The sequence below is a fragment of the Euleptes europaea genome, chromosome 14, assembly GCF_029931775.1.
Source record: "Euleptes europaea isolate rEulEur1 chromosome 14, rEulEur1.hap1, whole genome shotgun sequence".
Classification (NCBI taxonomy): Eukaryota; Metazoa; Chordata; class Lepidosauria; order Squamata; family Sphaerodactylidae; genus Euleptes; species Euleptes europaea.
In genome coordinates, this window is record NC_079325.1 from 353,443 (window position 1) to 886,121 (window position 532,679).

The following is a 532,679-nucleotide window of genomic DNA, read 5'->3' on the forward strand; positions in this document are numbered from 1 at the left end:
CCAAATCACCATGAGAGATTAAAAACACAGAAATAGCCTTGCAATATTTTAAAAACAGAAATCATTTCTGGCATCTGGTCACAGTCCGTGGCTGTAACCTACATATCAAAAGCATTCATTTAGACCCCACTTCCAGGGCCGACACAGCAAGCTGGCGCTCCCTGACCTGGACGGCCCAGGCGAGACGGAGCTCGCCAGGTCTCAGAAGCTAAGCAGGCTCGGCCCCGGTTAGGACTTGGATGGGAGACCACCAAAGAAGTCCAGGGTCACTATGCAGAGGCAGGCAATGGCTAACCACCTCCCAAAGTCTCTTGCCTTGAAAACCCTACTGAGTCGCCATAAGTCGGCTGTGACTTGACGGCACGTTATACACACACACACACACACACACACACACACACAGCAAGGCGACATCATGCCGAGCAGCCTCAGTCATGGAAAGCAGCTGCAGAATGAAGGCACCCAGCAGATGAGGAGGCACGACCGTTCCCAGCACAGAAGAAAACACATTCTGCGCTTTCATAGAGCAACTGTCTTAAATGGTAGGAAACTGCAACCTAGAAGTATTGGGATACTAATGCCACCGCCTAGTCCAGACAAAGAGGTTCATTTGTCATCACCCCATTGCAATATTCATTCTGCTTTCTCACTGGACTTCTTCAAGCACAGGTTTGCTCGGAGGAGGGAAGCGGGACTCCCCAGCGAAGATGCTCCTTTTCACCAAGAGTGCGCTAGAGCAGCTGGAACATCTGATGAAGTGAGTTGTAACTCAGCAAAGCTTAAGCTGGAATAAACGTGGTTAATCTTTAAAGTGCCCGGAGACTTCTGCTTAATTTTGCAGCCACCAGAACAGTGCGCAGAGAGGCTCCTGACCCAATTAGCAGTCCCCATGTTTGCACATGCCTGCCTGCAACTGAGCTCCCACACTGGCTGAACATCTTGGCTTGACAAGATGGGCAGCCTCAGCTGCTGCTAAGACTGAAAGGGAAACAAGCCCATGGCAGCCATCGGGGGTACTTGTCTGGAACAACATTCTCTACCTTGCACTACGTGGGTGCTGCCTTCCAAAGATGGCAGGAATCTAAGAAGCAGTTGGGGGGCGGGGAATTTATCCAACCACGCCACTCACCGGCCACCTTCAGCTGGGCTCCGGCATATAATGAAGCCACCACCACCACCCCTCCTAATGTGTTTCAGCAGACAAATGTGCAGCCAAAATGGTCCTCGCCTAAGCCATGCGATTCTGCAGAGCACCACCCAGCCGGAATGGGTTTCACTGACAGTTGTCCTCAAAGCAACTGGGAGGAGAAGCAGAAGCCACCAGAAGGCACATCTACACTAGCAGAACTGCACCTGCTTCCACACTATGAGGGCACACCAGTGCACGTCGATGGGACACACCCACACCCACACACACATGGCCTCCCCTCAGACTCCAGCCAGGGCAGCTGACCTTTTTCTTTCCTCCCTCTGGCCTAACACAAATTGCTGGCTGCAAGAGATCTTTCTTGGGTGTTTGTGCAGTGTACTGGTCACCTGCCCCACAAGATTTAACCAAAAAATTAAAGACAAATCCTTGCACGCGGCACCTCAGAAGGCCAAGTTCATAAAGACCAAGGAGAGACCGGGCCTCCCAGCTTCAGACCCACCAGGCCCCCCTCCTGACACAAGACGGCCTTCCAGATATACCCCCAGGTCCTCTCCTGCCATACCTGAAATGAGGCTGAACCAGCCACTCAGAGGGCTTGGGGGCAACTGTGGGCATCCACCGGAGTTTTGGTTCTGAATTTATTTCCTGCTTTTTATCCACAAGGTTCTCAAAGTGGTTTTTCTTAGTTCTGCTCAATTTGGCTCAAGTCACAAAGGCTGCTCAATCTTGAATCTCAGACAAACCGAAATTTGCACTTACATATGCTTTTGGAGAAAAAATACGTTTGCTTTTGCCACAAGTTTAAGAATAGAATAGAATCATAGAGTTGGAAGGGACCACCAGGGTCATCTAGTCCAACCCCCTGCACAATGCAGGAAATTCATAACTATATCCCCACACACACAAACCCCCAGTGACCCCCTACTCCACACCCAGAAGATGGCAAAAAAAAAAAAAAACCCTCCAGGATCCCTGGCCCATCTGGCCTGGAGGAAAATTGCTTCCTGACCCCAAAGTGGTGATCTGCACTTCCCTGGGCATACAAGAAAGGGACACGAGAGCCAAACACTGATGCAAACCTTCTTGCCCTCCCTTTCATGATCTGCCTAAGAACAGGGGGAAAATTCACAGACCAGCAGCCCCTCTAGCCCCGTGTCCTGTTTCAGACAGCACCCAATTAGTTGCCCCAGCTGCCCAACAAACATGGCATAGAAGCCAACCCTGATGTTTCCTTCCAGCCCTGGGGTTCAGAGGTTTGCTGCCTGTGTATATGGGGGTTCCCTTTGCTCCCCATGACTAGTTTAAAAACAAAACCATAAAACACAAGGAGACAGATGGAAGAAAGCAGAAATCCAGCACATTTTCTGCTCTTCCTTTTAGATACAGTAAATTATCTTATCCCTTTCTGGTTTCCCAAACAACTAGGATTGGAGAGGCCTTTCAAAATGTCGTTCCTAATTTGGGAACCCAGCTCCTGGATTCCTAATGCGGAAGATTTGCTGCCGCCTCCTCTGCCAGAGAGCAGCAGATGCCTGGCTCATGCTGTTTGGGTAAGGGATGAATTCACACCTCTAAGCACATTGCAGAACGTGTGGGCCGCCATGTTGGGAGAACCGGAGCCACAGAAAACAAGAGATGCCGCCGTGGACTGCAATCCCTCACAGAGCTTCCCAGCTGCTGGGAATACAGGGAGGCAAATTCATGCTCACCCCGTACCAGGCAGGCAGGGGACAGAGAGCCACAACAGAAGGCTATGGAGAGTGTCTGAAATGCCTCCCATCATCACTTGGCCCAGTGAACACAGGAGGGGCAGACACAGCTACATGGCACAGGATTCCAGCCCCAGACCCAGGAACCCAGGTGGCCCCTGGTTCCCTCTCCTCGAGAAGGGCAGACGTTCCGAGCAGGGTGGATAGCGGGGGAGCTCATGCTGGATTTTAAGGGTCTCCAGGGGGGCCAGGAAAGACCCAGGCAAGGGGTCATTCATCCAGGGAAAGCAGTCAGGGTGGGTGAGCAATGAATCCTACTCATCTATGTTTGCGCCTAACAAAAAGGGGGACGTGCCAAGCCAGTCCTTTCCTCTACAGTTTAATAAGGATTCCATGTTTAATTTCCCAGACAAACAAAGCACATCACAATGAGGGGGAGGCAAGAGGGAGGGAGCAGAGAATTGCCAAACAAGGACCACTGATTTTAATACAAAAGGGAACATAAAAAGACGCCTGACAGAAGGAACCCGCATGCAGAGATGGGTGGGGGCAAAAAGGACCACAGGCCTCCCCCATTCCAGCCGGGCAGGAATCTCCTGTCTGTGACTCTGGACAGGTCTCCAAAGCGAAGGGGCGGATGGAGCTCGCCCACAGAGCTCTCCTCTCCCAAGTCCGAAAAGCAGTTCCAGGGCAGCTCCTGGAGCGCCCCCTCTTCACTCGCCAGCTGCCCGCGCTGGCGGAGGTGGTTTTTGAAATAATCTGGGAAATAGAAGTAGCTCCAATCCCACGGAGAAATTTTCTCTAACTTTCGAGTTTCCTTGGATCAAATGTTTATTTGCTTTGTTTGTTCCAGTAGCACCTTTTCTCTGCAGCTCAAACACATTAAAACATTGTGCTCTGATGTCCCTGTGCACTTTGTGTTTTTTATCCCAACATAATTTAACCCCCACCATATTATCACTGACGTTCTGGAATTGCTCAATTTTAACACTTTCTAACAAAGAAGCAGTTGGATCCATTAAAAAAATCATGGCTTCCAAAAAGGGGGGGGGAGGCTGTTTTCGGGTCTGCGGTGGAAGACTCAAATTGGTCTTTTCAGAGGCGGAGCAACGGCCACCAAAGACGCCGCTCTCCAAGCCACGGGGATTGAAATTGATTAAAGTTATTATTTTGAAAGCAAAAAGCGAAGGAACGCGAGCCTACGGCCGTGGCGGCTGCCCGCTCCCTTGCGCACTGTTGAAATGCAAATGCAGGCAAATCAGATGCTGGCAGGGATGGTGGCAACAGCAGCCCCTCCCTCCGCACAGAGCCATTGGGGGCACATTCTCGCCCTCCCCGCCACACACCCGGCGAAAAGGGCCACCCTGCCTTCAAGGGAAAGTTTCCTGATTCTTACTAACTGGTTGAGCATAACGGAACCAGCCACTCCATCGCAGGTGGAAGAAATGTGGGCCGCCTGTTCCGGTGAAGAGGCGTCTTCTGTCACGGCCGCCCGCCCGCCCGCCCGCTTGTTCCCCCAGCCTCCATCTCTCGCCTCTCCCTCCCGCAGCTTCGGGTGCCTCCGACCAGCCACGGGAGAGTTCTGCACAGTCCAAGAGGCACGCAGAAGATAACCCCACTGTAGAAGACCCCTGCAAGGGAAGGGAAGGGAAGGGGGAGCGACGCTTACCCCCCCCCCAAAAAAAAAACAACGCAGCGCCTGCACTATTGTTCTTGGGGCTGGTGCACCAAACAGGGACGGGCTCGGCCCTTCTTTTATGTAACTGGATCGATGACCCTAGACCGAGTTGTGATTTCATCGGATGCCGTCGGAGGGGCCCCGCGCCTCCATCCACACACGGCCCGACGGCGGGCGGCCGCCTCCCACTCGCAGCCCGCGCGGGCAGCGCCTGGCGGCCGCGCCGCCCCCCACCCCCGTCGGGCTGCTCTGGGGCGGCAGGGCTGGAGCTACTCCAGCGCTCCTCGAGAGGAGGCTGGCGACTGGGCCGGCGTCGGGGCCCCGCGGCTCGGAGGGAGGGCAGCCGGGCTGCCAAGCCACTGGGCAAACCGCGGCCAACAGAGCCGGGCAAGTCCGGCCGGCCGGTCGGGCGCTCGGCCCGGCCCCCCTCGCCCGCCCACCGCCGCGCGGCAGACCGGGGGGGGGGGCTGGGCTGCTCGCCTCCAAACGGACCCCTCCGGGCGAGCCGGCTGCGGGGGGGGGGGGGGCTCCGTTGAATTTCCCTGCTGAGCGTCGCTCCGCGGCTGCAAAGAGTTCATGGCCCTGACCGCCGGCGCAGGGACTCCGGCCCCCTCCCCGGAGGCCAAAGACCCACAGCCAGACCCCAGAAAGGGGGCTCCCACCCGGGGAACGAGGAGGAGCGGGATCCAGATGACTCGGACCCTCCTTTCCCCCCCCCCACAAACTCAGAAGCAATCCCGAGCAAAATATAGGTCACGCCCCCCCGCCCCCCATGACATGAGGAGCATCAGCCCCCCCCCCCGCCGCCCTGGCACCCGGCGGCTTCCGCAGGCCCCCTCCCCTCCCGCACGAGCCCCGGCTGCCCGGCAAGGGATCCCCCCCCCGCCGCCGTCGCACGGGCAGGTCCGGACGTGTCCCGGGCCGGGCCCCGCAGCAGCCTGGCCGGAGGCGACTCCCAAGGACACCCCGACAGAATGACCGCTCCGGGCAGCAGCAGGGGCTCCCGCCGCCTGGCCCCTCTCTCGCAAGGGGGAGACGGACGCGGGGAGGGGGGGGGAGAGAGAGAGAGAAGGGGGCCCTCCAGTCCCCTCCGTCCCCGAGGAAAGTTGGCGGCGCGCCCTGCCCGCCTGCCCGCCCGCCCGCCGGACGGGGCGTCCGCTTACCTGGCCGGGTCCAGGCGTGGAGCAGCAGGAGGCAGGTGAGCAGCAGCCACATGCCATCCAGGGGGGCCGGGGCCGCGGGCGGGAGGGCGCCCTGCCTCTGCCCGCGCCCCTGCCCGGCTCTCGCCAGCTTCCCCCGTCGTCCGGCGCGCGGTAACGGCGGCGGCGGCGGCGGCGGCGGCGGCGCAGCTCCCCGAGCGGGATCGCGGGCTGCCCGGCTGCCTCCCTCCCTCCCTCCTGCCCGCCCGCCCGCCCGCCCGCCGGCCGCCTGCCTGCCTGCCTGCCTGCCTGCCCGCCTCGCACAGCTACTGCCAGCCGGAGCGCCTGCCAGCGCGAACGGCACAGGCGAGCGGGGGGGGGGGAGGCGGGAGGGGACGGGCTCGCCAATCCCCGCCCCCCCGCGCTGCCGCCGGAGTCCGAAGCCGGCGCCCCCGTCCACGCCGAGCCCTCGCAGCGCCGCCGGGCCGGGGCGGGCTCGGGGGCCGAGCCCCTCTGCTCGCCGGGACGGACGCCGCCGCCGCCGCCGCCGCCCCCCACCCAAGGAGATGGCCAGCAGGAGCGGGCGGCGCCGGGGAGCCCCGAACGCCCGGGGCGGGGCTTTTCTGCCGGAGAACCCCCCCAGCCCCCCCCCGCGCGCCTGCAGCCCCCCGCCCGCCCCCGAGCGGGCGCCGGGCCGAAGAGGCCGGCCGGTGGCGGGGCTCCGCGCACTCCTGGGCAGCGAGCGCGGCCGGGCAGCCCCAGCAGCCCCGCAGCGCCCCAGGCACGGGCGGCCTCCGCGCGGGGGGGCCTGCCAACCTCCCGGGAAGGACGGGCCCGCCTCCCCTGCCGGACGGGGCGGCTCGGGAGGGCGGGCGGGCGCGCGACCCCCGTCGAGGCGTCCCCTCCGCAGAGCGGGACCCCGGCAGAGCCCCCTGTTCCGCAGCAGGAGGGGCGGGCCGGCCGGCCGCTGGCCCGGCGGGCTACCCCGGGGCCCCGAGGGCGGGGGCCCTTCTGCCCCCCCCCCGGGCAGCCCCGCAGCCGCCCTCCTCCCGCGCCTGGCCGGAGCGGCGGGCCGCCGCACGTGGCCTCCCAGACGGGCCAGCGCCGCCTCGCCTTCCCCCCCGCGCCCGGCCAGCGCTCCGGCTCGGCGCTGGCCGAGAGGCCCCTGGCCGGACGGCGGGCGGGCAGGCGGCTCCCCGGGCCGATCCTCCGGCCGCCCGCCGGCAGCGAGGGAGGGAGGGAGGGAGCCCCTCCGCACGGCCTCGGGCCTGGCCCGCCGCCGGCTGCCCGGCCTTTCTGGACGCCGGGGCGGGCGGGCCCTGGTGGCCAGCCGCTGCCCAGGAGGCGGCGCCCGGCCCCCGGGGGCCACTGTGCTTGTTGACACCTCAAGTGAGCGGGGTGCCCCCCCCTCCATTTTCACACTACTCCCTGGTGGTGGGAATACGCTGAAGCGTTCGCCTCCACCATCACCGAGAAGTCCGGCGGTCCCTGGGGGGCCTCTTCAGGGAGGGGAGGGGACCACCAAACTCCGGCGGTGGTGGTTCCAGGCCTGGCTGCCGCTTTGCTCGGCTGCTGCGGCAGACTGATGCCACAGGGCCGCCCCCCCCCCCGGGTTGTTTGGCTACCCTGCAAGGCCAGGGGGAAGCGGGGAGGCTGGCAGGGGCTGGGCAGAGCCCCCCCCCCAAGCTGATCCACCAGGGGTTAAAAATCCCCAGGCCAAGTCCAGGTGCCGGGAAGTGACCTTCTGGCAATGGCAGGGGCAGTGGCTTGGCTGCTGGTCCACCTGGGCCCTCTTGTCTTTCCTGGCTCTTTGGGGGTGGACTGATGAGGGTGGTGGATGCAGGGGGGGGGCGGGAGGTTTCAAGAGGATGCTGGGGGGGAAGAGGCATCTGGCAGGAACCACGGGAAGCGCTTTGCAGAGGACTGGTGGGCACCGAGGGGCACTGATCCCCTGGCCGGTCAAAGAAAGACCACCTATTTTGGGACTGGTTAGCTGGTAATAAAAATTGCTTTGAATGGGGTGGGGGGAAGGGGTGTTACTGGAACATTATTTGCTTAGGGTCCAAGGAAAATTTATTACCCTGCAACACAGTTTATTTGCAGACAATTTGTGATTAATAGATAAGCCATTCCGGGACCCAAACAAAGGGAGTGTCAGGATCAGGCGTCTGTCCCTAGCATCCCATAAGCAAACTCATCCAGACAGGTAGATCTGAAGCGGTAAGACTTTATTGAGAGCAAAACGCAGATTTAAGAGCTGACTGCACACAGGCAGGTGAGGCTGGTAATGGCGAATATAGGCAGGTTACATGTTTAAAAGCACTACAGGCTGCAAAGGTAAACATGGCTAAGCAACCCCGAGATAAGCAATTCCCAGGAAGGAAGACTAAACATTAGCGCAGCTGTGGAAAACAGGATGAGCGAAACTATACACCGACATTTACAGGCATGAGAACCAAGGACTTGACATGTAGCCAGAAACTGTCCTAACTCATGTCAAGAGCCTTTACTCCTGCTAACGGCAAAGGCCTGACAGGGAGCACAAAGCACGTGGCTGGCGTCCCGCCCGTCTGCCCTGCCGGCCTCTGCCTTTGCCAAGCGAGGCTCTTCAGGTACATTTATCACTCGGTGCTCTTCTGGGTGGGAAATAATCTCCACACATTCCAGGTTCCGGTCTTTGTCGCGCCACACGTAGCTCTGGAGGTGCTAAGCAAGAGTGGGTTGTTAGCAGAACAGCAGAGAGCAGCCCCGTCGCTGGAAGGGCATCTTGGAGGCCTCGGATCCGGCCTTTTGGGACTCAGGGATGGTGTGTGAGAGATCGTTTCACGTATTTGTTTAGAGAACATATTGCTGCCTCTGCAGAGACCCACCCATTCGAGCTGGTTCACAAAGTAAAATGCAATATGGTCATTAAAAACTATCATAACATTATCAATATTAATTAAAACCATTAAAAAGGATGCCACAGATACTAGAAAAGAGCAAGATTTGACTCCAGCAGCACCTTAAAAACCAAGATGATTTCCAGGATATAAGACGCTTCCAAGAGTCAAAGCTCCCTTCATCAGATACCAACCAAATGACGAACTATTAGAAGACCCCAGCTTAGCAGTTTCCCTACAGCTGGAAATGCAGACTTTGACTTACTTGACAGTCTTCCAAAAAGTTGCTTCCTGAACATACTTATTTCTTTTAAGTACTCACAAGTTACATTTAACAAAAGGCCTGAAGCAGAAGAGGCCTGAAGCACAAACAGAAGAGGCCAAAAAATGTGCAGCCACCACCATATAGGTGACAGCTGTTGTGCTTTTCTTTATTGTGCTTTTTTCTGTATTACATACAGAAAGAAGCAAGAAAAAAAAAAGCACAACAGCTGTCACCATATATGGTGGTGGCTGGAAAGTGTTGTCAGGTTGCAGCCACAGCTTATGGTGACCCCGTAGGGTTTTTGAGGCAAGAGATGCTCAGAGGTGGGGTTTGCCATTGCCTGCCTCTGCATAGCAACCCTAGACTTCCTTGGTGGTCTCCCATCCAAGTCCTAACCAAGGCCGACTCTGCCTGTGATCAGGCTAGCTCAGACCATCCAGGTCACAGTATAGTAATAATTAAAAAGTCATTTTATCCAGTATATCCATCCCTCCTTTCTCTTGTATCTGAGAGGTGACTTACAATTCCAAACATACAACATACAAAGTATGGTAAAAATCCCTTCCCCAAGAAAATGCTTCCTCTTCAGGCCCATGAAAAGCCCTCCCAAGTCAAGACTACCATACACAGTGACCTGGACAGCCCCGGGCTAGACTGATCTTGCTTCGCTTCAGATCTCCGAAGCTAAGCAGGGTCGGCCTTGGTTAGTATTTGGATGGGCTGCCTCCAAGGAATACCAGGGTCATGGTGTGGAGGCAGGCAATGGCACAAACCACCTCTGAACATCTCTTGCCTTGAAAACCCTACGGGGTCGCCATAAGTCAGCTGTGACTTTGATGGCACACAAAAAAGAAGGAAGCGTCTCTTTGGCAGGTTTCAGATTAGTGGCCAGCGAGAGCCGCAGGGCCTTTCTGCATGATGCCACAGGTGGCATGGTGCAGCGAGGAAAGGTGCTGACTTTTTAGTTGGGAAAGAAAATTGGCGGGGGGGGGGGACAAGTTAGAGATTTTAAGGTTGAAATACTGTTACTACATTTAGCAAATAGATGGCAAGTTTTCCAAAAAATATTGTTAATTTGATTTCAGCAGATAGAATCAGTTGGAAGGGACCACCAGGGTCATCTAGTCAAACCCCCTGCACAAGGCAGGAAATTCTGAACTACCCCCCCCCCACAACCAGTGACCCATACTTCATGCCCAGAAGATGGCCAAGGTGCCCTTCCTCTCGTGATCTGCCTAAGGTCATAGAATCAGCATTGCTGACAGATGGCCATCTAGCCTCTGCTTAAAAACCTCCAGGGAAGGAGCACTTACCACCTCCTGAGGAAGCCTGTTCCACTGAGGAACAGCTCTAACTTCTAGAAAATTCTTCCTAACTTCTCAAAAATTAGTTGAATGGGAAGGGAGAGTAAAGAGAATCAAACCTCTTCAGGGTGCTTCAAAGAAGTTTACAAGAGGAAAACAAGAAGTATAAGCTATGGTAAACCGCAAGCAAGCAAAATGAGAATGTGAGGAATAGAACAGCAGACATTCTGCTAAATACATCCCAAAAAGCTGCCAGGATGGGTGGGTGGGCTCTTGGCTGGGGGAGGTGGGAAAGGGCTGCTGAAGGAAGACATGGAGGTTGTGCAGAAGGGGGGCGTTTTGCATCCGTCTTCATTGTGGGCCAGTTGGCAACTCCAGAATCGCTGTTCTCAGGGATGCTGCCAAAGGACTGAGTCAAGTAGTTTCCATGGGCCAACGAAAAACTAACAAGTCACTGGATATGGATGACATACATCTAAGGATCTTTAAAGAATTGTTATCTCCCTACAAAAGTCAAAAATGACCTGACAGCACTCAACACACACTCACACGCAACAAAATTATGCAGCATCACCAAAATCTGTCTCTGAACTGGAAAGTGGCAACTGTGGTGTTGATTTTAAAAAAATTATCTATGGAGATCTATACAGTCACTGCGCAGATAACCTGATATCTGGTCCAAGTAAATTTGCAGGCACAGTTATTAAAGATGGAATGACTAAACATGATGCAGGAAGGTGCTTTCCATACGCAGAGGCAGCCAGGTGTGGTTCCCGCTTGCTTGTGTGGCTGCTGATACCACGCAGCGACAGTGGGGCTTCCCTACGGCAGGACGGTTTCCCGGCAGTTTCACTGCCCGGTCTTACAGCAGTGGCCATGCCCCCCCTCCCTGGGCCATTTCAATTTATAACAATAAGTGTAACTGTATAAAAGAGCAAAAGTCCAGTAGCACCTTACAGACTAACAAAAAATCTGGCAGGGTGTGTGCTTTTGTGAGCCACAGCTGAGAGCCAGCGTGGTGTAGTGGTTAAGAGTGGTGGTTTGGAGCAGTGGACTCTGATCTGGAAAATTGGGTTTGAATCTCCACTCCTCCACATGGGCAGCAGATGCTAATCTGGAGAACTGGGTTGATTTCTCTACTCCTCCACATGAAGCCAGCTGGGTAACCTTGGGCTAGTCACACTCTCTCAGCCCCACCTACCTCAAAGGGTATCTATTGTGGGGAGGGGAAGGGAAGGGAAGATGATTGTAAGCCACTTTGATTCTTCCTTAAATGTTAGAGATAGTCGGCATATAAAACCCAACTCTTCTTTTTCTTCTACTTCTTCATGTACAGCTTGAATGTGAGCCAACTATCTTTAAGTAGAGAAGAGTGAATTAGACACACAGTGGCAAAGTAAATGTCAAAAGCAAGTAAATGACATTAGCAGGCGTGATTGGATTAGGTGTGATATGCAGAAGGGATAGTAGGCATGGAGAAATTAGCATTGGTAATGAGGCAGGAATCCCAGATCTCTATCCAGTCCAGGAGAATGCATTGTCTTAAGCTTCATTATTAGTTGTAATTCGGCAGTCTCTCTAATCTCCCTTTGAAATCCCAGAGAAATGCTACTCTTAAATCAGCAGCTGAATGTTCTGGAAGGTTAAAATGTTCCCCCACTGGTTTCTGATGTCAGACTTATGTCCATATGTGTAACAAGTTCTCTGAATTCCCAGATTTCATTTTTAAAAGTAAGACTCTAGCAGCTGGAGTCTAGGCCCCTTTCACTGCAGACGTGCCTTTTCCCCTTATTTCTCTACAACAGAAACTTACTTAAAAAATTGAAGTTAGGAATTCTGAGAGGCTTACACATCTTCTTACATTATCAGCATATCACTATCTACACAGAACATCTGCATGTAGTCTGCCTCTGAATAACAGTTATTGGGGGTGTAGAAGAAGAGCTGGTTTTTCTATGCCGACTTTTGCTACCTTTTAAGGAGAATCAAACCGGTTTACGATCACCTTCCCTTCTTCTTCCCACAACAGACACCTTGTGAGGTAGGTGGGGCTGAGAGAGTTCGGAGAGAACTATGACTAGCCCAAGGTCACCCAGCAAGCTTCATGTGGAGGAGTGGGGAACCCAACCCAGTTCACCAGATTACAGTCTGCTGCTCTTAACCACTACACCACGCTGGCTTTCTAGTTACAGTTGTCAGGCAGGGCCTGGAGATCTGGAAGTACAACTGATCTCCAGACTACAGTGAACAGTGGTTCCCCTGGATAAAGTGGTGGCACCGGAAGGTGGGGCTCTACAGCATTATTCCCTGCTGAGGTCCCTCCCCCTGCAAACCCTGCCCTCCCCAGACTTCACCCCCAAATCTCCAGGATTTTCCCAACGTGGAGTCGGCAGCCCCATGTTCAGTGGGGGAGGGCTGCTGCATACCTGTCCTGCTTGCAGGCTTCCCATAGACCTTTGGCTGCCCCCACTCCCACACCACAGTCTGATCCAGCAGGGTGGGGGTAGGCCAAAGACTACATTTATAGGCCGCCTTGTTTGCTGTGCCGCTGTTCCATTTCCCCCTTCTGTTCAACGGCCTTCCCTACCCTTAATGAACTCATGTTTGATTTATTGTAATTGGACTCAAAGTGTTCTGTGGTTAATGGTAGGGGAACAGAGATAAGCTGGTCAATATTGAGCTAATGACTCTCCAGAGGCCGCCACCCTTTCACCTCATCCTTTGAGTGCTGGGGAAAGGCCTCTGGGTCCAGGGCAGGCCTCGCTGCAGTCCCCGTGGAATAAGGACGTGGCTAGTGTGGACTCCGTGACGGAGACCTGAGGCCTGTCAAGGGGGAAACTTCTAGTTGTTGAGGCGGGGAGCAACGGGGGGCCTCGGGTGCCCGCAGGGCATGGGGAACACACTGTCTGGCTCCACTGGCATCCCAGAGGCTTGGCAAGAGCTGCACTCTTGACTTGTGCTGCAGCATTTGCAGGAGGGGGGGAAGAGATGCCCCCCCCCCGGCCTCCTCTGTTGATCAAGCCGGTGACAGGAGCAGGAGTTCTTTTGCAGGAGGCCAGGATGGAGACCGTGGTCACTTTTGCCTTAAGAATAAGATTTGCTGTGGTGTAGAGTAATATTCATGTGGTCCACGGCATGGTAGATGCAGGAGGAGTTGTGTTGGTGACAACTGCCATGGTGGAGGCGTGGCACTACTCTGCCTGGCCGCAATGAAGAAATACTTCCTTTAATCTGTTTTGAATCTCTCACCCTCCAGCTTCAGCAGATGACCCCACATTCTGGTATTATGGGAGAAGAAGAAAAGCTTCTCCCTGTCCACTCTCTCCATACCATGCATAATTTTAAAGACTTCTGTCATGTCTCCCCTTAACCACCTTCTTTCTAAGCTAAACAGCCCTAAGCGTTTTAGCTGCTTCTCATAGGGCAGCTGCTCCAGTCCCCTGATCATTTGGGTTGCTCTTTTCTGCACCTTCTCAGGCTCTGCCATATCCTTTCTGAGGTGTGGTGACCAGAACTGGATGCAGTATTCCAAGTGTCCGGTCCCACCACAAATTTGTCCAAGGGCAGGATGGGAGCAGCAGTGATAGCAGCAGTTTTATTCTCATGTTTTCCAGAATGCTGGTGTGTGTGCGTGTGGGGGGGCTTTCCAGACTGGCCATGGAGGCTCTGCTGAAGCCCTGGTTCTGGCGTGGGACAGAATGGGCTTTCCTGGGCTGCCTACCGAGGGTCCTCCTCCTTGGCGCTCTTTCGCTGTTTCAGGCAGACCCCTCCTTTGTTTGCTCAGGAGTGGAGGAAAGGAGCTGGAAGTGGAACAGAGGACCACCGGCAGGAAATCGATGGGGAGTTGGGGCAGACCGTGTGCCGCAGGGCCTACAAAATGGCAGAGCCCCGAAAGCTTTTCTCTCTGCTGCCGTTGGATCAAGGGGATCACATCCCACAGAACTGTTCAAGGTGTTTTGTGATCCATTAACACCTTGAACAAGCCCTAGCCCTTTTTGGCCAATGGAAATTCCTCAGATAAGTGTAGGGTGGTGGTATTGTGGTGTTCTCTACCTGTGGTCCAAGCTGGTCTTTTGGAACAGTTGGGGACATCGATAGAAGAAAGGCGGTGGGGGGGGGGACAACACCATGTGTACGTCCTTGAGTGCTTTGAAGGAACGGTGGTGTAGTAGTCAAGGTGTCAGATCGAGTTGTGGGAGACCCCGGTTCAAGCCCCCGCCCCTCTGTCGTGGAAGCTTGCTGGGTGACCATGGGCCAGCAGGCACTCTACCTCAGCCTGTCTTGTAGGGGAGGGGCCATGGCTCAGTTGTAGAACATCTGCTTGGCATGCAGAAGGTCCCAATTAAAGGGACCAGGCAAGTAGGTGTTGTGAAAGACCCCTGCCTGAGACCCTGGAGAGCCGCTGCCAGTCTGAGTAGACAATACTGGCTTTGATGGACCAAGGGTCAGATTCAGTATAAGGCAGCTTCACGTGTGTTCGCCAGATAAAACGAGGGGGGGAAGGTGCCGGCTGCCCTGAGGTCCTTGTCGGGAGAGGGGGGCAGGCAGGCAATCACCCCTTTTCTGTTTGCCCCGTTCCAGTGGCTCTCCAGGAGCCTGGGGAGGAAGTGGGGGGTCTGCACCCAAGCCGACCATGGCACACATTGTGACCAGTTTGAGCAGGTAGGCACTGAGCTGCAGTGGGGGCGTCCTTCCTGCTGATTAATGGAGGCCAGGTAGAGCAGCCAGCAAAGGGTGTAGGCCAGGCTGGGTGGTCCCCGTGCTTTTCACATTGCGTGGAGGTGACACTTGCAGATGCCTTCCAGGCCCAGTGAGCATCTCCCTTCCCCAGTGAGGTTTTCTAGATCTTGGCAGAAGTTGCCGTCCCCACTGAGCGGTTCGATTTCGAAAGCTGCCCGGCCATCTCTCCTCCAATTTCTTCTCCCTTCTCCAGAAGGTGTCCTGTTTCGGCGGCAGCAGCAGCAGTGAAGCCTCTTCGGTAAGTTGAATCCCCTTGGAAAGGCAGCCTGCGTGCAGGCCGCTATGTGCAACCGCAAATTGGAAGCCGTGTCTGAGCGGCCCCTTGGCCAGAGAACCGGGCTCTTCTTACCCGTGCCTGACACAGGGCCCTGGTATGGAATAAACTGGTGCTGGCAAAGCACCTTTGAGACCTGGGCAGGATGGTGCGACAGCGCCACAAAGAATGATGATCTGAATATAATCCCCTTCCCCAGAGGTCTGCAACTCAAGCACTCCACAGAGGCAGGAGGTTGGGGCAGATGGTCTCTCCTCAGGAGGGCAAAGAATTAATTATTTTCTTCCAGCAAAAACAAAAAGCTGCATTTAATTTGCAGAAACAGGAGAATATGATGGAAACGGCCTTTGCTGGAGCCTCCAGGCCTCTCCCCCACCCCCATCAGCCACTCACCTGCTTTGTGTGATGCTCCCACATTGAGTGGGGGGGGGAGGCGTTCTTCCCACCAGGCCGGTTGGCTGAGCTCCTCCCGGGGTAGCCAGAATAGAGGAGAGAAGAGGGGAGGAGGCAGGAGAGGCCGGGCTGTGCTGGTGGCGCTTCCCTTCCCATTGGGTCTCCAGCGTTGCCCGTTGGCTCTTCTGAGAAGCTGCAAACCCACCTGTCCTCGTTTTCAACAAAAAGGAAGGAATTGCGCCTCCCCTCGCTTCACCCCTACCCCTGTTCTGGTGGGTAAAAACAAGAGCCTTTTAAGAAACCAGAAAACGTGTGCTGCTGCCCCTCCTCAAGCACAGAAGGTTTGACAAGTGCCCCCGTTTTTTATTATTATTATTGGTTGACTTTATTGATAGTCCACCTCTCTCGCTGAAGCTCAAGGCAGGACACAAAGCGGTGCTGTCAGGCAGCGTCTGAGCAGTCCAGTGGGACTGGGGTGGGAGAACGGGAGGCGTTGCGGAGGGCACAGCCATGTTGGTCTGCAGTAGAACAGCTAGACTGGAGACCAGCGGGATTTCTGGCGTAGGCACTCGCGAGAGTCCAAGCAGGAAGTCCTAGAACGTCTAGACAAACTGCAAACTAACAAGTCACAGGGACCAGACGGTATTCATCCTAGAGTTCTTCAAGAACTCAGATGGGAAATTGCTGAACTACTAACAAAGATATGTAATATGTCCCTTCGATCAGCCTCTGTACCAGAGGACTGGAGAATGGCCAATGTAACACCCATTTATAAAAAAGGTTCCAGGGGGGACCCAGGAAATTACAGGCTAGTTAGCTTAACGTCTGTTCCGGGTAAATTAGTGGAAAGCATTATTAAAGATAGAATTGTCAAGCATATAGAAGGGCAAGGTCTGCTGGGCAAAACCCAACATGGCTTCTGTAAGGGTAGGTCCTGTCTCACTAACCTATTAGAGTTTTTTGATAGCGTCAATAAGCATGTAGACAGGAATGAGCCTGTGGATATTGTGCATTTGGATTTCCAAAAAGCTTTTGACAAAGTCCCCCACCAAAGACTGCTAAGCAAACTTCATAGTCATGGGATAAGAGGACAAGTCCTCTTATGGATTGAGAGCTGGCTGAAAAATAGGAAGCAGAGAGTAGGAATCAATGGTCAGTTCTCCCAATGGCGGGATGTGAGCAGTGGGATGCCTCAGGGATCTGTGTTGGGACCGGTGCTTTTCAACCTGTTCATCAATGACCTGCAGTTGGGGTTAAACAGTGAAGTAGCCGAGTTTGCAGATGACACCAAATTATTTAGGGTGGTTAAAACAAAATCGGACTGTGAAGAGCTCCAGAAGGATCTCTGTGTACTGGAAGAATGGGCATTAAAATGGCAAATGAGATTCAATGTGAGCAAGTGTAAAGTGATGCATATTGGGGCAAAAAATCCCAACTTCACATATACACTGATGGGATCTGTGCTGGCAGCAACAGACCAAGAAAGGGATCTTGGGGTGGTAGTGGATAGCTCAATGAAGATGTCAACCCAGTGTGCGGCTGCTGTAAAAAAGGCAAATTCCATGCTGGCCATAAGTAGACGAGGAATAGAGAATAAAACTGCTGATATCATACTGCCCTTGTACAAATCTATGGTGAGACCATACTTGGAATACTGTGTACACTTCTGGTCACCACACCTAAAAAAGAATATTACAGAGCATGAGAAGGTGCAGAAAAGAGCAACCAAAATGATTAGGGGACTAGAGCAACTGTCCTATGGGAAGCGGTTAGGACGTTTAGGGCTGTTTAGCTTGGAAAGAAGGCGGCTAAGGGGAGACATGAATGAGGGCTATAAAATTATGCATGGTTTGGAGAGAGTGGACAGGGAGAAGTTTTTCTTCCTCTCCCATAATAGTAGAACACGGGGTCATCTGCTATAGCTGTAGAGCGAGAGATTCAAAACAGATAAAAGGAAATATTTTTTCACACAACACATAGTTAAATTGTGGAACTCCCTGCCCCAGGATGTGGTGATGGCTGCCTGCTTGGAGGGCTTTAAGAGGGGAGTGGACATCATGGAGGAGAGGGGTATTCATGGTTATTAGTTAGAATAGATACTGGTCATGCTGCATACCTATTCTCTCTAGTATCAGAGGAGCATGCCTATTATTTTGGGTGCGGTGGAACACAGGCAGGATGGTGCTGCTGCACTCGTCTTGTTTGTGGCTTCCAAAGGCACCTGGTTGGCCACTGTGTGAACAGACTGATGGACTTGATTGGCCTGGTCTGATCCAGCAGGGCCTTTCTTATGTTCTTATGTTCTTATGTCCCTTCGTCAGACGCAATTAGAGAAGAACGCCAACCACTAACGAGCTAAGCCAAAGTATCCCTATGAGCAGCACAGAGAGGGGATCCTAAGGTGAAGATGGCGCAGCAAAAGCAGGGGGTGCCTGCGCCACCATTCCTGCAGGGGACCGCAGTTTTACTCCATGGCATGGGTGCCCCTCCCGGGCTTGGCCCATGCCACTACCATCCTTGTGGAAAATGCCCTCATGTTTGGCACAGCTGTGGAAGCGTGGGGTGCCCTCTTGACCTCCTTGGGTGGGCCATTCCACCAACGGGGGCCCCACCGCTGAGAGAGAATGCAGGGGAACGGGGGCCACTGCTGGTCAGTCCCGTTGGCAGGGTGGCACCTTGAGAAGGCTTTGCTCAGGTGAGCAAGGGTGTCGCAGCGGAGGATCACAAGTGGGGAGGCACAGGGATATGGGGCCGAGGCAATCAAGGGTCTTGCAGGTGATAACCGGGAAGGGCTGGCTTCGCCGGCAGTGGGGCAGCCATGGGGCTTTCAGACCTCTGAAGGAACAGGAGGGGCTTCCAGGTCCATCCCGTCACACCCCCGTCTCCATTAGGAGCTCTGATTCCGAGAGAACGCCAGGCCCTGTGCCCCTAGCTCTCCAGGGATGAAATCAGGGCAGGGGCTGTGTGCTGTGTGCAAGGAATGGAGTTTGTTTTCTCCCAATGTAAAGCGAACGATCGCTCGCCATTGAGTTTTGCCTCTGGCCTCTGACAGATGTTCTCAGAAGATGCATGGACGCAAGAAGTTGCCCGTAGTGGTGCTCGGACGTCCGCTAGCTCAGCTCACCGCCTGTTTGCAGGTCGTGACCAAAGAGCTGATTGCCCATCAGTCCGTTTGTTGTTCATGAAGAGTTCAAGCCTCTTCATCAGGTATTTGTGCAGTACAGGACAGAGCAACTGGTAGCCTTTCCTGGCTGCGCATTCTCACCCAAGCCGATGGCTGCTTCCACCTCCCCCTTCCCTCGGCAACCAGTAATGTAAACGAATAGTGAGCAAATCAGCCAGCTAGGGGTTATAAGGAAGGGACCACCAGGGTCATCCAGTCCAACGCCCTGCACAATGCAGGAAATTCACAACTACTTCCCCCTCATAGACCCTAGTGACCCCTACTCCTTGCCCAGAAGATGGCAACAATAACAACAAAAAAACCTCCAGGATCCCTGGCCAATCTGGCCTGGAGGAAAATTGGTTCCTGACCTCAAAGTGGCAATCGGCAATACCCTGGGCAGGTAAGAAAGGGCCACGAGAGCAAAAAACTGATGCAAACCTTCCTGCCCTCCCTCTCATGATCTGCCTAAGGTCACAGAATCAGCATTGCTGACAGATGGCCATCTAGCCTCTCCTTAAAAACCTCCAGTGAAGGAGAGCCCACCACCTCCCAAGGAAGCCTGTTCCACCGAGGAACCGCTCTGTCTGAAAATTCTTCCTAATGTTTAGCCGGAAACTCTTTTGATTTAATTTCAACCTGTTGGTTCTGGTCTGATCTTCTGAGGCAACAGAAAACATCTTAGCAGCACCATCCTCTTTATGACAGCCCTTCAAATATTTGAAGATGGTTATCATATCACCTCTTATTCTAGCTCCTTCAACCCTTCCTCATAGGATTTGGTCTCCAAACCCCTCACCATCTTTGTTGGCCTCCTCTGGACACGTTCCAGCTCGTCTACATCCTTCTTAAATTGCGGTGCCCAAAACTGAACACAGTACTATAGGCGAGGTCTAACCAGAGCAAAGTAAAGTGATACCATCACTTCGTGTGATCTGGAGACGATACTTCTGTTGATGCAGCCCAAGATCTCATTTGCCTTTTTTTATCTACCGCATTGTTCAGGATTGCACGTTTTTGCATAGCCTTCTGTGGGGAGGTCCCCCCACACCTCACATCATTGAATGACCTGACCAGACCATCCTGGACCCTGGCTGGAATCCTGCACAGAGGCAAAAATCACTTTCACTACTGCGCAGGCGCCACGCTGTTTGCCAGCTGTTCAGGGACATTCCAGTTTAGGTATGTTAACATTTCGCATTGTTTGGTTAACTTGTAGCTATTAAATTCTACATTTTGTCAGCTTAACTGTCTTCCCTTTCATCCACATGGATTTGCAATTAATTGACAGTGGGGCAGTCAATGCCAGTCTTGCCTATAGAGCCAACAAATGCACCCACTTGCTCCGGACTCCACCAGGCCCCAACGGGAGAAATAAAAGAGGGTCAGTATTGAGTAGATGCCATCACACGCAGGCCCTTGGCAAATACACCCTCTAGGTTGGGCTGTGACAATGCTCAGAAGGTGAGCCAATGAAAGAGGAGATCTCCTCTGCCTGCTGGGGGACCTTGGGCCAGCCATTCTCTCTCAGCCTAATCTACTTGGCAGGGTTGTTGTGAGGATAAAATGGAGGAGGGAAAGCTGGTGGACACCTCCCTGAGCTCCTTGGAGCAAGGGCAGGGTTTAAAAGTACTAAATAAGGAAATAGTACTGACTTATATAACATTGTAAGTTTAAAAAATGTTTCCTTATAATCATTAGCTGGCTGATTTGCTTGGTATTTATCCTACTTCTACCATAGCAAATATCCTTTTCTTTAATTTAGGGCATCCTCGATGAACTTCCTTTTATATATGTAGGATGAAAAGACAAGATGTTAGAAATGAACAAGTCACCACAGAATATTCATATTGTTTGATTAATGCTCCCATGTGAATATATCAACTGCACTTTTAACAAATTCTGATTGGCACAGTTTGCATAGTTAATTTGCAATTCATTGTCCAGCAGTTGTCACTGTGCAACATGTTAAAGAGCCTCACCTGAGCGGTCTGTTCATACGAGCAGGATAAATTATGAGAAGCTGTGGCCAACCTACGCAGCCCCCAAGGGCAGTGATCGCCCTGTGTCGTTGGCTCTGCGGCACTCCACAGGTCATCTCCTCAGATGTAACATCACTGGCTCATACAGTTGGCACAGATTGGTTCTTCGCAATGCCGAAGGGAGAGCAGAGAAGGGCCAAGCGCAGAGGCAGAGTCCCACACTGCTCTGCAGTCCAAAGTGATACAGGGCTGTGGACTCCACAATAAACGTTCGGAAAGGACTCTTGTTGCCCCACAGGGCCCAGCATCCAGCTCTCTCTTGCCCGTCTGGAATATGGGGCTGTCGGCCGTTGTTTGTTCGTTATCGGCGCCAGATCCCCGTTTGCTGGCAGCGCCCCAAAGGAAGGCTCCAGAGGCCCAGGAATCCCGGGGCCAGCGCAGGCCCGGGGCGCCCTCTAGTGGGCCCTTGCTGAATACCAACCCTTTGCACAGCCCAAAGCTCCTTTCGGGGGGGGGGGCACCCTGCTCACAGAATCATAAGAGTTGGGGGGGGGGGGGCTCCAGCTGACCAAGAACACGGCAATATTGCAGGAAGACAGCTGGGTTATTCTATGGTAGCAAAATAAAACAGAAGTCAAGCGGCACCTTAAAGTCTAACATTTATTCCCGTACGAGACACTTCCTCAGGTGCAATGAAGGTATCATGATTTCCCTCCTATTTATCAGGAACGTTACAGGAACGGAGGAGAGGAAGGGAAGAGTGGAGTCTGTACCCGTCCAGATCCTGTCACCATATGTTAAAGGTTAGGATTTTTGGCTCCAACGCGCATCACTTTGAACTAATCTACACTGAACTTCATTTCCATCACGTCGCTCACTCACGTAATTTGCAGAGGGAACCCTCCGGAGCCATCCACGACCTACCTTGGCTTTCACCAACCTGAATAATTTGTAACCATTTGGCAAGGTTTCCTGTCAAAAGTTTTTTAGTATCCCAAGCATAATATCTACGGCATCTCTCTTACCTATGTGCTGGCTCACTTTCTTATTAGAATCACGGCCTCCTTCCATCCTCATTAGGGTTGCCAACCTCCAGGTACTAGCTGGAGATCTCCTGCTATTCCAACTGATCTCCAGCCGATAGAGATCAGTTCATCTGGAGAAAATGGCAGCTCTGACAATTGGACTCTATGGCATTGAAGTCTCTCCCCTCCCCAAACCCTGCCCTCCTCAGGCTCCACCCCCAAAACCTCCCACCGGTAGTGAAGAGGGACCTGGCAACCCTAGTCCTCATGCAGACCCCCATATCCTTACCTTTCCCTGATTCCTTGTCTCCAGTTTTTCTGGTTTGTGGAAATATTTGTCTTGTCTGTTCATGGCCCCAATCTCTGGACTTAAGTATCCACAGATCCAGCCATGTTGAGAATTAGATATATTGACAAGCTGGAGCTTGTAAGGACTTGTGGGGTCGCTTCATTTCCCCATCTTCCCCTCCCCACATTATGTCCTCTTTCTCTCCTCCCGGCAGCCTCCACATCCTCTCCCCTTCCTCTGCTTCCTGCTCTCTTTCCCACTCCTCAACCAACTGTCCTTTTATCTGTCTCCCAGTCACTTCAGTCACCGCACCACAGTGGTTCTCGGCTTGTGTTTATTTATTGATATTTATGTATTGACATTATTTCTAGCCCGCCTTTCTCACTGGGACTCTAGGTGGATTAGACAGAGCGAGTCAATGCACCCGGCAGGATGGGACAATGAAATGAGACTTGGGTTGTGGAACCAACCAGAAAGCAGAAAAACAGGACTGAAGCACAAGGCGTGAGTCTTCACAAGACACACAGGCAGAGACATCCTGAGGATTACAGGGGGTGCTCGTCTGCTCCCTGTGGGGTTTAGTGATGAGGCGGCCGGCAGGGAAATAGTGGGGATTGTTTGGCTTTCTTTCGGTGCAACTGCATCAATTTCCCCAGCAACCCTACTGCGGCGTCCCATGGAGGTGTTGTGGGGAGGTGGGGGGGCTCTGATGGACAGGGTGACCAGAACCAGTCAGGAGTGGGCCGAGCCAAGCTCCCATCAGTGCTCAGGGGCAGAAAAGGGGAGTGTCCAGGGAGGCTGCCTTGGCGTCAGTGGCACCCCCATCCCCTTAATGGGTCCAAGTCCCCCCAGAAGTCCCTGAGCACTTGCATGTTGGCATGGGCCCCAACATATCCCCCCACACACACATACCCAAACATCCTAAGCTGGCTCCCTGCACATTGCGTGTGAGCGGGCATGGGAGCACATCTGGCGCAGGAGACGCTCTGCTACCCAGGGCACCTTTGGGAGTTCTGCACCCTCAGGCACCCTTGGGGAGGGATGAAGTGCCAGCTTCTGGCAGAGTGGTGGCCCCTGGCCTGACCCCCCCCCCCATCATTGGGAATCAAAAGGAATCCTCCCAGGGCTCGCTCCAGAGGGTTGTGTTTGGCCTTTTGCTTTTGTTTTGTTCCCCTGAAAGGGGGCGGGGCAACAGGGACTTCAGGGCAAGGAATTCCCACATCCTGTGAGCAGCAAATATTCTGCTTCATCAGGATGTGGGTTTGTTTCTGCTGGCTCAGGACATCTGCAGAACCAGGTTTTTTTTTTCCCTGAGCATCCAGCCAGCCACATCGGGAGAGGGATGGATGGGCCCACACAGCTGTATGGATGGCTGACCTCTCCCTGGGGCAGTCCTGGGCACCCACTGCACAGAGGCAGGGTGCTCCTAGCTCTGCGGGCACGGGGCCCCAGTGTGAAACAGGCAGCTGGAACCTGACGCACCATCGGCATCCACTGCATTTATTGCAGTGGTTGTCCTTTCCCCCCATGTGGCCAGCCGGGAGCTTGACGTGTGCCACGGCCACAGTACTGATGCTTCTTGCAAATGGCCCAACTGCACGGTTCTTTCTCTTGCGCCGTCCCTTCATCTGTGTGCCCAGGTGGGGCTGAGGCTGCTGGGGTCCGCTTGGCCCTTCCTGGGCTCTGTCATGCTAGACCCTCCGAGATGGGATGGCATTCCTTCCTGGTGCCAAAAGTCAGCCTGGCCAAGCAAAAGCTGGCAGTGAGGCATTTCTCATGCTCTAACCCTAACCTGCTGCACACGGTCAGACCGAGCTCCATGAACCCACAGAGCCTCTTCCCAGCGTCCCCCCCTAATCAGCCGGCCAAGCCTCCCTCTTTGCTGTCCCGTCCTGCTGGTGTGAGGTACTGTGTTGCTTTTCTTTTGGTTTTGCCCGTACAAGAGGCTAGGGTCTGGTAAGAAGGCCAGGCTCTTGACATGAGTCAGGCCTCTGCCGGGATGTTCTCACTCCCAGTGATTCCCTCCCCCCCCCGTGTCCTTGACTGCTAACAAGCAACTGCTAACGATCAAGCCCAAGACTGTGTTTGGATGTGTGCTTCGCCTTCCTGCTCAAGACTCTGTTATCAATCCCTTTCCCAGGCCTCTGGGCTGGGCACCTATGATGTAGATATGTTTATAACTATGCAATGTTTTCTAAGTAGCCACTAGCAGCTTTGCCTTTGCGAGGGCCTGGCTGAACCTGTTGCTTCTACAATAAAGTTTACCTGCTTCTGACCTGATCGTCTGAGCGAGTGGCTTTGTGAGAATTGCCCAGGGTGGCTGGAGAGCCTCACAGCTGGGTTGCAGCCCAAGAACCCTGATGCCCCCCCCCCCCGCTGGACCTCCAGTGCCTCTTTGCGCTTCCAGCTGAGGGCCCACGGTTCAGCAGCAGAGGGCAGCGCACCCCCTACGTCTGCCCTTGCGTCACCATTGTGAGCAGGATGAGCACCACGTGCTCTGCGGGCAGACAGCAGTATCTGTGGGGCAAATCAACCCAGCCTCCAGTGGCCCCCAGAGACAAGCACACCCAGGCACAGCGGGGGCCAACGGAGGTCCTTTCTTGGAGGGCTGTCAGGGCAACGCGGCCAAGAGAACCAAACTCCACCTCTGCGTCACCTGTGGGGGAATATGGGCAGGACTCTCCTGGGGCAGCTTTCAAAGGGGAGGAGGGACAAGAGGGGCATTCAGCCGCCACTGGGGGCTCGGGCAGGGGCGTGGTCATCGCAGGGGAGGGAGACGATGGGCAGCGCCCTCGGTCGGCACCCTGAACCGCTCGGGGCCTTGCGGGCCGGGCCACGGCAGTGGGGCTCAGGGAGCCAACTGACTCCAGCCACACCCCCAGAACCGCCACCACGCTGGCGCAGAGCCCTGCACTGTGTCATGCCGGCGTGCAGCTGCGCCAGCACCTGAGAGTGGCACAGCAGCACCGGGGGCCTGTGCTGGCGTCACTGGCCCTCCCCCCGGCACGTCTCCGAGATACACCAGGAGATGGGTCCGTCTGTTGGCTCCCTGAGCCCATCCCCGCCCCCCCCCGCCCCTTTAGGATTGGGTTGTAAATGAGGCAAAATCCCATAGTAGGACCCACTTGCAGCAAACGATGCACAGCGGCATAGACCATCCCGGCCCCGCGTCATTTGCCCAAGTGACTTTGGGAACCGTTTGGTGCGGGGCTGCCCGATGGCCGGCCTAGAAAAGCCCTCCGGAACCATTGTTTTGCACTGCCTGCGGAAAGGCGGGGGGGTGCGGGGGGGTGGGACGGGGGGCTTCGTGGCCTCCTCAGGCAGACGCTCCCCCAGGTGGGGGCAGCTGCGGACTCTGCCCCCGGGCAGGCTGCCGCCCCCAGAAGGCCCTGCTCAGGCGAGCCCAGCTGTCCCGGGGGCGGCTGGGGGAGGCGGCCTGGCGGACATGGGGCCCCCCAGGCCATGCAGGGCTTCCTCGGTGGCAGCCCCCCCCCCTTGGAACGGGGCCCGGTGACTGGGGGGGGGGGCGAGGCGGGCTCCCTCCAGCCCCCCGCCATCGCGCCAGACGACCAGCGCCAGCCGCCGCGCAGCTGGGACCCCCGACGCCCCCGCCCCCGCCCCCCCCCCGGGCCCGCGACGGAAGCAGAGCCGCGGGACTCGCTCTTTATTCAAGGGCGGGAGGCGGCCGGAGCCGAAGGGCGCGGGGGGCGGCGGCGGCGGCGGGGGGGGGGCCTCTTTCCCGGCCCGGGTGGCCCCCCGCAGCGGCGCTTCACAGCTCTTCTTCGTCGGCCGGCCTGCAGGAAGGAGGAGAGGCCAGGACGGCGGTCAGAGCGGCCCCCCCGCCCGGCCCCGCCCCGGGAGGGGCCGCCCCCCGCCCCCCCCCCGCCGCCACACCCACCTGGGCTTCTGCTTCCCTCCGCAGCGGAGACGGCGGCCTGCAGGCGAGGAGACAGGCGGACAGCTCAGCCCCGCGCCCCCCGGCCCCGGACCCCTTCCCCCCCCCGCCCGCCCCGGGTGGGGGGCGTGGGCAGGGCGAGGCCAGGGGGCCGAAGCAGCCGTGCCCGCCCGCCTCGCGGGCTCCGCGCCCCGCTGGGGAGCCTCTGCGGGGCTGGCGGGCTGCGGGAGCGCCGTCGGAGCCCCAGCGCCGGGAGGGACTCCCCCCGCCCCCCCCCCCGCCCCACTTACTGAGGACGACGAGCAGCCCGATGAGAAAGGCCACCACCGCGAAGATGAGCCCCCCCTGCCGGACGGTCTCGTAGTCTGGGCGGGGCGGGGGGGGCAAAAGGAGAGGGGCCGTCAGCCGGCGCCGTCGAGGCCCCCCTCCTCCCCTCCCCGCCAGCAGCCCGGGGCGGCCCACGCCCACCCTCCGGCCCGGGCAGGGGGGGCTCCGCGCCTCGGCGGCTGCGCTGGGACAAGGGGGGGCAGCCTCCGCCCCCCCCCCCCCGGCTGAGGGCGAGACTCTTCCAGGGCCGCAGCCAGCCCTTCCCCACCCCACCCCACCCCACCCCGGACGTTTCGTTGACCCTGACAGGGGGAGGTCAGGGTTAGGGTGTGGTAGCTGCCGCCGCCCCCCCCCCCATCAGCGGAGGACAGCTCCTGGCCCAGAGCCGGGAGCGGCCGGGGCGGCCGGCCGGCCGGGGGGCCTGGCGCGGGAGGGGCCGCCCCCCCCCACATACACCTTACCGTAGGAGAACCTGCCCATCTCCGCCTCGGGGAAAGTTGCTGGAGAAGTAAGAGGAGAGGGAAAGGTCAGAGGAAGCCTCCCCCCCCCCGCAAGCAGCCCAGGGCGTTTTGGGTGCCCCCCACCCCCCGCCAGCTCTTTCTTGCGGGGCGCTGGAGCCTTGTGCGTTCAACAGGGGAAACTTTGCCCTGCACAGCATCTGCAGGGCAGGACCAGCGCCTGGCCCCTCTCTCCCGGCTGGTGGCAAATGGCCGGGGGCGGCGGCGTTGGGCAGTTCTTTCTCTCCCCCCCCCGCCTCCCCAGGCCGGTCCCCTTCCTTTGCCCCCCCCCCTCTGAAAGGGCAGGTGCCTGGCAGGTCTGTGGCCCACTGTAGCCTCTGCCCCGTGGAGGGTGGCTGGACACTCCCCCAGCACTGGCCACAACCACTGAGGGGGGGGGCACTTGCCCAATTGCCCTTTTCTCCCTGCTGGACCGTGACCCTGAGGAGGGGGGGTCCCCAAAGCCAGCCTGCTCAGCTTGCTCCCTCCTGATAACGTTGAGGCCACTCAGTAGCAAGGAGTGCCAGCCTGCCTGCCTGCCCCACTGCCCCTTTTCGCCATGGCGTAGAGGAGCCGTGCCCTCTTGCTGTGCCAACGGGGCTTCCCAAAGCCTCCCTTCCTGAGCGGCTGGCTCACTCCCTGCCCTTCTCTGGTACAACGGAGGGTTTCTGTTTGGGGGGAGGGTGGCAGAGGGGGTGCCCTCTTTCCCTGTACAGTGAAGCAGGACAATGGCTGAACTAGAATGCTTCCTTGCAGCACACCTGTGTCTCACCTGCCAGCCCCTCGCCCAGCCATCCCTTCCCAGCAGCAGGCACGGGACAGCCAGCGCCACCTCTCCCGGAGGCCCCCTCTCTCACTCACCGCCAGCCATCCTCCCGTCCTCGCTCTGCCTTGCAGCCGGCGGGTGACTCGGTATGGGAAGGCACATCAGAGGGCAGGTGCATTAATTGGGGGACAAACCACATTAACCATTAACGGCTCTGTGTAATGTTTATCCCAGTCACAAGGTAAAGTGCATGGCTGGCCTTGGCTCTGCTTTGGGAACTCTCCCGGTCCTTGTGGGGGTGGGGAGAGGGTTGGAGCCTGTTTTGGCAGTACATGGCAGCCACAGAGAGGGGTGGGTGAGACAGAAACATCCAGAGCCAAAATTACCACCCAATCCAGGAGGAAAGCCTTCCTGTTAGCCAGGGGGGCATCGGAAGAGTCAAATCCATCTGTGGCAAGGGAGGCTGCCGGGGGACCCAGAAGGAGGGTGTCACGCTCGAGGGGGCTTCAACTCCCCATACCCCATCCCCTCGACAGGGCGACTGGGTGTCTGAGCCGTGCTGCGGAAGGGAGCTTTCTAGAGGCTATGAACGACTGGGCCTTGGGGCAGCTGGTCAGGGAGCTGGCCAGAGGCAGAGCGACTCTGGGCTTGGTTCTGCTGCAAGGGCGTCAGTGACCCCAGTTTGTGCCCTGGTGAGAGTGTTGCACCTACTACTACCCAGGATATGTACCTTGTTCCTAAAACCACCCTCTATGCCAGGGGAAGGGAAAGGGCCAAGTGTTACACCAATGTTTTCAAAAGGAGGTCGGGGCGTGGGGGGGGCAGGATGCAGAGAATTACAGGCCAGGGTGGGAGGATGACTGGGGAAGAAGACACTGGCAAACCACCCCGTAAAACAAAGTCTGCCTAGGAAACGTCGGGATGTGACGTCACCCCATGGGTCAGGAATGACCCGGTGCTTTTGCACAGAGGACCTTTGCCTTTTTTATAAAAGAGAATTATTGAGCACATAGAAGAGCAAAGCCTGTCGCAAAGCCCCCCCCCCCCCGCCCTGTCGCTTGGCCTTCCAGGGCAACTGATTGGCTGCCGTGCGCCACAGGATGCTGGACTAGATGGACCACTGTGTCCGTCCGCTCTCCCCCCCCACCCCCGTGGTCTGCAACGGAGGAGGCCAACTCTCTTTTCGAATGAGCCAGGAAGGGCACATCACTCCATGCCCTGCCCACAAGTCACTGTCTGCCTGGGCCTGCTGCAGTTGAGTTCCCCCCCCCCCACTGACTCCTCCAGAATGGCGGGGTGGGGGAGACCTCTCTTCCTCACTGTCTGGAGTAGTCCAGGGCAAGCTTCGTTTTTATTTACTTTTTACCCCACCTTTCTCCCCCACGGGGACTCAAAGCATCTGGCCTCATTCTCCTCCTCCTGCATTTTATCCTCATGACAACCCGGTGAGGTAGGTGCGGCTGAGAGTGTGTGACCGGGTCAGGGTCACCCAGCCAACTTCCATAGCAGTGTGGGGATTCGGACCGGGGTCTCCCAGATCCTAGTCCGACAAAATATTGCCAAAGGCTTTCACGGTCAGAGTTCATCAGTTCTTGTAGGTTATCCGGGCTGTGTAACCGTGGTCTTGGTATTTTCTTTCCTGACGTTTCGCCAGCAGCTGTGGCCGGCATCTTCAGAGGAGTAACACTGAAGGACAGTGTCGCTGAGACTCTGCACCAGGTTCCTCTTTGGTTGGGCCTGCCGGGTGGGGCGGCCTGAAGGGCACACAGGGCCCAAAGACCGGGCTGGAGTCCAGTGGGCTGAAAGCAACCTCCCATGGCTTGGTCTACAGGTGCCATTTCAGTGGTGGGGAGGGAAACGTGTGTCTCTCATGGCTCATGAGACTGTCCACAGGCGAGGGGACTGGGGGGGCACGGAGGCACGCAGCGGGCCCAGAGAGAGGGCCTCTTGGGACTGGCCTACTGGTCACTGGGCCAGCTGAGGTGAGCCTTGACCCTGTGGCCCCGCACATCCCTTGCGCATGAGCCCAGCGGCCAGAAGAACCCAACTCTGCTGGGAATTGTGCAAAAGAGACCTGGAAGGAGACACACACACACACACACACACTCCACCACTGGCGCCCTCTTGGCTCCTAAGGAGGCACCACGCTGAACAGAGCCCCGGTCAAGATCCGACAACACATTGCAGAGAGTAGGCAGAACCAGTAAAATACAAATGATCTTTTATTTCTTCTCTCTCTTGGGTTTTGGGACACAACACAAAATGCAACAGTCCTTGATCACAGCAGCACACGCAGGTTGCCTATTTCAGACGAGAACACGACAGTGAGTTTTGGCTTTCCGGTTTACGACACTTTTACGGCTTGGGGGTTTTCTACCTGGGGGTTTTCAATGTTCATTACCAAGTGCACAACACAGACTTGACAGCAAGGTACATGGTAGCAAAGAAAGTGTGAGCTACACACAGCGAACACCGGGGTGGGGAGGACAGGACCTGCTCTTTGTTCGTTTCACGCAACCAGGGATGTGTGATCAAGATCAGGGGTGAGACAAAGGGGGGTGAGGGGCACAACCATGGCGCTGGCTTCCCACGGTCCTTGGCCTGTTCCCACTGGCCCAAACCCATCCGGGCAGAAAACGCTCCCCGCTCTGGGCTTGCTTCTTGACAAGTCCTGGGTGGGGAAGGGGCTTCGCGCCCCGCCTCAGCACAGAACAGACCTTGCTGTCGATGAGCTGTATGCGCTCCTCTTACCTCAATGCTCGTGCTGGTTGTGCGCAGCACTCTGGGAAGGCAGCCTGGCAGCCGGAATCTTGCAAACGGTTGAGGGGGGGGGGGAGGCTTCACAAAAAGAAATGCTTCTGCCTTGCGGCACTTGCACAAAGGAGCATTTGGAAAGTAACCCCAGGACTACCCCCGTTTTGAAGCTCTTTATTGTCTCTGGAGGGCCCCACCCTTACAAGGGCCCTGCAGAGCTTAGAGGCTAAAAGAGCCACATGGACAAGCAGATGCCTCCTCCTGGACAAAGCCCTCTCCTCCCATCCCTAGAAGTCTATGTCCCCCCCACACACACACACAGCTAAAGGGGTGGGAGAGGGATTGCCTTGCCTGTATGGCTGGAAAATGGTCCTGAGGGGAAAGGCGCAGGAGTGCCTCTTCGGGAGGGGGCTCTTGTGGGTCCTGCGTGGGCAGGCTTTTCAAGGCCAAGCTCCCCCACCCCTCTTCCCTTCCTCCAGACCCCCAGCTCCTCCCAGGGACGCTTCCCTCTGGAACCAGCATTTCATGCTGTGGAAGGGTGCTTTTAAACTCCAAGGAGAACAGGCCCCCTCACCCCCACCCCAAGGCAGTTGCCCAAGCCCAATGTAGAGCCCCCAGCAGCCCCCCTTTTGTTCATTAGTTCTCACAGAATGGGGCACCACATTGAAATAGCACTAGGAAAGGGATGGGAAACAGACAAATACAACGTCAAAGTGGAGTCAACAGTCACCACATATGAACATTCTACAGTGGGACAGTATTGGTGGGAGGGGGGAGTCCAGGGGGGATTTTAAATACAGAGCGGGTGTTCAAGACCCAGATCTCCCTGCGGCCCCTTGCAACGCCCCACGGCCCTCGCCTCCTCCGCGCTTCTGCACGCCATTCACATTGGGGGTCCACTTGTCCATCATCTGGTCTCTTGGTCTGCAGGAGAAGAGGGGAGCTGAAGGAAGGGGGGGCTGTCTCCTCCTTGCCCACGTGGTGGTCTGGAGGGTTGGATGCACACAGGTGGCATTTGGCTTGCATGACACAGGAGCATGTTTGCCAGTTGCCTGCTTGCAGAGGGCAAATCCCTGCCCCTCGCTCCAATCCCCCACCTTCAAGAAACTGAGAAGTGGGAGAAAAAAGGCCAGAAGATGGCCTCCACAGTGACGCTCTAGGAAGCTCCTCATGTCCCCACGGTCTCTGCCACAGAGATTAGTGGGAATTCCTACAGAGTCATCTGAAAGCGATGTTACATCCTCCCCAAGCTCCACCCTTGCTCGACAGTGCTGGTGACCCCTATGCACAAGGAGCAAGGGGCACCTGCCCCACCCCCCTCCCCTCCGGGAGCAACGTCAGCACAGAAAGGAACAGCCTGGGCCTTGCAGGGCCACGCTGCCTCGCTGGCCTGAACGCCGCCCCCACCTGCCTGTCTGCCTGCCTGCCTGCTTGACCGCCTGCCAGGAATGCTGCCGCACAGCTAAAAGCCTCTCCGCAGATTGTGCGTGTGTATGTGTGTGTGTGGGGGGAGATGCTGCCAGCTTCCAATGGGGCAATATTGCACAGAGGCATCTGTCTCCTTCACAAAGGCAAAATCCATCAGGTGGCCAAAAGCCAGTAGAGCTCCCTCGACAGAGCCGCCCGTTTGCTGGCTAGAAGGGATCGCCAGCCAGCACACTTGACAGGCACCCCCCCACACTGACAGAAAGGGCTGCCCAGGAGGGGGCTCATGGCTTCCAGCCTGCTTTGCAAGCAGGAGGTCCCAGGTCCAACAGCCAGCACGGGCAGGTACAAAGAAGCAGGGGGGGAAATCTCACTCTCTCTCAACCAAGGGACTGATTCCCGCTAATGATATTTTGGAAGAATGAACCGTCAGGAAGGGGAGGGGGGGACAGGCAGGAAGACCAGCAGCTGTGCGCCAAGTGGGTCATCTTTCGGCAGATCCAGCCCTCCCCCCCACACGAGTGTGCAGAGGCGGAGACCCAAGGAGGAGGGCGGGAGACACTTTCGCCCAAAAAAGCCCTCCGATACTCGTGGTTTTGGAAAGCCAAATGCGGCAATCCCTAATCCCAGGAGATCTTCTCGTCGCTGTAGCCTGACTCAACACAGAGAACTGGGGGGGGGGGGAGCCCTCGCCTCTGCTCTTGACACCCCCCCTCCCCTTGCTGAAGTCTCACCTCTCAGCCGGTGCTCAGTTCTCCGCCTTGGGGGCTCCTGTTGCTGCAAGACAAAAATGGAAACACGTGAGCAGCACTTCTGGGATGAAGGGGTGCCGAAGGGGCTTCGAGGCCACGTCTCTGCCCCACAAGGCAGCCGCCTCACTTTGGGGCCATGCATCTGCCCTCCCTCCCAGCTGCGGTGGGCGCACATTTCCCACCGGGCTTTGTGAGCACGCTTGATGCCCAGTGCCATGTGGGCAAGACAGCCCCAGTCTGCTTGGAAGCTCTGCTCTGGCTTCAGATACACCAAGCAGCAGGGGCAGCTTCTGGGAGAGGCTGCGTCTCTGGCCCCAGCAATGGGGGGGGGGGATATCTACAGGTGAACACACAGAATGCAGGTCAGTCAGACCCCACCTCAGGTAGCTTCCACACTGGTGGTTTGCTCTGGCTCCGATGTGCGTGGGAAGTGGGTCGCCCCCCCCCCCCCCGCCTTCCACAGAGCACTGGGGTGTTTCCACATAACTTCTGGCCTTTCTCCCACGACTCTGCTGTCTATCCTAACCCCACTTGGGTGAGATGTTCTGGGAAGCATCAGCATGCTGCCACGTGAACGGGAAAGCCTGCCTCTTCCCACCCAAATCGTTGCCATTTTCCCTGTCCCAGCACCCTGCAGAGGCCCCAGGACCACAAGGGGCAGGAGACGGACCCCCGAGTTTCCAGCATGGAGGCTGGCGCACAGGGGTCACGTCTGGGTTTCCACCTGGAAATGACGTGGGCACATCACCCAGCGGTCCAGAGGCAAGGGCAAGGTGGCAAGAAACCGGTGGCAAGACAGCACCTCCCCAAAGGGGGCAAATGACACGCCTCACCAGGGGGGCTCGCAGGTTGTTAAAAGAATTGACCAATATAGCACTACGGCAATCTGACAGTTACTGATTTGAAACACCCCACGCACACCCCACGGCAGGAAGGCACGGCCACTACAGGGGACCAGGGCAGGTGGGGAGAGAGGGGCAGCCTGCCACGTAGGAACCCTCTCCCCCCCACCCACCCCCATTGCCAATGTGCTGGATCGACAGTTGCAGCAGCAACAAGAGAATTTTGGAGACCTGTTGCCAGAGGCCAGATGGCCAGATCCCAAGAAAAGGCCCTCAAGAAAAAGGTGGGGTTACCGTTTGAGGCAATCAAATTCTCAGCTTGTGCTTCCTCATCTCCCGGAGCCCTGCAAAGAGAGGGGGGAAGAGTGGCTGAGCTGCCTGGGGGTGGGGGTGGGGGTAGTGCCCCTTCCCCCTTCCCTGAAACCCAGGGGGGAGGAGCAGCAGGGCCAAACCGTTTTCCACACTGGAGAAAGGGTGCCCCTCTTTCTAATTTACTTTTATTTTAGAAATTTTATTTTCTAAATTTTCTAATCCATTTTCTAATTTTATTCTAATTTTCTTTTATTTAGGCGTTTGCACTCCACTTTCTCCCCAAAGCAGCTTACGAACATCGTTCTGCCCTCCTCTATTTTATCCCCACAACAGCCCTGTGAGGTAGGCCAGGCTGCAAGAGAGTGACTGGCCTAAGGTCCCTTGGCCTAAGGCTCCCGCGGCCGCCCGGGAGCTCTGAGACTCCCTTCTGTTTTGATGTCCCCACTCAGATTCCCTCCTGCCATCGGGAGGGTGGGGGCCTCTGAGGCTGGGCCTGGGCCAGGGGAGGGGGCACCTGTGACTTTTGAGCAGAAGGAGGGCTCAGCAGGCTAGCCCCCCCCCCAATTGAATTCTGGCCTCCAAAGAGAATTTTCATCTTTAAAAACCCCCACCCGCATGACTGCTTGGGATGACAGGGGCCAGAACATGTTTCCTGGTTCCTTTTTTACTTAAATCTGGCTTCAGTACCAGATACCTGCAGTGCAAGATTTATGGGCGAAAGAGAGAGAGAGAGAGTGGGTCCCCCCACCCAACCCCCAGCACTACATACGTACCGTGGCTTTTGGCTGAAGCTGCACCGACATCGTCTACCTGGGAAGTAACAACGTGCCATGAATTTGCAAGGAGGGGTCAAGCAGGCCACTGCATCCCCCCCATACACCCCCCACTTGGAGCAGAGTTGCCAGTCAAGAGCTTCTTGCGGGATGGGCGACGCTGCTGTTGCCCCCTCACCCGAACTCATGTGTGTCGGGGAACTCCTGGCCAGCGGGTGGCAGAACACACGGCAGGCGTCCCACGGAATGGAGGGCAGGCGGCAGCTGTGCCAGGCAACAGGGACCACTGCACCTTCCCCCCACACACCCCCACGCATTGGGGCCCGGCTGTCGCTTACCTTGCAGCCCCAGCCCTTGGCTAGACTGGCTCACTTACTCAGTATGAGGAGGATTCCAACGGTGAAGAAGACCACGGCAAACACCAGGCCACCAATCCTCAGGGTCTGGTAGTCTGGGGAGGGCAAAGGGAGAGCTTTCTGTGCCCAGAGCGAGGCAGCCACAGCCAGAAGAGCCAGGCACGCTGCAGAGGACGGCACTCACCATAGTTGAAGGGGTCCTTCTCCTCCTTCTGATCAGTCACTGGAAATTGGAGAGAAGAACTCATGAACCACAGGCAGGATCCAGACCCTCCCACACCCCTCTGCCTCGGTGAGCTCCACGGGACCCTTGGGCGGCAGAGAGGGCCAATGGTGTGGCTGCCCAGCCTTGAAGCAATGGCTCCGCTCTTGCCCTGGAGCAGGGGGGGGGGAGACCATCAATTGCAAGCTTTTGAGCCTGGGTGGGGGTGTTCCCTGAGCAGACAGACTGAGCTGCCCCAAAGCCAAGAAAATGCACTCGGCAGCAGAAGCCCCTCCAGTTGTCCCAGAGGGATCAGCACGAGCCCTTTCATCTAACAGAGAGAGACCACAAGGGGGGATCAGCCCACAAAGCGGCTCCCCCAGCCAGACTCTCTGCATCTACCTATTGCCCCAGGAGAGGGCTGGGGACAGTTTGTTTTCCCCCTCCCATACACACCCACCCACTCCAAGGAGGGCATGGCCGGCACTTACCATCTGCAAAGGTCACCGGAAGCAGCAGAGAGCAGAGGAAGATCAGCGCCGCTTCCATGACTGCCTGAGAAGGGAGAAGGCAGGAGCCCCCCGTGAGCCCAGGCCAGCAGGGAGCCCGTCAGACCTCCTCCCCACGCGAAGGCTAGGAGGGCCCTGCTCTGCGTTGCCTTGGGCTGGGCTGGCGGGCAGATCCTTTTAACTGGAGATCCCAGGGATTGAACCCCGGACCTTCTGTATGCAAAGCAGACACTCTACCAGAAGGAGGAGGAGGAGGAGTTGGAGTTAGTTTTTATAGCCTGCTTTTCTCTACCTTAAGGAGTCTCCAAGCGGCTTACAATCGCCTTCCCTTCCTCTCCCCACAACAGACACCTTGTGAGGTCTGTGGGGCTGAAGAGTTCGCAGAGAACGGTGACTGGCCCAAGGTCACCCAGCAGGCTGCATGTGGAGGAGTGGGGAATCGAACCCGGTTCTCCAGATGAGAGTCCACCGTTCTTAAGCACTACGCCACGCTGGCTCACTACTGAGCCATGGCCCCTTCCTCTGCCATGGGCGTGTCTGGTTTAACCTGTCTGTGACTGGCCCTCATCCATCCCCTTACCTTCTCCACGCACCTGTTCAGGTCTTCCACAGACTCTCCCAACTCAGCTGTGAAAGAGAAAAAGAGCTGTGTGGCCTGCTCACGCCAGATCCCTGGACAATCTCTCCCTGATGCCCCATGGGGACAAGGAAGACCCCTGCAGGACCCCCCAGCATAAATGCCCCTGGGGTGAGTAGCAGTCTCCCCCCTTTCTGGTGTCAGCCAGCCAAGTAAGAGCAGAACCCCCCAAGCGCTCCCTGCTCCCGCCTCAGCCGGCCTCTCAGCCAGGAGAGCTCCGTCGATGCTTCTGAGCCCTGCTGAAGTGGCCACAGCGCTACCCCTTCCCCTAGAAAAGCGCTTGTGGTCAACCCGTCTGTGTACCAGTGGGTGATCCTGCCATGGAACGGGGGCCCTGAGTCTGAGAGCATGGGGCCTGAGGACCATGTGCCAGATCTGGACTCTGCTTCTTGGGGGCTCATCCCCGGGCTGCACAGTTTGCTGTTGAGCAGGAATGTTTGGACTTAGAGCTCCAAGGCTCAGCAGACAAGGTGGGGGGGAGGTAAGAAGGGAGGGGGCTCCCACCGCCCCTCCGCTCCCCTTCCTTGCCTGCGGAAGCTGAGTGCCCCAGGGCAGGGCACCCGGCTCTTTTGCCGGGCAGGATTGTGGGGCACAAGAGGGAGCCCCGCCTGCGGGAGCTCTGAGGTCCAACAGCTTCAAAATGAACAGGACTCTTGTGACACCTGAAAGACATGTTTTATTCACCCACGTCCTCTCAGGGACGTTGGCCCAGTCTCCAGCTACACCCGATGTGCCCTGCACGAACTGCCACATCCTGACCCGGAGCCTAAAGGTCCTCTGGCAGCCGCCCGGAGAGACTTGCTCACAGCCAGCCCTCTAACGGAGAACAGCTGCTTCTTAACAAGAATGCACGATGGACCCAGGGCCAGATCCAGCGACACACCTGGATGCCACCTCTGTCCCCATATACGCTCAGGCAATGCTATTACATGACCCCAGAACCTCAGCTGTGCCACGTCAGGCTCACCCACGTGCCCCTCTGCCAATGGAATCTAGGCCAGGGTGTGCCAGCAAAGCTCTTCTCCTCTCACTATGGGACAAACGCCAAAGAAGAAACGGCCACAAGTCTGACACTGAACATGGCGACATTCAGAGACCCCTTCCATTCGCCCTGACCTTCTGTTTCTGACCTAGAAATCACCATTCTTCAAGGGAAGAATTTCAAAGGCATTAAACCACTGAACTAGGATTCATTAAGAGATTTCACACAGCACCTTGAACAAGGGCCTGGGATTTCCGTGGCATTCTTGCTACCTCAGCAAAAACTAGAACTCCCCACGCATGAATACCTTGTGAGCTGCCTCTGATCAGATTTTAATTTTACATTAACTACAATTCACCCAATTCTTCCTGAAAGCCTCGGCCCCTTGACCCCACCGTGTATTTTTTCAACCCTCCTACTTAAAAAGGTTCCCGCGATTGCCTCTGAAGAAAGGGGTCACCCGCGAACATCTGTTAGTTGTTCAGGTGCTGCAGGAGTCCTCTTGGTTATTCATGCGACCACCTTGCCCGGCTACTTCTCAGGAATGAATACAAGACCTCGGCTGGAGGCTGAAGATGGGGGCAGGGGTAAGGCAGGACCTCTGCCAGTTGTGGAGTTGGCACCTTGGTCTACGGGGGGGTCACAAACATGGCTGCCTCCCCCATTGGCACTGGGGGAGAGGCAGGCCAGCCAAAGCAGAGGGCAGATATTTGGTTAACAGGTTTTTTCAGCGACTCCTGTTAATTTACATTTCTCCAGGTTTCAGCACAGAATCTTGGGATTCTGGTTATGGAACAGAAAGAAAGCATTTCCTGCACCCTACAGCGGACCCTGCCTTTTAAGAAGCAATCAAACGACTGGGGAGGCCAGCGTGTGCCTTTCCACACCAACGGCTGTTATCCTGCTGCCTCAGTTAATCAGACGTGTTATTTATTAAGTGCCCTTGCTTCCATCTAAAGGACACAACTCCTTTCTCAGGCATGTAATGAGGAGACCACCTCGCAGGACGGACGGAGCGGGAGGGCCAGCAGACAGCCAAATTCACCGGCTGGGGAAAAGAGCCCTCCTTTCAGCTGCAAGGATGGAGATGCAGAAATGGGGAGCAACACGTACAGCGGGAAATTAAATAGAGGAAGTCCAGGAGAGTGGCCAGACCAATGGACAAGGAAGCAGAGGCCAGCAACAGGCGCCCAGCAAGGCCACGCGAGGAGCACTGGAGCGAGCCCTCCGGCCAGGCCCCTAGAGCAAGAGAGCAGAGGACGAAGGCAGCATTTCACACATCTGCTGGTCAACAACTGACATTGGAGGAGCACCCCCCCCCAAAAAAAGCTACACACGAAAAGCTCCTGAGAAAAGCCCCTCCCCGGCACAGGGCTTGTGGGATCCTGGCCAGCTGCATGCAGGGCTCTAGCAGGGGCCCCCCGGGGGGCTCTGGGGCTGCTCTGGCCACCCCCCTGCCCAGAAACTATGAGCAGCAGGGGCTCTGCCAAGACACCCAGAAGGCTGGCTCTCCCACCCATGACCCACAAGCCTGCCCGCCTGCCTAGCGATCTTAGCTGGATGCTTCTGGAGTGATCCGGAAGGCGCCCTCCTCACCAACCCTCCAGTCACTGCTGAGGGCCAGACGGCCACCGCCTGGCAAGGGGCCTTTTCTTTATCCAAGCTTGGGTCTCCCCAAGCCAGGAGGCATGGGAAATCCACCCAGCACCCCAAAACACAGCCCCACAGAGCACAAGAGGTACCCTGGTGGGGCCACCTGTCTCTGGTGGGGACACGCAAACAGCGCACAAATCAGGGAGAGGCGGCACACAGAGAAGCTGAGCTGGCCACACTTGCAAAGCCCCCTCCCACCACCACCACAGTTACCCCTTTCGCTGTTTACTTCCTTAATAAACAGTTCCAGAAAACTGTCTAAATTTGTTTTGGTGGGCGTTAAAACAACAGCCCTGCTGCTTCGTTAAAATGGCCTTCTGGACCACTACAGTGTGGCCACCTTCCTGACCTCCTCAGGCAGGCGACTTCACCAGGTGAGAGCCCCCCCACCCACCCAAAGCTGCTGCTCTTACCCCCACCTTCCAATGGCTCGGCACCAACAGGGCATCTGAAGGACGGTCTTCCCCCATATCTTCCTGACAGGGAATTAAGGCCACAAGTAGACCGACTGCCCAACCCATCAAAGGAGTTTGCCCTGGTGGGCATGTGAGAGAGGGCCTTTTCGGTGGCAGCCCCACAATTATGGAGCACCCTCCCCAGGGTGATGCGCCTGGCCTCCCCTGCCCCCCTGTTGATCTTCAGGAGGCAGTTGAAGACAGTTTTATTTGACTGATCTAGCTTTTACTGATTGGCAGTCCTAACTGGAGTTTTAAAATTGTGAGCTTTGATGTGTTTGTACAATTGTGGTTTTATTCATATTGTTTTTATTGTGTTTTTCATAATTGTTTTATTTACATTGTAAGCTGCCTTGAGTTTCACCAGGGAGAAGGTGGCAAATAAATGTTTTAAACAAAATAAAGAAAACGAATGCAGCCACCAAAGTGGAGCGTATCCGGAAAGGCGGACCTGCAAATGTGCAGGTTCCGGACCACACAGGGCTTCTGCTGCATCGCCAGCACTGATGCGCACAACTTCCATTTCTCCTGATAGCCCCAAGAAAGTGTTTGCGGGGGGGCGGGGAGCACAGACTTTTCTGAGGGCAGGGAGCCACACCTGGAAAGACAGCCTTGCCTTGTAACGACTGACTTCACTCATTCGCAGCAAATGAGGAGGCTACTCCGAGTTGCTATGAAGCAGGATGGTGCCTCTTTAACTGAAACACAGAGCAATTAACTTCTACGAAGAAGTCTGTGTTAAGACAGGCACCTGCTAGAGGAATCTGCTTGAAATGGTACAGGATCCAGACACTTTAACTGGCAGCAAAACACACAGAGAAATGTTTTGCATTAATTGAATTTATTAAAAATATGTAAGTCCATTTATTAAGCAAGAAACAAATATATACTAATGTGAGGAATACTCAAACATAGCCAGAAAATCAAAATGATTACAAATAAATCAGCTACCATCTTATAAAACTGTTCACTTACATTCTGGCAAAGAAATTCTCTAAATTCTAGTAAATGAGACTTGGTATACGAACCAGACTGCCCAGTGTACAAGAGAGAGTCTCACCCTGGTTGGACGGGCCCATCCATGGGCACATGCTGAAGGATGGTGCTGCTGCAGTCGTCTTGTTTGTGGCTTCCTGGTTGGCCACTGTGTGAACAGACTGCTGGACTTGATGGGCCGGGGTCTGATCCAGCAGGGCCTTTCTGATGTTCTTATGCTCATGGTGAGTAAAAGGAACCTCTAATCCTCTGAAGCCTTGTGCTGGGAAGGAGCATCGGGTGAAAGCCCCACCCTCTATGCCCGGGGGGGGGGCATCCAGGGCCAGTGGCTTTGTGGAACGGGACACTGGGCCAGGTGGACCCTGGCAGCTCTGAGCCAGCAGCCTAGGCGTGTGTTCTTATGACAGCTCCACTCCTCAGACCAACATCGGCTGGGCATTCCTCCCTGTAGAGTAGTCCGGACAGTCACTGCTGGAATCAGCGGTTGCTCCTATAGCAACATATGCCAATTATCTGTTTTAAGCTATCAACCACCTTTGCTCTACTTTAAGATTGGTAATTGTCAGAGGATATGATATGATAACCATCAAGTACTTGAAGGGCTGTCATGTGGAGGATGGTGCTGAGTTGTTTTCTATTGCCCCAGAAAGTCGGACCAGAACCAACGGGTTGAAATAAAATCAAAAGTTTCCATCTTGACATTAGGAAGAATTTTCTAACAGTGCTCCTTCCCTGGAGGTTTTTAAGCAGAAGCTAGATGGCCATCTGTCAGCAATGCTGATTCTATGACCTTGGGCAGTTCATGGGAGGGAGGGCATCTTGGGCATCTTCTAGGCATGGAGTAGGGGTCACTGGGTGTGTGTGGGGGGGGAGGTAGTTGTGAAACTCCTGCATTGTGCAGGGGGTTGGACTAGATGACCCTGGTGGTCCCTTCCAACTCCATGATTCTATGACTCTATGATATTGCTACAGCTTAATGCAATTATGGATGTTTTTAAGGAAGCCGGAGAAAGCCCCTCTGCTGGAGGCAGGGAGAAAAGCAGCGGGCACATGGGGAGAGGGGAGAGGAAAAACAGGCAGTGGTGTGGGCAGAACCAGGACCGCTGTGCCCCTTCCCAGCCACACAGATTGCAAAGGGGCACACTGACGGTAATCTTTCCCAAAAGGCGGTACCAAATCAGGTATGGAAAAAACTACAACAAAGCCGGGGCAGGGGGGGGGACACACGACAGGCAAAGAAGGTGATTGGTGGACACCCAAAAACATGCCCCAATTTGGATACAAAACCAGAACTAAACCTCTGTGTAGAAACCAGCTAAAACGTCCAAGACTTCATGCCCACACCCTGGATACAGCATCTAAAGAGTGCCAAGGCCCACTGACAGCCCGCCCCCCGTATTTTCAGGGGTTTCTGAAAAGCAGGGAGTTTCTCATCAGCCAGTCAGAAAGTGGGGGGGGGGGGCTCGTTCAAATCTTGTGCCAGGATCAAGGGGGGGATTCTTCACACACAGCAACTGCAGTGCAGAGGGAATGGGTAGTGTGCAGAGGAGGAGGAAGAGTTGGTTTTTATATGTTGACTTTCTCTGCCACTTAAGGCAGAATCAAACTGGCTTACAATCACATTCCCTTCCCCACAACAGACACCCTGTGAGGCAGATGGGGCTGAGAGAGCTGTGACTAGCCCAAGGTCACCCAGCTGGCTTCGTGTGCAGGAGGGGGGAAACTAATCCAGTTCACCAGATTAGCGCCTGCCGCTCACGTGGAGGGGTGGGGAATCAAACCCAGTTCTCCAGATTAGACTCCACTGCTCTTAACCACTACACCACGCTGTAGTGGATGGGTACCAAGTCAGAGGAAATTCTCTGTTGATCAAGGAGGGGCCCTGATTCAGTGGCAGAGCATCAGCTTTGCACACAGAAGGTCACAGGTTCAATCCTCAACCTGAGACCCCAGAGAGCCACTGCCAGTCTGAGAAGACAAGACCATGATGTATCAAGGGTCTGATTTGGTGTAGGGCTTTTTATGCATGGGTTGTTTCCATCACCATCACCCCCTCCCCTCCACGACTACTTTGGGGCTTTGTTTTCATTATGCATATTTTCTCCATCCTTTCGGTAATGAGGTAATTGACGATCCCACACCGACTGCTAGTCTTGTGCATAGTTTTAGTTCAGGTTTTTCTCCCCACGCCCACATTCTCACTTCTCCCTCACACTTGCCTTTCCCCTTCACACAATCCCTCCCCTCAAAGCCATCTGTTTTTTTGGTTTGCGAGTGCAGGACTAGCGATAGAACGCTGGAATAATCACAAACCACCTATGAGGCTGCTTATTTCTCCATTTAGCCTGTCCTCTTCAACTGCCCCCCCCCCAGCCCATTTTTAATTTTTTTGTTTGCGAGTAAAAGTCTAGCGACAGAACGCTGGAATAGTGCAAATGACCACGCAGGGCGTTCTTACGTCCCCTGCACCGAGATGAGACAGCAAGAAACAAATGTGTTTTTTTGGGGGGGGGGTTGTCTGAGCTCCCATTCACACATGTGATCGCCTGACATGGAATTTTTATTCGAATGGCGCATCGGTGCAATTCTCTGCTTTGTTTGTAAAATGGCTTCTCGGTTCAGTTAAAATGAAAGAATCCCACCGTGGGGCTCATGACATATTAAAAAAACACTACAGCCAATTACACAGGAGTATTTGCGGGGCGGGGGGAGGAACTCATGCGTACGCCGATGTAAATACCTTTTCCGCTAGCCATCTATTGCTAGAGCACATGCGTGATCAAAAAAGGGGGCAGCAAGCCGCGTAACAACAATGACATCGGTGACCCCTCCCCCATTAGTTCAGATGCTCTGCATTTTCCCTGGTGATGCAGAAATGTACTCCAATTAATCCCAAGCACTCTGGGAATTTCCTCGGGGGGGGGGCTGTGCAAAATGATGTGAGGATGGGACTGCAAATACTGTGCATCGAGAGAGCAGCAGATCCAGCAGAAACGACCGTGCGTAAAAGGCAGCCTTAAGTGTTTATGTGACAACCCCCCCCACCCCCCTCTACTATGCAGCTGGGAGACTTGAAGAGGGCTGGAATTGCCTAGAGTGGCCTCAGTGGGGAACTCCAAGGGAATCTGACAGAGGGAGGCTCCCACTCACTTCAAGACCCGTGAAGCTGTTGTGAAGGAAGAACAAGACTCTTTGTTTAAAGCCTTTCAGCACTTATGGACACCAGTCCGAGCGTTTAAATTCCCAGGAACTGATGATCTGCTGTGGTACTTTTGCAGATATTTTTGTTAATAAAATCTCTCAAATACGTTCTAATTTGGATGCTGGCTGGAATATTGGCGAGACACTCGTAATCCCTAGCACACCATCTGGTCCATTTATAGATCACTTTGATCTTGCCACCTTGCTGTATGCTGACAGGATCCTAGGATCTGTGAAAGCCACCACTTGTACTTGGGATCCTGAAAGCATGTTACGGATCGCGCCAGTGAGCCCCTAATGGCCACTACAAATCAACCAGTGGCATGGGACTCCGTTCCTTGCTCAGTCTCCAAGTTGCCTTTTCTAGGCAAGGCGAGAAGAAGCGTGGGAGTGAAGCAACTCCAGGTCTGCTGCCAGGCCAGGCTGTGGCATGAAGTTGGAGCTGGGTGGCCTCCGTCTGAAGGGAGACAAGTGCTCTGCCTCTCTCTCGCGCGCGCGCTCCTGCGAGGCAGCCTTTGATACTGTGGACTCTGCTAGCTTGCTGAGAGGTTTAGAGAGAGAAGTGGAGGGGGTGTCAGGAAGTGCTTTGGGTTGATTCCAGCGGTTCCTCGTAGATCAGACTCAGACCAGTCGTGATCAGAGTGGGACTTGTCCTCCGGGGTTCCTCAAGGCTCAGTCCTCCCCCTCCCCTGCTATTCAGCCTCCACGTAAGGCCCTTAGGGGGATCATTCATGGGTCTTGGAGAAGCTACTGACACCCTGGCCTACATTCCTTCCTCCAAATCCCCTGCTGCCGCCGTGTTGCTTTTGAACTAGGTGCCTCTAAGGAGGGGCGAAGAAGCTGGAACTGAATTCCTGACAAGGCAGAGGGGATGTTGATTGGGAAGACCCAAGGCCCAGATGAACGTGTGGGGCTCCCCGCTTTTGATGGGGCCAAGATAACACTTGCAGAGTTGTTTAAGAGCCATGGGGTTATTCTGGAGCCAGCATTATTGCTAGAGAAGAATATTAATGCAGCTGCAAAAAAGGGGGGGCCTTCTTCCAACTTCACTTAGCCCACAAGATGTCGCCGATCTCAACTCTGCTGATCCGGCCACTTAGATCCATGTGTTGGTTATCTTGAGCCTGGACTACTGTAATGCACTCTACATGGGTCTACCCTTAGAAATGCCAGTTGGTATAGAATGCCCTGGGCTGGCTAATATCAGGGCTGTGTGATTCAACAACACACACACCCCTGGCCCCTGACTGCCTCTGTGCCCCAAACGAGGAGTTATTATGATCCAAACCACAAGCAGCAAGCCAGCGAGAAAAGGGTCACAGAGCAGGCACCAGCTGCAGGGGCATTGAATCCCGACCCTGACACCAAGCCCATCAGTCACGATCCCCCACCCAAGCTGGAAGCAAACAAACCAGACCCCTCTCCAAGGGCCCCGTGGCCTCCCGTTCCTGTTTGCTAGCTGAGTCCGCACAGCAGGCCTGGCAGTGGTGGGTGGAGGGATGGCCGCACCTGACGTTCCGAGCCTGGATCTTGCCCCTGGGAGGAAGGGCGGGGGGCTGCAATGAGGGAGACGGAGGCTCTGGTCCAACCTGGGGATGCAGCCACAGCCCAGGCCTGTCCCTGCTGAGCAACAGCCCCCTGGTCACTGAGCCGAGGGCGGCTGACCTCCTCTGGCGGGTGACCTGACCCAGCTGCTGGGAGGGGGGGGCTGCACTGCCAGAACCAGATAAAAGAGAGGAAGGAGACAGACCCAGCACACACACACACACCCCACAAGAGCTGTGCCAGCCACAGTTGGGAGGAAAAGGGCTGGACATCTTCAAACGCCACCCTGCCTCGAGTCAGTACCAGGACACGGTGTCACCAGCAAAGAGGGCATCGTGGCAGCTGGCTGGGAGAATATTTGAACAATTATTTTTCCCTGGCAGAAAAGCCCAATTCGTGCCAAGCCGGCTCAGGATCCCTGAAATGGTCCAAATGTCCACCTTGCCAGGTAATTTCCATGCGCAGCGGCCTCTGGACCAGCAACATGCCTCTGGATTTCATGGGTTACTCTGGCAGGGGTCGGAACACACAGCACAAAGGCCACGCGAGTGCACGCCTCCTAGCACAGGGCATCGGAAGGCCACCCGCGAGCCCCTCCGCTTGCCAGGGGGAAGGTGGGAGTTACGAGGCCAGCAGGAAAGGGGACCACTGTGCACCACGCCCCAGGCCTGCTATCCAACAAGCACACAACACACCCCCATGGGTCGGAGGCACTCGCTTGCCGCCACACAAGGCTCTTTGCCACTAGTGCACTGTGTTGCCTGCGCCACCATGGCCCACGTGGCCGCTTTTGAAAAGGGGTTGCTGGCTGCCTGGTCCTTTGCCCCCACGCACATGTGCGCATGCTTGCTCTCCTTTTCTCCTCCCACCCCTCCTGCCATATGTGGAGGGGGCAGAGAGGAAGAAGACAGGCCGGGAGCCCCTGGAGATCAGCTCTGCTTCCTCAGGCTAGGGATCCCCCTCCCATCCAGGAGGCTGTCAGCAGTATGCCGACCCCCGTCAGAGGAAACCACAGAGTCCTGGGACAAGAGGCCCACAGGCGGAGGTCAGTGGGGGCTCTCCTCAGGGACAAGAAGCAGACAAGGAAGGCCTAGGAGCGGGGTGGTGGCAAGGGCTGGTTTAAGGCGGCAGGGGCAAATGCTTGGCTGGGAGGGGGGCAGCAAAACCCTCCTCTGGCTTCAGGCCCACCAGCTTCTCTCTCAGAGGAAGAGTCTCCCCAGCCACAGACCACACAGCCATGCCTGAGCCGCTGCCGGCCCCTCGCCCCCAACTTGCCTCTCTCCTCAGGCCTCACCTGAATTTTGTGTGCACACGTGTAAAATCACCCACCCATGACGGACAGCAAATGATGCCAGAACAGCACTTTCTGGACCTCTGATCTTTGTTGCTCTGGAGAAATACCTTTTCCCTTTGGGGTTTGAGCCTGACAACCCCCCCATACACACACACACACACACACAGAGAGAAGTTTTTCTCTCCCCTTGCAGGGGAAGCCAGGCAAGGGAGGTTCCCCAGCATCGCCCAAGTACCAACCATCAACACTTTGGAGATGCTAATGGCCATCCAGGCAGGAGAAATAGTTTGCTGCAACCTGATACCTGGAAGATGACACAGAGACCTGGGGGTGTGAGAAGCCAGACTGCATTTTCCTGGAGCTTTTAGGGAAGGATTCCTTGACCCACAAGGGGCAAGAAAACAGGTGAGATAAAATCCCTCGGTGCAGAGGGAGAGGGATCCAATTTGCAAGTCCTTTTTGGCTGATTCTGTCTGGAGGAAGAAACTCTCGCAACTGAGCTCCATCTTGATGTCCGCCATTGCCACATGGAGCAAAGGGTGGGCAGCCTGGACAAAGACTTCCGGGTAATGGGACGCTTTTAACAAACAAACAGTAACTTCAGCTAGGGAAGGGAGACTGAACATTTGCACCTTTCTTTTGTAGTCCTTGATCAATCTGTTGTGGTGCAGAGATTACGTGAGTGGCTTTTACTTGTAATAACTTCTTTACAAATTCATATCCTGGTAGTTGTTCTTTGGACCACACAGACCTCCACCGTTGGAACACGCTATTCAAAATGGGGGCCAGTGGAAGGGTTAAGGTTAGGGCGGTTGGCTGGCGAATGCCCTGCGAGTGTGTTAGGGCGGGAAGCTGTCGCCATGGAAGCTAGTCACCAGGTGGCAGGAGCCACGGGCGACAGGTGGAGCCTCTGAACAGCAACGTTGTGGGGCAGCTGAGAAGACGGGCCCTCTTGGCAGGCAAGTCCTAAAAGGACCAGTTGGCGACAACATACCGAAGGAAGAGCCAGCCAAAGAAACCCCTCCCAGGGCCAGCCAGAGACTCAGGAGGGTGCCGCGTGCCTCGCAGCCCTGGAGGCCAAACGGAGTGGGGCTTGTGGGTCAGCAGGGCTGTTCCGCCACCGTGGCAATCCACCCTGCCAACCTCCCACTGCCACCAGGCCTTTCTCCTCCTCCTCTCAGGGACTCTCAAAGATCAGACAGGGTGAAAATCGGTGTCATGGCTTGGGGTCTTCCTACACCCCTCATGCACCTCAAAGAAAAAGGAGGGCGAGAGGGTGGGTGCAGAGAGAGAAAGAGAGAGACCCCTTTGCCTCACCATCAGCGGCTCGGATCTCCCAAGCCCTTCAGAGATTTCCCGGCTGAAGAGGCCAGGCCAGGCCAGCCCACAATTTCCCCGGCAGGAGGGACAGGAGACTCCTGGGGCAGGGCGAGCCCCTCTGCCCCCAACAGAAGCTGCTGTGGAGGCACCACCCTCATGACACCTCCAGAGCCAACTCCAGAAGAGAACAAGAAACAGCCGGTCATCTTTTTAGTGGCTGCTGCCTCAGTTTTCAGCATGTACCATTCAGAACAAAGAAGGACAAAGTTCCTCGGTCCAGCAACTGCCTGCGTACTCTGGGAAAGGTCAGGATCCCTGGTCTGTGCATCAAGCGCCTTGCGCAGCGCAGAAAAAAACAAAGCCCAGAAGCCCACATTCTGTGCTCCATGCATCCCAGCGCTGGCAGGCGCCCAGTGGCAGCGCAAGACATCAAGAGCGGAGCACCAGTCCAGAAAGGGCCAAACTGGGCATTCAACGAAGGTGTGCTCTGGGGGCTCTGGCAAGTGGGGAAGGGGCTCCAGAAGAACAGTCAGGGGGGTGGGAAGGGCAGCCAGAGGGGCACAGTTAACCCTTTCCAGCTCCAAACTGCCCCCCCCCAAGTGGGATCCCCATATAGTTCCAAATGCAGGGAGGCTGCGGGGTCTGATTCGGAACAGGAAACCCACAGGCAGGAGAAGGATGAAGTCTCTTACCCTCTTCCTGCTTGTCCACTCCCTCCCTCCCCCCCCCCACACACAAACACTCGCTTTCCAGCTTCGGCCAAGTCGGATCCAAGCCACATACTTTATATCAGTCCGTAGAAGAGTCTAGCGCAGGGGTGTCGAACTCATTTGTTACGAGGGCCGGACGTGACATAAATGTCACTTGGCCGGCCCGGCCCATGCCTCACCAGGCCAGATCAAGACTGGGGGGTGGGCTGGCTGCCTCGTGGGCCAGATAAGAGCTCTCAAGGGACCGGATCCGGCCCGCGGGCCATGTTTGACACCCCTGGTCTAGACCATCCTCTAGCATGGGGGCAAAGCCCTCCCTCCGGTCGCCAGCACAAGATGTGCCGCTCCAGGTGGTCTTCCCCAGAGCCTTGCTTACAGAGCACAGGCCAGAGCCGGGGAAGGGGCAGCCCCACACCCTCTCTCCCACTCACCCCCGCCTCCAAAGTTGCTTTTCCCTGCCCTAGAGGGAAAAACTCCCAAGTTCCCATCCATTTCCCCGTGAGTAAAAGCAACTTGTGGGTGAGAAAACGGCCCAAGGATTCGAAGCCCCCTCCCCATCACAGCTGCCCCCAGCTACAGTCTGGAAAAGCCAGCGGGGAAGGGGGCCGCGCGCCCTCAGACCCCCCCCCCCGGCGATGGTGCGGCTGTGCAGGATGAGCCCTCTCAGCAGCTGCTTCAAAGATGTCGCCCTTCTGTCCCCAAACCCTGGAAGCTCCCCCCTTTCTCCCCCAGCTGGATACGCTCTTCTCTCGCCAGGCAGGTGACTCATGAGCGTGTGTGCGCACGCGTGCCAAACCAACCCTTCGCCCGGCAGCCTCGCAAGATGGCAGCCAGCTTAAGCCTCCTCTTCCAGCAGCTATTTCCAGAACAGCTGCACGCTGCGGCTCCTCCTCCGGCCAAGCAGCACGTTGCGCACCCCACACACGCCACGGCTGGAGCACGTTGGCAGCCCCTGCTTTCCCAGGACCGTGCCACTCGCTTTCACAGCAACCCCCCCCACATCGGCATCCACTGTTACTGCCTGTGTTTCGCACCAGAATGTCCTGCCCAGACCCCCCCCCTCAGCACCTGCTCCTCATCCAGTGTGCCCCCCTCCCAACAGAGACCAGGGCCAACGCAAACGCCCTCCTCCTCTGGGAGCGCTGGCCAGAAGAAGAGTGGCGCCTGGAGCGAGGCAGCAGCCTACCTGTTGGGCCCCTCTGACAACAGACCCCCAAAAGGCGCCCCCAGAAGCTGTTTGCCAAGCCCCGCTCCTTCTAGGGGTCTGCTCACTGGGCAAGGACGATGGGGGGGGAAGCCCAAGACCAATGGGGGACATCCCTGCCACCCACACAACCCACCGCAGGGCTGAGCTTCTACTTCCCTGCTTGGGCGTGGCATGAGTGGGGGGTAGCTGGCTCCTCAACCCCCCGCCGGCGCCTGGAGGGGACTCTTTGGTTGCCTCTGCTCACTGGCAAGTGTCCTGTGGCCTGTCCCCAGGGGTCAGCCCTTGGGGGGCTGAAAGACTCCCACACAAACACCAATGTTAACGCTTCTGCCAATGAGGGGGAAAGGAAGGGCACCCGCCCCTCGCCCCTCGCCCCCCCCCCGCAGGAGCCAGGGAGTGGGGAAGGCGGTCGGTCGGGCGGGCATCTGGGAAGGGGGGAGGAGATGCGGCCCCGCCTTCTCAAGCCCCGAGGGGGAGAATCGGGGGGAGGGGGCGTCAGCCCTGAGCCGCCACCACACCCTTTGCGTGGCAGGGTGGGGGGGGGTTCAGTGGCTCAGGGGGGCACAGCCCCACCGCCGCCCAGGAGGGCTTCCAGGAGTGTGCCGGGGGCCAGCAAAGAACGCGGGGGGCTGTGCGCTGGGGGGGGGGGCTCTCCGTCGCCAGTCTCCCAGGAAACCTGCCACGCAGTGTCGGCTGACCCCCCCCCCCGCCTGCCGCTACAGCAATGGCGCCCCTCCCCCGCCGCCTCGCCGACAAACAGCCCGGCCGAGCAGGCCCCTGGCGAGGGAGGGGCAGCCCCTGGAGGGCGCGGGCCCGTGCCAGGCCACCGACGGCGGGGCCGGGGCGCTGCGTGCCAGAGTCGGGCCCGGGGGGGCGGGGGGCGGCGGCGGGGGGGGGTTCCGGGGGCTGCGCGCGGCCGGCGGCCGGAGGGGCGGGGCGGGGCGGGGCGGGGGCTCGGGGCGGCGCCTCCTTCGACGGCCGGTCGCTAGGCGACCCGGGGGACCTCGGCAGCAGGGGGTCGCCACGGCAACAGGGGAGCCAATCGGGAACCGCCCCGGGTGCGAGAGGCAGGCAGGCAGGCAGGCAGGCAGGGGCGCGCCCCGCCGGCCCCCGGCCCCGCGCAGCCCCCCACGCCCCACCACGACGGCCTCGCCGGGCGGGCGGGCGGGCGGGCGGGGATGCTGGCCGGAGTCCCGGTGGCCTGCCCCCCCCTCCCTCCCTCCCTCCGCCCGCCCGCCCGCCGTCGGGGCTCCGCTGCGCTCGCTTACCGGCAGGCTGTCGGGCGGGGCGTCGTTGGGGCGAGGGCTGGGCGGCGGGCCGCGCCGTCTGGCGTGGGGACCAAGGGGGCGGCGGGGCCGGGCCGGGGCGCTGCGCTGCGCTGCGCTGCGCGCTGCCTTCCCGCGGCTGGCTGGCTGGCTGGGGCTGCTGGGGCTGGGCTGGGCGTGCCACGGGCTCGGGCAGGGCTGGGCGGGCGGGCGGGCGGGGGGCTGCTGGCAGCTGCGCGTCGGCGCGGGGGAGGGGTCTCGGCCGGCTGCCGTCAGAGCCCGGCGCGAAGGGGGAGCGGCCCGGCCTCCGACCGCCATTGCCACACGGGAGCCCGCAGGCAGCCGCCCGCCCAGCTAGCGCGAGGCGCTCTGCCCATGCTCCGGAGCGCGCTCGCCGGGGGGGGGGGAGGGAGGAGGGGCTGCGCCTCGGAGGCAACCGGTGGCCTGGCGACCGGCCGGCCCCTGAGCCGCAGCTGCCAGGCCGCCGGCGCAGCCGTCCTCGCAGGGGTGGCCCCCTTTCCCGAGAACAGGGCGCCCCCGGCCATAAAGCCGCCGCAGCCTGGGACCCTATGGGTCGGGGCTGCTAGGCGGCCGCGGGCCGCTAGTCGAGCAGCGGGGGCCCTTCTGACGCCCGCCCGCGGCCAAAAGAAAGGGAGGGGGCGGGCGGGCGGGGGGGGGCAGGGCTGGCCCTGGGGGCCTTCCGCGGAGCCAGCCAAAGGATGACAGCCAGGCCCGCCCGCCCGCCCGCAGCAGCGGCAGCGGCAGCAGCAGCTGGGCGGGCGGTGGTGGGTGCGCGGGGCCCCTTGCTCAGCCGCTCTTCCAGGCCAAGCTGCGGGCGGTGGGTGGGGCCGGGCCACATCCAACCCAGCAGTTCCCCTCCGCCCATGGAGCCCCCAAACGTCTACACAGAAGCAGGAGGTCGAAACCACCGTCACCCCCCCCCTTCTGTCCCAGCCAAAGGCCTGGTGCCAGAGGAAAGTTGTGTGGGGCAGCTTCTGAGGCCCGCTGATTCGAACCCCAGCCCCAGACCGCAATCCGACTCTGCCCGGTGGCACACAACCCTGCCCAGAACAGAACAGAAGACCTGGATTACGTCTGGATTAAGGTTCAGCGTCTAGCCCTTCTCTAGCCCTTCGTTGTTCACACACTAGCTGAGTCCTTCTGCTTCCTCTTGGGATTTTGCTGGGAAGCGGAGGGGCCGGGGGCCATCCAGAGGGAAGAAGAAGAGGAGTTGGTCTTTATAGGCCGACTTTCTCTATCACTTAAGGCAGAATCAAACCGGTTTACAATCACCTTCCCCTCCCCACAATGGACACCTTGTGAGGGAGGTGGGGTAGAGAGAGCTGTGACTACCCCAAGGTCACCCAGCTGGCTTCATGTGTAGGAGTGGGGAAACCAGCCCAGTTCACCAGATTAGCCTCCGCCACTCTTGTGGAGGGGTGGGGGAATCGAACCCCATTCTCCAGATTAGACTCCACCGCTCTTAACCACTACACCACGCTGGCGCTCCAGAAGGGGCTCCAGAGCTTCTGCTGATCTTTCCAAGCAGCTGGATATGGACAAGAGTAGAGGCGCAAGACCGACCCTTGCGGGAGGTACCCCATTTGCCAACAGCCATGGCGCTGAGCAGAAGTTAGCCAAGGTCAGAACTCATTGCGTGGCCCGTCCCCAGGCCACCAAGGGGGCCCCGGCCATCCGCCAAGGCAGGAATCCTTTGGATCTTTCATTTGGCCTAGGGCAGAGCATCCCAGTGGGCCCACCACACCTGGAAGGGCTTTGAGCCCCCTTTTGTCTCGATCCCAACAGGTAATGACCTGTCTCCTCCACCCTCAGGCCAGGTGACTCAGAACCTACACAGAAACTCAGCTGGCAGCTGGACAGTGCTTAAGGTGACCCCATGGCTGTCAAAGTGGACGCAGAGCTCTGAGGCACCCCTGACAGCCACACCTCGGCATGGAGGCTCCCGCATCCTCTGCAGCCACCTGGGGAGGGAGGCAGTTAGGCAGCGCTGCAAATGGTACCTCCCAGCATCACTGATCCCTTTCATGATGCTCGCACCAGGTACGGACCCTTGAACAAAAGAAGCTGTGGGTGAAGGGGAACAGTATGAGAAGCAGACACCGACCCCCCCCCCCCCGCGTGCACTGCTGTGCTGAGAAACCTGGCAGGCAAGACGGCAACCATCCTGCCCCTCGCTTATCAAACCAGGTTTGGTAACGCAGGCCAGGTCAGCGCCTTCATCCAGAATCAGGGCTTGTGTTCTGGCTGACTTTCGTAGCTGCTTGGCAAGTTCACGGCGGCCCCAGGACTGGGTTGGTTGGTTTTCGTAAAAATGAAAGAGGGAGGGGACCTGCAGTGGATCATACTGTCTGTAACGAAGCCCATTTTAGGAGCTGGCGATGCCTTGCTTTGGAGAAGATAGGCTCTCCTTAGCCTATGCTCATGAATGGCCAAAATCTTGGGCAGGAAGCGGATTCCCAGGTGGGACACCTGCAGGCCTTTCCGACCCCAAGAGGGCTTGCAAAGCCAGGCACCGATACAGTCAGCAACTGCACGTCTTCCTGAGTTGCGGGTTCTCAGGTGAGCTTGAGTACCTTTTACTAACTTTGCCTGCATGACTCCAATCTGAAAAAGTGAGCCGTGGCTCACAAAAGCTCATCCCCAGGCTGCCAAAAGTTTTGTTAGCCTTGAAGGCGCTATTGAGACTCTTCCTCTTTTCTACTGCTAGGCTGCCTCAGGCATGCGAGAAGCCTCCACCCTGCCAGCTCTTATGTCCCCCCTGCCTGGATGCAATCCCCTTTTGTTACCTTTCTGGGAAGCCCCCCCCCCAACTCAGTCAGAGCTGGAGCACGAAATGGATTCCCGTCCTGGGCTCACCCAGAATTCCTGGACCACACAGTTTCCCTGTCGCTCTCCTTTTGTGCCAGCTCCTGTAACGATCGCTGCTCTGCCAGCCAAAAATGTGCCGCCTTACCCTCTCTCCTTGTGCAGAGGCTGCCAGCTGCCTTTCTGTCTCTGGAACTTGGGGGGGGGGTTCCTTGCCGCCACGCAGGGGCGTCCCTCCACTGCCTCGGCTTCTTCTTTTCCCTCAGACCCTTTGGAAGGTCTGCCCAAAGCCCTCCCTCTCAGCCTGTGGAGCGTCCAAACATACAACGTGCTGTACCCAGTTCAGCAGACCACGGTCAGGTAAACGCTTCTCTCTGTTCATCCCTTTGAAAACTCTCCTCTCCCCTTCTTTAAACCCTTCGCCTCTCTCGCGGCTGTTCCCTGGTGCAGAATTCTCGTTCAGCCAGAGGCTCGACTCTCTTCCACTTTCTCTCCTAAGCCTTCATACACACATCCTTCTCAACACAACGGTTTCTCATGCTTGAGTGCCTTTTCAATCCCTGTACCCCTATATTTCCCTAAATAAAATCTAAACCTTGCTTTGGAAGGCTGTTTCAGGTCACGGGTAGCCTGTTGGCACTTTGAGCTGCATGCTCTCCAGGTCAAGATCCGTAAACTGCACGTTCTGCCCCCACCCCAACCCCCCATCCCAAGCTGGCCATGCAGGGCAAGTGGGAAGAGGTTTCCCGCTGACACTGAGCTTAATTCCCCCAAATTGGCTGGGGTTGTGGGGGCGTGTCCTGACCTCAACCCATGCTAGAGAGCCCAAATATCTCTAAGGATATATGTGAAAGGGAGCTTATGTGGAAACTAGAGAAAAAGGGGTTCCCCAAAATGGACCAGGTGCCTTCATTACCTAGACCTCCCTTAAGTAGATATTTCCACTCCATTTCCATTTTATCTTTACACTGGTGTATTGGGGGTGGGGGGAGTCTGTTGGCCAAGTGTTGGAAGTTGTGCGTTGAGGCCAGGGTGTGTAAGCAGAGGCCCGTGGCCCAACTGATGTAAGTTAAGTTGATTTTGGTACCCCGGGACTCACAGCTTTAGAGGAAAAGAAGCGGAGGAGATGGGAATACTTCTGTTGTTGGGGAGGGGGGGTGAACAGAGGCCCGTGGCCCCAGTGGTAGAAGTTAAGTTGATGTTGGTATCCAGGGACCTGCTTTAGAGAAAAAGAAGTGGCGGAGGAGGGAATATTTCTGTCTGTGACCATTTTCTCTCTATATACGCCTATATATACAGGGAGGAGAAAAAGCCAGTGCCCCAAATATGGGAAGTGAGGTACTGGGTGTCCAGCATGCAAGTGGTGTAGTTGTTCAAGCGTGGGCCTAAGATCAAGGAGACCAGACTTCAAATCCCCACTTGGCCACAAAGCACACTTGAGCCAGTCACACACTCAGCCTAAGTTGTGGGGGAAAGAGTGGCAGAGGAAGTATTTAATACACAAATGAAATATTTACTCTGATTGGCTCAGCGAAGGAGTTCACAACATCTTTCCTCTCCTCTTACAGAGTCCTCTTTCTTTGACAGATTCAGACTGGAAAAAATTATATTTTTAAAACCACACGACAAAGAGTTTCCCGCTGCCCTTTGCGTCTCCCCCATGCAGTTCTGTGGGAGCCATGTGACTCGCGGTCCATTTTGGGCAAGAGACGCCCCTGGACTTTGGCACTGTGATGAAAGCCAACGAGGCAACTGCACGTGGCTGTGCAGGGGTGCGGGGGGGGGGACCCCTCTGCCTCACACGGAAGGCAAACGGGGAGGCCACCGAGGAACAAGGGGTTGCCTGCTATGGCCGTGGACCTCCGTTGTGCTGACCCAAAGGGCGGCAGCTCCTCTGAGGGCGAGCTGAACCGGATGAAGGAGGACGGATGCTGCAATTCAGCATGCAGCGCTCAGCCCTGGACAAAACGTGTCCTTGGGCCAACTCTAGTCACGGATGCAAAGGGCCCCAGTTCCCTGGGTGGGACACGACCGTGCCCCTCTGACCTGGGACAGTCCTGGGAAATGGTGATGGGGCTGCAAGGGAGCCCCACCCCCAGTAGTGCGTCAGTGCTGTAGTCAGTGCATCTGTGGCTTGAACCTGGGTCTTGCTCTCCATTCCCACTGCAGCTGCGTTCCCCAAGGCATCCCTGTTCCCTTGTGCCGGTGCAGTCTGGTCCAGAGAGCCCAGCCAGGTCTCCAGGGAGGCCTCTTGGATGCCAAGGACAAGGGGCTTCTCTCTCTCTCCCCAGCAGAACATCTGGGCTTGCACTCCAGAGGCATAGTCCAGCTGTGGGAAGCCAACGGCCAATGCGGCGGGCCCTTCTGGACTGCAGGGCTTGGTCTCTGCCACGGGAACCCCCTCATTTTCTCCGGGCGGGGAAAGGCAGCCGGCCCACCAGCACGAGAGCCCTTCTCCAGGAGCAGAGTGGCAGTCACGCGGGTGCGGGCAGCCTCCCTCTGGTCAGTTGCTCTGGCTCTGAAATGGAAGGAAAGCAGAGTGAGGGGGGAGCAGCCCCCTTGCAGCTTTCTCCTGGGGGAAGGGGTGCAAAGGAAAGAGGAAGGAAGCCCCCTGCACGGAGCCAGCCTCTCTTGGCACCTTTGTGAGCTGTGAAGATGGAAAGGGGCATTTCTCAGCTATAGGAGTTAGCAGCAAGCAGAAGTAGTTGGAGCTTTGGTTAAACCAGTGGGGGCCCTATAACAACAACCAGGGGGGAGGAAGCCTCCCTCCTTCTGCTGTGGGGTTCCCCTCCACCTCACGCCTTTTGCATTGATTGATTTTTATCCTGCTTTCCTCCCCTGTAGGAACTCAAAACAGCTTTTAGAATATCGTTCTCCTCCTCCTCCTCCATTTTCCCTCAACAACCATCTTGTGAGATAGGCCAGGCTTGAGAATGCGACGGGCCCAAGGTCACCCAGCAAGCTTCCATGGTAAAAGCGGGGTTTGAACCCAGGCCGCTCTGGGTCCTCGTCCACTGCTCTGTCCACGACACCCTGCTGCGTCTCAAGCGCCCGCCTGCCATTCCTGAGCCATGGCAACAGGCAGCAAGATCCACCGTGAGGCCTTGAGGGAGCCACAGGCCCCTTGCCCTGGGTGCCAGGGCCCTTGGCTCTGCAGCTGCTGGCCAACGTTTGAGGTGGGTACCACAGCAGCCCTAAAGGAAGCCCAACTCTGGGCGGGTGGCTTTTTTGGGGTGGGGGTGGGTGGGACATCTGCAATATCATCATCCATCCAAACCTTTATTGGCATAGAGACAATATTAACAATCATAAGCAAGGATTCATATTTACAAAAGACACATAAAATCAGATAAATACCATTAGGCAGATGTGACCTTAGGCAGATGATGAGAGGGAGGGCATCTTGGCCATCTTCTCGTCACTAGGTGTGGGGGGGAGGTAGTTGTGAATTTCCTGCATTGTGCAGGGGGTTGGACTTGATGACCCTGGTGGTCCCTTCCAACTCTATGATTCTGTGATCATTAGGAATGTATATAAATAAATAAAGTCGGCCCATCCACTAATGGGAGGTCCAGGCGATGTTCAGAATTTTAGGACAGTTCCCAGAAATCTGACAATATGTGATTAGATATTTCCAGCCAGTTTGGGGGAGGGGGGCTAAGAGGTGACATTTAACATGAGTCAGTGTTTTGAGGGTACAGCTGCATGGATTTCCCTGCCTGCACTTCTTCTCAATTAGAAGCAGAACGGTGGAGTAGTTAGAGAGTCCAAGTAGGATCTGGGAGACCCAGGGCAGCTTGCCAGGTGACCCTGAGCAAGTCATTCTCAGCCTAACGTACCTCACAGGGTTGTTGTAAGGATAAAATGGAGGAGAAGAGAACAATGTAAGCCACTTTGGATTCCCCATTGGGCAGAAAAGCGCCCAATGATTTATATCCTGCTTTTTTCTCCCAGAGAAAACAATGGCCTCACGGCTGCAGTGAGCAAAACATGCCTGGCCCAGCCCTTGAGATTTCGGCAAATCTTGGAAAGGAGTTGGCAGGATGGATGCGGGCGCTTGGGTATTTATTTCTCACTGTTTATGCTCCCTTGCTCCTCCCGTGGGTTGGCTCTGCTCTCCTGAGGGTGGCCCCACACTGGCTGGACCAAGAGGTTCTCAAGGACTTTCATTGTTAATGGTACAGCAGGCCTGAGAATTCGCTTTTAGTTTTCAAATCTGCAACTCTCACTATTCCATCCTTGAGAAACAGCTAGTTAATGAATAAATGGCCTCACGCCCAGACTAAATTTTAGAAAGAGCACATTTGAAACAATTATTCTTGGTGGGGGGTGGGAGGCATTCAGTGCTCATAGAGCTCTTATCTCACGCCTTCAGAGGAAACGAATTAGATGGTTTTAACAGAGTCATGAGAGATCCACACAAACGGTGCCCGTGTAAGGTCACCACACCCTAAAACCCCTGAATCTCTCAGATCCAGGATGCAATGAAACTGTCTTGTCTTTTCTGAAAGCACTTTGCTGAGAATCTTAGATACTGTATTTTATCTTTTAAATTTAAGATAGGGGGTGATATGCATGCTTTTAATTTCTAACTTCAGTGTATAATTGTGCTTCATTTATATTTAATCATTTCAAGAGTGATCAGACTGTTTTTAAATAAAATCTTAAAACATTGTGGGATCTTTGGCCAGGATACAAGGGTTTCACTTGACACCTGGAATAAATGAACTTCTGATCTCTCTTCAGAGAGCTGCTTTGAGATGGACCACTCAAGAGAACAAGCCAGGCCTGCAAGAAACGTGCGGGGAGGGGGCATCCTATTCCCCCTTCTCTCACTGTCCAACTCTTTCTTTGCCTCTTCCCCCAACGCATTCTCTCTCTCTCTCTCTCTCTCTCTCTCTCTCTCTCTCTCTCTCTCTCTCTCTCTCTCGCACACCTGCGCATACGCTCTTACTTTCTCTCTGGGGAGGAAGCAACAGCCGGATGGCAGCAGGGGTTGCAGGAACAATGCTGGTTCGACGCCCCCCCTCCCCGTCCTCAGTGCCCCCACCAAATGTTCTTTATTTTGAGGTTTTGTAGGACCCCTCCCCTTTTTAAGTTTCAGGGTTTTCCCCCCAAGCAGTCTTCCTTCTGTGTAAACGGTCCAAACCTGCCGGTTTAAGTATCCGCAGATGGGTCCACGCTTCAACATGATCGTTCTCCCCACACAAGCCTTATGGTTTAGTGGCTAATATGTGGCTTTGGGAACAGGCAGACACTTAGCTTCCGTGTGCCTGTTTTTGAGAGTAATGCTCCCCCCCACAAGGATGGGATAATACTCCCCTCACAAGATGGTGTCCACACCGCTTGTCTTTGGCCCAGCATGGAGACACCGATGGTCCTTTTGGAGAGGCTGCCTCTGCCGCCTGGCCGCTACGCAAGACCACCCAAGCAGCACTCCCAAAGGCAAAAAGTCGCCAGCAGCTGTGCCTCACCTCCATTTTGCTGTGGATCCAGCTGAGCAGCTTTGTGATGCGAGTGTAGACCCCAGGCTTGTTCCTCTGGCCGCAGCCGGTCCCCCAACTGGTGACTCCGGCCACGTACCAACGGCTGCCGTCCTGGCAGACCAGAGGGCCGCCGCTGTCACCCTAAGGCAGAGGGACCAGATCAGCAGGGGAGTGGGGGAGACTGAGGGGCAGGGCCCGGAGGCTGCAGGGGGGTGGTAGCCGCCAGGCCACGGAGCCTTCCTGCAGCTGTTTTTGCCCTCTGTGCTCGTGAGCAAAGCCTCAGAGCGTGGCTCTCCGCCTTCCGCTCAATCAGAGACTTGGAACTGCAGGCGAAGAGAGGCAGCCAGGAGGCATGTCCAAGAAAACGCTCCACGAGGCAGCGCAGCCTGGTGAACTCCTCTGGAAAGGAGTGGACAGGACTTGCCACTGGTCAGGTTCCTAGTTCCTTCAGAGAGGAGAGGCTTTTAGGGACGGCCCTGGTCAAAGCCACTCCTCTGAGCCCCAAGACCCTGGGCACCCCAGCACCTGCACCAGGATCCTCGTCTCAGGCACACCTGGGAGATCTCCCAGCACCTGCGCTTCCCCCTGCAAGGAAAAGCCCGCCTTACCTGGCAGGAATCTCGCCCGCCTTGCAGGTATCCGGCACACATCATCCGGGGGGTCAGGTAGCCCTCGTAGACATTCTGACTGTTGCAGAGCTTGTAGTCGATGATTCTCACCTCTGCTTCCCGCAGCTTTGGGGAGGTGTTCTCTGAAACAGGTCAGCCATTATGGGTGGGGGGGGGACCCTTGTCCCCCACCCCCTTCTGGGGGGGCCTGGCCTCTCCTGCGAGGGCTGCATGTCTGGTGCAGGGGGGGGGGCTTGGCCTAGGATCCCTGGCCCTCTCCCCTGCTTACCGTCGTTCTCACTGGTCTTCCCAAAGCCAGTGATGGAGCACGTCCTCCCAGGAAGGAACTTCTGGCCAGACATGGGGAGGCAGGCTGGGCGGACCTGAGCTGAAGCAGAGAGAGGGATGAGTCCCCTGCCACAGGGGAGCCAGAGGCCCTTGGGGAGGGGGCCGGCCGGGGGCGTCACCTGAGAGCGCGAGGGGCCTCTCCAGCCTCATCAGGGCGATGTCGTAGTCGTCGTGGTCGTCGCTGTAGTTGGAGTTGATGATGACCTGTGAGACGGGGACGGCCTCCGTCAGGTGGCTGAGGTCGGAGCCCCCCGCATACACCTTCCACTCATCCAGGATCTTCTCACTGTTCCTAAGAAGCCCCAAAGATGGAGCAGGGGAAGTGCCAACAGTTGGCCCCGCCCTGCTCTGGCTGAGGGATCTCCTCCTTGGCAACACTTCCTTAGAGAAGCGGGCGGGTGGGCAGGGGGAGGTGGAAATCAGCACCGGGCACACCGCGGGCGTTCCTGCCTCAGGGCCAGGGTCACGTGGCCTCCTGGCCTCCCTCTTTCCCGCTCCATCCCTTCTCTTCTTTGCTGAGTCTCCTCTGTGCTGACGGGACGTCCCTTCGGACAGTTTGCTGCCCGGTCAGAGCGCCTGGAGGGGCGAGTTCCTCCCCCAGCCTCACTAGACCTCCTCTAAACCAGATCCCCTCCCCACTGCAGACAGAGGCTCCACTTACATGAAAAAGCAGTGGGCAGCTGTGAGCACCCACAGAGGATCGATAATGGTGCCTCCGCAGATGTGGGTCGATCCATACTGGAGGCTGACCTGCCAAGGCCATTTGCTGGCTGATGTTTCGGTGCCTCCAACGATGCGGCCAGACATCCTTTGCCCGCAGCCTGCAAGAGAGAAGGTGCAAGAGAGGCAGGCAGAATATGCCGTGCCATCCTCTGGAGAGAGAGGGAGGGGGAGAGGCCTGGACAGGGCCCCCTTTCTTTGCCAGCCAGCCAGCCAGCCTCCACCCGCCCAGGGCTCAGGCCTCAGCAGCGCAACCCCCTCCCTCTTCCCCTTGCTGGATGGAACTCCACACACTGGCTTTGGCTTCGTACCATGCCAGGGGGGGCTGGGAATACGAAGGCGGGGGCATTCTGGAGTAAGCCAAAATGCAGTCCCTGCTTAGTCAATTCCTTGTTCTTCCACATCACCAATAAAAACAGGAATGTGGGCCCGGGAGTGTCCTCCCCACACCACCTCTGTAGTCCACCACCCCACAAGGTCTACTTACGAGTGCATCGGAGGGCAACGTATTTCCCACTAGGGCATCGGGAGCTTTAGAAGAGAACAGAACAGAGAGTCAGGCAGGAGTGGGGCTGAGTCCTGCCCGAGGCCAAACCCCGAGGGAGAAGGGCAGAGCCTGGGCCGGGCAGGCGGGCCAGTGACGTGTGGCAGTGGGAACAGCCCAGCTGATGGGGCACAGAAACGGACCCCCACTTCCAGGCTTCTGCAGGAGCAGGCTAAAAGCCCCTGGCCGGGAAGGCAGGGCTTCTCTCCTCAAAACAGGGTCGGTGGAAATAGTGGGGTCTGTCCGGGACCATCCAGGGACATTCTTGTCCTAACGGGAATATGAATCCAGGTCCTCTTTTCAAAGTTGAACATCAGTCATTTCACAAGTGTTGTTCACAAGTGGTTTGCTCTCAGGCCTGGCTCAGAATACTTATGGGAACCATCATCATGGGCTTGGCCTTAATCTTAGGGGCAAAAATTGTCCACTGACCTGAATGGTCCTGGCAATGGGGTCCAGCCCCATGCATCTGCCTTGGGGGGATGTGCCTGGGAACAGATGCCACCACAGCCACCCCAGGCCTGGCTGACGGCCCCCTCCCACAACTGCGCCTTGCTCCAGCTGCAGCAGAAGAGCCTGGGGGGCTCGGCACAGCAGCCCGGGGGACGAGTAGGTCACAGCAAGGACCCCTGTCATTTCCCTCCTCGTTTGGGACCGCATCCAGCAGGGGGGCGGCCAGCTGACAGCACCTATATCCTTCCTGCACACGTAGGTGATTGCAGGGGAAGGGGGCCTTTCCCCCCAACGCCCCCTCCCTCACGCTCCCTGCTCCCCCACCCTCAGCATCACCCTGCCTGAGTCCCGTCACCTGTTGAGAGCCTGCTGGATGGTTTTGTGCATCCCGGCCACCACAAGGCTTTTCCCAGAGAAGGACAGAGGGACGTACTCTGTGTGGGAGGTGCTGGAGAAACAGAATCGGGTCCAGAGTCACCTCTGGGTTGAGGCAAGATTGAGGGGTAGAGGAGGTGAACCACGCCCCCCCACACCCCACGCCCCCATTCCTCAATCTGGCTGTGAGACAAGCGGACCATGGGGAGAGGGCAACGGCCTCGCCACGTCCTCTGTCCCCTGCTCCATTGCTGTGCTCTGAACTTTAACAACCTCCTGGGAGGGGCCCCAGGCAGAGGCTGGCGGTGCCCATGGATGGCGCATGAATGCATGCACAAAGCGGGTGGACCCAAGAGAAGGGCAAAGGTGATGTCGGGGCCCAGCCAAGGCCCTCCTTGTCCGCATGGGCCGCCTGAAGACCTGGACCTGCACCTCCAGCTAACGCCTGCCCCAAACAAAAAATTTCACACACACACCTCACCCCAAACCACATGCCAGGGAGAGAGCTTCACCTTGCCATGGGCAGGGAGGGTTTTTGCTCCCTCCCGCAGCCGGAGGTGGTGGAGCCCAGACACGGCCTCTGCTGTTTGCAGCCATGAAACAAGTTGCAAATGAGGGTGCCCTGAGCCGGGTAGCCCAGGCAAGCCCAATCTCATCAGATGTCAGAAACTAAGCAGGGTCAGCCCTGGTCAGCATTTGGATGGGAGACTCCCGAGGAACACCTGGGTCTCTACGCAGAGGCAGGCGGTGGCAACCACCTCTGGATGCCTCTTGCCTCGAAAACCCCAGGCTGTAAGTCAATTGCGACTAGACAGCAAAAAAAGAAGCAGCAGAAGAAGGGTGAGGCTGGAGGACTGCCTCTCCCCTCCCCTCCGCCCAGCCCTCTGCCTGCGCAGCCCCCCACCCCCACCTTGGCTGCCTTGGGAATTACTTTTGGAATCCCAGCTGCCGGCAGGTCTTGGCGGAGAAGGTCTCGTTCCAGGCGCTGCTGCAGACCGGCAGCCACTGCCTCTCAGCACTGGAGTAGACGTGCAGCAGGGACTGGTTCCAGCTGAAGCGGACTGCAGAGGGGAGAAGAAGGGGCTTTGGGTGAGGCTGGGACCCTGGCAGTGTTGCCCAAGACTGGGGCCGAGGTATTTAGGGGAGCCCTCAGCACCCACACACTCCTGGCCCCTCGCCCCTGCAAATGCTACCGCAGTCCAGCTCGTCACTCCGCTGGGAACAATCGTCGATCCCGTTGCAGCGCACCGCATGGTCCCCGCAGCTCTCCTCCGGCTCCTTGTACACGATGCCCGTGCTGGACCTCCAGAACAAGACTGGGCAGAAGGGGGGCAGAAGGGCTCTGTGAGAAGCGGCAGGCCTGGGGGTGGGGGTGGGGGTCTCTGGCACAATGGCCAGAGGGAAGCCCTTGGGCAGGCGGGGGGGGACTCCCCGGGGGAAGACACAGCTGGGGCAGGTGCACCCCTTCCTGACATGCAGGTGGACTTTGCAGCACCTGGAGTGGCTGCCAGGGGGCAGGCAGGCACGCTCCGGGACCCACCCAAACCAGCTTCCAAGCGGGTGGCAGAGCCCAGCAGCCCACACCCACACCACCGGTGCTTCCGTGTGCTGCGGCCAAAACCAGTCCTGCCCTGAGGAGCGCTCTCAGCCCCGGCAGGCTGCAGGACCGGGTGAGTCTGGGAGTCCTCAGCCAGGCCTCGGCCAAGCCCCACACCCAGAGGATGGGGTGCCCCGTTGGCTGCTGCGGCTGGGGAGGCCTGCCGGCCACTTTTGGCCATCCGGCCAAGAGAGAGGAGAGGCCTCTGGAGAAGGGGCAGCCATCAGTGGCCCCTCCTCCAGGAATCCGGCCAACCCCCTTTGAAAGCCGTCAGTGCTCCAGTCCCGGCCAAGAGCCAGCGGTGTTTTCCTGTTGCTTTCCGGATTCTGTAGTCCCCCCCACCCCAATGAAATTTTCTTGTTTGCTTGCATGTGTGTGCCCAGAATAAAACTTTGGCGCATTTTGTTATTTTGGCTTTCAGGGACTCTCTGAGAAGGGGCAGGCAGGGCTCTGCCCCTTGCCCCACACGGTGGGGGGGGGCAAAGGAGCATTCGTGGCTGCACTGGGCAGGGGGTGTCTGGCTGGAGTGTCCCTGTGAAGCCCCCAGGCGCACAGACAGCAAATCCAAAGTGCCGGGGGAAGCAGAACTTACACAGCAGGATGAGGCCAACGAGCAGCACGATGAGGACCACGAGGCAGAGGATCAGGGCCGCTCTCTTCTGGCCCATGCCCCAAGACACCTTGAAGGTGGTGGCCGAGGATGCTGCTGGGGCGGGGAGGGTGGAGAGATGAAGCAGAACAGGAACGGTCACTTGTGAGGAGCTCAGGGAGAGTGGCTGCACAGCAGAAGGGGGCGGCTGCCCCCACATGGACTCTGGGCCCTGGGGGAGCAGATCAGCCGCCCTCTCGGGGGGGGGGGCGCTGGACCCTGAGAGGAAGCCATTGGGAGTCTCCCCACACACGTGCCTGCAGCCCTTTGGACAGAGCCATGGAGTTGGGCCCTGAGTTCAGATCTCACCACTCAGCACAGGCCTCTGGGAGGTGGAAGGGCTGGAATGATTCCCTCTCCCCTGGGAAGTAGGGGTGCTTTTAGGTTCCTCCAGCCACTGGCTGAGATGCTCCGTTCTACCCTGCCCCCAACACACACCATCCACAGGAATGGCCCCCATCTGCCTCAAGCAGGCCTTACTTGAGTTTCCACGAGCCACAGTGGGCAGAGGATCTCGTTCAGAGTCCGGAGTGTGGGGTCTGAAGGCAACTCCTTGGACAGCCTCTAAGGAGTGTCGCGCTCGGAAGGCTGGCGGGATGCTGGGGCAGGGAGGCACGTCCCCGTGCTGGGCGGGTGGACTTTCCTGCGGGCAAAGAAGGCCAATGCTCAAGAAGTCCAGTTCTGCCTCTGAAGAAGCCACTGGCCAGCCCAACGGGCGGAAACGGAAGCCTTGAAAACCCAGAATACACTCACACAACAGAGTGCTTGCCCACAGATGCATCCAAGCAAGATCTGCCTCGCTGGGGCCGGGGCTCTGCGGGTGGGGAAGGGACAGCAGAGCGTACAGCCCATCTTGGCCAGGCCCAGCCTGTCCGGTCCTCAGTAGCCCTTTGGGGGAGGGTCTAGGGTTGCCAGGTCCCTCTTTGCCACCGGCAGGAGGTTTTTGGGGTGAAGCCTGAGGAGGGCAGGGTTTGGGGAGGAGAGGGACTTCGGTGCCATAGAGTCCAATTGCCAAAGTGGCCATTTTCTCCAGGTGAACTGATCTCTATCAGCTGGAGATCAGTTGTCATAGCAAGAGATCTCCAGCTACTACCTGCAGGTTGTCAGCAAATAACAACAGAAAAGGCAAAATACCAAATATCTGCAAAAAATAGACATTTTTATATCTCTGTGTACCATTGTACCTTGTTTTGCATAGTCAGTGTATCACACTTTGACTATTTGGATTTCTTCAACAACGTCTATTTTTTGCAGATATTTGGTATTGTCGCAGGCTGGAGAGATACAGTCTGAACATGTGGTTCTCCTATGAATCATAGAAGTAAAAAGCATATACAGGCTTCTTTGAACAGAACTGAAAGTAAAGTATATGGAGGCTTCTCTGTGGAATAAAGGTCATGCTGACTAAAACTATTCTGAGATTAATAAAACTGCAAAACTACAAGGCTGTGATATGCAATGTTGCCCGATGGTTGAGTCTGAAAAATATCATCATTGCTTATCCATGGTACTTTTACCCCTTCTTAACAAGAAGGTCATTTCTGCCTGTAAGTTTGCAGCCTCCTCAGATAATGTGAGGAGGGAATAACGCTACCATCTCAGACCTAGTCTTTAAACAGTATAACAGATGGTGACCTTGCACTGGTGAACTGTGACTTAATGCCGGGAACATGATGGTGCTTTCTTCACAGACCAAGTGACAATAGTACCACCACCATGTGTGACTCACCAAGTGGTATTAGTGTAGCCTGCCCGGGGCAGAGAAGGTGCTAGCCTCTCAGCTCAGCTGACCACTGTTCTGAGAGAATAAAAGCTAGCACCAAACTGCCAGACGGCAGGGAGTTGATGGAAGACAGCTGAGGCTGTCTGACCTCACTCTCCACATCCCCAAAGATGTAAAACTTGGAAAGAAGTTGGTAAAGGACAATGCTGATTGTCTGGTTACCAGCTTTCTCTGTCTCTTGCATGAGACTAAGAGAGAGTAAATGGAGGACAATTTCAATCTGTCTGGCCTTGCTCTCTCCATCTTGAAAGATGTAAAACCTAGGATTGTTAGTGAAGGACAACACTGTTGTCTGGTTATTAGCTTTCCTCATCTCTTGCGTGAGATGTAGGAACTCATTCATTATTTCATATCTTGCGTGATATGGAACTCTACCATTTCACAAGTTATTTGTGAGAATGGGAAAGACTCTCTTTGAGAGGGATTCATGTCCAGATGACCTGCTAAGGCTGGATGTCTGGAATGAATGCTTGTGGACTATTCCATATGATGTATTCCTACTAACCTTACTGTGGGGTCTAAGAGTATTGGATCAGTTCCATATTTGGAAACACTGACATCTCATTAATTCTAGCAAGGATTGATGAGTTCTCACTGAATGATCTAAATGGTCTGACTTGGCTTTTCTTGAGAAACATGGAAGTTGTGAAACCCAAGTTACAGAATCAGTTCTCAGAATCAGAAACAGGATTCTTAGATACTCTTAGAGATTCCTCTAAACAACCAGAGATATCTCTCAGGGTAAAGAGTCAGAGGTTTCCTCAACAACACAGAGGAAGCTTCTACACTCAGTGACAATGAGTGACATACACAATATGCATACACAGAATCCATTAGGCTTTTTTGTGGAGACTCTTAACTAAATAAACATTTACTCTGAGATTGGCAAAGCAAGAGAATAACTGAGTCTTTCATAAAAACATTAATACAGCCTTAAGCTTACACATAATGAATTATGCATAACACATAAGCTCTGCATTGCTGACTGTTAAGACACACACATACTTTCAGCATGTAAGTAGCATTCCTGATCTTAACAATGATCAGAAGTCCATAAACATAAAATAGATTAAATACAAAGCTTATGGTATCCTATCCTCTGCACACAGCACTGGGTAAAGTCAATACATACTAAAACATATGACTATCCTAAACATGAGTTAGGTCCTTTACAAATCTCCCTAAGCTAAGCATATGAGCTGGAGAGATTTGGAAATAGTATAAGGTTGTACTTGGTTTAATACAACTTATGTTTTATATTCTAGGTACTCTGAATTAAGATTCTTTTAACTATAACAGGTCTTTTTTCCCATTGTACTAATCATATTTTAACAGGATTTCTGTAAACTGATTTATTCCTGAATAAAATGCATTACAGGTTTAAGGTTAGAAAACCTTACATAGAGAAATTGCTTATAAAGATTATTTGAAACTGCTTGCATATATTAACATAAATAAACATGTAAGAGAATCATAAATGTTTGTACTTTATGACATGTTTTGAGAGTGTGTAAATATTCACATGCATATATATATATTATGTGAAATAAATGTTATTTAAAGGAAGTTCCTTGTTTATAAATTTTCTGGCACACTTCAATAGAAAGCCTATGGTAGTAGGAATTATCATTGACTCCTGTCTGTGAGGTCTCGCTGAATACGATAGCTTCACTTCTCAGTAAGTGATACATTCTAAGAGTGTAGACCCCTTAACGACACGAGCCGTGACAGTATTTTGCCTTTCTGTTGTTATTTGCTGACTACCTTACGTGACAGCAGGCTAACTTGTTGTTGATTCCTTCACTACATGGAGGTTGGCAACCCTAGGAGGGTTGCTGAACGGCTTCCAGGTGGCTTCCTTCAGTGGGGCCACCTGGGTCTCAGTCTACCCGTGGCCCTGTGGCCAGCTGCCAGCCAAGCCCTGGAAATGCCAAGCTGGGCAGAGGTGCCTTCCTTTAGAAATGCCAAGGGAGGCCTCATGCAGGAGGCCAATTCCAGAGGACAGACCGGGGAGGGAGCTTTTCTCAAGAGCCCGTGGCCTGGACGGAGGGCAAGGAGCCGCACATCTGCCCCCTGGCACCAGGTGGGCCCCCCGGTGCCCCCGGGCTCTACTGTGAGCACCCCCACTGGGGGGGGGGCTGTAGTTCCCATCTGAGCTACCAGGAGGCCAAGGCCCGACCCGGAGGGCTCCACCACCATGCCCGGCAGGCAACACCGGGTCTCCTTGGGCCTTGGAAATGCCACGACCAGACGGCGTCGCCGGGTGCCCATGTTCTTTCCTGCTGATTCACCGGCAGCCTCCTCTGCCGGATGCCGACACAGGAACAGCATTCCATCCTGCGCATGCCAGCCAGCACCTGAGCTCCCCAGAGTGCGGGTGTGCCTTTGGAAACTGCTCCAAATTCTTTGCTAAGGTGTGGCAAGCGGAGGGGGAGGAAGGGACGAGAGCCGTCGAAGGGCTGCGCGATGTGGGAGGTTGCCAGACAACTTTATTCTCTCCTCAAAGCGCTGCACTGGATCAGAGCAATGGTACAGTTCCAGTGGCCCCAAAAAGGATCTCGTGGCACTGGGAAAGATGCACAGGTGGAAGCAAAAACCATCCAGAGATTGGGACCTCTTTCACATGAGGAAAAGCTAAAGAGTTTGGGGCTTTTCAGTATACAAAAAAGACAGTATTTGGAGCAAGAGCACAAATATGGTGGAGATTGATAAAATAATGTGCAGTGTGCCAAAATTGGGGATAACTTTTTCCTTCCCCCCTATGAAATGCTAGCACTTGCCAGTACCCAATGAAATTGATGGACGAAAGAGCCAGGACAGACAACAGGAAGTTAGACCTCAACTAGAGTACTGTGTTCAGTTTTGGGCACCACAATTTAAGAAAGCTGGAACGTGTCCAGAGGAGGGCAACAAAGATGGTGAGGGGTCTGGAGACCAAGTCCTATGAGGAAAGGTTGAAGGAACTGGGTATGTTTAGCCTGAAGAGGAGAAGACTGAGAGGGGATATGATAACCATATTCAAGTACTTGAGGGGCTGTCATATAGAGGAGGGTGCCGAGTTGTTTTCTGTTGCTCAAGAGGTCGGACCAGAACCAACGGGTTGAAATTAAATCAAAAGAGTTTCCGTCTAGACATTAGGAAGAACTTTCTAACACTTAGAGCGGTTCCCTCAGTGGAACAGGCTTCCTCGGGAGGTGGTAAGCTCTCCTTCCCTGGAGGTTTTTAAGAAGAGGTTAGATGGCCATCTGTCAGCAATGCTGATTCTGTGACCTTAGGCAGATGATGAGAGGGAGGGCATCTTGGCCATCTTCTGGTCACTGGGGGTGTGGGGGTGGGGGAGGTAGTTGTGAATTTCCTGCATTGTGCAGGGGTTGGACTTGATGACCCTAGTGGTCCCTTCCAACTCTATGATTCTATGATTCTAAAGTACTTCTTCATACAAAGCATAACTAGTCTGTGGGACTCACAGCCACAATGTTATGGTGGTAGCTACTGGGTTAGCTCTTTAAAAGGTTATTTCAGAGGGTGGGCCAGGTTGGTCTGCAGTAGACTGAGGGTTGCCAGGTCCCTCTTTTCCTCTGGTGGGAGGCTTTCGCGTTTAAGCGTGTGTGCGCGCACACATGGACCTTTACACTCAAACTAAGAGGTAAAGGCTCTTGCGAGGCGGAACTTCCGGTTCTAAACCGGAAGTGCCACGCGTGGTATGCACGAATGCGTGCACATTTGCCCGCCGACTCTCAGGTGGTCAGCAGGCAGAGGGGACAATAGCTGGGGGTTTGCCCACCACCAGCGGGCACCTGGCAACCCTCGCAGTAGAGCAGCTGGAATCAAGTCCAGGCGCACCTGGCTCTCGAAAGCTCATAACCCCCCCCCCCAAATCTCGTTGTTCTCTAAGGTGCTGCAGGACTCGAATCTGGGTGATCTTTAAAAGGGGGTGCGATAAATTTGCAGCAAATAGATCTCTACAGTTTTAGCAGCTGTCAGCTCTGGTGGCTAAATGGAACCTCCGTGTTCAGAGGTGGTTGTCCTGGGAATACTATTTGGTGCCGGTGGGTCAGCAACAAGGGAGGTGGGTTTTTGTCATGCCCAGAAGCCCCTGGTTGGCTGCTGGGGGCAGTAGGATGCAGACGAGATGGGCCGTGGCTGATCCCATGAAGATGCCTTATACTGAATCAGACCATGGGCAGCGGGTCTCCAGGGTTTGGAGCCAAGGCTATTGGTTTCATCTGCTACCTGGTCCTGTGAGCCCCCAGGGATCAAACTCATGACCTTCTGCTGGCCAAGAAGATGCTCACCACTGAACCTCAGGCCCACCCCCAAAATGCCTGGCCCAAAATGGCCCCTTGGACTGAGACCAAGAAAAGCCTCATTATAAACAGATGCTGCTGGCATCTGAACCAGCAGAGATGGATGGAGAGAGAACGAGTGCTTGGAAATGTCGGCTCGGTGCACAGTAGCAGCAAAAAAGGCAAACTCCATTCTGGGGGGATTTAGGGAAAGGACTGAAAATGAAATGAGCAATACTATAATGCCCTTATAGAAAGACAGGGCACGGCCCCACTTGGAATATTGTGTGCAGTTCTTGTGGTTGAACTAAAAAAGGACATTGCAGAACTGGAAAAAGTGCAGAAGAGGGAAACCAAGATGACCAAGGGGTTGGAGCACCCTTCCCGTGAGGAAACCCAGGAGAGTCTGGGACTTTTCAGTCTAGAAAAGAGACGACTAAGAGGAGGGGGGATATTATCGAGATTTATAAAACTATGCATGGGGAACATTTCTCCCTCTCTCAGAACTCAAGGTCACCCTATAAAGTTGAGGAGCAATAGGTTCAGGACAGACAAAATGGTGGGATTCACTGCCAGTGGTGGCAGCAGCATCGATTGCTTTAAAATGGGGTTAGACAGATTCACGGAAGACGGGTTCATCAGTGGGCCCATTACTAGCCAGACTGAGTAAAGGAAACCTCCACAGCCAGAGGCAGCAAGCCTCCCAATCCCAGTGCTGGGCGGCAACATCGAGGGAAGGTCCTCACCTCTCCGCCAGGTTGTTGGCCCTCCTGGGCAACTGGCTGGATACTATGTGAAACAGGATGCTGGGCTGGATGAACCACTGGTCTGATGATCCAGCAGGGCTCTTCTTGTGCTCTTAAAATGAAATTCAGCAGAGAGAGGCAAAGCCAGCCTGCTGCTTGGGGCTAGCTTTCGGGATCACATGGCCCAGACAGGACAACCGCCACACTGGCTACTAATCCACTCCCAGGCCCAATTCAAGGTGTTGGTTTTGGCCTTTGAAGCCCTACGTGGCTTGGGACTGGGGTGCCAGAGGGACCGTCTTCTTCTGTAAGTACCTGCCTAGGAATTAAGATCACAGGGAGAGGCCCTCCTAACTGTGCCATTGATTAAATAAGCGTGTTCGGCGGCTATACAAGATATATTCAGTGGCAGCCCCATGATTATGGAACAACCTCTCCAGGGAGGTGTGCCTGTCCGCCTCACTTTCGATCTTTAGGAGGCAGTTGAAGGTGGTTTTATTTAGGAAAGTATTTAATATTGGGGGGGGATTTACAGTAAGAGTTGTTCGACAGTGGGGTCAGCTCCTTAGGGAGGCGGTGAGACTCCCCCTCCCTGGCAGTCTTCAAGCAGAGGCTGGACAAGCACTTGTCAGGGATGCTCTAGGCTGATCCTGCGTTGACCTGGGGGTTGGACTAGATGGCCTGTATGGCCCCTTCCATCTCTATTATTCTGATTCCAGTTACTCAAGAGTAAGGGACTCTCCTTTGCTGGAGGGTGCTGGACAGCAATCTTTCTGGGTTGCTCTAGCTTTGGCTATATTGCATGGAGCAGGAAGTTGGACCAGACGGCCCTACAGGATCCCCTTACAACTCCAGGCCTCTATCATTCTGTAGTCTTTTGGTGTCTAGTGGAAGGAGCCAAGCCCTTCCCTCTGGGTAGCTTTGATGACCAAAATACACACCCGCCAACTGCTGTTTGCCACACTGAAGAAGCGAGCATGGACTCCCGGAAGCTCATGCTGGGATAAATGACCTTTGTCTTTCCGGTATCACTGGACTTCTGTTTATTTTGCCACATGGGTGAAATACCCCAGCAGGCAAACAGCAGCTTGTTGAAGGCAGAGACTGAGACAATGCAACATGGGAAAAGGGTTGTCCCCTACTCTACAGCACCACAGCTTGGCTTTTGTTGGTAGCCCCCTCCCCACCCACATCAGCTTTTAAGGAAAAATAAAATTGCCCAGAGATCTGATGCCTCTCCTCCCCAAAGGGCTCGGTGCCGTGGCACTGCGTTCAGCTATTCTGGTTCCAACTGCTGAAGAGGAGACAGCCCCGAGGGAAATGACCACCCCCCTCTCCTCAAAGTGGAAACAAGGATATGGCTTATCACTATTAATTACTGGCTGAAAGTGCATCTTAACCCAATAGGTCTATTAAGATATTTTTTTTATCAGCTACTCCGTATCCACAGTGGACAGATAGGATAATCCATAAACTTTCCTCAGTTGGCATCGATCCTGCATGTTTGATGGATCTAGGGTTGCATAGAGCAAAAGCTATAGTCCACCAAAGCTTGCGTGATATGGAGTATCAGTCGGAGATTGCACAACTTTCTGGGGTGTATAGGGATTTATTATCCTGTGGTGGCAAAGCCATGGCTCCATATCTTTTCAACATTACGTCACCTCAATTCTCTAGAGTATGATTTGATGCCCTCCCCTCGGCTGTTCTCTTGGGTAGATTCTTAAATCAACTCAGACTGCTGAGAAAATGCTTATGTTCCGCGGGAGCGGAAGAGTCCCTGCCACACATTTTATTGCATTGTGAATTTTATTTGAAATTTAGAAGATCCACAATTGAACCCTGGTTACAACAATTTGGCCTTTTACATCAATCTATAATCAAAGAGAGTTTAATTATTCAACTTCTGCTTGAGGATAAAAATGCTGCTTTATCCTATGATGTAGCCAAATTTTGTTGGAAGGCTATTACCAAAAGGAATGCTCAAAACAGAAGGGGTTATATTATTTGTGAAGCAGCAGACACCACTTGTCAAGCATATAGAAGGGCAAGGTCTGCTGGGCAAAACCCAACATGGCTTCCGTAAGGGTAGTGTCAGGTCCTGTCTCACTAACCTATTAGAGTTTTTTGAAAGCCTCAATAAGCAAGTGGACAGGAATGAGCCTATGGATTTTGTGTATTTGGATTTCCAAAAAGCTTTTGACAAAGTCCCTCACCAAAGACTGCTAAGCAAACTTCATAGTCATGGGATAAGAGGACAAGTCCTCTTATGGATTGAGAGCTGGCTGAAAAATAGGAAGCAGAGAGTAGGAATCAATGATCAGTTCTCACAATGGCGGGATGTGAGCAGTGGGGTGCCTCAGGGATCTGTGTTGGGACCGGTGCTTTTCAACCTGTTCATCAATGACCTGGAGTTGGGGTTAAACAGCAAAGTAGCCAAGTTTGCAGATGACACCAAATTATTTAGGGTGGTTAAAACAAAATCGGACTGTGAAGAGCTCCAGAAGGATCTCTGCATACTGGAAGAATGGCCCCATATCTTTTGCATATTGGGGCAAAAAATCCCAACCACATATACACTGATGGGATCTGTGCTGGCAGCGACAGACCAAGAAAGGGATCTTGGGGTGGTAGTGGATAGCTCGATGAAGATGTCAATCCAGTGTGTGGCTGCTGTAAAAAAGGCAAATTCCATGCTGGCCATAAGTAGACAAGGAATAGAAAATAAAACTGCTGATATCATACTGCCCTTGTACAAATCTATGGTGAGACCACACTTGGAATACTGTGTACAGTTCTGGTCACCACACCTAAAAAAGGATATTACAGAGCTTAAGAAGGTGCAGAAAAGAGCAACCAAAATGATTAGGGGACTAGAGCAACTGTCCTATGGGGAGCGGTTAAGACGCTTAGGGCTGTTTAGCTTGGAAAGAAGGCGGCTAAGGGGAGACATGAATGAGGTCTATAAAATTATGCATGGTTTGGAGAGAGTGGACAGGGAGACGTTTTTCTCCCTCTCCCATAATACTAGAACACGGGGTCATCTGCTAAAGCTGGAGGGTGAGAGATTCAAAACAGATAAAAGGAAGTATTTCTTCACACAACGAGGAGTTAAATTGTGGAACTCCCTGCCCCAGGATGTGGTGATGGCTGCCAGCTTGGAGGGCTTTAAGAGGGCAGTGGACATATTCATGGAGGAAAGGGGTATTCATGGCTATTAGTTAAAATGGATACTAGTCATGCTGCATACCTATTCTCTCTAGTATCAGAGGAGCATGCCTATTATATTGGGTGCGGTGGAACACAGGCAGGATGGTGCTGCTGCAGTCGTCTTGTTTGTGGGCTTCCTAGAGGCACCTGGTTGGCCGCTGTGTGAACAGACTGCTGGACTTGATGGGCCTGGGTCTGATCCAGCAGAGCCTTTCTTATGTTCTTATGATGAGTGATGGGTGAACCAAGGTTTTTCTTCTTCTTCCCCCCCCCCCCAATAAGTTGATGAATGTATTTTGACTTGTCTATTTTAGGATATTTTATTTTATTCTCTTCACTTAATGACATATATGTACCTGCATTGTTTTGTGATTTTATGCTGGCCATTGGCTGTAACAACAATTTAAAAAAAAGACACACCCCATGTGCATCTTTTAGAACAGCAAGAGATGGGATACAGACCGGCTGTTTCTCACAGGCCTCCGCGCCAGAGAAATGTTGGTCTTGTGCTATCCTCACTACCATGCAATTAAAAAAAAATTAATCCCACCATGGAAAAAGGCACCATGGTGGGCAGAACTACTTCAAACCAAACAGACCTTCCAGAAAGGAATAAAATATGCCTTCAAAGCATGTTGCAGGGAAATTTTGGCTCAAAGGAGAATCATTGAATCCTAGAGTTGGAAGGGACCTCCATGGTCCTCTAGTCCAACCCCTTGCACAATGCAGGAAATTCAAAACTACCTTCCCCACACACACACCCAGTCACCCCTGCTCCAAGCACAGAAAATGGCAAAAAAAAAAATATCCCCCAGCATCCCTGGTCAACCAAGCCAGGAGGAAAATTGCTTCCTGACCCCAAAGTGGCAATCGGCATCACCCTGGGCATGTAAGAAAAGGGCCATGAGAGCCAAACTCTGATGCAGCCCTTACAGCCCTCCTTCTGATGATCTGCCTAAATTCACAGAATCAACATTGCTGTCAGATGGCCATCTAACCTCTGCTTAAAAACCTCCAAAGAAGGAGAGCCCACTGAAGAACCACTCTGAATGTCTGAAAGTTCTTCCTTATGTTTAGCCGAAAGCTCTTTTGATTTAATTTTAATTTTGAGAGCCAGCGTGGTGTAGTGGTTAAGAGCGGTGGACTCTAATCTGGAGATCCAGGTTTGATTCCCCCTCCTCCACATGACCTGAGGGCTCTAATCTGGTGGATTTATTTTCCCACTCCTACACATGAAGCCTGCTGGGTGACCTTGGGCTAGTCACAGTTGTCTCTGAAGTCTCAGTCCCATCTACCTCACAAGGTGCCTGTTGTGGGGAGGGGAAGGGAAGGCCACTATAAGCCACTTTGAGACTCCTTAAACATAGAGAAAAGTGGGGTATAAAAACCAACTCTTCTTCTAATTTCAACACTTTGGTTCTGGTCTGACTTTCTGGGGCAACAGAAAACAACTCGGCACCATCCTCTCTATGACAGCCCTTCATGTACTTGAAGATGGTTATCATATCCCCTCTCAGTCTTCTCCTCTTCAGGCTAAACATACCTAGCTCCTTCAACCTTTCCTCATAGCACTTGGTCTCCAGACCCCTCACCATCTTTGTTGCCCTCCTCTGGACACTTTCTAGCTTGTCTACATCCTTCTTAAATTGTGGTGCCCAAAACTGAACACAATACTCTAGGTGAGGTCTAACCACAGCAAAGTAAAGCAACACCATCACTTCATGGGATCTGGACACTATACTTCTGTTGATACAGCCCCAAATTGCATTTGCCATTTTAGGTACCGCATCATACTGCTGACTCATGTTCAAGGTATGGCCTACTAAGACCTCTAGATCCTTTTTGCACATACTACTGCCAATACAAGTTCCCCCCATCCTATAATTATGCAACTGATTTTTCCTACCTAAATGCAGAACTTTACATTTATTTATGTTGAAATTCATTTTGTTTGTTTTACCCCAGTTTTCCAGCCTGTCAAGATCATCCTGTATCCTGGCTCTGTCTTCTACCATATTTGCTACCCCTCCCAATTTAGTATCATCTGCAAATTTAATAAGCATCCCCTCTATTCCTCCATCCAGATCATTTATAAAGATGTTGAGCAACACAGGGCCCAATACAGATCCCTGAGGTACTCCACTTGTCACTTCTCTCCAAGAGGATGAGGAACCATTAACAAGCACTCATCAACCAGATACAAATCCACCTAAGAATAATAGGATCCAAACCACATTTTAACAACTTGTCAACAAGAATATTATGTGGAACCTTATCAAAAGTCTTACTGAAATCAAGATAAACTATGTCCACAGCATTCCCCTGATCCAGCAAGGTAGTTACTTTCTTAAAAAAAGAGATGAGGTTAGGCTGACATGACTTGTTCTTGAGAAACCAGTGCAGGCTCTTAGTAATCACAGCCATCCTTCCTAAATACTCAAGGGCTGACTGTTTGATGATTTGTTCTAAAACTTTTCCAGATATAGGTGTCAAGCTGATGGATTGGTAGTTATCCGGATCCTCCTTTTCCCCCTTCTTGAAGATGGGGACAACATTTGCCTGCCTCCAATCTTCTGGAACCTCACCTGTTCTCCAAGAATTCTCAAAAATAATGGACAGAGGCTCAGAAATTACATCCACAAGTTCTTTTAGTACCCTTGGATGCAATTCATCAGGCCCTGAGGACTTAGTTTCATTTAAAGAAATTAGGTGTTTATGCACTACCCCATGCTGATCCTAGGCTGTATCTCCCTTTCCTCATCATCTGTTCTGTTTTTGTCATGTTAAGCACTGTTTCCCTCGCAAGAGAAGACTGAGGAAAAGCAGGAATTGAGGGGTTCTGCCCTCTCTTTATCACCTGTTACAATTTCACTGTCCTGTCGCCCCAATGGGCCTACCGAGTTCTTGTTCTTTTTCTTACTCTGAACATAAGGTTTGAGAAACATTGGGGGAACCACCTGGAAAAACCAGCTTAAGAAGGGATATGCCAGGAAGCTGTGAGGGAGCCCGGAAAGCATCCGATCTACAGGGGCATCTTGCTGCCAGCAAGGAGGCGGTCTGTCAAACACCCCGGTCTGTGGGCCACCCCTGGTGTCTCGGGGGGGGGGGGGCTGCCAGCCTCTCCAGACCTACGGCAGAGGTCATGGCTTGTCCCCCAGGGAGAAATTGCCTTGCTGCGCCTAGGATTTAGGGGCCTGAGGATTTAGGGTACTGAGGTGTTTTTTAAAATGTTAGTTGTTACATTTATCCCCAACTTTCCCCATGGTTCAAGGCAACTTACAAAAACAGTTAAAAGACAATTAAAACCAGAAAAAAGACAGACTCCCCCCGCCCAATTTCCTAACGCAAGCAGAACACACCAGCCACCAAGCTGTGTGTGGTGTCAGCATGTGCATGCACGTGTGTGCATGTGTGCACAAACACACCTGCGTCTGAACACAACTGCTTCCCACGGGTGTGTGTGTGTACCGTCCCCTATGTGTGTATACAGTCAGAGTAGCAGAGAGAGGAGTTCTCTGGCTCTGGACCCTCTTCAGCCTCGTTGGTAGAGGGCAGTTGAGTGGTGGACCCCCGCCCCCGAGGCCTCCTTGGTTGCAGGTGTCCTACGCACCCCCACGCTGTGGTCAGACACAATAAGCCTCCCAGGGCCCTGCCGGCACTCGACTTTCTTTGTCGCTGTCCTGAACCACAAATGAGTCGGCAGCACCGGCCCACATCCAGACTGTTCAGGGAGGGACCCAGGAGTCCCGGCTCTTGGGGCCAGATGAAGCCACTAGAGATCGAAGGAAACCATGACCAAGAGTGGAGGGAGCCCCTCCAGCTCCTAGGCTGGCCATTTCCCACGGATGTCAGAATGGCCCCCCCCCTCCCGCTCCACAACAGGAGTAGCCATGAGGACCGGAACGGTTAGGAAGGTCATTGGAGGTTAAACTCTGGGAGGAGCTGCCTCTGCTGTTGAGGCCTCTGCTGGCCGAGGAAGAACCCGCCAACGCACTTGGGACACGTCTCTTCCTTGTAGGCCACTGTCCTTCCACTGGAAGGGGGTCCGAGTCTGGTATAGCTTCCCTTGACTGGAATCCAAGCTCGGTCACCAGGCTCCTGGGAGTCTTTTCTCAGACTGACCCCCACCCACCCATCCCCTGTGAGGAAGACAAAAATAGACAAAGATCTCATGCACCCAACTTTGAATTTCCAACACCAACACTTCAAACAGAAGAGGCTTCCCGGCTCCTGAGCCCCCGGGGGAGTCCTGATTCCCAGCCTCTTTCTGCCTGTGGCTTCCTGAACCAGGCTCCAAATAATTCACACACACGCACACAAACACCCATTTCGACCACTGGGGCCAAGACCATTTCCTACCAGAATTTTCTTTTCACACCCCCCCCCCCACAAACTCTTAATGCCTCAACAAAGTTTCCTCCTACTTGCCAGGGACTCACCGGGCACAGCCCCTCTTCCATGGCCTCTTCTCTGGCCCAGCGCTTGGGGGGGGGTCACTGCAGCCCCCCAGAGCTCATGGTGAGCTTAGAGCGCTTCCTCCCCACCAAGGGCTGCCAGCCTGGCTTTCTGGCAGCAGAGGAGAGCCTGTCGTGTCAGGCCGGTCCGCTGGCTCCCAGATGTGGGGCAAAGGCAGGTACAATCACAACAGAAACTGGACTGACCAGAAACTCCACTCTGCTTCGTTCGCACCGGGAGAGCCTCTCTCCACGGGATGCTGGGAGCAAGGGGGTCGAGGTTGTCCTTCAAGGGTCCGGAGCCTGTGGGGAGACAGCTTCTCCGTCGCTCAGCGCCACTTTGGCCAGTGCAGACAAGTCCAGCTCCTGCTCCCCGATGAGCCCAGAGCCGGTCCCGCCATGTCCCTTAACGGCAGCCAGGCAGTCTCTGGGAACCCTGCCCAGGAAAGGTCACCATCATGCACACAGGATAGGGGCGTGCCTTGACTCAGGGGAGGCGACAGATAATAGCAGCTCTGCCTGCTAGGAGAACTGGCCAGACTGGGGCCCTGGCAGAACAGCTGTCCCTGGGGTATCCGACAAAGGGAAAGCTGATGCCCCCCAAATCTTGTTCATCTCTCTGGGGCTCCTGGACTTGAATCCAGCTGTTCTACTGCAGACCAACATGGCTGAAGCCATCTCTGCGGTGCCATCCCTGCCCTGGGCCGCCATCACAGATGGCTTGCCCCCTCCACCCTCCCCATCGGTGCCTCTGCCAGCCAGCCTTTCAGGGTGGGATCCTCTGATTCCTCGCGCATGACTGTGCACAGTCCTCAGCATGACTAAGCACATGGTGCACATTTCTTCTGCCACACATTCTCATGCCCGGGGCTCTTCCGAGGGGCAAAATGTCTGCCCACTTCCCATGTGGCGGGGTGGTCATTTGTACAAGTGAGCTGTAGCTGGTGATGTCAAGTGGGGAAGAATGCCCCCCCACCCCCACCTCCAGTCAGTCCTGGGTAGAGTTGCCTTTTAAGGGATGGTTTTCCCTGTTTTTCTCTCCCCGCCTTTCAGATTTCCCAGGGCCAAATGCTTTTTTTGTACTTGTAATGTACTTGCCATCCCCTGAATCAGACCACTTGCCTAGCAAGGCCAGTATTGCTATTGCCTACTCAGACTGGCAGCTGCTCTCCAGGGCTGCAGGTTGGGGTCTTTCATTTCATCTGCTAATGGGAGATGCTGCCAGAGATTGGGCCCAGGGCCCTCTGCATGCAAAACAGAAGCTCTCCTAGGGAGCCATGGGTCCTCCTGAGGGATGATTCAAATATTTGTCATTTTCATGCAACATTTCTATTTTGCTTTTTCTATTTAGTGTAGGAATGATCTTTTATTTTACTGGAAGATGGTAGTTGTTCATATTTCTGAAGTTATGACTGAGCGTGCTTGTTGTAAGAAAAGGGAATTGAGTAAGTTCAGGAGGAAATATGCAGATTTATTATTTACCCCTTTGTCATGAAAGGGATTCAACTGCACATTTATAAAAAGAATAGGTTTAGAGTTAATGCCTGTGAATTTCGAGGCACTTTTCATTGCTTTCATCAAAGTACATATTCTATGCTTTCAGTACATTATGCTTTAATGATGTGATCTAGTTAGGTTGTATTTATTTATTTATTTATTTATTTATTTATTTATTTATTTATTTATGATTTTGACTTCTATGCTGCCCCCCGCCCCCCCACTGCTCAAGTGGGTTCAAGGTAGTTAACAGCAATGATTAGCCAGCATGGTGTGGTGGTTAAGAGTGGTGGACTCTCACCTAGTGAGCTGGATTCGATTCCCCACTCCTCTTTCACATGCAGCCTGCTGGGTGACCTTGGGCTAGTCACAGATATCTCCTAACTCTTTCAGCCCCACCTACCTCACAGGGTGTCTGTTGTGGGGAGGGGGAGGGAAGGTGATTGTAAGCCAGTCTGAGACTCCTTAAAGAGAAAAGCAGTGTATAAAAACCAGTTCTTCTTCTTCTTCATTAAAAACCAATGTCATCTACTGATCTTATTGCAGCTTTTTGAACTGTGTAAATCTGCTTTGGGTCTCAGCAACAAAGGAACCCTATAAATGAAATAAGTAAATGAATGAATCAGGGTTGTGTGTCTCATTAGCCATTTCCTATATGTACAATTCATAATTAGCATCATCATGGGTACACTGACATAAAAACAAAGAATGAAGTCAACATCCTCTGCCTGCCCCTCCACGGGGGGTGGGAGTGCGCACAGACTGCTGCAATTGTGCACAATAGCTCATGCCCCCCTCCCCAGAACATTTTTTAAAATCCAGACCTTTTTCAAGATCCTCCTCTCTTCCCTAAAAAGGCAAGAGCTTTTTCTATGGAGTACTACATATCTGTTTGGAAGCAATAAACCACCCACTTCCGTAGACAAAGCACCAGAAAAGAGAGGCATGGTGGCAGGCGGGCAGCCAGACCCTTCCCTCCCCAGTACCAGAGCGTGTGGGGAGCTGGAGTGAGGCAACAACACCCAGAGAATGATACAAAGCAGTCACAGTGGCCTGCAGTGCGGCACCTGAGCATACACAGAGGACAGCTGGTTGTCTGCCAGCACTCTCCCTCCGATCCAGGTGCTGTCTGTCTGTCCGTCCGTCTCTATTGACTCCAGGCTTGGTGCCTGGCTCCGTGTGTCCCTTCGTACCAGTCCCGCCCGTACAACCGGTTCCAGCTGAGCCAGGACCCAAAGTGCTGAAATGCTGGCAAACAGGCTTGGCGAGCAGGCCGGTTTCTGTGTGTGGGTTGCGGGGCAGGAATCTCTCCCTGTGCAGGGATCCTTCCCTTCTGTCAGTCCAGCCTCCCTGAGAACTCCCCGAGGCCTTTGATGCTGAGGATTGGGGGTGGGGACCTCCTCGGCTCCATGACCCCCTCGAGCCTTTGGGAGACGGAAGAGGGAGAAGGACTTAGAAAGTGTCTCACACAGGATAGTAAAAAGGCCCATCCTTGGCTGGGGGAGAACAAGCTAAAATTCCTCTCTGTCTTCTAATGAGACAAAGAATGCTCCATTTTCTGCCCTCGGTTAAACTCTGTCCCCATGGGACACCCTCCCCCCCGCCCAACTCCCCTCCCCTCACACCAGGGAGCCTCTGGAGACTAAAAAAGGCTTTTCCCCCCCCACACCCCGCCCCAAGTGGGGAACCCGGGGGGGTCACTGCCCTGCCTCCCAACTCACTAGGGTTGCCACGGTCCTCTTTGCCACTAGTGGGAGGTTTCTTGGTGGTGGAGCCTGAGGAGGGCGGGGTTTGAGGAGGGGAGGGACTCCAATGCCATAGAGTCCAATGGCCAAAGCGGCCATTTCCTCCAGGGGAACTGATCTCTATCGGCTGGAGATCAGTTGTAATAGCAGGAGATCTTCTGCTATTTCCTGGAGGTTGGCAACCCTACAACTCCCGGCACAACTGGCCCAGGAAACGAGAGCGAGAGACGGGCCACCAGCCGTACCAGTTCAGTGGTTTGTGGCTGGCAGGCATCAGTCCAGCCCCACCCAAGCTTGGGCTGCGAAGTGGGTGCGGGCAGCGGGAGAGCGATCTTGGCCTCTGGGGCAGGGCCAGCCGTTGGGAGCCTCGGCCCGGCTGGCACCCTTGAGCAAGAGCCCTGCGGCCCCGGAGCTGTGAGGAGGGGCCCGGCTTTCCAGCCCCTGCCTTGTGTCCCTCTGCCCCCTTCCTCGGTGGAGCACAGGGTTAGGCCGAGGGAGAAAGGGGGGCCAGGCCTGCTCCAGGCAGATGGTTTGAGTCAGGCATCCGGAAGAAGGAAGAGTTGCTTTGCTGTGGGAAGATTTCGAGAGCAACGCCTGCTTCTGGAAGCCTGGCTGGGCTCCGAGGGTGCCAGCTCTGGGCTGGCAAGTCCCCGGAGATTTTGGGGGTGGAGCCTGAGGAGGGTATGGCTGGAGGAGGGGAGGGACTTCAGTGGGGCAGAATGCCATACAGTCCACCCTCCACAGCGGCCATTTTCTCCGGGGGAACTGATCTCTGTTACCGGGAGATCAGTTATAATCCCAGGAGATCTCCAGCCACCGCCTGGAGGCTGGCAACCCTCCACACGCCTCGGCCAGGCTCCAGTCAGGTCAGCAGATGCTCTGCGCCCACCCCGTTCTGCCAGAGGAGAGCAAGGGAGAGGGAAACGTTTGGGAAAGCAAGGAGGAGACCGTCAGTGTTCGTGATCCGGACCGCCGAGGCCAAGCAGCAGCCCCCGGGAGAGCGGCGGGGAGGAAAGGCCGAGCCCACGGGGGGGGGGGGCAGGGGGGGAGAGGATGTTTCCAGGGATCTCAAGGTTTGGAGGTGAATTCTAGCAGTGGCATCTGTCTGCACTCCCCCATCCCACCCCGGGCTGTCGTGAGAAGGTGTCGGAGGGCGGAATGAAGTGATGAGCTTCTCTGGGCCCCCACAGGGGAGAAAATCTTTGCAGAAATAAAAATAAGTAAACGCAAACCAACAATTAAAGAGCGGGCCGCAGCTGAAGAACCTGCCAGAGAGCCCTGGCGCGCAGCCCTCAGAAGGGCAGGTTCAGGCCAGGCCGGGCACGCAGGGGCCACGGGGCCAGCACCGGCCAGACACCGCCCAGATGGGCTCGGAGAGACTCCTGGAGGCAGCTTTCCGGACTGCAGGAAAATTGAGCACAGTAAAAGCTCTGTGCAAGAGGGGCCGCGGGCGTCTGAGGTACCCCCAAAGTATTTTTTTTTGTCTTGCCGCAGGTGGCCGGGCCAACCAGGATCTGTCTGCCAGTGGCTTCCAGAGCGCCCAACAGGAGTCCTGTGGCACCCCAGAGACGAGCCACTTTGCATTCCCGCATAAAGGTTCAGCATGGAGAGCCCTCACCTCCCGGTGCCTCCTCGTGCAGCCGTTTCACGGAGGTGAGAAACCAGCCGAGAGCCAGGCCCCGGGGCCACATGGCGCAGGAACTGCAGCCTGAGATGTCATTAGGCAAAACCCACATCCAGTCAGGGGAAATATAAAGAGCGGCTGCCAGTTACACTCAGCTAGGGAACACCTGTGGCCGGGAAGGCAGCGCGCTGCGGCCCCCCTCTCAACAGACCTTGGAAGCCAAACAGGGTTGGCATTTGGAAGGGAGGCCACCACGGAAGGCTCTGCCGAGGAAGGCTATGGCACACACACACACACACACACACCGCTGCTCACTTGCCTTGGAAACCCCTTAAGTCATAACCATAAGTCAGCTGCGACTTGAAGGCACTTTACATACACACACACAGGAAACACGTGTAATGATAGGGGACTCACAATTTGTTAAGATAGCCACAGTTATAGTGGGACAAACATCCTAAAACGCTGCACAATCTGGGAAAGGGGCTGTAGTAAGGGACCCCCTTAACAAAACCAAATTCAGCTGTTTCACACTGGGCACCCTTCAGTTGAAAAGGGGGACTCTGAGGTCAGCGATGGAGTGCCCGGGAAGAGGGAAATGGTCTCCCGCTGCTTCCTCAGCAGAGCTGCCGTGTTTAATGTCAGGTTTGTGTCCACTTATTCCGCTGCACCGGGACCAGCCTGTTAGTCTCATGCCGGGAGCTAGAGGGCGCTGCTGACACGGGGTGGCATCTGTTAGCCAAATTGCTCGGTTATGAATATTTACATGGGGAAATTAGCATTCAATAACCGGCTATGGGCATAACCTGCAGGATCTAACCTGTGTCTACGGGAGTCCAAACCGTGATTCAAAGAATAAAGCGGATTCAATGGATTTAGTTTCAAAGGTTTACTTATTAATAGTATGTGCACAAGCACTCAAATATCATACACACACCAACATACAGAGCCTAGGAATCAAAGAGAGGAGTATAGAGACGTTTGCCCACGTGGCAGGCACTTTGATGATGGGAAATACTGCACCTGTCCTGAAGCAGAGTTGTCCTGGGTTCTGTGGGCTAAAAGGAATAAATAGGGGACGGGGGGGGGGGTCCTCTTCATGTTCGAGCATGGCTGCCTACTCCGACAGAGTGACTGCAAGTATGAAAGGGGAAGACCTACGGTACTGTATGGATTACAGGAGACCCCAGTTATACCTTTCTCCTGGGGGTGGGATGATTGGATTACCCCTTCGTGGTTCCCGGGTGAGAAAAAAAGGTGACAAAGAGACTAATGGTCGGCTGCTGGGGTGAGGCAAGAGGGCAATTGAGAAAACGATTCTAATTCCATTGATTTGCGCAATTCCGGGAGGACTGGGAATTGCTTGCAGATGGGATTAACGATCGTAAACAAAGACGTGTTTGGATGGATCCGGGCGCGTCATTTTGCATAGGCGGGGGAACAACTCATCGTTGGTATCTGGATGTCTTCCGATGGGCTATTAATCATGCTGATGAGGCGAGGGGAGGGGGGTGTTTGAGGTGACTACGTGCTTGACAGCTCCCTGAGAGATGGCTTCTGCTGGAATGGGGCACACAGGAAAATGGATTCCCTCTGGTTCACTGGAGGGGTTGACCTGGCCGTTGTTCCTTGACTGCCGGTTTCACGGGATGAAGAGATGTCCTTTCCTTGGTGACTCGGGCTTGCCGCTTGGTCGGGAAAGGCGGAGGCATGCATCTGCTGGGGTTGCCAGGACCAGTCCGGGAGATTGGCAACCCGCTTGGTTACACATCTCTGAGAGTGGGTGATGCCCCACACCCTTTTGGAGGAGGAGCCCCCCCCAACCAGAGGGGACAAGGCCCCCCACGGTGGCCACGATGACACCGCTGCCATTTTAAAGACCTTTAAAAATGCCATGAGGGCCCAATTCTGATGGGGCCCTGTAGCGTGGCAGGATGAAGAGCTCTTGTTCCCCCACCTCCACCCTTGTTAAGTGCCGAATGCCCCCGGCAGCTGTTCTGGAGGCACTTGAAAAGGCATTGGCACGGCGCTGCGGGCCAAATGGTGGCCACGAGGAGGCTGTCACATCTCGTGTGGGCCTGAGTCCATCACTGGTGGAAGGAAACTGTTCACGCCAGGGGGATGGCCTGCAGGCCAGGAAAGGGAGGTGTTTGGCAGAAGCAGTTTCCAAGCAGGAATCTGGAAAAGCAACCCAAAAACTCCCTCAGCATCCCTGCTACCGTGCCAGTTTCAGTCGTCTGACCAAAGCCTGCTGAGGGTGCCACCCTGCAAACGGGCAAGGCTGCAGCTGCCCCAAAGTGGTCATTCTCTGCAGTGGTCTCCCCACCACCTTGTCAAGCGGCCTGCCTGTGGAGGTCCAGAAGGGCCCCCACACTTCCAGCATTCCACAGAACGTGCCAAACAGAAAGGTTCAAGCGGGCATTTCTATAAAAGGACGAGAACCGTTACACAGTGGGATAGTCCCGGAGGATGCTTAGTAAGGGACCAGGATTGTAATCTGTTGCTGCGTTTCTTGTAAGTACCACCTTGTTTTTACTGCACTGTCTCCTACCTTTGTTATCCTCTCTCTGCATTGTTTGTTTGTTTATTAATGTCTTTATTTGCTTCGTTTATACCCCGCTTTTTTCCCACTCGGGGACCCAAAGCAGCTGATGTTCTTCTCCTCTCCAGACCTCGCGAGAGCTGCTTCTCCCCTGCAGGCAGCCCAAGACCCCTCCAGCCATGGCTCCCCTTCCCCAGACTCCATTCTGGGAGAAAGAAATCAGCTGCTGGAGGTAGGGGGAAACCTGGTGAGGATTTTGGGGGTGAGAGAAAGGGTGGACTTTCGACAAGCCCGGGCGTCCATGATCCCCATCCTGCAAAAGGGAACATTTGGGGGTGGCGGAAACAACCCATGCAGCTGTGCTGCTAGGCTGCTCAGTCAGCGCTTGCACGGCTATGAGCTGGAGACAAAATATCCGAGGGGTTTTCGGTGGCCGAGGAGGGTGGGAGTCTCCCCCCCCCCCAGAAGCTGGATGGAGGGATTGAGTTGGTGGCTGAGGAGGGGCCTTGGGAGGGAGAGATCTCTCAGAGCAGGAAGAGGATGGAGACAGAGGACCAGCCCACTGACCGCTGTGGAGGAGGGCCTTCTTGCAGAGCTGCCCACAACTGTCCCTTTCACCTCACTCTTGAGCCCAAGGAGGCCAGGCAAAGGAAGAGGCGGGGGCTCTTTGGGCACCACAGAGGGGGTGTTCTGCCTCCATGCCTCAGCCTGTGGGCCAGAGAGCCTGCCTGAAGGGGCTGTGGCAAGCACACGGGGCTCTCTTCCCCATTTCTCTCCTAGAGCTTTCCCATGAAACTGCTAGAAATATTGGATCCGGTGGGGGGGGGGGGGTCAGTATCAGCTGCACATTTAGGTTTTGCCCAAATATGTCAGAGGTATTTGCCCGACACAGAGGGAAATTCTAGACTTTCTTCCCCCCAAGGGAGACGTGACCTCTGGAAAGAGAAACCTCTTGGGGATGAAACGCCAGATGAAGTCACCAGCTGGGGCGAAAGCATCTCCAGTTCTGCTTTTGAAGCTGCAGGAGGCCTCGGCCAGAGGGGGGGCTGGGGCTCTTCCCCCTCCCCCACCCCTGCAAGAAGAGGAACTGCAAGTGTCATTTCCTCCTGAGAAAACCCCTGCCCTGGGGGGGGGGAATCTTCCACCCCCACAGCCTGAAACAGAAACTGCCCCAAGGGAAGCAGGGCACAGCCTGGCAGGGAAGGCCTGACTCCCAAGCTCCTTGGCCAGCGGTCCATGGGGCAGACGGCCGGCCACCGACTGTGAAACACGGCCCAGGGACCTGGTTGCCCTGAGCATTTCCCTTTGCACAGACGGAGCACCGCTTGCTCGCGGGCCTCTGCAACGTAGCAGCAGCATCCCCGGGGGACTGGCGGCTGCAAGCGCCCCACCCCAGCAAGATGCTCTGGGAGGGCCCACAAGCACGGCCAAGCCCCCCCCCCGCCTGCCCCCTGAATGGCTTTGCTGCTCAGAGCTGCAAGTTCAAAGGCTGCGCTGAGCCGGCCCACCCCCCCCCCGCCCTTTCCACGAAGCCATCTAAGCAGCTGGCCCTGGCTACAGCTTGGGCCAGGGAGCGCCATAAGTCAAGGGTGCCCGATGCCAGCATGGTGCAGTTGTTAAGGGGGGCAGACGTAAGTCTGGAGAACCACATTTGATTCCCCGCTTCTCCACATGAAGCCAGCTGGGGGACCTTGGGCTAGGCACAGTTCTCTCTGAACTCTCTCAGCCCCACCCACCTCACAGCCCGGCATTAGCGACCCCCAGCCTGCCCTGGACTACGGGGAGAGTCGGCCTCCCCCAGGGGCTGAGAGGGGCCCCGCGCCGGAGGAGAGGCGCGCGTCTTGGGCGGGGGCGGGGGCGGGGGGGCTTTTCCCCTCCGCCCGCCCGGGAGATCCCCCGCCGCGCTGGGGCGCCGTCGGGGAATGCCCGGGGCTGGGCCGGCCCGGCCGAGCGACCCGCCCCTCGCAGGAAGCGCCCGAGCCAGGCCCCCCCCCGCCCCGGCGCCCGTCCGCAGAGGCTGCGCGGCCGCCGTCGGGAGGCGACGGGCTGCGCTGCGCGGGAGATGCGCGCCTGCCCCGCCGCGCCGCGCCGGCTGCTCCTCTTCCTCCTCCTCCTGCTGCTGCTGCTGGGCCCGCAGGGCGGCCGGCCGGAGGCCTCTCCGCCCGCCCGCCGGCCCGGCCCGGAGGCTCCCGGCGGCCGGCCGCCCCCCGCCGCCCCGGAGCGGGTGCGCTTCGTGGCCCGCACCTTCCAGCACGTGCTGCTCTGGGCGCCCCCCGCCGCCGAGCGCGCGCCGGGCCTCCTCTACGACGTGCAGGTCAAGCGGTACGTGTGTCCCCCCCCCCCGCGGCCCCGGCCCCGGCCCGCCCGCCGGCCGGCCGGCGAGGGGCGCGCCCACCAGCCCGGCTCTCCTTCTCTCCCCCGCGCAGGTACGGCAACCCCAGCTGGACGCCGGTGGGCCGCTGCGCCGCCCTGGCCCGCCCCGCCTGCGACCTCACCGCCCACACCGCCCGCCCCCGACAGCGCTACTTCGCCCGCGTCCGAGCCCGGCGCCACCCCCGCGGCGCCCCCTCCCGCTGGGCCCACGCCGGGCCCTTCTCGCCCGAGGAAGGTAGGCAGGCCGGCCCACGGGCCCACGGGCCCACGGACGGGAGGGCGCTGGGGGCCGCGCCGCCCAGCAAGAGCCCCGCGCCGGCCGCGGGGGCCTCCCCCCCCCGGATGCCGCGACGGCCCCGAGGAGAGGGGCTGGGCCGGGCCCGGGCGCCTCTTCTCGGGGAGAGGCGTCCCTTCTGCTGGCCCCTCGCTCCTTTGTCGCCACCCCCCCCTCCACCCCCGGCAGTTGCCAACTGGACCCGCGCCCCCCCCCCAGCGCCCCTCCCTCCGCTGCTCCTTGGCGGGGGAGGGTGCCCTCCTCGGACTCAGACCCTGCCCAGGAGCCCCTTTTCCTGCAGACCCAGAGAACCCCAGCCCTCCTGAGATCATGGGGAGGGGCCTGGTGCTCCCCCCCGGCCGGAGTCAGGGGCTGCTCTGGGCCATTGACAGAGGTCTGTCTGGGAAGTCCTCACTATTGCCTGGGGGGGGGGTCTTTGTATTTTCCCAGCCACTCTCCAGCTGTGGAACGTGAGCCTGTCCCTCTCTGGCAACATCCTGCGGGTGACCCTGGAGCTGCCTGCCCACCGGGGGGAGCACACCACCGTCACCTATCAAGACCTGCACCCAGGCGGGTGGGGGCAGTACCGAGTCTACGTCCGGAGGGCATCCGATAACGACCAGGTGAGGCTGCGGCCGCTGTCAACGGGGGCGGGACGGGACTGCAGGGCCCGCCTCTCCCCCATTGACGTGGTCTTTGGACGGTGGTTGCGTTCTTGGCCAGGACTTTGCCCAGGATCCTGTCCTAGGCTGCCCGTTCTTCTGTTTCCAGAAGAGGCACCCAAGGGAGCCAGGCTCTGCAGGGGGTATGCCCCACCTACCTCACAGGGCTGGTCTCCAAGGAGGAGAGAAGCAGCAGTCCAGGAGCTCTTGGCACAGGGAGGGGTCCGGGGGCCCCCTGCAGAGGGCCCATCTCAGGGAGGCTGCTAGCGCTGCAGCCAGCCTCGCCTGAGGTCCTTGGCTCCATGTTCCTCCTTCTGCCCCCTGCAGTATGTGCATGTGGAAACCAGTCAGACTTTTGACCTCCCTGCGCTGGTGTGGGGTGAGCAGTACTGTGTCCACGTGGAGCCCTTCCTGCCCTCCCGGCCAAATCCTGCCACGCGGACAGAAGAGCAGTGCATCTCGACGCCTCCCCTGCAAGGTAAGGCTGGAGCTCCTCTGCTTCCCCGACCGACCCCAGCCCCCACGGCCAGCTCTCCATGTCCAGGGCCCACAGGCCAGAGGCAGGTGACCTCTGCTGCCCCCTCCCTCCCCATCCATGGAAGTCCAGGAGGAGGCCAGGCCAGGCAAAGAGACGGCATCCCGCAGGAATGCCTGGTGGAGAGGTCGCAGTCAGCAGCAGCCCTCGTGCCCCAGCTAAAGTGGGCACCTGACTGGCAGCATTTCTGGTCATTCCTCTGAGGGGCTTCCAGTGTGGGGTGGGTTTTCTCTTGCCCCTCAGAGTTTTCTGTGTGCTGCAAATCTCTGCAGGCCTTTTTGCCCACCTCGATCAGGAAGTTGGTCGGGAGGGGAAGGGGCAACCAAGGCCTTGACTGGGGCTGCAGGTCTGTCCTTCTAGTGCCCCTGGACACCCCACCCCTCAGGTGGCTCCTGGCCTGGAGCACTGGGCACATCTTGGCCTCCCTCCCCCCCCACCACACACACAGTTGCAGCTGGGGCCCTCTTTTCCAGGCAAGGGGCGGGGAACATCTCTAGCCCTATAGTGCCCCGTGTGACGGACCTGCCCTGCCAAGTGACCCCCGGAGATGCTCTCTTTGCAGACACCACCAAGGCCAGAGCCATCCTCAGTGTGGCCCTCCTCAGCCTGCTGGCTCTTGGTGTGGTAGCGACGTCCTGGGCCCGGGCATATGTGAAGAAGCCCATGGAGACCCCCTCTGTGCTGGTGAGTGCTTCCCTTGAGGCCCGGTTGCCGCTTTCTCCCCTTCCCACTGGTTCTGGCTTTGGAGACCCACGTGGAGTGCCCAACTGCCAGCCCTGCCCACGGCTGGCGGGAAGGCTGCCAAGGAGTCCCAGGGAGGCCGCCCAGCAGCACCCTGGCGGGCAACCCCCCAGGCAGGCGTGGTGGCCACATACCTCCCCGTCCCTGAATCAAAGGATCCCTTTCATCCTTCTGTTCCACAGGTCAGTGTATTGGTTAGTTAGAGAACATCTGCCTCCCCCTCCAGAGAACAGCTCACAGCAGCTCACAAAGTAAAAACGATAGATAAAATCATTACATTAGCAATACGCACTCAGGCCAGGAGCTTGAAATAACATATCCATTCCTTAATATAGTTAACACAAAGTATCTGGCTGCAGTCATTTCTAGCATTTGGTAATTGTTGGAATGTTCCATATTTGACTGCTCTTGATGGCACCTCGTCGTCTGGGATCAGTTCCTGGGCAGCAGGAGGGGCAAAGAGAAGACCAGGGGACCTTTGTAATCATAAACAATGCAGGAAACTGCACGACGTACATATAAAACAGTGCAGGGCAGAAAACAGGTAATATATGCGGCGACACATGGTGGTAGAGGTCCACCATCCCCTTGATAAAAATGCCCTCCTGAACGATTCTCTCTTCCATTGTCTGCGGAGTGGCCGAAGTGTGGCCAGGCTGCTCCCCGAGGTGGGGTTTGCAACGGAGAGTTGCGGTGTCATGGTTAATGTCTGCCGTGGGAGGCCTGGGTTGGAAACCCCATGTTCAGCTGGGCCAGTTCCAGGGTGGCCTCCTTCACACAGTTGCTCTGAGGACGAAACCTGGGATGGGGCCACAGGTGCTGCTCAAAGCTCCTTGGAGCGAGAGGAGGGACAGAGAAAGCATGGATTGATGGGCCGTTCATTCCCGGTCAGCAGACTAACATTTCCCTCTTGCTTGCTGCCAGGAATCTTTCCGGAAGCAGGACAAGCCCTGGCCCCTTGGGATGAGAGGCATGGAGCTGTGCTTGGAAGTGGAGTCCGTCCATCAGATTTCCCTGGCCCTGAAGGACCAGGACCACCCCCACTCCCCCCCTGCCGGTGCGAGCCCTTCCAGCGGAGCAGCTTGGCTCGTCCCAGGGAAGGGGACGTGCTGGTTGCCAGAAGCCTTGGCCAGCGACAGGGCGGACAGCCCACGGCTCAGAGACCTGGCGGACAGCAGCGTCTGCAGCAGTGACAGCGGCATCTGCTTGCAAGACCCCTTGGGCAGCCGCAGCCTCCTTCTGCCTGCAGGACCTTTGGAGTGCGTGGGACTGCTGCTGGGAAGCGACAGAGAGGACTGTGGCCTTGGGGTGGGGGAGCGCTTGCTTCAAGTAGCCACCCCCGCCAGTCAGGCAGACCCAGAGGGCCTGGGCTCCGAGGAGGGGCTGAAGCAAGGGGACCCACCCCATGCCCAGTTCTCTGGGTACCAAAGGCAGGCAGGGCCCCCACAGGAGGCCCTGAGCTCCTCCAGCTGCCCTCCCAGCTCTGGGGGCACAGCCCACTCCAAGCCAGTCTTGGCTTCTGGCTATTTGAAGCAGGCGTCTGTTGCCGCCCCCTCCGTCCCGAGGCCCCTGGCTCTGGCATGCCATGGACAACGGCACTTCCTGTCCAGCATGGCCCCGGGCCCCCCGGAGTCCTTGCCGTGCCTGCCGGAGTTTCCCAAGGCCCTCCTGGCTCCAGGCTTCCCGGAGCCCCCTCCCCACCTCTCCCTCTTGCGCTCCAGCGTGCTTCTCAGCCTGAACCTTCCATGGTGCCGGGCATGAGAGGACTCTCTCCAAAGGCACATCTGGAGGAGCCACATGGCGACTGGGGGAAAGGCGGGGTGGGCAGGCCCTCTGACTGGCCCTGCCAGGTTTCCTCTTCCTGAGGATGGGGGGGGGGAACTGGTCTGCCTTCAAGATACCCCACGCTTGGTCAACTCAGAGAGCTGAGCTCCCCGTGACCAAGGCTGTGTCTGCCGTGAGGACTTTCAGTCAGATGTGCGTTGTATGTCCCCCCACCCACCGGGGAATTCAATTCTCAGGCATGTGGGGGCCAAACTACACCGGAAGTGTTCTTTAATGAGTTGGGTCCGGATTTCCCTGCGGTCGCACAGCTGCTGTGGGCAATGTCACAGGGGGGGGGAGGGGTTGTGACTCAGTGGCAGAGCACCTGCTGGGCATGCAGAAGGTCCCAGGCTCAATCCCTAGTGGCATCTCCAGTTAAAAGACCTGGCAGGAGGTGATGTGAAGGGCCTCAGCCTGAGACCCTGCAGAGCCGCCGCTGTCTTTGATAGACCAACAGTCTGATTCAGTACAGGCAGTTCCACGTATGTTGCTTGTCGATGCCGACTTTCGCTCCGGACCGAGGCATGATGGGAGCCCGAGCACACCGGGGGGGGGGTGGGATTCTTTGTTAACTGTGGAGACACAGGCGGAGTGTTTGGAGCAGGTGCTGCTCCAAGGCTGACGGCTTCAGCTCAGGAGAAAGGTGTGTGGAAGGGGAGGGCAGGAAGCATCTCGTCCCGGCATCCTGGGGAGTCCTGCATTGTTGAGGGGAGGGGACTTGTACTCAATGATAGCAAGGTGTTCTTTGATGTTTGTGTCCCATCTTGCCTCTAAAGAGCTCCAAGCGGCACCAGAGCAGACCCCCAAGATCCTCCTTAGCTGCCCAGAGATGTTGGAGGAAGGCCTGCCCTGCCACCCAATGGCCGGCTTCTCCTGGCCTCTGGCCTTCTGGTTGTCGTTTTCTTGACTGTGGCACAGCCCTAGTGGCTTCGAGGCCCACTCCAGCCTGGCCCTGTGGCCTCTGGCTCCCACACACCCCTTCCAAGGACCTCCCTAGGCGAGGAGGAACCGGCAATGGCTGAAAATCCACAACCAGTTCGGGGCATCTGGCAGAAATCCGGCACTCAGTGTGGCAAAGGCTGCCCTACTGAGCAGATACCTGGCTCTTGGGGGACATGGCGGGTGGGGGAGCCCTTGGCGCATCCAGGCCTTCCCTGCCTCTTTTCCTCCTTGGTGCTACACTTGCTCTGGCCTGGCCTGGCATCCATGGCCAGATGAGTGGTCCCAAGGCAAGGGGGGGCGTCGGGCTCAGCTGGGAGTCTGAGTCACAGGAATGCTGCTGGAGCCCCCCATGCCAGCAATTTCTCAGTGAAGCTCCAGGTCTCTGGGCCAAAGCACTTTTCCAGGTTCCCTTGAGGAAGACATGCCAGAGAATTGCTGGGTTGCAATGCTGTCTGTGCTGACTCTGGAGCAAGCCACAGTCCCTGTGGGGGGGGGGGCTGCCACATACACACACCCCTTGTGGCTGCCGGCCCAGAGCTCCGTTCTCAGCTCTTATACAAACTGACTTTATTTATTGTATTTATTTTGTAGCTCCACTGGGAGCACCGTGCACTTTTATTTCGTGTGCCTAATAAAAGATAGCCGTACTTGGTGCCGCTGCCTCCCTTGAGCAGAGCGGGCGGGGGGTGGCAGCAAGAAAAGGAGGAGCCACCCAGGCAGGCCCGGTGGCAGATCAGCATGCTAGGATGGCAGGACTCCGTTGGCATGAGCAATCTCAGCAGGCAAGACGAGCTCCTTCAGGGGAGGGGGATGACCTCCAAACACCCTGCAGTCTGTATGTCCAGGAATGCTGAGCCAGGCTGTCCCAGACAATGGAAACATTGAAGTCCTCGGAAACCAGAGTGGTCAGGCCATCGTGGCGGTTCTCAGGCACCATGCCATGGCCAACCATGGCGGCAGCAGGGCTCCCCTGGGCTTGGCCGGCACTCTGCCTCCAGCGGCCCATCTGCAAGGGGGGGGCGAAATGGGGCCTTCAGACAAAGGGGGTGGCCCTCCACAGGTCAGGAGTGCTCTGGCTCACAGACAGCACTTTGAACCAGAAAACTGGCCGAATTTGCCGAATCGACAGCCCTAAAACCAGTTTCATTCTCCCTTAAGTGGTGGAGAAAGTCAGCATACAAAAAAACAACTCTTCTTATTCTTCTTGAGATGGAAAAGGAAACGGGGCGGGGGGGAGGCAACCAAAACAGGAAATGTTGTGATAGTGGGTTCCAAGTGCTCTCAGGCTAACTTAAGTGCACAACATGGCTAGACACCATACATTAATTGTGCACTGGAATCGTTGGTCAAGGAAGCCATTAAAGGGAGGGGAACCTGGTCGGGGTCCTGGGTGGTCCTCAGGGCATGGTGTGAGCGGCAAGGGTAGTTGCATCATTTGGGAACGTGGCACAGGACTCGCTGCGGTTCAGGCTGAGTAAGTGGAAAGTTGTCTGAAAAGTCCAACACAATTGCTTTTGATTTCAGAGAAGGACATTTCACAAAAAGTAGAGGATCAGTCAGAAAGAAGTTGAAAGAGAGAGTGAAGAGGGTCAAGCCTCTTTGAGATAAATCCAAGCTGTTTTACACTGACAATAAGTGAGCTCTTTAAGACTGCAAGGAGCCCCTTGGCACAGAGTGGTCAGCTGCTGTACTGCAGTCCAAGCTCTGCTCACAACCTGAGTTCAATCCCAACGGAAGTTGGTTTCAGGTAGCTGGCTCAAGGTTGACTCAGCCTTCCATCCTTCCAACGTCGGTCAAATAAGTACCCAGCTTACTTGGGGTAAAGGGAAGATGACTGGGGAAGGCACTGGCAAACCACCCCATAAACAAAGTCTAGGAAACGTTGGGATGTGACGTCACCCCATGGGTCAGGAATGATCCAGTGCTTGCACGGGGGACCTTTACCTTTGCCTTTTTAAGACTGCAACCCACGAATTAAGAAGCACAGGCTGGGTCAGAACACATATAAGTTGACAGGAAAGCAAGCAAAATGAGAGTTTGAGGAATAGAACAGCAGACATTCCGCTAAATACATCCCAGAAAGCTGCCAAGAAGGGTGGGTGGGCTCTTGGCTGGGGGAGGTTGGAAAGGGCTGCTGAAGGAAGACACGGAGATTGCTCAGAAGGGGGGCGTTTTGCACCCGTCTTCATTGTGGATGAGGCGGGCCAGTTGGCAACCCCAGAATTGCTGTTCTTAGGGATGCTGCCAAAAGACTGAGTTGAGTAGCTGTACAATGTCACCTGGGCCAATGAAAAATGAACAAGTTAAGAAAGTCCAGACTGAGTCTTAAGAAACTCAAATGTGAAAAGGCTGATTGCCTAACAATAACGTCCACTGGCACTAAAATTGGCCATAATGGAGGACCAGGAAATAGTTAATATAAACCAATTTTCAATTGCACTGGGGGCAGAGAATTATAGGACAGTAAGCCCAATATCAATTCTGTATACAATGATGGAAGCCATTCTTAAACACAAAAGTATTAAGCACAGAGCGGAATTAGCCCTGCTGAAGGAGAAGCAGATCCAGTCAAAAGGGTGAGTCGGAAGCTGAGGAGTCTAAACTGGGGGGGGGGTGTCGCTGACGGGGACTGAGATCTTGCGCCCATGCTGGAGAAGTTAATGAAGATGTTTTCTCAGTGAGTGGGGGAAGGGGGCGTGAAAATAGCATATTTGTTTGGGGTTAAAAAGAAAAGGATTGAAAATGAAACTGCTATGGAAGAATTTCCTGTGGAAGTAATAATGAACCAGAGTGGAGACATATTGGAAACTACGCAAGGGATACTAGGCGGAGGTCACGTCAGCTGAGGGGGATGGATGTACCGTGCCTGCCCAAATGAAGAAGAGAAAGTGAAATATTGTCGAAGGCTTTCACTGTCAGAGTTCATTGGTTCTTGTAGGTTATCCGGGCTGTATCCAAGACCACGGTCACACAGCCCGGATAACCTACAAGAACCAAAGAGAAAGTGAGCGTGAAACCGGAACGAACTGGTCTGGATCAGCCCGTGACCCAGCTGCAGAGAAAAGAGAGCAGCGAGTCCCATTTTACTGGAACATTCCAAGTTTAAGGTCTGGTTGGGCGTGCTTATATGGGGGGGGGGCTATAATTGGGATTGGTCACCATGGGAAACAAGATGCTGGACTAGAAGGCCTGATTCAGCAGGGGGCGCCAGAGCTTCATTCCAGCCCTTTTCCTGCTATGTTTTGTATTTTGTATCTGAAGAGATGTTTTAAACTCAGTGAGCCTTAAAAAAAAAAAAAAAACCCACCTGCAGTCTGAAGTAGCCCACTCTGCCGTGTGATTCTCCTCTGTGTGCAGACCAGGCCTATGATATGGATTTGACTTGTAAAAATCTGGAAATCAGCCAGAGGTGAAGCACAGGGTAAGTATTAGCATAGCTTGTTCAATAAATGCAAAACCTCCAGCATCAATGGCAGGTGGTCTATCGTAATGCAAATGACTCATCACCAGGAGTTAAATGTAAATTATCAGAAAACCAAAATAATGTCTTTTGGCAGAAGCCATAAGCTCAGGAACTGGTCTGTTAATGGACATAAGGTGGAGCAGGCTCGCAATTTCAAGCACCTAGGAATGGTAATCCAATCAAACGGCATCAAAAACGCACATAGCAATTATGTGGCTGAGCTAGGTAGCATATCTGCATACAGCATTCTGAAGTTTTATCACACCAACGGTGGATTTATTGTCCCAGCGGCACTCAAACTGTTCCATGCAAAAACTCTGGCATGGCTCTTATATGGCTCCTTTTTAGGACCAGCCTCTTCTTGTTTCGTTCCCCTAGAGAGAACTCTAGGGGACAAAATTCTTAAGAGCACTGCTACAGGTGCCTAAATGCGCATCTAACTCCATGGTGAGGCTGGAGACTGGCCAAATAAGAGTAGAGGCTAGGGTAGTTTTACTATCGATCCACTTATGGCTTAAATTGAACTTTAGACCCTGTGGACTTCTGCCATTGATTCTAGAGGATAACTACCCATCAAGTTGGCTTAAGGCTGTTAGAAACAAAATAGAACATCTTGGTTTTTCCCCAGGTTATGATAGAGCAAGACAAGCCATAAAACAAAGAATAAAAGACTCTGAAAGGCAATTTGATCTAGCTGGAGCACCTTTTTTTAGGGTATCTGTCAAAACCAAGTACATCCCTTGCCCAGCGACATACTACTGGGGAGCATTGACTTTAGCTGGATGTTCAGCTCTGCCCTCTGCAGTATTAGAAGGGAAATCCAAAAAGACTCCCCTCTCACAAAGGCTCTGCCCCTGTAACAGTGGTGAACCAGAAACACTGCAGCGTGTCCTCCTCAGGTGTAGGTACTACAAGGAGGACAGGGAGAAGATTAAAAGAACATAAGAACATAAGAAAGGCCCTGCTGGATCAGACCAAGGCCCATCAAGTCCAGCAGTCTGTTCACACAGTGGCCAACCAGGTACCTCTAGGAAGCCCACAAACAAGATGAGTGCAGCAGCACCATCCTGCCTGTGTTCCACCGCACCCAAAATTATAGGCATGCTCCTCTGATACTAGAGAGAATAGGTATGCAGCATGACCAGTATCCATTCTAACTAATAACCATGAATACCCCTCTCCTAGGAGCCCCGTGGCGCAGAGTGTTAAGCTGCAGTACTGCAGTCAAAAGCTCTGCTCACAACCTGAGTTCGATCCCAACGGAAGTTGGTTTCAGGTAGCCGGCTCAAGGTTGACTCAGCCTTCCATCCTTCCAAGGTTGGCGAAATGAGTACCCAGCTTGCTGGGGGTAAAGGGAAGATGACTGGGGAAGGCACTGGCAAACCACCCCGCAAACAAAGTCTGCCTTGGAAACGTCGGAATGTGACGTCACCCCACAGGTCAGGAATGACCCGGTGCTTGCACAGGGGACCTTTACCTTTACTTACCCCTCTCCTCCATGAATATGTCCACTCCCCTCTTAAAGCCCTCCAAGCTGGCAGCCATCACCACATCCTGGGGCAGGGAGTTACACAATTTAACTGCATTGTGTGAAAAAATTCTTCCTTTTATCTGTTTTGAATCTCTCGCCCTCCAGCTTTAGCAGATGACCTCGTGTTCTAGTATTATGGGAGAGGGAGAAAAACTTCTCCCTGTCCACTCTCTCCAAACCATGCATAAATTTATAGACCTCATTCATGTCTCCCCTTAGCCGCCTTCCTTCCAAGCTAAACAGCTCTAAGCGTCCTAACTGCTCCCCATAGGAGAGTTGCTCTAGTCCTCTAATCATTTTGATTGCTCTTTTCTGCACCTTCTCAAGCCCTGTAATATCCTTTTTTAAATGTGGTGACGAGAACTGTACACAGTATTCCAAGTGTGGTCTCACCACGGATTTGTACAAGGGCAGTAGGATATCAGCAGTTTTATTTTCTATTCGTCTAATTATGGCCAGCATGGAATTTGCCTTTTTTACAGCAGCCGCACACTGGGTTGACATCTTCATCGAGCTATCCACTAGCACCCCAAGATCCCTTTCTTCGTCTGTTGCTGCCAGCACAGATCCCATCAGTGTATATGTGAAGTTGGGATTTTTTGCCCCAATATGCATCATTTTACACTTACATTGAATCTCATTTGCCATTTTAATGCCCATTCTTCCAGTACGCAGAGATCCTTCTGGAGCTCTTCACAGTCCGATTTTGTTTAAACCACCCTAAATAATTTGGTGTCATCTGCAAACTTGGCTACTTCACTGTTTAACCCCAACTGCAGGTCATTGGTGAACAGGTTGAAAAGCACCAGTCCCAACACAGATCCCTGAGGGACCCCACTGCTCACATCCTGCCATTGTGAGAACTGACCATTGATTCCTACTCTCTGCTTCCTATTTTTCAGCCAGCTCTCAATAAGAGGATTCTTGGCCCCTCTTTTAAGAAAGAGCACCGGTTATCTTGAGTCCGTTGAAAGAGCTCTTTGGGGGTGAAGCCTGGGAAAGGTGGAGTTTGGGAAGGGGATGGATCTCAGCAGAAGCATTGATGCCACAGAGCCCCACCCTCCAAAGCTGTCGTTTTCCCCAGGAGTCTGGAGATCAGTTATGAGTAGTCTGGAGATCAGTTATAAGTCCAGGAGATCTCCAGGTCCTACCCAGAGTTGGCAACCCTACTCTACCTTCGTTGCAGCCTCCACTCAGCAGCTCCAGCCTTTAAAATATAAAATTCTGGACTTGGAAAGTGGATTCATCAAATTTACAGTTGGTGGGGGAGGGGGTCAGAGAAAACCTGAAGAAGAAAGGTAGGATGGCTTTTGTTCAGTCTGAAAGACACCTTGTCTCTCCTGAAGACTATGGCCTTACTTTTGAAGGCCTCACAGAGCCCTGGTTTGTTTTTTTAACTATTATTGAACCACAAGTAAAGGCAGGGTATAATTAATTTTAAATAAATGCTGATGACCGAGATTGAAAGAGATTGGGGTTGTGGTGGATAAGTTCGGTGAAATTGTTGACTCAGAGTGTGGCAGCAGGGAAAAGGGCAAATGCCATGCTAGGTAGGGCTGTTGAATTAAAAAAAATTCGGTATAGTTTGGATTCAGCTGAATTTGGCCCATTTAGATTCGGGATATGCTGAAGTCCGAACTCCCCCGCTTCGGGTCCGTGCAATTCGGCGGGAATTCAAAGTTCGGGAAAAAGATTCGGCCGAAAAAGCTATTAAAAACACAACCGTGCCTTTCCACGGCTCTGGGGGGGCATTTTGGGGGGTAAAGGTCCCAAACTTTCAGAGGAGCTTCAAAGGACGCTTCTTGAAAGACCCCCCAAGTTTTGTAAAGATTGGGTCGGGGGGGCTGAGATATGGGCCCCGAAAGGGGTCCCCCCACCCTTAATGTGTATCTCCCAGCAGAGCTTGCCGCCCAAGCACAAAGCTCCCAGCCCCAACAAACAGCTGAGAGCAAGGGCGGGGCAGGTGTGAAAAAATTTGCAAAGCAATACAACTGCAAAGCAACACAAGCACGCAATGCAACACCTTTGCAACAGTGCAAAGCAACACATGACACCTGGGAGTTTGCAAACCATGGAAAGGGACAGAGGCAGCTAGCTATGCATAATGAGCAGGAAGGGGTGGAATTTCTCCTTTTGCATTGGACTTGGGACCAGGCAGATGCATTCTTTAAGTCACCATTTGAAAACCAGTTTTGAGCAAGCATCAAAATAACCTAACTGATCTTATGAATGAGGGAAAACCTGAAGACACAAAACTGAAGCCCCCCCCTCAAACCAGGGAGAGAGAGACTGGAGGGGAAACACACACCCCAGGCAGAACCGGCAAAAGCCCCCTTTGGCTCCCCCCCACCCAAAGAAACTGCTCCCTCCCCACACACACACAGACTCTGCTTCCCCCCCCCACACACACACAGAAAGGAAAAATTATAGATTAAAGCCCCCAAAGGGGTCTTACTGTGGCTGTCTTCTGTTCCATCAGGAGGGGCAGGGAGGCTGGGTAATCCAATATGATTCCATTTGTATCCAATATGAGATCCATATGGATGCATCTCTCGAGGGTGATCCATTCATCCCAATAGGGAAAAGGGGAAAGCCCATATCTCGGGGGGGCCTGACCCAATGTTTACAAAACTTGGGTGGTCTCTTAAGAAGCCTTGTCTGAAGCTCCGCTGAAAGTTTGGGGTTGGCACACCCAAAAATGCGTCCCCTGCAGCCACGGAAAGAGAAAAGGGGGGAGCCGATATTTCTGCCCCCACTGAACCCATCTTTACAAAACTTGGGTGGTCTCTTAAGAATGATTGTCTGAAGTTATGCTAAAAGTTTGGGGGCTGCACCCCCAAAAAAGCACCCCCTGCAGCCACGGAAATGGAAAAGGGGGGAGGAAAAAGGGGTGGAGCCCATATCTCGGGGGGCCCTGACCCAATGTTTACAAAACTTGGGGGGTCTCTTAAGAAGGCTCATCTGAAGCTCCGTTGAAAGTTTGGGGTCTGTACCACCAAAAATGCGCCCCCTGCAGCCATGGAAAGAAAAAAGGGGGAGCCCATATCTCAGGACCCCCTGACCCAATGTTTACAAAACTTGGGTGGTCTCTTAAGAAGGCTTGTCTGAATATCCGCTGAAAGTTTGGGGTCTGTACCCTCAAAAATGCACCCCCTGCAGCCACGAAAAGGAGCGAATGTGCACAAGCACCCCCCCACACACACACAGGAGGATTTCCCTCTCTCTCTCTCTCTCTCTCTCTCTCTCTCTCTCTCTCTCTCTCTCTCTCTCTCTCTCTCTCTCTCTCTCTCTCTCTCTCTCTCTCTCTCTCTCTCTCTCTCTCTCTCTCTCTCTCTCCCCCCCCCCTCAGCCGGGCCGCACATCAGCTGATTCCTCCAGTATTCAATCCTGACTGATTGGCCAGAAGGAGAGCCAGCTTGGCCACCGATTGGCCGGGGGAGGAGAATGCTGCTTACTGACACCCCGAATTTGCCGGATTTATTCGTGAACTCCCGAACTCGCTGAATTCGGCTCCCCGGTTGCCCTCCAGTTTTGAGTTCGGTTCGTCCCGAACTAAAAACCGCTGAATCAGGGGAAATTCGGCTGATTTTCAGTTCGGGCCGAACCGAATCAACAGCCCTAATGCTAGGAATTATTTGGGAAAGGACAGGAAAAAAACCAGCCAATATTGTCATGCCCTTGTGCAGGGCCACTCAGGAAGCTCCAGAACCAGACAACAAGGACATACTTAAAGTTTTCCTTGGACTGTGATTTACTCCAAAGTTTGCACAACAATTTGCCTTTGCACCACCTACTTTTAAAAGATGTGAAATTTGAGCGGGATCCCCAGCGTCAAAAAGTTTTAAGGAGAGCAAACATTCCAGGCTCTAAGCACTTTGGATTCAGAGAAGCAGCCATTTGCGACTACGGGGGCATGAAGGTCTGGGCTTTGGCATGTTTGGGGGCAATAAGACATTTTAGAACCTATCTGTGGTGAAGAAGATTTACTTTAACGTCTGGCCACAAACCTCACATAGCCCGCTCCCTGCCAGAAGTTCTGGCACAGCCCCTCCGAGGACTGTGGAGGGGGCTGCCGGAGAGCACTGACCTTGACCTTGAAACAGGACACCTTCCGGGGGCTCCCAATGTGACCACAGGTTGTTTATCTCGCTTGACTATACTGTGCAGTCAGGACAGAGTGGAATTTGATGATGGTGGAGAAGGTATCATTTCACTGATCACAGCCGGAACTCGAGGGATAATTACAGCTTCAGAATGTGCAGACTCTTGTGAGAGACAACCAAGTACCGAATGCCCTGAAGACGGACATGATCAAGGGCTGGCCTGCCAAGAAAAGTATACCACATACCTTACAGACATGTAAACATGCACTGCAGGATCTGTCCACAATAGGTTTTATAATTTCATTTATTTATTTAGGGGATTTTTATGCACCTTCTCTTGGGAACTCGCCCAAGGCAGCTAGAGTTGGACGTCTGCCTTGTTTTTCTGACAAACGAACAAGAAATGTTATTCACCTTTCCCATGCGGGTCAGCTGGGAGTTACTGTTGCCAAAAGGTGACTGTGGCCAGGTTTCCATGGCCAGGGATGGACAAACGAGTTGATGATGTGGCCAGGAATTGTGTCACCTGTGCCAGCAGTGACAAGTCACAGAAAACCTTTGGTGCTGCCACATCACCAGTGGACTATCCTGCCTGCCCATGGAAGAAGTTAGCCCTTGACATGATGGGGCCATTGGAATCATAGAATCATAGAGATGGAAGGGACCACCAGGGTCATCTAGTCCAACCCCCTGCACAATGCAAGAAACTAACAACTACCTCCCCCCACATCCCCAGTGACCCCAACCCTCCCACTGCCATGCAGGATCCCACAATCAAAGCACTCCCGACAGATGGCCATCTAGCCTTTGCTTAAAGACCTCCAAAGATGGGGGATCCACCACCCTCCAAGGCAGCACATTTCACCGTCGAACAGCCCTCACCGTCAGAAAGTTCTTCCTAATGTTTAGGTGGAATCGCTTTTCTCTTCGTTTAAATCCATTACTCCGTGTCCTAGTCTCTGGAGCAACAGAGAACAAGCTGGTTCCCTCATCAACATGACATCCCTTCAAATATTTAAACATGGCTATCATGTCTTCCCTCAACCTTCTCTTCTCCAAACTAAACAAACCCAACTCCCTAAGTCTCTCCTCATAGGGCATGGATTCCAGACCTCTGACCATTCTGGTCGCCCTCCTCTGTACACGCTCCAACTTGTCAACATCCTTCTTAAATTGTGGAGCCCAAAACTGGACACAGTATTCCAAGTGAGGTCTGACCAATGCAGAATACAGTGGTAGTATTACTTCCCTTGATCTAGACACAATACTCCTATTGATGCAGCCTGGAATTGCATTGGCCTTCTTAACCACCATATCACACTGTTGACTCATGTTCAGTTTGTGGTCCACTCTTTCACATGTACTGTTGTCAAGCCAACTATCTCCCATCCTGTACCTGTGCCTTATGTTGTTTCTGCCTAGGTGAAGTACTTTACACTTCTCCCTATTGAAATCCATTTTATTGCTTATGGCCCAGCTCTTTAGAGGTCATTCTGAACTCTGACCCTACCCTCCGGGGTATTAACTACCCCTCCTAACTTGGTGTCATCTGCAAATTTGATTAGCATGCTCTCTATTCCATCATCCAAGTCATTTACAAAAATATTAAATAGTACCGGTCCCAGGACAGACCCCTGTGGCACCCCACTGGTCACTCCTCTCCAGGATGAAGTTGTGCCATCTAGGTGCTGTATAAAAATGCAATGGTATTCTTAGTGCACATCAATATCCAATGAGTATCTCATGAAAGCGCATTAATAATGAAATGAAAGCTAAAGAAAATAGCAAATAGCAAAATGGACATCAAAGTACACCCAACAGAGTAAAAGCTAAAGCAAATAGCGAGAAGGGATTCCGGTAAAGTCCCATTTCAACAAGGCTTCTTCAATCGCATAATCCTCCGCACCAGCCACTGTATGAAACAAGCACTCGCACTAGTGCACAGGAACAACTGGAAACATAATTATATGAAACGCTAAAAATAATATATATCATACTTAATATAGCACCAATACACAAGCACCATTCCCAAAATAGAGAACAGTCATACCACACCCGTTGATCAGAAATACAGTGTAAACATCTTCAAATGGACAGCGTATTAGCCTGTCTTGAGAACTGTTACCAAAGGCTAATTGAAAACAGGTGTATTCCACTGTGAACTCTTAAAGGTACAAATCAAAGAAAACAGGCTAAATCAAAGGTGGAATTGAGACCTTTTGGTACCATGGTGTTAAATAAAAAAAATAAACCTAGCCTCTTGTTGTAACAGAATCTTATCCACGTTTTGCCTCCCATATTGTTTATATTGAAATTGCCAAACTCCAAAAAAATGGAGATCTGAATCAGAATGCTTCAATTGTCTATAGTGCTGAACTAGAGGGGCTTCATTACTCCATCTCGAATCCTGGAACGATGTCCCCTATACGATATTTGACAAGTCAAGAAGTCTTGCAGACATTAAGCAAACTGCAAGGGCATCGTATGATGAATATTACATTTCTGCTATTGCAATTGCTAAATTGACGTAACTTAAAAGAAAATCCCGAGTTTGTGCACTTACATTCCTTGGCCAGGAGTGAGAAAGGGCAGACTAGACATTCCCCACATTTGAAATGGACAGCTGGTTTAGTTGATGTTTTCGTGTGCACTAGATCAGTGTGGGTCAACTGATCCCTGAGCGAGGAGGTTCTCTTGTAGCCAAACCTGGGTATATGCTGACAACCAGGTATGTTCCTGACTAGATGCCAATGTTTATAAAAAAATTATTTGGATATACATTGTAAGTGAAGTATATTGCAAGGATGAAATTAACGCATAATTGGATTTCTAGTGCTAAATTCACATTGTCTGCCCTAACTTTGGATTTCTCAATGATGGAGTCTGGGTAACCCCTTGCCTTTAAAGTAGTTCTCAAAGTCGATGCTGCTTTAACAAAATCCTCATCAGAGAAGGAATTCCTTTTTAAATGGAGAAACTGCCTGTAGGGAAAGTTATCCTTTAGATGTTTGGGACAAAAAGATCTATAATGGAGCAAAGCGCCTCTGTCTGTGTTTTTTCTGTATGGGTGTACACACAGATTGTAAAATCAAGGAACGAAATCTGATCTGGGTGGACATGCCCAGTGAACCTGAGATGATAATTTCTTGTGTTAATCCAATCAAAAAAATCATTACATGAAGCATAACTATCAAAAAAAATTAAAAAATCAATGTAGTGTTTGTAATTTGTGTGTCTGAAAAGGATTATTGGAAAATATGATTGTTCTCAAAAGCAATCATATAAATATTCACTATCAATGGGGCACAGGCTGACCCCATCGAAACTCCTTTCACCTGTAAATAAATTTGTTCCTCAAACCTAATTTTTTTTTTCAAAAACAATGTCTAAAAGGTCCATCAAGAAATGTGTGGGTGGGTCCAGTGTTAAACAGATCAACAACCAATGCATGGACTTCCTCCAATGGTACACTGGAGTATAACGATGACACATCCAACGCAGCCAGCACGCTGTCAACGGGAATGTGAGGGTGCTTCAATAGTTCAAATGAAATGTCTGGTGTCAGAAATAAAGGAGGAGGTTTGGGTGGAAAACCCATGGAGATGGTATTCCAAATACTGGGCAATTGGCTCTAGGAGAGACTGAGGGCCCGAGACAATTGGTCTGCCTGGGGGAGGATTAATCCTTTTATGGATTTTTGGTAATGTATAAAAAATTGGCATCCTCAGATGTGAGTTAATAAAAAAATCCGCCTCTGATTTATTGACATGATCCAATGCGAGGGCCTCTTGGACCATTGTGCGAAAGGCAAGCATCACCATGGGGGTTGGATCTTGCGACAACTTTTTGTAAAAAACTGAGTTATGTAGTTGTCTTGGTATTTAATATTACAATAGCTCCCCCCTTATCAGCTTGCTTAATAATCAGTGGCCAAATTGTTAATTATTTCCCGATCTTCCATGGACAAATTATTATCAGAAAACCTTCTCTTCCTCTCTACTTGTTCTATATCCCTAAGGACAAGAAACTGAAATGTGGAAATAAGATGGTTACAAGAAGAAAGCACAAAAGTAGATTTCAGTCTGAAAGTGGAGGTACTGACAACATACGATCCAAAAAAGTTTATAAACATCTATGCGCGTCTGAAAGGTCGAGTATTTTGGCTTGGGAACAAATCCCAGCCTGAGGTTTAACACCCGTAACTCCGCCTCCGAGAAGCCATGATCAGACAGATTCACCACTAGATCCGCTGTCTCCAATTGGGCTACTGAGCTAAAAAATTATGCGGAGGGCCCCTGTCTCTATTTCCTCATGGGCGCAAAGGGTATTCTCTGCCAGAAGAACTATTTGATATGCTGGAAGTATCACTCTCTGCTTGATCCCTTCGTGAGGATCTTCCTGAGCTATTGTTCGATCTTGTGGAGCCAATCTCTTGTGTGGTGTACCAAGAATATACTTGGTTCTTGGAATAATCAGCTGTGTCTCATTCATATTTTTTGACTTTGTAAGCCTGAACTTTCTCACTGTAAGTTTTAAGCTCAGCCTCTAAGTGATGAATTAGAGTGGAGAACTCTGTCAAATCTACTTCTGATTTTAACTCATCTTTGATTTTATCAGTTTCAGTCTTAATTGACCTAACCTTGATGTTAGCCTGTTCAACAATGGGTAACATCAGGTCAAGAGAACATTTGTTTAGGATAGCTATCCATTTGTTCTTAAAGGTGTCATTTGACCTAAGTAAGGTAGGCACCTTGATGAGATGTCCATTTTGCTATTTGCTATTTGCTTTCATCTCGTTGTGTTACAGGCTTTGACATATTAGAGCACATGAACTATGTTGTACATATGCAGAAATATTCAATGTAAAACCAAGCTATACATATGAACTACAAACTACAAACTTCATTTTCCTTTTAAAAGGAAAGAAAGCCTGGATATTCTTTGCCAGAGGCTTGTGTTTCTGAATTACTCTGTCAACGGTTTCAGTGAGTGCAGATTTGCTAGCAGCATTTTCTGCCTTTTTCTATGACCTTTCCCAGCCTTTTCAATGGCTAAGAGCAAAGCTTTGCAGCATCTCCCACATTTTTTATGCTACAGAGCAGAGTGCTAACTTCCTGCCTTTCCAATGACTTCAAGTGCTGAAATGCTCTCCATTCCAAGGGTATTCTATGCTGACTAAGATGTAATGATGTAATATAAACAATATATTGTATTTTATTATTTAAACATGAAAACATGAACCTAGAAATTAATGAATGGGTTCAATCTCAAAGTATTTTTCTGGAGATGAGTATAATGGTAAAATTGATTATATAAAGTTTAACAAAACTCAAAACTGACTGTTTAAGAAATAGTATGCTTAGGCAGCACTCGAAAGGCACTGACTCACTCCAGTTGTTAATGCGCTTTCATGAGATGCTCATTGGTTATTGGTGTGCACTAAGAATACCATTGTATTTTTGCACAGCACCTAGATGTTTCGAGATCCTTTAATAGTACATGAATTCTTTATATAATTGTTGTATGATATTTTGTTGTTTATTGATATGTTCTTTTGATGCCTTGACATCTCGTTACGGCTCATTTCCATTCAGTCATTAGTGCTGCCTTGGCTTATCACGCACCTATATCTTGGCACGAGTCTTCTTGTTTATTACATAGATATTGGCAACCCTAGCTGGCCTGGTCTGGACTGCGCACCCAAGTGCAATGTGGCCGGGTGCTTTGGTGCCATTGCCCACCGGTGGCACTTGAGCATTGCACCACCCGGTACTTTTGTGGCACCAGGAAAGCCTTCTTGCAGCCCCGTCACCCAGCTGGTCTGCGGCAGGACCCAACCAGGCCTTTGGGAGTGGCCCCCGGCTGCTGGTTGAGCAGAGGGCTGCTGTTGCCACCCCTGCAGCTCACGCATGACCCGGCAGGGGGCAGTGCTTTGCCAGGCCACCCCCAGTGGGGAGCAATCCAGAGCCGATCCTCTGTGGTGTGCTTGGCCATGCGGCAGAGACCTTGTGTTCTGCACTCCCTTCATAACAGCTCCCCCCTCTTCTGTTTATTCCCACGAATGCAGAAGATACAGTAAAGACACTTCAGTAATTATACAGAAACCGAACTGCTGACTGAACACAACAGTTCATGCTTCCAGTGACGCGGCCTGCAGTTCGGGAACACTTGTGCCATAACCGGTGCACAGCTCTCCAGGTGCCGAAGATTTTGCTGACTGGCTCCCAGCTCCTTCTAGGAAAGGGGGCAGGGAAGAGTGTGGAGGGTTGGGGGAAGGTCTGCTACATGACCTCCGGGAACGCCCCTCGGGGCCCGGGGGGAGGATGCCGCCTCTCATGGAAGACCCTCCTCGCATGCATGTATCAGTGGGAGCTGGGAAGCAGAGAGCGGGGGGCTAGCGGGAGGCCAGCTGCTCCTCGGGCTAACTGCCCAAGTGGCTTCGCCCCCCCTCCCGTGGCCACTTCTTTCTTGGGCTCGGGGCAGAGCGAGACCCTTGCTAGGGAGACGCTGCTGGCGCCCAGCCTCACTGGGAAAGGACAGGTGCTCAGCCCGACAGGATCCCTCCTTCATGGAGCCGCAGGGAGCTGCTGCCAGCATCACGCAGGGAGCCACTGATGGTGAAGGGGGGGTCCTGCCTCCAGCTCCGCCGACCGCAGGCTGCTGAAGGGGAAAACACAAGAAGAGTCCTTGGCACGGCCCCCGGGTGCCACCCCTCAATCTCCCGGCTCTGACCAGGGCAGGCCAGTGGCAGGAATAAGCCCCCTCAGCCCAGCCCAGAGGGACCTCCCCAGGGAGGGGTGGGTGTACTCACCGGACATGGTAGAGGTTGAAGACAAAACAAGGCCCTAGAAGGGGGAATGGAGATGGGACCGTAAGAGCCCCCTCAGAAGCCAAAAGGGATCAGCTGGCCCTGGCAAATGGCGCTGCCTGGCTGGCTGGGCAACCCAGGGGCTGGCACTGGAGGGCAGAAGCCAGGCTCCGGGTTTGCTCCCCCTCACTCTGTGCAGGGTTAGGGTTAGGCAGGCCTGAGGGTCCCAGGGGAACCTCCCTTCTTTGGCATGGCTCACCCTTGCTTGCCTCTACAAACACCACGACCCCCTGGCAAACTCAGCGCTTGAACTGCAGGGGTGTCTGGCAAGACGGGCACCTCTCTCAAGGGACCCCCGTCCCCCCCCGCAACAGGTCCTCCCCACAATTTCTTTCCATCAGACAGGGGAGGTCCGCCTGACCTGCTCTGCTGACTCCATCCTGACTCAGCCCTGGTCGGATCTCTCTCGGACCAGTTGGCTGCCTGCTCGCCTGCCCCTTCCCTTGGCCAGATCCTCTCCTTGTCCATCATCATCTTTCCTTCAGTCTCCCTCCCCTCTCCCCAGACTAATCTTCCTTAGCCAGATCATGAGGGGCCTGCCTACACTGCTTGGCATGCAGAAGGTCCCAGGTTCAATCCCTGGCATCTCCAGTTAAAGGGACTAGGCAGGTAGGTGATGTGAAAGACCCTTTTCTGCCAGAGAGCCATGGAGAGCCGCTGCCGGTCTGAGTAGACAATACTGACTTTGATGGACCTCGATGGTCTGATTCAGTAGAAGGCGCAGCTTCATGTGTACACATTACACTGTCCTTCCACCACCACTACCACCACCCTGGGCCCACCGCAAGGAATGTGGATCAGATGTACCTTGGGACTTCCATGCTTGGGACTCCGTTCCCAGGGGCTTGGGGCCCCAATTCAGATTAGGACTGTTTCACACCAGGAGAGAGAGCTTCAGCCTACCCCCACACACACACACACACCCCACTTCGCTCACCTGATACAGCCCCAGGGCTCTGCCATTTTCTTTTCTAGAGAAACCCTGATGTGTAGGCCTTGGACTTTTCAGCACCATTCAGGCTGGGGAGGCAGGCACAGGAGGGGAGGCCAAAGCCCCCCATTTTAGCAGGCTGCAGTCCTAATCAGAATCAGGCCCCACACTCTGAAGGTTCAAGAACAGAACCTGTGAGGCACGTCTGCGCATAACATCGTCTGTCATCTCTTCTGGATCCAGGTCTACTCCGTACCTTGGCGGAGGTGGGAACCTTCCAGCTGAACGGAAAGGGGCCTCACCAAGAGGCAAACAGACCCCCAATATGTTTCTTTGCTTATTTACACTCTTTTGCCCACGTTTCTGGAAGCCTCACAGCAGCCCCCGGAAACTGCTTCTGTACAAAAAAAGGAGAGCCCAAATGGGCTTGGAACAGTGCCGGGGGTGGCGGGGGGTGGAAGAGCTCTTGCATCATACCCCCCAAGCAATCTTCTCACATGACAACCACACAGGGGGAGTTATTTTACCAATTTTGCTGCTCTGTGTGAAGTATCTATACACATGGAGCAGCTGGCAAAATAACACCTCCCCCAGCACTGCTTTTGTGTGAGAAGACTGCTTGGGGCAGGAGCCCCCCCCCCCCAGCACCATTCCAAGCCTTTGGGCTCTCTTTTGCGGGGGGTGGGTAAAGAAGCAGTTTCCCACAGCTGTGGTAAGTCTGGGGGGAACGCAAGCAAACTAGTCTAAACACGTCACCAAACATACTGTGTGGTTTGCCTCTAACTGCTTCCGAGCTGTCCTTCCATCTGGGGCAAAGTTAGGATCCAAAAGGGCCCTGGTTGACCCCCAGTAGGGAGTCTGTCTGTGTGGACTTACTGTGCCAGAACTGCCCTTCCCGGTACCACTTAGCCAAGGCATAGCCGAGGACACCCAAGATGAAGAGGGACAGGCTAAGGCCCAGGATCAGGCCGAGGACGCTGACCGGTTCCCTTCCTGAAACGAGAAACAGGACAGAGGTTGGAGCCCAGGCCAAGAGGAGGAACGATGTTCATGCAGCTGACTTCTGAAAGCACTGACAGAACATGCAACGCTTTCCCCCACACCCCCATCCACCCACCCGTCTGGAAAGAGAGAGGATCCGTGCCCCCCCCCCGGGTGGGCCACCCGCAGGGCAACGGGCAGGCAGTCATCTTGCCCTGCCTCCTGCCCAAAATAAAAATGGACATCGTGCAGTCTAGGGAAAAGACAACGGGGTGGGGGAGTAGGAAAGAGGTTTATAAAATTATGCACTGGGGAGAGGGAGGGTACAGAGAGCATTTTCTCCCTCTCTCTAAATACTAGAACTCGAGGGCATGCAATAAAGTTGATGGGCAGGAGACGCAGGACAGGGGGGGGGCTAAGCAGCGAGAAACAGCTACTGATTTGCCTCTCTGTGGGATCGATTCAGTGCACAGACAGACCTGCCAAGGAGGCCGAAACCTTCAGGCTTCTCCACACACCACATTAAAACTGCCTTTCAGCCACTTGCACACAATTTATGTACTATCCTTTCTAAATTTATTTATTCAGAGACTTTTATCCAGCCTTTCCCTCTCAAAAGGGGCTCAAAGAAGCTCACAGCTGAACACGGTAAAGGCAAAAATGTAAAACCACGATAAATCCGTAAAAATGAGGGCAACCAGTCTCCCCAACCATCACCAGCCTCAGCTGCACCCAGTTTTGAATCATGCAGCCCTGAAAGCACCCCCTCACAAAACCCTGCCCAGGGCCAGGTGTAGACTTTAGTGACCCCCGATGATTGGGCAAGCGAGCCCTGCTGAGAGGGCTGAAGCGGCTGACAGCTTCAAGCTGGGCCGGGGGGGCGGAGGGTCCTTTGGGTTCTGGGCGACCTTTGTGCCGAAGGGTAGGTCAGAGAGAGCCATTTTTGAACCAAAGGTACACACCAGGCAATGCAGGAATTCAGTCTGGATTACAGAGGTGGGAAAAGCAAAATTCATGTGAGCGCCACTGGTGGAAATGGCCTTAATGCTGATGATCCAAGTAGCAATAAGGGGGACCCCTTATCTTAACTCAGAGGGGGCGGGACCTGTCAAAAATTGCAGGGAGGGTTGTGCGTGTGTGTGTGCATTGGTGTGACTGAGGGGGCGGGGCAATGTGTTTCAGCTGCTGGCAGGCAGGGGGTGTGTGTGTGTTATTCCCAGTGTCTTTTTTAGAACGCACTACATCCTCCAGCCTGCGGGCGGGTTCCAGAGCATATGGTTAGGTTGCCAGAATCCAGGCTGGAGTTTCCCCCAAACAAGTGATTTTTTTTTACTAGGGAGAGGTTGTGGTCTTTGGAGCATGCTTTTATGGCCTGCAGACCCTCTCCCCCCTCTAAAAGCATGCCCCTTCCGTTTTTTACCCCAATTGTGCAGCATAGGGCAGAGAGAGAGAAAGAAGGTTTCATAAACCCCCTATAAGGAGCGGGGGCTTGGGTGTGTTTTTTTTAAACTGTGCTTACCCCACAGCAGCTCTCTTAGTGAAAGAAAGCCAGGACTGGCTGTTGAGGTTTATACAATGGAGGAAACGCCTCTTGGGAGGGGGAAAGAGAGAGGGAGGGAGGAGCCGGCAGGAGGTAGGGGTGTGTTTGGAAAAACACATGTGATCCACCCCCACCTTCATTGGGGAGGGGGAGGAGGGGGGCTGGGTGCCTAACACAGCTACAGCGAGGGGATCTGGAGGCAAGCAGGCAGGCAGGAGAGATTCCTATTCCACCTTTGATTATGAGGTGGTGATCAAGAGGTGTAGTCTCATCCTCTGGCTCCTGCGGCACAGGAGTGCTTATACAGCAGACCCTCCCCCAACCCCTCCAAACGCAAGTTCCTTGCAGGAACCTTTGAGAAAGCAGAATTTTTTTTTTTTGCACAAAGTCAGCTGTGGACAGAGAAAACATTCCCCACCCCCCATAAGAATTTGCAAGACCATGCAACCTGAAGGCATACAAAAGCAGCTAGCCTTTCTATGCACGATTGTTCTCACGAGTCAGAGAGAGGCAAGCAGGCAGACTCCAGAGTTAGGGGCTGCCGCTAGCTGGTATCTAGACACACACACGGGGGGGGGGAGAGAGAGAGAGAGAGAGAGAGAGAGAGAGAGAGAGAGAGAGAGAGAGAGAGAGAGAGAGAGAGAGAGAGAGAGAGAGAGGGAGAGAGAGAGAGAGAGAGAGAGAGAGAGAGAGAGAGAGAGGAGAGAGAGAGAGAGAGAGAGAGAGAGAGAGAGAGAGAGAGAGAGAGAGAGAGAGAGAGAGAGAGAGACTGATCTTTTTTTTCTTTCCACTTTACACCCAAGGCAGCTCTTTTTTCTTTTCTTTTTTACAGAAGGGAGCTGATTCGTAGCCCCACTCATTCTGTTCCTGAACAGACAGAGAATAGTGGAAGGTCATTCTGAGGGGGAGGGGAGGAGGGGAACTTTCAAACCCTTAAGACAGAAGAAAACAGACAGTCTAAACCAGCCCTCCAAACGCAAGTTCCTTGGAGGAACTTTTGAGAAAGCAGATTTTTGCCCAAACTAACTTCTCCATCTCCAAAAGCCCACTAGCTGTTATCTCACACTATGCTGCTTATCAGCAGGGCTTCCTGTTTTAAAAACCAAGAGTTCTGAGAGAGACAGCCACAGAGAGGAAGAGAAATCAGCACACATGCAAAACTCAGACTTAAGAGGAGGGGGAAGGGAACTTATGCAGTCTGAGAGAGGGAAAGAGAAACGCCGCTTTCATAGTTACTGTAAGGAGGGGGGCTGTGAACCCCCCTAACCCCCAGTTTATTTGTGCTAATGTTCAACCAGATCTTACCCCTCCAGAGAAGCGTAGCGAAAGAAAGTTAAAAAGCTGTGCTCCAACTGTCTATACAGCGAAGAGGCGGAGTTGGGTATTTGGAAAAGCCTCCGTTCCCTACCACCTGATCTGGCTTTAAGAATATGACAGGCTGTTTTGCACCCCATGTGCTCTCCAACTCAGGGAGGGGGAGGGTTGAGGGAGAAAGGGGGGGAGAGGAGGGGTTGGCTTCTCTCGTTATCTTTTACCAAACAGCTCTCAACAGTATGAAACGACAGGGCAAGCAGGTCACACGGCTTTCTAGTTTTCCCCAATCTTTATCAAACACGGGTTTTTTTTTTTAAAACTTTGCCTCAGAGATAGCGACGGGGCCCCACAGGACAGAGAGTTTGTGGATTGACAGTTCCCAAGGGGGGAGGGGGGGCACCAGATGATCAGAGGAGCCTTCTATTTTTTTCTAAGTGGCTGAACGAGCCCAATCTCACAAGGAGGTCTAAAGGGGCTGAATGAGGAGGGCTCGGGGCTCAGACTCTTGCTTGCTTAGCTGGTCCCCATGAAAATAAAACACAGAGGTAAGGTTTTGAACCAGACCCCCGCAGGCTCTTTCATAGATTCATAGAGCTATCCTGAACAAGCAACCCAGTGGAACAGTTTGTTTCTCCAATTTTGAGTCTCTTTCTTGAATGAATGGCAGTGTGAATGTGTTGTCTTCTTGACCTATTTGTCTAGTTTAAAGATGTTGCTAGTAATCTGAAGATATATTTATAGTTGGGTAACCCATTATGATCACCTTTACTTTAATGTTGTTGCTATTTGAAAATATTGCAATCTTTTTATATGTCATGATGTTCAGTAGAAATTGAACCTCTCCAGTCAGAGGATGTGTACCAAAATCAGCCAATGTTTAACTCTTCCTTTACAGGTTAATGAAGGAAACTGAGCCTCTTCAGCAAGGAAATTTGTTTTTGTCCTTTCTAATCTAACTTTTGTCTAATATTGAAAATGTGTAGGTTTTAGTCATGGTTTGCAATTGTAGTGAAACCTCCCTGGCTCAGAGAAGTCTATCTGGCACAGGAATGAAATAATTATATAGTGTGTGTTTTCTCCTTGTAGGAAATGGTATTGTGTATGTTTTCATGGTTGAATATATGTCTCTGTACCATTTAGAATGTTCACTTGGAACAACAGTGGATGGCATTTCAAAAAGCCCGGCCAGTTTTTTCAATGTCAGTTCACGAAGAAACTTAAGAATAAAAACGCGTTTTGCATAGAAAAGGAACAAAAATTGGCAAGGAAAAAAAATTCTAGCATTTTCTAAACAGGGTTTTTGTTAATCCTTAAAGTACCATGGGTTAATAAAAGTCTTGCTAAAGTTCTTGTGTGATATGAATTTCAGGAAAGTTATTTATCCTTAAGTCACTTTTAACCTGCTTATTTTGCATTATAGTTTAAGTATAGAGTATAAGTTATGCAATTTTATTTACTTTTAGTGTGTATTACTGTGCAGTAATATGTTTAGTAATATATATTTTAGTAATATGATTTCAGTAATATATTTTCAGTAATATGATTTTAATAATATGTCTACTCCATTTGCTTCATTTTGCATATATGTATAGAGCAGTAGGTCTTTGAGAAAGTATATTTGTTTGACTACTGCATGTCTCTATAATTTGCCCAAAGATTCTAACATGCATGAGACATTGCTGCTTCATTTTTTATTGGTCTTTTGTAATTGGCTAATTTTAAAGTTTGTTCTTACTAAAATGAAATGCTCATGGTATAAAGTCCAACCTTTTTGTACAGTGCTCTCATGGGTCATAATTTCAGCTCATGAGCAGGTTTTCTCCCATTTTGAGTAGTTTTATATAGATAGGTTATTACTATTTTTGCTTTAAATGCATTTTGCTTTAAATTCATAAGTACCATAATCAAGTAGTTCTTGCTTTTATGATTTTGTTTTGAAAATTAATTGACAGTATGCATTTTGAATTGTCAAAGAATTGAGAGGCAGGGAATAGCCTCTTCTGTCCTGCCTCCAATCTTTTGTCCTGTTTTTGTGTGTGTTTGCTTTCCACAGCAAGCCCTCAGCAGTCTTTTGTTTGTGCCGCTCACTGTCCTGAAAGGCGCTCTGCACATGCACAGAGATACAGTCCCTTTGCCCTCCGTTTTGTTGCTCTCACCCCATTTCCTTCTCTTCTAGGAACCTTTCACACTTGCTTGCAAATTACACACAACGCCTAAGGAAAAGCTTTATTTTGAAAATTTTGGTTTTAATTTAGAAAGGTGTCAAATTGGATTTTGTTTTGCTACTACAATTGTGGCTCCCTTACCATATGGCATTTTGTACATGCTCTTGGGCATCACGCCTCTCTGTCATGTTCAGCCAACCGGCAACACAAGTTTTTTTTTTTTTAAATTGTCTTTTTTATTTTGGAAAGCTATTGTTAAGTTTGTACACTCTACCCCTCTTGGTAAGTATTTTTACTTGTTTTAAGTGCTTTTTTAACCATAGGCTCTTTGTTTATTTTTTGTCTCCTTTCCCTTTTGAGTACACCGTTGTTTTTCTTAACTTCACATATGCTGGGGTTCCCCTAAAAGGACCCCTCAGTAATCTTGCTTTCTCTCCTCTAGCAGTGTGTGAGAGAGATACCTTTTTCAATTTATTTTATAAATATGTATATTGCCTTGATTAATTATGTCAATCTGCTTTAGGATGCCCAGTTCTATCTCCTATGCTGCCAACTGTAACTGGTCTTTATCATATGGATATCTGCCTGCTTTTAGACATACATCCCACTCCTCGGAAAAGTGGAGGGGGAGGGAAATAAAAACTTTCATCATGCTTTATCTTAGCTTTGCAACTCTCTTCTTAGCAGCAGCTCTCTCCGTCTCAATGATTTTTTTTGTCTTGTTTGCTCTGCTTCAAGGTGCAATGCTCTTGCAGAGCACCTTTCCAGTCATTAATATGTTTATCCTTAAGTATGCAGGCCTCTGCTCTCGAGCCACAGCAGATACTGGTGGACCTCCCTGCTACAGGCTCCTCCATTACTCCTCTATGCCATCTCCAGGCAGGAGAACTCCTGGCATGCAGCAACACGGGTTAAACTGCTGCAGCCTCCCTGCTGGTCTCCGCCCTCGAACGTTATCTGGAAGGGGAAAGCAACTGAAAAGGGAACCCTTCACTTGCTTTTCTTACAAAACTGAATCTCATGGGTTTAATTTATCTCCCTTTGTTTAAGTGCTTGACTATTTTGTGTTTTATTGTCAATTTTATGTAATACCGACTACAAGGGACTGCCCCTTGCATCACTGATAATGCCCCCTACATATGTATCCCAAGCATTTCAAACATTTTGTACACAATCAGATATCAAGCTATGCCATGGAATTCCATACATTTCTACTGTAATAATAATAATAACAGGAAGTCAAAGAGTTCAAGCTATCAATTTTGCTCATCACCTACAATTTAATAACTGGGAAAATATATCTAATATATCTAATGTATATAATGTATTTAATGTATCGCATTTTTGCTTGTTTGTATTCTTGTATGTAAACATCCTGTAAATTTCCAAATGAATCTGATATTCAATATTCTACCCTAGCCAATTGGGGAATACCTACTTATAAACTCCCCACAGATGCTTTCTCCTTATATACTCCTTTTGTTGCCTCACAAGAAAACATTTCCTGTGTTCGCATTATAAATTGTACCTCCTCTAAGTTTTCTGAAGGATGTGTTCATTTTAAACCAGATTTATGGAACTATTCTAAACCTCAAAATGTATCTTGTATCAATGTATAAAAATTATGCCTATATTTCTTTTCCATCTGGATGGATTTTCTAAATGTGGACAGCGAACCTTTAATTATGTTCCTGCCAATTTGTCAGCAGTACAATGTTGTCTTAGCCGATGTTATTAATTAAGAATCAGCTTACCCAGTTGCATATGTATAAGCTTTTGATTCTCATTCTTTATGTAACCAGTTGTTGTGTTCTACAAAGTATCCCTACTTCATTTTAGCAAGGCAACCAGCTATTCTTCCCTGCCCCAAAGGTCCTATACCTAGCCAGAGACCATCTTACATATGCATATAATTTGCTTTTTCAATATAAAAAAGAAAAAGATGAGATGTAGGAAATTCTTATGGAAGTATTGCAATGGCAGGCCAGGCCCTCATTGCTTATAATATTGTCATAACAATTTCTGGGTCTCATCTCTGGATATATACTGTCCAAAGTCTACTGACTGTATAGTGACCTCCTGACCTCAGTGGAGTAACTTTAAAGGGATTAGCTTTGGGTAATCCACTCATCCTATGTGACAGCCAATGTTTGCTCTAAGGATGCAGACTCCAAGATAGAATGTGTCATTGTCTTTCTATGCCTTGACCTTATTAATCATTAATCGTGGTATGCCTTGCCTGTTCCATTGTCTAAAATACTGATCAACCTGGCTATTCATTATGTGTCTTTCTTAATAAAACCTTGGATGCTCAAAGAGAGAAAGAGAGAGCAATTCTCCAAGGAAAGATACAGCTGTGTGTGTCTTTTATCAAGGCACTTGCTATGTGCCTTCCCTTCAGCTGCTGTGGGGTAAGCACAGTTAAAAAAAACACACCCAAGCCCCCGCTCCTTACATGGGGTTTATGAAACCTTCTTTCTCTCTCTCTGCCCTATGCTGCATGATTGGGGGGGGGGGGCTGAAGGGGCATGCTTTTAGAGGGGAGAGAGGGTCTGCAGGCCATAAAAGCATGCTCCAACAACAACAACCTCTCCCTAGTCAAAAAAATCACTTGTTTGGGGGAAACTCCAGCCTGGATTCTGGCAACCTAACCATATGCTCTGGAACCCGCCCGCAGGCTAATGTAGTGCGTTCTAAAAAAGACACTGGGAATCACACACACGCACACACCGTGCCTGCCAGCAGCTGAAACACATTGCCCCGCCCCCTCAGTCACACCAATGCACACACACACAACCCTCTCTGCAATTTTTGACAGGTCCCGCCCCCTCTGAGTTAAGATAAGAGGTCCCCCTTATTGCTACTATCCAAAATCGGTTTTACTGGAGTCAGGAGGAATGCCAAGGCGAGCGCGCAGAACAGCATCCCTCTCTCTCTCTCCACACCGCACTGCTGCATCAGCAGAACACACCATGATCCACAGCTGTTGTCCTTGCATGGCTGTGCCCAGGTGAGAAATGTGGCCCTCTCGCACTCACTGTGCATTAGGCAGCCAGGCCACAAAAGCAGGCATCCCCATGCACACACACACGCACGTCCTGTCAGGTGATGGATGGGCCAAGCGTGAGTTGGACCCGGAAGGAGCAGCCAGGCTGATGAACGGGCCCTCAACCCTCTCGCCCACTTGGAGAGAACCACCAGGGTCAAGCTTTGCCCACATTTCTCAGCACACAGGGCAGATCCCTCCCTGCATGAGTGTTTTCAAATTCTAAAAAAAAGGCATTTTTTTTCTTAACTTAGTGACAGAATGCTTGTACATGTGAACAGTCAACTGCTGTGCCAGTTCCAGGTTTTAGGGGGCCCTGCGCAGTCCGTGGCCAGGAGCCCCCGTTCTGCCCACTGCCAGGCTCCCCTTCCCACCCACTCACCTATATGGCCCCCACCTGACGGTGCATCCTTCCCCTGCTGACAAGCCCTCCCGCTGGCCGCACTCATGGCCTTCTGCCTCACCTTCACACACGGGAGTATTGTAAAATTATGCATGTATGACCACTGAAGCAAGCCTCTAAAGGGCCGAAACATGTCTTGGCTTATTTTGGTCATTGTATGTACTAACATCAACTGTATATTTGTTGGTAATATTTGTAACTATGTTTGTGCTTTTTAGGAAGCCTGTATTTTAGGCCCTGTGTTTTTAAATACAATTGTGCACAATATATAATTAAATGAGTGTGTTTGTTTGTTCTTGTAAGAGCCCCCACGATAGCTCCCAGGACGTGGGCCACTGTCCCAGCTGGGTTTTCACCATCCTGCTTAAGGAGCGACTCCTTCCCGCCACTTGGAAGCCTCTGCGCCTGTCTCCCAGCTCCGGCAGCCCTGAAGTTCCTCAGCCTGGAACGGGACCTTTCTTTAGCCCCCTCCTGCTCTCATGTGAGGGGCTTTATCCAGGGGCTGTTGGCACTTTGTCACGCGCCCCCCTCCCGCCTCACTGCAGTTGCTCCTGCTGCCGCCAATGCATGGGCACACACACACACACCCTGAGGACAGGGCTGGGGCAGGCCCACGCAGCACTGCCAGGGGAAGTCCCTTCGGAAGGCAAACTCTTCACCCACACTCAGATGGGCAAGGACTAAATGGGGAGGGGGGGCTTGAGGCAGGCTCCTTTCCCTGAGGGTACCGAAACGTGGACTGTTCATGAACAACGGTGTCTTCCCTCTGGCCATACACACAAGGGTGTTGTTGGGCTGCAAACGGGCTCCTCTGCTGGCAGCAGCAGCAACACAAAGGCCTCCTTTCCCCAATGAGAGGGGGGCAAGAGAGCTCATAGACATATGAACCATGGCGACAAAACCGATGGAGTTTTTTTTAAGTGCTTGTTATTAAAATAAGGCTATTTTAGTGATAGAATCATAAGCCAATGAGTTGAAGTACTTCATATTGACCTTAGAATATGCTCTAACACCCATTTCATATGGCCTCAAAATGTCCCTGTAATTTATTTCCAAAATGTTTTGGGGGCTTGCAGCAGCCAAACCCCCCAGCTGCATGGGGCTCCCTGAGCTCGCCAGAATCTATTCATAGCCTGCATCTGGGCAGCTGGATCCTCAAATCCTTCCTTGGTGCGGGGCTTAATAGTTCTATAGCTCAGCCCTTAAGCTGGAGCCAATTGGGACCATAAAAAGACAGCTGAATTCTCAATTCAGGCTGCACTGGTCTCGCTTGTGCCTTTTAACTCCAAAAATCCGATTTTCACCTCTTGATCCTAAGGAGCCCCCTCTGATGACATTCGACATCTGATGAGCCAATACATCAGCCGCAGAACAACCCCACCGAAGAAGATAACAGCGGTTCCCCAGACCTCCTTGCTGGTGGGAAGGGGCTCCCTGCGTGGCCCATGTTCAAGGACTCCACCCCCCTCCCCACCCTGTCCTCCGCCCTTTGGGCCTCGATGGACCTTGTGGGATGTTGCCCTGTTGTGGCTGGTTGCGAAGGGGGCCCCACAACTGTTCACGCTTCAGGGTCCCAGAAGCGTGGGTCCGCCCCGCCGGCCGTTCAACCTCTGGCATCTTTGCAAACCCCCCCCCCCCGCGCGCATCCCCGTGGCCTCCGCTGGGCTCCGCTGGGTGCGGCTCGCCAGTGGCCGCCGCGCGCCTTCGGGAGTCCGCCTGGTGCCTCCGCCAGAAAGGCCGGCCACGCGCCAGGCGGAGGCCAACCCGACTCGCCCCGCCCCGCCCGAAAGCCAGCTCGTCCCACGGGCGGGCGGCGCCGGCTTCGGCCCGCCTGCCCCACTGGGAAGACCCCGGCCTCGCCCCTTCGCCCCCGGCCTACCTGCCATGGCGGAGCGCGCGGCGGCAAGGAGGCTCCCGGCTGGCGGGGCGAGAGGCGGCCCCGGAGGGCTCGCCCCGCGCCGCCGTCTCCTAGCAGCGCCCTGCCCGCTGCCCTCGGGGGGGCCCGGCTCCCCAGCCGCCCTGCCTACGCACCAGGAGCTGGGTGTGGCGTGCCGGGTTTCTCTCGCTTTTAAGGAGCCTCAAAGCCGCTTACAACCGCCGCCGCCGCCCCCCCCCCCCGCATCTTGTGGGGTAGGCGAAGCTGGGAGAGTTCGGAGAGAACCGTGACTGGCCCAAGGTCATCCAGCTGGCTTCATGTGGAGGAGCCGCCAGATTAGAGTCCGCCGCTCTTAATCTGGCAGGAAGAAAGTAGATTCCTTTGAAATGTGGTGTTGGAGGAGAGTGTTACCAATCGCCAAAAAGACAAATCAGTGGGTTCTCGATCAAATCAAGCCAGAACTGACCTTAGAAGCTAAAATGACTACACTGAGGCTGTGGTGGCATCATGAGACGACAAGAGTCACTGGAAAAGACCGTCATGCTAGGAAAAGTTGAGGGCAGCAGGAAAAGAGGAAGACCCAACGAGAGGTGGATGGACTCAATAAAGGAAGCCACGGCCCTCCGTTTGCAAGACCTGAGCAAGGAGGACATTAGGGGCGCCATGAGTCGGAAGCAACTTGACGGCACTTCACACACACAGTCTTAATCACTGCACCATGCTGGCAGAGAACCCTATGGCCACTTCAGCCAAGCAGCTCTGGGCTCCGGCTTCCAGGGCCTGCTGCTGGACAGGCCATAGGGTTGCCAACCTCCAGGTACGAGCTGGAGATCTCCTGCTATTACAACTGATCTTCAGCCTATGGAGATCAATTCCCCTGGAGGAAATGGCTGCTTTGACAATGGGACTCTATGGCATGGAAGTCCCTCCCTTCCCCTAACCCCACCCTCCTCTGTGGCTCTGCCACAAAAACCTCCCGCCAGTGGTGAAGAAGGACCTGGCAACCCTAACAGGCCACCTCTTCCCAGGCCTGCAGCAGGCGGCTCCCCAAGGCAAAGGAGGTCGAATACTTGCAAGGCGCAGCCAGGAAGAGCCCCCGCCAGCTGCTTCCCCCACCCCACCCCCACTAGCAAGGCCTGGCCAAGATCCACCCCAGGGTGGGAAGCCCCAGGGGACCTTTTGGCCTTGGAACTGTGCCTCCTTGCTGACTCTTTCCCCTTTTGCCCACTGGCCCCTCAACGACAGAGGTAAAGCCCCACATACACAGGCAACCTGCCCTGCCTGTGCCCTCTTCCTCCTCCTGACCCCAAGAGGAAGCCACCTAGGTAGGGATGAGAAGGACACTCTGCTGCCTGGCCTCTTCCCAGAGGGGGGAGGTGACATCTGGTTGCTATGGAGTGGTTCACTGCCTCCCCCGCCCACCAAGAGCCCAGCCTTGTGCGCTCAGCCTTGCTGTCTTTCCACAGGTGCCCCCCTTGTGCACAAGGAGTCAGCCACAGCCGAGCAAGGAGGGTTCAGGCACTGTAGCGGCCCATTGTAAGATGTGCCCTGCCTAGCCTCTCTGAGCCCCAGCCCTTCTGCCCCCTCCTCCCCCCAGAGCCCCCCCAGGCCACCACCTCCCCCGAGGCATGGAGGGCAAATGGCGGCCCCAATGCCTGAGTGCCCCTTGACGGCTTTCAGCGGAGCGGCCCACAGTGCCCGTCACCTGCAGTGGCATGAGTTTCCAGAGAGCCCGCGCGCCCCCCGCTCTCCCCCAGGCCCCCTTGGCCACCATCTCCTCACCCCTCGACAGTCATGTTGACCCTCTGCCTTGTAGCCACACTGCCCCCATTTTTGTGCAGGATATGTTAGTGGCCCTGCTCCACCACCACCCCCAGAACCTCAGTTCAAGCACTGCATTCCCTGAGATCCCCACCTGGCAGCTACCCAGGGTCCCTTGTCCCACTCAGACTCATGGGTGGAAGGTCTCCTTTCCCCTGACAGGGTCCCTGCTCCATGCAAGAAAACAAGCAGCAAGCAACAGCTGAGGCTTTTCCAGCAGCAGCAGCAGCCCTCAGTGTCTGGAAGGCTGCTGCCCTCACTCCAGCTGTTTCCTGTCTCTGACCAGGCAGGCCAGATTGAGTGGAGGAGTTTTCCCTCCTGCCTCTGATGTCCCAAGGGCCGTGTCCCCCTCCCCACCCCAGGGCAGAAAAGAAACATTCTCCCTCCTCCCAAGGTTGCAGCAGAAGGGCCTGAGGGGGGGGAGGCAGCCTTCTCCTCTCCCCTCTGGCCTCCCCCCTTTCCGGCAGGACTGCACCCGCCGTCTCCTCTTGGCCCCCTGCCTGCCTGCCTCCTTCTCTGCACTGCAGCCGAGGATCTGACGCTGGCAGCTTGACAGGGACTGCTGCAGCTGCTCTGCTCCAAGCCCTGACCTGCCAGCAAGTCCCTTCTGATGCAGGGGAGGGAGGTGCTGCCCTCTTCCCTCCTGACTGCAGCGAGCAGAGGCACCTGGGGAAGCTGGCCTCTGCCTGCACTTGGCCACGCAACTCCCTGGCCCAAGGAAATGTCGGGGAGGGGACCAAGGCAACACCAAAGCGTGGGGTGGGACTTGGACTCTGAGCTGGTTGCAGTCCCAGAACTTGTACGGCGAAGGAGAGTGCCTCTGAGCAGGTGCAGAATTAACGTCTCCCCACCATCCACGTGAGCAGACCCCACACTTTAGGACAAAACTTTGGACTGCTCCAAGTCAGTGTGTCTCAGGCCAGCCTGCCAAGGGTGCAGAGGCAGAAAGATCTCTGTACTCTCCTGCAGGGGCGTGGTGGAGCGGGGCAGGGAATTGGGGGTGGGATGGGTCCTCAGCAGCCTCTTCCATCCTCAAAGAAGATGTGATGCTCCAGATAGATCTCCATGTTCAAAGGCAACAAACCTCTGACTCTCAGTGCCCAGAAAGAGCCGATTGGCAGGCTGGTGCCTCAAAGTCTGGGGGCTCCCTTCGTATCTGGGGCGCATAGCATGATGTCCATGCAAATTAGCTTCCAAACTGAGGAAAAAGGCTTAAATTCAAGAAAAATTAAGCACAGAAAACATTTCTTTTGGTGGCAAATGACATCCTGTGAACAGTCCTTTATTGTGGTCATCAAAAATCTGATTTGAAGAGAAGGTCACGGTGTGGGGAAATGAAGCGTCTACTGGGGCGACCTTCAGTTTGACAGCATGTTTTCGGGAGAGGGGTGATATTGGAGCCAGCCGAAGTCATGACCAAGGCAGCTCTTGTGAAGGAGGCTGCTTATCCAGGCAGTCTTCTCCAAAAGCCAAATAAGTAATTGAGGAAGCGGTTTTTTTTTCTTTCTATGGGGCCTCGACAAAACCAGTAAAAAAAAGATAGAAAAATGGAAGAAAGCACAGAGCTGTGCATCTGAGCAAAGGTGAACAGCCGAACTCGAAAAAGCTGAATAATTATTTGGCTTTTTGGCTATTGCTTCAGGGAGATCCCCAGGTTTTGGTGTTCAGTAAAACCAAAACCTGAATATTGCCAAAATGGCTGATTTGGGGTTTATTTTCGGTACGGGTATATCGACATGCACAATCCTACTTCTACCTTGCTACCAAAGAATGAGCTCATAAGTATTTGCTGATTGGTTATTTGCATCTGTGCTGTTATCACTTATTACAATAGCCAAACAGATACTTAGAAGTCGTCACAGGATGGCGAGAAGCAACTTTAGAGAATGATACGATTGATAATTTTATCAGTAAAGAAGCACTCCTGTAAGAAGCAAATCAGATTTCTTTGGATTGAAGTCGCAGAATGCAGAGGTTGAAGAATTAAAGATCTTGGAAAGATATTGGAATCTTTGGGCTTATTTGATAATCCCTAAAAGCAACAGACAAAAGGCTGAAACCTGATTTGTTTTAAATATTATAATCAATTTTGATATGTATTAATAATGCTAGGAACTCTAATTATAATAGCCTGCATATCTACATTTTGTGTAGGTATAATTATCTTAGGTCTTTATTGTATAAGGTCTTGCTTAACAAAAATAATCTCTTCTTTAATTAATGAAAGATCGAGGGATTCAACAGGTGTCTTGGTCAATTGCTGGCTGCTCAAATAAGAGGGAAAATAGGACTCATGGTCCAAAAGATTATATTGTTCTATCAAAAGCCAAAGAAAGAGGGGTAATTTTTTCTGGCAGAGAGAGATGTGAGACTGCTGCTGTTCAGAGGAATTCTCAGTTCAAAATCTCTCTTAAGTGTTGCAATAATTCTCAAGCTGCACCCTGGCATTCTTTGTCGAACCCAGACTGGGAGAGGAATATGCTCAGGAGAAACAAGGAGTCTGGGCGGTTTCTCCCAGCCAACAGGAGTGTGCTTTGGTGTCTTGGGAGCACCTTGGCAACAGAGCCCTCTCGCAAAGCTTGCGAGGAAGAGCAAGCGGCAGGCACCAGGATGCCACTATCGGACAAGACTCAGGAGAAAAAACACGCATGTCTTCTTTACTTCCTTTATTTCTAGCCTCACCAAGGCAGATTACATGGTGTGAAACTATGCAATCCAATAGCATGAGACGAATCTAGTAAACAAAGCAACAGGCCCAGGATTACAAAAAGTAGAAAGAAAAGGAACTGGCAAAGGAGAGCAAGAAGACCACCAGTTGCTGCTAAAGTGCCACACCCATCTTACCTCCCCCTCCCCCACAGAGCCCTTGGCAATCATCAGTAGTGGGGCCTCCTCACACTCCCCTGTGAGGTAGGTCAGGATTACACCCCCAGTTTACAGCTGGGGAGACTGAGGCACACACAGGGGGAGGGTATGCCTTTTTTAAAGCTACCCAAAAGACAGGAGTAGAATCCTGCCCTGAGAAACTGATTGCTTTTCCTACCGCCAACGCCCGACACACGGAGCAGGCAGCAGGTCAGGTAAACAGACGGACACAAGGCCTGTCCTCCAGCACTTAAAGTTGCACGGGGAAAGAGATGGGGGGGGGGTCAGCAACTCATGCCAGAAACCTCACAGGACTCAAATGGTGCCCCCCAACACACACACACACACACACTCCACTCGCACACACACACACTTGCCTCCTGGAGCTGCTGCTCGTCAGGAGTTCTGCAAATGTCCCAACAGGACTGAGGAGCACCGAAAAACCCTCTCTAGTGGACTTTGGCTTTTTGAATGGAATTAGCAAAAGGTCAGTTTTCTTTTTCCTTTTTTAATGTGTCTAGGTTAAAAAGCTGAGAATGCCTCAGCCATTGCTGTCAAGAGCTAGAAGTCCAGGAGGCTCCGGATCAGCCCCTCTTCGTAGTGCCAAAATCCAGAGTCCCTGACCGTACACACCTGCAACTCATCCTTCCTCATTCCTGACCTTTAAAAACAGAACACAAAATTGTAATTCTGAAAATGCCCCCAAAGGACACCCAGATGGGCTCAACATGCAAGCATGGCAAACGCAGCTGTGTCGAGGGGTTTCGTTTGGACACAGTCCCTGCTGGGGCTGGTAGCTTGAGGGAGGGGCTCTGAGGCCTCTGCATGCCATGCTCATGGTCAGCCCCATGGCCAGGCTGCCTGAGGGTTGGGCCATAGCCCTGCTCAAGTCCTTAAGGCTGGGAGGACAGGCTGCCCTCTTGCCTGCCAGGCAAGGCCCTGCCCTGGCCCCATCCCTGATTTAGGCCAGGGCTCAGGCAGGCCTTGCAAAGGATGCTGGCAGGCCTCTTCTGCTGGCCCCTCCCAGGCAGAAGAAAATCAGGAGCTTCCAGGCCCCTCCACAAGCAGGGAGCCCAGGAAGAACGCATGCAGGAGTTGGGACGGGGGGCGCAGCTGGGCAGCCTGGCAGAGAAGCGCCAAGCGACTAGTTTTGCTTCCTTGGTGATGCCTTGGCACAAGAGCCAGGCCAGAGCTGAACGCGGGGCCTTTCATTGGCTGCTAGAGGCGGGAGGGGAGGGCACACAGCCTCAGTACCTCCAGGAGCCAAGCCCTCCAAAGCCCCACCCCCCAGGATGCAGGACACAAAGTAAAGCTCAGCAATTGTGCCTGGGGAAAGGCACGCACGCTCCCCACCAGGGCAGAACCCCCACCTGCTCCCCCTTCCCAGCCCGCTGCTCCCTGCCCTGCCCTGGCTCCAGCACCTAAGGCGAGTTGGCTGAGAGGGGGGGTGGCCCAGGCCCCAGCCCAGGAGTCTCTAGCGCAGAGCCCACCCGCCCACGATCCTATGTGCTCCCCCCCCCCAGCCCGGCACCCCTGTGGCTCAGGACCTGCCCGAGCGCACAGCCCCTTCTCCCTGCTTGGCCCAGAAGGGGCCGGGCTGGTGCCTCTCTCCCGCCACCCCCCGGCAGTGGGCCGCTCTGTGCCCGCTGGCCTGGCCAAAGTGTGCAGGCGCATCTGCGAAGCGGCGTCGGTTGCAGGCAGCTGGGTTATATAGTCGTGTCTCAAGCATCAAACTTGTGGGATCCAGAGTCCTTTCTCCTCGGCTGTGCCTGGATTCCTGAGGCTCCCTGGGGGGCCTCACCTGTCCACGGCCTCAGGCCTTGGGGGCAGATTTCTGCTCTGCTTTGGAACCGGCCAGCCCATTTTCTGTGTTGTCATTTCCTGAGGAGCTCACGAGACACTCGTTGCTGTGGACGGAGGTGGAGAGAAGAGGCTGGCCGGGGTCCCGTGCCACACCCTCGCCACCTCCCGCAAGACCCGCTGGCTGGCTGAGCCCCTGCCCAGCAACGGCCTCCCCCACAGGGAAGGGCAAAGGTCTGTGTTCTCAAACCACCCCGTGGAGGTGGGGGGGTGGCGGAGACAGGGCTGGGGGGCTGAGCAGGGGGCGCAACGACTGTCCCTGATGATGCCGGGCCCCGCTCCCCCTGGGAGGCACAGGAGCCTGCCGGGGCTTCCCCGTGCTCCAGCCGGGCACTCCAATGTTGTGCTCTGGCTGAGGTCGGGAGAGGAGAGAGCTGGGGCAGGGGGCCCAGGACCCTCACTCACTTCTTCTCCTTCCTCTTCTTGAGAATGAACAGGGTGAGTTTCTTGACCAGCAGGATGAGAACCAGCAGCCCGATGACGCCCCCCACCACCGCCGCAATGATCTTGGCCACGGTCTTGTCCACCTTCTCCACTGGGGTGTGTGGGGGTGTGGGGGTGTGACAGTGAAGGTCAGGCCAGAGCAGCCAGAAGGGCCAGATGCCCAGAGAGCTCTGGCCAGCCAGGCAAAGGGACTGCTTCACCCTCTGCCCCCCCCCCCCCAGTTGCACAGCCGGACAAGCAGGCCCTGGCTGGCCGTGGACCCCTGATGGCGCCTCTGGACTTGGCCGGCTCAAGCTCCCCCCCCACACACACACACACCAATACTCACACTGTACGACCACCACCAGGGCGATGGTGGCATTGTGTTCGGCCCCTTTCTCCTTGGGGTTTTTGACCAGGCAGGTGTATTTCCCTGAGTCACTGAAGTCCACAGACAGGAGGATGACAGACAGGTTGTACTCCTTGCTGTCTTTGTGGAGGGTCACCTCGGGCAGCTGCACCCGTGGGTTGCAGAGCTTGCAGATGGGCCTGGAGTTTTTGTTGCGCACGGTCCCTGCATACAGCTGTGGTTGGGGGGGGGGACCAGTGAGTAAAAGGTCCACCCTGCCCAGGGGCCCCGAGAGCCCGGGGCAGAACTTTCCAGAGGGGTCTCAGGAGAGGAAGCTCAGAACAGAGAGAGCCAGAAGGGAACTGGTTTCCCGGCAGTGCCTGGAGGAATGGAGGCTTGGCCCCTGCCTTCTGAGCAACTGCGGGCACAGCCAGAGGGAGGGGCCTTCCCCCCCAGGAAGCGCAAGCATTAAAACGCTCCAACTCTGAAAGCCCTGGCCTCTGAGCTCTGAACCAGAATCCCCCACCCCACCCAGCGCACACACAGGCAGCATCTCCTGAGCCTCTCCTGACCCTGGGTCCGGGTCAACCTAGAACAGGCCCCTTCCCTCTTAGGCAGCCAGCCAGCCAGCCTGGCTAGGCAATCTGGAGGGGGGTGGGGGGTGGGGGTGGGGGGTGGGTTGCTGCTTCAGTCCTGGGAAGGCCTACTCTGCTGTCACAAGGCGGCTGCCGGAGAGCCCCCAGCGCCCGGCTGGCTGCCCGAGGGAGGGGCACTGGCCCTTGGCTTGGCTGCCGGAGAGCCCCCCTCCCCGCCTGCATCCGGCAGGAGAGGGACCCCGAGCGGAGGGACCCCCGACCCCCAGCGGGAGGGGGAGGGGGAGGCGGCCACGCACCTTGCTGGAGTTGAAGGACCAGGAGAACTCGGCGTTCTCGAAGCCGATGCAGGCCGTGAAGGCGCACGGCAGCAGCACGTCGGAGCCATTCTGCGTGAAGATGGTGGCCGCCTTGCCCACCGACACGTCGAGGGCCAGCGCCGCCGCCCAGCACGCCAGCAGACCTGCGGAGTGGGGGGGAGAGGCGAGGAGAGGGGCCTCTGGCCCACCGGGAGGGAGAGGGCCTTGCCGCCCCCCGCCCCGCACGCTGCAGGGCGCCTCTCGGGCCACAGGGAAGAAGAACGGCGGGGGGGGGCTCCGCCTCCCCTCCCCCCAACCCATTTCCCTGCTTCGGGCTGGCGCGCGGCCTCCCCCCCGGGAGCCCCCCGCCACCCCCCAAGGTCAGTCTCCCGCTCGGGCGGACGGCGGCTGTGCTCCGTGTCGCCTGCTCGCTGGGGCCGGCCGGGCGCCTGGACGCCGCCCCTCCCGCCCGAGAAGGAAGGCGCCCCGCGGCTCTCGGGTGGGGGGGCGCCAAGAGCGGCTTCTGGGGGAGCGCAGGCAGGGCGGCCCCCTCCCGCCCCGCAGGGCGCCAGGCGGGGCAGGGGGCAGGCGGCGGGAGCTCTCCCCCCGGGACCCTGATGCCGAATGCAGCCCGGGCCCCCGGGGGCCCTGCGGGGAGGGATCGGGGCCCTCCGCCCAAAGGCCCCCTCCAGCCTCAGCGGCGCCGGGTCCCCAGCCTCCCAGCCCGCTAGCCGCCCTGCCCGAAGGGGGGCTAAGCGGCAGGGGCATCGAGCATGTGCAGAGTTCCTCCCCGCCCCCAGCACCTCTCCCCCTGGGCCGCGTCTCCGGCGCTGGCACCGGCCCGCCCGAACCCCGCCCGGCTCCCCTCGCAGCCTCCCCCTGCCCAGGCCCGCCGTCCGCCGCCGGACCCTCCGGCCCGGCCCAGCCCGGACCCCCGCCGCCGCCGCATTTACCCAGCAAGGCCGCCCCCAGCCGGCCGCCCGCCATGGCCGCCCCCAACGCCGCAGTGCTGGCAGCGCCCTCGCCGCCCGCCCGCCCGCCCGCCCGAGTGGCCGCGCCGCCGGGACCGCCCCCGCCAACAGCCCCGGCCCGGCCAGGGGCGGAGACGGGCGCCACGGAGGGGCGGGGCCAAGGACCGAGGGAGGGACGGAGCGGCCGGGCGGCCAGCCCACACACCTGCCGCGGGCCGGCGGGCGGGCGAGGGGCGCCGCTTCCCCGGCCTGGCGGGCAGCCCTCGGGACCGCCAGTCCCTGGGCGGGGAGCCTGCCGCTCCCTCCGGCCCCTGCCCCTGGGGGCAGTCCGCCCAGGCAGGCCCCGGCTCAGCCGGCAGCCGCCCGCCTGCACCCCTCCGCCAAGACGGCCCCACCGACGTCTGCTGGCCAGGCCGGCCCGCGGCTTCCCGGGCGGTTGGCAAAGGGAAAGGGGAGGCCTCCGCCACACCGGGCCGGGAAGAGAGCGAGCCCGCTGGATCGGGCCTGCGGGGCACCAGCCGCTCGGGGGGGGGGGGCGCTGGGGGGGCGGACTCTCCTCCTGCTCCGAGAGATCGCGAGTGCGGGCGGGGCGGGGCGGGGCGGGGGGGGCTTCCCTTCTGAGGTCGCCGACGCCGCCGGCCAAAGAGCGCTGGCGGGCGGGCCGCTGCCCTTCGGGAGGCCGGCGCGGGCGTGGGGAGGGGGGGCGTCGGGGCGCTGCCGGCAAGGGACCGGCCTTCCTGGCTCACCCCCGAGAACCAAGCCCACCTTCAGCCCGCCTTCGCTTTGGACGGCGTCGATTGTCTCGATCTCGCTGTCTCAGCAGGAGAGCCAACGCGGGGGGCGGGGCGGGGTCACCCTTCCCGCACCTGCAGCCAACAGGAGCGGCGCTTGCTGGGGGGGGGTGAGCAGCAGCCCCTGCCTCCGACTGCGATCGGGGGGCCCGGGCAGCGGCAGTAGCGTTGTGGGTCCCGGCAGGGCTGGCTTGAGGAAGGGGCCCCCGCTTCCCTCCCGGGGGTGCCGACTGGCCCAGCTTAGCCCGGGCAGCCCACCCTCCCCAACGATGCACCCCCAGGAGGTTGGGGGGCCTGCCAGGTGGGCGCTCATTTCTGCCAGTCGCCTCCCCACCCCCACCCCCCCACACAGGGCATTTCGCCGGTGGTCAGCCTGGCGGCCCGGGAAGCGGGCAAGCAGCTGGGGGGGGGGGGAGAGCCTGACGAGAGAAGGGGGCAGGTGGGACCCTTTCCAGTCCGCCGCCCTCCCCTCGGGGCTTGGACGGTTCTGCCCCTGGCATTGGCCCGGCGCAGCCCACCGGCGTGAGTCGTTTGCCAGCAGCAGCGCCTGGCCAGGTGCGGGGGGGAGGGCGAGAGGTCAGGAGCAAAAGTAGAGGTGACAGGAGGCGCCACCCCCCCCCGGCAGGTGTGCCTCAAGCGCTGACTGCGCAGCCTCCTCCCGGAGGGCCGGCAGGGGGAAACCAGGACAGGCGCGGAGGGGGGGGGTCGCAGGCCTTCCGGACGGCCCAGCTCCGGTGTCCGAGCGAGGCAGCTGCAGCCCAGGGTCACCTTCCCAGTGGGCGCTTCCGGCGGGAGGGGAAGACGCCGCTTGCCAGGGCGGGCGGGTTGGGGTGCCCTCTGTCCTGGGACACCCCCCCTTTCCCCCCTTTCCCCTTCATTTGCGCCTGGCCTGTCTTTCTGGCTCCCTCTTCGCCCCATTGTATTCTCACCGCACCAACGACCCTGCCGGGTAGGTCAGACCGGTCGGGCCGCGCTGAGCGGGATCCTGGCTGGAGACGGAGAGGATGGCCGCCGCGCCTTTCCTTCGGCAGAGGTGAGGCCGCACCGGCTGGCGGGGGGCTTGCGCCGGCCCAGGGGACACTGCGGGTCACCAGAGATCACCTGGCCGAGCCCGAGGAGCCGCCGGCTGCGGGCTCAGCAGGCCCCGCCAAGCCCTTGGGCAGGGGCAGAGCGGCCGCAGGGCCTGGGCAGCGGTGGCCCCGCTCCGCCGGGTGCCTAGTCACCAGGAGTCTCAGAGGGACCGCTGGCTTTCTCAAGGGGAGGGGGCCGGGACCCTGCGCCCCCCTCCGCTGCCGTTCTCCGGCCTGGAGCCCTCCCTGCCAGGCTGGCCGGCCTTGGAGGGGGGGGCGAGTCCACGTTGCCCCTTTTGTCCCTCTTGGCCGGGGGTCGTCAGCGCTCCTGCGGCGGCGGCGGCGGCGTGGGGGGTGGCCTGAAACGAAGGCAGGGCGCTCCTCGGGTGACCCGTGTCCACTGCCCCCCCCGACGGGGGGCCCTTGAGGTCGGAGGGGCCACTTCGGCGCCCCTCTCTCCCCGCCCCCTTCCAGCGCCGCACCTCGATCCGGTCGCAACGTTTCTTTCGGAGAACTCCTGGGGGCGCTGGGTTGCCGGGAGACACCCCCAATCGCCCCCCTCCCCATCGAGTTCCCTTGCCAAAGGAGAGTTTTCCGGCGCCTCATCATCGCTAGAAGCCCAGGAGAATAGCGTTTGGCCCCCGGGGGCCGGGAGCCTCCCAACCCGCTTGGCTGCAGCAGCGCAAGGCTTTGCTGGCCGGGATCCGCACTCCCCCCCCTCCCAGTTCTGTCCTGCCTGGGCTATTGCATGGCTGTGGCCAGGAAAGGCCTGCACCCAGCTGTGCAAGGAACAAGCCCTCTAGGCATGCTCAGAGGCACACATCTCTTTTTATCTCTCTAAGTAAGGCCTGCCGCTGCCTCTCAGTTTGTATATGTGGGAGTGGTCTAGATGACCTCAAGGGCACCAGTACTCTAGAACCCTCCAAACCGGAAGTCTCCAAGGCCAACCAACCCCCAGACTGCCCAGGCTGGGTGACAAGTGGTGGCTCCAGGTCCCACACACTGCCCTGTGACCCCAGGAAAGAAGAGGCGATGGGAGGGAGATGTTCCGAGAGACACATTCCATTTTATTTAGCTTAACACTTGGGTTTCCCTGGGCAGGACCAGGCTGATACTGATTCTCAACACATATCAGCAGTGCACACGCACACGCACACAAACGTCAGTGCAAATGGTGAACTCAATTGCTTGTCGTAGAGGTGCAAAAAGCAAGAGAAACATTCCGCCCAGAGGCTCTGGTGGGGACCAAACTGCATATTTGGCAAGCAAAAGTCAAAAGCGACGCCTCCGCCCAGGGAAGGCCAGAGAGTGGGAGCATCTGCAGCCAAGCACAGCGGCACAGAGCATGGGGGGGGGCAGGATGCCAAGGCAGGCGGGGGGGGGGTCGCAAAGCTGAGTCCGTGGCCTGCCCCACCCTCTTCGGCAGGCTGGCCCCCTCCCCTGGGAAGAGAGAGAGGGCCAGCGGGTGGGCTCGGTCACCCGAGGGGTGCAAACCAGCAGGACGCAGAGGGGCTGCCTGGCCCAGCAGAACCACAACCAGAACAGCTCCCCAGGCAGAGAAGCCCCTCAGAAGAGCCATGCTGGATCAGACCCCAGGCCCATCTCATCCAGCCTCTGCCCCACCCAGGGGCCAAGCAGGTGCCTCTAGGAAGCCCCAGTGCTGGAGGACAGCAAGAGCAGCTGGTTGAACGAGGCGTCATCCAGCCTATGGTACTGGAGGGAGCAGAGATCCATCATGGCTAGGAGCCACTGGGAGCCCCCTACCCCATGAATTTGTCCACTCCCCTTTTCAAGCTTTCCAAGTTGGCAGCCGTCCCCACATCCTGTGGCATTGAGTTCCACAGATTAACTATGCGCTGTGTGAAGAAATACTTATTTTTGTCTGCTACCCTTGAGCTCCAGTGGATGGCCTGGGTTCTAGTATTGTGGGAGATGCTTCGGGACGGCCCCCACCCCATTCCTCATTGCCGCTTCTGAGCCCGGGTCTGACAGCCAGAGGAACAGACCCCAGAGGCCCTGTGGTCCCACTGGCATGTGGGTCAGGCTTTGGGCAGTTGGCCGGCTGTCTGGGGTGGGGGTGGAACCAGGCAAGAAAGCAGCTCAGGGCAGAGGGCAGGGCAAGAGGCGGGAGCCCAACCTCTTCCTGCCCCTGGCACGAGGGGGGCAGCTCCTCCTGAGATTTGCCCACCCCAGCAGAATTGCCAGGGCCCCCACATGGGCAGCAGGTCTTTGAGAAGCAAATAAGCAGTCTATCCTCAGCACACACACCCAATATGGAGCACAGGGAAGATTACTGAGTGGTGTGAAGAGGGTTGGGGGTTAGGGAAGGGAAAATGGGGCTGGGGGAGGTGCCCAGCCCCTGTGAGCCTGATGGAGCCTCTTCCCTCGCCTGGGGCCTAGAGAGGCAGGAGGAGCGGAGAGGCAGGGTGCCGCCCCCTCCCACTGGCAGTGAATTGTCTTGGCAGTCGTGGGTTGTTCGCAGTGGCAGTTTTTGCATTGGCAAAGAGAACCCGCCTGTCCTCCACCCCTCCTGTCCCTGAATGTTGCCCTGAGGGGCTCACCCCCTCTGCACCCTCTCCTGCACCAGGAGGGTCACCCAGCTCAGGAAACCAGCCCCCCCCCCCCGCCCTCCCCGTCTGGCTTTGCCACCTTAGCAACTGGGCTTTGGAGGGCCAGGGAGAGAGAAACCGCTCAACAGTGCTTCGAAGATGGGGGTGGGGGTGAGGGGAGACAGGGCAGGGGCTGGGGGGGGGGGCAGGGATTCCTCTCCTTGCAAACTCCGAGGCGGGCTCAGCCGGGAACCGAAGCGGGGAGGGCCGCAGCACCAGGCTCACCGGCCAGCCAGCTCCCTTCCTCGCCAGTTCAGCCCACCCAGCAGAGAACGGCTCCCCCAGTCCAGGTTTCCCATTTTGCACAGTCTGCCTCCCCACCAGCCTGCCCCAAAGAGACGGCACCATGTGGCACCCATAGCAGCTGAGGGCGAGGCAGGGGCAGCTGGGCAGCGCATACGGCACATGGGCAGGGAAGAGTGCGTGGCCACGGGAAGGGAGCCCACTCTACTTGGGGCTCTCCTCAGGATTGCCCTCACCGTCCGTCTTCCCCTCTTCCTCTGTCTTCTGGTCGTCTGTGTTCAGCTTCTGCTGCTTCCTCCGCCGGACACACTTGACCACAACCAGCGCCAGGATCACCATGGCCAGGAAGCCACCCACGGAAGCACCCACGATCACGGCCACGGTGGAGTCCCGCTCGGGGGGCTCTGTGGAAACAAGGCCAGGTGGGAGTCACCCACGGGAGGAGCAGAGCACCCCACAGCCCCACATCCAAGCTGCAAGGGGGCTCTCCTCTCTCTCCTGTTGAGCCCCGGGTGGTGGTGGTGGTGGTGGTGGTGGTGTTCCAGATGGGGCCTGAGATTGGGGCCGGGCCATGCCACCCGCCTGGGTACTCACCTTCCGTGACGACTCTCAGGTCGATTCTGGCGTGGCCCTTGTGCCGGTCAGGGGGGTTCAGCACATAGCAGTTGTAGAACCCTTCATCGTCCAACTGTACATTTTGGAGGGTGAAGGACACGTCGTATTTGGCCAAGTTCCCCGTGAACTTCACGCGATTCTCAAAGCGGTTCTGCTCCACAGGGACAACCTTGGATTTAAACTGCAAGAGCTGGGGTGGGGGTGAGGAGGGGAGAGGTGTGCAGACACAGAGAAGGGTGTCAGGCCAAGTCCGGCGTTCTCAGACCAGCTGTTACACTTCCATGAGCCAGTGGGCAACCCTAGAAGCATGTTAGAAGTGCTGGGAAACCTGGACTGAACCCCTAAGCACTATGGGGAGAGGTGAGGGTGCAGGGAGAGAAAGAGCCATCCACTGGAAAGGTTCGACCTCCACACACCAGGCAAGATGCCCAGAAGAGCCGGCCCGCAGCCCTGTCCCGTTGCTGGGAGGCAGGGGGGGGGGGCTTGAAAGAACTTCCAGATCAGACGCGTTCCAGTCCAGGCAGACTTGACCCCCAGCCACCCCCCCCCCTCTGCCACCCCACTTTGCCAGACCACATCCCCAAAGGAAGGCCCAGAGCATTTCTGTGACCTTATGTGGGGGGCGGGGGGCGGGGGGGAGCTCACCATGATCTCGCTGCAGTTCCAGCACTCCTGGTAGGTCCAGTTGAGGGAGAACTGCTTCTCCGTCACTCGGTAGCAGGAGACGAAGGTGCAGGCCAGGCGGGCGGAGGAGCCGTTCAGCGCATGAATGGTGGTCGGGGCTGTGACCTCCATGGCCAGGCTGTTGGGCACTGTCAGGAAAGGGGGGTGAAGGAGCCAGCATTAGCCCTCCCCTCCTGTGGCAGAACAGGCAGCCCTTCCCTGCTGGGCTCAGGTGGCTGGAGGGTGGCGGCTGGGGGGGGGGGAGCAGCAAGAAGGTGCTGCATATTATTCTGGGGAGAAAAAAAGGCCAATTCCATGCTGGCCATAATTAGACAAGGAATAGAGAATAGAACTGCTGCTATCGTACCGTCCTTGGACAAATCTATGGTGGGACCGGACACTTGGAATACTGTCTACAGTTCCGGTCACCACACCTAAAAAATGATATTGCAGAGCCTGAGAAGGTGCAGAAAAGAGCAACCTAAATAATCAGGGGACAGGAACAACAGCCCTATGAGGAGCGGTTAGAACGCTTAGGGCTACTTAGATTGGAAAGAAGGCGGTTAAGGGGAGACATGACAGAGGTTTTAAAATTATGCATGGTATGGAGAGAGTGGACAGGGACAAGCTTTTCTCCCTCTCCCATAATACTAGAACACGGGTCATCTGCTGAAGCTGGAGGGTGAGAGATTGCAAACAGACCAAAGGAAGTATTTCTTCGCACAACACAGAGTTAAATTGTGGAACTCCCTGCCCCAGGATGTGGTGACAGCTGCCAACTCGGAAGGCTTCAAGAGGGGAGTGGACCTGTTCATGGAGGAGAAGGGTATTCATGGCTACTAGTTAAAATGGATACTAGTCATGATGCATGCCTATTCTCTCCAGGATCAGAGGAGCAGGCCTGTTATCTCAGGTGCTGTGGAACACAGGCAGGATGGTGCTGCTGCAGTCGTCTTGTTTGGGGGCTTCCTGGAGGCACCTGGTTGGCCTCCGTGTGAACAGACTGCTGGATTTGATGGGCCTTGGTCTGATCCAGCATGGCTTTTCTTATGTTCTTATGAGAGAGAGAAACCCTGTTGAGCAGGGCATGCTGCAAACAGCGCCACAAGCCTGGCCTCCTCTCGTGCCCCCCCTCATGGGGTGAAAAGGGCAAAGGGAAGGCCCCTGCCCCTGTGCATGTGTTTCGGTCAGCCTGGACAGCCAGCCCCGCTCCACAGCCTGCAGAGATGCTGCCTGGCACCTGTCTCTCTCTCTCTCTCTCTCTCTCTCTCTCTCTCTCTCTCATGGCTTCATTGCGCATGCCTGGGGCCATGCTGCAGGAAGGGGGAGGATACAGCTGCTGCTGGCCTGTCAAGTCCCGGCATGAAACCTGAAGATCGGGGCAGGCTAGGCAGAGAGCTCCAGGGTGGGGGCGGGGAAGTGCCCACCGCCCTTTGCACAACTGGGCTGTTTCTCTTCTCCCCTCCCTCCCACCGGCTCTCGACCATCCCCCTCCTGGGCCATTGGCAAGGGGACTGCGGTTTTGCTGCAGAATCTGCAGAATGCTGCAGAGCCCAGATGCAGCGACTGCAGAGGTAGTTTCTGGCTGTGCTCATCAGATTTTGCTGCAACTGGAGCATGGACACACACACACACCCCGTGCGCATAGTGGAAGATGCATCCTCTCTTGTCTTTCCCTGTTGACTGGCTGCCTGCCTAACAAATTGGACCGTCTACCAACCCAGTGCATTCCCCCAGGGCAAGGCCCGCACTGTGCCCTTGACCCCCCTCCCCACCCAGGGGGGTTTCCAAAGCAATCTTGTGGCCTGCCCTTTGGACAGCAGAGTGGGGAGAGAGAGGGTGGTGGGCACCCCGGGGCCAGGTGGGGGCCAAGCAAGGGCAGCAGGCAACCAGGAGCCCTGCTGTGACGAGGAGGGGGCTGCTATGGCCGGGCCTCCCCGCAGAAGAGACCGGCAGGGGCCGAACCGCCTCCGCTGGCTTCAGAGCCCCCCAGCCCCCCCCCGTTCCGAAGGCGCCCCGGGGCTGCCACCTGGCGCTCCCTTTCCGGCCCCTGCCCTGGGCCAGGCGGTCGGCCTCCTGGGGATGCCCGGCGGCGGCAGCGGCAGCGACGTTTCGGCACCACCACCGCGGAAGCCGCCCCGAGGACTCCCCGGCGGCACGCCTCCTGCCCGCCCAGTGTGGGAAGGCCCCTGCGGAGGGGGGGGGGCGAGGCGCTGCGACAGCCCCCCCCCCAGCCCCTGCGGGTGGCCCTAGGGCGGCGAGGCTCTGCCCGGGCCCTGGGCTGGCAGGGGCGGGAAGGGGCAGCCTGCCACGGCCCTGGGGGGGAGGGGGGGCTTCTGCGGACACCTCGCAGACCAGCAAAGGGCCCCCCGACCCCCCCCCCGCCCCAGGGAAGCCGGGCGGTTGCTGCCCAGGGCAGAGGAGCGCCCCCTCCCGCCGCCGCGCCCGCCGCGCCTTACCCCGAGCAAGGAGGAGGCCGAGGAGGGCCAGGGCCGGCAGCCAGGGGAGGGGGGCTCCGCCGGGGCCCCTCCCGCAGGCCTGGCGGCAGCCGCAACACCACTCGTCGGGCTGCGGCATGGCCCGCCTGCGCTGCGCTGCGCTGCGCTGCGGGGGGGGGGGTGAGTGTCAGGCGCGGGGCGGCGTCGCCCGGGCGGGCAGCATGTCGGGGCGGCGGCGGCGGCGGCGGCGGCGGGGGGGGGGCTTCGGCGGGGGCTGCAAGATGGCCGGGGCGCAGGTCGATTCTGTGGTTGGCGGAGCGGGCCGGGACGCGGGAGGGCGACACAAGCGGCGGCGGCTGCCCAGCGCCCCCCGACGGCCCAGGGGGCGGGACCGGGGAGGGCGCCGGCGGCCCCCCTCCCTGAGCGGCGCCCTGCCGGGAGGCCTCCGGGACCCCCTGCAGATGGCAAGCCAGCAGAGCCGGGGGCGGCCGGGGGCGGCGGCGGCGGCGATGGGCCGGGAAAGGCCGGCTGCCCCAACCCTCGGGGACGCTCGTCCGGACGCTCGTTCAGCGGCGTCCCAGAGCAGCCCTGCCTCTGCCCCCCAAGCAGAAGCGCCGGGGCCCAGGAGTGTGCCCGACGGGGGCCCCTGGCCTGCCTGTGCCCGAGAGAGCCCCGAGGTCCGGCGCCCTTGGAGGGGGGCGGCGGGGGGCGATTCCTCATTTCCACCGGTTCCACCGGCCAGCGCCGCCCGCCGGCCCGCCTTCTGGGGCTCGGAGCAGCCCCGGGCGCTTCCGTCTCCTGCAAGCCCTCAGGCAACTCCCGGATCGGGGCAGGAGCCCACGCCCTCCACCCGCCACCCCCGCGCGCGCCTCGGGCCTCTTGAGGGACGCCCCGGACGGAGCGGAGCCCGGGCAGAGGCCCGCCAGGCCCCGGGCTGCCTCCGTCGGACACGGGGCGCCTCGACGGGGCTTGGGAGCAGCCGGCTCCGTGCCCCCCCGGGGGGTCCCAGCCGGGGCAGGGGCGGGGCGGGGCGGGGGGCCCCTCGCTGCTGGGGCTACTTTGGCAGCTTCGTGCGAAGGCGGGCCGGGTGCGCGCGGGAGGAAACGCCGCGGCGGCGGCGGCGGCAGGAGGACGGGGCGTCCGCGGCCTGCGCGGGGAATCTCGAGGCGGGCGGCGCCGAGAAACCAGCGGCCGGCCAAGCGGCGTTGGTGGCGGGCGGGCGGCCGCCCTCTGCGCGGGGGGCCCCGGCGGGGACGAGGGGGAGAGCAGAGGGGAGGGGGTCGGCAGGACCCCCGCCCCGGCCAGCCCCACTCGGGGCCGCTCCTCTCAACGGCCGGCTCCCCTGCCAGGACCCCGGGAGAGCCGCGCCGCGCCGCGCCGCCTGGGCGCCCGGCCCCGGGGGGGGGGCAGCTGGCCTTTGGAGCGCGGCCCAGGCCCGGCCCGGCCCGGCAGGGCCCTCCGGAGGGCGGGGAGGAGGCTCCTCGCCCCTCTGTCGCGCACGTCGAGCGGAGCCGGCGGTCGCCTCCCATCCAGACGGGAGCAAGGCTGCCCCTGGCAAGGGAGGAGGAGGAGGAGGAGGAGCGGAGCCCCAGGCAGCTTCCCCCGCAGGGAGACCACCGAGAAGGGCCGCGCTCCCCGACGGCGCAGCCACACCCTGGTCGGACAAGCCCAGGCAGGCGAGGAAGAATCATGGAGTTGGAAGGGACCACCAGGGTCATCTAGTCCAACCCCCTGCACGATGTGGGAAAGTCACAACTACCTCCCCCCCACACCCCCAGTGTCCATACCCTAGAAAATGCCCCCCCCCCCCAAAAAAAACCCTCTAGGATCCCTGGCCAATCTGGCCTGAAGGAAAATTCTTTCCTGAACCGAAAGTGGCGATCCCATTGGTGTAATCTGGACACCATACTTCTGATGATACAGCCCAAAATCCCATTTGCCTTTTTAGCTTCCGCATCACACTGCTGACTCGTGTTCTGAGTATGGTCTACTAAGACCCCAAGATCCTTTTCGCACACATTACTGCCAAGTGTCTCCCAGCCTGGAACTATGCATTTGATTTTTCCTACCTAAATGCAGTGTGTGTGTGTGTTAAGTGCCGTCAAGTCGTTTCCGACTCATGGCGACCCTATGAATGAAAGTCCTCCAAAATGTCCTATCTCTGACAGCCTTGCTCAGATCTTGCAAATTGAAGGCTGTGGCTTCCTTTATTGAGTCAATCCATCTCTTGTTGGGTCTTCCTCTTTTCCTGCTGCCCTCAACTTTTCCTAGCATGACGGTCTTTTCCAGTGACTCTTGTCGTCTCATGACGTGTCCAAAATACGACAGCCTCAGTTTAGTCATTTTAGCTTCTAGGGTCAGTTCAGGCTTGATCTATAACCCACTGATGTGTTTTTTTGGCAGTCCACGGAATCCGCAACACTCTCCTCCAACACCACATTTCAAAGGAATCTATTTTCTTCCTATCAGCTTTCTTCATTGTCCAGCTTTCACACCCATACATAGTAATAGGGAATATGATGGCATGAATTAATCTAGTCTTGGTGGCCAGAGTCACATCCTTACACTTCAAAATCTTTTCTAGCTCCATCATGGCTGCCCTTCCTAAATGCAGTACATTACATTTATCTCTGTTGAAATTCATTTTATTGGTTTTAGCCATTTTCCAGCCTGTCAATATCACCCTATATCCCAGCTCTGTCTTCTACCCTATTTGCTACCCCTCCCAATTTAGTATCTGCAAATTTAATAAGCATCCCTTCTATTCCATCATCCAAATAATTTATAAGGGTGTTGTCACTCCTCTCCAAAAGGGTAAGGGACCGTTAACAAGCACTGTTTGGGTGCCATCTGTCAACCAGTTATCAGATCCACCTAGGAGTAATAGGTTCCAAAACACATTTTACCAACTTGTGAACAAAAATATGTGGGACCTTATCAAAAGCCTTACTGAAATCAAGGTAACCTATGTCTAAAGCATTCCCCTGATCCAGCAAGACAGTAACTTCCTCAAAAAACAGAGATGACTGATTTTTTATTATTTGCTCTAAGGTTTTTCTAGGTATAATAGACGTCGAGCTGATGGGTCAGTAGTTACCCGAACCCTCCTTTTTCCCCTTCTTGAAGATGGGGACATTTGTCTGCCTCCAATCTTCTGGCACCTCACCTGTTCTCCAAGAATTCTCAAAAATAATGGTAAGAGGCTCAGAAATTACACCTATGAGTTCTTTTAATATCCTTGGATCCATCTGGCCCTGAGGACTGAGTTTCAATGTAAGATTCTTGCTAAACGACTGTCAGACTTAGAAAAGCTGGCGTCACTGGATTAAGTTCATCAACTTGGTTGAATAAAAGATTTAATTGGATTTCGAATAACTGTGCAATTAATTGATACTGGTTTGAGTTTGATTGTTATTATCATCCTTAGTGGGTTGTGCGAACTGCTTTTCTGAATTGATACGTTTTATAAGGGAAGGTGGGATGGGGGGCACCTGGAATGAGTTTATGGAACCAAGTGGGGGCAGCGGACTAAAAAGGTTTGGGAACCCCTGGTCTGGGTGCTCGCTGGCCTAGATGGCTTCCCCATGCAGAACAGGGTAGATGATGGTACGCCCTCTCCAGGGGTGTCTTTGCTGTGTTCTCTCTCCCCCCACACACACACACACTTTAGTAACTACTTCACTGTTCAATAAATTCTTAGTGTGATGAATGGGCCAGACAATGTGATATCAATTTCCCAATGTCGGGTTTAAAGCTACTCAGCAGGAGTCCTTCGTCGCCATGTTCAGTGACCTGCTTGGAGAGAAACTGGCTGCCCACACGAAGACCATGTCCCACCAAATGGGACACCAGGAGCTTGCTCGCCACTGTCCACAGGGCTGGGCAGCCATCAGGCATTTCCTTCTGTAACCAGAACTCTTGGTGCGATTTCATAAACTTTGGCTTCAGCTCAATGTGATTTTGTAGCTCAGTTAATTCTTCCTCCACTACCCCAACTTCCTCAGTATCTGAAAATGGATTTATCACCCAATCTGGAATTTTCATCGGAGGAAGATCCTCAAATCACTCAGACATCTCTTCATGCAGCATATTCAAATAGTCACAAAAAACCTTGACAATCATCTTGTATCCCACCTTTCTCTTCTAGCTCAGACAGGCTCAGAAGTTGATAATGCTCTCAACTGTTTGAATAGAGTTAACTTTGAAATAAATGTAGAGATGACAGTTTGGCCCTTAATAAGACTGACCTCATTTCCTTACGACTGCAAATTCAGTTCACTGAACTTTGCAAATAGTTCTGATAAATAAGCAATGTCATGCCTCATCTCTTTGAGTTCACCGCTGAGCAAAGCATTTGTGTCTTCAAAAAAACTCCACAACAGCGTCAAAAATGTTGTAAAACATTTTTCACACAGTTCACACAGTTGCCTTTTGATAGCCAAAGAACTTCAGTATGAAGCAGCAAACATTCAAAATCCTCATCACTCTTAACCCAGGGCTCCCGGAACAGTGGGCCATTGAGAGAGAGCGGGGGCTTTCATTCTATTCACTGCAGTAATGACGGTGTGCAAGGACTCATGCAGGAGATCACAGAGGTTTTCTGCAACCAGACACTGGTGATGAATGACACAGAGAATGGTAAAGACATTTGGCACTGATTTCGTCAAGCAAGCAACACACCCACGGTAGCAACCAGCAAGTGATGGTGACCATCAGTTGCACAAGCAAGTCCCGTATGTTAGTAAGCAGAATTTCCTTGTCTTTGAAAGGTTACTGCTATTACTTTGGGGGACATAAAAGGTCCTGGAAAATCGAAAATATTAAGAAAAAGAATGGCTTGAACTTAAAGGAATAAAGAAGATGATTTTAATTTTGCCTCCTTTAGACACTTTTATTATTTTCCTTTCATTTTATTACTGCAATTCTGAATGACATGTTGTATTTTCTTTATAAACATTTGTCTACAAAAAATATTTTTTGCCAAAAATATACCCCAATTTTATTTTTTTACTCAAGAAAGACGACACTCTGCCCGAAGCTCGGCCCCCAAAGAGCCTGCACGCATGAAGAGCAGAGTGCGGCACCCTGGACAGAATGCCAGAGCGCAGCAGAGGACGAGGTTTAGCAGGAGCGCTTGTGGTGCCCTGAGCCACCTCTCCAGGGCACTCCAGGGGCTGCCCGCCTTGCCCCCTCAGGCACAGCCCAGACCTCCTCTCCTCCCACGTCAACAGAAATCAGCCACACCTTTTGCCAGCCATCACTTCCCCTTCCCAGCCCCAGCTGCATCAGGCACCAGACTGCCCCACCTCTGAGAAGTTCACCCCCCTAAGCGCTTTGACCTCGCTGCTGCTCCAGGTAGCTCCAATCCCAGCATCCAAGATGGATTCCCCTGCCCAAGAAGACGCTTCTGCAGCCAAGAGGAGGACCACAACCACAGCCACAACTGTGGGCCAAGCGGTACACAGAGGCACGGCTCTCGGGCCAGCCTCCACCGAGGAGGTCCAGCAGTCCCGACGGACAGGAGCCGAGAGGCGCTCCCTGCAGGCCCAGAAAGTCCAAACAACTAGGAAGACACGGCAGAACCTCAATTTTCACCACCCCCCAGATCAAGTTTTTCAAAGGGCCCTACAGCAGCAGCTGTGCCCTTCGCCGACACAAGGAAGTCCAGGACCAAAGTTCCACTCGCCGGGGACAGCACGTGGTCAGCTTCCAAGGTGGTCTTCATCCTCCTGTCAGTAAGGGTCTTCCTCATCTATGTCCTGAGCAAGAAGCAAAATGAGCTCAAGGCAAAGCAACCGACTGGACGCTCAAAGGCTTCGCTCAGCGCAAACTCGGCAGCAGCAGAATGAGCTGGTGGCCACCATGCTAAGCAGGCCTTCCTTGCACTGAGCCGCTGAGGAGCCCCTTGGACGTACATGAGCACACACAAAGGACCCTGGAAAGCAGCCCCCGCTGGTTGCACCATGTGCACAAGTGCCTAGCATGGGCCTGCTGCTGACCCCCAACCCCCCCCCCCATCCAGGACACGAGGTCAGGATCTGTCCCAGGACTGGATCGCAGGGGAAGGGAGATGTGGCTGCTCTTGCCGGGCACCCAGCCGGGTACCCCTGGACTGCCTGCCAGAACCTCACTGATGCTTACCAGGCACTGCAGACACCTGCCAGCCAGCCTCGCCACACAGCCCGGTCGCTCAGGTCTGCAGGAATACGACAGAGCAGGTCAAGCCAGCAGCACCAACTCCCTGTGGGCCCTCCCACCACCATGCTACCTGGGGACTCACAGGCAAGCCACTGGAACTGTGCTCCTGCCCCCACGCCCCCCTCCTGAGGGAGCCTTGAAACATCCCCCTTCTCCAGTCGACAAGCCGGGGAGGGGGTTCGGGTCTCCTCACTGGTGAGGCCTGACCACAGAGACCTCTCTCCCTGGGCCCCAGAGGTTCCCCGGGCCGGCTGCCCCTTAGATGGACCAGCCTCCCTGAGGATGCTCTGCAGGCAGACAGCACAAGACACACATCCCCGTGGCGCACCATGGATCCAGCTGTCACACAAGAGCCATCAGAGGGCAGGACACATTTCGGGGGCAAGAGCCGGCTGGGGCAACAGAACCCCATTCGGTCCTGCACCCAAAGTCCCCAGGAGACCTGAACTCCCCCTTCCTCCTCAGGAAGTGCGGCGTCATGTCCCTTTAGCAGGCGCCATCTCCCAGCAAAGGTACAAAGGATTTCTGACCCAAGTGTTTTCTGGGCAGCCAGCTGTTGGTTGCTGCCTGATTCTGAGTGTAGCCTTCTCTGAGGAGGCGTCTCCAGATGCTAATAAACTGAACTGTTTGCTGTGCGGGAGGCTTGACTATTTCATGAATATCCTCTACGCCCTCGTCCAATATAAAGGCATTATAGTCAGTGTGTCCAGCCCCGATCTGCCCTCTCTGCAGCCCCCATGACTGGGCATCTGGCAAGAGTGGGGCACAGAGCAACTGAGACACCCTAAGTGTTCCCAATCCACAGACAAACCGTGCTTTGGCTCGTGACAGCTTATGCTTCGGTGAGTCTGTAAGAGCTGAAGGTTCCACAAGACCCCTTCTTGTTTTTCTGCCACAGACTGCCTGCAATTTTTAACCAAAGGGGCCCCCAGCAGTAAATCCCCTGACCCCCCCCCCAATCCTCTCACTCATCAATAACTTCGATGGAGGACTTCTGGTAGGCGAACTTCTTCCCGCTGTTGAGCACCCCGGACTTCCTGCCCATCCTGACCAGCAGCAGCACCACCACCATGGCCGACGGGAGGAAGACCAGCACGGAGAGCAGCCCGGCCAGTGTCAGCTGGAAGGAGGCACCTGCGGAAGGGGGTCCGGTCAAGCCAGCGGGTGGTGGAGGCCTCTCGGGAAAGCCCCACCCAAGAGAGGAGGAGGAGGAGGACAAATACCTGGGCCCCTGACAAATACAAGCCCATCCTGAGGGCTCCCCCATCTTGCAGCAAGGCAGGCCCCTGCTTCATTTCTGAGTGCTGGGGAAGGGAGTGGGTCTGGCCCCACGCTCGTACTGCCACCACCTGTGCTAAGAAGCAGCCCAGAGGTGAGGAAGATGACCCGGTGCCCCTGAACCAAGCGGGGCCTGTCTCCAGCATGGCGCCCAAAGCGGCTCTCCCTTCTGAGCAGGCAAGATGCGCGTACCCACCCAGCCTGGCTCTGGGCCGGAAGGGGGGGGGGAGAGCCCAGGTGCCCCGCAGGGAGCAGAGGGCCAGCAATTACCTCGGTGCGTGACGGTCAGCACCATCTGGGGGAGGTTGTGCTGCACGTCAGGGGGGTTCTTCACGGAGCAGGTGAAGGTCCCATTGTCCTCCATTGTCGGGTCGGTGATGGCAATGGAAGCATCATGCTTGGCCACATCCCCGGCCCAGGAGACTCTGTTGCGGAAGGTACCCTCCCGGGCGGGGTAGGCATCCAACTGGTAGTGGAAGATCTAGAGGGATTAGAGGGCGGGGGGGGGGGTGAGTTAGAACATTAAAAAAGCCCTCCTGGATCCCACCCCAGCCCATCAAGTCCAGCAGTCTGTTCACACAGTGGCCAACCAGGTGCCTCCAGGAAGCCCCCAAACAAGACGACTGCAGCAGCGCCGTCCTGCCTGTGTTCCACAGCACCTAAAATAACAGGCATGCTCCTCTGATCCTGGAGAGAATAGGCATGCCTCATGACTACTATGCATCATGACTAGTAGCCATGGCTAGCCCTCTCCTCCATGAACATGCCCACTCCCCTCTTAAGGCCTTCCAAGTTGGCAGCCGTTCCCCACATCCTGGGGCAGGGAGTTCCACCATTTAACTCTGTGTTGTGTGAAGAAATACTCCCTTTTACCTGTTTTGAATCTCTCACCCTCCAGCTTCAGTAGATGACCCCGCCTTCTAATATTATGAGGGAGAAAAGCGTCTCCCTGTCCACCCTCTCCAAACCAGGCATGATTTTACAGACCTCTCGCATGTCTCCCTTTACGCGCCTTCTTTCCAGGCTAAAGAGCCCTCCGCGTTGTAGCCGCTGGTCCTCGGGCCGTTGCTCCAGTCCCCTGAGCAGTTGGGCGGCTCTTTTCTGCACCTTCTCAAGCTCTGCAACCTCCTCTGCAGAGGCAGGGCCCCCCAGGCAGCCCCCCTCCCCACCCCCGGCACCCTACCGCATGCCCACCCGTGGCGCTTCTGCCGCTGCCGCAAGAAGGGGGGGCGCTTGCCACTCAGGCGGGCCAAGAGGCCCTCGGAACAGGGCGGGGGGGCGGGGGGCGGGGGGCGGGGGGGGCGACGCCAGCGCAGGGGCCAGAGGGGGGAAGCGGCGGCGGCGGCGGCGGCGGCGGCGGCAGCAACTCACCGGCTCCAGCGCCCCTCCCGCCAGGGGCCGGTACGTCCAGTCGACGGTCAGCTTCTCGGTGACCGGGGCGGAGGTGCGGAACCAGCAGCGCAGCACCACGGCCTCGCCCACGAAGGCCCGGACGTGGGCCTCCGCCTGCACCTCCAGCGAGCCGGCTCCAGCGACGGCTGCGGGGGACGCGACAGCCCAGGCGCGGGTCAGGCGCGCGGTGGGGGGGGGGGCGAGACAGCCGCCCAGCCCACCTCGCAGGGCTGGGAGAGCGGGAGACGGCGGGGGCCGAAGGCTCGGCGGCCAGGCCAGGCCAGCCGCCGCTTCCCGGCCTCGGAACCCAGAGGGCCGCCAGGATGACGCCACGTCGGAAAGGAGGCACGCGCGTCTCTCGGGAGCCCAGCCCGCGCCTGGCGCCCGACGGGAAGCCCCCCCCCGCGCGCCCGGACGACAGGCGGGCCCCACTCCGGCTTCCGAGCTCCTGGAGCGCCCGTCCAGCTCCCAGCCGCGGCGGGGCGGGCCCAGCCTCCCCCCCCCCGACGGCAGCCGGGCCCCACGCACCCAGCAGCAGCAGCAGCGGCGGCGGCGGCAGCGGCGCCGCGGAAGACGAGAAGGCCATCGCTCTGCCGGCCGTCAGCTGCGCAAGGCCAGGCGGAAGGGGCGGGCGGGCGGGCGGGCGGGCAGGCGGGCCGCTCCCCGCCGCCGCCCAGCCCCGGCCGGCCCAGCGCTTCCCTTCCGCGACGCTTCGGGGCCGAGACAGAGCCACACGCACACGGCCAGGCGCTGGGCGACGGAATCGCCTTTATTCTCATACACGTGTACAAAAGGCAGCGTGGAAAGACGTCGCAGCCCCCACCCCACCCCACCCCCGGAGCAGCTCCCCGGCCCCACTGCCAGCTTAGGAACCCTCCCCTCCCCGCTTGGCCTAGCCCAGCTGTTCCGCTGCGGGGGGGGGGGTGGAGAGGGGGGGGGTGAGGGTACCCCAGCTGGGGCAGAGGCAGTTGCGTCCCTTGGGGCTTCTACAAGGCCTACGGGAGGGCAAGGACAGTGAAGGCAGCTGTTTGGAAGCGCAGAGGCAGCTTCCTGCTTTTTGCATGGAGCTGCAGTGCGGTAAGGTACCCCAGAGCCCAAGTCCCAATGTCCCCCCACCCCACCCCCTCCATGGCACAAGGGCTTTAACTCTGCAGCCCCTGGCATCGCTGGGAGCTGCAACAGAGGGAGGACGCTAGTGGTTCAGAGTGGGGAGACAGAACGACCTTGACAGTGCAATCAGTTACACCCGTGTAAGCCCACCCAACTTCAGTGGGCTCAGAAGGGGAAGGCCTCACTCAGGCTGGGGAGGACTCCAGAGGTTGCTGACTCATCTATCTGGATGGAGAGCATCTCAACCATTACCCTGAGCCAGGTCAGCACCACCCACCAGCTGAGGGTTCTCCTGTGCCCCCTCATGACTGCCCAAGTGGCTGCCTGACAGCCCAAGCTGCTCTTTCCCTGGTCATTTTGCCCTGGGCACTACGGAAGGGCATTTCTCAGCAGCCTTTGCGCTCCTCTATTGCCATGACTGGCTGGATGAGGGGAGGCCTGGGAAGAGGGTCATGGGGGAGGGGCAACCCGTGGCTGCCCCCCAAACCAAGGCAGAACAAGACAAGTTGGAGCGTGTCCAGAGGCGGGCGACCAGAATGGTCAGAGGTCTGGAATCCATGCCCTATGAGGAGAGACTTAGGGAGTTGGGTTTGTTTAGTTTGGAGAAGAGAAGGTTGAGGGGCGACATGATAGCCATGTTTAAATATCTGAAGGGATGTCATGTTGATGAGGGAACCAGCTTGTTCTCTGTTGCTCCAGAGACTAGGACACGGAGTAATGGATTTAAACGAAGAGAAAAGCGATTCCACCTAAACATTAGGAAGAACTTTCTGACGGTGAGGGCTATTTGACGGTGGAATGCACTGCCTCTGGGAGGGTGGTGGAGTCCCCGGCTTTGGAGGTCTTTAAGCAGAAGCTAAATGGCCATCTGTCAGTGCTTTGATTGTGGGATCCTGCATGGCGGTGGGAGGGTTGGGATCACTGGGGATGTGGGGGGAAGTAGTTGTTAATTTCCTGCATTGTGCAGGGGGTTGGACTAGATGACCCTGGTGGTCCCTTCCAACTCTATGATTCTATTCTATGATTCTAAGACCTCACAGGAGCGAATGCAGCCAGGGAGAAGAGGGCAGAGTCAAAGAAGGGGGATGCACCTCTTCTGAAGAAGCCATCTGGACTCAGAAATCGGACCTGCAAAGAGCCAAACCGGTGTCTGTTCCTGGTGGGGGCAGGGAAAGGGAGGCACCCCCAGTTGGAATTCCTCACCTTTCTGTAAGGCCTTGTGTGTAGGAAATCCTTCTTTGGCAGTTGGCTCATACAAATATTACAGTGAGAGTACAGCAGGATGAGACCTGGATAACCCCAGGCTAGCCTGATCTTGTCAGATCTCTGGAGCTAAGGAGGGTCAGCCCAGGTTAGTATTTGGCTGGGAGACAGCCAAGGAACACCAGAGTCCTGACGCAGAGGCCGGCAGTGGCCAACCACCTCCGGACGTCTCTTGCCTTGAAAACCCTACTGGGTTGCCATCAGTCAGCTGTGACTTGATGGCCCTTTACACACTCACACACACACAGCAGGAACCCCCCTGGGGGGGAGCCATCCTCTCTCCAGTTTCCAGGCTCCACTGTGAGCTCAGACTGGGGGTCTTGTGCTGATGACAGAAGGGGTGGCAGAGCTGAAGCAGCAAAGGGCATCAGAAGTCCTGACCAAAAAGGACCAGCAGCCACCTGCGGAGGGCTGAAGGGCAGGCCACCCGCACACCCCCTCCCAGGGGGGGAAGGAGCCTGGCTCCCCAGCCATCACAATAGCCTGACTTGCTGAGGGAGGGGTAGGGATAGGCTCCAGCCCTGACAGGCGGCAGCTGGAGTTGTCTCTTTTCCATGGCAGTTTCCAGAGTTGTCTCCAGAAAAAGCAGCAAGTCCAACTCATTTGTGCTTGAGCAATGCTGAAGCAGGAGAGGGCGCCCAGCTCCATTTATGGGGCTTTTCCCCGCTCTTGCCCTATGGAGCTGGTGTTGAAGCAAAGAGCTGTGTGGATGAAACAGGCTGCCTGGGGTTTGGACGACTGGCCTGTTCTGTTGCCGCCCTGAGAATGTCCTTTGCAGGCCGGGGGTGTCTCTTTCCTCCCAGGTCAACGGATGTTCTTCTAGAAAAGCAGACAGTGGCAGAGTCAGGCTGCCCTCTGCCAAAATGCATGGGCACTGCGGCCTGTTGGCAGTCCAAAGAACCAGCTTCCCGGTCCTGGGGGCATGGAGGGCAGAGAAGGCTGGGAGGAGAAAAACGGTTGCAAGAAGAAGTGAGCTATGGCTCATGAAAGCTCAGACCCTGCCAGAAATTTTGTTAGTCTTTAAGATGCTACTGGACTCTGGCTTTTTTCTAGGGTGCAGGAAGGTTCTCTGTCCTTTGAGGACATTCCTCATCCTGGAAGCAGGGCTGGCAGCCACTGCCCGGAGGAGCCGGCCATGGGGCAGCATAATCAACAGGGTGCTGATCTGTCCTCCAAGCAGGAGCAGTGCCCCAAGGGTGGCACGTGCCACAAGTCCCTCTGCCACGCCTGGAGTGGCTGGCTGTGTGGCAGCATCACGGCTTCTGCTGACCCACCCAGGAACAAAGGAGGCCAGCGGGAGAAAGTGCCAGGGGGTGCCTGGAGCTTCTTACCAGGGGCTTCAGGCTCTGTCTCCCAGCACGAGTGCGGCCTCCTGCGGCTCAGCCTTCTTCAGCTTCTCCTTCTCTGACCTGTTACTGAATGCAACGAAGACCGTCATCAGAGAACCAGCTGAGCGGCTCCCAGGGGGAGGTGAGCAGGCACCCCTCCAGCCTGGGAGCTCCAGTGGAGGGCGAGATGGGCAGCCTTGGGGATCTCTGGCTCCCCTGGTCCTAGACAGCCAGCGTGGTGTGGTGGTTAAGAGCAATGGTGTCTGATCTGGAGAACCGGGTTTGATTCCCCACTCCTCCACATGAGCGGCAGAGGCTAATATGTTGAACTGGATTTGTTTCCCCACTCCTACACATGAAGCAGCTGGGTGACCTTCGGCTAGTCACAGCTCTCTCAGCCCCACCTACCTCACAGGGTGTTTGTTGGGGGGAGGGGAAGGGAAGGTGATCGTAAGCCACTTTGAGTCTCCCTTAAGTGGCAGAGAAAGTCGGCATATAAAAAACAACTCTTCTTCTTCTTCTCCTAGAGGGCCCCTGAAGCATCCCTGTGTCGGGCGGTGGCACTCCCTTGGTCACACAGAAGAATGCCCCTTCAGAGGCTGTTGGTGTGACGCTCTGTGCCTGCAGGGAGCTGAGCGCCTTGGGCTCACTCGCGGCCTCCACACCAGCACCCGGGATCCTCCACACCCTTTGCATCCCCCCCTTGTCCTCTCCGGCTTACCTTTGCCTCCGCTTGCCAGGCTCTGGTCACAACACTGCCCTTTGCTACCCTCCTCTGGCTGCTGGGGTTCCCGCTTCCACATCACGGCATTCACCAGTCTCCCCCCCCCCCCATTTCCTGCTCTGCCTCCAAAGGATGGCAACTTTTGGAAAGGGTCCTACGCATTGATGAACGTGCAGACTCCCCACCCCCAGGGCCAAGCGCTGCCCCTCCCCGCTCCAAGGCAGGCATCCCCTCCTCCCTTACCGTTCTGTCTCCACCATCTCCATGTGCTTCTCTCGCCACTTCCTCCGCTGCTGACGGCAGACCACCACCACCACCACAATGACAATCATGAGCGCGCAGGCAGAGCCGATGGTGAGGGCTAAGATGTGGATCTCCGAGAAGGTCACTGTGCAGAGATGAGAAGTGTGATTTGAGGGGGAGGGAGTGGGAGGCCAGCAGACACAAGAAGCCCCTTGGTCTGGAGAACAAGTCCTATGAGGAAAGGTTGAAGGAGCTGGGTATGTTTAGCCTGAAGAGGAGAAGATGGAGAGAGGATATGAGAACCATCTCCAAGTACTTGAAGGGCTGTTATATAGAGGATGGTGCAGAGTTGTTTTCTGTTGCCCCAGAAGGTTGGACCAGAACCAATGGGTTGAAATTAAATGGAGTTTCCATCTAGACATTAGGAAGAATTTTCTAACAGTTAGAGCAGTTCCTCGGTGGAACAGGCTTCCTCGGGAGGTGGTGGGCTCTCCTCCCCTGGAGGTTTTTAAGCAGAAGCTAGATGGCCATCTGTCAACAATGATGATCCTATGACCTCAGGCAGATCATGAGAGGGAAGTCACCTTGGCCATCTTCTGGACATGGAGTAGGGGTCACTGGGGATGTTGGAGGCAGGGAGGTAGTTGTGAATTTCCTGCATTGTGCAGGGGGTTGGACTAGATGACCCTGGTGGTCCCTTACAACTCCATGATTCTATCCTCCCAGCCTCCCGAGGCTACGCACCTTTCAGCACCACTGCCAGCTGGATCTCGCCTATGTCCCCACCCACATCAGGGGGGTTCTTCACTTGACACTGGAAAGTCCCGTTGTCAGCCGGGTTCACGTTCCATAGCATGATGGAGGCGTCACTCTTGTGTATGTTGCCGTCCCACGTCACTCGGCCAGAGAAGCGTCCCATTGTCGGGGGGTAAGGCTGCTCGTGGTAGTAGAACACCTGGGGAGCCACAGGGGAGCCTGGTAACTCGCTCGTGGAGGAGTGATGCATTTATTGGGGGTTACTTTGCTCCTCCATGTGTACAGCCTCTGCCTCCTTCAGAAGAAGGCATTATCCTGAAGGCTCCAAAAACAAAGAGCACAGCAACGTGTGGGAGTGGGGGGGGGGGCTGTCTGGGGCTGAGCAGGTGCCCAAATGGGTGCCTGGAGCAGCATCAAATCTACTGAGGGCAGGAATGTCAGCGAATACACAAAGCAGACACCTGACAATCAGCTGCTGCTGCGCTCCAACAGTTTTCTCCCACTCTCAACAGGACCCCCCAGTCAGCGCAGCCGTCTGGGAACACCCCGTGAACTGGAGCAGCGTCTTGGCCCCCGCCTGCTGCCCCCTGAAGGCAAGAGCTGCTGGAATGGAGCGGTAAGAATGGGCTTTTGGGCTCACCCAGAGGAGTCCCCTTTTATCTGTTCCTTTGCTTTTCACGGCCTCTGTTTTGGGGGCTGAAAGAAGTATTCAGGCCCTCCCCAGAAGTCCCATGTTCTGCGTCCCTGGCTGCAGAGACAGGTGGCAGCCGGTGGCGGCATTTCCAGGGTGGCATCTCACATCTGGAATGCCCCCCTCCCTTGAGGCTCACCTGGTGCCGACCTCCTGGCTTTTAGGTGCCAAGCAAAACCACTTTTTTTAACCCAGACTTTTTACTAGGTGTTTACCTTTTCAGTTGTTCTTACAATCTGAATTCAGCCTGACAACTGTTGGGAAGAACACTGAGGCTGCCCAAATGTTTTATGCTGTTGGGGTTTTATTGGCTGTTAATTTTAATGCTTTCATGTTTTTATGACTATATCTGACCAGCTGGCACAGAAATGTTTTCTGTAAATAAATTGTCATTTTGATAACTGCTGGGGTCGGTGGGCCTTCTCTGTGGAGATGGAGCTTTCCCGGTAGGGCCAGGCACAGGAGACTACAGGCTCCTTCTTGTTTGCTTGTTTAATTTGTACGCCCCCCACTTAAGGAGAATATTCCAGCAAGGCAACAGCGAACCAGAGAATGACAATAGGGGCCGACAACAGCAACAATTTCATTCCTTCAGAGGGATGGAGACAGAAGGAAAAAGGAAACCACAAAGGGGAAAAGGGAAGGAATGGGAAAAGAAGGAAGGAAAAGGAAGGGAAGGGGGTCTCCATGGATGGAATTCTTCCCTCCGTAGAGATCCTGTACTGGATCCAAGCCACCATTCAGTAATTGCCTGTGTTTCTCCCTGTGGGGGCAAATAACAACTCCACAAGGCAGCAGTGGGGCCTGATTCCCACAGCACCAGCCCCATTGTGAGCTGCAAGGTTCAGGGTGGGGTGCAAAATGGACGAATGTGCGTGGATGGTCATGGGGGGACTAGCACAGAGATCCCAACTGCTCATGGGGAGTCAGTCCGCTGCCGAGGAATCCCCACGCCACATCTGGCCCCTGCCACCCTCAGGAAGGCTCCCCGCCTCATGCCACAAAAGGGCCACATTGAACTCACATTCTGGTCCGGCCCGCTTGACTGGGGCCGGAAGTTCCAGGTGACGGCCACCTTCTCCCCCGGAGGGATGCTGCTGTAAAAGGTGCACTTCAGGCGCACGTCTGTCCCATTCAGAACCTCCAGGGTGGTGGGGGTGTAGATGTCCATCGCTGCCACAGGCCAGAGTACTGCAGGAAGCCATCAGAGTGAAGTGGGGTATAATGGTTAGGGTCAGACTGGGCTCTGGAAGACCCCGGGTCAGGTCCCCACTCGGCCATGCAACTCACTGGGGGACTCTAAGCTAATCCCTCTCTCTCAGACTAACCTACCTCACAGGACTGTTGTGAGGATAGAGAAGAGAGAGCCATGCAGGCCACCCTGAATCCATGCAATGAGGGAGGGGTACAAATGTACCAGAGAAAGAGAGGAGAAACAGTCTAGGCTGGCTCAAGACTCTTCAAAGCAGGGCAGGATTGATCCCTGCCTCCCCCACTCCCATGCCTTCCCCATTCCTTAGGCAGTCGGGCCAAGGGAAGGAGAGCACCCCAGGGCTGGCCTGATTTGTTTGCTTTTTAGATTTTTAACCTGCTCTTTCCTGACTCAGGGTCGGGCTCAGGGTGGCTTACCTCTGAGGGAACGATTCCCAGTAACATTCCAATTGAAATACAAACACCATAACAGTAAATAAATATTATTAAAACCAGTAACACATCTTAACAGTTCAACAGACTAAAACCTTGTAATCCAACGATTCCTTTACAATTGGTACTTGTGGCATCATAGCCAGGCGAAGAGGTGGAGTGAACAAGTGTAGAAAGTGCAAGAAATGGGCAGGTGGCGCAGGGAGGCCGGCCGTGACGGAACCGTCGCTGCCCTCAACCATAGGCCTGGCGGAACGTCTCCATCTCACAGGCCTCGTGGAACTGAGCTGAGTCCCGCAGGGCCCGAGGCTCTTTCGACAGAGAGTTCCACCAGCACAAAGCCGGAGCTGAAAATGCTGGGGTCCTGGTTGAGAACAGCTGGATATTTCTCAGGCTACTAAGTTGGTACTAGATGAGCGTAATGCTCTCTGAGGGGCATACTGGGAGAGGCGGTCCCGCAGGTACGATGATCCCAGACCGTTTAGGGCTCTGAAGGTCAATACCAGAACCTTAAACCTGATCCACTACTCTACCTGGAGCCAGGGCAGCTGGCGGAGTACGGGTTGGATATGAGCTTTCCATGGGGTCCCTGTAAGAACCCTCGCCCCGCCGCATCCTGGGCCAGCTGGAGTTTTCAGAGCAGCCTGAAGGGTAGCCCTGTGTAGAGCAAATGGCAGTAGTCCAGCCTGGAGGTGAGTGTTGCATGGATCACTGTAGCTATGTCAGGATGGGACAGGTAGGGCATCAGCTGCTTAAGCTGGTGGAGGTGGAAAAATGCCATCCTAGCTACATTAGTGACCTGGGCCTCCCATTGACAGGGCACCCTATGCAGCGTCACACCCAGACTCCTGATGGTCAGAGCAGGTGCTAATTGCACCCCATCGGGAGCCGGGAGCAGATGTCCCACCTCTGACCCTCCCCGGCCCACCCACAGCACCTCCGTCTTTCAGCTGGCTTTGCTTCAACACTCTCCCCATGGCCTCCAGGCACCTGGCTAAAGTATCTGGGACGGCATTCGGCCGGCCCTCCATCAGTAGATGTAGCTGGGTGTCATCAGCGTACTGCTGACAGCCCAGCCCGAAGCTCCGGACTAGCTGGGGAAGGGGGTGCATATAGATGTTAAACAGCATTGGGGAGAGAATCGCCCCCCCCCAAGGGCCCCCACATACCAAAGGGTGTCATGGGGAAACTCTCTCCCCTAGCGCAATCCTCTGTCAGAGAAATGAGAGCAGCCACTGAAGGGCTGCAGCACATATCCCAAAATCGGCGAGGCGGTGGGCGAAAAGGTCATAGTCGACCTTGTCGAATGTTGATGCCAGATCTAACAATAAAAGCAGAGCCAACCCGCCACGATCCAGCTGCCTGCGGAGATTGCGGCCATCTCTGTCCCATGGCCGGGCCGGAAGTCGGACTGAAATGGGTCTAGCACCGATGTGTCCTCCAGGAAAGCCTGGAGCTGCTCTGCTACTCACTCTCTCAACTGCCTTACCCAGGAATGACCAGTTGGACACTGGGCAGCAGCTGCCACGATCGTTAGGATCTAAAGGTGGTTTTTAAAAGAGCGGTAGCCCCACTGCCTCCTTAAGTCCCCCCAGAAAGACCCCTGTACTCCGGGACAGACGGATGGTGTCCATCGGGGAGCCCACACCGCATCACCGCTAGCTTCACCCAGCCGCGAGGGCACAGGTCCAGGAGACAGGCTGTGGGCTTCACAGCACCCAGGATCCTGTCAATGTTGGCCTGGGAAAGTCGTCTTAGTTTGTCCAACACTGGACCAGAAGATGGCCAAGGGGTCTCCGGTTCACTAACTGCGTCAAGATTGGCGGGGAGGTCCTGGCGGAGCGACAAGATTTTATCCGTTCAATCGCTTGGAAAAGCCTCATGGCTAATAGTGGCACTTTGGGATTCCTCTGTCAGGGATGTGACAGACCTCATTTCTCGAAACAATTTGAGAGCTCGCGGACGCAATGGAGGTCACACCGTAACTCTGCTTTGTGGACTTCGCTGCCACCTCATAGGATTTCTTAAGCATCCTGTAAGATGCTCGTGCAGCTTCATCACGAGTTCAACGCCAAACCTGCTCTAGCCGCCTAAGCGCTTGCTTTTTTTGCCGTGGCTCCGCAGTGAACCATGGGGCTCAGTTTAGGTGGGGGCGAAGAGCCCTTCGAGGAGGGATTTTGTCGATGGCTTTGAACAGGCGGCCACGCCAATCATCTACTAGCTCATCTAAGGCATCACCTTATTGGAGCCCCCGGCCTGTTCTGGAAACCAATTGGACCCATAAGTGTCCACGGGAGACCATAAAGCCACTCGCCATCAAAGGGGGGAAGGGCTGGAAAGCACAGCTGGGCCTTCATGGCAAAGCAGCCTGACCACAGCACACTGTCAACAGACATCAGACCCACATCTACCCGCATGCCAAAGGTCAAGGCTAGTGTGTGGCCTGCTTGATGTGTGGGACCTGATACAATCTGGGAGAGTCTCGCCGCCGCCACGGAAGACACCAGGTCCGCAGCCAGAGATGACGAGGAGGCCGCGTTGGCATATGGGCACTGAAGTCCCCCGAGACCAGCACCATCCCACACCCTCTGCTGCTGGGCTCTTGCCCTTTTCTGACTGCTAGTGGCAGACCAATGCGGCTACCCCATCGTGAACAATCTACGCCAGCGATCTTTGGGACGGGGAGTGCCCTGAAGGAGGAAGACTCCTGGATGAGCACTGCTGCCCCCCACCCACTGTCTGGGACTTAGCTTGGGGGGGGGCTTTCAGTCAGAAACTGGCTTGAGGCAAAGCCCAGCTCCTGACAAGGAGGCCCCCCCCCCAGGTTTGATGTCAGACCATGGGGGGGGGAGGCTGCTTTGGTTTCTCCTTGCAGCTCTTCAGTCTGGGTGGGGCACCCTGCCAAATCCTGGAGCTGGTTCCTTGGAGCCTGGCAGTTAGCTAGCGGGGGGGGGGGGCTTTCCTGCCTGGCATTTGCTCCTTGGGGGGGGGGACGCAGCCCCACTTCCCCAGCAGGTGTTCCAGGCGGCCGGCAGCCCAAGCGGCAGCTGGAGCAGCAGGAGGCGAGGGGGCCAGGCCTGCAGCCCCACGAGGACAGCCGGGAGGGGGCCGGGCCGCTGGCGCGGGGAGGCAGGCAGGCAGGCAGGCAGGGCGCGGCGCTCAAAAGCCCCCACCACCCCCCTCCAAAGCGGGCGATGGAGGGGCGGGAGGCCGGGGCCCTCGACGTCCCCTCCCCTGAGGTCAGGCTGCTCTCGGCCGGCAAGCCCCGGCCCTTGAGGCGGGAGGGCCTTGGGGGGGTCCGTCGCGGGCCTGAGGCCGGGCCCGGCCTCTCCGTGCGCTCGGGGCTACGAGGCGGGCGGGCCGGCCGCCCGCCGGGGGAAGCGATGGCAAAAGGCCCGCGGCCGCCCCGTCCCTCTGGGCCCCTGGCGCCGAGGAGCCAAGCCGGCCCAGGCCTCGCCCCGACAGCCGCCGCAGGCAGGCAGGCAGGTAGGCAGGTAGGCAGGGCCAGCAGCCGCCCCGCCCGCCCCCGGCCCCCGGCGCCCGGCGAGGCCGCCGCCCGCCCGCCCGTCCGCCCGTCCGTCGGTGGGGGCTTCTGGCCAGGCTGCCGACGCTGAGCGCCGCCTCGGCCTCCCGCTCGCTGCCGAGGGCTGGCCGCTTGGAGCCGGGGCGGGGGGCGGGGGGCGGGGGGCGGGGGTCGAGTGCCCAAGAAAGGCCGGCGCCGGCCCCGCCCGCCCGCCCAGCAGGCCCCGCCAACGACCCCCCGGGGGCCGCTGCAGCGGCGCCCCCGCCCGCGCCGCCTTACCCAGCAGCAGGCGGAGCCTGGCGCCGCACGCCATCCTCCGCTCCCCGCGCCCAGGGGTCCGCCTGGCTGCGCGACGGCGAAGGTGGAGCCACGGCCGCCACGGCCGCCGCCTCCTTCCTTCCTTCCCTCCCACAGGCCGCCCAACGCGGAAGCTGGAAGGAGAGCGTGGGCGGTGGGCGGGGGGGGGGCAGCCGTGCCCGCGGGCGATGCCATCGTATGCCCTACTACTAGTATGGGTGGGAAAGCTGGATAGTGAAGGAAGCGGATAGGAAGGAAATAGAGTCCTTTGAAATGGGGTGTTGGAGGAGGGGGGTGCCGAGACCTCGGGCTGCCACAAAAACAAATCCGTGGGTTCTAGATCAAATCCAGCCTGAACTGACCTAGAAGCTAGAATGACTAAACTGAGGCTGTCATACTTTGGACACATCACGAGACGACAAGAGTCACTGGAAAAGACCGTCATGCTAGGAAACGTTGAGGGCAGCAGGGAAAGAGGAAGACCCAACGAGAGGTGGACGGACTCAATAAAGGAAGCCCCAGCCCTCAATTTGTAAGATCTGAGCAAGGCTGTCAAAGATAGGACATTCTGGAGGACTTTGATTCATAGGGTCGCCATGAGTCGGAAGCGACTTGACGGCACTTGGCACAGACACGCATGCATTCATTTGTTCACCGGCAGTCTGGCCACAGCATTCAGCCCCAGCTCGAGCCTCAGAGCCCCCCCAGGCATGGGTGTGGGACCCCTGGCCCTTTGCTGCAACTGTGGAGGACTGTCCTCGTGTCTCCTTTGAGTCTTTGCAGGCAGCCGTCCAACTGGGAGAGACTAGGACGGCGTTATTCAGAGGGCGCTGGCAGCCCCTCTTGAGCTAGCAGTGCCCTGCTGCTTTGCCGTGGGGTTGCCAAATCTCTGGTTCTAGCCTGGCTTCCACATCTTTCAAAGCTGCTTCAGGGACAGTTTCCCCTCTCAAGGGTGTGTGAGAGATCCCCCTCTCTGAGTTTGCTTCTCCAAATCAGTTGCTCAGACGTTGATACAGAAACAATAGATTTATTGAAGCCTTCAGGAGATGAGACAGGCACAGGTAGAAAGTTGCAAGTGAGGGGCTATACGGGTTTACAGAATATATTGACTCCAGGGCACTGGGGCACTGGGGTTCACACTTATTGTTATGGGAAGTTACAAGCTTGGCATAATACAAAACATCAGACGGATCCCAGGAAGTCTGGTGCGGCTATCACACTTCCAAGGCCGCACCGGCCTGAGGGAGTACTGGCAGGAAGAACAGCGGGGGGGAAGATACATGGGCCATCAGGCCTGGCGCCTGAGACCAGAAGGTGTGAACTGCTTTTACGAGTTCACTGATAACACCGCAGGTGATGGAAAGCAGAGACACAAAGACAGAGACCCTCACATTCTGCCCCCCTTAAGGCCCCCCTCCGAGAGGACGAGGCTTATCGGGATAAGCGAGGCGGAATTCTCGGACCAAGCGAGGGGCTGCCATGTGGGGTGCGGCCACCCATTCGTCATGAGCGGAGCCAAGGTTTTTCCAGCGAACAAAGTAAAACAGTTTCCCTTTCTTCCATTTGGAATCTAAAACCTTGGATATTTCCAAATGGGTATCCCCTCCTACTACGGTAGGAATCGCATGAGCGGGAGGGGGGTGGAACTGGGGAGCTGCTACATAAGGTTCGAGGAGGCTTATATGGAAGACTGGATGAACTCCCTTGAGAGTCTTAGGGAGACTCAGTTCCACGGTAACCTCGTTGATTACTCTGGTAATGGGGAAAGGTCCTACATAACGGTCGCTCAGTTGTTTGCAGGGGCGAAGAGAGCGGAGGTTTTTGGTGGACAGATAGACTTGCTCCCCCACCTTGAGTTCCCACCCCGGAGACCGGTGTTTGTCTGCTTGTTCCTTGTACTTGCTTTTAGCCCTTTTAGCCAGGGACATGTTTGAGGGTGAACCGGAATTTTGCAAAAAATTGGGCCCACCGAATTTGTTTGGCATTGAGTTTTCTAGCTCCCTTGAGAGCCTCAAGATTCTTGTGATCTGTGCACACTTCGAACGGCAGCTCGGCCCCCTCCAAGAAGTGTCTCCATATGGTAAGGGCATGTTTGACCGCTGCTGCCTCCTTCTCCCAAATGGCCCAGTTGATTTCGGACTGGGAAAACTTCTTGGAGAAGTAGGCGCATGGCCTCAACCGTCCCCCCTCATCCCTCTGCAATAGGGCCCCGCCCATGGCTACATCCGAGGCATCCACCTGCACCACGAAGGGCTTGGTGCAATCCGGGTGAGCCAAAACGGGTTCGGATGAAAAAAGTAGCTTTAAACGTTCAAAAGCTTGCTGGCACTGGGGGGACCATTGCAGACGGGCTGAGGGGAGTGCGGCGCTAGCCCCCCTGTCCTTGGTACGCAACAGGGCAGTGAGGGGAAGCGCAACTTGGGCAAAGTTGGGAATGAAATTCCGGTAAAAATTGGCAAACCCCAAAAACTGTTGAAGTTGGCGGCGGGTAGTGGGGGTTTCCCAGTCCCGCACCGCCTGGACCTTGGCGGGGTCCATTTCCAACCCTTGGTGGGAAATCACATACCCCAGAAATGTAATAGAAGGTTGGTGGAATTCACACTTGGACACCTTAGCATACAGTTTGTGCTCCCGCAGCCGCTGGAGCACTTCTCGCACTAGGCGCACATGTTCTTCCATGGTCTCAGAGTAAATAAGAATGTCATCGAGAAATACCACCACCCCCCGAAACAGTAAATCATGCAAAACTTCATTAATTAATTGCATAAAGACACTCGGAGCCCCCGAAAGTCCGAACGGCATGACCAGGTACTCAAACATCCCAAAACAACTGGAAAAGGCCGTTTTGGGTTCGTCTCCTTCTTTGATGCGAATGCGGTGGTAGGCTTCTACCAAGTCCAGTTTGGTGAAGATTCGGCCCTCCTTTAATTGTGCTAGAAGGTCAGGAATAAGAGGGAGGGGGTAAGCATTAGACTGGGTGACTGCGTTCAGTCTGCGAAAGTCAATACACAGTCTTAAATCTCCCGTCTTTTTCTTTACAAAGAAAGCTGGGGCGGAATAAGGAGCCTTGGAGGGGCGTATGAAACCCCTCGCCAGATTGACATCCAGATAGTCTCGCAATACAGTCTTTTCACTAGGGCTCATGGGGTAAACCTTTCCCTTAGACAGTTTGCCTTCCCCTACAATCTCGATGGCACAGTCCGTTTCTCTGTGGGGAGGCAGTTCGTCGCACTCTCTAACATCGAAAACATCAGTAAACTGCGAGTACTCAGAGGGTAATTGAGGAGAGACTGGGGCGGGGGACCCTACCAGTGCGGCGGCTGGAGTTCTGAGTACCCGTTCCTTGTCATGCAACCCACAGGGGTTTTCGGGGAAGGAAAGCACCCGTTTAACCCAATCAATGGAGGGATTGTGTCCCCTTAACCAGTTCATCCCTAACACCACAGGGGTTACAATAGGGGCGATGGTGAAATACAACCGTTCCCAATGTTCCCCCACGGACATAATCACGGCTGCAGTTCTGTGGGTCACAGGGCCCCGTTTAAAGTCACTCCCGTCCATTTGGGAAAAACGGAGGGGTCCCGGAAGCCGCTTGCGCCGGACACCCAACTTCTTGGCAGTTTCCTCATTTATCATGGTGCGGGCACACCCCGAGTCGACCAACGCGGGGACCTCTAACGGGGGACCCCCTTTGGGTAGGGACAGATGAACACGCACAAATACATTGTCCTCTTGGGCGCTTACCATCGGTGGAGCTCCTTGCACAACGATAGGGACGGTCTGCTGCGGAGCCCCCTCTACAGCAGACCGACGGCGTTTTTTGCCGGCTGTTCCCACTCTTCCTCCTCGCTGGAAGAGGGGGACGGGGTGGTGGCTTCCGGGGAGCCGTCCGAATCAAAGACGGTATTTGTAATCCGGGACCCCGATGGGACCGTAGAGTCGGATGCCCCATCCTGGGGGCGCGCGTGGAGAGCGGAGGGTGCGCCGGAGCGCCGGCTCAGTGGTCCACTTCTGCGGCGAGGCTGGCTGTCGGCGGCCGGTTTCGTCGGCTCGGTCTGGGTTTGGCGGGGGGGGGTCGGACGGCCTGAGCGAGAGGGGCATTGCGATGCAAAGTGACCCTTTCCCCCGCAGATCAGGCAGACGCCGGCCTCGAACCGCTTGCGGCGTTCCGCGGCCGAGAGACCCCCGCCACCCCCTTGCCGGAGTTCCCGGCCACGGTCACCTCGGGGCCTGGGGTCTCGCCCAAGCCGTTGCTTGGACAAGTTCAGGAGTTGTTTGCGATTCTCGATGTCAGCAGCATGGCGAACCCAACCTTCCACATCCGGGGGGTTCCCTTGCATGAAGGCCCAATGTTGGAGGTCTGGGTTGAGACCCTCCCTGAAACATTGTACCAAGGTAGCTTCACTCCAGTCCAGAATTCGGCTAGCCAGTGACTGGAACTCACTTGCATACTGCGCCACCGACTTAGTCCCTTGGCGCAGTTGCATCAGGGAGGCTTTAGCCCGCTCACCCAGAGTCGGGTCCTCAAAACGGTTTCGGAGTGCTACCATGAACTCGTCCAGGGTTCGCAGCACCGGCGAGCGGAGTTCATACTGCAACACCATCCAGGCAGCCGCCTCCCCTTGCAGTAAGGAAGCCACGTACTGCACCCGGGACTCCTCAGAAACGAAGGTTCGGCCTTGTTCCCGCATAAAAATGTCTACTTGGACCATAAAAAAGGTCAACTGGTCTCCCGACCCGTCATACGTGACTTTCAGGTCCCGACGGGCCGGGGGGGCAGGGGTTGCGGGCGGAACTACCGGCGCCCCGTCTGGGGGAGCACCGGCTGGAGGTTGCAACTTCAGCGCATCTAGGGTCGTGGCCATCTCACCCATTACGCGTTGCATGGTCTCCATCTGCTCCTGCATAGCCCGGCGGTCTTCCTGCCACTGCTTTCGTTCTTCCTCCATGAGGGCCTCTTTGCGGGCCGGGTCCCCTTCGAGTCCCGTGCTGGGGAAGGCCAACCGGCGATCCTTCGCCGCAGTCCGCGAGAGCGACCAGCCCTTGGGAGAGTCCAGCCAATAAGTAAGCCCCCGGGGACGTTCGTCCCGATCTTGGTCGGGGGCGCGACCCTTCGGTTTCTTTGGCTTGGCTCCCTCCTCCTTCGGGTCCGGCTTCTCCGGCTCGTCCGGTTCCTTGGGGGCATCGGGGTTAGGGGTGGTGTCCTCGTCGGCTGACATTCTGTCCAAAGCGGTACAGCTGCAGTCCGAGAGGCAAAGGACTTGCAACTTAATGTGAGAGATCCCCCTCTCTGAGTTTGCTTCTCCAAATCAGTTGCTCAGACGTTGATACAGAAACAATAGATTTATTGAAGCCTTCAGGAGATGAGACAGGCACAGGTAGAAAGTTGCAAGTGAGGGGCTATACGGGTTTACAGAATATATTGACTCCAGGGCACTGGGGCACTGGGGTTCACACTTATTGTTATGGGAAGTTACAAGCTTGGCATAATACAAAACATCAGACGGATCCCAGGAAGTCTGGTGCGGCTATCACACTTCCAAGGCCGCACCGGCCTGAGGGAGTACTGGCAGGAAGAACAGCGGGGGGGAAGATACATGGGCCATCAGGCCTGGCGCCTGAGACCAGAAGGTGTGAACTGCTTTTACGAGTTCACTGATAACACCGCAGGTGATGGAAAGCAGAGACACAAAGACAGAGACCCTCACAGGGTGTGCCCTGATAGGGACAACTTCACCTGCATTTTTGTGTACTGTCCGTCCTGCTTTTAACATGTATTTAGTTATTCACCTTTATAGTCTGCTTTTCTCATTGCAGCTCAAGGTGGATTACACAGTATAAGTCAATGCAGTCAATGGGACAAGACATCTAATAAGCAGTGTAGTAGGGCTAGGATTTCAGTGATCCTAGACCGAGCACAGAGTATTAGACATAGAATCCTAGAAGGGGCTATACAGCCATTTAGTCTGACCCCCTGCTCAATGCAGGATCAGCCTAGAGCAGTGGTTCCCAAACTTTTCAGGCAACTGCCCCCTTAGTTCCACAAACTCAACCCCAGCGCCCCCCTACCCTATCCAACAACACAGTTGAAGGGACCCATCTCTTAGCAACCCTCTGCTGCCCCCTTGCCTCTTAGTGCCCCCTTAGGTAATCCCACCGCCCCCCAGGGGGTGGTACTGCCCACTTTGGGAACCACTGGCCTAGAGCATTCCTGACAAGTGTTTGTCTAACATGTCTAACATGACAAGTTGGGGACCCACAAGGACTTTCCCCCCCTTTCTGTCTCCTCCCTGACTCTTCCATTTCCCTGGCAGCCTCTGTAGCCTCTCCCCTTTTCCTGCTTCCTTCTCTCCTTAACACCCACCAGCCGATCTCCATTTCTCTCTACCCCCTTTTCTTCAGCTTGTGGAGCCTGCAGGCACCTTTGGGATTTTGAGATGAGGTGGGGAGCGCCCCCCCCCCAAAAAAAAATGGCTGCCACAAGAGGTGGAAGCAAAACCAAAATGGCTGCTGCTAGAGGCAGGGCCAAATGCAATACCTCCCTTCTTGCTTTGCAAAAGAGTTGCAGGAGGGGAATAAAAAGGAAATGAAAGAAAGCCGGGAGAAGCAGGAGAGGCAATAAAAGGAAAGGAATACTGGCTCATCTCCAGACTACAGAGATCAGTTCCCCTGGCGAAAATGAATGCTTTGGAGGGTGGACTGTATGCCATTGTACCCCACTGAGCTCCCTGCCCTCCCCAGGATCCACCCCCAAACCTCCAGGAGTTTCCCAACCTGGATCTGGCAACCCTCCCCCCCCCCACATCCCCTGCTGGTGTCCTGGGGGACCTGGCAACCCTGCCACACTGGGGCTTGTGGGGGTGCTTTGCCTTTTCTGTTCCATGGATGCCTACGGGCCACGCCATGTTTTTTTGCAGGCATCCCTTTCTGCCGGCTCTAGGGGGGCGTTTCCTAGGCTGGAGGGGCTTATGGAGCCGACTAGCCCCCACCATGTCCCCAGGAACACTTCTTTCTGCCTCCGTGTAGCTGGTGCACCACCAGTGTATCTCCAGCAGCCAGCCACAGCAGAGCTTCACTGGTGGCCAGCAGCCACGGCCCCACTCCGAAGCATTATACCACCGTCGCTCCAAAGTATGCCAGTGTGACAGCTAGTCAGCTCCTTGAGTGCTTATGCCCCCCACCCCAGGATCGCTCTGGTGGTTGATTCCCATGTCTATTGTAAGTTTAATCCTGCTGTTACTGCTTTGTCTTCTGCTTCTGTAATTCCATTTTCTCCATTATGATATTTCATCTTTGTCCTTTTGCATTGGTTTTCTGTCTTTTGTAATCCTAGTCCTATTGCATTGTTTATGGGATGTTTTAGGCTGTTGTCCCTGGACAGTACTTGGATGGGAGACCAGCACGGAAGTCCAGGGTTGCTATACAGAGGCAGGCAATGGCTATCCATCTCTGAGCGCCTCTTGCCTTGAAAACCCCATGGGGAGAAGTTGCCGCTACTTGGTTGTGACTTGATGGCACTCCATTATGCGTTATTAGGCTGCCTGATTACATGGTTTCCATAAGGAAGCCAATACATAAACCAGCTCCAGAGACGCCTGCAGAGCAGTCGGTGTTAGCTGCCAACTCTGCTGGTTTTGCAGAGGGGAGGGCCCTGGCCCTTCCTCAGGGGCCCCGGAGGCTGCACAGGGCAGGCCTGCGTTGCCTCTGGCAGGCTGATCGGAAGCCGTTTCGCACACCTCCACTTCCTGGCAGGGCTCATTCTTGAGCGCTTTCAACGTCATTGCACTGACTTGCGAGGATCAGCAAAACCAGTTCACTGAAAAGCTTCCTTTCCTCTTCTCAGGTGCACAGTGGCTCGGACCGGGTGCGAAGGCTCTGCACCAACATCAAGAAGGAACGGAAAGCATAACGATGCACTTCAGGATCACCGTTGGCACCTTCGCCCTCTTGCTCTGTTTGCGTGAGTACCGGGGGAAGGGTTGGGCCGCTAGAACGAGCAAAGAATATTCGAAAAGGCCCATGGTGGTCTGCGTCGGCCCGGCTCTGTGGTTCCCAGCCAGAGCTAGTGAGATACTCCTGGAAAGCTCCCCAGCTGGGCATAAAGAAGTGTGAGGAGCCCCTCCTCCCGGGCCCTTTGTCCCCAGAAACTGGCAACTGGAGGCAGAGCGTCTGTGGACGTGGAAGGGGTCCCCCTGCGCAGGCACAGAGCATCTCCTCCGTGCTGGAATCCCTTTCGAAAGATGCCAGTGCCAGAAGGCACCGCTGCACCGTGTGGCAGCAGGCACTGCACGTGAATTAGGTGTTGTGTGAGGGAAAGAAGGTCTTTGTGCTGAATGGAAGAGCTGCCTGAGAACGGCCCCTTCCCCTCCACCCTCCCACTTGGAGCCAGCGGGTCCGGCGTGGATCTTTCCCCCAGTGGGTGTCGGTCGCTTGTGAATACAGAGCAAGGGCTGCCCCAGGGGGTCTGTGGGGCTGGAGGGGGCAGTGGCCACTGCCTCCCGAACCAGCCAGGGCCCCTGCCCTTGCTGAGTGACTGGAAGCGAGTCCTTGAGGCATTGGGGTAGCTTTTCAAAGGATGGGGCCCCTCCCTGAGTGCAGAGTGAGGCAAGGGGTGGGGGTTGGTATCAGGGTGAGGCCAGGGTCTCCCCAGGCAGACCACTTCTGCAAACCAGTCAGCTCACTTCTCTCTTGCCCCCTCCCCACCCCATGCACAAGGGGGTGGCCTGCCTGACCCCTCCCCCTGCACTTCCGTCTGTGTCAACAAGTGATCAGTGCGGAGACAAGCGGAAATTCAGAGTGTGCACCCAGCTTCCCTTCCCAAACCAAGTGTGGGTTCCCCCAGAACTAGAGATACCGAGGGAGGCGGTCTTACGGCCAGGAAGCAATTTTCCTCCAGGCCAGATTGGCCAGAGATCCTGGAGGGTTGGTGGGGTTTTTTTGTTTTTTGCCATCTTCTGGACATGGAGTAGGTATCGGTGGGAGTGTGAGGGGGAGGTAGTTGTAAATTTCTTGCATTGTGCAGGGGATTGGACTAGATGACCCTGGTGGTCCCTCCCAACTCTATGATGATTCTATGATTCGGAGCCAGTTTCCTAGTGAAGGATTCTTCCCCCCTCACCAAGAGGCGCAGCTGCTGCTACCTGAGCTGCTCCACAACCAAGGCCCAGTTTTCTGTATGGACGGACAGACGGCCTTTGAATGCCGGCTCTCTGGCATGAAGTGGTTTGATGATTTGGCTGCCGCAAGACCGGGGTGTGGGGAGGGGAAGAAGCTCAGCCGGTCTGTCCTGCCACAGAGTCTGTCCCCCAAAGCAGCTGTTTTCTCCAGGGCAAATGCTCATTCCTGAAGATCTCCAGACTCCTCCTTGAGGTTGGCAACCCTCCTTGGAAATGAGGTCTTGCTGTGCTGCCCTGTCGTGGAGGGGGTTGTATGAATTCCCCAGGTACCCCAGAGTGGGAGGTTGAGCATGAGCCGTGAGGGCGAGCCCCTTCCCTTGGGGCTGGGCACCCACGTGCCAGGGTTGTGGGGTCAGAAAGACCCACTGGGGGCTGGTGGGCAGCAGAGCCTGCTTCGGGGCTGCAGTAGCCACTCGGCCTCCCATGGGTTTCAAGCACTGGGCATTTTGAAGGGGCCAAGGTGGGCCTGCTTTGCTGTGGGCTCCCCCCCCCCCCATCCCTCACCACTCCAGGTGGCCGTCTGCTGACTGTTCCCATGTTCCCTTCACAGCCAGCCCTGGGCGGGGACAGGAGAGCAACAACAGTAAGTGAGATCCTTCTACCACTTCCACAGAGGGCTTTCAAGGGCTCCCACCCAGTTCTGCGGGTTGTTTGGGGTTGGGATGGAGTAATTGGGGAGTGGGGGCATGCACAGAGGCTGCCTGGGTTTCCATTGGTGTTGGGAGAGAGGCCAGGTCTCCTGCCCTCTCCCAGCTCTCCCTACCAGTGCTCAACTGGTCGGTGGGGGGGGGAATGGGGAAAATGGGGGAGGGCGTCATTAGCAACCCTAATCCTGTTGCGTTGTTTATTGAATATCCCATCTGTCGATGGTATTGACTATCTCTGTGTAATCCACCTTGAGTCCAAGTGAATAAGGCAGACTATAAATCAATCGATATGTCGTCTGGCATGGCCCAGAAGTGATCATGTTGGGCAGCGCTCTAGCATTTGTCATAAACTCTGTGGTTAAGCCATAGAGTTTAGAGCGAAAGCTAGAGCATCATCCCTTATGCCATGACATCACTTCCAGGTGGTGGTGGAAGTGACCTTTACCACGTCACTGGCAACATCACCACAGAAGTCTCCTGCCCATTATTGGCCTTGGGTTAACAGTCATGGGTGTTTTTCGCAATGAAACCAGCTGGTGTTGTTTCCCTGTTGCAGCTGTGGCTGTGCCCAGACAGCGACAGGTTTCCCCTGTAGTTCATCTGCTCCAATCCCCAGAAGTGCCCCCACCCCACCCCCCACGACTGCACCACCAGGGCATTTTCATTTAAAAAAAATATTTATTAAAATGTATCATAATGCAACATTTAAAAAGCTACTTTCTTAACAAACAAACATTGACCAGTACTAATAAAACCTATAACTTTCTAAATAATCACTCTCTTTATGAACCACCACCAATAGAATCTAAACTTTTAAGCGTGTTCTCCATCCTGGATATAGTGGAATTCCATATTCTATCCCATTCCTCTATGTTTTTGTTATTTTGATAGTAAGTTAATTTAATCAACACATAGATCTCCCTTACTTTGTTGAACCAACTATTTAAGCTTGGAGAGTTCGCTCCTTTCCAGCATCTGGCAAAATTTATCCTTGCTAACGTTACCATATGGAGGAATACATCAAGAAGTTTCTTATTCATAGTTGGTAAACAGTTTAACATGATTATTTCTGGATTCATGGGTATTTCTGTTTCCAGACCCTTAGATATAATTATCACATTTTCCCAATAAACTATAGCTCTGGTACACTCCCACCACATATAGTAAAAATCTGCCTTATCCCTCTTACAAAACCAACATTTATTGGTGTCTTCCTTTAAGTTCGACATTTTCTGTATACTGATGGGGAATAGATGCCACATTTATACTATTTTATATAGATTCTTTCTAATAGATAAACTTATTGAAATTTAAACCTTTTGTGATATAAAATTGTATTTACAGCAATATTAAATTGCTGATTAACAAAAATGAAAATTTAAATCACAAAAGGTTTAAATTTTCATTTTGTTAATCAGCAATTTAATATTGCTGTATCAATATAATTTTATAACGATCTGTGTACCACCTTTGCTGAATTCCCTGCTTTCAATTTTTTTAAGTCTCTAGCCCTTTTCATTGCAGAGATGTACCTTTCTCCTTATATCTCCAAGGTGTAAGAGACTTATTTGCTTCTTTTAAATGAAAGCTCATAATTCAGGAAACCTGGCACATACATTAATATAATATTATATTAGTATGATATTCAGTTGCCACTTTTAGATTGCCCCCTCTGGTAAAGGAAAGAAATGGCTGCAGTGGGGAAAATGTCTGCCTTATGGGTAGGAGTGGAAATACCTGAACTTTCCTGCCCACACAGTGGCCATCAAATGTGCTGCAATCGTTCCCAAAACTTTGGAGCAAAGCAGGTTTAGGGAAGATTGGAGAAAAGTGGCAAAACCCCGGTGGGTGCATGACTGTACCACAATGCTGTGGGGAAATAGGAAAAATCTTGCGTCCCAACAGCATAAAATCTGGGGCAAATAACCTGTGTGGAAATGGTTGTTATATTAACTATCAAAGGCGAGATATGTTTCCTGTTATAACATCTTCATTTTCTCTCCCACTGGGATGAAATTCTCTGCAATTGTTGTCTTTGCCTATGAGACACTCCCAACTAAACTGCAGGGAACTTGGTCAGATTCCCACTTTTATAAGTAATTAATGTAACAGCTCATTAATCTAAAAATGGGCGGCTTACTTGTTCAATGACTGTGAAATGCAGGGAGCCGTGGGGGGACCACCAAGGGGCTTCTGGTACAGCAGAGTAGGCGAAGGCAGAGGCAAAGCCCGTTTTCCCTGGCCTGTCCGAGGCAGGGCGAGGCATTGGGTTCATTCACCCCCCAGCCTTTGCAGACACCAGGCAGAGGGCCCGGGAAAGCCGGCTTCCTTGGTGGAGCCCCGTGTAGAGACAGAGCCCCCCCCCCCCCCGCAGACTCACGGAGGAGGGAGGCTCCTGCCTGCTCTGGATGCTCCAGTCCGGCTTTCCTCCCGTCCAGTTCTCCGAGTGGTGAGGAGCCGTTTGATAGCCCTGCCCAGCCCTGCCCCCCAAGTGGAGCCCTTCACTGATGCCCCCCCCCCCCCGAGAGTCGCGTGGAGATGGAGCATGCTGGAGAGCGGCCTCAGGGGGCCTGCTTGGGTGGGCGGGCGAATCGGGACCGTCTGGGCCGCTGGCTGCTGCTCTTCTCTGCCCCTTTGCTCCTCTGCAGGGATCACAGTGAGCATCTCTGGGGGCAACGTCACCCTCACCTGCCCCACTGAGAAGGCCGTGTGGTGGAAGAAAAACTCACCCAGCAACCAGTCATCGCCTTGGACGATAGAGAACTACCGGGGGGAGCAGCACGACGGCCTCTACCACTGTGGCTCGGCTAAGAACAGCAGGAGCATTTACCTGCAAGTCAAAGGTTTGTGCTCAAGCGCATCAAGTGGGGGCTGCGGCAGCAGCCCCGGGTGGGCGGGGGCAGGAGGAGGGGCTTACACAGGGCCTTGGCTGGGGCAAAGCCTGGGCAGCCTCAGCAGACCCCCGGGCCGGTGGGGCTGGCAAGGGAGGAGTGCTCCCTCAGGGCAGCTGCGGGCAGGGGGGGCCGTTTCAAGGCCACTGCTCTGCACCTCTGTCCTGAGCAGTGTGTCCCGGGTGTGTGGAGATGGACTTCTGGCTCGTGACGGGCATCATCGTGGCCGACCTCCTGGTCACCCTGGGAGTCCTGATCCTGACCTTCTACTGTAGCCGGAAACGGGCAGCCCGCTTTGGTGGGGGCCCTGCGGCAGGAGGCCCCCGAGCACGGCCGCGCGGTGAGTGCCCCCTCTCCCGGGGGGGAGGGGCGTCCCAAAGAGTAGGAGGGCTCTTGAAGGGGAGGCAGCTGCCATTTCTGTCCAAGAAACTGGGGGGGGGGATTGACACTGGCACAGCCCTGCACCCGAAAAGAAGTGTTGGACCCCCACAGATTGTGCCCCCTCAGGCACTGCAGACTCCGTGCCGCGAGGGCACTGAGCCCCCCCCCCAGTCTGAAGCCTGGTTTCAGCCTAGCGTTGCCAGCTCCGGGTTGAGAATTACCTGGAGATTTTGGGGGTAGAGTCTGAGGAGGGTGGGGTTTGGAGAGGGGAGGGACCAATGCCATAGAGTCCAATTGCCAAAGCGGCCATTTTCTCCAGGTGAACCGATCTCTATCTGCTGGAGATCAGTTGTAATGGCGGGAGATCTTCAGCCATCACCTGGAGGTTGGCAACCCTATTTCAGCCCTAAGGGCTTCGAAGCATCCCCTCGGCCTCTTGCCAGAATCCCGTCCTTGGATTCTGTTGCCGAGATGTGCAGAATAAGGAACGGGGGCAGCTCCCTCCCCTCCCCTCCCCTCCCCTCCCTCCCTCCGGCAGGCCCAAACCAGCATTGGACTGTCCTGGATCATTTGACCCCAGACTCCAGGGGTCGGGCCTTGAAAGGGGCCCAGGCCCTCCCATTGCAGGGCTCATCCTCTGGAAGGTGGGAGTGCATGATTTGGGTGGTCCAGTTTCATTTGAGGTGCAGAGCTTTTGAAATAGCGTCAGTGCTTGTGGTTCAATTGGGAAATAGGGAACGGCGCACAGGAGGTGCTAGAAATGAACCTCCTCCTCAAGCTGATCTGGGGGGGGGAGCCGCCACGCACTGGAGACTGCGTCCCCCTGAACTCCCCAGCGAGTCAGAAGCAGCACCAGGCGGAGTGCCCACAGCCCTGGGCAGGATGGGTGGCCCCTGCCTGAGCCAAGCTCTGCTGGTGGCGGCAACGGCAGCCCCCGGGGTTGTTGTGGCTGAGGGGAAGGGGGTCCCTCCACCCATCCATCAGGAAGCAGAGCCCGGTGAGGTTTTACAGGCGTGCAAAGAGGCGTCCGTCTCCCAGCCCCAGTCCTTGGAAAACTTGCTGGTGGAAACAACGCCTTGTCTTGTGTTGCAGGCCAGAGGGAGGACCGGCCCCCACCGGTCCCAAATCCAGACTATGAGGTAAGGGCAGGGTGGGAGAAGCTGCCATGAGAGCCGTCTCCATCCCTGGACCGAGCCCCCTTGGTGCTGGGAAGCCGGGGTGTGCGTGTGCTGCCCTCTCCCGTTTGGGCAGCAGGGGAGGCTGAGTCACTTATGCAGCTGTCTGCAGTCAGCTGGGGGGGGGGGGCTTCTGGTGCTCCCAGCATTGCTTCCCAGCTCCCACCCCCCTGGGACTACTTGCCCGTCCACCTAAGGGAGAGGGGTGGAGGCCACAGAGGGTCCTCCAGGGAGTCACGCCAGCCCTTTATTTCCGTAGCCTATCCGGAAAGGCCAGCGTGAGGTGTACGCCGGGCTGGAGCCCCGGGCCTTCTGAGGGAGAGGCCTGCTGGAGAAGTGAACCGTTCCCACCCTGATGCAGAACCTGTGACAAAAGAGTATTTCTGTCTCCTTGGGCCTTCATAAGATGTATTTTTAAAAGACCTTGTGTGAACTAAACATGTTGGTTATTGCTCAACCATTTTGGGGGGCTGCTGTGTGACTTTTGGTTCTGGCTCCAAGCACATCTGGTCCAGATGAGCAGCCCAGGCCCATTTCCTTGATGAAGAGCAAGGGACCAAGACATAGATAACATTAATGATGGGGCTGCCCACCGTTACCAAGTTTAATCGGAAGTGCTGGATAGGGTACACACAGCCCTTCCTGGCCTCGGACCCTCATGTCTGCTGGACCGCCTCTCCCCCTCTGCTCTGCTCACCTGAGCAAGGTCTCCTGCAGGTGCCAGCCTGCCAGTGGGCAAAACTAACAACTGCCCGGACGTGCACCTTCTTCTGGTGTGGCCCCAGCCCCGTGGAAGGGCCTGCCTGAGGTCAGGAAGGCACCCACGTATCTGACATTTGGCAAACTCTGTAAAGGAGAGTTGTTCCAGAGAGCGTTGTGATAAAGATGATGGGGCCACAGCATAACAGAATGCTTCAGGATGGCGCTTTAATGAAGGGAACAGGACTGTAGCCTCTGCCACTGGGATCCAGTATATACTGTCCATTTGCTATATGTATTATCCTGCATTGTTTTCTACTTTTGTAATTTCTTTCTCTGCATCACGTAACCTATTGTGTCGGATACCCTTTTGCACAGCCTCTGCTTCTTCCAATCCTGACCCGATTGCACTGCTTGTCAGATCTATCTGATCACGATGTTGGTATTACCACATCAGCACTTGGCCACAGTGCAGTGTGGCTGGCATACTCCACCAGCACCTCTTGGCGATATGGTGGTGAAGGTATCTAAGTCATCTCCCTGTGCAACCCCCCACTCCAGGATTGCACTCTTCGTTATTCTTTGTTAAAGGCCTTAAAATCATAGAGTTGGAAGGGATCTCTGGGGTCATCTAGTCCAACCACCTGCACAATGCAATAAATTCACAATTCTCTTCCCCCACACCCCCAGTGACCCTTACTCCATGCCCAGAAGATGGCAGCAAAACCCCTAATGGATCCCTGGCCAATCTGGTCTAGAGGAAAATCACTTCCTGACCCCAAAGTGGCAATTTGCATTTCCCTGGGCATGTAAGAAAGAGCCACGAGAGCCAAGCACTGACGCAGTCCTTCCTGCCCTCCCTCTCGTGAACTGCCTCAGTTCACAGAATCAGCCTTTTTGCGTTAAAGGCTGGCTCAAGTCCTCAAGCTAGTTTAGATGAGTTTCAGACAGCTCAGAGGGTGCCAGACACAGCAGTCAGTTTCCTGTTTTGAAAGGTGGCTTTGGCTTGGCGCTCTGCAAGCGGAGCAGAACCCGATTGCCTCGAGTCATTAATGACACAAGAAAACTCCCGACATTTGCAACATGGAATTCCCAGAAAGGTCAGGGTGACCCAATGATCTGAACGTCGGCTAGTGGCCGCCAACTTGGGTCACCCACCTATTTGGGCTTAAGGGGAGCCAGTGTTGATAAACAGAAGCCTGCTGGGTCGAGGGCCAAAGAGAGCCAGCGGTTCACAGAGGTTGGTGGGCCTCATGCAAAGTGTCCCTGCGTGCCTTTGATGGCCAACAAGCACCTCTGGTGCAGGCCCCAAAGGTCAGACGGCTGGCCCCGATGCTTCTTTTGGATCCGTTCGATATTCCTGTGTCAGTGATCCCACAATAGGAGAGGGAGGCAGCCTTTTGAAGGGTGTTCAGGGGGGAGCCAAGTGGGGCGCTGGAAATCCAGAGGTTCTTTGGCCTCCCTGCCTTTCTTTTCGATGTTCTCCTCTACCTCCTCCTCTGAGCGAGTCTAAAGAATGTTGATGTTGGTTCCCTGCCGTGCCAGACGACTCTGGGGACCAGATGAGAATTGGCCAACACGGCCTGCAACTAGAATGCCCTTGGAAATTGGTGGGGTTGATGTAATTGTGTGTTGTGACGCACTGCAGTAAAACAGGTAGAGGAACTAGATGAAGATGAACGGATGAACCTTTTTGCCTAAAAATCTTTCTTTTTGGGTACCTGCTATAAACTGGTTAAATAGCTTTCGGGCTGTGCTTGGTTCCTTTCAAATGGGCTTTTGCTTTTCTGTGTGGAGGACTAAAGAGATCTCTGTAAGAGCCACACACACACAAGCTAACCCTGGGAGGAAAGGTCCCTGGGCCAGCGGGTGGAAGGAGACGTGGAGTGTGCTCCCGCACCCTCCCCCCTTGAAGGAGCCCCTCGGAAAATGACACCACCTAAAAAAGTCATCCTTGCCTCCCCCCGCCCCACGTAGCTCAGCACCCCTTCTGCTGTCCCTCCACACTCTGAAGGTGCTCGCTGGAGTTCCTTCAACCCTGCACTGTAAAGGGGGTGTGTGTGTGATGGGAGGCACTACTGTTGGGGGCACAGAAAGCCCCCCTTCCCTGCTCTCTCCTTTAACATGCCTGGCAGCACCAGCAGATGACCAGAGGCAACAGTGCTGGTTTTCAGGAAGACCCCCACCCCTTGAACACGAGAGAGAAAAAAAGCTGGGTGGCATTTTGTTGCTGGTGTGCGTGTGTGGCCAGGGGGGCTGGCATCAACTCCAACCTGGGATGAGGGGAGTGGCAGAAGCGAGGCCTGCCCATCGCAGGGCACCCTCACGCTCCAGGTGACCCAGACCCCCCCCGGTTCATGTCCCCTAGAGGCCTGACCCCCTTTGCAGCCTTCAGGCAGGAATGGCCAGGTGGTTCGGCTGCCCTTGCTGGCCTGTTTTGTGGTGCGCCTTCGGCCCCCCACCCCCAGGCATACATCCCCAAGTGACCAGGGTCTTCCCCGCAGGAGGGGTTTGTGCCCTTCCTGGTAGATTTTGCAGGATCAGATAAAGCAGAAGCTGAATATGTCTGTGCTGCTGAGCCTTTGGTCTGGCAAGCAGGTGGCCTGTCGTGCCCAGCAGGGCTGAGATGGCAGACGGGGTGTGGGGGGAAGGCTTCCGGAAAACCACAGAGAGCAGAGAGGCTACAGCCAGGCGCACCCTGGAGAGACGGAGAAGCCAGGCCAAACCTGAGCTCAAGGCCCTTCCTGCCCCACAGCTGCCTGGCTGAAGGGTTTTCACTCTGAGGCCTCACCTGCAGGAGGCCGACTGGCACAGGAAGCAGCAATGGTGGCAGTGAGGGGTGGTGGCGGGGGGCGGGGCTGTGGTCTCTCCAAGGAACATTCAGCCTCAGCCCCTGCATTTGCTCACAGGATGTGGCGGGAGCCCAGTTGCAGCAGCTGCACACGGGAGAGAGAGCTGCTCACCTTCCGCCTCTATCTGCCCTCGCGCTCTGAGGAGCACACCCTCGCTTCTCGGCCCAAACTCACACAGCTCTTCAGCGGACACCTTTGGAACTGAAGCTAGCAAAGCCTTTATTGAGGAACCAGAGGGAGGGGCTACAAAGAAGCCAGGGAGGGAAGGGGAGCAGCTCCAGCTCTTTCCATTCTGTTCTCCATCAATGTATGTGAAGACCAGGTTCTCGATTTGAGATTCTTTGCAATGGAGCTCACCACGTCTCAGCCAGGAATCCTGGTCCTGTTGGGGGATGGGGGTGTCTGTTTTTCCCTGAAATACACCCCCTTTCAAAAACCACACCGCATGTTCACAGATATCCCACAAGACTTCTTAGACTTCCTCCCAAAGTCAGGGGAGGCTCCAAAGACTAGTTGCTTCCTTGTAGGACAAAGCGGAAGCACACGGGGTTGCTCCCATGAACAACTCTACCTTCCCTCTCCTGTAGATACAGGAAAGCTCAAAGCCAGGTATGGACGGGCAACCCTGTGCTGGAAGCCCACCCTCTCTACAAAGCCGGAAGACCCAGCTGGATCTGTTGAGCGGTGGAAGCTGGAGAACACTGAAAGACCAATGCTCTTTGGACATTCATAGCTGCTGCTTGAAACCTCCTCTTCTCCGGCAGCCTCCCCACAGGAAGGATGGTCAGCTGTCCAACCAAGCAGAGGCCAGCTGGAGCCGCTCGGAGCCAGGCGCTCAACAGGTCGGGGATCCGTTTCCCCTCTCACCGGCGGCGGGCCTTGGCCACTCCGATGTGGCTGTACTGCCCATTGTTGCGTTCTCCGAGAGGCTGTGGCAGGCAGAAGGGAGGAAGAGAAAGAGAAGCCCATGCTTAGCGTTCAGCCCTGCCTGCTTTCTGATGTTGTAACTCTGCCCTCCAGAAAGCAGCCAAGACCTTGGGGCAGTTCAGGCAGGCAGGCGTCACATCCCGAATGCAGCTGGCCCACTTTGGAAGATGGCATTGCTTCTCCCCAGCTGCCCTCCTGAGGATGGCCCAACAGGAGCATACCACAGCAGCCCCTGCAAGCGCCATGAGGAGAACCGGCCTCCTGCTGAGCAGGGCCAAGAGCCAGCAGAAGGGGTTGGGGTAGGAGCCCAGCGGCCCCCAGCAGGCTCCTTGTGAGTAGAGAGCTGAGCAGAAGCCTAGGGGGGAGACTGTGGGGGCAAACAAGCCCAGACCAAGCCTTGCAAGTGCTGGTGTGGGGAGGGGGTGCGCAGTGACCCTCGGTGGGGGAGAAACCAGAGGCACCTGCCAGGAGCACAAGCCCCCACTCACCTGGTAGAGCTGGTCGTGGGCCAATAGGACCTGCTTGTCGGAAGCTGCAGAGAAGGAAGGAAGAAAGGAAACCCCTGGTTAGTAGGGGCAAGCAGATCAGTCAGCTAACAGGGGGTGGTCTCTTGGCAGGCCTGGGCAGGAGGTTGGTCTCTGGGTCAGTGGGCTTGCCTTCTACCTGACATTTTTATTTTCCTGGAGCTATTTCGTCAGGACTTCAACAACAGCACACACACACACCCGCCCCCCCCCCACACACACCAGACCCTGGACCACTCCACACAGCAGTTTCACTTGCTGGACATCACGGAGCATCTCAGCAGCACGACAGACCCAAATCCCGCCACCATCTTAGCAGACCACACCTCCCACTGTCTGTAGCCAATCCCTGGGAAGCAACCACATTTGTTCCGGCAGAGAGGGACCCTCACCCAAAGGCAGCCTTAAAACCACAGTGTGCACCCAGGGACCCCAAGAAGAGGGCTGACAAGGCCAGGCAAAGGCCTGTGGACAAGAGAACACCCTGGAGGTCCGGCTCCAACTAAAAGCATCTGTGTGCTATATAGCACCCCCCACACCCAGATGGACCACACCTCGTCCGTAGGCCTTCCCGTCTTCCCCAGCAGTTCCCCGCTCTAGAACCTGTAACGGAGACACTCGCCTGGGCCCAGATCTGCAACCACCTCCAGTGCCAATATGGCCCAGGTAGGCTAGAGGACTGAAGAGTGCCCACCCTCCAAAGAGGAGGTCTCCACCATCGGCTTCTACTTCTGCTCCCAAGGGATGAATGCCACCATCCGTCCAGAGTGCCCTTCTGCTCTACAGAGGACAGGTGCCAGGCAGGAGAATACACAACCACAACGGGGGCAACAATCACCACATGTTCCTCTCCTGCCCCCCTGCCAGTCACCAGTCACCCACCCAAGACACACCAAGGCACAGCCCAGGGACACACAGCCAGAGTCGGCTTTGCTTGTGTTAACCTGGGCTTCAGCATGGCTGACACCTTTCTTAACCGCTGCAGCTTCCACACAGTGATGATTCTCCACAGCGCTCTCATGGCCCATGCCAAGGCAGATGGGCCACAGCCATCTCTCCAAAAATGCAGGGGACTGATCCTGCACGTGGCGGCAGCCCCAGGTCTCCAGCCCTTTTTGTTACAGAAACGTGTCTTTCCCCTTGAATCTCCACGATGAAGAGGGCCAGAGATGTCCTTTTTAAAAATATAAGCTGGGAGTCCAGAGGACTTGGTGAATGGGTTATTATAACCTTATCATGCCAAAGTGATTAGTCAATTTCTTATTTTTTTAAGCTTGGAAAAATCCCTGGTGGTGCATGGCACACCATTCTCCCGAGTCTCGTTTCAGGGGCAGTCTCATGCGTGGTGCAGCCCACCTCCCACCCCCAGCAAAGGCCTCACCGCCCCCCTCTCACCTCGAGAGAGCCAGCCGGGCTCCTGAGCAGCAAGACACCACACTGCCACCACCAGGAACGCCGTGGCGATGACTTCGGCTGCCACCATCCCGATCACCACGGCAGAGTTCAGCTGGACACAGTACTGGCACACTGTGGCAAGAGAGAGCACTGAGCATGCACCCAGAACGTACAGCCCCGAGTCAAGCCTTAGTCCAGAACATGCTTCTGAGCATGTGCAGACTGCCTGTCCCTCGCTGCTGGGGATGGGTGTGTAATTTTTCCCCATTTACAATTTGTTCCGAGAATAGGGTTGCCAACCTCCAGGTACTAGCTGGAGATCTCCTGCTATTACAACTCTTCTCCAGCCAATAGAGATCAGTTCCCCTGGAGAAAATGGCCACTTTGGCCATTGGACTCTATGGCATTGAAGTCCCTCCCCTCCCCAAACCCTGCTCTCCACAGGCTCCGCCCCAAAAACCTCCCGCCGGTGGAGAAGAGGGACCTGGCCACCCTGTCCAAGAACGGTCTCGCCTCCCCGCCTTGTTGGAATGGCGCCCCTCCCCCTCTCCCCTCGCCTCTGCCCTGCTGTGTGCTCAAGCTGGGCTCTGGGCCACAGCCGCTGTTGCTGCCAGCCTGGACAACCCAGCCCCCTCAGCCAGGGAGCAGGGCAGAATCCCCCCCCCTCATTTCAGTGCCTTCCTCAGGTGCTCTCTCCGGGATGCCTCCTCGTGCCACACCCTGGGCAGCCAGGGTGCAGCACGAGGAAGAGTCTGCCAGGCATGGGGAAGGGCCAACCTCTGCCCACTGAGCTCCCCAGCTGGGACTCCAGCTCTGCGGGGGGGGGGGGGAGAGAAAACAGCCCCGTTGGTTCTGTTGCCTCTTTGCCTCTTGGTTTCCGTGAGCTCTAAACCCCGGCCAGGAGCCAGGCAGGCAGAAAGGTCCCACAGAAGTCATTGGTTTTTTAATTTGTTTTCGTTCTAACAAAACAGAAATGAAAACAGACTTTCATTTTTAAAATCGACAGAAAGGAGTCAGCACCAGTTTCTCCCACCAGGTATCTGACTTCAGGCTTTGGTGTTAAGACCCAGCTGGAGCCAGCGGACTGGACAGCTCAGAACTGTATCCTGCTGACAAAACCCCAGCCCCAAGCCCAGCGCTTCCCTTTGCGAGAATTTCATCCATGCAGGGAACTGTTCAGGAGACGGCCTTCAAACACGAGATGGCAGTCAAACAAGCCAGCCAGCCAACCAACCAACGTGAGGCTCTGGTTTAAAGCATCTGCACCCCCCATTCCTGCCGCCCCCTCCCCCTCCCTCACAGTGCCCTGCCCCTCCCCACAGCCACTCTGCAGATCCCCTGTTGAGTCCCCTGAACCAGGAACTGCCCGCATCACGCTTGGAATGGGCACAGTATCATACAGGTGAATCGCAGGGAAGGAGGAGCCCTTCCGGCTTTCTATGTGGGGGAAACGCCCCCATGTGGAAGAAAGAAGCCAGCATGTGCATACTCGCCAGGAGGTCTCAGGCCATGACTTCCATTCCACTGCTGTGTAGGGCACGCTGCTGATTTCAGTGGGCCCAGGGCGTCCCTGGTGTCGGTTTGTGCCCACTGGGAACAAGAAACCCCAAAGAGAAGCCCTCCAGGGGGAAACGTAACAGCCAACCCTTGACCAAATGGCCTCCCTTTCTGACTTCTTATTTCCAGCACGCACAGGGTGCAAGATGACTCCAGGCCCTCTGGGCCCACTGACACCAGCCACACACACCCTGGGCAGGATTCGAATGAAGAGGCCTGCAGATCGTGGCCTGAGAGATCTCTCCCCGCTCCACCCCCGCTTTCTGTTTTGGGGCATCCAGGCTGACAAATAGTTCTGGAGAACTGAAAAGCTCACAGAATGTCTTTTGGATGGTCTTAATAAAAGGCTTTTCATGGCTTTTACTTCTGGACACCAGGGTTGTGACTGCCTGGGACGACCCTGTTCCGTGGTGAGGAAAGAGGGGCTCACGCACTGTGAAAGTACAGCTGCAGAGACACCATTGCCGTCTCGTTGTAGCACTGGTAGAGGCCTCTGGGGTCATCCGCAGCCGAACCTATAGAGTGTTCGGTTTTATCTGAGTGGCTTATGTTGTGGCCATCTTTGGCCCAGACCACCACTTTGCCATGTTTTCCCATTGGGCAGGACAGGACGACGCCGTTTCTTGTATGCTTCACCTGGATGTGAAAACCTGCAAAGAAAACAGGAGGAAGATAACACAGGAGGGAGAGGGGAAAAAACCCACTTCCCAACAAGACCACAGGGGCCTGCAGGGCCAGTGTTCGACGTGGGCTCAGATGGCTCTCAGGAAGGAGCCACCGTTCCTTCGTGGCTATCAAAATAGGAGCGTGTAACACCCCAGCCAGCCCCAGCCATGCGTGGCTCGTGGCGTGGCAGGAGAGGGCCAGGCTGAGCAGGAGCCCTGCAGCGGCTGCAGAATTCTGCTTCATCGGGGGGGGGTATCGTCACTCTGCTGCTTTGTGTCTCTTAGGGCCCACCTGAGCACCTTTGGGCAGCGCACTCCCAACCATGAGGACTTACAGAAATGCCACGCTGAAGGCACTAGGACTTTCCTCCCAGGAAGTGCCCTGGCTCAATGGCCGTGCCTTCCATCCTAGGTGCAGGGCTTTGGCGAGGGGATCACATCACTCTCCCGCCCCCTTCTTCCCACCACTGCAGGGCTCACGGTTCTTGGGAGGGGGGGATTTACAATGGAAAAACTGAAATGCTAAAAATGGTTTTGTCGATGGCAGTTCTTAAGAGAGTGGGATACCTCTGCGGAATCATAAATGAGACAACACATTGGGGGGGGAGGGGTGGCTTCCCTCCGAGCAGTTGTCTGCCAGATGGAAGAGAGCAAAGACGAGGGTCTGCCAGAGCCGCTGACTCCCACCCTCAAGCAGGTCTGAGCCCAAAGACATTCTAGTTTACAGCCGGGATCAGCAGGGCTGCCTTTCCGATGGCATATTGAGAGGGCCGGTACCTTGGTCAGAGTTTCCAGCGATGACAATGCCTGAGAAAGAGGGAGAGAGATGGAGAGACTGAGAAGCAGCAGCGCAGCTCCAGCCACAAGGAGAGGCAGGGGTCCAGGCCATGGCTTGGTGGGCCTGGACCCAAGCCTGGACCCAGGAGCACATTGGAAAGGATCTTTGCCAGCCCTGGAGAGGATCATGGGCCAGTGGGGTTCACGGCAACTGATGTAGGTGGCTGTGAAAGGCCATCAGGCAGATCCAAAGATGGACTTCTCTCCCAGGCTCCTGGTCATGACAGCTAAATGGAACATCCACCCCCCAGGGACAATGTGCCACCAAAGACCCATGGCTGGGGATTGGGGACTCCTGCTGCATGCCCTGATTGCGGGCTTTCCAAAAGTATCAGGCCAGCCTCTGCAGCTGCGGGATAAGCATGGAGTAGGGGCCACTGGGTGTGTGTGTGTGGGAGGCAGTTGTGAATTTCCTGCATTGTGCAAGGGGTTGGACTAGATGACCCTGGTGGTACCTTCCAACTCTATGATTCTATGATTCTACGTGGCTGGCCAGCATGGCCCCACAGGAGTCGAAAATATAAAATTGCTTTGAAAAAATGATAATGAAGGGACTAGTGAGAAGGAGCCCTGACCTGGATGGCCCCTGGTCTCGCCAGTTCTCAAAGGTTAAGGAGGGTCACCCCTGGTTAGTAATTGAATGGGAGGCCACCGAGGGATACCAGGGTTGTTGTGCAGAGGAAGGCAACGGCCTTGAAATTGTCTCTTGCCTTGAAAACTCCTAGAGGGGATCGCCATAAGTCGGCTGCGACTTGACGGTACTTTACACACAGAAGGAAGTTGAGAAGGGAAGTCTAGAGGGTCAAACACTTAGATGGTGAAACACTTAGATGGTGCTTAAAATGATGAAAACGGCTCCAGAAACGTATGAGGCAGCAGCTCCAGAGCATGCCGGCCTAGCCCACGAGGGAAGGCAGCCGTGCAAGATCAGGAGACCACTGTGAAAGACTTGCTTGAAGGAGGAGGACAAAAAGGAACACCAACTCTGACTAGACAAATGCTAACTGGCTAAGGAGAAAAAACAGGTTGATTGGCATATTCTGAAACACCCAAACAAACAATAAAATACACCAGAAGCAGGAAACTAACCGAGGAGGTAGTTAGGCTGTTAGACCACAGAGGAGCGGAAGGTGTACTGAGCGCGGGGTGGGAAGACCACAGAGAAGCTGAAGGCGTTCTTTCCATCAGCCTTCCCTGAAAATCACTCAGGACGGTGAGAACCACAAGAGGTCCCAAAAGATCTCTCTCAATTGGGTGAGGGGGCACTAATGCAGCAACGAGTTCAGAATGGAGAGTGTGAAGTGATGCACCTGGGAGCCATGCTGTCCTCGTCACTCCAACAGATGCTGACAGGGTCTGAACTGGCTGGAACTGACAGGCTGTGGTGGCCAGCTCACTGGAAAAAATGTCAACTCACCAAGCTGCCCCAGGCGAAAAGGCAAACTCCGCACTGGGAGATATCAGGGGAAAGGGCTGGGAAGGAGACTGCCAGGTGTCCGAATGCCCCACATTTGCAATGCTGTGTCTGGTTTCCTGCTTGGCTCCTGCAGACCAGCAGGAGGGGGGGAAAGCTGAAGCTGATGGGGCTTTCATTTAAGGGGAAAGAACTGGGTGTGTGTGATAGAGGTGTATGACATCCGTGCAGGGTGTGGAGAAAGGCGGTGGAGATTTCTCCCCATCTTGCACAGTACCCAAAGAAACTGAGCAAAGGCACCATATGTGCTTCTTCATGCAAAGTGCCATTCACTCATGGAGCTCACTGCCCCAAGGTGTGTTGGCAGCAGCAGCCCGAGCAAGGGGGGGGCTGATGCTGGGGGCCCAGCAGCCGCACTGAGCAGCCATTTTCCCCACAGGGTAGGCCCGGGAGCAGTGTACCCGATGCCTGGGGTTTGCCTGCGAAATGCAAGCCCACAGGGGCATTTCAGGTGGGGAAAATGACAAGTGGACAAGGGTGGAACCCCCTGTGCCCCCATCTGCACACGCATGCCTGTCATTGAGAAGGAATAACCACTTAGGGCGCCCAGCATCCTACCCAGCTTAGCTCTTTGATGGTTTTAAACGGGAAGCAGAAGGATGGAGTCCAGCAATGGCCATTAACCATGAGAGCCAATCCGCCATGAAAGGCAGAACACCTCAGAACACCTGCGGCTTGGAGGCCAAAGGAAGAGGGGGCTGCTGCCTGCAGGAAGCCATGCTTGTGGGCCCCCTGGAGAGCTCTGGTTGGCCCCCAGAGAAAACAGGATGCTGGCCTGGCCAAGTCCCCTTTGCCTGCTTCTGCTCTTATGTCCAATAGCCACCCCTCTGCTCTGGGCTGGTTCTGGCCCAGGTGCTGCTCTCTGTTAATCTGTTCAAGGTTTTCCGTGGGGGGTGGGGGAGGACGTCTGTAGGACTTGCTGTTTTCAGAACGAAACACAGAATGCCGGTGCAGGAGAGGGCTCTGTCTCCCACGTATGCTGGCGGCTTCTGAGACACGCACACTTTCAGGAGCTTTTTTGAAGTACAGGTACAGGTGAAAGGAAAGAAGGAGAGGAGACACACACACACACTGCTGCTGGAAAGTAGTGTGCTTTCCCCCCAGCAAGGCCTTCCTTCCCCACCCTTGGTCCCCCTCTAGGGTTGCCACCGCTTGAGGAGGGCAGAGTTTGTGGAATTGATGCAATGCCATGGAGGCCCCCCCTCCAAAGCGACCCTGTCCTCCAGGGGAAGCCTGGAGATCCCCTGTAATCCCAGGAGATCTCCAGGCCCTTCCTGGAGGCTGGCAGCCCCATCCCTCTTGCCTCCTCCCGGTGTTGCTGCATCAACCTGCTGCCTCTGCCCACACCATGGCTTGTCAGGCAGTCAGACCCTACCTTGGACAATCAACGCAAGGACCGTCACGCCCAGGAGATGCTGACCGCCGCCCATGCTCTTTCTTCGCAGCACTGGCTACGGCCTCCCTTGTCCAGAGGGAAATGACCCTTGGTGCAACAGCAGAAAAACCCCAAGTGGCAGACGTTGCCGGCTGCCAACTGGAGCTGGGAGAGGAGAGCAGCAAGGAGGCTTTTCTGAAGTCAGCAACAGGAAGCTGGTGGGGAGGAGGGCATCTCGCTCTCTCGCTCTCCCTCCCCTGCACAGAGAGGTACATGTCTGTGTAGGCTGGAGAGAGAAAGAGAAACAATATACATCATCGATTCTAAAGAACTCTTACCTCAGAAAATTGATTTGACTCACCATTTCTTCCTACCCTTAAAAAAGCAAACTTGAACTTACTGGAAAATCAATACTTCTCAACTCATAAAGACACACTGAGGACCCCGACGAAACCCTCCCCGCCACCCTGGTGGAATAAGGAGCTATTAGCTGTCAAGGCCCTGAGCACCATGCCCCCCCCCCCGCCTTTATTTCCTTTCAACTAATTTTCATCTGTTTTCAATATTCTGTGCCCCTGGAACATACCCAGGCCACTTTGGGTTGTTTTCTTATTTCTGTTCGTTAATATACAAAGTAATACTTTTCTGCATGCCCAGGCAGCCCTCTGAGGATGTAGAGATCCCTCCTTTGTATATCGGGTGGCCCCGTACGGATAGGCAAAACCACACAGCAGGCCCAGCCACGTTTAGGGACTGAAAATCCAGGAGAATCCTCAGGCATGCAGAAAAATCCAACCTAAAGAACCTATTTTTGGGGGGGAACCCAAATAGCCTAACTCTTCCCTTTTTTTGGACAAGCTTCCCCTAGAGAGGGATGGCAGCAGCTCCAGGTTTCCCCAGGTGAGGCATCTGCTCTAGACCCCTTTCCGCTGGGGTTCTGGCCAGGCCACGGGAACCAGGCAGCATTGGGGGGGCTTTAGCTGATTACCTCCATTCCAACGTAGACAAAGTTTGTTGCTGTTAGATCTATCGGGGTCTTCGCCAAGGTGGGACATCCCACCCTGCTGAAATGCCTGAAGGCAGTTTTTATTTATTTATCTTAAAATGTATTAGCGGACTTTTTACATTATAAGAGCACAACGTGGCTTACAATGTAAATAACAACAAAACACAGTAAACTACATTAAAAACACTAGTTAAAATTAATAATTTTAAACTGCTGGTAGGCAGAAGAACTAATCAAATGCTGCCATAGATAAAACTATCTTCAGGTACCTCCTGAAGACCAAGAGTGAGGGGGCCAGGCACATTTCCCTGGGGCAGTTGTTCCATAATTGTGGGGCTACTACTGAAAAGGTCTTTGTACCTGTCAGAGTGTTAAGGGAATTAGAGAGGGCCTCTTGGCTTTAGTGGGGGGATTTAGCTACGGAGATACTTAAGAGCACTACAAGAAGTTTTGCGCTGAATCTTTTCCCAATGTATATGGAGGATGAGCAAATCAGTGGAAAAAACTTTCAATAAAGAAATGTTTGTATTGAAAAGAGAGTTTTTATCGAAGGGATTTAAAAGGGGTACAAGTGCACACAAAACACAATATAAGAGCACACACAAACACACAAGCTCTATAGGAAAAAGGGATAGAGGGAAGTTGTATAGCTACCTGTCAAAGGAGATGGATAAAGTCCGGGGAAAGTCTGAAAACCTCCAGACTAACAAAGACAACATTCAACAATAGCCATGCAGATTAGCCTTGGATTACACATTAACAGATCACTTCAGGATACAATGGTTCCATATTAACATACCATACCCTCATTAGCACATTACCTTAATACTTACAGGACAATGATTAGCACATTACTTTTGCAGGACAATACTCAGCTCAAACCCAACCCCTTTCTGACTATATATTACTCTTCCTACACCCTTGACACTGAGAGACACTGTCCTTCAGTGTTACTACTCTGAAGATGCCTGCCACAGTTGCTGGCGAAACGTCAGAAAATAAAATTCCAAGACCACAGTTACACAGCCCGGTTAACCTACAAGAACCAATGAACTCTGACCGTGAAAGCCTTCGACAATATTCCGGGGAAACAGCTGCTTGGAGAGATCAATGACCAGCGTCTCTCTCTGGGAAGAAGCTGCACAGCAAAGTACGGGGCACGACACTTGGATCCAAAACAAAGTTCCAGGAGTCATAGCAAATGTTGGCTATACTTATACCAAAATTCTGCCCTGGAGCAGGGTGACTTCACCGGTAATGGTGGTCATTGGGAGTGGACAAAGGCTGATTGCTTCTGGATTGGACTAGTCATTTGAGTAAGAAGACAGGAGCTGAGGGAAGGTGTGAGACAAGACCCTCGTGGTTATGATTATGTATGGATAAGTATCCACCATAGATTTTTAAATGGAGAAAGATATTATGGGACCTGTTCCCAGGAAGGGCAGAGGGTGAGTCATGGGGTGCTGTTGACTTCTAATTCTGATGAGATTACCTGGCCCTCCAACCTTGAGAAGGGAGGTTCCAAGAGTCTGAAGGGAGTTTGATTGTTTCCAAACTCTGGTTTGATTAGCATACCTATTGCAAGGAGAGCATGAACACAAATGCAAAGGAGGTAATATCTTTCCTATTGTGTGAGGTTTGCACCTGGAATTGAGCTGGGGGGAGTCATGAAGGAGGCTTGTTCTTGCCCTCTCAGCCTGTTTGGAGCTATCCCAATATGGGTGCCAAGGGATGGCCATTTTGTCCCTGGCAGCCCAGCAGTGCCTGCTCTTGTGCTTCACTCCGTTCCTGCACTCCTAGGGTAGATAGGTGGCCCAATAAGAGGAGCTTCTTTGGTCGATGAGAGTCAAGAGGGCCTCCCTCTCCCTGCGATCCTAGTCCCTGGTCAGGAATGTATGAGAGAAGACAGTCCTCCAGACATCACGGTCCCAAGCCATGCAGGGCTTTAAAGGACAAAAACAACACGTAAGAACATAAGAAGAACCCTGCTGGATCAGAGCAGTAGTGAACTAGGTGTGGGAGCGGATCAGTAGCCAGTGTAACTGATGTAAGACTGGGGTCATCTGATCCTGGTCCTGACCAGCCGTCCTGCCTCAGCATACTGCACCAGCTGCCGCCTCTGAGCGTGCTTTGAGCCTAGCCTCGAATCCAGCAAATTGCAATTGTCCAGTCTAGATGTAACTAAGGCATGGATCACTGCGGCTAGATCAGACTGACCCAGGAACGGATGTAGGAGACGCACCAGCTGAAGGTGGGCAAAAGCACTCCGGACCAGGACAACCGCCTGGTTTTCTAAGGTGACCGCTGAGTTGACCTGCAGCACTCCCACGTGGTGAGCCTGATCCTCCAAGGCAGGTGTCAAGCGACCATCTTCACCATGGAAGGGGCTAGAGTCTTGCTTCTTCAAAAGAATGAAAGCTGGGAATCCAAAGAAGCAGACAGAGGGCTAACATTCTAACACCATAATGCTAAGTCCATTGCGCATTACAAAATCCCTCCAGTGGCAGGGGCTGTGGTGGAGAAATAGCTGTTGGGGTGGGGGATGCAGGGAAAATGGTACTGATGAGGGTAGAACCAGGAAGATATGGACTTTTTTGGTCACATGGTGACTTTTTGGCTTTTATTGTGGAATCCTGGGGGCCCATGCAATTGTGAATGTTATTTAAAAAGAATTCATACATACAACTATAAAGCACGAATTTGTTTTCAAGTACGGTTAAGGGTATAATGAAAGGCTGTGGCAGGTCAGCGGGAGGTACTATGAAGATTGGAAAAGATTGCAGGAAAGTCGGGAGAACCCTGGGAAAGGCACAGAAGCACCGCATTGTGGGGAACAGGGAAAAAAAAGAAACAATCCCACTTCCCCGTGAGTGTGTGAGTGACAGCCCGAGGCAGGAGTTTCTTCCTTCTCACCAAAGGTGGGAGAGCAGCTGGACAAACCAATTTCACTGTAAAACTGGATCATGGTGAAAGAATGAACAGCCTCCTCCAGCCATCAATTGGTAGGTCTTCCCGCCTCCATTTGTCCTCACAACAATCCTGTGAGGTAGGATAGGCTGACAGTTACTGGCAGAGTGAGCTGTGTGGTTGAGTGGGGACACGAACCCAGACCCCCAACTGCAGGGAGGTCAGCAAGAGCACTTCTGCGCCCTGCATACTCGAAGGTTGACTGGTGTAAAAGCAGTGGTGGTGGTGGTGGTGGTGGTGGGGCTCTTAGAGGCTGCTGAGTTCACATTGTTGGCCTCCATAGCAGGGCTATTGTGGTATGAAGAATAGTATAGGTCATAGGGTCGCCATGAGTTGGAAGAAACTTGACAGCACTTATCACACCCACACACCACAGGATACTGTAACTCTCTTACTAAGTATTTATGTAGGACTAGGGTTATCCTGGTCTTCCTCCAAGGAGCTCAGGATGGTGTATACTGCATTCCTCTCCTGTATTTTACCCTCACAACAACCCTGTGAGGTAGCTTAGGCTGCAAGAAAATAGTTAAAAGTCACCCAGCGAGCTTCACAGATGAATGAACATTTGAACCTAGGACTCCTACTAGATTCTACCCCAACTGCTACACCAAAGCAGCTGCCAGCCCTCCCCTCCAATCAGCAGTACTTATTCATGCTCTTACGTCCTACCCTTTTCAAATGCGGTCACAGATAAAACTATCTTCAGCTGCCCCCTGAAGATCAAGAGTGAGGGGGCCTGGCACACCTCCCTGGGAGCAGTTGTTCCATAATTGTGGGGCTACCACTGAAAATGCCATGTCCTGCATATTGGGGGATTTTTGTGTGTATAACTTGTTTAAAATTGTTTGTGGTATGCTGTAAATTAAAATGATGAATTGTTTTGGGCTCCACAATTTAAGAAGGATGTTGACAAGTTGGAGCGTGTCCAGAGGAGGGCGACCAGAATGGTCAGAGGTCTGGAATCCATGCCCTATGAGGAGAGACTTAGGGAGTTGGGTTTGTTTAGTTTGGAGAAGAGAAGGTTGAGGGGAGACATGATAGCCATGTTTAAACATCTGAAGGGATGTCATGTTGATGAGGGAACTAGCTTGTTCTCTGTTGCTCCAGAGACTAGGACACGGAGTAATGGATTTAAACGAAGAGAAAAGCGATTCCACCTAAACATTAGGAAGAACTTTCTGACGGTGAGGGTGGAATGCACTGCCTCTGGGAGGGTGGTGGAGTCCCCGGCTTTGGAGGTCTTGAAGCAGAGGCTGGATGGCCATCTGTCGGGAGCGCTTTGATTGTGGGGTCCTGCATGGCGGCGGGGGGGGGGGGGTTTGGACTCGATGGCCCTGGCGGTCTCTTCCAACCTTGTGCGACTTTGTGATTTGTGATTTTGTGTACTGTACCCTTACCGTAAAAGTACAGACTGAGAAATAGTAGGACTTTTAGTGTTTGGGTTAAGTCCATAGTGCTGTTTATTTTTGACAACTTACATACCTTACAGCACGATTGCGGTTTGCATATGCTGCTAACTGCCTGGAGGTTGGCAACCCCACGACATGGGGCGGGAGGTCGTTCAGCGCAGGAAGGCCCCGCGGCGGCCTCTCTGGCCCCTCCCCGCCTTCCTCTCGCAAGCCCCGCCCACTCCTTCCCCGCTGCTTCCGGTGTGAGGCAGCTCTTCTGTCTCCTTCTAGTGACGTGCCCGCGCGATCGGGTGACGTCGACGTCGCCCAGCTGACAGGCTGGGAAGTGGCGAAGCGGCCGCGACCCGCGGAGGGGCGGCGTCGAGCCGGGCCTCGGTCGGGATCCCCCCCCCCCCAACACACGCACGCACGCACACCCGGGGGCGGCGGCGGCGGCCTCGCATGGAGCGCGCTGGGCGGTGACATGACCGACCAGGAGAACAACAACAGCGGCGGCGGCATGTCCGGCAACCCCTTCGCCGCCCTCTTCAGCTCCGTGGCCGACGCCAAGCAGTTCGCCGCCACCCAGAAGCAGCCGCCGCAGCCGACGCCGTTGAGGCCGCCCGCGGGTGAGAGGCCGGCGCGCCCCGGGGAAGGGAAGGAGGGCACGGAGCGGGCGGGCCGAGCGAGCCTGGCGCCGCGGGCCCTGGGTGGGTGGGTGGGAGGGGGGGCACCGGCCGGCCGGCGCTGGGGAGCCGCTCCCCGTCAACGGTGCGAAGGGAAGGGGGGGGTGTCTCGGCGCTAGACTGAGGGAGGCGCGGCGGGCCCCGGGAGCGCCCCAGGCCCGGCCGCGAAGGCCCCGGAGCGGCTCAGCACCCGGCCTTAACTGCGGGGCCAAAGTGGCTCCCTCGTGCCTGTGGCGTCAACTCGGTGGCTGGTGGAAGGCAGGCGGCAGGGCTTGAGATGACGGCGGGAAAGGCACCGGCTGGACATTTGTTTACTGTGGGAGTCCTTCAGCAGTGAATTGGTTGCCCTGGGAGCTGGGGGTGAGCCCACCCCCGACAGTCTTTGAGGAGAGGCTGGACGAACCCTTGTCAGGGATGCTCTAGTCTGATCCGGCAGGGGGTTGGACTAGGTGGCCTGTATGGCCCCTTCCGACTCTTATGATTCTACACTTCCCACTAATTTAATTCTCCTGGGAGATTCTTCATTTGTTTTGCAGCTTTTTATTCCAAGGAGGACAGGACCAGCAATGACTATGCCATGAGGGCTAAACATAACCCCCCTTTCTGATTGTCAGCTGGAGAGGGGGAGGCATAGTAGTATCTCTATATCTCTGCTGTGGGGTGGCCACTGCAGGAAACAGGATGGTGGATCAGACCAACAGTCTAGTAGGGCTTTTCTTAAGAACATAAGAAAGTCCCTGCTGGATCAGACCAAGGCCCATCAAGTCCAGCAGTCTGTTCACACAGTGGCCCAATCAGGGGCCTCTAGGAAGCCCCCAAACAAGACGACTGCAGCAGCTCAAGCCTTTGGGATAAGAGTCTCAAAAAACACTCTTCAGTTGTTGGTGAGGGGGGAGGGCAAGTACTTCCGCCACCCATATGAGCCCCAAATGGAAACCAGCAGCAAAAGGGGGCTCAGCCTGCCAACCTGCTTCCTAAACCCAGGGTGCCTCCTGCTTGTGAAGAACTAAAATAAAGGACAAGTATTCCCACTGGGGAAAAAGGGAGCTCTCTGAAGGCCCACTGGATATGGTGGGGCCAGGAATGACAATTGCTCACCACCTCCCTAGGCAGCCTATTCCACTGCTGAACTACTCTCACTGTAAAAAAAAAATATATCCTGATGACCAGACGGTACCTTTCTGCCCATAATTTAAACCCATTATTGTGAGTCCTAACCTCTGCTGCCAACAGGAACTGCTCCCTGCCCACCTCTAAGTGGCAGCCCTTCAAATACTTAGAGAGCCATCATGTCCCCTGCTTCAAATCCTCACTGGCTACCTGAATCCCAGACTCTTAAGATGGAAGCGTGCAGCTGTGCATCCTGAAGAAGTGCCCATTTGGGCAAATCTCTGACAGAGGCGAGTTCCCTGCGATGGAGCAGCCTGTAATAGCTGCCCTGGTTAGGCACACAGTTGGTAACCACATAGTTATGGGTACTGTGTTGGGACATTGCAGGGAAGAAAGAGCTAGAAATGCCCGGCCTGGGTGTGGCTGGCAGGCAGTCTCCAGAGGGGGCAGCACCCTTGTGAATTGGCAGGGTCTACTTCCCTGAAGCTGATGGTATCGCTTGACTCTGATGGTATTGCTTTACTCTGCTCTGGTTAGACCTCATCTAGAGTACTGTGTTCAGTTTTGGGCACCACAATTTAAGAAAGATGTAGACAAGCTGGAACGGGTCCAGATGGTGAGGGGTCTGGAGACCAAGTCCTATGAGGAAAGGTTGAAGGAGCTGGGTATGTTTAGCCTGAAGAGGAGAAGACTGAGAGGGGATAAGATAACCATCTTCAAGTACTTGAAGGGGTGTCATATGGAGGATGGTGCTGAGTAGTGTTCTGTTGCTCCAGAAGGTCGGACCAGAACCAACGGGTAGAAATTAAATCCAAAGAGTTTCCGTCTAGACATTAGGAAGAATTTTGTAACAGTTAAAGTAGTTCCTCAGTGGAACAGGCTTCCTCGGGAGGTGGTAAGCTCTCCTTTCCTGGGGGGTTTTAAGCAGAGGCTAGATGGCCATCTGTCAGCAATGCTGATTCTATAACCTTAGGCAGATCATGAGAGGGAGGGCACCTTGGCCATCTTCTTGGTATGAAGTATGGGTCACTGGGGGTGTTGGGGGGTAGTTATGAATTTCCTGCATTGTGCAGGGGGTTGGACTACATGACCCTGGTGGTCCCTCCAGTTCTATGATTCTGTGATGCCTTCCTTGAGTTGAAGCCAGTTCTAAGGCCCAGGCCCTGTGAGTCCCCTCCTGCTTCTTGACACTGCCCTCTGAGGGGAAGGGTTGGCTGTTTGTGGCCACAATGGGCTAGGCTAGACTTCTCGTTGACCAACTGTCCTCCTGCAGTGGAAGAAACCTCCGCCAGCCAGGATGAGTCCGACAACAGCGTGTCTGAAAGTCTGGACGACTGTGACTATTCGGTGGCTGAGATCAGCCGCTCCTTCCGCTCGCAGCAGGAGCTCTGTGAGCAGCTGAACATCAACCACATGATCCAGAGGATCTTCCTGATCACTCTTGACAACAGTAAGTCAGGGGCATCTCCGGGGTGTGTGTGGCACCCAAACTGTGGGATTCCTCCCCTGGTGAGATTATTGTGTGTGTGTGTGTGTGTGAGTGTTTTAACATTATCAGTAGTCTGCCTTTCTCACTGAGAATCAAGGTGGATTACTTCATGTAAGTCAAATACAATCAACAGAATGGGACATCCAGTAGGACTTGCAATAGGGTTTTGATTGCAAAAATTTAAAACTGAGCAGAAATAAAAAGTGTTTAAACATGATATGTTAAATGATGCAGAAATTATCTAGTGGGAGCATACTTGTAGCAGCAGGCAGTACACAGCAGTATAGTCTACAGGCCCTACCCCTTTGCCAAAGCATCTTTGTGAACCATTTCTTTACAGTACAGCCCCACCTGGGTAGAAAAAGAAAAAAAATCCCTCCTAAGTCATTCAGTTTTGCATAGTTTGCGGAAAACCAGGCCGGTGGCTTTCCTATACTGATCCGCCTTCCAGTTTATGTTGTTTCATATATGTATGTATTTAAAGCTGGTGCTTAATGTCTTTTTAATTGTTGGCTGCCTTGAAGGCCCTCATTGGGTCGAAAGGGAAGATAAAAATGTTTTCAATGAGTTTCCCAAACACTGACTTAGCTGAGCCCCCCCTCGCCCCCACCATGTGTGGGAAATTTCTGTTGGGTTCATAGGAAAGTGTTGTGAGATAAATTTTTGATGGCTGTAGAATTTTAATGTTTCTGTTGTATACTTATTGGTGGCTTATGTTAAGTTGTGTTGATCCATGCAAAAAGCAAGAGTTAAAATGTTGGCAGGTGCTTGCTGGTGACTTGGATGGCCACCCTTCTGGGCTTCAGTTCTCCCCCCCCCCCATCCACAGGTGATCCTAGTCTGAAAAGCGGCAATGGGATTCCCTCGCGCTGTGTATACCTGGAGGACATGGCAGAGGAGCTGGAGGACCAGGACTGGCTGGACATGGAGAATGTAGAGCAGGTACCCAGTGGCTTCCCCGGCTGCGGATTTGTTAAGGTTTGCCGGGGTGGGGTGGGGTGGGGTGGGGTGGGGGAGGCTGGCTTTGCCCTTCAGATCGAGCTGGCTGCTGTGCTTGTAGTTTGGATGGATGGTCTTGTGAGTTGGAGATTTCGGTCTTCCCTAGGAATGTTTGTGTGGCTTGGTTTCTACACCCACCTGGGTTGTTTGGTTGAGCTTTTCCTTGAATCATAAAGGCACTTCTGCTTTGTAGCCCATAATATTTAGTTTTTATTTATTTCAAGCATGTATATGTCACAGCTCCAGAAAAAGTCCAGTAGTCCAGATAATCGTAATGATTGCTATTAGGAGTGAAGGGCCTGGCCCTGAGTGCCAGGGCTCGCCTGCGTAGCCTTCTGATGGACTAAACAAGGAGTTGTAAAGGATAGATAGCAGAGCCCTTTCCCCAGATGCCCTTGGGCACACCTTGGGATCTATGTCCTGTGTTGCATTTATGTCTCCAGGCACTCTTCACTCGTCTGCTGCTCCCAGAACCAGGGAATCACTTGATTTACATGACTGCCACCACCACACCGAACCTCTCCGCGGAAAGAGAGGCAGGGGAGAAGCACATTCTGCAGTATCTCTTTGCTTGCTTCCAGAGAGCAAAAGAGGAGGTTTGTAAACGCGTGGCACTCTCCTTGCTAGCCTGCTGGCCCTGAGCAGAGCAGGTCACAGACAAAGTGCTCTCTTCTGTTGTCCTAGATCACCAAAGTGCCAGAGAACCTTTTGCCCTTCGCAATGCGCTGTCGTAATCTGACAGTGTCCAATACCCGCACAGTCCTCCTCACACCAGAGATTTACATCAACCAGAACGTCTATGAGCAGCTGGTGGACTTGATGCTGGAGGCATTGAGAGGAGCTCGTAAGTTGAATGCATGAAGCTGCCTTATACTGAATCAGACCACTGGACTATTGAAGTCAGTATTTTCTACTCTAATTGGCAGCTGCTCTCCAGCGTCTCAGAGGCAGAGGGTCTTTGACATTACATACTGCATAATCCTTTTCACTGGAGATTCCGGGAATTGAAGCGGGGACCCTCTGCATACAAAGCCAGTGCTTTGCCACTGAGCCACGGCCCCTCCCTTAAGCTATGGCAGAGCCTCGTGTCCCATAGAAGTCTTTAAAAGATGCTTTTTAACCGGCTTTTCCTTTCTCTCACCCTCCTCTGTAGACTTTGAAGAGGTAACTGAGTTCCTGGAAGAGGTCATAGAAGTCATTACCATGGATGAGGAAGTGCGGACATTTGGGGAGGTCATGGTGCCTGTCTTTGACATCCTTTTGGGACGGATCAGAGAACTGCACCTTTGCCAGATCCTCTTGTATTCCTACCTGGACGTGCTCCTTTACTTCACCAGACAAAAGGATATCGCCCAGGTGAGCACTTGGCTGTCCTCTCCCGGTGGGGCCAGGGAGCAGCAAAGCAAGCTGCCCCTGAACCGTCAGCTGCTGCCCCAGCGCGGCTGCTCGTTCTGTGCAAGACTGCAGGGGTTTCACACGTGTGTGTCCTCGCTCTCTCACTTGTCCTGATCCACCGGGGCTTCGTGTGTGGCCCCTGGGTTCTAGACGTGACTGTGATGTGGACCAGCTTCTGTTGCAGAGTCTTAATTCTCTGAAGGGAATGGAAAAGGACCTTATTTGTTAAAAGTTCATGTGGTGGCTGTTCCTGTGGTCTTTGTTGATCAACACCTTCAGCTTCCGTTTGTTCAGGTCTTTGTAGAATACATACAGCCAAAGGACCTAACCAATGGGCAGCTGTACCAGAAGACTTTGCTGGGGACCATCTTGAATATTTCATGCTTGCTGAAGACTCCTGGTGTTGTTGAGAACCATGGCTACTTCCTGTCCCCATCTCGGTCCAGTCCTCAGGAGATCAAAGTGCAGGAATCCAACATACATCAGGTTAGTGGAAGTGCCTCGTCAGTCACAGCCGTTGATGCTCATGTAACTGAACCAGGTAGCGAGTACTCAAATTAGAGGACATTAGATAATGACCATTGCTCTCTCTCTTGAACAAATTAACACTTATGTCCTGCCATTCCTTCCAAAATAGATCCCTAAGGCAGCTCACAACCAAGGCCTCAACGTCCAGAACAACCGTGCAGGCTGATCAACTAACCACAGCCAATCAACAGGGAAAAGCGAGAAAAATAAGTCAAGCAGGCAGATAGGTTTCTTTTCCAAAAGGGCCAGCAGAGAGGGCCGGGGAGCCCTCCTTGGCAATGCCTGCTTGTGGGCCCTCCTCACTCTGTATGTCAGAGGGTGAGGCCTTAGAAGAAGGTCCAGGTGTAACGAGAGATTCCCTCCCACATTCAGTTAGAGGATCTGAACAAAACACTTTCCAAAGGCTTTGCCTCTGTAAACCATTCAGCAGCCAAGTTCCCCAGGATTTATCAAAGGGTGATCATCAACCTTTAATGCTGATAATGCAACAGAGGAAGGAGGGAGGAGTTTGGTCCTTTGAACTTTATGCAGCAAACCAGACAGAAAACCTGTAGAAATGTTTAACTTTTATTGAGAAAAGAAATTATTGTCTTTATTAAACAAAACAGAAGGAAACACAAGCAAATAAAAATCAACCCTACAATTATTGTTAAGATGAATGCTAAAATTATCAAAGTTACGAGCATTGTTTAATCATATTATAGCGAGTTATAATTTAAAAAGCAAATCAGGTCTTAGCTTTTTGTCTCACTGCTTTTAGGGATTAGCAAAAAGCCCAAGTTACGAACTCAGAGGAATCTAATTTGCTTGTCACAATAGTGTATATTTATAGAAAAATATTGGTATTATCTTTTTATAAATCTGTTCTGTCATAATCGTGATTATTATCTAGATAACTGATAACTAAAGGAGATAATCAACACAAGTGCAAATAAGCCAATCAGCATGTACATATAAATTACATCTGATATAGTAAGATAAAACCAATCTAACCCTTAATCTCTATTAAAAAGCAAGTAATCTAATTTTTCTGTAACTGCTTCAATTAACTGTTCAAGATAAAAGTAACTTTAAGCAAACAAAGTTAATTGAGTGCTTGAACTCTCATCTTGTAAACTCACCAAGAAAAGGTTAGTGATATCATATCTGTCACTACACAAGACGACTCGCTTCCTGGGGGAGAGTGTGGTCCTCAGGACAGAAGAGCAACTTGCCTGTGCTGGATGGGCAGAAAGTTAACCAGCTGTCTGGCTGGCCTCTAGGTCCCATATTGGGAAATAGCCCTTGGTGAGCAATCTTGAGACCCAAAGGCTGTTAATGATGCCCATGCTGGAGTGTGTGTTTGTGCGCGCATGCTCACATGCACATGTGTGTTAACAGTTCTGTCTTGGCACCAGTTCATGTCCCAGTTCCATGAGAAGATCTACCAGATGCTGAAGAACCTGCTGCAGCTGTCCCCACAGACCAAGCACCGGATCCTGTCCTGGCTTGGGAACTGCCTGCATGCCAACGCAGGCCGCACCAAGATCTGGGCCAACCAGATGCCAGAGATCTTCTTCCAGATGTATGCCTCAGATGCCTTCTTCCTGAACTTGGGGGCTGCCCTCCTCAGGCTGTGCCAACCCTTCTGTAAGCCCAGGTCTCCCCGGCTCCTCACCTTTGACCCCACCTACTGTGCTCTGAAAGAGCTAAATGAGGAGGAGCAGCGGAGCAAGAATGTGCATCTGATAGGTGAGCCACAGGCTGCGGGGCTCTGCCCAGGCATGTGCGACAACTGCATTGAACCTGGCTCTTGGGAAAGCCTGCCACAGGGTGGCCCTGAAACTCTCGAGCTGACCTTCCAGGCTGTTCTCTGGAGGGACTTCCTGCTCATCTGTAGGCTACACTTTCTAGAAACTTTACTAGGCTTTTCTTAATGTGTTGTGTCATACCATAACCCTTTACTGATGTCAGTTAGGTCTCTCGTGCTTCAGAATGCTTCTTCCTTCATTGGTATATTTACCCGACTTTATTGCTCTTCTGCTTCTCTTTGCCACATGGGAGACAAGAACCTCTGATCTCTCACGTTATCTGTTCTGTATAGCAACCTGGCTGGCCAAGACCTTACGTAGAGAATAAGACCTGATTTATGACATCTGCCCTCTTTACTCCCCTCTCCCCCTTCCTTTCTGTAATTTGCTAGTTAAATATGAGAAACATTATTTTCTCTCTTTCCATTGTATCTGAAGAAGTGATTTCTGACTCACAAAAGCTCATGCTGAATGAACGTGGTTTAGTCTTTAAAGTGCTTTGGGATTCAAGTCAAATTCCACCCCAAAAACCCTTGCAAGGGAGTATATAAGGGAAGTTGTTTTGGGCTCAAGAATAGTAATAAAGAACTGATAATTTTAGTGGTATTGTTTTTATTGTAGTATTTTAGTTGTTGAACTGCCCCCAAGCCGGTTAGAGAGGCAGCATATAACATTTAAAAAAAAGTGAGGATGAGCTGTGGAAAACAGCATCCTTACCATCTCTTTCTGTGGGGGGCAGGGGGCGGGGGTTGTTTGCTTATCAGAGCTGGTGGAGAGCCACTCACTTTCCCTCCCTTAAAGGTCTGGAAAAGGAGACCTGCTTGATCCCAGCTGTGACAGACCAGGAGCCCGAGTTTGCTCCCAGCTACAACCTGGTGACGGAGAACTTGGTGCTGACCCAGGACACACTCCACCTGGGCTTTCACAGGTACCGCCTCCACAAGGACCAGTTGGGGGCAGGAGTGGCAAAGCCGCTGGAAATACCTTTTGCCTACTGACTGCGCTGGCAGCTCTAGCAGGTGGGAAGGACCAGAGGGACTATCTTTACAGGTTCTGTTTGGTGTGGAAATAAGCGTGAGGACAAACATGCTTAGGTCGAGATTGCTTCCTAGAGAGACTGTAACAGGGCTGTGAATGAAATTCTAGGCTGCTGTCCTGAAGGGCAACTCCTCTCCAGTCCAGGCCACCTTTCAAAGAATGGATTGCACTTTTCAGGGGATTGCAGCCTGTCTGGTCCAGCAGAGAGAGAACTGGCCTGGGTAACCAGGGTGCTGGTCTTTGCCTCTGCCGTGGCTTCATGCGGGCAGCTTGTGCTCTTTTAAGTGAGTCGTCTTATGCTCCATCTTTGATCCTTTCCTTCCTTCTGGTTGATATTCGTATCGGTGTGGGTTGTACAGGTTGCATGACCAGCTGATCAAAATCAACCAGAGCCTCCATCGGCTGCAGGTGGCCTGGCGAGAGGCTCAGCAGAGCTCCAGCCCCACGGCGGACGGCCTTCGGGAGCAGTTTGAGCGCCTCATGACCATCTATCTCTCCACCAAAACTGCCATGACTGAGCCACAGATGCTACAGAACTGCCTCAACCTGCAGGTGTCCATGTCACTTCTCCTGGTCCAGCTGGCCATCGGAAACCAAGGCACCGAGTTTGCAGACCTGACATTCCCGCTGCCAGAAGTGAAGGAGAGTGCACTGGCCTATGTCCCAGGTGACTGACATCTCTTGTGGCCAATGGGGCGCTGTCAAGCAAGGTCTTTCCCTCTGCAATCATGAGGTGTTGCTTGTACCTGTTGGGCCTCAAGCACCACAAACTTGGGGGCACCTGCTCTTCTCGTTGGCACTGGAAGCATCTGGCACACACACACCTATATATTAAGGCCTTGTTAAGTTGCCTGCATTGGGGAATAGATTTTTGGCAGTGTCTGTCTTATAGGGGCTTAGCCTGCCATGTGCTGTCATCTGCCACTGGTAGAGCGAAAGTGTTGTCCATTCCAGAGGAGGCTTTGTAGAACGGCATGAGTTTTCAGCCGCAGGAGTGGGTTGCTGCTCTGAGCCGTGGCATCAAGCAGCCATTCGGTGTGCTGTGGGGAAGGGGCAGGGGGTGGCTCAGTGGCCAGGCCCGTGCCCAGCAATCAGCTAATCTGAGGCTTCTGTTCACAGAGTTCTTTGCTGATAACTTGGGTGACTTCTTCATTTTTCTGCGCCGCTTTGCTGATGACCTCCTGGAGACGTCGGGTGACTCCTTGGAGCGTGTCCTGGACTTTGTGACTGTTTTTACTGGGGATGTGGGCAGGTAAAGGCATCTGTGGCTGCTTTCCCACAAAGGCTTAATGCATTTGCTTCTAGTGAGTTTTGGGGGCTGGGGGGAGCAAAAAGTGTGGTCCAGGCAAAAGCCTTTGTCCCCAGCTGCTGTTCCTCCACTTGCTGCCCTGGATGGTCTTAGGCTGTTCAGACCACTGGTGGTAACGTATTCACTAGAGCGTTGCCCAGGCCTGTCTTTCCATAGGTTCCTGCATCTCTGCTACATGCCCACAAGCTGGCGTGGCACGCCAGGCCAAGGACAGCTCCTTGGCAGGGCAGCTGTTGCTGCTGTCAGGAAAAGCAATGAGTCCAACCCTCTGGAGTCTTGCAAAGGCCAAACAAGCACTGTGAGCCTAGAAGGCCAGAGGATACTTGTACAGTTGTTGGGGCTACATTGTTGAAATTAATTTGAAATATTTATGCCCTGCCTCTCCATACAGACATCTGACAGGTGGCTTCCTATGGTCTTCATATTCTGCTTCTGTGGCAGCTGTCACTCTTAGATGAAAGTGTGTCAAATGAAACTGCCAACTTCCAGATGATTGAAATGACAAGTGTCTCGGACATCCTAGCATTCTTCCATCCCTTGTAGGATGAAGAACCCACATCTGCGTGCCAAGCTAGCAGAGGTTCTGGAGGCCGTCATGCCCCACTTAGATCCGGTGCAGAACTCCCTTGTCTCCAGCGTCTTCCATCGTAAGAGGATCTTCTGCTCCTACCAGCACGCTGCCCACTTGGCTGAGGCGCTCATCAAGGTCTTTGTGGACATTGAATTCACAGGTGAGGCATTCAGGCCTCATGCCCCTCAGGCAGAGCCCTGGCGCTTGGCATCTTTTGTGGCAACACAGGGAGGGGGGAGGGGAGATTTGCTCTTCCAAGGAATTTGAGCCCCTTATTCTGCACCAGGAATTTTTCTCTCATGCTTTTCTTGCCCTTCCTCCAAAGCGCTCAGGATGACATCCGGTTCTCCCCCACCCCTTTCTTCCCCTGCTTAGGAGATCCCCATCAGTTTGAACAGAAATTCAACTACCGCAGACCCATGTATCCCATTCTCCGGTATATGTGGGGCACAGATGCTTACCGGGAAAGCATCAAGGTAAGGCAAGAGAGACCACACAGGTCACTTGGTGTGTGGCTGCAGTGGAGACTTGGGAGAAACAGCCGCCTCTTCCCACTTTGCAGGCACTGGCTGACTATGCACTGGAGAACCTGGAAGCGATGATCCCTCCTCTCTTTCTGCGCTTCATTAACCTGCTCATGAATGATGCCATTTTCCTACTGGATGAAGCAATACAGGTACAGTGTTTTCACCAAGTTGGGGTGGGGGAAGCAGCCTCACATAACTGTGAGGTACATGTTGCTTTTAGTAGTGCCTCTTGGAAGAATCCCCACACCATCGCAAAAACGTTTATTAGCCGCCTTCCTTCCTTATGGAGCTCAAGGAGGCTTACATTATAGATAAAATACATAAAACAGATTACATAAAATACATGAAACCAACATTTAAAATCACAGCTTAGGACCACTAGCAACTTAATCAAATGCAGTCCTAAATCAAACCATCTTCAGCTGTCTTTTAAAGATCAAAAGTGAGGGGGGCACTTGCACTTCCCCAGAGAGGCTGCTCTATAACCATGGGGCTGCCCCTGAAAAGCCCCTTTCTAATGTACCCACCAAATGAGCTTCTGTGAGGAGGGTCTCTCACCATGGTCTTAATTCCCAGGCAGGGACATCAGGGAGACGACTGTCCGTCAATACCCTGGTCCCAAGCCAGGTAGGGCTTTAAAGGTCAAAACAATCACCTTGATAGGACTCCAACCACTGTGCCATGCAGCCTCCCAGCACCAAGAGGCAGCTGTGAAGGATACTTGGGTCGATAGTATCGAAGACCACTGAGAGGTCCGGCAGAGCTAGCGCAGGATCACACCCCCCCGTCTGGTTCTCTGGAACGATCATCCACCAAGGCCGCCAAAGCAGTCTCTGTTCTAGTTCCCAGCTGGAAGCTAGATTGAAAGGGGTCCAGAACAACAGTCTCTTCCACAAGCCCCTGGAGCTGAGACGCAATCACCCACTCAAGCACCTTGGCCCAAAAATGCAAGGCTGGCGAGTGGCTGAAAGTTCTCTAATGCAGTGGGGGGCTCAGGGGAGGGTTTTTCTTCTTCTTCCAAAACAGGTCTAATCACTGTTTCCTTGAGCATAGGCAGCACAACTCCCCCTCTCAAGGAAGCATTTATCATTGCCCTCACCCATTCCTCAGCCAGGAAGGGCAAGGGCTGAGAATACAGGTGGGCGGTGCCACCTCTCCAAGGATCTTGTCTGCATCTTGCTCAACAAGCTGATAGGTATCCATATAAATTGGATATACGAGTGCCAAAACCACCTCATCTGAACACGCACCCATGCTGGCACCTAGCCCAGAGTGGATCAGAGCAATTTTTGTCTTCAAAGGAAGTAGCAAGTTGATCACAATGGGCAGTCGTGTGGTCAGAATCCAGCCCCCGAGCCACACAAAGCAGCTCAGCTGGACAATAATGTGCCGGTGCTTTCCCTCCTGAAGGGCGCTTTGAGCCTGGTTTTGGCTCCAATCATCACTGAGCAATGCTGTCACCACTCTCTACCCCTTCTCTCCCCCCCCCCGACCTTTGCAGTATCTGAGTAAGATCAAGATCCAGCAGATCGAGAAGGACCGGGGCGAGTGGGACCGCCTGTCCCCAGAGGCACGGCGTGAGAAGGAAGCCAGCCTGCAAACGTTTGGGCAGCTGGCTCGCTTCCACAACATCATGTCCAATGAAACCATCGGCACTCTGGCTTTCCTTACCTCAGGTAAAGGCACCCCTCTGCACCTGGGACTGAGGGAGGGAGCAGGGCTTGTGGGGGAGCCTAACGCATGGGCTGGTTTCTGTTGCAGAGATCAAGTCCCTCTTCGTGCACCCCTTCCTCGCAGAGCGTCTGATCTCCATGCTCAACGACTTCTTGCAGCACCTGGTGGGCCCCAAAATGGGGGCCTTAAAGGTCAAAGACTTCAGTGAGTTTGACTTCAAGCCCCAGCAGCTGGTTTCTGACATCTGCACCATCTACTTGAATCTTGGGTATGTCATGTGTTGGGAGGGAGGAAAGTGTGGGGTCTGGTGATGACTGGCCCTGGCAGGGATTGTTTGTCCTGGAACAGGTTGCCTGGAACAAAGAGAAAATAGGGGATTATTGGGATAGGGATTAGGGATAAAACAGCAAATATTGTAGTGTCCATGGATGGCAGACCCACGGTGCAACCTCGTTTGGAATACTGGGTGTAATTCTGGTCACTGTATCTCAAAAGCGACGTTGCAGAGCTAGGGAAAGTGCTGGCGAGGGCGACCAGGACGATGGAGTCAGGACACTTTTCCTGGGAGCAAAGGCTGGAGAGTCCGGGACTTTTCAGTCTGGAAAAAAAGATGGCTAAGGGGAGACATGATGGAGGTTTATAAAATTATGCATGGGATAGTGGATGGGAGAGGGGCTAAAAATATTTTATCCCCTCCCATAATACTAGAACTCAGAGAGAGAGAGAGCAACGTGAATGGGTGATGGGTGCAGGACAGACAGAAGAAAATACTTCTTTACGCAGCAAGTAATTAAACAGTGAAACTGCCTCTCAGTGGACGTAGTGATAGCCAGGAGCACAGGGGGCTTGAAGAGGGGGTTAGATGGATTCATGGAGGGGAGGGTCAGTCAGTGGCTACTGAAGGGGATCTCCACATTGACACACTGCAGACCTCCGAATCCCAGCACCAGCAGGCAACATCAAAGGAAGCATTTAGCCTCTCTCTCCTGCTGGTTGGCTCTCCGGGGAAGTGGTTGGCTGCTGTATGAAACAGGATGCTGGGCTTGATGGACCACTGGTCTGATCCAGCAGGGCTCTTTGGAGGTTCTTATGAAATCCAAGTAGCTGTTGCTTGCTAGCTGCCAAATCTGTCAACAATGGCTCAAGAATCCTCTGAGACAACTGACCGCTGGCCATCTCTAGGTACATCCCTTTCTAGTTCAGTGACGGAGGGCATCCTGGATGCCAGGCATGCTGCCCTCATGTCTGCCGAGCGGCAGTTTCTGTGGCTGGCCTTTTGTGGGCGCTCTGAGCGTGCAGGTGATGGTGGTCACAGCAGCCTCTGTGGCAGGGCCCTGCTCTCTATGTGTTTCCTAGAGAACGGGGGAGGCAGAAGTGGCTGCCCCCTTATCCAGTGAACAGGCAGGACTGCCCAGCAGGCTGGGCTTGGCTTCCCTGAACCACCAGCATTCTGGTCTATAGAGAGAGATCCCTGCAGGGGATGATAGCCTGTTGGACTTGGGGTACGGCTGCCTCAAAACCACTTTGTGCACACCTAGGGAATGCCCTCCCTTCAGCCTCGGATGCGGGAGAATATCGAAGTACAGAGAGATGCTTTAAGCAGGGTCCCTCAGATGGGTTCAAGGGCACAGAGGAGATGCTGTCTCCTCATGAGGGTAGCTCTGAGTTCCCCTAGCAGAGCTTCTGATTGTGCACCCTGGGATGGGAAGGAGGAGCAACCCGTTCCAAGGTAACCTCCACCACTTAGAGAGAAGCAGACCTCCCTATTCAGAAATGGCAAGGAGGGCCCGAGGATTCTCCCCCAGAAGGTTCTGCTTCTGAGCACTGCCACGCAGGAAGCAAGGAGTTGGCCTTGGAACCAGGGCAAAGGAGGGGAGTGCGGACTACCCTAGGGCTGCTGACGGAGAGCTGGCTGGCACAGAGAGGCAGCAGGCGGCCTCTCCCCTCCCGGCTGTCTCATTTCAGCCCCTTGGTCTGTTGCAGGGATGATGAGAACTTTTGTGCCACGGTGCCCAAAGACGGGTGGTCGTATTCCCCAACCCTCTTTGCTCAGACCGTTCGAGTACTGAAGAAGATTAACAAGCCCGGTGACATGATCGTAGCATTTAGCAACCTGGCAGAACGGATCAAGGTGAGGGGAGAGGGGTGGGCAGTGCCCCGATCCCCTGCTTACTAGTGGCTCAGTATTTCAGGTGGGAGAGGTGTGTGCGCGTGCACCTGCCCCAAAATCTTCCGCAGAGCACACTTCTCTCTCCTCTGTACTCCTCCTCGGCATACATGAGGTGGGTCTGGGTTTCTTTTGTGAGCTGCCCAGCATTTTTTAGAGAAGTGGCATCGATTAATAAAATCCTGCCTTTGCCTGGAAACCAGGAACCTACTGCCAAAGCAAAGCCTGGACTGTGGAGTGCGCCACCATGGGAACTCTGGGCATGCCTTGAGGGGAGATGCCATGGCTCCGAGGAGCACCTGGTTTGCATGCCGGTCGGAGGTGATGCAAAAGTCCCTCTGTGGCCAGGCAGAGTTGACCAGACTTGTCCCGGCCTGGCTCCGGGGAAGGCAGCTTGACATGTCCTCTTACAGTCCCTTGCAGACCGCCAGCAGCGTGAGGAGGAGACCTACTCGGATGCCTGCGATGAGTTCCTGGATCCCATCATGAGCACGCTAATGACGGACCCTGTGCTGCTGCCCTCTTCCCGGGTCACGGTGGACAGATCGACCATTGCCAGGCACCTCCTGAGGTATCCGGTAGCACAGGGAGTGGAGCAGAGCTGAGGGTGAACCTTTGACTCATTCCCTTTCAGGAAGAGTGAGCGTGCATTAAAGTCTGGGAACCTCCCCCCCCCCCCGCTTCACCACCTTCTCCAATCCCCTGATTTTTTCCCCCCATGGTACTGCATTTACCCTTTTCTTCCTATCTGCTGATTACGCTACACTCTTTCCTCCCCCCTCCACTCCCCCGAAGCAGAACTACTCACAAGACTGATGGATGCTTTGGGCTCTGTCAGAGCAGCAGAGAAGGCTTCCTAAATAAGGAGAAGTGTGTCCAGACCTGTGGTCTCGCCTGGGAGTCAGCAAAAAGCAAGCTTCAGTTTCTCTCTTCTTAACATCTTCTGTGGTCAGTGCAAAGCTGTCCATAGCCTTAGAGAGTTTCCAAGTTTGTCACTGATTTTAAAAATGTACGTGCTGTCTTCCCAGAGATCTGCTTGATGCAGTTCACAAAGTAAAAACCAATACAATAAATTACCAGTGTTGAAACAAGCCATAAAAACAGCATTAAGCAGCCTAAAATGATCAATCAATCTTTATTTTACGGTCATTTGACCAAAAGTAGAACATCTAATCAACAGCAACATAAATTTGTTAATAAAACAATATTAGGGAAGACAAAAGCAGCTAAACAAGATGGAACAGTTACAAGAGAAATGGGGAAAGAGAGGTGCTTTGACATGGTCACCTAAAGAACAGTACAGTAGGTGCCAGGTGAGCCTCAAGAAGGGCTTTCCAAAGACTAGGTGCAATTCAGTTGCCCCCTGCTGGGGAGGGGGGGGCATGGGAGCAAGGCTTGGAGGCAGATCTTGACCAGCAGGTTGGACAGTAAGGCAAGCAGACCCTGGCCACCATCCTTGCAGGGCCTTCAGGGGAGAACCAGCACTTTCAATTGTGCCCAGAAGCAAAGGCAGCCCCCGTAGGTGGGGGAGCCCAGGGGCGATGTTGCTGCTGCTGCTGCTGCATTTTGGAACAGCTGGAGCTCCTGTCCCAGTCCCCATGTGCAGCACGGTACAGTCATCTAACCTGGCTGTAATCCAGGAATGGATATCACCACAACCAGATACCAATTTTCAAGGAAGGGCTACAGTTGGTGTCCACTTATGGGGGCACAGCGGGATGTGGCCTTCCTGAACCCCTTCTGCTTCCTCTTTCCAGTGACCAGACTGACCCTTTCAACCGGAGCCCCCTTACCATGGACCAGGTCAGACCAAACTCTGAGCTGAAGGAACGGATCCAGCGGTGGCTTGCAGAGAGGAAGACGGCGCAGGAGCAGATGGGTGACATTTTGTGACCTGGCTTAGACAAAGCTGCTGTGACCTTCTCCAAAGCCCCCCCTCCCCCTGCCACAGGTGACTGGACACTCAAGCCCACCCACCCCCAGCCCAGAGTTGTGGGACTCCTTGGCTTTGGTGGAAATCTCCAAGTTTCTCCCTGGCTGATTTGTCCGCTGTCATGGTTCAGAGGCAGGGGCCGCCACTAACGCCACCCCCTCCCCCACTATTGCTGCTGCAGCTCTTGTACCAGAAACTTTTCTTTAAGTTCTGGTGTCACTGTGAAGGCAAAAGCTATCTTCTTCCCTCCCCCCCCCATTTTGGATTGGCCTTTGTTATGCAAGCCTGTCCCAAGTCTCTGAAGATGCTGGCCTGACCAAGGCCCCCTGCACCCCCCACCCCCGAGTGCAGCATCCACCACCTTGGGCTTAAAGGAGTGGGTTGAGAAGAATGAGATCCGGGCAGCTTCCAGGCCGGGTCATAGCTGTGCCAGAGGTGTTGGCCTGGCCCAGTTCATCATCGGAGCCACTGCTTCCTTAGCTTGGAAGCCTGCTGAGGAGTAAGCACTGTGTACATGTTCATACAGGTGCACGATAAATCCTGCCTGCGTTTGTACTGTGCCTGTTTTATGTCAATATGTATTCAGTGTGTATATAGTGTGACATTGAACTTCAGACAATAAAAGTGGCAGAGGTTCTTGTCAGGGTGGAGGGTTTTGATTTTTGGGGAGCAGGCATGTATTAATCTGCAAACATCAAGAGACCTGCCCCTTCTCCACTGGGGGAGGATTGAGTTTCTATCTCAAAATTTCTAATGAGAAGTGGGTAGGAAGTCAGTTTCAGGCAGCCGGCTCAAGGTTGACTCAGCCTTCCGAGGTTGGTAACAGGAGTACCCAGCTTGCCTGGGGTAAAGTGTAGATGACTGGGGAAGGCAATGGCAAAACCACCCCATAAACACAGTCTGCCTAGTAAACATCGGGATGTGACGTTACCCCATGGGTCAGTAATGACCCAGTGGTTATACAGGGGACTACCTTGACCTTTTGGATCCTAAGGTCCCAGGCAGGTATCTGCCTGCAGAAGAGAGCTGCTCCCAGGAAGAAGGGTCAGTTTTGATACCCTGTTTTTCTCTACCTTGAGGAGTCTCAAAGCAGCCGACAGTTGCCCCCCCCCCGCCCACAACAGACACTTTGTGAGGTCAGTGGGTGCAGAACTGTGACTGGCCCAAGGTCACCCAGCAGCATTCATGAGGAGCAGTGGGGAATCAAGCCCAGTCCTCCAGACTCGAGTCCACTTGCTTTTAACTGCCAGGCCATGCTGGCTTTCAGAGAGTGCTTAGAGGGGAAATGGTTTATCTCTGCTGTAAGGGGGCCTTGGGCCATGCAAGGCAGCTCCGCTCTGCCTTGGAAGGCTTATATTTTATCCGTTTGTTTATTTAAAGCATTTATTAGCTGCCTTCCTTACGGAGCTCAAGGCGGCTTACAGTAAAATACATAAAACCCAAATTTAAAATCATGGTTTAGGACTGCTTTAATCAAATGTGGTCTGATTTAATCAAAAGCTGTCTCCAGCTGCCTGCGAAAGATCAAAAGTGAGGGTGCGCCTCCCTGGGGAGGTTGTTCCATAACTGTGGGGTTGCCGCTGTGGGCAGGAGCGGTAGCCAGCGGGCTTCCGAGGTCAGGGGGTCTGACTGGGCGCTGGACGGCCTGGGTTCAAACGCCTGCTGTGCCATAAAATGGCATGATCGGGGTGGGGGGAGGGGGAAAGGGGCCCTGCCAGCCGGCGTTCCTGGGGAGGAGGGGGCAGGAATGTGCCCGTCCAGCAAAGGAGATGCTGGTTTAGTCCCGAGGGCCTCCCTTTGGGGGGGGGGGTCCTTGCAGCCCTGGTGGTTCGGAGACGCCCAGGCCCCTGCCTGTGGGGGCGCAGCTGCGGCTTCATGGGAGAGCATGTGCGCGGCGTGCCGGAGGTCCAGGGTTCAATTCCCAGGTGGCGGCCGGAGACCTCCCGCCGGTTGAGATCCGTTCCCCTGGAGAAAACGGCCGCTTTGGCCATGGGACTCTATGGCGTTGAAGTCCCGCCCCTTTGCAGACCGTGCTGCGAAGCAAGGCCGGGCTGCGCCACGCCGGGGGCTGACTGGAGGCGCTCCCCCGGGGGGGCGGCGCTCAGCCGTGCGACACCGCCCGCTCCTCCCCCCCTCCCCGCCGCCCCTTTGAAGACCGGCCTCGAGGCGGCTGGCGCGCAGGCGCAGGGGTGGAGGCGGCGGGGCGCGCAGGCGCATTAGCCCCCGCCTGCTGCAGAGGTCGCGGAGACGCTCGGTGGGTGGGTGGGTGTGTGGCGCGGCGCGGCGCTCGCAGGCGGGCAGGCAGGCAGGCGGGCCCGCCCGTGTCGCGGAGGGGGTCGCCCCCTCCCTCCCTCGCTCGCTCGCTGCCTCCTCTTGCCGCTGACCTTGAGGCTTCCCGGGATGGCGCAGGCCGCGCAGAAGCTGGCCAAGGCCGTGGCCACCAGGGGCCCGCAGCTCGTCTCCGGTGAGGCCGCGGGAGGGAGGGAGGGAGGGAGGGGGCGGGCGGGCCCCCCCCCCGGCCGGCGCCCCCCCTTCCCCGCCTGACGCCGCTCTCTCTCTCTCCCCCCCCCCCCCATAGCCGCCGTGTCGTTCTCTCGTCCGCGCCTGGCCACCTTCTGGCACTACGCGCGCGTGGAGCTGGCCCCGCCGACGCCCGCCGACTTCCCCCGCGCCCTGGACAGCGCCCGAGGCCTGGCCCGCAGCTTCCGCGCCGGCCGCCTGGCCCACCTCTCCGTCAAGGTCCGCAGCGCCCGGCAGGCAGGCAGGCCGGAGGGGGCTGGGGAGAGGGGCGGTGGGCGAGGCCCCCAGCACGCGTGGGCTCCCGTGCGCCGCACAGGCGGCCCTGTGGCCCGGGCACTCTTTCCTGCGGACCCCCTGCCTGGGGCACGAGGCTCCGTCCGAGCCTGGCCCCCTCCCCCTCGGCAGCGCCTCCCACCGGTCGTGCCACCTGGCAGGGGCCCTTCCTGCGCTCGCGGCTCAGCTGGCCTTGTGCCACCGCCCACCCCGCTTTGGGTCTCGCGGAGAAGGGCGGCCGCCCTGCAGTCTGGGATCCTGGGAAACTGCAGGGGCGCGGGTTGAAGTGTTCAGTGGTTTTATCTCCCGGGGACCGGGGGATCCACTGCACCTTGAGGGCACCCTTGACCAGGGTGGTCCCTGCGCCGTTGGCACTGTCACGGTTAAGGAGGGGGCTTCTGGGGGGCCACCTGCTGCTTCCAGTGATGGGCTTCATGCAGGAGCAGAAGGGGTAAAATGTGTCCTTTTCTCTTTCAGGAAGCTCTGAGAAACGGCTTGGTGGCTACTGAAGTGCTGATGTGGTTTTACATTGGCGAGATCATAGGCAAACGCGGCCTCGTTGGATACAATGTTTGAAAGGCTTTCCGGTCTCTGCTGTAATCATATTAAAATATGATGCTAAGATGAGTAAGTTTTGGTCTGGCAGCACTGTGGAAATCCGTGACAGGATTAGAGGTCTGATTGGAAGGCTAAGGAGAACCCCAGAACATTATCTCCTTTCCTTCTGTCTTCCCATAAATGGGTTTACAGTTGGGTGGATGGAGTACCTTTGTACGGGGCCAGGAGAACAAGTCCGGAGGCGGAATGCAGCCAGCCGTTCTCCCCCACAGCAAGCGCTGGGTCTGTCCAGGATCCACTCATAGCCAGGGGAACCTTGGTCTTTCTGGGGTACTGTCTTAGGGAAATGATTTCCTCTGGGATTTATTAACATATTTATATCTCTCTCAACTTCTTCATGACTCAACACAGCTTTTAAAGCACAATTAAAACATTAGAAATTAAAATAAATAGAATAAAACTTCACACACACACACCCAAAAAAAACATTTTCATGGCTGGTTCCCTAACAAAAACTGGTCAATCTGTTTATCCTATTTTTTTCTTCTCATAGAGCTTGCTAATAAAACTGCAGTTAAGAAAAGAAAGCACACATTCTTCTAATCCTTATCCACACTAGGAAGACAACTGTGCTCAAACCTCAACTAGATGTGAGTCCAGTAACACCTATGAGACCGATAAGGTTTTCTGGAGAGGAGCTTTTTCAGGAGTCCAGACTCCCTTTGTCCAGAGAGCTCTGGCTCTCAAAAGGTGCTGCTCCTACTGCAGAGCAACACGGCTACCCTCTGGAGATTGCTCCGACCTCAGGTACTCTTCAAAACCTTGTCCAAACAGGAAAGTTTTAACAGCTGGCCTTGGTGCACTTAAGGTGCTCACTGACAAGGCCGCCCTGGAGAAGGCCCCGTGCAGTCATCTCCCTGTCTTGTATTTTGCCCCCTAAAGGTCAGGGACCTCCTAAGGAAGGAAGGTCATGTTGGATGCGTTGAGGGGGCGACTGGGATACTAGAAGCTCTTGGTTCTCCATGCTAACTGAACTGCTTCCCTAGAATTTTTGAGTCTTCGTCTCTGAGCAGCCCATAGACTGGTTTTGACTCTGTGCAGTCACAATTAAATGGTTGATTTCATCTCCACGCAAAGCGACGCCAGTGTCTGAAACTGAACTAAGCGGTATTCGTGACTAGTTAGAATGGATACTAGTCATGCTGCGTACCTATTAGCTCTAGTATCAGAGGAGCATGCTTATTATATTGGGTGCTGTGGAACACAGGCAGGATGGTGCTGCTGCAGTCGTCTTGTTTGTGGGCTTCCTAGAGGCACCTGGTTGGCCACTGTGTGAACAGACTGCTGGACTTGATGGGCCTTGGTCTGATCCAGCAGGGCCTTTCTTATGTTCTTATGAAACGGTCGATTGGTCTGTGCGTTTTTTTTGCAATGTGGAAAAATGGCCGGCTGTCCTAAAACCCTGGGAACAAGAGGAGCTGAGTTGCGGGACAGCAGTTCCTTCTTTGGGGCTCTCCATTTTCATATGGAAAATGAGTGGGTCCGTATTTATGGCCCTTTTAACTTGGTTTCTCCTGTGGTGGCCTCTAGGTGGCTCATAGCTACGCATGGGAGCCATACAGCTTTCAACAGCTTTTCTAAGCTGCACTAATCAGCATAATTAGCCACCATCCTACAATACCAATTGCCCAAAGGCCGCCCAAACAACATCCTCCTGTTACATAAACACTCTTGAATAATTCAGCCTTGCAAAGTTTCTGGAAGATTAAAAGGGGCCATTCCTCAATGGCAGAGAAGCAGAGCTGCCCAAGATAAGAGAGGGAAGGAGACCTTTGGGGGGCTGGAGGGGACAGCCTGGTGAAAAAAGCAAACTCCATCTGACAGCAAGGGCTGATTCTGCGACCTCAGGCAGATCACGAGAGGGAGGGCAGGAAGGGTTGCGTCAGTGGTTGGCTCTTGGCCCTTTCTTACCTGCCCAGGGAAATGCTGGTCATGGTTTGGGGAATTTTCGTGCACATTGGCCAGGGATCCTGGAGGGTTTTTGTTGCCATCTTCTGGGCATGGAGTAGGGGCCACTGGGGGGTGGGGGGGGCAGGGAGGTAGTTGTTCCTGCATTGGGCAGGGGACTAGATGACCTTGGTGGTCCCTTTCAACTCTGTGATTCTAAGGCCTGTGAAATCGCCCATTCTTGGCAGCTTGCAGTTGTGTCCCAGAAGTGTTCTAGTCCTCATTTCTTGCACAGATTACATGGCACATGGCCTTAGAAGTGGCACCTGGCTCGTGGAACTCCCTCTGGGGGAAAAAAACCTTGGCTTACTGCCTGGGTTCTCAGCTACTGCCAATGCAGTGTACAGCAGAACTATGACATCTTGCGATTTGGATGTTATGCCTCTGTTGATGCACCCCAAGATCGCACTAGCCTTTTCTGTTGCTGCATCACACTTGGATGCTCATATTTAACTTAACGGTCCACCCGTACCCCAAGATCTTGTTCACACACATTGCTGTCCAGAAGTGTATCCCCCATCCAGTGTATGCATGTCCCTCATTTTTGTTACCCAGATGTACAGCTTGGCACTTATCCTTGTTGAATTGCATCCTGTTCACATCTGCCCACTTTTCCAGTGTGTTCAGATCTCGTTGAATTCTATCTCTTCTCTTCTGGGGTGTTTGCTGCTCCTTCCAATTTGGTGTCATCTGCAAATTTAATGAACAGTCCCTCCACACCCTCATCCAGATCACTTAGAAAAATATTGACCAGTACCAGGCCCAGAACCGAACCCTGTGGCACCCCACTGGACATCTCCTGCCATTCAGATGAAATGCCATTGACAACTACTCTTTTGAGTGCGGTTCTGCAACCAGTTCCCTATCCACATAACTATCCTAGGGTCCAGCCCACAGTTCTCTAGTTTACCCATCAGAACATCACGGGGAGCCCTGTCAAAGGCCTTACTGAAATCTAGGTAAACAACATCAACTGCATTCCCTCAGTCCGGTAAGCTCATCACTCGATCAAAGAAGGAGACGAGGTTGGTCTGGCAGGACCTGTCATGGACAAGTCCGTGCTGACTGCAGCCAGTCTCCGACCCTTGCAGAATGAATGTGCCACCAACCAACCCATGTGTGCCTTCAGAAATAAAATGTGTAAAAAAATATTTAGAAAATTTATGCCACTCCTCCAGGAAAATACCCAATGTAGCTTTCAACAAAAACGATAAACTACAGCCACTAAAAACAACATGTCACCCGTGGCCCAGGGGGCATGTCTAGCCCCTTCCATAACTGGCCACCTGAGTCTGTACCTGAGTCTAGCATAAGCTCTTTTGTGGCCCTAAAGTCCTGTGTGTGGATGCTGAAACCCCCCAGAACAATTCACCTTGGAATGTCCAACACCAGGCTGGAGATCATCCATGCCAGCCCACGCAGCGCCCTTGCCTTCTAGCTGGCTAGATGCTATACCAGCAAGATAACCAATCTGTTCTTGGAGGCCAGTACAAGGAACGTTCTGTGAACACCAGCAATAGTTTGTGCTGGGAATCTGCAGGGGAAAGAGTCACAAAGAGTTATAGCTACCCAACGACCCCCTTGTCCAGGGCAAGGCTGATGCCGGACTGGAAACCGCCCCAGCTACCTGAGACAGGCAGACCCCTGATCCTCCACTAAAATATCACACACACAGTGAAGAGAGAGCTTACTCCTAACCCGTTTGGGATTGCACAGCGCCAAGGGTGAAGTGGAAAGCTCGTGGTCCTCTCTCCACCCCCACCCCCCCAGTCCCTGATGATGGAATGGGGACCAGAGGAGCTCCAAGGCCCCTCCCTGCTCACGGCTGACTAAACCCCTCACCCGCTGCCAGCCATCCCAGATGCAAGCAGCATCCTGATGCCACCTACCAGCCATACGTTCACGTCACAGAGGCAGTGTGGTACAGTGGGTAAAGTGTTGGACTAGGACTCGGGAGACCCAGGTTTGAATCCCCACTCGTGCCATGGAAGCTTGCTGGCTGACCCTGGGCCAGGCCAGTCGCACACCCTCAGCCCCCACCCTGGCTAGTATCTGGATGGGAGACCTCCAAGGTGGAGGCAGGCGAGGGCAAATCATCCCCCAGCGTCTCTCGCCTTGACAAGCCCACCAGGGGGGGCCCTAAGTCCGATGGGGCTTTTGACAGCACTTCGCACCCACCCACACCCACCCACCCGACCGGAGGTGCAGAAAGCGAGGGCTACCTCCCCCCCCCCCGCCTGGACAGAGCCCACCCCGGCTAGGCCAGGCTAGGCTAGGCAGGGAGGCCCCTTTAGCGGCGGCGTGGTGAGGGTGAGCCCGGGCGGCCCCACCTGCGCTCCAGACCCACCTTTTCACTCCGCCCCAAAGGCAGCCAGCTGGAAGCCGCCCCCGCCCCCTTCCCGGGAGCCGAGCCCCCCCCCCCGCCGTGCCAGCTCCGCGGGCCAGGAAGGGTTTCCCGCCGCGCCCCAGTCCTGCAGAGCCGGGGGGGCCCCAGGCCGACCCCCCCCACACACACACACACACCCCGCCCTCGGCGCCCGGGCCTTCTGCGCGCGCGCGCCTGCTCTGCCTGCCTGCGCGGGGCCGGGGGAGCCGCGCGTGCGCAGTGCGTGGAGCGCGGGGCGGGGGGGGGCGCCGCCCGGGACCCTGGATAGGCGGCTCCGTCTTGCGCGCGTGGGGGCGGCGCGGCCTATGCGCGGCGCGTCGCGGCCCGGGAACCTGCGTGGGCCGGGGCCGGGGGCGGGCCGCGGCGGGCGGGCAGGCAGGTTCCCGGGCGGGCCCCGGCCCCTCCCTCCCCGGCTCGCCGCCGCCGCCGCCGCCTCAGAGAGGGGCAAGATGGCGCACAGCGGCCGCTGGCGCTTCCCGGCCCGGCCGGGCACTGGCGCCTGGGGCCGCCGCGGGCTCGGGGGCTGCTGCCGGCTGCGCGTGCCGGCCCTGCGCACCGCCCACCACCACCACCGCCCGCACGAACGGGCGGGGGCGCACGGGGGGGCGGCGGCGGCGGCGGCGGCGGCGGCGGGAAGCGGAGGGGGCGGGGCGGGCGGGCCCCCCTCCTGCTCGGCGGGCCCCCCCGCCGCCGCCGCCGCGCCGCTCCAGCCCCCCCCGCCGCCGCCGCCGCCGCCTCCCCCCTCCTCCTCGTCCTCCTCGTCCTGCTGCTGCTCCTCGTCGGCGGTGGCGCCGGGCTTCGACGCGGCGCTCCAGGTCTCGGCCGCCATCGGCATCAACCTGCGCCGGTTCCGGGCGGCCTGCGGCGCCGAGGCGGGCAGCGGAGAGGTAAGATGGGGGGGGCGGCGGCGGCGGTGGCGCGACTCCCTCCCTCCCTCTCTCTCATCCTGCGCGGGCAACGGGGAGGGGCGGGGCGGCGGTCGGTCGGTCGGTCGGACACGCCCACCCGGGCGGGCGGGCGGGCGGGATGGAGCCGGAGCCTCCGCGCCGCTGGCCCGGCCCCGGTCGCCGCAGCGGTGCGGCCGCCCCGCGGGCGAGCGGCGCTAGGGGTCCCGGTCCCTCGGGGCGGAGGAGGCGGCCTGGGCCCCGCCCGCGGGCAGAGGCGGCGCCTGCGGAGGAGCCGCCGGCTGCCGAGACCCGCCGCCGCCGCCTCCTCGGCCCCGCGCGCCCCGGCGGAGCGCTGCCCGCCCTGCCCGGGAGAGGCCCACGGAGCGGGCGACGGCGAGCAGGCCGGAGCGGGCGCCACGGAGGGGAGGGCGCGGAGCCCAGCGGGGGGCACGCCCGGGCAGGAGCAGCCCCCCCTCCCCGTCCGTCCCGTCCCGTCCCCCCCCGGAAGGCCTGGTGGGTAGCGGGAGGGGTTCCGCGGGCCTTTGGCGAGTGTCGCGGGCGCGGCGGCCGTGGCTCCCGCTGGGGCGGCGCGGCTGGGCCCCTGCGGCCCTTCCTTCACACCCCTGGTGCGGCGGCTGCTGCACCCGTTGCCGTGTTTGCGGAGCTGCCCTCGAAGGCTGTGCAGAAACACGGACCGTCTTTAAACGTTGCCGCTCAGCCGGAGGGAGCGGGAAGCACCTGTTACAACAGGGACGGTGGGTGGGCTTCTCAGCTCAAGGCGCTGCTTTTGACCTTGGAAACTAAGTCGCTTTGATCTGGAGCCTCTTTGCCCCTCTGAATCCTCCCGCACGTTAAGATGGTGAGTGAGGCCCTGCTTTTAAGGCGCCGTCTTTTGTGGGTGCGGAGCAGGGCCTTTTCAGCAACTGTCCCTTGGGGAACTGTCTCCCCCAGAGGTCTCTTTGCTTTCCGTGTTTGCCGCCTTTAGGAGGCAGGTGAAAAACATGACCTGTTTACCTCAAAGGAAAGCTAGGTTTGCCCCAGGAGTGCCATCAAGAGTAATAGTGAGTTGTCTTAAATGTGTCTACAGGTTACAAGTACGCACGGTAATATTAGCACATGTGTGTGTAACCTTTTTTTAGGGGTCTTTTTACATTCAGCATCATCTTCCTTTTGGGTGAATACCATTCCTGTTCTCACACCTGTTTTGATAGCTCTTTGAAAATGTGGCTTGGCTAATTAAATTGGAAATCTGTTCAGTTGCTGGTTTTAGAATATGTTCATTAATTGTTGATTGGGTTTTTTATCGTTTACTTTTGTGAACTGCTGCAGACGCTTGTTGTAAAGCAGTAATGGAATACGATAAACTTAGCTGTAGAACTGTTATTTCAGTTACTAATAACTGCCTTGGGATAATAGTTCAGCAGGTCCCCTGAAACTTTTTGCGTTTTGGCATGGTGAGTTGGCAGGACACCAGGCTCTGTGTGCATGAGTTATGTGCCATCAAGTTGCGTCTTACAAAGACATCCTAGAATTAACAACCTTTCTCGGGTCTAGCAAACAGAAGGCTGCGGCTTCCTTTAAAAAATCAGTCCCTCTACTGCCGAGTCTTCCTCTTTTCCTACTGCCTTCAACTTTTCCTAGGGTTATTGTCTTTCCAGTGATTCTTGTCTTCTCATAATGTGACTAAAGTACAATAGCCTTAGTTTAATCATTTTAGTTTCTAGGGAGAATTCAGGCTTGATTTGACCTAGAACTCACTTACTTGTGTTCTTGGTGGTCCATGGTATACGGCTCCTCCTATACCACATTTGAAATGGATCAGTTTTCTTCATGTCATCTTTTTTCGCCATCCAGGTTTCTCATCCTTACATAGTAATAGGGAATACCTTTTATGATCTTCGTCTCCAGCGACATGTCCTTACACTTAAAGGCTCCACAAGGATGCTGGTTCTCATTTGAAATCTGGTGGTCTGTCGGATTGGATCCAACCAGCTTTGTTGTTCGATCTTACCCACTTTCCCCCCTTATTATAGGTCCTGTCACACATAGCTTTTATCCGTGCAATTCCTGTGGTCGCCAGCATAGATTTATTTTACATTCAGAGTGGACTCCTTCATCCCTTTTGCACTGTGAGGAAGGCTGTTTGGATGCAGGCCATTGTCTCTGGCTGATGGGAAGGCAGGACAGCATTTACTGCAGATATTCCCTAATTGGAAGAGAAAGCCAACACAGCTCCATTTCCAAAGTAAAATATCTGTGGGTTGAGATCTGTTGGCTGTGGAGAACTGCCGGTCCTTGTTAAAATACAAGGAGGAAAGAATTTGTATCACATCATTGTTTGTGGATGTAATACTTGGTATTGTACATAACTATTCAGGATGAAGTACAAACCAGTTACTTGCAGATTCAATAGTTTTAGTCTTATCACCATTTTTTAGCAGCAGATATCTGTGTAGCATCACAAACCAGATGATGATCTTAGGGGAGGGGTGTGGCTCAGTGTTAGAGCACCTGCTTGGCATGCCTAAGGTCCCAGGTACAGTCCTCAGCATCTCTAGTGAAGGAATCTGGCAGTGGAAAAGCCACTGCCAGTCTGCGTAGACACTACTGACTTTGGTGGGCCAAGGGTCTGATTCAGTAGAAGGCAGCTTCACATGTTACTGTGTTTTTACATGGACGTTTTCTGATGATTATAATAGATTTTACACTGCTGCTATTTTTTATTCTTCTGGTTTGTCTTGAAGAATCGTGGCCTCCCATGTACATTAGGACATCTGATGTGACTGAATTCTGCTGTGTTTCGGGGCCAAACTAGATGTGACGGCATGCCCAGGTCAACCTGCGAATGCCCCCACCATTTTATAGCCTGACATGGGTGATTTAAAAGTGCTGCGGAGAGGTGGAATCGCCCCACACCCTTTCAAGCGCTGAAACCCCCCCCCCACACACACACACACAGACACACATCTGTTCAGCACTTGAAGAGGCATGGGGGGCGACGACAAAGTGCGTCTTCCATTACTGAGGGCCTGGTCAGGATTGGGCCTGTTACATTTTTTAATTGCAGACTAAATTTCCCACTAACAGAAATGTCTACTGATTCCCTCTTCCCGTTGCAGCCCCCCATTAAGTCATTCCTCAGGGTTCCCTGTCCTCCAAGAGCAACCTTTTGTGGAGGTCAGTGGGAGTAGGGAGGCAGGAAAGTTCTGTTCTGCTGCAGAAAAATTTAGTTTGGATCCAACCCTATGTAAAACAAAAATAGAATCAGAGTTGGAAGGGAGCATCAGGGTCATCTAGTCCAACCCCCTGCACAATGCAGGAAATTCACAACTACCTCCCTCACACACCCCCAGTGACCACTACTCCATGCCCAGAGGATGGCCAAGATGCCCTCCCTCTCATCATCTGCTTAAGGTCATAGAATCAGCATTGCTGCCTCCCAAGGAAGCCTGTTGCACGGAGGAACCTCTCTAACTGTTAGAAAATTCTTCCTGGTGTCTAGACGGAAACTCTTGAAATTTAATTTCAACCCGTTGGTTCTGGTCCGACCTTCTGGGGCAACAGAAAAGAACTCGGCACCCTCGTCTATATGACAGCCCTTCAAGTACTTGAAGGTGGTTATCATATATCCCCTTTCAGTTTTCTCCTCTTAAGGGAATTTTTGTAAAGGCAAAGTATAACAGAATGGTTCAGGATAGCACTTTTATGAAGGGAACAGGACTATGGTCCTGGCCCTGGTCGAGGACAGCGAGATACTCTTAGGGCCAGGGATTTCCAGTAGATTATTATTGTAGGGCCCTCCATGGGTTGTATAGGGAGAGACGGTCCTGAAGATACAGTGGTCACAGGCCATTCAGGGCTTTGAAGGTTAAGGCCAGAACTTTGAACTTGATCCAGAATTCAACCTGTAGCCAACGCACCTGGCGAAGCACCAGTTGAATATGTGCAGTCCAAGATGTTCTTATTAGGACTCACGCAGCCGCATTCTGGGCTTGTTGGAGTTTCCAGATCAACTTAAAGGGCAGCCCCACGGAGCGCGAATTACAGTAGTCTAACCTAGAGGTGCCCATCGCATGGATCACTGTGGCTAGGTCAGCACAAGACACGTACAGGGCTAGCTGCCAGATCTGGCGAAGATGGTAAAACGCTGTCCTAGCAGTCTGCGTCACCTGGCCCTCCATAGATAAGGAGGCATCCATGGTTACACCCAAACTCTTGACGGAGGCTGTCCTTCCCCTTTGTTGCAGCCTCCTTGCCTGGAGGGACGGAAGCCGCCCCTTCACAGAACGATGCCGCAGCCTGGCCTCAGGCGCACCTGGCAGTCTGCAGGGGCCCTACCCTGTCTTGCAGCTCCCAGCCAAGGATGGGCTTTCTGGGCGTGGCCTCTTTTTCAAGCACTCAAGGGACTGCCGTGCCCTCTTGATCCCAGAAGCAGAAAGCGGAGGCAGGTTGTGGGGGTGCTTTTTATGATGAAATCATTACAGCCTCTTTAATCCTTCCTCCTCCTGTTTCATTAGAAACCTGGTCTCAGCGGATGCCCGTCCTTCTCCAAAACGAAGAATGGGTGTCAGTTCAGCATTGCCCTTGGCCATGGCTGCTTCAAAGCATTACATAGTCTTTTGAAGAACTGATGAAAATAAGGTAGTTCTCACCTGATGCCTTAAAAGCGCAGGAAAGGGGAGAACATGTATACCACAGACAGAATCTGTTACAAAAGGGTAATTTCTCTGTAGCCAGGGCTCTTTTTGGGATTCTGAATGGGCAGTTCACTCTACCTATTCCATTTCCACCCCACCCTTCCTTCCTTCCTTCCTTCCTTCCTTCCTTCCTTCCTTCACTCCAGAGCTGTGGAGTGTCCTCTTTGGAAGGCTCACTTGGTGGCTCTTTCTCTTTCAAAGGCATATCATTTTTTTTCTTTGCCATCAGGAATGCAAAGGGACCAAGCGATGCAACAGAAGCGGGTGCATATTCACCACTGTGCTCTCCTAAGCCTTTTCCCGGGTTAGGGTTAGCCCCCCCTCCCCCGGCAGCGCTCTCAATCGTCTGCCATTGCTCTTTGCAATTTGAGGCTCCTGTAACATAGCTCTTAGGAGCTATATGATTTACCCTCTTTTCTATGTTCTGTTGCTGCTGTTGTAATTGTTGGTTTTACTGTGGGTTTTTTTTTTATTAGTTGTGTTACTGGCTTTCATTGTATTGTTTTATTTTCCATATGGTAAACTGCCTTGGATATAGCGCTATAGGGATGAGAGGCAGCAATATTTTAAATAACTGTACATGAAATTTTGTGGAGCCACTCTGTTTGTGATGGGCATTTGGCAGACTCCCACTGGGTAGCTGCTACAATTTTTTACAATAAAACATTACTGATTCATTGCTCTGTTGATGTATCCACGTTGTTTTAAATTAATCAGTAATATAATTCAAATACAAGAGATGGATTGACTCAATAAAGGAAGCCACAGCCTTCAATTTGCAAGATCTGAGCAAGGCTGTCAAAGATAGGACATTTTGGAGGACTTTCATTCATAGAGTCACCATGATTCGGAAACGACTTGACGGCACTTAACACACACACACACACATAATTCAAATAGATTTCATTTCCTGTAATATACTTTAGCCATCTAACGATATTTATTTAATAGTTTAATATATGCCTTAGCCTATCATCTAATCAAGACATTTCTCCTCAAGAGGATTCAAATGGGCTTTTTTTAGTTTCAGTGGCAGAATGGGGAGGCAGGGCAGCGTTTCAAGCCAGCGATGTTCTCCAGGTAGTTTTCAGGCTGCTGCAGATACAGAGCCGGGCACACTAGTGGCAAAGGATTCGCCTGTGGGGGTTTTCTGTGCCCTTTTCCTCTCTCGGTTATTTCTGGCTTTTCACCTCCACACGGCCTCTGCAGTGACACCACAATGGGAGCCCGGTCATTCCGGCTGTCGTGGCCCACCACCGCCCCCTTTTTTTCTTCGTGCACGCACTATAGTGCTACAACAGGTTTGTTAACAAATTGAAATAGAGAAGAGCAATAGGTTGTTGCTGTTAATCTGTTGCCATGTATCTGTTGAATATTTTAATAAGATTAGGGGGAAAGTCTGTATTATGGGTAAAAGGACAAAGAGGGTGATATGCCGCCTGGGCAGCCTCGGTCAGTTGTGTGGATGGGGTCCGAAGGATCATTAGTAAGAAAGGAGGCTGTGAGGATTTAACTGTGGGGGTGGGAGGGTGTTGCGGAATCAGTGCAGGCTGGAGAACTAGAATTGCATGGCTGAAATTGGAAGGCAGCTGGGTATTGTTCAAGCACTTTGCGTAATTGTGCTTGTGAGTCCCGAGTTGTGTTCCCAGGCCTGCTGAAAAACTAGCTTTCTTTTTCTCAGAGGGCAGCCGTGTTGGTCTGCAGCAGAACGGCCAGATTGGAGTCCAGGAGCACCTGAGAGACCAACACGGTGTTCAGCGTATGAGCTTTTGAGAGTCACAGCACCCTTCGTCAGGTGCCTTTGACTCTTGAAAGCCCCTTCCCCCAAAATTGGGTTGGTCTCTCAGGTGCCCCTGGACTCCAGCCTGGCTGTTCTACGGCTGACCAACACGGCTGCCTTCTGAAATTTGCCTGCGTGTAGCGGAGGCTGCTGTCTGTTTCATGTTTCCCAGGATTTGTCTGCTTGGCTTTCCAGGAAAGGCAAATGCCCAGAGGTCACTGGCTGGCTGTCTCTGCTCTCTCCCAACTGAGGAGCTACAAAAGCGTTCTTTGTGCTTTTCACAGCAACCCATCTGACTTTAACCGGCAGCTTTGTAGGGCCCAAGCCCTCTTCCAGCGTGGCTGTGCTAACATTGTTTACATCTTGCCGAGAGAGCCCCACGTGGCCAAGCGGAAAGGCGAACTGTTGCGTTTATCTTTGACAGGATCTCCTTTCTAGGAACAAGCAGGAGTTTTGTCCGGCCCAGTTTTACACACATCTTGCCCTCCCCCCTGCCCCAGCAGTTAAGGTTGCTTTCTGCTTGACGTAATGCGAGAAAAGAAGCCAGCTGTTTGCTTCCTACCATGTCTGTATCATATCTAAGCATCGAGAAAACTCGTATGAAATGAAAGCTGTTAAAAAGGAGCCTGCAGCAGGTTCCGGTGTCTTCTCTGCCTGGGATTCCTATAGGCTGCTTGAGCTGCTCTGTGGCAGCCCACAAGTGAACCTGCGATAGAACCGGAGAGCCTGTTTTTGGGGCACTGCTGGCCAGCAAATGGCTCTCCTCTGGTATGCCCCCTTCCTGGCTGTAGCCTTGCACTGTGGCTCTTGCCCGAATGAAGGGGTGGTCCTTGCCTGTGTGTGGGCGCGCCTGTATAAGCTGCAGGAAATCCCCCGCTGTCTCTGACGGGGCAGGAGGAGGAAAGCTCTTTACAAAGGCTGCCGAAGAGATGTGGCTGTTTTCCACGCAGAGGCAGGCATGTGTGGTTTCCCCTTTGCTGTTGTGGCTGCTGCTGCAGTGCAGTGGCAGCAGGACTTTCATGTGGCAGGCCCTCCCCTGGGTTCCCAGCCCCAGGGCTTTTGCAGGGTTTTTTTTTAAATTGGCTGTTACACAGAAGTTTATAATGATATTCATCAGATTCGCTGAATACCCGGCTTTCCGTTTTTGAAAAGCAAGAATATAGGGAAAGGCCTCTCTCTGCGGACAAAGGGCATGGAGGCCAGTGGCTAAAAAGAAGAGGAGAAGAAAAGCACGCAAGCTGGGAATTCTGAGAGCCTGAGGTACAAATGGTGATAGTGATGATAGCATAAGATTCCCTTGCTGCCTAAAAAAGCACCACCCACCCACCCACCCCATGCCAGTTGATAGGGGGAGGGGAAATGGCTATTGTATGGGCAGGACCAGGAAAATCTGAACTTCCTTCCTTCATTCATTCATTCATTCATTAGATTTCTATATTTTGCCTGTTTTATCTGGCATACTAGCCCCAAATAAAATTTATTTATTTATTTATGTATAGATTTCTATACCACCCTTCCAAAGATCAGGGTAACAATGCAATAAATATCACAAAAATATAAAATTTAAAACTAACAGTGTCCTCTTCCCCAAAACTTTGCAGTAGGACAGGTTTGGGAAAGATAAGAAAAAAGCTGAGGGGTCAAATGCATCACCATCCTGTGGGGGGACCCTGGAAAAAACCTGCTTCCCGACAGCATTGAAACCAGGGCAAATAGGTTGTGTGGAAAAGTTTTGCAAGGAGCTAGGATGGAGGTTCCCCCCCCACCCTTTTCAAATACTTCTTGAAGTCTGGGATCGGAAGAGGTAATTCCTGGTGGTTCTTGGTTACTTTTCAGTAAGGCTGAAATTGGTTCCCAGTTCTTGATTTGCCGATCAACAACAAATAGTGGCAATATTTTAAAAGCACTGCACCCAAAATAAGCTTTGGGGTAAAAAAAAACAACCCATATGCCTCCGCTCTTTGGGGGACTCTACCTGATTTGGGCTTCATGTTTTTCACAGGGCACAGTACCCAGAGTGCATGATATGGGTTGGTCCACAGCTTACTTGGGGATGCAGAATTACCTTATAGCATTATTAGTGTGGGGAAGTCCTTCCATTTATATGTTCCAGAGGTGCTTCTGCTGGAGGAGCAAGGCCTTTTTTGTGGTCCTGTAGACAGAAGTGGTTTCTTCCTTATTTTCCCTCCTGCTGTGAATGATAGGCAAGTGTTAGTTAGTGAAAGAGCTTTGCTTTCAGGGTAGAGCAGCCTCTGGGTTTGCGCTTCAGTTTTATTCCACGTGGGTGTTCTGTGGCCCACATTCGGACCTGGCACCTCTCTTGTGGTTTGTGAAGAGTGCTTCTTCTGCAACAAGCAGCGAACGCTTCGCATTTGTGTGACGCCATTCATATTTCTTGTTACTAACTGCTTTTCAACCCCATTTATGTGGAAACTGTCCACTTTAATTGGTTCTTGTAGGTTGTCCGGGCTGTGTAACCGTGGACAGTGTCCTTCAGTATTACTCCTCTGAAGATGCCTGCCACAGCTGCGGGCAAAACGTCAGGAAAGAAAATACCAAGACCACGGTTACACAGCCCGGACAACCTACAAGAACCAATGAACTCTGACTGTGAAAGCCTTCGACAATATTTTGTCCACTTTAACTTTGCAATCCTCCCATTTCCCTCTCTCTTGCAGGATGAGCAGTTCTTGGGCTTTGGCTCAGATGACGAGGCCAAAGGACAAAGTCCCACCAAATCTTCCACAGGTATGCTCAGGCTGTAGAATGGGCTTCCCACAGGAGTTGGCTCTTTTATTCTTCTCCACATCAAGTCACAGCCAACTTATGGCGGCCATGTAGGGTTTTCAAGGCCAGAGACATTCAGAGGATGGTTTTTGCCACTGCCTGCCTCTGCATAGCAACCCTGGACTTCCTTGGTGGTCTCCCATCCAAATGCTCACCATGGCCAACCATGCTTAGCTTCTGAGATCTGGGGTGTTTTTATTCCACTTCTGCTGGCCTGGATTGTTCCCCGCGTTCAGTTCCAGGTAATAAGCAGTGGCTGAACACATTCTCCCAGCTTGGGTCGGTGGTGTTTCTGTCTGAGTACTCAAATTGTTTCAGATGGAGAGGAGGCTGCACAGTCCCTTCCTTCAGCCCCTGGTCTGGGTCGTCTTGGGAACTAATCTTGGTCTTTCAAATGTCGTATTTCAGATGGTCCTGGAATGATATAAGAGGAATTTATAAACTATCTCCAAAGCTACTGTTCCCATTTTATTGTAACTTTAAAGGTCTTGGGGGAAACTAGTCCATTACAATCAGCTAGAAAGAATAATTTTCCCAATGGCAGAGCCTGTTGATTACAGTGCTCAGTATACCTTATCCTATTTCAGAGTAATCCGTTTGCATTGGGTTCTGTCTCAGACCTGTCTGTAGTGTGACTTATGCAGGGGGCTTTGGCAGGATGCAGAGATGCTTAACCTACACTTTCCCTTCCTCCTCCTCCTTCTTCAACCTCAGCCAAGTCTAGTGCACGGAAACCGCGTGGGAGACCCAGGAACAGCTCGGACCGAAGTTCAGCCGTGCTCTCCGAGTCCTCCGCAAGATATTCCCCTTCGAGCAGACCAAAACTCACATCAGTAGAAAAAGTACAGAAGAACGAACTGAAAAGTGGAGAAAAGCGACGAGGGAGGCCTCCTGCCCTTGGCAGCATGAAGTTCAAAGTCAGCCACATGAAGGGCATGCCAGATGCTCAGAAGAGGGGCAAGGAGGAAAAGGAGAATCTAAAGAAAGTAAAGCGGGCGCCGTCCACAGCCTTTCAGCATGCAACAAAAATCAAGACACTAAGAGCAGGCAAGCTCTCCCCACTGAAGTCGAAATTCAAATCTGGCAAGCTCCAGATTGGAAGAAAAGGTATGCAGCTGGTGCGTCGGAGAGGACGGCCACCATCTTCTGATCGTTTAAACACTGCTCTGGCAACAGCAGACAGTCCTCAGCTGGAGAAAGCCCAGAGGATCAGGAAGGAGAAAGACGGCGTCTCACTGCTCCCCAAAGAAGAAAAGCCGGCAGTCCGGCAGAGCCCCCGCAGGATCAAGCCAGTGAGGATTATCCCTTCCTCCAAGAGAACCGATGCCACCATTGCTAAGCAGCTCTTGCAGAAGGCGAAAAAGGGGGCCCAGAAGAAGATTGAGAAAGAAGCAGCCAAGCTGCAGGGCCGGAAGGTGAGGACGCAGCTCAAAAACATCCGCCAGTTTATCATGCCTGTGGTGAGCGCCATCTCTTCCCGGATCATCAAAACCCCCAAGCGCTTCATCGAAGATGAGGACTATGACCCGCCTGTCAAAATTGCCCGCTTGGAGTCGGCACCAAACAGCCGGTTCAGCGCTGCCTCCTGTGGGTCCAGTGAGAAGTCCAGCGGGGCCTCCCATCACTCCTCACAGGTGTCTTCTGATTCCTCCCGGTCCAGCAGTCCCAGTGTCGATACGTCCACCGATTCTCAGGCCTCTGAAGAGATGCAGGGGCTGTCTGAAGAATGCAGCAATGCTCCGGAGGTGGTTCCCTCGGCCATGCCTGGCTCTCAGTCCCCTGAGAACGGGAGTGGCGAGAGGAGGAGGAGGAGAAGGTTTTCCGTGGCAGAGCGAAGTTTTGGGCCCAAGATAGCTAAAAAGCTGCCCAGCCTTCAGAGCGTCTCCCAGCAGCAGTCCTCCTCTGCCTCCCCACCCCCACCACTCCTTACCCCACCCCCTCCCCTTCAGCCAGCTGCTGGCATCTCTGAGCACGCCCCCTGGCTTATGCCTCCCACAATTCCTTTGGCTTCACCCTTTTTACCCTCCTCTGCTGCACCCGTGCAAGAGAAGCGGAAGTCCATTCTTCGAGAGCCGACATTCCGGTGGACCTCTCTAAAGCATTCTAGGTCTGAACCTCAGTACTTTTCCTCAGCGAAATATGCCAAAGAAGGGCTTATCCGCAAACCCATATTTGATAACTTCCGGCCTCCCCCACTGACCCCTGAGGATGTCGGCTTTGCCTCTGGCTTCTCAGCTGCTGGTGCCCCGGCTCCGGCCCGCTTGTTTTCTCCTCTGCACTCTGGGACCAGGTTTGATTTGCACAAGAGGAGCCCTCTGCTTCGAGCTCCGCGATTCACTCCAAGCGAGGCCCACTCGCGCATCTTTGAGTCCGTAACCTTGCCTTCCTCTGTTAGTCGAGCTGCTGGAGGAGCCGCTGCAACATCCATCTCTTTGAGGAAACGAAAGAGGAGAGTGTTCAGCCCCATCCGATCTGAGCCCCGGTCTCCGTCACACTCCATGAGGACAAGAAGTGGGCGGCTGAGTGCCTCCGAGCTGTCTGCTCTCCCGCCCCCATCGTCAGTCTCTTCTTCGCTTGCAAGCATTTCTGTAGGCTCCTTGACCACCAGTGCCTTAAACGCCAGTTTCACTTTTCCTGTCCATTCTCTTTCCCAGCCTGGGGAGTCAGCAGAGAAAAGCCAGAGACCACGGAAGCTGCCGGGTGTCCCTGCGGCAGAGCCCTTCTCCGCCAGCAGCCCCGCTCCCCTTTTCCCATGGTTCACACCAAGTTCCCAGACCGAGAGGGGCAAGAACAAAGACCGAGCCTCTGAGGAGCTGTCCAAAGACAAAGAGAGTGACCGGAGTGTTGAGAAGGAGAAGAGCCGAGAGAGAGACCGAGAGCGGGAGAAAGAAAACAAGCGGGAGTTGCGGAAAGAGAAACGGAAGAAGGCCCCTGAAAACCAGAGCAGCTCTGCTTTGTTCCCGGTGGCTCGTGTCTCCAAAGGGAGAATGGCCGTCCATGAAGACCCCGCCATTTCCTCGTCTGCCAAAAAATCTGTGGGGCGGAAGAAATCAACAGCCACCGACTCGGTGGCTGATGTGCCTGCCGTGGTTCTGGTGGACTCAGCGGCAGCCATCAAGACCAAGATGGCCAAGAGAGGCCGGGGAGGGTTAGAGAAGGCTGGATTGGACATTGGCTTGCCCGCCCCTTCGGTGGAAAAGGAAGACGCCCTGAGGCTGCCTGCAGCTTCCTCCATCAGCTCCATGCTGGCGCACGCAGACAAACTACCCATGACTGACAAGAGGGTGGCCAGTCTTCTCAAGAAGGCAAAAGCCCAGCTGTACAAGATCGAGAAGAGCAAGTCTCTCAAGCAGGTGGACCAGCCAAAGGGACAGGTACGCCCCAAGAGAGAGGGGGGGGGCTCTGGTGGCAAAACGGAGGGCAGAAATGGCCCCTCCCTTTTGAATTGCAAGTGGGAGATTTCTCTCGCTTCATCCCTCCAGTTGTCTGTTGTGCAGAACAGCTACTGTGTTTGGCCCAAAAGGTGATGATGACCTTCAGGATAACACTGTGTATGTATTGTCAAGTCGCAGCTGACTTATGGCAACCCAGTAGGGTTTTCAAGACAAGAAACTAACGGAGGTGCTTTACCATTGCCTTTCCTCTGCACGGCAACCCTGGTATTCCTTGGAGGTCTCCCATCCAAATACTTACCAGGGCCGACCCTGCTTAGCTTCCGAGATCTGATGAGATCGGGCAAACCTGGGCCATCTAGTTCAGGACCAGTATAAGACCAGCCCCCTCAAATAGTAAAAAGTTGAACATGAGAATGGACATCCCTGCATTCCAGAGGTTCTGCTTGACCTCGCCGCCTGTGCTACCAGGCTGCTGAGCCAGCAGGACCACCCATCTTCCTGCCGGTGGCCGAGGGCTGCCCTGGACCCCTCTCTGCATGCTCTACAGCAAAGGTCAGCTGGGCCACATGGCCTAGCTGAGAGAGGGCTGGCTGTGGAGGCATGGGGTGTGGCTCCTCCAATAAGCTGGGTCCTGGATGTGGCAGCCCCCTCCCCCCAGTGGTGCCTGTCATGTCCCACCTTATTTTAGCTGAAAATGTTTTAAAATGTCATCTACAGTTGTTCTTCTCCCATTCCCAAAAAACTTGGGACTTGATGCTTGAGACTACCAGTAGATATTTTCAATCTCACCAAAGTTTTTCTAGTGCCCCCGGGATGCAGTGATCTCTGACAAGTGCTTAGGCAGATATTTGATATGTTTTATATGAGTAGCTGAAGACAGATTCCTTTGCAAGTGACGGTTGGATGGCACATTTTGGGGAATCTTTTACAGGATTAAACTGGCTTTTAAAAATTGCCTGTTTCCACTGTGCCGTCTACGAAAGGGTGGTTTTACTTTGAAACTGAGGTTTTCAGAAGGTTCAGAAAGCTGTGGCTTCTGCATTGCAACTGGCTTTAAATCCATGTAGGGTGCTTAATTCTCCCTGAGCACTCCCGAGAGAAGATTCTCTGGATGATCCGTGTGTTCTTACCTCCTTGAAATGTAGGGTCAAGAGAGCGATTCCTCGGAGGCCTCAGTGCGAGGGCCGCGCATCAAGCACGTTTGCAGGAGAGCGGCTGTTGCGCTTGGGCGCAAGCGAGCAGTCTTTCCAGACGACATGCCTACTCTGAGTGCCTTACCGTGGGAAGAGAGGGAGAAGATCCTGTCTTCCATGGGAAATGACGGTAAATGCCTGGCTGCTGTGGGGCGATGGGAGGCAGAAGAGACGGGGACGGCAGAGCTGTGCCATTAGCCAATCTGGATGGGCTTTCTGCTTGTTGAAAACATTGCTATCTGCCTTGAGTCTTGGTGAGAAATGAAGTCAGGGGATTCCCTGGTAGGGAAGCACCAAGAGGCACTCATGGGAGGGGGTGGCAGCATGTGAAGCTCTTCTCTTTGATGGGCTGCTGAGTTCACAGCTGACGTTTCGTTTGACAGACAAGTCCTCCGTCGCTGGTTCGGAAGAGGCCGAGCCTCCAGTACCGCCCATCAAGCCCATCAAGCCCGTGACCAGACACAAGCCCCCCCCAGAGCCTCCTGTCAAGAAAGGCCGGCGCTCAAGGCGCTGTGGGCAGTGTCCCGGCTGCCAGGTGCCGGAGGACTGCGGTGTCTGTACCAATTGCCTGGATAAGCCAAAGTTTGGGGGGCGTAACATAAAAAAACAGTGCTGCAAGTAAGTGTGTGGGGGCCCCCAGCTTGGAAGGCAGAATACGAGCTCCCAGGCCCATGGGATGGGGGGGGTGCTTTGATTTTTAGCCTGGACTGTCAGTGAAAGGAGCACGAAGGATTCTAAGCCTGGTGACTCTGCCCTGTCCTGAGCCTGACCTCGGTCATGGAGTTGGAAGGGGCAGGCGGAGACTCCAGGTGGCCGGGCAGATTTGGAAGGAAAGGGATGGGGCTCCCTCTCTGCTTGCCCTCCTCTGTTTGCCTTCCTCTTTTCAGGCTTTAGGTCCGTCTCCTTGGTTTGAAATCTCTTTCTAAAAGGGGAGCTGGGGGTGATGCTGCACTGCAGGGTGCTTGTTCTGCGCAGCAGCTCAGCTGAACTTCAGGGCAAGGTTTCAGGCCTCAGAGAGAGGCAATCGGTTGCTCTTCAGGTTGAAAGGCAGCATCTGAGCGCCACAAAAGGCTTTTGGTCCCAGGCAGACACGGCTGCCCCTTCCCACTGCAGAGGTGCCCTCTTCTCTCCCACCCCTGCTCGGATGGGTCTGGGGAGGATTCCCGAAGGAGGCTGGAAGCCTCCCGTGTTCCTGCTTCCGAGTCTGAATGCAGACCCTGGTCACAGAGGCCTCCTCTGAGACGCTTGGAGTCCGAAGAAGCCTGCAGTGCTGGAACTGGAACGCCAGAGGTTTGTGTTGGCAGGGGAGCCTTGCTGTCTCCCTTGTTTACTCTCCCTGGTTTTTCATTTCATCCTAGGATGAGGAAGTGTCAGAACTTGCAGTGGATGCCGTCAAAAGCCTTTCTGCAGAAGCAAGCCAAAGGTAGGGGTTCCTGTTGGGGAGGGGTGGGGAAGGCCTGGTCCTTGTTGTGCCCAGGAGCAGGGCCACGCAGAGGCATCAGCCCAAGCATGTTTGCCGCAGCAGGGGGAGCACCGCTAGGCATCATACCTGATGGGCTCCTTTTCCTTTGCAGCTGTGAAAAAGAAAGAGAAGAAATCCAAGTCCAGTGACAAGAAAGAGAATCATGCCGGGAAGAGCCAGTCCGACTGTGGGCAGAAAGCTGCTTTGCAGCCTGTCCCAGCAAGAGAGGATCACACGGCGAAGAAAGGCAGTGAGCCTGCCCGGAAGCCCAGTGAGGAGAAGAGCGAGGAGGGGCTGCCGTCAGCTCCCCCAGACAACAAACAGGCCCCTCCGCCTGCCGGCAGGAAAACCAGCAAACAGGCCCCGCTGCCTCTGTTGGTGCCCTCCCCTCCACCGCCTAGCTCAGTCCCACCAAGAAAGGAAGCCCCTAAAAGCATCCCTGCTGAGCCCAAGAAGAAGCCCGCTCTGCCTCCAGAGGCAGGTAGGTGCTCGCCTGCATCTGGTGCTACCAGCGGCCTCTTTGAGGCCAGGCATCTGCTGCCTGGGCGGTGCGGGTGAGAAGCGGGGAGAAGGGTGGGTATGCTCAAGGGTGTTTAGCGGGGGTGCATCCCCTGAGGAAGAGCATGGCGGGGAATCCTCACATGTGGGAGCTGCCCCTTGAGCCAGATGCTCTGCTGGCCATGGTGATGGATTAAAACCCTGTGTTCCTCCCCCCCCCACCAACCCATCAGCAGCAGCACCAGAGGCTGCTCAGAAGCCTGAATCAGTAACAGAAGGATTAAAGCAGTCCTCTCCAGTGCACTTGGCACCATCGAGCCAACAATAATGAAAACAGAATAAAAAGTGGGAATGAAAACAAGCAACGAGGATGGCTGAATAAAAACTGGTAGGAAGCTCAGATAAAAGGGGAGACAAAACAACCTCAAGTAATACCTAGGGAGCGAGGGATTAAAAAGCATCTTAAACTCCCGGCCTGATACCTAAATAATGGTGAGTTGCACAGCAGGAGAACCTCGGTGGGAAGGGGATTCCCTCCCCACAGTGGTTCGCCTGTGTGGCCCCTCAGACGAGGGGAGGGGGGGCACGCAGCAGGGCCTCTGCTGGTCTCTGCGGGTTTGTCCAGGAGACAACAGTCCTTCGGGCCTCCTGCTCCCATGTAACAAGTACGGATTCTGCCCATAACTTCAGAGAACTGTGAACTGGAAATAACTCCAGGCTTTTGCTCTTGGCTGCTATCCACAGTATCACGATCCTCCCCGTTTTATCAAATGAGAAAAGGCTGTCCCCTTCTCCAACTTTTTTGATAATACAATATTATTTCTCAGACCGTAGGTCCTTTGTTTCTCTGTTCAGGTAACCAGCAAATGAATTGACACCTGTGTGAATCTTTCTAACTTTTATTGGAAAAGGGAAAGGTTTGTTTTATTAAACAAGACAGTATAAAATAGAGAACTAAAATTATTGAACTTATACAGAATGTAATTAAGCAGGCAAGTATAATCAAATCTCCTAACATTGTTTTAATGCATACTAAAACTAGTTGTCTGTTAGAATAAATCAAAATTCAGTCTCTTATTCATTGCTCTTAAGGAATGTCAAATAAGCCAAAAGGATCCTAATATCTTACCAAGCAAGGGTCCTTCAATCTCTGATAGCTGAGCTTCAGTCCAAGGAAAATCTGATTTGGTCCTCAGACTCATGCATAGTTATAGAGAAAAAGTATCTATCTGATCAATCTCTTAAGTCACTTATCACAATCATGTGACTATTTCCAAGTACCTGGTTGGCTATCGTAATAAGCAAGTCAGCACAAACACATCTGTTCTCTTTATCACATGATGAATACATTTCTGAAATAGCTAGATAGAATACCATAAGCTAGTTCATCAAAATAACCGTTCAAAAACTTTCCCAAAAACTTTCCCAGATTACATCAGCTAAAAACTTTTCCAGGCCTAAAACTTCAAGCAAAAAATGACATAACTACAGGTGTCTCCTTATGCTGGGGATGAGATCATTGCCACTGCGACACCCAGGCCATGCCGGGCTTTGCAGGTCATCAGCACTTCGATATGCCCTTGGGAGCAAACTGGCAGCCATGGTGGAGCCCTTAAAACCAGAAAGGTACCCCTGGCAGCCACCTTGTCCAGCAGCTTCTAATCCATAGAAGCTTCTGGATAGTATTCAAAGCAGCCCCATGTAGAGTGTGCATTGTAGTAGTCCAACCCAGATATACTCCATGCGTGCCCAACTGTGGGAAGATCATGCCTCTGGAGGAAGTGCTGCAGCTGGCACACTGGCCCAAACTGAAAAGGGTGCCTCAGAGGAGATTTGCGCTTTCATCTGCAAGACCTGATCCGGTAGTGCCCCCAGACTGCACACCTGCTCCTTCAGGATAAGGGCAACCCCAGCCAAAGCAGACCCCACCTGGCCACCTTCTGGACTAATGGTACTTGAGTCTTGGCAACCTTCATTCAGCGCATGACCGACTCCAGACAAGGGCTCAGCACTGCCTCTATCCTGATGGCTGGGGAGAGGGGAGCAGAGCCGGGTGTCATCTGCATATGGATGTGACCATACTCCTGGCCTTCAGGTAACCTCACCTGCGGGCTTCACGTAGATGCTGAGCCGCTTGCCACGTGAAGGCCAGCAGGGATTGCTGTATTTCAGATCCCTCAGCAGCCTTCCAGAGCCACCTTCTGGAAACAGCTGGTACCAGTAGGATTGTAACCACCAGCCCTGGCGCAAAGTAGTTCCTCTCCGCAGTTGCCAGAGAGTGGCGGTTTGTCTTGTGCTTTCCACAGCAGTGTCCATAGAACCCTATTTTTCCTCAAGTCCCAAATTCTTCTTGATTTCCAGTGGCAACTCCTAGGTTATGACAAGGTGGCCTTGTACTTTTCCTAGGTGTAGAGCAAAACAAACAAAAGAAAATCGCTCCTCGGCCGAGCTTACCAGTGAAACAGAAGCTGAAAGAGAAGGTAACCTGCTTTTTGAGTTTTGTCTCCAGTTTTTTTGCAGATTTGCTGGTGATCAAAAAGCCTATGAATGTACCACAGATTCAGAACTCCGTCCAGTTCTGCCTCACTCTCTGATGTTGCCACCCATGGGTGGGCTTCTTTTGCTATGACTCCCAGCTCTTCTTTTCCCAAGGGGCGTTTCACATTCCCACTCTGTTTCAGTGTGGCTTGTCCACACGTGGAGCTGCCCTTCTACTGAATCAGGCCATTGATCTGTGAAGATTAATGTTGCCCATTTAGACTGGCATGGCCTCTGGTGGGGTCTCAAGCAGGGGTCTTTCACAGCACCTGCTAGTTGATCCTTTTAACTGGATATGCCAGGGATTGGACCGGGGACCTTCTGCATGCCCAGCAGATCCTCCACCATTGAGCCTTGGCCCCTCCCCAGACTTCAGGCCTTTCGGTCAGACTTCAGGACAAAAAAGATATGTGGGTTTTTAGCCCTAAGAAGCAGCTTATTGGCTTGTCACCATGTGGGAACACTCTTTCTTTAGACAGTAGGGTAATTAGGTTATATTTGAGGGCGCCATAAATACACAGGGTAGGATTATGATTTAGTCAGATTATATTTTTATTATTTTAATTGTCAATTTTATGCATATTTTCTCTATAGTCAGCCACCCTGAGCCCGGTTTGTCGGGAAGGGCAGGGTACAAATGGTATAAAATAAATATGTTACTAAAAGAGAAAGGTAGCGGCTGGAATTAGTTCTACTTTGAAAACTCTACCTGGCCGCTCCCAGACTCTTCTAGGTTTCTTTCACACTGAAAATCAGTGAGAGCTCTTCTCTGGTTCAGGATACAAATAAACAAAGACTTAATCCAGCTTCTCCTTTTGGATCCTGAGAATTTGGGGTTTACAAAATGCCTTAATTCTCCAGGAAAAGCCCCCTCCAGTCAACAAGCCAGAAAACAGCACACTCAACTTGTTAAGCACTCTGTCGAATGGTGGCGGTTCCAAGCAGAAGCCTCTGACGGACGGAGTCCACAGAATCCGAGTGGACTTCAAGGTAAAAGGCGTACTTGGGTGTTGCATGTTCTTTTCTTTACTGTGAGCACAGCTCTTAGGAGCTTGTGAGATGCAGAGACGTCCCCTCCTTTCTCTAAAAAACTGTTCTGCCAAGAGTCGCTTAAATCTGTGGTGGCTTTTAATGCCCAAGGATAGGAAAACCCTCTTCCCCGCCCCCCTTAGAGAGTCCTGTGGCTGGCCCCTTGAAAACTCTTCAGGAGTCCTTGATGTAAGAAAATTGGGGTTGCAGAGGCTCCCTAGCTGAATGCACCACATGTGATGGGAGTGTTGGCAAAGTAAGCAGTTTAACGGATGGTTTTGCAGCATCTTTATAGCGCTGCTTGATGCCTGAATTCCTGCCATAGCTGGATCCATTGTCAGAATTCTCACTTGCTCCCTTTAATGGTTTTTAGGAGGACTGTGAATCCGAGAACGTTTGGGAGATGGGCGGTTTGGGTATTCTGACCTCTGTACCGATAACTCCAAGAGTGGTCTGCTTCCTCTGTGCCAGCAGCGGGCACGTAGAGGTAAGAAGTCTGACGCCAGCCGTGTCTATCAAGCAGTTCAAGAGGGGGGTAAGCCTGTGCAGTTTTTTGAGTCGCCTGGAATCTAAGGAAAAGTGTGATTTGAAGCTGGAGTGTAACACTCAACAAATGCTGTCATTTTGCAGAACAAGCTACTGTTTGAAATGCTGCTCCAACAGCCCCTGAAAGCAAAGGCGAGAGCCTGTGTGTGCGTGTGTGTGTGTGTTGGTGCCCCCAGGACCAGCTCTGACATGTCCTAGGGTGGGGGTTTCCATCATTTATTCATATAGCAACAGAGCACTTTACAAGCCGCACGAGCACAGGCCGCTGCCCCGAGTAGCTCACGGTCTGAAATCTGGAGGTGGGGGCGGGGGGCAAACCAAGGAAGAATCTACAGGCTTCCTGGCCCCATGTTCTCAGGATGCTTTTCCAGCAGCGGGGTGTGTGTGTGCCGAAGGGGGTGCCGTGCGCAGGTGTCCTGGAATACAAGGATGGGAGGGGGTCAAGAGGATGAGGTGGTGCTAGGTCCGGGAGGAAGCCCGTGTAAGGAGGGGAGTCACGAGGCTGGAGAGGCAAACAATAAGGGTGGCAAAGCTTGGGGCTGAGGGGAGAGGGGGCCAAGGTGGGCTGCAGAAGGTTAGGGAGGGGGAGGAGGTCTTGTTGACCAAGGCGAGAGGAAGAGGGGGCCACGTCTAGCGCCAAGGGGCCAGCACAGCGGGAGGAACGGCAGGGAGGGGTGGAGAGCTGGGGGGGGTCCCCGAGGGGCAGGGAGGGAGGAGGAACGTATGGCGGTCAGGGATCCACCGTCTCACTTGTTCTCTCCCAGAAGTCTTCAGCTGCAGGAGAGCATTGAGTGAAATGGAAAGCGTTGGATGGAGGGAAGGTTGAGCACTGGGCCGTGGGAAGCTGGGCCACAGGCGAAGGGGCGGCAGCTACTGCAGAGCCGGGAGGAAGCCAAAGGGGCTAGAGTGGGAGAAGGGCCGGTTCTTCCGCCAGCAGGTGGAAGGAGCAAGAGGCAGGGCGGACTGTGTGCAGTTTGGAAGGGGGTGCCTAAGAGCTTCTCCACAACCGAGAGCCCTGGGGCCAGCAGTACTCAGGGCGGTGTGCGGTAGAGAGTCGGTCCACAGGTGGAGAACCAAAGAGGGAGCTGAGGGGAGGGTCACCCCGCATCAGCTTGGGGGTCTTGTCAGAGAGGATGGAGGTGAGGCAGGCACTGGAGTGGGGCGGGGTGAGGGGGCTGTCACACAGAGAGCTCAAGGGCTTTGAAGGTGGGAAGGCAATGGGGTGGGGGTGAGCTGGGGCTGGAATGGCAGGATTGACAAGACGACCTCCGTGGCCATCGGGGGAAGGTGAGCGGAAGAAGGGAGGCCTCCAGAAGAGAAGGCAGCAACCGTGCCCGTGTGGGGACCAGGCCGGGGAGGGACTGAGAGTGGAAGGTTAGGGACGGGGAGGAGGTCATGTTGACCAAGGCGATGACCAAGACAGATGGATCTGTCGGGGGATGGTTTACACCTCACGAGGGTAGGAAAAAATGTGTTTGGTGAGAGCCTTGCAAACCTGATCAGGAGGGCTTTAAACTAAATCTTATGGGGGAGCGAGACAACAACTTAAAGCCTTGTATGCTTGACAATACCTGGAGACGAGAACAATAAAGACTTGCAGGGAGTGGCATGTATGCAAGGAAACAAAAACTCATAGGTAAGTACAGAAACAAAAACCACGGGGCGCATAAACCATGGATTCCGATGTCTGTACACTAATGCGCAGAGTATGGAAAACAAGCAGGAAGAACTCGAAGCCCTAATACAGGAAGGGGATTTTGACCTAATAGGCATTTCTGAAACTTGGTGGGATGTCACTCATGATTGGAATATTAAGATTGAGGGGTACAACTTGTTTAAAAGGGATAGACAGATAAGGAAGGGGGGAGGAGTAGCACTGTATGTCAAAGATGTGTACACTTGTGAAGAAGTACATGAATCTGAGCATGGTAGTGCAGTTGAGACCCTATGGGTAAACATAAAAGGAATAAGAAATAATCGTGATATCCTGGTGGGGGTCTGCTATCGACTGCCAAACCAGGCAGAGGACTCGGATGGGATGCTCCTAGACCAGATCACAAAGTTCTCAAAGAGAAGGGACATGGTGGTCATGGGAGATTTTAATTACCCGGGTATCTGTTGGAAGTCCAACACTGCTAAAAATGCAAGATCCAATCAATTCCTGACTTGTCTTGCTGACAACTTCCTATTCCAGAAGGTGGACAGGGAAACAAGGGGGTCTGCTATCTTAGACTTGATTCTCACCAACAGGGAAGAACTGGTCGATGAGGTTAAAGTAGTAGGCACCCTGGGTAGTAGTGACCACGTACTCTTGGAATTTACAATCTTGGGGAAAGGAAAACCTGTACATAGACATATAGGTTGGACTTTAAAAGAGCAAATTTGAACAAACAACCTTATGCTAGGTAGAATCCCATGGTCAGAAATACTTAAGGAGAAGGGAGTTCAAGAAGGGTGGGTGTTTCTTAAAAGTAAAATACTGAAGGCGCAATCCCAAACCATTCCTATGAGAAAGAAAAATGGGAGGAGCCTAAAGAGGCCAGGGTGGCTCCATAAACAGCTTTTTGAAGAGTTGAGAAATAAAAAAGACTCATTTAGGAAGTGGAAGGAGGGCCTTATAACCAAAGAGGAATATAAACAAATAACTAGTGCTTGTAGGGAGAGTGTTAGGAAAGCTAAAGCTCAGTATGAACTTAGGCTAGCGAGAGATACTAAACGCAACAAAAAAGGGTTCTTTTCCTATGTACAGAGTAGGAGTAAGAACAAGGACAAGATAAGCCCATTGCGTGGACTGGAAAGTGAAATTGTAACAGGAGATGAGAGGGCAGAACTCCTCAATTCCTACTTTTCCTCAGTCTTTTCTGGTGAGAGAAGTTGTGCTCAACATGGCATAAACAGAACATGTGATGAGGGAAGGGATTTGCAGCCTAGAATTGGCATGGGGTAGTGCACAAACACCTGGTTTCTTTAAATGAAACAAAATCCTCTGGGCCAAATGAATTGTACCCAAGGGTACTCAAAGAACTTGCAGATGTAATTTCAGAACCTCTGTCCATTATTTTTGAAAAATCTTGGCAAACAGGTGAGGTGCCAGAAGATTGGAGGCGGGCAAATGTTGTCCCCATCTTCAAGAAGGGGAAAAAGGAGGATCTGGGTAACTACCGACCCATCAGCTTGACTTCTATACCAGGAAAAGTGTTCGAACAAATCATCAAACAGTCCGTCCTTGAATATTTAGAAAGGATGGATCTGATCACTAAGAGCCAGTATGGGTTTCTCAAGAATAAGTCATGTCAGACTAATCTTATCTCCTTTTTTGAGAAAGTTACTACCTTGCTGGATTGGGAATGCTGTAGACATAGTTTCTCTAGATTTCAGTAAGGCTTTTGATAAGGTTCCAGTATTCTAGCTGACAAATTGGGAAAATGTGGGTTAGATCCTATTATTGTTGGGTGGATCTGCAACTGGTTGACAGATCTTACCCAAAGAGTGCTAGTTAATGGTTCCTCATCCAGTTGGAGAGAAGTGACTAGTGGAGTTCCTCAGGGATCTGTGCTGGGCCCTGTGTTGTTCAACATCTTTATAAATGATTTGGATGAAGGAATAGAGGGGATGCTTATTAAATTTGCAGATGATATTAAATTGGGAGGGGTAGCAAATACGGTAGAAGACAGAGCCAAGATGCAGGATGATCTTGACAGGCGTGATCTGGACACTTCGCCCATCGGCTAGAACTAATAAAATGCACTTCAACAAAGACAAATGTAAAATTCTGCATTTAGGTAAGAAAAATCAAATGCATAATTATAGGATGGGGGAGACTTGTCTGAGCAGTAGTGTGCGCAAAAAGGATCTTGGGGTCTTAGTAGACCAAACACTGAACATGAGTCAGCAGTGTGATGCGGTAGCTAAAAATGCAAATGCGGTCTTGGGCTGCATCAACAGAAGTATAGTGTCCAGATCACGCGAAGTGATGGTATTGCTTTACTCCGCTCTGGTTAGACATCAACTAGAGTACTGTGTTCAGTTTTGGGCACCACAATTTAAGAAAGATGTAGACAAGCTGGAACGTGTCCAGAGAAGGGCAACAAAGATGGTGAGGGGTCTGGAGACCAAGTGCTATGAGGAAAGGTTGAAGGAGCTGGGTATGTTTAGCCTGAAGAGGAGAAAACAGAGAGGGGATCGGATAACCATGTTCAAGTACTTGAGGGGCTGTCATATTAAGGATGGTGCCGAGTTGTTGCCCAAGAAGGTCGGACCAGAACCAACGGGTTGAAATTAAATCCAAAGAGTTTCCATCTAGACATTAGGAAGAATTTTCTAACAGTTAGAGCGGTTCCTCAGTGGAACAGGCTTCCTCGGGAGGTGGTAAGCTCTCCTTCCCTTGAGGTTTTTAAGAAGAGGTTGGATGGCCATCTGTCAGCAATGCTGATTCTGTGACCTTAGGCAGATGATGAGAGGGAGGGCATCTTGGCCATCTTCTGGTCACTAGGTGTGGGGGGAGGTAGTTGTGAATTTCCTGCATTGTGCAGGGGGTTGGACTTGATGACCCTGGTGGTCCCTTCCAACTCTATGGTTCTATGGAAGAGATGGCGGAAGGCTTTCTGCGTGACGGAGCAGCAATTGCAGGGCAAGCAGGAGAGGTGGGGGTGGGGCGAATGGGGGTGCTCTTCAGGGAGCAATGGAAGGGCACAGGGAAGGGGAGCGGAGTGGGGTGGTTCCCCGAGACCTGTGGAGTGCATGCTGATGGTGCTGATCTGGCCCCACCCCTTAGACGCAGTCCAGGAGCTGCTTGGGAAATGGCCAACGGGGCGGGAGCCAGGGGCGGGAGTTAGCAGGCACAAAGAAGGAAAAAAAGAACCACCAGCAGAAATGGGCCCGGCAGGTGCAGGACTTGGAAGAGGGGAGCTCCTTAGATGGAGCCCCTCAGTCCATGCCCCGGAGGACGTTGGGATGTGGTCATAGGCAGGAAGGTCCAGTATAATGAAGAGGGGTGGGCAGAAAGGGCAGGGGGGCCATTGACGGCTCGCAAAGGGTCACAGCCTGCCATGCAGACTTGCCCGTCGGTTAAAATGTGCCCAGGGGAGCCCTTATCTGGATGCTCTCTGCCTTCAGAGGTGGCAGGGAGGTTGTGCACTTCTGGAACGCCCTCCCCAGAGCCTCTCACATGGCGTCTTAAGAACCTGTTGGACACCAGGCAAAGATGGCCTTTTGGGCAGATCTTGGAACGGATCGCTTGTGATGCTGTTGCTGTTTTGATTGCTGTTCATGTGGTTGATTTTTTTTATTATTGCTGTTGGGGTTTACAGATAGTTTTATTTGTCAGCTTTCTCGGAAGCCCTTTGAAGTACAGGGCAGGGGTATAAATGCTCTTTAAATAAGGTGTCTGGGGAATGGCGATGTTGACTTTGTGTTAGGTTCCTACCAGCTGCTAAGGGGAGTGTTTTTAAGCTGCTCTGGAACAGACGAGGTGAAATTCGGGGGGGGGGGCATACTGGGTGGCAGAGCCCCTGGTCCCATTGAGACGTCACTCTTCCTTGTGGCGCCCAGAGGACTGCCCTGGGGATGGGCTTTGTGGGTCCATACCCTTGTGGTGGACCTGGCCGGAGGGCAGCTGGGTTGCACGGGGGAGGGAGAGTAGACGCCCCCCCCACAGCTGAGCCCGCTGCCCCTCGTCTCTCCCCTCCCCCTGCAGTTCGTGTATTGCCAAGTGTGCTGTGAGCCCTTCCACAAGTTCTGCCTGGAGGAGAGTGAGCGGCCCCCGGAGGACCAGCTGGAGAACTGGTGCTGCCGCCGCTGTCGATTCTGCCACGTGTGCGGGAGGCAGCATCAGGCCACCAAGGTACCTTCCGGCCCCCAGGGGAGCAGGGGGAGCAGGGTTGGTGGGCATCGCCACTGGGTGAGGGTCTCTTCCCAGATGGCCCAGAAAGTCACGTCTGGTTTTGCGGTACTTGGGTCTCTGAGGGGCAGCGGGAGAGTCTGGCGTGAGGCCAGCATTGCTGCTGTGCTCCCATCTTTCTGCAGCAGCTGCTAGAGTGCAACAAGTGCCGAAACAGCTTCCACCCAGAGTGCCTGGGGCCAAACTACCCGACCAAGCCGACCAAGAAGAAGAAGGTTTGGGTGAGTGAGTTCCAGCAGTGAAGCCAGCTCTGCGGTTTCATCGCCTGCAAGGGAACGGCAAAGTCGCCTTGCGGAGCAGATGAAATGTGAGGGGCATCATTCTCTGCCCGTCTGGGTTGTCCTGATGTAGCCGTCCATTCCTGCCAACCGCTCTCTTCCGGGCCCCTAGTGGGTTGCTTTCCACACTAGAGCCCCCTGCCAAGAAGCCCAGCCAGCTGGAGGAGCCCCACATGGAACTCCTCGTTCCTCTTTGCAGCCATCACAGCCGAGGTGTGGGCCGCTGCAAGCCAGACCCTCCCTCCTTGGGCTCATTCCATGACACGTAAAAAAAAGCGTAGAGTTGGAGCCGCCTTGCTATCAACACAATTATTCAGTTATTCAATTATCCCTTTAATTACCCTCAGTTGCTCCTTCGTTATTTCAGATTTCACTACCACGGTTACACTGTTGATTACTAGCTGAAGTGCTGAGAAAATGACTGCATCATGCCTGAGCAGATTAAAAGTCAGGAGAGGGACCTCTGCTCTGCCTGCTGCTCCCTCTGCGAACTCCTGGCAGCAGCGTCCCTGACAGCCCCCGTTTCCGTTGGGGCTGGGGGGCTGGAGCTCAACCGCTGTCCGAAAGCCACGTGGGAAGGGACCTGTTGGCGGTCCAGCCCCAAAATGGCGAGGGACTCCCAGCCGTGTTTCCTGCTGCTTGCCTTGAGAAGCCCGCCTCCTGCCGGGGGCCCCCAGAGCACCCTGGACCAGGATGGTGGGGCAGTTTTGTTCAGAGTCTGAGAAAGGATATCTGACAATCAGACACGAGGGCCAACAGTGGCACGCAGTGGGATGGTGGCGCTGTGGCCTTGATGGTCCGTAGTAGCTGGGGAGACGAACAGGGAAAACTGCCATAAATGAGAACCTGGAGCCTCGAGCGAAAGGCCGTCTTGTCTTTCCAGATCTGCACCAAATGCGTTCGATGCAAGAGCTGCGGTGCGACAACGCCAGGCAAAGGGTGGGATGCCCAGTGGTCTCATGACTTCTCACTGTGCCATGATTGTGCCAAGCTCTTTGCAAAAGGTACTGGGACCTGGTTGGTGGCGGCGGGAGGGGCAAGGAGCGCCACTGTCTGTGCTACGTGAGAGGAGACGGCTCTCGTGGGCCGGGCTTGTCTTCCTGGGTCTCTGGCCGCGCCCCTCTTGAGCTGAATGCTGCGCCTGCTTGCAGGGAACTTCTGCCCACTCTGTGACAAGTGCTATGATGACGATGACTACGAGAGCAAGATGATGCAGTGCGGGAAATGCGACCACTGGGTCCACTCCAAGTGCGAAAATCTCTCAGGTGAGACCCTGCCTTGCGAAGAGCAGCCATCAGGAGAAGCAGGCCATCTTTGGCCTCTCAGCCCGCCCTCCCTCCAGGGAGCTCAGGACTGGAGTACAAATTCTGCCCTCATAACAACCCTGTGAGGTAGGCTAGGCCAGGTGAGGGTAACTAGTTCAGAGCGACTCAAAGCTGCATGGATTTGAGTCCACACCACTGTTCTCGGTGGGCTCTCCACGCTGACTTGTGCTGGAGGAGTGGGTTGTGATTTATTTCCTCCTGCCCTAGTCCATGTTTGCGGGGGGGGGGGAATATGTGAGAAGCTGCTCTGGGTACTGAGAAGAGGGCCACCCACCCCACTTTGGGGACCGGTGAAAGCTGGGTGGCAGCTGTTGCATCTGCTCCAGAGCCTCCACAGGACAGGCAGATGCGCGCCCAGAGTTTGTCGGGATCATGCAATATTCTCCAGCCCCCAGAGGGGGAAACCATAATGCCAAACCCTCCAATGTGCACTGCCAGCCCCCAAGATATGGCCCCCTGCCTGGCCTTTCTGTCTGGCCCAGCTTGGATCTGCCTGGGTCAGCTGTCTGTCGTTTGTCCACTCTCCCTTCAGATGAGATGTATGAGATCCTCTCCAGCCTGCCAGAGAGTGTGGCTTACACGTGCATTAACTGCACCGAGCAGCACCCTGCTGAGTGGCGCCTGGCGCTGGAGAACGAGCTGCAGCTGTCCTTGAAGCAGGTTGTGGCGTCCCTGCTCAGTTCCCGGACCACCATCCACTTGCTGCGCTACAGACAGGTGGGCCTCCCTCTCCTCCTCCTCCTCTGTCAGGCGCTGACTCGCTCGTTGGCCTGCTTGCTGGGAGCTCCCGCAGAAGAGCAGGCCGAGCAAGGATCCCGTGGCCAGCAGAGGTTCCGTTTGGTGTCCCCCAGTTTCAGAGAGGGAGATGGGGAGGATTGTAGGCAGACTGAGCTGCGGCCCTTTCCGAAGCTCGAGTCCTGCAGAGTGTTTCCCTGGGCAGAAGGATTTGTGCCCAGGAAGCCCCCAGGAACCCCCAAGGCTCCCCCCAGTGCTGCTCCTGGGGTAGAAGTGGGAGCGGGGGGTGGTGAGGTAGTTGTTCTCCGCAGGCAGAAATCCTTCTGTCCTCGGGAACAATCTGGGGTAGATCCAAGCCCTAAGCCTCCGTTGCTCTGGGGCCTCCAAGCTTCCCTTTTGCTTTCCAGGGCAGTGCCCACATGCCCCTGGAGATGCCTCTTCTTGATTTGGGGGGGGTATTTGGGCCTGCTGGCCAGTGCGGCACAAGCCCCTACAGCTAGTATTTGCACGGCCCATATGCCCCGGCTTTGCAGGATGGCTTGGGGTTGGCCTTTCCCTTAAAGCAGACGGTCTCTCTTTCTGTTCCAGCCTCCTGCAGTTCCCTTCAGTCATGCATCAGTAGTCCATTGATGCCTGAATGTCTCGCTGGTTTGTTTATCATCTCGTGGCATGTCTTGTTCAGAGTCAGGAAACATTCTGCCCTCTGTCTCCAGGCAGCCAAGCCCCCTGATTTAAATCCTGAGACCGAGGAAAGCATTCCATCCCGAACCTCTCCGGAAGGCCCCGACCCTCCTGTGCTAACCGAAGTCAGTAAGCAGGAGGAGCAGCAGCCTCTGGACCTGGAGGGAGTGAAAAGAAAACTGGACCAAAAAGGCTACTCTTCAGTGGTAGGTTGCGCTTCAGGCAGCATGGGTTGGAATCATAGAGTTGGAAGGGACCACCAGGGTCATCTAGTCCAACTCCCTGCACAATGGGTTGGGGCGGGGGCTGCCGGGAAATAGTGATCAGACCGCTGTGCTGTTCCTGAATGGCGCTGAAGCAGGCCTTAAGGTGCTGCCTTTTTGCCGTGGCTTCCTCCTATGCACCTTGGCCGTGCCGGGGCTTCCTGGGCAGTCAGCTGTTAATCCCCGGCCAGCTACTGTTCTGGAGAACAGGGTAGGGGACGGAAGCGGGCTGATGGAGCAGGGTGGCCCTCTTCTCTTGGAGGGGAGGGCTGTCTTTCACATATCAGGATCCTGCAGAAGAGGACTGTGCGGTGAGTGCTGCTGTGTGTATCTGTGTGCCCCTTTTAGCTGGAATTGAGTGATGATATCGTAAAGATCATTCAAGCAGCCATGAACGCCGACGGAGGGCAGCCAGAACTCAAGAGAGCCAATAGCCTGGTGAAGTCCTTTTTTATTCGGGTAAGCCAAGTTCGCCCATTCCCAAAGCGGGAGGGTGCTTTCCGCACAGTGGCTTCCAAAGGGGCTCATATTCCTCTTGCGTGGCTCTCTGCAACAAATAGGTGTCTTGGCTTGGCATATTTGAAGTCCATAATAAATACTTCGTGATTGTGAATTTGAAGAAGTTTCTTGAAATGTTTAGTGCTGTCTTGGACAACATTTATTAAAAAATCTTTCCTTTTAGCAAATGGAACGCGTTTTTCCATGGTTCAGTGTTAAGAAATCAAGGTTTTGGGAACCTAATAAAGTCACAACCAAGTAAGTAAGTGCTGTGCGGTTGAGCCAAGGTGGGGTCAGAGCTGCGGCATGCGGGCAGTAAAGCAGGGATACTGTTGTCAGGCTGGCTGCTGTGTTTTGCAGAGCAGTTGCCTGCAGAGGTGCAATCGGCCGCCTGGGAGTGCTGGGTGTTACGCACACCTTGTTGCATGGGTTTTGGGGGGCCTGAGTCCATCCATTGGCTGCAGGCCGGGGGATGCCACAGCAGGGGCTCCTGGGGCCACCCAGTGCAGCCCTGCCTGACTCTGGGCCCTGTCTCTTGTTGCCTTTGCAGTAGTGGGATGCTGCCAAATGCTGTCTTGCCCCCGTCCCTCGACCACAACTACGCTCAGTGGCAGGAACGTGAAGAACACAGTTGTGCTCAGCAGCCCCCACTGATGAAGAAAATAATCCCAGCTCCCAAAGCCAAAGGGCCTGGAGAACCAGATTCCCCGATGCCACAGCCTCCCCCCACGACATCCATGTCCAGTGAGCAATGGAACCTTGTCTTTTCTTGGGGGGCAGCTCCGCAGATTAGCTGCTGCTGGGGGGTAGGGGTGTCAGACCCTGGGCGAAGTCACGTCCTGCTCTAGGCCAGTCCGACATCAGGGAGGGGGGTGGTCAGGGCGGCTCCCTGAAGCCTGATGCAGAGCTTGCTAGGGGATCTCCAGAGCCCAGCCAGTCCTTGTTTCGTTGGCTGGATGGTGCTTCTGCTCAAGCAGGTTAGATGCTCTGGCCCTTTGCTGACCAATTAATTTCTCCAGGAGATTATTGATTGATATGTGGGGGGGGGGGGGCTTTCTGTATTATCTGCCAATTATTGCTTGTCAGGATGGAACAGTTCCCTCTCTTTTTGCTCGGAGGTTCTGACAGAGGCAGAGAGGACAGCCCGGACCTTGCCCCGCCCCCGGATGTGGAAGACAACCGGCAGTGTGCCCTTTGCTTGAAATATGGCGACGATGGGGCAAATGTAAGTGGCTCAGGCAGGATGTGTTCTGTGGCGGGCAACGGAGGAGCCCTTTTGCCACCTTTGGGTCCTGGTCAGTGCTCCACAGCAGCCCACCTCTGCCAAGCCCTCTGTAGGGCTGAGCGTGCAGCGGCCTTCTCATCAGTGGGTCCTCTAGGCTCCATCCCTTGAGCTCTTGGCACGGGATCGTATTCTGGGTGCCTCTGATGGCCTGACTACCTTTCTGCAGGATGCTGGCCGTCTTCTCTACATCGGCCAGAATGAATGGGCGCATGTGAACTGCGCCCTGTGGTCTGCGGAGGTGTTCGAGGACGATGACGGCTCCCTGAAGAACGTGCACGTGGCCGTGATCCGGGGGAAACAGCTGGTGGGTAGGAGTAGGGGGGCGGGGGGGAGGCCAAGAGTTTTCTGGGAAGTGGAAAGTAGACTTTAAGTATTGCATCACTTTATGCAAAAAGTTCTTCCCTCTTGCTCTTGCAAGAGCAAAGAAGGGTTTTGGAAAGCCTGCTGTGCATCTTGACTCAGCCAGTTCGTACTTTACCTTCATGACATGGTTTGCTGGTGTGCAGAGGCCTCGCTCTGCTTGCTTGGCCACGGTTTGTGGAATGGAGTTCTCAGCTCTCGCTCTCTCTGCTAGTAACGGAATGAGGCAATGAGTCCCGCTTCCAGCAGCACTTGACTTGCAAAGCCTCTCTCGCACAAACAGTGGCGAATTGCGTTGTTGCCCTCCTGCAAAGCACCCCCCTGGCAGTGAGGGAGGCCCTCTGGGTGCCAGAAGTCTCCAGGAGAGACCTGGCTGTGGGAACCCACGAGGGAGCTGCTGTGGCCGGCTCCGAGCATGTGACTTTCCAGGCTGCCAGGCTTCTCCGCTATGCCTCTGAATCGCTGGCGTGAGAAGTCTGGAGAATGGCCGAACTGATGCCATCCACTGATTTCATAAAGGTCCATCATGAATCATGTTTAGTGACGGCTTCTGGGCAGGATGGTCTGGGTTTGCTCGGCTCTGAGCTTGTGGGGTGGCCCAGCGATGGCTTGGCGCTCTCCTGGCGCCGTCTGCTGTGTTGTGTTATAGGACTGTTGCATGTGGCAGAGGGGAAATAGTGGAGCTCTGGACAGTCTGTTTCACACATCATAATGCCACGTGTGGGTCACACAATGCTTTTGTAAAAGTCCCCACCCCTTGTCTTGCAGAGGTGTGAGTTCTGTGTGAGGCCGGGGGCCACGGTGGGCTGCTGCTTGGCCTCCTGCACCAGCAACTATCACTTCATGTGCTCCCGGGCTCAGAACTGCGTCTTCCTGGAGGACAAGAAAGTCTACTGCCAGCGCCACCGCGACCTTATCCAGGGAGAGGTGAGGCCCCTGCCCACTCACGCTCCTTCCCGCCATGTGCCTTTGTGGCTCTGGCAGCAGCAGTTCTGTCTCTTTGTTTTCGCTACAGGTGGTGCCCGAGAATGGGTTTGAAGTCCTGAGGAGGGTCTTTGTGGATTTTGAAGGGATTAGTTTGAGACGAAAGTTTCTCAGTGGTCTGGAGCCAGAGAACATCCATATGATGATTGGTAAGGCCGTGGCCGCTGGCTTTGGGCACACAGCTGGTGGAATTTGGTCACTGTTGTCGCTCTGTGTCACAGCACTTTTCCTGTTCCATTTCCATGCAGGGTCCATGACTATCGACTGCCTCGGAATTCTGAATGATCTTTCTGATTGTGAGGACAAACTTTTCCCTATTGGCTACCAGTACGTACCAGCTGACCACTGAATAGGCAGCATTTTGCCCTGGAAGATGCACTGGGGAGCCCATTCAGTAGTGTAGGAAGCCCTTTTTCTCTGCCGTTTTGGAGGGGTTGCAGCCTGGAGTCAGGCTGATAAGCCCCATGAGCACAGCGGAGTCCCCAAACCTTTATTGATCATCTGTCTGAAATGTTTCCCAGGTGTTCTCGGGTGTACTGGAGCACAACAGATGCAAGGAAGCGCTGTGTGTACACTTGCAAGATTGTGGAGTGCCGCCCTCCCACCTCAGAGCCAGATATCAATAGCACCGTGGACCACGACGACAACCGGACGATCGCACACAGCCCCGTGCCGCCTCCTGGTGAGCTCCGCTCCATGCCACGGCTGCAGCTGCAGAGGTGGTCTCTGTGTTCCCTCCTCCTTCCGTGAACAGCCTTCCGCGGTGTGCGCCACATCCAGCGCTGATGACTTTCTGTGCAGAGTTCACAGGATCACGGTCAGGCGCTGCCCCTCCCCCCTCCGGCTGGAATCGGCTGTCCACCGAAGAGGAAGGTAGCAGAGGATCCCTGGGCAAATACAGGAGCCTTCCCTTGGCTATAGAAATATGCTTCAGTTGCACAATGAAATACTTATCCCGTTTTTGTTAGAAAATTTCAGAGCCGAATACAAACTGAAATTGCTTTAAAAATAAATAGAATTTCCAAAACAGTTCAAGCCATATAAAAACCACTTTGACTACGACAAAAGAAGTGGTTAAGAACCGGGGTGTGCAGCAAGCCGAAGGCAAGAGTCGGCAGGATCAGGGGTCCCTATTGGTCTCTGGAGGCTCCCTGAACTAAGAGTGTTTTTACGAGTCTGCGGAAGGACAGCAGAGGCCAGGTCAAGGGGCCTGTCCAGAGGAGAGAGTTCCCAAGGGTGGGGTGGGGGGGCTCCTGACAAAGCTCCTTGTCTCTTGGCTGGGGTGACAAAATCATGTGTTTTCATAATAGTGCTTTTAAAGTGTTTCTCATCCATCAAGACTCTGATCCTTTGCCTTGTCTTTTGCTCAGTTTGGCCTTGATGCCAGCATACTAGAAACACCCACATGTTCATCAGGCTGTCCACCAAGACTTCATCTTTTCTTTCCTGGTGAGCCACCACCAGTTTAGACCCTGACAGTGTTTCTGTAAGACCAGGATTGGTTGCCCCAGTTTGTATCAGTTTATACTTTCCCCACAACGAATCTCATTTCCTATGCGGTCACCCACTCGTTCAGTTTTTCCACTTTGGTTGTCCACCATCCTGAATAGTTTGGTATCACCTGTAAACTTGACCATTTTGCTGTTTGCACCCCGATTCCAGACCATCTAGAAACCACTTACCTAGCATTGAGTCTAACACAGCTACCTGTGGAACCCCAATGCTGAGGCCTGTCCGCTGCAAGAATTGTCCATTTACTCTTCTTCTTCACATCCTGCTACTTAACCAGGACTCATCCTGCTAAGCTTACTCTGAAGTCTTACCTGGGGTACCTTGCCAAAAGCTTTTTGGAAGCTCAAGTGTATAACATTTACCAGATCATCCCTGTCCACATGCTCATTAACACCCCCCATAACTTCAGAATATTTCAAGAAAACCACTTTGGGGAAGAAGGCGGGGGGTGTCAGCCTCCCAAGGCAACTTGTAGAGCTGGGTCTGGTCTGTGGAAAAACCAGACTCTGCCCCAGTAGAGCCATCCAAAAGAAAATGTTAATTTGGTGTGGCAATGGTGGAAAGGCAGATTTTGTGCTAGGAGTTAGTAGGAAAGGGTTGGAAAACAAAAGGGCTGATATTATAATACCCTCGTATAGATCTCTGGTGCGGACGCATGAAGAATTCAGGGTACAATTCTAATTTCCCAGCCTCAAAAAGATGCAGAAATGGGCATCTTTTTGAGGCTGGGAAATCGTAGGGGTGGAATACCTTCCCTGTGAAGAAAAACGGGCTTTTTAGTTTAGGGGGAAAGATGACTAAGGGGGGAGACACACAAGAAATGTATAATATTATGCATGGAAGTTGTGGGCAGAGAGACCTACGTCTTCCCCCAAAATACTAGAACTTGGGGGCACCTGATGAAGGGGGTGGGCAGTGGAAGAAGAGTTGGTTTCTCTGCCCCACGTTTCTCTACCATAAGGAGTCTCAAAGCGGCTTACAATTGCCTTCTCTTCCCCTCCCCAGAAGAGGCACCTTGTGAGGTAGGTGGGGCTGAGAGAGTTCAGAGAGATCTGTGACTGGCCCAAGGTTACCCAGCAGGCTTCATGTGGAGGCGTGGGAAATCGAACTCGGTACTCCAGCTTAGGGTCCGCTGCTCATGTGCCTCTTCGTTCAGAATGTGACTGGCTTGTGTCATTTGAAGCTGTGGGGTGTGCTGATGGCTTAGCAGCTTAGTAGCTACATGCTCAGAAGCAGGAACCCTCCCGATGCCAGTGTGGGCAAGGGGCAGCCTCAACCTCCCTCTTGTAGACCTTACAGCTAGCCACTGGGTGAAACAGGATGCTGAACTAGTTGGACCGTTGGCCTAATCCAGCGCAGCTACCACTGCGTTCTTATGTCAAATCCCTGATTTCTCATTTTTCTTCTACAATAGAAATCCTCGCTAAAGAAGTCTCGGCAGCTGTGAGTCCACTGTCTTCAGACCTTCCAACACATTTGCAGAACTACAGGGCCCTGCGGATCAGAAGACCAAGCTTTACCCCTGTCCAGCGATCCCCTGGTTCAAGGCCGTTGCCCTCTGCAGGTCTGACCTGATGCACTTTGGTCTCTCGACTGCCTGCTGTCTCCCCACGTCCAGCATTGCCCCCAGGCGGCGGCGGCTGCTGCTGGCTCTGAGCCTCCGGACAGAAGCCCATCTTTGCTAGTGCAGCAGCCTCTGGGTGGCCTGGGGGTGGGGATGGCTGTCAGGTGTGTCCCTTCTGTCGCCAGGTGGAGGCACCTGATGGACGCCTTGGTCAGGAGAGGAGGGTGCTTGGCATCCTCCCCTCAGCCATCAGCTCATGTCAGCCATCTTCTAGAATGAGTGTTGTGAGCACTGAGCTTCTTCCGGCTTTGATTCTATTATGTGGATGGTGTCTGTGTTGGTGACTGTTGATAACCCTCCGTTAACTTTTGGAATATGGTGGGCTCTGTTTTTTTGAAAGAGGAGTGGTTTAGAAACCAACAAACTCCATCAGATACATGTCAGAATAGAGTTTTCTGAGTGCTTATATCCCAGTCAGAAGGTGAGAGGGGTGTTGCAGAGAAGGAACTTGGGATGCAGAGGTACAATGGACATTGTAGTCAGCTAGGCTGATCTCGTCAGATCTCAGAAGCTAAGCCGGATCAGCCCTGGTTAGTATTTGGATGGGAGTCCACCAAGGAATACCAGGGTTGCTGGGCAGAGGAAGGCACTGGCAAACCACCTCTGTAGCCTCTTGCCATGAAAACCCCAAAAGGGGTCGCCATAAGTCGGCTGCGACTTGAAGGCACTTTACACACACACACAGGCTGGAGCAGTGGGGGAAATGCTTGGGCTTGGAAAATTAGTACCTGTAGTGAGATAAGACTCGTACATCCCTATTCAGCCCTGGGAGCCCCTTGCTCTGAACTTGTGAATGGGAGGAAGGACAAAAGAGCGTACAAACAAGGACCAAAAATCAAAAAAATAGAAGGTTAAAATAGGTCAAGCTGGTGAGAGCCTGGGTCCCAGGAATGGGCCTCAAGCAGCTGGACGGTAGCTGGGCTGGACGTTCAGTTCCATAATGCCTCTTCTTCTTCTCTTCTCCAGGGAGCCCGACCCCAGTGACTCATGAGATCGTGACAGTGGGAGACCCGCTGCTCTCGTCAGGATTTCGGAGCATTGGCTCCAGGAGGCCCAGCGCCCCTCCTCTGTTTCCTCAGCAGTTCAGGACCGGGATGCTGCCTGCCAGCAGAGCCCCCAGGGCCACTCCCTCCAGGCGCAGCGTGTCCCCTGCACCCAGCATAGGCCCCTCCCAAGAGCAGGATTGGAGCAGAGAGCCCGCAGAACAGCCACCGGGCCCAGCAGCCTCCCATGTTGCTCTCCAGAGCAGCTCTGCCCTTCCTAGTCCCCAGAAACCAACAGTGAAGAGTGGAAGTAAAGGCCCACCCCTGGAGGCATCCGTGTCCTTGGAAGTGTCCTTGGGAAGTGTCCCTGCAAATGCCGAGAAAGCCAAGCTTCTCGGTTCCAAAGACTCCAGTGCTTCCCCCGGGGGGAGCTCTAAAGTCAGCACTCAGGTGGCAGGCACGGCTGGCCCCGAGCCAAACACCAGCCAAGCAGGAAAGCTTCCAGAGGCCCCCCCTGGATTGTTTTCCCCCAAAGACATGGCAGCTTCTCCACTTTTCCACCAGAGAGCCCCAAAGAAGGAGCAGGGCCAGCAGACGGACCTCCTGCAGCCAGAAACGGCCGGTGCTTCCGAGGAGGCCGAAGCCAAGGCCTCCAAGACCCCCGGTGGGAGTAACCACCCTCCTCCGGGCAGGGAGCCCGTTCCCTCTGTGAGCAGCAGAGAGAGGAGACAGAAAGGGAAGAAAGGAGCCAAAGAGAGGCATTCCAGCAAGCTCCTCACGAGTTCAAGTCTCCTCCCAGCTGGCAATGAAGGCAGTTCAGAGCCCGAGTGCGTTGGTCAAGCCCCTGAGCCCTGCAACAGTGTTGCTGTGGAGAAGGCTGCAGAGGGCAGCGCGCTTCCTCAGAGGACCTCCAAGGCCCCTCCTTTCCTCAGCGAACTGGCCCCCTCAAAGGACCTGCAGGCCTCCCAAAAGCGCACGGTGAAAGTCACGCTGACTCCCCTCAAGATGGAAGGGGAGAACCAGCCCAGGAACGTTCTGAGGGAGAGCACTGCAGAGGCCGTGTCCCAGGACAGCAAGCCAGCCTCCGCTGCTGAGGCCTCTTCCGGAGTGGGCCCTGAGGTCCAGGACAGGCCGAGTGATACTTCCACTCCAGAGTCTCAGAGAGATGCCTACCAGGGTCTTCCAGGCCAAGACGGCAACTTGATCCTCCAGGACGGGACTAAAGCACAGGAAGATGGCGCCTACAAGCGGCGGTATCCCCGGCGCAGTGCCCGGGCCAGATCCAACATGTTCTTTGGGCTGACTCCCCTGTATGGCGTGAGGTCTTACGGTGAAGAAGACTTTCCTTTCTTCAGCAATTCCACTGGGAAAAAGCGGGGCAAGAGATCTGCTGAAGGGCAAGTAGATGGTGCAGACGACGTTAGTACATCCGATGAGGAAGACCTCTACTACTATAACTTTGCCAGGACTGTGGTGTCCAGCACGGAAGAGCACCTGGTCTCCCACAACCTATTCCGAGAGGAGGAGCAGTGTGGCCTCCCCAAAATCCCTCAACTCGATGGTGTGGATGATGGATCAGAAAGTGACACAAGCATCACAGTGACCACCAGGAAAGGAAATCCAGTGGCCAAAAGGGGTGGCAAAGAGAATGGGACAGAAAGCTTAAAACTTGATAGGAGTGAAGGAAGCGGGGAAAAAGCTCACGTTACGAAGCTCTCCGCTGGCCACAAAAGTGCTGACCCAAAGTCAGAGAACTGCCGGGTCAAAACTCAGAGTCAAGATTCTCTGGAAGCTCAGCTGAGCTCCTTGGACGCAGGTCGCCGGCCTCGCGCCAGCACGCCTTCGGATAAGGCCCTTTTGGATCCCTTTAACACGGAGCTCCTGAAATCGGACTCTGACAACAACAACAGTGACGACTGTGGGAACATTCTCCCTTCGGACATCATGGACTTTGTCCTGAAAAACACTCCCTCGATGCAGGCCCTGGGAGAGAGTCCCGAGTCTTCATCCTCTGAACTCCTGACGCTGGGAGAAGGGCTGGGTCTTGACAGCAACCGGGGCAAGGATATGGGCCTCTTCGAAGTGTTTTCTCAGCAGCTGCCAGCAGCGGAACCCGTGGACAGCAGCGTTTCTTCATCGATATCTGCGGAAGAGCAGTTTGAGCTGCCTTTAGAGCTCCCCTCCGATCTCTCTGTCCTGACGACTCGAAGCCCCACGGTGCCCAGCCAGAACCATAGCAGGCTTGCTGTCATTTCAGAATCGCCACTCTCCTCGTCTGGGGAGAGATCTATGCTAGCTTTGTCTGCCCCCGAACCTGCGGAAAAGAGAGTGGCGGTCACCGAGAAACCTGCCTCTGGTGAAGGAGAGCCGGCTCTCTTAAGCCCACGGGTGGATCCAAGCCCAGAAGGACATATGACCCCTGACCCCTTCATCCAGGGTCACATGGAAGCAGACCATATTGCTAGTCCCCCTTGCGGACAAGTGGAGCAAAGCCATGGAGCCAGCCAAGACTTGGCCAGGAGCAGTGGGACGCCCGTGCTCCAAGTCCCAGCATCTCCCACTCTCCCTCTTCAGAATCCCAAATACGGTCCCAACTCGGCAGAGAGCCCAGGCCCGTCTCCGATCTCGAATGCTGCTGTGCAGGCCGGCCCCCACCCCCTCAAGGCCGCTGCTGAAAAGCTTCTGGTCGTGAACCAGAACATGCAGCCCCTCTACGTCTTGCAGACTCTTCCCAATGGCGTCACCCAAAAGATACAGCTGACCTCCTCGGTCAGCTCCGCGCAGGGCGTGTTGGAGGCCAGCCCTTCTGTGCTCGGGCCCGTGGGTACCGGGCTGGCCTTGGCGGCGGGCCTGAGCCCCACTTTGCCCTCTTCCCAGCCCCTCTTCCCGCCAGCCAGCAAAGGGCTGCTGCCCCTCCCGCATCACCAGCGCTTGCACTCCTTCCCTGCCGCACCTCAGAGCGGCTTCCCTTCTGCCCTCAGCAGCCCTTCCTCAGGCCTGCTGATCGGGGTCCAGCAGCCACCTGAGCCAGAAGCCACGCCGAGAGTGGACGCTGGGCCTGCAGCAACCACTCCCGCCTCTGGCCTGGCCAAGAAAAGGCCAATCGCTCGCCTGCCCTCGCGAAAGAATAAGAAGCTGGCCCCTTCCACCGCGGCCTCTCCCGACGTGGTCTCCAACATGACGTTGATCAACTTTGCCCCGCCCCACCTCCCCAGCCATGCGGGCCTGCTGGAGCTGGGGACAGGCGGCAGCTCTGCCCCCCACAGAGCCCTCCCCAACATCATCAAGCGCTCAAAGTCCGGGGTGATGTACTTTGAGCAGGCAGGAGGAGCCCCTGCAGCAACAGCAGCCGGCGGCGGGGTGGGAGCGCCCCCTCCTGGGGCTGGGCCAGAGTCGGGAGCCCTTGCCCCGGGGCCTGTGGCTGGCCTCAGCTCCGCTCCCACCGTGCTGAATGTGGTGCCTATGCAGACTCCAGCGGTGCCTCCTGTAAGCGCAGCAGTCCCTGGGCACGTGCTGGGACGTGGGTCGGTGGCCATCAGCAGCCCTGGCCTGCAGGGAATCTCTGAGCTCAGCTCTCTCGGCACCCTGCTGATAAAAGCTTCTCGGCAGGGCCTGGGCCTTCCGGAGCCGCCCTCTGGCTCAGGGGTGTTTTCACAGCTCGGCGCCACCTCTGCGCTGGCTGCAGCCTCGGGCGTCTGTGTCTTGCCTTCTGCACAGCCTGCGGGCATCACCACTGACCCAGAAGGCTCTTACCAGCCTGTGGCATCAGGACTGGGTGGCGAAGCCGGGATCGTCCCAGCCAAGGGGGACCTTGTTCCTGCACAGACCGTGCCACTCTCCAGCTGCCCCCCCTTGGTGGAAGTTGCTAACACTACAGCTCCAGAGCAAAGCAGACCTTCCCCTCTTGTTGCCCGCTCCCACTCCACTTCTCCCAGGAGCTCCCCGCCTGCGGACCAGCCAGCCCCCGCCAGCTCACTGCCGGGCTCCCTGAAAGCCAAGCTGAAAGCCAAGAGGGTGCAGCCCTCGTCAGACAGCAGAGTGTCTGGGAAGAAGCACAAACCCTCTCCACCGTGGGCAACTTCGCCGGAGAAGCACGTTCCCCACCGCGGCGCCAGCGCAGCAGCCCAGGACTCCTCGTGTGTTGGGTAAGAGGAGAGAGTCCCTTGTATGGCCCAAAAGCTGGTTCACGTGAGTAGTTTCTGCACCCAAGCATAGCTGAGCTGCAGCCAGAATTGAGAGCCCAGCAGGCAGCCGTTGACCCCCAACACCCAGCTGAGCGCCTGAGCCAGGACTGGGGGCTGCTTCTGAGCATGAGGGGTGATTCCTCCGGATGCTTATTGCTTTATTAGCAATAGTCGGTATACTGGGGTGATACCAAGTGGAAAAGAAGGTGGGGGTGGGGGCTCAGAGGCAGCTGTGAGTGTCCTTTAGGGTCTCCTTTCTGGTTCCAGAGCACCCCTGTCTGTTTACATCCATATGCTTGAGCTCAAAGCTTGCTGAGGTTGGCTCTCCCTTGTGAGCAGGGCCTGGCTCGGGGGTGGCACGTTGGGGAGGTCTCTTGCTTGTCGTCAGCCTTGCCCTGCATAGGCCGACAAGAGAGCTCTGTCTGGCTTTGGGGCAGCCCTGAGTTTCCCCTTCTGCCCTAGGATCCCTGCCCTGAAGGCACAAACAGAAGAGGGAACCAACCGAGAGCGGCCCTCGCCCAGAGCTCCAGGGTAAGGCAGCTCATGAGGCTGTGCTTCGCGCCTGACATGGATTTTTATTCTTTAGAAAGTGTGTGTGTGCCACCTCACCAGAGACAGCATTAAACCCCCCACAGTTCTCAGGCTAGATAAACACACCAGAAAACCAGCAAAAGAAAGGTGGTACCACCACCACCACCACCCCAAAAAAAACGGTCTTTGAAGGCAAGTGAGGTCGGCACCTGGTGGGAGCCTCAGCACCAAGAGAAGAAAGGCCCTTTTGGCATCCTGGAAGCAAAGTGAGGTTAATGCCCAGGGATAGAAGCGGCTTCTATCGCCTCCCTCTGTGGGCATAATCCAAAGTACACACTTTTTTCACCTGCAGAGGTGGGGCAACACTTTTCTTCTGCTCTAAATGTTTGGCACGCAGCAAGTTCCAGGCTGTGCTGTAGAAATACCAACCCAGAAGCCTCCTGTGCCCTCCTGGCCCAGTTCTGTGCTGGTGGGGCCCAAATACTCCCTTTAGGGGCTCCTCCTCCCCCCTCTTTGTGCCTGAACATTCCTGCTTAGCAGCCCTCACCCTGCCAGTGCGGGGGCCTGTGTGGGGACCAGGCCCCCGTGGTCCATATCCAGACAGATCATGAGGAGTTAGAGTTGCAGCCTTCCCCCGCTGACTTTTCTCCACAGCCTAGACCGTGGCTTTGTGGTTTTGGCCTCCCCGGAGGATTCCAAGACTAAAGCAAGGATGGATTCTCATGCTCTTTTCTCCTCCCTGGCCTTCTTTCCCCAGGCAAACATCAGCATCTCTCCCAGAATCACAGCCAGCACAAAATGCTGCCAGCGAGCCAGAAAACACAGGTATGTTTCGTTTCTCTTCTCTTCTCCTTTTGGATATCCCCACTAGGATGGGAGTGGGAGGCCCAGTCCTGCGGGGCTTCCGGTCCTTCCTCAAAGGGAGGTTTCCGAGTGTGGTGCTGGGGGACGGCGGTTCTGCTCCTTAGCCTTTTGCCCAAGGTGCAACCTCGCCCCGGTGCTTTTCAACATCTATGTAAAGCCGCTGGCAGAGATCCTTTGGAGGTCTGGGCTGAGCTTCCACCAAGATGCAGATGACATTCAGCTCTGGCTCACGATGCCAGCTTTGGTTGCCCCCGCCACCTGAAGCTAGGCGGCTGGGGACCCAAGAAAGGGCCCTCTGTGTCGTTGCACCAGGACTTTGGAACTCCCACCCCAGGGTGATTCGTCCATCTCCCTCTATCGGTGTCTTTTGCTACCTTTTTGTTTTGTCTGGCACACACCCAAGAATGGTTTTATCCCTCCTTCTAATGTGTTTGTGTCTTTTAATTTATTTTTGTAATTTTAGTTGTATTTGTAATTGCTTAAGTGTTTTTATGTTGGCCACCTTGTGGACGCTGATTGGGTGGAAAGGAAGCTTTTTAAATAAATAAAATAAATAAATGAAGCTGAGAGCTTGGGCCAGGGCTGCTGCCCTTGGGAGAGACGCTGCCCCGCCCCCTGCCGTGAGGCTAGGCGTATTTAGTGCATGAGAGCGGCTTGCCGGCTTAGTCGCTTTTTCCAAGGAGCCCAGGGCGGTGTCCCCAGATCCCCGCTCCTCTGCCTCTTTCTCACAAAACACAGCTGCGAGGTATGTTATTGCCCCCAAGCCCCCTGCCCCCCGTGAGCATTCTGGCTGAGCTGGGGTGTAAGCTTCCGCCTCCCCTGCCTGAATCCCCCTCTCCGCCCCCCACCCCGCGGTGATGTCGATGGATCTCTGGGGTGGCTGAGGACTGAAAAGAGGGGCCTGTTTTTCTTCCAGATGCCAGAGCTGCAGAGGACGAGGAGGAGGAGGAGGACGAGGGCCCCTTCAGCTCCCCCCTCATCTTCTGGCTGCAGCAAGAGCGGAAGAGGAAGGAGAGCCTTGCGGAGAGGAAACCCAAGAAAGGGCTGGTTTTTGAGATCTCAAGTGATGACGGCTTTCAGATTTGCTCCGAAAGTATCGAAGGTGAGGGCAGGGGGGTTGCTTTGGTGGCAGCGCCAAGTGTGCTCATCTTGTGCCAACTTGTGACCCCCAGGGTCCCTCCAGGTGCTGTGGGGGAGCCCTATCCGTAGGAGGCCTCAGCTTGGAGGGGTGCCCGTCGCATCTCGGGGTGGCTTTCTGGCTGTGAATGGGAAGCCGTTGCTTAGCGCATCATGCCTTGCTCTTCTCTCAAATCTCAGAGGCCTGGAAGTCCTTGACTGACAAGGTTCAGGAGGCCCGCTCCAACGCTCGCCTGAAGCAGCTGTCTTTCACAGGTAGCAGCAGCACCAGCAGCCAAGGGGGAGGGGAGGAGGGGCATCCCCCTTCACCAAGGCTCAGGTTCATTTCACGAGCAGCTCCCTCAGGGCCCCCAAGGGCAAGGGGGGCCCTTCCTGGATGGCTTTTGTCACGAAGCTCGTGGTGGCATGGCACACCCAGGCAGGGCCTGGGACCACCAGCCACCCTTGGCACAGCCCACGCCTCCTCAGGGTGGGGACGTGCGTCTTCTGGAGGCTGGTCAGCTTTTAAGGCCTCTGCCAAGGGGGCCGTTTGGTGCCAGAGCTCTGGTGACTCCAAGGCTGGGCACCGCTGCTCCCACCCCCAGCGTGAGCCTGAGGCAGGCCTTGGTGCCGGGACCCGCCCCTTGCTGCTCATGCTGGGGGCCGAAGGGTATATCTGCTCTGGCTCGGCCTGGGTGGCTGCCGGTCATCCTGCATTGACACCAGGTGTGTTCCTTGCAGGTGTGAGCGGGCTAAGAATGCTGGGCATCCTCCACGATGCCGTCGTCTTCCTGATTGAGCAGCTCTCTGGGGCAAAGCACTGCCACAACTACAAGTTCCGGTTCCACAAGCCCGAGGGAGCCAAGGAGCCCCCTGTGAACCCACACGGCTGTGCCCGGGCGGAGGTGCACCGAAGGCAAGCAAAGCCTCCCTCTCCGGTGGCCCCAAGGCAGGAGCCTCGGCAGCCCAGGCAGTCCTCCCAGAGGGCGGAAGCACAGGCCGCACGCAGGGTGGCGGGGAGGAAAGGCCTTGAAGAAGTGAGCTGCCTGGGCTCTGGGAGTGTGCCCGGGAGGCTCCCGGGAGCTCTGGGCTGACCAACAGCCAAGAGGGCGGGGGGAGCGTTTGTGACTCCTGAAGGAGCCGGCTGCCCTAAGCCTGGTCTCTTCTGACCTTCAGGAAGTCCGCCTTCGACATGTTTAATTTCCTGGCTTCCAAGCACCGCCAGCCGCCTGAGTACAACCCCAATGACGAGGAGGAGGAGGAAGTGCAACTGAAGTCTGCCCGGTACGTAGCGGGCACAGGGGCGAGTTGGTGTGGCGGGGGGTGGAGGGCTGGAAGACTCCCCGTAGACCTTGGCTGCAGGCCTGGAGAACAGAACTCTTCCAGCTGACTTATAGGCCAGCCCCTGTGCAGTGTGCAGTGCGTTCCGGTGCGGGGAGTCCAGCAGCATGGGGCTTGTTCAGCCGGGAGCGGGGCTGAGCGACGTCCTTCCCACTGCCCTGGTGGAGAGGGCTCTGACATCGCCTCTCTTTCCCCAGGAGGGCCACCAGCATGGACCTTCCGATGCCCATGCGGTTCCGACACTTGAAGAAGACTTCCAAGGAGGCAGTTGGTGTTTACAGGTAGTTAGAGGCAGTCTGGTCCAGATGAAAGGCGGGCAGGCGGAGGCGGCAGAGGTTGGTCACAAAGAGACTGTGAGACCGGCAGAAGGCTGTGCAGTAGAAGCTGCCTGGACGGGGGTGGGGGTGGCGTTTCTCCGCTTTGGGGCCCAGAACGGTTGGAACACCTGACGCTGCTGGGTGTCCTGTGCTCTCTCTTGCCAGGTCCCCCATCCATGGCCGGGGCTTGTTCTGCAAAAGAAACATCGATGCGGGAGAGATGGTCATTGAATATGCCGGCAATGTGATCCGCTCCATCCTGACTGACAAGCGCGAGAAGTACTATGATGGCAAGGTGAGCTCCAAAGGAGGAGCCTCTCTGGCAGGGAATTGGGGTGGGGGGTGGGGGGGCAGGGCCAGGGGGCTGCTGCTGCACAGATCTGTGACCGGAACCCACAAGCGGCCATCTTGGCCATCTCAGATCAAGGCTCGTAGTAGTCTGGTTGCCTGGTGAAGGTTCCCAATTCAGGAGGGGAGAGATCTCCAGGGCTCCTGCAGGGCAGGTTCTTTGGTAGCCCTGCCTGTAACTTGGCGTTGCCGGGGCCACAGATCAAAGAGCCGTAACGCTGAAGGGGCCGGGGCCCGCCCTCCCAAGGCCTGCACTTTCGGGCATTCCTGCCACGTTTGAAACCCTGCGTGGGGCGTGTTCTTGGGGGGGGGCTTCCTGTGAAGCATGTGGCATTGCAAGTGCTCTTGTGGGGGGGAGAGGCTGCCCCTCCCTCGGCACAGGTGCCAGCTGCCCTGTCTCTGCTTTCCGCCTAGGGCATCGGCTGCTACATGTTCCGCATCGATGACTCAGAGGTGGTGGACGCCACCATGCACGGCAACGCCGCCCGCTTCATCAACCACTCGTGCGAGCCCAACTGCTACTCCCGGGTCATCAACATCGACGGGCAGAAGCACATCGTCATCTTTGCCGTGCGCAAGATCTACCGTGGCGAGGAGCTCACCTACGACTACAAGTTCCCCATCGAGGATGCTGGCAACAAGCTGCCCTGCAACTGTGGCGCCAGGAAATGCCGCCGCTTCCTCAATTGAGTAGGCCTGGCTGGCCGCTGCGGTGGTTGGGCTGGGGGCTTGCGTGGCCCACACCCCTGGCAGGTGGGGCAAAGGCACCCCTCCAAGGCACTTGGTTCCTCCCAAAAAGAGGGTCGTCGAGATGGGCGGGCAGACAGTGTGCTCAGGCCGGGTCCGCTGAGCAGGGTCTTAGCCGGAGCGTGGACTTGGCTTGCCAGCAGAGACACGAAGCCATGGGCCACTGCGGATGCGCTGAGTGCGGAGGAGGGGGTTTCCCTTCTGTGCTGCTGGGAGTCTCTCCTGAACCGAGGCCTGGCTGTGCTGGCTGGGGGGGGGGCTGTTACTCTGCTCTGGCGGGCGCGTTTGTGGCTTTGCCTCAAAGCAATACCTGTGTGAGAGCAGAGGTGGGGGGGGGGGCTGCAGGCCAGTCATGCTACAGGGAGCAGGCCGGCTGCCTGCTTTCTGCTCCCCAAGCAGCCCCCTCCCCTTCCAAAGCAGAGCCTGCAGAGAGGGGGTGTTGTGCCCCCGCCTAGAGCATACCCAGGGTTGCGGTGGGGTCCACGGCATACCCGGCTTCGATGGCAGCCTCCAGCAGACCAGGAAGCCTCCGAGCCGGTCAGGAAACCCGATTGTGATGATGCCGGGGACGGGGGGGGGGGGCTTGGCACCCCTTTGAGAGCCAATCCAAGCAGCGCCACCTCCTTTCCGCCCCTTCTGTTACCACCTCTCAAATTGCATCATTGGATTTTACTTGGTTCTGTTTACAGTTTTAGTATTTAAGGTTTTGTAAATGTAAATAATTTTGTATATTTTTCTATGAAAAGCACTTCGTAGGGAAGAAGAGCACTTGTGAGGCTATTTTTTCAACTGTGGTGTCCTCCTAGTTTAAGAGACTGTGTTTTTGATTTGGGCTGGGTGGCCGAGGGTGCCGCTGGAGCCCTTCCTGCAGGGTTGCTTAGTGGCTTGACTGGCCCAGTGTCTTTGGCGGGACCACGAAGGGCCCTGTCCGGTGACACCTGGCGAGGGAGGGGGTTACCACCGCCCCTCGGTGGAGACGGGGAGCCCCAGGCTGGGCCCTGCTGGGGATGGGGGCTCCCTCTGCCCTTCTTGCTCCTTCTGGTCTTGGGAAGCTTCCGGCCTGAGCAGGCCAGCACCTCCTGGCACCAGGGGCAAAAAGCCCCGGCGTGGAGAGTCTCCTCCGCTGGAGGCCCTCTGGCACCAGGGCTCTTCCAGGCCAATAAGCACACTCCCTGCTGTCCGCTCGCATGTAGCCCACCCGCCATTTGCCCGGAGGGGGCTGCCCAACCCTACTGAAGCCCTGCCCAGCCAGAGGGGAGGGGCATGGTGTGGCTTCACACTGGCAGTCTGTCTGCTCCCTGTTGGAGGGTGGGGGCCTCTGCCCTTCCTCTGGTTGGCAGGGGCCTGGGCACACAGGAGGAGGTCTGTTGCGTGGCCTTGAGTACTCTCTGAGCAAGCTGCCCGGGGGGGCGGGGGGGGAGAGAGCCGGCTGGGCTCGCTGGCTGCTGCTGCTGCTAGATCTGTCCCAGCTGCTGTGAGCGGCAGCCACTATGGCCAGTCACCCTGTCTGTTAGCTGAAGAAGCTGGGGGGTCTGCCCTGGGGGTGGGTCCGTCGCTCCGGCTGACTTTGCTTCTCTGCACAAGGGGAGGGGCAGAGCGAGGCCCCCTCCACGCAGCTTCCCAGCGATATGAATGTATATTTCTAAGGACTGACAGAGATCATGATACCTGAGAATAGGAAGACTCAAACCTTTAAGGTGTTTATTTTTTTAAAGGAAAAGCGGGTCATTGCAAAGGGCTGGGTCTTTCCTCCGTTGCAAAGCAATACGGGGTTCTTCTGCCAGATGTCCTTTGGGCAGAATCATGTCATTTGCCCCCTGACTGCTGGTCCACCCCCTCCCCCACACACACACACCTGCAAGGTTTTATGACTATAAATACGGTATATATAGGAACTACTATTGTAATGCACTGTGTCTTGAAGCCTGGCTTTGAATTCTCTTTAACACTATAGATCAAGGTTGTGTTGCAGTCAACAGGCAGGCAGGCAGCCCAGGGAGCCAAGGGCCTCTCGGGGGGGAGGTGGCTTCCCTGCCTGAGCCCGCTGCTGGGAGGGTCCTCGGCAAAGAATTCTCCGGGCTTTTCCATGTGATCAGTCGATATGTGTACAACTTGTTTCTCTCTTCCTGCTGGGCTCCTGCCTCGTCGGGCGCCTCCTCGGCTGCGTCACGTGTGCTTTCCTAGTATCTGCAGCTGACACGCTGCCGCTTTGCCTCTCAGCCAATGAACTGTCCTTGTGGTGTTCCTTTGATTCAGTGTCAGTAGTGAATAATTGTTCCAGGTCGTGCAAATGCTCCGCTGCAAACACAGGGTTCTGTTCCAATCAAAATGCAACTTATCATGTCAAACCAATCTTCAGTTTTGTTTTCCTTTTCTTGTGTTCTTCCAAACTGTTTGGATTTTTTTTCTTTCAAAAGAGGAAATGTGTCTCTAGTGCGTCAGTGTTAATTCCCTGCCATGCCAGGGATGAAGGAAGTTCTTTCAATGGTTCAAGAAATGACTGAATGTAAAAAATAAGTGTATATAGTTGTAAAAAAAAAGGAGTTTTTAAACATGTTTATTTTCTATGCACTTTTTTATTTAAGTGATAGTTTAATTAATAAACATGTCAAGTTTATTGCTTCAGAGAATGGTGTTTCATTTATTGCTTGGGGCACAGGAGGTGTGTTGTTCCCCCACCCACCCCGGCTTGTGTTGTGCAGAAGACGAATGGGGCTTCCACTCTGGGAGGCAGGGTTTCAAACAGCCCCTCAGCTGTGAATCTCACCTGGACCCGGTCATTTTCTCCTACCTTTCAATCTGACTTGGATGTAGGGATGCCCATTAAATTTGCAGATGATACTAAATTGGAAGGGGTGGCAAATACAGCAGAAGGCAGAGCCAGGATAATCTTGACAGGCTGGGAAACTGGGTTAAAACTAATAACATGAATTTCAACAAATAAATGTAGAGTTCTGCATTTAGGTAGGAAAAATCAAGTGCATGGTTATAGCATGGTGGAGACTTGTCTTTGCAGAAGTATGTGCAAAAAGGATCTAAGGTTCTTAATAGACCATCTAGGAGTCTTAGTACACTGAACATGAGCCAGCAGTATGATGCAGTAGCTAAAAAGGCAAATGCAATTTTGGGCTGCATCAACAGAAGTATAGTGTCCAGATCACACAAAGTGAAGGTATCACTTAACTCTGCTCTGGTTATACCTTACTTTTGGAGTACTGTGGTCAGTTTTGGGCACCCCAGTTTAAGAAGGATGTAGACAATATGGAATGTGTCGAGGGGAGGACCGTGAAAATAGTGAGGGGTCTGGAGACCAAGTCCTCTGAGGAAAGGTTGAAGGAACTGGGTATGTTTAGCCTGGAGAGGAGATACTGTAGCCATCTTCAGTATTTGAAGGGTTGTTCTACAGAGAACGGAATGGAGTTGTTTTCCGTTGCTCAAGGTCAGACCAGAACCAACAGGTTGAAATTGAATCAACATTAGGAAAAACTTCGTGACAGAGCAGTTCCTCAGTGGAACAGGCTTCCTTGGGAGGTAGTGGGCGCTCCTTTGGAGGGTTTGAAGCAGAGGCTAGATGGCCATCTGACAGCAAGGCTGATTCTGTGAACTGAGGCAGATCGTGAGAGGGAGGACAGGGAGGAATGGAGCCAGTGCTTGGCTCTTGTGGCCCTTTCTGCATGCCCAGGGTAATGCTGATCACCTCTGGGGTCAGGAAGCAATTTTCCTCCAGGCCAGACTGGCCAGGGATCCTGGAGGGTTTTTTGCCTTCCTTTGGTCACAGAGGAGTGAGGTAGTTGTGAATTCCCTGTGTTGTTGGGGGGGGGGGTTTTGGACTAGGTGACTACCGAGGTCCCTTCCAACTCCTATATTTCTGGGTTTCCCAGGGTAGCTGTTGTCACTTGCTCCTGCTTGCTCTCCTTACAATAAGGGTGGGATAAAAATAATGAAATATACTAACAGCTCCCCTCTCACTTCCAGAGTGGTGCCCCCCATCCCCCCCCCAGGAGGCAGTTTTCCCCACTCCCAGCTTCTGCTCAGTTGGGGAGCCCAACTTCTCGACCCTTGCATGGACACAGCCAGTCATCTGGACCATGGGCCAAACTTGGGGGGGGGGGGGCGTTAGGGTTGGTCCCAGGCCAGCTAGGGGCCCTCAAGACCCGGGAGGCTTCCTCGCATCAGAGTGAATCAAGGAGGAGGCCCCTGGCTAGGAGGCTGGCTTTGACTTGGCCCAAGACAGGATCCTTCTCACAGATGGGCAAAGCAGAAACAAGGCAGAACAGGAAGGGGGAGGCTGGGCGGCACACCAGTGGGAACGGGGGGGGGGGGCTCCGCAGCAGAGGCGCTTTGTCCGTCAAGCTGTTCCACTCCGGGGGACTGATGGGCCTTTGGGAAGGGAAGAGTTGTTTTGTTGTAGACCATTTCTGTGCCCACCCCTCCAGAGAACCTGCTTTGAAGTAAAACATAGTAAGAACATAAACTCCACACAACTTGTAACAATTAATAAACGTAAAAACCCAGGCAGAGCTTTAAAACAGTCCTGAATCAGTCATCTTTGTTTCTTAATTAAAAGTTCTGAATTCTTTCTTCAGCCAGTGTTTGTGGGGCAGTGGCTGGATGACCTTGGTCCACTCACGCTCTCTCGGCCCCTTGGGGAGAAAGGTGGGGTATATCCCTAAAGAGTATAAGAAGAAAAAGGGCTCCGGCTCCAAGCCCTCGTCCAGCTCTGCACTACCCTTGTGGCGATGCAGCCGCCACAGCCGAGGGCAGGATGCCCCCCCTCCCCGGCAATGCCCAGCCCCTCTCATGGCCTCTGGGCCTTCCCCACTGCCATTGGCTGTCTGGGGGCCGCCCCCTGCCGCCTCCCTCGTCTCTGGAGCAAGCCCGCCAGAAGCTGGGGTGTAGATCAGCATGGGAACAGCCGAGGCCAGGGCCCTTCTGCAAAGCCTCTTCCACCCTCCTGTCCCACTGGGGGTAGCCAGCCCGGAGGAGGAGGAGGAGGACTTGCCACCACCACAGGAAGCAGGTGAGCTGGGCAGAAGGCCTTGCGCCGGGTGCTGGCCACACTCTCTAGTCACTGGGCCTGGGGGTGAATGGGGCAAAGGTCCACCCTTGCAGTGGCCCAGTGTGCGGGGCTTGGCCCACCGTTAGCAGGTTCATCTGCCTGCTGTTCCTAAGGCAGTTGTGGGGCAGAGCAGAGGGCCGCAGGGGCAGGGGGCTGTTTCCTGACCGCTGACTTGAGCCTTTCCACAGAGGCACGTTTTGTGTGGCTGCAGCCAAGGTTCCGGCTGCAGGGGGAGGGAGCAGCATGGGCACCAGAAAGCATGTGTGAGGAGGGGGGCTGTGTGGGCCTGCCCCACACCTCAGCAGGATGTGCAGCTGCACCAGTGAGGAGGCCCTGCTTCGGGGGGGGGGCTGCCTGGGGCATGGTCTGCACGGCTGGTGTTGCTGGCTGGTGTGGCTTGGCTGCCCCCTGTGGCTATGGGGGCCTGTAGCTAGATGGCTGGCACCTGGGGTCCCCCACTGGCCCAGGATGGCTCTGAAGGCAGGGCTCCATCTGCTTGTCTTCTGTGTAGTCCCCATGCGTGCCTGCTCAGAAGACACTGGATGAACAGCCATTACAGGTACGTGCCGCCCGGTTTCCTCTTCTCAGACCCGGCAGGACCATTTGCGCCAGAGCTGCTGGAACAAGCCATCAATCTGGAGCTCCAGGGGGTTGCAGCGGCTGAGGCAGGAGAGGTGGATGCCGCCCTGGAGAGATTTGGCCAAGCCATCCAGCTGCTCCCAGAGCGAGCCTCTGCCTACAACAACCGGGCACAGGCCCTCCGCCTCAAGGGGGATCCAGCAGGTGAGAAGGCCGGGCGTGGGTCTCTCCCCCCATCCCATCGGCTGCTGAGAGTCAGGAGGGGGAGCCTGTCACTCAGCAAGGGCCTCGCACCTCTTCGGGTCACTCCCCGGATTGTTCCTTATTGACTAAGGCAGACCTGTGCTGCAAAGCCCCAGAGCAGGCTTGGAGTGGGGTTCTGGCCCCAGAGTGTGTGTGTGTGTGTGGGGGGGTGCTCCTTCAAAACTTCACAGTTGTTGACAAACTTATCCCCCCCCCCAGATGTTTGTCAATGGCAGCCCATTCTCAAGCTTAACAACAGAGCATCCTCCCGGGAAGGTCAAACAGTTGTGGGGGAGGGGGCTCAACACCATCACTGGCCATTAAACCAGCAGCGTCCCTGCCCAGTCTCAAGATACTTCTCTCCTCGCCTATGTGTCCATTGCTTGGCCTCTTCTCCGTTCCCTCAGGAGCCATGGAGGACCTGGACACCGCTCTGGAGCTGAGCAAGGGGGCTGGCCGGGTGGCCCGCCAGGCATTTGTACAGCGGGGGCTCATTCAGCGGCTACAGGGGCATGACGAGGCTGCCCGGAAAGATTTTGCACAAGCTGCCCGGCTGGGAAGCACCTTTGCACGCCAGCAGCTGGTGCTGATGAACCCCTACGCAGCCCTTTGCAACCAGATGTTGGCGGCAGCAATGAAAAAGCTGTGTGGCCCGGGCAGCCTGAGAGAAAAGCCCTGCGAGGGGGGAGGCCACGGCTTAGGCACCGCCTTTGGCCTGCAGAGCAACCCTGGCTTGGCCAAAAGCCACCTTGACAAGGCCTCTCAAGGTGATGCATCCCATGATGCGTGAAGCTGATGGGTTGCGACTCCTTGGCACAGGTCGGGCGAGAAGCACCACCCAGTTGGGATCTCGCTTGCTTGCTAGGAAAATGTGATTAAAATGAAATTATTTTTGCTGCTGAGTAACTTGTCAAGTGCGTAACCTCTGTTGGGCAAAGGTTGGGTGCCAACCCCCCAGCATCTGCACACAAAGCTGCCTTTGCCTGCATCAGAACCTGGCTCTATCAAGAGGCATTTTGCCCCCTCTGCCTGGTACAGTTCTGCTGCCTCCCCCGCTAGCTGCCTCTGCCTGGGATGCAAACAGCCAAATGCTGCAGGCAGAGCCTTTCCCCTGGTGGCCCCGGAAGACGAGCGCCAGGGCTTCCAGGGGCAGCTCTGCGGAGAGGGTGGCCAGGTCCCTCTTCGCTACTGGAGGGAGGTTTGGGGGCAGAGCCTGAAGAGGGCTGGGTTTGGGGAGGGACTTCAACGCCACAGAGTCCAATTGCCCAAGCGGCCCTTTTCTGTAGGTGAACTGATCTCTATCGGCTGGAAATCAGTTGAAATAGCAGGAGATCTCCAGCTAGTACCTGGAGGTTGAGGAGAAAAAAGACACCACTGCACAATTATCCAAGGATTTAGAAGCTAGTACAGGAGCGAAACACTACATAAACAAAGTGCAAATAGATTTATAAATAGCTATGTGCAATTCATACATTATGAGACATTATATACACAAAAAGACCTACAAGAAGTCATTCATAAATATTCATATTTTAAATGTCCAAACAAGGTACACATTCTTCTTCCACAAGCTAATCTCATGTAGTCCAATGGATGCCAATAGTAATGGAGAATACGGCCGTTTCAAATTCTTGGCAATTTAACAATTCTTCTTCAGTCCTTCCTATTCATATAAATGGTTTAAAAATTCAAATTACAATCATATTATGTCAATAAATATTCCAATAAATAATCCAATACAATTACTTACAGAAGGCATCTTGCAAAATTTTGTACCAAGCTTTCATTTTGAAATAGTAGGTTATGATATATGTCCCACCACGGGTAACATTCAGGTGCCAGTCCCAAGAAGGGTAAAGAAGCTCAGTGTGGGAATACAATAGTATGATTTACTAGTTGCTAAATAGCTAACCGGTGTGTGAAAAAAAGGAAAGAGGGGGAGGGAGGGAGGGAGGGAAGAAAAACTCCGGTATGTATCAGCTGTTTGAGAAACATTCTTCCGTGTTATCTTAAAGGGACCTGTCCGGTATTAAAGGAAGCATGATAAAAAGGAGCCATAGACTTCAACAGGTGAATAAAATAAGCTTCTTTTTGTCTTAATAACTTTTCTCTGTCTTGCCTGTCAAATCTTTTAGTCTTAAGTTGCCAAATTACAAAAGAGCGCAGGTCATTCTCACTATGCCGAAACCGAAGATGTTCCACTACAGGGGCTGATGTTATGCCTGCGCGTATTCTGGACCTATGTTCAAGGATCCGTGTTTTAATTGATCTAATACTAGATCCTGTATAAATTTTTCCACAGGGGCACAAAAGGCAATACACACAGTATTTCGTGTCGCAATTGGTAAAGGAGCGAAGTTGGAAAGAAAAACCAGAGTCGGTTCTTTTAAATTCCTTAACCTCCAAACAAAAATTACAAGCAAGGCATTGATGACATTTAAAATGCCCTCGAAGCTTATCACTGTTAGGCTCAACATATGTATCCGAACGTACAAGTCTATCCTTAATTGAAGAAGTTTTCCTATAGCCCATCTTTGGAAATTCCTGACAGCCAGGAATGTCGCTGAGTAAACGCCAGTGTTTTGGGATGATATGACTACTCTGTCCCGATAGGTGTGTATGCTGTAAAGCAAAAGGGAGTGTTGGTTCCTTCAACCACCTGCTATGATTTTTATAGCACCATTCTTGCCGATCTATATGTCGGATTCCATTTCGAGCTGGTGATCTTACTCTCGGGGGACAGCCCTTGTGGGTTAGGGCTGTAGACGACGAGGACGCGGCCGCTTGAAAGTCTTGCTGAGCTGTGCTATGACGCTTCCTGCTCACAAACTGCCCAGAGGGCAAGTTGTGTCTCAGGTGCTTGGGATGAAATGAATTAACAGGCAAGGAGGCGACGCTCACTTGTGCTTCCTGGGAAGAGCGGTAGCGGCCATCCGGCCGGCCATAGGGCGGCCAAGCTCCCCGTTCTCCCCGCGATGGGCCCCGGCTCTAGGGCCAGGGCGCACACGCCCCAGGGGCTGAGCAGGGGAGAGGCGCCGAGAGGCGGGCCAGCCCGGCCTGCCCTCGCCACGGCCCCGCTGGCTGGCGGGGGCGGCGCCGGCAAACCGCCCCCCGCCCGCCCGCCCGCCCGCCCGCTGCGCGCCACTGCCCAGCCCGCGGCCTGGGAGCGGCGGGGCGCGCGGCCTCGGCGGCCGGGCTGCAGGGAGCGCGAGCCCGCGCGCCGCAAGACGGGCTGCGCGGCGCGAGGGGCCGGGGGAGCCGCCAGCCCTGCGCCTCCCGCCAGCCCTGCGCCGCGCCGCGCCGCGCCGCGCCGCCCCCGCGGGGTGGGGGGGCCGGGATCGGGCCGGGCCGGCCGCTGCCCGCCAGAGAGGCGCCGGCGCCGGGCCAGGCTGCAGCGGCCCCCGCCAGAGCCGCCTCCGTGCCCGGTCTTGGCCTCGGGGCAAAAGGGGCCCCCGGGCCGCCCGGCCTGAGCCAGGGGGATGGCGGCGGCGCGGCGGCGGCTGCTGCTGCTGCTGCTGCTGCCGGCGCTCCTGCGGCCAGGTGGGTGGGGAGGGGGGCGGCCCGGCGGGGAGGGGTTGTGGCGCCGCTCCGCCCGGCGCCCCCTAAGCCGCGTCCGGCTCTGCTCTGCTCCCGCGCAGGCGTGGCGGAGCCGGAGGCCCCGGGCGAGGGCCGCGCCTTCACGTGCCTGTCGCCTGCGCCCAGCCTGTCGTGGTACCTCGACGGCGAGGGGAGCGGCGCCTCCAGCAGTCCTGCCGCCTTCGAGGAGAGCGGCGGCGGCGGCGGCGGCGGCCCCGTGGTGGGGACGGCGCGCCGCCTGGACCGCCGCCTCAACTGCTCGGCCGTCGACCCGGCCACCGGCCACGAGTCCCGCGCCGCCGTCGTCCTGCACGTGCAGTGTGAGTGGGGCGCGCGGGCGGGGGGCGCGGCAGGCGCTCTGCGGCAGGCGGGCAGGCAGGCAGGCGGCCGGCCCGCCCGCCCGACGCCCTTGCTTTGCCTTGCAGTTCAGCCCGAGCTGTTGCCGGTGGACGGCCGCGCCGACGAAGGGCGGGGCCCCGGCCTGCTGCTGGTGCTCTTGGTGCTGGTGCAGGCCAGCCCCCCGGCCCGCATCACCTGGGTGGACGCGGACGGCCGCCGGACGGTCGACACCTCCCACTTCCTCATCGTGGACGCCAAGACCTACCCCTGGCTGAGCCGCCGCGCCGTGGAGGTGCAGCTGCGCACCTGGGCCCGCAACGACTCCCACGCAGCCGGCCGCGCCAACGCCTCTGCTCTGCTGCCCGGTACGGGCCTGCGAAGCGCCGCCCAGCCCCAGCGCCCCTGCCCAGAGGAGAGGGGGCTTCGCTGCGGCTAGGCGGGCCCAGGCGCTCTTCCCGGGGCCCTTGCTGGCCTGCACAGGGGCCCCGGCAGCCCCCAGGAAGGGCCAGCCGCCCAGGGGAGGCCCCCGGCTGCACTTCCGACAACCGGGAAAAGGGTTTTACAATCAATGAGATCGAAAGACTAAGGGAAGGGGTTAATAATATAAACAGGGGGCAATATAAGGAATTACTTAGAAAATGAATTCTGCAGTGGTAGAGGACACCAGCACAACTGGCTTGCATCATGGGGGGAAGAAGCCCTAATTGCAGGCATTGTGGAGGGAATAAAGGTTGGTATTTACATATGTGGTTAGAATGTCTATAAGGTTAAACTTTTTTGGGAAATGATTTTGAAGAGAATGGAACAGCTTTATAAAATCAAGATTAATTTGGATATAGACGTGCTATTTATGGGTGTAGTGGGACAGCAAAGAATAACTGGAAATACCCAGGAACTTTGTAAAGCTATGATCCTAGCAGCACAAGCTACAACAGCAAAAGGCTGGAAAGAAGCAAACTTGTGAATGTTAGAATGATTATTTATATGAATATATATAATCAGATATTGTTGCACAATTGGCTAAAGATTCACCGTGGGATAGTAAAATAAGGGAAATAAAGGACAAGTGGTCTCTGTACTTGAATTGGATAAAGTGCAAGGAAGTCAACCCTGATATAACTAAGAAATTTAGAAACTTGTGCTCCTGGTTAAAGATTCCGATGTGAAAATGTTGGGTGGGGGGGAAATGTATAACATAGTATGGGTTTAAATATAATGTATAACTCAATAACATTAATTAAAAAGAGAACCGGGGCTAAGCAGGACAGGGAGCCAGCGGGGGTGTAACCTTTCCAAAAAAAAAACCATTCACCAAGGGAGACTCCTTGGAACTTTTAAAGGGCCTTTTAAACCCCATCTTTCCTCTTCTAAGGTGCTAATAAAAGGGGGGAGGGGGGATTGGAAAGGGCCCTTCTCTTTCCTTTCATAGCAAAATAGCCTGGTAGGGAGCTGGTCTTGAAAAGCAAGGGCGGAATCCTCTCTGCGAGCTTCATTCCACCTGCACTGGCCTGGGTGGCTAGCTCCCTGCTCGGCCAGCATCCTGGGGCCGTGAGGACAGGCCTGCGTTAGAAGTAGGGTCCGGCACTGAGGAGGGCCCTGACTTGACTGGCGTTTCTGGCCTCCCCAGGTTTCCTGGACACCCGCATTGAACTGCCCCTCCTGGCCCTGCTTGTGGGTGCTGCTGTGACCCTGGGGGTGTTCGTGGGCCTGGGGACACTCATCAGCTGTGTGGTATACCAGAAAGGAAAGAAGGCTGCAGGTAGGAGGCGGCAAGCCAGCGGAGGCCGGGGCGGCACACCCTCTGACTGACCCAGTTCTCTGCCTTCTCTTTGCAGGACTCACCCGGCCAGCCCCGTTGCCTGCGAGGTAACCTTCCCAGCCACAGGCTCCTCCACTTCTGGCGGCAACATGGCGCTTGGGTTGCTCCCTGCCCTCCCCTGCTGGCAGCAGTGGCGGTCTTCGCCCCCTGCCTGCCTGGGCCCCAGCATGCCACATTCCTTCCAACTGGCTGCCTCGGAGGGGTCCCTCAGGAAGGTGGCCTCAGGCCTGTCTTGAGGGATGGAGAGGGGCCAGACCCTGCTCAGTTGTCTTCTGCTCTTGCCCTAGTGACTCAAACCACCTGATGCCACAAGGGCCCCGGCTGCCGCGGGCAAACATGTCCCTACCCTCCAACCTCCAGCTCAACGTCCTCACGCCAGAGCCAAAAGGTATGGGGAGGGGGGAGGTCCAGTCTTCTCATTCCCACCCTCCCTCCTTCCCAGGGCCAGTCCGGCACAACATCAGGAAAGATGCCCTTATTTCAGTGGATGGAAGGGGTCCACCCAGAAGGGCTAAGAATTCCTCCAGCCCCACCCACTATTTCTCCCCCTTACAGCCGATGGAGTGGAGGACGAGGAGGGGGCCCTCTCAGAGCCAGAGAATAGCCTCGCCTTGGAGAACAGAGGTAAGAGAGTGCTTCCGACAAAGGATGCCAGCGTGACTGGGAAGACCGTCTAGCAATGCTCTCCCGTCCCCACCTGCACATAGCCAGCATCAAGTGTGTGGCACTGGTGCGCAGCCATCACTGCCCTGGTCACTGCGCATAGCAGACTGGATGTGGCATGCCAGTCTCGGGGGGGGGGGGCGCTCATGGTGGAATATTTCCCTGCAAGAAGTGAGGGATACAATCGTTTTCCTACTGTACCGCTTTTCTGCTTGGAATATTCCAAGTTGAAATCCCAGCCTGAAGTGGCACGGCCCGTTTTGCATGTGTGAGCCAGGCCTGCGGGTGTGGCAGCCGTGGAGAGAGCAAATGCCGCGCAGGGCACAGCTGAAAACAGAGTGGGAAGAAAGGCCCCTGCACTACCATGTGCTGGTAGAAATCTCTGGGATGGCTGCGTTGGAAACCTGCGCACAACCTCTGCTTGCCTCATGTTCACAGGCACACTGAAACAGCAGCCAGACTGAGAGGAGCACGGCAGGTGGTTTTCTGTAAACTGTCCCAAGACCTTTCCCTGGGGGAAGGGAGGGTGGAAATGTCTGAAAATGAAAGTTTAGGTAAAAGATGACTGGGAGTAGATTAGGGTTGTTGTTGTTTGAGTCCTTGTAGTGTTGAGAAAGCGGGCTGAGGACTTTGTCCATCCCCCACCCCAGAACAAAGTCACCCCAAAAAAATGACAGGCAGCTGATTCAGCATGTGCGGAATCCCCCACCGCAGCCAGCGTACAAATGGGTGAAATGAAAGTGTGTGTGTGTGGGGGGGAGAGAACCCTAAAGGGACTTCCAAATATTCAGGGCCGGCCTGTCGCTTCATGCCCTGCTGGTGGGGCTTCCTGACTGTCGCCGGCTCTGCTTCCCTGACGCTTATTTAGCAGACTTCTTTACAGAGCTTATTTCTTGCTTCCGCTGGTCAGAAGAGGAGGGAGTCGTGTGCCATTTTGATCCCAAAGGGTCACTGGTAGGGAACATTTGCTTTTTAACTGCTGCCTTGACTCTGAGGATGTGCTAATGGGGGCTGGACGGGCCTTGGGCAGCAGCGACAGCTCCAGGGTCCTTCCCCCAGGAGCAGCAGGCCTCTGCCTCAAAGGGAGCCCCTGCAGCACGTACTGCCTGTGTGTGGCAAGAGGAGCCATGAACAAGTTCCTCTGCACTTGCAGGTCTCAGCCGCTTCCCCATGGTCGGGTACATCTACAGAGCATCGAGTGTCAGCAGCGAAGAGATCTGGCTGTAAGGAAAGGACCAGCACAGACCAGGCAAAGGAGGACCCATGCTGGCACTTTGGGGGAGCTTCCTCTTCCAAGAGAAGAACCAGAAATGCCAATTCCAAGGGTGGGCCCCATGTACCCTCTAAGCAATAAGCCTGCCTCCCCCCCCCCCCCACAGTGCATTTCTGGGGCAAGGAACCAGCAGCACTGTCATTCTGGGCCTGCGGGCACGGTCGTTCCTCTCTCGGCTGCTTTTCTTTTGCGCATGGATCACGCTTTCCTCACAACTGCTCAGCCTGCATGTGTTTGTGGCTGGGAAAGTAGCAGCCGGGCCTGCCTGTGTGAGAAAGGGACAGGGGGTGGAGTAACAGCAGGTGCCAGCTGGCAAGTGGGCAAAATCAACAACTGCCCGTTCTCGTGCCTTCGCTGTTGTGGCCCCCACCTTATGGAACAGCCTGCCCGAGGCGGCCAGGACAGCTCCCGCGCCCCTGGCTCTTCTGCACAGGTAATGGGGCTGTCTTGGTTGGCAAATTTCCCAGGATAAAGGGTCAGGGACCACGGTCAGTTTTGCTGCATGCAGCTTGCTGTAAGGAATTTTTGCACCGCTTAATTTGTCGTGTTAATATGTATGCCATGCCTCAGTTCTCTCTTTTTAAACTTCTGGCTGGTTCCAGATCTCTGTGGTCCCAGTGCCCCAGTTACTGAATGTCCCATTCTGTTGAATGTACTGATTCCACCTTGAGCCTCCTCTGTGAGTAAGGTTGGAGTATAAATAACGTAAATAAATCAACCAAGGCATGAAATATGTCCTTGTAGCTTCCGCGCTGTACCAATAAAATCTGCAATCCACAAATCGCCCTTTCCTTACCCCCAAAAAGGGAGTATGCAGACATGTTCCCTCCTGGCTTAAAAACCGCAGGCTGGGCTGTGCTCTCTCTCAGGGCCGGCTGAAGGTACCCCGGTGACACCATGAGAAGGGCCTTCCTTTGCCTCCGTGCAGGCAGACTTTAGAGACTGCCGGGTTCAGGGAAGAACCACCCACTGGAGTGACGAGCGGGGCGAGAGCCTGAAACGCCACCACCTGAGCACAGGATTTCTGGGTTGTTAAGAATTTATAAGCATTAGAACGTTGTCATTGGACAAAACATAACAAAAGTTGAGGCTTTCAGGCCACCAAGCACTAGCCCCCATTCCTTCCCCACGCAGCACACGGCAGGGAGAAAGAGAGGGGTGGCCTGGGAACCAAGGCCCAAGAGCTTCACAAGGGTCTCCGCTGGCCCAAACCCAGGGCAGTCGTCACAGTGCAGGAAAGGGCACTGCCGACAGCTGCTGTCCAGAACGTCGCGGTAAGAGCCAAACGCCTCACCTGAAATGGAGGCCAAGAGCTGAACTCAGGCACAGCCCTGGGGTCTTTTAGATCGTTGCAGCCATAACTGGTGGGGGGGGCATGCCTGGGGGGCCACTCTCTCGTGCTGTCTGCTGCGGTTTTGGTCCCAGAGGAAGCCTTCGGGGCTGGCTGGGCAGGCGGTTCTCTTGCATGGGTTAGGGGAAATTCAGTATGTCCGTCTCTCCAGCTAGTGAAGCAGAGTTGGAGGGAGGGCTTGTTGCCTTCTTGTTCTCTGCTGGGGCCTTGAAGTGCTGTGGAAGAAAAAAGTTCCCTCACAAAGGCCCAACATTAGACAACTTTACTCTGGCACCTAATACCTGCCCAAGCTCAGACCAACTGTTGGCAGGGGGTCAATTAGAAGAGTTGGTTTTTATATGATGACTTTCACTACCACTTAAGGAAGAATCAAACCGGCTTACGATCACCTTCCCCTCCCCACAATGGACACTCTGTGAGGTTGCTGGGGCTGAGAGAGCTCTGTAACTTGTCCAAGGTCACCGAGCTGGCTTCGTGTGTAGGAGTGGGGAATCAAACCCGGTTCACCAGATTAGCGTCCACCGCTCCAAACCATCACTCAACCACTACACCACACTGGCTCTGAGAGGAGAAGGCTTCTGGTGCATGGAGGCAGAAGCATCCCCTCTCCTCTTTTCCCCACAACCAAAGCAACCCCCCCCCACACACACACACACACATCCCAGTACAATCTTCATACCTGGGAGTTCTTGAACTCGGAGTACAGTGAGAACAGCGTATGCAGGGATTGGATGCGGCTCTTGTAGACAGGAATGTCCAGAATTGCTGGGGAAAAGCACAGCCATGCCAGAGGAGTCACATAGTCTGGCTCAATGAATGCAAAGCTGTACTTGGTTCCAAGCACAGCCAGGCAGACACAGCCCCTATTTTGCTGGAGCAGCTCCACTCACGGAAGGGACTCACCACATATCATGTCCGTGTACTCGGCAAGGCTGCAGCTGATGTCTGCTGTCGGAAGGCTCACCTGAACAGGACAAAGGGAAGGAGTGACCACCTGGTTACCTGCAGTAGCCCCTTCCTCCTGAGGAAGCCCTGTGGGAACACACCTCTCGGCCTAGTCCCCTCCCTACCAAAGACCAGGGGAGTTTACTTTCTCTTGCCAGCAGGCCTGCCTACCTTCCCTAGCAGTTCTTCAAACTCAGGAGACCACTCCTGCATCAGTGTGTCTATGTCAGGCATGGGCCTGCAAGGCACAAAAGGAAAGGAAGGACGGCATGAGAGGGCCCAGTTGCCAGAGCCAGACTTCTTGGTGCAGGAGGAGCCCAGGAAGGGCACCTGCCTACCAAACCACAGTACCCAGTGAGGAAGGGCCTCCATGTAGAGTCAGAGATACTCTTTCCCCACAGAGCGGGGGGAGCCTACCTGGCATAATGGACAGAGGCTGGAGGCTTGCAGCGATGGAGTTCACTGATGCTCTCGATCCAGCTGTCAATGGCTTTGGGGTTCTTCTCGGCATTCTCCAGGCTCTTCACTTTTACCTGCTGCTGGAGCGCAAACCAGAGGCTGGAATTCACCCAACAGCTCTTGCTCCTTGGCCCAGGGGCCACCCAGCCAGGCCCGCACAAGCTGGCTGCCTCCCTCCTCACTCACAGCCACGTTGTGCTGCTTGGAGTTTTCCGTCAGCCAGAGGGAAAGCACCGTAGGGTCTGACTGCTTAGTCGACGGTTCATCTAGCACCAACAAACCCAGGTTATCTGGCTTCCCATCTGGGCGGGGAACCTGCAACAAACAACCCGCTTCAACTCTTTTGCTCCTGGGACAAAGCCCCACTCAAGACAGTCTTCTCTGGGAGCAGCTGTCTGCCCCTGAGCAAACTTGGCGAAGAAGACCAGGGAGCCCGGCTCCTCGTGAAAGCATCCTGCAGAACAACTAAGTCGTCAGCTTGGTGTGAGATGGCCGAGAGCTCCTCCGGCCTTCCCCACAGATGCTGACGTCTCACCTTTAAGAAGGCGTCGATGTCCCCTACTGCAGGGATGAAGTCCGGGATGAACGGCCTCAGCTTGTGCTCCAGGTCAATCATCTGCGGAGAATACCTGAGAGGCGGGCAGGCAGGCAGGGTGTCAGCCCTGCCCTGCCAAGAGACAGGGGGCTGCCCCCCCTCCCCTGTGGGATGGCCAAGCCCCCTCCCTCACCTGCGGATGTACTGGAACAGGTCCTTGATCTCCAGAGAGACGGGCAGGCAGTCGTACTCCGCGGGGTTGTAGGCCCTGGAGAAAGAACCAGCCGTGAGGCAGGCAAGGGGCCCTTGATTTTGGGTGTGGGGGTGTGGGGCGCGCTCCGAGGGGGTGTCCGCACCCACCCACCCACCCCTCCAAGGGCGCTCCGTGCTCCTCGTCCTCATCGTCGTCCTCCGAGTCTGTCTCCGAGGAGTCCTCGTCCTCATCCTCCACCTCGTTCTCGCCGAAGCGGCGCTGGGGGCCTGAAGACGCCGACGACGCCCCCTTCTTCTTGCCGCCGCCGTGCGGGGGGCCGGCGGGGGCGCCCTGGGCGGCGGGCGGGGGCAGGGCCGGGACGGGGCCCAGGGCCAGGCCGCCCCCCGCCTTCAGGCGCCCCCCCTCGCCGACCCCCCTCTCCTCCTCCTCCTCCTCGTCTTCCTCGTCCTCTTCCTCCTCGTCCTCCTCCTCCTCCTCGCTGCTGCGGTCGGCGGCCACGGCCTTGTGCTGCTGTCGGCCTCGGGGCGGGCGGGGCCCTGCCGGGGGTGGGGGGGGAGAGAGAGAGAGAGAGAGAGAGCAGAGCGGTCGGCCGGCCGGCTGGCTTGCCGGCCAGCGGGGACCCCCCCCTCACACCCTGCCCCCCTCCCTCGCTCCCTCCCTCGCTCGCTCCCCGCGGGGGCCGGGCCCCCCACCTGGGCGGGCGGGGCTGGGGGCGTAGAGGCTGGCCACGTCCTCGGGCTCGGTGACGTCGAGGCTCTCGTCGTAGGGCTGGTTCTCCACCAGCCTCGTCTGCAGCGCCAGCGCCGCGGCGGCGGCGGCGGCGGGGGGGGGGGCCGCGGCGGGCGGGGGGGCCGGCGCTGCTCCCCTGCTCGTGGGGCGGCGGCGGCGGCGGCGGCGGGGAGGAGGAGGAGGCGGCGGCCTCGGCCATGGCGCGCCTGCAGCTGGGGCGCCTCCCTCCCTCCCTCCGTCCCTCCCTCCGTCGACTCGGTCGTCTCCATGGAGACGGCGGGGCACGGCCTTCCAGCCTCGCGAGAGAGTCGGTCGGGCCACGTCGCCTCGCGTGCGTCGTGACGTCGCTTCCGCTTGGCGGACGTGGCTCGGGGCCGCCATCTTGTGTGGCAGCCTCGGCAGCGGAGCGCAGCGGGAGGGACGGAGAGAGGGAGCCGCGCGGACTCGGAGCTGCCGCCGCCGCCGCCGCCATGGTGGGTCGGGGGCGAAGGCGCGGGGGCGGCACCCACCCACCCACCCACCCACTCCCGGGCTGGAGCCTGTGGCCGTGGCCGAGCCCGCTCGGGCCCGAAGGGGGGGGCGGAGGGCGGAGGGGCTGGCCGGGGTCTGCCCTTTGCCTTTCCTTCCCCCCCTCACCCCGGGCAGCCCCCTCCCTCCCCCTCCCCCCCCTCCCCCGTGTGCCCGCCCGGGGGTGGGGGGCCCGGAGTGACGGGCCGCGTGTCCCCCCGCGCAGGTGCTGCTGGCGGCCGCCGTGTGCACGAAGGCGGGCAAGGCCATCGTGTCGCGCCAGTTCGTGGAGATGACGCGCACCCGCATCGAGGGGCTGCTGGCCGCCTTCCCCAAGCTCATGAACACGGGCAAGCAGCACACCTTCGTGGAGACGGAGAGCGTCCGCTACGTCTACCAGCCCATGGAGAAGCTCTACATGGTGCTCATCACCACCAAGAACAGCAACATCCTGGAGGACCTGGAGACGCTGCGCCTCTTCTCCCGGGTGGTGAGGGACACCGCCCCCGGGGGGGGGGTTGTTCCCCTCCATGGCGCAGGGGGGGCAAGCCTGTCATCGTGGGGAAGCGTTGCCCAAAGAATGAAATCTAGGGTGCCCCCAGAGCCAGTGGGATCCAGCCACAATCCAAGCCTTTCGAAGATGAGTTCGTTGGTTCTGGTATTAGGGGGTTTGGGAGCTCCCTGTTGGCCAAGGACGTTTTTGTCCTGCCTTATCTCCTCAGATACAGGGGGCTTAATGCTGCAACGCCAGGTTATCAGGACACACGACCATTCAGTTAATATGTGCTGAGCAGCTGGCCCCAGACACGAGTCTTGCTGCGTGCTGCACTGTTCCGTTGATTTAGATGCTCACGCCCTGTGGCGCTTCCCGCTGAACGCTTAAAGCAGCTCACAATCTCATTCTTACTGCCTCAACAATTCTATGAAGGAATTTAGGTGGAGAGTCACTGGTCTAAGGCAATTCAGCAAACATCCATGGCAGAGGGGGGGATTTGAACCTGAGTCAACCCAGTTCATAGCGAGACACTCTGTGCCAGCTCCAGTTGAACCAATTCTGTACTAATTGAAGCTTCCAATTTGTTTTCAAAGGCAGCTTTACATGCAATCCACTATAGTTGTCCAGCATAGCAGTTACAGCAGCATTTCTATACCTGCCAGACATTTTGTCTGTTGAGCTATCATTAATTTCATGGTGAAAAAACAAGGTGAACAAGTAAACGCTAACCCTTTCATTATTTTCTCAGAGGCTTTTTATTTCTTAATTCCATCCAGATCCCTGAATATTGCAGAGCGTTGGAAGAGAATGAGATTTCTGACCACTGCTTTGATCTGATCTTTGCCTTCGACGAGATCGTTGCCCTTGGGTACCGGGAGAATGTCAACCTGGCCCAGATCCGCACCTTCACAGAGATGGACTCGCATGAGGAGAAGGTCTTCAGAGCTGTCCGTGAGGTGAGCCCACGACCTTCCCACCGACATCTCTCTCTTCCTCCTCTGATGCCCTCCAGGGCAGCTGTTTGGCCACTGTCTGGAACAAGAGGCAGGACTGCGTGGATCGCTGGTCTGATTCTGTCATGGGATCAGGGTCCATTTGTTGCACTGCATTTATTTTTGATTGCATCTCTCTCTTCCCTAGACGCAAGAACGTGAGGCTAAGGCTGAAATGCGTCGGAAAGCTAAGGAGCTGCAGCAAGCACGGAGGGACGCTGAGCGACGAGGCACAAAAGCACCCGGGTTTGGTGGCTTTGGAAGCTCAGCTGTGTCAGGAAGCACCACGGCTGCCATGATCACTGAGACCATCATTGAGACAGAGAAGCCAAAAGTGACTCCAGCACCAACCAGGTCTGAAAGCAGCTTTATCGTTGTGTGTTTGTGTGACCTGGACAGCCTCAGGCTAGCCTGATCTCGTCAGGTCTCAGAAGCTAAGCAGGGTCAGCCTGGTTAGTATTTGGATGGGCGACCACCAAGGAACACCAGCATCATGACACGGAGGCAAAGCACCTCTGAATGTTTCTTGCCTTGAAAACCCCACCAGGTCACCATAAGTCAGCTGTGACTTGACGGCACACGAGCACTCACGCACACACAATGTGTTGGGGTGGGGAGTTGGTGAGTTGTGTGGGCAGCGGAGGGAACACGTATTCCTGAGCTGCAGTGTGTATGAGCTGATCTCTGCAGGTGCCTTGAGGCTCTGCCCGTGGTGCTGCAACCAGGGGGCATTAGCGGGCCCTCATGCAGCCTGCTGAGGCGAACCGTATTGCTGCCTGATGTGATTATTAGGCTGAGAACATCATGCTTGTTTGTTAGGCCGTCTGGATCGAACAAGGCACTCAAGCTGGGCGCCAAAGGGAAAGAAGTCGATAACTTTGTGGACAAGTTGAAATCTGAAGGAGAAAATATAACCTCTTCAGCAGGCAAACGGTCCTCTGAAGCAGCCACAGTGTTTACTCCGCCTATAAACATGGAGAGGTAAGTAAGTGGGAGGCGGTCCCACCTCTGGGAGGTCTGCAGTGTGCTTCTGAGGGATTCCAGGGCTTTCAGGCATCCTCCTGCCCAGCCTTTCGGTTTTTGTGATAGAAGAGGATCTTTCTGTTTCCCTCAAGCACTTGCGTCTTCAGGCAGGTATCCTTTTTTTTGGCATTTGCCTGGCCTTGCACAGAAAAATAATCTAGGGATAAAGATCCTGCATACAGCATGAGATGACTTGTGTTGGAGAAAAGACTAGATGACAGATCAATTCAGTGGGAGGATTGTACACGCCGGTTTGATGCCCCAGGGGATTAGCAAGAGAGACCCCTGGCTAGGGCCAACTAATTCCCTCCTTGCTGGTGTAGCTGGCCTTCGTAAAGAACAGTAGAGCTGCAAAGCCCCTTTGTGTTGCTGTCCTCTCTCCAGTGTGCACATGAAAATTGAGGAGAAGATCTCGCTGACCTGTGGCCGTGATGGGGGGCTGCAAAACATGGAGCTGCATGGAATGATCATGCTGCGGATCCAGGATGAAAAGTTTGCCCGGATTCGGATCCATGTTGAGAACGAGGACAAGAAGGGTGTGCAGCTGCAGGTATGGCTGTTGCAGGATGGCTGTGAGAGTTGTGATGATCTCGGTTGCAGGCGACACCCTGGCACCAGCGCTGAGCAGGGCCTTTTTTTTTAAATAATTTTTTTATTATTTTCACAATTATTTACTAATAGGTAACTTTTCAGCAACACATTCATTTAAAATATAAGATATAGAATAAATTTAACAGCGCTGAGGAGGGCTTTGTTGAGCTGGGCCCTGGATGTCTCCCGCAGGGCTCTGGCTGTTTGCCAGCAGGCTGCCAGGAAGTGTGCTAGAGTGAGGCCCCCACGGTCTTTGGCCTGTGGGAGGATCTGTAGGCTTAACCGTGGCTCCCTCTGGCCACCAGGGAACCCCTCCTTCTTCAGAGAGGGGCAAATAATATGCCTCTCTTTAACCTCCCCCCTTACAAACGTGGCTAGAGAACCGGGTCGGAGGTGGTTGCCTGTATCTCTTGGAGCTGGGGTGCTGTCCCCCCCCCCACTTGGTTTCCAGAAGCAGGCTGCGCTGATGAAGGGAAAGCGCTTGGCCAGCCCAGAAGTGCCACAAGACCTTTGACCCCCTGCTCTTTGGCTTCCTTTCTTTCAGACTCACCCCAACGTTGACAAGAAGCTCTTTACAACAGAGTCCTTGATTGGCTTGAAGAACCCTGAAAAGTCTTTCCCCATAAATAGCGACGTGGGGGTATTAAAGTGGCGGTTGCAGACCACAGAAGAGTCTTTTATCCCACTGACAAGTGCGTGTAGCTGGAGTTGCCCTGGAGGGTCTTCTGGAGCAGATGGGAGGCTGGGGAGCTGGTCATGGTGTCCCTTGTGGAGTTTGTAACAGTTATGTCACCTGTGTGTGTGTGTGTGGGGTCTTTTTTGCCTTAGTTAACTGCTGGCCATCGGAGAGCGGCAGCGGCTGCGATGTCAACATTGAGTATGAGCTGCAGGAGGACAGCCTGGAGCTGAACGACGTGGTGATCACTATTCCCTTGCCGTGAGTCCCGTGAACTTGGTGGGCTCCCTCCAGGGTCCCAGTCCGCCCCCTTCCCCAGCACAGTGGACTCTGGCTCCAGGTCAGCCGCTCTTCCTTATGCACAAGGTGGGGTGTGGGTGTGTGGTCTGGGGGTAAGCTGTGGCTGCTTGCGCAGGTCTGGTGTGGGCACTCCAGTGATTGGCGAAATTGATGGGGAGTACCGTCACGATAGCCGAAGGAGCATCCTCGAGTGGTGCCTGCCTGTGATCGATGCCAAAAACAAGAGCGGCAGCCTGGAGTTCAGCATCACCGGGCAGCCCAATGACTTCTTCCCTGTGCACGTCTCCTTCCTTTCCAAGAAGAACTACTGCAACATCCAGGTGAGAGCCACGCTGTCCCCACCCTGTTCATCACCTGGCTCATTGCCTGTAGGCAGCAGCTTCCACAACTGATCGCTGCCACCCCATGTTGGATTTTCTTTTCTTTTTTTGAGATTCAAGGAGTGGTCTTGTTTGGAGGCAGACCGTTTTTCTATCCAGCTCAGGAGCACTCCCCACCCTCCACCCCGGGTCTTGGCTGCTTTTCCGTAGCCCTGTGCCTGGAGATTCTTTTACTCGAAAATGGACTTTGTGCCGAGCGGCTGCCACCATCTCGACCTGCTTCGGGTTGTCTGGACGCATGTTGGGCTACAAAAGTTGCGATTGGCCGTTGCCCCCATCTTGTGGCTCTTCTTCAGACTGGCTCTGGCGCTTGCTGGAGTCTCCTCTGCTTCAGCAAATGGTGACCTGTGGTCTTGCCCCACCGTGTACCCACGTGGGCAGTTCCGCATTGTGCTTCATTGAAGTTCACTGTGTGCCCTTCTCCCCTCTGCAGGTTATCAAAGTGACCCAGGTAGATGGGAACAGCCCTGTAAGATTCTCCACAGAGACCACCTTCCTCGTGGACAAGTATGAGATCCTGTAGCCCTCGCTGCAAAGAATCAGCCTGGAAGACTTTGAGGCCATGGGTTCTGGGACCGTGCCGGGGGGCTCTGACGTGCTAGTTTGCCCACCTACATTTCCCAAGTCACAGCCAGGCAGGGAGAGGATGTGTGCTTCTCTGGCATAGCCGGCCAAGGAGGCCTCCTTCACCCTGGATCTCAGCACACCCCTCTCTGAGACAGGTCTCCTCCCCCGCGTGCCCCTGGGTAGCTGTTTTACCGCTGGCCACTTCTTCTGCTCCCTCAGGGGAAATGCCCCCTGGACCTATAGCCAAGCTGTGATATGGCAGTGAGGCAGAGCGCCCCCTCCCCCACTAGGTGCTGCCAGTTACTTTCCTTGTGCCGTTGAGCTCTTGCCAGGGAATCGGAGGGGGGGGGGCGACATGTAGGTACACGGCTGTATTGTGGTTCTGGACTCTGTCTGGAAGACTCTTCCACGACTCTTGCGGAAGCTGCCTCCTGTTCAGAGGAACAATATGTAATTGGATCTGCCTTCTGGGGAGGGGGCCCCCCTGAAAATCCCCACTGAGGGAAGGGCGCAGTCACTGAGGCCATTGATCCTCATGGCTTTTGCAAACGCCCGGCTTGCATGCTGAAGAAGTGGCTAGCCTCTTCCCAGAGGGTCCTCCTGGGTGAAGGTGGGGGAGGGGGGTGTCCTGTCCTGTAGGTAGTAGCTGCGTTCCCACACTGTCAGTTTGATTTTTAAATGGGAGCGAGTTTCACCATCCAGTGAGGCTTTGGTTTTGTCCTTAAATAACAGGGTGGGGTGATATTTAAAGGAGGTTTTGTAACCCTGTAAAATAATGACTTAGGAAGTAACACATTCCAATGTACACAAAGAATCCCAGCCCCTTGATCGAATAAAGAGTATTCTAAAAGATTGTGTCTGGGGGGTGGGGTTTATTCCACTAGTGCTGTAAAAGAGCCCGTTGGGCGGCTTTGTCCGCAGCTGTCTATCAATTGAGCATGGCCCCTGCAAGCTGCCATGGGCACTGGGTGGGCGGTGCCCCACCCCACAATGACCCATGCAAAAAGGTCTCCCCTTCCAAGAATGCACTTTCCTCATGGGCAGATCTCAGCCTCCTGAGCATTTCAGGCTTTCTGAAGTTGATCTTTCCGCAGAAATCATCTTGGAAATGCTGGGGGGGGGGGAGTTTGGGTTTCAACTTTACGTCCCTCTTCCCAAAAAACTACACCTTTGGGGCACCCAGTTAAGTTGATGGGCGATAGATTCAGAGCAGATAAAAATAAATGCTACTTCATCAACAAGGAATTAAATTGTGGGGTTCATTGTTCCAAGGCGCAGCAGCAGTGGCCAGCAGTTTAGCTGGTGAAGGCAGATTCTGGTGACCAAAGGGAACCTCCCGTGGCCTGAGTGGCAGGCGTCCTTCTCAGTGCCAGTTGCTGTGGGGGGGGGGACATTGTCTTCATCCAGCTACCCCTCTGAGCAGGACCATTTGGAGAGTGCGATGCCGACATAGGGTGGGTAGAGTTCCTTGTGCAGATTTGCCGGGGGCTCCCTGCTTCGGCTGTCTGGTGGAGGCCCAGTTTGGATGTTCTGCACCATTGTCTTGCAACCCAGACGCACGCGTGGCAGCAATGGATTTAAGTGAATGTGCCCAGTGGAAGTCTGGGGTGGCATCCAGGTCAGAGTGGGTTTGTCGAAGCAGTGGGGAGAGCTGACAGTGCAGAGTGCAGTTCCCCCTGCTGGTGTGGGGTGATGGGTTCCTGCCTCCTCCCTTTTGCCCTGGGCCTTGCTGCCTGCGTGCCTTCTCCTCTGCCTTGACGCTGCTCCACCCACCTTATCAGCCCACAACCCCTGTCGCCCTTGTTCCTTCGGATTACCACAGCCCACCCACGCAGGCCCCACTGAGCTGTCCCTGTGGCTTGCAGTGTCAGTCTCAGGCATTTGCCTCTAGCATCCCTCAAGCATACTCATCCAGACAGGTGGATCTGAAGCAGTAAAACTTTATTAGGAACTAAAAAGCAAATTAAAAACTAACTGCACGCAGGCAGGCAAGGTTAGCAATGGAGAGCAAGTACAGGCTACCTGCTTAAAAACATGACAAGAGAGTAAGATAAACATTGCTAGGCAACAGCGAGATAGGCATTTCCCATGAATGAAGACACAACACGCCACAGCTGTGATAACAGGCACTAATGAAGTATACACAGGAGCTTCCAAGCCCTGGGAACGAAGGACTTGACTTGTGGCCAGAACTTGGCCAGAACTCATGTCAAGAGCCCATCAGGATCTTGCGTTCAGTGAAGACCCTGACAGCCAGTGGGAGGCTGGCCTGACATGCATGGAGCCCAGTGCCTGCCCTTCTCTGAGCGAGAATGCCTACCGCTGGATGGGTCTCCCACCCGTGTGACTGCAGCTGTGGGCCTGTCTGAGAGGCGGGCTGGGCCAGGGGGCAGACTGCTCAGGCTACTGCAGGAGCAGGGAAGTCCTTCCGGAGGACTGGGCTTGCTTGTGGGCTTCCTGGAGGCACCAGGTTGGCCACGCTGTGAATGGACTGGTGGACTTGATGGGCCTGGGTCTGATCCAGCAGGGCTTTGTCCTTAGGTTCGTATGGGCCTGACTGTATTTCTCTCAAAAGGCTGGGGTGGGTGGAGAACAGAAAAGAATAGCCCATTGCACAGTTCTGTGTGTGTGTGTGTGTGTGTGTGTAACCAGGGTGGACCCTGCGTGAGCGGCCCAGGGTTGTCCAGCAAGCTTCCCTGGCAGAGAGGGTTGTCCCAGGCCACACGATGCCAGGAGAGTATCATGTCCTAGAGTCAGAGTTGGAAGGGGCCGTTGGGGCCCCCTCGTCCAACCCGTTTTACAGGGTTGTTAGGTGTGTGGCAATAGGGCAGAGTGTGGGCAACCTGAAGCATCCTTCAAACGGGCCCTGCTCTTGAGGGCAGAGGGGCTTCTCCCCCCACCCCTAGCAGGCGGCTCTTTCTTGTCCCTGGCCCCAAGTCCTGGCGGCCTCCCTTGTGCGGACGGTAATGGTGTCACGGCTCAATGTCGTTAAGGGGTCTACACTCTGGAGTCAATGATAATTCCCATTACTGGGCTTTCTATTGAAGTGTGCCAGAAAATTTATAAACAAGGAACTTCCTTTAAATAACATTTTATATATATATATATATATATATATATATATATATATATATATATATATATATATATATATATATATATATATATATATATATATGCATGTGAATATTTACACACTCTCAAAACATGTCATAAATACATTATGATATACGCAAGCAGTTTCAAATAATCTTTATAAGCACTTTCTATGTTTCATAATATTTCTCTATATGAGAGTTCGAACCTTGAACTTGTAACTTCATTTCATTCAAGAATATAACAGTTACAGAAATCCTGTTAAAATATGATTAGTACAATGGGGAAAAGTCATGGTTAAAAACATCTTAATGCAAAATACAACCTTATATTGGTTCTTGTAGGTTATCTTGTAGGTTAACCTTATATTATTTCTAAACTTCTCCTAGCTTATATTCAGGACATTGCAAACCTTTTCTGTAAGAACATAGTCTTTTCCCATGTTTCTATATCTTCACCATATCTTTGATTCTCTGGTTCTTAGTTTGAGAGCTATAGTCAAAAAGCTCTTTTGAGTATTTCATGCCAGTTTAGGTTCATTGAAATACTGTTCTGAAGTCTATTTATCAGAGAAAGCTGAAGTTAGAGCTATATGAGACCATAGTCAGTTGTTATAGCTATGTGTAGTAGCTTTAATATTCAAGAGTTGTTCCTCAAACTCTGAAGTTTCTATATGCCAATTGTAGAGAGAATCTGTATGAACCTTAGTTCCAGGTAAGAGCCCAATAGCTCTATATACATCATGTAATCTATGTATGCCACTCATTGTCACTGAGTGTAGAAGCTTCCCCTGTTATGTTGGGGAAACCTCTGACTCTTTACCCTGAGAGAGATCTCTGGATGCTTAGAGGAATTTCTAAGATAAGAATCCTGTTTCTGATTCTGAGAACTGAAGAGACCAGTTCTGTAACTTAGGTTTCACAACTTCCATGTTTCTCAAGGAAAGCCAAGTCAGAGCATTTAGATCATTCAGTGAGAACCCATCAATCCTTGCTAGAATTAATGAGATGTCAGTGTTTCCAAATATGGAACTGATCCAATACTCTTAGACCCCACAGTAAGGTTAGTAGGAATACTAAGAGCCTCCATCATATGGAATAGTCCACAAGCATTCATTCCAGACATCCAGCTTTAGCGGGTCATCTGGACATGAATCCCTCTCAAAGAGAGTCTACCATTCTCACAAAGAACTTGTGAAATGGTAGAGTTCCATATCACGCAAGATATGAAATGATAGAATGAGCAAATGGCCAGACAACAGTGTTGCCCTCCATTCACACTTCCACATCTTTGAATGTTATGTCTTACACAAAAGACAGAGAAAGCTAATGGCCAAACAACCAGTGTTGTTCTCCATTCGCATCTCTGGGTTTTACATCTTTCAAGATGGAGAGAGCAAGTTACTCCCTCTTAGTCTCACGCAAGAGACAGAGAAAGCTTGATAGCCAGACAATTTGCATTGTCCTCTACCAACATTTCTTTCCAAGTTTCACATCTTTGAAGATGTAGAGGGAGTGAGGTCAGATGGCCTAAGCCATCTTCCGTCAACTCCCTCTTCCAAGTTTTACATCTTTGGAGATGAGGGGAGAGCAAGGCCAGACAGACTGAGGCTGTCCTCCAGTTACTCTCTGCCTTCTGGCAGTTTGGTTCTGGCTTTTATTCTCTCAGACCAGTGGTCATCTGAGCTGAGAGGCTAGAATCTTCTGCCCTGGGTTGCCCATATCCCTGCACTTGGCCTGGTCACACATGGCGGTGGTGTGCTATTGTCGCCTGGTCTGTGAAGAAAGCACCATCATGTTCCCGGCATTAAGTCACAGTTCACCAGTGCAAGGTCACCATCTGTTATACTGTTTGAAGACTAGGTCTGAGATGGTGGCGTTATTCCCTCCTCCCATTATCTGAGGAGGCTGAAAACTTCCAGGCAGAAATGACCTTCTTGTTAATGTCAAGAAGAGGCCAAGCACATCGGAGAAGTGACGCCGATATGTTTCTAGCGGGCAAAATGGCCTATCTGAACCTTGTCGATGTATAGTTTTCAGAATAATTGCTAGCCAGCACGGCCTTGAGGCCCCTTTATTTTCTACAGAGAAGCCTCTACATGCTTCTGCTCGCTCGTCCCGACCATCTACCGCTCCGGCCTGCGACAATGGCGAGGCCTTGGAAGGGAGCGCGCCAGCGTGGCCGGCCTGCAGGTGGCCGGAGGTGGGCCCAGCGGAGCGCCGGGGCCGCCCCTTCCTCCCCTCAGACCCCCGAGGGGGCGGGCGGGCGGGCGGGCGTGTTGGGGCCTGGCCGGGGGGCCCAGCCGGGACTCAGGAGGAGAGGCCGGCGGGCCGGCCGGCAGCTGGGCGTAGGGGGCGGGGCGGGGCGGGGCGGGGCGGGGCGGGGAGGGCTCCTTCTGTGCTCCTTCTGTGCTCCGTGTCCTGGGGCAGCCGGCGGGGCGGTTTCCCCCTTCTCGGCGCGCCGGGAGCCCCTGGGCCGGCCCGCCCGCTGCAGAGCCGGGCGAGAGACGAGCGGGAGCAGAGGCGGCGCCTTCGTGGCGGGCGGCGGGCGGCGGGAGGGGAGGGGAGGGGAGCGGGGCGGCGCGTCCTGGCCGGACTTGGGGGGGGCGGCGGGCGGGGCGGGTCGGGGGCGCGCCTCGGACGTGGCACATTCCCGGCCTCCTCGCCGGCCCCCGCGGGCCCCGCCAGAGCGGGCGCCTCTTCTCCCGTGGCTCCGTCTCCCGGGCTGCCTTTGGGAGGGTCGGGGGCGCCAGGCCAGCGGGGGGGGGGTGTGGCTTCTCTGCCTCACGGATGCCCGCCGGGAGCTGTTCCTGAACCCGGGACCGGAGTGCCAGCGGGAAGGAGCCCGCCCGCCAGCCCCCCCCCGCCCCCAGGGAGGCTGCCAACCATCCCGAGGTACCAGGGCCAGAGGGAGGGAGGGAGGGAGGGAGGGGCAGCCTCCCCCGCCGCCCGCCCCCCCAGCGGAGGTGCTGTCGTTTCGAGGCGGGCCGGGGCCCCCTTCAGTGGGCAGCCCAGCTGTGGAATCGGTGCCCCCTACCCCCCCCCCCGCCCCATGCTTTGGGTTCTCCTCCTTGCCGGTGTTTCAATGGAGACTGGGCAAGTATTTGCCAGGGGTTTCCCGTGTCCCCCCGCAAGGGCCAGGGGGTCTCCAAGCCCCTTCCAACTGTTTAATTCGAGGCGTCTCTGAAGGCCAGGCGCCCCCGCCCCCGCCCCCGCTGGGAGGTCACTTCTGGGAAGGTTTCCCGCTCCCGCTGAGAGCAGCCGAGCTGGCAGGGCAGAGGCCGGCAAAAGGGGTGGCTTCTGGGCACGCGGTGCCCTTGAGGAACGACTGGCCCCGCTGAGATGGCTGATGCCACGCTGGAGCACGTTGCCCTCTGCCAAGCAAGCGGGGGGCGCTGGGTGCCGCGGCTCGCTTTCGGGGCCCGCAGGGAGACGGGGTGGCTCAGCGTCTCCAGATACTCCAGAGGTCTGTGGGGAGCCGGGCAGCTTGGGCCTTGCAGTGGTGAAGCCCTTGAGCAGATGGGCCGTGGCCGACCCCTGGGAAGTTCCCTGTCAGGGGCTTGGTGCAAACTGGCAGCAGCAGAACGGGGGCCACAGAGCCCCTGGCAGCTCAGCCCAGATAGGCACGGGGTCACTGGCCTGCTTCTCTGCACGGCCCTGGCATTTGTGAGTCTCTACTGGAATGGCGGGGAGGGGGTGCCTGCCATTTCCTGCCATCTGCAGACACCCCCCCCCACTTGGAGGGCTTTTGCTTCAGGCTTCCATGGCAACAGCTTAACTTAAGAGACGGAAAAGTGCTGAAGAAATCTGCCTGCTAATGGCTGACGGTGGGCTTCTTTTGTTCAGAGAGTTTGGGCATAAGGACAGCGGAAGAAGGAGCGTGAAGGACCTTGGGGTGGGGGGCTAACCTCAGCAGTTGGGGCTGACAGCTCTTTGTCTCCAAGTGGGCATGGATGAGGACATGCTTGCCCATGTATAGTATTGGCAAAGTGCCCTCCGGGCTGGCAATGCCTCCTCCCTGGGCCAGAGTCTGTGGAGAGGGGCCAGAAAGCCTCTGTGCTCTCCGAGGGGGGCTGGGGTTGCCTGAGGCCAGACCTTGCAGTCAGAGTCTCTCCCCGCCCGTGTGTTGGGGTGCCCCACAGGAGCTGCTGCATTAGACTGCCTCAGAGTGGCCTAGGAGGGAGCAGGCCGGTGGGGGGGACATCTCCTGCCACCTGGCATCCTATGGGCTATTTTGTTTGCACCTCTTGGGTTTAGCAGGGTCTTGCTTCTTGGAAGGGGATTTATGCTGGGGCCTGAGTAGGTCAAGAAGGAGACCAGCTCTGGGCTGGTTAACTCAGGCCTGCTCTGGTCCCTCCCCCCCCATTTGTTTCCCCCCTCCTGTGAGTGCTCGCTGGCGGGCCTGGCTTGGCAGGCTCCGGAATACGGCTCCCGCCTCCATCTTTCCCAGGCTGCTTGGGGAGGGCCAGGCCCAGAGGGGCCAAAGGGCAGAGGAACACAGCTGGGCCAGAGCTGCTTCTCCAACCCTCCCCCCCGCCCCCGTGCGCCGCCACTGCCTTCTTCCTGCTTTGGATTGGGCTTTCCTGTCTCTTGGGGTGGGGGGGAACAGATGCTTCCATCAGGGACAGCGCTCTGACCTCCTGCTCTGCTCTGCTTCCTTCCCACCCTGTGGATGAGCGTGTTGCTGGCAGGCCGGTTTGTGTGGAACTGTTGCATGCGATTGGCGCGTTTCTCTTGGTGCTTTTCTGTGCATCATAAGCTGCTCTGAGCCATGAAAATCCAGTTAAAAGTAGCCAAGTGAATAAATCCAGCAGAGAGGAGTTTGGTGGGGGCTTCGGGGGAGAAAGGGCAGGGCGCTGCGCCTCTGCAGTGGGCCCGGAGCCTGTGGCCTGGGCTGCCCAGCCTCGCCTCGGAGCCACACAAGGGCCTCATTCTCTGGCAGCCCCGAGAAGAAAGGCTCTTTGTCCAAGCTCCCTAAACAGAGGCTGCTTGTCAGTGCTCGCGGCCCATTCCAGAAGCGACGGGTCTGGGCAGGAGGAGCAGGAACGTGGTGCCCCCCCCCAGAGAGCTCTTCTGCCCCACATGCCCAGAGAGCTGGCGTGGGGAGGTAAGAAGTCAAGGGTTCCTGGGTGGCCTTCCACCTCTCTCTCAGCTGACCCGGGTGGCCTGCCTATCCCCAGGAAAGCAGAGGCATGGGTGTCCTGCCTCTTCCTCCCAAGGAGGGACTGGGTTGAGGGGCATGGGGGGGGCAGTGGCTGGGTGCATGGGGGGGTGCCTGGGCGGGTCCGTCTTGAGGTTCAGCCTGCAGGCAGTGCACTTCTGAAGGGGAGCAGAGAGCATCTCGGTTTTGCATGCCTGGGGTGAGTGGGAGGGGCAGGCTAAAATACAGCACTGAATTGTATTGATGGTATTTTTGACAACGGAGGTGGGGTTTTTGGAGCCACATGCGTTTCCAGTAACCATAGCACGCGCGAGACAGCTCCTTGCCTGGAGGAGTCTGCAATTGGCACAGCGTCTGGCAATAAGGCAAGGGGAAAGGGATGGGGAGGAGAGGCTGGGGCCATGGTTGGATCACAAATTACACCTTTGCACGTGTTCCCCATTGTTTTGCTTAACAGTAAGGGTGTGAGGGGGCCAGCTGTCCAGAAAGGTCGGCTGCGTGTGCTTTGCGAAGGAACTTAGTTGGCCTCTGCTGGATCAGACCGTTTGGAGCCCTTTTTAAAATCTATTCTTCTTCATTTGCTAGTTTAGAAAATGTTTACGCCGCCTCTCCAGGAACCTGCTTAAGGTGGCTTACAAAACAAAAAGAACTGAAAACTAAAAGATATTCATTTTATTTTCCTTGAAGGAGGGCTGTAGCCATGGACACCTGTAGCCTCGGTCTGGCCCATCCAACCTGCCAGAGCCAAGTGAGTCTGTCATGGGTGTGTTTGTGGGAGAGGGGATTTCAGCCCTCACCGCGCCTAGAAAAGGGTCGGGGCAGAGAAGTCACAATTCGCCTTTGCTTCTGCCTGTGCTGCCCAGAGATTATCCCAGGTTTGGGGTCCCCCCAGCCTGCCCTGGAAATCCCATCTCAGAGGCGTGCTTCCTTGTCCCTCCCTCCCTCCCTCCCCAGCTCCTCTGGGGATTGCCTAGTTAGGGGGATTGGCCAGCAATCCCGTGGGGTTAATTGGCTTGCTCCATGATCCTATTAGACAGAGCTGCGGTCCCGGCCTCTCCCCCCTCCGTGGCACCAGGAGTTCCCTGCTTGCGACACTTCCTCTCTGCCCTTCCTCCAGAGTAAGATTGTGGACCTGACTGAGGCCGGGAAGGGCCTGAAGGTGCAGACCCAGAAGCCCCACCTGGTGAGTCTGGGCAGTGGCCGCCTCAGCACCGCCGTCACCCTCCTGCCTCTAGAAGAGGGTAAGTGGGGAGCCGGGGATGCAGGGCGCGCTTTGGGCCAGCCTGCTCCAGTGATAATCCTGCTGTGCTGCGGTGTGCTCTGGCACCCCCAGGCTCCACCCGCATCGCCCTCTGGTGAGCCGAGCCCTGCCACCCCCACTAAGTCGCTGGCCGTGTCTTCTTTTTGCAGGGAGGACAGTGCTGGGCTCAGCTGCCGGGGGCATCGTACTGCCGGGGGCAGGTGTGGCCCCCAAGCACTGCTTCATTGAGAACGTGCACGGGACTCTTACTCTGCACCCCTGTGGCAACCCTTGCGCTGTCGATGGCCTGGCGGTGACCCGTCCCACACGCCTCTCCCAAGGTAAGGACGGGCCTGCTTTTTCTGCATTGGTGGCTGGGTGCCCTGGCAAGGGGCATGAAGAAAGGGCACATCCTCAGCTGGGCAGGAGGGTCACTGGGGGCATCTGAGAGTCCCAGGCTGCGCATCCGGGGCGGAGTCTGACTTGCAGTTGAGGGCCGCAGGTGTCGGGGGCGCAGAGAGCCCCGGTCAGCTCTCTGCCAGGCTGCAGCTCACCCACCCTGGGTACCTTGGGAAGCTTCTGGGTTCACACTGACATTCACCTGCCAGAGTTCAGCTTGGTGACTCTGCAAGGCAGTCCAGGCAGACTGGGTGTGGCCACGCTCTGCTAAGCCCCCTCCCCAGTTTCAGAACTAAGGCCCTGCTGGCAGCTGGGTTGGGCATCCCTCCAGTTTGGCAGTGGCTAGCTCCCTCGGCCTGGGAGCAGGGAACTGGTGCTGCGACTGTAGAGAGGCAAACGCTGCCAGTCCTGCCCAGCCTAGGCTAGCCAGGCAAACAGCCCCATTCTGAGCATGTGCACGCCCCCCCCCCCCCACACACACTGCAGCTCAGTCCCACTTTGCGACTTCTTGGGAATCAGCCTGGGCCTGAAGGGAGGGGCTGCTGGGCTCCAGGCCGCATGCCCCCTCCTTAGGATGACAAAGGGGCTTCCTCACAAGCCTGCCTGTGCAGAGAGGAAGTTGGGGGGAGCAGGCCTCTGGCGGGACCTGGACCCCAGCTGTGGCCGGGGGCTTCCTTGGGGAGCCCCACCCCACTTCCAGCCCTCCATTATCCTGGCTCAGCTTGTCCAGCTGTGTCCACTGGACCCAAAACTTCACAGCCTGACGTTGGGACCACTCTCCGAGGCAGGTTTCTGCCGTGCTGCCATGGAAACACGGGTATCTGTGGCTCTGTTTGTCCTTCCAAACGAGGGAGGGAGGGAAGGACTCCCTCCAGCCACCCAAGCTCGGGCCCTGGCGCTGAACGGAGTGAAGCTAAGGGCTTCCCCACCCCCGGCTGCTCTGGGCCTCAACGCCTGCCAGACCCAGCAGGAGGACTGTTCCTTGGCAAAGACCAAGCTGGCATTCCTGCGAGGGTGACTTAACTAAGCCACCCCCTCTATTCTGTGGCTGTAGTGGGGCAGCTGCTGTCTTTCCCCTGGATTCCTAATCTACCACCAGGGACACGATCCCCACGGTGGCCTCAGGCAGTAGCTACTGGCATTTGTAAGACTGACAATTGGGACATGTTCTTTCCTTCTCAATTGCCCTGGTCTGGCCTGGCTTGCGTGCCAAAGGCAGATGGCATCAGGTCTCCCCTTCTTGCACCTTAATGCTTGGCGGTATTTTGTATGCAGAATGGAGACTGTGAGGCCTTTCAAAATGTGAAATGCCTTTTCGACCAAGGTGCAAAGGGAAGCTTGAGGCTCCAGCCAGGACTCTCTCTCATGACTTCTTTGGTGGGCATGCTCGCCAGGTTGTTAGAAGGCTTGCTTGGGATTTCAAGTACGGCTGTGTCTTGGCAGGCCTGAGCCCTTGTGGAGGTATCAGCCAGGGTGGGGAAAGAGATGGCACTGACTGGGACTGGCGTTGCTCTGGGACTCAGGCGCTCTTGTGCAGAGAGGCTGCAGGGGTGCGTCAGAAGCTGCATCAGGAGGATTCTGGAGTTCACCGGGTATTAGCAGGATTTCCAGCTTTGTGTACCAGAAGTGTCTTCGCAGCTACTGCAGCAGTGCCGGAACTAGAAGCTCGCAGGTCAGAGAGCACGATGGCGCCTGGTCACACCCATGCAGTACTGGCCTTCCTCTGATGAGCTTGGTCCATGTCTGTGGAATTATCCCGTTTCCTCCTCCCCACAGCCATGCAGGGCCCAGGGCACCTTCTCTTCAGGCCACTGGGGGCCCTGGTGCCCTGGGCCTTCAGGCCAGCAGCGGGGAGAGGGGAAAGGATGCAGTTTCCATTTCCTGGTTCTCAGCATGATGCTAGTGTGGAGGTTCAGGGTTTGTACAGTGAGGTGGACGAGGTGTCTTGTTGGATATTTTATACAGTGCGGGGAAAAGAAACAAAACGGGGGCCTGCAAGCAGAAAGGCAGGTGACGATGATACGAATACATAAATGAAGACTATTTGTATGAATAAAAATGGTGTAGTAACATAAATATCACATTGATGGATGTGCACATAACAAAACCATCCAATATAATTAGAAAATAAATAATAGATTTAACTCCATATAAACAATGAATGAAAAAAATACAAATTTATGCACAGAAAATAATAAGAGAAAGTAACGGAAGGAACGTCGATATCAACATTTTCTATGCCAATAAAGGTTTGGATGGATGGATATCAACATTTGTATGAAAAAGACGGGATCCTGGGTAAAGCTTGTTTTGATCCTGACGAGTCTCTTCTTCAGTATGTGTAACAAAATTATTTCATTTCTCCAAAATGTGTGAAGGAAAAAGCAGACAATGGCCAATGTGCCGGCCCAGCTGCCGCCGCTGAGTCCTATTACAGGTCTGTAAAATTCATTGCTAGAGTATTCAAGGAGGTATGATCTAATAGCAAAAACCAAATAAGAAATAATGTAAATTACCTTATAGCAGCACAGTCAAAAAATCAATTATAAAATAATTACAGCAGATTCAACAGAATTGTGATGTCCATGACTGATTCCAATAATCATAAAGCACCTGCTGTTCAAACATTGGATAACACTGTTTTTAATCAAGTGAAAGTAACAGAGCTAGGATACAGGATGATCTTGACAGGCTGGAGAATTGGGTTAAAACCAATAAAATGCATTTCAACAGAGATAAATGTAAAGTTCTGCATTTAGGTAGGAAAAATCAAATGCATAATTATAGGATGCGGGAGACTTGTCTGAGCAGTAGTGTGTGCGAAAAGGATCCCGGGGTCTTAGTAGACCAAACACTGAACATGAGTCAGCAGTGTGATGCGGTAGCTAAAAAGGCAAATGCGGTCTTGGGCTGCATCAACAGAAGTATAGTGTCCAGATCACGCGAAGTGATGGTATTGCTTTACTCCGCTCTGGTTAGACCTCACCTAGAGTACTGTGTTCAGTTTTGGGCACCACAATTTAATAAAGATGTAGACAAGCTGGAACGTGTCCAGAGGAGGGCAACAAAGATGGTGAGGGGTCTGGAGACCAAGTCCTATGAGGAAAGGTTGAAGGAGCTGGGTATGTTTAGCCTGAAGAGGAGAAGACTGAGGGGGGATAGGATAACCATCTGAAGGGCTGTCGTATAGAGGAGGGTGCCAAGTTGTTTTCTGTTGCCCCAGGAGGTTGGACCAGAACCAACGGGTTGAAATTAAATCCAAAGAGTTTCCGTCTAGACACGAGGAAGAACTTTCTAACAGTGAGAGCGGTTCCTCAGTGGAACAGGCTTCCTCAGGAGGTGGTAAGAAATCCTTCCCTGGAGGTTTTTAAGCAGAGGCTAGATGGCCATCTGTCAGCAATGCTGATTCTATGACCTTAAGTAGATGATGGGGGAGGCATCTTGGAGTAAGGGTCACTGGGGGAGGTCGTTGTGAATTTCCTGCATTGAGCAGGGGGTTGGACTAGATGACCCTGGTGGTCCCTTCCAACTTTATGATTCTATAATCACACAATCACAGTCAACAACATACCTTATTTTTAATATTCTAATAATTGCCCAAAATTACCTGCTAAATACTCTTTATCTAAAGGACTGGTCAGCATAATAAAATCATAACCACAGGTTGCACAAAAAGACATTTAAAACTGTCGTTCCATAATAAACAAATACCTTATCCTCCAAAAACAATAAGCAGAATAAAATTGTCTCTTGGGGGATAAAATGTTATGGTTTTATTATTTTGTTTCTCTTTTTCCCCTTTAGAGGACTTCTTCCCTTTGTGTGGTTATTCCATTCTGATGTAGTTTCATAGAACGCTTTTCAAAGAACATATATATGGGCAGGCATGCACTAACACACTCTTAACTGATTTATTACACTCCGCCAAACTAATAAAATAACCAAATGGCCACTCTTCCCCGGTCTGCTCTCTTTCTTACCGATACGGATGTGTTGTTCTTTCTCTTTCCTTGCTTCTGCTCTGCCCTCTGGGGATTCACCTGTCACTCACTCACTCACTCACTCCCCCCCCCCCCATTCCCGGTCCTTATGCTAGGCAAGAGGCGCTTGACCTTAGGAGGGGTTCCTAAAGGGCGGGGGCTTCCAGCCCTCCAGGGCTCGCGCATTTAGAAAAGCCACCCCGCCCAGTCCAGCTGTGCCCAAGCCTTGGAAGAAGGCTGTGCCCCCCCCGCCCCCCCACCCTTTCTGCGCGCTCGAAGGTGCGGGCACCCGTGGGGTGCAGCCTTTTCTGTGAGCCCCGTGGCAGTTTGGGGAGGAGGGTGAAGAGAACCTGAAAAGGGCAGCTCTTGGGCAAAGGGGTCCCGCCCCCGCCCCACCCCACCCACCGCCCACGCAGCGCTGCAGGACCTGACCGGCTCCCCCAGTTCCAGCGGTGTCCGTTTTTCCACAGCCGCCGCCCGCCCGCCCCCCCCTCCCCTTTCCTGGCTGGATCCCTCCTCGTTGTGGCCAGACTCTGGGGGCAGCTGCCGCCGCCGCCGCCGCCGCCCTTGGCCGGAGGCCCTTTTGAGGGGGCGGGGCGGGGCAGAGGGGGCCTCTGAGCCCCCGGCTGGCTGGCTGGCTGTGTCTGGCGCAGCCCCCAGCCGGCCTCCCCCCTCCGCGGGCCCGTGGGGCTGGCCGGCGGCCTCCTCGCCCCTCCGCCCTCGGAGGGAGGGCGCAGCGGGCAAGGCGGCGTCTGCCCCGGGGGTGGGGTGGGGGTGGGGGGGCCCCAGGAGGGGGCGGGTGCAAAGCACGCTGGCGGCGGCGGCGGCAGCAGCGAGGGGCGGCTGTTTGGGGCGGCGGAGCAGACCGCAGAGACCCCCCAACCCCCCACTCAAGGCCGCCGCGTCCAGGCCCCGGGGGGAGAAGCTGGACCCCCCCCCCGTTTTGCCCCGGGGCTCTCTGCAGCAGGAGCAGGCGGGGCTTGGCCTGGGTGGGGGCCCAGCTGTGCTGGCCCCGCCCAGCAACTGGGGCTGCCTGAGGGGAAGCTGCCCCCCAGCCCCCCCCGTCCCGTCCGCCCCACGGCTGGCGGGCCGGTCTCCCGCGCGCCGCCAGAGCCCCGCGGCGTCTCCGTGGGGAAGAGCCCCGCTGCCTCCGCTGCTCGCCCGGGGGGCCCGCGTGGCCCCCCCTCCCCTCCCCTCCCCCCCGACCAGGGGCCCCGGCGGGGGGGGGTGCGAAGGGGAGGTGCCAGAGCCCCGCGGGCCTTGACGCCCCCCCCCCCGCTCACCGCCGCGGCCACCCGGGTCTGGCTCCGGGGGGGGGGCGCTCTCTCCAGCCGACACGTGTCGTGGGGCCCCTAGACGGAGTCCTCACGTCGGCGACTTGATCCCGCGGGACGCCGCCTCCTTCCCTCGGGCTCCGGCGGGAGGGAGGGCGGGAGGGGGCCCCGCGGGGGGGCAGAGGCCGCACACGGCCCAAGGCCGGAGGCGGGGGGAGGAAGGACCCCCCCGCCCGAACCACGGGCGCGCGCCTGCAGCCCGGGGAGGGGGGAGGGGGCCCTGGCACCTCCCCTCCCCCCCCTTGCGCGGAGCCGGGCTCCCCGGAGAGGAGGGAGGGGGCTGGCCTTCGGGGGAGAGGGCGGGCGGGGCCCTGGGAGAGAGGAGGAGGAGGGGGGTCGCCCCCCCTCCTCCTCCTCCTCCTCCTCCACCGGGCCCGGGCGGCAGGGAGCGGCGGTGAGCGGGGTGGGGGGGGAGGGAGGGGCGCAGGGGCTCCGACGGGGGGTGGGGGGTCCTCCGTCGCGGGGGTCGAGCCCGCCCCCGCCGGCCCGCCGCTCTCCGCCCTTGGCGCGGGCCAGGCCGGGCGGAGCGAAGGCCGCGGCCGGGGCCCAGCAGCAGGGGGGGTGGAGGGGGGTGGGGGGCGCCCGCCGGCCCGCCCTGCCCTGCTCTCCCAGCGCCGGCCGAGCGAGGGGACCCCCCCCCCGCCGCCTCCCTCCTCCGGCCGCCGCCAGGCCGGGGCTGCTGCTGCTGCTGCTGCCGCCGCCGCCCCGGGGGGGGGAGGCCGGGGGGGGCCGAGTGAGCGCAGCTTCCGGCGGCGGGCCGTGTGTGCGTGTGGGGGGGGGGGTCTTTGCTTCCGAGCGCTGGTGGGAGGGAGGGCGCCGAGGCAGGCCTGCCCTGCAGGGGCCGCTTCCCATCGGAACCAGCAGGTGTTTGGGCGACCGGGGGGTGGGGGGTGGGGGGTGAGAAAGGCTGCTCACCCCCCCTACCTGGCAGCGCTTCTCCCTCCGGGCGGCTGGGGGGCGTTCCGGGCTGCCCCCGCCCCTCCCCTCCCCTCCCGCGGGAGAGAGGGGGGGCCGCAACCCATGGGGGAGGTTGAGGTAAGAAAAAGGGCCCCCCTCCCCAGGGCCCTCCTGAGGCCGGTGGGCTGGGGCCTGACCCACCAGATCACAACAAAGCAGGGCTGGGGAAGACCAAGCGGTGGGGGGGGGCGGGGGCGGGCAGGGTCCTGCAGATGCTCCGGCCTGGGTGTCAGACTGGAGCAACGCCTGTGTGTGGAAGCAGCAGCCTGCGCAGGGGTGGCCCCTGGGTTCTTGGTCTACAGAGGAGAGGCCGCCACTGGAGAAGCCCCGTCTCGGCCTGCCCCTCCCCTCCCCTCCCCTCCCCTCCCCTCCGCAGGCGCAAAGAGCAGAGCCCGTGACGAGGATCCTTGCAACTATCCGTTTTGTCATTAATAATAATAGCAGTAGTATATAAAGAACGCGAATGAGCAATTATTCCACAGCAAGCAAAGAACAAAGGACACAAGCGAGAGTTCTGTCGACAGGCATCATGCGATCAATGACCCTTGTGTGATAACAACATATAGAATTTCAAGAATCACAGAAATGTTCAAAGTACACAAAGGTTTTGCTTAACAAACGAGGATGGAGCCTGTATTTCAGCAGCTTTCTGTGGATTTGCCATGTGGATTTTTCACTTTATTCCAGGAAGGGTAGTCAAGTTATTTGTATGAAACAGACTGTCACAAATCTTAAGATACCATTTTTGGATCAGGCCATTTTAAATGTTAGTGAGGAGGAACTCAGCTGAAGGATGGGGCAGGTGCAGAAGGGAAGGCAGTGGCCTCTCAGGTACCGGCACCAGGAGCTGTTTGTCATGCTTGCAGATGTAATTTCTGAGCCTGTCCGTTATTTATAATGTTGGCTTCCCCTCCCCCCCCACACACACACACCTTTTCCATCTTGTTCCTAATAATCCCCAGCATGGAGTTTGCCTTTTTCTGTGCTGCTGAACCAGCCGCTGCCAGTCAGGTGAGACACCACTAACCTGGAGAGGTTTGGGCGGGGCAGCTTTGTGTCACCAGAGGATTGTGAGCTTGGAGGGCTCCGGCTAGCTTTGGGATTGCCAGATAAATGAGTAAATGAGAAGACCCCAGCAGCCTCGAGAGCTCAGCAAGGTGGCATTTAGGAATAAGGTCTTGGGCTCTGCAAGGGGGAAAAAGCCCCCGCTCCTGCAAGGGAGCAGAACAGACAAGCCCCTGGCCCAGAGTAGCAGAGGTCTCGTGTGTGTATGGGGGGCAGGGGGGGGGAGAGGCTCGGCTGTATTAGCAGGGCATGCAGCAAGGCCTCCTTTGAGGACTGGGCAATTTCTTCGACTTGCTTCAAGAATGGTGGCAGCACATCATGGTTTGTGATTCAGCCAGCGTAACCTTTTCTGCACGGCAACTCGCTCCGGACCTGGCTTGAACTGGGGACGGCAGCGGGTCACTCCAGTGGGAAGCACAGGGCCGGCACACGCAGGGGATTGGGCTGCTCGTGGCTGGGGAAATTTGGAGGCAGAGCTGGAAAGGGGGCAAGTGCTAGTAGTCCTGTCTCTCCCTCCAAATGAGTTCTTTAACCCCCCTGCTTTGCAATAGGGTTGGAGGTCCAAAGGAGAGGGGGCTGTATGGGATGGAGCCTCAACTGAGCCACGCTGCCCTTGTGTCAGCCCTGAAATGCCCTTCCGGGCATCTGCGCTATCAAGGGGCAGGGCAGCTTCCAGGCCTGACTTGCCTCCAAGCGGAGTGGGTCAGGCATGGAGCATGGGAGAGGTGTGGCGCTGCCTGCATTTCCGCACCTCCTGCCAGTCACGTTTCGCATTCTGCTTAAGAGCTGCAGGCAGGAGCTGGCTTGTCTGCCAGCCAGGGGCCTTGGAATGTGGCTCCCGCAGGCCTTGAATGTGCACAAGACCAGCGTCGCGCCACGGGCCTCTTCACGCAGTTGCTTAGAAGCTTTGGACAACTTCACCAGACGGGGGATTAGTTCGAGACAAACTTTGTGGAGATGCTCCGCGGGGGATGTAGTGCTCAGATGCGTGGCAGTGGTCACAGGCGGTCCTGGAGTAGGGCTGACCCCCTGGGGTTCCTGGGGCTTTACCTTTCCAGCTCCCAGCCCCTCGCTCTGTTTTGGCCTGGAGGGGCCTTTGCGCTGCTCCCACCCAGTTCCTCTCCTGGAAGGCCGGGAGTGCCTGCCTCCTGGGCTTCCTCTAGCCAGACCTACTGGGTGCCTTTCCCTTTCCTTGGCTGCTGTTGTCTTCTGGTCGTGGCTGCTCCTTATGTGACCTGGGATTGGAACTGTTTCCTGCGTGATGTTTGGGCACCCAGAGGGTCATGGAGAGACTGCAGTGGGTTTGGCAACCAAAGGAGCCCTCCCAGCACCCGTGCGCACATCTGTCCTGGAAAGCTATGGGGGCAAAGGGGGCTCTTCCAAAGGTCTCCCGCTTGTACACTGGAGGGGTGGGTGGGTAGCCTTCAAAGGGAGGAGCCCTTGGAATGCTAAGCAGCAGCCGGAGGGGGTGCGTCCCTCCGGCTTCGCCAGCAACCGCCCTCGACAGCCCGTTTCTCCCTGGTGCTTTGGGTGCTCAGCGCAGCCCCCAGAGGCCTACTGGCTGGACTGCAGAGGGCCTCCATCCTTCATGGGTGCCGTCCTTCTTCCCCCAGGGTGTATGATCTGCCTGGGCCAGTCAACCTTCCTCCGGTTCAACCACCCTGCAGAGGCCGAGTGGATGAAGAGCATGATTCCCAGCGGGGGGCAAAGCCCTGCAGCCCAGCAGAGACTCAGATCAGGTAAGGGGCTTGTCAGAGGCTTAAGGCTGGGGTTGCTTTGGGCACATGGCAGCCTCCCTCCTGATTGTGCTTTGCTGTCACGTATAGAATTGTCACATATAGAACTGGGCCGAAACCAATAAAATGCATTTCAACAGAGGTAAATGTAAAGTTCTGCATTTAGGTAGGAAAAATCAAATGCATAATTATAGGATGCGGGAGACTTGTCTGAGCAGTAGTGTGTGCGAAAAGGATCCCGGGGTCTTAGTAGACCAAACACTGAACATGAGTCAGCAGTGTGATGCGGTAGCTAAAAAGGCAAATGCGGTCTTGGGCTGCATCAACAGAAGTATAGTGTCCAGATCATGCGAAGTGATGGTATCGCTTTACTCTGCTCTGGTTAGACCTCAACTAGAGTACTGTGTTCAGTTTTGGGCACCACAACTTAAAAAGGACGTAGACATGCTAGAACGTGTCCAGGGGAGGGCAACGAAGATGGTGATGGGTCTGGAGACCAAGTCCTATGAGGAAAGGTTGAAGGACCTGGTATGTTTAGCCTGAAGAGGAGAAGACTGAGAGGGGATATGATAACCACCTTCAAGTACTTGAAGGGCTGTCATATGGAGGATGGTGCCGAGTTGTTTTCTGTTGCCCCAGAAGGTCGGACCAGAACCAACGGGTTGAAATTAAATCTAAAGAGTTTTTGTGTAGACATTAGGTAGAATTTTCTAACAACTAGAGCGGTTCCTCAGTGGAACAGGCTTCCTCGGGAGGTGGTAAGCACTCCTTCCCTGGAGGTTTTTAAGCAGAGGTTAAATGGCCATCTGTCAGCAATGCTGATTCTATGACCTTAAGTAGATGATGGGGGGGGGGCATCTTGGCCATCTTCTGGGCATGGAGTAGGGGTCACTGGGGGAGGTAGTTGTGAGTTTCCTGCACCGTGCAGGAGGTTGGACTAGATAACCCTGGTGGTTCCTTCCAACTCTATAATTCTTCTATGATTCTATAGCCCCCCTCCCCCAGCATGCTGGGCACAGGCACAGGACTTCTGCCCTTCAGCCATCCTCCTCTTTTCTTGGCACTGAACTCCGGGACTGTCCAAAGTTGTCCGTCCCCCCCCGGATCGTGCATCCCATGCACCATACTGGCAGGGAACAACCTCTGGTCCATGTCGGGGTTTTGAACTGGTATGCCCTCTTGCAAACTGCAGAAGATCCCCATGGCTTTTATTGCTGAATCTGGTGCCTCTTATAGAGTTCAGATTTGGGGCGGGCTTTCTTCTGGCAACGTTGCCAGCCTTCTTGGAGGGAATCCTGCAACAGTACTGTGTGACCTGGCACAGATCGAGGGGCATTAGGGGGCTGGGTGGCATGGGAACTATAGGTGTGGCCCAGCACAGAGGGGAGGGCACAGTGCCCCCCCAGCCATCCTGTCTGTCTCTCCACAGAGGCCCAGAGCCTGAGGAATGGCAACCATGAGACAGCCAAGGCTTCTCGGCACAGCCCCGGCGCTCTGGTCAGCTCCATCGAGCGAGACTTGCAGGACATCATGGACTCCCTGGTGCTGGACGAAGAGGGCATCTCCACCAAGCAGCTGCCGGGCAGTGCCCTGTCCCTAGACTCCTCCGTCATGAACGGCAGGGGGGGGCGCTCCCTGCTGTCACCGCCCCAGAGCCCCAGCGCCATGTCGGTGGGTTCCAGCTATGAAAATGCCTCCCCGCCGTTTTCTCCGCTCTCCTCTCCTGCGAGCAACAGCAGTGGCACGAGCCACTCCCCTCTCGGCCAGGATCCAGGCCCTGCAATCCCACCTCTGGTGCCTGTCCGCTCCTCCAGCTACAACCACACGACGTTAACGTCCCACAGCGGGCCTGGCCTGGACCTTCCCAGCAGCACCAGCTCTCTGAGCCCCGCGCAAGGGGCAGGCAGTCCCAGGGTGGCACGCAGAGCCTTGCACGAAGCCCCCCAAAGCCCCACGCCCTGCCGCAGGACTCGACCTTCCGTGGAGAGTGCCTGCCCTGGTCAGCGCCTTTCCCCTCCCCCTGCACTACCCGTCCCCAGGAGCGAGAGCGGGCCGGGGAGCCCTCGGACACAGCCACCCAACAGCTCACGCGCGGCATCTAAATTCCAGTGCTCGTCAGTGCCGCGGTCCAAAGCCGGGATGCTGCAAGAGCGGCCCCCCAGCCCCTTCCGGGAGTCCCGAGAAGTGCCTGTCAGCCCCTCCCGCCAAGGCCTCGGGAAAGGTCCCCTGGCTGCCGGAGCAGCAGGGGCTGTGCAGAGCAGCCAGTCGGGCCGGGGGCTGCCTCCCTCGGACAGTCCACGATTGAGCAGGCGGCCCCTGGAGAGCAGGCGGGACCTGCCCCCTGTCAGCCCAGCCCTGTGCCATCGAGCAGCGTCGCCTGTCACCCACCTGAGCCCCTCACCACAGGGCAAAGGCCTGGAGAATCCCTGTGCCCGGAGGAGGGACCGTTCGGACAACCTCTCTGCCACGTCCGTCTCCTGCTTACGGGGCCGCAGCCCTTCGCCCACGCTGCCTGCCGGGGAGCGCAGGCTTGGCTGCGGGGTAGGCCTGAGCCCTGCCTATAGCCTGGGGTCTCTGACCCTGCCCACCTCCTCGCCGCACCAGAGCCCCCGGGCCCGCCGCAAGATGTCTGGGGAACTACAGCTGCCGGGGCCCATGCGGGAGCGCAAGCAGAGCATCTCGGAGCTCAGCGGCAATGAGGGCGACCTCCTGCAATACCACCTGTGGCAGCGCCAGGAGCGGCTGCGCGAGCAGGAGATGGAGCGGCTGGTGAGTAGGGCCGGTTTTACTCCATGCATGTGCGTTTCCTGATCGTGGAGCCCGTGGGGAAGTGCGTGTTTCACAAGAACGTGACTCGCTTTTGCACTTGTGACACTTAACAGACGTTTCCAAGCTGGTGAGCTCCAGTTACCAAGGCCGGGGGGATGGGGGTGGGGCAGCATTGTGCCAGGAGAAGGAGCAGAGGTGGTGGCAGAAACGTTCACCTGTTGCAAAGTTACACATGCAATACGCTCACATTGCAGGGAGACAGAGGCTGTGACGGGAGGGGCCCTGTGTGCGGCAGGGGGAGTTGTGGGCCTCTGGGTGAAAAATTCACTTCAATTGCAGGTTGTGGCCTGTGTCATGCCCCCCCCCCCCCATCATTTTGTAGCCCCCAGGCCACAAGCCATACGCTCTCTGGGACTTTCCCATTCGGGCTAGGCTGAGCATGTATTCTGGGGAACCCCCACCCCCCACCCCCGGTATTTGCTACACTATTTCACACTGTGCCTGTTGGGACTTTTAACTCATTGCCTCGGCGGGGCTTCCTGGCCCCTTCAGCCATACCGTAAGCTCTGTGCTGCCCCTTCCCTTCCTGGGTGATCCCGAGTTGCCCATTGCTGGGCATCAGACGCTGGCTGCAGCAGGGCAGAGGGGCTGGCACCACAAGTCTAGCCAGGGGCTTAGGGGGGCACACCAGTGTCACCCCCGGCTGATGAGACCGGTGGCTGCCCATGAACAGGCCAGAGGGCAAAGCAATGCTGTTCTTGGGGCTGGGCCAGAAAGGAGCACGCCTGGGGAGCTCTTCTGAGCCCCTCTCCCCTTGCTCTCCGTGTCCTTCTTGGTCAGCTCCAGCAGTTCCATCTTGAATCTGGGGAAGTGGGGGCCTTGGCTGCCCCGCCCTGCCCGCCTGTCTTCTCCTGCTCACAGCCCAGAGCTCACCTGGGAACCCCGTTTGGGAGAGGAGCTGGAGGCCTGGGCAGAGGCCGGCCACTCCTTGGGGATGGATTTGGACCCAGAGGGCGTCAACACGGAGGAGGCTAGCTGGTTCGGTGGCACAGGCAACCCCCCCAATCCTATTTATTTATTTATTCACATACTGATACCCCACTTCCCTCCTCTATGGGGACCCAAAGCTGCTGGCAACCCCAGTCTCCCCTCCTTCATTTATTCTCGTAACAGCCCTGTGAGGGAGGTGGGGGGTCAGCGTGTGTGACTGGCCCACTGGCCCCTGCAGCGCTTCCACGACAAAGAGGGGGTTGGGCCCTGGGCCCCCCAGATCCTAGTCTGGCACTCTAACCACTACCCCAGGGAAGAAGCAGAGGAGCCCCTCTGGGGTGGGTTTGTTGGTGGGGGCCACCCCACCCGCCCGTTTCCCCTCCTGCTCCTCTGGCAGCTTGGCTCTCATTTCCAGACAAGCCCTCAGGGTGCCGGATTTCACCAGGCCGTTGGGACCGGAAGCTCTTGGAGGGCCGGAGGCGTCTCTCTGGCTGTGTGCCCTCCTGGGTGAGTCATGTGGGCCTCACCCCCATCCGAGCACCCGGTTGCCTTCTGCCTCAGGGTGACAGGCTCCAGCACCCTCCTCGGTGCACATACCTCTGGCTGTATGCCATCTTGCACTGATCTGCAGTCCTCCCCCCCCCCGCCTGTCTCGCCAGTGGCTAGGCGCTGACTCAGAGGCCCTGCTTGCTTAGTCAGTGGCAGTTGTGATTGGCAGAGCAACAGTTGGGGGGGGGGTGAGGCTCAGGCCGGCCCCACACACCCTGCAATTAGCCTCTAGCTTCGACCGAGTCAGGTAAGGAGTGTGGGGGGGATACATCTCAGCTTTGGCAAGGAAGCAGGAGGTGTCGGGTTCCTCACTTCAAGAGCCAACCTGCAGTTTGGTGTGATGTTGAGAATTGCTGTGAATTGCACTGTGAGTATTATGGGGAGGGGGAGCACCCTGCTAGGTCCCCCGGGCACTGAAAGCAGCCACAGGTGTGTGTGAGCTCAGGACGATGGGTGGAGAATGGGAAGTGTCTGGGTCTTCAGGAGAAGCAGAGAGGCTGAGCCTGAGCAGTGGAGATTGCTGTGAGCTGGCAGGGAAAGGGGGCTTTAATCCAGGTAGCTGGGGCTGTTTCATCCCCCCACCCCGCACCTCACACAACACACACCTGATCTTGTGGGATTGGGATTGTGGGGTGAAGTTAGGGGGTCCCCCTATACGAGAGGGGAGTCTTGATCTGGGGCTCTGCCAAGGTCCGCCACAGAGGGAGGCACAGAAGTTTCTCCCTGGGGGACCAGCAGCCCCCATGCTTCCTCCCACTGGCCGGAGACCGTCTCTGTCTGCCTTGCTGCTGGCCTTGATTGGGTGCAGGAGTGGGAAAGGGCTGTTTCCCAGGGTGGGGCTGTGTTCCCCGGGGGCTTCTGGTCACCTTCCTCGCCAGCTCCCGATGGGCACAGGGTGCCCCTTTCTGACCGGACCGCAGGACCGCTTGAGTCTCTCTGCTTCAGCGTGATCCGCCGCAGGCTTCCCGCTCTCTGTGGTCTGCTCCACGTGAAGGATTGGCAGACCATCCAGGGCACTGTCGTGTAGCTGTGCTCCATCCTGGGTTCCTCATAGTTTGCTCTGATGTTTCCCAGTCCTGCTTTGCTCTAACCTTTCTGGAAACACTGGAGCCAAAGCAGATATCTGGGGGGGGGGAATGCCCCCCCCCGGCTCCCTCTGCCCACATCCCGTGCCATTTCCCCTCCCACTTCGTCAGCCTTTCTCCCACTACTGGCCAGGTTTTTTGCTGGCCTTTAAAAAAAAAAAGGAGCCAGTATCCTGCCATATAGATTTTTTAAAAAGCTTTCAGAAAGCCCACCGGCAGTGAGGGGGGGAGTGGGTGGTTGGGTGGAAAAGTGCAGGGGCCCGGGAGGAAAGGGCAGAGAATCCCCTCCCACGAATGCCTCTGGGTTAGCCATGGCAGTGAGGGAGGAATTGTCGTCCCCCCCGCCACGGACGAGGCCCTTCTGTACTCGGGTGGCCCAGGGACACCAGGGTTCTGGATTCCACGGGGGGGGGGGGGCAGCGGCAGGCACCAGACTGACCTCCGAGGCAGGACTCCTGGGAACAGCGCTGGGGCTGGCTGCAGAGAATTTCCGGGGGGTGGGCTGTGCATGGCTGGGGTGGGAGGGGGCCATGGCTTGCGGTCAGGAGTAAAAACGGGTCTGGTGCTGACCTGTTCCTACGTGCCGGGTTCCTACGTTCCTCCCCTTGCAAACCCATTGCACCACTAGCCATGGGAAGGTCTGCCTTGTAAATTTGGTCCATTCCCCTTTCTGGTAAAATGCCAGAAACCTTCATTTGGTGAACCAGGAAAGCAAGGAAGGGGGGGTGGTTGGCAAGGAGAAGCAGGCGAGGAATAGTCTTAGGCGGTCCCCTGGCCTCCGTGCAACAGCAGCCTGGCCAGCCCAGTGCTGGGCTGGGGGTCTCTGGCCCGCAGCGGGTGACACCAGTCCCTTCTTTGCAGGAGCGCCAGCGGCTGGAGACCATCTTGAGCCTGTGCGCGGAGTACACCCGCAGCGATGGCTCTTTGGGCGTGGAGCAGCAGTCCTTCCCCAGTGCTGCTGGCGGGGGCAGAGAGGCCGGCAGGAGGCCCTCCAAGGGCTCCACGGGCCGTGGGTGTGCCGCAGAGCAGCCCCCGGAGCCCCCGCGCTTGGAGGAGGACCGCCTGCAGGAGGAGAGCAGCAGCACTGAGAGCGCTGGCCAGGAGGTGAGGCGGCAGGCTGGGGGGAGGGGACGGACTGCTCTGCCCTGGGTGCAGCCACGGAGGCCGGGTGGTCTGTTTTGGGGAGGCAGGCTCTGCCTCCATCCTCTGACGGGGGGGGGAGGACACTTTGCTGAGCTGCTCGAGTCTCCACAGCACGAGGAGCCTCTGACCCTCCCCACCGGGCAGGAGGCCACGCTTCTGGAGGAGGCGCGTACCCGGCTCCTCGCCAACATCGACGGGCTGAAGAGTCGTGCCCAGGAGCTGGAGCAGCAGCTACAAGAGACTGCTCGGGAGGTGAGGCGGGGAGCTGCCTCTCTCTCTGCTGAGGGGGAGGGGTGGAGCCCAGTCTGGGGGTGGGCAGCCAGGAGGCTCCAGTGTGTCACCCCTGCTGCTCCCTGCAGGTGGAGATGGAACGGGCCCTCCTGCAGGGGGAGCGCGAGGCGGAGCGGATCCAGCTGCAGCAAGAGCAGAAGATAATGCAGCAGCTGCGGGAACGGTTGTCCGCTCTAGACAGCTCCATCCTTCGAGACCGAGACAAGGTAACCGAGCGGGTGCCTGGCCTGTGCCTTCTGCCCTGACAGGCTTCGCTCCTCTCCTGGCGGGGGTCCTCTTGCCCATGCCCCCCTGGCACGCGCATGTTGGACATTCCGTTTCCACAGAGGGCCCTGGTTGCAAACACCTCGCTCTGCCCTCCTGCTGGGCTTCCGGGTGCTCTGGCCAGTTGGTGGCCTCTTTGGGGCCAGTCTTCTTCAGGGCGTTGGGCAGGAGCCCAGGAGGAGAAACAGCTTCCTCCCTCCCTTCCCCAGGGGAGGCCCGTGAGGCTGGGCTTTGGGTCCCGCGGCCTTCTGCTGAGCCAGGCTGGGCTGAGGCAAACACGCAAACTCTGGGTCTGGCTGCCGTCTCTCAAGGCCGGGCCTTGCTTTCCCCAGACCTGAGGGGCGGGGGTGGAGTGGGCAGCTCTGGGTCAGCATCCTGGTGGCCATCCTTGCTAGAGAAGCGCCTGTGTGGGATCCTGGTCTCTGATCCTCACTAGTGCCCCTTTCTCTCACGTGCACTGGTTCTCCTAAACACTTGGAGAGAGGTGGCACTCCCCAGCCTTTCTCAAACCTTTGCTCACGCAGGGAGCCTGAAGGAAGCACACCTCCTCCCCCCCTCCCTGACACTAATGACTTGGCCACACTAACCCACGAATGCTGCTAACCCCCTTGGGTCTCTCTCTTCCCCTCTCTCTCCCTCTCTCTCTTTGCCTGTCATTGCTTTGGTGTCTGCCTGCCTGCCTGCAACACGCAGGTGTTGCTCCTCTGGACTGAAAGGGGGAGGGCCAGGGGGTTGCAGCCTAGGCCCCCACCCTCTTGCCACAGCCTGAGAGTGGCAGCCCCCTCTGGGCCCGGCCTGTGTCCCTGCATGGGGGTCGGCAGCCCCGCGGCTGCCTGCCCTGCCTTGCGGTCCAGCATCAGGTGTGGTCCCTGGAGACTACCTGTCAGGGGCGCCGGGCTGGGCTGGACTCCTCCACGCATGGCGTAAAAAGGGTTTGTGACTCCTTTGTGGGGCATTCCAGATTGCAGGGGGCGGAGGCAGCCAGCAGTGGGAAACGCCCCAGAGCGGTTGAGGTCCTGACGATGGACGGCTGGGTTCCCGCTGTTCACCCAGCCTGGGCTCATCCTTTGGGAGAGCAGAGTAGTGGCGGCCTTGCAAACCTCTCCTGGCAGGGGCCCTGGGGTCTGACGGGCAGGCAGGGAGCTTGCCCTTCAGACATGGCTCAGGCTGCTGTGCCCACAAGGAAAGCGGGAAGCTGCCTTTGGCTGACTGGCTGGGCCCCTCTGGCCGTGAGCAGGGCACTCACGAGTCCCCCCCACCCCCAGGGCCAGAAGTGGTCTGTCATTCATCAAGTGGGACCCCAGCCTCTCCCCAGCCATGAGGGCTAGAAACTGGCTCCCCCCCCCACCCACCCACCCACCCAGCCACCCCTGCAAGCAGAAATTCTCCAGAATCTGGCTTCTGTGCCCCCTTCGCAGGCCAGAGGAGAGGCTTGTGGAGTGGGTGGTCGAAGCATCCCAGACCTGGTCCCAGGAAGGGCCGTGTGGAAGCCAGGACTGAAACCCTGCCCACCTGTATTGAATATGCGGGTTTCGGGGCACGTGTTCAGGTTTTACTCATAGGGGAGGGGCCAGGAGCTCAGAAGGGTTCTGAAGGCCCTCCCCAGCCATTGGCTGGCCCTCAGCTTTCCCCTCCCCCGCCCCTGGGGGGGGGGGCGGCAGGTTCCAGTGGGGGTAGCCCAGATACCTTCCCTCCTGACCTCACAGTTGGCAGGGCAAGCAGCCAGCCATGCTTTTTAAACTCTGGAAGCAGAGGCTCTTGGCCTGTGCCCGGGTTCTGTGGGTTTCCTGCCCTGCCCTGCATAACCCCCTGGCCCTCGGCGGGGGTCTTCTCCAGTGGGCCCCGGGACCTCTCTGCTGCTACTAACTCACTCGCTCCCTGCCCCCCCCCCCCAGTGCGCAGCTGCGGGGCCCTCTGGGACATCGCGGTGCACTAACTCTCCGGGCCAGATCCTGGTTCTGTGTCTCAAATGCTCAACAAGCTTGTGTGCGGTGGGTGAGCCTTTCTGTGGGAAGGCCCCACCAGGGGCGGGGTGGGGTCTTCATGCACAAGGTGTGCAGCTCCTCAGGGGAGTTGTGCCCGTGGGAGTTGTGCTCTTGGCTGCTGAGGGGGGCAGGGGAGGCCAAGGGCTTTGAGACGCAAGACCGAGGACCTGCCCGGCCCTGCAACCTCTGGGCGTGCGGAGCCCCTTGCTAACCCGCGGCTTTGCATGCCGTGCTCTTGAGAAGAGTGTTCTCTCTCTCTCTCTCTCTCTCTCTCTCTCTCTCTCTCTCTCTCTCCCCCCCTCCCCCTTTTGTGTGTGTTGTTTTCTCCCGGATTCAGGAGAGGGCAAAGGTTGATGCTGAAAGGAAGGAGCTTGAGAGACTGCGGGCGCTTTGCTCTGAGCTCCAGCGCCAGCTTCACAGCTGCCCCGAATCCATGCGGGAGCAGTTGCAGGACCAGCTGCGCAGGGTCAGTGCGTCCTCTCCTCCCCCCTCACCACCTCTCCGTCTGCATCCGGTCCAGAGATGCTGCTCGGCAGCTGGGGATGGTAAGCCTGGCGGCTCGGCCAATGTGCCAGCCCTCTGCCAGGGGGCTCTGGAGGCCTCCCGCCCTGACGGGCTCACTCCGGCCTTCCCTGGGCGCCTGGCCCCATTGGCTCTCCCGGGAGCTTTCGCACCGTCCGTGTGTTGCTGGAGGCCAGACAGGAGGCTCAGAGGGCAGCTCGCAGAATGGATTGGGGCCCTGAGGCCCTAGCCACTCAGGCTCTGCACAAGGCTTGACTTCTTGTTTGGGAGAAGTGGGCGGAGACCAGAGCCAGGCTCTGCAGGAGCTGAGGGGCCCTGCCGGCTCCTTTCCGGCACAGCGGTGTGTCGGTCTGCCCATGTGGCAGCACCCCCCCCGCCCCCGTGGTTGCAGCTTCCCGAGGCTCTGGAAGTGCTCTGGCTTCACACAGCTGCGCTGTCCATGGGAATGTGCAGAAGAGTGGCCAGCGGAACACTCTTGCCCTCCTTCAGGCCTCTCCTGGCGCCCACCCCCCACCCAGGAAAGGTCCAGGGGGCTGCCCAGGAAGACCCCTCGATGTGCCAGCTCAGCCTTGCTGGGGATTGGGTCACCTCCGCCCCCCCTCGCTTGGATCCTTTACCTCTCCTTCCTTCTCAGCCCCTGCATCCCTCCTGCAGGAGGCTGAGGCGCTGGAGACGGAGGCCAAGGGGTTTGAGGACCTGGAGTTCCAGCAGCTGGAGAAGGAGAGCCGCCTGGAGGAGGAGCGGGAGGTCTTGGGCCAGCAGCTGCTCCACAGCCAAGCAGAGAGCTGCCGGAGCGTGGCCCGGAGGAAGGTGAGCCGCCCGCCCACCTACTGGGGATGCCAGGGAAGCGCCCCCCCCCCCGCCAGCCCTGGCTCAGCTCCCCCCTCTGCCTCCCTCTGCAGGAGCGCATGGCGGCGCTGGAGAGCCAGGCCAATCAGATCCAGCTGCAGGCTGCTCAGGAGGCGGAGCGGCTGGGCAAGGAGAAGGCGACCACGCTGCAGCTGCTGCAGAAGGTGAGACCAGCGGGCGCCCCTCGAGAGTGCGAGGCTGGCCAGGGGAGCAGGCCGAGGAGGCTGCTGGGAAATCTTTGCTCCCTGCCACAGTCACAGAGATGGAGCCAGAACTACCAAGCAGGCCGCAAAGCAGCACACCCTCAGAGCCTCCCTGCTTCTCCCCATGACAGGAGAAGGACACCCTTCTTGCGCTGGAAAGACGGTACCGGGAAATCACTGGTGGCTCTGGCTTCCCGAAGGCCTCTACTGCCCTCCGAGAGGTAGGCCCAGGGGGCTTCACGTCTAAATACGGTACTCCACCCACTGTTCCTGCCTGCCGAAAGGCTTCACGGAGATTCTTCAAATGTGGCACTCAGGCACAATGACTGGCAAGCGTAATGTTCATCCTGACCCCATCTGTGGATACCAAAAACCAGAGATTGGAGACATGAACAGACCAGGCTGATTGTTCTACAAACCCTAGAAAAGCCCCAGGTTTGAAGAAAAACCTGAAATCTAAAAATCAAAACACTGGGGTGGGGGGTGGGGTTTAATAGGAACAGTGCCTGTATCTTTAGGAAATGGATCGGCTCAGTGGCCATTGTGGGGGTTGCCAGACAACAACAACAGTTTTGCCATAATTAAAATCTTAGTTTTTGTCAGTGAAAGGGAGGGGAATGGGGCTGGGGCCTTTCTAGGGCCATTTTGAGCTCCACCTCAGCACCCTGGGGAATGAGCTGGGGGCCTGAAGAGATATTTTCCCAGGGTCCCTGGGGCTGCAAACCATCTTCCAGGCTTCCGGGGTATGTGTGTCCTGCCCACCCCCCTGCCACACGCTCTTTCCCTTGGGCTTGCTGGCCTCTCACAGGTGCTTCGTTGACTCTCTCTTCTTTCTGGGGAAGCCCGAGGGTGGGGGCAGGGGGCCAAAGGGCACGCTGGGGGAGGGGCCCAGGGGCCCTGAAGGGGTCAGGCTGGGGGGACGGGACTCCTTTGCTGCAAGACCGCCTGCCTGCTGTTTTGTGCAGGAAGGGCCACGAGACTCTTGCACTTCGCAGTCAGGGGCCTTGTTCTCTTGCCCAGCCCCACTCCCTCCTCCCACTTAAACTGAGACCTGCGCATTTTTCAAGGCCTTGCGTGAAGGGAAGGGGCCTCCTGTGCCCCCTCCCCTGGGCCTGCTTCTCCCTCACAGCCTTTCCCATCCAAACAGGAGACTCTTCCTTTCTCTGATCTGGTGGAGGGGGCCACCCTGGCAAGCCCCTCCTCTGCAGCCACCCCCTTCACCTGGCCCTACTCGGAGGTAACGCATGGCGCACGTGTGTCTTGCATGTCTCCCCCGTGCCTGCCCAGAGTGGATGACTCACCCCCCCCCTGGGTTCTGGCCCCGAGCTCCTGGAAGGCACCTTCTTCCTTAACCCCCACCTGCTGCCTTACGAGCCCCCTCCCCTTTTGGCCTCGAGCAGGTCGCTCTGGTCTGGGGGGAGTGGATTTCTGGCAGCCAGCTGCTAGATGGCAGCACCTTTCCTGCCTTCTGACTGTAGGTGCCCACGGCAGGCAGGGATCCATCTGGCGCTCTCCAGGCCAAAACAGATTGCCTCTCAAGTGCCGTGCCAGCTATGGGGGCGGGGGCAGTTTGGGTGAGGAGCAGGCAGGGAGGGCAGAGTGAATGTAAGCCCCCCCCCCCCATACACACACAAATTCAGAACCGAGGCAGGCGGGGGAACTCGCCTGTTTCCCTTTCAATTGCTCACCTCCATGTTGGGCAGCCACTTTGCATGAGCAAAGCCAGGCAGGAGGGCAGGGGTCTGATGCCCCCCCCTCGGCTGGCTGTACTGATCCACTGTGTGCGTGTGTGTGAGAGAGAGAGGGAGAAAGAGATGTCTTCACTCAGTGACTTGCCTCCTCCTACTCCTCATGTTTCCCTGGTTTGCTGCTCTACCAGCTGGCAGCGATGCTGGGCAGAGGCAGGGCAGCAGTAGGGCTTGTGCCCCCCTCCCGCCTCAGCCTTCCTGCTGCTGTTCTCCAGTTGCACCCAGGGGTGTGTTTCTCCCACCGGCAGCCTTCTCTCTCTCTCCCCCCCCCCCATTCCTCCATCTTTTTCTTTAGGAAAGCCCCATACCCCACATCATGCTGGGCCTGGGTGGAGAGCGGGGGGGGGGGGGCGCGCGTCACTGAGCTTCAGCTTTGTCCTAGAGATGGCTGTGGGTCATCAGGATTTCCCTCAGGGCTTCCCACAGTAATGGCGGACCCAGGAGGGGGAACCAACACACGCACCAAAGGAAGTGGGGGGTAGCAGCAGCCCTTTGCCTGGGGGGGGCTCCTCTTTAGGATGCAGGGGCCCCCCCTCCTGATGGGAAGGATGTGTTTGCTTTCCTGCCTTTTATTCTCTTGCTTTGCTCTCTCCTTTGTCACCTTGGCCCAGAAAGGGGGGCAGGGAGCACTCTGTGGCTGCCGCCTTTGGACCAAGAGGTCTTGGCTGGTTTAGGAGCAGAAGCGGACCCCTCCCCTCCCTCCCCCTCCTAAAGCTCACTGGGCTCTAAAGCCAGGCCAAGTAACTGCTCACCTGTCCGTGCACACACACACCCCACCACCTGAGCAGGTGCTGTGAGGCCCGCTGGGGCACTCGCTGCTCCTTCTTCACTCAGCCCCACACGTGTTCTCCCCCCCACCCCCAGGTCTATCGCTCCAAGCTGGACAGCAACTCGAGTGGCGCAGCGTGGCCAAAAAGTGGCACCTCGTCCCCACAGGTCAGTGCTGGACAGAGGCTTCTGTTTCCCCCCCCCCCCCCGCTTGGGCAACTCAGCATATTCCCCGTTCCGGGCTTGGGAGTTTCCCTCCGAATCCCTTTCCACTTCCTTTCACTTTGCTTCTCCCACTATCTCAGCTTCCCTCCTCTCCCCCTCAACTGCTGGCACCCTAGGTTTGCGTAAAGGATGTGTGCACAGCAGCAACGGCACGCAACTGGACAGGGATCCTCCCCCCTCCCCGAATCCAGTGGAGTAAGACTCCGTTTAAGGAAGAGATGGTGCTAGTGCTGTGCCCCAAAGCCCCGCTGTTCCCTGCTCCTGGCTCTTATAATCTGTAGCCGCCTCCTCACCTCTTCTTTTAAATCAGCTTCAGCTGTTTCGATTGGCTGTTTCCAGTTTGCATTCCTGGGCCAACTCTTATTTTTTCTGTCCCTGTTCCAGGGAGGGGAGGGGGAAGGGGGTGACTTGCTTGTTTCTCTTTGCAGCCAGAGCAATTGCTCATTATTTTTGTTTTAGTTTCTGTGGTTGCAACTCTAGACTAAAATAATTTCTTTAAAAAACTAAAAAAGGCCAATTGCTCTGGCTGCAATGAGGAAACCAGCAGTTACTGGGCAGGCAGAGAACAGGGGGCTTCAGTTAGTCTCCTGTTCTGCCCCCCCCCCCCCATCCAGGGAACCCTCACTGGTCTGCAGTCAAGTTGGCCCTGCCAGATGCATCTTCAAGTTTTTAAAAAATCCACAGCTCATAAGTCCGGGGGGGGGGGAGAGAAGGTGGGAGGGCAGCAAGAAAAGGGTTGGCCGGTTCCCTGGCTTCTCCACAACCTCCCCCCCCCACCCATGAACAAGTTATCCCTTTCCCAGATTGACTGGGTGGTGTGGAAGTCACCTGGGCTTTTGTCCCACAGAGTCGTCATGTGCTGCCCCAGGATGGGACCGGCGCCCTGCCTCGGAACCTGGCCAGCACCCTTCAGGATATCGAAAACAAGCGCCAACTGGCTCTGCAGCAGAAGGGTAGGTGTGGGTGTCTCCAGCACCGTCTCTGCTGGTAGGTCTGTTGCTGGTGTTGGGGCCTGGCTTGGTCCCTCTCCCCTCACAGCAGCACAGGGCTTGGCTGTGGGTGCCTCCCCTTGCCCCGGGGGCTCTTGCGGGAGGGCCGGCCCCACCCTTGCAGCCAGCCAGGTGAGGCTCAGCCGGCTTCTGTCCTGGGCTGTCTCTGCAGGGCAGCAGGTGATCGCGGAGCAGCGGAGGCGCCTGGCAGACCTGAAGCAGAAAGCAGCCGCCGAGGCCCAGTCTCAGTGGGAAGCCCTTCATGGGCAGCCCCACTTCCCCCCTCCGTACTCCCCCCTCATGCCCCACTCCATCCTCCATCATCACCCCTCCGGGGGCCTGGGCCTGCGTGGGGATGACCCAGAGCCCGCCTATGACACCCTCAGCTTGGAGAGCTCAGACAGCCTGGACACCAACCTCTCCACGAGCGGCGCCTCGGCCTGCTCCCCTGACAACATTTCCAGGTACAGGCCAGCAACGGGCGAGGAGCAGGGAGGACCCCTGGGGAGGGCAGGGCATGTTTGCCCTGGCCTCGGGGACAAAGGAGACTCCCTCACACACTGTGCTTCCCACACCCCTGAATCCTGAGCAGAGGCAGAGCTTCCAGGAGGGTGGGAAGGAGCTGCCCTCTGTCCCCACGGGTGCCTCCGGAGGGCTGTGAGTATCCCTTGCTTCGCCTCCATCCATCCATCTCTTCCATCTCACCTGGCTCTCCGGGCTGCCGCTGCTCGGTCCAGGATGCAAGGCTCGGCCCCAGCACAGAGTGGGAGCCCTTGGGGTGGGCGCTGCTCTTGTCTCCTGGTGCGTGGGCAGGCGCACCTGAGAGCCGGCCTGGCTCTGTGGAAGCGGCAGGAGGAGGGAGTGATGGCCTGGCCTGGCCTTGCCTTGCAGTGCCAGCGGAGCCGATGTGGGGAAGATTGAGGAGATGGAGAGCATGCTGAAGGAGGCCCACGCAGAAAAGTCTCGCCTGATAGAATCACGGGTGAGTGGGGATGGGGAGCTGGGAAGGCCGCCTGAGCAGGGACGAGGGAGAAGACAGACATGCCTTTTCCCCAGGGCACGTCTGTCTTCTCCTGTGCAAGTCCCGGCTGATTTCTTTGCTGACTCTCCCTAGGAGCAGGTCTAGAGTGCTCCCCCTCCAACCCGAGTGCCCCCACTCCAACCCTGGCAGACCCCCCTCCTCCACCTGCAGGAGTGGAGGTGGCAGCCGGCCTCGCTGAGTGAGAGCAGCCCGTCCACCTCCACCTCTGCCCAGCAGACTGTAGAATACCCGGCTGGGGGGATAGGTATGCGGGTGGAACATGGACTGTGGGTGGAGCTGTGGGGCAGGCTGCTAACCCGGCAATCGCTCGCAGGAGCAGGAGATGGAGTTTCGGCACCAGGCACTGGAGGAAGAACGGCGGCGGCGGGTGCAGCTGGAGCGGCAGCTGCAGGATGAGGCCATGCGGCGGCAGAGGATCATTGAGAAGGAGGTCAAGATGCGGGAGAAGCAGTTTGCCCAGGTACGGGAGAGGTGTGTGGCATGCAGCTGCCCTCATCCTGCTGGGTGCAAGCTCCAGCGTCCCTGGGGTCACGCCGGATCAGTTACAGACCGAGCAGCTTTCCCGTCTTCTCCACGCCTGCGCCAAATGGCCATGGGCTTGCCAGGGTCGGGCTTGGAGCAGCTTGCATGAGCGGCTGCAGATGCATGTGGCTGTATGCTTTGGAAGCCCAACGGGATGTGCGGGATGTGCAAATTAATGCGCTCCCGGCGAGTCAGTGTGGAACCCCTGGCATCAGCCCTCCCTCCGCTGCTGCCGTGAGGTTTCCTGGCTTCCAGGTGCCATGAGCGTGCCCGCGTGTGCCTGCCGCCCTCAGGGCTGCCCAGCCTGAACCAGATCAAGAACAAAACACCTCCAAGGGGAAAGAGGGGGGAGTTGAGGCAGACCGCTGGGGGGAGGGCAGGGAGAGCGTGGGCAGAGCTGAGCTCTACTTCCCTCCACTCCTTCCCCTGCCCTTTGAGGGCTTTTTGTTATTTAGCAGCTGGGGGGGGGGGATGCCAGGCCACTGGAGTGGGTTGGTGAGATGCCCAACACAATGGTGCTTTTACATTGATACGGGGGTGGGGGCAAAACAGTGTTGTGGGGATGGGCTGTGCAAATGCTGCCCCTGCATCCCTCCACTGCTGTTCCTCCTGCTTCCACAGCCAGGGGAGTCTTTTCCCACCCTCATTTGGAAGCAACCCTTGTTGCATTCATGGGCCACCTTTCTTTGGGTGGGGGGGAGCTCCCAAACTGGTCCCACCTACAGGAAGCCCTGGAGGCGACAGGCTGGGCCTCTGAGCACTGCCACAGTGACTCTGCTCTGTTCCCCCCCCCCCCAGGCACGGCCTCTGACCCGCTACTTGCCCATCCGCAAAGAGGACTTTGACCTGCGTGCGCACGTGGAGTCCTCGGGCCACAGCGTGGACACCTGCGGCCACATCGTCCTCTCGGAGAAGATGTGCAAAGGCTACCTCATCAAGATGGGGGGCAAGATCAAGTCCTGGAGAAAGCGCTGGTTTGTGTTTGATCGCCTGCGGCGCACGCTCGCCTACTACGTGGGTAAGGCCCGGCCCTGCTGCTCGGCTCCCCCCAAACCCTGCGGGGGCCTCAAAGACCCTCAAGTCTTGCTTTTGTCCCCCTGGCAGACAAGCATGAGACGAAGCTCAAAGGCCTGGTCTACTTCCAGGCCATCGAGGAGGTTTACTACGATCACCTCCGCAGCGCAGCTAAGGTCAGTACTGGAGGCCGGGGGGGGGGGGCTGGGAAGGACAGTGGGGGTGCTCCCCCAGCCCTACGTCCCGCCTTCCCTGGGGCTCTTCTTCACCCCTGTCTCTCTGCCTCTCTCCTCCTCCAGAAGGGATTCTTCTCCCTGAAGCGGGTCAGTGTAGGTACCACCCTGGTTCTTGGCATGGCTTTTGGCCCCTTTAATTTTGAAGTGCCTCCAGTACCTGGCATTAACACTCTTTCCCTGTCAGCAGGATTGGAACAGAGGCAGCTTTCTTTTTTAGTTAAAGGTAACTGGGGGGAGACGCAGCGTGAAACTGCAGGAGCCAGAGGGAGGGGGCAGTTTGCCCCTTGGGTAACGCAAGGGTTGCGTGGACGGGGTGGGACAGTGCTCCTGCAACTTCGCAGTGCTTAGAGGGCACCAAAGACTGGCATGAATGTGGGGGGGAGACATCGAGCAAAGCCCTTCTCAGCTGCTGCTAACAACTAGTTCCTGCCTCGCTAACAGCTACCGGGGTGGGGGGCTGGCACTGCCCCTGCCCACCAATGTAATGCCCATTTGTTTCCGTTGTCTTCTAGCACCTCTTAGCAGACTTCCTCCCTGTTCCCTTCAGTAGAGAGGTCGGTCTTGAGGCTCCCTCTCCTCTTCTTCCCCCTCCTCGGAGTGTGGTTTGGGCGCCCTGTCCTGGGTCCTTCAGGGAGGGTGCAAGGAGAGCTCAGTGATGGGGGGGGAGTCTCTCTTCAAGCCCCCCCCCCCGACCTGCTCAAGCAGCCCGTCCTTCTTTTGGGAGGGGGGGGAGGAGGTCAGAGCACCCCCCCCCCCAGCCCCGCTTCTTGCTTCTCTCGGCAGAGTCCTAACCCAGCCCTCACCTTCTGCGTCAAGACCCACGACCGCCTCTACTACATGGTGGCCCCTTCGGCGGAGGCCATGCGCATCTGGATGGACGTCATCGTGACCGGGGCCGAGGGATACACCCAGTTCCTGAGCTGAGGGGGCGACGCCAGCCAGCCCCAGAGAGCAGCCGCGCCACTCCTGCAGGACTCTCCTCTTCCTCCGCTGACCCGCAGCACACCTCCAGGGAGGAGCCAGAGGGCCTCACCATGCCAAAGAACCCGCAGGACGCAGAGGGCCCCGTCCCCCTCTCCTGCTGTAGCCATGGGGCAGCATCCCGCATGCCTGGGCCCGCCCTGCTCCCCCCCCATGCTGATCGCAGGGCCCTTTGACCCTCCCCCACTGTGCTTGCCAGGGCCAGACCGAGGCCCTGCTTTCCACCACGTGCCTTGGGAGAGGGAGCGGGACAGAGGACTTGGCCCCTCCTCTCCAGAACTCCCACCTGAACCACAAGGGACTCCCCTGCAGGCGTTCGTTCCCTCGGGGCCCAGATCTTGTGGCCAGGTGAAGGGCTTGGCCAGCGCTTTTTATGCAAGGGCTGGTTTGGTTTTTTAATGTCTCGATGTTACCCCGAGCAGCTCCGTGGTTGGGAGGGGAATAAAGCTTTGTACGTTCTGTGACCTTCCCAATGACCCTCTTTCCCTGGTGCCAAGGGAGCCTTTGAACTGCTGTGGCGCCCTGCGCTTCCCAAAAAAGCCCACACAGGTGTTTCCACACACACATGCATGTAGGCATGCAACTGAGGATCTTCCGTGTGCCAAGAGCTGCAGCCCAATCGCCTCTGTGCCTCAACTGCAGGGGCTGCTTGGGGTGGCCCCTAGCAGCATGAGGATGCTGGACAACATGTCTCTGACAACTTGGACCCCAGCTCTGAGCCAATGGGTCCCCGCCTGCAGGTGACAGGAGGCCAGCCAAGGGCAAACCTTAGTCTCCTAACACACCCCCCCCAACACCTGCCCAGAGGCAGCCAGGTGTGTCTGTAGTGAGAGAAAAAGGCTACGACAGGAGCTGGGGGGGGGGGTTGTTTTGTTTTCAGTATTGCAGAGGGGCTCAAGGCTCCACAAAGCAGGCCTCCTTCTCCAACTCACAAAGGCTGCTGTGCGAGGAACAGTACAAGGAAGGCCCCGATCCAGGCCCAGGAGCAAGGCAGGGCAGAGCCCGCTGCAGTGAGGCGGTTGCCGTAGAGATCCAGGAGCTGCAAAGCCACGCCGTTTGTCCAGCCAAAGCCCTCCTGCCAGGGGAGAAGGAAAAGGACGAGCTAGGCTGCCCCCCCACACACACACACACATTCAGGCAAGCAAAAAGGGCCTGACTCCCCCCACCCAGTCTGAGGGGAGGTGTGAGCAGGAGGTGGCCAGGGCACTTTGCCTCACCTGAACAACATATTCCCCACCGGCACCTGGGGTCCCGTCACCTTCGACATCGTACTGCAGAAGGAAAAGAAGGGGGCTCAGCATCCCTCTGCTGGCCAGCTGAAAAGGGGACTGTTGCCGAGAGACAAAGTGGCTGGAGGTGATACAGGCACAACAGCCCTGCAGGGGTGACAGGGAGAGCATGCCCCCACCCCATTCCAGCCAAGCCAGCTTGCGGAGAGCCGCTGGACCGGAATGCCCTGGCTCTTTTCCGCCACCCCCTCACCCTGGGCTCTGCCCACGTTTCATCTTTTGACCACTTCCCCGGCTGATGGCAGATGCGGCTTGGCAAAACGGCCCCCAGCCCAGAGAGAGGCTCAGCTGGCAGGGGAGGCTGGTGGGGATACGAGGGCCTTACCTTCTCAAACATGGCCTGGTGCGTCTCATAGACAGCCAGGTTGGTTCTCACCCAGTTCTGAGCCAAGGTGAAGGCCAGCTCTCGGGCCCGGGAGGATGGCAACTTGGCCAGACCTGGCGGGCAGGAACCAGAGATGGTGAGGGGGGGGGGAATGGGACTCCACCCCTTTGGGTTCAGACCAAAGCCTTGGGGCTGTTACGGACAGGAAGGGGGCCGGGCAGGGTGCAGCAACTTCAGCTGCACAGAGACCTAGTGCAAATGCTACCCCACCCCACAACTGGCCAGCAAACACACGGGCCTGGTTTGCCTGGCTGGGAAGCCCTTACCTGCAATCACCATGTGCTGGAGTGGGGCCCATGCATTTGGGAAGTCCCACTGCTGCCCCGTGCGAGCCAGAGAGGTGGGCAGCCCGTGGGAATAGGACAGTGCTGGGCTGTTCTGTGGGCACCAGGAAAACAAGTCCAGGAAGGGATGGTTAGGCCTTCCACAGGCTGGGTGGCAGAAGCCTTGCCATAACACTGGTTGGGGGTGGGCACAGGGGGCAGTATGGCTGCCAAGAGCCAGTCAGCCAACTTGCAGATTGAGCACATCAGCCCAAAATGCCAGGGATGGAACCAGTACATTTGGCTTCCATGGGGCCTTGTCGTGGGGCAGAAAGCACCATCCCACCCCACCCTGGGTCAAATCTTGCCCACAGCCCTTCCCCCATCCGCTTTGCAACTAATTTGGCAATGGCGCCCTCTGCTGGCAGAGGCTAACCCACACGCCTGCTTCCTCCTCCCCTCCCCACTGCTGTGCACTGTGCCAGATCTTGTACGCGGAGGCTCGCAAACCTGTTGACACCCTCTCCTCTTGCGACAGCATGTGGCCCATTCCTGGTGCCCTGTGGGTAGCCTCCTACAAGCCCCACAGCAGGAGGGTGCTGGGATGCCCAGGCTGAACGGCACACAACGGCTTTGGCCAGGGGGTGCCCGCACTTCAAGGCTTGCTGGGGTGGGCTAAGTGACTCCATCACAAGGCATCTAAGGCAGACTCTGTGGCCTTCCAACGCACACACAGCTCCCGGGGGAGCAGAATGCAGGCTGCGCATTTCCCCCTTATAACTTAGCAATTAAAATGGCTAGTTTTTTTTAATAAAAGCTGGGACTTAATATAGTTGCAATAGATTAGTATAGCATAATAACAATCTGTCAATTACTGTCTCAAAAAAGCACTTCAGTGACGGTGGCAGAATGAAGGGGGGGCTGAAACCAGGAGAGCTGCGCAAAGTACTTTTGGAACATTCCCCTGCTGTTGTGAATGCCTCAGCATTTGCAGCACCAAACGAGAGCTGCAGAAAGGATTGTCTGTGTGTAAAAGCCACCCTGGTGTGGGGTGAGCTCTTTGGAAAGACCACAGCCAGAGTCCCTTTGGAAGTCCTGGGCACTGGAACGGCTACCTCGCTTGCAGGTCCGGCCCTCACGCCCTGCCACCCCCCACCCCAAGAACACAAAACAACGACCGGAGGACTTTAAAACAAAGTCAGGAATTGCCAAGTCAATATTAGCCATATAACAATCTACTGCAACAGTGAACAAGAACCCAGCTTTCTTTTTAAGTTGTCCCTCGCCCCTTTCCTTCTGGAATTAAGGGGGGGTGCAGGCTGCAGATTTGTCCCTCTGCAACACAAACAGGTAGAGGCTTGCTTAAAAAAAAAAAAAGCCAGGAAATGGTGCACTGTAGCCACAGAGCAGGAGAACATTAGCGCACTCTCAAGCTGCCTGGGCTTGTTTTTCAAAGGCCTCCCTTACAACGGAAAGAAATGGTGGCCTGTTGGGGGGGGGGGTTGAGCCACGGCAAGTGTGGAGACCCCTCTGGTGCAACTACTCCGTTGCCGATGGCGTCGTCTGCAGGAGGAAGAGTCCAAGCCCTTCCACTTGAACGACACTGGCCGAAGCAGAGTAGGAGGTGACTGAGCCCCTCCATGGCCTTTGGGCGTTCAGTCCTTGCCTGGCTTTCTTGGCCCGTGCCGAGGCCTAGGGGGCTTACCTCCAGGTAGCGCAGGGCCTTTTCCATGGCGGCACCCTCCAAGCCACACTCGGCCCACAGCGGGGTTAAGTTGGATGGGTAGAAGGCCTGGTTATGCTGGTGGCGCTGCAGGTTGTAGTCCAGCCAGGTGCCGGTGCCCTCGTGCCACAGGACGGCCCTCACAGCAGCCACCCGCTGCTGGTGAGCAGCCCGGAACCGGGCAGCTTTTGCAGCATCTCCTGGCAAGGAGGCAGGACAAGTGAGTGAGGAAGGTGGGCAGGGGGGGCAGCCTGGCAATGGCAGCCTGGTCCCCTCCACCCCGTCCCCATCCCCATCCCCACAGCGCCTCACCCAGCCGGGTGCAGAAGTTGGCCAGAAGTGCTTCCACGTGGCACAGGATGGCATTGAGGTCAACGGGCACGACAGCACTGGTCTGCGTGTCCTGCAGTGTGGCTGGCAGGGGAGGGGGCCCCGGCAGGAACCAGCGTGAAGAAAAGTCCCAGCCCGACTCGGCCGCGCCCTGCAGCTCGGACCACAGCTCCTGCTGCCTGCCTGCGGAGGGGTGAGAAGGGAGCTGAGCCAGGAGAGGGTGGCCCAGCCCGGCCCGGATAGTGGGGTGGGGAAGGGGTGTGCTAACCTTCCGGCAGGCCCTGGGCCAGCTCCACGTCCTTGCTGTAGGCCTCTGGCCTGGGGGCGGGGGGAGGACACAAGCATCAACAAATTACCATTGACTTTAAAAGAGGAAACTTCTCTAAAATGAAGAAAATGGTAAAAAGAAAGTTGAAAATAACAGTTTAGGAGGGTTAAATCTCTGGAAAAGGCTGGGGGGTTACTCAAGTCCTCAATTCTAGAGGCTCGGCTAGATATACCACAGGTCAGGAAAGGTAGTATGAAGTCCAAGAGGTCACCACCATGGCTAACGCATAAGGTGAAGGAAGCTATTCGAGAAAAAAAGGCTTCCTTCAGAATCTGGAAGGCTTGCCCAAGCGAGGCAAACAAAAGCAAACACAAACTTGCACAAAGGAAAGGCCAGCAATTAGAGATGCGAAAAAAAGAAAAAAAAGATTTTGAGGGACATGTTGCTAAACACATCAAGACCAACAATAAAATAATCTTTAAGGACATTAGGAGCAGGAAACCAGCTAGGGAAGCAGTTGGTTGACAATTGGAGTAAAGGAACAATAAGGGAGGATAAAGTGATTGCAGAGAAACGAAATGCATTCTTCTCATCTGTCTTCACTGTTGAAGATATAGGGCAGATTCATTTTCCTGGACAGATGTTTCCCTCCAGGATCAGAGGAGCAGGCCTATTACATTGGGTGCCGTGGAGCACAGGCAGGATAAATGCTGCTGCAGCCGCCTTGCTTGTGGGCTTCCTAGAGGCACCTGGTTGGCCACTGTGTGGACTGACGGCTGGACTTGGTGTGACCCAGCAGGGCTTTTCTTATGTTCTTATCAGCCTGGGGTTGGGGGGGGGGTCTACGGGGGGAAGAGCCCCAAGCCCCATCTGGCTGCGCCCCTCACCTGGGCTCCCCCACTGGCACGCTGTAGTGGTTCAAGGAGTACTCCTGGCCAGCAAAGGTCACGTTGACAGCCCGCTGCTCCTGCCAGAAGCGGTACTCCTCCTCCAGCACACCCAGGCTGGCGCTGCAGGCAACCAGAGGAACTGTCAATGCAAGGGAGGGAGGGAGACGGGACACAGAAAACAGCCCCCTCCCCTTCAGGGAGCAGAAAACAGCCCCCACTGGACCCCGGCCGCTTACTTGAGGAAGGCCAGGTCGCCGGTGTGCTTCAGGTAGGCCTCCATCATGAGGGTGAGGAAGGGAGGCTGGCTCCGCCGCTGGTAGTAGACGCGGCCTCCGTTGGGGACGTGTCCAAATCTGTCACCAAGAAGCAACACTGGAGCAGGCACCGGGGGTGGGGGCAGGAGCCTCCAGGCAGGCAGGCAGGCAGGGGCCCACCCCACCCCACCCCCTGCCCCTCTCCCTGCTCAGCTTTGGGACTCTCACTTTTCCACCAGATAAAGGAAGTTCTGGATCATGCCCTTCGCTGTGGCCGTCATGTTGCAGAGCAGAAGACCCTCGATGACCCAAAAGGAATCCCTGCAGGGAAAGGCCAGGCCTCAGTGCTGGGGGCACTGCAAAAGAGCCCCCCCCCCAGCTCCACCCACACCCATGCAGCTGCCCCAAGGACCGACTCTCCTCCCTGCAGGACCTTCAGGCCTCTGTGTCAGAGCCTTGCAAAGCCCTGGGCCAGCCACTAGCTTGGCCAGACCAGGCCTGCTCTGGAGGCCACATTAAAGTTCGGGGGTGTGTGCCAGGCCCTTCTCTCCCCCCCCCCAATAAGCTTCTCACCAATAGTAATACTCCATGAATCGCCCCCCAGGCACAATCATTGGGCTTGGCACGTAGATCAGGGAGTACCTCTCTGGGTCGGTCTGCACATCGGCTTTGACCTGAAACGCAAGCTGGTTGCTGGCAGTGGACACAGGCCCATCCCCCACCCAGGAACCCAGGGAGGGGGAGATCCTGGCAGCTCACCTTCCTACCCAGCAGCTTCCACTTGGCGTTCAGCTCCTGGGCCCAGGACCGCAGCCTCTGGTCGGAAATGAGTCCGAGCAGCTCTGGGCTAGAGAGGGACAGGGGGCAAGCAGGGCAGTGGGGAGCTGGGGAGCTCTGCACTGCCTCGGTGGGGGGTCACCTTCTCCCTCCCCAAGGGAAGCTCCGGGGCCGTCTTGCCCATCCTTGCCTGGCTTCTCCATACGGAGGCTCTATTTAGCCGTCTTGGCTGACCCCTCCCCCAGGCCATCTGAGCTTGGAGCCTTCGAGGCAGCAAATGCTGCACATTAATTTTGGGTTGTGCACCAAGACAGTGGCCCCTGCTGCAGACTTACGTCTTTCTGGCAAAACAAACCCCGGCAGGCAGTCCTGGAAGAGGGAGGCCTGCATGGAAGAGCTGACTGGACTTTGGCTGATGAGCAGGCGACCCTGCACACGCCCCCTCCCGGTGGCACAGAAAAGGAGCCCTGGAGCAGCCTCTTGTGCGCTCACACCTCCTGCCCTCTCACTGTAGGATGCTGACCCAGAGAGACTGGCTAGGATTCAAGGGATACCTGCGTGTCCAGTCTGAAGGCTCCCAGGGCTCAAACTCCTGCCCATGGGGCAAGAAGTGCGTCTTTACAAACTCCTCCAGCTGCTGCTTGGACAAAGCCCCGCCCGGCGTTGCATTCACCAGTTGCTGGAAGTCCTGCAGGACCATTTCTGGGAAGAGAGGTCCAGCCGTCAGCTCAGGGGCCCGGCCTCGTCTTGGCAGCACTAGGCCAGCCCGACTGTGCCCAGCTAGGGCCTGGCTCTGCAGTGTGCACCACTGCTCCTGCCATCACCACACCCTCTTGCTCTGGTGTGGAGCAGAACCCCATGCTGCTCCAGAAGAGGTCAGGTGCCGAATGCCTCCCAAGTCCACCATTGAATGGGCAATGCGCGCCTGCTTCACGGCTGTACATCTTTCCCCTCCCCATGCAGAAAGAACCGCCACATTCAGCGTCAGCTTAGAAGTCCTCCAATGAACATTGTTTGGAAACCGCCTGCACATGCCAGGGTAAAAGCTGGAGGGGGGGGGGCGGCACAGATCAGGTTTTTAGACTGGTGTCCAAAGCAGGAACGCTGCTCTTCTGCATCAGCCAAAGAGGAACTGATGTCGGAGAGCACCCAGCCACAAGAAATGGCCCTAGCAGGAAAGAGGAACTGCGGGAGGGCAGTCCCACTGCCCCCCAGAGACAGGCCCAGCAGGTTCCGCCCCATTCCCCAGGGCAGGGCTGGCCGCTCACCTTGGCTGGCTCGCAGGGGCAGGTCCACAAAGTGCTTGTCGTCAGTGAAAAGCTTCTTCATCTGGACCTGCCGCAGCAGCTCCCCAGTGCAGTAGATCTGGCTGGGGAAGGGCAGGCAAAAGGGGTCAGGGGTGGAAGGGGAGGAGAGGACCACCCCCCACATAGGCCTGGGAGGCTCTTTGCTGCCCCTCCTCTCACCTGTGCTACGCAGGCGGGCCACAGCTCCTGCCCTTCCTGTCCGGCCCATAGTTCCCCAGACTGGCATTGAGAGAAACCCTCGTACCTGCTCAGCACCCCCCACTTCCACCCTCACAACCTGTCTTAGACCAGGGGAGAGCCTGTCTTGGAGCGTGTGTGTGTGTGGGTGTGGGTGGGTGTGGTGGTTCTTCAAGGCACCTCTTTGACCCTGTCCCGCAGACCTTTATGGACAGGCGTCTCTTCAGGTGCCCTCAAGCCCACTGGCATAGGGGTGCTCGGCAGCCTCTGGCCATGCTCCTTGCTTCTTGGTGTGGCAGCTAGACCATAGCCGGACTCACTGTGGGCAAGGTGCACCCTCTCAGCCTCTGCACCTTCCCTGCCAGCCTTTTGGGTGGGGCTGTTGTGAGGAGCCGGGGGACCTTTGCCAAATAAGAGGTGCAAGCACACAACACCCTGCCTGACCAGCATCTTATGGCAATCAGTTGATAGGGGGATGTTGTCACCACCTTAGCAGAACAGCTCCTAATTCTTCCCAAAGCACAACCTGCAAGCAGCTCCAATTCCTGCCCATCAGGGAACAGGCACAGCGGTCACCACCTGGCCACACAGAAGCATTCTGAAAGCAGCCCTCCGTTCCGCACACACAATTGATCCCGGAAACAGCAGCACGGGCCTGAATGACAGCAAGGGCAGGACAGAAGCCCCCCCCCCCCAATTCTGCAACCCTGCAAAGGATGAGACGGGGGAGTGGCTTGGCCAGGGAGGAGGGACACATGCAAAACAGCCTCTGCTCTCACCCTTGGAGAAGAAGCCCTTCCACTGAATTACTTTTGGACAGCAGCAAGAAGGGGCACCCTGAGCTAGGGCCCCTGCTCCTCACCCGACTTGGGAAGAACAAGGCCAGATGTCACACCTGCCAGGGCCCCAGTACCACTCACCTGTCACAAGGTGGTGGGAAACTGCCTGCCACTGCTTGCTGCCCCGGCACACCTATGCAGATGCCCAGAAGTACCCACCAGGCTGGGAAAGGCATCCTGTCAGCAGCAAGGTGCGGTAGCAGACCACCCTACTTGAGGGAATGCTCCAAGAAAGGTCTGCATGTGGCACCGCCCACCACAAGGTCCAAGATGCAAAGTCTACAGGGTGAACTTCCGCTCGGGCTGGGCCTGGCATGGGGGGGGGAGGGGTGGGCAGGCTGTTCCACGGGCACCAGAGCTGGGAGGAGCCGCTCGGAAGAAACAAGAGGCTGGCCTCAGCACCCAGCATTTTGCTTTCCCCATGCTTCTGTGAAAAAATGCCACATCTTGAACCAAACTATTACGATCCAAGAACTATCACAAGCAATAAGGAAAATGAAAAAGGATAAAGCTCCGGCCCAGATGGCCTGAGAGCAAAGTGCTACAAGTGTTTTGAAGAAAATTTGATGATACCACTGCAAAAAGATATGAATCAAATAAGCAAAGAGAAAATATTGCCTCCATCATGGCAGGATGATCACGTAACATTGAGACACAAAGAAGGCAATAATCCAACATCGATACAGACCTATTCCATTATTGAATGTCAACTATAAACTTTTTACAATGATAATGGCAGAGAAATTAAGAAAATGTATAGCAGAATTAATTTGCACAAATCAGACAGGCTTTGTGCCAAATAGACTGATGAGACAATATACGCTTCACCATAAATGCAATTAAATTTGTGCGTGGGGGGGAGGAGAAAGTAGCGTTTATGTTCTTAGATGCGGGAAAAGAGTTTGACAGTCTAGCACAGCTTTTCCTACTGAAAACTCTTGGAAGCTTCAACTGTGGTCAACGGGTTAACTTAACAGATATTTCAACCTAACTTTCAAAGTTACTTCTTTAATTTCTCTCACAATAAAAGACCTACAAGCATCCCATTCAATAGCACATTCTAGCTGTCCCTGTATTATTATTAAACTACTCTGAAGTTGGTCTATGAGGTAGGTTAGGTGGCCAGTATGTGACTGGCTGTCAGTTACCCAGTGCACTTCTGTGGCAGAGGGGGTTTCCCGTCTCCTAGTCTGGCACTCTAGACTGCTACACCACACTTGTTCTCGTTTGATCAGGCTGGTAGCGTAGGGGTCTGTGGGAATGCTACAGGCAGAATGTTGCTTGATGTTAGCCAAGCATTTGACTGAGTCCACCCCCCTCCCCTCTACCAATGTATTGTCTGGCAAACAGATTAAATATGGGAATGAGGCTAGCAGTGTCCTGGTTGAAGAACCAGAGCATTGCGCTTCATCTCCCTGGAGCAAATTCTCAAGGGGGCTGTGACAGCACTCTCTGTGGTGACCCCCACCTTATGGAACGGCCTCCCTGACGTGTTCAGGACGAGGCTCCCGCTCTCCTAGATTTTGGCAAATGATGCAAAATGGAATTTTATTTTTTGTACAGGTTAAATGGGGCTGTACTGTAATGAGACGGTCGGAAAGTTGCATTGGTAAAGCGAGAGGGACTGTGGACCGTAAGCCTATCGCTGCAAGTCTGCTCCAGACTTGACACCACTTGCCGTGTCATGTTGAAAAGTTCAAACTTTGTTTTCAGCTCCATTTGAGATTGCTGTTTGTTTTCAGATTTCTGTAGCCCAACCCCTATTGTACTGCTCATTAGATGTCCCATCCCGTTGACTGTATTTGACTTATACTAATGTAATCTGCCTTGAGACTCAGTGAGAAAGAAGGACTAGAAATAACCAGATAGATTGGATGTTGGGATCAAACGTTGAACCACCGGAGATTTGGGCTGAGATGCCACCAATACGCAGATGACACTCACCTCTGTCTCACGCTTGCAGTTGGACAAACACTTATCAAGGATGCTCTGGGCCGATTCTGTATTGAGGAGGGGGTTGGACTAGATGGATTGTGTGGCCCCTCCCAACTCTGTGATTCTCTCCCAGGCAACTTGTGGAAACTTGTGAACTGGAGTTTTAGAATGGATGAGAGGTTATAAACGGAAACTGAATCCCAACAAAACAAGAGATGCTACTTGGGGAGGAGGGAATTTGACCCAGGAAATGTGGTATCTCGTCCTAGATGAGGCTGCTCCGGGACTCAGGCCTCCTGTGGGGTAAACATGTGGCAGCGGTGGCCAGCGTTGCCTTTCATCAGCTTCAGCTTGTGAGCCGACTGTGGCCCTTCTTGAATGAGATCTTGCCACTGTGGTGCATACCCTAGTAACATCTAGATTACTGCAATGTGCTTTATGTGGGGCTGCCATTGAAGACTATCCAGATCTGCACAGAATGCTGTGGCCAGAATGCTGCCTGGAGCGGGTGCCAGGGGCCAGATCACTCCAGTCTTGTTCCACCTACACCGGCTCTCAATTTGCTTCCATGTCCATTTCAAGGTGCCGATATTGACCTTGAAAGCCTTATATGACTTGCGGCCGACCACCATACCTTAAGGCCTGCCTTCTCGCACATGACCCTACCCATCCACCCCTGGTCATCTTTGGAGGCCCTACTTCAGGTACCCCCGCCATCTGAGGCTGGATGGGTGGCAATCTGAAGGGCCTTCTCTGTCGTGGTGCTCAAAGTTTGGGACTCCTATTTGAACATAAGAAAGGCCCTACTGGATCAGACCCAGGCCCATCAAGTCCAGCAGTCTGTTCACACAGTGGCCAACCAGGAGCCTCTAGGAAGCCCCCAAACAAGAAAGCTGCAGCAGCAGCACCATCCTGCAGCAGCACCATTTGCCCTCCTCCCTGATCAAGCTGTTTGTTTTTATTGACTTGTATAAATATTTTCAATGCTGCTTCCATGTTTGGATGTTCCCTGCTGGTGGTGGAATGTTCTGCCAAGTCTCAGTCAACTTATAGCGACCCTGTAGGGTTTTCAAGGTGGTTTGCAATTGCCTGCCTCTGCGTGGGCTGAGAGTTCTGAGAGAACTGTGAATGGCTCAAGGTCACCCTGCTGGCTGCATATGGAGGAGTGGGGAATTGAACTCGGTTCTCCAGATTAAGAGTCCCCTGCCCTTAACCACTACACCACTGGCGCTCGCTCACAGCGTTGGGGACCCCTATTTGCTCAGGCCAGCGCTGGGTGCCACTTTAAGAAGGATGGAGAGGCTCAGAGGAAGCAATGAGCCAGGAAGGAAGCTCCCATGATAGAAGGCTGAGGGGTTTCTGCTACAGGAGAGGAGCTACAGCGGAAGCACCGGCTGCCCCCTGCCCTGCAGAAGACCTTCAGCTCTTTGGAGGGTACAGACTTGCTCTCTGCTGCTCCAGTTCTAGGAGAGCAGCTGTTGGTTGAACATTAGCAAAAGCTTCTCAAAGGTAAAGCCAATTCAACAGTGGAAACAATTCCCCGGGGGAGGAGTGTTGGCTGGCGGTCTCAAAACAAAGGCTCAACAGAAATGGCCTCTTCTGGAGTTTCTACACAGCAGGTCCTCAAGAACTCCAACACTCACCCACCGCTCCATCTTCGTCCTCCCTGCCAGAGCAGCCACACACACCCTCTCTCCGGTCCTCCCTCCCACCCTTCAGTCACCACCATGCACTGCAGCGGGGCAACAGGGCAGGTAGGATGACTTCAGAGCAGGTCAAACGCACACAGGGCAGAGAACAAGCCAGTGAATATGTTCACTGCACGCTGCCCTCCTGCCACTGGTACAAGTCACAAGGCATGCCAACAGCAGAGTCAGTCTAGCCCCAACCAAACACTGAGAAGGCAAGAGAGGTCACCGGCAGAAGCTGGACACCCCCTCTGCGCTGAAACTGGGCCCAGAGCACAGAGAGCTGTCAGGCAACGAGGAGCAGGGCAGCGCCTCAGCCCTGGAAGCGGCCCAGGCACAAGGCCTGCGCCACACCGACTTGCCATGCCGGAAGGACAGAACCCCAGCCAAGGAAGGGGGAGAGAAGAGAGGCCAGCCTTTGCAGAGAGTCCTGGAACCACCCCCCACCCCCTTCAACCAGGATTCTCCCCCCTCCACCCCATGCTTAAAGCAACCACTGGTTTACGTCAGACAGACAATCTAAACAAATTCAAGTCCCAGTGAACTTTTATTGAGCTCTTTCTCTTCTTTAAAATAAGCCAGTTTCTTTTACCATTCAGTACTTTTGCTTTCCAGCACCAAGACGGTCAGTCAGCCTTCCACCACATACCTTGTGTACAGAAATGCATATTGAACCAAAAACTGAGCTCAAGTGGACATTTGCCAATTACCAGTTTCCAAAATAAAGTTCATTCTCCCTCCCACCCCACCCTTCCAATTCTAGTCCCCACTGTTCACAGTGAACAGAGCCTGGGCTGAGGACCAATGAAAATACCAGGTTGCTTAAACTGAACACAAAACAGCCCTCCCCCCCACCCAAATTTTCCAGTTGTTTTAATAAAGGGAATAGTGACTTTTTTCCAGATTGACCCCACCCCACCCCCATTCCTGGTTAAAATACAGCAAGGCTGTATCTTAATATATCCCCCACCCTCCCCAAATGCCTGCACAGGACTTTAGAATACTGCCAGAAGGGGGTAGGGCTTGGTCACCTTCCCAGCCCCCAGGTCACCAAGAAATGCTACAGCACACCCCAGCGTCGTCTTAACCTTCTGAAACTCTGCCAGAGGAAAGTGGCAACTGTGCCCCATTAACAGTGTTTATGGTGTACCCCAGACAATGGCACCCCTGGCACCAGCAGAAGAGGTCAGCTGACTGCTGGCGACAGCCGTGCCCCAAAAGGCAAGGCTTGTGACGTATGGCAGCCACACATCTGGCATGGATCAATAGCTCCTGTGCAGGCAAGCCCATCCCTAAAAGAAAATCAGAATGAGATGTCCAATGCTAACACCTCCCTCTGCCTTTGTGTCCAGCTTCCAAGATCTCACCCAGCTCCTCACACAAAAGCCAGAGGGGGAAAGGAAAGATGCTCCCATCTCATCCTGAAGAAATTAAAAGAGCCAAATAAGACCAGCCCCCCTCCCCCCTCCCCCCCTGGCAAGTGCAGCACCCTTTGGGAAGAGCACAGCAAGACATGGAACTCAAGGCTGGCTTGCACCCCCACTTCAAGAGGCTTCACCCTGGATGGGTCAGACTTGACACACTGGACTCGAAGGGTGAAGCCAGCCCCAAGGCCCTCGGCCTCTGTTCCCTTGGGAACTCCAGAGCACACAAGAGACGGCTCTCAGCTGCTGCAGTCCATGAATTTTGCAGGCAAGTTACCTTCCGGAATGACACCAGTAGGATTTGGTTTCAGATGGGAGAAAAAATTTGGAGCATCTTTCCATTTACAAGTCCTTCTATGCCCTAGAAAGAAATGGCTACTAATGAGCCCCAGGTGGCTTCCTGACCCCCCAAAGCCACCTGACAGCAAAGCTCAAGAACATGGGCAAGTGCCACTCCTCTTCCAGGAGGCCCTGCTTAAAGTAATACTACTTTTGACTTTAAAATGCTGTGCTTCAAGAATGGCACAGGGCACAGCAGCCCAACCCCCCACCACTACTCATGGCACAGGGCATCAACATCAGGTGTGCGCAATCACAAGATCCAACACTTCTGCACACAGATCCCGCTGCACTAAAATGACCCTCTGTCCCCGCTGCCGGGACAACAAACTAGCTGCAGAAGAGAAGCGAGATTTTGCTTCGGGTCAGAACTCCCCATCTAACCCTTGCCCCCCAACACACAAGAGCGCTCGCCTGCTCCGTGCAGCCCCAGGGAAGTCCTCAGCAGCCGGGTGGAATTTAAGGGCAGCTTTTGCTACGCTACTATGGAGTTACTTAGACAAAACATTTCCACTTTGAACGGGGCTGTCAGGAGGCACATGGTTCTAGCACAGAGCTCCAAGGAACAGGTGGTGTGGAGGGGTGGTTTTCTAATTTCAATTTGGGAACTCTCAGGGCAAGGAAGCGTGCCAGACTATATGGTGCCCAAGAACAGAGGCAATGTGTTCAACCAGGTGCCTCCTGGCAGCCTGTTGCTGGTCAGGGGGGAAGGGAATTCTTAAGAAGTTTACAGGTCATTTTTCTCATTCCTGTTGCCTGTAGATCAGGCCAAACATCAAGCATATTGGGAGGGGCACAATTTAAAGCAACACTCCGTGGCTCTAAAGCACTTGCCAGTCATATACAAGACACACAGGACAGGAAACGGCTTGAGGGGCAAGGGGGGCTGGCCCTGGCCTGTTCAAGCCTCTGAAAGACAGTCAGGTGCGGGACAAAGGAGCGACCCGGGAGCAGGACGCAGCCCACCTCAAGAGGACTCTCTAGAGTGGGCAGGGGATGCCAGTGGCTCTGGTTCTTTTTAGCACCATTTCCATGTTGTGTACGTTATACTCTGCCTGGACTATGGCAAACCAGATCTATATCTCCTGAAATGCATGCCGCCACTGGGGGGAGGGGGGGGAGAAGGCTTGCTCACACTTCTGCCCCAGGCCTGGATCCTTTCCAAGAGCTGCAAGTGCTAGAGAAAGCACGGCCTCCCAAGAGGCCCAAATGGCAGCACTTGGCATTGTGGGTCGTGTTGCAGAAAACTGAGCCCCTCTCACCTGTAGCTGCTGTCAAGATCTATCTGTAATCCCTTTAGCCCCAGCAAACCTCAAAGAAAAAAGAAAAAAGGTATATATGAACCCATAACAGAAAAGAACACATATTTACAGAGTCTATACAAGTATACACATCCGATTTTCTGCAGAACACACTCTTCAGAGAGGAAAGACGGCCATGGCTCTGGACCAAGTCTCCCTAGCAAGTGCTGTAACCACCAGCAGTGACGCATGGAAACCAGCCTGTAGTGTTCTGCCAGAGCACAAGAGCTTGTCACAGGTTCCTGCTGCGGGTGGGGAGCAAGTGGTCTTTCCTCCTGGGGTGTTGAGGTTGCACGGAATCAACCCAGATGTTCCAGGCTTCTCTTTTTGTTTAAATACACATATTTACAAGGTGGGTGAACTGCAACTGCATCTCCAACTCCTCCATTTGATTTTTTTTAAAAAGGTTAAACAAAAAGTATTACTGACAAGTGTTACATCTCAGCCCAGCTTGTTTGGAGGGGGAAGGAGAGACAGTAGAGGGAAGGGGATGGAGGTGGGAGAGACTTTGATCTGAACCAAAATGACTCCTTGGGCTGTGTCTGAAAGGTGATATTCTGAAGGGTCTCATAGCATAAGGCACTTTGCACAAATAAGGAATAAGCTCTTTAGCTTGAAGACGGATGAGGAGCCGGGAGAAGCTGAAATGCACTCAATCGGGCGGCTGGAGGGGAACTGGAAACGGCAGTCAAGCTTGTGTTTAGGAGTCTTCTCTTTTCAGAGTTCTTCTTCTCCACAAAGAAAGAAATTAAAACCAGCAGTTAGTGCAACTAATTTCAGTCAGCACACAGTGCAAACAAGTGGGAAAACAAAAAAGGTATTTCCTTCCTATCTTCTGCTTTCTTCCTCACAGCCAGAATTTTTTTAAAAGGGAAAAAGAAAAAAAAAGCTCTTTAATCTTCATAGATCCAAAATGAAAAGATGAAAAAGTCATAAAGAGAAGGGCATCCCCAAAGAAACAGCGTGTCACATATCTGGATCAACGGGCTTCAGCTTCTGTGCTTGAGCAAAGCCTAGGAAAAAGAACAAGGAGGCCGTGAGCAGCAAACCCGCGGCGCTCCAGAGCTACTTGCGTGGCCGCTCAAGCCTGCTGAACCACAGCAGGAAGTGCCCCGTGCACTGCCCAGCGCTCCACCTCATGGCCCTTGCCACAGGGCAGAAGTACATGACACAGCCACAGGTCTGGCAGGGGCAGGAAAGCGTGTGCTGGTTGTCTCTGAAGCCCACAGAGAAGGGAGAGAGGCCTCCTAGTCAGCCAGCCACTACTTGCTCAAGGCACCTGCTCCGCTCTCCTGCCTACTTCATGCCTCGGCCCAAAGGCCAGCTGGGCTTCTGCACCAAGGAAAGTGAATTATGGGCAAAGTCCTCTGGGAGGGTATGTGGACTGCAGCAACTGTACTCAGGTGCAAGCGGCAACTACTCGTTCCAATATGAAGATGTGCTTCCTTCAGCCAACACCTCCTCTCCCTCTAAGAGTGCCCCCCCCATGATAGCATGAGCTGACGCACATGGCAGTGGAAGCGTTAATTCCTGCTGTCTGCCTGACACGCCCAGCTGCCGCCTCCTCTTCCACAGGCATCCCAGCGGTCCCCCTTCTGCTCAGCTTCCGGCATCCCCAGACCACTCACGGTGCCCATCTTCCCCTCAGCCCCCCTGACTGTGCTAGCTTTGATCTCAGCCACCAACACAAACTCATCAAGTGTGGCAAAACTGACTCAAGCCACTCCTTAGCCAAAGAGTTCTCTAGGGACAGTGGGAATAACGGCTCACACCAAGGCTCCTCAGAACCAATGTGGATAAAAATCAATGATTTTTTTAATTTAAAAAATAAGATTTTTTGGTTTAAATTGGATTAAAAAAAATGTAAATCAGATTTTTTAAAATAAAATGCTTTTTGAGGAAAAACCGACCTACAGATAATTTTCTATTTAAGATATAGTCTTTATAGTCCAAAGGACTATAATGTAAATCCAAAGGAGTATAACGATTATATTTTAATTATGTAGCATGAGGCTGTATATTCACACAATGTTTACATTTTTTGGTAAATGAATTCCATTAATCCATTCATAAGGTCATGCTCTTCCAAAGGTTTCTGTATCATTATTTTGGGCAATTTTTCTATCTAGAAAATATTATCACAGATGTTTGGTTTTGCAGTTCTCAAAACTGAATTTGTGTTTGTAGAGATTATATGCCCCTTTTTCACAGTAAAAATATTATAAAATAATTATACAGAGTTGAGAAAAAGACATTAATCCCATTGTTCCTTTGCAAATCTATGTACACAGAATCAACCCCTTGCCTCTGAAGTGCTAAGTTTCAAGAAGTAAAATGAATAGAAAATTGTTTGGAGTGGAATAGCTCTGCACAAGGAGAGAAGTGTGAGGAGGGAGGGGCAAGCAGTAAAAATGAAAGTGTAACCTTTTGAGCAGAATACTCCACAAGTCTTTAAGTAGAAAACCATGATTTAAATCTAGTCTTGCTGACTAGTGATTTAAATCATGATTTAAATTGACTTGATTTAAATCAAATCCACCCTGCTTAGAACCATCGCTCCAAAACCAAATAGGCCCCCGTGCACGACTACTCCTCTGGGCACCCCACTGCACTAGTCCAAGAACCACAAGAAGCCATGGTCCTTCTCAAGACCAAGTCATAAACTCTTATCTGACCTTGTAGGCACGAAAATCTGCAGCTAATGGGAGCGAAGTGCAAAGTGGCAGCAGCAGCACCCATCAGCAGCTGGGCAGTAACTCAAACGGGTCAGGCGGCTGGCACCCAGGAAAGGGAGGGAGGCTGGGTGAGCATGAGCTCCTGCAGGAGCCTCTAGGGCCCCCCCCCCACTTCAGCGCAGCCCAAATCAGCCCATGCCCCTCCCCAAGCCTGGACACTGCAGATGAGATACGTACGCAGCAGTTAAGGTTTCTCCTCTTCTACAGGCTCACTGTGGTATTCTGCCACATACAGGCTCTTGTCAATGTTACTGGGGATGGGCTTGATTTCTGTCCCCAGCTGCTCTTCAATACTTTTCAGGTTGAATCGATCATCATAGGTGATCAAGTTGATGGCCAGACCAAGGTGGCCAAACCGACCTTCAAGGAAAGAAAACCAACTGAAGTGAGAAGGCTTCCGACAAGCCCACAGAAGCAAAAGCTCCTTGCAAGCAATGGGCTCAATGAGAGCACCAAAGGCAGAAGAAAACACTCTCTCCCTGTGGCCAAAGCAGTTCCTGTTTCACATCCCCAGTTACAATGGCTCTGTCATTGCCTCGGAAAGAAGGGGACAACACAAGCTGAGAAACTCCCACATTTGGATCTCTGCCATAATTAGGAATATATGCTGCTTTGTGTGTTCAATCGGGGGGGGGGGGCTTGCACGTCTCATAAACAAACTCCTGTGACCTACGTCTGTGTGCCAACCTATGTGGTTAAAACAGCAGCAAAAAAGCAAACAGGAGTAATAAGGATCAAGGCATTTTTCACAGTTAGTCAATGACAGAACCCAGAAGAGAGCTAATTCCAGGGAGCCTGGAGATCCCCTGCTCTGAACAATCCTTGGCCTTGCTTCTTCTGGGGAGGGAGGATGGAGACACACATGCACCCCCCCAAGCAAAGCGGATGGGGGTGGCCAGGACAGACGCTGCACAGGTAGCCAGAGAGTCACACCAGGGGCAACCTTCGCCATTCTACAGTGGCTCAAACACCTGAAAATCTTTTAAGGGCAGCTCCAAACAACATTTTCACTTATACAGCTGCCCTTCTCCTGGGCACCCCAAGACCCAAGGTGGGAGAATAAAAGATCGAGTAGCTACTTAGGAAAGAATGATGGGAGCTTAGTGCTCCTCAGCAGAGAATATGCACAAGATGACAAATATTTCCACTTCCTGAAGCTGCTGCAGATCTTCCTGCAGAACCATCTCCACTTTGCCTGCACTACATTTCCTCTTGTTTGTCTCCCTCCCCCACCCCACCCCGGCCCAATGGCAGTTCACAACATGGCTGCTTGCTGGGAAGCCTCAGCGCCTCTCAGCATGTCAACCCAGCAAGGGGGTTGGTGGCTCATTCATCAGCGGAATCCCTGGACTCTTCACAGCCCCTCAGAGGCCTGCATTGAGAGCCCGTGGCTGCCTGCCAGAATCCCCACAACAGGTGACAGGATCTCCCCTCCCACCAAGGTGCTGAGCAGCCGGGTTCAGACAGCACCTCCCACTCAAAGGCTCCCCAAATGGATCTGTTCTCCCTTGCAATGGAGTTTCCTTACCTGACCTGCCAATACGGTGGAGATATGTCTCTGCCAGCTTTGGAAAATCAAAGTTTATCACCACATTCACAGCTTGGATATCAATACCTCGGGTAAACAGATCTGAAAGTCAAGAACTCCAGTTTAGACAATTGACAAAAACAGCAAGCAGGGTCCACCATAACCCAAGTGTAGCAGGACAACCAGCTACACAACTTTCTTGTCATATCATGTGGTGCTTAAGAACATAAGAAAAGCCATAATGGATCAGACCAAGGCCCATCAAGTCCAGCCGTCTGTTCACACAGTGGCAAAACAGATACCTCTAGGAAGCCCATAAGCAAGATGACTGTAGCAGCATTATCCTGCCTGTGTTCCACAGCACCCAATATAATAGGCATGGTCCTGTGATACTGTAGAGAATAGGTATACATCATGACTAGTATCCATTTTGACTAGTATCCATGAATGGCCCTCTCCTCCATGAACATGTCCACTCCCCTCTTAAAGCCTTCCAAGTTAGCAGCCATCACCACATCCTGGGGCAGGGAGTTCCACAATGTAACTATGCTAATTTGGCATTAAGTCTTTGCCTTAGGCATCCAGTGGCCAGATTTTAAAGGACAGGTCCTGGAAAGCCTTTCCCAGCCACACCAATGACTTCAGCAGACAGAAACCCCGCCACCTCTTGCCCTTCAACTGCCTTTTTACTAGACCAGGAAACCCAGAACCCTGATCAAGCCCGTGCTGGTCTACGGCGAGTTTCCCACTCCACTAGCAATGAACAGGCACAGGAATGGTAAACGGAAGCCATTCAAATTACAACCCAAGCCTGGTTGTTTTCCCACCACTTCAGACTTGCTCTTTTCAGAACAGCCAGTTAGTACAGGAATGTGAATGAACTTCTGAATTCAAAGGGCATTTTTATAATGGATAAAAGAACAAGAACGCCTTTAAATTAGCTTTCATTTGACACTGCCTGGTCGCTATTTATTTAGAAAATATACGTGCTGCCCCTTCAAAGAAGAACCATTAAAAACAAAGCCATTATAATACAATGATTAAAAAACAAACTGACACCATTAAAACAAGCCAGGAGATAACTGCATAAAGGAGCCTAAAACGATGCAGATAAAATGGCCGGAAGCAGACCATAAAATTAAAAAAAACCTTAGTAAAGAGCCTGGGAAAAGAGTAACGTTTTGGCTTGGTGCCTAAAAGAAAGTAAGGTAGGTGCCAGGTAAGCCTCACAGGGGAGGGCATTCTAGAGGTGAGGCAACACCCCCCAAAAAGCCTTGTCTCTTTGGCCACCTGCTTCACTAAAGAGAAAGTCTGAAGAAAGGAAATATGAGCCAGGGAGAGGACAATGGAGACTTACCAGTGCAAACAAGATTGCGGCATAAGCCATTCCGGAAATCGTGGAACACTCGATTGCGGTGCTCCTGGCAAAGAAGAACAGTTAGTCACTCACTGCAATACTCCCCTAGTGTGGAGAGATGGAGGCTTTTCTCTCCAGCCCCCTGTGGGCCCCAAGCCACACCGGCCGACTCACTGGAGGAAAAAAGGGCTCTGCTAGACACAGACTGCCACATTTTGTGCAACTTCACCGCTGGCCTCTTTTACTCTTCCTCTAGGAGCTCTCCAAGCTTTGCCCCGCTGGAGCTGAGCTGAAGTCAGGGCATGCTGGAATTAGAAGCTGGGCCAGCCTGTTCCCACTTGATTCAGGAGCCATCACTGGAGGGTGAACAGTACATGCAACCCCTTCAAGACTTCAAAGAGCAGACCAGAAAACTACCGCATGGCTCGCAGCCGCACAAAGCCAAGCCTCCCGGACAGAGGCCTACAGAATCAGCCACAAACAGCAGACATGGCTGCCCCCATCCCCTTCGACACCACGGCCACAATCCGAAGGGAATCTTGCACTGACCTGCCTCATCTTAGCGTGAATGTAGAAGCATGAATAGCCCAGCTGGGAAATTTTCTTGGCTAGCAGTTCAACCCGTTGGGAGGAGTTGCAGAAAATGATCGATTGGTTAATTTGGAGCTATGCGAAAAAACAAAAAACATTCAAGTCATTGTTTCAACTGCCTTTAAATTCCAAAGTAACTAATATTTTCAGGCATACGGATTATGCACAGCAATACCGTTCAAATAGCTTATCTATAGCTTCTGACTAAATGTTTAGAAGAGTTATCAAACGTCTGCTGTGAACTACAGAACAAACTCCTTCCCAGTACCAGTAGTAACCACAGCTTTTAACTTAGAAAGTTCATCTCCCATAGTTACAGCGCTGCTCCTGCCTATTTTTCAGAATGGGAATGCAGACAGAAACTGATCCCTGGGTGCTTCCAAACAACACAGCTCCAAAGCACCTCACCAGTGTCCATGTTCCAACCCTTCTTGTTCTATCAAAGGCAAACACATGTAATATTATTGTGTCTTTGCCCAGAGTATGAAGCGAGCAATCATGTATAGTAACTAAACAGCAGAGCTTTTGCCCAGAGTTTGAGAGCTATTTGGAGACATAGCTGGTATTAAATGGGGGACAGAGAAAATGAGAGAGCCAGCATGGCACAGTGGTTAAGGACTAGGATCGGGGAAACCCTGGTTCAAATCCCCGCTCTGCAATAGAAACTTGCTGGGCAACCTTGGGCCAGTCACACACTCTCAGCCCTGACCCTGGCAAGTACTTGGATGGGAGACCTCCAAGGGATACTAGGGTCATGATGAGGAGGCAGGCAATGGCAAACCACTTCTGAAAGTCTCTTGCCTTGAAAACCCTACAGGGTCACTGTAAGTCAGCTGTGACATGATAGCAAAAAAGAAAAAATGAAAGTAGATTTAATAGCTGAAGGATATGAAGTATTGTGCCATTTCATATTACTACTACATCCACACTCAGTGTCACAGACAGGCATCTTTGGGAGGGTCTTGCTTTTTCATTTACGCTCTCGCTGTCTAAGCAGAACTGACTAGTTTTGTTGGTTATTTAAGCATACAACTGACCCTCTGGTTTCATGCAAAGGGTATGGGGGGGATGAAATGGAAGCTAGACAACACTGCTTACCCTGGAGAATAACGTGTTGAGGCAATGCACTTTCTGGCGCTCAGTCACATAGGCATAGTACTGGGTCACTCCCTTCAGTGTTAGCTCCTCCATCAAGTTAATCTCATAGGGTTTCTGCAAGTGGGAATTCTGAAACAAGTGTTCCAATGTAAGGAAAACATGTAGACTGCATCTGACTAGACACCCCAGTGGCTGAGTAACAAACAGGTGACTTCCAGAAGAGCTGCAGTAAATATCAGCAGCCGAGGATGACAAGAGAAATCAGAACTGCACTTACCATAAACTTTTGAACACTTAGAGGGAAAGTGGCCGAGTATAGCAAGATCTGCCTGTTCTTAGGTAGCGTGAGAATGATGTCCTCCATTATCTGAACAAAATCTTGGGACAACAACTTGTCCGCCTGCATTGAGAAATGGGACAGTTTTAACACCAACATGCACATTCAACTTTCTGGAAGCATGCTTTTAACAGAGCTCTTGGTCCTGCAACCACCAACCCACAATCCCAGCTTCAGCTTTAAAATGCTCCTGTGAAATCTATTCCAGTTATGAACTGGGAAACTAACCCAGTCACTTTCTCAAGATATGCAGCAGCCCTCCAGATCAACAGAGGAAGGAGCCTTTCTTGCAACACATCATAGGGGGCCTGATTTCAAACTGCACTTCAGACCTTTGACCGAAGGACTGCTTGAGCCTGCACAGACGCAGTTGATGCCAGTATTACCTCATCTAGAACAATCATCTGGACATGGTCCACTTTTGCTACTCCTTTCTTGATAAGGTCCAGAATCCTCCCTGGTGTAGCTATCACCACATGTACTGCAAAAGGAAAAGCACAGACATATTCCAACTTGAATTTATGGGGATCTGGCACTGGACAGAGTAGAAGAATCAAAGCCACCAGCTGGGCCTTTGACTCATCACTAGCATTTTAGTGCCCAGTTCATGAGGGTACTCGAGCCTAGAGGTCCTACCTGTATCATCAAGCCTCATTATGTCGTCACGCAGGTTGGTTCCTCCTGTGGTTGCCATCACTTTGGCCCCTCCCATGTGTTTGCTGACCTGGATGCAGATCTGACTGACCTGAAGGGCCAGCTCTCGCGTGGGAACAATCACCATTGCTGAAAGAGGGAGAACAGTCAGGGCACAGCCTCTTGTGCTCAGCACCTGCCCCCAACAGGGGTCCTTCAGAGCAGGAACAGAAGGTTTTAAGCAGGTCGACTGTCTGAACTCAAGACTCAATGAAGGTCACAGGCTGGCAGGAAGTGGTGATGCAACCTAGCTGACAGAGCTTTAAAAGAGACCTAGTTCAATGGAGCCTCTTCACTGAAAGGCAGCCATACCTCCAAGCCACAGATGATGGGGACAATCACGGCATCCATCAAGCCCCCCCCCCCCCCGCTTGCACTGTGAGCTTCACAGAAGCACTCATCTGGCCACTGTTTGACAAATGAGCGGACCACATAAATTCAGTAAGGGTCTTAATTAAACCCTGTGCACATGTGTGACTGTGTGCGTGAGAGAGAGTGTGCATTACAGTTAGGGCAAGTTGCAATTCTCATCTGCTTCCTACCTCTGACCTCCTACTTAACTTGGGCAGTTCATGGGAGGGGGGGCATCTTGGCCATCTTCTGGGCACTGGGTGTGTGTGGGGGAGGTAGCTGTGAGTTTCCTGCATTGTGTAGGGGGTTGGACTAGATGACCCTGGTAGTCCTTTCCAACTCTATGATTCTATGAGATGAGCAGCATCCCAATTCAAGCCTTCCAGACCTTCTTGCATTCATTAAATGCTGTGTACGCTGAAGCATTATCCTCCTTAAACCAGTGGATGCCAAGGAGAAAGGGGTGTTGATAAACCAGCAGAGCTCAAGGGCCACAACCAACCCTGACTTCTAGAGACATTTCTGTACCCCTAATAACGACAAAGTGGGAATTCATATAGCAGGTAAGCGTTTAGGATATATTGCACTTTTCTCTGAAAGAACCACTTGAGTATCACTGACCCTGTATGTTGTCCTTCTTTAAGTCAAGTCGTTCAAGTAAGGGAATGAGGTAGGCACCACTCTTGCCAGTTCCATTCTTTGCTCTCGCCAAGATGTCCCTCCCAGACAGAGCAATAGGAATGCTCTCCTCCTGAAAAGAAGCCACAAGGGTCAGCACGGTGCCAAGCAGCACCCATTCATGTTACAATGCCTAACAGTGGTGGGGGACAGAAGGCTCATCCGAATGGAACCATCTGTCTAGTAGTCAAGCCTTCTGTACCCATCTTTTATCCTTGACAACAATGACTGGTCACCAAAGTTAAGATGTGGCTAAGTCACCAGCAGAATAATCAGAAGCTGCAGTGGGGCTCCCACCCATCTCAATAAGATACCCGACAGGCTAACTAAGCAGTCATTGGACATTTGGATTGGAGGCTGCAGCCAGTCTCTTTAGAGACAGTAAAAGAGAAGAACTGGGTGTGCCAACAGGCATTTAACAGAGAACCTATTTCAATATTTTCAGGAAACACTAACATCAATCGCATATACAAAAAAGCAAGAGGTTCTGATAATGGTTTTCCTGCTGTTGCAGGCTGTTTGAAGTCTGCAGAAGGTCCACAAGAGAGATGTGGTCCACAAGAGAGATACCAACTCTACCCAACCTCCTCATGCAGAACTGCCAACATCCACAAGCCAGGGAAGAGCTTCCATTATCTGAACAGCAGCTGGCTGACAACAGAGTCCCCAGGAGTACAACAGAGCATAGTCCATCACTTAGCTGCCTAAGAAGCCTCATACCACCTGCTGCCCACATCTGTAAAAGGGAGCAAAGCACAGAAGCCACCACAAACCAACCTGAATAGGAGATGGCTTTTCCCAGCCCATTTCAAAAATTCCCATCAGCAGCTCCCGTTTCAGACAGTAATCTTCAAACTCATTTCCTTTAGTGGAAGTCACATCCTGAATGAGCAAAGCAGGACAGTTAGCCAGTGCTTTCCCCAAAGTGGTAGTCTACATGCAAGGCCCTGTATTTATCTGACTGGAAGTCAACCCTGAATGTAAGACAGCCCCTCTAGAAAGGTTATGTGCAAAAAGTTATTTATCATTGTACACCCACACACAGAGACGTAAAGCCCAAGCTGGCCGCCCCCCAAGACCCCTCGTCTGTTTGCAGTGGAGTGTCAGAAATGAAGCAAACCCTCTCTGGCAGAGGCAGGGCCTCTGAAGATGACGGGGGTGGTCAGTTAGGTTCCTATGGGAACAGTACTCTTTTGCTCAAGGTTGAAAGCCCAGCAAGCAGAATATAACTACTCTGAACAGATTTACCCTTCTTTGCTTCTTACCGAAGTTTTGATCCGCAGATCTTTTGGAGGGAGTTTCAAAGTCTTCTTCCAGTCGTCGCCAGGTCTAAAGTAAGACAACAGCATCGTGTCAGCTACTGGACTGCTGTAGGTCACTGTGGAAGCTCTGCACAGATGCACCATTTTGCCAAGAGCTTCACAAAGCCAAAAAGAGAGGCCAATGGAGAACACAATAGAAGCCATGCCAGTCTCCTTAAAGGGCAATGCTACACAACAGATTTAAACAATCTTCTCAGACATTCCTCCCTCACCAACTATAGTTGTGCAGGGAGGCCCATCAATCTACCACAGAAGATCTCAGCATGTTCACCTAAGTACTGGTTCCAGAGTCCTTTGGGGAAACCATGACAGGGTTAAAACAGAAAGCTTGTGGGTACTCATATCACACAAGGTCCTTATGCCAGGTATTGAGACAGTTACAAACTGGCCAGGAAGCTGGACAGAATGAGCATTAGCTGGCAAGCCACACTGGCAATTTCCATAAGGCTACTTACTGAGCAGGATTCCTGCACGGCCTCCCTATAGAATACCAAGGTAGCAGGGCTAAGAAACAGAGCTTGCTTTAAGACGACCAAAGCCATGTTAAGAGAAATCACCCAAGGGTGCAGACAAAACACTTTTATCCGTATATACTGCAAGTCCAGTAAACTACAGCCCATCACAGCTAGTATTAACAGAGACTATTGCCTACTTGTTGACTGTAATTCCCCATTAAAGGAGGGGCTCTGTCACATCTGGCCCAAAAGATGCTCTATTAAGATCATTTTTCAGATTCCCATTAACTGGGGAATTATACACCCTTACCCAATTTCCCTTTTCAAGCCAAGATGACTGACCCAACTAAAGCTAACCAATTCCCAATAAATTAGCCAGACCCATTTCAGTTGGCTTTGGATTGGCCACTTGGCTGCCTGAATCTTGTTCCTCACAGAACCCTCTGACTTGTCCACATCCCTGTAAATCTGCGATGCCGACTGGGCTCAACGGACAGTTCCATACTAGTTGTGCTCTTACCTCCCTGGGCAACATGGAAGGGGGCTACTGCCCTGTGGGAATCCTCTGTAGTTCTCCTGAGCTATTTATACTTATGACAACTACACAAAACTGATGCAAGAAGGCTGCTATAGCATGCTGCATATCTGGCTGCTTTTGAGTACACCTTCAAAACTTCAATCAGTCCAGAACACAGCAACCGGATTAACTGCTAGGAATTAATATTCTGAAAGAGCTCCACGGGTTGTCAGTGTAATTCCTGATTCTTACCTTGCCCAATGTACACCACCCTGTTCACAGAAGTCCAGTAAAACCTCATTGCAGGTCCTCATGCTAGATGGGTGACTGCCCTCAGTTATTAACAGCTCTCTCTCAGGAGACCACACACTTACAGAACTGCCTTCCATCCATGTTGGGGCATCTCAGAAAATTCACTCAGGCAGTTAAAACTTTTTCTGCTTATGCAAATACCTTATAATTATCAAAAGTATATGAACTACACATTTCTGTCCATTCTCTATACCCGTGTATAATTGTATAAACCTTTGTCACGTTCCTCCCCCTTAGTCATCTATTTTCTAAACCAAAAAGATCCAGCCTCTCCAGCCATTCCTCATAGGAAAGTTTACATATTTTTGGTAAGCTGTATTTTGGATTACTAGATTTCTGTGCTTTGTCAACAGCATTCCACTTTGGGAACTTTGCTGAAAAGCAGATTATAATAGAGACCAGTGATTGTTTCAGCCACAACTCACTACTTCATGGCCTGGCTGTCCTTTGCCTCCCCTCCAACTGAAAGTTATACTGTCTTTTCTACCCATCCCAGGCTACTGTGCCAGAGATGCTGTACGATGCTGCAAAGGGAGCCACAAATTCAGACTGAGGAAGCACAATGATCTACCTGCACTCAGCTAGAAGGCTGAAACATTTGCTGAAGCAGAGGTCCCAAGCAAAATCCAAGCCAGCCTAACAGAAAAGGAATCCTAGGATGTTCTGCGCAGGCATAGAGGGGCTTAGAATGCCAGTGGAGGGGTAGGGGCTACCCAGCGTTTTGCAACATGAAACCAAAACTGGCTGTGAAGCACTCCAGCAGAATCTCCACAAATTGAGTAAATGGGCAACAGCATGGCAAACAAAGTTAAAACGATGCACATTGGAACAAAAAATCCCAACTCCCAAGTATGTGCTAATGGGCCCTGAATCTGCCGAAACTGAGGAAGAGACCTTGGTGTCATAGCGGATACCTCAATGAAAATGTTAACCCCGTGTATCACAGCCATGAAAAAAAGGCAAATTCTATGCTGGGGATTATTATGAAAGAGATTAAAAAGAAAACGGCCAATAGATCCTCTATAGGTTCTTGTGGGTTATCCTCTATAGATCTGTGGTATGGTTTCACTTGGAATACTTGTGCAGTTTTGGCCACTGTATCTCAAAAAGGGCACCGAAGAGCCAGAAGTACAGAAGGGGGCAAACAAAATGATTTAGGGGTCAAGGAAACTTTCTTATGAGGAATGGCTGGAGAGACTGGGCCTTTTTGGTTTAGAAAATAGAGGACTAATGGGGGGGGGAACGACGACGACACTAGACAGATTCATGGATTCAAGTCCATCAGTGACTGCTGGCCATGGTGACTAAAGGGAACCTCAGAATCCCAGTGCCAGGAAGCAACATCAGTGAAAGGCCTCAGCCTCTGTGCCCTGTTGTTGGCCCTCTAGAATAACTTGTTGGCCACTGAGTGAAAGATGATGCAAGACTGAATGGACCACTGGTCTGATCCAGCCGGGCTCTTCTGAGGTTCCAGTGCCCCAATTTCTGGGACAAAAGTTGTGAATGTGTGTGCTCGATGTGAGCAGCTCTTGACACTCATGGAAGAGTTCATCTCCTTGAGACTATGGGTGCAAAGCTGGAGAGAGATGTGGGTCCTGCAAGGACTCTCCCACTCCTGTGTCGGCAGCTCCTCTGCTGAGGTGGAAACAATCCTTTAGAAAGGACCCATACCTTGCATGACGAACCAAGACCCCCTCGTCCCAAGGATATCCCTCTGGGTTTAGGGGGAGGCAGGCTTTTGGTACTCTCCAGTTGACGAGGCAAATATGCGCTTGACTCTACAGAAACAAGTTTTCTACACATCATATATGACTCTGCATTGGAGCTGCTGGTCGCAGAGCCAACCAGAGGTGTGGCACCTCTGGACTGGGTTTTGAGTGGGGCTATAAATTTAAGCAAGATATAAAGGTTGTTGCACTAATTGGGAACACTGACAACAAGGCTACTAAGTTCAACATTCATATAAATAGAAAGTTGCCCCCAAAGTTAAAAAAAAAACAACTTTCGATTTCAAATGAAGTAACTTTGCTAAAGTAAGGGGACTAGTCAGTTAAAAGGGAGAATTAAGAGTCAAATTCCCCCAGAATGCCTGGGAGCTATTTAAAACTACACTAATTGAGGCCCAGATGTCTGCATACTTAAGGAAACCATCAAGGAAGAAATAAAAGGCAAAAAGGCTTATTTTAAAAAGTGTAAGGTTTCTCTGAATGTGGTAAACAGAAAGGAGCACAAGGCAAAACAAACGTAAGTTGACAATAACATGGGCAATAAAGAGAATTTGAGGAGCAGATGATCAAAAACAGTAAGATAAGCAAGTTTTCAAATACAGCAGAAGCAGGGAAATGCCCAGCGAGGCAGCTGGGCCACTGGATGACAAAGGAATAAAAGGACTGCTTGAGGAAGACCAGGAGATGGCAGAGAAAATTATTTTTGTGTCTCTTTTCACTGTGGAAAATGTGAAACATATAATGTGCGTTAGAACTGCTGTTTTAAGGAAGGGTGTCTGAAGAATTGAGGTGAATTGAAGCAACGAGAGATGAAGCTCTAGGACTGCTACCAAACAGAAAACTAACAAGTCTGCAGGCCTTCATGGCATACACCCTTGGGTTCTTAAAGGACTCAAATGTGAAACTATTAATTGATTAAATAATATATTTAACTTGCCACTAAAATCGGACTCCATGCCAGATGCCTGTAAAATAGCAATGTCACCCCAGTTTTAAAAAGTGGTCCAGAGAGGATCCAGGAAATTACAGGCCAGTTAGCCTGCTCCAGGTAAATTTCTGCTAATTGTCTTGCGCTTCCAAGCACAACCCAGGGAGGCTGTGGAAACTGAATAGGCACCTAGAAGCAGTTTTGGAATGTCTGAAGGTTATCTGAGACTTAATCCCAACAAAATGGAGGTGCTAGTGTGAAAGGTCTGACCCAAGAAAGGGGTTATCCCGTTCTGAATGGGGCTACACTCCCCATCAAGGCCTTTTTGGTCACGGTGCCAAAATTTTGCAATTCCTTCCCAAGGGAGATTCGCCTGTCTGTCATTGCTTTCCACCAGCGGGTGAAGACTTCTTTATTTCATCTGGTGTACCCCAAGAAACTCTTCTTGCCCCTTCTCCGTCTGTGTGTTTTTGTTGTTTGTACGTGTAGATGTTTTTATTGTTAAATAATTATATACACATTTAAAATGCTATTTTAATGCCTTGATGTTCACCTCCACAGGGATCCTATTTGGATGGAAAAGCAGCATATAAATGTTTTCAATAAATAAAATGAATTAAAGAGAGAATGAATAAGCACACTAAGAAACGAAGTCTGCCAAGGGAAAGTCAGCATGGCTGGAATTCCTCCCTCACAAAGCTCTTGGGAGTTCTTTGATTAAAATGAGAACCCTGTGAGTGAGAAATGCAAAGTCTGTGCTAGGAATTATTAGCAAAGGGACTGTGAATAAAATACCGATATTGAAACACTCTTGTACAAAGTTATAGCATGGTCTCATTTGGAATACCGTCTGCAGTTCCGGTTGTTGTTCCTTAAAAACAAGATGGAAAAAGTACAAAGGCGGGCAAGCAGGATGACTAAGGGGCTGGAGCACTTTCCCTACGAGAAACAGTTGGAGAACCTGGGACTTCTCTATCTAGATAAAAGACAGGTAAGGAGAGACATGATATAAGTTTATAAAATTATGCATGGGGTGGAGAAAGTGGATCGAGGGTGCTTTTTCTCTTTGTCCCACAATACTTGAACTTTGGGGGGGAGGGCACCCAAAGTTGATGGGATATAGGTTCGACCCACAAAAGGAAATACCTCTGTACTCAACGATTAAGCAAACAGTGGAATTTGCTTCCAGTGAACATAGATGACAAGCATAGTTTGTAAAGGCGGTTAGACAGATTCATGCAGGAGACGTCTATCAATGGCTATTTGACATGGTTACCAAAGGGATCCTCCATCTATAGAGGAAGCAAACCCCTGAATTCCAGTGCTTGGAGGGAGAAGCGGGGCGGATCGCAGTCTAGTCTCTGTGCCGTCTGCTTGGCCCTCCTAGGCTACTGGTGATACCGCTGCTGTTTGAAACAGGATCCTGTCCTGGGCTAGATGGACCACTGGTCTGATCCAGCAGGCTCTCACCACCAGAAAGCAATGAGAATAAAAGAAGGTGCCAATTCATGCCTGCCATCAAACACTGCCCTAGTACTAAGCTAAGGTCACAAGGCAAAGTATTCCTACCAAGGAATCAGGACCCTTGCAACCATTATGCAAGTGCCACCAGGTTTAACAAGGCTTCACAGAAATACTTACTTGAGAGTGGAGGGCATACCCTGGGCTTGCTGCTGAGTGCCGTTGTTGATTGTGTTGGGATGTTTCAGCTGGTTTATCTGCTGCTGTGCCTGTGTTCCCCCGCCTCCTGGACCACCGCTGGGTTTTACAGGGCCCCTCAACTGTCCATTTTGACTGGAGAGACCCATTATAACAGGGTTCTCTGTTCTGGCTGTACTCATGTTCTGCTTTATAAAGATGTCTTTCTTGACTTCAAAACTTTGAAAGTGAGTACAGAAACTGTAATAACAGTTTATCAGGCTCTCCAAGATGAAGAGATAAATAATGTCCTGCTCAATATATGAGTCTTATTGCAATGCAGGCAAGCACCTGTAAAGTCACTCAGAAGTAAAGCAGTCACTTGCACTGATGCACTGTGGAACAACTCCTTCAAAACAGTCTTCTGGCAAACTGGAGCTCTATCCAAAGTCACTCAGCTCAGTCTGAAAAGACAGGCGACATAGTTAACATACGCAACAGTCTATTGCAGTAGACACCTGCTCAAGTGAGGTAAAGGACATCCGCAATGGAGTAAGTTACACACCTCAGGATACTTACTTCAATAACAGAACAAGGATAAAAAAAACTGCTGGAAAAAATGCCAACCGTCATAACTCCCCACCAACCCTTGCACTGCAAAGAGGCATTCTGGCAAATGTCACTAGTAAGCAACTAACCAGAACCTGTAACGACTCCTTGTTTAATCTTAAGAACTCTTAATCAAGAGTTCTTGCTTCGAGCTCCCAAGCCACCATAGCAACAGCCCTATATAAGTTTGGTCTTCATGCTGTTCGCTTACCGTTCCTTAACTGCTAGACAGAAAGGCTCCACACGATACACTGTTTGTTCTGCATTGCAGGGCACCCAAAGTATGGGACCAGGGTAAAATCTCCCGCCACACACACACCATTTGCAAGGAACATCACCTTTCCCTCTTGAAGGGCCTCTTCTTACCTACATGCAAGCTCTTCAGGGAGTGCGACGTTCAGAAAGCAGGACCCTCCAGCGACAGCCGCTTGACTAAGAATAAGCCTAAAAGACTTGCCCTACATAGCTACCTCTCATAGCCAGTCACGCCTGCCCCAAACACAGGCAAGCCACACACACACCGCCCCCCAGGCACTCCTGCCCTCTTCCAGCGCCGTGGGCGACCGAGTTCGGCACACAGGCAGGCTGGAGAGAGGGCGACCCCCGCCAGCCAGCCAGCCCGCCCGCCCGCCCGCCCGGAGGCTCCCTCCGTGCGCCGCTGGCAGCGGGGCCAAGGCCGAGCCCGGCAGGCCTCGAGCGCGCACGAAGCGCCCCAAGGGCGGCCTGGCGCTGGTCCCTGCGGCGGACACCGGCGACAACGCACGGCGCGGCGGCACCGCCACCCCAGCGCGGACTCGGCCTCCCGCGCCTGCCCGCAAGGGAGGCTCGCCAGTCTCCCGCCAAGCCCACCCACCCCCAACCAAGCCAAGCGACTCCCTCCCTTCCCTCTCCCGCACAGCCGGCAAGCGGGGGCGGGGCGGGGGGGCAGGCCGGGCCCCCCGCCCGCCCTACACCCCCGCCCGGAGGAATGGAGCCGCCCCTCATCCCCAGGCGGCCCATGCTGGGGAACCGGGGGGGGGGCTCGGGCCGCCAGCGCCTCCTTCTCCCCCCCTCCCCAGGACCAGGCCGCTGCCCCGCAAAGAGCAGGCCGCAGCGGGGCCTGGTCCCTAGCCACGGCCGAGCCTCCGCAGGCCGTTTCTCGGGCTCCGGTTCCCGGCTGGGGTGGGGGCGCCCGGGGCCTTCCTGCCAGGGCAGGGCAGGGCCGGGCCGGCCGTGTGAGGCGGGGCCCCGATCCTAGGCCCAGCTGCGCGCGACCCCCTCAGCGCCGAGAAGAGCAACCCGCGGTAAAGCCGCGCCTCACCGCCGCCGCTGGTCGGGCCGCGCCTGGCCTCCCGCCTTCACTCGCTGCCTCCTCCTCCTCCTCCTCGGTCGGTCTCCTCCGGACTATGGCGGCGGCGGCGACGCGACGACAAGATGGCGGCTCCCTCCTTCCTTCCTTCCTTCCTTCCTGGCGTTCTTCCTCCTCGGCGCAGGCCCCGCCCCCTTTGCCCGGCGCGCTTTCCGGCTCCGGCCCAGCACAGTCGCGCGAGGGGCCTCTTCTGCGCGTGCGTGGCTGGCCGCGGCCTTCTCACCCGTCCACACGTGACCCAGGAGGGGCGGCACCGCGGGAGACGAGCGGCCACGCGGCCCGAGGGCTCGCCGCCGGTCGGGCTGTGGCTCTGCGCAGGTGGTGCGGCGAGGGCCAGAGCGCTTCCGGGGCACAGCGGACGTTACAGCCGTTTCTGCGGAGGGGGGCGCGGAGGGGCTTTCGGCCCTGAGGCCTTGGCCCCCCAGGGCCCGTTAGTAGTGGCTGTAGACACAGGCAGCAGCAGCCTCGAGAGGGGCCCAGAGGGGCCCGGCCCGCTGAGGGTGTGAATCAGCCCCGCCCCGCCTTTTGGGAGTTCGTGGAGCCAGTGGACAAGCGTGTCCATCATGGTGGCCTGGCAGACACGACACACGGGCTTCCAGTGGGCTTTTGGCCAGGTACCCGAGTCAGCCTGGCAGTCGTGCGTAAGAGGACTGGCCCTTGTATGGCTGAACAACAGGAAGCAGAGCGTGGGAATAAATGGACGGTTTTTGTGATGGAGGGGAGTGAGCAGCGGGGTCCGCAGGGATTGGGATTGGGGCCAGTGTTATTTAATTTGTTCGGTAATGATCTGGAGCTTGATGCGAGCAGTGTCACGGCCAGTTTTGCACATGAAGCCAAACTATTCAGGATGATAAAACCCCAAGTGGTTTGTGATGAGCTACAGTAGGATCTATCCGAATTCGGTGAGTGGCCAACAACCTGGTAAATTATGTTCAGTATTAATGAGTGCCAGGTAATGCACATTGGAACAAAAAAGCCCCCCAATTTTAAATATATGCTGGTCTGAACCGGCTGAGATCAAGACTGAAAGATCTTGGCGTTAAAGTGGAACGCTCAGCGAAAATGTTTACTCAATGTGCAGCAGCAGCAAAGAACTCAAACTCTAGAATCATAGAGTTGGAAGGGACCACCAGGGCCATCAAGTCCAACCCCCTGCACAATGCAGGAAATTCACAACTACCTCCCCCCTCCACACCCCTAATGACCAGAAGATGGCCAAGGTGCCCTCCATCTCCTCATCTGCCTAAGGTCACAGAATCAGCAGTGCTGACAGATGGCCATCTAACCTCTTCTTAAAAACCTCCAGGGAACATTTTTAATAATCTCTATGTTGGAGATTATTAGGAAAGGCGCTGAAAATAAAACAGCAAATATTATAACGCCCCTATATACATCTACAGCTTTGCCTCATTTGGAATACTGTGTATAGTTCTGGTGACCGTATCTGAAAAAGGACATTGCAGAGCTGGAAAAAGGACAGAAGGAGGGGCAACCAATATGATCAACAGGTTGGAGCCTGTTCCCTATGAAGAAAGGCTGAAGAGAGTGGGACTTTTCAGTTAGGAAAAAAAGGCTAACAGGGGCATGATGCAGGTTTATAAAATTATGCATGGGGCAGAGAGAGTGGATGGAGATAATTTTTTTCTCACTCTTCCAAAATACTAGGGCTTGAGGGTGCCCAAGCAAATTGATAGGCAGTAGATTCAGGCAGCATCAGGGGACGGCCTTTGGCCTCTATGGCCTGTTCTTGGCCTGCTGTGGGCACTGGATGGCCACTGTGTGAGAGAGGATGCTGGGCTAGAGGGACTGCTGGTCTGATCCAGCAGGGTTCTTTCTGTGTTCTTATGTCTTTGAAGGCAACCTTCCGTTCACACACATGCTGAATTTAATAGCACTGTGAACATTGTTCTGAACTGGGATAACAACATATCTGGCAACATTCTCGCCCAAGTCCAGAGTCCCCTCCCTTCTAGTTGGCTCCATGACCAACTGCTCCATCATTTGCAGGCTCTACAAATGCCTGTTTCCGTTGATTGGAGCACTCATGTACACAGTGAACAGGGAGGTAGACACAGGTCAGCACACAGTTATTCTCTGGCCTCTTTCCTTATTTCTTGCTTCATTCCAAGAACTGCCTCAGTTGTGTTTTGGAGGGAACTATATCTCTTAGGTCATGGGTCCCTGACCTTTTTGAGCCTGCGGGCTCATTGGGAATTCTGACACAGCATGGTGGACGCAGCAACAAAATGGCTGCAGCAGGATGGCACAGCCAGCCATAAATTCTTTGCCACAGCTTATCTTCAGTCACACAGGGCCGATCCTTGCGCTGTGTTGGCAGCTGCTGCCAAGGCAATATTTCAGAAATTCTGCATAATCAGATCTCCAGTAGTCACTCAGAAACCTTGCTGGGGAAAAGCCCTACCTGGCCCCACCCACTCCCTAAAAACACTTGGTGAGTGCCAGAAAAGGTGCTGAAGGCACCATGGCACCCACAGGCATCACATTGGGGACCCCTGTATTAGGGTGTGGTGGCTCAGAGCGGGCAAAGAATCCAATCAACTGGATAACCTAAGACCAGGGTCCACCACATGTAGCTCTTGGGTGCAAGCTCACTCGCCGACACCTTTTCTTGCGCTGGGAATGTGGCAGATTTGACTGGGGGTTTGTTTTGGCACTTGGAAGAGAGCTTCCCTCCTCTGTCTTGGCTCAAATAACTTCTTTGATCTGCTACAGCTTTTGTGTGTGTGGAAAGTGCCATCAAGTCACACTCCCTTTTTGTGTGGCTTTGTTATTCCTGCAGTTGTTGACACCCACACTTTCCCCTTCCTCCCAAAAGCTATTTGATATGGGATCTTTCACCTCCCCAATTCTGTCCCCGCCAGTCAGCTTTTTTTCCTCCTGAGCTAACTAGCTTGAAGGGAGGGGGGAAGGGAAGCCCTCCCCCTCCTCCAGTTGTTTTCTTTCCCTCCCCAGCAGCAGCAGCACCTGGGAGGAGTGGGGAGACTCCTGCTTTGGGGAGGGGGGGGCAAGAAACAGCACATTTAATAGTCTTGTTTTTTACACCTGTCAAAATAAGTGGGGAACCGAGCAAAAAACCCAGGACCTACTTTTTCAATTCTGACTGGAAAGAAAGATACTTTTTGTTTTGTGGACGCAAAAGGCAAATCTGTGTGTTTGTTGTGCTCTTCAGCAGTTGCAGTCCCCCAAAAGCACGTTGAAAGACACTATGAGACACAGCGTAACACCGTTTCAAAGAACTATCCACTCAGTTCTGAAATTCGTGAAAATAAAATCTCTGAACTAAAGTCAAAACTGGCCTCACAGCATTCACTGTTCTTCAAGACTGTTGGTGAGTGGCTTCTTGAAGGTGAAATCACGTCTGCAATCCAGAAGTTGCAATTTTCTGGAAACACTGACCAGAAGAATAGAAGCCATTTCTAGTGGCCTGGAATATGAGCTGCTAACTGACTTGCCCTGTGGCGCAGAGTGGTCAGCTGCAGTACTGCAGTCAAAAGCTCTGTTCATGACCTGAGACCGACGGATGTTGGTTTCAGGTAGCCGGCTCAAGGTTGACTCAGCCTTCCATCCTTCTGAGGTCGGTAAAATGAGTACCCAGCTTGCTGGGGCTAAAGGGAAGACGACTGGGGAAGGCACTGGCAAACCACCCCGTACACAAAGTCTGCCTAGTAAACGTTGGGATGTGACGTCACCCCATGGGTCAGGAATGACCCGGTGCTTGCACACGGGACCTTTTCCTTTAACTGACTTGCAGTAATATCTGTTCAATTGGCTCCGCCTCTTCTGGCAGCCATTTTGTGGTTGCACCCAGCTCCCTGTGTCACTCCCTAACCCTAACCCTCACAATCCCAAAAGTGCCAACAGGCTGGAAAAGGTCGGGGACCCCTGCTCTAATCTGTCCCCATTTAGTGCACCTGGACTGGCTCATCCCTCAGGGTGGGCCTTCCTAACACGGATGCTCCCTGGTTCCTCTTGGTGTAGTGAAGTCTTGGTCAAGACATTCCACAGAGGTGTCATTGGCAGCAGCAGTATGTTGTTGCACACACAGGTCTGCCTTACATGCTACCTGTTGCGATGCCCCTGTGCCACCCAGACACACAATGCGGGCAGGAAGGGGATCGCCACATGGACGGGCCACCATCTGGGGGGCAGGTGGCTGTGCCCACATAGGGACAGGGTGTTGTACAGTTAATTGGCCCGGCCTTCAACTTGTCAAGGCAGGTGGGTGGCTCTCACCTGTCCTGTCCCACATCCCTGTGACACCTGTTATCACCTGTCCAGAGGCTGCTAGCCTGGCCGTTGCCACATTGGGGCACCCCGTGGCTTGGCATCTGCCCACACACCGCTCTTGGACCCCTATTGGCCCATGGTCTGGGCTAGGGGGTGGTGTGGCCATCCATGCTGCTGGTGCCCTGCTGCTGGGGCATGGCCTTGCAACCCACTTCCCAGCGGTTCCCAGAGGATATGGCACTGCCCCCTCATTCCTCCATAGTGGGTCAGTCTGGTGCCAACACACGCTGCCAATTGAACTGGACCAAGGTGGAGAAGAACACTGGCCAATGCCCGTGTTGCCCTGACCACCACAACGGTAAGCTGCACTATGGCAGGGCGCTGTGCCTTCTGGCTCCTGGCTGTGTAGCAGACCTCTGCCCTGGGCATGCTCCATGGAGGGAGCTGTCCACCCTGAGAAGAGGGAGTGACCCCTTCAGCCCTACTTGGAAGCTTGTGTGCATTCTCATTGCACAGGGTTTGCCATACCATTAGGTACTGGTGGAGGGCATGCCCCATTACAGGGCTGGGCTGCAGGAGGTCATGGTGGTCGGCAGCAGCATCAAGGTCTTTGCAGGTTTGTATGCATCCCATGTCAATTGTGCATGCCTCTGTGGCCCACCCTGCAGCCGGGGGTTGATGCCTGGCTTCCTTCCCTTGGGTGCAGATGGATATTCCTCTCATTTGCCATGCTCCTATTGGCATCATTCTGCGGGACCGGGAATGCAGTATCTGAGTCTTCAAGGGAGGAGGGCAGTCCCTGTGGCTCCCTGCCCTGTAACACTGCTGTCCATATGTGGGGGGAGGCGTCCTACCCTGACCACTTGATGGCCAGCCGTCTGCTGGTTCCTCCCCCCCCCCCGTTTCAATAGTGCCTGTGCCCTCCCCAGCATCTTCCCACCAGAGTCTGCAGCAACCATGTCTTTGCACCTGTATAACACTGTGCTCCACTTGCCCAAAGGGTGTGTAGTGGGACTACAGTATGGCACGCCTGGCCACAATCCTGTACAGTTACCTTGGAGTAAGTCTCATTGAATTCACAGGGGACTGTTCTTAACAAGACATTCAGCAGACTAAACTGTCAAGTTTACAGCCCATAAATGGTTGATTTAATTTTCAGTGTGGTTGTCAGCAAGCATTCAAATGGAACCAGGGCTTTTCCCTTGACACTTTCAGTTCTTGTTTTCATACAGTGATTCACACACAAGTAGAGCTTCCTGCCACAAGAATTTCTCAGCTCTCTGGGTATTGTCATGTCTCTCCTTCCTCCTTCCAACTAACTTGTGCTGGGTCCTTAAAACAAGACTCTATTGGAGTGGCCAGAATGATGCTTGATTCTGGAAGTGCCGCAGGACAGTTATTTTGCATGGCAGAAGGATTCCTTTTTTGAAGTTAAGTGGAATTGAAACTGGGAATTCCACATGGCAGAGCTCTCAGTTTCCATAATAGTTCAGCACCACCAGCCCACACAGACAAGAATCACACTGTTTCTTTAGTCAGAAGCAAACTAGTTCCATTTAGCAACGGTTCTTCTCCCTGCCAATTTTTGTTCCTTTGCTTTAAAATCACTGTTCCTTACATCGTGTTCTCTGTGTAGGTGACCACAGCATTTACAAATCAGCTAATAATTATCAGGGCAGTGTTTGGGAACAGATCTCTGTTTGGGAACCAATCTGCTTTTTACTTGGCAGGCAAAGCCAGTACTAATTTATTTTACTGTCCTAATAGTTTTGTAACAACCATAAGAGTCAGGAACAAGAAGCTGGAAGCAAGGGAAGGAGAAAAATGTAAAGTGCCAATAGCCCAAAGAAACCTCAGCAGCACTTTAACTGTGCCCTTCTCAACCCAGTGCTGCAAGTTCATTAAGGTTTTTTTTTGTTTTAATAGCCAGAAAGTCAATCCGGGGAATGAAAGCAGGACAGGAAGGAATCCACTGGCACTTGAACACATTTGACTCATGAGGCTGCCTTATACTGAATCAGACAACTGGTCCATCAAGGCCAGTATTGCCTACTCAGACTGGCAGCAGCTCTCCAGGGTCTCAGGTGGAGGTCTTTCCCATCACCCTCTGCCTGGTCCTTTCAACTGGAGATGCTGGGGATTGAACTTGGGACCTTCTGCATGCCAAGCAGATTCTCTGCCACTGAGCCACAGCTCCTCTCTGTGACTCTCCTGGGTTTCATGTGGAGATCTATCACATCACCTCCTTCCTGATCTTTTTAATTGAAGATGCCGGGGATTGAACCCAGGACCTTCTGCATGCCAGGCAGATGCTGTACTACTGAGCCACGGGCCCTTCCCCATCGTTTCTGACGATGATGTCTGGATTCTCCTTTTAAACTGAGTGAATGCATCATGGCAGTGACCAACTATGTGGCTACTGAGGGACACCCCCCATGTGCCCCCAGTTCTTGTTATCCCTGTTTTCTCTTGGATGAGGTCAGTGGGGGGCAGTTGGGGTCTGCCTGCCTCTAGGGATGGCTGCATGAATCCCAGAGGGAGGAGGGATGGAAGAGTCAGAGCAGGAAGGAGAAAAAGACAAGCCAAGAGGAAGGGCTCAGGAAGTGGGCAAGGGGCGGGACCACATCAGGGGATGGGGCCATGTGGGGGAAAGGATAAAAAGCTGCTTTTTCTTATTACAGGACTGGAAGACAGATGAGCCCCAAAGCTGGGAGTTTGGGGTGGGTTGCAGAGGTGCAGGCTGGGTCCCAGTCAGGCAACTTAGGGGGCAGACCTCACCAAAGGGGCCTTGGCTCAGACACAACTCTTCACATGAGGAGTCTTTTGGTTTCCACCCCAGGCTGACCACCACCCGCTGGGACTCTGCTGAGAATTCTGGCCACTGTGTGTCCATCAGGCAGCCTGTCAGCAGCACTCTGTCTGCCCTGGGGTCTCGTTGTGATAACCCTAGGGCAGGCATGCTGTACAGGGGCAAGTTTGATATTTCTCCATTGAATTTTTGTGTGGTGGACATAGATTGCCCCTCGACTCACCCTGGAGAAGCTGAGGGTTTAAAGCCAGCCCTCCTCAGGTTACAGGTTCACAGTCTCTTGCAGTGATGCGTGACGGGCTGTTTCCACACTGAGATGATGCTCTGAATAGCTCTCATGGCCTCTGCAAGTAAAGAGGCATTTGCAGTGGCAATGGAGCAGCAACACAGGCATTGCCCTTGCTTCAGCCCTTTGTGGCTGCCATCTCCCCTGCAACTGGAGGGCTTTTTTGGGGGAGGGGGTTTCTTCACAAAATTGAAATAGCTAGAATATAACATGATAATTACCTATTGCAACAGTGTACCATTTCTGAGCTTTAATCTAAAAAACAAGTAAGTTTCTAGCCCTTTTTGTTGAGAAGTTAGAATAGAAAATGTGCAACCTGCACTTTCCCCCTTATAACTCCACAACAAAAGGGGCTATGGACTTCTTCTTTTTAGAGAAAAGCTTGGAAATTGATGGTTTTGCCCGACACAGCCCTGAACGTATTAAAGGAGACTATGTAGCTCTGGGTAAGAAGGTGAAGGACCTTGGGGCGCAGGTTGTTTTTTCATCAGTACTTCCTGTCGAAGATCGTAGCTTAGTATGGGAAAGAAGAATACTTTAAATTAATGACTGGCTGCGTAAATGGTGTCGTCAAGAAAGGTTTGGATTTTTGGACCATGGCTTACGCTTTCAAGATGAAGCTCTTCTATCGAGATGGTTTGCACCTCACGAGGGTAGGAAAAAATGTTTTTGGTGAGAGCCTTGCCAACCTGATAAGGAGGACTTTAAACTAAATCCTATGGGGGTGCGAGAAGAATTTAAAGCCTAGCATGATGACAATAATGAGATGAGGACAATAAAATTTGCGGGGAGTGCCATGTATGTGAGGAAGCATAAACTTGAGGGTAAGTTCAGACACTAAAACCTCGAGGCACATAAACCATGGATTCCAGTGTCTGTACACTAATGCGCAGAGTATGGGAAACAAGCAGGAAGAACTTGAAACCCTAATACAGGAAGGGGATTTTGACCTAATTGGTATTACTGAAACTTGGTGGGATGAGACACTCCTGGACCAAATTACAAAGTTCTCAGAGACGGGATGTGGTCATGGGAGATTTTAATTACTCGGATATCTGTTGAAAGTCCAACTCTGCTAAAAATGCAAGATCCAATCAATTCCTGACTTGTCTTGCTGACAACTTCCTGTTCCAGAAAGTGGACAGGGGAACAAGGGGATCTGCTATCTTAGACTCGATTCTCTCCAACAGGGAAGAACTGGTTGATGAGGTTAAAGTAGTAGGCACCCTGGGTAGTAGTGACCATGTAATCTTGGAATTTGCAATCTTGGGGAAAGTGAAAACTGTGCGTAGTCAGACATACAGGTTGGACTTTAGGAGAGCAAATTTTAACAAACTTATGCTGGATAGAATCCCATAGTTGGAAATACTTAAGGAGAAGGGAGTTCAAGAAGGGTGGGAGTTTCTTAAAAATGAAATACTGAAGGCGCAATCATAAACCATTCCTATGAGAAGGGAAAATGGGAGGAGCCTAAAGAGGCCAGGGTGGCTCCATAAACAGGTTTTTAAAGATTTGAGGAATAAAAAAGACTCATTTAGGAAGTGGAAGGAGGGTCTTATAACCAAAGAGGAATATAAACAAATAACTAGTGCTTGTAAGGAGAGTGTTAGGAAAGCTAAAGCCCAGTATGAGCTTAGGCTAGCCAGAGATGCTAAACACAACAAAAAAAGGGTTCTTTTCCTATGTACAGAGTAAGAATAAGGACAAGATAAGCCCATTGTGTGGACCGAAAAGTGACATTGTAACAGGAGATGAAGAGAGGGCAGAACTCCTCAATTCCTACTTTTCCTCAATCTTTTCTTGCAATGGAAGCAGTGCTCATGGCTTAAACAGAACGCATGATGAGGGAAGGGATTTGCAGCCTAGAATTGGTATTGAGGTAGTGCACAAACACCTAGCTTCTTTAAATGAAACAAAATCCTCTGGGCCAGATGAACTGCATCCAAGGATACTCAAAGAACTTGCAGATGTAATTTCGGAACCTCTGTCCATTGTTTTTGAAAAGTCATGGCAAACAGGTGAGGTGTCAGAAGATTGGAGACGGGCAAATGTTGTCCCCATCTTCAAGAAGGGGGAAAAGGAAAATCCAGGTAACTACCGACCCATCAGCTTGACTTCTGTACCAGGAAAACTTTTTGAACAAATCAATCAGTCCTTGAGCATTTAGAAAGGATGGATCTGATCACTAAGAGCCAGCACGGGTTTCTCAAGAATAAGTCATGTCAGACTAATCTTATCTCCTTTTTTGAGAAAGTTACTACCTTGCTGGATCAGGGAAATGCTGTAGACATCGTTTATCTAGATTTCAGTAAGGCTTTTGATAAGGTTCAACAAAGTATTCTAGTTGACAAACTGGGAAAATGTGGTTTAGATCCTATTACTGTTAGGAGGATCTGTAACTGGTTGACAGATCGCACCCAAAGAGTGCTAGTTAATGGTTCCTCATCCACTCGGAGAGAAGTGACTAGTGGAGTTCCTCAGGGTTCTGTGCTGGGCCCTGTGTTGTTCAACATCTTTATAAATGATTTGGATGAAGGAATAGAGGGGATGCTTATTAAATTTGCAGACGATACTAAATTGGGAGGGGCAGCAAATTTGGTAGAAGACAGAGCCAAGATGCAGGCTGATCTTGACAGGCTGGAGAATTGGGCTAGAACTAATAAAATGCACTTCAACAAAGACAAATGTAAAGTTCTGCATTTAGGTAGGAAAAATCAAATGCATAATTATAGGATGGGGGAGACTTGTCTGAGCATTAGTGTGTGTGAAAAGGATCTTGGGGTCTTAGTAGACCAAACACTGAACATGAGTCAGCAGTGTGATGCGGTAGCTAAAAAGGTAAATGCGGTCTTGGGCTGTATCAACAGAAGTATAGTGTCCAGATCACGCGAAGTGATGGTATCGCTTTACTCTGCTCTGTTAGACCTCACCTAGAGTACTGTGTTCAGTTTTGGGCACCGCAATTTAAGAAAGATGTAGACAAGCTGGAACGTGTGCAGAGGAGGGCAACAAGGATGGTGATGGGTCTGGAGACCAAGTCGTATGAAGAAAGGTTGAAGGAGCTGGGTATGTTTAGCCTGAATAGGAGAAGGCTGAGAGGGAGTATGATAACCATCTTCAAGTACTTGAAAGGCTGTCATAGAGAGGAGGGTGACGAGTTGTTTTCTGTTGCCCCAGGAGGTCGGACCAGAACCAACGGGTTGAAATTAAATCCAAAGAGTTTCCATCTTGACATTAGGGAGGTAGTTGTGAATGTCCTGCATTGTGCAGGGGGTTGGACTAGATGACCCTGGTGGTCCCTTCCAACTCTATAATTCTATGGTTGTTAAAATAGATTTTTATAACGACATAGGGTGTGTGTTAAGTGCTGTCATAGCTCTAACTATTTCCAAAGCCTGAAAAAGCCTTTTGTCATGGTCTCACCTGATTCCGATAGCTCAGAGGGCGAGATAGAGCAATTAGCAGTCTCTCCAGAGAATCCAGCCGACAAGCGTCCCGAACCAGTTGTTAGATCAAAGGAACCGACGGAGACAACCACATGGAGTCAGACGAAGGATTTACAGACCCCCACAGGAAGCCAGCTATCGGAGAGGAATCCTCCCCAGGAGTGCGCAGGAGGAAAAGACTTAGAGCTCTAATGAACGAAAGAAGATGGTCTGCGAGATTTCAGGCCAGGCGAGAGGTTGCAGCTGCGGAGGATGACAGTGATAGATGGCCAACCTCGTTCTGAGAGCTGGCTGATTTAAGGAATAGAAGAAATGAACCAAGGCGTGGAAGCAACATACTGATCTCGGTTTGCTTTCGACCCGGACTGCCTTTGGATAACGACGGACTGACTTGCCAGTAACCCTTACCTTGGATTGCTTATTTGACCACGCTGCCGCCTTGACCCTGATATGTACCAGCCCCAGCCTGATCTCTGGACTTGGAATTCCCTGCTGTCTCTTCTGCTTAGTGCAGCCTGCCAGCTGCAGAAGCCTCAGCTTCAGTTCCTCCCTTCGCTTCCTGCCACTCCCTCCCTCAGCACCTGCTGCAGTAGCAGCCCAGCCTGCCTAGCCAGTACACCTTTGGTGGGAGAGGAGGTGATGGCAGCTACAGGGAACGAGGTAAGGAAAATAGTGCCAATTAGAGCAAGCCTTGCAAAAATGTAGACTTTCTCATCCACATAGCATCCAAAGGCACTTTGACTGAAATGTTTCCAAAAGGAGCATACCTTTTAATTGCATTATATATTATATATAGTAATAGATATAACTGATATGAAAACAGTTTGAACAGATAGAATAACGGTTGAGTTCTTTTTTTCTTAAGTTGTGACGTTTGCTAGTACAGACTGCAATCTTGAGAAAGACAGAAGGTATAAAAATTGTATAGACATACCCAGACAATTGTTAGTTACATGTTAGAGCAAGAGTTTGTTGCTTAGTCTTGTTAATGTATGTTTGTTTGTAGTGTGTATTGATTGTATTGTGAACTAGTGTCTTGTATGGTATGTTGAAAATTAAAATTAAACAAAAGGAGTATATCAAACCATTTTGGAAAGATCACAGCAGAACAGGACTACACAGAAGCAGGATGAGGAGAGGATAAAGCACTGAAAAAGGCCTTTGCCACTCTGACCATTTGCTCCTCTTCGAATGAGGCAGGCTTCATTTGAGCCATCTAGACAGGAAGAACCATTTAAAGACTCAGTCGTGTGGGGTGGAGTTTGCAGAGCCAATTTGTCTTGCAAACTGGGGGACGAAGCCTTCTCTTGCCACTGAGGTCTTCGACCCTGCAAGGCTGAGGGAGAGGTTGCAGCGTGAGGCGGCATCCCAGAGAATGGAGGAGTACATTGTCTCTGGGGAATTGGTGAGTTGGGGCCCTTCTGGTGGGTCTGTCAGGGTGGGGCCAGGGATGACCTTGCGGGAGTCGGGGAGGCCGGCCTCTCAGAGGGCCTGAAGTCCGGGCAACTTTGGGCAGAGTTGTTTCCAATCAGACGTAAGCAGGGCCTGTGGGGCAGAAGAAGGCACCAGGGTGTGTGTGCTTTGTGGATTGTGTTATCCTGGGGCCCAGAGCTTCACTGCCCTCAGGTCAACACTGGGGAGTCCAGCATGTGGCTAGGAAAATGTCTCGTATGGCAGAGACCTGGAGTGTCTTGTAGCTCTGTAAAGTCAGCCACACCAGGACGAAAAGGAGGAAATCTGCTAGTCTTCCTGGCACCACAATTTTGTTGCTGTTTTGGCTTCCAGCTATTAGGATTTGGGGAGATGCAAGGATCTCAGGCGGCCCGGGAATCTGTCCCCTGTGGAGACAGCTTCTGTGCTTTCCTTATGACACTCAACTGTTCCTTCAGCAACTGGGATTTCTTACATCCTTTCCCGATGCCTGGAAATGGCCTGCCTGCCTGCCGGAATGCCCAAAGCCCAGCCAGTCTCCCTTCTCAGTCTGGAGAGCGTGATGCCTGCCTGGGCTCTGAGGGCAAAGGCAAGTGGCGCTCTCAGGCTGCAGCTTCTGTCCCACTTATGAGACCCGGATCCTCTCCAGTTTCCCTTTCTCTGAGCCCCTGGGAAACTGTGTGGCCACATCTTGGCTGCTGAACCGCCACGGCTGAGGGACACGATTCGGTCCCCACCATGTGCTAAATGCACACTGGAAATGCCTCCAAAAGGAAAGTAGCCCTTTTGCCATAGCCCAGTTGTGGCTCATCCTGCAGTGCCAGCAGTGGCAGCCCAAACATGGCTGAAATGTGGACCCCACAGCCCCTCAGAGGCCATCCTCTTGGCTAGCTACAGGGAGTGAAGCTTGGTGCTCAGACGTGGTTGTGTGCGTGTTTGGGGCACCACAGGGGTGTTGCTGGAAGCCCACACGGTGTGCAGCGAGTCATGATGAACTGAGCCCCAACACAACCACACAGAGAGGCTGCAAACAGGATTCAGGTGGGTCACTGCAAGAGGAAGAAGCCATCTGTCGCGGGGGTTCCGCGGGCACTTCACAGTTCATGAGGCTTCCGCTGCAGGCAAGACCACAGCAGCCTCCGTCCCGTGGGAGGCAGAAGGGCTGCTTTCTCCCCTCCCCACCCTCTCACTGGCTCTCCTCCTGATCCTGTGAGGGCCAGCAGCCTTTCCTGGTGATTCCTTGTGCCCAGAAGGCCTCTCATTGGAATGCTTTCTGCAGCAAGAATGATGGCTCCTCCGGGCTCTGAATATAGTGCCACAGCCCCTAGAACTGTCCCCCAGAACAGTTCCATTCAGTTCAGTGGACTCTGGCAGAACTGCACTTAGTCCTATGGGACCCCTTGCTTTGGAGAACTGCTGTGGTGTAACTTCAGAACAGGGGCTAGTGGCTCAGTGGTAGAGCATGTGCTCAGCCTGCAGGAGGTCCCGGGTGCAACCCCTGGCAGTTAGAGGAACCAGGCAAGTAGGTGACGTGACAGACCCCTGCCTGAGACCCTGGGGAGATGCTGCCAGTGAGTGGACAATACTCACTTTGATGGACCAATGTGGGTCTGATTCAGCAGAAGGCAGCTCCATGTGTGCTCACATGTGTGTGATGCTGGTGTAATTCCAAGACACGCAACACCCAGTTGGCTTCCTGAGGGCTTTTGCTCCCCCCCCCGGGGATTGCCCCCAGGATTGGTCTGTAAGTCCAGTGGGTTTGGGCCTTATGTAAGCATGCATAGAATTGCAGTCTGCAGCTTTTTATTAACAAAGCTTATATGCAGAAAAGAAATGAAAAACAACACTGAGAGGGAAGCCTACCTGGGTGGTATTACCTAGTGGTTGGAGGGCTGGGTATGGTGGTTGGAAAGTGTGGTGGAGGCAGCACTGTTTCTTCTTTGAAAGAATCAGGTAAGACAGCGCATAAGTCTACTTAACCAAGGTAAGAGACTCTTCTTACATTCATCTGTTTACAAGTCACGGTGAACGCACATGCAATCTGTGCGCAGTGTAGACTTGATTTTTCTTTTTGATGTGTATTAAGTATCCAATGCCTGTACAGTTGAATGTGTGGTTTAAACCCCCCCCCCCATATTTATCCAGGTACTGGTGCCTGGGTGGTAAAGTGAATGCATAGTGGCTGCTTCTTACAGCCAGGTATATGCACATACATGCAGGATGTATGTGCATGCACTTTCACATGTGAACAGGGCTTTACTTGTCACCTATTAAGAAACTGATGACAGTGCTTGAGGGTTTTTAGTATTGCAAGGGGCAAGGACGGGGGTGAACACATGAAGCTGCCTTCTACTGAATCAGACCCTTGGCCCATCAAAGTCAGTATTGTCTACTCAGACCAGCAGCGGCTCTCCAGGGTCTCAGGCAGAGGTCTTTCACATCACCTACCTGCCTAGTCCCTTTAACTGGAGATGCCACTGGGGATTGAACCTGGGACCTTCTGCATGCCCAGCAGATGCTCTACCACTGAGCCACAGGTGAAATCAGAGTTAGTTGGCCCTGATTCCACCCACTGTTTGCTGCCCTGCCCTCTACCCTACTGACCCCCCTGGGCACCAGCTGCCCCTGCTCAACATCCAGCAATGTGGGGATTGCTTAAACCAACTCGCTCATGCATCGGGGGTGGGGTGGGTGAAGCAGCTCCCCCCATCCAGCCTTCACACAAGCACCTCACAGGGCACTTGCCCCCATTGTACCCTATATTGTAGGTTGGGGCCAGGACTTCTAAGTACCACCCCCCAATTGTAGTCCTTTATTGTAGTGTTTAGGAAAACAAATTGTAGTCTTTTATTGTCAAGAAACCATACTGGATAAGAAAGAGCAGCTTAAGCATTCTGTCTATGCCAGGTTGGAGAGAGACTGTAGAGAGCACATCGTGCCGTCACTGAAGTTAGACCAAAAAAAGGGAGACGAGTATCAGCCAGAAGGAAGGACCTTTCCCTGAGAACAGCAGTCTAGGTCAGCAAAGGGACAGTGGCAGAACAGACAAGGGGAAGGATAAACGGAATCCTGTCCCATCTGTTGCCCCCTCTGGTGTGTGTGCTAGGGCTCAGAGATATTGCACGGTCCATTTGCTTCAACACTATGAAGTCCAGCATTTAAGTCAAAGTCCAAAACAATCACTGTTGGTTACAAAAGAGGGGGAACTTTGTTATAACAAGGGGACTAGCCTACAGGCTTTCATTGACTAGCCACTAGGTTGGAACCTTTGTCACACACACTGGATTCTACCCACATCAACCTGCCCTTTCCCAAGAGTCAGACGAAATGGGCCAAGGTCTGCTCCGCCCCAGAGACAGGCCTAACAACTGGGGACTCTATTCTCTCCTAGAGGTAGAGCTAAACCACTCTGCCACTCTACCAGGCAGAGCTGCCCTTCAAACTGTCGGCTCTTTGGCTGAGGTGGACCCAAAATGACTGCTGCCCTCTCCCTTAGGCAAACCTAAACTAATTCCTGCTGTATTTCCCTCCAATCTTCCAACCCCCCAAGGTGATTGGATGCTGGAGCAGCATTCTGGTAGGCTCAGGTGTGAAAACAGGTGAGTGGCTGCCTTTCACTTCAGGGGCAGGAGAGCCACCTGTCCATCACTGAGTCAAATTGAGGTGATGAGTGTTGAAGTTCTAGGTCCTAGGACTACTAGGCAAATTGAAAATGCAGAAGTCTCCAGGTCTGGGTGGCACACACCTGAGGGCTCTTACAGTAAGAAACTCAAATCTGAAACTGCAAACAAACTGATTTTTGAGAAGGGCTCCAGGAAATTACAGGCCAGCTACCCTGTCCTGGCTAAGTTCTTCAAAACTTAATAAAGACCCGTGGTTCTTAAGAACACAGAGGAACAAAGCCTGCTGAGGGAAACCAGCATGCTTGCTGCAACGGGAGTCCTGCCTCACCAGTCATGGGGGGGTTCTTTGGCAGTTTTTTTGTTAAAGGAGATTTTAAAAGCATGTGGATAAGGGTGATATGGTGGACAATATATTAGGATTGTGCACATTGAATTTTTTTGTTTTAATTTCAAATTTAGATTTCAGGGTGGGCACCAGTTCTCTAATCTCAGATTTTCAGGAGTACTTTACAGGTTCAGGATTTTATTTGTTTTTTTGGGGGGGGGGTTGGATTCTGTAATTCTGCGACTAGAAGTGAAAATACGCAGTCCCCTTTCCCCATCCTACACTCAGCGCTTATACTAAATAATGTTTAATTAGGACAGGCTAGCTTCCCTTGAAGTTGCAGCAGTGCAAACTTCAGTACTACGTTCTCAGGGTTGGGACTTCTCATCGTCCCGTGCCCCTGAGACAAGAGGGAGTCCCTCGGTAAAAGCTTAATCCAGTGTGGTTTTCGCCCATGCAACGAGCTGGAAATTTAGAGAGCTTCTTTCTTGTGTCCTGAGCTTAAATGACTCCTCTTTCTCCCTCCTGCCTCGGGATGACCTTATCGCCCTTCCTGTCCCAAAGAAAAAGCTGACATTTTAGCAATACGGCTGTTTTCCTCTGTCTCTTTTGGATGTGGCATACTAGCAGGATGTGGGTTGATGTGAGCCCTTCACAGAACCAAACGCTGGAGCACTGTGTGTGTGTGTGTGTATTCGGAGCTCCACGGCTCCTTCCTTTGACACCCCCCCTTCTGCTAGTGACCAGTTTCCAACTGGGTTCCTGTTCATGAACAGAGTGTAGTCCCAGTGATTGAAATGTTGGGGTGGATTCTTGGGTGGAGGGCATTTCTCAGCAGATAGTAAGCACCAACATAGAATAGTAGAGAATCAAAGATTCATAGAATCACAGAAGCCTGGTTCAAGTGAATCTTGAGGCCCCTAATCTGGTCCTTCCTAGCTGGCCCTTTCTGTGGAATTGGTAGCAATTCTGAGAATGCCCCCTTTGAGGTTCTGGCCTTTAAACGTCTGCCCTGAACTTAAAATTTTCCCCCACACAATTACATTTCCCGATGTCATTGGTGCCAACATGCATCATGACTCCTCCCTTGCCCCAACTGGTTATCAGCCTATCTATGTGATGTCTGCTTACCTTCGCGCCAGGCAGGTCACCATGTGGATTAAAAAAAAAAAAAACAACTACCACTGATCCCACTCTCTCTGTTCCTATTGATCAAATCTCCCACTATCAAAATCCCCACAACAGCAAATAGAACAGTCAGCATGGGGGCAGGACTGTTTTAGTAGGTCCCTGATGGTCTCATCCACCTCTCTCTCTCTCCGCTTCTCCAGGTCAGCAATCTAAGCCTCAAGGGAATGAACCTGTTCCCTGAGACCTAAGAGCTCCACACAATGAGCATGCACATGCATGCATGTGCATGTGCACGCACTCACACACCCCATTTCTGTTCACTGGGCACTCTTTGCCATGCGGCACTCTTTGCAAAACACAGGGTAGCCCCATCCTCCCTTCCTTTACATAAGAACATAAGAAAAGCCCTGCTGGATCAGAACAAGAAGGCCCATCAAGTCCAGCAGTCTGCTCACACAGTGGCCAACCAGGTGCCTCTAGGAAGCCCCCAAACAAGACGACAGCAGCACCGTCCTGCCTGTGTTCCACAGCACCCAAAATAATAGGCATGCTCCTCTGATCCTGGAGAGAATAGGTATGCATCATGACCAGTATCCATTTTAACTAGTAGCCACGGATACCCCTCTCCTCCATGAACCTGTCCACTCCCCTCTTCAAGCCTTCCAAGTCAGCAGCCATCACCACCTCCTGGGGCAGGGAGTTCCATAATGTAACTATGCATTGTGTGAAAAAATACTTCCTTTTATCTGTTTTGAATCTCTCACCCTCCAGCTTCAGCAGATGACCCCACGTTCTGGTATTATGGGAGAGGGAGAAAAACTTCTCCCTGTCCACTCTCTCCATACCATGCATAATTTTATAGACCTCGATCATGTCTCCCCTCAGCCGCCTTCTTTCCAAGCTAAACAACCCTAAGCGTTGTTTCTATCTTCTATCTTTCGATCTTCATAGCTCACGATGGGCAGCCGTGATAGTCTGTCAATAGCAGTAGAAAAGAGCAAGAGTCCAGTAGCACCTTAAAGTCTAACAACATTTACCCAGCCAGAAATTTGGTTTGTCTTTAAGGTGCTACTGGACTCTTGTTCTTTTCTACTATCTTCATAGCTGGTTTGGGGGTTTGAAGTGTTTGGGGTAAGAAGTGTGCTTACCTGAACTATGTAGAATCTGGTTCCTTGCTCACAAACTGCACCCACGTATCCACCTTCCCCTCAAACTTCTCCACTAAATTCCCAGGCAAAACTCCCTCTTGCACGCTCCCAGGATCAGACTTCTGGTTAACTCTGCTTCAGCTGGGACTTGACATGTTGACACAGAGCCCAAAGCAAACCAAAAAAAGCCAGCTAGATTGGAGTCCGGGAGTACCTCAGAGACCAACAAGGTTTTGGGGAGGTATAAGCTTTCAAGGAGAGCTAGTGTGGTGGTTAGCATGTCAGACTAGGATCAGGGAAGCCCAGGTTCGAATCCCCACTCTGCCATGGACACTTGCTGGGTGACCTTGGGCCAGCCACACCCTCTCAGCCCTGACCCTGGCAAGTACTTGGATGGGAGACCTCCAAGGAACAGCAGGGGTGTGACGCGGAGGCAGGCAAAGGCAAACCACCTCTGAATGTCTGTTGCCTTGAAAACCGTACAGGAGTCGCCATAACTCAGCTGTGACTTGACGGCAACAACAAAAAATGCTTTCAAGAGTCAAAGCTTTGACTGTCACTCTTGAAAGCGCACACCCTGAAAGGCTTGCCGGTCTCTAAGGTGTTCCTGGACTCAAGTCTAGCTGTTCTACTGCAGACCGACACAGCTGCCCTCTGAAACAAGAGGAGCCAGAATCGACCAAGGCATCAAGAATCGTGCTGTCAGCCCCGTACCTGACTTGGGCTGGTCTCCTCGCCCATCCCCACGGCTTCAGGACTAGGTGAGCTCAGGCAGGCAGGTGTTGTGTGGCAGCCTTCCCGCTGGGAAGGGCTGGAATTCCACCCGTGAGCAACAGCAGGGGACCTTTGCAGCGCCGCCTGGCTCTTGTGAATAGCCAGGTCTGTTAAAAGGATTTCTCCTGACGTCCCTGGTGGTTACAGTAATGTTGCCTGCTGATTTTGCACCATCTGCCCAGCCTCTTCTTCAGGAAACTTAACATTTTGGGGGGCAGAGTCTGCAAATTGCAGATTGCAGGAACTGGCACATTTAGCCTGGAAAAGACTGAGGAGGACATAATTGTGTTCTTCGAATTCCTAAAAAGCTGCCCCCATGGAAGGAAGGTAAAGACTTGTTCTCTGCTGCTCCAGAGGGCAAGGATAGAGACAAAGGCCTGACGTTACCTGAATGGCCCAGGCCAGCCTACCATCAGAACTCGGAAGCTAAGCAGGGTCGACCCTGGTTAGTATTTGGATGGGAGACCACCGAGGAAGAGTAGGGTCACTGTGCGGAAGCAGGCAGTGGCCAACCACCTCTGAACATCTCTTGCCTTGAAAAACCTTTGGGGGGGGGGGTCATCATAAGTCATCTGTGCCTTGACAACAGTTTAATCCCACACAAGCTACAGAGGGAGGATTTTGGTGGAACATTTGAAGCTTCCTAATGGTAAGAACAATTTGATTCTGAGACCAGTTACAGGGGGAGGGGTTTAGCTGGAGGCCTTGAAGCAAAGTTTGGACAGCCATCTGTTGGGATTGCTCTAGTTTTGGATTACCTGTATTGAGTGGGGGTTAGACTAGACAACCATCTCTGGGATAATCTCTGGATCCAAACAGGAACTATTTAAGTAGCCCAGCAGGCTGTAAGGGGAGGTTTACCCCTGCCAGTGTGGCTTGGCATCGTCAGAATGCTTTCCCTTTCTTCTTCTGTCATCGTAGGGAGACAAGACCTGGCACCAGGGTTTCCAGGATGAATCATAGAGTTGGAAGGGACCACCAAGGTCATCTAGTCCAACCCCCTGCACAATGCAGGAAATTAACAACTACCTCCCCCCCACATCCCCAGTGACCCCAACCCTCCCCCGCCATGCAAGATCCCACAATCAAAGCACTCCCGACAGATGGCCATCTAGCCTCTGCTTAAAGACCTACAAAGACGGGGAATCCACCACCCTCCGAGGCAGCACATTCCACCGTCGAACAGTCCTCACTGTCAAGGTTCTTCCTAATGTTTAGGTGGAATCGCTTTTCTCTTCGTTTAAATCCATTACTCCGTGTCCTAGTCTCTGGAGCAACAGAGAACAAGCTAGTTCCCTCATCAACATGACATCCCTTCAAATATTTAAACATGGCTATCATGTCTCCCCTCAACCTTCTCTTCTCCAAACTAAACAAACCCAACTCCCTAAGTCTCTCCTCATAGGGCATGGATTCCAGACCTCTGACCATTCTGGTTGCCCTCCTCTGGACACGCTCCAACTTGTCAACATCCTTCTTAAATTGTGGAGCCCAAAACTGGACACAGTATTCCAAGTGAGGTCTGACCAATGCAGAATACAGTGGTAGTATTACTTCCCTTGATCTAGACACAATACTCCTATTGATGCAGCCCAGAATTGCATTGGCCTTCTTAGCCGCCATATCACACTGTTGACTCATGTTCAGTTTGAGGTCCACTAAGACTCCCAGATCTCTTTCACATGTACTGTTGTCAAGCCAACTATCTCCCATCCTGTACCTGTGCCTTATGTTGTTTCTGCCTACGTGAAAGGGTGGGGGCATCTCTTTCTGCCCTTTCTGTGCCGATGTCTCACCCTGTAATGTCTGTCTCTATCTCCCCCCACCCCCAGAACTTGAATTACAGCGCACCAGACAACCTCTCCAGCTATGATGACTACCTGTGCTCTGAGACACAAGATGGCACCAGACACCCACTGAAGACGCTCTTGATGCCCTTGGTCTACCTGCTGATATTTGTGCTGGGGGGGCTGGGCAACTCCTTGGTGCTGGTGATTCTGTGGCGCTATCGGCACGCTCGCACCTCCACCGAGCAGTTCCTCTTCCACCTGGCCTTGGCCAACCTGCTGCTGGTGCTCACCTTCCCCTTTGGGGTGGTGCAGTGCCTGGCGGGCTGGGTTTTGGGGACGTTCCTCTGCAAAGTGCTCAGTGCCATCAACAGGATCAGCTTCTACAGCAGCAGCCTGCTGCTGGGCTGTGTCAGCGTCGACCGCTACCTGGCCGTGGTGCACGCGGTGAGGACCTTCCAGAAGCGGCGGGGCCTGGCCATCCTCCTGACGTGCCTGGGGGTGTGGCTTCTCTCCCTCCTGCTGACGCTGCCAGACTTGCTCTTCACAGAGGTCTGGCTGGAGAGCAGCAACCTCAGCATCTGCCACTTCCAGAACGGGCTCCACGGCAACAACGCCTGGCTGGCCACCCGCTTCCTCTACCACATCGTGGGCTTCTTTTTGCCCTCGGTGGTCATGTGCTACTGTTACGCTGCTATCGTGCGGGCCCTGTGCCGCTCCCAGCGCCTGCAGAGGCAGAAAGCAGTCAAAGTGGCCATTCTGGCCACAGGCGTCTTCCTACTCTGCTGGAGCCCGTACCACGTGGTCATTTTCCTGGACACCCTCACCAAACTGGACCCCAGTGGCTGTGGCATGCCATGGCTGGGCACAGCCACAATCGTGAGCGAGATGGTTGGCTACAGCCACTGCTGCCTCAACCCCATCCTCTATGCTTTTGTGGGCGTCAGGTTTCGCCATGACGCTTGCCGCCTTCTGCGCGATCTGGGCTGCCTGAGACCAGCCGCCCTGCAGGAGATCCTGAGCGCCTGGGGGACGGAGAGCACCACCGAGACAGAGACCCACCTCTCCATGGCTCGGCAGCCCTCATCGCCGGGCACGCTGACTCTCCAGGCCACGCTGGTGGAGCCGTCTGCCTTCTCCCCCACCTGGATTAGCCACGCGGCCCAGTGAGCACACGGTTGGGTGTGTGTGTGTGTGGCTCAGCCCAAGTCAGCAGCCAGCCCAGAAGGTAGCCGCTGTCCATGCCCTCTCCCCAGCCCTGGCTGCCCTCTGGGCTGAGATCCTGCTTTTGCCTCCCTGACACTTTTTGCACACATTACCTACTCTGGGGATGCAAAGCCCCCAAACTTCCTTTCTGTCCCTAAAGGGGGGGCGCAGCCACCAGCCACAAATGGCTTTTCTGCGTAGGCTGCGGAAAGACCAGGGCGGCAGGCCCTGTCCGGCGCTCCCACTGGTACTTAGGCACACGCTGCATTTTCCCGCCAGAGAGTTTCCGGGTGCACTGGCAGAGGTGGCAACAGGGACAGCAGAGAGCCCAGCAGGAGACCTGGCATCAGTGCCCTCGGAAGAAAGACTTGCCAGTCAAGCAAAGCACCCCTGGCTCTGGCCAAGGAAGTCTGGCACAAAATGCCCACCGGGCTCCTTGGCATCCATATATAAAAATAAAGCCAAGGCCAATGGTGCAAAATAGGTCAAAATATTTTTTTATATACTCAGAATAAAAATTCCTTAAGCGTTTCGCCCAAGGGGCTTCTTCAGGGGGAATCAGTAGTTATTGCAGTAGTCCTTAGGGCTACAGAATTTATGCTCATAAGGACTACTGCAATAACTACAGATTCCCCCTGAAGAAGCCCCTTGGGCGAAACACTGAGGGAATTTTTATTCTGAGTAATAAAAAATCTTTTAACCTCGTTTGCACCATTGGCTTTGGCCTTATTTTTATTTCCTGTTACTGGTGCAGCCCTTTTATTTCTTTTTCCTTGGCTTCTGTTCCACCTTGTTTGTGGCAGGTGAGAGGGGGTGAAGCCAGGCTCTGGCCCTGCCCTGGCCAGGAAGTGGGGCAGACTTGTTAGCCCCCTCTGAATAGCAGCTGAACTCATCTTGAGACTGCCCCCCCACACACCTCTTAATCAGGAAGAATAAAAAGCAGAGCCTTCCTTTCGGATGCACAAGCAAGTATCTCCTCCAAGGCAGGCGGAGCAGCTTTCTGCCCCAACCCCCCAGGCCAGTGGAGAACTGAGCAAGGACTGACCATCACCTGCCTTGGTGAATTCACCACCCAGTCGGGCGGCCAGTGGCCACAGCTGGTGAAACGCCACTCAAAAGTCCAGCAGGAGGCCCCTCGGGAAGGAGCCACGGAGTTCTCCAGGCCGGCCTACTGCCCATCTAGCCGGCTGCGTGCAGCACCCATCCTGCCCTTCCAAGCCCTGCAGCCCTCTTCGGCCCAGGAACTGGCTGGGCGTTACCCCCCAAAAAAGTCTAATGCAGCAGAAAAGGGGGGGCCTGCACTGCTTCTGCACACTGTCCATTCCTGTGTCAAATAAAGTGTGAACTCCAGATGCTGCCGCCTGGGGCCCTTTGTCTCTCCCCACTACCCTTGCCGGCTGTGACTGGCAGCCACGCTCCAGGCCTCCACGTCCAACTCTTTCACATCAGCTGCTCCTTGGACTGGGGACCTTGAGCGTGCCAAGCAGGTGCTTGACCACTGAGCCCAGCCCACCCCACTTCTCTAGTTCCTGGACCCTTTGGCAAACTTCTATGAGTACCCACCAGGGACAGGCACATCCCTCTGCCCCACACATTGCCCAGCAGTCCCTCCGGAAAGCGCAGGGCACCTTGCAGGCACACAAAGGCCAGATGAGCAGTAGAGAGCACTTGGACAGCAGGTAAAGCAGGCCCTTGACGGGACCTGTAACATGGGACATACTGAGTGCCTCCTCCCCATCACAGAAAAGCCACAGCCCTCTGCCATCTTCTTGGGATCCGGGGGGCTGCAGGGCCCTCCTGTTCAGAAGCCCCGTTCGGCTTCCAGCTTGGACCCCCAACCACTGTGGTTCATTCAGATCTTCAGGGCAGTGGAGCTGGGAGGCGGTCCCCAGCCAAAGACGCCAGCAAAAGCCTTCCGCCAGGCAAGTTTTAAAATGTCTTTTTAATAAAAAAGCACCTATAAAACAGGTCAATCAATACGTTACAAGCAGCACAGATACCCAAAAACAAGCCTAGAAATCATTTCAAAATAAAAACCAATAAGATGTCTTCACATATTGTATTTATATATTTATATTTATATATATATATATTTATATATATATATTTATAGAATGGTACAAAATGTACGAGGAGGCGGGACTCCCCCCCCAGGGATGACAGGCAACCGGCCAGTCCCCGCCCCCTCTGGGCATCGGGGCTGCTGGGCGTTGGCCCCCCCCAGGGACTGCCCGGAGGAGAGCAGAGAGGCTGCTGCTAGGAATGGAGATGATCTGGGTGGCAATGAGGGGCAGGCCCCACACAGGCTGGGCAGCTGAGCAAGAAGCACAAGACGCAAGACAGGACGGGACGACATTCACAGTGCGAGGCGGCGAGGCAGGCGGGGGCTGGCAAACAAGACACAGCGGGAGGAAGGGGCCATGGGAGAGGGGCACGGCTGCCCACCAGGACTGAGCAGCAGCTTCTCCTGTTTCTTCTCAAGGCAACAACAGGCTTATTCCCCCATTATCTCCCGCGGACCCTGACAGCACAATCCTCTTCTTTGTCCTCTGCAAGGTGGGGGAGAGAACAAGCCAAGGGCCAACTGGAGGTTGAAATAGGGGCATCGGTTTATGGCTTTATTAGCAGGCTCCCAGGCCTTCCCCGGGCAGAGAAGAATTCTCGCTGCTGTGGCCCCGGGAGAAGAGGGGACGGCAGAAGAAGGGTGGAGGGGTGAAATGTACAGGTTGAAAATGGTAATATTCCCCTCTTAGGAAGGAAAGTTCTAGCCAAGCCAACCAAGTCTGAGTTCTCCTACCTGGTTTGTTTCTCAAAGGAGCAAAGTTCTGCCAAGGAAGGCCAGGCTTCCTGACGCCAGTACTGCAGGGACCCTCTAAGCTGGTACAGCCCTGCTCTGCCTCTGACCAACATGGGGGGGCATGGCCATGGCATTACTGCCCATCCCACACGTTGGGGGGAGAGATTGGGATGGTGGGAAGAGCAGAAAATCCAACTCAGGCTGTTTCTGGCCTACGTGGACAACAAAATCCTCTAAAGAGATGCTGGGGCAGGAAGAGAGCACACCCGAGGCCCTGATCCACCTACGGCGGCACCGCTTGCGGATGGGCACTCTCCGCCTCTCCCCCACAATGCCTGGCCTGCGGGGCACCGTGAGCGCCATCAGATGCAACCCAAGGGACCTATTCTGGGGCACGGCTTGGAAGCCCCAATGTGGGGGGGGGGGGGGAGTCGCCTGCAGCTTCAGCAAGCCAGAGGCAGGGAGGCAAAGGCCCGGCTGTCGAGTCCACGGCGAGCTGGCTCTGGATCAGTGGTGTCTTTTGTGTCATTCAAAACAGGTTTGGGGGCTTCTATTAAAACACAGAAATACAACAATTTCAAACCAGCAACGCTCCGCTGCTGCTCCCCCCCACCCATTTACAGCTTTCCCCATCCCTCTTGCACATTTTGGTTGCTTCTTTTCACAAAAAGCAGAACGACAGGAAGAAAGACTTCACACGCAGGAAAGATTCAAAGCAAACTCTGTGCCGAGGGCCTGGGCCGGTGTGCGCTCCCTTCGGTGTCCTCAGAAGGGCAGGTTGGCCATGCTGCCGGCTCCCGGGCCGTAGCTCATTTGGCTGTCCAGGGAGACGCTGCGCTGGCGCATGGGGTGGGAGACCATGAGGTTCTGCTGGGGGGGAGGGCCCATGAGGGAGCCCTGCGGGGAGAGCAGGTGGCCCGGCGGCGCGTACATCTCGCCCGACACGGACATGCTGCGCTGCTTGGCCTGCATCAGCAAGAAGTTCTGCTGGGCCATCAGGTTCTGCTGAGGCAACATCATGCCCTGGTGCATGCTGCTCCCCATCATGGCTTGCTGGGGCGCCAGGCCTGTCCTGCCCAGCACGGGCACCTGTCCCGGGTGGCACATGGCCATGGACCGCGTGGGCATGCCTTGTGGGCCGGGCCGGGCCGGGGCCTGCTCCACCATCATGTTCTGCAAGTTCATGAGATGGAGGTTGGAGGGGGGCTGGGCCTTGGGGGGCTGCCCGTCGCCCTTCGGGAAGTACTGCAGCGTGCTGCTGGGCTTCTCGGATGGGATGATGCGCGACAGGTCGAACTCGGGAATGCCGGTGGGCGTGGGGCGGATCACGTCGCTCAGGTCCGGGTCGTTCAGCACTGAAGCCACGCCGGGAAGCACGGGCGGGTAGGGCTCGGGCAGCCTGCCGGCCAGACGCTGCTGCTGCTGCTGCGGAACCATCGAGCCGGGCGGGGGCAGCTCCTCTGGGGCCAGGCCCATGCCAGGCGCATAGTGCTGCTGTGGCACCCCTGGGCCCCCGGGCCCTGGCAGGCTGCCGCCGTTGGTGGGGGGTGGCTGCAGGCGGGTGGAGAACACCAGCTGGCCTGGGGGGCCGCACGGCTGATTGAGCGAGTCCTGGGCCCCGGGCGGCAGCAGCAAGGGGGCCTGGGGTGGGGCGCTGCTGTGCATGGGCATGTTGGAGCCCAGCGGGCTCGGGGAGGACATGTTGGGCGCCGGAGGCTCGTGGGAGAGCGGCTGCTGTCCGGGGAGGCTGACGGCCATGGGGCTCTGAGCTGGGGCGGCCCCCACAGAGTTCATGTGCAGCTGGCTGGGCTGGCTGCCTCCCACGCCTGCCAGGAGAAAAGAGATAGCACTTGGCCTCCAGCAGAGGAGATCTCTCCAGAGGGACCACACCTCCTGCCCACCAATCAAGCCGCCTCCGGAGCATCAGGAACAGCCCCCCCCCCGAGCACCTCCGATGCTTCATTCTGGCCAGCCCCCCCCCCCCCGATGCCTCCTCCCGCTGTCCTGGAATGGGAAGAACTGCCCCCACTCAAAAATCACCACCGCCACTCTGCAGCATTAGAGAGCCGCCTCCCCAAAGCTAGTTTGGGTGGGAGGGGATGCTAAATTCTCAGCCTTCAGTTAAACCTCAGGGCGGGGAGGCAAGCTGTGCTCAGTTAGAAATTACGGGAGAGGGGGATGTCCACCCCCTACCCCCCCAAGGAAAGCCCATCTGCGCTGGAAGTGCTTGTGGCCCCGGGGAGCAGAACTCAAGGCAAGAGGAGATGCCCGGGCACAGATGGCCCCCGGCCCCTGAGGCGGGAGGCTCAGCACAGCTGCCCGGGGCAGACAGGAGTCCAGAGGAGGCCCTTGAGCAGGGCTTCGATGTCCTGCCGGTTCACCGCCCCCCACCCCCACCCCGGCCGCCATGACCTACCTGCCATGACTCCTGGCGGCAGCATCGGCCGGTCAGGCATCAGCTCGTCGTCGGAGGTGGCGATGGTCTTGATGGCGTTGTGGTAGAGGGGGGTGGAACTGGGCATGGCGTACTTGGACATCTGGCTCATCATGAGTGACAGGGGATTCTGGGATGGGGGTGGATCTGCAGAGGAAGGAAAAGGCAGGGTGAGTTTCACAGGACCAGAGGGGTTGCCGGGGGGAGCAGAAGAGCTGCTCCAAGGCTGGGGGGGGCACGGCCCCTGCAACAGCAAGCGGCCGAGTGGCAGCAGCTGTTCCCTGGGGAGCCCTGCCTGGGCTGAGGCTGCCAAGCACAGCTGACCCCACAGGAAAGGGGGGCCATGCAGCTCGAAGGAGACCTCCCCCCACCCAACCCAGCCAGGCACGCAGACTGATTAAAAGAAGGGCTGAGAGGACTTCGACACAAATTCCTGGTTGGGGCCCTCCCTTTCCCTCTCAACACCCTGGTGCTGCCACACGGGGGAGCAGGCCGGTGCCCTTTACCTTGCTCGATGGTGCCCAGGGTTGCAGAGTTGCTCATTCCGATAGCCGGCTTGCCCTGGCCGATGCCAGGGCTGGAGAGGGCATTTTTGGGGGAGGGCACCCACCCTGGAGAAGAGGCAGCCATAGATGGTGACTTGAGGTGGCCGGGAGAGCTGGTCGGGGAGCGGACGTTGAGCACTGAGCTGAGCACCTGGGGGGACTTGAGAGGCCCACTGGGGGCGCTGGCGGATGGCAGGCTGGCCATAGCAGAGGGCGTCTGGGGGGACTTGAGGTTCGCAGAAGGGGAGGTGCCCAGTGGAGAATGCACTTGGCTGATGGTCGGGGACTTGAGGCGACCCACGCTGGGAGAGTTCATTTGCCCCATGTTGAGGGCCAGGTCTGAAGGGCGGCGGCCGAGGCCCCGTGTGGGGGCTTGGGGCATGTTTGTGGACGGGGCATGGGTGGTTGGGGGCAGGGGGATGTGGCTGAGCCGGGTGGTGCTGCCCATGGTCCCAAACATCTCTGGCGCGCTCCCCATCTCCTGTGACACAGCAGGGTACGGGCCCTGCCCGGCTGAAGAGAAGCCCTGCTGCCCTTGACCGGGGAATGGCGAGCCCATCAGCATCTTGTGGGGGCCCCCCATCATGGCTCCGTTGCCACTGGGGGCCCGTGCCCGGGCGACGTCCTCTGGGGGCACCAGCTCCGGCCCACGCATCTTCTGGGACATCAGCATCTGCTGCTGCTGCTGTGGGGCCATCTGCACGTTTAAGTTCATGTTCATGTTGACGTTCATGTTCATGTTGAGGTTGCCAGGCCCCAAGGCGGGCTCCATGTCTCGAAGCGGAGGGCTCAACACCGCCCGCGCGCCCCCAAACTCCAGGCCCAGAGCCTCGCTGGCAAAGAGGGCGGGGTCCACCTGCCGATGGGCCTGCATCATGCGCTCCATCTCCACACCAAGCGGCCGCTGCATCCCGCCCTGCCGCTTCTCCAGCAGCTGCTGCCGCAGCATCTCTTCGCGTGCCCGGGGAGTCAGGAAGCGCTCAGCCTCCCCCTGCCCCGGCGGGTAAGGCAGGTTCCCAGGAGCAAAGTTCCCAGGGCCACCCATGGGCATTTCCTCGTTCCAGGTCATGCCAGGCCTCACCGGACGCTGCATGGCACTCATGGGGCCCAGGGGCTCGAGGGGGGGCACGTTCTGCATCCCACCAAAGCCCCTCTGCATCTGGTTGCCAGGGAAACGTGGCCCGGCGAAGGGGGGCCGCATCTGCATGGGGTCCTGCATGTCCACGGGCACGCCCCGCAGCAGCCACTGCTCCCCGGGCTTGCTGTGGTAGGGCGGGGGAGGCCCCCGCAGCACCATGCCGCCCATGGGCTGCGGCAGCATCATCTCCTGCAGGGGCCGGCCCCCGTGCATGCCGACCTGCTCCTCCTTGCGGCGCTTCTCCTCGTAGTACTCCTCCTGAAGTTTGCGCCACGCCACCTGCTCCGGCGTCAGGCTGTCCTGGCCCAGCCGCTGCATCATCATGCTCATCTGCTGGCCCATGTCCACCCCTGGGGGCACTGGCGGCCCCTCCTGCTCCAAGCCGGGGGCCCCCAGGCTCTGCGTCTGCGAGATCATGGACTGCAGGGGCTCTTCATACTTCTTCAGGCCAGAGCTGGGGGGAGGGGCTGGCGGCGGGGGGGCCTGGCCGGGGAGAAGGCCCCCTTCGGCCGGCCCTGCAGCTCCCTTCAGGAAGGGCTCCGCCTCGCTGCTGCGCAGGAGCAGGCGCTCGATGTCCCGCAGAGTCTGCAGCGAGCGTTCCCGGTGCTCCAGCTGCTCCTTGGAGAGGACTTCCGTGTTCAGAGGGTGGCGGGGGCCATTCCCGGCAGAGGGCCCCCCGGCCATGGCTCCTTCTCCCAGCAGTCCCTCTGCAGCGTTGGCTGGCAGGGAGCCGGGGGCGGTGGGGGTGCTGGGGTGGGTGCTGCCGTGGGCCGTGCCGCCACCGTTGCCCACCGAGTTGGGAGTGAGGTCCCGGCGGGCGTCATCAGCCGCTCCTTCCGGAGGGAGGGCGCTTGCGGAAGGCAGCGGTCCTTGGCCGAGAGCCAGCGGGTTGGGGGCTGCCGGCTGGGATGGCGGTGCAGGAGGCGGAGGCTGGCCCTGGGCTTGGCTGCTTGGTGGCACAGCCGTCTGAGACTGCGGGGTGCTGGCGGGAGACGGGCTCATCGGCAGCGGCTCAGGAACTGCTGGCATCTTGGAGGCAGGGACCTGCGAGGGGGGGAAGGGGGGGTCACATTATAGCTCCCCCATCCAGACAGCCCCTTGCTTGTGGTGCAGCTCTCTCACGCCACGGCCCAGGGAGCCAGCGTGGCGCACGGGTTAGAGTGCCCAACCAGGATCTAAGAGGCCCACCTCTGCCCTGGAAGCTTGCTGGGTGACCCTGGGCAGCCACACCCTCTCAGCCTCACGAACCTCACAGGGCTGTTGTAAGGATAAAAGAGAGGAGGGCAATGGAAGCCACTTTGGATCTTCAGGGAGGGGGAAGGTTATAAAGTACGTCCTCAGCGGTTCATCAGAAAAGCCCCCTGTTCTCCCCCCCTGCCTCCCCGCCCGTCTCATACCTGGTCCAGCTTGGCCCGGGGCACGTGCTGCTGGTGGTAGCCCAGAATGGAGTCTGCTCGGCCCTGAAGCACAGCCTCCGCAGCCCTGCAAAGACAGAGGCAACCATCAGGCAGGCACCGGGAGGGCCCGGCCAGGGGTGTGAGCTGGGGCCCACACACGCCCCCCCGGGGAGTGAGGGGAGGAGGCCAAGCGCGGCACGGGAAGGCACCCCAGCCCCCAGACAAGCCCTGAAATAGATCGACAGAAATGACAGGGCCTGGGGGGGGAGTGGGAAAGCCCTAGGGGAGAAGACCCTCTTTGGTCCCACCCCCATGACACCCCACAGGGACCCCCACTCCTCACGGCAGCTCAGCAGCCAGCATATCAGAGGAGAGCTGCAGAAGAGAGACCAGCTCCAGGCACAGCAGAGGTCGGGGGCTGAGCGCCCAGCCCCCCCAGGGCCCATACATCGCACTCACGTGTTGGCCAGGTGCGTGGTGAAGACATAGACAACCTGCAGCGGCTGCTTCCCGACGCCACTCCCGACCTCGGACCGCAGGCCGGGGGCCGCGCTGTGGGGGGTGCCGGAGGCATTGCTCTCGCTCAGGGCTGGCAGTGGATTGGATCCTGGGCCCAGCTGCGAGGCGGCCGTCATCGCCGACTCTACCACATTACAATCTGTGGGGAAGAGAGACAGCAGGAGGGGCTTCGGTGCTGAGCGGGCGCAGGCAATCGTAGCCCCCCCTCCCCACGTGAAGCTGAAGCCCCCCCCGGCAGAGCTAGATTCTGGGCGCAGAATGGGGAGGGGGCTGCTGCACGGTGGCCCACCCGGCCTCATTCCCGCCGCTTTGCTTTTTCTCAGATTATCCAGCAGGTGGCAGCACACAACGGGCCCCCTCCCACTGCCGCTGGCGGCATTGGGCAACAAGGGGAGGGCAGAGACCTTCCACCCCAGTTAGGGAATACGCCTGTTTTCAGAGTAGGGAGGGGTCCGGGAGGGGTCAAACCCACCAACCATTTAAGCAACCACCACGTCCTAAAATGGCATATCCTGCTCAGACTTGTGCAAAAACATGGGGAGACACCCCCCCCTCATCTGGGAGCAATGGATTTCGCTGCGGTCACTGTTTAACACAGGCTGTCCTCCCACCCCCAACCCAGCTTGGAAAGGTTGGCTCCAGTTAGAAAGGAGGGGCTCTTCCCAGAAAGTGCAAGACAACAACCATGAGGTTTGGCAGGAGAAGAGCAAGGCTGGGGGGGGGGGAGGTAAAATCAGAGTGGCAGAAAACAAACGAGTGACATGGGAGAGGTGGGGGGTAAGGGTTCGCCCCAGGCTTCCTCCAAGAGCGGGCACACGCAGGAGTGCTGCCCACACTGGGGGGAAATACAGCTCCTTGGAAGTCCCCCTCAGCAGGAGTAAAAGCAGCTTAAGGAGGTGGGCGGTTTTCCCACAGAGAAAGCAGCAGGAGAGGAAAGGGTTCTCCTCCCCCCCCCCTCCCCAAGCCAGGCTCTCCAGAGGCTGCGCTTGCAAAAGGGAAAAAAGCCCTTTAAAATGAACATGGAAGGAACGGGTACCCCAGCTGAGATCTCCCAGCGGAGAGGATTCACTTTCTGCCAAGAATAGGGAGGAGCTGGTGGGCATCACCAGAGAATACAAGTGGATTGTGGAAAGTGGCGCTCTCCTCATGCCTCCATCCAAAGCGAGCACACGGCTGTTGTGTGAAAAGAGCTGCCGGAAGTGGCAGGTGGTCTCTTGGCCCCAGGGCTGGACGGGCGAGCAGAGCTCTCTTGGAGGCCCATCTCCGACTTCCATGGTGGAGGGAGGGGGCGTTCTCAGTATCGCCACTCCAATTATGGAACCTCCCCCCCCCCCACAGCCACTCCGCTTCATCTGGGCACCTACACAAACATCTTGGAGGCGACACATAAAACCCATCTCCTTTAGCTGCACTTTTAATTGTGTTGCAGTGACGGAATCCGCTTCTTACGGTTGCGTGGCTGAGTTTGCTGCATTTGCTTCTAACAGGACCCTCACCGTGTCTGCACCGGGTGCCTTCAAGGCAGAAAGGGGAGACAGAGATGCCATGGCAGCCCACAAAGCCCGTGGAGGGCACAGCGTCAGCACCTGAAACTCCACTGTCCTAGCCTAAGATGGAGGAGGCTGAGACCCAAAAGCCGTCCCCGTCCTCCCTTGCCTGGACTTTTGCTTTCTCTCCTTGCCTTGAAAACCCACAAACCGGGCTCAGAAACCTGACGGCAGCAAAGAGCAAGACTTGGAGGGGCCGAGGACTCTGGACCCTGGGCGACAGAGGTCCCAGGGGGTCTGGCAGGCCAAGGGCGGGACTCGTGCCCCCAACTACCTCCAGCAGTGCCCCAGCGACCCCGGCGCAATGCCCCTAGGCACCCCCACACACGGCTGCACTCACGGTGGGAGCCGCCGAGCGCCTTGTCCTCGTCCTCGCTGTCGGGGCCGGAGCACCACTCATCCCCACTGTAGGGCTGCTTCCTCTCCAGCACACAGCGCCGCTTGCTCCGGGGAGCCACTTCCCCTGCAAGGGAAAGAAGAGCCTGAAGCCCCTCGCCAGGCAAGACCCCCTCCCTCCCCCAGAGCCCCGCCCTGCCCTGCCCGAACCCCCCTCACCTTTCAGCTCCTTGTCCAGGGAGGCGGCACGGGCTTCTCGCCGCTCTCCCGAGTCCACTGACACGCTGCGCTCGCGCTTCACTTTGCCCTTCAAGGCCCCGAAGACGGGGATGGGGGCCGGGGTGGGTTTCAGCCCAGCGTTGCTGGGAGGGGGCTGGCCCGCTTGGCCGCCATGGTTCCCTGCCCCGCCGCCCTTCGCACCCAGGTTGCAGGCGGGGCCTTGGCTCACATGGTGGTGCTGGGCCTGGGCGCTTGTGTTGCCTGTCTTTCCATGATGGGTCAGTTTACTGTCCGGGTGCATTTGATTGGCTAAGACCGGAGGAAGCTTCCAGTCTCCGCGATGTCTTCCTGTGGCAGGGGCAAGAAAAGGAAGAGGGTTGGCCAGCAGCATGGGGGTGGGCAGGGTGTGGTTTCCCCCAAGATGAGTCTCTCCCCCCCCCTCAAGCTGAAGCCGCTACATTTGCCAGCCCCCTGTGATGGCAAGATCAGCACACGCTGGGAAGGAAGAGAACCTCGTCTCTACAGCTACTTGGTGGGACATCTGGAGCCCCTTCCTGAATGGGGCCAGATCATTCTGTGCCCACCTGGAAGGCTGCAGCCAAGCTAAGCTGGAGATCAGGACAGACAGTGTAGGCAGCAAGAAGGGCACGCCCAGTCAGAAACCAGTGCCAACGGAGGTGCCCACGCGGCACTCCACAGAGTGGGGTGGCCGGGCAACGCCAGCATACAGAAAGGCTGACAGAGGGACTCCGAGGAGGGCCAAGCGATTCAGCTGCCCCTCCACGAGCTGGGTCTATTGAAACACTCCCTAGATGGATACTCTAAAAGGGCCCGGAGTGCCTTTGGGCGCCCACCCGTAGGAAGGCGCTGGCTCTTCCCCGCTCCTGCCTCGCAGGAGCCCTGGAGGCTTGGCCCATGTGGCTACCCTGCCCAGGAGACAGACACGCCTGCCGAGGATGGGCCCCTCCTGCCCCAACACAGCCCACTTGCTGGTTGAGGACCAGGGCAGCCTTGGGTTCTAATCCCTCCTCTGGCGCCCTGGGGCCAGCCACTGGGAGGACACAGCAGAGGAGGGGAGAACCACACACCCACCTGGAGCTCTTTGGAGGAAAGGCAAGGCACACATGCTGACAGAGTGCCATCAGTGATGGGGCAGTGCCACCATGCCAGGCAGCCCTAGTGCCATGGAATGCAACAGATGCATTCCAGGGACGGGGGGAGGAGAGAGGAAAGTGAAGGAAATGGCTGCAGAAGGAGCCTCCCCCCAGCGGTTTCACGTAGATACCGAAAGGCACTCAAATCAACTTTTGGGGACGGAAAAGGAGAGTACTAATGTTTCAAACCAACCAACCAATAAATAAATTCATGGCATTTGCCCAAGAGGTGCTGCAAAAACAGCCGAACTGCCAAGCCAGCCTCTAGCGGAAACCCCCCCCCCATCCGTGGAAGGGGAGGAGGGACAGGCCACGCCCCACCCTAGGCATGGCAGGGGCTGCTTTGGGAGAGAAGAGCTGCACTTGGAAGGCCAGGGGGAGGGCGCCTAGGGTCACTGGCCTGGGCACATCGCTCAGCCCGACCAGGCCCACAAACAGGAAGTCACGCCCCCGACCGACCCCCCCCCCCAGCCAGCAGCACCCAGGATCTCCAGCTCTCCGGCAGCGTCTCCCTCAAGCAGAGCGGGGGCCCTGAAACAGGCACGACGCCTTCTGCCGTTCTGCCCCCCCTGCAATGTGCTGGCCGGTCAGGAAGGCTGGGCGTTGGCCATTTCCATGCCCCCAGGCCACAGCCTCTAGGGCTGCCTCCCTCCCACCAACGCCCTTAGCACCGCACCAGAGGGGTGTCTGAACCACCTGGCCCAGCCATGCCTGATGGCAGAAAGCAGAGGCTGCCCCTAGAGACAGGGAGGAGGAGGAGAAGAGTTGGTTTTTATAGGCCGACTTTCTCTGCCACTTAAGGGAGACTCAAACCGGCTTACAATCACCTTCCATTCTCCTCCCCACAAGACACCCTATGAGGTAGGTGGGGCTGAGAGAGCGTGACTAGCCCAGGGTTACCCAGCTGGCTTTGTGTGTAGGAGCGGGGAAGCAAATCCAGTTCACCAGATTAGCCTCGGTTGGGGTGGAGCTGTGACTGCTGGCCCACAGCTACCCCCCACCCTGAGCCTGGCCGGCCTGCCTCCAGCTCCCAGTCCTGGCCCGGCCCTTGAAGATGGCTCTTCCCCAAGCACGGGATGCAGACAAGGGGTCTCCTGGCAGCCTGGCAGGGAAGGGGGAACTGTCCCTTTAAGTGTCAGCCACCACACGGCTGGCTGAGTCTCTGGGGGCCTATTAATAGCAGCTGGAAAGATCACATCACTCCTGGGATATTTATACCCCTCGTTCCACACCAAGAGATTTATTTCCATGCTGCCTAACCCAGGCCTGTGGGGGAGGGAAGAAAGATGGGCTACCTGCTGCAAAGGCTACCTCGGAGGCAACCGGGGGCAGGGGCCACACCTGCCTCTTCATGGGGGTCAAGTTGTCCCCAGATGCAGGAGGCAGGGCAACGCGCCCATTCCGGACCCCACGGCCCGGGCCATCCAGTGGCCCTCAGAGGCACCTGGAACCTACTTCCTTGCCACACCCCACCGCCAGAGCCCACCTTCCGCAGTCCTGACTCGGAAGAAGGTTCAGACCTCCAGGAGCCCCAAAGCCCAGCCTGGCCTGAGCAGAACACCGGCCAGTCCAGGGCTTGCCCACTGCCCGGCCTGGCCCTCCCCACTCTGGGGGAAGCACAACAGCTCCATTTCCTGGGAGCGGGATGGGCAGTTCTGCAACTGGCCTGCCAGCTCAGCCCTTCTTGCCCTCAGGTCTCACACTCAGATGCCAGGATAGTACCTGGGCAATCCTCCTTTGGCCTTAGGTGCCCCAGTCGGTCAAGAGACAAGGCCGGGGTGGGGGGTGGGGGACACAGGCTGTTTGGTGACAGGCTGCTTTGCTCCACATTCCTTTTGGAGAGCTCTCTTAACATTTCTTTGGGGATTTTATTGCTGGGGGGGTGTCAAGCCCTATCTGGTCCAAAAAGCCCAGAACGCATCAAGGCGGACTCTGGGACCATCCTGCTCAGACCCCTCCTGAAGCACCCACCACCCTCTCAAAGCAACCCCTCTGCTGCAGATTTCCCTGCCAGCCCAGCCCGCCAGGCCATTTGTCTGGGCTGCTGCACACTCAGAGCACGTTCCGGGAGATTAATGGGAAGCTTCCCTCTTCTCTCCCGCTCTGCAGAGGGAGAAGAACTCGAGTGCGGGAAGGATTTGCAGGCAGAGAGGCTGACGGAGGCAGCTGGCCGCTCCGAATGCCAATAATCAGACCAGGCCGAAGTTGATTCCCAGTTCCTGATTTCGAATCCAGGCACAAATAGTAGCGATACGTCAAAAGCTCTGCACCCCCAAAGAAGCTTTGGGCCGCCACAAATCATCCACCCCCACATCCAGGGGGCTCTGCAGCACAAGGTGACCTCTGCTGTTCCCTGGTCCAAAGCCTGGTCTTTGCAGTAGCTGCTCCGAAGTGGGGCGACCTTGGAGAAATGGAGGTTAAGAAACCGGGGGAGATGCTCCCCCCAAACAAGCTCCGGACCACCTTTTATCATCCCCCTTGGGGACAGAGACTTGCAAGGTGACATTCCTAGGTGCCCAGTCCAAACAATGGTTCTGGCACTAAAAGTATCTATTTGGGCTGCCCCAGGAAGCCTCAGTTATTATACTAGAAAGATGCACTGGCTGAGGACCTCTGTGCCCCAGGAGGGCTTTGGCCCTCCTTCCCAGATCATACACCCCCAGGCTCAGGGGGCTCTGGGCTGATCCCAGGTCCAAAGCCCGGCTTACAGGGGGAAGTGGGGGCTGCCCAGACAGTCCCACCCTCTGCCTGCTGTTCTGCTTTCTCAATGTATATTAGCAGCGATTGCCTTAATCTGTCCACCTGGCATTATCTCTACACCAACGTCTCAGGAAGCCTGAACAGAGAGGGCGCCTGCCCACCTTCTACATCCCTCCTCGTTGAAGACCTCTGCTGCCCTGCTGGGAGGAGGCAACAGAAGTGCCCCTCCTCCTGCCCCTCTGCCACAGGTGGGCACAGTGGGCCCCTCTGCTGTTATCACTGGGAGGGAGGAGTGATTCAGTATTAAAAAGGCAAAGGTCCCCTGCGCAAGCACCAGGTCGTTCCTGATCCATGGGGTGACGTCACATCCCGACGTTTCCTAGGCAGACTTTGTTTTATGGGGTGGTTTGCCAGTGCCTTCCCCAGTCATCTTCCCTTTACCCCCAGCAAGCTGGGTACTCATTTTACAGACCTCGGAAGGATGGAAGGCTGAGTCAACCTTGAGCCGGCTACCTGAAACCAACTTCCGTCGGGATCGAGCTCAGGTCATGAGCCGAGCTTGGACTGCAGTACTGCAGCTGACCACTCTGCGCCACGGGGCGTCTGATTCAGTAACACTTGATCTCAATTTCCCTTCATTTTATCCTCACAACAGCCCTGTGAGGTAGGCTAGGGTGAGAGACAGCAACTAGGCCACAGACACCCAGTGAGCTTCATGGCAGACTGGGGATTTGAACCAGGCTCTCCCAAATCTTTGACTGACACTCAAGCCACAGTGGTCTGATGCAGCAGGGCTTATGATCTTATGATCTACTGGGCGCTGGATGTTTGGCCAACATCTCCTGCTCCTGTCTCGTTGCATGTATGCATGGGTGGGTGGGGGGAGGCAGGGAAAAGCTACAGCCCCCCAGCCTTGGCAGCTGTCTCACTTCAAGAACCCCTGCCCTGGAAACACACATCCCCAAGGCTGTGGCCATCAGTTCTGCATCTGAGAACCACAAGAGCCCTCCGTGGGCCACTGATGCAGCGGATGGGCCTCCGTCCCTGTCCCTCACAGGGCATGCACACCTGAGCCCTGCAGCGGGCCATCCGAGCCAGCACCCCATTTCTGGCACCGGCTCACGCCCTAGAAGGGAACAGAGGCCAAAGACTGCTCTGCTGCTCCCTGCGTGCTACAGGCACTCAGAAGGACACGCGCCTCCCGAGGTGAAGCCTCTCTCGGCCACTGTGGCCAGCAGTTGTTCAGCAGGGAGCCAGAGAGATGGTGCCCGTTCCCCCCCCTCTCCCCCAGTGGCTCCGGAAGGAGCGCGACCAGTAGCCCACGCAGAAGCAATGCTGTGCCCACACAGTAACTGCCCTGCCTCTCCCTCGCCCCGGAACTCTCTAGCCCCCGTTTTGCTCCTCCAGGGGGCTTTTGGTTTTAAAAAAACACACACATGGAAATTGCTAGACGGCATCATGGTGATACGTTGCCCATGACCCACTTAGTTCCCAGGGGTGCTTTTTAAAAAAGTAAGTCTCTGGAGCTTTTTTGTGGCATACTCCAAAAGGGAAACGGGCAGCCTGCACACTTCTGGGGCACCTCTGCGTGGAAAGAACCACAACAGAGCTGGCAGAACATCTGAATACTGAGTTAAGCTTCACATACTGGAAACGCTGTTCAAGAGGGTCTTCTCATACGCATTGGGGGTGGGGTGGAAAGTGTTGTCAAGTCGCAGCTGATTTAAAGGCAAGAGATGTTCAGAGGTGGTTTTGCCATTGCCTACCTCTGTGTAGCCACCCTGGACTTCCTTGGTGGTCTCCTGTCTAAGTCCTAATCAGGGCTGATCCCGCTTAGCTTCTGAGATCTGAGGAGATCAGGCCAGCCAGTGCATCACGTGCACTATAGAATATTAATTTTGGGCAAAATTAGACAGATTTAAACAATAAACATATCCTTGTCAATACACTGCATATGTCTGCAGAGTCGGTGTGGTGTAGCGGTTAAAAGTGTTGGACTAGTATCTGGAAGACCCAGGTTCGAATCCCCACTCATGCCATGGAAGTTCACCAGGTGACCGGGGCCAGTCACAATTTCTCAGCCAAACCTACCTCACAAGTTGGTTCTTGTAGGTTATCCGGGCTGTGTAACCGTGGTCTTGGTATTCTCACAACAAGGTTGTTGTGAGAATAAAATGGAGGAAAGGGAAATGGTGTAAGCCGTTTCGGGTGTAAACAAATTAAACATAATAAATACAAATGTATTTATCTTTATATTTTATATCTAATTCTGACCTGGGCCATATATCGTGGATTAACAGATCTGCAAAATGGAGCTTGGGTACAAATGGGGAGGACTCCTCTACAACCTGAACAAAGTCCCTAGGTTGCAGAAAAATGTCAGGGAGAGGCGGGATATAAGTTCAATAATAAACAAATAAGTTATGGGGAATCAAACCCCCCCCCCAATAACAGAAACAACTCCTGTAGCTTTAAGAATGCCCTCTGAGCGCTCGGTGGTCATTTTGGAGGTTGCTAGGCAACCACAACAATACTGCTAAGCCCTTCAAGCCTTGTTTTCTGCAAAGCCAAGCCATGGTGGGAAGCAGAGATGGTCTTGAAGCCCAGAACCATGCAGGAAAGGGTCCCTTGCCCTGTCACTTATTCTGACGGAGGGTGACTCACCAGGGACAGGCCAGCGGCCACAGCACAACTTGGCCTGACTTTTCTCACGGAGGGACGGGGGGGGGGGGAAGGAGGCAAAGCTGAAGACAAGTGGGCAGAGAAGGAAACAGTGAAAGACGGCTGCCAGGGTAGGGAAAGACGAAATGGGTGGAAGGGACAGGTCGGGAAATGAGACGCCTCCTGCAAGTCTTTGTAGGTCCCCAGCTTTTCACTGTCTAATGCTGTAGCTGGTCTTCCATAAAAAATCTCCATGCTATACTGACGGCACACTTGCTCTGGCTCACAAAGAGCCCCCGCACACTGGCCAGCAACCAAAGGAGCCACCGCTGACTCGAGGCCTGCGCCTCAGGGAGGCAGGGCAGCTCACCCATTCCTTTGGTGGCACCTGTCACAAGGATCACCTTTGGGAACTAACTGCCAACCACAAGGCACCCTTCCCCCCCACCCCTGCAGGCAGAGGCCTTGCCCCCTTTCCTGAGGCATGGGGCAGGTGCCACATTTGTAGCAGGCTTGAGAAGAGCCACATGTGGCTCCCGGGCCACTAAAACGGCGCTGGACACTACAAGTGAGTAAACCCTCGTCTCAAACAGCAGGCCACTGATTCCAAATGCAAATATTCCACACACATTTTTACAGCAGTTCCCCAAAACTTCCAATTTGTCTGGTGGGGAAACTGAAAATAGTCCTCAGGAACTTATTCCCCCACCCCACCTTCCCCCAGTTTTTTCCTGGGCCTTCACATCTCTGTTGGCCACAGAGGTCCCTCTTCCTTTTACCCCTGGCCACTCAGTAGTTTATCTCCCACTGAAAGCAAACAGCAAACCACCCTCCGCCGACCCGTGCCACAGCTGGCACGGCCTCTGCTCATGGGAGGCGGCGGAGCTACCGGCGAGGCCGAGAGGCCGGGGGAGGAGCCCTCTGCTTCCGGGAATGGCGCGAGGGCTTCCCGCTCAGAGCTGGCTGCTGAGGCCTGACTCTGCCAGAACCGAGGCCCCAGCCTGGGTCACTTGGCATATGCAGACGTAGGCGAGCCATAAAGACCAGCCACCCCGCCACCAACTGCAGCCCTCCTTCCTCTTCCCCTGAGGAAGACACCCTGTTCATGCCCATGACGCCTTCCTAGGGGAGAGGCTGTGGCTGAGTGGCAGAGCATCGGCTGGGCACGCAGAAGGCCCCAGGTTCAGAGCTGGCATCAACTTACCCTGGGGGGGGGCACGGGGTTGCTCTGTGTCCGCGTCACAACAGCCCCTCTGCAAACCTGCAGCTGGCAGAGTCAATAGGGACCAGGGAGGATTCCCAAGCTCAGAGGCACAGACAGCCAAAGGCTAGACAGTTTTCTCTTGGTCTTGGGGTAGAAAGGTCAGAACAACCGTGGGGTGGAGGACTCTCCAAGGGGAGATTATAAATCCCCAGGACAAGGGAAAGAAGCTCTTTTCTTATGGCTTCTGACCAGGGAGGCACAGACCATAAAGGACTGAGCACCTTTGCCTAGAGACTTCATCTTACTCACACAAAGAAGGACAACGGGGAGAAGCCCCAACTCTGAGAACTAAGGTAATGAACTTTTATCTGTTGCAACTTCAAGAAACACTAGCCTGTCCTAATTAAACATAATTCAGGATGAGCACCTAGAGTGCAGGGTGAGAGGACTGTGTATCCTTCACCTTTCCTTTGCATCCTTGCTCAGCCTGGTGCTTGAACGAACCAGGTATACTGTTTTTATTTTGGTTTATTAAACTTTCTTACAGTTTGAAGTCACACACGGGTCCTTTTTGGTCTTGCTATCTGAAGTGCAGTAATGGGGAGGGGCAGATGAGTAAACTTTGCCATCCCTAAGTGCAATAGCTCAGAATTGCAAAGTTGTGACTGATGGCCTCCATGCTAGGGCTTCAAAGACTGAAGGGGGAGGAGCCACAACTAGGCGGAGCCTCTGGACAGCAACACAGGCGTAGACTGCTGCATGCGCCAACTTATGCAGTGGGAGACACTCTCTGCTTTGCTGGTGGCGGCGTTACTACCCAGTTGGTGAGCTAAAGGAGCAACGTTGCCAAGCAGAGACCTGGGATGACCTCCTGGGAACACCTGACGGGATGGGGCCTGCAAGTCTGTTCCTTCAAAAAGGCCAGGGCTGCAGCTACAGAGATCGGAACGGGATGTTTCTTTTACAAGCTGAAAGGAGCCCCCCCCCTCCCCGAGAAGACTTGAGGAGAAGGGGACTTAACCCTTCCCCTCAGTCTGCTGTTCTGCTGCTTTACCAGCTGTGAGGACAAACTGAGGTGGGGGCAGCTGTGTAGTCCCAGCCCAAATGCCCAGAACCGTCCCAAAGCAAGTCACAGAACTGACTAGACTGAACTCTGTTTCTCTGCAAGATATCCAAGAAATATCCAAGAAAGAAAGACACACCAGGGTCAGGCTGGCAGCCTGTGGGGATGAATCTGCCAAAGCACAGAAGGGCATCTCCAGGGGGAAAAAACAAACCCACATACAAAATGTCCGTCTCTGGGTCCAGAAGCCCTCGATCACCCCAACACCACTACTTGATGACCCTCTCTCATCCTTGCCATGCTCCACCCCCATTTTCTCTTTTGCATAAAATTCTGTCTTTAACTCAGTGTACACGACCGGGGGTGGATGGGGGGGGGAGGACACACACGCAGGAGAGAAATGTTGGCCATAACCTGCATGATGCTCCTGTTCAGATTAATTCGAGACCCGTTCTTGCAGTGTAAAAAATCCATATAATAACAGAACATTGATTTTCATCTACCCTGAAGAAAAGGTGTGTGGTTGGGGGGGGGGGGATGAGGCCACATCCCTTTCTCCCTGGGACCTTCGGGGTCTGTGTGTATGTGTGTGGGGGGGGAGGGCCAACCAGAGCTCCCCAGCCTTTTCCCAAGCAGCCCAACCAAGCCAGCCCCCGGGTGGGTGTCAGGTCTGAACAGCCATGATTGTCTCCTGTAATACTCAGTATGCGGCCACGTCTGAGACTATGTGCCCATCCTGAAGTGGGTGGCGCTTAGTCTGAGGAGAAGGGATACTGAGCAAAGACCCTGCAGTTGGCTCTTGCCAGGATCCCCTTCCGCTCCAGTGTTCTGGGGTGGGAAAGAAGAGAGCCAGGAATCCTGCAGGCAGTCGGGACAGAGGCGGATCTGGTCCAGAAAGTGCCCCCCCCCCCCGGTTTGTCTTCAGCAGCCAGAGTGGGAAAGACACATGGAATCCCTGGGTGCTGCCACCCCCCAGCAAACCAAGGTGGGCGGGTGCTGGGCTTTTCCCAAGGCCTGTCAGAAAGAGTCACGCCCACACACACCCTGCCCACCCACTCTGTACTGGGCAAGGACTTCTGCCACCTTCCCTGCCGAGATTTGCCAGGAGGGGACGAAAGGAGTTGCTGTAAGGGGCTGCACCCACTCTTCTGCTCAGGGCAGGCCCCCCCCCATATACTGCTCCCATTTACAAGAAGAAATCAGAGGCTACAGGGAGTCCAGCACCGCACAGTTTTGACAGGCCCTGAGTCCAAATGGAAGCACTCCCCCCTTGCACCGCCCTTATGCCAAAGGGGCCTCTCTCTCTCAGGCGACCTGTTGGTCAGCAAGGAGGCTGGCCTGAGTGGTCCTTGGGCTGGGATTGGGGGCAGGAAGAGCCAAAGTCCCTTGGGGTGGCCCTGGCTGCTCTTCCCCCCCCACACACACACACCGCCCAGCCCCATCCCAAAGACCGCCCCCCCAACTCCCGCTCTCCCTGCGGAACCCAGCTTGCTCACACCCATCCCAGGCGCAAGGGGAGTCCGGCAGCCACATCTCTGTTGTGAATACATGAAACTGTCGCTAAGTGAAGAGGGGGGGGGGAATCCAGGCAGGAGGGAAAGGGGGGGAGAGCAGCTTGATTTCCAGCCAACTCCCTGACTCAGCCAGCTTGGTTGCCTGCCACGCAGCACCGTCAAAAACAAAACACTTCATGAAGTTTGGGGGCGGGGTGGTGGTGGAGAGAGAGAAGTCCTGCACTGGCCCGGCCAGAACGGCCCCACAGCACGAAGCGGCATGCCCAGCCGGGCTCAGCTCCAGCTCTCCCGCGGGCCCTCCAGAGAGACCCTGGTCTGGCCGAGAGAAGGCGGCAGAGATGTTCCCGGACTCCAGGCAGCGGGGCATGCCACCGCTGGGGAAAGGGGCACAAGCTCCCTGGCCCTTAGCAGGCACCTCCCGGGTGCCCCAAAGGGGTGCCTACCCTGCTGCCAAGCTGTCCGTGCGGCTCCACCCTGGACAGATCAATCGGTTCATGAGGCGCCAGCTGTAGCGGCCCATTTGATCGGGGCCAACCCATGCCAAAGCAAGTGTGCCAGGCCTACTCTAAGGCCACCATGGGGAGAGCTGGTTGGGCACTGTGGAAGGGGCACCCCCAAGCACGCGCGCCTCCCCCTAGCACGCGCCACCAAGCAGGCAGCACCCAACGCCAGAGTCCGGGGCAGCGGCCGCCCATCTCCACTCTTGCTTCACGGGACCTTAACGGAGAGCGGCTCAGCAGGACAGCCAGCAGAGGAGAGAGAAGCGGGTCGAGGGGAGAGATGCCCCCACGGAGCACAAACACGGCTGCTTTGTGGCGGGCGTCTCTCTCGGGCTGGAGCCAGAAGGTCTGGGAGCAATTTCTGCCTCCCACGTGCTGGGCCGAATTTGTACTAGGGGTCAAAGGTTAGTGCTTTTCCAAAGCACTCTGGGAAAGATGCCAACTGGAGCAAACTGCTACCACCCCTCCCACCGCACAGAGCAAGGCTGCGGCTTCGTTAACCCATCGCAGGAAGAGACCAAGAGCTCCGCTTCCCCCCAGCAGGGAAGCCCCACCTGCTGGCTCAGGAGGAAAGAGAACCAACTGCACACTGGGCAACCCAAGCACCAGCTGGCAGAGGTGGGCAACCGGCTGCACACATGTCCACTTGCAGCTGCCCTTCCACCAGCGGTTCCAAGGAGCTGTGCACGTGGCGTAGTGGTGAGGGAGGGCCGGAGCTAAAGGCAGGAGCCTCCAATGCAGCTGTGGGCCTGCCCTCTGCAGCACGAGAAGAGGGAGGTGAGAGCCAGACAGCCTGCGGGCTACATCCTGCTCCTTCCTCAGCATCACCAGCCTCTCTCCAGAGCTTTGTAAGGTCAGGCCACGCAGGGCCAGCTTGGTGGGGTGTGATCCTCCTGGATGGGTATACCGCTCACCACGCTGGACATGCCAAGACGCTCACAAGACAGCTGAGTTACACCCTGCCCTGGACTGCCCCCCCTTTCTGCCATGGGAGATGGAAGCAGAGGGAAGAATCACAGAATCATAGACTTGGATGGGACCACCAGGGTCATCTAGTCCAACCCCCTGCACAATGCAGGAAATTCACAACGACCTCCCCCTCCACATCCCCAGTGACCCCTACTCTATACCCAGAAGATGGCCAAGATGCCCCCCCTCATGAACTGCCTAAGGTCACAGAACCAGCATTGCTGACAGATGGCCATCTAACCTCCTTTTAAAAACCTCCAGGGCAGGAGAGCCCACCACCTCCCGAGGAGCCTGTTCCACTGAGGAACAGCTCGAACGGTCAGAAAATTCTTCCTGGTGTCTAGACGGAAACTCTTTTGATTTAATTTCAACCCGTTGGTTCTGGTCCGACCTTCTGGGGCAACTGAAAACAACTTGGCACCCTCCTCTATATGACAGCCCCTCAAGTACTTGAAGATGGTCATCATATCCCCTCTCAGTCTTCTCCTCTTCAGGCTAAACACACCCAGCTCCTTCAGCCTTTCCTCATGGGACTTCAGGAGAGCCGGCCTCCAGGCTGGGCAGCAGAAGAAGCACTTTGGGGAGGAAGTAGTTCCAAGGGACCCGGTGGCCAGACTGTCTCGAAGGAGGCAAAGAAGGATTCACCCTGGATGGCATCCCCCCCGCCCCAGCACTCTGACCCCCTGCCCCGGGATCTGCACTGAGCTTCATGTGAAGAAGGAGGGGTGGCAGTAGCTGTTCCTCTGGCTTTTGCCAACCAGGAGTGCTTCCCAGCCGAGCGGCCTGCAAGTGCCATCTTGCCCTCAGTCCCATCGAGCCTGCAGAAGCCGCAGGCAATGCAGAGGATTCCCTGTTAGTCACTCACCACCCTCCCAGGCTGCCATGTTCCCACCCTGTGTACATATGCGCCCACACGCACGGAGACAAGCAGTGCGCTCCCTCTAGTGTGGCCCGTGCTCTGCTGTGTGCTTGTGGCCTCCCCCACCCCAGTCTTGGCTCCTGGCATAGCTCCCCTTCTTGCTACCCAGGAAGAGCGTGCTCAGCTGCAACCAGGTCCCCCTTGCTCCCCCCCCACCCCACAGAAGAGGTGTCCAGGCATGTGCCGGGTCCCAGGGAGAAGGAGGCAGCTCAGCCAGGCTTTTGCAGGCCCTGCGCTCCAGGAAAGCCAGCCCCACGGGCAAAAGCACCAGGGTGAAGGGCAGGCCTGGCGCTCACTGCCTCTTCTGGAGAGCAGAGCTCCAAGGGAGGGAAGAGATTCAGCACGACTTCTCAGCCAGTGGGGAAAGCCCCAGGCCTCATCCTCCATCCTTCTGTAGCAGCCTAAAGGGGAAGCAGGAGCCCCCTTCCCACTCAGCCCCCCCCCCAGCACCAGGAGCCTCCCTAGCACAATCCGGCCTGTTCCACGCCATTGCGTGCTACGGGGTGCAGGGGGAAGCACCCTCCTCTGTTCTTCAGGCAAGTCCTGAGCCCTGACGGCTACAGAAATAAACATGAAAATGTCTGGACAATTCCTGGGGAGATCCAAAATGGACTCTCAGTGGCTGGGGTAGGGTGGAACTTGATGGCTCCCCGCAGCCCCTGGAGCTTAGCAAAAGCTCTGCAAAGCCCATCCCCCACACTGTGGTGGTCGCCTCCTGCTTCGTCCTCCACTGCTGGGCTGGCTCAGCTGCCAAACCAACTCGCCTTCCAAAGCAAACTGCCCTCCTGACCACAGGACAGAGCTGAGCACAGGGAGAGGAGCTGGCGTGAGGCTCCGGCCAGCCGGGACACAGCGCTGGACCCTGGGAGCAGCGCACGCTGGTGGACTGTGCTCAGCACCACCGCCAGCCGCTGGACTCCTGCCCCCCCATGGAGCCTCACAGCCACAGCTGGCAAAGGTGGCACACAACCCCTCGGACCCCGGCACCAGCCCTCTCGGGCTTCCAGGGAACCCCAGGCCCTGGGAAGGAGAAGCAGCCTGAAGCAGCCTGAAGGCCCCCTCTCACCCCCCAGGGAAGGCCCATTGAACACCCCCCCCAAACAGCTATCCTCCCCACACATGCAAACACACTCTGCATTGTGCCGGGAAAAAGGGGTGGGGAGACACCAAGCAAGCCAGTCCTCCCTGGGCACTAGGGGTGCCACACCAAGGAGACGTCAGCATGCCACCCAAGCAAAGCACCAGGGGTCAGCACCATTCGCCCGCTGCACTTTCTGGGTGTGTGTGTGGATGTGAGCACCCGTCCTCTGCTCAGAGAGCTGCACACACACCAGGGACTCACTCCGCTACAAGAGGGGGGAAAGCCACCCCCCCCATGCTCAGCCACTGCAGCATGGGCTCCTCTCGGGTAGCAAAGAGTCAGGGGAGGTGAGGGGCCCAATCCAAAACCACTCAGCACCGCTCCTTGCAGTGGGAATGGGCTTGGCTCACTGGCTTGAGGCCTCTGGAGCAGTTTGCTCCGCTGACCAAATCTTGGGAGATGCACCAGACTTCCGCTGGTGCCACGAAATGTTTATCTGAGCTGAAGGAGTGGAAAAGGGGCATCTCCAGAGGGGGTTCCAAGGGGATTCTGGGGGAAGTGCAGAGCATCTAAGCAGCCCCCCCCCCCCGGTGTGCCCCTCACAGCGGCTTCCCACCTCAGCTACCCTCTCAGCTGTGCTGCAGAAGGGATGCCAGCACTTCTGTCAAGATGCTTCCCTCTCAAGTGGAGAGGTTTGATCACTCGGTAGTGAGGTGTGTAAACATACAGCCCGCCTCTCACCAAATAACAAACCAGTAATGCAGCGGAGAAATTCACGGAACCAGCAGGAGGACAACAGAGCTGGGAACCACAAAAGGATTGTGGCACTTTCAGCCAATGGCAGCTGCCAATACAGATTGTCAAGGGTGACTCGGCCAGCCCCCCTCTTCCATTGAGAAATCGATTTGGCGGGGCTGGAGGAATGAAGTCGGAGTGACACAATAGGAGAGGATGCTTCCATCACCGCTCACAAAAAATAACCCCAGATAGGTGCAAAGGAAATAATGTAAAACACCCAAAGCAAGGGAATGCAGGACCAAGCTTACAAATTCGGAAGCAAGCTTGAACTGATGGAAACTCAGAATCTCCCCACCCCCCAAACAAACCCAGATGACAGTAAGCCCAGACTCCACTGCTCTCCAAGTCCCTCCCACAGCACGTTTTTCTCTGGGGGCTGGACGTTGCTCTCCTATTCCCCTCCTCTATTCTAACAACATGCTTGATTCCTTCCGAAAACAGGAGATGGAGCGACATACACTTCAAGCAACTTTAGGATGAAAAGACAATCATTCCTCTAAAACCTGCACTACAGTCTGTCAGAAAAATCCAGCAAAACTGACTCTTGAGTTCCCAGCTGCAGGTTTAAGCTGTCAAGCTGGTCATGAAGAGATCTCCCCCAATCAAAAGAAATGGCCCAGCCTAAACAGTTCAGCTGCTAACAACCAGATTCTTGACCAAGCTGTCCACCACACCTTGCTTACTATGTCTCTCCTCCATATTTTCTGGAAAATTCAAAGAGAAAGCACTATTTAGTTTAAAAACACACAAGCAGCTGCTGTCTCCTCCTACCGGCAAGAGGAATCCACAGGAGACCGGGCACAGAAGGGCCACTTATCAGGACTGCAGATGGGCAAGATGGATTGTAAACATGTTTATAGAAGGTTAAACAGCCAAGAAGCAAAATGATCTTGCCCAACTGAACAACCAGGTTAAGGACACGCCCCCCCAACCAAGGTGTATGCCCCATGTTATGCCTGTAAGCTGGGGGGGGGGCGGGCGGGAGGGCACATATGACCAGCCAGGGAGTTGTGGCGATGCAGGGGTTTCCTGCCCATTCCTCAATTTGTGGCAGCCAGGTGACAGGGAGCCTGCCCATCCCCACCCCCACTTCCTTTGCATAGGTTTCCCCAGGATTGGCCATGGGCAAAGGTCTCCTTCAAAGTGAACAACGGCCATACAGGAGCTCCCCAGGAAGCAGGGCAGTGGGGGCGGGGGCAAGTGGCGCGTGCACAAAGCCCCCACAGTCCACAGATGAGCCAGAGTCTCTGGCCACCAACCAAACAGGAGAGGCCGATGCTACACAGAGGTCAGTTTTGCCGCTTTCCTCCAGCGCTCCAGTGGGGTACCAATCCAAGGAAAAAGCTGGCACACCCCGCGGAGCAGCCCGAGGACAGCAATGAGGCAGGGACGGGAAGGGGAATGGGAGGCCCCTGTTAAGGTATTTATTTGAAACATTTATTAGCTCCCTTTTCCCCCCTTATGTGGCTCAAGGCAGCTTGCAACAGAGACAAAACACATAAAACACATTAAAAAAATAAAAACCAAAATGTAAAATCAGGACTGCTCAGGACTGCCACTAAGCTTAACCAAATGCGGTCCTAAATAAGACCATCTTCAGCTGCCTTCTAAAGACTGAAAGTGAGGAGGGGCCAGGCACACCTCACTGGGGAGGTTGTTCCATAATTGTGGAGCTGCCACCGAAAAGGCCCTCTTCTCCTGTACCCAACAAGCAAGCTTATTTCAGGAGGGCCTCCCCCGTGACCAGGCAGGAATGACCCTTACTCAAAGAGGACCCTTACATGCAAGGGGGCTGGGAGGAGTTGATACGCCTGAAGATGCCACAGAGCCAGAAGAAGATGTACCATTCCCCAGAACGTCTTCCGGGCTTCCGATCCACCCTCCAGCATTTCCTGCTGCTAACTCCCAGCCACAGCCTCACTTAACAGGAATCTGGCAACACTGGCAGGCAGCTGCTGGGATTGGGCCTACACAGGGCAGCCTTGCCCATTCATCCCCAGTGCCAGGCAAGACCTTGCCCTGCCAGGCTAGAGAACCTGAGGTGCCCCCACCAATGCCCCCCTCCCCTGTCAACTACTCCTCTCCACAACAGGACAGCCCACCCGTCCTCCCACCCGTATGGCCAGGCTTCCTCCTTCACCAGCAAGCATGATGCAACTCTTGAGAGAGGGGAAGGCTATGCTCTACTCCCCCTGCCCCCGCCAGCCTCCCCCCCTTCCAGCCAGGACCCCCTCATTAAAGAAAGACAGAGGCAGAGAGAGAGAGGCAACCGTTCTTGGCATTTCCTCCCTCCAGAAAGGCTGTAAAAATTTCCAAGTGGGGGGAGAGTGCTCAGCTCATTAGCAGCTGCACGGGGAACCCTGGAGCAGGGCAGGAGTGGGGGGGGGGTTGGGACACACTCTCCTAATGCAAAACAGCTCAGGCCTGGGACTGAAAATAAGAACCAGGCCTAAGGAAAGGGGCGGGGGGGAGGGCCCACCGGGCTCCCCTTCAAGCCCCTGTTGCAGAAGCCGCCTCCCCCTCTCGGCCTGGCCTCGTCCCCCTCACAGACACTGGCCGGCCTGGTGAGTTGGCACCAGGCAGAGGAAATTCCAGATCTGTTGCTTCTGGCAGCCAAGCTGGGCTCTGGCTGCAGCCGCTTGGAAAGCAGCTACTCAGCAGTTTTCTTGCCATGCAGAGGACTCTCTCCAAGAGGCACCCCCACACACACACACAAACACAATCTCCTCACTCATCCCCCCACCACTCCACCCCCAGCACTGATTTGCAAGAAGCTCCACTGGGCCGTGAAGGGTGGGAGCAAGCGAGTGGCTCCTGTTCGGGCCGGAAGGAGCCCAGCACAGCCAGTCCGGCCCAGAGAAGCCCTCTGCCAGGGAGGAGTTCAACCCAGGCCACGAAGAAACAGGCAGACACAGGCCGCCTTCAGCCCACTCGGCCCACCACTGCTGGCCTCTGGCGCGGCCCCAGCTGGGCATGGCCCACAGCCCGAGAAAGGCCTCGCCTCCTTGCCTTCCCTCTGGGAGACCAAGCACGCCCCTTCAGCCTGCAAACGGGGACTGAGTGGGGCAGAATTTCACAGGAGGGGTGGGCCAGGCCTCCAGACCCCCCTCCCATGCCCGCAATGCTCTAGGCAGTCTAAGGGGCAAAGGGGCATCCTGTGCCCCCGAAACTATTCCAAAACAGTCTGGCAGGAGAGCAGAAGCCTTTTCCGGAGGCAAAATATGCCCTTTGGGGGCCAACTGGCCCGCTGGGAAGAGGCCCCCTTGCATTTGGCAATATGGCAAGACTCCAAGACCCAGGGCCTCTCCGCCACCAGGAGCTCCTTGCTGGGCCTCACTCTGCCCATTCCCTGCAGCCACACACAAGCCGCACCAGCCAAAGAGACCCCCAAAATGCCCCTTCCCTCGGAGCTCCAAGGAAGAGAAAAGAGCCCAAGAGAATTAAGGCAAAAATGGGCAGAGAGGGATCCAGTGGAAACGGCTGCCTCTAACAACCAGATCAGTGGCTGCAGCTTGGCCCTGTCTTATGAAGTAGTAAAAGGCATCCAGCCCTGCGCTTTCAGGTTTCTAGTCCTCTGTGCTCTCCCATGCAACTTGCTCAGGGGCCTCAAGACGTGTTAAGAATAAGCTCCACAGAGCCAGCAGAGACAAATCTGGCCTCAGCTGACCCGGCCAGCAGGCCAAGCCAGATAGATGGCTGTCGACCAATGGGACAGCACAGGAAACGTGGGCTGCCTGCGCCCACAACAGCAGCCGGTGGATGCACGGAGCTGCCTCAGTGCGAGTCAGACCCCGGGTCCTTTGAGCTCAGGAGGGGCATCTCAGGCTGGTCTGCCGCAGAGATGGGCCTGTGCTGAGCTTTGCTACTGTCAAAGCCCTTGACTGGACAGAATCTGGAACTTTCTGCACGCAAAGCAGATGTCCTGCCATGCATCTATGGCGCCTCCCCAGCTCTCTTCTGTAGCTTCTGCTTCTTCCTTTTCAGCACCCCCAAATCCCACGCGCATCGCCACACTGCAAAGCGGACAGCAAACTGTTCAGTAACGAACCACAGAAGGCCAAGCAGCAGAGGCTGTAGCCTGAACCACCTTCCCTGCAACTCACAACAGAAATCAAGCCCAAGGTAACCTTAGGAACAAAGCGGAAGAGCAGCCCGGCAGAACCAGGGCCAAGTAAGCGGAGGTTGCTGGGAAGGAGGGGAAGCCCAGCCCCCACGGCTGGGCCAGAGACAGAAGCTCCCTCCTCCCAGCCCAACCAAGGCCAGCCATCAAGGGGCAGAAAACCCCAAGGAGCGGGAGACAGGGAGAAGAGGGGCCCAAACCAAAGCCGGCCAGACTCGGCCCACCTTGATTCCCTTGTGAGGGTACCTGGCCCTCCAGCCACAGGTTTGGAAAACGGTGGCCGCGGGATGCCCGCTGTCCCAGGTGTCCAACTTCCTAGGAAGAGTCTGGAGGTTGTGGCAGCTGTGCCTGTGAGGTCTTCTACCTGCTACAGAGCATAACCGTGCCGGCAATGTGCCTGCCAGCGTCCCGGTAGAGCCCTGGGAGACCGCAAGGCAGCAAACTCACCATGATCCACTTATAAAAACCAGGCAGCAGGAAAGAGTGGGGCCTGACCAGGCCAGAAGAGGGGAAGCTCCAGGAGCCGAAGGGGCAGGCCCCACCTAAGAAGGGCCATGAAGGCAGGATGGGCACCCTCCTACTCAGGGTGGCCGCCGTCAGGGCCAGATGGGGACATTTTGTGGTTCCAAGCAGCTGCACCGCACAGTCTGAGAGCGACACCCAGCAACCTTTACGACCTGGGAAGTGATTCCAGGATGCCCCTCTCACAGTTGCCCCCTGGGAAAGACAGCCCCCCCCCCGCCACCAATTGACCTGCTAGCGTGTTTGGGCCTGCCTCTTCCGGTGAGACGAAGCCTCCAGGCAGAGTCAGCCACCAAGAGCCGCACAGAGAATGGGAGAAATGGGATGCGACAGGCAAAGAGCTGCGAGAAGCCCCACCGATTCCTGCGCCAAGCGTCCTGAGGCCGAGCGCTCTTAGGCTGCAATCCTGCGTGTATCCAAGGAGCAAAAAACCCTTTAAGTCAGAGGGCTTTTCTTTAAAGTAAACATGAGGACCCTGCTGCCTTGAGCTAAACAGGGAAAGTGAGAGAAAATGTCTAAGAGAGCAGGAGACGGCATCGCCTCCGCTTCTAGGGTCTAGAAAGGCACAAGTGTGAATGGACAGAGGCAGCCCTAGCCAGTAGAAGCCAGCAGCTCCCAGCACCTGCTCACCTGCAACAAGGAAGAAGCACCCCAGGTGACCAAGCAAGGAGAATTTGCGATAAGGGAAGGAGAGTGTTGTTTTCCTTGCAGCTGCTTATGGGCTAGGAACAGTGGGCAGGGGCAGGTGGGCAGCTTCAACAACCAGAGACTAAGACCAGGAGCCCCCCCACCCCCGGTTTCAGCTGAACAAGCAGCGGCCTTCCGCTCACATCCCCCAAGGCAGGGTCAAAAACCCCCACCACCACCACCCCAGCGCCGGCCCCCTGGCCGTCCGAAGGGAAGAGCAGCCCCACCTGGAGGGCTGGGGGGGGGGGGACCTGCCAGGCTGCCCTTGTTATCCCAGCGCCCGCCCGCCCACCGCAGAGGGAAGGGGGTGGCTGGCCTCGGCGCAAAGCAGGGGCCCCCAGAAGCCCCCGGCGCCGCACGACCCCCGCCGCCCCGCTGAGTCCCCGGCGCAGACGGGCCGAGGCAGCCCGCGGAGCCCGGGCCCGCGAGCAGCGGGACGAGTCGTGCCAGCAGGCCCCGCCAAAGGCAGCGCCCGGCCCACCCCTCTCCCCCCTGGCCCGCCCGCCCCGCAGCCACAGGAGCCGCGCGCCCTCGAGGCAGGAAGGCCAAATGCCCAGCCCCCCCCCCCAGCACGGGCCGGGGCCCAGGCCCGCCCGCCTGCCTGCCATGGCGGGGGGGGGGGGGCGCCGACTGGCACGTGGGCACGGCGGCTGGAACAATGCCCCGGCCGCCCTGCAGCCGCGCGCCCCGCTTACCTGCTCAGGGGAGGCGGCCTCCTCCTCCGCCGCCGCCACGGCGGGGCTGCCCCATGGCGGGCGGCTCTTTCGCTTTCACTTGCCGCGGACGGGGCCGAGCGAGGCTCCGGCGCCGCCCCTCCCGGCCTCGCCCTGCGCTGACGACGCCGCCACCGGGCAGACGCCGCCTGCCGCCGCCGCCGCCCGCCGCCCGCCGCTCATGGGCGGAAGGGGCACGGGCAGCGCTCCGGCCCCGCACACCACCGCCACCACCGCCACCACGACGGCGAGGAGGAGGAGGAGGAGGAGGAGGGCGCAGCTCCGGGCAGCCGACGCCGACGCCGCCGTGTCAAAATAAAAGCTCGGGGCCCCCCCACCGCCCGCCGGGTTCCGCTTCGGCGCGGCCTCCCAGCGGCCTGTCGGGGACCCGCGCCTGGTGGGTGGGAGGGACCGGGAGGAGGCGGGCGGGCGGGCAGGAAGGAGCCGGGCGGGCACCCGCAGGCGCCGCCCCCCCGCCCCCGCCCAGGAGGGCCGCCAGAGCGCCCCCCCCCTCGAACCGTCCGCCCTGCGAGCGGCGGCGCGCTCCGGGCCCCGCAGGACTCGCGCGAGCCGGAGGGCGCGGGAGGCCCTTCCCGACGAGCCCTCCTGCCCGGCGGCGGCGGCGGCGGGCGGGGGTCGGCCCGGGGGCGCTCTGGACGCGGGGCGAGCGCGGCCCGGGAAGCCCCGGTGCTCGGCCACAGCCCCCCCTCCGCGGGGCCGCCGACGCACCGCAGCCGGGGCACCTTCCGCCGAGCCCACCGCGGCAGCCCCCAGGTCACTGGCTGCCCGCAAAGCGACCGGGTGCTTGCTGCCTACAGCCTGCACCCGGCCACGGAGCCTCGGAGCCCGGAGGAAAGCCGCGCCTTCGGGGGGGGGGGGTTGAAAGCCGCCGGCAGCCATAGGAGTCAGTCCTCCCCCCCCCCCGAGCTTTCCCAGGAGGCAAAGGCCCTTGAACCCGTCGCAGTCCGGGGGCGGCGGGAGGTCTGCCGCTTTCCCCGGCAGTATGGGCGGGGGAGGGGGGACAGCGGCCGGCACTGCAGGGCTGTTGCCAGCGTTTCAGAACCGCAAGTCCGGTGAGGCTGGAGAAAAGCAGCTTCCAAGAAGGCGGCCGCCGGTTCTGGAGCCCTTCAAACGGACTGCCCCCCCCCCGCGCGCGCCTACTGCCCCGGGGGGCCAGCTGCGGGGGGGGGGGGGCTCGGCTGGCCGCAGCCGCTCCTGAACTTGTGCGCGGAAAGCTGCCGCCAGAAGGCGAAGATTCGCCGCTTCGGAGCCGCTTCGGAGCCGCGGCGGCCACCAACCCCCCCCCCCCGAGGCACGCAGGCGCCGAAGTCTCCCGCGGGGGGGGCGGGGGGTAGGAGACGGGTCCGGGAGGCGCCGGGACTCTTAGGGCGACAGGGCGCCTGTCGGGCAGGCCGGAGCCGTCGGCGGGCGCCTGCAGCTGCGCCCGTGGGCAGTGCGGGACGCGGCCTTCCTGCCGGGCTGCGGCCGCCCGCTGCCGGCTGCTTGGTGCGGGGCCCTGCAAGGCTGCTCGGGGCAGGCCAGCTCCACTCAAAGTCGGGCTATAGCCGACGTCGATAACAGTGCCTCGGTGCACGTGCCAAGTGCCTTTCTCTCCCCGCCGGGCAGCCCCAGCCAGCGCCCTGAGCCGCGGGAGGAGGGCGCCTCTCCTTTCCGAACCGAGCACAGCTGGGCGGCGGCCGAGGAGAGCTGGGGAGGGGAGGCGGGGCCCGGTGGCGCGGGAGGCCGCCTGAGGAGGGGCCGGGCTGCGCCCTGGGCCGGGCTGCGCCCTGGGCCGGGGAGGGGGCTTGGCCCTTGAGCTGCCCAGGAGAGCAGGGCAGCTGGCCAAGGGTGCAGATTCCCCGGGCAAACGGGAGGGGGCTTGGCTGCTGGTCTCCCAGCTGTTAGGAACCTTCTGTGGCCCCAGGGCCGAGGCTAGAATAGCCTCCCCACATTTTGGACGCCCCCCCCCCATCTGTTCCAGCCTTCTGGTGTGGCTTCAGCAGCCCAACCTCTCCCCCACCCCACCCCCCAAAAAAAAGGAAAGGAAGGGTGTCTTTAAGATACTAGTGAGAATCCTGTTCCCATGGTACCAAAGGGTTCAGTGGAAGAAAAGGGGGTGTAAATGAACTTAGGTGGTAGAGGGGTGGAAGGTCAGCACAGCCTGAGCGTCATCCTCCCCGCCCCCCACCTGCAGCTCTTGCAGGCCCACTGCTTAAGCCCTTTTGGGGTCTCTGCTGGCCCTAAACTCAGCAACCTTTTGCTAAGGATTGTGGGGAAATCCTTGAGCCCCTGGCTGGACCAGAAGTCCCTCTGCCACTTTGGCAGGGGTCTGCCCAGGCAAGAGCAGCTCTAGACAGGTAAAGCAAAACCTGGGGGGGGGGCTGTGTGAGTGGGGTGGACTTGCCCTGAGGGGGTGGGAGTCCCTAAAGAGTGACATCCTGACCCAAATCAGGGGATGCTGGTGCCTTTGGTCTCTCTCTCTCTCTCTCTCTCTCTCTAGCACCCAGAAAAGAAAGGTAACCTGGAAAAGAAGGAAGCGGCGGCTTTGGAGACACTTTGTCATCCGTCCCTCGTCCCGTCCCTCTGCAGGATCTGGGTATTTTTCCTCCTTTGGTAGAAGCTCCATGAAAGAGGACTTGGACGTATGTGAAACTGCCTTGTGCAGAATAAAACCCTTGACCCAAATAGGTCACTCCTGTCTACTCAGGTTGGCAGCAGCTCCCCAGGGTCTCAGTCAGAGGTCTTTCACCTCATCTGCTACTTGATCCTGGAGTTGCCAGGGATTGAACCTGGGACCTTCTGCAGGCAAAGCAGATGCTCTGCCACTGAGCCACAGCCCCTCCCCATAGACTTCCTTGAGAAGCAGGTGTGGATCTGGAAGTTGCAGACCAAGTTGATGTTTTCAGGTTGAGAAATCCTAATGCGGGAATGGGGGGCTTAGCTGTTGACCTGAGGCCCCTAAACATTTGCACGCTGCTTGACTTCCATGGCACTCATATCTGCCAGGTGATCTGAGCTGCAAACTGCAGAGCGATGCCAAGGAACAAACAAGCCGGGTGGTACGTGAGAGGCAGAGGGTGATCCACAGCGGAGATGGCAAGGCTCGAAAGCGGCCACGGCAAGGTGCACCGGCCATATGTCTTGAGAGAAGAGCCGTGGCTGCAAAGGCTGCCACTTGGGGGCTTACTTCTGAGATGGGCACTGGAGGGAGCAGAGCAGCGTGGGCTGTTCATGCACCTTCTGCAATGATCTGGAGGGCACAGGTGAGCATCTGCCAGCATGGTCCAGGGCTATAACAGCCATCTAGGGTGCCCGCCTCACAAGGGTGGGTGTATGCATGCAACAAAAAATAGCCTGCTGTTCCTTTAAATGTGCACCACCTCTGAACACCTCTTGCCTTGAAAACCCTACAGGGGGGGGTTGCCATAAGTGGGGGCTGTGACTTGATGGCAAAAAAAAAAGTCTTGGCAGTAGATCTGCTGTGGTGGAAGATTTAATCCCCCCTCCCTCCAAGACCCTCTCAGCCACTGTGGTGGGATAATTAGATGCGAGGGCTCAGTGCAGACGATGCTCCAGTTGCCTAGCAACTAATGGTTTCCATGGAAATGGCAAACCACAGCCTCCAAAGCAGTAAGCGAGCAGTGCAGCAGGGCAGGGGAAAGATGCCTCAACTCCCGCACTGAGCTGCTCCTCCAGAAGTGTGCAGAGGCCTGGAGGTATTTTTTTTGGGGGGGGGGGCTTAAAGGCACAGCATCCCTCCTTCCATTTGAAAGGAGGTGCCATGAATGGCATGAAGGGTCTTGACGGACCCTGTGCCTCAAGCTTCCTTGGCAAGGGCAGAGGGCCTGTATGCCTTCCTGCACCCCCCTGCGAGTGTTGCCCCCTGGCCCTACCCGCTCTGTCTTTACTAGCTGCCTGGTATGTAGTAAGGAGGAAGATGAAGCTTCCCTGTCACATCTTTGCGCTGGGAGAAACTTCATGTTTCCCAAAAGAACCAGGGCAAGGCCCAAAGAAAAGTTAGCAACCCTTGGCCTACCAGCTTCTGCCTGTGTGTTTGTGCGAGTTGACTTGGCCCTGGAAACTCATGGCCTGGCTCCAGTGGCAGCGCATCCCAGGGCCTTTGGGTGAAGCCGCTGTCCTCAGTTTGGAACATTCCCTGCAGCTTTTGGGATGGGATCCTCAGGAGGCTCTTAACTCCTGCAGGCACAAAGAGAGTGGCGTTCCACATATTAGTTCGTGGCTGGTAAACCCATTACCAGTGCTACTCTGCAAGAGATTTTCTAAAGCAGCCTAAACTGACCCCTTTTAAAGATGAGGCTCTTACTGCTGCTGTGTGTGAAGCAGCATCCAACCAGTTGCCCTGGAGGGCCGCAGAGCCCCTGGGCACCAAGGCTGTGGTCCCTCCCCTGCTGCTGCTGCCGCCTCCAAGCACAGGGGATTCTTTGGGTTCTCCCCTCCATGGATTTGTCGGACCCCCTTTTGAAGCCACCCGTGCTCCTGGCCATGATCTCATCCAGGGGCAGTGAATCCCACGGTTTAATTCCTTGAATAGTAAAGAAGGATTTCCTTTTGTCTGCTGTGAACCTGTTTCCCAGCAACTTCATTGGCTGCCCCTGAGTTCTAGTGTTATGGGAGAGATGGAAAAACTCCCTCTATCCACTTTCTCCACCCCGCACATAACTTTCGGAACCTCGGTTGTGTCTCCCCTTAGCCATCTTTTTTCTGAACCGAGACGTTCGAGACTCTGCAGCCAAAGTGCTCCAACCCTTTAGTTATCTTGGCTGCCCTGTCCCTGCTTTGCACATTTTCCAGAAGATCTCACATGAGGCCGCACTTGGGTTTTGTGTGGTGTCCCTGTCAAACTCACACAACCTGCTCTCTGCTTTTGCATTCACATCAAGGCTGTGCCCCTCCTCCATTTGGGGGAGACCAAGGCTGCGGTGGGGGGGGGGGAAGGAATGGAACCCAGGGCTTTCGTCAGGCTGGCCCATCTGTTCCTCCCCCTGTGCCCAGGGTTGCAGGTAGGAACAGAAGACCAGGCTAGCGTCCCCGTAGTCCATCTTGTGGTCCTTTTGTAGGGCACCATCTGCTTGCGACTTCTCTGACTTCTGGGGGACTTTGTGGCAAGGGTCCCCAGTGCTGGGCATTCGAGACCCTCCTTTGGGAAGCCAGTCCACAGACTGGCTAAGTTAATGGATGAGAGGCCCTCTCTGGTTTTGTACCCCTGGTCCTGAACAAGGAGGTGGGCTTCTCTGCCTGGGCCAGAGGCCTAGCTCCAGAGGCAGCCTACTTAAGACTCAGATTGCATGGAGAGCTGGCTTGCCTCTGGGTGGGTGGACAGAGAAGCGAACCTCCAGGGTAGCTGAATCAGTAGTAAAAGTCCTGTAAGAAGAACTGCCTGTCTCTGCCTTCCTTGCCAGTTGGAGCAGCTTTTTAGAACCTACAAGTAGGGGCCTGTGAAACTCACAGAGATGAGATTCTCTCCCTGCCCCCGGCTCACCTTCCAGCCCAGCGGCAGCAGGGCTCCACCACCACCACCACCACAACCACCGCCATGGATGGTCCCAGAGCAGCTCCCAAAGTTTTTAGATTTTTCTGCACACTTGGAGAGTTCCCGAGTTTGAAGAAACATCTGTCCTGGGTAAGATTGTATCTGCAGAAAGGGGGCACAGTTGGCAGTTAAATAGATGAGACTTTCTTCACTATGGCTGGCCACGTGCAATTCAAAGCAAAGCAAGCTCTTTGTTCTGCTGGGGAAACAGCGGAAGGCGGAGTGGCCGATCCCCGTGTTTGAATGCTCGGCTTTGAGGGAATTTTGAATATCTGGGAGGAGGAACCAAGATCTCGGCACAGCACTCATGCTGGAAAGCCAGAGCTTTCCTGAGAAGGGAGTTGGGTGGAGGAGCCTGGAGCAGGGCTGGCTCCCTCTCCCGCATCTGCAGAGGGAAATTGGGCAACTGCAAGGGCTGAACAGACCCTGTTCATGAATCTAGCTGTTGTAACTAATCCAAACAACACTCCTGTGGGAACGAGGGAAGTTTTTAATCCTCTGTACGCTTTTTGTACTTCACTGTTGTTTAGTTTCCATGAGACAGCAAGAGGAAGACGGGCAGTGTGACTCAGCAGATATGTGCCTCACAAAGATGTGGTCCAGCCAGAAGGGTCTGCTATTGTTCCCACCAAACAACCATCTCCGTTGGCATTTCTGTGCACAGGGTTTTGACTTTCTGCCAGACATCACACCACTTCTGTCTTTTTGAGGGTTTTCTGATTCTGTGTAAGCAGAGGCTGGGTTTGTGTGAGTTGTTTTGTTGTCTAGGTTATGCTGGCAGCTAGGCAAGGAGCTAGGAAGAAAGCTTTGCTTGTCTCCATCGGCTCGCAGACAGGGTGGCATAGGGAGGCTGGGGAGCTCTCTAGCGAGGCCTTGTCCCTTTCAGCTGCAACAGGCCAATGCAAGGGGTTTGCAGACTGGGGGAGGGGCAGGGGGTGAGCTGTCTTCCATCAATAAAACGCACACACCCAGCCGGATAGGACGGGAGAGATCAAAACACCTTCCTGTGTTTGAGAGGGAAGTGCTCTCCTTTAGGATCTACAGCTGCTGTGTGTCTTCAGTATCATACAAAAGCACCAGGTAGCTGCATCCCCCCCCCTCCACAACTGCTCTTAGTCCTGAGGGTGGGGGCCCTGATGGTGGGGGCAGGCAACAGAAAGGTGAGTGGGTGTGATGCGAAACAAAACAGGAATGTAGAAATCTAAACTCTTCCTCCCAATGCCCTTTTCTCCCCAGCCCAGCTCTGATGCTGGGTCAGTTGGGGTGGGGGTGGGGCTGAAAGCAATTGAATGCAGTGAGGTAAGCTGTGGGGGTTGGGGAACAGGGTTGGCCTCACCTGTGCACTCCTTTGTGCCATAAAAGACACTCCCCCCTGTCCCCACTTAAAAATCCCTGGGAGAATTCACATGCTGATTAGCAGCTGCTTGTACCTGCTGTTCTAGTGAGAATTTTCATTACTAGTAATGGGGGAGGCGGTTTCTCATATTCTGGATTTGAGCAAGAAGCAATCCTTGGAGAAATTATACAGGGCGTGAGAAGTTTGTCCTGATGGGTGAAAAACAATAAAAGTCACAGGCACAAAATGTGTCTCCCATTGAAACCAAAGTAAACGAATAATAAATCTGAACAGAATTTTTAAAGTCCATAATTTTATTCTTTTCATTTGTAGTCTGCTTTTCTTCCTGTAACTCAAAGCAGATTGCAAGTACAGTAGAACTATTCCATCAGTCGGTAAGCCAATTACAAAAGATGATAACATTTGAGCACCGTAACCAGTGCCCTGAGGAGGCCATGGTCAGACCACAGCTCAAATTGACCCCCCAGCCCCCAAACCAGACCTTCCCCCCAAGGCCGCATGCAATGAACTCTGCTTAAGACATGTCTGTTCATATGTGTGGGGCCCATTAGAACCAGAGGCAGACCAGTAGTGGCCAACAAAAAGACATGTACAAACTATGAAAGGGCGGAACAACCTCATTTTGACTGAAATAATCTTTCTGGGCACCTCCACAGGGTGTTCTGGGAGTTTGGGGTGACTCCAGCCAGAGGGGAAGAGGTTGTGCTTCTGGACACACAAGAGCAAAGTGCTTTTGCTCACTTGCCCCTCCCACAGACATGCACCTCAGTAGTCGCCCTGGTACCTGATTTGCTCACCACGTCTGTGTACCACATGTTATTCTAAGAGGGCCCAGGTGAGCCCCTTCTCTTGGGAAACCACCCTCGCTACGGAGGTGAGCCTGCAACATTCTTCCTCTCTGTGCTCAAGCCCCCCCCCCCCCCGGACTGTCTGGTGGTGGTGGTGGGGCTGCAGAGGGAACAGAAGCACTGCCTTGCTAGGTCAGGCTAAGCTCCAGCTCATCCCTCGCCAGCAGCTGGCACCTTCCTGGCTGGCAGAGCCATTCCTGCAAGATGGCAGAGCCCCACCAGATGCTGGGGGAGCCATATGCCAGCTGCACAGAAGTCTGCCGGGGGGGGGGGCTGTGCATCCTCTCTCCTCCTTGGTCAGACTCCCTCCCCCTTTGAGGAGGTAGGTGAAGGGATGCCTTTATGCCTTGAAAGATGGGGGAGCCACTTGTCATGTTCCCACCGGAGCCTCTGGTCAGTCTGCCTCTGCCCTTAGGGCTCATCATCATGAGAAGGCACGTCTGTGGCTGGGCTTGGTGTGAGGCTTCCCCAGAGGCGGGGAAACGGACGCCCCGGCCCATGGAGTTCCCAGTGAGAGAGACTGGGTCGGCCGGTGGGCTCGGGGTACTCTTGCTTGCCCATCTGGACAGTTCTGAGTTGTTGCAGGCACATCTCTGCCATCCTCCTCAGCATCCCCTATTTCTTCTGAGAGCATGGCGGGGGGAGGATGGCCAGACCACGAGAGGGCTGAAGGCTTAGTGCAGGGAGCACCGCAGGGTCCTGCAGCTCAGCAAAGCTCCCCTGAAGACGGGCAGTGTGTGGGGCGATGTGGGCTGGTGATGCTCACCGGTACAGACTGGTTCTTTTCAACCCAGCCCCAAACATCCCAGATGCAACTGGGACCCTCGCACAGAGAGGCATCTCGTTGCATTTTGGCTTGACTTGCAGACAAGCCCCCATGAAGGGCTTCCCCAGCAACATACTGGACTTTGGAATGGGCATGCAGAGATGCCCATCACACCTCCAAAGAGGCCTCACTTGGTTAGCTGTTTTTAAAAAATCTGTATTGTAAGGAGATGCGGCACTGAGGCAAAGAGCCTCCCGAAGATCAAGCAACTCCTATGTGTTGGTGGCAAAGCCCAGGGGGTGGGGTGGGGGATGTGCCAGCCTCCCTTTGCTTTTCATCCTCCAAAGGATGAGTCCCCCTGGCCCTGAGAAAAACATCATTCAGGAGGCCAAGGCAAGGCAACGAGGTCCACCCCACCACTGCCTGCAGAGCTGATAGTTCAGACAGCTCAAGGAAGTAAGCCCAGCCACACATGGGAACAAGTGGCGTCTATGAACCAGGCTGACAACCTCTCTTGAGACATCGTGGTCCTTAATCCATTTTTAATTCTTTTGAGTCTTGAAAAACTCCTCTCTCCCAAGCAGTTAGTGACCAGAAAGCTAAGAAATAGCCACAAGATTGCTTCCACATTAGAAAAGGCCATCTGAATTTTTTCCTTGTATATAATTTTATAAAGGTCTGTATGAGACAGAGAGTTCTCTGCTGTAAGCCTATGGCTTTGTCTCACGTACAGGTGAAAGTGCAAAAGTTCAATAAGTTTCAGGTCAATATTGAGAAGGTTGAGGGGAGACATGATAGCCATGTTTAAATATTTGAAGGGATGTCATGTTGATGAGGAAACTAGCTTGTTCTCTGTTGCTCCAGAGACTAGGACACGGAGTAATAGATTTAAACTAAGAGAAAAGCTATTCCACCTAAACATTAGGAAGAACTTTCTGACAATGAGGGCTGTTCGATGGTGGAATGTGCTGCCTCAGAGGGTGGTGGTATCCCCGTCTTTGGAGGTCTTTAAGCAGAGGCTAGATGGCCATCTGTTGGGAGTGCTTTGATTGTGGGATCCTGCATGGCAGGGGAGGGTTGGGGTCACTGGGGATGTGGGGGGAGGTAATTGTTAGTTTCCTGCATTGTGCAGGGGGTTGGACTAGATGACCCTGGTGGTCCCTTCCCACTCTATGATTCTATGAATATCTTCTGGATATGCTTCCATCAACAGTTCAACACCTTGCTGAATTTCTTGCTTAGATGCTGTCAGATTAACGAGAATGGAAAACAATTGCGCAACATCACTGTGCACAGTACTTCTTTTTAAATTGGCTTCAAGTGCATCTAATATAGGAATAAAGGATTTTACCCTAAACTTATTTCTTGTAGAAAGTGCATCTAAGGCATCAGGTGCACTTCTGTCATTTCTTTGCCGTTCCCTCGCTCTTTGTCTCCTTGTTTTGTAGTTAACATTTGGCAAGGTGGCTTTTGTTTGTTTCTCAGGCTCATCAAAATCTTCTCTAATTTCCTTAAAAAATCCAGAAGTGAACTGTACAAACTTGCACAAGAACTCAATAACAGGTCTGATTTCTGAAGGGCTTTGCTGACCTTGTGAAAATGACCTAGCACATGGGTCCAAAAATGCAGCAGAAACACAAATTCCAGTTCTTCAATTTTCTGCAAAAGATTGTTAGCTTGAAGCCTGGTCTCCCCCTTCCCATTAACGTCAGAGTACAAATGACTGAGGGCATTAGTGATAGCACTGTAACTTTCCAAAACTGCTTCTGTGGCTTTTGCGTGTGAGTCCCACCTATTGTCTGACAAATATTTAGGCACTTTAGACTGAGGTGGCAAAAATTATTTTAGAACTGCCCGTCTCATAGGTATGCAAGGAACGATAGAAAACCTGCTTTTGTTGGACAATATAGAAGACCACAGAATTTTTACTTTATCTTAGAGCAAATCATCATAAAGTATAGATGAATGGATTTCAAGGCCTGGCCACCCTCCCTTCCACCAACCGCCCCGTTCCTCTCCCAGGCGTTCCAGGCCTGGTGGGGTCTGGCTGCCCTCTCTTCCCCCCAATCCCCTGGTCATTTCCTGGCTGCTGCCAGGCCTCTGGCATGCCTCCCTGCCATCCCCCTGCCCCCCCCCTCCGGAGTCCTCAACTGGAGGCCTCGTCTACCGCCATAAAAGCCTATTGGTAGAAGCTCTGCAACCCAAAATAAGGATTGGACCATCACATACCATACATCCACACATTCAGGGGACTGTGCCCTCCAAGGGGGCACACTGGGGCTCAGCTGCACTCCAAAACAATCGTTGGGTCCCCAACATGAGGCATTTCAAGAGGACATACAGTGTCTGTATGTGCATTTGTCCTGGGGGCACCCCACTTGGGAGCAGCTGGCACAAGAATTGGACTTTGGATCAGGACCCAGCATACGCCTCCTCGGAGGGCACAGCCACCTGAATGTGGGGGTGTATGATATGTTATGGTCCAATCCTTATTTTGGGGTGCAGAGCTTTTAAATTGTCCTCAATACCGTTTAGGAACTAGGAAATGTGAATAAGGAACTGGGAATAGGCAATGAACTGGGAACCAACTTATTTCAGCCTCCTTCTTTTCTAAGGCTTTGGCTGCAACCTAACTCCCTTGTTAGGGGGAGAAATTGAAATTGAAAGAGCTTAGGAGTACCTGAAGCGCCCCCCCTTAGTACCATGAAAAAAAAAAGTTCTGAATCAAGGATGCATATGATAGCCCCACCCCATGCCTAGCAAAAAATGACGACAGCAGCAAGCAAGCAAACAAAGCTATTTCAACAAGGAAATCACCAGTGTTCAATTTCCAAACTACAATGAAATTATAACATAACTGAAAAGTAAAATAAAATATTCACTTTCCCCCCTTTGTGGATAGATAATGGGTACCTGTTTGTGTTTGTCTGGCTGAAGTGGAAAAAAGCAAGAGTCCAGTTGCACCTTACAGACTAACAGAGCGGTAAGCTGCAGTACTGAAGTCCAAGCTCTGCTCACAACCTGAGTTCGATCCTGACGGAAGTTGGTTTCAGGTAGCCAGCTCAAGGTTGACTCATCCTTCCAAGGTCGGTAAAATGAGTACCCAGCTTGCTTGGGGTAAATGGAAGATGACTGGGGAAGGCACTGGCAAACCACCCTATAAAACAAAGTCTGCCTAGTAAACGTCGGGATGTGAGGTCACCCCATGGGTCAAAAATTACCCAGTGCTTGCACAGGGGTGGGACCTTTACCTTTTTTAGAATGCAAACTCAATTTACATCTGTGTGAGAACTGTGAAACTCCCTGCTTCTCTCAGGAAGCTATTTGTTGTCAAGGTAACAGATGGTCAATTGCAAATAGATTTGTCTTGTCTCAGAGAGCCCCAGGGCAATCTAGATGGATTTTATTTATCTCTCTAAGATTCTGCAGACTTTGGCTGTGAACTGGGACCCCACAAAAAAATTTCAAGTTGGGCCCCAGAGTTTCAAATTGGGCCCCACTGGCTGGCCCTGAGTCTCATAGTTGCTGGCCCCAAGTTGCCCTGCCCTTGCATGAAGTCTCTTGGGTTTGCAATTTTGGGAGAGGGGAGACTGCCCACTGGGGGGGGGGGGCTGTGGAGGCCCTAGGCTTCAGCCTACTTAGCCTATAGATAAATCCGGGCCTATCAGGGAGTCTATCAGGGCCCCATGCTTTCAGGTGTGTGTGTGGGGTCCTCTTCCCCTCCTCTTGCTTCCCCCCCCCCCCACTTCCCTGTCCACCACCAGCCCCCACTGTGGCAGACATGACTTGGTCAGTGTGCTGGACTGCAGCAAAGGCTGCTTCCAGGGCAGACCTGTGGGTGGCTGAACGTGCCTTTGGACTTCCGGCCACCCAGCACTCCTGGTATATGACCCACCCTCACAAGGAGGAGCCACACAGCTCAATGCTGGACTTCTGGGCTTCCGCAGGAAAGGGCTCTTGCTCTGGCGGAGAGAGGAAAAGCTTGGCTGGCAGGCAGAGGGCAGCTCAGCCCCCCACTCCCCTCTGCAGCATCTTCTGCTCCCTCCCAAGCAAGAATCATCCTTCTGTCATCAGCAAGACCGTTGCCATGGATACTCTGCAGTGCACATGTTGCCCTCTCCGGGAGAGGAGTTGGGCTCCAGGGGCAGAGGTGGCAGAGGATGCTGACCCTTCTGCCTCGAGCAGCCATTGTTTTTCCTGACAGAGCAGCCTCCCTGGAGATGGCAGGCAGCAGAGGCACGGGGTGGGCTGAGAGGTGAAGTGATAACCATCTTCAAGGCAGATGACAGCGTGAAGAAGGGGGGGAGATGCCATTGCATAAGACATCCAGCAAACAATGCATTGAGTCATGGTGGAGCATAGCAGGGAAGGGGGTACGGGGGTCCCAGGCCATGGAGGGCTTTGCGAGTGATAACCAGTACTTGGATTTGAAGCTGGTTACTGATTGGTAGCCAAGGGAGTGACTGCAGAATGGACGCAACGTGCGTGGCCCATCAAGCATCCCATCCTAACCAAGCTGGTGCATTCTGAACCAACTAGTTTTCAAGTTGACTTTAAGGGCGGGCCCATGCAGAGTGCATTGCAGTAGTCTAGCCTGGAGGTAATCCTAGCATGGAAGCAGGTGGCCAGATCAGCTGGATCTAGGTAGGCTCAATTAAGCTAATAGAATGCTTTTTTGCAGCTGCATTAGGTTGCTTCTCCAGCAGTAATGTGTAAAGGGTTACTTCTCTTGATGGACCATGTGGAACCTGTCTTTTCTTGAATGTAGAAAGCTCAGCCCCCCACCCCAACTCCTTCAGAATTACTTGTGTTCACCACCCTGATAAAAATGGCTTCTAGAATCAATTCAGACAGTGCCTTGCTATCAAGCCCAGGAAAAAAAACATGTGTCTGGTAGACTCTTCATATAGCTTCCTGAATGTGCATGATTTCGGAGCACAGGCCACCAAAACCCACCCAATCACACCCATGTCCAGGGACCAAGGCATAAAACCCTGGCACTCAGTGGCACTGCCATGGAGCTTAAAACCCAGATCCTCGCGGAGATCATGCAGAGACACTTCAAGCCCACCATCAAATCTGGGCCTTTGTGGTATTCCTCTTGTCCAAAGCTGCAGATCCACTATCTGGATGCCAACGATTTTTATAAGCCCCCCCCCCCCATTATTTCATGGTGCAACTTGTGAGCAGAGGTGTCAGATGCGATGAGACAACTCACACACCCCTGGCTCCGATCCCGATGCCTCAACTACTCTGCAAGGTGCTCAGTGCAACATTTCCTGGGGGCAGTGGGTGCCTGCACATGCCAGCTTTGTTGACAAAATGGAGAGGGGAAGGGGCACCGACGGGCCCACATGCCCACGGACATCCCAGCCGAGTGCCAGTGCGTAGGCTGCCAGAGCTGCCCCCCCCCGCAGGAAGGGGGCTTCGGAGGCGCTGCTGGCGAGCTGGACTCGCCTGGCCCCGCGCCGCCGAGGGCCCAAGCCCCCCAGGGCAGAGCACGCGGCCGGCCCTTCCTCCGCCGGCCCTTAAAGGCGCGAGGCCGGCAGGCAAAGGCCCCTGCCCCGCGGAGCCTGCGCGCGGCGGGCCGATGGAGCTGCGCCTGCGGAACGCGGCCTTTTGGGCCAACCTGCCCCGACGGCGCGGCCCGGGCCCGGCCGGCGAGCGCTGGCCTGCAGGTAGGGCGCCAGGGGCAGCGGGGGCCCCAGGCCCGCTCTCCTGGCCCCCGCCGCCGCCCGGTGGGGGGGGGGCGGGCGGGGGGGAGCCCGTGGGCGCCGGTGGCCGACGCGCTCCGCCTGTCCTCCTCCTCCCTACAGAGGCCGAGGGGCAGCCGCACCTGTGGCGCTGGGTGAATCCCAACCGGGTGTGCCCCATCGCCGGGCGAGCGGGGCCCGTGCCGCCTGGCCCCCAGCCTTCCTCCGCCGGCCCAGCCGGCCGTCGGGAAGACGCGCCCTCCTCGCCCAGCCCAGCAGCCCAGGTACGCGGCGTCCCGCCAGGGCCCTGGGTGGGCGGGTGGGCGGGCGGGCGGGCGGGGTGGGCCGCCTCCTCCCCGCGCCCCGGGGCCTCGCCTCCCACCGGCTCCTCTCCGCCCGCACAGGTGCCGCCGGCGGAGGAGGCCGCTGCGCCTTGGCTGGCGAAGCCCGAGGGCGCGGCCCGGCCGGCGGGCCGCCGAGGAAGGGGTCTCCGCTGGCGGGGCAGGAGGCCGAAGCGGGCCGGCGGCTGGCCCCCGCCGCCCCTCAACTACTGCCTCCTCATCAGCCTGGCCCTCAGCAGCGGCGCCGACGGCAGCCTGGCCGTGCAGGAGATCTACCAGTTCGCGCGGTGGGTGCCCCGGGGGCGGGGCGGGGCGGGGCGGGGCGGGGGGGCGGCTGAGCGACCAAGGCCGGAGGCTGCCCGCGGGAGGGCAGGAGCGTTGGGCTCCAGGGAGGCCGGCCAGCCAGCCGGCCAGCGGCATGGGGCGGGCCGGGGCGGGGGGGGCGGCTGGTGATGGGGAGCCTCTGCTCTGGCTTGTCTCCCCGGCAGGCACCATTTCCCGTTCTTCCGCTCGGCTCCCGAGGGCTGGAAGAACACGGTCCGCCACAACCTGTGCTTCAGCAGCAGCTTCCAGAAGAGGGCGGAGGTGGTCTGCCTGGGAGGGAACCGCAAGTCCCGTTTGTGGCAGCTCACCCCCGAGGGGCACCGCAGGCTGCGGGAAGAGCTGCGGGCCCTGTCCCAGGCCCAGATGGGCCTGCTGCATCAGAGCACCGACAAGCCAGGTGCGCGCGCGGCGGGGGGGGGGGGACAGTGACCAGCCATCAGGGGGTGGGGGCTGTAGCCGGAGGTGGGTGACTGCTGGCAAGCTGCCCTGCGCCACCTCCAGTTCTGCTGCTGTGGAGGAATTTATTTCCTGTATTTGTACCCAGAGTGGCTTACACCCTCCTCCTGTTTTTACTCGCACAACAACCCTGTCAGGTAGGTCAGACTGAGTGTGTGCGGCTGGCCCAAAGTCAACCAGCAAGCTTCCCTGGCAGAGTGGGGATTTGAACCTGGCTTTCCCAGACGCTAGTCTGGCACTCAGACCACAAAAGTGACCTCTGACTTAGCTGCCAGGAAGGGTCCCTTTCCAGGGCGAGGTGCCGCTCTTGCTCAGGGACCCCTTTTGTTTGTCACCCCTCCCCCCAGAACTGATGCGGTCTCTCTTTGGGCTTTGATCCGGTCCGCGCTCGTCTTTGGCTGGCCCCGCCGATGTCTCCATTGGCAACGACGGGAAGAAGGATCTCTGGTGCACGGAGCAGTTGAGCCTGCCCAGGCTGGCTTCTTCCAGAGGGGCAGATTGTGTTGCTTCCCGAGTGAGACACTGCGGGGATGGAAGAACACGGCGTTTCTGGCCACAGGACCCAAGGGTGCTGCATCTCTGCCCATGCAACCCTCTGTCTTCTGCAGGAGGGGATGTGGACAGGAGGCTTCTGCTCCTTGTTGCCCCTGCAGGGAGCCCAGGGGGCTGGTGGTGGTGGTGTGTCTTGATCTCTTGACCATGTTCTCTTTGAGAGTACTTTGAAGTAAAAATGTGCAGTGACCTGTGTGTGTGTGTGTGTGTGTGTGGCCTTTTCCCCCAGGATGTGCAGGGAATAAACCCAGCCCGGCCCCCAAAATACTTTTGCATCCCAGCCCATGGCCCTTTTTTGTACTTCAGTGCGGTTCTCTTTGCCCCAGCAGGGGCTCAGCCCCAACGGAAGGGAACAGGGGGTTCACAGCTCCTCTCTGGCGCATCTAAGGACCCACGCCTCCTCTTGGCTCATTTTAGTGGCCCTGCGCCCCCCTGAAAGTCATGGGTTTTTTAAGGTGAAGCTACAAGCTGCTTGTGGAGGGATCCCCCCCCCCCCGGCCCAGAGGGCACCACCAGCGGGAGCAAAGAGGTGATGTACTGAATGCCTCTTGGGAACAAGGGGTGATGCCTGAAGGCCCACTGGGGAGCCAGGAACGCCGGTTGGCTTGAACTCATGGGTTCCATCGAAACACACTGGAGTAGGGCAAAGGTGCAATGGCAATGTGGGCCGGTTGGCAGAAGCCTGCTCTGGCACTGCAGTGGCAAGCCCTGGCAAGAGCGGGGTCACGGGCCCTGGGGCTGGAACCCGTCCCAGAACGCTGATGCACGGGGCGGGGAGGGGCGGCAGGTTTCTGTTAACCCGCTGGACGTTTGCAGGCCCAGCCATGCATTTCAGCGGAGGCGGCTGTCTGGCCTTCCGCCGCCTTCGACTGGTCCCACGGGGCGTTCTGGGCAGGCGCTTCCTTCCTGCATTCCTTCTCCCCCCCGGGGGCCCCCAAGGCCGCCCCTGCCGTTGTCCCCTGGCGCGCGGGGAGGCGTCGGAGGGGCGGCAGAGCGAGCGGCCGCGGCAGAGCGGGGATTCGAACCCAGGTCGCTGGCGGGAGGCTCCCCGGGGGCCGCGCCGCGGCAAAAGCCCCGCCCTCGCCCGCGGCGCACGCGCCCCTCAGCCGGCCGCGCAGGCGACGTCACCGGGGAGGGGCGTGCCAGCGCCAGGCCCCGCCCCCCGAGGCCCCGTGGCTGGCGGAGGAGGGCGCGCGGCGGCGGCGGCCCCCGGGGAGCGTGCGGCCTGGCGGCGTTCCCATGGCGACGGCGGCGGCGCCCTTCCGCTGCCCGCTGTGCCGCCGCAGCGCCTTCTCCGGCCGCCCTCGCCGCAGCCACCTCTACAGCGCCGGGCACCAGCGGCGGCTGCGGGCCGTCCTCGCCCGGCTGCGGGAGAAGGTGCGGGCCGGGCCCGGAAGGGGGGCCGCGGGCCCGGAAGGGGGGCGTAGGGGCGGCGGCGGCGGCGGCCCTGCTGACCCCCCCCCTCCGGTTTGTCGCCCTGGGCAGGTGGCGGCGGCCCGCGAGACGCTGCGGCGGGCGCAGGTGGTGCGCTACGACCCCTCGGAGCACGACCGGCCCTTCTGGTGCCCCTGCTGCCGGCGGGAGGCGCGGCGCCACCTGGCCCACGGGGCGCGGGCGGCGCTGCACGCCGGCCTGCTGGAGCACGTGGCCGGGTGAGCCCCCCGCGCGCGCGCGGGCGGGGGGCGGGGTGGGGGGCCCGGGGCGTGTCCTCACGGGCCTCTGATGGCGGGGGCAGGTGGGGGGATGACCGCTGACTTAAAGGTGGCCCCGGGTGGGGTTTCCAAGGGGCCGGAGAGAACGGGGACTGGCCCAAGGTCACCCAGCAGGCTTCGTGTGGAGGGGGAGCGGGAATCGGACCCGGCTCTCCCGATCAGAGTCCGCCACTCTTAGCCGCCACACGGCGCTGGCTTGCCGGAGCCACTGGCTGCAGACATATCTGCTTGGTCAGTAAAAGGAACGGAGCCCTAAATGTGGCGGGGAGGGAAAGATCAAGGACAGCAAGCAGCCGCTGGTTGCAGAGGGAGACCACCTCTCCCTAGCCTTCATCTGCGCTACCAGCCAGGCTGCCCGTCTCAGGGCTCTGGTAATTTCACTGCACTCCGGCAAGGAGACAGCAGCGGCCGGGTTGGTTTTGTTCACCCGAAAGAGTCCAGCTCACAACCCTTCAGGGGTGTCAGGCTGGCTGCCGAGACCGGATTAGTTGCTCTCCCACCTGTGACTCACCTTATCTGTGGCTAAGCCCTTGCTGAGATCTATTCCAACAACTGATTTATTTGATTTTACTTCATTTATACCTCACTTTCTCTCCCAGTGGGGACCCAAAGTAAACCCACGAAGCTGCTGTATACCAAACCAGACCCGTGGGCCGTTGAGGTCTGGCTGGCAGTGGCTTTCCAGGGTCTCAGGCAGGGTTTTTTCACATCACCTACTGCCTGGTCCTTTAGACTGGCAATACTGGGGTTTGAACCTGTGACCTTCTGCATGCCAAGCAGATGCTCCACCACTGAGCCACTGCCCATTCTCCTCTTCTTCATTTTGTCCTCACAGTAATCATGTGAGGTGGGTTGGGCTGAGAGTGTGTGGCTTGCACAAGATCACCCAGCTTCCATGGCAGAGTGGGGATTCGGACCAGATCCTAGTCCAGCAACAGCTACACTGAGCTGACTGTCATTATTCCCCCCTTTGGGCAGACTCCACTATGACTTTACTGCCCACAAGCCTCTTCTGCGGCAGGTGGCACAGTGTTAGTTGCCCTCCCCTCAGGCTAGGTGAGCCTCCAGGGCCAGCACAGTCTGAATGATGCCTTCTGGACGGGGCGGTTGTGCTAAGTGTGTGTGCAGCAAAACAGTCTTCTTTTTCAAGCCCTGAACATAAAAAAGCAGTACATTCGTTCTGGTGGGAGAACAAAGCGGACCCCAACCTGAAGTCCCAGTTCCTGATTTCTTCTGAGGATTATGAGCTGTGAGTAGACCCTCCGTCAGCAGTGTGGTGTTGCTGTGGGGCAGTTCCTTTGCTAACTTGGGCTGCAGCTCTTGGGCAGAGGGGGCTTGTTCTCTGAATGCCTCGGAAGCAAATGCTGGTGTGACTTGGCTGCTGTACTTGCTGGGGAGATGCACGTGCATCCAGGTTGGCAAGACCCATGTGGGGAGAGGCAGGGGAAGATGGGACCCACCTGGCTTCCGTTGCTTGTCCCTTCTACCCCATGTTGAGGGCTTTCAGGACCTCAGAAGAACGGCAGTGTTGTTGCCCAGCATAGTCTGTGGTAGAGACCACAGAAGGCCTGGGTCTTTATAGTCCCACAAATGTGTGCCTTGGATTTTATTCCAGCTTCAAGGCATCTCTCACCAAAGCTCTGGATACTTACGAAGCAACCAAAGAGGAAGTCATTCAGCAGGTGAGCGAGATGCTGGGGTGGACAGGGGTGGGACCTCTGGGAGGCTCTTTTGTCTCATGATCTGACTGTGTCTCCTGCCCACTCTGATGACAGATGGCAGCTCATATCCGAAAGGTGGAAGAGAGCCGACGAGAAATGGTGCAGGCTGTCTTAGAGGTTTGTGTGCCCAGGATACCAGGGGGCAGTATCCACCATCGTACGCACAGTCCTCCTTGCGGCCTCCCCTCCCCATTTGTCTGTCTGTCTCTTGGTTGGCTGTTGTTGTAACCTTGTCCTTTGGCTAGAGGGTGTAAAGCGTGGGCCCAGCTCTCCTAGACCCCAGGTTTCCCCCCTCTTCAGGCTTTCAGAGAGGACAGTCCTCCGTGGCAGTGGGCTCCTTTTAGCAGTGCTCTGTGGCTCTTGGGTGCCTTGCAGTGAACCTCTCCCCCCTCAGCTCTGTTGACCAGCACCAGAACTGCCCAGCTAAGTCACTTTCCTTCTCGTACTGCCCACACCCATGACATTGTTGGGAGGATGGATGGAGTGCATAGGTGCGTGTCCCTGCTTAAGGGAATTGGGTTGTTATTGAGATCCCTGCTGCCTTTCTTAATGCGAGGGGTTGTACTTACTCGTTTTTGCTGGGACTTGGTGAAATCCCTTCCTGCTCAATAGTTCAAGGGTCTCCAGCAAGCAAACTTTACTCTTGTCTCTTGGAACAAGCATTTGTTTTTCCTGAATCAAACTCAGCCACAGACGGAGACAGAGCAGTGTGAGGGGATTGCTGTTGTCAAGACCTGCACGGGGACCCCAAGGTAAGCTGTGGTGTTGGCTTCGAGGCCTTGATGCCGTCAGACACCGACAGGAGTAGTTTTCTGCTCTTTTCTGGACAAGATGGGTCTTTGCCGTCCTGGCTGGCCCAGATGTACCTGCAGCCTGGTCCCAGGCCGGGTTAAGAGATTCTCCTGTGTTCCAGTGACTTCTCCTTTGCCATGGAAGAAAATGCACAGCCAGGCCCAAGCGGAAGTGCCACCTCTACTAGAGGACAGCTTGGATCTCCGTGCAGGACCATGCTTGAACCAGACTGGCAGGAACCAGGGCAGCCCTTAACATTTATTGGCCACCAGGTAAGTAGGACCCGAATCCTGCAGATCTGTTAAATCTCAGTCCCCTGAATGGCCCCTGACCCCAGGAGCTAGTCTCTTGATGCATTAAGGAAGTGACGCTGTCACAGGGGGGGTTTCACTTGCGGCTTGAACACACGAAGCTGCCTTATACTGAATCAGACGCTCCATCTATCAAAGTCAGTATTGTCTACTCAGACCGGCAGCAGCTCTCCAGGGTCTCAAGCAGAGGTCTTTGACATTACCTGGTCCCTTTAACTGGAGATGCCACTGGGGATTGAACTTGGGACCTTCTGCATGCCAAGCAGATGCTCTACCACTGAGCCATGGCCCTCCAGGAGCTCCCCACCCACTTCCTGTTTCCAGTTATTATAGATGGGAGCCCACCCCTCTCGCTTTGCTTCCCAACCCCATATCTTGCTGCAATCACAATATTGTTTTATTAGGCATGTGCTGGCTTGCAAGATTTAACGGAAATTCCCATACCTTGCTTGTCTTTGAGAAATGGCATTGCACCAACGATGAGCAGAACTGTGCTCTGGCTGAAACACATGCGCACACGCTGTCTGTTTTGCAGCAGTGGCGGCTGCCTTTGTATTGTTTTTTTCAACATTTCTGACTTTTCACTTTTTAAACTACAGGAAACACAAGGGAAGGGTAATGTGCATACAGGTATGTCTGAAGATTTTCTTGCTTTTCTTACTACCTGAAACATTTCTAAATATGTTAAATCTCTAGGCTTACGCTGAAATACTGCTGTAGATCCAAGTGGTGCTAGTGAGTTCCTTTCTGCCCTTTGCCTTAACTTACTCCCCACACCACTCAGTCTCCATGTAAAGCCTTTGGCTAAATATGCCCAAACAAACAAAACCAATAGTGCTGTAATACAATTAGTTAGGAAAAAAACAGCACACGAGCTCAATTTTTAACCACAATTTAGTGATAGTTCATGTACTTTTAAACAATGTGATGATATACTCTACAATTAATACATCTTATCTAGACAATACATCTTATATTACTGAACAATGCCTGCAGGTGGAAAGAGACTGCGATGTCAGATTCCCAACAAATTCATGTTTTATTTATTCTGTAAGGCCATACAACAAACAATATTTTATTGTGATTATTAGAAACTTGGGCTGATGAAGCCGGTTGGCGAAAACGTTTCCGGATAGAACGTTCCTCTTTTGCCTTGCTGCATGTTCCTGACTTCACCTCATCACATAGAGGCACAGAATTTCCAGCAACCTTCGGGCGGTTGTTCAGGACGCTCCATTTGGATCTTCATTGACATTACCGCGTTTGCTGGGGCGTCCTTCATTAAAGCTATACTTACCAACTCAGCTTTGGGAATTTGACATCGCGGTCTCTTTCCATCTGCAGGCATCGTTCAGTGATATAAGATGTATTGTCTAGATAAGATGTATTAATTGTAGAGTATATCATCACATTGTTTAAAAGTACATGAACTATCACTAAATTGTGGTTAAAAATTGAGCTCGTGTGCTATTTTTTCCTAACTAATTTGGCTAAATATGAACAGACTGAAACTGAATCCTGACAGAGGAGAAGTAACGCTGTTTGGGAAGGATGAGCTTTGGAAGGACCTGGTACTTCCCACGTGTGACATGGGCTCACCTAAGAGCCTTTGGGTTTTATGCTGGACCCCACCCGGCATTATTGCTGGAGCAGCAAGTTAGTGCAGCTACAAAAAAAAAAATCTACCAGCTTTGTTTAGCATAGAATATGGCTCCCTTTCTTGACTCAGCGGATCTGACTATGTGGCTCCATGCTATGTTGACCTCAAGACTAGACTACTGTGATGCACTTTACATGGGTCTGCCCTTCAAATCAGCTTGGAAGCTCCAGTTGGTGCAGAATGCTGCAGTTTGGTGGAGCTTGCATACCACACCCCTTTTGCAGTCACTCTGTTGGTTACTGATCAGTTATTGAGTTCATTTCAGTGTTCTGGGTATCACCTGCAAAGCCTTCTGAGGGTAACCACCCTGCAAATGGGTAAGATTGGCAACTGTACTCATGCCCATTCTCTGTAGTGGCCCCCAGTGTGGAACTGCCTGTCTTGGGAGGCCAAGAAGACTTTAGAAATGAAGCATAATATAACAGTTCAGGAGGTTGCGCTTATAAGGGAATAGATTGTTTATTGCCTGTATCGCTTTACTTTTAGTGCATTGCCTTCTACTTTTGTAACCCGTTTTCTGCATTATAATACGTTGTGCCTTAGATAAGTTTTTCCCATTGTTCTTCTGTAATTGCATTGTTTTACGCTGTCTGATTAAAATTTTTTCTATATTTTGTAACCTGCCTTGAGCCCAATGAAAAGCAGGCTATGAAGTAAAATAAACATATTTCCCTATTTATCCTTAGGAGCCAAACCCCCTTGGTTGCTGGAAGAGGAGGAGGAGAACAGCAAAGGGCAAATTGGGCCTTCATATGAAGAATTTCTCAAGGAAAGTAAGTGGTAATTGGAGTAGTAGGGAGGGGACACTGGATGGAACTGACGCCTGAAGAGCATCTCTTTTCTTCCTCTTCCTAAAGAAGAGAAGCAGAAGCTGAAGAAGCTCCCCCCTGATCGGGTTGGGGCCAACTTTGATCACACCTCTCAGACAGGAGAAGGTTGGCTTCCCTCCTTTGGACGGGTGTGGAACCATGGCAGAAGGTGGCAGTCCAGGTACGGTTCTGGTCACTACTGACTAGCAGAAGTGCTTTTGCAGAGGGCCCAAAGCAAAGAGTGGCTGCCTTCGCTTTTGAATGTAGCCTTTCAAAGAGCCAGCCCAGGTTCTTCACGTACAAGGCATGTCTGACCTTAAATCACCTTTCTTGAGAGAGTTACTACCTTGCTGGATCAGGGGAATGCTGTGGACATAGTTTATCTTGATAAGGTTCCACATGATATTCTTGTTGACAAGTTGGTAAAATATGGCTTGGATCCTGTCACTGTTAGGTGGTCCTGTAACTGCTGGTTGACAGATTGCACCCAAAGAGTGCTTGTGAGTGGTTCCTTGTCGTTTTGGAAAGACAGAGCAAGTGGGGCACTTCAGGGTCTTGGGCCATGTGTTGTTCAACACCTTTATAAATGACTTGGATCAACAGAAAAGTATAATGTTCAAATCATGCAAAGCGTTGGTATCGGTTCACTCTTCTCTGCTTCAATCTCACCTGGGAGTTAGGGTTGCCAATCTTCAGGTGGTAGTTGGAAATGTCCCACTATTACAACTGATCTCCCGGCGACTGGGATCGGTTCACCTGGAGAAAATGGATGCTTTGGAAGGTGAATTCTATGGCATTATACCCCACTGAAGTCCCTCCCCAAACCCCACCTTCCTCAGGCTTCATCCCCCCCCAAATCTCCCAGTATTTCCCAACCTAGAGCTGGCAACCCTACATGGAGTATTGTGTTCAGTTTTGGGATGTTCTAAGGATGTTGACAAGCTGGAACATAGCCAGAGGTGAACAAAGATGGTGAGGGGTCTGGAAAGGTTGAAGGAGCTGTGTATGTTTAACTTGGAGAGGAGATAACTGAGAGGTGATACTAGAAAAGAGCAAGAGTCCAGTAGCACCTTAAAGACTAACAAAAATATTTTCTGGCAGGGTATGAGCTTTCATGAGCCACAGCTCACTTCTTCAGTATCTGAAGAAACCTCATAGCCTGTCAGAAAATATTTTTGTTAGTCTTTAAGGTGCTACTGGACTCTTGCTCTTTTCTACTACTGCAGACAAACACGGCTACCCACTGTGAGAGGTGATTCGATAGCCATCTTCAGTATTTTAAGAGCTGTTAGAGGACGGAGTGGAATTGTTTTCTGTTGCCTCAGAAGGTCAAACCAGGACCAGTGGGTTGAAATTATATATTTATCAAGAGATTTCAGCTAAACATGAGAAAAAAAATCTTCCTGACCGTTCCTCAGTGAAACAGGCTTCCTCGGGAGGTGGTGGATTCTCCTTCTTTGGAGGTTTTAAAGCAGAGGCTAGATGGCCATCTGCCAGCAATGCTGATTCTGTGAATTGAGGAGGATAATGGGAGGGCAGGAAGGGATGAGTCAGTGCTTGGCTCTTGTGGCCCTTTCTTACTTACCCAGGGTAATGCTGATGTACAGGAAGTTTTTCTCCAGGTGATTGGCCAGGGATCCTGGAGTTTTTTGCCTTCCTCTGGGTGCATAGAGCAGAGGTAGTTGTGAATTTCCAGCACTGGACTAGATGGCCCTCAGGGTTCCTTCCAGCTCTATCATGCTCATAAAAGTTTGTCAAAATACCTTTGATTTCAGGCTGCCCCAAGGCTCTCATTTCTAATAGAACAGACTTACACGACTGACCCTCTAATATTTGGCTAGACCAGCTCAGCGGCTGCTGTATTGTATTCCAGCTACCAGTGTGAAGGATTTTTAATTTTGTGCTAGAGTTTAGACAGTGGCCTGCTGATTAATCTTCTCGGCAACATTTTGTCTAGGCATCAGTTCAAAGCTGAAGAGGGACAGAAGAAACCAAAAAGGAAGAAGAGGCAAGTGCCCTGACTGGTTATGAAAGTGGGGGCCTGTATTCTCCTCCCTCCCCTTGGATTCTGTGCCTGCAGATACAAAGCACAGCCTCTGAGGAGCAGCATATGTGTCTCTTGTTATATTAAACATTACTGTAAATCTTGTGTCCCTGTTGAATTGGTTTTCCAAACAAGAAGTTGCAGAAAGAAATACAAAGTTCCCTTTCTGAAGGAGACATCCAGGCTTCTCTCTGCAGCACCACATTTGTGTACTTGGCAGCAGCCTTCAAGGTGCAGTTTGTGCTGATTGTGACTTTGCAGAAAAACAGTAAACAGAGCACACCTTGATACAAGAGAAGATTCAGGAAGGGGGGGCGGTACAATGAGCACCTGAACGTTCTTTCCTCAGCTTTACCTGTTAAATAACTACACAAGTCTGAAAAGTTCAATTGTTTTATTAATATACAGAAGAATTTAAACACCACTTGCGATCCTGTAAAGCAAACAGAGGACTAATGAGAACATATCAGCTTATTCTTTTAATTAAAAGCTTGTTTTTTTACAAATAATGGCAGTTAAATTCAGCAAAAAGTTATTTTTCACATTAGAGGCTGGAAATGATAAAATCAGCCTATATTTGGGAAATAAATGAGAGGCCATAATTCTATTTCAGTGAATACATCCAATGTACATTAGGATAAGAGTTTCAAAAACCATAAATAAGAGAAGCACGAAGCTTCCAATACATTTGTACGAAAGGGTCATTCACACTATAGACCTTTCTAGGCACAATTGCCCTTGCACGTGCACATAATTCTGTCATGGAAGTGCCATTTAATCCTAGTACGAAAGTACATTTGGAAGTGAAAAGCAACCTTAGTTCACCTGGTTTATTGTTCCACATAATGGCTTCCATTGAAATGGTTCGAGTGATTTAAAAATTACCATGAGAAATTTTTGCTCTGCTTTGTCAGAATCCCAACCAGGCAAGCAAGAATCCAGGCACACCAAAGCATCTCACCTTCTCAGGCATCCTCTCCAGCGGCTGGAGCATCACCTCCCTTGGTGTTGCGGGTATAGATCACCTGGGCTCTGTGCTTGGACACAAGCTTGATTAGACCTGTCAGCAGAAGAATGGCACCATTCAGCTTGGAGGACAAAAAGTCCATTTGCATTCTAGAGGTTTTTTTTTAATGTACTAAACTAGTTTGAAAAAACTGCCTATTGGCAGTACTTGCAAACACATTTCTGAAAAAGGTCATCACCTTACAGAGCACATTGCTGGGTGCAGAGGAAGTACCAGCATCTTACCACCAGGGTTGTGGGGCAGAGGCTGTTGGCCAATCCTTCCTGTGAAGGCGTAGTAGCATCAGGATGGTTGCTGAGCCCAAATTACCACTGCTGGATTTTTACAGATTCCACCGCAGAGTGAGAACAAGACAGCTGAAGTAGCAGCCGATGCTTCTACTGCAAGAGACCCTTTCACAAGTGGCTGATGTTCAGGAGGAAAATGTGGCATGTCTGTGACTTGCAGATGATGAAGGAAGACCAATCGGTGCCCCCTGGCAGTCTTGGCCTTTGTGCCTCTTTCAACATAGGGGGTGAAGAACTTTAATTGTGCAAGACCCAAAACATTCACCTCAGTATTTTAAGTTGAATTTGCATTTATTTCCAATTCTAACCTCACCCAGTCTGTAAGAAACATCCAGTATTTTTCCCTGCCTCCATTTTCACTCTTTGTCCCCTTTACCTGTCATTTTTAGCAGAAAAAATTCACTGCTCATCTCCATTCTAATTCTGCCCCAACTACAAATTATACTTCACAAGTCCAGCTGTGCCTTCACCCTCCCTTTTTTCAGTATACAAGATACCTATTTTTTTGCCTTCTAGCACACTTCATGATTATCTACTTGAAACTTGAAAAACCTTTAATGGCATAAGTAATATTACAATTGTTACAAAGGTACATAAAATATGCAGTCATTAAGATAAAAACATAGGCCAGTAAATTCCAAAAGTAGAAATTACAAACTTTGGGCTTTTTGAACTTTCATCACCTCCACTAGAAAATGTTGCCAATTTTCTATCTACTATTCTAATGAACTTGCATTCATCATTTTATTCTTTCTCCAATAAACTCAGAACTGTTTATCTAGATCCTTCCTCCTCTATTTCATTTTAACAACGATCATAAGAATTATTGTCCCAATGTCAGCCAGAGAGTTGGGTCTAGAATGCACATCTGGCCAGTCCTGTTCCAACTAGCCACTTGCGGAGGGTGGGGGTATAACTACTCCCCAAAATGTAGTGAAAGATGCCCCACCCCAAACAGTGTTTCTGAAATGATTTGACACCACTCTGTATCCTACCAGCCTCACAAACCGGGGTGGTGGTAGGTTTTGCACAGCCTGTGAGATTACAGCACAGGGAAGTAGCCACTCTTTCACGTGGGCTTTGACCTGCCTTCCTGGAGGGCAAAGCTTCTCTTCGGGCCTTGACCCTTTTATTAACACCGTTAGCAGCAGACCCAACGAGATGCCAAGGGTCCCCTGGGGGGGCAGCCTCCACCCCCCCTCCGCGCCTACCTTTACTGAGGAGCTCCTGGAGCGCCGCTCTGGCCAGCGAGCCTCGGATCTTGAGCCTCTCGGAGACCACGGCGGGCGTGATGAGCTTGTAGTTGGGCACCTCCTTGCACAGCTTGTCGTACGTGGCTTTGTCGAAGAGGACGAGGTTGTTGAGCTTGTCTCTCACTTTCCCCTTCGACCACTTCTGCTCGCGGAGGGGGAAACACGCGGCTGAGCGAAGGCTCGTCCCCTGGGGAGGGGCGCCGGGCCCGGCGCGGGGGAGCGGGGAGGGGCGGCCCCGCGGATTCCCGAGAGCCCCCCCCGGGGGGAGGGTCAGGGAGGGGAGCGGCGCCTCACCTTCTTCTTGGCTTTGCCGCCGGACTTGTTGACGGGGTCCTTGTCCTTCTTGGCCGACTTGCCCGCGTCCTTCTTCTTCTTGTCGTCCTTGGGAGGCTGCAGCGGCGGCGGAGAGAGAGGGGTGAAATGGGGCTGGGGGGGGCGGCGGCGGCGGCGGCGGGTCTCCCCCTCCCCCACCCCGCGGCCCGGCCACGCCACGCCACGCGGCCGGCCTACCTACCATAGCGGCGGCGGCGGCTGCTGCGGCTGCTCGGCCTGGCGGCTTCCGGCTGGAAAGGAAGGAGGCGCGCGGGCCGGGCCAGGAGACCCCGTGGCGGAGGAGCGCTTCCGGCCCCGCCCCCTGCGGCGGCGCTCTGTCTGCCCCTCTCTTCCGGCGCGGGGTGGGGCGGCGCTACGGGAGCCCGCGATGGCCATCTTCAGCGTGTACGTGGTGAACAAGGCCGGCGGGCTGATCTACCAGCTGGACCACTACGCGCCGCGGGCCGAGAGCGAGAAGACCTTCGGCTTCCCGCTGGAGCTGGTGCTGCGCCCGCACGACGAGCGCGTCCTCGTGGCCTTCGGGCAGCGCGACGGCGTCCGCGGTGAGGGCCGGGGGGGCCGGCCGGGGGGGGGGCTGCCGGGGGGGGTCGCGGCCGCGCTGACGGGCTGTGCTTTCGCAGTGGGCCACGCGGTGCTGGCCATCAACGGCCTGGAGGTCAACGGGCGCCTGACGGCCGACGGGCGCGACGTGCTGGAGTACCTGAGCAGCCCGGCCAACTTCCCCGTCAACATCCGCTTCGGCCGCCCGCGGCTCTCCTCCAACGAGAAGCTCATGCTGGCCTCCATGTTCCACTCGTGAGTCGGGGGGCGCGCGGGGGGGGGGGGTTGGGGGCGGAGGGGGCTGGCGGCTGCGGCGGGGCTGACGGGCGGCTTCTGCGCGCAGGTTGTTCGCCATCGGCTCGCAGCTGTCCCCCGAGCCCGGCAGCTCCGGCATCGAGATGCTGGAGACCGACACCTTCAAGCTGCACTGCTTCCAGACCCTGACAGGTAGGCTGCCCGGGGGGGGGGGGTGGAGCCTGCGGACCACCAAGCCCCCCTGGGGGCTCCATTTCGCAGCCGGCTGGGGTGGGGGAGCCTCTGCGCCAGCACTGGCCTGCACCTCCCTATAGCTGCATCTGTTCCGGTGCTGCCTGTCTCCTTCCTTCTCTTAGGGATCAAATTTGTGGTTCTTGCCGACCCACGGCAGTCAGGGATAGACTCCCTTTTGCGCAAGATCTATGAGATTTATTCAGACTTCGCTCTCAAGAACCCTTTCTATTCCTTGGAGATGCCAATCAGGTATTGATTTCTTATTCTCACACCTGTATGGAGCCATACCAATCCTGTCTTGCCCCCACCTACTCCCATTAGAAAGGTCAGACCTATAGTGGCCAGATATCTTCTGCATTTCTGAACTCCAGCCCTGCTCATTTTTCCTTCAGGCATAACCTACAAGTGTGTGTGGGTGCGCAATTGTCGGGTACTTGTCTTGAACAACATAATTTAAGTTTTGTTCTCTTTGCACCAAAATGAGTCTTTTTCACTGACGGGACTATGGAGGTTCTGTGAGTAATAGCTCTTCCTGCCTAAATAATATTAAGCGCAACCATATGCTGGCACATTGCTGCAGCCCAAGCACTGTGCTTCCATTAAAAGTTCCTGGTAAGAGAATGGAGTGGGAAACCGGAGTTAGGACTAAGGGTAGCAGAGCTAGGCTACAACATTTTCTGGGGTTGAATTGTGTATCTACCTACACAGCCATCATTGTGTGTGGGTGTGCATCTCTTTAGATCTGCAGCCTTATGTCAATAAAGTGTTCCAGACAAGAACTCAGATTGTGAGCTGGTGCAGAATTTCTGCCTTTGACCCCTTTAACATTTCAGATGCGAACTCTTTGATCAACACCTGAAACTAGCACTGGAAGTAGCGGAGAAAGCAGGACCATTTGGACCAGGCCTATAGGACGGATTTCGCCTGTTGCAACCTCCTGTTGGATTCTTTCCTGCCTGACTGGGCCAGAAAGGTTTCCTGGCAAGTTGTCTTCCTGGCTCTTCACACTGGATTTGCAGCTAAGATCACCACTGATGAGAATGGGCAGGTCTAGAGGAAGCTGCAAGCTTAGCTAAATCATTTCCTAGGGCTGGCTTGTATATGTGTGTGTGTATATATATATATATATATGTGTGCGTGTGTGGCTGTTATGGTGTATACTTCTCCTTATAGCTGCAGGCTTGTGTAAATAAAGCATTCCAGACAGAAGTGTGAATTGTGAGCTGGTGCTAAGGCTCAGCTGTAACCTGGCAAAGCCAACATGGGAGTCATAGAGCTTAACCCAACCTTGGGCTGGTGGAGTGCTGAGCTTTTGGAAGGGAGGACTGCAGACTTCTGTTGCATTGTTTATTTGTCAGTGGATACTTCATTACAGTGAACTGATTTGGAACCATCTCATTGCTAGACCCACTCCTGAGAGCTGCTGCAAAACTGCTCAATGCCGCATTGATTCATTACCAAGGAGACAGATAGTCAGGGCCAGGGGAGGAGGAGAGACCGACTAGCAGCTTTGCTTCTAACACTGCACAGCTTGCAAATAGCTGGCAGGTGTAGCCTTCATACCATCCTAGACATTTGTGGCAATCCCACCCTTAGCTCGACTGCATTTCTCTGAAGCACGCAGACAGTCTTAGAAGACAGACATATTGCTTTGGAAAACGAGGCAGCTTCACAGCAAGCCAATCCATCCTTCCCCTTTGCTCGTACACAAGACAAACCTGGCAGGTGAGGCAGGGTGCAGTTCTGCTCACCACCATTCCTGTAGTGAAAATGAAGAAGGCAGCCGGGGGGTGGGGGGCTGGTTCTGGACTGCTGACAGCTGCCACACCTTGGCTTGGCCAGGGTGGGTTAATCGGGGCCACCTAGGATGAATGATGCAAGCCACACGGGCGTAGTGGGGCTCTGCTAAGTCTTTCAGAAAATGGCCGAGGCCCGCGGTACCAAAGCTGAGTTCTGCCTCTGCCCCGTGGAGGAAGCGGGGACATCCTCCATGGCTGCATCACTCTTGGGCTTCAGTCCACCTTCTTTGGCACACGGCCCATCTTCGTGCGGATGTTCCTCAGGAAGAAAAAGGCCACTGTGCTGGCAGAGCATGTCATTTCCGCTACCCAGAAGGCCGTTCCCCAGCTGTAGTGCTTGGCGATAGTGCTGAAGGGCAGTCCGGCCAGGAAGCCTCCCACTGAAAAGCAGAGGGCAGCGTGAGAGGAGGCCGGGCAGGGGCTCCGGGTTTAAGGGGGAGGCGGGGCTCCACTCACCGTTGGCCATTAGCGCAACAATGGCATGAGACGTTCCACACAGGTTGGACGGAGCACTTTCATTGGCTATAACGCCAAACAATGCAATTGGTCCATAAGAACAAAATCCAAAGATAGCTCCTAATATCAGGATCCACAACTGAAAAACACAAGGAGAAAGGAAGTCAGGCGCATGGGTGACAGGATGCCTGCCTAACCTCCACCCCCCCCCCCAGATTCCCTTTGCAGCACATCAACAAGCCCTTTTGCTGTTCTGGTGGAAGGCAAGGCTGCTTGTTAACCAAGTTCGTTACTTAGATTAGTGGTAAACACCACCACACGGAAAAGCTACACCACTGAATGATGAACTGTGCTACTTTAGAGCAAGCCTTAGTGTAGCATCCTAGTAACTGTGACTGTAATACAGATTCTAGAATACCTTTAGTCGGATAACTCCTCTAACTCATGGTGCCCATAAGAGTAATCAAAGGACTACTACCCCCACCCCCCGCACACACAGACCCTCAGTGCCTTGGACCGCTGTTTATGGAATGCATGCGACAGACCACAGCTGGGAAGTAGTGGGCTGCATGCAGGAGAGGGGGGTCCTTCACTTTGGACTTCATGCAAAACCCCACAGAACCATGCAGCAGAGAAGACAGAAAAGCCCAGAGAAAAAAGAGAGCCAGGCCAGATAAAGACCTCGTGTTCTGTTAAGCCCACAAGGATAGCAAGAGGGTGGAAGGCGAGAATCCAAGAGCTCGTTTCCTGGGAGATAAAAGAAGGCAACAATGAACAAGGGGCAGAGAGAAATCCCCCCCCCCCACCAGGCCTCCACCTGCCAGCTCCTTCCCAAGGCTTCACCTGAGGGTTCCTCCTGCTTTCAAGGCCTTGGAGTAAGGCTGTCTGGGAATTCTCCCTGGAATGTTCTGCTCTCGGGCCAGAGAGGCCATACATCATAAGAACATAAGAAAGGCCCTGCTGGATCAGACCAAGGCCCATCAAGTCCAGCAGTCTGTTCACACAGTAGCCAACCAGGTGCCTCTAGGAAGCCACTAACAAGACGAGTGCACCATCCTGCCTGTGTTCCACCGCACCCAAAATAATAGGCATGCTCCTCTGATACTAGAGAGAATAGGTATGCAGCATGACTAATATCCATTCTAACTAACAGCCATGAATACCCCTCCTCCATGAATATGTCCACTCCCCTCTTAAAGCCCTCCAAGTTGGCAGCCATCACCCTATCCTGGGGCAGGGAGTTCCACAATTTAACTATGCGTTGTGTGAAAAAATGACGAACATTGCCCAAGTGAGCTGAGGTTGCAAGGCACCCAGAAGAGAAGGGAAAGCTCCCAGCCCCTCAATCCCACAGGCCCCTCAGAGCAGCCCTCAAGAGGTACACATGTTGGGTGGGAAGCAGCCAGGGGAGCTCCAGCGCTCCCAAAGACCTGGCACCCTTTCTTGTGGGTGCCATAAATCCTTGTCCTCCTCCCTCCTGCTGGCTTTGTGCTTCCTCCTCTAGCCTGAGCTTCAGCATAGGGCAACAAAAGGCTTACATGCAGATTACCTGGGGAGAGCTGCTTGTGACCGTGACCCGGAAGAGGTACATGGAAGCAGACATGCCTGCCATCATGGAGAGGAGAAGTGCGTGCCGAGGGTTCCCGTACTGCGACAGGCCCACCTGCAACACACACCCAGGGTGAGCTCCACTCGTGGCAGAGAGCCACCATCCCTGCCAGGTCTGGAGTGATACCCCCTGAGCCTGGGGGCAGGCACCCACCGCCCAAGCCCCAGGGCTGCTTATGTCTTCCCCCTCTTCCTTGCCGCAGCCTCGTCGACTGGTCACCTGGAAACGGCCCTTGCCAGCCTGCCCTCTGCTGTACAACATAAGGTGGGGGCAGGAAGGGGGTGCCAGATGGCTTACCCGGGCCACAGCTCGGTCTGAAAGATAGCCAGCTGCAACGCTGCCCATCAGGCCCCCGACTTCCAAGGCACTCATGTATGAGCTTCCTACAGGGTCAAGGGAATAATTTGCCAGTGAGAGGACATCCACTGCATGACAGGCGGGGGGAGGGTGCAGCTCCTCACAGGGTCGGCTCCCTTGCTGAATGCAGCAGGGTGTGTGTGTGTAAAGTGCCCCTGGCCCTAAACCCACAAGACTCACACACCCAGTCTCTGCCCCAGTAAGTCCTTAACTGGTGCCAGAAACGGCTTCGGGATGCAATCAGCGGTTAAGTGCTGAGGTGTTGGAGGCGAGGGTAGGGGTGAAACGAGCCTGGTTCCCCCCCACCCCGTGCTTCCATGCCCAGCTTCCCAGACTGTATTGTCAAAAGCATTAAAACCTCATGAGGCATTGGACGGCCTCTAATTATGCCCAGCTGAGACTCCGTACCCACAAGCGTCGACTGCCCTCTCTCCTGGATGAGAAACAGTTGCCCCCAGTCCGTGCAGCACGTCTTCACACCAAAGACAACCAGGTAGCCAGTCGACAGGACCCAGAGGTATGGGGAGAGCAGCAGCTCGGCCAGGGTGCTGGCATCTGATGAGGGGCCTGCAAGGGAGAGGCTGCTCACAAGAGCCCTGCAAGCCCACCCCCCGGCCCAAACACCCGTTGCCGGCTACGTGCTCTCTGCATGCAGCCCGGCCTCAACGCAAGCCATTCCTTGCCCTGCTCACAAGAGTTGCAGACAGAGAAACAAACCCACATACTGGCAGACTCCCCACCCCTTGCGGGGATCGCGGCCGCCTGCTTGTCTGCTCAGCGCAAGGGAGATGGGTCCCTGCCACACAACTCTGCTGTGGGACTTCTTATGGGCAATCGTTGTTCTCTGCGCACTCACCCTTTTTCCCTTTCTTGGGCCCCAGCTCAATGTTGGGCAGCCCCACATCTGAGGGCTCATTCTTAATTAGAAGAAGGCATACAAAGGAGGCGACCACACACACCGAGCCAGAGAGAGCCAGGGTTGTGCGCCAGTCGTAGCTCAGCGCCATCAGAGCAGCCACAATGGGGCCCAGCCCTCCGGCCAGGTTCATGCTGGTGGAGAGGACTGCCCACCAGGTCCCAAACTGGGAGGGTTCAAACCACTGTACAGAAGAGAAAAAGATCAAGAGTCAGTGCTGAGAATCAAGATCTTAGCAGCGTGCTGAAGACACTAGGAGCCTCCTTCCCTTCCGAGAGGCAACCCGGTTTCCTTGAAACATCATTCTCAGGATGGGAGCAAATGTGAGCCAGGTCAGAAAAAAGGCCCCGGCTCTGCCATGGACCTCACTCACTCTTCGCTGCAGACAGCCAAGGGGCTACCTACAGACCTGCCCCATGAATGAGACAGCAGTCGGTTTGGGAACAGCTTCTGTGCAAATCGAAAGAAGTTCCATTAAGCTGTCATGAATATGGCGGGAATATTTATAATTTGGCTTAAGAAGAACCACTCTCTGTACCTTCTATATCTTAATACTATAACCTGTAGTTTAAACAGCCACATGAAGCCTCTAAAGGACCTTAGCTCCAAAACCAGGCTCCTGACCTAGAGGCCATAGGAAATTGCATTACTAAGAGTTAACCAACCAAAGAACGTTAAGGTGCCTAGAAATTATGTTCAGGGGTAACAAGGTCACGTAGATGGGCAGCAAAGTGCCTGCTTACGCAGTGAGGAAATTGTTTATGAACACAGGGTAACGGATGAACGGATGGCTGTCAGAGACCTGGACGTGGCAAACTTATTATGAAACAAAATATTCCCAAACAACTTATAGCCATGATTTGTGAAAACTCATCTCCTGACTAATTTGGCAGGAGGGGGCCATTTGAGACCTCTCTCACACAGTTCAACCTATAAAAGGCTTTCAAAGAGCCCAGCCAGTCGTCCTTCTAAGAGAGAGACCCATTTCTGTCTCTTCCTTGGAACGACCTCAGAGATCTCTGACTGTCTGTCTGTCAGTGTGCGTGCTGTCATATATATATTCAGTTAAGTATTGCTTTCTCTCTTTGCTTTATATTTCCTTGTAAGTATAATAAAGCTGCATGATTTACTTTATACGTTTGGTGTACTGTTTTAAGAGTGTTTAGTGTGCAAGATCTATCTTTTCCTATCAAACTCTCTAGCTCCTGCTCTGGTAAGTAGAAGGCGGAGAGACTCTAAGTAGCAGGCAGAGAAGACCAAAAAAATAAAAGAGCTCAAGGGAGAGAACTTGAAAAATTCTCCCAACAATGAACACCTTCAGACGAATCTTCCCTGTGAGACAGCCTGCCGGATGCAATGCTGCTTAGTTATAAGCTGGCTTTCTTAAATTCAGGAGTCTTTGTAATTTAAAAAACCCATCTATCTAAATCCTAACAAGAACGAGAGGGCGGGGTGTTCTCAGGGACACTTCAACCCACAAATGCTTAGCAGGCGGGAGCAGCACCCCCCTTCTCCTGCTGCCTATCCCCACCCAAGCCTCGCTGGTTGGGGCACCTGAATCACATCACAAGGTCTGCTTGCTCAGCACCATTTGATACTTTCTTCAGCCGGCCTTGGCAGGCTACTGTGGGGGCGGGGGTTGTCCCAGCCTCCCAAGAATATCTCAGAATGGAACGTGAGACGGCTGGCTTGCGGTTTGTAGCTGGCACCACCGCTGCCAATTCAAGACCCAGCAAGAGCCTCTCATCAGTCCAAAGTAGCAGAAGAGTAGCGGGCCTTGCCTCTGCTCCAGAGCAGCGCTGTGAACCTGAAAGCCACACGTTCCAAAGCAGCAAGGGGCCAAACTGTTCCCCTTTGTGCAGAGCTGGGCAGAACAGCTGCAGCTGCTGCCAGACTTCAGTCATGCCTGTGAAAGGATTCCAGCGGCAGGAATTCCCTCGGCCGCCTTACCTTGCGGAGCACCTTCCCACAGGGGGGCCACCCAAGGCCCTGGGCTAGCCCATTGAGGAACCACAGCCCCGCGAAGATGGGCACCGTTGAGCTCCAGGAGAAGACCACGTTGACGGCGCCCACGAGCAGAAGGCCGGAGGAGAAGAGCCAGCGGGCGCTCATCTGGTCGGAAAGGACTCCGCTGATGAATTTGCTAACGGCGTAAGCTGCCGACTGGCTGCTGGTGATCAGACCTGCATCCGAAAAGGGCCAGCTTTACACCCACGCTCATCCCCCTCTTCAGCTACTGCCCAAACCCTGCCAGGAAAATCCATGCCAGTTCTCCACCCCAAGCAGGGCAGTGGTTACAGCAGCCCAGCAGAGCCATTGCCCACTTGCGCACGAATCCCCTAATGCTAGCAAGAAGCCGAGAAGCAAAGGCCGCTGCACGGAGCCACATCTGAATGGGAGAGTCCTTCCCAGGATCCGTAGTGGACATGCTGAGCAATGAAAAGGTGGAGGTGGGGTTATCCCGCCAAAGCATGGCCCAAAGGCAGGAGCTATAAATGACAGATGGCTGCTCTTATTGGGAAAGTAAGAGAACGGCAAATATTCTCGCGGGGCCCTCTGGAACAGGGGCACTGGCCGCCAGGGCGCTGGCTCCTTGCCAAAGAGAAAGAGAAGCAAGAACAAGCGACCCTTGTCAAGCAGCTCCTGCACTGGAAAGGAGAGCCTCGGCACAGAGAAGGTTTGTTTTCAAGGTGAGAGCAAAGGGACATCTTGCAGCTCTAAAAAGGACTTCCGCAAAGACCCCAAGAGGAAAAACGTCCCCCAAACATTCCCTCCCAAATGGAAGCTCTTACCCAAGTCATCTTTATCGAGCTCTATCTCCTCCATGATTGAGGGCATCACAAACGAGAACGTTTTCCTGTTGAAGTAGTACAGGGTGTAGCCAACGTACATGGCAGCAAAGATGAGGAGCCGGTAGTAGCCGTAGCTTTTGCCAGCCATTGTGGTGCCGGAGGTCAAAGAGGAGCTTCCCGGGGCAGGAGCGTCTTCGTGCCTTCCCCGAAGTCCTGCGTGTCGGAGCAGCAAGCCCGCTTGCAAACCAGAGAGGCAGGGGGGGGGGCTCCAAGAGAAGCCGGTGCTGAAAGGGGGAAGGGGGGCCCACAGCTGTCTGGGGGGCAAGGGGGCTGCGCTCGCTCGCTCGCTCACCCGCCTGCCTGGGGTTCTGCTGAGCCCGGGGGGGGGGGGGCTTTGCAGGCGGCCTGTCTTGCTCGGGCCTCCTCCTCCTCCTCCTCCTGGGGAATGATTAACCGGACAGGCTGTTTGGTATCAGTCTCCCGCCCACCCCCCTCCCCCCCGCGTGGAAGGATTTCCTCACTCCCGCTGCACCCTGACCCCTGAGCCCCGGCAGCGGCAGCGGGCGGGGACACCAACCCCTGCTCCCCTGGGCCTGGGCGGCCGGCCGCAACCCCTGCGCGGGCGCCCCCCCCCCACGGACACCCGTCCCGAGCCAGGGGGCCGGGCCAGGCCAGGCGGAGGGCGGGCGGCAAGAAGGCGGCGGCGGCGGCGGCTCGACGAGGCCTGGGGTCGGGGCCGCGGCCGGCTTGAAAAAGAGCGAGCGCGCCTCGGGGCCGCCAGGAGGTCAGCGCCCCCTTCCCCGCCACACGTCCGCTGCAGGGGCCCCAGAGGCCCGGGGGGAGCAGCCGGCGGAACGGCCCGCCCTGCCTGCCTGCCTGCCGGGGCCAGCGGAGCCCCCCTCCCGCGCACGCACGCGGCGCCTGGGCCCGGGCAGCCGCGCACCGAGTCCCGGCTGCAGCGGGCGGGTTGGGCCGCGTGCTTCGCAAGACCCCCTCCCCCCCCCGCTGCTCCCAAGGCCCCCCCGACCCGCTGAGCCCGCGCGCGGCGGGAAAGACGCGAGGCCCGCCTTGGCGCCGCCCAGAGCGGGAGGGAGGGGCCAGCGGGGGGGGGGGGCAGGAGAGCCCCTCCTTTGCCCGCTCCCCCGCCCAGCCCATCCTACAAGCGAGGGGGCCGCAGCGGCCGGCCGGGGGGCTCCTTGACCGGTTGAGGAGGAGCGGAGAAAGAAAACCCCGGCCGGGCTCGAGGGAGATGCCTGGGCAGGCTGCGCCCCAAAGGAGCGAAGCTGTGTTTGGCCCCCCCCCCCCCACCGGTTGAAAGTTTGGGCAACCACTGCTGTCCACGAACCTCTTGCCTGTGCTTCTGGAAGCGGAAGCCCCACCCGGCCTCTCTTGGGCCACACGCAGACCAGCTCCTCCTGTCCTGGCCTCACTGGCTGAAGGGAGGAGGAGGTCCGGCTCCAAGAGGAGGCAAAAGCTAAGCCATTCAACAGAAGGCATACAGGCGTGCAGGTCAGCGAGGCTCCGTGGCGCTTCCCTCCCCCTGCCCTTTGTTTCACCCGCTCTGCACCAGTGGTCCGCTGTGAAGCCTCTGGGGCCAGTCAATTCCACAAGTAGGTGTCTAATGGGTAATCGCCAGCAAACACCTCATTGTAAATTTGTATCCTTTCCTTCCAAGACACCTCCGCTGCACCTCAGCCTTCTGTATTCTGACATTACTGTAATCAATCCTATTGTACGTCCCCTATAAAGACAACCAGTATTTCCCCCGTCTGTATTCTGACCTTAAGTTTGTATAGACCTACTGAACCCGTTTGCTTTCTTAATAAAACTTTAAACTCTCTGCAACGTCTGGAGTGAAGTTGACTATTGCTGAGATGCAACGAGATACTGAAGTCTGACAGTGCACAAAAGAGGGCAGACGTTTGTTAGGAAAACTCAAGGTGACCACATTACACCAACAGCCCTTGAACTGACTTCCCTAAGGTAGGAGGAATGCCAGGAGAGCTCACTGGCAAGGAGCCACTGCCGGGCTGCAGAGCAAAACAGAGAGCGTGCACCGGCAGAGCTTGTGACTCAGTCCCCTTGAAACAGATGACCAGTGCAGCAAGGCCCTTTGGCGCACCAAGTGCCTCACTCGCTACTCCAAAGAAACTAACATTTGGCAGGACAAGCTGACAAAACAAGGAACTATGTGGTTGAGCGAAAACTTGCTGGGTTCCTTGGCCACTTTCTTGATGCCCACCCTGGCTCTTGTATCGCTGGGCATTTAGGGGCTTTGTTCTGTATTGTGACTGTCAGTTTCTAGGGTCCACTTCTTTTAGGCTCCACTGCTCTTTCATTACAGTTTATATTGTACAGAGAAACTGCATAAACTACCCTACCCTAACATAAAGCTGGAGTTTTCAAGTTGTTTCCATTTAAATGGAGCTGACACACCCCATTCTTCACAGGATGAGGCCTGGTACAGGGAACTAGTACCTAAAACAGTTGGACAGGCAGCAGATGGTGACAGTGGCGATTCCAGTAGGAATGCTGCAGAACACAGCAAAAGGGGGGGGGGCAGGGAACTCAGTGTCAATCTTAACACAGGAAACAGAGACAAGACAACACACACCAAAATTAGCAACCAGGAAATCCCCAACAGCAAGGGGGAAAGGTGGACAGCTCTATTGCATTCGATCTTCCGCCTGCCTTGTTCCACCAACCAGGTCCCCTCAAGAAAACAAGGGAGGTAACTGCAAATAAATAGACATTGACAAATGGTATTTCTGAACTGTTATAATTCATCATTTCTTCTGGTGTCTTCTCCTGCTTCTGAATTCTTTTCTGTTGGTTGGTCTGTGATAAAACAGAAGCAAATGAATTAGGATATGTATCTATAAGTGCAACACATGAAGCAAGAGGCTCAAATCAAAATGCCTGGAAAAGGCGAGGGGAGAGGCCCAAACACAGTAAGAACATTTACTGCCACAAGAGGGCGATGAACTATCACGGTGCACAGAAAAGACTTGAGCGGGTAATGGCAGAAACCAACTCAGCTGATAAGACGGGCATCCACAGAGGGAAAACCTGCCCCAGCGGTTATTTATATCTAGCCTGGTTGAACAACAGGATTTGACAACCCCATATCATTGTGGGGATAAGGAGGAAGGAAGCAAATTCTCATAGATTTTGTTTCTTTAAAAAAAAACACTAGAAGGTTTGTGCAAAGAGCACCCCAAGGATGGCAGCGGTGGAGCGTTGGGCAGGGATAAAACAGCACAAACATAACTCATGAAGATACATTGCTGTATATTATTCCACATTATGGAGGTCACTACTCAAGGCAGAATCCAGGAACTGCAAGGTTCTAGAGGAGAGGAGTTCTGTACTCCATTCAAATACAGGGAAGAAAGAGGAAGTCCACTCACAACCTGTCAATTCCACCCTTCTCAGTGTGCTCCTCTCACCTGCGTCTGGTCTTGATTCATCATCTAATATGGAGCTCTCTGGTGTGGGGGGCTCTTTGGCTGGGCTGGCATCAACTGGTTTCTCTGTCCCAGGTAGAAGGAAAAAAAGATGCATAGTTAGGAAGATTGGATCATGCTGCACCTAAGTGGAGAGTTGCTGGGATGTGTGCAGTAACCTCCCCACCCCCCACCCCCGGCTTCAGCCATTTTCATCATATATAATACAACAGTTGGGGGGGGGGCACTCTCCTGAAGACCACCACTCACTGTGGGGTGGAAACATCAAGGACCCTCTGGGGCTCCTGCTCACCTTGGTTCTCCTTTGGAGGAATGACTTTCTCGTCCTCGGGAGGCACAGTGGCGTTCTTGCCCGCTTCCGTTTTTGTAGCATTGTCCCTCTTCTTGGGCTTGGGCTTGGGAAACTTGGCCTTGTTGAGGAGGTATTGCACTTCCCTGTCCAGAGCAGCGATCTTCAGCTCAATGTCTTTGGAGAGCAAGACGGGCTTCTCCGTGGGAGACAGCTTGCTCTGCTCTGCCAGAGTCTCGTTCTTCCACAGCTGAAATGACAACCCAACCCAGGGCAATGCTTCACCAGGCAAGACCTGCCACTTTCAGCACTGCCCTCGACTGGGTGCCAACCCATTTGGCCGCCCTGCATGAGCCTGCACACACCCTTCCTCGTCTCAGGCCATTGAGGGAGGAGCAGGAGGGGCCCAAGACCACCAACACTTCCACTTCCTTTGTTGCTGTTCCTTCTGGGCTATAAACTTTGATCACACGTGAACTAAATGGTGCCACCAAAGGGGAGGACCAAAAGAAGAAGCTAGAAGTGCAACCATAAAGGTAGCCCAGGACGGAAGAGATCACTCACAAGCCCTTACCGCTGTCACATTTATAGCCATTTCCAGGGTACTCAGCTCCACCTCTGTGAATATCTGATCAGCCTCCGGAATCATTCTGGCTCCTCTGAAAAGCAAACAAGAGCCTGGATCATTTCCTCATGCCCTCAAGCCTGCGAGCACGGGAAACTGCCTCATGCCAAGCCCACCGAGTACGGCCTCTGCTGACGACTCCTGCGTGGGTGCACTCAATGGGGAATGCCAGGGGCTGATCTTGCTAGGAAAGCAGGCGCTCGGCCCGAGCCACAGCCCTCCCGTAACACTGCTGCTGCACTGTAGCCTCCCTCCCACCATGACCGCTTTGTGAGGTGTTCCTTCAGCTCCGTCAGATGAGGTGGCTGGAGGCATGGGCCAGACAGTGGCGTGAACATCCCAACAGATGCACAAGCACCTGGGCACTGCTGTGTCAAACTGCACATTTAACTTGTCAAGGGGAAAGAACAGCTGGCGAACACTCAAACTGAAAAGCAATGCAGGCTTTGGATGGAGAGACATCCGGACAGCACCCTCTCAAGGAGCTCAAGTACCAAGTCCAGCCTGTCACCTCCTTATCCCCCTGAGGAGGTTGGGGGAGCACCCACGGCTCTCCCTCCTCTGTTTCATCCTGACAGCTCTGGGGGGTGAAAGTGAGGTGCGGAACCTGCAAGAACCACCCAGTAAGATTTACAGTAAAGTAGAGATTTGAAGCTGGTCTTTGCAGTCTTCGCTACAGCATCATACTCGTTCTCACCCAGTAAGGCAGGAGATGTTCAGCGTATCTGGGCTTTCCTGTTAAGCTCAGACAGGGAACCAAGCCCCCAATTTCTACATGAAATCCAAACCGTTGTTCAAGCAGAGCAGAAAAACACACCAAGCAGTTTGACCTTAATTCTGCCCAAGTTACTTCACCTGAACAACCACAGCTCCCCACAGGGCACAGAGACCCAGCCACACACCCGCCCTTCCTTTCCTCTCTTTGGTTTCTTTCTACGAGCACAGAGACCTGTGCAATACCACCATGCTCAGGCTAGAACCCTGCAATAAGAATGCCAAATTCTAGGTTCTCCTGGGAACTTCCTGCAGCAGAGAACTTTAAGGAACTGCAGTTCTCCCCCCAGCCCGTGGAAACCAAAGGCACTCGTACTTGAGGAAGATGGTGGAGTGATTGAGCAAACTCTCCAGGGCGCCCAGGCGCTCCGGCCACTTCCGCCTCTCCTCCACTCGGAAGAAAAGGCCCCGGCACAACTTCTTCAGCTCCAGGAGCCTCTCCTTCAGTTCCTGTGAATTGGAGCAGAAATGAAACCTTTACCAAACGGGTGTGGAACAAACATCAGCCAGGAGGGGGTTAAGCCAGCGGCAGTCCTCAGGAAGGGCTGAGCCATGAGAGCTCAGTTAGTGTCAGGGAGGGGGTGGCCGCACTGCTAGGGACGGCCACAGCAACTGAACAGCTCCTTGCCCCACCTCTTGGCCCTGTTTGAAAAAAAATACAAGCCCCTTGAGCAAGAAATGCAACTTCTGGAATCAGGATAATCCCCAGGAGGTGCACTGTGCAGGACTTCAAGCAGCACTCAGCAGAAGCGCACATGCTTGCTATGCGAGGAGTTCTAGGCGCCTCCAGGCAAGGCAGCCCCGGTAGCGAATGTCGGAGGGCCACAGTCACAGAAGACAGTAAGAGCAGAGCAGGCCAAAAGGGGTGGGTGGGCACAAGACAGCTGCCCACAGCACCAGGAGGCCTCCCTGGACCCTCTGGAAGGGCCCGAACCTTTGTGGTGGCTGCAAAGCCTTCTTCTTCCATCCAGCTGGAGGCTTCGCTGAGCTTCTGGAGAATTCCTTCTCTCTCTTTGTCGGACGAAACCACCTGGTACTCCTCCTGGTAGAGTTTGTCCTGGAAAGAGATGTGGAGGGTCAGTCAGCTCTCCAAAGTGAAGGCAGAGCAGGCTCTCCGGGGCTCTCCAGGTTTCCAAGACACAGCCTTGGCTCTTCCTGATGTAATGAGCCTGACCAAAGAAAGCAGAGCAATCCCTGCTTCTCCCAGTGGCCTTCTAAGAGGGCTCCAAGTAATCTATACAATGGGGCCCCGCACGGGTGTCAACCTGGGGGCATCTCCAGATTTGCAGAAAAATCTGAAAACTGTAAAGAAAGTCTGTGTATTAACCCCCTCACACCCATAAAGAATGATACCTGCACATGTGCATGTGTCACTCCCCCACCCCCAGCTGACATCCTGGTTTGCCCAAGATGCTACCCAAGATTTTAAAAACTGGCTGGGAGGTAAGAAAAATGGGCGAGATGGTGATTGGGGGAGGGGAAACGGAGAGTGGGCCTGCGTGTGAGGAAAGCACCGACCAAAGGAGGAGAAGCAGGACTAGCAGGGATCTCAAGACCAGAACCATCGGAGGCCACCCCCGCCCTATGCCCCCCCCCCTACCTGGGTCTCAAAGATGAAGGCCTCCAGGCTGTTGGCTGACCTCTCCCGCTCCTGCTTCTCAAGGTCTCTCGCAGTCAGGTCTTGCAACCTACGATGGCAAAAGCACCCAGGTCTCAAAAGGACCCTGTGTGCACCCGTCTCAACTGACAGGCGAGGGGGCAAAGGGTGCCAAGAAGATTCACCCAAACCCACTTGCTGATGGAGTCCTGCAGTTCTTCTGGCAGAAGTTCAGGTATGTCATTCACATCTAGTTCCACCGTGATCTCTTCCACTAGCTTCTGTTTCTTCGGAGGCTTCAGCTTTTTCTCTTCTTCTTCTTCCTCCTGTGCTTTGGCGCCGTCACCCCCAGGACTCTTGGCAGGCTCCTCTGCCTTCCCAGATCCGGCCTTCTCCTTGGCTTCCTGGAGAGGACAGATTTCAGGATGAACAGATGCTGTTTGGAGGAGCTGGTTTTTATACCCCACTTTTCTCTATCATAAGGAATCTCAAACCGGCTTACAATTGCCTTCCTCTCCCCACAACAGGCACCTTGCAAGGTAGGTGGGGCTAAGACAGTTTGGAGAGAACTGTGACTGGCCCAAGGTCACCCAGCAGGCTCCATGTGGAGGAGTGGGAAATCAAACTCGGTTCTCCAGATTAGAGCTGCTCTTAACCACTACACACCACCCTGGCTCTGTTTGCAGGCAAGAGCTTCACAGGGTGTACTTTAAACATTTTTTAGTTAGGCTTTAGCAAGATCAACTGGTAGGCCACATTTCAGAAGGTGCCCTTAATTAGCAGAGCCATGCGTGTCCAGCTTGCTTCTTTGAGACTGTACACAACAGCAAGGGATTTTTAAAAGCCAGATCTCTCCTGCAGAGCCGGCTCAGACAACTGTTGGACATGAGACAAACCCTCCAGCCACAAAGGACTCAGTGTGTGGCACACAGTAGCTCTTCAGCTGATAATTTCAGAGGGTGGCCACATTGGTCTGCAGTAGAAGATCTAGATTTGAGTTCAGCAGCACCTTAAGAGTCCAATGAGATTCTCCGAGTATGTGCGCCATTGAGAGTCAAAGCTCATATCTGACAAGGGGAGCTTTGACTCTCGAAAGCGCATCCCCCCCCCCCAAAAAAAATCTGAAAATGAACTAGCTGTTCTACGGACTAAGACATTGCAATCTGAAAAGCAACTCTCCCACCCTTCCTTGCATGCCTCCATCCTAGCGTGGAGAGCTTTCAGTGCCCCCTTTAGCCCCACGCTTCACTGAAACAAAGCACCACTCCAGGGCTCCTCATTTCAAGTTCACCTGGGAGTCGGACTTCCCGCCTGCATCCTCTTCTTGATCCTCTCCAGCAGAAGCATCTGTAGCCGCTTTCTCCTGAGCTGGAGATGGTGTCGGCGCCTGCTGCTTGACCTCTTCACCAGCAGCCCCAGCATCGTCCTTCTGGTCCTCCTTTCCTGACTCTGCTTGGCTCTCCTCCTCCTCCTGGGCAGGCAGGGGTAAGGGCACCCTCGGGTGAGGTGCGTGGACTTAGCACAGCAAAGCTTTTCCAGTCAGGCAGAGCCAAGACAACCACACCGGTGTTAAAGCCACCCGCCCCCAGGGCTCCTGCTGGCTCCACACGAGGGCTTGACAGAGCCCACCCGGGGTTGATTGGGAAGGCAGGGAATTCTTGCAGCAGGACCCAGGGGTCTCCCCCATCCCATCCACTTAGCCAGCAGCACCGCACTCACCTGAACAGTCTCCGTCTGGTTTTCAGGGGCTTCTGGCACAGCACTGCCTCCTCCAAAGAGGCTAGAGATGGTGTTCCCAAGCTCTGCCCAAAAGAAAGACAAGGTTCAGGTGCACCAGAAGAGCCCGACAACACACGTGCACGTTGTTCAGAAACTAAACAGCCTCAGGTGCTTTTGGACACAGCTAGTTATTTGCCACTTTAATTGCACTTATTGGCAGTTTTCTCCAGGAGACGCACAAACACACTTAAAATCATGCCTTCCACAAAGAATGGCATCACTGCTGCCTTGAATGAGGCAACAGTCACTGACATTTTTCTAGCCTGGCAAAGGATTCCATTCAAAAGCATTCACTGCACTTCTTTCATCTCATCTGGAGGTGGTGAAGCAGCACCTAGAACTTTGGAATGAGACACTACCTTGATCTGCTCTGCTGCATGTTCAGCAACACCATAAGCATGACAGGGGGTGTCACCCCCGGCCCCAGCCCCAGGAGAGACTCCAGAGCCTCCCCAAGCAGTCTGGGCCAGAGAGCTTGTCTCCTGTGCTGCCAGGCGCGCCAACTGGGAGAGGCTGCCTTTGGAGCTGTGGAATGTGGTGCCAGCTGTACGCTGGCGTTACCCGGCTGTTCCTTGGTTCAGTGGGTTCAGGCAAAGCGCTGGAGGCCCTGAATAGGTGCCTGGAATCAGTCACTGAGTGGGTGATGGTGAACAGATCAAAGCTGGGTCCAGAAAGAGGATGGTGGAGGGCACAGAGCCCAGTGGGGGAAATACCTAGGCAGGATGAGTCCACGCTCCCTCGGAAAGGTCTGGTTTGTAGTGGGAGGGGTTCAGAGTGCCTTTTGTGAGTATAGCCGGCGCGGCGGCTGTGCCTTCTGCTGGAACAGAGAGGCTCGGCCCCTGCTGTTCACACTTCTAATGCGGCTTCTACATTAGTTGTCATGTTTGTGGAGCTGCCCTTGAAGACTGTCCAGAAACACTCACTATTTTTAAATGTTGCTGTTCAGCCAAAGAGAGCGTGAAGCACCTGTTACAACAGTGATTGTGGGTATGCTTCTCAGTTGCTGGTTTTGACCTTGGAAACTAAATCGCTTTGATCTGGAGTATTGTAAGGAGCATCTTTCCCCATCTGAATCCTCCCACATGTTAAGATGGTGAGTGAGGCCCTGCTTTTAAAGCGCCGTCTTTTGTGGGTGCGGAGCAGGGCCTTTTCAGCAACTGCCCCAGGGCTGGGCAATATCTCCTCTGCAGCCCACTTGGCCTCAATGTTTGCTTCCCTTGAGAGATAACATTAGTGCTATTAATACGATCATAACTTGCATTTATATTGCTCTGTGTTCCAAGTACTCTGCATACAGATAATCTTGCTGCAGTGCTTACAATAGTCCTGTGTGATAGGCCAGCGCTATCCCCATACGGGATGTGAGTGTGGCTTCCCTGAATGTCACAAAGACTGCCAGCCTAATGCACCGTCTTGAGAGAAAGACACCCCCCTCTTGAATAAAATGGGACTTCCTTCTGAACAGACTGGCTTAAGAGTTGCTGAGTTAGTGAGGACGTTCCTGACCGCTGCTGGCTTTCTTGGTTGCTATGCTACGCTTGCGCCTATAGGAGACAGGAGAAAATGGTGCTGTTTTGTCAAACTAGGTTTGAAGTAGTACCCTGCTATTGCTGGGCCTTTTCTTAAAAGTAGCTTTTAATTTAGAGATTTTATGTTGTAGCCCGCTTGAGAAACAACAGTTAAGAAACAGTACATATAAATTTAGTAAACTGTAAACAAACAAAATGTAGCTGTCTGTCTGTTACCCAAATCATTTCTCTGGAGCAAGGGATGCAATGCCCGGGGGCACCTCTCTTGGCAGCTGGCAAGGAGGAGAACAGGACAAGCCATCCCTGCCCAACTGCTGTATCACTACAGCTACTGAGGAAGCGCTGCTCCTGCTCACATGAACAACGGACAGACTTTGAGGGCGGAGGATGGCAGCCCAAACAAAACAGCGCTTGAAGCCACATCTTGCTTAACTGAAAAGCTATGAGACAACAAAATGGGGAGGGGAGTTCTCCTCCTCTCTCACCCACAGCAACTAAATGTGATGCTGAGAATGGAGTTGCATCACCGGCCGCACAAGATGCAGCTGCAGCCTGAAGGTCTTACTTGTGAGCGTGGACTCCTCCTCCGGCTTGTCCTCCACCACCGTCTCAAACACGGATTCCACCTGGAAGGCAACACACCGAGCACTGAGATGGGGCAGGAAAGACTCACAGGAAAGACCCAGAGGCCCCATTGCAAGAGGCGGCACTCACGCGGTCGAGGCTCAGCACGCCGCTCTCGTCCATGTTGAAGTGTGCCTTAATGCCTTTGGACTCGTAGTCCGTGTGCTTCCTGAAGCTCTCACCCACGCCTCGCAGCCTCACTGTGGTGAGATTCAAGGACCCAAACATCCTGCAAAGACCAACCCAAGAGCCATAATGGGGCTGCCTAAGCAGCTACATCACCCCCTGCACCATCTCCATGGTGGGGCAACACAGCAGCCAGCAAACCCGCAAGGATGGCTGGTCCTCGAATGTGAGAACAAGCCAAGTTCTCCAGAAGGAGCCTGGAAAATGCTGCTCAGCTCTCACTGTCCAGAGAGCTCTGCTGGCTCGGAGGCAGCACCCGGTCAGCCCACATTCTTTTACCAGCTCAATCCCTTTGCCACCCCCTTTCAGAGGAAACCACTCCCAGACACAGACACCGCAAGCTCCATTGGCAGCAGCAATCGCAACATGGGGGTCCACTGGGGGGGGGGCATCTGCTGGCCCCAAAAGCCCTCACTCACCGCAGGTCGCTTTCGCTCAGGAAGCCCATGTCTGCATAGTTGACATGGAACTCAAAGTCATCCGTGTAGCGATTGAAGGTGATGACCTTGCGCTGAGGATAGGGAGCCGTGCGCTGGAACAGAATCCTCCGGTTGTGTTTCAGGCTCTTGGATTTATCCTCCTCTTCTACCTCTCGGGTGAACTCAACCTGGGAAACGGAGGAGACAAGATGCAGCCAGTTCTCTTGCAAACCCAACTTCCACGGGAGCTGCGCCTCCTCCCCGCCCGTGTCATGTCCCCCTGCACCCACCCTAGGCAATCCATGCCACCACTCACCTGGATGGGGAAAATAGCAGCGTCCCGGATGAGGAACGGCTTCACTTTGAAGGCCTTGCTCAGCGCGGCCGCTTGGTAGACCGCCCCCATTGCAGCTGCTTCGTCGGCATTGATGTTCTTCCCTAGCTCATCCCTGAGTCGGGCAACAGAAAGCACATTCAGTTCCACCCTGATTTGACCAGAAAGGTGTGTGCGTATGGGGGTGGGGTGGGGGGAAGGACGAAAGATCTGCCTGGCACTTACTTGCCCACAACTTTTAGTAGAATTTCTTGAACCTTCGGCACTCGAGTGGCACCTCCAACTAGGATCACTTGGTCAATTTCATTCTGGAAATTTGGAGAAAGATTGGAAATCCCAGTGCCCGAGGCCCAGACCTTGACAGCCCAATGTCCTCAGAATATGGAAACTAAGTGGGGTTGACCCTGGTTAGTACTTGGATGGGAGACCACCGAGGAAATCCAGGGTTGCTATGCAGAGGCAGGCAATGGATAAAACCCCCTCTGAATACCTCTTGCCTTGACCTGGATGACCCAGGCTAGCCCGAGATATCGGAAGCTAAGCAGGGTCGGCCCTGGTTAGTGCTTAGATGGGAGACCACCAAGGAAATCCAGGGTTGCTATGCAGAGAAAGGCAATGGCAAACCACCTCTGAACATCTCTTGGCTTGAAAACCCCTTGAGGGGGGCACCCTAAGTGAGCTGCGACTGGATGGCACTTTCCCCCACCAAGGCCCGCCGGCACCTACCAGACTCATCCCGGCACTGTGGAGCGCCTGATGCACAGGCCCTGCAACCCGCTGGAACATATCAGAACACAGGTCCTCAAACTCCTGCCGGGAAACCTTGGCCTTGAAGTCAATGTCATCCAGCAGGCCCTCAATCTGGAAAGGGGGGGGGCAGAGAAGGCCAGAGCACCCTGTCAGATGGTGCTTCCCACACACGTTTGCTCCATATCTCTCCAAGAAAAGGGGTGCGGGAGCTCTGCTGTTAAGCCTTCCTTTTCATGATGAAACATGAATGTTAGCAATGCGAGAAGGGGCCAAATGCTACCCGATCCAGCATTTGGGACTGCAGAGGTTACCTATGCTAGCAGGGACTGGTGCAGTCCAGAGTGTCAAGTTCTTGACCACGCTGAGCAACCCACACACACATGGTCCTGAAGGGCAGCTACCTGGGCCATGTGGTCAGCGTTGGCACTCAGCACAGTCTTCAGGCGATTGGCTTCCTTCAACAGCTTAGCCATGGCCCGGAGGTTTTGTCGGACGTCCTTGGAAGGGTGCTGTTTGTTGAACTGCGTGGCCAGGTGGTCACGAAGGCGCAGCTCCATTTCCAGCCCGCCGAGTGTGCGATCAAATCTAGCAGGAGGCAGGAGCTCCACTCAGCAACCACCAGTTGCTCACTGACACGGGGTGAAGCCTGGCATTTCTCCCCTGCCCCCACTCCTTGGCTTTCTGAACACCTCCTAACCTCACACTGTGCAAGAATCCTTCTGACCTAGGCTGAGAGAGGCACCACTTCACAAGCTGCCTCCCTTTTAATTTTCCAACAGATCTAACACCAAAGGCAGAACTCTTACCCAACACCCAGGATCTGCAGCTGAGGCTGCGTCCCCGAATCCTTGGTCTTCACGGTTTGGTAGGTCACAATGGTGCACACGGTGCTGCCAGCGCCCATATCGTAGAACATGATGTTCTGGAAACAAAGAACAGAGGCTAACAAAACGGAACAAACAGCGCAGATCTATCCCTGTGGTTTTGTCTACAGCAGGTCCAAGTGGGATGCTTGTTGTGGGGTTGGAGCGGCCAGCTCTTTGGGCTCTTACGGTCCCTTTTTCTCAGAACTGGACTAGGCAGAGCCGCCCCTCTTCCTTGACAAAGGAGGGTGGCACGGCCAAGCAACCCAGCACATACATTTATTCACTTTCTTTATACCCAGACCTTTCTCCTCAATGAGGATACCAAGTGGCTTCCATTTTTTGCTTCTCTGTTTTATCCTCAGAACCCTGAGAGGTAGGTTAAGCCAAGAGTGTTTGTGACTGTCCCAAGATCCCCCAAAAAGCTTTCATGCCAGAGTGGAGATTAGGACATGGGTCTCGCAGGTCCTAACGTTAACACTCTAATCACTACGCCCCACCAGCTCTGCAATGAACAGCCTTCCCTTCGCTCTGCAGGGGTACTGCGATCCTCTCCCTCCACCCAGACGCACCTGGGCCGTAGCATTGATGTCCTTCCTTCGAAATACGCCGTAGTTCAAAGCCACGGCCGTGTTGTCGTTGATGAGCTGCAGAACCTTAAGATCTGCCATCTTTGCTGCATGCAGGATGGCCCTCCTCTCTGCCTGGTTGAAGTAAGCAGGGACTGTGATGACTGCATCCTTGAGGGGCTGTTCTGCAAGAAGAGCAGAAGGCACCTCCTGCTTTGTGTTTTCTTTACTTGGCTATGAACCCAGACGGACTTTACACTTCGTTTTCACCTCATCTCTGTCCCTCCCCCAGAAACTGAAGACACGTTTTGTGCCCTGACAACAGGCAGTCATTTCAAACCTGCAAACTCCTCTGCCAGGGAGCGAGAGTAGTTCAGGACCATGCCCAGGACCTCTTCCGGAGAATACTGGATTTTGCTGCAAGGAAGAACAAGGAGGGTAAAATCCGGCACTAGCAACTCTAAAAAGCACCTTCTGGATCCCATCTAGGATGACTGGCGGGAGCTCAGCGTGCTTGCAAGCCAAACCTAAAAACAGTCACAGCAATTGTGCAGGAGCTGAATCCCTCCCATAAGAAACATAATGCAACTCAACACCAGCAGCAGTAGTTGCGTGGGGACAGAGACAGCCCAACCTGTGGCAGGGGGCACTCCTTTAGAGATGGCTGGGAATGGAAGTGGGACCCCCCTCCCCGCAGGTCCCCATCCTCTGAGTGTGGCACTCGACAGGCCAGCTGGTTTTTGCCACAAAAAAAATCCCTAGCACAGCCCTGCCCACCCCCCCAGTGATGTGTTCACGCTCAACAGTCCCCACACTTCCTGGTCTGCTCTATGTTTTCTGTACTTCAGCTCTGTGGCCTGCGGGGGTGGGGTGGGAGCATCTTAGAGCAGAGCCGCCTCTCTCACAGCAGGGGGAGCCTTCCCTGCTCTTCGCTGCAGCCAGGCAAACACACCCAAGCCTCAGAAGCTGAGGCTGACCCCAGCTGCTGAACCACCCAGCTCCTGCAGAAGCACCCTTAGTGCCATGTTGGAAAGAGGCCCACGGCCCCCCCTCCCGATCTACTCCACGTGGCCCACTCCAGCCCCAAGCCGTCACTCACTCTGACAGCCTGAAGGAGACCGTGGCCCTCCGGGAATCCTTCACCAACTCATGCTCTGGAAACCGCGACTGGTACAGTGCCACCTGGGGGTTATCTATGTGCTTGCCCAGGAGATCCTGGAAATACCGGAAAGCCGCTTTGGGAGTCTTGATGGACTGTGTGGAGGGGGGGAAAGTCTGGTCACGAGTGGAAATCCCCAAGAAGCAGCAACCGATTGCCAAGTCCTTCTCGTTTATACATGCTAAGGTGGCACCTCTTAACTGCCCTTCCTCCTTACGTGCAATTTGCAACATAGCTTAGAAACCAAGGCTATGAATCCTCAACAATTAACTCGTTTCAGATAGTAAATACACTGAGCACAGCAGCACTTGAGGAAAGGCGATGCTAAAAGTCAAAACGTGCACACCGAAAGACTTGTTGATGTGCGCGTTCCAAAACTGAGCTGCCAGAAATGAAAGCACCCCACTCCATTAAAAGATAAGAGTGTTCCGGAATAAAATTGGAGAGGGAAATATTTTTCACCCCTCCCCCCAAAGGGATATTGCAACCATGAAATCAGAAAGTGACTGAGACTGGGAAGGGCAGCCATGAAGAAACTAGAAAATATTCTTAAGTACAATGATGCGTTGCTGGTGACCAAAGTCAAGTTAATTCATGCCATACTATGTATGGGTGTGAAAGTTGAACATTGAAGAAACCTTTGAAATGTGGTGTGTGGGGGGGGGGAGTTTTACGGATATTGTGGACCGCACAAAAGACGTGGGTTTCTAGATCAAATCAAGCCTGAACTGCCCCTGGAATGACTAAACTGAGGCTATTGTACTTTGGTCACATTATAAAAGAACACTCACTGAAAAAGCCAATAATGCTAGGAAAAGTTGAAGACAGCAGGAAAAGATGGAAGACCCAACATGAGATGGATTGACTCTTTAAAGGAAGCCATAGCCCTCAGTCAAGACCTGAGCAAGGCTGTTAATGACAGGACATTTTGGAGGACGCTGATTCAGAGGGTTTGCCATGAGCCAGAAATGACTTCACGGCACTTGACACACACACCCTAAATAAGGACTTTCCCCCAATTTTGTGATGGGGACCACTGGAGGGGGAAAAAGCTCCAAAAAAATACTCTCTCTTTTTAAGAATAAGCAAAATGATTCTTAAGGCAAGGCTTTTCTTCACTCAAAATGTGTACCCTCAAAAAATCTGGGGACGTTTTCAACCTTCCAATGGAAAAATTGCAAAATTTGGGGGCAGAATGAAAAAAAAACTGTGAGGTATGAAGATTATTACGCATGCAGCATTAGCTAATGAAAACTCTAATGTACATTGTTGACATATACGGTATTTTTAAGAATACTTCATTTACAAGCAAATAATTTCAGCAACAATTAGTACGCTGTAACGTCTTTATCAAGAAAATATTATTACAAAGTCCAGCATTTCCAGTGTGAGAGTGCTTTGGCCCAAATAATATGCTTTTGCGTATTTTGTTTTGCAATTTCCAGTTTCATTTTTTTCTACCTCTCACATGGCTAAAATCAAAGTGTACATGCCAAGGCAGCATAGCCTGTCTGCGATGCCACAGAAATCAGATGTGAGGAGAGGGGCAGGGGAAAGGAGAGTCTGTATCTGGGCCCATTTCAGCATCATCCTGAGAAAAAGGAGCAGTGGAATCGCCAGGCTCACCATTCCCACAGCACTATCACCAAAGAGGCGCTCGTTCTCCTTTAGGGACACGGCCACCGGTGTTTTCCTCCGAGATTCTCTAAAGCAAGAAGATAAATTAAACAGACATCTTTCCTTGTGTGCTAGGAACTGTTTTTCAGTGTTGGGCTTCAGTTCTAGAGCCTGTGCAGCAACTTGAGAAGAACCTCCCAGCACCTGGCAGCTGCATCACCAGGTAGTGAATGAAACCGCATTAGGACCTGAAGCCTCTGTTTACAGATTAGCCACCAGGTGGTGAGGCTATTACTTCTTAGCGGTCTGACACCAGGAGTCCTGACAGTCTGAGGAGTTTAAACTGATTACCAATTACAAAGACGCATCCAGCCCACTTACTTGTTTAAAACAATTTCCATTGGAACCCCTGGCTTGACAATGGCGATCTTCATGGACTCGCTGCCCAGGTCCACTGACATCACAGCCAGCGAATCTGCCACATGAAAAGAACAGTGTCAAATACACTTGGTCCAAAGGAGATCAGGGGTCTACAACTCCAAGACAATAACTGCCCCCCCCCACCCTTCCTCCTGTGTCTGAAAAGCATTTCCAGATTCTGGAAATCTGTTTCACTGGCCAGTCACAAGAGCATCACCCAAAACATAATCTCATTGGATTTAGTTATTCAAGCAGCTTTCTAGTTTGCCTCAAGCCAGGATTCCAAGCCATGCACCAACCTAGAACCAGATATATTCAGAATCAATGCTACGCAAATGGCCAGCACGATGTCAGACGACAAACGCCAGCCTTAACCTGGAGGCTTTGTTCCAGCCTCTGGCCGCCTTCCCTGTTTCTCCCTCTAACCTACCTAAGATTCTAAGAAACTCACTCCAGTGAGCATCAGGACACATTTTACTTGATCAACATATACATGAACACTTGAAGCTGCCTTGTACTGAATCAGACCCCTGGTCTATCGAAGTCAGCCTTGTCTACTCAGACCGGCAGCAGCTCTCCAGGGTCTCAGGCAGAAGAGGGTCTTTCCCATCACCTACCTGCCTGGTCCCTTTAACTGGAGATGCCCCTGGGGATTAAACCTGGGCCCTTCTGCATGCCAGGCAGAGGCTCTGCCACTGAGCCAGGGCCCCTCCCCAGTGAAGAAGAAATGCCAACGGATGACTGGCAGGGAAGAGACGGTTTTCCAAAGGGCCCCCTCCCCCAGAGGGGCTTCACTGCCCACTGCTGGGCCCCCAGCCACAGGCGGGGAAACGGGTCTGGGGGGGGGGGCGGGCGCCTGAAGGTGGTTTCCGGGGGGAGCGCGGTGGAGGCGCGCGCCCGCCCAAGCCTCGCACCCCAGAAGGGAGCCGCGTCAAGCGGAGATGGGCCTGGGGGGGGGGGGGAGCGAAAACTCCCGCTGCGTGAGGAGAGCCGCCGCCGCCGCCGGGCTGCAGCCGCGAGAGCGCCCCGGCCCCCCGGCCCCCCGGCCCCCCCTACCTGAGCGGCGGGCCAGGCAGGCCAGCAGGAGCAGGGCGCCCAAGGCCCAGCGGGACATCCTGCCGCCCAGGGAGGGAAGCAGCGAGAGAGACGGAAGCAGCCGAGCGCCGCGGCGGCGGCGGCGGGCGGGGAACGGACGCTGAGCCCGGAGAGGCGGCGGTTCGGTTCCGGCCGGCCCACCCCGGCCTGCCTGCCTGCCTGCCTGCCCCACGTGCCGGGCAAGCGGTCGAGCCGCCGCCGCCGCCGCCGCCACCACGGAAGAAGATGCAGAAGAAGAGGAGGAGCGGCCGAGCAACGGAGACCGACCGGCCTGCCGGCTCCCCGGGCGGGCGGGCGGGCGCGCTGCGGGCGTGGGTCAGGCGCTCAACGAACGGCTGGCTGGCTGGCCGGCCGGCGTCTGTGTCCTTCCGCGGCGGAGCCTCTTCCAGCGCGCGCACGCACGCACGCACGCGGCGGGGCCTGATTGGCTCGCCGGCCGCGCTCGCCCGCCATTGGGCCACGTCGCGGCTCCGGCCGGCCCCGAGCGAGGGAAGGGGCGGGGCGCCGCCGCCTCCGCCCGCCCCGCCCCCCCCCCCCAGCCGGCAGCTCGCTGGCTCGCTCGGGCGCCGCGCCGCCCAACTACAACTACCGGCGTCCCGCGCGCCGTGGTCACATGACTGTTCCCCGGGGCCCGGCAAAATGGCTGCCTACCTGCAGTGGCGGCGCTTCGCCTTCTTCGACCGCGAGACGGTGAAGGAGCGCCCGGGGCTCGAGGGCGGCGGCGGCGGCAACGCCCTGCTCCTGCCGCCGGGCATCGCGGTCTGCGACTCGGGCCGGGGGAGTCTCGTCTTCGGGGATATCCTTGCGGCGGCGGCGGAGGCGGCGGATGCGGGGCCTCGTTGGGAGGCGCCCCGGGAGGGCTGCGGTCGGGTTGGGACTGGCGGGTGCGACTTCCCAGTCGGCTGGGGAGGCGCCGCCGGCCGGGCCGGGCCGGGGTTGGGGGGAGCCGCGTTCAAACGCAGCTCGGGCACGGCGCATTCTGGGGGGTGGGCTGGGGGGTCGTGCTCGCTTGGGCCCCTCGCTTTCTCCACTTCCCAGGGCTGTCGTGACGGTACAAGGGCGGGCGGGCGGGCGGGCGGGCGAGACGTTCGCTGCCCTGGGCTGATTAGAGGAAGGGCGGCTCGGAAGAAGGGCCTGTTGCTTGTCAGCTGCTGCTCCGTCGTGCCGAGAGCGCCTTAACGGAAACCTACATATGGAAGGGCAGATCTGGTTCCTGCCGCGCTCCCTTGAACTCGGCAGCTTCCAAGCGTATAAACTGAGGGTGACTCACCTCTACCAGCTGAAGCAGCACAGTATCTTGGTGTCAGTTGGTGAGGATGAAGAAGGTATTAACCCTCTGGTAAGTGGGGGAGTGGGGGAAGCCCGCAGATAATTGCGTCAGCTATTCCAGCTATTGCCAGGAGCAGTCTGGTCACAAACAGCAGCACGGTGATGCTGTGATTGGATCTGGCTGTGGGGGGACTCAGGTTCAAATCCACTGCTGCCATTAAGCTTGCTGGATATCCTTGGGACAGTCGCATGCACTCAATTTAACCTGTTTGTGTGTGTGCTGTCAAGTTGCAGCTGACTTATGGGGATCCTGCAGGGTTTTCAAGACAAGAGACATTGCCTGCGTCTGTATGGCCTGAGAGAGTCCTGAGGGAACTGTGACTGGCCCACAGTCACTCAGCAGGCTTCATGTGGAGGAGTGGGGAATCAAACTCCATATTAATGGAGTCCCACTGGTCTCAACCGCTACACCACGCTGGCTTTCTTTTAGCCTACCTCACGGGTTATTTTAAGGATAAAAGGCGGATGCCACCCTGAGCTTTTTGGAGGAAGGATTGGGTAAAAATGGACTCTCTGGATAGGTAAACGCTGCTCTGCTATTCTACAAACTTGGGCTATTCTGATCTTGACTTGACCTTAGCAAAGCAAGAGAATAGTGTTTTGACATCTGCTGTCTACAGTTGCATTTCTCTTATATTTTGATTCTTGAGGCCTGTTGACATTTTGCCTTGAACTTGTTTTCTGCATAAGGGTGGCTCTTGGGAATGTATACTTGGCCCTGTGTTTTTTAGCCCACACTTATTCTTTACATTACCAGGAGGGGCAAGCATCCATCTTTTGTGGACAGCAGCAGATAGCTTTCAATACAACAGAATTACTTCAGGGAAGGGTGCTTTCTCTAAACAAGTCTCCTTGTGATGGTGTGCAGGTCAAAGTCTGGAATCTAGAGAAACGTGATGGTGGGAATCCTCTGTGTACCAGGATTTTCCCTGCAATACCAGGCAACAAGCCCACAGTTGTGTCCTGTCTCACAGTCCATGAGAATCTGAACTTCATGGCTATTGGTAAGTGGAAGCAATGCTGCAGCAGCTGCAGGATATGCTAGTAAAATGGAAAGGGATGACAAACAGCTTCAGCATTAGAATACTGATTCAGCTTCCCACGTTGACATAGTTGAACTTTCAGCCTGTTTTCTATGGGTAGAGTGCACCAGATGTTCTAGGGGTTGCTCTATTCTTTTGCCTCCTTAGGCTTCACAGACGGGAGTGTTGTGCTTACGAAAGGAGACATTACAAGAGATCGGCACAGTAAGACCCAGACCCTCCATGAAGGCAGTTATCCAATTACTGGCCTTGCCTTCCGCCAGTCTGGCAAAACGACTCACCTGTTTGTTGCAACCACGGAGAGCATCCAGGTACAATGTTGGGTTGACTCTGGGGGGGAGAGACCAAGACAGAACACCCGTGCCCACCTACGGTCCCAGCTCATGAGTTTCACTTTTGTCTGACTCTACAGTGCTACACGCTGTCCATGAAGGATTATCCGCGGCAGGAATTGGACACCCGCGGATGTGGGCTGCGCTGCTCTACAATGAGTGACCCCTCTCAGGACCTCCAGTTTATTGTAGCAGGGGATGAGTGTGTGTATCTGTACCAGCCAGATGAGCGTGGGCCGTGCTTTGCTTTTGAGGGGCAGAAGCTAATTGCCCACTGGTATCGGGGCTACCTTGTCATTCTGTCTAAGGATCGGAAGACCTCTCCAAAGTAAGACTCCTGAGGACAGATTTGTTTTGTTTTGGATTTGTTTTACTGTGCATCTGGAGTAGGATGGTGAGAGACCCTCTAATTTTCTTTTGGCGCTCTGGTACATTCCCACTGGGTGTAGATCAGATCTGGTGGGGAATTTTTTTTTGCACTCATGCAAAAAATCCCTATCCACAGCCAGTGCTACTTCTCCTGGGTGTGCTGGGTGGGATCTACACCAGTGATCCCAAGAAGATGGCTGTTGACATGAGATCTGCATGACTTCCTTGCGTGGTGTCCTGTGGACTGGCTTTGGGCAAGCAGGTGTCTCAAAAGCATCTGCAGGGAAGCATTGTTGATAGTAGAGATATGAAGGCTTTGAGACAAGGGAAAAATTTGAACATGCTCCCTTCCCCATATTTTTCTGGGGTCTTTAAAATTATTTTTCCTGTGGGAAATTGGGTGTGTGTGTTACAGAAGCTCCTTGACTTTCCCCTTTTGAAATGAGTAAAAATGCTTTGGTAGAAAGGATGTTACTCATAATGTTAATACGAACATTTTTATATAAGACAGTCTGAAGCTTTGGATTATGATAATTCTTTTGTATACTGTAGACTTACACAACATTTTAAAGAATGTATATAATGTTGGCAATAATTAATATGCTTGAACACATGAAGCGGCCTTATACTGATTAAGACCCTCGGTCCATCAAAGTCAGTATTGTCTACTCAGACTGGCAGCACCACCTCTCCAGGGTCTCAAGCACAGGTCTTTCACATCACCTACTTGCCTAGTCCCTTTAGCTGGAGATGCCAGGGATTGAACCTGGGACCTTCTGCATGCCAAGTAGATGCTCTACCACTGAGCCACAGCCCCCTTCAATGCTACAGCAAAAAAGTTTTAGTCCTATATATTGCGATGCTACTATAGAGTTTGTTTTTTCTACCTTCCAGATGGCAAAAATCACATGTGCCGGGGAGGGGGGAGCAATTTACAACTCTCTTTCAAGTATTGGGCCTATTGCCACATTTTGTCATGGATTTGCAAGACATTTATAAATTCTATAAACGTGCCAAAGAGTACAATTTATATGCTAAGATATAAATGATGTATTTTAAGTTGTTAATTCAGTAGAATAAGTATAGGGTTGAAAGCTGAATAAATGTTGCATGTACTCCAATCCCACCCCCGGAAAAAATTATCCTTTTTTCCCATGGCTTCAGATTTTCTAGAAACGGGATCACTCTTGTGACCAGGGGCATTTTGTCTCTGAAAATGGGGTCTCTACTCTTGGTCGTTAAGACTAGGAGTTCCTGATAGATCAAGCAGATATCAGGTGCTTCAGTAATAACAGTAACCACACAGCTTACAAGTGCAGCTTGCCCTTGTGACAGCCAGTAGCAGTGAGGTCTCTGAAATGTGTTATTGGGGGCAGGGGGAGGAATCTGGGGAGACTCTCCTTCACTCTTGTTTCTCTGTGCTCCAGGTCTGACTTTGCAGGGGGTGACCCACAGAACTCTGACAAGCAGATCCTGAACGTTTATGACCTTAGCAACAAGTTCATCGCCTACAGCTCGGTCTTTGATGATGTGGTGGATGTCCTGGCCGAGTGGGGATGCCTGTATGTGCTGACCAGGGATGGAAAGCTCCATGCACTGCAGGAGAAGGATACGCAAACCAAGCTGGAGGCAAGGGGGCTCGGGTTGTCCCATGGCAGAAGTCTATGGGGCTGGCAGGAGTCTGGGCAAGGCCTTGCTGCTTCAGGCAGGAGCTGTGGGTCAGAACCTCCAGTTGCAGGCCTAGCACCCCGGCTGCCCCTCAGGAGTTGCAAAGGGGCGTGGCTTATTCCTCTGGCAAGCCGTCTAAATCAACAGCTTCTTTACCCACCCAACAGATGCTCTTCAAGAAGAACCTGTTTGAAATGGCCATTAACTTGGCCAGGAGCCACCACCTAGACAGCGATGGGTTGTCGGAGATCTTCCGCCAGTACGGCGACCATTTGTACAACAAAGGCAACCACGATGGCGCCATTCAGCAGTATATCCGGTAGGCAAGGGGCGAGGGGCCTGGTGTTACTGGGATCCCCGCACAGTCTGAGGCAGGATGCTGGGCATTGTGGCTTCCTCATGAGGTGCATCAAGCAGGGGTGGAAGGCCTCTGCAGGCACCTCCTTAGAGGGACCTTAAGGAGACTCCTCTCTCCCCAGTACCATTGGGAAGCTAGAGCCATCCTACGTAATCCGCAAATTCTTGGATGCCCAGCGGATACACAACTTGACAGCCTACTTGCAGACGCTCCACTTGCAGTCCTTGGCCAATGCAGACCACACAACGCTGCTGTTGAACTGCTACACCAAGCTGAAAGACATCGCCAAGCTGGAGGAGTTCATCAAGGTTTGATGGGGAAGGGAGAGGAAGGGATGCTGTGGCCGCTCTCCCAAAGTTCTCGGGGTTCACTGGGGGCAGGAGTCTCTTGTGTAGAGTTCCAAGCGCCTCCCTGCAATCAAGTGGGGGTCATCTTCAGCTCATGCAGCTGCAAAGCTTCACTCCTTCTCTTTGCAAGGAACTAAAGCCACGAAGGCCTTTCCTTGGTCTTCTGAGCGATGGGGTTTTTGGCTCCAGATCTGAAATGGGAGCAGTATGGCTGTTGGGGGGGGGGGGGGAGGAAAACCAAGGTATTCTTGCTGACCGAACCCAGGTCTGAGTGGCATTCTGCTCCAGATGCTGGGGGTGGGCAGGGGTGGTTCACAGTCCTGTGGAGGCAAGTGGAGTTCCTTTGCTGGGAGGGCTACACACGGGTGACTTTGCGGTGTCTTTCCCCATAGACGAGTGAGAGCGAGGTTCATTTTGACGTGGAGACGGCCATCAAGGTGCTGCGCCAGGCGGGCTGTTACTCCCACGCCGTGTACTTGGCTGAGAAGCATGCCCACCACGAGTGGTACCTGAAAGTCCAGCTAGAAGACATCAAGGTGAGGAGCCGCCTGCCTGCGGCCTCTGTCTCTTAGCTGCTTCTGAGGAAATGTCTCAGCTGGGGGATGGGTGGCTGTGTCCTTCTGTCAGGCCTGGTGGGTAGACAAACTGGGTGTCCAGCCTGTTGGATCCCATCCGCAGGGAAATGGGCACACTTAGCACCAGAGTGGGGGGCACCGTGCAGGCCCTCACTGCTTGCTCAGTTGGCCCTTTACAGTCTCCTTTTTGATTTTTAAAAAAGAATTTCTGGAGCTCAAAACTGGAGAAGGAAATCTTCTAAAAGGGTGGTGAAACCTGTAGTGTTTTCATCTCCTCCTGGGCTGAATTCCATAAAAAGATCACACCAATGCCTGGTTGTTCAAGAACAACAGCCCAGTTGCCACTTCGCTTGGACCCCCCCCCTCCCGGCGCCTGCTTGGGAACTTGCTCAGCCATAGGAGGGTGGGGTCCTTCCGTGAGCCAAAGCAGCAGCCCAAGCCCCCCTTTCCCTTACAGAACTACCAGGAGGCCTTGCACTACATTGGCCGGCTGCCTTTTGAGCAGGCAGAGAGCAACATGAAGCGCTATGGCAAGATCCTCATGCATCACGTCCCCCATGAGACCACCGAGCTGTTGAAGGTGCTGTGCACAGATTACCGGCCAGCAGGGGATCGGGAAGGCCCAGCAGTGCCAGAAGGGCAGAAGGTACACCCTGGACATAGTGGCACCACGCTCGGAGGGCAGCAGCCAGGGGCAAGAAGTTACCTTGTGGTTTTGCAGCTGCTGACAATGGTGGGGAAGTGGGGTAAACGGCGGAATGGAGGGTAGCTGGCGCTAAACATCCTTGGTCTGTGTAGTGGGCAAGCTAGGCTAGAAGACAGGGTGGCCCAGCACAGAACTCCGGCATATGAAGCTCCTTGAACTTTCCTTGCTGGCAGGCGGCTCTCCGGGGCATGGGCGTGGCTCTTACTGCTTTTCTCTTCAGATTCCCCTCTTCACTGATGCCGCAGTTCCTCGTGGCTACTGCCCACTCATGTCACATGACCTCCTACATAGCCTTTTCGCTAGTAGAAAAGCAGGCAGAATGCAACCCACGGTCTCTGTGGGGTTCAAGGGCTGAAGCCACTTTGCCAGGCTGCAGATTGTGTTGCTGGGGGTGGGGAGGATTGAGATAGGTGCTGTGTGTGTGTGTGTGTGTCCTAGCTGCTGCCTTTCTTTCTTACTTTGCAGGCCAACCCAGAGGAGTTCATTCCCATTTTTGCCAACAACTCTCGGGAACTGCGGGCCTTCCTGGAGCACATGTCAGAGGTGCAGCGGGACCCTCCCCAGGGGGTGTACGACACACTGCTGGAGCTCCGCCTTCAGAACTGGGCACACGAGCAGGACCCAAAGGTACGCCTAGTGCCCTGGAGGCCCAGGTGCCCAGTGGGGCTTGGCAGGCTTCTTTGGGGGGCTTATCTTGCAGCGTTCCTGCACATCCTTCGCCCTCAGCGGATGTGGTGGGGCCCCACTTGAACAAAGGAAGCTCCTCTGACCTGAATCAGACTCTCAATCACTATTGTCTACTCAGACCAGCAGCGGCTTTCCAGGGTTCCAGGCAGAAGTCTTACGCATCACCACACTTGGAATACTGTGTACGGTTCTGGTCAGCACACCTAAAAAAGGATATTACAGAGCTTGAGAAAGTGCAGAAAAGAGCAACCCAAATGATCAGGGGACTAGAGCAATGGCCCTTTGAGGAGCAGTTAAAATGCTGAGGGCTGTTTAGCTTAGCAAGAAGGCATTTAAGGGGAGACATGATAGAGGTTTATAAACTTGCTCATGGTATGGAGAGAGTGGGCAGGGAGAAGTTTTTCTTCTTCTCTCATAATACCAGAACGTAGGGTCATCTGCTGAAGCTGGATTCAAAACAGATAAAAGGAAGTATTTCTTCACACAAGGCATAGCTAGATTGTGGAACTCCCTGCCTCGGGATGTGGTGATGGCTGCCAACTTGGAAGGCTTGAAGAGGGGAGTGGACATATTCAGGGAAGTGAGGGGTATTCATGGCTACTAGTTAAAATGAAACTAGTCATGATGCGTACCTATTCTCTCTAGGATCAGAGGGGCAGATCTACTGTATTAGGTGCTGTGGAACACAGGCAGGATAAATGCTGCTGCAGTCGTCTTGTTTGTGGGCTTCCTGGAGGCACCTGGTTGGCCACTGTGTGAACAGACTGCTGGACTTGATGGGCCTTGGTCTGAGCCAGCATGGCTTTTCTTATGTTCTTATGTTATGCTCTGATCCTTTTTTAACTGGAGGTGCCGGGGATTGAACTAGGGACCTTCTGCATGCCAAGTCATGGCCCCTCCCCAGTCCACCTTAAGCCATGAGCCCCTCTCTTAGTGCTGCTCTTGGCCCCAAAGGTGCCACCCCCCCTTGATTCTGACCCATTTGGTGGTGGTGGCTGTTTTAATTTAAATAATTTTAAAGCCCCATTTCCACCCAACGTGGGCCTCCAAGGCCACAAATAATAAAAACATTAAAAGATTATAAACACATATAATTGATTTTTATTATTTTTTATTACAACATTTAACCCCTCTTCCCTTTGTGGTTCAAGGCAGTTTCTAATAGATTTTTTTAAAAAAATTCTAGTTAAAACCAGGAAATAACAGACCCCAAATCTCTCTTCCCATCTTATATATGTGTGTGCGTGTGTGTCTATGTGAAACCAACCACATAAGTGGGAGGGTCAATGAGAATCAGTAAGGGAATGACAGACAAAGCAAAGAAGTTTTCACCTGCTAGTAGAGGACAATGATAGAAAGGGAAAGACACATCTTCCTGGGAAGAAAAATCCATGCTTTTGGTGCCATGACTGAGAAGTCTCTTTCTTGGTTTGCCGCCCCTCTAGCTTCAGATGGGAGGTGGCAACCAAAGCAGGGCCTCCAAACGTGGCCACAGTGGTCAGGTAGGTTCCTATGGGAGTGGGAGGTCCTGAAGGTATGTAGGTCCCAATCTGTGTGAGGCATTAAAGGTCAAGACTAGCACCTTGAATTGGGCCCGAAAACAAGTTAGAAGCCAGTGTAGATGGACAAAAACTGGAGCAATAGGATTGCTACAACCCCCACTCCAGACAAAATTCTGGGCACAGCATTCTGTACCAGTTGTAGACCCTGGACATTCTTCAAGGGCCAGTAGTCTAATGTAGATGTTTAGGCCAAGCCAGACCACTGATCCATCTAGCTCAGTGTTGTCCGCTCTGATTGGCAGTGTCTTGTCAAGCCTCAGGCAGGGAAAAGAGTTATCGCTGGCTCAGTAACTGCCGCCAGGGATGGGACGGAACCTGGGACGGTCTGTGTGTCAGGCAGGTGACTTTTCCTGACCTTGATGCTTTGGTGGCTTTGGGCTCCTGGTAGGTCAAAGAGAAACTGCACAATGAAGCCATTTCTCTGCTGAAGAGCGGAAGGTTCCGGAGCGCCTTTGACAAGGCTCTAGTCCTCTGCCAGATGCACAGTTTCAAGGACGGTGTCTTGTACCTCTACGAACAGGGCAAGCTGTGAGTGCAGAGGCGCAGTGGTGGTGGCCCTCTTCCTTGCTGGGGAGGGGGCGGTGCATGTGGAGGGGTGTGGGGAGGAGCAAGGTGGGCCAGTTGGGGTCCCAACCTGGCTGCCTCGGATCCAGCGGCATCTCACCGGGCAGCGCTGGACTGGCTCTCTTACCCGCCTTCTCCCCTTCCCCAGGTTCCAACAGATCATGCATTACCACATGCAGAACGAGCAGTACAGGAAGGTGGTGGAGGTGTGTGAGCTGTATGGAGACCAAGAGCCTTCCCTGTGGGAACAGGCCCTCGGCTATTTTGCCCACAAGGAGGAGGACTGCAAGGAATACATCACGGCTGTGCTCAAGCACATTGAGACCAAGAACCTCATGCCCCCTCTGCTTGGTGAGATCAGTGGGCGAAAGGGACAGACGCCCTGATCCTGCGAGGGCGGGCGGGCAAGCAGGGGGCTACTTGGCCCTGCAGCCCATACAGTGCCTTTCTAGCTGAGCAGACCTGCCAATGAGAGCTTCTGGATGGGCGGGGCTGGCAATTATGAACAGGCTATGGGCAAAACAGCAGCTGTAATTTGAGGCAACGCTGGCCCTCTGGCTTCTCCCTTTCTGGCAACTGCTGGGATCAGCCAGTAGGACTGCCCTATTCTGAGAGCTCAGGGTGGGCAGCTTAGCTGAAGCCAGGCAAACAAAAATCCCCCTTGACACGTGGAACTGCCTCTGCTGGTCGCACACTGACCGCTGGTCACCAGTCCAGCCTCTTCTGGATTGGGAGCAGGCTCTGACTTGGCTCAGTCCCGCAGCTGCAGACTGCCAGCACGCGCACGCTGCTGCCGTTCCAGTTTGGCGCATCAACGCTAGTCAGCAGGGTTGGATTCTAGTGCCCCGCAGCAGAGAGACGCCCCTGTGGAGCTGGAGGTAGTCCTTCTGGAATATTCCAAGTATTACACTGAAAGCAAGCCCTTGGCGACGGAGGGAAGGTGAAAGCAGCCTGGAGAGAAATAACAGGAGACCCTGGTCAGGCCCAGGCGAATTCCCAGGAAGGGGCCTGGCTCTCATTGGCTTGCAGCTGTATATATATATTGGAGGGAGTTGGGCTCATGCGGGCAGGAACATGTAAGGCTTGAGTGGGGAGAGGCTGAGCTATCTGCCTGCTCTTCTTCCCTGTCCCAGTTGTGCAGACCCTGGCCCACAACTCTACAGCCACCCTCTCTGTCATTAAGGACTACCTGGTAAGCAAGCTGCAGAAGCAGAGCCGCCAGATTGAACAGGATGAGCAGAAGATTCAGAAATACCGGGAGGAGACCAAGCGGATCCGCAAGGAGATCGAGGAGCTGAAAAACAGGTAGCTGCAGCCCTGCCTGGTTGGCTCTGGCTTGGGACCTTGGCCTCTGATCTGAGGGAGACGTCACGGCTTGATGCTTCCCTACCTCTAGCCTCACTCACCTCTGGCGATGCTCCCAGCCCAGTTTCTAAGGGGGGGGGGCTGAGATCTTGGTTGGGAAGAGGATTCCACGTGGAGAGCTGTCCCCAAAGCCTGGTCTGTCTTCTTGCGTCTGATCTGTTCTTCCATTAGACCTGTTGCATTTTAGTAAGAGATTATAACGCCTGGAAGCACCACAGTGGTGTGTAGCCATGATGCTTGATCCAACACGAGAGGTGTCAAGTTCCCCTTTTCAGGGACTGGGCAACTCTTACGTTTGGTGTGTGAACAAAAGTGAACTTGGGGTTGGTGCAGGAAAAACTTTCTCAGGGCAGTCAGATACTGGGCATGATTCACATTCCCCGTTGTTGAGATGTTATGCATTAAAGATTTGCCCAGAGTGCCTGCGAGTGGTGTCTCAGCAGGGTTCCCACAATGAACGTGTAAGTGTGCGCCTCAGAACTCTCCCCTTCACGTCACAAAGTATGTGCCTGCCAAGCATCGTGCAGCGACCCGTAGACCTCTTTCAGGCGCAGGCATGTGAACTTGTTCCTCCTGCCTAGCGGCCTTTTCTGTGTCCCATGATGGGCGACTTCTTCCCCTGGCCTGCGCAGGGAGGACAGCGAGTCTGGCTCTGTCCCTGCAGTGAGGGGGCGGGGGGCCTGGGGCCTGCGCCTCACTGCGTGCGTGCTTCTCCCCAGCCCCAAGATCTTCCAGAAGACCAAGTGCAGCATCTGCACGAGCGCCCTGGAGCTGCCCTCGGTCCACTTCCTCTGCAGCCACTCCTTCCACCAGCACTGCTTCGAGAGCTACTCGGAGAGCGGCTCCGAGTGCCCCACCTGCCTGCCGGAGAACCGCAAAGTCATGGACATGATCCGCGCCCAGGAGCAGAAGCGGGACCTGCACGACCAGTTCCAGCACCAGGTGGGTGGGTGGGTGGGTGGGTGAGGGCCCGGGGAGCCCCTTCCGCGGCGGGTGCCCCCCCCCCCCGCCGCTCGCCATCCCATCTCTCTCTCTCCCTCCCTTCCGCCCCCGTGCAGCTGAAGTGCGCGAGCGACGGCTTCTCGGTGGTGGCCGACCACTTCGGGCGCGGCGTCTTCAACAAGCTCACGCTCGTCACCGACCTGCCGGCGGGGCGCGCGGCCTTGGCGGCGGCGGAGGCCGGGCTGCAGCGGGACCTGCTCATCCACGCCAAGCGGAGCACCTAGGCCGCGCCCTCCTCCCCCCCTCCCCCCCTCCCCGGCGTCCATTAAAGCGCTTCTCGCACCTGCCGCCTCCGGGCCTTCCTTGCTCACCTGCAGGCCGTCTTCCGGGGGAGGGGCGCCGCCCGGAAATGGCGCGCGCGGGGGGGCGGGGCTTGGGCGTAGCGGGGCTGGAGGCGGCGGCGGCTGCGCGGGACGGTGTGCGCCGTGCCGGCCCGGCCCGGCCCTCCCGCCATGAGCGGCCCTCCGCCTGCGGTGAGTCTCCCACCGGAGGGAAGGGGAGGGGTTCGTGGCGGCGCGCCGTCCCACCCGGCTGGCCGGGCCACCGCCGGCCTACCTCGCCGGGGGCGGTGCTGGGGGAGGGAAACCCTGGGAGACAGGACAGCTCCCCGCCGGCCGGCCTGCCGGCCTGCCGGGGGCCCCTGACGGCTGCAGGCTGCAAACTTGGCCCCGGAGCCCCCCGCTGCCTTGCAGGGAGGGAGGGAGGGGCGGCCTGTTTGGGGGCCGCAGGCTGACGCGGGCCGCCCCCCGCCCCTCCCCGGACGCTGATGACGCGCGAAGGGTCTCCGGCCCCAGCGGCGGGGGAAAGAGCGCCGGTCCCCCCCCCCACTCACAAGGGGGCCGTAGCCATGCCAATGCCCCTGCGAGGTAGGCCAGGTTGACCTCCCCTCTGTTGCGGGGTGGGGCGGAGGTGCGGCGCAGCCCCCTGGAGGGCGCTCCTGGGACCGGCCCCTGCCTCCCGCCCCCCCCCCAGACCTGAGCTGCGGGCGGCCCCTCCCCCCCTCCCCGGTCTCGCAACCTCCGCTGGGACGCGGGGACAAAGCCCGTCTCTTGCTCAACGCGCCGAGGAGGCTTTGCGGGACTCGCCCTGCTGCGTGTTGGGCACCGCTGCTTGGCGGGTTTCCACGGGGAGAGAGCGGGTCCTGCTGCTCTGGGCGGAGTGGGGTGTGGGCGGGCGATGCCGCTGTGGGGCTGAGGCCATGCTCTCTGGGCTTGCCCTGGCTGCTCCCGGCTGCTCCCGGCTGCTCCCGGCTGCTCCCTGCGCCTTCTGCTGGGCAGGATGCCTGCCGCCACGGGGTGCCCTTGCGACTGCCGGGCGGCATCGGGCAGGCCTGGGGGGGATCTGCGGGCAAAACCTGGCATGACGACAGAGCGGCCTCTGCTCCCTCCCAAAATCAGCCCTGTCGCAGCCTCTCTAGACCCTCAGGCTCTCCTGGGAATGCCAGGGCCGCTCCTCCCCCCAGCATCACTGTCTGCCCCAAAAGTACAGGCTCTGCGGTTGCATTCCGAGAGCAATATTTGTCTTTTTTGCACGCCAAGGGCAAGTTCCCAGTTCTTAAGTCTCTGCATTCTTGGAGGCCGGGGGTGCGTTTGTGCCGCTGGCTGCCAGCAGTCACACCTAGAGGTGTGAAGTCTGACAGAAACGTTTCCAGAAATGGTGAAGCCGTAAATCAATGTGTCAACGGAAATTTGGGGGCAAGTGGAATATATGAGGTACTTACTTTCCTGTCCAACTTAAACGTCTCACTGATCATTTGTACCTGAGCCTGGTTGGAGGGTGAAGTATAATAAATAAATAAACTTATAACAATCTGTAAGTATGAATATACATTCATGCATCCGTGAAACTGCCTTCTTCCAAATCAGACCCTTTTGGTCCATGAAAGTCGGTATTTTACTGAAACCGGCAGCAGTTCTCCAGGGGCCTCGGGCAGATCCTGTGCCGCCTACTGCCTGGTCCTTTTAACTGGAGATGACTGGGATTGTACCTGAGAGCTACGCGCCAAGCAGACGTTCTGCCCTTGAGCCATGGCCCCTCCTCCAAAGAACACTCGTGAAGCTGCCTTATACTGAATCAGACCACCAGTCTGTGAAGGATCTGCATTGCCTACTCAGACTGGCAGCAGCTCTCCCAGGTCTCAGGCAGAGGTCTTTCACATCAGCTACTGCCTGGTCCTTTGAACTGGCAATGGCAGGGGTTGAACCTGGGACCTTTCCTCACTCTGTTTCTTGCCCCAGGTGGTTGAAATTCTATAGACTCCAGACTCTTGGATGCACAATCAGTTACTCCAAGGAAACGTAACTGTCAAATACTTCAGGAGACACAGGCACTACCGGGCAGGCTGAAGCAGAACGTGGGGTAGATGACCCCTGCATTAGGAGGGGGTGGGGGGATTCTTGTGTGTTGTGCCCTTTGGCCAGTTCTCTCCCTCCTCCCGCAAAGTTGTGGGTGAAATGCCCATTGTTCAGTTTCAAAAATGGCCCCATTGTGAGCTCCTTGGGTGTGGAAGGGTGCCTGCTCTTGTCGTTTTCTCCCAAGAACAATTTCTTCCTCTGTGGAACCTGGGCAGCTCCTTACCCGCAGCTGCCATTCCTTCCAGGCCCAGCCCCTTTTGCCCTCCCTCCTCTTCCTTATCTCTGGCCCCACATTGGGTCTCGCTTTGTAAAGACAGACTCCCTTGATCAGACACCCGCAGAGCTGCTGGCAAAGACCTCGTGGGAGCTGGAGATGGCAGGCATGCTGCTGTGGGCCGCTCAGGTAACGGGGGAGGAGATCTGGAAGTCCTGCTTGCCCGCAGTGGTGCTTTGGGGACCTGCTCACTGGCCCCCTTGGATGGCTGCCTTCCTTGTTCCCAAGGGGCGCAGTCGCCGAAGCTTTGGAGTCGTCGTCCCCCCAGTCACCCACGCACACTCTGCTTTGCTGTTCTGAGGGCCGTGGCCTTGCAGCTAGAGGACAAGCTGCCTGCTCAGCCTGGTCCCAAAGGGCTTACCGGACCCGCCCTCTGGCCACTTGCTCGTGGTTTGATCCATGGGAGACTGGGGCAGATGAGCAGGCTGGATACCCTCCGCTCCTTTCACATCTTTGCTTCTGTGCTGGTGGGAAGGGCAGCCTGTTGGGCATCTGCCTGGCGAGGGGGCCTTGGGATGGAGCCTGGGACTGGGGAGGTTTGTCTCCAGGTCTCCCCTCTGCCCACTGAGTTTGTTGGGGGGCCAGGGAGCAGCCGGCCTCCCTCTCAGGCTTGATGTGAGTGGCACAGAGATGGAGGAAGGGAGCGCCACGCCTGCTGCTGGGAGCGGCCTGTAGGAAGGGGCAGGATGAGGCTGTGATGGGCAGAGTGGTGGAGAGGAGATCAGGGAGCCCAAAGGCCTCTACTGCCAGCAGCCCAGGATCCAGACTTTAGCAAGGGGGGGGAGGTGCAACAGATGGAGGCAGGCGGGGCGGGGGGACTATTCAATTTCGTTGCCCGTCTGGAGGCCAAGGAACGGTTGGTGTGTCGTTGGGGCTGGTCCTCTGAATGTTCCTGGTGGGGTCAGTCCCAGGTCCCTCTTTGTATCTCTGTGTTCACACAGTCTCTCTCACACACAATGCGGGGAGGAAGACCTGGTTCTGGGAAACTTGCCTTTGCATTTTGTGAACAACTGAAGTTTAACTTCTTAGAATAATTGGAGGCAAACCTTTGCAGGGAGAAAATGGCATGAAAAACCACACGATCCGCGTGGGAACCAGGAAGAGCCAGGTGAAGCCACCCTCCTCCCCATGGCTTGGCAGAAGGTTTCTCTATAAGTCTCCCCTGCAGAATCCGAGAACCGTGCTCCAAGAAAGGGGTGGGGTGGGGTTGGCAGGCTTGTGAAGGAAGATAATGCCTCCGCCCTTGCGGTGGAGAGCAGCTAATCTGCATCTACTGGCTACTGATGGAGCGACCCCTTGAAGGGGCCTCGCCAAGGGTAGGAATTGCGTGTGTCACATCCACGCTGGAACGAGAGGGAAATGGGCAGGAGGTGGCTCCTCGTGGGCCGGCTGGCCTCCCCAGCTCCACTTCCCAGGCACCTTCAGCAGGGACACTTCCCGTCTTACTCCTCCCCAGCTGGAGTGTGCGCAAGAGTTGGCTGTGTTCCAGGCTGAGGTCTCTCCCTCCCTCTGTGTCTGCCGGCCTGGCTTGGCCACGGCTGCTCCCCAAATGGGCCTCCCCGGCAGCAGGTGGCTCTCTCTGCCTGGAGGGGGCTCCGCAGGCTCTCTGACGCTGTGCCTTTCCTCGCCTGGCATTGCAGCTGGCTCGTATCCAGACGGACAGCGTGGTGCAGATGCTCCAGGAGCGCCACCCCCACCTCTGCTTTGAGATTGGTGAGTGCCGGGTGGGAGAAGCTAAACCGGTGGGCTTGGGGGCGAGTTGGGGGGCAGAGAGCAGCACCCCTCCATGCATGGCTGGCCCGGCCTGTGGCATGGCTCTTTATCTGATGCCCTGGTGGGCAGTGGCTGGGCAGGACACCCCTCCCCTCGAGCTCGCCCCCCCCCCAGTCTCCTGCATCCATCCTGCTGGTGCTGGAGTGACACCTCCCCCCCCCCCGCCCTACACGTGTTTCAACAGTTGCCATGTCGACCACCGGAGACAAGATTCTGGACACGGCTCTCTCCAAGGTAAACCTTGCCCCCCTCCCCCCGTCTGCCTCGGCTGTGGCTGGCTCGGGCGGAAGAGTCATCCTGGCCGCTGACGGGATGACCTCTTCCCCCACTCAGATTGGAGAGAAAAGCCTCTTTACCAAGGAGCTGGAAAATGCCCTGGAGCGGAACGAGTGAGTGCCCTTGCTGGCGGGCCTGGATTTTGCTCTGCAGGCATCCCTGGAAGGAAGGACTGGTGGAGTTGGCCCGTGGGGAGGGGGGAGGCTTGCTTGGTGTTGGCCTCGCGCAAGGCCAGTGGCTGCCTACAGAACCAGGACAGGCTCTCCCAAACACACCCCTTGGCATGCAGGGCATGGAGGAGCAGGGCCACAGAGAGCAGCCCAGTATTTAGTGCCTTCTTGCCCTGTGTGTCTGTCAGGTTGTACTCTGATATATTGCATACTGCTTGCTCAATTATCACAGCAATCCTGAAAAGTAGGCCATGCTGAGAGCAGCTTACTCAAGGCTGCCTGGGTCTTGTTGCAATCCTGCCGCCACCCACCTTGGATTCACCAGCTTGGCATTGGCTGCGCCCTGCCCACTTTCTCTGCTGCTCTGATTTCAGGGTTGACCTGGTGGTTCACTCGCTGAAGGACCTGCCCACATCCTTGGCCCCTGGCTTCACAGTTGGCGCCATCTGCAAGTGAGTTGGATCGCCTCTGCGAGGCTCCGCTCGGCTGGAGCAGCATGGCCCTGGGTGGGCAGGCCTCCTCCCCTCCCCATGGGGCTAGGCTAGGGCACCTACCGCTGTGGGCGGGGGTCATTTGGCCAGGGCAGGGCACCTCCAGCCGGAGCCTCAGGTACACGCTGGTGCTGGAACCCTCTGGGTTGTGCAGGAGCTGAGGAGGGGGAGGGCCACGGGAGCCACTGGGTGGGCAGTGCTGACTTTGATGGACCGAGGGTCTGATTCAGGAGAAGGCAGCTTCATATATACATATATGGTGTGCAGAAGGTCCCAGGTTCAATCCCCAGTGGCATCTCCAGTTAAAAGACCCAGGCAAGTAAGTGATGTGAAAGACCCCTGCCGAAGACCCTGGATAGCCGCTGCTGGTCTGAGTAGACAATACTGACTTTGATGGACCAAGGGTCTGATTCAGTATAAGGCAGCTTCGTGTGTTCAAGTGAGCCCTGCGGCCGCTCAGCTAACCTGCCTCATGGCTTTCTGCAGGAGAGAGAACCCCCATGATGCCGTCGTCTTTCACCCCAAGCACTCTGGGAAAACTCTCAGCAGCCTTCCTGACAAGAGGTGAGTTTGCTCCTTTTCACGCTCAGGCCTTCGGCTGCTCCGGCCCACCTTGCCTTCCTGTATCCTGTACTCTGCTTGGCTACAGCAAGACACCCTGGCTTGCCACTGCAGAGAAACCCCCCCAACCTTCATAAGAACCTGCTGGATCAGGGCTGTGGCTTGTCTAGACCGGCATACAATTGTCTACAGTGGCGGACCAGTGGCCATGCAGGTCCAAACAATCTGAGCTTAGAGGCCGAGGCCTTCCCCTGCTGCTGCCTCCCAGCACTGGGGTTCAGAAGTTGACTGCCTCTGTATTTTGAGGCTCCTTTTAGTCATCATGGTAAAAGTAGCTATGGATGGACCTCTCTTTCTGCCCCTGCTGCCACCACTACTTCCACTGGCAGTGAATTCCACAGTTTATTTAGTTATTGAGTAAAAAAGTATTTCCTTCTGTCTGTCATGAACCCGTTTCTCAACATGCCCCTGAGTATGGGAGAGGTAGAAGAAGCTCCTTCTGTCTGTTTTCTCCACCCCATGCATAATTTTATCAGCCTCCATCAGGTTTCTCCCGAGCCCTCTTTTTGCTAGACTTGGAAGTCCCATTCTCTTCAGCCTTCCCTCGTAGGGAAGGGGCTCCAACCCCTCAGTCATCTTGCTTGCCCTCTTTTTTATTCTCTCAAGCTCTGCTATATCCTTTTTGAGATAAGGTGACCAAAACTGCACACATTATTCCAAGAGAGGCTGCACGGTTGCTCTTTTGAGCAAGCATGTGTTGGGGTGGCTTGCTTTCTCGACTCCAATCTGGGGGTGGAAGGGGGCACATATGAGCAGGTGGGAAGGAGTGCTGGGAAATGGCCCTGCCTGGGCCTTCAGAGTGCTAGCAAGTACATCCCGCAAGGCCCAGCGGATTTGACTCTGCAAATGCTGCTGCCACTGCCGCCGCCTTGCACACCCTGTTCAGGGAAACGGCCAGCCAGTCGTGGCAACTCTGAGCGTACAGGAGGATCTTCGTGGCCCTGGCTTCATTTTGATGTGTGCTTCTCTCCTTGGCCCTCTGCAGTGTGGTCGGCACCAGCTCCCTCCGTCGAGCAGCTCAGCTGAAGAGGAAGTTTCCTCAGCTGGAGTTCAGGGATATTGTATCCTTTCATGATACAGCAACACCCGGAATTGATGCATTAGACAGTTGTGCCTCTTTTGAATCAGAGGCGTTTTATTTGAGTTATTTATAGTCCGCCTTTCTCACATGGACTCAAGGTGAATTACACAGTGACTCAGTACAATCTAACAAAGTGGGACATCCAATAACCAGTGCATTAGGATATTGGAAGTCTGGAACCACCAGAAACAGGAGCATAAGCTGGACAGAAGTTACATAATAGGACCCTACTTACAATAAGCTGTATACAGCAGTAAAGAACACAAGTTCCAATCATTTATCCAAGTAAGTTTGTAAAACTATTTTGTACTGTGCAGCCTTATTACCTGCACAGATAATCCCTCTTGAATAGTTCAGTTTTACACTGTTTGCAGAGGGCCAGGAGAATGGGGGCTTTCCTGACGCCCTTGGGCAGGCCGTCCCACAAGGCGGGAGTCACAATAGAAAAAGCATGAGTACAGGCAGTTGTCGATTTTGCTCATTTGCAGGTTGGCACCTGCCGAAGCCCCTGCTGACATAAGCGGAGTTGTCATGGCAGAGCATAGGGAGAGAAGTGGCCCTGTAAATAAGAGGGGCCAAGATCATGAAGGGATTTATATGTGCTAGCCAATACCTTAAATTGAGCTTGGGAACATTTAGATGCCTTCTAGCAGTGGGAGGGGGTCAGGGGTTCCTTCTCTGAGAGCTCATGACTACACTCAAGTCTTTGCCTTGTTGTAGCACTGTGTAAAAATGGGTTGCCGTTAACCCAGCCTCTTGTGGAGGGGTTGGTGCCTTCTCCAACTGGACACAGAGGTAAACTGCCCATTGGTCTTTCTCATACAGTACATGGCAAGGCCGGTCTCTGTTACTCCCATGTGGCAGGAGGAAAATTGGGTCTGAGGAAAAGCAGCTTGTCTGTTGTTGCTCACCTTTGCATTGCGTCCCTCTTCCCGTGGTGGGTGCAGCTCTTCAGGCCTCTTTCCCCTGCCAAGACACCCCCCCCCCAATGAAAAGAGACAGCCAAAGAGAGCTGGTCTCCCTTGGTCCTTGAGATACCATCACCCCTGGAGGCTGGAGTGAGCCGTGCAAGCTAATGTGCCTCTGGCCCTAGCAGATGGGGAGGTGTGTTTTGTTTTCGCTTAAGCTATACCACAGAGAGGGAATTTGAACACACGCTTGAGGAAGCTGGATGAGAAGGAAGATTTCAGTGCCATTATCCTGGCTGCCGCTGGCTTGAGGCGGATGGGTTGGGACAGCCGAATTGGTCAGGTGAGCCAGGAGAAGGATTCCTTGAGTCATGATGATCTATGGGGCTGACAGTGCTTTTGTGTGGGTGTCAACCAGGAAAGTGTGGTGGGAACGGGGACAAAGAGTGGTGGGCGTGATGGAATGCCCAAGGCAGTGGAATGGAGCAGAGCTACAACCTTAACTAGGTTACAAGCATGCTGGAGCCACAAAGATCTCAGTTGGCTGTAAGGACTACCGAGATAAGGACACAGAGTAAAAATATTAAAGGCGGTGGTAATGCAAAACACTTGGGTCCTTTGTAAGGCAGGAAGATGTGGCACACCTTATAGTTGCAAAGCTGGAGACTGATGTTCAGATTGTTTATGAAGCCACATTTGGGAGAGTTGCTCCTTCTGTAGGCAAAGCCTCCTCTGGAGGTAAATGGTCGCATCTGTCCTGGTTTAGAATTTTTCTCCAGGATGGATACATTCTGCATTCATCAAAACAGAAAAGAATTGCAGGCAGCCAAGTCAGCCCTTTAGAAGCAAACCCCAAAGCAGCAGTTGAGAACTGGCTTTATTAGGAGCAGCTGCAGTGTCCCAAGGGGAGACTTTGAGATCTAATGGCTAATCTCGCTTCGTTCCAGATTCTGAGCCCTGCAGACTGCTTGTATGCTGTTGGGCAGGTATGTAAAGTATTCTTCGTTCTGCCTTGGCCCTGGCACGTGGGTTTTTCCATCCTGAACTGGCCCTGACATTCTTCCCGCTATCACATCTAATTCAAGCGGGGGAATTTGCTTGAGGAACTAACTGCAAGCTATGCCTCAGACCTGCCCACCCTATTTCCACAGTCCCCCCCATCACAGGGATCAGGGGGTGCTGTATTTGCAGGCTCCCTTTTATTTTAGGCCCGGTTGTTCCAGGCCAAAGGAGATGGAAAAGAGTTGACATCTCTTCCCTTGAGAGGGCTCACGTAGCCACTACTCTGATGGGGCATTTCTGTGTCTCCCTCCAACCTGTTGCCATCTTTGCTGAGCGGGGGGTGTCTTGGAAGAGGCTGAGAAAGGCCTGCCTGCTCTGTTCCTTTAGGGGGCATTGGCAGTGGAGGTGAGAGCTAAAGACCACGAGATCCTGGAGCTGGTGTCCACCTTGCATGATGGGGAGACCGTGCTGCGCTGCATCGCAGAGAGGGCCTTCATGAAGCGCTTGGTAAGCCCAGGGAGACCAGAGGCAAACTCCGAGCCCAGAGACAGCCTGCGCCTGTGGGGGGTGGGGGTTCAGAGGGCAGCTGCTGCTCTCATAATTGATGTTCTTTCCATTCCAGGAGGGGGGCTGCAGCGTCCCAGTGGCAGTGAGCACAACGGTGAAGGACTCACAGGTAATGCTGACAGCCTGGTGCTGCCCAGCTGGGGTGGGGCACTAGGAGGAGGAGACCAAAATAAACCTCTTGCCTGCTGCCTTCTGACAACCCTGCTTCCTCTCCTAGCTGTATTTGACTGGAGCGGTCTACAGCCTGGATGGAGCAGAAAGCCTCCAGCAGACCATGCAAGCCAGGGTGGATTTCTCACAGGAGGTACCAGCCCCTGCTGCTTTTACAGTGGGGGGGGGCTATTTCCCAGCTGAAGAGGTGTGTGGGGCAATAGCTCAGATCTGCCTGCAGTGGGGAAGCAGCGGGGAAGCAGCAGAGGCAGCCGAAGCTGCAGGAAAGAGGTTCACATGTAGAGAAGCAGCGTGCTCCTACTGGCTGCTCGTCCACAGGAGGTGACTGCTGGAGTTTTGCCACTTGCAGGCTGCCTCTTGCCTATGGCTGGGCTCCTGCCTGTGCCCTGGTCCCTCTCCATGACTTGCTGCCTCTTTCTCCAGGATGCAGACGGGCCTGACGATGACACACAGCACGTTGGCATCAGCGCCAAGACAGTCCCTCGCCGGGCTCAGCAGGCAGCTGAGAAGCTGGGCATGGAACTAGCAGAGCTGCTGCTCAGCCAAGGAGCTGGGCTCATCCTCACTGTGGCCAGGCAGCTCAACGAGGCCGGAGAACCAGCAGGACTCCCACTGTGGGGCAGTGGAAGGGCAGCACCCTCCCTGCCTTGAACATCTGCCCTGGTTGGCTGTCAGAACTGGATCACTGGCTTGGCGACACTTCGTGCCTTATTGGGGAGGGGGGTGCTGCTATTGCTGTGTCTGTAGCAGGCAATGACTGCTGTTGTAAGTGATTAAAGAGATGATTATAGTGGTGCCTGGAAAACCAGCTGGGTTCACACCTGTATAGCATCCACCACCACCCCACACACACACATACTTTCAGCTAGAGTACATCCCTGACACCCTCCCCAGGCGACCTGAAAGTGGCCTGAGAGAGGGCATGCGCGGAAGATCGAGAAGTGTGGAAGAGCCCCTCCCCCGTCCAGCAGCCCCTCTCCCCCCCCCCCCGGCCCCCAAGAAAGCGGCGGGAGAGCAGACCTCGTGGTGCAAGAGTCTTTAATGAGCGGACAGCAGGAAGGAGGGGCGAGCGAAGGCGCTGGTCCGGCGGGCGGGCGGGCTAGTACTCCTGCGACGCCTGGTCCGGCAGCTTCTTGGCGGCGGCGGCGGCCTTGCGCGGCAGGAGGGCGGCGGGGATGTGGGGCAGGACGCCGCCCTGCGCGATGGTGACGCGGCCCAGCAGGCGGCCCAGCTCCTCGTCGTTGCGCACGGCCAGCTGGACGTGGCGGGGCACGATGCGCGCCTTGCGGTGGTCGCGCGCCGCGTTGCCGGCCAGCTCCAGGATCTCGGCGGTCAGGTACTCCAGCACCGCCGCCAGGTAGACGGGCGCGCCGGCCCCCACCCGCTCCGCGTAGCGGCCGCGCCGCAGCAGCCGGTGCACGCGCCCCACCGGGAAGTGCAGGCCGGCCCGCGACGAGCGCGACTGCGCCTTGGCGCGCCCCGGCGACCCGCCGACCTTCCCGCGCCCGGACATGGCGGCGACCCCAGCACGGCGGCGGCGGCGGAGGATGAGCGCGGGAAGCCGCGTCGCCGCGCTTTTATAACCCCCCGCGCTGCTTCCCTATTGGCTGGCCGCTTCGGCGCTCCGATTGGAAGGGGCTGCCCAGGCCTCCCGCTCATTGGCCGGCGCCTGGAACCAATGGGGCGGCGGCGCGCCGGATTCAAAAGCAGCCACTACGGGCGGAGGAGGTCCCGGCCGTCGGGCGGGACTTCCCGGCCGCCTTGGAGCGCCTGTCCCTCGGAACCCGCGCCTCTCGCCCGCGGCCTCCGCCCCCCACCCGCGCCGTTGCTCAGCCAGGCCTCGGTCCGGCGAAAAACATGGCTGGTTGGACGCGGCTCAGTTCCGTTCCGTGTTCTCGCGCCGGGGGTGCGCGCGCCCCATTGCAACCACCGCATGTCGAGCTCAGCCTGGCCAGCACCTGGGGCATTTTCCTAAAAACAGTCTGTCATTCCTTGATCGGTCATGCGACAAGGGGTGTAAACGCAACCGGTTGGAAAGTAGGCTGTCCCTGGTTTGGAACTCACCGTAGTGCAGTCCGTTCTTCCCAGTATTGTCACAGAACTGGAGATTAGGGCAGCCCTGCTAAAGCAGCCAGAGGGGTCTACTCGGCAACATCCAAAACACACACACACACTACATGCAATGATCTGGTTTGGATGAACAAGACAGGAATCTGCTGCATCATGCCAGTGGCCCATCTAACCTATGTCCCTATTTCGCACAGTGATCAACCAGGCTGGGAGGGCCAACAAACAGAATTCAGGTGCCTAAGCGTCTCCCTGGTATCACCTCCTAGCACTGGGATTAGAGGGTTACTGATAGGGCCTCCCTATCAGGACTTACTCTCGCTGAATTTGCCCGTTCCCTAAAAGTACAGAGAGCCCAGGAAACGTTCCTGTGCCGTGTTTAATTTGAACGTCAGGGTTGGAAGTAGAGTCTTCCTGGCTCACCTATTTCTCTTGCTGGCTGTTCACCCAGAAAACATTCCCAAGGTTATCCTACCTGAAATTCTAGACAAACTAATTCTAAGGAACCCTCAGCTGAGTGCAGACATATTTAATATCCTGTGCACTTACCTGCCAGCAGGTAGTGCTTTTATCCTTCACAAAGTGTAATATGAACTTGAATCATAGAGTAGGAAGGGACAACCAGGGTCATCTAGTCCAACCCCCTGCACAATGCAGGAAATTCACAACTACCTCCCCCCTCACACACCCCCAGCGACCCCCTACTCCATGCCCAGAAGATGGCTAAAAAAAACCTCCAGCATCCCTGGCCAATCTGGCTTGGAGGGAAATTGTTTCTTGACCCCAAAGTAGTGATTGGCATTAACCTGGGCATGTAAGAAAGGGCCACAACACTTCCTGCCCTCCCTCTCATGATCTGGGTGATTGTCGTAACTCCAGCACTTGGGACAAAAAGGTTACCAGCCCTCTGCTCTAGAGGTGATGAAAATGGACAACTACAGTGAAGAGGCAGGCTGCCTTCTACAGATAACTGCAGCTTGCACTAGTGTATTCAATCCCACCCCCAGACTACACGCCCCCCCCCCCCCCGGTGATTCAGTGGATGTGGAAAAGAGAATTGTCAGGTTTTGTAACTTTGGATACCTGGGCACGAGCCACGGCGATTGCAGAGAGATCCTGGTCAGTGCAGAGACAGACAGGGGAAAAAAAGATGTGGAAAGTTTATTTTAGACCACTTTCAAACTTTGAATGGGGGAGGAGGAAGAGGTAGATTTCCATCTCTCTGCTAAAAAGGAAAAGGGTAATTTGGCTAAACACCTTCAAAGGATTCTAGTGCACCACCCACATTTCTAGCAAGCTACCAGGCATCTTTCTTTGTTCAGCAACATTTCTTCCGGCCTGCCTGGCACAGGCCCAGAAGGAAAAAGGGGCCCTTTCATTTTGCTGTATATCCGTTCCTCTTTGGCTCCCACCAGACACCATTTTTACGCCCAAAATAACCTCCCCCCCTTCCAAGGAACCACCATTAGCAGTGGGTTGTTGCGCCAACAGTCTTTCTCTCATCCCTCCTGCCCACTGAGGCTAGCAGCAGAGCACGGGGAAAGCTGGGTGAAACCATAAAGGAAGGGATTCACAGCAGGACGGGCAGGTATTCGAGCCTGGGTGGCAGCTCAGTTTCACTTTGTTGCCTACTTGGCCTCCACGAGCCCAGCGCACAGGAGATCAACACTCCCAATCCAGACTCCCCTCCATTCCCCCTTCACAAGTGTTTCGGACATTTCCATATCTTCCAGCGTGATAAAAGTGCTACATTCAAAACCCCGCCAGGAGCACCACACAGTTCTGAAGACCATCATCGAAGAAAGCCTTCGGTCTCTTGGGAAGCAGGCTGGTTGCCAAGAGCAATGGAGCCGGAACACCCGCCCCGGATGCAGGCCAAGGAGGATGGGAATGGCTCAGATGTCGTAAAAGAGCCGCACCAGCTGGTAGCGGATAGAAAAAGCAACGATGCTCCCGGCAACCTAGAAAGAAAGTAGAGACACAGAGTCATCCGAGAAGGGGATTTCGATCCTGCGGTGGAGACGCCGATCTTTTGCAGAATAACCTCAATTATGTTGCTGGCTACACTCATGCAGTTATCAAAGAGGATTTGGAGTCGTGCTGGACTGGAAGTCGGCCATTCTAGCTTCAAGCCTGCCCCGAGATCTCCCCGCCCCAGATCCTTCCTTGTGGGCAGCACAGAAAGTAGCAGCTCTGGGCCTTTCTGCTCCTTACCTGGATCAGCAGCAGCAAAATAGTCAGGGTTCTCTCAGGGGTTGGTCCGATCAGCTTTATCACCAAGTTAATGAGAGTCATGTTACTGCACTCCACATATTCGCCGTCTTTGTCCACACCCTTATGTACATTGACAATGCGGAGATGCTCAGACACCTGGGGAGAAACATTTGTTGTCCAGGATGACGGAGAGAGTTGGCCTCGCCCTCTGACCTTCTCTGCTAGTCCAGCCGTCCTCCGCAGTTACCCTCTGGCTGGTCTCAGAGCCCACCTGCCCAATGGGGGGCCCATAGCACAGAGGCTTGTGCCGTTACCTTGAGGATGGAGGCTCCCAAGGGAGAGAGACTCTTGGGCTTGAATCTGGAGTAGCTCATCTCTAGCTTGCCTGTCTCCCGGTTGAATCTGAAGACACAGAAAGACCCGTCCGTGATGCAGTGCCAGGAGCCGTCTCTTTCAGTGAGGTCATGAGGAGGGACTGGCAGGGAGGGCTAGACGCTAGCCCATCTCTGCAAAGACCAGACCGTGACTGGGCTAGAGCAGGTTTCTCCGTCAAGGCTCCCCACTCAGGGGAAGTAAAGCCGGTAGAGCACACAGGCCAAGAAGGAACAGCTGCCCTGTGGGGGCAGGCAGGCAGTTGGGTCCTTGTTACCTGGGCACCCGGTGGCGTGGGCAGGGGATGACGTGGAAGAGCTGAGGCAGGGAGTAGAGGAAGTTCAGCACTTGTGGGATGAAGAAGAGCAGCATGGTCTTGCTGAAATGCCCGAGGATGCCCACCACAGCGAAGGTCATGCCAGCAAAATAACAGAAGGTGTCCCCCACAAACACCCGGGACGGGTACCTGCATTCCGGCACAGCAGAAACAAGTTAGCTGGAATGGAGGCAACACAGCCCGAAGGCAGGAGCCTGAGAGAACAGTAAAGGTGGTCACACCCTGGGGAGCTTTTAGACCCCCATGTTTTGCCACCCGCTGCTACGTATAACGAGTGAATCACTTAACACAATCCGGAGAATCTGAACCAAGCAGGGGAAGGAAAGAGACCTGGGCAGCTGAGCTGCGTGCACAATTGTCCACAATTAAGGCAGCTACAGAGCTGGCTGAAATTTGGCAGAGGGAGGTGGATAACTCCACCCTCATGGAACTTCACGTGTAGCACTCTGGAGCACAGGACATGTTTTTCAAAATTCTAAAAGGGCCTGTTCACTACTGAGAGATCCCATTTTCTGCTCTAGGGCTTCCAGGACACTCACTGCACTGGGATTCTGCACGCATGCGAAACACACCAGCTCTCTGCAAGGGGCAGCTGGATACTGTAAACCACCTTGCTGTGTGGCGTCCCCATCCACGCCTTCTCCCCCAGGAGAAACAACTTTGCCTTTCCAAATCCGCAGAGCATCTTACCAGTTGTGATATAGCAGCCCCAATGTGGTAAAGAAAAAGGGAATCATAAAGTAGAGAGAGAAAGTGTGGTCATCTCTGTAGTCCCCTGTGAGCAAGGAAGAAACAGAAAGAGCCAGGTGGTGAGCCGGTGGGCACCAGCCGGTGGGCACCAGCTGCAGGGATCCCGCAGCAGCACCACCAGTGCAGAGCGGGTGCCCTCTGCACCTGCCACTAGCCACGTCACCTGAGACTCTGCACAACGTTCCTCTCAGCCCTCCCGCCCGGTCCCCAAGCATAAGCCCCCCTCCCTACCGTTTAATTCTATGATGTTGAAAGTGATGATGGATGCAGCGATCACCAGCGACTGCCCGGCCTCCAGTCCGTTTATCCCAGCAAGAATGTTGATGGCATTGGTGCAGAATACGGCCAGCATGCCCATGTACACGTAATACAGGATGCCTGTGAGAAAAAGAGAAGCATCTCTGGCACCCCTCCTGAGGACACCAGCCATGTCGCAGGCCCAGAGCAGGAGGAGACCTGCCACACAACTCCATCAACCTGTTTCTTGGTCGGCCCCTCTTGCGCACAGCGGCTGCCCACCTGACATCAACTCCTGCCGACAGATGCCGAGACAGCAGCTGCCCCAGAGGCTCCGGCCAGGGGCTGCCAATGCCAGCTGGGCCAGCATCCGGGGGGATAGCCCCGGAGCACTCACCCAGGTCTAGGTGCATGCCCAGCAACACCCGGAATGGCTTGGGCACCACGATGGTGGTATTCCCAAAATTGGTGAAGTAGACCATGAGCAGGGGCAAGGAGGCCATGGTGGGCAGGAGGAGCTTGTGTCGCCAGCGCAAGTTGAGCACATCGTCCGCAAAGCCCAAGAAGATCATGCAGCAGATGGCCAGGAGAGAACCGATGAGTGCCACGAACTGCCGGGAGAGAGAGAGAGAGTGTGTGTTGTGAGAGGCCGGGGCCTGGTGCTTGGGCAGCCAGCCAGACTCCAGGGTTGGCCAGACTCTCACCTCATGGTGCGGGAAGGCCTTGCACTGCTCTTCCACAAAGCAGCCCAGGAAGGGCACCGGGATGAAGCAGAAGAGAATGATCAGGAACACTGCGCCGCTGATGACCCCTTGGGATTCCGGGCTGGAACCAGACAACCACACACAGCAGAGTTAATCGCCGCTCGGCTGGAACTCAGCTGTTCCACCTGCACCAAACTCTGCAGGGAGACAGACAAGCAGGCGAGTAAAAGGTGCCAACCTCACTGATCAGCAGGTCTTGGAGGCACATCTCCAAGTCCCCTTATCTATTTTTGTGAGAAGGTTCAGCACACCTGAACCAGAACACAGTCCCCATAAGAACATAACAGAAGCCCTGCTGGATCGGAGCAGCGGTCCATCTAGTCCAGCATGCCGTCTCACAAAGTGGCCAAGAAGTTACTATGGAGGGCCAATGGGAGTGTGTGTGGGGGGGGTAGTTGTGAGTTCCCTGCATTGTGCAGGGGGTTGGACTAGATGACCCTGGTGGTCCCCTCCCAGTGCATGATTCCTCGCCCTCCCCTCCTGCTTACACGGGCTGCCGGGAGGCCTTGTTGAGGTCGAGGCCGCACAGCCGGGCGGCCACGAAGTGCTCCCTGAAGGCGGGGATGAGCGTCACCGTCGCCACCAGGCCCACCAGCGAGCCCAGCAGGTTGATCAGCAGCGGCACGGCCGGCAGGGGCCACATGGCGGCGGCGGCGGCGGGGGGCGGGCGGCGGCCGGGCAACGGGGGGCCGCACCGGCGCCGGGCTCGCTCGCGACCGGGCTCCAGGACACGCTCACCCGGAAGCGCCGCCGGAAGTCCCCCCGGCGGCCCCCACAGCTCCCGGCCTAGTTCTCAAGAAGCCGCCGCCATCTTTAGTGCTGGCAGTTCCGCAGGGAGCCCCGGCCGGCCGGCCGGTCAGCGCGCCCCGGGGCCGCGGGAAGCCCGGCCCACCCCCGCAGGGCCCGGGGTCGGGTCTCCGGGGGGTGGGGGGGCTTTGGGAGCCCAACAGCGCCGGCTGGCCAGTCGTCACCCGAGAACGGGCGCCCGCACCAAAGATGGCGGCCCCCGGCTTGTCTCCCCCGAAAGCCACACGTCCCCTTCCTCCGGATTGGCTGGGCCGGGCGCCGCGGCTCCGGGCGGGCGGGGGCCCTTAAAGGGGCCGCAGCGAGAGGCTTTCGGCGCTCCTCCGCAGCGTCCTGTGCTTCCTGGAAGCCGGCCCCGGGGAGGAAGGCGCCCAGCCCTGCCGCTCCTCCTCGACCGGCGGCCCATGCCGGAGCCCCCAACCCCCGCAGTGCTGACCCGCAGGCAGGCAGGCAGCAGTCCTACGGCGGCGAGCCCAGGCCTGCCTAGCCGGACGGAGGCCTGCCTGCCTGCCTGCCTGCCTGCGGCCGCCGGGTGGGAGGGGAGAGTCGAGGCGGCGCCAGGGGCGTCCGCTCCCCCCGCCCCTCGCCTCGATGGCCGCACTCCGCCGGGCTGTGCTGGCGGGGGGGGGCTGCTGGGGGCAGCCCTGGGTGGGGCGGGGGGCGGCCGGCACCGGGCTGCAGAGGGAGCGCCTGCGCCTTTAAGGCAGGCGGGGCGGGGGGAAGCGCGCTAGGCCCTCCCCGGCTGAGCCGCGCCGCTGCCTTCCGGCGCGCACGCAGCCCCCCCCCCGCCCGCGACTCCCCGCCCGCCCGCCCGCCCGCCTGCCATGTAGTTGTCAGGCGGCGGCGGCGGGGGCTGCAGCGCGCCGGTGGTGCGGCGATGCGCGCCGACGGCTCGTGAGCGGCGCGCCATGGAGCCCGAGGCGGCGCGGAGCGTGGGCTGGACGGCGCTGGTGCTGCTCTTCGCCGCCTCGCTGCTGACCGTCTCGGCCTGGCTGCTGCAGCTGGCGCGGGGCTTGTGGCGGGCCAGGGCCCGCGGGGGGCGGCGGCCCAGGGGGGCGGCGGCGGGCGCGGGGCTCTGGACGGCGCTGCTGCGCCTGGGCTGGGCCCGGCACGCCGCCGCCGCCGCCGCCCCCGAGACGGCCGGGGCCCGGGGCTTGCTGGCCGCGCTCTTCGCCTTCCGAGCCTTCCGCGAGAACTGGCGGCGAGCCTGGCTGCGCGCCCTCAACCAGCAGGCCCGACGGCACGGGGTAAGGCGGGGGGGGGGCGCGCTCTGCACGTGGCCGGAGGGCCTGCCGTCGTGGGCCCAGCTGGACGCGCGGCTTTCCCCTGCCTGGCCGCCGGCAGCCCGACAGCCCGAGGCGGGCGTGGGGGGGGGCTGGCCTGGCCTGGCCTGGCCGCCTTCTTCCCTTCGGGCTGACGGGGCGGTCGCGACTCCCCCGGGCCTCCCCTGGGAGGGGGGTGGGGGCTCCAGGTTGCTGGCCTCTCTCCCCCCCCCTCCCTCCAGCTGCTTGGCTTGGCGACCCTTCCCGCACGCCCGGGGGAGCTGCGCCTCTTCCCTGGCGGCTCGAGGGGCTGCCCGCTGCTCCGGGGCCGTCGTTCCCGGGCGGGCTGCCCAGCCCAGAGAGCCCAGTCTTCCCCGCCTGGACTCCGGAGCGGGAGGGAGCCCATCTCTTCCTGCCAGGGGGCCGGCCCAGGCGGAGGGGCGCGTCGCTGGGCTGGCCCGTTTCCTCGCCCCTTTGCTGGGGGCTTCTTTGGGCTGGTGCTAGGCGAAGGTGGGGTTTCCTGCACCCGAAGAGGCCGCGGGGGGCGGGGGTCCGGCTGGGTGCTGCGTTCGCCCTGCCCCGTGCGGGCCAGCTGGGGAGTCTTGGCACAGCCCTGGGAGGGGGGCGCGGCGGAACCCCCGCTGGGGACAAACACCAGGGCTTTGCTGCTGCTGCTGCTGCCGCCGCCGGAGACCGGGCTCTCTCCGCCCTTTGCAAACTGGAAACGTGTCACACCTCTGTTTAAGTTCCCCCGTGTCTGCTCCTCCCCTGGGATTTGTGAATAAAAAAGTATCACCCTTTGCTCTTCATGGACAAAGGTCCTTTCTGCTTTTTTCAACGCTCTTTTGTGCCCCCCTCCCAACCACCATGTGTGCGTTTATTTTGCCTGAATATTATTTTCATATGTAGGAAATTCTTTCTTCTAGTAATTAGTGTGTCGGTTCTCCTGTTAAAAACGTTGGGTAAGGAGAAGAGGATACGATTTGAACCCGAGACCCAAGCTGAAATCTTGCTTGCTGGGGTTGGCAAGTTGGTTCCCCTGCGTCTGTTTTTCCACCTGTACAAATGGTGGAAGGTTGGGCTGTTTTCCTGCGAGTTATGCGAGCCACAAAATGGATGTGGTTGTTGCATTATGATGTCTCCACTGTTTTGAATAAGTGAGTAATAATGATGCAGGGTATTCTCTTTTTCCGTGGTACTGTACGCAGGCTAGTCCGCAGTGTGATAAAAACGCAAACCGAAAAAGCCCGGTCCAGTAACCGCGGACAAGAGAGCTGTGAGTGAGCAGGAGTGATTTGTGCCTGGTTTTGTCTCTGGCACGGTGGGGTGACCAGGAGCCAACTTCAGAGCCCGGTGGAAGGAAGGGAGTGGGCAGGGGAGCATTTAGGAGCCGGACTCTAAAGCAGTGCCAGGTTGGAAGAGCAGCCAACAGTGACGTGTGTCGTGGCAGAGCGGGGGGTGGGGGTGCTGATCCACTGAGAACTGGACAGAGCCTGCTCCGGCATGGCTGAGCTAGGGAACACCAGGCGCTTCATAAAGGTGTCAGTGGTGGGAGCTCCTTCTGCTGGTGACTGGCCAGCATGTGAGTCTGCGCATCTTCTGTCCACGGTTCTTCCAGCCTTTCCCTTGGGGGGCCGTGGTCAGGCTGATCCAGGTTTGCTTTCCTGTGGTAAAATGCGCAGGAGTGAGCAAAGAACAAAATTGTGAGTCACAGGCATCGCTTCCTAGATACTCAGGACTGGCTGGACCGCCATATAAGCCTTTATTTACACTTATGAGCCTGAAATCAAAATTGGGTGCAAGAATGGATCCAGTGGTAGGGGGGAGGGGGAATCTGTGCTTCTGCTACATGCAAGTCCTCTTCTTTAAAGGTGTTGGGTTCCCTTTGATCAGACTGTTTCTTGGGAGAGGCTCTGGTTATGTGGTCACTGAGGAGACCAGCCTTTCTCATAAGACACCCCCCCCCCGCGCACGCACACACACACACACACACACACACATACGTATGATGCCTTTTCCCTTGCATTGGACAAATGAGAAGGAGTTTAAGGGAAGATTCTTCTCCTGGCAGAAAGTAGTGAAATTCTGTTTTCTCTTCCTCTCTCCCACTGGGCCACGGATCTCAACTCCTGGATGGATTTCTTTTTTGTTCCTTTAAGTATCATAGTTGTCACTTACAGCGATTTGGAGAGCTCGCATAGAGTGGATTTCCTAAAAATAAAAAAATAAAAAAGTGGGATCTGTCCAGGAGACCTGAAGCTTACATTTGTGTTGTTGACTGGGAAGAGTGGAGTCCCTGAAAACCCCTGCGTAGGGGCTGGCTTGACCACTCTCCTGTCCCCCCGCCCCTCGCATCATCACTCAGAGCTCTTGGCATAAGACTACATGGCTCGCCTCCAGCAACATACCTTTTCTGGTCTTTCGTGTGGTGGGCTGGAGGAGGGAGGAAGAAATGGGGCCAAGCCAGTGTGGTTCAGCTTGATGCCGAGCTCTGTGTGAGACGGGGGCGCTTGCAGCTCCGTCTAGGGGGCTGAGGCACCTGGGCAGCCCCTCTTCTGGTGCCTGGCCATGCAGAAGAGGCCCATCTCGCTGTCATCCTGTAGTTCCTCTCTGTTAGATGGGATCAGCTGAAATATTCTTGTAGATGGCCAGTGTGGGATCCAGTTCTAGGGAGAGACACCCAGGTTTGTGCCCAGGTATCCCTTTCATGGGGTGGCTTATCAGGTTTGGAGTAAACATATGATAAACAAAATCTTTTGGGGTCTTGCGTTCTCTTCTGTCATGGGAGGTGGCTTTCAGGACGGTGCCACCATTCCTCTGTTCTGGCTTTGTTTAGCTGTGTTGCTTCAGCGGCTGGATTTCCTAGTGCTGAAAACTGACAATAGCCAGATTTGCATTCTCTTCCACCGCTGATGTTCATGTTTTTGACTTTTGCTGGCTTTAATGTCTCGTTCATGTGCATGAAGCCATCTTGGATTGGAGTGGAACTTTATGTCTCATGTGGCATTTATTGTTGGGGGGAGGGCTCTCAAGTGAGATACCTTCCCTTGGCTTTTGAGGCTAATGTTTAGGGGATGCAGTGAACAGATGTTTATCCTTCTGTTAATAAATCTGGGCCTCCTGGCAGAATACTGCCCTCTCAGTGATGCCCGGGCACCAGAGGCAGCCTTTGTGTGAAGGGTTCCTTGACACTTGAACCACACTGGCTCTCTGTGCCCAGAAAAGGCTGGCGAAGCGTCAGGCAGCTGCCATGGTGCTTCCTCTTCTCCCCGACCCCCCAAGACTGAAGCAGTGAATGTTTATGACACAGTGGGAGTGCAAGGGACCAAAACTGCTCTTCGTGGCCCTCTGGGCCCTGCTCAGTGAGCCTGAGTGTGGCCCTCTGTGCCTCAGTGGGACAGACCCTCTGCTCTTGCCGTCAGCGTTGTGCCTCCAAGCTGACCCGAGGCGCTCTGTGGGCTGGGAATCTGGGCCTTGCCTGCTGTAGGGGGGGCTTCATGAAGAGCATCTGTTGTATGCTTAACTGAGACCCACCTGCCAAGCGGGGGCCAGGAAGAGGCACCCTCTGAGCAAAGGCTCCCCCCTTCCTTGGGCTTCAGGTCTGGGCCGGATGGGGGAGGGGGAGGCATCTTCTTCTTCTCCTCTCGGGGCTTGGGGCTGCCTTTCTGCCTGAGTAGGCCCCAGCCCCATGACAAGGCGAGCTTGGACCCACGCAAGGGGGCCGCTTTGCCTCTGCCGCAGGCAGGCTGGTGTGGCATTCCAGGCCCCCGGCTCCCATGGCAACTCTGCCTGCGCTTAACCTGAATGCTTTGGGCAGCCTATAGAGCTGAGGCGGGGAGGGGGGCTGTTTTCTGAGTCACTCCACAGCCACCGGGCCAGCAGTGAATAGCGGAGCCTCCTCTCTCTCTCTCTCTTTCTCCCCCCGGTCCCTGAACCGAGCAGCAGCCGCCCCCTTCAGCCTCCAGGTTTCCCTGGTTGCCAGGAGCTGTCCATCACACAGCAATGACATCCTAACATGGGGTCTTGTCAGCAATATTTGCTTCCTTAGGAAATGGACCTGCTGCCTCTACGGGTGACCTGCTGGCCGTGGCTTGCAGAAAGCTGTTTCCTTCCTGCTCTTTAGGGCGGGGGTCCCTGTGCTTTCTTCAAGCCTCTTTCTGCCTCTTCGGGGGGCTACCGGGTTAGCAAGGGCCAGATTCAAGTCTGGTGGCACTTTAAAGATCAACAGATTTCCAGGGTGTAGCCTTTGGAGAGGCAAAGCTCCCTTTGTCAGACGACTGGAAAGCTTAGCACCTGGGAAACCTTGTTGACCCTTAAGGAGCTACTGGCCTTAAATCTTTCTCCGCTGCTGCAGACCCACATGGCTGCCCGCCTGAAACTGTCTTCAGGGTTGGCCAGGGCTGCTGTGGCTTGCCAGGGAAGACATGTTCTGTGAGCGGAGGGGTGGGAAGGCAGGACAGCCTAGTGGGAGTTCCCAAGTGGGGCCTGTGGGAGGGTCTGCCGGCGGCCCTCGCATGACCAGTGAGCTGCCAGGCCTTTGGTTTTCTTCCAGGGGCCCTCTTCTCCCCCTGTGTCTGTCCTGCCCGGTCCTTGCATGGGTTACAGCTGGCCTCTGGTGGGCAAAGCGGCCAGCCTGCGGGCCTGGCTTGTGCGGCTGGAGGCTCATGGTTCTCGCCGTGACAACCAGCTGTGTTTGCCCCCTCTACTTTAGGGGGCTCCCTGTTTTGCGCCTGAACATATTCTGTTCTTTATCAGAGCTCCATCCAGATTACCTTTGAGGACAGCCCTCAACTTCCCAGGGTCAACATCGGCCACGTGAGCTGTGCTGACCAGACGGACCACAGCATGGTAGGTGGCTCTCCATGCGCCCTCCGTCTGCGGCTGTGTCCCCTCATGCTGCGCACAGCTGACGGGTGGGGGGTGGGGGCTGGACAGCAGATGGGAGTTAAATGGCAGGCCTCCCCCCGGTTGGGGCTGTGAGTAGGACTGGCCTGAGCAGGGGCCCCCGGGGGGTGATCTTGGCCTCGGCATCCTTTGCAGTGCTGGAGCTCAACTCTCAGTGCCCCCCCCCCCCCGCAGTTGGGCCCATCCTGTGTGTATGTGGGGGGGGGGCGTTATTTGTATGGGCAGCCAGGCTGTGGGCAACCTCAGCGGCTGGGATCATTCCCTCAGGGTAAAATGAAAACGCTCCTGCCAATGGTCAGCTCAGCCTAGAACGTGGCGAAGGAGCGTGGGGCCAAGGTGGCCATCGCAGAGGAGCTGAAAGGGAGTTTTGATGGAACAGAAAAGAGCGAAGGTGTGACCAGTCCCACGAGGGCAGCTGTGCAAGTCTGTTGCAGAAGAAACAAACAGGAGTCTTGGGGCATCTCTAAAGACTGACAAATACTGTTCCAGCATAAACCTCCCTGGACTAGAGTTTAGCTCAGCCCACCACATCTTCCGTGAGCTCCCTCCCATCTGGAATGTGAATGCTTTTCTTACGAAGGCAGCCCTTTCCTTGGTGAAGCCGCCCCCCTTCATATCAGAAGAACCCCGCTGAGTCTCTCCAGTCCAGCATCTGGCTTCGCTTACTGGCCAGCAAGTTCTCCCGGGGGGCCAAGCAGACAGGGCACAGGGTCCGAGGCATTCTCCTGACGTTGCCTCCTGGCACTGGGATGCAGTTCCCTTCAGTCACCCTGGCTAGTAGCCATCGATGGACCCCTGCTCCATAGATCTAACCCCCCCCCGTTAAATCTGTCTATGGTCGTGGCCATTTCTGCATTAATAATTGACTTATTCAGTGAGTAAAGCATTTCCTTTTGTCTGTTCTAAAGCTATAGCCCGTTAACGTAATTGGGTGTCCCCAAATTGTAGTATTATGGGAGAGGCAGAAAAAACATTGTTCACGTCCTCTACCCCACTCATAATATTCTAAACCTCTTGTCATGTCTAGAGAGTAAAGTCTCCGGAAATTTTGAAGGCAATTCCCCATAATTGTATTTCACTCTGCACTTTGGGTGGGGAAGGTCCCAGGTTCAGTCCCCGGCATCTCAGGCTCAAAGGACTGGAGAACAGATGCTGGGAGAGCCCTCCACCTGAGGTCGTGGAGAGTTGCTGCTAGTCAGAGGGGAAGGAGCTGAGTCTGAGAGCCCGGCGGGGGGTGTCTGACCTGGGGCGATGAAAGCACCTGCTTATGGCACGGTGGGTTTCAGTCGAAGTGGACTTGAGCTGAAATAATGCTTGCTAGTCTCTAAGGTATGACAAGATTCCTCTTCAGTTTAAACGGGGAGGCATCAAGGCTGCCCGTCCTGGAATGGCATTCACACTTTTCTACGGGGGGTGGGGGAGGGAGGGAGGCCGACTTGTGGTAGCTGAATCTGGTTCAGACAAAGAATGGCAGAGGGAGCCTTGGCTGTTCTCCTGCGGCTTCCTTCCTGCAAGTGTATGACTTTTGGGTAGACCTCCAGGTGGGCACCGTAACTCTCCCCCCACTCGTTCCCCAGGTGTTACATTGCCACCTTTTGGCAGATGCTGTTCAGTTCCCTGTTTCAGTCACTCAGCAGTCGCCGGCTGCTGTTTCTATGGACACCTATTACGTCACTTTGGCTGTGCTGCAGGCCCAGGTAAGCGAGGGGGCTGTATGCCTCCGCTGGGGTGGGGGCGGGGGGCTGCAGAGGAGTTGGTTCTGAGATCGGCTGGCAGGCCGGCCTCTTTGTGGCTGGGCGGGGGCTGCTCCTGAGCTTGACTCAAGGCTTCATGCAAATTGATTGGAGGCGTCTGTATTTTATAAGCAGAGGACTTGGTCCCCCCCCCCCAGTAAATAGCTTCACCAATAGGGATTCCTGACACTGTTGAGGGTCCTCTTCTGTTTTCCCAGCTGGTGATCCGTCTGGAGGAGGTGGAGGAGGAAGGCCTGCTGGTGTCCTGGGCCTTCAGGGACAGACCAGACTTGACCCTGACCGTCGCACCAAAGTTTCAGCTACATGAAGTGAGCAGCCTGCCAAGGCAGGTGGGGTGGGAGGTCGGGCTGGGGAGCACTGCTGACCCGACGCCCGTCTTGACAGCTGCTTCCTTAGACTCCTCTCCTCTTGCTAGAAGAAGCCAAGGGCACCGGGCATCTGGGTGCTGGTGAGCAACGGGGGGCCATTTTCAGCGCTGAAGGGGTAGTGATGCCCCAGACTAGGTGCAGTCCAGTGGCACTGTGCCATGTGCCACTATGGGTGTGTTGGCTGCGGGAAGGCCATCAAATTGCAGCCAACATGTGGTGACCTCGTGGGGTTTTCGAGGCAAGAGGCATTCAGAGGAGGGTTGCCATTGCCTGCCTCTACGTAGCAACTCTGGGTTTCCTCCGTGGCCTCCCATCCAAGCACTAACCAGGACTGACCCTGCAAAGCTTACAAGATCTGATAAGATTGGGCCAGGCTGGGCCACCCAGGACAGGGCAGCCACTATTGGTAGGCATGTGTTGATTTCTCTCCTGCTTTAGAAGACCCGCAGGTGGCTCGTGGCAAACAAAACCCCAAGTAAAGCGCTTGCACGGCCCTTCTGATCCACTTCTGCTCTACAGATGTGTAGATAAGCTCGTTCCCCTGACTTGGTGTAGGACTGGAATGCAGCAAAGGTCTCAGCTCATAGCCAGAGACACCTGCCTCTATGGAAAGGTGCTGCCGCCCCTGCTATGAAGGCCTTTTTGCCTCTCTGCCAGGTCGCGCAGGGAGAGAGACTCTGAAGAAAAGGGCAGAAGTTTTGTACTGTACAGATCTTGGCAGGCAGAGGGTGCTGACTGCTCCACAGGAGTTGGCCGATTTGTCCCCTCTCTTTCTTGGGCGGCAGAACAGCTCCCGGGTGTGGCAGGGGCCGCTTCGGCTCTCTTTGAGTAGCCAATGGCCTCTCCTCTAGAAAGGAGCACTTTCAGCCTCTCGGCTTGTCTTGTTTTAACTCCCTCTGTTGTGCTCCATCCAGGACAACGATGGGAAGGTAGACCTGTCCACCATCAAGGATTTGATCGAGGACTCAGTCATCAGTACTCAGCCGGCCATGATGGTCAATCTGGAAGCCTGCGTCGCCGGTGGGAAGGTGGTAAAGATGGGACGTTGCTCCTCTGTAGGATTTTCAGCAGGAGCGGAGCTCGATGGAAAGGGAGCGGGGCAGACTGCCCCCTGGGGGCCTTGTGTGGATTGTGGGGTGGGAGGTGGCCTCTTTGCCCCACAAGCAAGGGGTCCTGGAGTGAGATCTGCAGGGCCAGAGCCCTGCCTGTGCTTCTCCTCTTTCCTGTTCAGCTGAGGGTTGGGCATGCGTGCCTCTGGGGGCATCCCTGTTCATCCCCCTCTCTCCTGTGCTTTCATCCCCAGACGTCCTGCAATAAGCGCACTCAGGGGTCCTCATCTGGCACAGCAGCGACCCCCGCGCGCAGGCTGCTACTTCAGCATCTGCGGGCCCTGCGCTTGGACTGCCAGGAGGCTCAAGGTGTGGTGGAGAAGCGGGAAGCTTCCCTGCCCCTGACCCGTCTGCTGGGCATGTGCAGTGGGTGGGTGGGGTGTTCGGTTATTGGCCATTGCACTGGGGGGGGCACTTTTCCTCTTGCTGTTCTGCAGCCAGAGGGGGGAGAGGTCTGCCTGCTTCCTCTGGGTGGCAGAACTGAGCAAGGGGTGCAGGGGTGCCAGCAGCTGGGAATCCAGATGTGCGGAATGGAGTGCTGGCTGGCTTCTCCTTCCTTGTGGGGGGGCTCTTTAAGTGGGTCTTCCCAGCATGCAATGTACGCCATGAGGGACTGAGCAGGGAGCTAACTGGCAAGCGAGCTGGGTCTGGGGGGCGGAACATGGGGGTTCAAATCCCTGCTCAGCACCAGTTCTGTGAGTGGGGTCTAGGAGACTCCACTTTAGGGGCCCTGCCTTTAAAAGGAGGGTGCTGAGGTCCTGCTTAGCAGGATGGTTGCAAGGAGAAACCAGGCCACTGAAGCAGGGATGATAAGAAAGGGGCTAGTTCCTGCCACTGCCCTTGGTAGACGGCCTCTTCCGCAGCAGCGAGGGTCAGGCGCTTGTGCCTCCTGGGCACAGCCAGATCTGCTCAGCGTTGCATTCTCTGCCCTTTCCAGGAGGCGGGCAGCTGTGCTGTGTGGCGGAGCTGGACAGCCCTCGGCAGCGGAAGCGGACCAAAGCGGTGCCGGCCAACAGCTCCAACCCCGCGGGCCAAGTGGAGTGGGCTGACAAACTCCTCCTGTGAGGAAGGAGCCACAGATTTTGCATCTCTGGGCTGGGGGGGGTGTGCAGCTGCCCGTAGCACAGAGCAGAACCGCCTCTTTGTATCCCCTCGTTTGCATGCCTGGATGCAAATAGATTTGGGCCTCGGCAGAAAACAGCGCAGCTCCCTGCTGCTACGTCATTTTAAATTCTGCAGGCCTTTCTGCTTTCCCAGAAGGCCTTAAATTCTGCAGGCCTTTCTGCTTTTCCCACGCAGGGAATGGAGCAGGCTCTTCTCTGCTTCCCTGGAAAAGCTTTCTTCTCCTGCATAATTCTTTTCCTTTTGGGATTCTCCCCCCCACCCCGCTTTGTGGAGCTCCACGGGGAAAGCAAAGATGCAGGGGCAGGAATCACACACACCCCTTTTGTCTCTTTTTGGGCAGGGAGCTCGGTCCGGGGAGCAAAGAGCTCACGCTGAGTGTGTTTGGGAGCAGCAGCACTGGCCATGGTGAGTGTCCGTGGGGCGGGGTGTTCCAAAGAGGGCACCAGAAAGCTTGCAAGTACCTTGTAGCATCCTCCTTTTTGGGCAAGGAAGGTGGGCTGCTCATGTGGGGTCCAGAGAGGGGCAGCACCCAGAGGGTTTGAACTGGGGTGTCCAGGAGCTTGCTTGCACAGTGGGGGGGGGGGGGGGCTAAGATAGATTAGGTTCTCTTGATCTTGCTCATGGCAGCAAAATGCTGAGGCTAACTGACTGACTGCAGAGAATGCCCAGCCTCTTGTTTCAGATCATGCGCTTGGTTCCCCTGGCTGCAGGCATGAGATGAGCAGAGGCAGGATCTTTTTAGTGGTGGCACCTTGCATGCGGGTTGCCCTTGATGCTTGCCTGGTGCCTGAACTGCTCTCTTTTAGATCCCAGGCCAAAATGTTATCCTTTTACCCAGGAGTTTATAATGAAGGGGTTGATCTTTTTAACCGCTTACACAATCAGCAGAATTGTTTTATGAGACTTGTTTTTAAACTGCAAAATGTTTTAGTGCTTTTTAAAAAATTTAATGGTTTTTATGCTGTTTTACTTTGTGAACCACCCTGAGCTGGTTCTCTGGAGAGGTAGTATAGAAATTCCATGACAGGACAAGGAAATGTGGCATGGACTGCCTGCCTCCCTTCTGGTTGTGGGGCGACTGTTTTGGGTGTTCAGCAAGTCAGTATGACATGGCTTGGTACAGGTAAGCACCCAGTCCTCTGGTGTTCCCATTGCTGCTTTTCTCTTGCCAGACACACTCGTGGGGTTTGCCACGGTCCCACTGGATTCCCCCTCCCAAGAGCTGCATGGGCAGCAACAGTACCTGCTGCACCCTGGGGCTGGCAAGAGGCTGCCCCCTGCAGCGGCCCTGATGGTTGAGGTGAGATGGGGCGTGGGGGGCTCGAACTCTGCACTGAGATGCCCAGGATAGGGCCCATCATGCCAACTTGGCCAAATATATCGCTTTATTCCCTTCCCCTCTTGAACTGACGCAAACACATTAGCAGTTTGGTATTCTTGCCAGTCATGAGGGCTTGACACACTCCCGGGCAGTGTCAACGATTTCCACATCCTGCATCCCAGGCTTGAGGGGCGGGGAGGGGGCTGGGCAGCTGAGGGCCTGACCCAGGACACCCTCCAGAGGAAGAGGGTTCTGGGCAGTGAGGGGACTCCCTGTGGGTGTGCCGTGGGGCTTGTTCTGCAGCATACCCCCTGTGGTGCGCGCCAGTGTGCCTGATGGGCTTGCCTTCGGTGCTCTCCTTAGCTGCTCTACCAGGAGTCGCCAGAGCTTCAGCTGGCGTCTGCGCTGCGCACCAGCATCACGCCCACCAAAAAGATTGAGATGGACCGCACCATCATGCCTGACGGCACCATCGTCACCACGGTCACCACCGTCCAGTCCAGGCCCAAGATGGACTGCAAACTTGGTAAGGCCTGGGGGGAGGCCCCGCTGCTCTCTGGGTGGGCTAGCCCTGCAGAGTGTTTGCCGGCCGCCGCGAAGGATCCCTTCTCCCTTTGACCAAAGGGGAGGAGCTACAATGGGGTGGAGGTGGGATGCATTAGGTCACAGTCCCAGCAGGCGTGGGAGGCCATAAGGGAGGGGCTCAGTGGCATACCCCCTCCTACTGGCACAGTATTCACCTGTGGTTTCCGGGCACACGGTGTGCTCTCAACTGGCGTACCAGAGGTTCCGTAGGAAGGCAGGAATGGCTCTGAAGGGCGTGTTTGGAGCCGACTGCTCTTTGTCCAAATGCCCTTCCTCGTCCCCACCTGCCCTCCCTGTGGGCATGAGTGGATTCCATGTGTCGCGCCCTTCAGGAGGGGCTGCAGCAGGGGTTTAATGGCAGCCATCTTTGAGGATTTGGGGCTTAATGTTTTATTTTCAGTTTTGGCTGGGGATGTTTTAACTATTACTGTAAGCCACCTTGAACCATGAGGACAGGCGGGGTATAAATGTTTTAGTACATAAATGAAATGAAAAGTGCCAGGCTCTGTCTGGGTGTTGGCAGCTCTTCCTTGGGCACCCTGGCAAGGTCAACAGCCCTGAGCTTTGTGGGCCAGTGGAGAGGAGACCGGGCAGCTGAGTGGGGAAGGGGAGGTCAGGTGGGGCTCGCTCACTCACTGTGCCCCATCCCTTCTTCCAGATTCCCCCTCGAGGTCCCCATCAAAGGTGGAGGTGACGGAGAAGGTGACCACCATGCTTCCAGAGGACAGCTGCCCAAGCAGCGCCTCGCCCACCAGTAGCAGTAAGTCACCCGGCAAGGAACAGCTTAGGGGCGGAGGGACAGATGCCTTCCAAGGGGCGCCAGGGGCGGCCCTGCTGCCCTCGAGGAAAGGCCAGCTGTAGGGACGGCAGCACAAAGGCCAGCTGCAGCCATGGTCCCTTTGGGCAAGGCGGGGAGGGTTCCTCAGCCCCTTGTAGCTCAGCCACCAAACGGGCGCGCTTGTGGCCCCATCTGGTGCTCCTTTCCCCCAGGAAGCAGCCACCTTTCGAACGGCTTGGACCCTGTCGCCGAAACAGCAATCAGGCAGCTGACAGAAGCCACCAACCGACCGCTCAAGAAGACGCCGACCAAGCGCAGCACATTGATCATCTCGGGGGTCTCCAAGGTACCTAGTAATAGCTTTATTTACATTTAGCCATAGTCCGTTACAAACATGTCCAGGATACCACAGATATGTAATAAAAGGAAATACGAGGTTAATAAAATGCTGGATTAATAATAGATATACATAATAAAACTATACTAAATTGATTCATACAGATAAATAATAACTAAAAGTTGCTGTGGTGTCCCAATCAGCCAATGGGACCTAACAACCATTGAAATCAATTCAAAGGATCAGCTCTCTTAGCAACCATATTACTGCCACAGGGAAGTCCTATAAGGAACAAAACCTGGTGACTCGTTGGGCTTTGGCCAGCTGTTCTTTCTTGGGCGGGGTTGGGGGGCACTTTTTCCTTTTTGGTTTCTACTGGCCCATCGTCTTGCTTTCCCCACCCCCACCCCAGGTACCAGTTGCCCAAGATGAAATGGCGCTCTCCCTTGGCTATGCGGCATCGCTGGAGGCCACGCTCCATGAAGATGCCATCATGGCTGGCATGCTGGACCACACGCAGAGCACCGCGGAGCAGGATGCCGCCTACTCAGCCCACAGGGCCAGTCAGGAGCTGGATGAGACCACCCGCTCTGACATCTCTGACAGACCCTCGGTGGAGGATGTGGAATCGGAGACTGGGTCCACGGGGGCTCTGGAGACCAGAAGCCTGAAAGACCACAAAGGTGAGGGAGGGGAAGGGTCTTCCCAGTCCCTTCAGCAGCCTCCGAGCCAGGCTAGGAGAGCCAGCGTGGTGTAGTGGTTAAGAGCAGCGGACTCTAATCTGGAGAACTGGGGTGGTTTCCCCACTCCTCCACATGAAGCCAGCTGGGTGACCTTGGGCTAGTCATAGTTCTCTCCGAACTCTCTCAGCCCCACCTACCTCACAAGGTGTCTGTGGTGGGGAGAGGAAGGGAAGGCAAAGCAATTGTAAGCCGGTTTGAGTAACCTTTTAAAAAGATAGAGAAAATTGGGGTAAAAAACCCAACTCTTCTTCTTCTTCTCCAAGCCAGATGCCTCTGGCTGTAGCTCTCGGTGGCCTTTTGGAGCAGGGCCATGGCTCAGCAGCAGAGCACACAGTCAAAGGCGCCTCTGCTTCAGAGTAGCTTGTCTTGCTCGGACTGGGATGGCCCCAACTAGCCCGATCTTGTCAGATCTCAGAAGCTAAGCAGGGTTGGTCCTGGTTAGTACTTGGATGGGAGACCACCAAGGAACCCCAGTGTTGTGACGCGGAGGCAGGCAGTGTCAAAACCACCTTCGGATGTCTCTTGCCTCAAGAAGCCTCCCAAGGATCACCACTTTCCACCACCGGTCTTAGGGTGGGGAGGTTGTGTCTGGCCAAGACCCTGGAGATCCGCTGCCAGTTCCAGGTAACCAGAAGGGAATTCTGAGTTCAGAGGGCATCTGGTCATGGCAGTCTGGGGCAAGAAAGAGCTCCTTTGCCATCCCCACAGCCCTGATGCCGTCCCTTTTCACACAGTGAGCTTTTCATTTGATCCTGCATTTGTGCAGTGAGGTCTGGCAATTACCCTCTGAAAGGCTGGGGGATTGGTGTGTGTGTGAGTTTGAGGGGACTTGAACCCCCCTTCTAGGGAAACTGTCACGCCGCCCCCCATTTCCCCTGGGTGTATTTTTGCCACCAGTCAGACTCTCTGCACTCCCCTTTCTCCCTTTCAGGGGTCTGACTCACCAAAAGTGTGTCTGTATCTGTGTGTGTGGGGGGGTGTATGTGTTCACGTGGAAGATCACTGTTCTGCCCCCTTCCCCACCTACTAACCCACTAGCGCATCCAGGTGCTTGTTCCATGCCGATGATTGGCTATGCCCCTGGGTGAGCAGTTTAGTCACAGTCTGAGATCTTTAAAAGGAAGGTTGTCTTTAACTGGTTCCCCTGGGATCTGAAGTGCTGGAGTGTTAGGAGCTGTAAAACTGGCTGGTGTGTGTTGTTCAGGGGCATCCCAAGTCCCCTCGTAATGGCAAGAGGGACCTGCCTTTCCCCAGGATGTTCCCACTTGCTTGCCACAGCTGGGGTGAGCCCAGGACCTCGAGGACTGGGCAGAAGTGGGCCGGGCCTTTGTGCCTGAGTGGGAAATGACCCGATCCACGACCAGCACCCAGACAGGATCCCCACTCTCTGGTTAGTCATACTTGCTCAAGTTCCGGCTCTAGTTCTAGGCTCATTCACCTGCAGCCGTAGCCGGCAAAGGGGCTCTGGACGAGCCCCCCCGCCACTAGTCGTCCTTCTTTCCTGCTGCAGTGAATTTTCTGCGGAGTGGCACCAAACTCATTTTCCGAAGGAAGAACAAACAGAAGGAAGCAGGCCTCAGCCAGTCCCACGATGACTTGCCAAACGCCAGTGCGAATTTCGCCCCCAGGAAAAAATCCGGCAGCTTCTCCCGGCGACTCATCAAGCGCTTTTCCTTCAAGACCAAGCCGAAGGCCAACGGTGGCACTTTGGCAACAGACAAGCACTGAGTCGCTGCTTCCTGAAAGACTCTCCGGAAGACCCCTTTGCCCGTGCCTTCCCCACTCCATCTTTGCGTCATGGCCTCGGTTCCTCTTCCCTCCCCTGCAAAGGGAGTGCCCTCCAGAGCCTGCCTGGGTGGTCGCTGTTGCTGCCTGGAGCTCTTGCTGCGGGGCATCTGTGAATGCTGTGGCCTTCCTGTGTGGAGCTGATCTGGGTGTTGGGTCTTGGAGCAGGGAGAACGATGCACGAGCCACCTTCCGCCGGAATGTGAGATCCTGGGAGTGCATGCAGAGAAGGTGGATTTTAACGGTGGTCTAACGACAGCTTCTCTCCCTCTTCTGGAGGGGGTGGGATGTGTATTGGGCACCTCTGCAAGGGGGAAGGAGGCCGATACACTGGCTGAAGGCAAAAGGGTCCCCTGTGCATGGAAGTGCCCGTCTTGCACATTCCTGGGGACTCCAACATCTTGCTCTTCTGGAAAGACAGCTCTGTCAATGGAGGAGGAGCCTTGAGGGTTTCTGCCTCCTCTGGCTCTTTCCGTGTCTGTGGAGCATGAGAAGGGATGCCAACGGAGTGTGTGTGTGTGTGTGTGTGTGTGTGTGTGTGTGTGTGAGAGTGAGACACAGACTTTGGCTGGAAAGAGAGGGAAGCGGCCGGCTTCCCCCTGTGAACAAGCAACCCTCCCTTGACCTTCACTAGCTGGGTTTGGCTGGACCAGGAGGAATGCTGGAGCGCAGAATAGCCACTGCTGTTTGCACAGGCCTGCTGCTCACCCAGCAGGATGGGAGGGTGTTCCAGGGTTGCTGTTAGGGGGCTGGGGCCCAGAACGGCATTTCTTGGGGACCCTGTGGGGCTCCACCCTGGCAAGCTGGGCATGTGAGGGGATGGAGGGGTGAATCTGCTTTGACTGGGCTGGTCCCTCTCTGCAGGCGGGTGAAAGGGGGGGCGGGGGCTTGGCAACGAGGAAACAAGCTCTGGGGTCACCCGCAATGTCAGTTCTCAGGTTTTCCAATGATGGCAGGAGGCACTTGGGAGATAGAAGATGCCTTTCCTTTGGCGGGGTGACTGCAGGCAGTTCAAGGGGACAGGTGGGCCAAGAGAAGTCCATCTATTGGGGGGGGGGGGTTGGAGGTAACTAAGCGGGCTGAGTGGTGCACAACAGAGACCAGGCTTCTGGCCATCTTTAAACCACAGCACCTGCCCAACGTCCAGGTTCTTTGTTTCTTCCCTCTTGGGAGCGTTTGCTGTCCTCTCTCCATAACGGAGGCCTCTTGCCCTGTGGGTTCCTGATGCCCATGGCTGCCACTGTGGGGTGCTCTGCCCCCTCTGCAATTGTAGGGGTGTGTGTGCTGCTGCAGCTGTTCTTGGTTTTTGGAAGCATCCCATTCCGCAAGGCAACTGAGGAGGAAAAGGACGACCGAGAACAGGGCGAGCGGGTGTGTGAAATCCTGCAGTGGGATCTGCTGTGGAGAAACGCCTGGGGTTGTGCTGAAGCATAATCCAAGATGAACTTGTCAAAACAGGAAAGGCTGGCTGGGGGTAGGGGGGCTTTGTGCTGGTGGCTGCCGGTGGGCTGAATGTGCCGCCCAGGTCTGCATGTGGGGCTGGTTTGGTCTTGCAGCAAAACTTGGAGGGAAACGAGTGCTGTGTGCCCTGGCTCCTGAGAGGTCGCTCGGATTTGGCCAGAGTCCAGGGTTCTCCTATGGAAGAAAAGCTGTGCTGAAAGGCACTCCGGCCCCCTCTGTGCTTCTCTTCCAGCAATGGAGAGGCGGTGCCTGATCCTTGGAGCACCCTCTGGCTGAGCCGGATTTGTGAGGTTGTGGGCCTCCTTTGGCTGTGGGGTGACGGGAGTGGCAGCGCCAATGGAAGCCCTCGACACGCATGTGCACGCACCGTCTTTTCCATAAGAATTAGTCCAGTTTGAACACTGCATATTTTCGTTTGCCTGTCTGTCCTTTCATTTATCACTTTAACAAATCCAATTGGAAGCAGCTGGATCACGTGCCTCCATTCTGAGGTGGAGTAGAGCCGGGGTGGGGTTGGGGAACGCATTCCTGGCATGGTTGCCCCCATTTCCTTTAAGGCCCTTGGTCGGGCTTCCTGCTTCAGTTGGTATCAGCTGTTTATAAGCAGACTCTGCTGGGGTGCCCGAGCAGGGGCTTTTGGCACAGGGGAGGGAGGGGGGCCTGTAGCTGCGCATTTGGGGTGGGGAGGTGCCTGAGTGAAGGGATGTCTTGGCTTGGCAGCCGCTGGGCACTGCCTGCTGAGACCAGCTTGAACCCGTACGGGCATCGCTGTCGGAGGGCAGGGCCAACGAAGCCCTGGGTCTGTGTGGCTGCCCCTCCCCCTCTCTGCCCCATTTGTACCTAGTCTGAGAATGATTTGCTGCCTTTTCCCAGGGGGTTGCATGATCCCAGAGGCGAGGGCTGGCCAGCACTGCCTTTTAAAAATAGGTTATTTCTGCTCAGCATGGGAGCAGAAGGCCTCCATGTTTGAAAGGATGAGGAAGGAGCCCGACGCACAGACTCCTGGAGTGCGAGAGAAAAGATTCTTCAGGTTGGCGGCTGCTGCGTCAAGAATAGTTGGCTTCTGACACCGCCCCCTCCCCCAGTGCAGCACAGATGCCATAGAAGGGGTTGCCGTGCAATACAGGCAGTACCACCAGGGTGAGGGCGGCGGGGCTTTCTATGGCTCCGGGTTCAGTGAGCCTCCTGTGTGGGAATTGAGCACTAAAATGTATTTTCCGCGTGGATGTAAACTGTTAAAACAAGCCCCAAGGAAGCTAGCCAAGTATGCGAGTATTCACGAGTCTCTGAAATAAATGTCCGGTGGGGAGAAAACCCCCTGGGAGACAGGACTCCGCTTCCATCTCTCTGCCTGCTGAGAAAGGGCTGGCTCTCCTGCTTCCCTTTGTCAGTCTTCTTTCCAAGGCAGCGCGGAGCTGCAGCAGCCGGTCCTGGAATACTGAGAACTCAGATCCCGAACTTGAGCAGGTGGGGGGGGGGGGTCCATGGATTTTTGGGGTCTGCAAGGGCTTGTCATTGCCAGGTGATCAGTGAAGGGGTGGGGAGGCTGAATCCCGGGAATGTTTGGCAAAGGCGCACCCCCATCTCCCCCTCAGCATGCCCTTTTCTTGGGGGTCAGAGCAGGTGCTTCATGGATGGGGGGGGCTCATGGATTCATGGCTGCTGTGAAATCATGGGGTGGTTGGGGCAGTCACTGTGGCAGGCAGTGTCAAAGGAAGCACGGGGCTCTAGGCAGGGTGAGCTCCTGACACACACACACACACACACACACACCGCCTATACGCGACCCCCTTTCACTGTGCAACTGTTGTGCCCCCTCTCCACACTGGTGCAGCTGCCCGACCAAACCCCCCAAACTGAGCCTGACCTGACCCCCCCCCAAACGCGGGGGCTCTTCTGTACCCGAGGCCTTCTCTGTGGGTGGATTATTGTAACCCCAGATCATTTAGATGAAAAGAAATAGGACCCGTGTAGATATTTAAAGGACTAGAGTTCTAAAAGTATTTAAAACATGATTGTGACACTCTGCACCTTTGTATATGTTGGGAGAGATCCACTGCTGTGTGGCCTTTAACTTATTAAAGAAGATGCGCTCTCAGACGCCTCCGGACTCTCTTTCCTCTCCGGCTCACTCGGGCAGGCGCCTTTGGGCAAACGTGGCTGTTAAGGAGGGGGAGATAGGGGTGCTTAACTGGTACCGTGGGGTGGGGGGCTGTTGCTCCCTGGCCCACCTGGGTTCCTCTGGGACCACACTCCGCTTTCTTTCCATCACTGATGGGCACAGCTACCGCTCATAATCCCTCAAGCCAAGAACTTTGTGGTGTGGGACTGGGCTGAGCCCCTCCACCCCACCCCCTGCTGTAAAACTTAGGTTAGGCTCACTCTCAGCCTACCTCACAGGGTGGTTGTGAGGATAAAAACGGAGGTGGGGAGAACCAGCAGTGCCCTGCTGAGCATGGAGATGGATGGGTGAAAAAAATCCCAGCTCTGCTGGGGGGGGGGGGGAGGCTCTACTGGCTCGGAGAGCTTGTGTCCATGTGCAAAAGCTGCCCCAGAAAAGGGCAGACCTGCCCTGCTCTTCCTTTCCTCCCACCAAGGCCCGGCGGCAGCAGTCCCGTGGGTTGCTGGTGCAACTTCTGTCCCTGGAGGGAACTCAAGGTGGGGGCCTCCACCATCCCCCGCTGCTTGTAGGTGGAAGAGCCTGGATATGGAGCAAAGCCTCTTTCTTTAGCTGCCCCGTGGAGCGGATCTGCCCCTGCAACTATTCTGTTGCAGAGGCTGCTGCTGCTGCCCCCCAACCCTCCCCCTTCCTGGATTAGGGCAAGAGCTTTGGTGGACCAGAACCCCAAACGGGCCCTTGGCTGGTCTCTGCACCCACGCAACATTAGTTTCGAGTAGCACCGTAAGAACCAACACTTTTCCAAGGTGATGCAGCTGACCATGAAAGCAGATGTCCTGGAAAATCTTGTTGGTGTTTCCGTTGCTACTGGACTCAAATTTTGTTCTGCTGCTGTAGACTAATATGGCTTATGTGGTACAGCATCTGTCCCAGGTTCAATCCCCAGCATCTCCAGTTGACAGGACCAGGCACTAGGTGATGGGAAAGACTTCCACGTAACGCCCTGGAGAGCAGCTGCCAGTCTGAGTAGGCAATACTGGCTTGATGGACTGGTGGTCTGATTCAGTATAAGGCAGCTTCATGCGTACCCCTGTGAAACAAAATAAGCGGTAGGCTTAAACCTCCAGCTCACCTTGTGACTGCTACACAGAGCTCAAAGGTATGCAAGAGAATCAGTGTAACCATTCCTGAGAACTGGTTGCCAGTTCTGGGTTGGGAAATACCTGGAAATTGGGGTGGCTCCTGGGTGGGGTGGGGGAGGCCTCAGTGGAACACAGTACCATGAATTAGAAAAGAGAAGAGTCCAGTTGCCCCTTAAAGACTTAACAAAACTTCTGGCGGGGTATGGAGCTTCCATACAATGCCATGGAGTGGATTCTCCAAAGCCGCCTTGTCCTCTAAGGGGAAACAGGCCTCTCTGTCCTCTGGAGATTAGTTGTAGTTCTGGGAGATTTCCAGGCCCCATCTGGAGGTTGGCAGCCCTTCGTAAATGGGGCTAATAAAGTCACCCTGCTTTTAGTAGGCTAACATACAGCCTCACCCTAAGACTGCGATGTTAACAGGATGCTGTGCCCTAGAGAAACCCGCCATGGGGCCGAGGACTTGGCCATCCCCCGTCCGCAGAGCCCAGCGAGGGCAGCCTTTCGGTGCAGGGGCCGCGTCTGTCTCCTTTGGCCAGCCTGATGCTGGGGTGGGGGTGGGGGGGATGGGGTGAGGCTCCATCGGCTAGCTAGGAACCAGGCCTCAGGAAGTTCCGAGGCTGGTCTGTGCCCCACTGCCTTGTGGGAGTTGTAGTCCGCGCAGCTGCATAAAAGGCACTAGCTCCTCCATGTCTGCATCCGCACCCTCCGCACACTCAAATTCACCGGCTAGGCGTGGGGCATTTTTAAAAACAGTGTTAGGAGGTGCTTTTGCAGCCTCTGTTTGTTTTAATCTTATTTAGACACGCACGTGCTGCTTTTCCTGAATCTCAGCAGCTTCCCAGGCCGCCCTGAATAAAGCACTTGAACTCAAACCAGGAAACTCAGCCACCCAACCAGTGCATCTGTTACTGCAAATGCAAGCTGCCTCCAGAAGCAAAGGGCTTGAGCACTGAACAGGCAGGCGGCACCTGAAGCTGAGAAAGAAATGAGCCCCACTCTCTACCTATCCCCACGCTTCCTCCACAACGGCCGCATGAAGTAGGTTAGGCTGGGAGAGAACGACTGGCCAGGAAGCCCAGCTGGGGAGTCGCATGCAGGCCTCCCAAGCTGGAGTCTAACCCTCTAACCACTATGCGCTCCTTCCTGAGCCTGTACTGAAAGGCCAGACTTAGGACAGCCCTTTGCAGGTTTTGGGGGGGGCCCTTCGTGGCTCATCGCCCTCTTCCAGCCCATCTATGCAGTTAGGAGAAGCCTGGGAGAGCTGCATGCTGATATTTTATTTTCGTCACTTCATTTGTAGCCCAGCTTTTTCACTGGGATTCAAGACAGATCACAAAGTTTAACGAACAGTGATCAGACAACAAGGACCTCCAACAAACAACACAGCAGGACTCAGACAAAAGCAGCAAAAACCAAAACACGTCAGAAAGCTGCCATCATGCAGGACAAGTGTGCAAGAGTTGAAGGCAACGCAGCAGAGAGAGCTGCTATGTGCAAGAAACGTTGCTACAGTCCTCTTAACTCCCCAACGCAGCCCCCTGGGTCGAGCAGCTCCATCCTACTGCAGTTCTAGTCCCTTCATAAAAACGCCCTCATGAGCACTCCTGTTTTGCAGTCTGCAAAATGGCAGAAGCACGGGGGCCTTGCCTACAACCGGCATTCAAATCAGAACATATTCAAGAGACTTCATCAGCAAAACAAACACAAATAGCAAACGTATCACAACTATGCTTCAGTTCCTGGGAGTTTGGAGGTTGTCTTTGGGGCTGACAGGTGCCAAAATACTTTAAACAACTGAGCTGGGTGCAAGCAAGCTGATGCCACATCAACAGCAAGGCATGCGTGCCTCACAGGGCTTCCAACGAGCTCTACAGCACTTTGCCGGATCCCGTTTTGAGTTTTCTGCTAAGGGCACTCGAGACGTCTCCCAGCTCCGTAGCAAACCGAGGCACCACATTCTGCTTCAAAGTGGGAAACAGACATACTGATCGCTTCCAGGAGCTTTTCATTACAGGCTCCCACTGAGGCCTCAACAGTCATCAACTGGCTTCTTAAAAAATCCCCCCCCAGGATCCCAGAAACCACCACAAACGGACTGTTTTAACTGGCCCCTCTCTTGCAGCATGTCGGTGCCACGTTTGCCCTGTGCCTGCCTCTAGGAGCCAGTGGTCAGACCACGGCACAGGCCCAACCTCCAGTCCCCAAACCATATCTGCCCCTCAGATACCGTGACAAATATTAAGTCTAAGGTATGATATGTGCAGGGCCTGTCACCTATCTGTAGGGGCCAGAGAGGGGATGAAATCCGGCACTGGGCCAGGCAAGGAGCCATCGGCATTAATGCTGAAACCACCCCAAATAATCAGGAGTAGAATGGGACAGCCCGGGAGGGCGCCTTCCTAAGGAATGGGACTGTGGTCTGCTTTTGCTGCATTGTCTTGACCTTGTAATTCCCTCTCCATGTCTTTGCTTGTTGACCACATTCTTCTCCAGCTCTCCCACCCTAGTCCCGCTGGATTGTTCAGACGCTTTATTTCCTGTAATCTGCCTTGAGCCTCAGTGAGAGAGGAGGACTGTAAAGGTACCTCTAGCACCAAGCCTGTGATTGCCCTCGCCAGGCCAGACAAGGTGCTCAGCAGGGATGGAGGTGGCCAGTAGATAAATGGGATGCCCAGTCTGGGAGGGGCTGTGGCTCAGTGGTAGAGCATCTGCTTGGCATGCAGAAGGTCCCAGGTTCAATTCCTGGCATCTCAAGTTAAAAGAACCAGGCAGTAGATGACACAAAAGACCTCTGCCTGAGACCCTGGAGAGCTGCTGCCAATCTGAGTGGACAAGGCTGGCCCTGATGGACCCAGGAGGGTCTGACTGAGTAGAAGGCATCTTCATGTGTATCCCTGGAATTTAACACAAGAAGCAGACAATCAATGCCAGTAGTTGTTTGCAGGGAATGTGGAAGGACTCATGGAGAGTGAGTCAAAACCACCCCCCGCCCCGCTCAACCTCTACCTGGGGTTGATGAAGGGCTGCATAACCAGTTGCCCTGATCTTTGACAGATGCACCTCATCCTTCTCTCCCCACTCCCTCCCTGGCCAGCCAGGCCGATGGTTTTGTTGCCTTAAGGCAACATTTTTTTTCAATTCCTGGTGCCACGGTATTAATCTATTTTACTAAGAATCTTGCTGTTAGATTAAATTGTTTTATATACGGGACAAATGTCCCTATGCTGATTGTTTTGTTGCCTTAGACAGTTTTGTTTTCTTGTATGATTTTTCCAGTTCTTCAGTCTAAGACACACTGCGTGGTTTTGTGAGTTGTTTTATCATATTTTGTACTCCACACGTTGATTGACTGAATAGTTCATAGAATCATAGAGTTGGGAGGGGCCACACAGGCCATCCATCCAGTCCAAACCCCCACCCCCAATGCTGGGTCATATCTGTAACCTGCCCAACCCCAGAGCAATATTCTGTTTTCCTAGGAATGTTGGTTGTAAGATTCAAATGTGTTTATCATACTTTGTAATCTGCTTGCTGATGGAATGACTAATCCGCCTTGAGTCCCACTGAGAAATATAAAAGGAGCCAATAATAATAATAATACTGGCACCTGGTCTGCAACTGTGTTCCTTGAGCTGTTGGTTTTCTGCATGCTGGGAGTCGTCCCAGTGAAAAGCATTTTCATATGCACCCCCACCCCACACACACACACACAGTTGGAAGTGGTGCCTACCTTTGCAAAGGTAGGCAGTTAACGTGCAAAACTGTTTTCAGGCTTCTTTGTGATAGAAAAGCCCGCCTTACAGCAGTGAAGTGGAGAGGGACTTGCTGGGCCAAAGCCATTTATTTGCCCCTGCAGGCACATGGAAAGGGTGGAGCGCGTGTGCCCAGCATGCCCTCTGGCTAAAGGGCCCTGTAGAGCCCACCCGGAGCCACCGGGGGGGGGGGGGCTAGCCACCCCCCTGGCAACTCTCTGTGCTCACGAGCACCAGCCACGAGCAGTGGGAGAGCAGAGACCCCGCACCGCTGCTGCCAGACCCAGCCAGGCGGGGGCCCGGGGCTTTGCAGCAGGGCACCGGAGCGCGGGGACGGGCTCTCCGCCACGCACGCCCCGGCCAGGGCTGGCGGGCAGCGGCTCTCCCGCAGCCTCCGCCCCCCGGACTACAACTCCCAGGGATCTCGAGCCGCCGCCGCCGCCGCCGCCGCCGCCGCCGCCGCGCGGGCCTGGGCTCGCCCAGCGCCGCCGAGTCTTTCTGCTGGGCCCCCCGGAGCGCGGAGGCGGGCAGGGCGCGCTCGGCTCTGGAGGCAGCGGCGCCCGCCCCGTCCAGCCGCCCCCCACCCCCGGAGCGGCGGGCCTGAGCCCTAAGCGCGCGCGGCTGCCGCGGGGCCGCTCGGCATGGCCCGCCCGGCGCCGCCGCCGCCCTCCCTGCCCCTGCCCGTGCCGCTGCTGCTGCTGCTGCTGCTGCTGTGCGCGGCGGGCGGCGGGCGGCCCGACGGCCTGCGGCTGCCCTTGCGCGGCGGGGCCGCGGCGCTGGAGGGGCGGGGGCGGCGGGCGGCGGGGCCGCCGAAGGGGCCGGAGCAGGCCTGGCCGCCGAGCAGCTTCGTGGACATGGTGGACAACTTGCGGGGCAAGTCCGGCCAGGGCTACTACGTGGAGATGACGGTGGGCAGCCCGCCCCAGAAGGTGAGCCCGGCCCGGCCGCCTGCGGGCGGGGTCCGCGGCGCGCGCCTGGGAGCCCGGGAGCCCCGGACCGCCCGCCCCCGCCGGGCGCCGGGCCTGTGCGGGGCACAGCCTCGCTGGCCCGGCCCGGCCCGGCCCGTCCCTTCGCTGGCGGGAGCCGGCCTGGCTGCAGCCCTGCCGCGGCGCTTGGGGACCCGAGGGGCGGGCGGGCGGGCGGGGGGGGGGGCGCATCCGTGGCCTTGTGCCCCCGAGGGCGGGTCGGGGGGCGGGCAGCCGGCACCGCCTGTGGGCCGCCTGGCAAGGACGGGGCGCGGCGCCAGGATGCCGGCGCCCTGGGAGCGGCGGGGAGGGGGGCCTCGAGGGCGCTGGGGGTGGCCGTGCCCTTTGGGCCTCCCCCTTGCCCGTTGGCATGGAGAGGGGCCGGGAGCCTCCCCTGGCGGAGCCTGTCGGGGCGGGAGCCCCTCCCGGAGCCTTGGGCGGCGGCGGCGGCGGCGGAGGGCAGCGGTGCGAAGGCGCGCCTGGCTCACGGCCGCCTGATGCCGGGGGGGGGGGGCTCCGGCAGCCCCCCTCGCCGCGCCCGCGGGAGGCCCCGGCCACGCGCCGCGCCGCTTTCCGGAGCAGGCGAGGCTCCGTCTGGCCAGTGTGCCGGGGCGCGCGCGCCAGGGGCTATAGATGCCGCGCACACTCACTCGCCCACGGGCAAGCGCCCCGCTGCACGGGAGCAGAGCTGTGGGCTCGGCGAGTGGCGTCGGGCTTAGGAGCAGGGAGACTCTAACCTGCGGGGCGGAGTTCGATTCCCCACTCCTCCGCACGAAGCTGGCACGGTGACCTTGAGCCAGTCACAGCCCACAAGGAGGCCGGGCCGTGGCACAACACCTCTGAACCTCTCTTGCCATGGAAACCCTGCAGGGTCACCATCAGTTGGTTGCCATGTGAGGTTCAGGGTGCAGGAATTCGGTGGAGCGCACAGCGGAGGGGAGGGTGGGCAGAAAGGGCTGCTTCCAAGTCTCTTTGGGGTCTGACAGGGCTCTGGGTCTGTCTGTGCTCAGATGCTCGCGAGTTCCATGCGCACCCTGCCGGCTCTAGGCTGCCTTCTAGCCAGTGAGACCACTGGTCCGCCCAACCCAGCATTGGTTGCTCTGACATGCAGCCCCCCTCTCTCTCTCTCTCTGTCTCAGGAGGCAGAGGAGGTTCTCCCCCGGTGCTTTCTACCTGAGCACACCTCAAACTCCTGCGTGTAAAGCAGCTGCTCCGTCATTGAGCCGCAGTCCGTCTGCTCAAGGGCCCCCTGAAGGCAGCAGAGGTGGTGGTGGGGGGGTGCAGGCCTTTGAGCTTCCCAGCCGACTTGTGCTGGTCTCGGGGCCACCCTCCCCAGCAAGCTTTGGCTCCGGTTCCCACCCAGCGGTGCTGGCCAGGTAGCAGGAGTGGCCATCCTCTGCCTGGAAGCTGAAAGGGCTGATGCAGCCGAGCTCAGCCTGCCCTGCAGGGGTGTCTGCTCCGGGCCCCTCTTGGTGGCAGGCAGCGGAACTTGCGGATCTTCCTGCCTGCACGGAGTCCCGCGTCCGGTGCTTGCCGTCACGCTGTGGCGGTGCTAATTCTGCTTCTGGGGAAGGCGTCGGATTGGGCCTCATGTCTGTCTGTGTTCTCACCAGGCATGTAACAAACCCCAAGAGCAAGAGTGTCATGTGGCCCCACTCCTACACACATCTACTCATAAGAAAGCATATTTATGTGGGACCGAAAGGCTTTGTGCTGAAGCGTTGAGATGGGAGAGGCAGAGGCTCCTTGGCAGAGCATCTGCTCAGCATGCAGAGGGTCCCCGGTTCAGTCCCTGGGATATCTAGTTTAAAAGGACCAGGTGATGGGAAAGACCTCTGCCTGAGACCCTGGAAGGCTGCTGCCAGTCTGAGCAGGCAACACTCACTGTGATGGACTCAGTGTCAGGCAGCTTCTTGAGGGTTCACATATGACAGGTGGATGCGACCCATAGGGCCATTCCAAGGGGCCTGGGGGGAGGGGGCTGGCCAGCACCTTATGCTGCTTGACTTAATTGTGTGGAAATGTCCCAGTGTCCTGTTTCATGTTCATTGTCTGTGGGGGGCAGATGTTGCGAAAGATACAGGCCCCCCCCCCCCGCACAAAAGCCCAGCAGGAATGAGCTCCTCAGCAAGTGTCCAGCCCCAGCCACCCCACCAGAGTCCCAGCTGCAGCCGCTGTGATTTTCTGATTAGTCCAAAAGCATTAAGTCTATTCCGGGGATTAAGGGACGCTCTTCTTCTGAGGCCAGGATAAAGGCTGCCCTGCTGTGAGACTTGGCACAGCCCTCTAATGCCCACCCAGACAGTTGCCTGCTGGGCAGTGCTGTAGCGTGCACAAAGGAGCGGAGAGGAGGCCACGCTGGTGCAGGGGGTGGTGCCAAGCCCCACTCTTTCCTCCAGCAGGCAGGAGTGGGCACCATCTCAGGGCCCCCTGCTCTCCATGGCAATTTATCACTGCCGCTGATTGACAGCTGACCCCAGAGAGTTTGCCGGCAGTTCCAGCTGGAGTTTGCTGCTGTTGGATCGAGGCAGTTCTGGTGCCGAGCAGAAGGAGCTCTTCTGGGGCGGGTTCTGTTTCCAAGGGCACCGCCTTGCCTGCTCTCTCACCCCATGGAGCAGCCTGCCTGCTTGGCTTGTAAGCAGATGGGCAGGAGGCGGCTGAAAGAGGGAAGAGGCGCGGGTTGCCGGAGCAAGTGGGTAGGGATACGCAGGGGCATGCTGCCAGGATTCACCTCCTCAGGAGGTCTCACATTCTCAACTTGGTTTCCCCTTTGGCAGAGCTTGTCCCCTCCCCATGTGCACATAGGGCTGATTCACACATGCGGCTCAAGCTGTTTCTAAGAACTCTCTTATGGCCTCAAGTCTGTGTGGGGAGTGGCCGCCTGGTGACGTAGTGCATGATGGTCCTGAGTTCAGGGGCCATTGTTTGGTATGTGGGCTGGTCCCTGATTCAAGAACACAGAGATACAGCCATGGGTGCCAGGGAGCCAGATGATCTTTACAGCCCCCCCCCAGTTTTATTCATATATTAAAAATTGCTAGAGCCCTGAGCTTCTACGCATGTATTAAAAATTCAGCATTCTTGCTCGCACTCTGATATGCTCGCAACTGCCGAGAGCCACCGGTAGACTGAAGGTTCCAGTAATGAGATTTAGTGAAGTGAGGTGAAAATGGTGAAGAATTCTTGCAGCGATTCAAAAGTCCCTGGAGGCCAGCTGGTGACCCTCCCACCCGCAAGAGAGTGGACTCAGGCTGGAGGCTTGTGCCACTTCTTGCCACACACACCCCCCCACAGGGCTGTGGGCCACACCATTGGTTTTGTGGTCTCCGGCGGAGGAGAAGCCTCAGCCTGGCTGCCTTTGCTGAAGGGGTGGCGTTGGCGGTGGCTTTAACCAGGCGAGGGTCTTGTGGGCAGGGGTCAGCATCGCAAAGGCTGCCTGTGTGGCTGAAGATGGGCACCCTGCCTGAGAAACATCCTTGTTCTGATGGGTCTCCTGAACTCCAGCAGACCCCTTCCAGTGGCAGCGCCCCCCCCCCCCCATGGGCCGGGCTGCTCTGCCCTTTGCCAGCTGTGCAGGGACGCTGGTAGGCCTGCTGCTCCCGGCTGCATTTGCCACTTGAAGCTGGCTGAAGGGCAGTGGAGAAGGGAGCTCTGCTGCTGGCCTGGGGGGGGGGGCAAGCCTGCAGCACTCTCCTGGGCTGTTGCAGCTGGCGGTCTGCGGAGACACGCCAGACGGAGCTCTTCATGGGCCACTGCACAAAGCGTGGAAACGTTTGCAGCCGTATGCCAGACTTGCTGTCTTTCTGTACTGAGGGATCCTTCACTTTCCCTGCCTGCCTGAGCTTCTGTGTAGCTCAGAAGCTTGTGCATTCGTAACGGTAATAGAAGTTAGTCCCATAATAAGGTCCTGTGTTGCCTACCCTCCATTGTCTTGTATTTCTGGAGTTGTGTATCATTCTAGTCCACCTTGAGCCTTAGAGGAAAGGCAAGGGGAAAATATTGTAATAAACATATAAAATGTGAGCACAGGTGTGTTGCCACCTGTGTTATTCCAAACAGGAGGAAAGAATTGTGCTGATTCCCGGTGCCCCCAATCCCCTGTGTGCACGCTAACCTTTCCTCTCTCCTCCCCCGGCAGCTGAATATTCTGGTGGATACGGGGAGCAGTAACTTCGCTGTGGGCGCGGCCCCTCACCCTTTCCTGAGGCGGTACTATCAGCACCAGCTGTGAGTATGCAGCTCAGGGGCTGGGGAGGGAGAGGTGGGGGTGCAGAGTCAGCACCGCTCTGATCCTGCAGGGTCGCTGTCCCACCCCTCAGCTCTCCTGGGCCTCACTCAGAGAGGGGAGAGCCCAGAGCGTTTGCCCTCGGCATTGTCTCTTCCAGCAGCCACAGAAACTGGCACTGCCAGGGCGGCACCAGGGTTGAACTGGTGTGTGTGTATGTGTGTTGAGCTGTGGGGGAGGTGATGCGAGGATGCCTCCTGGCCTCCCAGCTGTACAGCACCACGGGGAGCGGGAGGGCCCGTCCCCCAGCGGGGTGTGCCTGCCTTGGCAGAGGCAGCCAGAAGCCTCAGGCCCAGAGATGATGGGGGGACTTGGCCTGTTGTGTTCTGCCTCTTTTGAGACACCCCAGGCCCCAAGACCAGGCCTGCGGAGGCATTTCAGCCAATATCGGCATCTGTTCCTGGCCAGGGCTGAAGGGGCTTTCAGCACGTGATCCATAACAGAAGTCCCGAGCCCCTTGAGGTTGCGTGGAATGGCCCAGTGGGAGGCGCCTGCTGGCATGGAGCCCCCTGGGTCTCAGAGCCCTACTGGGCCCTCTCCCCATGTCTTCTGCAGCTCCAGCACCTACCGGGACCTGCGAAAGGGGGTCTACGTGCCCTACACGCAAGGGAAGTGGGAGGGAGAGCTCGGCACTGACCTGGTCACCATCCCACACGGCCCAAACGTCACGGTCCGTGCCAACATCGCTGCCATCACAGAGTCAGACAAGTTTTTCATCAACGGCTCCAACTGGGAAGGGATCCTGGGCTTAGCCTATGCGGAGATTGCCCGGGTGAGTCTGCCGTCAGTCACAGCACCTCCTTATTCGTTTATTTATTTACTGCATTTATGCCCCACCTTCCTCCCCAGTGGGGACCCAAAGCAGCTGGCCTCATTCTCTTCTCCTCCATTTTATCCTCACAACAGCCCTGTGAAGTAGGCTAGCCCAAGGTCACCCAGCAAGCTTCCACGGCAGAGTGGGGGTTTGAACCGGGGTCTCCCAGGTCCTGGACTGAGCCATTGTGATTCACTGTGGGAGGAGACACACCCCTCAGTCTTCCGGCATAAATGCAAATGACAATCTGTCACATCTTCACCAGTGTGACTAGTTGCCTGTTTGTTTCTGCACACAATTCAGAGTGCTGGTTACGACTCCTAAACGCTCTAGGATGGGGGTACCTGGAGTGTGCCCTGCTAGGCTGCTGCAGTTAGAACTTGCCTGAGAATGGAGGTTACCTATGAAGGCATTGCTTTGGGTGTGCTTCCCCTCAGAGGTGAGGAGGGCGGCCACCAAAGAGGGGGCCTTTTCTGGGGGATGGGGGCCACCGCATCTGAGGAATGTCCTCCTTACACCGGTTTGACTAGTAGCTCACCTCTTCACCTTCAGGAGCCAGGCTAATCCTTGCCTGTTTACACAGCATTTAGGTTTGTTTTTTTCTGGGTGCTCTGAGCTAGCTGGGTGTTGTGTATCGTATATTTATTTTACTCCATGACATAAGACCAGACCACTGGTCCATCTCATCCAGCGTCCTTTTTCTCACAAAGGCCAACGGCCAGGGTTTATGGGGAGGGATGTTGCCTTCTGGCTCTGCCATTCAAAGGTTGACTACCTCTAGATGTGGAGGTTCCCTTCAGTCACCCTGGCTAGTTAGCTGTGGTAGACCTCTCCTAACCTCCTTAGGAAGCCATCTATGCTCATGGCCATTGCTATGCCCTCTGGCAGTAATTTCTTCATTGAGTAAAAGATTACTCATTGAGTAAAGGAGTTTTTCGGTTTGTCTGCCCTAAATCTGCTAGTACTGTATGTTTTCTCGAGCTGTCAGTTTTATGGGTTTTGTTGCCTCAAGGATTGTGGCTTATTTACTGAATGGCTGGGATACCTCCAGCCGCAAAGTAAAAAAGGCACAGAAAAAGGAAACAAAAAATGTCAGAAGCTACTTTGTGCCAGAAGTGGAGTGTGCCTCCTCATTGCCTGTGCTGAGAATTGCTGAGCTGGAGCTGAGTAGCCCAGCCCCCTAATATGGAGAGAAATCCTCCTCCTACAACTCTGGACGGGGACAGGGAGGCTATGGGACCAGGTAGTGGCCCTCGAGGTTGCTCAGCAGTCTTCCCTGGTGGCACCAACCCCCGAATTCCCCCTAAAAAGTCCTCTGGCATTAATGAACACTTTGGCGCTCTGGCACGACCTTGGAAACCTGAGCTGCTGGCCGTTTTGGGTTTCTTTCCAGCAGATCTGAGCACATTTGTCTGGAAGAGGCGGCCTCAAGGAGAATGTCCCGTTCCAAGCTCCCCAGGGGCTTGCAGAGGAGGAGCTGCGGGGGGGGGTAGCTCCTCGTGCCCTGATCCTTCTCTGCTGGAGTGTCCAGAGCTGGCCTTGGGGCCCAGGGACGGTGAGGCTGCCCTGCTGACCCCGTGTTCCTGGTTTCTCTCCTCCCAGCCAGATGACATGCTGGAGCCCTTTTTTGACTCCCTGGTGAAGCAGACGCAGGTGCCCAACGTCTTCTCACTGCAGCTGTGTGGGGCTGGTTTCCCACCCAATAACTCTGAGGCCCTGGCCACTGTTGGGGGCAGCATGGTGAGTGTTGCAGCGGCAGCAAAGGCCCTGGGGTGCTCCAGACTGTATCTGTCCCACCGCAGCAGCCGCTGCTCTTGGAGTCCTTGATTTGAGCTGGAACTGAGCTGTGATAAATCTGCAGACATTTTGAAACCAGGGGAAAATCATGTGTGTGTATGGGGAGGAATGCTTATTTCTTCTTTTACTGATTGAACAGCATATAAAAGGTATCGTTTATAATTTAGCATATAAAATGGTACTATTTAGCATATTAATGGAATTAAAAATATAGACATCTTTTCATTTTCCATAAGCAAAATTGTGAGAGTACCCAGTCCATGAGAAAGAGCTGCACCCTTTTTGCCATCTGACAGGTGGGAAAAAATAGAAGCTGAAGGTAGAAAACAAATTCTGTAGTAAGCAAAGGAAAGTGTTATTTAGAGAGAAAATCTAATAGGCAGGACTGCTGGCATGTTTGGATATTAAGCAAAACTTTGTAATGTTGAATAGACTAAACTTTTTAATCATTAAACACACTATAGCATATTAGTTGTCAAAATTATTTACATTTCAACAAAAAAATGAAAACACTGTATCATAAAACAGCCCAAATACCCGGCTTGGCCGGAACTTGTCAGAACTCAGGAGCTCAGCAGGGTGGGGCCGTGGTCAAGACTTGGATGGGAAACCTCCAAGGAAGACCGAGGCTGCTGAGCAGAGAAAGGTGATGGCAAACCACCTCCGCTCGCCTCTCATACGAAACATCCTGTGGATGAGTCGGCGGCACGCTCTTCTTCTTTTACGGCTAGATTAGAGTCCAGGAGCACCTCGGAGACCAGCAAGATTTTTGGAGTATAAGCTTTTGAGATTCGAAGCACCCCTTCGTCAGATAGTCTTCGTCTGACCAAGGGAGCTCTTGGCTCTTGAAAGCTCATTCCCTGAAAATCTTGTTGGTCTCTAAGGTGCTCCTGGACTCGAATCTAGCTCTTCTCCTGCAGACCGACACGGCTGTCCTCCTGAAACTTCTTTTACACAATAAGGTATTTTCCCCCAGTGCTCACAAAAACTGATTTTTCCCCCATTGGAAAAATTGAGAAAGTCCTCAGACTTTTTTTTTTATCCTGTACACTTTTAAGTGGGGGGAAATCTTGCTTTAAGAAGCATTTTACTCCTGCTAAGAGAAAATTTTTCATGTGAGCTTTTTTTTCTAGTGATGGAAGTGAGAGCACTTCTGAACATTTGCAAAGGGCCACCTTGTCCTCATTGAGTAAGCACCAACGGATACCAACTGTTTAGGTTTATTTTGGCTCAGTGGGCTGCCTGGTTGGAAGGGGTGGAGAGCCAACACTCCAAGCTAGTGAGGAGGAGGAAAGTTCCTCTGAGCATGTGCCGAGGAGCTTTTCCTCCACAAAAAGGCCACTTGAAGAAAGATGGGCTTGTCAGGCTGGGGGTCCAGGGAGCGGGGCTGGGTGGGGCTGTGCTGCCCTCTGGGTCTTTGCTAACCGCCGCTCTCTCCCCCCTTTCCCGTAGATCATTGGGGGGATCGACCCGTCTCTGTACACGGGCAGTGTCTGGTACACGCCCGTGCGGAAGGAGTGGTACTATGAGGTGGTCATTGTGAAGATGGAAATCAACGGGCAGGATCTCCGGCTGGACTGCAAGGAGGTGAGTGGTCCGGAGGCGGGCGGAAGGGCCTGGCTGGGGCCAGAGGCGAGCCCACGTGTGCCCCCTTCTCTGGACAAAGGGTCGAACGCTGTCTCTGGTCCTCCACCCAGGAGCAACAACCTTCCAGTGTTCCCGTCTGACACATCGCTGGCTTGGGGGGCAGGGTGTGGGTGTGTGTTGTGTGTACGCACACAGCTGGAGCAACTGGGCTGGCGCCTGAGGCAGACCCCCGTGCCCTTTCCTCACAGTACAACTATGACAAGAGCATCGTGGACAGCGGAACCACCAACCTCCGTCTCCCCAAGAAAGTCTTTGAGGCAGCTGTGAAATCCATCAAGACGGCCTCTGCGGTGAGAGATGTGCGAGGAGGGAGGGGCCACTTCCTAGCCGGCAGGGGGGCTCCCTGGGATTCTCCTGATCACTTTCCTCCTCCCTCCCCCCACTCTGGAGCCAGCAGCATTGGGCAGCTCTCTGGCACCACTGTTGTTTGGGCCTGCAAATCATGGCAGGAAGGGGGGGGGCTTGGGAGAGGCCCCCCTCCCCCATCAGGCAAGCCACTCCACCTGCTGACGCCATGGCTCGAAGTCCCGCCTTGAAGAGTCAGCTGAGACCTGCTTGACTTGGGTGGGGACAAGAGAAGCAACACCCCCGTCCCCCAGCAAAGCTGAATTCCTCATCCCGTCTCTTCTCTCCGGACTGGAGGCTAAAGTGGGTGCCCAGGTCCTCGTGCTGCCCGCCCTCCCTCTGCCCTGGCGCTGGCGCTGAGGCCTGCCTCCTGCCCTCCCTCCTCCTCCTCCTCAGACAGAGAAGTTCCCGGACGGCTTCTGGCTTGGGGAGCAGCTGGTCTGCTGGCAGATGGGCACCACCCCGTGGCACATCTTCCCAGCCATCTCCCTGTACCTGAAGGGCGAGACCACCAACCAGTCCTTCCGGATCAGCATTCTGCCCCAGGTGGGTGCCTGCGTGGCCGTTGGGCTGGGGGAGCAGCAGGGATGGGTCAGGCAGCCGCTGCAGAGAGGCTTCCTTTTGGGGTGTCGCTGGCAGGCATGGCTCTGGGGCCTGGCACATCTGGAGCTGAGTGGGGGAAGGCGTCTGCTGGCGTCTGCTCTGAGGTCGTCGGCCCTCCTGCCACCATACAAAGGCCGCCGCTTCAGTGGCTTTAAAAAGCAGCAACAAATTGCTGGTCGGGATGGGGGAGCCGTGACCTGGATACCCCCGGCAAGCCCCATATCATCAGATCTGGGAAGCTAAGCTGGGTGGGCCCATGTCAGTATTTGGATGAGAGACCACCCAGGAAGACCAGGGTTGCTACGCAGAGGCAGGCAGTGGAGAAGACCAGCTTTGAATGTGTCTTGTCTGGAAAACCCCACGAGGGGCCGCCATGACTTGGTTGCGACTTGATGGTTCTTTACACGCATGCACACACGGATGGGGGAAGCAGGCGGCTGGCTGAACAGAGGGCTACTCTGCCTCAAGGGTCGCTGCGTGTTTAATAATAAAAAACCTCTCCCTTGAAGCCTTCCTTCCTCTGCTTGCACAGTCCTCCCCCTTCTCATGCTGGAGAGCCAGCGTGGTGTAGTGGTTAAGAGCGGTGGTTTGGAGCGGTGGAGTCTGATCTGGAATACTGGGTTTGATTCTCCACTCCTCCACATGAGCGGCGGAGGCTAATCTGGTGAACTGGGTTGGTTTCCCCACTCCTCCACATGAAGCCTGCTGGGTGACCTTGGGCTAGTCACAGCTCTCTCAGCCCCACCTACCTCACAGGGTGTCTGTTGTGGGGAGGGGAAGGGAAGGTGATTGTAAGCCGGTTTGAGTCTCCCTTAAGTGGTGGAGAAAGTCGGCATATAAAAACCAACTCTCCTTCTCCTCTGTGCAGCCCTGGGAGGTGCGGAGAGCCCCGGCTTTCCTGTCGCTCCCTGCTCTGTCCTGTGGCTCTCCAGGGGACCCGGGGCCACTCACCCCACCCTCAGCCAGTTGCCACATAGGATGGTTGTGAGGATAAGAGAGAGGATCATGCATGCCACCCAGAGCTCTCTGGAGGGAGGGGAGGAAAAGATGTGACGGACAGGTTTCGATCAGGGGGATAGGTGTGAACTTGGGTCTCCTAGGACTGCTGTATCCCATTGGCTCTCCCATTTGTGAAGTGCTCAAAGCAAAGGTGACTTTGGGCGCGTGCAGAGTGCTTTCCCTGCTGCACTGGATCCCCACCCATTCCAGGCTGCCGCTGCCGCCTCTTGCTTGGGGGGCGCTTGACACAGCCGCTCCCCCTCTTCCCTCTGTGTGCCCCAGCAATACTTGCGGCCCGTGGAGGATGTGGCCACCTCTCAGGACGAGTGCTACAAGTTCGCCATCTCGCAGTCTTCCACGGGCACCGTCATGGGCGCAGTCGTCATGGAGGGTTTCTACGTCGTCTTTGACCGCGCCCGCAAGCGCGTCGGCTTTGCTGTCAGTACCTGCCACGGTGAGTCGGTCACTGGGCCAGCTGCTGCCTTGATGAAGGGAGGGGTCTAGGGCCAGGCCCCCTTGAGGCGTGGAGCTGCACAGTTCTCCGGGCCCCTGGAGGGAGCTGCTGGATCGATCCCCCTCTGCGGGTATGGGGCCGCTGTACCGCAGTTCTCAAAGCCAGCATGGTGTCATGCGAGAGCATCATTGTGGATCGGGAGCCCCTTTCCTTCTTGCCCTACCAGACCCTGTAGAGTGGGCAGTAGGGGGAGGACTGTGGGACCGGCTGGGAGCCCAGGGCCTCTGCCTGGGGGGCTTCCGTGCCGCTGCCCTGACCCGCCTGTGTGTGTCTGGCTCCAGTGCACGATGAGTTCCGGACAGCCACGGTGGACGGGCCCTTCCTGCACCCCAACATGGAGGACTGCGGGTACAACATTCCCCAGACGGACGAGTCCACGCTTATGACCATCGCCTACGTCATGGCCGCCATCTGCGCCCTCTTCATGCTGCCGCTCTGCCTCATGGTGTCGCAGTGGCGCTGCCTGCGCTGCTTGCGCCGGGGCCACGACGACTTTGCGGACGACATTTCCTTGCTCAAGTGAGCGCTGCCCGGGGAGGCAGAGACGTGGGCTGCGCGAACAGCGACAGTCTCCCCCTAGGGCTGCGGCGGCCTTGGGCTCCACGGAGAGGGGTGTGGGCTGCACAACCCCCAGCCGGAGCAAGGCCTGGCACGTGGTCCAGCTGACCAGTCCCCCAGGTTCCACAAGAGAGGCATCCTTTTCCTCCGTCAGGGAGGGGGTGGCAATCAAGAAAGAGGCTGTTCTCCTGCCCCACTGGGAGGAGGGGCCGTGGTGGGCAGGAGGCTGGCCTTGCTGGCAGGGGCGCTGGAAGAGGCCGAGGGACGTCTCGTGTGCTTGCTTTATCGTTCTCCTGTGGCCGGTGCTGCTCTGTCTTTGCGTGGTCTCCTCGTCATGCCGTGGAAGGGCTTTCTGCTAAGAGCTACATTGCTTCTGTGTGGGGCCTGCAGGAGTAGCGTTTAGTTCTTCAGGGTTTTGTGCGTGTGTGTGTGTATTTATCAAAGGGCAAGCGGAGGAGCCCAGCTGCTCCCCACTTGGGCTGGGGAGGGCCCTGCCGTTGAGCCTCTGGAGGGGAGGAGCCAGGCAGCCCTCGGGTCCTTTGTGGGCGTTGGCTTTGAGCTTCTGCAGGCTCTGCGTGGG

General features: G+C 55.3%; 29 protein-coding genes across 33 annotated transcripts; 15 read left to right on the forward strand and 14 right to left on the reverse strand.

The window, feature by feature from the left end:
• The first annotated feature begins 5,177 nt into the window (after positions 1-5,177).
• Positions 5,178-286,700, forward strand: ARCN1 (archain 1). 2 transcript variants are annotated; one of them, XM_056860430.1, is made up of 11 exons: positions 5,178-5,181; positions 281,610-281,630; positions 281,891-282,154; positions 282,937-283,116; positions 283,301-283,506; positions 283,972-284,133; positions 284,560-284,725; positions 285,311-285,458; positions 285,595-285,703; positions 285,858-286,062; positions 286,556-286,700. In XM_056860430.1, the coding sequence occupies exons 2-11, from the start codon at positions 281,628-281,630 to the stop codon at positions 286,643-286,645; spliced, it is 1,533 nt and encodes a 510-aa protein (XP_056716408.1). In that variant the 5' UTR covers positions 5,178-5,181; positions 281,610-281,627; the 3' UTR covers positions 286,646-286,700. The 2 variants fall into 2 exon arrangements, with proteins under 2 accessions (XP_056716408.1, XP_056716407.1); XM_056860429.1 differs by lacking the exon at positions 5,178-5,181 and having other exon boundaries at positions 281,604-281,630.
• LOC130487070 (FXYD domain-containing ion transport regulator 6-like) lies at positions 31,123-35,443 on the reverse strand. The gene is made up of 7 exons (XM_056860449.1): positions 35,386-35,443; positions 34,877-34,915; positions 34,713-34,787; positions 34,337-34,373; positions 33,546-33,595; positions 32,392-32,434; positions 31,123-31,156 (listed from the first exon to the last, which is right to left on the reverse strand). Exons 1-6 carry the CDS (start codon positions 35,441-35,443, stop codon positions 32,406-32,408), a joined length of 288 nt encoding a protein of 95 aa, XP_056716427.1. The 3' UTR covers positions 31,123-31,156; positions 32,392-32,405.
• On the reverse strand, positions 55,981-68,328 carry LOC130487321 (transmembrane protease serine 13-like). Its single transcript, XM_056860813.1, has 13 exons — positions 68,218-68,328; positions 64,755-64,917; positions 64,218-64,331; positions 63,222-63,344; positions 62,960-63,089; positions 62,009-62,101; positions 61,144-61,187; positions 60,598-60,757; positions 60,056-60,228; positions 59,878-59,976; positions 59,589-59,731; positions 58,969-59,121; positions 55,981-56,012 (listed from the first exon to the last, which is right to left on the reverse strand). Exons 1-13 carry the CDS (start codon positions 68,326-68,328, stop codon positions 55,998-56,000), a joined length of 1,521 nt encoding a protein of 506 aa, XP_056716791.1. The 3' UTR covers positions 55,981-55,997.
• Positions 128,233-130,930, reverse strand: SCN4B (sodium voltage-gated channel beta subunit 4). The gene is given in 5 exon segments (XM_056860814.1): positions 128,233-128,319; positions 128,681-128,814; positions 129,052-129,286; positions 129,944-130,107; positions 130,897-130,930. Coding segments are annotated over 5 exon segments (654 nt in total).
• On the reverse strand, positions 135,831-139,414 carry SCN2B (sodium voltage-gated channel beta subunit 2). The gene is made up of 4 exons (XM_056860450.1): positions 139,365-139,414; positions 136,888-137,054; positions 136,222-136,432; positions 135,831-136,031 (listed from the first exon to the last, which is right to left on the reverse strand). The coding sequence occupies exons 2-4, from the start codon at positions 137,035-137,037 to the stop codon at positions 135,832-135,834; spliced, it is 561 nt and encodes a 186-aa protein (XP_056716428.1). The 5' UTR covers positions 137,038-137,054; positions 139,365-139,414; the 3' UTR covers position 135,831.
• On the reverse strand, positions 145,076-148,797 carry MPZL3 (myelin protein zero like 3). Its single transcript, XM_056860816.1, has 6 exons — positions 148,740-148,797; positions 148,191-148,357; positions 147,090-147,300; positions 146,510-146,675; positions 145,485-145,539; positions 145,076-145,102 (listed from the first exon to the last, which is right to left on the reverse strand). Exons 1-6 carry the CDS (start codon positions 148,795-148,797, stop codon positions 145,076-145,078), a joined length of 684 nt encoding a protein of 227 aa, XP_056716794.1.
• MPZL2 (myelin protein zero like 2) lies at positions 151,924-159,806 on the reverse strand. Its single transcript, XM_056860817.1, has 5 exons — positions 159,773-159,806; positions 155,351-155,517; positions 153,624-153,834; positions 152,880-153,024; positions 151,924-151,999 (listed from the first exon to the last, which is right to left on the reverse strand). Exons 1-5 carry the CDS (start codon positions 159,804-159,806, stop codon positions 151,924-151,926), a joined length of 633 nt encoding a protein of 210 aa, XP_056716795.1.
• On the forward strand, positions 166,022-174,376 carry LOC130487327 (T-cell surface glycoprotein CD3 epsilon chain). The gene is made up of 7 exons (XM_056860818.1): positions 166,022-166,037; positions 167,634-167,750; positions 169,517-169,549; positions 172,262-172,456; positions 172,677-172,844; positions 173,978-174,024; positions 174,320-174,376. Exons 1-7 carry the CDS (start codon positions 166,022-166,024, stop codon positions 174,374-174,376), a joined length of 633 nt encoding a protein of 210 aa, XP_056716796.1.
• UBE4A (ubiquitination factor E4A) lies at positions 192,211-208,902 on the forward strand. The gene is made up of 19 exons (XM_056860822.1): positions 192,211-192,440; positions 194,761-194,972; positions 195,841-195,953; positions 196,454-196,606; positions 196,695-196,854; positions 197,164-197,366; positions 197,700-197,891; positions 199,331-199,664; positions 200,525-200,651; positions 201,121-201,428; positions 201,881-202,013; positions 202,614-202,801; positions 203,017-203,117; positions 203,204-203,317; positions 204,670-204,844; positions 204,930-205,110; positions 206,826-206,973; positions 207,423-207,580; positions 208,767-208,902. Exons 1-19 carry the CDS (start codon positions 192,211-192,213, stop codon positions 208,900-208,902), a joined length of 3,366 nt encoding a protein of 1,121 aa, XP_056716800.1.
• On the forward strand, positions 211,343-212,311 carry ATP5MG (ATP synthase membrane subunit g). Its single transcript, XM_056860448.1, has 3 exons — positions 211,343-211,406; positions 211,521-211,681; positions 212,213-212,311. The coding sequence occupies exons 1-3, from the start codon at positions 211,343-211,345 to the stop codon at positions 212,309-212,311; spliced, it is 324 nt and encodes a 107-aa protein (XP_056716426.1).
• On the forward strand, positions 217,136-263,320 carry KMT2A (lysine methyltransferase 2A). The gene is made up of 36 exons (XM_056860426.1): positions 217,136-217,573; positions 226,729-226,798; positions 227,552-230,211; positions 231,378-231,555; positions 231,809-232,043; positions 232,784-232,848; positions 233,000-233,368; positions 235,792-235,865; positions 236,785-236,913; positions 237,326-237,439; positions 243,194-243,340; positions 243,523-243,618; positions 244,559-244,679; positions 244,827-244,940; positions 245,533-245,717; positions 246,449-246,622; positions 247,028-247,138; positions 247,362-247,435; positions 247,728-247,921; positions 248,296-248,402; positions 248,629-248,766; positions 249,591-249,749; positions 249,838-249,955; positions 250,055-250,133; positions 250,328-250,488; positions 252,246-252,248; positions 252,733-252,882; positions 253,909-258,070; positions 259,398-259,465; positions 260,421-260,606; positions 260,822-260,896; positions 261,362-261,536; positions 261,797-261,904; positions 262,159-262,242; positions 262,444-262,573; positions 263,041-263,320. The coding sequence occupies exons 1-36, from the start codon at positions 217,136-217,138 to the stop codon at positions 263,314-263,316; spliced, it is 11,727 nt and encodes a 3,908-aa protein (XP_056716404.1). The 3' UTR covers positions 263,317-263,320.
• TTC36 (tetratricopeptide repeat domain 36) lies at positions 268,264-270,044 on the forward strand. The gene is made up of 3 exons (XM_056860823.1): positions 268,264-268,393; positions 269,030-269,215; positions 269,662-270,044. The coding sequence occupies exons 1-3, from the start codon at positions 268,279-268,281 to the stop codon at positions 270,042-270,044; spliced, it is 684 nt and encodes a 227-aa protein (XP_056716801.1). The 5' UTR covers positions 268,264-268,278.
• TMEM25 (transmembrane protein 25) lies at positions 272,734-276,878 on the forward strand. The gene is made up of 8 exons (XM_056860824.1): positions 272,734-272,794; positions 272,893-273,150; positions 273,256-273,534; positions 274,797-274,928; positions 275,005-275,035; positions 275,276-275,376; positions 275,544-275,612; positions 276,805-276,878. The coding sequence occupies exons 1-8, from the start codon at positions 272,734-272,736 to the stop codon at positions 276,876-276,878; spliced, it is 1,005 nt and encodes a 334-aa protein (XP_056716802.1).
• On the reverse strand, positions 278,395-281,629 carry IFT46 (intraflagellar transport 46). Its single transcript, XM_056860825.1, has 11 exons — positions 281,454-281,629; positions 281,121-281,293; positions 280,583-280,964; positions 280,408-280,482; positions 280,215-280,308; positions 279,866-279,994; positions 279,638-279,759; positions 279,392-279,458; positions 279,179-279,239; positions 278,955-279,040; positions 278,395-278,490 (listed from the first exon to the last, which is right to left on the reverse strand). The coding sequence occupies exons 1-11, from the start codon at positions 281,627-281,629 to the stop codon at positions 278,395-278,397; spliced, it is 1,461 nt and encodes a 486-aa protein (XP_056716803.1).
• A 21,495-nt stretch (positions 286,701-308,195) lies between the features above and the next one.
• PHLDB1 (pleckstrin homology like domain family B member 1) lies at positions 308,196-323,802 on the forward strand. Its single transcript, XM_056860453.1, has 16 exons — positions 308,196-308,425; positions 311,911-312,153; positions 312,304-312,444; positions 312,552-312,689; positions 315,070-315,198; positions 315,909-316,064; positions 316,157-316,267; positions 316,438-316,527; positions 318,919-318,990; positions 319,895-320,000; positions 320,209-320,500; positions 320,928-321,018; positions 321,392-321,538; positions 322,399-322,618; positions 322,705-322,790; positions 323,634-323,802. Exons 1-16 carry the CDS (start codon positions 308,282-308,284, stop codon positions 323,772-323,774), a joined length of 2,307 nt encoding a protein of 768 aa, XP_056716431.1. The 5' UTR covers positions 308,196-308,281; the 3' UTR covers positions 323,775-323,802.
• A 957-nt stretch (positions 323,803-324,759) lies between these two features.
• TREH (trehalase) lies at positions 324,760-332,509 on the reverse strand. Its single transcript, XM_056860826.1, has 15 exons — positions 332,415-332,509; positions 331,279-331,379; positions 330,565-330,712; positions 329,993-330,080; positions 329,807-329,907; positions 329,462-329,554; positions 329,216-329,332; positions 328,977-329,099; positions 328,090-328,139; positions 327,804-328,004; positions 327,474-327,691; positions 325,772-325,883; positions 325,446-325,558; positions 325,049-325,102; positions 324,760-324,906 (listed from the first exon to the last, which is right to left on the reverse strand). The coding sequence occupies exons 1-15, from the start codon at positions 332,507-332,509 to the stop codon at positions 324,760-324,762; spliced, it is 1,761 nt and encodes a 586-aa protein (XP_056716804.1).
• Positions 332,510-339,534: 7,025 nt separating this feature from the next.
• On the reverse strand, positions 339,535-355,696 carry DDX6 (DEAD-box helicase 6). Its single transcript, XM_056860432.1, has 13 exons — positions 355,291-355,696; positions 349,654-349,717; positions 349,166-349,270; positions 348,332-348,461; positions 347,303-347,449; positions 347,053-347,147; positions 346,607-346,729; positions 346,330-346,458; positions 345,190-345,306; positions 344,641-344,704; positions 343,284-343,385; positions 341,933-342,115; positions 339,535-340,033 (listed from the first exon to the last, which is right to left on the reverse strand). The coding sequence occupies exons 1-12, from the start codon at positions 355,488-355,490 to the stop codon at positions 341,940-341,942; spliced, it is 1,452 nt and encodes a 483-aa protein (XP_056716410.1). The 5' UTR covers positions 355,491-355,696; the 3' UTR covers positions 339,535-340,033; positions 341,933-341,939.
• A 9,246-nt stretch (positions 355,697-364,942) lies between these two features.
• Positions 364,943-379,422, forward strand: CXCR5 (C-X-C motif chemokine receptor 5). Its single transcript, XM_056860827.1, has 3 exons — positions 364,943-365,033; positions 369,923-370,053; positions 378,298-379,422. Exons 1-3 carry the CDS (start codon positions 364,943-364,945, stop codon positions 379,420-379,422), a joined length of 1,347 nt encoding a protein of 448 aa, XP_056716805.1.
• Positions 379,423-383,020: 3,598 nt separating this feature from the next.
• BCL9L (BCL9 like) lies at positions 383,021-390,721 on the reverse strand. Its single transcript, XM_056860451.1, has 7 exons — positions 390,391-390,721; positions 390,176-390,298; positions 388,229-388,427; positions 387,770-387,854; positions 385,196-387,416; positions 384,672-384,836; positions 383,021-384,081 (listed from the first exon to the last, which is right to left on the reverse strand). Exons 1-7 carry the CDS (start codon positions 390,689-390,691, stop codon positions 383,021-383,023), a joined length of 4,155 nt encoding a protein of 1,384 aa, XP_056716429.1. The 5' UTR covers positions 390,692-390,721.
• A 36,140-nt stretch (positions 390,722-426,861) lies between these two features.
• On the forward strand, positions 426,862-435,909 carry CENATAC (centrosomal AT-AC splicing factor). The gene is made up of 13 exons (XM_056860828.1): positions 426,862-426,899; positions 426,985-427,045; positions 427,700-428,260; positions 428,369-428,535; positions 429,746-429,844; positions 430,211-430,277; positions 430,371-430,433; positions 431,004-431,068; positions 431,230-431,380; positions 432,019-432,049; positions 433,766-433,852; positions 433,937-434,069; positions 435,846-435,909. The coding sequence occupies exons 1-13, from the start codon at positions 426,862-426,864 to the stop codon at positions 435,907-435,909; spliced, it is 1,587 nt and encodes a 528-aa protein (XP_056716806.1).
• A 964-nt stretch (positions 435,910-436,873) lies between these two features.
• LOC130487057 (40S ribosomal protein S25-like) lies at positions 436,874-447,938 on the reverse strand. Of its 3 annotated transcripts, XM_056860433.1 has the most exons (9): positions 447,791-447,938; positions 446,949-447,181; positions 444,939-445,182; positions 444,491-444,649; positions 444,023-444,108; positions 443,666-443,779; positions 442,798-442,863; positions 442,117-442,255; positions 441,850-442,040 (listed from the first exon to the last, which is right to left on the reverse strand). In XM_056860433.1, exons 1-9 carry the CDS (start codon positions 447,936-447,938, stop codon positions 441,874-441,876), a joined length of 1,356 nt encoding a protein of 451 aa, XP_056716411.1. In that variant the 3' UTR covers positions 441,850-441,873. The 3 variants fall into 3 exon arrangements, with proteins under 3 accessions (XP_056716413.1, XP_056716411.1, XP_056716412.1); XM_056860434.1 differs by lacking the exon at positions 442,798-442,863; XM_056860435.1 differs by lacking the exons at positions 441,850-442,040; positions 442,117-442,255; positions 442,798-442,863; ... (2 more) ...; positions 444,491-444,649; positions 444,939-445,182 and adding exons at positions 436,874-436,992; positions 438,458-438,641; positions 438,794-438,889 and having other exon boundaries at positions 447,057-447,181; positions 447,791-447,919.
• TRAPPC4 (trafficking protein particle complex subunit 4) lies at positions 439,190-440,827 on the forward strand. Its single transcript, XM_056860444.1, has 5 exons — positions 439,190-439,374; positions 439,453-439,627; positions 439,716-439,819; positions 439,984-440,110; positions 440,695-440,827. The coding sequence occupies exons 1-5, from the start codon at positions 439,200-439,202 to the stop codon at positions 440,771-440,773; spliced, it is 660 nt and encodes a 219-aa protein (XP_056716422.1). The 5' UTR covers positions 439,190-439,199; the 3' UTR covers positions 440,774-440,827.
• A 200-nt stretch (positions 447,939-448,138) lies between the features above and the next one.
• HYOU1 (hypoxia up-regulated 1) lies at positions 448,139-465,905 on the reverse strand. Its single transcript, XM_056860829.1, has 25 exons — positions 465,848-465,905; positions 464,753-464,846; positions 464,381-464,459; positions 462,695-462,849; positions 461,936-462,012; positions 461,599-461,780; positions 460,970-461,085; positions 460,565-460,748; positions 460,140-460,274; positions 459,639-459,721; positions 459,396-459,528; positions 459,080-459,267; positions 458,565-458,703; positions 458,416-458,476; positions 456,262-456,344; positions 455,834-456,013; positions 454,738-454,946; positions 454,546-454,633; positions 453,880-454,002; positions 453,262-453,395; positions 452,121-452,205; positions 451,550-451,796; positions 451,240-451,323; positions 449,136-449,264; positions 448,139-449,043 (listed from the first exon to the last, which is right to left on the reverse strand). The coding sequence occupies exons 1-25, from the start codon at positions 465,903-465,905 to the stop codon at positions 448,139-448,141; spliced, it is 3,951 nt and encodes a 1,316-aa protein (XP_056716807.1).
• A 620-nt stretch (positions 465,906-466,525) lies between these two features.
• On the forward strand, positions 466,526-478,017 carry VPS11 (VPS11 core subunit of CORVET and HOPS complexes). Its single transcript, XM_056860452.1, has 16 exons — positions 466,526-466,682; positions 467,077-467,225; positions 468,084-468,219; positions 468,406-468,569; positions 468,671-468,918; positions 470,387-470,588; positions 470,795-470,946; positions 471,107-471,293; positions 471,725-471,868; positions 472,365-472,553; positions 473,079-473,240; positions 475,251-475,390; positions 475,575-475,777; positions 476,560-476,731; positions 477,511-477,733; positions 477,850-478,017. Exons 1-16 carry the CDS (start codon positions 466,526-466,528, stop codon positions 478,015-478,017), a joined length of 2,796 nt encoding a protein of 931 aa, XP_056716430.1.
• A 1,429-nt stretch (positions 478,018-479,446) lies between these two features.
• Positions 479,447-488,132, forward strand: HMBS (hydroxymethylbilane synthase). The gene is given in 16 exon segments (XM_056860830.1): positions 479,447-479,457; positions 480,363-480,411; positions 480,413-480,550; positions 481,476-481,529; positions 482,062-482,134; positions 482,379-482,428; positions 482,528-482,583; positions 483,015-483,092; positions 483,618-483,695; positions 484,738-484,813; positions 485,971-486,084; positions 486,689-486,727; positions 487,131-487,250; positions 487,366-487,419; positions 487,528-487,614; positions 487,905-488,132. Coding segments are annotated over 16 exon segments (1,305 nt in total).
• Positions 488,133-488,569: 437 nt separating this feature from the next.
• On the reverse strand, positions 488,570-488,994 carry LOC130487068 (late histone H2A.2.2). 2 transcript variants are annotated; one of them, XM_056860447.1, is made up of 2 exons: positions 488,911-488,994; positions 488,570-488,805 (listed from the first exon to the last, which is right to left on the reverse strand). In XM_056860447.1, the coding sequence occupies exons 1-2, from the start codon at positions 488,992-488,994 to the stop codon at positions 488,581-488,583; spliced, it is 309 nt and encodes a 102-aa protein (XP_056716425.1). In that variant the 3' UTR covers positions 488,570-488,580. The 2 variants fall into 2 exon arrangements, with proteins under 2 accessions (XP_056716425.1, XP_056716424.1); XM_056860446.1 differs by having other exon boundaries at positions 488,570-488,994.
• Positions 488,995-491,426: 2,432 nt separating this feature from the next.
• Positions 491,427-494,865, reverse strand: DPAGT1 (dolichyl-phosphate N-acetylglucosaminephosphotransferase 1). Its single transcript, XM_056860439.1, has 9 exons — positions 494,711-494,865; positions 494,163-494,283; positions 493,856-494,069; positions 493,453-493,599; positions 493,162-493,246; positions 492,412-492,600; positions 492,077-492,164; positions 491,763-491,918; positions 491,427-491,509 (listed from the first exon to the last, which is right to left on the reverse strand). Exons 1-9 carry the CDS (start codon positions 494,863-494,865, stop codon positions 491,444-491,446), a joined length of 1,221 nt encoding a protein of 406 aa, XP_056716417.1. The 3' UTR covers positions 491,427-491,443.
• A 1,069-nt stretch (positions 494,866-495,934) lies between these two features.
• C2CD2L (C2CD2 like) lies at positions 495,935-511,048 on the forward strand. Its single transcript, XM_056860455.1, has 14 exons — positions 495,935-496,273; positions 501,044-501,136; positions 502,771-502,890; positions 503,145-503,255; positions 504,230-504,343; positions 504,619-504,733; positions 505,362-505,485; positions 505,890-505,954; positions 506,722-506,849; positions 507,234-507,396; positions 508,114-508,215; positions 508,446-508,586; positions 508,990-509,253; positions 510,824-511,048. The coding sequence occupies exons 1-14, from the start codon at positions 495,935-495,937 to the stop codon at positions 511,039-511,041; spliced, it is 2,097 nt and encodes a 698-aa protein (XP_056716433.1). The 3' UTR covers positions 511,042-511,048.
• Positions 511,049-520,398: 9,350 nt separating this feature from the next.
• On the forward strand, positions 520,399-532,067 carry BACE1 (beta-secretase 1). Its single transcript, XM_056860438.1, has 9 exons — positions 520,399-520,501; positions 524,676-524,764; positions 525,378-525,594; positions 527,239-527,376; positions 528,886-529,020; positions 529,269-529,370; positions 529,822-529,971; positions 531,310-531,481; positions 531,823-532,067. The coding sequence occupies exons 1-9, from the start codon at positions 520,427-520,429 to the stop codon at positions 532,062-532,064; spliced, it is 1,320 nt and encodes a 439-aa protein (XP_056716416.1). The 5' UTR covers positions 520,399-520,426; the 3' UTR covers positions 532,065-532,067.
• Positions 532,068-532,679: the final 612 nt, after the last annotated feature.

Bases quoted from the DNA above. Each gene is read 5' to 3' on its own strand.
- LOC130487070 (XM_056860449.1), bottom strand. From the start codon at position 35,443: ATGGAAGCGGCGCTGATCTTCCTCTGCTCTCTGCTGCTTCCGGTGACC. The intron at 34,788-34,876 runs GTGAGTGCCGTC...TGCCCTCCCCAG, and splicing joins GAAGGACCCCTTCAACTATG to ACTACCAGACCCTGAGGATT. The intron at 34,374-34,712 runs GTAAGTGAGCCA...GTTACTTCCCAG, and splicing joins TGGAATCCTCCTCATACTGA to GTAGACGATGTCGGTGCAGC.
- LOC130487321 (XM_056860813.1), bottom strand. From the start codon at position 68,328: ATGGGCACCCGGCGACGCCGTCTGGTCGTGGCATTTCCAAGGCCCAAG. The intron at 64,918-68,217 runs GTAGCTCAGATG...CTTTGCCCGCAG, and splicing joins GGTCGGGCCTTGGCCTCCTG to GAAAGTCCACCCGCCCAGCA. The intron at 63,345-64,217 runs GTAAGTTCTGCT...CCTTCTGCCCAG, and splicing joins CGTTGGCCTCATCCTGCTGT to TCTTGTTCTGGAGGTCCAGC.
- SCN2B (XM_056860450.1), bottom strand. From the start codon at position 137,037: ATGGAGGTCACAGCCCCGACCACCATTCATGCGCTGAACGGCTCCTCC. The intron at 136,433-136,887 runs GTGAGCTCCCCC...CCCCCACCCCAG, and splicing joins GGAACTGCAGCGAGATCATG to CTCTTGCAGTTTAAATCCAA. The intron at 136,032-136,221 runs GTGAGTACCCAG...TTGTTTCCACAG, and splicing joins CCTGAGAGTCGTCACGGAAG to AGCCCCCCGAGCGGGACTCC.
- MPZL3 (XM_056860816.1), bottom strand. From the start codon at position 148,797: ATGGCCTTCTCGTCTTCCGCGGCGCCGCTGCCGCCGCCGCCGCTGCTG. The intron at 148,358-148,739 runs GTGCGTGGGGCC...CGTCCCCCGCAG, and splicing joins GCCGCTGCTGCTGCTGCTGG to CCGTCGCTGGAGCCGGCTCG. The intron at 145,540-146,509 runs GTGAGAGGATTG...GTATTCCTGCAG, and splicing joins TCCATCGAAGTTATTGATGA to ACCTGAGCGACCGGGCTGTG.
- MPZL2 (XM_056860817.1), bottom strand. From the start codon at position 159,806: ATGGCGTGCGGCGCCAGGCTCCGCCTGCTGCTGG. The intron at 155,518-159,772 runs GTAAGGCGGCGC...GGCTTCCTGCAG, and splicing joins CAGGCTCCGCCTGCTGCTGG to TACTCTGGCCTGTGGCAGCG. The intron at 152,000-152,879 runs GTAAGGGAGGAG...CGTTGCATTCAG, and splicing joins GAGATGGTGGAGACAGAACG to TAACAGGTCAGAGAAGGAGA.
- LOC130487327 (XM_056860818.1), top strand. The intron at 169,550-172,261 runs GTAAGTGAGATC...GCTCCTCTGCAG, and splicing joins GGGACAGGAGAGCAACAACA to GGATCACAGTGAGCATCTCT. The intron at 174,025-174,319 runs GTAAGGGCAGGG...TTATTTCCGTAG, and splicing joins TCCCAAATCCAGACTATGAG to CCTATCCGGAAAGGCCAGCG.
- UBE4A (XM_056860822.1), top strand. From the start codon at position 192,211: ATGACCGACCAGGAGAACAACAACAGCGGCGGCGGCATGTCCGGCAAC. The intron at 197,367-197,699 runs GTGAGCACTTGG...CCGTTTGTTCAG, and splicing joins GACAAAAGGATATCGCCCAG to GTCTTTGTAGAATACATACA. The intron at 203,118-203,203 runs GTAAGGCAAGAG...CCCACTTTGCAG, and splicing joins CTTACCGGGAAAGCATCAAG to GCACTGGCTGACTATGCACT.
- ATP5MG (XM_056860448.1), top strand. From the start codon at position 211,343: ATGGCGCAGGCCGCGCAGAAGCTGGCCAAGGCCGTGGCCACCAGGGGC. The intron at 211,407-211,520 runs GTGAGGCCGCGG...CCCCCCCCATAG, and splicing joins GGGCCCGCAGCTCGTCTCCG to CCGCCGTGTCGTTCTCTCGT. The intron at 211,682-212,212 runs GTCCGCAGCGCC...TTTCTCTTTCAG, and splicing joins TGGCCCACCTCTCCGTCAAG to GAAGCTCTGAGAAACGGCTT.
- KMT2A (XM_056860426.1), top strand. From the start codon at position 217,136: ATGGCGCACAGCGGCCGCTGGCGCTTCCCGGCCCGGCCGGGCACTGGC. The intron at 259,466-260,420 runs GTATGTTTCGTT...TTTTTCTTCCAG, and splicing joins CAGCGAGCCAGAAAACACAG to ATGCCAGAGCTGCAGAGGAC. The intron at 260,607-260,821 runs GTGAGGGCAGGG...CTCAAATCTCAG, and splicing joins TTGCTCCGAAAGTATCGAAG to AGGCCTGGAAGTCCTTGACT.
- TTC36 (XM_056860823.1), top strand. From the start codon at position 268,279: ATGGGAACAGCCGAGGCCAGGGCCCTTCTGCAAAGCCTCTTCCACCCT. The intron at 268,394-269,029 runs GTGAGCTGGGCA...CAGACCCGGCAG, and splicing joins GCCACCACCACAGGAAGCAG to GACCATTTGCGCCAGAGCTG. The intron at 269,216-269,661 runs GTGAGAAGGCCG...CCGTTCCCTCAG, and splicing joins CCTCAAGGGGGATCCAGCAG to GAGCCATGGAGGACCTGGAC.
- TMEM25 (XM_056860824.1), top strand. From the start codon at position 272,734: ATGGCGGCGGCGCGGCGGCGGCTGCTGCTGCTGCTGCTGCTGCCGGCG. The intron at 273,151-273,255 runs GTGAGTGGGGCG...TTTGCCTTGCAG, and splicing joins CGTCGTCCTGCACGTGCAGT to TTCAGCCCGAGCTGTTGCCG. The intron at 275,613-276,804 runs GTAAGAGAGTGC...CTGCACTTGCAG, and splicing joins CCTCGCCTTGGAGAACAGAG to GTCTCAGCCGCTTCCCCATG.
- ARCN1 (XM_056860430.1), top strand. The intron at 282,155-282,936 runs GTGAGGGACACC...AATTCCATCCAG, and splicing joins TGCGCCTCTTCTCCCGGGTG to ATCCCTGAATATTGCAGAGC. The intron at 283,117-283,300 runs GTGAGCCCACGA...TCTCTTCCCTAG, and splicing joins TCTTCAGAGCTGTCCGTGAG to ACGCAAGAACGTGAGGCTAA.
- IFT46 (XM_056860825.1), bottom strand. From the start codon at position 281,629: ATGGCGGCGGCGGCGGCGGCAGCTCCGAGTCCGCGCGGCTCCCTCTCT. The intron at 279,240-279,391 runs GTAGGCAGGCCT...TGTCCTGTTCAG, and splicing joins TTGAAGAACTGCTAGGGAAG to GTGAGCCTTCCGACAGCAGA. The intron at 278,491-278,954 runs GTATGAAGATTG...TTTCTTCCACAG, and splicing joins CCGAGTTCAAGAACTCCCAG to CACTTCAAGGCCCCAGCAGA.
- PHLDB1 (XM_056860453.1), top strand. From the start codon at position 308,282: ATGTCTGGGGAACTACAGCTGCCGGGGCCCATGCGGGAGCGCAAGCAG. The intron at 316,065-316,156 runs GTGAGCCGCCCG...CTCCCTCTGCAG, and splicing joins GGAGCGTGGCCCGGAGGAAG to GAGCGCATGGCGGCGCTGGA. The intron at 321,539-322,398 runs GTACGGGAGAGG...CCCCCCCCCCAG, and splicing joins GGGAGAAGCAGTTTGCCCAG to GCACGGCCTCTGACCCGCTA.
- TREH (XM_056860826.1), bottom strand. From the start codon at position 332,509: ATGCCTTTCCCAGCCTGGTGGGTACTTCTGGGCATCTGCATAGGTGTG. The intron at 328,140-328,976 runs GTGAGGGGCGCA...CCCCGCCCCCAG, and splicing joins GTGCCAGTGGGGGAGCCCAG to GCCAGAGGCCTACAGCAAGG. The intron at 328,005-328,089 runs GTTAGCACACCC...ACCCCTCCGCAG, and splicing joins GGCCCAGGGCCTGCCGGAAG to GCAGGCAGCAGGAGCTGTGG.
- DDX6 (XM_056860432.1), bottom strand. From the start codon at position 355,490: ATGAGTACAGCCAGAACAGAGAACCCTGTTATAATGGGTCTCTCCAGT. The intron at 345,307-346,329 runs GTAAGCAGTGTT...TTTTTCGCATAG, and splicing joins TCAACACGTTATTCTCCAGG to CTCCAAATTAACCAATCGAT. The intron at 342,116-343,283 runs GTAAGGAAACTC...CTTTCCTTGAAG, and splicing joins CCACCGTATTGGCAGGTCAG to GTCGGTTTGGCCACCTTGGT.
- CXCR5 (XM_056860827.1), top strand. From the start codon at position 364,943: ATGGACTTCTTCTTTTTAGAGAAAAGCTTGGAAATTGATGGTTTTGCC. The intron at 365,034-369,922 runs GTAAGAAGGTGA...CTGTTCCTTCAG, and splicing joins AGGAGACTATGTAGCTCTGG to CAACTGGGATTTCTTACATC. The intron at 370,054-378,297 runs GCAAGTGGCGCT...CCCCACCCCCAG, and splicing joins CCTGGGCTCTGAGGGCAAAG to AACTTGAATTACAGCGCACC.
- BCL9L (XM_056860451.1), bottom strand. From the start codon at position 390,691: ATGCACCCGGACAGTAAACTGACCCATCATGGAAAGACAGGCAACACA. The intron at 388,428-390,175 runs GTGAGTGCAGCC...TCTTCCCCACAG, and splicing joins GGCGCTCGGCGGCTCCCACC to ATTGTAATGTGGTAGAGTCG. The intron at 384,082-384,671 runs GTAGGTCATGGC...TTCTCCTGGCAG, and splicing joins GCCGCCAGGAGTCATGGCAG to GCGTGGGAGGCAGCCAGCCC.
- CENATAC (XM_056860828.1), top strand. From the start codon at position 426,862: ATGGAAGAACACGGCGTTTCTGGCCACAGGACCCAAGG. The intron at 427,046-427,699 runs GTACTTTGAAGT...GGACGTTTGCAG, and splicing joins TGACCATGTTCTCTTTGAGA to GCCCAGCCATGCATTTCAGC. The intron at 430,278-430,370 runs GTGAGCGAGATG...CTCTGATGACAG, and splicing joins AAGAGGAAGTCATTCAGCAG to ATGGCAGCTCATATCCGAAA.
- TRAPPC4 (XM_056860444.1), top strand. From the start codon at position 439,200: ATGGCCATCTTCAGCGTGTACGTGGTGAACAAGGCCGGCGGGCTGATC. The intron at 439,375-439,452 runs GTGAGGGCCGGG...GTGCTTTCGCAG, and splicing joins GCAGCGCGACGGCGTCCGCG to TGGGCCACGCGGTGCTGGCC. The intron at 439,820-439,983 runs GTAGGCTGCCCG...TCCTTCTCTTAG, and splicing joins CTGCTTCCAGACCCTGACAG to GGATCAAATTTGTGGTTCTT.
- LOC130487057 (XM_056860433.1), bottom strand. From the start codon at position 447,938: ATGGCTGGCAAAAGCTACGGCTACTACCGGCTCCTCATCTTTGCTGCC. The intron at 443,780-444,022 runs GTAAGCCATCTG...TGTGTGTTGCAG, and splicing joins CAGACCGAGCTGTGGCCCGG to GTGGGCCTGTCGCAGTACGG. The intron at 442,041-442,116 runs GTGAGTGGAGCC...TCTGCTTTTCAG, and splicing joins TGTTGCGCTAATGGCCAACG to TGGGAGGCTTCCTGGCCGGA.
- HYOU1 (XM_056860829.1), bottom strand. From the start codon at position 465,905: ATGTCCCGCTGGGCCTTGGGCGCCCTGCTCCTGCTGGCCTGCCTGGCC. The intron at 460,275-460,564 runs GTAGCTGCCCTT...CCCCCTTTCCAG, and splicing joins ACGCTGACCACATGGCCCAG to ATTGAGGGCCTGCTGGATGA. The intron at 458,477-458,564 runs GTGAGTGCCGCC...GTTGCCTTCCAG, and splicing joins GCGTGCTGAGCCTCGACCGC to GTGGAATCCGTGTTTGAGAC.
- VPS11 (XM_056860452.1), top strand. From the start codon at position 466,526: ATGGCTGCCTACCTGCAGTGGCGGCGCTTCGCCTTCTTCGACCGCGAG. The intron at 473,241-475,250 runs GTACGCCTAGTG...GGCTCCTGGTAG, and splicing joins CACACGAGCAGGACCCAAAG to GTCAAAGAGAAACTGCACAA. The intron at 477,734-477,849 runs GTGGGTGGGTGG...GCCCCCGTGCAG, and splicing joins ACGACCAGTTCCAGCACCAG to CTGAAGTGCGCGAGCGACGG.
- LOC130487068 (XM_056860446.1), bottom strand. From the start codon at position 488,994: ATGTCCGGGCGCGGGAAGGTCGGCGGGTCGCCGGGGCGCGCCAAGGCG.
- DPAGT1 (XM_056860439.1), bottom strand. From the start codon at position 494,865: ATGTGGCCCCTGCCGGCCGTGCCGCTGCTGATCAACCTGCTGGGCTCG. The intron at 494,284-494,710 runs GTAAGCAGGAGG...GTCTGGTTCCAG, and splicing joins AAGGCCTCCCGGCAGCCCGT to CCCGGAATCCCAAGGGGTCA. The intron at 491,919-492,076 runs GTAACGGCACAA...GTTTCTCCCCAG, and splicing joins TGGGAGCCTCCATCCTCAAG to GTGTCTGAGCATCTCCGCAT.
- C2CD2L (XM_056860455.1), top strand. From the start codon at position 495,935: ATGGAGCCCGAGGCGGCGCGGAGCGTGGGCTGGACGGCGCTGGTGCTG. The intron at 508,216-508,445 runs GTAAGTCACCCG...CCTTTCCCCCAG, and splicing joins CGCCTCGCCCACCAGTAGCA to GAAGCAGCCACCTTTCGAAC. The intron at 508,587-508,989 runs GTAATAGCTTTA...CCCAGGTACCAG, and splicing joins GGGGGTCTCCAAGGTACCTA to TTGCCCAAGATGAAATGGCG.
- BACE1 (XM_056860438.1), top strand. From the start codon at position 520,427: ATGGTGGACAACTTGCGGGGCAAGTCCGGCCAGGGCTACTACGTGGAG. The intron at 529,021-529,268 runs GTGAGTGGTCCG...CTTTCCTCACAG, and splicing joins TCCGGCTGGACTGCAAGGAG to TACAACTATGACAAGAGCAT. The intron at 529,972-531,309 runs GTGGGTGCCTGC...TGTGTGCCCCAG, and splicing joins GGATCAGCATTCTGCCCCAG to CAATACTTGCGGCCCGTGGA.